This window comes from Chiloscyllium plagiosum, unplaced genomic scaffold, assembly GCF_037043375.1.
Source record: "Chiloscyllium plagiosum isolate Xiang-an unplaced genomic scaffold, Cpla_swu_hap1 HiC_scaffold_6, whole genome shotgun sequence".
Classification (NCBI taxonomy): Eukaryota; Metazoa; Chordata; class Chondrichthyes; order Orectolobiformes; family Hemiscylliidae; genus Chiloscyllium; species Chiloscyllium plagiosum.
Window position 1 is genome coordinate 60,056,997 of NW_028270144.1, and position 475,151 is coordinate 60,532,147.

At 41.9% G+C, this 475,151-nt stretch overlaps 3 protein-coding genes across 6 annotated transcripts; 1 reads left to right on the top strand and 2 right to left on the bottom strand.

Moving 5' to 3' along the window:
* Nucleotides 1-15,274: 15,274 nt before the first annotated feature.
* Nucleotides 15,275-56,813, bottom strand: LOC122550586 (beta-1,4-galactosyltransferase 3-like). Of its 2 annotated transcripts, XM_043691545.2 has the most exons (6): nucleotides 56,273-56,813; nucleotides 49,679-49,914; nucleotides 33,230-33,420; nucleotides 23,004-23,126; nucleotides 22,331-22,435; nucleotides 15,275-18,561 (listed from the first exon to the last, which is right to left on the bottom strand). In XM_043691545.2, exons 1-6 carry the CDS (start codon nucleotides 56,520-56,522, stop codon nucleotides 18,408-18,410), a joined length of 1,059 nt encoding a protein of 352 aa, XP_043547480.1. In that variant the 5' UTR covers nucleotides 56,523-56,813; the 3' UTR covers nucleotides 15,275-18,407. The 2 variants fall into 2 exon arrangements, with proteins under 2 accessions (XP_043547480.1, XP_043547481.1); XM_043691546.2 differs by lacking the exon at nucleotides 23,004-23,126 and having other exon boundaries at nucleotides 15,276-18,561; nucleotides 56,273-56,805.
* A 116,971-nt stretch (nucleotides 56,814-173,784) lies between these two features.
* Nucleotides 173,785-346,685, top strand: nox4 (NADPH oxidase 4). 3 transcript variants are annotated; one of them, XM_043691547.2, is made up of 18 exons: nucleotides 173,785-174,069; nucleotides 174,245-174,340; nucleotides 205,977-206,087; nucleotides 224,440-224,524; nucleotides 227,720-227,817; nucleotides 238,980-239,007; nucleotides 240,289-240,361; nucleotides 240,475-240,555; nucleotides 251,763-251,967; nucleotides 269,346-269,510; nucleotides 277,990-278,052; nucleotides 292,729-292,789; nucleotides 295,990-296,071; nucleotides 309,738-309,857; nucleotides 317,979-318,087; nucleotides 328,709-328,777; nucleotides 332,151-332,251; nucleotides 344,111-346,685. In XM_043691547.2, the coding sequence occupies exons 1-18, from the start codon at nucleotides 174,013-174,015 to the stop codon at nucleotides 344,229-344,231; spliced, it is 1,725 nt and encodes a 574-aa protein (XP_043547482.2). In that variant the 5' UTR covers nucleotides 173,785-174,012; the 3' UTR covers nucleotides 344,232-346,685. The 3 variants fall into 3 exon arrangements, with proteins under 3 accessions (XP_043547482.2, XP_087844159.1, XP_043547484.2); XM_087988033.1 differs by lacking the exon at nucleotides 309,738-309,857; XM_043691549.2 differs by lacking the exon at nucleotides 173,785-174,069 and having other exon boundaries at nucleotides 205,981-206,087.
* Nucleotides 346,686-358,661: 11,976 nt separating this feature from the next.
* On the bottom strand, nucleotides 358,662-452,940 carry tyr (tyrosinase). The gene is made up of 5 exons (XM_043691552.2): nucleotides 452,125-452,940; nucleotides 394,590-394,806; nucleotides 387,109-387,256; nucleotides 377,476-377,657; nucleotides 358,662-359,727 (listed from the first exon to the last, which is right to left on the bottom strand). Exons 1-5 carry the CDS (start codon nucleotides 452,938-452,940, stop codon nucleotides 359,498-359,500), a joined length of 1,593 nt encoding a protein of 530 aa, XP_043547487.1. The 3' UTR covers nucleotides 358,662-359,497.
* Between the last annotated feature and the right edge of the window lie 22,211 nt (nucleotides 452,941-475,151).

A 475,151-nucleotide genomic window follows, 5' to 3' on the forward strand; every position in this document is an offset into this window, starting at 1 on the left:
CTGAAGTGAGACTCACTGATCTGTAATTACCAGGGTTGTCTCTATTACCCTTTTTGAACAAGGGAACCACATTTGCTATCCTACAGTCCTCAGGCACTATTCCTGTAGACAATAATGATTTGAAGATCAATGCCAAAGGCTCAGCAATCTCTTCCCAAAGGCTCAGCGATCTCTTCCCTTGCTTCCCAGAGGATCCTAGGATAGATCCCATCTTGCCCAGGGGACTTGTCCTATCCGCCAACAACTTCTCATGTCTCCTCCTGGCTCTTCTGAGTTCTCTTCTTAGGTCTTTCCTGACTTCGTTGTAACCCTCAAGCGCCCTGAGTTTTCACATTTTGTCCTAACATAAGCTTTCTTCTTCTTGACCAGGGATTCCACGTCCTTAGTAAACCACAGCTCACGCGTTCTATATCTTCCTCCCTGCCTGACAGATACATACTTATCTAGGACACAGGAGCTTTTCCTTGAATAAGCTCCACATTTTTAATGTGCTCATCCCCTGCAGTTTCCTTCCCCATTCTACGCTTCCTAAATCTTTCCCCCAGCTGTAACTCTTGCTCGGTGGAGTACACCTATCCCTTTCCATCACTAAAGTAAACCTGACAGAATTGTGATCGCTGTCTCCAAAGTGATCACCTACTTCCAAATCTAACACCTGGCCAGGCTCGTTACCCAATACTAAATCTAAAGTAGCTTCGCCCCTTGTAGGCCTGTCTACATACTGTGTCAGGAAGCCCTCCTGCAGACACTGGACAAAAACCAACCCATCTATAGTACTCGTACTGTAGTGATCCCAGTCAATATTTGGATAGTTGAAGTCCCCCATGACAACTACCCTGTCTCTCTCACTCCTATCGAGAATCATCTTTACTATCCTTTCCTCTACATCTCTGGGACTATTCGGAGGCCTATAGAAAACTCCCAGCATGGTGACTTCTCCTTTCCTGTTTCTAACCTCAGCCCATACTACCTCAGTTAATGAGTCCCCAAACATCCTTTCTACAACTGTAATATTGTCCCTGATCAACAATGCCACACCTCCCCCTCTATTACCATCTTCTCTGTTCTTACTGAAAAATCTGAATCCCGGAACCTGCAACAGCCATTCCTGTCCCTGCTCTATCCATGTCTCCGTAATGGCCACAACATCGAAGTCCCAGGTACCAACCCACGCTGCCAGTTCACCCACTTTATTTCAGATGCTCCTCGCGTTGAAGCACACACACTTCAATCCAGGTTCTCGCTTGCCAGTGTCAGATACTTGAATTTGGAACTCCCTACTCTCATCCTCTTCTGTACCGTCCTACAATTTTGCTTCCCATCCCCCTGCTGTATTAGTTTAAATCCACCTTAATAGCTTTAGCGAATTTCCCACCCAGGATATTGGTACCCCTCTGGCTTAGATGAAGACCATCCTGCTTGTAGAGTCCCACCTACCCCAGAAAGAGCACCAATTATCCAAAAACCCAAAACCCACCCTCCTGCACCATCCCTGTAGCCATGTGTTCAACCCCTTTCTCTCCCTATTCTTCACCTCACTAGCATGTGGCATGGGCAGCAAACCAGAGAAAACAACTCTGTTTGTCCTAGCTCTAAGCTTCCATCCTAGCTCCCTGAATTTCTGCCTCAAGTCCCCATCTCTCTTCCAACCTATGTCGTTGGTGCCAATGTGGACCACGACTTGGGGCTGCACTCCCTCCCCCCGAAGGATCCCAAAAACACGATCAGAGACATCACGGACCCTGGCACCCGGGAAGCAACACACTAACCAGGAGTCTCTCTCGTCCCCACAGAACCTCCTATCTGTCTCCCTAACTATCGAGTCCCCAATGACTACTGCTCTGCTCCTGTCCCCCCCTTCCCTTCTGAGTAGCAGGTGCCCCAGTGCTTTCCCCTGGTAAGTCATCCCCCCCCCCCAACAGTATCCAAAATGGTATACTTATTGTTGAGGGGAATGGCCACAGGGGATCCCTGTACTGCCTGCCGGTTCCCTTTCTGTCCCCTGTCACCCATCTGTCTTTTTCTTTTATCTGGGGAGTGACTACCTCTCTGTAAGTCCTGTCAATAACCCCCTCTGCCTCCCGAATGATCCGAAGTTCATCCAACTCCAGCTCCAGTTCCCTAACGCGGTTTTCAAGGAGCTGGTGTTGGGTGCACTTCCCACAGATGTAGTCAGCAGGGACATTAGTGGTGAACCTTACTTCCCACATTCTGCAGGAGGAACATTCCACTGCCCTAAACTCCATTCCCACTATTCTAACTCCCGAAGTGACTACTAAAAAAAAGGATTAGGAAATAAACTAGTTACCTTATCTTGTCAATCTGGCTCCCACAACCTTTTTTTAGGTTAGAGGAGGAGGATGGGTGGGAGACACTACCCGAGTAGTATCTCGGGTAACGCAACCGCGCAAATATAAACTGTTCTACTTACCTTTCCCAGAAGTCTTTTGCTTGCTCCTCCCTCGCTGGCCTGAAGGCAAGATGTTCTGGACTCCCCCACCCCAGGGAAAAGACCTTGTCTATTTAACCTATCCGTGCCCCTCATGATTTTATAAACCTCTATAATGATGCTCCAGGGAAACCAGCCCCAGTCTGTTCAGCCTCTTCCTGTAGCTCAAACCCTCCAACACTGACACCATCCTTGTAAATCTTTGCTGTACCCTTTCAAGTTTCACAACATCCTTGCTATGGAGGGAGGAGACCAGAATTGTACAAAATATTCCACAAGTAGCCGAACCAATGTCCTGTAACAGCCATTACATGGCCTCCCAAATTCCACACACAATACTCTGTCCTCTACAGGAAGGCATACATTCTATTTTGTTCAAAATGCATACAATCTGTAGACAGTCAATGTGACATTACTACTTTGTAAATAAAACCAGTCTGACAGATACAAAAAGACTTGAAACATGGCCTCACACCTAAAACACATTGTCTGACCAGAGGTGTCATCTTTGTTCTGATAAATCTGAAGTTATCTTGAAGCAGTGACTTGAAAGAAAGTCTGGGATTTACGAATTAATCAATGGAAACTTGCACCTCCATTCTAACTGACTAAAGACTTAATTACCATCTAAGTTTGTTCAATACATTCATATAAGTTGTATGACCCTTTGATTTTTTACTGAAAAATTCTGCATCTGACATATTCTTTCTCACTAGCTGCCTGAGGAAGGAAATGGGACCCCGAAGGCTTATGGCTTCAAATAAATCTGTTGGAATTGGTGTCGTGTGATTTTTGACTTTGTCTTGATATGATAGGAGTAGGAGAAAGTGAGGGCTGCAAATGCTGGAGATCAGAGTCGAAAAATGTGGTACTGGAAAAGCACAGCAGGTCAGGCAACATCTGAGGAGCGGGAGAATCGACATTTTGGCATAAACCAGTCATCAGAAATGTTCCACAGGGATCAGTACTGGGGCCACTTTTGCTTGTGATATACATAAATGATCTGGAAGAGGGCATTGTTGGTCTAATCAGAAAGTTTGCAGATGACATGAAGATTGGTGGAATAGCAGAAAGCATAGGGGACTGTCAAAGAATACAGGAGAATATAGATAGACTGGAGAGTTGGGGAGAGAAGTGGCAGATGGAGTTCAATCCAGTCAAATGTGAGGTGATGCATTTTGGGAAGTCTAATTCTAGAGCAAACTATACTGCAAATGGAAAGTTCAGGTCCATTGTACCCTGAAGGTTGCTGCAGAGGTAGATAGAGTGGTCAAGAAGGTATATGGTATGCTTGCCTTCATCGGACAGGGTGCTGAGAATAAGAGTGGGCAGGTCATGCTAAAATTGTACAAGACTTTGGTTCTGCCACATTTAGAATACTGTGACAGTTCTGGTCGCCACATTACCAAAAGGATGTGGAAAGGGTGCAGAGAAGGTTGACAAGGATGTTGCCTGGTTTGGATGGTGCTAGCTATAAAGAGAGGTTGAGTAGGTTAGGATTGTTTTCACTAAAAAAAAAAGAGATTGGGGTGACTTGATTGAGGTCTACAAAATCATGAAGGGTATAGACAGAGTGGTTAGAGAAAAACATTTTCTTAGGGTGAGGGATTCAATAACGAGAGATCATGCGTTCAAAGCGAGAGGGGATACATGCAGAAAGTACTTTACACAGAGCCTGAAACGCGTTGCCAACAGAGGTAGTAGAGGCAAGCAAGGTAGATTCATTTAAGGTGTGTCTGGACAGATGCATGACTAGTTGGGGACCAGAAGGATACAGATCCTTAGGAATTTGGCAATATGTTCATGCAGTGGATTTGGATTGGCTCAGGCTTGTACAGCCAAAGGCTCTGTTCCTGGGCTGTAAATTTCCTTTGTTTTTTTGTTCTATTGCTCTATTGACTCATTATGGCAGCAGACTTACTCTTCTTCATTCCCAGACTGATGTTTGAAGACTGCCACAGACTACACTTGCTCTGGTAACTCCCAAACAATAAGTTCAAAGAAACAACAGATCCACAGATTTTTACATACACAGCATTCACATTATCAAATTCAATGAACATACTCACACTGTTGAGTCTAGACAACACAAGCCAATGATTAGAGAACTCAGATTTAGCACAGCCAAACTCAGAAAGGAAAACGTGAGGCCAAGGCTGGATTTTATCAAGAGGATGAGAATTTTAACAGCAAAGTGATGGTGGATTGTGAGCCAAATGTATATTACTAAGGGGGTCAGGGTGAACGAATGGAGTTTTCAGCATTTAGAATGAGTGTAGCAGCGTTTTGGGTGAGCTCATATTCATTAACAATGGAAATGGGAGCCTGATTAAAAGAATATGAGAAAAAGTGAATATGGCAAATAACACAAAAGTAGATTCACGTATGTTTGTGAAACCAATAGACAATTGAAAATTTAAAAATCTAGTCATTTTTGCCACAAATGCCACTTTCTTCAACCACAGGATCTGAGCGATGAAGGTTCTCCCACAGTGCTATTAAATATCACAGGTGTCTTACAGACCATAGTATGCAGGTTGGAGATAGGGAGGCTTTCAGGAAGATACTAACTTGGAAAGGACAAGTGGAGGTGAGGTTCAAGTGTCAGATGGGACATCAGCAGGAGAAAGATGCTAAAGTTGGGCTAGCTGTGGGGGGCAGGAGAGGGGAGAGATGGGTGAGGTACTGAAAGAGTGGGTAAAAGAATAATGGAATGTTGGGGAGGCTGAGCCTGACTGAACTAGATATATACCTAACACTCATGCTCCGCCAACGGCCCCATCTACTAAAATCTCAAAATCTGGACAAGGAGGAAGTCACAGGATGAAAGTCACTTTCGCATGAATTTTGCAAGTCAGCTCAGTATGTGCCTCTCAAGAGAAAGTAAGGCCAGCGCTAGTTAAATTCAACTCCTTCGGTCAGACCTATTCTCCATCCCTTTTACTGGTGATCAGGACTTGGGGCATGTTTTTCAACTTTAACTTTGCTTCTTTCCCAAAAAGGCAGAACTTAAACTGAGCATTGGTGAACAATTAATTTGTGAATTAGTGTAACTCAATAGCACTGTTGACAACACTTTCCATTATTTTGATTTTTTCGTGGAAGATTGATAAAACAGTAATTATCATGGTCTTTGCCCTACTTTGTGAGATAGGTTATCCCTGCACAATTTTTGATTGTATTATAATCAAACAAAAAAAGGGAAGAGAGGAGAGCCATTCTATCGTTCCTCACCAGACCATAACAATAGGAGAGTTCGAATATGCACTTGAAGAGTGTTGATTTGGAGGTGATGAGGAAAATGCTGCAATGCAGGATGAAATTATGCAGCTCTTTCAAACAGTCAGCTCAGATGTGATGCAATTATTTTGTCCTGTTTCACTAAGATTCTAGGACTTCCCATATATGTACACTTGGTTGCAGCTTTACCAAATCTCAGCCTATCATTTTCAGAAATGCCAGTTGTTGTTCCTGGTGGGATATTCTTTGGTTCTGATTAAATTAGGGTGGCAGTGTGAAGGAGGTTCGTAATATATTATTTGGAAATTTGGGTTATAAAGCTGTCAGAACCACGTACAGCTTTGCTTTGATTTGTATTTCTATATTGTGGGTTAAGAAAAGGATAGGTTCAGTTTAATTATTGTGCTGGATATTTGTCGACATGCCTTTAAATGAGTGAATATTTCAGTATTTTAGAAGAATAGAAAAGGAAAACATTGCGAAACAAGACGCACAGAGAAAAGGTTCTTTTTGAAAGACAGAAGCTTCCAGATGATCAGTGAGTGAATAGGTTTCTTTCGGACATAGGCAAGTCAATATAAGAAGAAACTGTAACAAACAGCACAGTTTAGCAGTCTCCAAAATAGTAAGGGCAAGGAACAAAAAAAATCTGAATGGCTTAGAAATTAGTAAAAAGGCTTTCAGAAACAAATAGCTTTGAAATATCAGAGACGCTTTTGGATGCATATGTTTTAAGGAAAGGTTAATGTGAGCTGTGTTAGCAGTTTAAGAGACTGATTAAAGATAGCATTGAGTCAAGGAAGATGTTGGTCAGAATGAAACTAGGTTAAAACTATTAACTAGATTAATCACAACACCAGGTTATAATTCAAAAGATTTATTTGAAAGTATAGGCTTTGGGGCACTGCTCCTTCATCAGGTACTTGGTGGGGCAGGTACACAGGACACAGAATTTTAAAATTAATTAATTAATGCATCGCATAACTGATGCAATGTATTAGATAAACCTAGATGGCTGTTAAATCTTTAATCACTTAGAATGGGGATGCAGGTTTTGATTGATTAGTGCATAAATCCCTGAATTTCCTTCAAGTCACAGGACGAAAACAACAAGGTTTTATCAATGGATTATAAAAAGTGACATCTCAGCTCAGACAATGCATTGAAGGTGAGAGGTTAGAGTGTATCTGTGTTCCAACATGGAGTCAGACTAGTTTTATTTCCAAAATAGGAGTTTATAAAATTCACATTGACTGACTGCCTACAGGTTGTGTTTTTTGAACAAAATAGAACGAATCTGCAAATACAAATTCACCCCATGCGGGTGTGTACATGAGGGAGAGAGGGGGAAAAGAGTGTGAGAATGAGTTTAGAAAATGACTTAGAGAAGATTTTGGATTGCAAAACCTGAGGCAATAAAGGCTGTGGACTGGATGTTAATGGCCTCTTTAAACATTTATGAGTCTTTCCTAACTCATTGATGGAGTGGGGGGGGGGGTGGGAAGAGAAGAGAGTGGAGGGGGGGGGGGGGGGGGAGGGGAAGAAGTGAGAGTGGGGGGGGGGGAAGAAGTGAGAGTGGAGGGAGGGGAAGAGAGAAGAGAGTGGGGGGGGGAAGAGGGGGGGGGAAGAGAGTGGGGGGGGGGGAAGAGAGTGGGGAGGGAAGAGAGAAGAGAGTGGGGGGGGGAGAAGAGAGTGGGGGGGGGGGAAGAGAGTGGGGGGGGGGGAAGAGAGTGGGGGGGGGAAGAGAGTGGGGGGGGGAAGAGAGTGGGGGGGGGAAGAGAGTGGGGGGGGGGAAGAGAGTGGGGGGGGGGGGAAGAGAGTGGGGGGGGGGAAGAGAGTGGGGGGGGGAAGAGAGTGGGGGGGGGAAGAGAGTGGGGGGGGGAAGAGAGTGGGGGGGGGAAGAGAGTGGGGGGGGGAAGAGAGTGGGGGGGGGGAAGAGAGTGGGGGGGGGGGAAGAGAGTGGGGGGGGGGGGAAGAGAGTGGGGGGGGGGGGAAGAGAGTGGGGGGGGGGGAAGAGAGTGGGGGGGAGGAAGAGAGTGGGGGGGGGGGAAGAGAGTGGGGGGGGGGAAGAGAGTGGGGGGGGGGGAAGAGAGTGGGGGGGGGGGAAGAGAGTGGGGGGGGGGGGAAGAGAGTGGGGGGGGGGGAAGAGAGTGGGGGGGGGGGGAAGAGAGTGGGGGGGGGGGGAAGAGAGTGGGGGGGGGGGAAGAGAGTGGGGGGGGGGGAAGAGAGTGGGGGGGGGGGGAAGAGAGTGGGGGGGGAAGAGAGTGGGGGGGGAAGAGAGTGGGGGGGGGGAAGAGAGTGGGGGGGGGGAAGAGAGTGGGGGGGGGAAAGAGAGTGGGGGGGGGAAAGAGAGTGGGGGGGGGGAAAGAGAGTGGGGGGGGGGAAAGAGAGTGGGGGGGGAAAGAGAGTGGGGGGGGGAAAGAGAGTGGGGGGGAGAAAGAGAGTGGGGGGGGGGAGAAAGAGAGTGGGGGGGGGGAGAAAGAGAGTGGGGGGGGGAAAGAGAGTGGGGGGGGAAAGAGAGTGGGGGGGGAAAGAGAGTGGGGGGGGAAAGAGAGTGGGGGGGGAAAGAGAGTGGGGGGGGAAAGAGAGTGGGGGGGGGAAAGAGAGTGGGGGGGGGAAAGAGAGTGGGGGGGGAAAGAGAGTGGGGGGGGAAAGAGAGTGGGGGGGGAAAGAGAGTGGGGGGGGGAAAGAGAGTGGGGGGGGGAAAGAGAGTGGGGGGGGGAAAGAGAGTGGGGGGGGGAAAGAGAGTGGGGGGGGGGGAAGAGAGTGGGGGGGGGGAAAGAGAGTGGGGGGGGGGAAAGAGAGTGGGGGGGGGAAAGAGAGTGGGGGGGGAAAAGAGAGTGGGGGGGGAAAAGAGAGTGGGGGGGGGGAAAGAGAGTGGGGGGGGGGAAAGAGAGTGGGGGGAGGATTAGAGGGTGGAGTATATGCAAGGCTGTTGTGGATAAAATGGTTGAAACTATTTGATATTTGTTACAAGATCAATTTTAAATAGCTCTTTATAGGGTATAAAAAAGATTTCTTTTTTGTGTAATAAGACATTGAATGTTCTTTTGCTAAGTGGCTATTAATGCAGTTGAAGAATATGTTAGTGACTGACCACGGTGAACACATTGTAGAAGTAAAACTTATGGTCTATCAAGCCAGGTTTTGCTCTGGATGTGACTTGTCCAGTATTACCAACATGAAAAAATCATAATAGTCCCATTCTGCTGCCTTAAACGCATTGTCTTTTATTTGTCCTATTCAGATTATCCAATACTCTTTTGAAAACCACTTAAATCTTCTTCCACCGTACTCAGGCACAGCATTCCAGGTCTTAATCAATGCTACATTAAATATGATTTTTTAAAAAAATCAACTTTTGTTCTTTTGCCACACTTTAAATCAGTGTCCTCTGGTTCTCGATCCTTCTGCCACTGGAAAGGTTCCTCCCATCTTCAGTCCAGAAAGCTTATAATTTTGAATATCTCAATCAAGCTTCTCTTTGGAGAACATCAATGCAATCGATATGGCTGAATCTCTATATTCCTGAAATAATTCTTATCAATCTTTTCTGCATCCCAGAAAAAAACATTTTCCAGGAAGTTACATTTCAGCCTTGCAGCATCACTTGAAATAAAGTTGCCTCACCAAAAGGTGTCATTCAATTGTAGCCTCAGCACATGACAAGAGCCAAGATAGCCAGAGTACAAGGAACTAAAGTTAGACTAGATGCTTTCTGACAACACAATGGACTTCATTAGGACCTGATAGAGCTATTAATTGAATAGAATTAAATAAGTAATCAGCAAATGGTAGTTAGAAATTCTGATGGGGACCATCCTCACCAAGTTTTTCATCTGACCTGAGCCTCCCTTCTTGACTTGTCATGACCTCCACAATGCCATCAGCACTCAACCATTCCTTCTCCACCATCTGATGTCTTCATTGCCAGTATTGCCTCACTACTATTGTTTTCCTTTCCAGTAAAAGGCTCACAACAGACTGAAATATCCTTTGCTACATATTATTGGGGGGGGGGGGGGGGGGGATGAAAGAGTGGCTACCCACAATATTAACAATGCTCAAACAAGCATGGTACCAATGAAACCCAGTAAATATTACATTATTGGGATCTATAGGTATAAACCTGAGAGATACTACATATTCACATTTTTGTCTAATTTTGCAAGTCTTATGGTCAAGAAAATATGAACATACACATTAACAGAACACTGCAGTCTTTTCCATGATTAATGGCAGACCAAATGAACAAGCAGTTTTATAAGCATCTGTGAGAAATAACATGATCATACCAGATTCTGTTCTGTACAGCAGTGGAGTGCACATGTTTTGGCAATAGCTTTGTATGCTACTAGGTTCACAGCAACTAGTTACAAAGACTGGTTGATGCCTCCACAGAACTCCCATTTCGACTGAATGCTAGGTCAAGTCAAATTGATCTGTAAACCCTTTAAAAACATGGCCCCAATCACATGGACTATTGCAGTTTTCATTTTTGTTTTCTTATCCATTTAGAAAGCGGAGTGATAGATGATAGATTTCAAGTTAGCTTGTTCCACTTTAAAGCAGTATTACTTTGATAATTTTGGGGTATGGAGTGCTGTTTCTCTTCAGTGGTATTAAGAAAGGGCACCAGAGGTTACAGCTAGCGTTGATGTCTACTCCTGAGGAATGCACTGCAAACGTGCTTAGCCTAGGAAATGATAAAAGGGAGTCAAGAAATGACATATGCCCAAGTTGTAGTCAGGTATTGTATAGTATGCATTAACAGAACATATCAAACTGTTGTATATATGTGTATAATAGCTCCTCTGTGGGATTCAAGCCATTCACATCACCAATATGCAAACTTGATCACTGCATGTTGTCATTATAATTCAAGGTACAATCTGAAACCAGAAAAATTGAAAAATGTTCTGAAGGTTTTGTTTTGATATGCAAGTAAAGAACGTAGAAACATACACAGCAGCTGAATGCACTTACTAGGTGAGTAGCAGGTTGGGGAGGTAGTAGTAAGCACAATGGCTACAGAAGAGACATAAAGAATAGTATTAGATGATCAAGTTCAACATATTTTGTCAGGTTGTAAGTTTGCTCGCTGAGCTGGAAGATTGGTTTTTAGATGTTTTGTCACCATACTAGGCATCAGCAAGCCTCCAGTGAAATGGTGTTATATCCCACTTTCTACTTGTGTCTTGCTTTCTATTTGCATTTTGAATCCCTATGTGAGTCTTTGTTTAGTTTGTCCTACAATGGATATTTTGTCCCAATTAAAGTGGTGTCCTTCCTCATCTGTATGTAAGGATACTAGTGATGGGGGGGGGTCACGTCTTTACGTGGTTAGTTGATGTTCATGTATCCTAGTGGCTAGTTTTGTACCGATTTGTCTGATGTAATGTTTGCTACAGTCCTTGCATAGTATTTTGTAAATGACATTCATTGTACTTGTTGTCTGTTTAGGTTCCTTTTAGGCTCATTAGCTGCTGTTTAAGTGCGTTATACGTTTGTGGGCTACCATAATGCCAAGGCATCGGAGTAGTCTGGAAACCATTTCAGAGGTATCTTTGATGTAATGTGGTTAGAGTTTCTGGGCACTTGGCGTCTGCTTATTTGGGTTTGTTGTTGAGAGGGTGTTTTTTAAAAAACAAAAAAGCATCGGCAGATTGTGATTATTGGGTACCTGTTCTTCCTGAATACATTGTATAGGTATTTTTCTTCAGCTGTTCATAGTTCCTGGGTCCTGCAGGGTGTTGTGGCTCGTTGAAATAGTGTCCTGATGCAACTCCATTTGTGGGTGTTGGGATGACTGTTTTTGTAGACTGGGACAACATATCCATCGTAGGTCAAGCAAAATAGGGACACGCATAGGAATTCCTAGAGACCTGGCATTCTAACTCGAACTCCAAAAATCACATGGATTTGGACCCCACCTACGATCCTGAGGGAAAGAACCAGAAATGATATCACCCACCTTAAGAAACCAAGACACATGAATAGAATAACCCCAGCGCTTCACCAGAGGCTCACTGATGATGTTACCTAGTATGGTGATGAAACATCTGAAAACAAACCTTCCAGCTCAGCAAGCAAACTTACAATTGGAACCTCAGCCTTAGCTACAAATACCTATGGGCGCTACACGCGAAAACTAGCCCAAAGATGGTAAACCAATGTCATCCGAATGAGCGCCACCCATGAACTGTACTTCCTGTGTGACTGATTCAGGAATCAGGTACTACCAAAATATCTTAACTACAAGCCACTGCTCAACACCCCACTAGCCAAAGAAATAGCAGAACAGAACTGCTGTAGAATGTCGTGAGAAATTATTATCAATGCCCACAGACTCCATAAATACAATTGGGAAATTTTCAGCCAAAAACTCTACTAACGCGACAGACCATGAATGGACAGACATAGAACAAGCCATAAGCATTAAATAGCAGCAAACAAAATGAAAAAAAAACTAATCCTACAGGAAAAAAAAAACAACTGGACAAACTCAGCACAGACAACACAGAAGCTTGGATTAAAAAAGATCAGACCAACCACCAACAGATACAGAAAAAGCTGTCCTAGTAAGAGGAATGAACTACAACTAGAGACGTAGACAAGAAGGACTTCCTAGCAGCATTAGGATCAACACAGCAAGACAGAAGAAACTCAGCAGACCATCAGATAGACAGTTGCACCACACTAAGCAGAAAGAGAGTAAAGGAACACAATACACAGGAAAAGAAATCCTGGAAAGACAAGACAAAAACATTGTAATCCTACCTGACAAAGGGTGCATGAGAATACATTGAGAAAGCAAACTCACTGCTTGCAGATACCAACACGTGGCGATAGACCCAACCTCAACTAGAAAACTGTATGACATCCACATTGAAAAGGCATCAGAAATCGAGACAATGTAACAAGACAGACTTCCAAATAAAAAAAAAGGAAACCGGACGGATCCAACGCACCCCACGTCTACAGGCTACCTAAAGTACACGGTGGCTCAGTGGTTAGCACTGCTGCCTGACAGCGCCAGGGACCCAGGTTCAATTCCAGCCTCGGGCGACTCTCTGTGTGGAGTTTGCATGTCTCCCTGTGTCTGCATGGGTTTCCTCTGGGTGCTCCAGTTTCCACCCACAGTCCAAAGAAGTGCAGGTCAGGTGAATTGGCCATGCTAAATTACCCATAGTGTTGTTAGGTGCATTAGTCAGAGGAAAATGGGTCTGGGTGGTTTACTCGGAGGGTCAGTGTGGACTGGTTGGGACGAAGGGCCCGTTTCCACACTGTAGGGAATATAATCTAAACAACCAACACCCCCCCCCCCCGCATCAGACCATAGTCTCACTACCTGGAACACCAACACACAGACTAGCCAAGGAACTCCACTGAAAACTGAAATACCTTGTAGAAGATTCATGCCACTCCATCCATGAATTCCTGAACACCAAAGACATCAAGATAGAGGAGGATGAAATAATGGCCTCCTTTGATGTAATAGCCCTGTTCACATCAATTAACATCAACCTGGCCAAAGAAACACTGACTGTACTACTAGAGGAAGCAAGGATACATACACCAGACAGAATCAACTTCTTCAGCAAAGAGAACATCCTCAAACTAGTAGACCGGTGCCTCACCACCTACTTCACATTCAATAATAAGACATGGTGGTTAGCACTTCTGCCTCACAGCGCCAGAGACCCAGGTTCAATTCCCGCCTCAGGCGACTGACTGCGTGGAGTTTGCACATTCTCCCAGTGTCTGCGTGGGTTTCCTCCGGGTGCTCCGGTTTCCTCCCACAGTCCAAAAATGTGCAGGTTAGGTGAATTGGCCACGCTAAATTGCCCGTAGTGTTAGATGCAGGGGTAAATGTAGGAGAATGGGTATGGGTGGGTGCGCTTCGGCGGGTCGGTGTGGACTTCTTGGGCCGGAGGGCCTGTTTCCACACTAAGTAATCTAATCTAAAAAAACCTACAAACAAATTAACAGAACACCCATGGGATCACCAATATCAGGATTCTTAGCAGACGCAGTAATGCAGAAACTTGTACAAATAGCCCTCCCAATCTTTGGATCCGCTACATGGATAACACCTTGTGATTACAAAATGGAACGAAATTAGAGGAAATCTACAACACTATCAATATCCTTACTGGCATAAAATTCCCAAAAGAGGAGAATGACAAAAGACTCCCATTTCTAGATTGAACAGTTAATGGAGAACTTCAAACCAGTGTCTACAGAACAATAAACACAGACCAAATACTTAACTACAGAAGCAAATCATCCCAATGTCCACAAGTGGAACAACAACATACTGCAGCACCCAGGAACCACGAACAGCTGAAGAAAAATACCTACACAGCGTATTCAAGAAGAACAGGTGCCCAATAAACACAAATCAGCTGATTTCTCAACAAACTCAAACAAGCAGACACAAAGTGCCCAGAAATTCCAGCCACATTACTTTGCATCAAAGGACATCTTTAACATGACTTCCCGACTACAATGACTCCTTGGCATCATGGTAACTCACAAACCTACCAACACACTTAAACAGCAGCTAATGAATCTAAGAGGATCCTATAAAAAAACCGAAATGAATGTCATTTACTAAATACCATGCAAGGACTATAGCAAATACTACATCAGAAAATTAGGCACAAAATTATCCAGCAGGATACATGAACACCAACTAACCAACCACGTAAAGACGTGACCCACATACAGATGAGGAAGGACACCACTTTGGGACAAAACATCCATCGTAGGACAAGCTAAACAAAAACACGCATGGAAACTCCTAGAGGCCTGGCATTCTAACTGGAACTCTACGAATAAACACATTGATTTGAATCCCATCTACTACCCTCTGAGAAAAAGAACTGGAAATGACATCACCGACCAAAGAAACCAAGACAAATAGAAAGCGGGACATAACACCAGCCCTTCACTGAAGGTTGACTGATGTTACCTAGTATGATGAAATGTCTGAAAACAAACCTTCCAGTCCAGCAAGCAAACTTACAACCTGAACCTCAGCCTTAGCAACAAATCTTCTAAAACAAAATCACATTTTTAAAAAGAAGTCCATTACAATCAACTTCCACAACATAAAGGCAGGGTAACAAAGTTCAAGATAAAAAGGTTTCCAAACAGCACAAACACATTTACTCTAAATGAACAGTCAAGCAACCTGTACTTCAAAAATGGACACACTAAATTAAAAATAAATCCTCAGGTGACCCAGACATAAATTTAAAAACTGTTGAGAGCTAATGCTTATCAACAATCATTTACACTGACCATTCTATGCATCTACAATTTTATTTAAAGTAATCCTTAATGTATTAAGTGTGCAAAATTAAAACAAATACAAGTTGTATTCACAGCCTTGCATATTTGCTCATGTGCTATGGAACGTTGTTGCCCTAATTTTATTACTCCTCTCCTTTTCAAATTCAATAATGAGTTCAATAAGTGATTTCACAAAACTTTGTGCATCCCTTTACTACATTACACCAGGAAATATCAAATTATGCACAGATAATTCTCATGACAGAAAATTGTGAAATTATTAATGGCACTTGTTTCCAAACTATTATCAAATTTAATACAACTTGCTATTATATACATACAAAAAAACATTTAGAAGGAGAACACCAAGTAATGATATTCACAAGGATAGGAATTACAAACTCAAACAACTGAACAACAGCATTCATGGTATAAGATAGTTTACAACTGGATCAGGCAATTGTTCTAATTAATAGGAGAGTTTTCATTACTTAGATCTAGTATAGTAAATAAAATAGAATTCTGTTCTTATGATAACGAAATCAGGGTCAGAATTTACAGCACCTCCCAAGTTTCTAAAATATGCATGTCACTGTATGAGACTTATTTTATTAACATTTCTTTTCAAAAGTGATTATCCTAATGTGATCTAACAGGGTAAGGCAGATAAAATTACGTACAGCACAATCTACAAAATCAAATTTTAGCATAAATTAAATCATATACAGTATAGGTTAAATATACTGGTATATGGGGGCAGCATTTCCTAACAAACTATTTTTAAACAAAGACAGGACTGCTCGAATCCAAAGAATTCAACACGCCCACAGCAAAATCTAAAATTGTTAAACCATAAAGAGCAGCATTAAGTTTAAAAAGTGTCATTCCTCTTTTTTTTTCACAACCATACAAAAAACAAAAGGGTACAGGTCAATTAGCACCCGATTAAAAAAAGCCCAGAATCTCCATTCAATTCCAAATTTGATTTTCCAGCATGTTTATTTTATTTGAAACATGGCATATGGTAAGAATGACATGCTTGGGAGGATCAAATGACTTTGGACCTACAGTTCTGACCTGCTTCAGAGATTTGTGGAAGCTAGGTTTTTGAATATATTCAAAGTTAAGATAGATGATTTTGTTTTATTTATAAGAGGTTTGAGTTGTGGTGACAGCCAGAAGACTGAATGACATCAGTCAAAAACTTAGTGAATGATGCAGCAGATTCAAAAAGCCAAAATGGTCTATTTCTGCTCCTATTTGTAGTTGTAGTATAATGTCCAACTATGTTGCTGCCCAATTGATAGAAATTGTTTGGTAATGGATTTGTTGACTAATCATTGCATCAAACACTTACCAAAGTAGGAAATGAGATGAGTGATGACATTTGAATCTGTGACTATATTGACAATCACCTCATCCCAAGCTCAAAAAACCCCACAAATTTCTGGGTATTCCCTATACTTAGTGAATAATGTATTCAGGTGAAGTATTTATAGAAAGGACAAATGACCATACTGTGGAAAGAACATTAAGACTTTCAAGGGTGCAGAGCTGAATAATACCATTGACAAAGGAGTTTATTGTCTGAAGAGACACTACAGGCACTGGAATTGTTTTGCTAAGAGCAGAGAAGGTTAGGGGAAATTTAAGATATGCAAAATTAAGGGTTTTAAATCAAATTGATGAAGAGATCAATAAACAGATAAGACAGATGTAAGACAGGGAAATGAGAATTACCTTCATTAGTTATGAAATGTTAGAGTGACTAGATTTAACACTTAAATGAAAGAAGTTGCAAGATTTTGGAGAAGATCAGTGAAGTGAAATTAATCATCCATTCCTCCAAATGGAAAGCATATGTACAATGAGTTTCTGCGTGCTATGTCTTTGCATGCTTCAAATCTCAGTGAACAGATAGGACTTTAGGTCCCTGTCGGGTGTGACGTGCTTGCAATTTCAAGTGATCAATTTTGCTGTTTGCCACTTTCACACAAAACCTGAAAGTGTTAGGAAATTTATACACAGAAATAAATAGTGGCATTAAAATACTTATTCTATGCAAAAGAATAAGTGCCTTAAGAAGCCAAAGCTGTCATGTTTCCCTCAATCAGGTATTATCTAATTAGCCTGTGCATAATAGGGTATGAACAAGGAAGTATTTGAATCTGTGATCAGCTCATTACAGAACATGAACCAAGTCATTTTGCTAGCAGAAACAGAGGTTTCACAAGGACAAAGAGCAGGGCAAAGATCAGAAGAACTACTGTCATTGAATTATCTTGGTACATCCTTTGAAAAGGTCAAGTAGACAACAACGCAGTTATGATGTGACAAGAAACAATCAAATAATTAAAACAATTCAAACAGGAAAAAAAAGGCATGAGGATGGGAAACCGAAGAATCTTGGGTAAGCAATATTGACCTCAGAGGCTACAAGTATTTACGCCCTGAAGAACCCAACTCAAATCAAAATAGTAACTCACGAATTTTCAAGTATAATCAAAATTGTATTCAGTGTATAAAGTTCTATTTAATAGCTCATGAGAAAGGAAATAGTAGAAACTACAAAATACATACTCAATAAACTTATGTAGAAGCATAAAGATATATTTAATAATAAATTGATAATTACATATGCAAACAATTGTGTCAGAGCTACCAATACTAAAAGATGGAATGAAACATCATAGAATAAGTTGCAGTGAATTAACTGACTATAAATGCCTCCACAGTACAATTGGATTATATATGTTGTTAAATGTACATGTTTTAGCATATCTGGTAAACTGAACAAATATACCTTGTATTTAGTGTGATAAAAATATTACACTAGTGAAAGTGTTTATTTCATTAGATTGCAATAAAATCTGAAATGTAGTCCTGATGCAATTCTTTTAATATATGCAATTAGGAAAATAACAGGACCACTAACAGCTTAATATTTGTGCATGGATTTATTATATTTATTAACTGCCTTAGTTCTTCATTTTGATTTACTAGATGTGACACAGTAAGTATTTATCAAGTTGACCATGCACATTGCCAATATCTACCAAGTTCTTTCTAATACAAATAACCTATTGAAAGGCCTCATTCCAAAATACCACAATCGAACATTTCAAGTTTCATGAATAGGCATAAATATATACAAAATATAAAATGACAATTGAAATCAAAAGAGGAGATTCTTCACTTACATTGTCCTACAGCACTGAAGGGCAAAAAATACTGAAAGTCATAATTTGGAAAGTTTTGTTGAACAGGAAAAGATAGCAGCAAATATCTCATATCCTTGCATTTTGATGGATTTCTTAATCTGAAGAAGTCTGTGGATTTTGTTTACACCCAATAACCACCAGCATTTGCCCTTTGAGGCATCTTGAATCATACTGACTTTTAAAGGGATGGGCATTTGTTATTTGATGTTTGACTGTACTTCTGCACTGTTTCCAAAGTCCACGGTGATGTTGGTGTACAGAGGAAGTTCTTCTTTATGAAGCAAATTGTACTCTATGGAATTCATCCCATCAAGTCGCCATGACCGGGCTACCTTTACCACCATGTCAAATCTGTGAAGTAATTACATTCTAGATTTACTAAGTGGTATACATTAATTGGAGACAAAAAAAAACCCAAAAATTCTAAAATGTGTTTAAGTTAGGTGTGGAAGTAAATACTGAGTAGAGTGACAGGATTTAACAAATAATTAAATGGAAATGCAAACTCAATCCAGATTTCTGTTAATTATATCACAATGATTTGGATGCGAGCATAAGAGGTACAGTTAGTAAGTTTGCAGATGACACCAAAATTGGAGGTGTCATGGACAGCGAAGGTGGTTACCTCAGAATCTTGACCAGATGGGCCAATGGGCTGAGAAGTGGCAGATGGAGTTTAATTCAGATAAATGCGAGGTGCTACATTTTGGGAAAGCAAATCTTAGCAGGACTTGTACACTTAATGGTAAGGTCCTAGGGAGTGTTCATAGCTCCTTGAAAGTGGAGTTACAGGTAGATAGGATAGTGAAGGCGGCATTTGGCATGCATTCTTTTATTAGTCAGTGTATTGAGTACAGGAGTTGGGAGGTCATGTTGCGGCTGTGCAGGACATTGGTTAGGCCACTGTTGGAATATTGCGTGCAATTCTGGTCTCCTTCCTATCGTAAAGATGTTTTGAAACTTGAAAGGATTCAGAAAAGATTTACAAGGATGTTTCCAGGTTTGGAGGATTTGAACTATAGGGAGAGGCTGAATAGACTGGGGCTGTTTTCCCTGGAGCATCGGAGGCCGAGGGATGACCTTAGAGGTTTACAAAATTATGAGGGGCATGGATAGGGTAAATAGGCAAAGTCTTTTCCCTGGGGTCAGGGAGTCCAGAACAAGAGGGCATAGGTTTAGGGTGCAAGGGGAAAGATATAAGAGACCCCTGCGGGGTAATCTTTTCACACAGGATGGTACGTATATGGAATGAGCTGCCAGAGGAAGTGATGGAGGCTGGTACAATTGCAACATTTAAGAGGCATTTGGATGGGTATATGAATAAGGAGGGTTTGGGGGGATATGGGCCAGGTGCTGGCAGGTGGGACTATCTGGTTGGCATGGACAGGTTGGACCGAAGGGTCTATTTCCATGCTGTACATCTCTATGACTCTAGTGGTGCTACATCATTAACCCTAAAGTTAATAATAGAACTACAAGCAGTCACTTATTAACCAGGAAGTAATGTATTTGGTTGGTGCATAATCCCTTGAAAACTAGATCCAAGCTTCTTTCCTAATGTGCTACAGACGTACAGTTTTGATTTCAAGATTTTAAAATTGACTTCAAACAGAAGTACCCACTTTGAATCCATCCAAAGAACTAACAAAGTCTCCATTTGCTTTCTGTTGCAGCGGCCCATGACTAAAATTGATAAAATGCCTGGGGCATTTTAAAAACTGATGGCCAAAAAGAATTGGCAGCTATGTACAGATGTTCATGTATAGATGTTCACAGTCAGACTTATGTTCTTCATACATAGAATTATTGGACAACAAAAAAATAAAAAAGGTCCCATGGGAGTTATGAAAGGGTCCTGGTGAGAAGAAACATTAGGAAATTTACTGGAGTTTCTCTAAACAAGCATTTCAAAACAAGCATTTTAGAGGGGCATTTTTTTTCCACCACAGAATTTTTATAGAATCCCGACAGTGTAGAAACAGGTCCTCCGGCCCATCAAGTACACACCGACCCTCCAAAACAGCCATCTCACCAAGACCCATTTCCCTATTACTCTATATTTATCCCTGACTAATCCACCATCCTACACATCACTAAACACCACGGGCAATTTAGCATGGCCAGTTCACCTAACATCTTTGGACTGTGGGAGGAAACTGGAGCACCCGGAGGAAACACACACAGACAGTGAGAATGTGCAAACTCCACACCAACAGTTACTGAGGCTGGAATCAAACCCGGGTCCCTGGTGCTTTGAGGCAGCAACACTAACCACTGAGCCACCATGCCACCCCAAAGGCCTTTTGAAAGGCCTAGTTTAGCCACAGTCATAAGTTTGTCATTCAGAAAAAAGGAAAAGTACGATCCCACAACAATCTAGATTCTTTGGGTAATTGTTATTACTTATGTTTAATGAGTGAGTATTGTGAAATGCAACCCACAAGCATCCATGCAGAGGTTTAGTTGAATATTTATGAGCAGCCAACCACACACTGTAGAAAGAGGGCCCCTCAATGGCAGGTAAGATGGAGCAACAAAAATGTTAATAGACAGCCTCAAAGAGCAAGAGGTTACAAAATACAGAGTGAAGATGTGGTTATGTCTCCTCGTTATTTCTCGAATCTAAACAAGTTTAATGATGTGGTAACGTTGTAAAGTGATTGAATTTCACCCTTGGTGGAATTTGAATAGATGATTTTTGTTCAAAGCAAATTAATAACAGAAAGTATTTAGAGCAGAAACAGTAAAGATTCATTCAAGAACTAATCGCAGGTTTAAAACTCTCATACAATGAGAATAGAGGGGGTTGTAATTGCAACTGCAAGTCAGAAGGACTGGGTGTTTGATCTCCGGCTGAAGTGAGAGAGGAGTTGGTCCCAATCAGCTATGTCACAGAATTGTAGTCACTTTATACTAGAATTGATTTTAAAGACTTCACAACAATGGGCAGAAATGAATGTCCTTCTTACTCTTCTGCAGGAAAGTTTGTAGAGAATTTGCAAGAGTCTTCAGGTGATAAGTGTTTAGGTTATTGGCAATTAACACAACAAACTGTCAGGTCCATTGTAAGATCCCCAAAGACAGATGGAGATATCTGGTAAATATCATGAGATTAGGAGAGGACTGAAGGTTCTCCATAGAGTTGTCCATCATTGATTATGTTTTTACTGGATCTGATGCATAGGTTGGGGCATATTGCTAACAATGACATCAATATTGCATGCAATTATCGAATGTGAAAGGTATAAAAATGCTGCATTCAGCTGGGAAAAGTTAGAGAGAGTGTCTTGACCTCTTCTCTAATCAGAGCTGTAATTAAGGCACAATTGTGCCTCAAGCCAAAGCCAGAGGTGCAGCAGTCTCTGGCCTCTCAGTGTGGTAAGAGAGCTCGAAATAAAGGTCACTTGCACTGCTTAACTTAGAACTAGAGACCCTTCTTTGATATTTCTCCCTACAATACTTGCCAGGAAATTTTAGAGAGATATACAAGAGTGTTAAAAGCTGGAAACTTGAGCATCAACTCTGGAGCATCAATGTGAAGGGCAAGATAACTGGGAGCATAATTTTCTTTGCTCCTCTGCTCATGACTAGAAGAAATTACCACCTCTAACCAGGTGCAAAATGCAACATAGTATAATAGCTTCTGCATAGATATGACAACATTACCAGTCTAAAATAGCTTAATCTATGCTACACTCATTATACTGTTTTTGCTTCTCTTCATCATCCCCTTTATCCTATCTTGGAATACTAGTTACTCCTACTACGCTTGTGTTTCTACTGGGAAGAAAAGGCAGGAACAGAGTACTGAGTTGGATGATCAGCCATGAATGGCAAAGCAGTTTCCAAGGGCTGAATGGCTTACTCCTTCTCTGTATTTTATGTTTTTATGCTCATACTCATTCATAGAGTACTTGACCCTTCCATCAAATGCTTAACTAAATAGTCTGTGAAAAATTAATTCTGTTTTTTTTTAACAAAAATGAAATAAGTCAGTGTTTTATACTCAATTAATATTTTAAATGCCAGTCACTGATGACAAAACTCCAGTTAACTTTCTTTAACACAAATATTATTATTATGAAGCTTAGTGTACAGATTAACATCACTCTGAAAGTACCTTTTCTCATTTTTTTCATTACCCACATCCAAGTTGTGAGATATCATTTTGTAATGTCCAAGGGAGAGGGGAGTTCGAATTATCTTCATTCCTGCTAAATAAATCCTAAATTAAAAGTTAAAAGAAATTAAAATCATATTAATACGAGTTCTTCAAAAGCTAACCAATCTTTACATAGTCTGCATAACTACTGATTATAAGAAGCCTTTAGATGAAATTATCCGTGACTTTTGCTTTTCACAAGTCTGGGAAATGAAAGCTTTACTGGCATCAAAGTTAAGTCACCGTTCCCAACAAATTTCACGTATCTCAGTTATTGATATGCATATATTGGTAAGTAAATCCTGAATCTGAAGATCAAAAGGTACATAAATGCCAAAAACAGCTCTGCGGAAAATCCATAAGCTAAACAAAATTCCAAAGAAAACAAACATGAAATATTACGACAGAAAGAACATCATATTCTAGTCCATGAAATCAAGAAAGAAGTGTTAACGTTGCTTGTGCATCAGTCTATAACTAGATCTGGGGTTTCATGAAACTATTTCATTAATCTTAAATCCAAATTCACGTTCTAATAACTGCAACAAAACTCTATTGAAATTTAGACCGCACAAAAAAATATATTGGTTTAACAACAATTATACGAATGAGCACAATGAACAAACCCTACCTAGCCGAGATGTCATCATCTTCTCCACCCCAACCCCAGTATGTGTTTGGGAAGCCATTAATCCTTAAGTACTGATCAGGAGTTAAGGCTGAAACACCACCAAAATACATTTTATACGGTAATCTAGAATTAAAAAAAAAAACTGCATCAACTTGAATAAGATTTAAACTTTAAGTTGAAAATTATGAAGGGTCACTGGACCCATAAACGTTGACCGATTTCTCTCCGTATATGCTGCCAGACCAGAGTTTCTCCGGCAACTTCTGTTTTTGTTTGAGATTTCCAGCATCCGCAGTTTTGTGTCTTTTGAATGTTTATTGTTTCTGTGATAAGGAGCAAGCTTTTCTAGTTTCCTAGTTTGATCAAACATGGAGCAATCTATTCATGAATACACTGCATATTTAAAAACTGAAAAGTGATTTAGTAATTTCATATCTAATTAATTTGCAATAGCACCATGCTAAAAGTGCTCACTGTGGTATTGTTGATGCCATTGGCAGTTTCAAGAGATGCATTATACACATGTAGCAATTGAAAATGGAAAAGGGCAGATTCAGTGAATACCAATAGAAATCAGTAACTAGGCACATGATCAGCCACAGTAGTTATTCAAATTTCCTTTGTGGGATTCTAATTTTTCACTGGATAAGTCTGTGAGAAGGTATTAGAAAAGTTTTAGCAGATCTTCCTTCATGTCTTTGGACTCCCACATTCTAAGCTTATCTGTGAAATTCATACAGAAACAGTGAGAACGGAGTTGTCTTGCATCCCAAATTTTTGCCTTCTCCAATTCCTTGCCACACAGACACTTAAAGGAAATATGAACATGTGTCCAGCTCAGTGTTTTTAGGAATGCAGTCTGTCCATTGGACATTTACTCCCATGTATTCCACTCCCCTAAAACCCTGGCCCATCCAGGGTCTATCAGAAAGTGAGGGCTGCAGATGCTGGAGATCAGAGCTGAAAATGTGTCACTGGAAAAGCGCAGCAGGTCAGGCAGCATCCAAGGAACAGGAGAATCGATGTTTCGGGCATAAGCCCTTCTTTAGGGTCTATCAGAGTCATGCAGCACGTAAACTGGCTCTTCGGTATAACCGGTCTATGCTGACCAATTTTCACAACTAAACTAGTCCCATTTGCCTGCATCTGGCCCATATCCTTCCAAAGTGGTTGGACCCAATATACCAACCACTACAGCGGACAGCTGAAACTGACAACCGGAAGTGGCACGGACAGACCACTATAAACACCGGAGGAAACATCAAAGAAGCGCTTCGCAAGAGGCTCCCAAGCACTGATGATGTCGCCTAGCCAGGGGACGAAACGTTTGCAACAAAAACTTCCAGCTCGGCGAACAGAACCACAACAACGAGCACCCGAGCTACAAATCTTCGCACAAACTTTGAAAAGGAAAACATACTCAATGCTTTTTTCACGATCCTATACTCTTACTTTCAAAAGGAACTAAGAACCTGCACTCCAAGGTCTCTTAGTTCAGCAACACTCCCCAGGACCTTACCATTAAGTGGGAGAAAGTGAGCACTGCACATGCTGGAGATCAGAGTCAAAGAGTGTGGTGTTGGAAAAGCACAGCCGGTCAGACAGTATCTGAGGAACAGGACAGTCAAAGTTTTGAGCATAAGCTCTTCATCAGGAACGAGGGGCTGGCCCAAGAGTGCAGAGTGATAAATGGGAGGGGGCTAGGAAAGGCAGAGAATGTGATAGGTAGATGAAGTTGCGAATGAAGGTGAAAGGTTGGAGGGAATGATGATGGGTGGAGCAGATAAGTTGGAAGGTAGATGGACAGGTAGAACAAGTCAAGAGGGTGGCGCCAAATTGGAAGGATGGATAAGGTCGAGCTATCCCTTCTACCCAATTCCTCCACCGCATCTGCTCCCAGGAGGACCAATTCCACCACGGAGCATATCAGATGGTCTCCTTCACAGAATGCAAATTCCCCTCCCACATGGTCAATGGTGCCCCCCAGCGCATCTCATCCACTTCCTGCAATTCTGCCCTCCAACTCCACCCCTCAACCGTAACAAGGAGGGAACACCCTTCCACCACACCAACCTCCAGATACATGGCAGTATCCTCCAACATTTCCAGCTACAAACAGACCCCATCACCAGATATATATTTCCCTCCCCAACCCTATCTGCATTCTGTAAAGACCATTCCCTCCGGGACTTCGTGGTTAGGTCCACACCCCCCACCAACTCGCCCTCCCCTCTAAGCACCTTCCCCGTTGCCCAAGATTTGCAAATCCGGCATTCATACTCCTCCTCCCACCCCACACACCTCTATCCAAGGCCTAAAAGGAGCGTCCCACATTAGACAGAAACTTACCTGCACTTCCACATATATCATCTATGGTATTTGTTGCCCCCTGATGTGGTCTCCTGTACACTGGTGAGACAGGAAACCTGCTCGCAGAATGCTTCAGAGAACAGGTCCAGGACAAAGGCACAAATCAACCCCACTGCCCCTTGGCCGAACAATAACTCCACCTCCTACTCAGTCATGGACATGCAGGTCCTGGCCTCCTCCACTGCCAAACTCTTACCACCTGACGCCTGGAGGAAGAATGCCTCATCTTCCTCCAACCACACGGTATCAATGTGGATTTCACCAGTTTCCTCATTTCTCCTCCCCCCACCTTATCCCACAACCAACCTTCCAACTCAGCACCACCCTCTTGAATAGTTCTATATGTCCATCTTCCATCCCAACTGTCCACTCCACCTTGCTCTCTGACCTATCACCTTCACCCCAACTTCATCTACCTATCACATTCACAGCTACCTTCCCCTCCGCCTGACCCCTCTTCTTTTTCTCTCTCAGCCCCTTTGTGCCACCCCCTCCATTCCTGATGAAGAACTCATGCTTGAAACATCGATTCTCCTGCACCTCGGATGCTGCCTGACTGGCTGTGCTTTTCCAGCACCACACTGATACCATCAAATGTGCAAGTCCTGCTTTGATTTGCTTTTCCAAAATGCAGCACCTCACATTTATCTAAATTTAACTCGTCTGGCACTCCTCAGCCCATTGGCCCATCTGATCAAGATCCAGTTGTACAGAGGTAACTTTCTTCACTATTCACTACACCTCCAATTTTGGTGTCACCTGCAAACTTATTAACTATACCTCTTATGCTCACATCCAACTCATTTATATAAAAAGAAAAGCGGTGGACTCAGCACCAATCCTTGTGGCACTCCGCTGGTCACAGGTCTCCAGCATGAAAAGCAACCCTTCGCCACCATCCTGTTTTCTACCTTTGAGCCAGTTCTGTATCCAAATGGCTAGTTCCACGAAACCTAACCTTGCTAACCAGTCTCCCATGAGGAAACTTGAAGGCCTGACTGAAGTCCACATAGATCATGTCTATCGCTCTGCCCTCAATCCTCTGTTACTTCTTCAAAAAACTCAATCAAGTTTGAGAGACAATTTCTCATGCACAAATCCATGCTGACTATCCCTAATCTGTGCCTGCCTTTTCAAAAACATGTACATTCTACCCCTCAGCATTCCCTCCAACAACTTGTCCACCATCGATGTCAAGTTCACCAGTCTATAGTTCCCTGTCTTTTCCTTACCACCTTTCTTAAATAGTGGCACATTAGCCAACCTCCATCACCTCACCTGTGACTATGTTACAAATATCTCAAAGGGCCCAGCAATGACTTCCCTAGCTTCCCAGAGTTCTAGGGTACACCTATTCTGGTCCTGGGGATTAATCTACTTTATGCGTCTCAAGACATCCAGCATCTCCTCCTTGAAAAGTGTCCATATTAGAAATGTCACCATCTATATCCCCACATTCTGTATCTTCCATGTTCTTCTCTACAGTAAATACTGATGCAAGATACTCGTTTAGTATCTCCCCCATCTCTTGCCGCTCCACACATAAGCTGCCTTGCTGATCTTTGAGGGATCCTATTCTCTCCTTAGTCACCCTTTTGTCCTTAATGTTTTTATAAAATCCCTTTGGATTCCCCTGAACCCTATTGGCCAAAGCTTTCTCATGTCCCCTTTTTGCCACCCTCATTTCCCTCTCACGTACACTGCTACTGCCTTTATATTCTTAGGATTCAAATCGATCTCTGCTGTCAATACCTGATATATGCTTCCTTTTTTTTTTTAAAAACCAAACCCTCAATTTCTCCAGTCATCCAGCATTTCCCTCACCTACCAGCCTTGCCTTTCACCTTAACAGGCATATACTGTATCTGGTCTCATTATTTCTGTTCTGAAGGCTTCCCTTTTTCCAGCCGTCCCTTTACCTGCAAACATCTGCCCCCAAACAGCTTTTGAAAGTTCTTGCCTGATACCATCAAGATTGGCCTTCCTCCAATGTAGAACTTCAACTTTTAGATCTGGTCTATCCTATGCCATCACTATGTTAAAACTAATAGAATTTTGGTCGCTGGCCCCAAAGTGCTCCCCCACTGACACCTCAGTCACCTGCTCTACCTTATTTCCCAAGAGCAAGTCAGTGTTTGCACTTTCTCTAGTAGATACATCGACATTTTTAAACTTTTCTTGTACACACTTCACTCCTCTCCTTCCCAAGCCCTTAACACAATGGCAGTCCCAGTCTATATTTGGAAAGTTAAAATCCCTGACTAGAACCAACCCACTATTCTTACAGATAAATGAAATCTCCTTACAAATTTGTTACTCAATTTCCTACTATTAGTGAGTTCTATAATACAATCCCAGTAAGGTGATCATCCCTTCCTTATTTTTCAGTTCCACCCAAATAACTTCCCTGGATGTATTTCCAGCAATATCTTCCCTAAGTACAGCAGTAATGCCGTTCCTTATCAAAAAGGCCCCCCATCCTACTCTCTTGGCCCACCTCCCCTTTCTGTCCTTCCTGTAGCATTTGTATCCTGGAACAGTCCTGTCCATCCCTGAGCCACGTTTCTGTAATTACTATGATATCCCAGTCCCATGTTCCTAACCATGCCCTGAGTTCATCTGCCTTCCCGGTTAGACCTCTTGCATTGAAATAAATGCAGTTTAATTTATCAGTCCAACCTTGCTCTCTGCTTTGTCTCTGCCTGCACTGACTATTTAACTCACTCCTTTTCTCAACTGTACCAGTCTTAAGTTGATCTCTTTCCTAATTATTTCCCTGGGTTCTATCCCCACCCACCTCACTAATTTAAATCCTAAGCAGCTCCAGCTAATCTCCCTGCCAGTATATTAGCCCCTTTCCAATTCAGGTGGAATCCCTCCTTCTTGGACAGGTCACTTCTACCCCAGAAGAGATTCCAATGATCCAAAAGTATGAATCCTTCTCCCTTGCACCAGCTCCTCTGCCACGCATTCACCTGCTCTATCCCATTCCTACCCTCACTAGCTCATAGCATTAGGGGTAATTCAGCTATTACTACGCTAGAGGACCTTTTTTTCCAATTCCTGCCTAACATTCTATATTCTCCCTTCAGAATTTTATTGCTTTCCCGTCCTTTGTCATTAGTTCCAGCGTGTACAAATGACCTCCTCTTGGTCCCCCTCCCCTTTGAGAACATTCTGTACCATCGGAGATTTCCTTGATCCTGGCACCAGACCATTCTGATTTTTCACTGCTGGCTGCAGAAAAATCTGTCTGTGCCACTGACTAGACCCCTATCACAATGCAATCGTTTGGAACCAGACATACCCCTCATTACAGTCTGGATACCAGAAACTTGGCTGTTCATGCTACATTCCCCTAAGAGTCCATCACCCCATACATTTTCCAAAACAGCATACTGTATGCAACGAGGATAGCCACAGAAGATTCCTGCAGTACCTGCCTACCCCTCCTACCTTTGCTGGAGTTAACCCATTTACCAGACTATATCAGCAGCTTTTGTCCTTCCGATAACTGCTATCCATTAAACTCTTGTAAATTCCTCTGTCTCTAACTGCCTCTCCAACCAATCCATGAAATCTGACAGGATTCACAACTAAAGTCACTTCCTGCAAACATAATATCCTTCTATGTTTCTGATGATGATGAAACTTGAAAGGGTTCAGAAAAGATTTACAAGGACGTTGCCAGGGTTGGAGGATTTGAGCTATAGGGAGAGGCTGAATAGGCTGGGGCTGTTTTCTCTGGAGCATCAGAGACTGAGGAGTGACCTTATAGAGGTTTATGAAATCGTGAAGGACATGGATAAGGTAAATAGATAAGGTCTTTTGCCTGGGGTGGGGAAATCAAAAACTAGAGGGCATACGGGCTTAGGGTGAGAGGGGAAAGATTTAAAAAGGGATCTAAGGGGCAACCTGTTCACACAGAGGGTGGTGCATGTATGCAATGAGCTGCCAGAAGTAGTGGTGGAGGCTGCACAATTACAACAATTAAAAATCATCAGGATGGGCACATGAAAAGGAATGGTTTAACAGAGATATGGGTCAAGTGCTGGCAAATGGGATGAGATTAGAATATCTGGTTGGCACGGACGAGTTAGGCCATAGGGTCTATTTCCATGCTGTACATCTCTATGACTAGGATATATAGTGTTCCAGATTTTCCTGGATGTGGGGAGGTCCAATAGGATGAGTTGGTGACAAATTAATCAAATGTGCAAGATGTTTCAAGGAAAGACTGCAAGAGTTTTAGATATATAAAAAAGGGCATAACAAAAAAAGTGCATTGGGTCACTGGAAAATGATGCTGGAAAAGTAGTAATGGGGAACAAAGAAATGGCTGAGGAACTGAAGAATTACTTTGCGTCAGTCTTCACAGTGAAGATGAATAATATCCCAAAAAGTTCAAGAGAGTCGGCGGGGAGAGATGAGTACTGTGGCCATCACCAAGGAGAAGATGCTAAAAAAAAAATCTAAGGTCTGAAAATGGGTAAATCACCCGGACCAGATGGGCACAATAGCTGAAGATATAGTGAAGGCTTTAGTAGTGACTTTTCAGGTATCACGAGAGATAGAGAGGGTCCCAAAGGACCAGGAGAAAAAAAAAAATCACTCATGTAAGTCCCTCCTGTTTAAAGGGAGCAAGACGACAGGAGATTATAGGCCCATTAACCTGACCTCAGTTGTTGGTAAGAGTTTGGAGTCCATTGTGAAGAATGAGAGGAAATGCATGGTAAAATAGGGCAAAATCAGCATGATTTCATTAAAGTGAGTTCATACCTGACAAATCTTAGAATTCATTGAGAAGACAATGAGCAGGTTAAAGCAGAACCAATGGATGTTATCTGGATTTCAAGAATGCCTTTGAAAAAAAGTGCCACACAGGTAGCTGCTTAGTTAAAAAAGGGCCCATGGTGTTAGAGGTAAGGTACTAACATGGAAAGAAGATTGGCTGTCTGGCAAAAGGCTGGGAGTGGGGATAAAAATGTGCTTCTTTGGATGGAAGCCAGTGATTACTGGCATTCTACAAGGGTCAGTGTTGGGATCAGGACTTTTCACTTGATACATTAATGATCTGGATGAAGGAATGGAGGGCATTCTGGCTAAGTTTGCAGATGACAAAGATAGGTGGAGGGGCAGGGAGACTGCAGTAAAATTCAGATAGCTTAGGAGAGAGGGCAAAGAAGTTGCAGATGAAATACAATGTGGGGAAGCGCGAGGTCAAACACTTTGATAGGAAGAAGAGAGGAATGGACTATTTTCTAAATGGGGACAAAATGCAGAAGGTCTGAAGTACAAACGGACTTAGGAGTTCTAGTCCAGGATTCTCTCTAGGTAAACTTGCAGGTTGAGTTTATAGTTATGAAGACAAATAGAAAAGTTGTCGCTCATTTCAAGAGGACTAGAATCTAAATGCAGTGGGTGGTGGAGGAGGTGGAGGGTTGTTTTTCAGACTGGAGGCCTGTGATCAGTGGAGTACCGCAAGGATCAGTGCTGGGTCCACTACTTTTCATCATTTATATAAATGATTCGGATGTGAGCATAAGAGTATAGTTAATAGGTTTGCAGATGACACCAAAGTTGGAGGTACAGTGGACAGTGAAGGTTACCTCAGTTACAACAGGACCTTGATCAGATAGACCAATGGGCTCAGAAGTGGCAGATGGATTTTAATTTAGATAAATGTGAGGTGCTGCATTTTGGGAAAGCAACCTTTAGCAGGACTTGTACACTTAATGGTAAGGTCCTAGGGAGTGTTGCTGAACAAAGAGACCTGGGAGTGCAGGTTCATAGTTCCTTGAAAGTGGAGTCGCAGGGAGATAGGATAGTGAAGGCGCCGTTTGGTATGCTTTCCTTTATTGGTCAGAGTATTGAGTACAGGAGTTGGGAGGTCATGTTGCGGCTGTACAGGACATTGGTTAGGCTACTGTTGGAATATTGCGTGCAATTCCGTTCTCCTTCCTATCAGAAAGATTTTGTGAAACTTGTAAAATCTTTTCTGAACCCTTTCAAGGATGTTGCCAGGGTTGGAGGATTTAAGCTACAGGGAGAGGTTAAACAGGCTGGGGCTGTTTTCTCTGGAGTGTTGGAGGCTGAGGGGTGACCTTATAGAGGTTTAGAGAATCATGAGGGGCATGGATCGGGTAAAAATATTTCCCTGGGGCGGAGGAGTCCAGAACGAGAGGGCATGGGTTTAGAACGCAAGGGGATAGATATAAAAGAGATTGAAGGAGCAACTTTTTCATGCAGAGGATGGTACGTGTATGGAATGAGCTGCCAGAGGAAGCGGTGGCGGCTAGTACAATTGCAACATTTAAGAGGCATTTGGATGGGTATATGAATAAGGAGGATTTGGAGGGATATGGGCCAAGTGCTGACAGGTGAGACTAGATTGGGTTTGGATATCTGGTTGGCATGGACGAGGCGGACCGAAGGATTGTTTCCATGCTGTACGTCTATATGACTCTATATATATGTATAATTCGAAGGCTTTAGAAGGCTCTGGTCAGACCACATTTAGAGTATTACGAGCAATTTTGGGCTCCACTTCTTAGGAAGGATGTATTGGCCCTGGAGCAGTTCCAGGGGACATTCACGAGGATAATTCCAGGAATCAAAGGCTTAACATTTGAGGAATGCTGAGGACTAAGACTATACTCAATGGAGTTTAAAAGGATTGGCGGGGGGCAAATTAAAACTCGGAGAATATTGAACAGCCTGGAAAGAGTGAGTGTGGACGTTGGGAAGATGTTTCCATTGGTGGGAGAGACGAGGACCAAAAGGCACAGCTTAAGAGTAAAAGGGAAGACCCTTTAGAATGGAGATAAAGAGAAACTTCTTTAGCCAGAGACAGTGATGAATATGTGGAATTCGTTGTTACAGAAAGCGGTGGAGGCCACATTGAGTATGGTTAAAACAAAATTTCTCGATTGCCAAAGTGATCAAAGGTTACAGGGAGAAAGTTGGAAAATGGGGTTAAAAAACCTAATCAGCCATGATGAGGTCATTGAATGGCAGAGTAGACTCAATGTTTAGATTAGAGAGTGGTGCTGGAAAAAGGCAGCAGGTCAGGCAGCATCCGAGGAGCAGGAAAACCGACATTTCGGGCAAAAAGCCCTTCATCAAGAACGTCTACTCCCAAGTCTTATGGCTTGGATTTCCAGTAACTATAGGCCAGTCAATTTAACAATGGTGGGTGCAGTTGCACAAGAAATAATCATGAAAACAAAACAGATACTTTGAGATATTAATGTGATACAATCCACATAGCTTCAGTCTAGAGCTACAAACTATAGTTTTGAGCCCCCTATCAGTTATCCATCTTCTAGACTAGTGTCATATCATTCCGACTGATGTGCAGCAGTCCAACTCAAAACACGAATGAAGGATTTCAGGCCCCAGACAAGGTGTCAGGTTTCCTGTTTAAGGTACAATATGATTCAGCACTCACTTTGAATAGGAGATTCATAAATATTGATAGGACAGATGGGAGATTTTTAGGAAGTTTTGTTCATGGGATGTAGGCATCACTGGCTAGGTCAGCATTTAATGCCTATCTCTTGTTGCCCTGCAGAAGGTGGTGGTGAGCTGTCATAGCTCATGCCATACACTAGTTACATAAATTTTCTTTCAGTAATTTGTCAGTAATTATAACATATTAATGAATGATGTCTGTAAAATCCATTCAATGAGTTCACAAATCAAATCACCTTCCCTTGCTAAATCCTTAAAGTCATTGGAACAATATTGAAAGCCGAAAGCATAATACTAACATTCAATTTAAGATAACAGTGTTCAATACAACAGAACATGCATACAAAACCACCAGAGAGGGGTAATCTTGCAATTTTCAGTACCTGTACTTGAATTTATTCATAGCACTCGATACATGCTTGGGGTATTTCTTATTGCAGATGTATAGATTGTAATCGTTCTCTGGAATAAGATCAACATCATGTAGAAACAGACAGTCCCAGTCTTCATCTTTTAATGCTTCTCTCACTCCGACATTAAGCAGCTTTGCCCGATTAAAGGTTCGATTTCCAGTCTGATGGAGAAGTAACTTTTATTATATTTAAACATATTTTATATAAAATATTGAAGTCCGTATCCATTTGATTCACAAGAATAACTCGTTATAAATTACTGGTACACAATGTGGAATACATAGAACTCAATAACTCAATAAAAAGCAAGTTAACTGAAATGCAAAATTTCATTAAAATCAAAACTCATGATATATTTCCCAGTTACGAAAAGTGAGGTTAAATTACTTTACGGTGACAATTTGATATTGTGACCACCTTTACAAAGATTGAAAGCAGCACCTCACAAATTAACTGTGTATTCAAAATAAGTTAGCTACTGGTTTTACTCTTCCCTTGTTAATTCAAAATTAAAAATGAAGCTGTCTATTTTGCTGTACCCTGTTCAAAAAATGAATTACCACAAAAAAATTATTTAATGCAACATCAATGTGAAACACGAGGCAAAACACTCATTCCCTTGCTTTTGTCAGTGCTGAAAACAACTGTGGAGTAGAAAAGTAGAGAACTTTAGGATTCTTAAAATTCAAAGTAAGTGTAACATCTCCAGTCTGGAATGCTTGGGATCAAGTCTTCTTTTGATATTGGAAAATTGATGATGGATTGATGTTACCTGCTTCACTTTAATAACACCTTCTTATCCACAAGGAAGGATCTAATTTTAAGTAATTCATCTAAGAGGTGTGACTGTCTGGTAAAACAATATCCCAGCAATTTCCTCCCTGATGGATTGTAGTATCTGCAATTGAGACAGCTCAGTAATTCAGTTGAAGATCTTTAAGCAGCCAATGTTTGCTGCAGATATGTTTTGCCATAGATTGCAGTGTCCACTAGCTCTCACACACTACAACTTCAACAAATCACTTGCGCAGCCACCTCTTTTCTATGTACTTAATTTGGAGGTTAACTATTTCTAAAGATTAATTGCCTAACTGTACTCTGCTCAATAATGTCTTCGGATTTAAATTGGTTGGCCAAAAGAGACATGAAGGAAATACCCACCAATCACAAACCTTCCTTCCTGTGACATCACAGTTTGACAGACAGGTAAAAACAGGTTGAAGCATTTCAGTCTCTGGTTTTTATCTCCGCTGCTGCTGGCCTTATCACACAGGTCCAATCTCCCAGTCTGATTCAATACTGCTGACTTGCTGCACACAGTCCTCCCAGTCACCTCCCATGTCGAAGCACTGATAGTTACAGGGTTAGTTTAACCAAGATGATAGAGTGAACAAATTCAGTGGTGGAGAAATCACAGACGGGAGATCATTTTTCTCATGCAGCAAGCTGTAAGAAAGACCCATGGGTACTCAAAATCTAAGGGATTGATAGTGGAACTAGAGTTACTGTAGGGAGCTAGTTATCTCAACTGGCTGAAGAGCAGAGAGATATCAACAGCACGAGTTCAATTTATGGCTGAAGTAGCCATAAAAGTACACTTACGAGAGCAGGTAGACCAGTAAGAGCGCTTGAGTAGAGAATATAAAAAGGAGGCGCTGTGGAATGGAGAGGATGAGCAGATTTCATATTTGAAATGCACATTAGGCTTATCATTTCTACTGCTGCAGGAAGCAGGCCTCAAAGTGCAGGCTACAGTTCAAAAACAATTAGGGGTATTTTACGGTCAGATGATGTCTGTTAGCCATTGCTGTCATGGAGCTCAAAAGCCAAACATTGCAGTTTACAAACTAATTGGGAAGCCTTGCATGGGGAAATAAAACCTTTTAAAAGTAAGATTTGGCAGAGTCTTTGTAGATTGTAACAAAAGAACTGGCACAAGCACAGTTGTCATAACATTCAAAGATGTGGTCAAGTGCTGTAAAATGAGATTAGTGTACACTCAGTATTTTTTGCTGGTTCAGACATGGGCTGAAGGGCCTATCCTGTACTGTATGATTCAATGACTACATGCATGCCAAATTGCAAAATCATATGATAAGTCAAGCCAGAACTAATTAATACTACCAATAATGGATGAGATCAAAGGTTTACCATGCTACCAGAGTCAGTTGTGAATGCTTGCAGCCAAACAGCTTAGCAAAGGATGGAACTCCTCAAAAAAAAACTCAATGTCAATACTAGGGGAAGGACAGAGCTAAAGAGGCAGATGAAAAATTTGCAAGTATCTTCAAAAAGTACTCAGGGGGCGATTCATTAATACCCAAAAGTGCAAGTTTTCACGCAACTCAATTTACTCCATGTCAAAAAAAAATTGCATAAGCTATGGGTTCCAATAACAATCCAATTGTGGTATTGAAGACTTACACACTAGAACTTGTTAAATGCCTAGCAAAAAGCTATTCACGTTTATCCAAAAAAAAAGAAAGCTACCCCAAGTATGACCTGCCTACAAAAAAGCAAAACAAATTCAATCCAGTTGCTTACTGCCCCAGTCTATTCTCAAATCAACAACAAAAAAAAAGACTAACGACATTTGATTGTGCTGTTAAGTGGCAATAATCCACGAACTGATTCTCAATTTGGATCGTCAGGGTAACAACTACAGATGTCATGCAGTTTTGATACAAACATGAAGAAAGTAAAAAAAAGGGAATTCGAAAGGTGACAAAGGCAGCAGACTGATGAGTCAAGCTTATCATAAAAGGGAAGATGGTTGTTGCTGTTGGATTCCCATCTTCTCAGCCTCATCATTTCTTTAGGATCGTGCAGTAGGCACAACCATCTTCAGTTGTTTCATCAATGGCCTTTTATCCACCACAGTGAGATTGTTTACTGATATAGTATTCAGAACCATACACATCTCCCAAGATAATGAAGCAGTCCACTCACAGGACAAAATGTTCAAGCTTTGCTGAAAAATTGCAGATAATATTCATGCCACACAAATGGCAACCAATTACCATTTCCAACAAGAGAATCCAAACATGTCTCACTGACATTCAAACAGTACCACTGTAGTATCTCCCAACATCAACTAACTTGGGACAGGTGAGTGCAGCTGAGAGTGAGGCAGGTAGCAAGATCCAGGAGGTAGAGTTGCAGGAGCCTCAGTCCTTGTTTGAGTGGTTCAAGAGTTTTGCTCCTAGGAAGGAACAGGGACTGCAGGAAGGATGAGCCAACTGACTGCAGCACTGTGGTGCAGACAGCCATTCAACTGGGGGGAGGGGAGAGAAAGAAAAAGAGAGACACACCATTGCCCTGTGGCCAGGATCGAGAGTTCCGAAGGTTGTGTTGACTACCTGGTGCTCTGGTTTGGAATAGCTCAACTGGGCTGCAGAGACATTTGCAGTGGGATGGTAAAGATCATCGTCCATGCAGGTACCAACAATAAATAAAACTATGGATTATGAACAGCTAGGAGCTAAATTACCAAGCAGAACTGAAAAGGTAATAAGGTTTGGACTACTATCTGAGCCAGGAGCTAATTGGCACAGATTAAGCAGGTAAATGCATGGCTCAAAAGATTGGTGTGGAAGAAATGGGTTTGAATTCATGGGACATTGGTGCCAGTACTGGAAACGGTACCAGTTCCGATGGAACAGTCTTCATCCGAATCGTACTGGTACCAGAGAGCTAGCAAATTGCATAACTAGTGCTGTAGACAGGGTTTAAACTAACTGTTTAAACTTAAAGGAGGTGGTAAGACTTTAGATTATTGATGTGATGGATGCTTACCGGACAATAAAAGGTGAGGGACAGAACAGGTGAATATCTGTATGCACCAAGAAATTATTAATAGAAGTAGGGAAACCTAACAGTGGAACAAATTTAAAACCTTTGTATATAAATGCATGAACACTCAAAAGGTTAATGACTTAATAGCGCAAATAGAAACAAAAAAAAGTTGTATGATTTATTGAGTTTGATTTAATCGCGATTACTGAGACATTGTTACAAGGAGACCAGGTCTGGGAATTGCATATCCAGAGGTGCACAGCATTTCGGAAAGACAGACTGAAAGGAAAAAAGGTGGTGGTGTGGGCTTGCTGGTGAAGGAAGGGATCAGTTCAGTCATGAGAAATGATATAAGCACAGGAGATCAAGATGTGGAATCAGTCTTGGTAGAAATAAGAAATACCAAAGGAAAGAAGCACTTGGTAGGAGTAATCTACAGATTCCCTGCAATGGGACACAGTTAAACCAGGAAATATTAGATGCTTGCAAGAAAGGTATGGCAATAATCATGGGTGATTTTAACTTGCACATAGATTGGAAGAATCAAATTGGCACGGGTAACCTGTAAGTAGAGCTCATTGAATGTATTGGAGATTGTATTTGGAGCAGTATGTTGTGGAACCATCCATGGGCAGGCCACTGTTCATTTGGTATTGCGTAATAATGAGAGATTAATTGACAACATCAAAGTTAAGGATCCTCGAGGGAGCAATGACAATAGTATGACAGACTTCAAAATTCAATTTGGGGGTGAGAAAGTGGAGTCCCACAGTAGTGTTCTCAAATTAAACAAAGGAAATTATAAAGGCACGAGGGCAGATTTGGCACGAGTAGATTGGGTAGGAAGGCTAAATGGTAAGACAGCAGATGAGGAGTGGCAGATGTTTAAGGAGCTACTCAATTCCTCATAATTGGTTAGGCCACTGTTGGAATATTGTGCAATTCTGGTCTCCTTCCTATCGGAAAGATGTTGCGAAACTTGAAAGGGTTCAGAAAAGATTTACAAGGATGTTGCCAGGGTTGGAGGATTTGAGCTATAGGGAGAGGCTGAACAGGCTGGGGCTGTTTTCCCTGGAGTGTCAGAAGCGGAGGGGTGACCTTATAGAGGTTTACAAAATTATGAGGGGCATGGATAGGATAAATAGACAAAGTCTTTTCCCTGGGGTTGGGGAGTCCAGAACTAGAGGGCATAGGTTTAGGGTGACAGGGGAAAGATATAAAAGAGACCCAAGAGGCAACTTTTTTACGCAGAGGGTGATACGTGTATGGAATGAGCTGCCATAGGATGTGGTGGAGGCTGGTACAATTGCAACATTTAAAAGGCATTCGGATAAGTATTTGGACGGATATGGGCCAGGTGCTGGCAGGTGAGACTAGATTGGGTTGGGATATCTGGTCGGCATGGACGGGTTGGACCGAAGGGTCTGTTTCCATGCTGTACATCTCTATGACTAACTAAAATATATCGCGGAGAGAATGATTAAGGTATACCATATTGCAAAGGGCTGTGGCAGCCTGGAAGATTGGGAAACTTTCAAATATAAACAAAGGGATATGAAAAAATTGATAAAGAGAGCCAGGGTAAATTACAAGAGAAAACCAGCACAAAATATCAAAAAAGGATAGCAAATGCTTCTGTAGGTTTCTAAAAAGGGAAGAGAGTCATGAATGTGAATGGTGGTCTCTTGGAAGATGAAACCAGAGTTAGTAATGGGGAACCACCGAGATGGCAGCGATAGTGCCTCAGTTTTCACAGTGGAGGACAATAGTGTCACTCATGTTGGAATGGGCAAGTCATAAGCAATAGATAAGGTCGAACCTAGAACAAACAACATTGATAGAAAAGATACTTAGCAAACTATTAGGATTGAGGACAGACAAGCTCCTCAGGCCTGATGGCCTCCATCCTAGGATATTTACGGAAGTGGCAGTGGAGATAGTAGCTCCACTGGTTACAATATTCCAAAATTCCCTGGACATGACAGAAGTTCCAGCAGATTGGAAAATGTCTAAGATATACACCCTTATTCAAAAAGGGAGTAAAAATGTGGGAAATGACAGACCAGTTAGTTTAACATCTGTTGTTGGGAAACTGTTAGAATCAATCAAGGAAGCAATATCAAGAAATTTGAAAAGTCAAAATACTACCAGAGTCAGCATGGTTTTATGAAGGACATATCATGCTTGACTAACTTGCTCGTGTTTTTTGAAGATGCACAAGCAAAGTGGATAATGGGGATGCTGTAAATGCAATGTATCTGGACTACTGGAAGGTGTTTGATAAGGTGCCGCACAAAATGTTAATTCACAAGGTTGGATCACCTGGGATCAGGGTAATGTATTAGCCTGGATAGATGACTGGCTGATGGACAGGAGACAGAGTCAGGATTTTTTTTTTTTAATCTGGATGGCTAGAAGGTAGCGGAGGTAAAAAAAAACATCAGAGGCTAAATAAGGAGTTCAAACACATTATTAAGTCAAAAACTAAGGTATGCCATATTGCAATCACACTAGTGGGGCGCCACAAGGTTCAGTCTTTGGACCCCAGCTATTTACAATCTAACATTAATGACTTGGATATAGGGACAGAAGGCTCTATAGCCAAATTTATTAACGACAAAAATAGGTGCGACAGTAAGTTGCAATGAGGAAATAAGAACCTTACAAATGGATACAGATAGGTTAGGAGAGTGGGCCAAAATGTAGATTGAGTCTAACGTGGATAAATGAGAATTCATGCATTTGGGTCGAAAAAAAATGGGAAGGTGATCTTGTGTTAATGAGGAGAGACTTTGGGGTGCTATGGTGCAGAAGGATCTAAGTATACTTGTTCATTAAATCACAGAACTAGCATGCAGGTACAGCAGGTAATAAACAAAGTGAATGGAATGTTAGCTTTTATAGCCAAAGGAACAGAATATAAAAAGATAAGGAAGTATTGTTGCAATTATAAAAAGGTATTGTTGAGACTGCATCTAGAGTGTTGTGCACAGTTTTAGTCCCTTTATTTGAGGGGAGATGTAGTGGCATTAGAGGCAGTTCAGAGGAGGTTCACCAGATCAATCCCAGAGAGAAGGGGTTTGTCATATTAAGAGATATTGACTAGCTTAGGCCTCTTCTCTTTAGAATTTAGAAGAATGAGGGGAGATGCATGAGGTATTCAAGACAATAAAAGGCATGGATAAAACCATTACTGACCGGATGCTTCCTCTCCTAGGGCATTTTAGGATGAGCAGTCATAGTATTAGGATAAGAGTAGCAAATTTAAAACAGAGTTGAGGAGAAACTACTTCGCCCAAAGAGTTGTGAATCCGTGGAATTCACTATCCCCCAAAGTGCGATGGATGCTGGGACAGTGAGTAAATTTGAGGAGTTAGACAGATTTTTAACCGGTAATGAGTTGAAGGGACATGAAGAGAAGGCAGGAAAATGCGGGTGAGGAGCATATCAGCCATGATTGAATGGCACAGAAGACTTGATAGGCCAAATGGCCTAATTTTCTCCTACATCTTATGAAGCCGATGAAATGGACCAGCATATACATACCTTGGTGGGCTTTTACAGTGTAGTGGCACTGTCCCTACCTCTGAACCAAGATGTCCAAGTTCACATATCTGCTAAAAAAACTTGCAATAACATCTCTGAACAGGTTGATTGAAATATCTATAAATGCTTTGCCACAAGAGTTCGCCAGTGTCTCTACTGCTGAGCCAGAAGGTTTGGGCTCAAGCCAGATCTGCTCCAGTGGGGTGTTGTAATACATCTGAACACATCAATTTAAAATTTACCTATAAATACTATGGTGACAAGAGCAGGCCACAGCTTTACAGTTCTGCAGCACATGACTCAGTTCCTGAATCCACAAAGACTGTACAGCATATACCAGGTAAAAAATTTGAACATGATGGAATATGCTCCATTTGCTTGGATGAATGCATTATCAATAAGACATAAGCAGCTCAATACCACGCAGGATAAAGCAGCCACTTGATCTGTACCAATATTCTTAAAACATTCCCTTACTCCACCAACAGTGTGTACATTACCTGTGCTGCAGCTCCTAATCAAGGTTTATTTGACATCATCTTCCAAACTTGCAATTTCTAAAGCTTCAATGAAAAGGCAGCAAATACATGAACACATCATAACCAGCAAGTTTCACTCGAAGGCATACACCATTTTAAACTGAACCTTTTTAATCATTGTACTTTTGTATTCTTGTAACTTCACTGTCAGTGGTTCACAATTCAAGAACCCTAGCTCTGACAAGTGTGCACCCATGGACTGCAGTGATTCAAAGATGATGGCTCATTATCACCTTCAATGGACAAAAGTTTGCAACTTATATAGTAACACCCACATAATGAATTATGTAAAAAGAAACAGGACTTTGTAAGTGCTTATGATTCAAGGTAGTGACAGATTCCCAATGACAGGCAATAAGCCGACTGGTCTGTTGTTCCTCCACTTCCCTTTATCATCTCTCAAATAGCAGAGTGTCATTCACAAGTTTCCTACCTACAGGGGCAGCTCCCGAATTGAGAATACTATAGAAAGTTATGATTATTTTAGATATCCTAATTATATCTAAATCCTTCAAAGCTCTATAAGGGAAAGCACTTGGCCTTGGAGATTTGTTGCTCTTTAGTGGCATTAATGTTTCCACCACTATTATGTTGCTTACATTAATTTCCTTGGATTGAGACATTCTTGTGCTTTCCACTACAGAGAATTCTGACAAGGCAATAGGGACTTTTCCCCTTTTATCAAAATCACTGTTACCTATTGTCAAAAGTAAAATGTTACATCTGACCCCACACCTATTTCTTCCAAGATAAAACAAAGTGCAGAAATTCAAGCGGTCTGGCAGCACCTGTAGAGAGAAACAGAATTAGCTTTTCATTTCAGAGAGTCTTCTTGAGGCAAGCCCATTTCCACCATAATTCTTATCACAGTATAATTCAGCAACTGTTTTCCAGAAGTAGAATGATATTTCATGCTGAACATCATTGAAGTTTGCAAGCACGAACACATTAAGCATGGTTAGTAAACTGCCACCTGCAGACAAAGGGACAGGTTATTTGATACAGTCCATCAATTGTTGGGACATATGGCTGACATACTGGCATCAAACCCAACACACTTTCAAGTTGGTTCAAAGTGACCCACACCGTAGCATCAGATACACAAACTAGTTCAGACACTCAATGTTGCTTACATTTTGTTCTAATTATTGAATCAACCAAACAACTGCATTCCGTTTCTATGCCTTCTCCCAGTGAACACCACCCTTGATCCAAATTGCCATAGCCAGTATTTTGATTGTCCTTCTGACTGCTATCAGCCCTACTGTCACCAACAGCAAGTGCAGTCCACCTCCTGCATGCGATTAGTTTGTGCTCCCTCATTTTCTATTTTGCCTAGGATCCCCTTACCCTATACCACAGATCATAGCAACAACATTCAGAGCTGCTCTCACTCCACGACATGTCAGAGGTCTGAACCAAATTGTCCAGGTATGGTTAGCCCTCCTACTTTGTGTAGGAGTCTACAATGCACATCCCAGCTAAATTAAATTACTCAGGAGAAATGAGTGCTTTACACAACCACTATATTTCTCAAATGCAACCAACTTTTCAACCATTGAAATATCCCTGTGAGATATTAAAGGGTTAACTTGCTCTGCTGACCTGAGGAAATTGGATGTGCCAAGGAGACGGTGGCATGCCTCTGTCTTATAGGTAGATTGGAAGGAATTTACATTCCCATCCCTTGCCATTCAGAGCTATTTGCATGGCCATTTCAGAGTTATTCAGTGTAAAAGAATTACATTATCATGTCCTAATCAGAAATCAATAAGAACATTGCAATTAAAATTCTGACTACTCCCTGCAGTTTAAAAAAAAAACAAATTCACAACAGATCTGGCCATTAAGGGATAATTCACATTATATTGTTTCTAGAAATGAGGTAAATCACTACATTGTGTAGTGAGTGGCAGGTGACTGCGGATCGTCTTGTGGGTATTACTGACTAATGTGAAACTCATACTGTATAAAAGGAAGAGCAGGTTCCTTTGTTCAAAGAGGTGTTTGACACTGCTCTGCAAGCCCTGTGAAGTGTTAAGGGTACCTCCAGAAAGCTTGTATTTGCTTAATAATATTTTGGTTGTCCACAGAAATTGGTGTGTGAAAATCTGAAGAAAAAAAGAACCCAACACTTATACTTGCTAAAGTACAATATGCTGTAATCAAAGAAAATACATAAATTCATATGGCCTGTACCTTCAGTACACTGCTCTATAGGTGGTGGAAACTGTATACCAATATGCTATCCAGACAAAAGGTTCAACAATTTAGCCCTATACTGTCTCAAATGTATCCTCTGTATTCCTTGACAGGGCAAAGTCACCAATTCAGACATCATGCTGCATCTTCTGACAACATATACTTGTTCATAAATCTGCACTGGCTCAGCTAAATTCATACAATCAGATGGATGACACCATGAAGTGGTTAGCACTGCTGCTTTGCAGCGCCAGGAACCCTGGTTTGATTCCAGCCTCGGGCAACTGTCGGCGTGGGTCTTCTCCCAGTGCTCATGTTTCCTACCACAATCCAAAGAAAAGTTTGGCACAAGTTAGGGAATGTGGATTGGGAGCAGCTGTTTGAAGATAATTTGATATGTGGGAGGCTTTTGACGAGGATGATTATAGTGCAGGACAAATATGTCCCTGTGAAAATGAGGGATAGAAATGGCAAGATTAGGGAACCAGGGATGTCAGATGAATTTGAGACGAAGAGGAAAAAGGAAGCATAAATAAGGTCTAGGTTACTGAAAGCAGACAAAGCTTTGGGAAGAGTATTGGTAAAGTAGAACCAATCTGAAAAAGAGGAATTGAGAGGGCTAAAAGGGGTCATGAAATATCTTTCGCAAACAAGGTTAAGGAAACTCCCAAAGCCTTTTATTCATATATAAGGAGCAAGAGGGTAACTAGAGAAAGGGTTGGCCCACTCAAGGACAAAGGATGAAAGTTGTGTGTGGAGTCAGAGAAAATGGGCGAGATCCTCAATGAGTACTTTACGTCAGTATTTGCCGAGGAGAGGGACATCATTTGTTGAGGATAGGGATAGGTCTTTGATTACTCTGCCAAGTCGGCATAAGGAGGGAGGAAGTGTTGGGTATTCTGAAAGGCAGTGAGGTAGACAAATTCCCAGGTCCGGATGGGATCTATCCCAGGTTACTGAGGGAAGTGAGAGAGGAAATAGTTGGGACCTTAACAGATATCTTTGCAGCATCCTTGAATGTGGGTAACATCCCAGAGGACTGGAAAATTGCTAATGTTCCTTGTTTAAGGAGGGTGGCAGGGATGATCCAGGTAATTATAGACTGGTAAGCCTAACATCAGTTGGAGGGAAGCTGCTGGGGGATAGGATCTATTTACATTTGGAAGAAAACAGGCTTAGTGATAGGTAACCTTGTTTGGTGCTGGGAAGATCACATCTTACCAACTTAAGAATTATTTCAGAAAGTGACAAAGTTGATTGATGAGGAAAAGGCTGTAGATGTCATATACAAAGACTTCAGAAAGTCCTTGTATAAAGGTTCCCCCATGGTAGGCTGATGGAGAACGTGAAGTTGCATGGGGTCTGGAGTGTACAAGCTAGATAGATAGAAACTGGCTGGGCAACAGGAGGCAGTAGCAGTGGAAGGGAGTTACTCAAAATGGAGACCAGTGACCAGTGGTGTTCCACAGGGATCCATGTTGGGACCACTGTTTGTCATGTACATAAATGATCTGGAGGAAGGTATAGGTGGTCTGATTCATAGAATCCCTAGTGTGGAAACAGGCCATTTGGCCCAATAAGTCCACCAACCTTCTGAAAAGTAACCCACCCAGACCCATTCCCCTACCCAGACAAACACTGGGAGAATGTGAAAACTCCATGCAGACAGCCGCCAAAGGACTCAAACCTGGACCCTAGTGCTGTGAGGCAGCATTGCTAACCACTGAGCCACTATGCCATGATTAGCAAGTTTGCAGATGACACTAAAGATTGGTGGAGTAGCAGACAGCAAAGGGGACTGTCAGAGAATGCAGCTGAATATAGATAGATTGGAGAATTGGGCAGAGAAATGGCAGATGGAGTTCAATCTGGGTAAATGTGAGGTGATCCATTTTGGAAGACCCAATTCAAGAGCCAACTACACAGTAAATGGAAAAACCCTGGGGAAAATTGGTGTACAGACAGATCTGTGTGTTCAGGTCCATTGCCACCTTCAGGGAACAACACAGGTCGATAGAGTGGTCAAGGAGGCATACAGCATAATATCCCATCTGATGAAGGAAAGTGAGTAGAAGTGCTGGCAGGTCATGTTACAGTTGTATAGGACTTTGGTTAGGCCACATTTGAAATACTGCATCAGTTCTGGTTGCCGCATCACAAGATGTGGATGCTTTGGAGAGGGTACAAAGGAGGTTCACCAGGATGTTGCTTAGTACGTAGGGCACTAGCTATGATGAGAGATGGAGTAGATTAAGATTATTTTCATCAGAAAGACAGGTTGAGGGAACCCGATTGAGGTCTACAAAATCATGAGAGGTAGAGACAGGGTGGATAGCAAGAAGCTTTCGCCCAGAGTGAGTTCAAGGTGAGAAGGGAAAAAGTATAAAGGGAGATATGTGTGGAAAGTTCTTTATACAGAGAATGGTGGGTGCCTGGAACACATTGCCAGCAGAGGTGGTAGAGGTGGGCACAATAGCGTCATGTAAGATCCACGAATGGGCAGGGAGCAAAGTGATACAGATCCTTAGAAAATAGGAGACAGTTTTAGATAGAGGATCTGGATTGGCACAGGCTTGGAGGACCTATTCCAGTACTGTAATTTTTTGTTCTTATTCATGGATAGATCTTCTGGAATAAGGAGCAAAACTTGACTTGGTCTTGGGAAATAAGGCAGGCTAAGTGACTAGAGATGTCAGTGGGGGAGGACTTTGGGACCAGTAACCATAGTTTTATTAGTTTTAGAATTGTTGTGGAAAAGGATAAGTCTGATCTAAATCTAGTGAAGGCGGCATTTGTTATGATTCACTTTATTGGACAGAGCACAGCAGAGGAGTTGACAGGTCATGTTGCAGCTGTACAGGACATTGCTTAGGCCACTTTTGGAATATAGTGTGCAATTCTGGTCTCCCTCCTGTCAGAAGGATGTTGCGAAACTTGAAAGGGTTCAGAAAAGATTTACAAGCATATTGCCAGGGTTGGAGGATTTGAGCTATAGGGAGAGGTTGAATAGGCTGAGGCTGTTTTCCCTGGAGAGTCGGAGACGGAGGAGTGACCTTATAGAGATTTATAAAATCATGAGGGGCATGGATAGGGTAAATAGACAAGATCTTTTCTCTGAGGTGGGGAAATCCAGAACGAGAGGGCATAAGTTTAGGGTGAGGGAAAAATTTAAAACGGGATCTAAGGGGCAACTTTTTCATGCAGAGGGTGGTGCATGTATGGAATGAGTTGCCAGAGGAAGTGGAGGCGGTAAAATTATGTTTAAAAAGGCATCTAGGGGGATATAGGATTAGGAAGGGTTGCGAGGGATATGGACCAAGTGCTGGCAAATTAGGGTCTAGATTAAGTTAGGATATCTGGTCGGCATGGACAAGTTGGATCGGAGGGTCTGATTCCGTGCTGTACATCTCTATGACTAACTGTTCTAAATTAGAGGAAGGCCAATTTTGACAGTATTAGGTAAGAATTTGGAGAAGTTGATTAGAGGTGGATATTCGCTGGTAAAGGGACAGCTAGAAAGTGGGCCGCCTTTAAAAAAAATGAGATGACTAAAGTCCAGAGACAGTACATTCCTGTTAGGGTGAAGGGCAAGGATGGTAGACGTAGGAATGCTAGATAACTCTAGTAATTGAGATTTTGGTCAAGAGAAAGGATAGACAGCAGGGATCAAGTGAATCTCTAGCAGAGTATAAAAAGATAGTAGGAGTACACAACAGAAAAAAAAATAATCAGGAGGACAGAAAGGGGACATGAGATAGCTTTGGCAGATAGGGTTAAAGAGAATCCAAAGGATTCTACAAATTAAGGACAAAAGGGTAACTAGGGAGAGAATGGGGCCCCTTTAAAGATCAGCAAAGCTGTTCACGTGTGAACCGCAGAAGATAAGGCAGAAACTAAATGAGTATTTTGCATCAGTGTTTCCTTTAGGAAAAGGATATGGATGCTAGAGAACTTGGGGAAATAAATAGTGATACCTTGAAAAATGTCCATATTACAGTGGTTGTGTTGGATGTCTTAAAACAAAGGTGGATAAATCCCTGGATCCTGATCAGGTGCACCATAGAACTGTGGGAAGCTAGTGAAGTGACTGCTGGGTCCTTTGCTAAGACACTGGTATTATCAATAGTCACAGGCGAAGTGCTGGAAGACTGGAGGGTGGCTAACATAGTGCCATTTAAAGAAAGATAGTAAAGAAAAGCCAAGGAACTATAGGTCAGTGAGTTTGATGTCAGCCGTGGGCAGCTTGGAGGGGATCCTGAGGGGCAGGATGTATATGTGTTTGGAAAGGCAAGAACTGATTAGGGATAATCAACATGACTTTGTGTGGGAAATATATCTCATTAACTGAAGGTTTTTGAAGCGACAAAGAAGATAGATGACGACACAGCAGTGAACATTGTCTATATGGACTTCAGTAAGGCATTTGACAAGGTTCCATGTGGTAGACTAGTTAGCAAGATCATTTAAAATACAGGGAGAACTACCCATTTGGATACAAAACTGGCTCCAAGATAGATAAAAGATAGTGGTGGAGGGTTGCTTTTTGGACTAGAGGCCTGTAACCAATGGTGTGCCACAAGGATCTATGCTGGCACGACTGCTTTTCATTTATAAAATGATTTGCATATGAATGTTTAGGAAATATGGTTAGTCAGTTTGCAGACTCCACCAAAATTGGTAGTGTGGTGGACAGCAAAGAAGGTTACCTCAGAGTACAGTGGGACCTTTTTCAGATGGGCACTTGGCGGAGTGGCAGATGAGTTTAACGTAGATAAATGTGAGCTGCTGCAGTTTGATAGGGAAGATCAGGGCAGGATTTATACACTTAATGGTAAAGTCCTGGGGAGTGTTGCCCAATAAAGTGACCTTGGGGTGCTTTGAAGAACAGAGTCGCAGGTCGATAAGGTAGTGAAGGTGGTGTTTGGTATGCTTGTTTTTATTGGTTAATTCTTTGATTACAGGATTGAAAGAGGCTGTACAGGACATTGGTCAGGTCACTTTTGGACTATTGCATTCAATTCTGGTCTCCGTCCTATCAGAAAGATGTTGTGAAACTTGAAAGGGTTCAGAAAAGATTTACGAGGATGCTACCAGAGTCAGAGGATTTGAGCTATAGGGAGAGGCCGAATCGGCTTGGATTTTTTCTCCTGGAGGCTGAGGAGCGACATTAGAGATCTATAAAATCACGAGGGTGATTAGACAAGATACTTTCCTGGAGTGGAGGAGTCCAAAACTAGAGGGTGTACAGTTAAAAGGAGAGAGGGGAAAAGATTTTAAAAAAGGGACCTTTTTCCACAGAGGATGGTGCATGTGTGGAATGACCTAGGAAGGGTTTAATGTGATATGGGCCAAATGCTGGCAAATGGGACTAATTGACTTAGGATATCTAGTCAGAATGGAGGAGTTGGGCAGAAGGGTCTGTACCTGTGCTGTGAGACTATGACCTCTGGAGTTGGGGGGACTAGAGTCTGGATCTCATTCTAGGGGTAGGGACACACCACTGCACAAGATGACCCAGTATTTCTAAGAAACCGATTCACCTGCCCTCAATTTCCATTTAGCTGGAAGTAACCAAATATACCAGCATGAATTCAAATGAAGAATGATAACCATCTAGATTCTGGCAATGGTAATCAATTTTTCTGTTATAGTGTGAATATTGGTGAATTGGTGCAAACATTTCAGGAAATTATGGCAGTGTGAATAGATCTATGACTTGCATTATTTATATTGGCCTACTTCTAATATAAAATAAACCTAGCAGTATTGGTTTGCCAGCCTGCAGGAATGTGAGCCAATTTTAGTTTCTGCTACTCAATCTACAGTTAGTTATCATAAACTACAATTACTATAGAGATGAAAAATCTTAAAGAACAGACTTAAAAACAAAATGAATGGAATAAAACAAAAGAAAAAAGATAAATTTAACCGTATGAAGAAAATCATATGCTAGCTTTCATTCAATGCACTATTATGTAGGTGCCTTAAGCTGTTCTTTTTTAAAAAACTGGAGGGTTAATCCTAGTTGATTTGAGCCATAAACCCTGTGGCACTGGATTGTTAGAAGTTAATGATCCACTTGGATTTTCTTCCAAAGCAAAAAAAACACAAGTCAGCTATCAAAACAGTTAAAAGAATTAAAATTCTATGGATGAAATTCTGATGCTTTCAGCACTTGCTCCAACAAATTAACATACCCTTGAACGAGATCGCTACTTTCAAGTACAAATGTAAGGACTGCACTCTATAAATTTCATGTAAGATTTTAAAAGCTGACTAATAAAACTAGAGACCAAATCAATTCATTCTGTTCACAAATATGCTTTGAGTTTATTACCTGGTGGATGACATATATTGCATACTGAAGCTGTTGGCGCTGCAAGAATGGATGAAGGTAATATAGAAGATGACGCAGATGTGGCTCTCTGTTGCGATGTGGAACAAGGATTGCTGTTTTATATTGAGCTTTGCAGTGTGGGGGAGAGTACCGTCCACCAGCTTGAACATATGGATTTTTTCTTGCAATTTTGCTCATAAGTGGAACTTTCTGAAAGCTGATAGTCAGTGGTCCAACTGTAAATGTTGACAGCAGATCAGTCTAAAGAACATGCTTGAAGTAATAGACATGAAACATTTTCAATTATAGATGAGCAATTATTCTCCTTTCATTCAAAATAATGGAATAAAATTTGGAGGTCCAAAGCCTCAAACCTAGCTTGTCTACATTTCTTCAGGAGATTTTAGGACAATGCTTTTACATATATACCTGTACTGCAAATTAATTTTCTGGGCAGCTATTTTCTCTCTGCAAGTGTTATGTTTCACAAAGTAAACTGGAGTAGAAAAGTACTGCAATATTATGCTAAACAAAAGCTTGCAATAAATTGCAGTCAAAGAGTAATTTTTTGTTTAAACAGGTCAGTTGCCAATAAGCACTTCTGTCCCCTGTAGTATTACAGTACCATAGTGCCAAACTAACTCAGTTATCATGATTGCAACTATGAAAAGTGATACATCAACGAGAGAATAAATATTTCTTTACAGGGATGGAAAAAATACACTTTCTAATTAAAAATCAAGGTTGGTTGCTCTACAGAAATGCAACATATTTATTTTTGTCAGTCTAACAATAACACCTTCTACAGCACAAAAAATACTTCAAGTGCCTGTGAAGTATTTTGGGACATCCTAGCAAAATTAAATACTTCATAAAGGTAAATTGGCTCATTGTTCAGCAATTAGTCATTTTTTCACTGCAACACAACATTTGAATAATTTTTAAAAATCACATCTACAAAAATTAATTTTGACAAACGTCTTGTGCAAATGAAAAAAACTATTCTAGAATGGGGAAACAACTGTAATTTTGTCTAGAACAGATTCTACAATGTAGGATTGCAGATTTTTCCCCTTCTCCTCAATAGATTTATCTCAGGACATACTTCTATCTTGAAAAGTGTTTCATAAAGAAAGCTCATACTAGACTCTTAAAACATTAAGCATATTGCTCTGATTTGTCTGAAGCAAATTTCTGCATTTAAAGAATCTGAAACAATGGAACAACTAGAGAGAACATTTTGCAGTTGAGACAGAATTTTCTTTTTATCAAATCATTGGCAGTATGCACAAGCAACTAATATAACTACTTCTGTCAAAAAAGGTGATATTTAATTCTTAAAAGCTACAAATCAGTTGGAAAAATAATATGCCACTCCCCCCACCCCCAAAATCATATTTTCATTTCCATTGATTAGGACAGAAAGGTTGGACACGTGAATCACTGGTGCTAGGTTAAAACAATGACCGCAGATGCTGGAAATCAGATTCTGGATTAGAAGGGCTTTTGCCCGAAATGCGATTTTCCTGCTTCTCGGATGCTGCCTGAACTGCTGTGCTTTTCCAGCACCACTCTAATCCAGAATCACTGGTGCTGCCAATTTGAAGTGCTGGAGTCTGAGCTTCAAATACTGACACACCAAGGAGTGGGAGAAGATTTACCTGGATGCTGTGTTTCATGGCGCAGTCACACCCCTTAGATTAACAACCTTGAATTTGCTCCATGGTCAGAGACAGGAGGGTGTGACGTCAAGCAAGGCAGGTAGAGGAACCCAGGAGGTAGTGCTGAAGGAACCTCAGCACTTGAGCTTATCTAACAGGTTTAAAGATTCTTACTCCCTGCATAGAAGTGTGTTGGGACGAGGCAGAGGGTGGGGGGTGTTGTCTGCAGGTCAAATGAGCAAATTGACCATATCAATGTGATGCAGGAAGTGGGGGGAGAAGAGAAATGTAGTTGTATTGTCAAGGGTATAGCCACTGTTCTCTCTGGTCAGGATCGAGAGTCCCAAAATAAGGTTCAGGATTTCTCACCTGGGCTTCAGAAGACCCGAGAGTGGAAGACAAAGATCCAGTTGTTGTGGTCCATGAAAGTACCAATGATATAGGGGAGAAAAAAGGAAAGAGGTTCTGTTGAGGGAATATGAGCAGATTGGTTCTAATTATAAAAGCAGAACCAGAAAGGAAATAAGTTCAGGTAGTAACCTGGAGTTACAAGGTAATTGGCACATGGTCAACATCATTAAACAGAAATGTGTGGCTCAAAGATTGGTGTGGGAGAAATGTTTTTGAACTCATGAGACACTGGCACCAGTACTGGGGAAGGAGGGAGCTGTTCTGATGGGGCAGGTTCCACCTGAATCATGCTGGGACCAAAGTCCTGGCAAATCACAATCATGGCTATTGATAGGACTTTAAAATAAATAATGATAGGGTAGGTTCATTTGCATGGAAAATTACAAGACCAAACGTAAAGAAGCAGGATTGCTGATTAGTGATGGGAGTGGAGTTTTACCAGAAAATAAAAGGGACAAAATGCAACAACATACCAAGGAATCATAAATATCTAGGAAAACTCACTAACAGAACAAACTTAAGGCCTAAGATCTTGATGCACAAAACATTCAGAATTAAGACTATGGATAGGACTGATGGTGCAATTCACAGTAAATCAAGGTCACAAGGAGTTTAAACTAGTTGGAGAAAGGGGGCACGCTTAGGATAAGTTATTAAAGTTTCCAGAACAAGTAATAGGACAGAGCATGGAAAGGTCAGAAATCTAACTCAGGCAAAGTAGATAAGGGCTATGTAAAAGGGCAGTTGCCAACATAGGATTGAGGATGTCTAACTGAAATGTGTGCAACATACAAAACAAGATAAATGAGTTTGTAACACAGATTGAAATTGATGGAAACAAGGCTTTCAACAGCAATGGCTGCAAGAAGATCACAGCTGGGACTTAAACATGTAAGGATAAGTGTCCTATTGAAATGACAGGCAGATGGGCAGAGGGGGTGGAGTTGCCTCGCTATTGAGAAGTTAAATTAGCATTGCTAGCAAGAAGCTTATATGGTCAGAAAGTGTAGAATGGGTAGGTCGAGTTAAGGAACCACAAAGGAAAAGATCCTGATGGGAGTTGTGTGTAGGCCTCCTAGCAGTAGTTAGGATGTGGGAGAGAAAATATTGCAGGAGATGGAAAAGACATGCAAGAAATACACTGTTACATTAACCACAAGGGACTTCAATATGTAGGTGTACAGGGGAGAAAAAAACCTGGTTGGTAGCAAACCACAAGAAAATAAATTTGTGGAATGTCTATAAGATGGTTCTTGTATTAGTTTGTGGTAGAGGTCATTAGGGAAACTATGCTAGATTTGCTGACGTGTACTGATGTACAGCATGGAAGTAGACCCAACGGTCCAACCAGCCTATAAAATTTACAGAATACTGAGAGATCTCCTTCATCCTTCTAAACTCCAAGTACTGACCCAGAGTCTTCAACTGCTCCTCCTGATGAGCTGTTCATCCCTGGGATCATTTTTATGAACCTCCTCTGGCCCCCTTCCAAGACTAGCAAATTCTTCCTTGGACATGGAGATCAAAATTACTTTTAATATTCCAAATGTGAGCTGACCTAGAGCCTTATACAGCCCCATCAGTACATCCCTGAACTTGTATTCGGTCCAATCTATCCATGCTGACCAGATGATAAAAAGATGGTATGCAAATTGACTGAAGTAGTAGAGAAAGTGTTGCAGATGTGCAGCGAAGGCCTCTATAAGTATGTTCACAAGAGATTTAACTGTATGAAATGCCATGCTGTACTCAATATTAATGCATACTATTTCTAATGCACACATGGCAGATTTGATCCATAACTTTGCCAATAGTCTTTTATTCATTAGAGATGAAATACTGAACCAAAAGAACTACGAATGCTGGAAATCAAACAAAAACAGATATTGCTGGAAAAGCTCAAAAGGTCTGGCAGCATCTGTGCAGAGAAAACAGTTAATATTTTGGGTCCAATGATGCTTCTTCAGAACTGATGGTAGCTTGGAAAAAGTTGTTTTCTACACAGAAGTTTTTTTTGGGGGGTTCGGGTTAATAAATAAAAAAGTACAGGATGGACAGAAATAAAACCGTGCCACCGTGTGGGCAGCACGGTGGCACAGTGGTTAGCACTGCTGCCTCACAGCGCCAGAGACCCGGGTGCAATCGCCAGAGACTCAGGCGATTGACTGTGTGGAGTTTGCACATTCTCCCCGTGTCTGCGTGGGTTTCCTCCGGGTGCTCCGGTTTCCTCCCACAGTCCAAAGATGTGGTCAGGTGAATTGGCCATGCTAAATTGCCCGTAGTGTTAGGTAAGGGGTAAATGTAGGGAATGGGTGGGTTGCGCTTCGGCGGGTCGGTGTGGACTTGTTGGGCCGAAGGGCCTGTTTCCACACTGTAAGTAATCTAATCTAAAAAACCCAAAGACAGAAGTTATAGATCTTTGAGATAGGGATAACAGAATAGATCTTAAAATACAAATGACAAGTTAAGGATGTTTTTAGGTAGAGAATTATTGTAAAGAAATGAAGATTCATTAAGTTATAACAATGAGCAAGTTCGGATTGCATGCGCATAGCTAAAAAGGATGCATCGTATCTGCAATGGTCCACATCGTATCTGCAATGGTCCATAACAGGCTGACCTGGACTAAGAGGTTTCAGCAAAACATGAAGATACATAACATAATATTTCTCACATCCTATTTTCTCAAATACCTCATCTCAGATCTACCAGGTTTGGCTATTTGAACAGCCCATTCAGACTAGGCATTTTACAACTGCAATATGCAAACAAGTTTTGAACTTGTGGTCAAAACTCAATCATATTACAAAATTATGAGTTTCAAGATTAGATAACTTGTTACTATATCCACTCAAAAAAAGAGTTTAACACGACACAAAGCTATATTTCCCTGAGCAGATATACAATGAAACAGAACCAGAAAAAAAAAAGTTAAACTGCTGCTTTCCATTCATATTTATTAGAAAGCCATAACATTTTAATGGGATATTACATGTTGATTGTACTGTTATTTAGAGATTAGTAGGGCTCTCCCAACATTGAGACACTAGAAGCATGTCATTTAAAGTACAAAGTAAGTAATTTAAATTTACATAGTGCAGCTTTCACAAGCTTAGAATATCCCAAATGATTCACAGATAATTAAGTATTTTAAAGGAGGGAGGTGGAGACATAGTGGCAATATCACTGGACTGAATCTAATACCGCAGACTAATAACCTGGGGACATGGGTTTGAATCTCCCCCCCCCCCCCCATGACAGAATTTAATAAAACCAGGACTAAAAGCTAGCAGAACTACCTGATAGAGCACCAGGTGCTCTGAACAAGATATAATGTAACCTTTTGGTCCAGCAGTTAGTAAAGCTGGTTACCTGGAGACAAACAAATTTGAATTCGGCCAGTTTAAATTATAACCCCAGAATACCAACCTCCAATCAAGTTGGAATTTAGTATATTGACAATATTAAAAACCAATGAAACAAAATCTGATGTTTTGGGGTACAAGACTGGGGAAAATTGAACAGTTGAGAGAGAACTGCCACAAGACCAACAGATTTAGACTGCTAGTCAGAACTGACTGAGAGGTACCTATTTACAGAAGGAGTTTGCACAGAGAAAAAACATCAACACCAACCTGGAGGGCAAATCTGCAAAGAGAAGATTGAACTGCTGGCTGGTTTTGAAATTTGAATTTTTCAGTAAATTTTAGTCAGGAGTTTTAATCAGAGGAGTATTATAGAAGGGAAAGTAAAAAAGTTTAGAGGAAGGAGTTGCAAATAGTTGTTAGTTAATTATTTCTTAAGTATAACAGAATAAAGTTGATAATTTTTACTTTAAATAGTTCTTGGCCTCTCAGAATTTCCAGATTATTGCCCAGGATAAATCTTTTGAGTTGCTGGTTTAAAATAAGCAGGAGGGTTTACCCCATGTCATAATAAAACTACAGGATATGTTATTAAGGAGAACATCACTAAAAACATGTAGTGATCTTGGGCATAACAGAACTTAGCTTAAATCGTGCCCTGAAATTTCTTCCACGAAACCAACAGGACGTGCTACAATACTTTAACTGAATGACTACACCTCCGATTATACTGCATTCGCAATACTGAGAAAGCAGACTAAAACTTGGTGGACCCAATCGCTTTTACTGCACGAATTCCCCTTAAAGGAAGTCCCTTCTTGGAAACATTAGCGGTCAAATCATGAACACTCGACTTTTCCGAACTATAAAATACCGAATCAAGTCATCCAGTGACCGAACTTTCCTGACCCCCGTCTCACTCGAGGTCTTGCCGTGCGCCTCGCAATCACAGGGTTGTCCCGACAGAGGGGGAAGGGCCCCCTGGCAGTGACTGGACGATAACTGTCCCAAGTTACAGCTAGTGTGAATGGCTTAAAAAGCGGATGAAAAGAGGGCTTTCAAATAGTTAGAGATGAACCAGGAAGCTTGTGCCGGGGCTGCGGCTGATCCCCTTCTCATTGTCCTGCACACAAAAAAAGCCAAAAGTTTATTCTTACCGAGGAGCGGCGACTCGTCCGGACACAAGCTTAAAGTTTGTCTGTCTGGACTCGGGGTCACCAAGCTGAGGTTGGTGTAAACATCGTGAGTTCTGGAGTAATCCCAGTGACCGCCGCGATCTTCTTCATACATGGAGCCAGTGAAGGAGCCAGAGAGGCTCCGGCGGTATAGGAACAGGAGGAAAGCCAACTGGAGGAAAGCCAGCAGAAGCAGAGTGCAGGGCCGGTTCGGGGAGCATAGGCGGCTCATCCTCCCCACCGCTAACTGTGAACACACTCACACGGAGCAGGCTTTTACTATCCAGCTTCACATCGACAACCCATCCTGATGTCCGACCGTCTCCCACCCAGAGCAATGGACAAGTAAAGTCGCACGGATGCAGCACCAAAGAACACGACGGAACCAACGGACAATCGAAAGCCCACCCAACTGTGGTTACCACAACATCAAACACTCGCCAGTGATTCACCGCAGCACAAACTAAACACCCTTCGCACCTGCGCACTACCCTAAGGGGGCGGTTACTTACCTCCAGCCCTGCACCTGCGCATTGCCCTGCGACCGTTAACTCCTCAACGCCGCACCTGCGCACTGACCCGAGATGACCGGTTACCTATGTCTCGAGCCCAACGGTGCTAGCGGGAGGGATATACAGAAGTCAGCTTTGCACGTGCGCATTGCTTTCACTGAGCTGGGCCACTTGACCGTTATCGGCTGGGCACGGGTCTCGCTCTCGAGGGGGGAGAATAAGTGCTATCTGGTGGCCTTCGAGCTGCTGAACTAAAGGTTGAGTTGTGGAAGCTATTCAATAGTTGCAGCCATTTCAGATATTTAACGTGTCAGAATTTTGCTTTTAGAGGCAGTGTCGCAAATGGGAGAAATGGCTCAGGGTAACTGGAGTTTGATGGCAAACAGCTAGAATGGCCAGAGTTACAATCCTTTTAAGTATTAAATTTCCCAATCGTGTTTATTTCAGACGCAAGAAGAGTAATTCATATAGTCACTCTAACTTTGCATTTACTTTTATTTTCACGTGCCTATCCAATTCTTTTTTGAAATCCACGATTCACTGCTTCGTGTTATGCTCTCACGCGGTGCCAGGCCCTAAACATTCATCTTTTTCTTTACATAATTGTTGTTTATTTTGTAAATCTTATTAAATCAGTGACCTCTGCTGTTTGACCCTTTTGCCATTGGAAACACTTTCTCCCTTTAACAAAACTGCCCACGTGAAATTAAAGACGAAATTAAAGATTCTACGGAATATCACAATAAATGAACCATTTTGACTTTGTTTAATTTCAGTTCTGTCTGTCGATATTTGGTTCCACTTTATGTGGAGCAAATCCATTTTCCACTAAAATTGGTCCTCTCAATATGTTTACTCTCAATTATCATTTGTCCTTTCCTGGCTAATCTAAACCATATAATTTTACAACTGCAGTTCTTTAAATATTCTCACATTGAAATTGATTCACCTTGTCTATCTTATTCCTCAGAATCAAATCCTGCATCCTTGTTGGTCAAGAAAACTTTCATGAGATTATCAGAAACTCATGATCTCAATATACCTTAGACTGTTCATAATTAAAGTCCCCCATTATCATCACTGTAGGCTTTGAACCATTGTAATTTCCCTGCAAATTTATTTTTCGTTCTTACTATTCAGTAATCCTGTAATCATACCTCTATTGTTTATAAACTTGAACCAAATAGATTTTGTCCCTGATTCAGTCGAACTAAAATTAGGAACGTTATTGACGTTATTATCAGTTTGGAAACATTATCAAGAAAATTTTCATGAGAATACCAGAAACTCTTGACCTCAATGTCCTTCAGACAGTTCATAATTAATGTCCCCCATTATCATCACTGTCGGTTTTGAACTATTGTAATTTCCCTGCAAATTTACTTTTCATTCTTATTATTTGGTAATCCCGTAATCATACCTCTATTGTTTATAAACTTGAACCAAATAGATTTTGATAGTGCTGTAAGAACTGAGTTGTTCTAAGAGCAGGATATACTATTGTACCAAATCATACCTGATTCAATCGAACTAAAATTAGGAAAGTTATTAATGTTTTTATCCTTCTTTATTTAATTTTAAGTAAATCCCAGGATCTGTTAATTAATCATTTAGCAAATTTATTTTTAATTTTTATACTAATTATGTGATCTAGCTTATGTTATAAATTATTTAGAGGTCACAGTGATGCTTATCCCTCCCTCTGTGTTAGAGGGTTTGAGTCCCACCTGCCTTGAAGGTGTGTCAAAACAAGTCTGACATGTTGATTAAAGTAAGTATAAGTTGATTAAATATTTTTCAGTAGTCTTAGGATTCTGCATTTAGTTTTTGCACTAGCCCCACAATGTGATTTATAATTCACAAAGAGAGAGTGAAAGGGAAATCACACCATGCATCCCGATTGTAGCATACTTATGCAAGGCTGCAGATGGAAGTTGGTCATTTTTATCTTTGACTCAATAGTATATCCTACTCTTAGAACAACTCAGTTCTTACAGCACTACCAAAACTGAAAAAGTTAATTCAAATCATTTTCTAATGAGGAATGGGCATTCACATGAATTTGGAATATATATTGGAAACTCAGCCTTTTTTGCGACAGTTTTCCCATAGCTTCTGTGGTACAATTCTTCTGAGATACACTTAAATATAACATCACTTCAGTGGCTGGCTCTGTCTAAAACATATTGATTGACCTTGCCTCCACTGCTTTCTGAGGCAGAGTTCCAAAATCAAATAAATCTCCAAGAGAAAAATATTCCCTCATCTCCATCCTAAAAAGTAACCCCTAATTTAAAACACTGTCTCTATTTTAGACTCACCCAAAGATGGAGCAGGCTTTCCACATCTGCCTTGTCAAGACCATTCAAGATCTCATAAACCTCAATCAAATCACTTCTTCTAAACTCCAGTCCAAAAGAAACAATTGTTGTCACGTAACCTTGTCTGTAAGCGCTAACCAAATCAGAAGACCTTGTCAGAAACGGTGTAAATGCTTCTTGGATTAAAGTGTCCAGGTAACTTTGTCCCTCGCTGATGCACCATGTTGTCTGCAGTTTCAGTCTCCAACTCAATAACTCTGAACCAAAGTTCGTGCAGCTGCAAGCACTTCCTGCAGGTGTATTTGTCCGGGATTACACTGGCATCAGAAGTTCCCACATTCTACAGTTGCAGTTATCATTTACTATATTATCTCTAATATGGGTAAATTTAACTTCTAATCATTATGTAATTAAATTATAACGATGCAGCCTACATCCACCGTATAGATTTTATCACTGCCAATAATCTTTACAATACTGACAAAAACCTTCAATCTCTAATAATATCAGATACTAATCTACCCGCTCTGTCAGAAGATCATAGGGAGAAGTAAGCTCACGTGCCACAACTGAGAAGGGGATCGTAGTGGAGCAGGTGATTAACAGGAGAAAGAGCATCCAACGGAAGTAAGAGGTTAGCGAGTTTTGAGAAGATTTGTAGCTCAGGTTGAGGTTCTGGATGTAGGTTTGCTCGCTGAGCTGGAAGGTTCATGTTCAAATGTTTCATCACCATACTAAGTAACATCTTCAGTGAGCCTCTGGAGGAAGCATTGCTGATGATTCCTGCTTTCTATTTACATGTTTGGGTTTCTTTGGGTTGGTGATGTCATTTCCTGTGATGATGTCATTTTCTGTTCTTTTTCTCAGGGGTGGTAAATTGGGTCCAAGTCAATATGTTTGTTGATCGAGGTCCAGTTGGAATGCCAGGAATTCTCATGTGTGTCTCTGTTTGGCTTGTCCTAGAATGGATGGGTTGTCCCAGTCAAAGTGGTGTCCTTCCTTATCTGCATGTAAGGATATTAGTGAGAGAGGGTCATGTCATGTTGTAGCTAGTTGATGTTCATGTATCCTGGTGGCTAGTTTTCTGCCTGTTTGTCCAATGTAGTGTTTGTTACATTTCTAGCATGATATTTTGTAAATGACATTAGTTTTGCTTGCTGTCTGTATAGGGTCTTTCAAGTTCGAAGTCAGTGCTGGGATAATTTAGAAAAAGATGTAGGTCTGATTAGTAAGATGGCAGACAACACAAAAATTGGTAGAGTTATGGATCGTGAGGAAAGTTGTCAAAGAATATAGTAGGATATACATCAGTTGGAAAATTGGTAGAGAAACCAGGTTGTACGTTTACTCGCTGAGCTGGTAGGTTTGTTCTCAGACATTTTGTCACCATGCTAGGTAACATCAGTGAGCCTTCATTGAAGCGCTGGTGTTCTGTCCTGCTTTCTATTTATGTGTCTTGGTCAGTTATGGTGGCTAATATCATTTCTGGACTTTTTCTCAGAGGTTGGTAAATGGGGTCCAAATCGATGCGTTTATCGATGTATCTTTTGGACCCCATTTACCAATCTCTGAGAAAAAGAACTGGAAATTACATCACCCACCATAACAGACCAAGACACATAAGTAGAAATGGGACAGCACACCAGAGCTTCAACTGAGGCTCGCTGATGATGTTACTTAGCATGGTGATGAAACGTCTGAGAAAAAAACCTACCAGCTCAGTGAGCAAACTGACAACCCGAACCTCAACCTGAACTACAAATCTCAAAAATTGGTAGAGAAATGGTAGATGAAATTCAATTCAGACAAGTGTGAGGTGATGCATTTTAGGAGGTCAAATACAAGAGGAAAGTATACAGTAAATGCCCTTAGGAGCACTGATACACAGAATGATCTTAGTGTACAAGTCCCATAGCTTCCTGAAAGAGGCAACGTAAGTGGATAAGATGGTACAGAAGGCATTCAGCAGCTTGTCATCATCAGTTGGGGCATCAAGTAAAGAAGTTGGCAAGCCAAGCTGCGTAAGAATTTAGTTTGGCCAAATTTGGAGTATTGTGTGCAGTGCTGGTCGCCAAAATTTAGGAAGAATGAGGAGGTTTTGGTGGGGGTGCAGAAGAGGATTTACCAGAATGTTGCTTAGATTAGAGTGTATTAGCTATAAAGTGAAATTAGACAAACCTAGATTGTTTTTGCTAAAGCATTGGAGCCAGAGGGCAACCTGGTAGAAATATATAAAATTATGAGAAGCATGGATAAGGTGCATAGTTGAAATCTTCATAGACTGAGATATCAAAAATTAGGTTTAAGGTGAGGGGGTGAGTTTAAAGGAGATATGCAAGGCAAATCTTTCACACAGAAGGTGGTAGGTGCATGGATCATGCTGCCGGGTGAGGTAGTAGAAACCAATATGACAGCAATGTTTAAGAGGCACTTAAATGGACACATAAACAGACAGGAAACTGAGGGATATGGACCATGTGCAGACAAATAGGATTCATTTAGAATAATATCATGGTCGGCGCAAACATGGCGAGCTGAAAGGCCTGTTCCTGTACTGTACTTTTCTATGTTTTGCATAAAATTGTAAATCAAATGCTGGAGGCAGAGAAAAAAGAGAAGAGAAAGCCCTTCACATTTAATGCTGCACATTTCAATTCTTGCTGTAAACCTTGCTTAAAGCACCTCTTCTCCCCTGTATGTTGAGTTTGCACTTCGAACCAAGTTTCCAAATATACTCTGTCTCCATCTCATCCCTCACGCTGACCCTGCATCCTCACTGTTTGAAACCTTGCAGGGTTTTAGAGCTGGATGTAATTAAAGAATTAGAGGTGACTGATGCCATATGAGATTTCAGTGCATCATAGATGTTGTAGAAGGAGCATGATAAATCATAGACGGTGTATAGTTTAACAGAGATGTCAGCTGCTCATAAATGTTGCTGATTTTCAGGTAATATCATCAAAGAGCAGCATGTAAATGAAAATTGGTGTGGGCCAAGGATGGATTTCTAGGGGTCTACGGAAATTATAGTGTGAAAATAGGGAGATAAGCCAATGCAGGAAATTATTTGACTGCAACTAGATTGTAAGAATGGGGCCAGTTATCAGGGGAATTCCTCTTCAGATGGACAATGGAGAAGAGGTGAAGTAAGAAAGTGGTGTTGTCAGTCATGTCAAAGAAAGATAAGAATGAACAATGCACCATGATCACATTGGGTGCTATTTGTGACTTACTTCTTAATGCATCTTCATGTGCACTTTTCTTTCCCTTTACGAAGTGCTGCAAAGTTTTACAAGCTGATCAGATTACTCAAGCACATTATGAATGCTCTTTCTGTAGCTAACCAATCCTGGCGTGGACCTCAATTTGTAACTGTGATAAGGTGTCTTTCAGTACTGTGGCAGGGAAAGTTCATATTGCCATTATAGTTATGTTGAATTTGTTTTTTAAAGAAACATCACATTCCGTGATTTTTGTGCAAAAAGGTTAGTTGGACATGAGACGTGCGATTCATTCTAAATGCAAATAAAATATATTGATACAAAAAAGATGGGTCAAAATTTTGTGGTTTCTGGCAAATATCAAAGATTTATTTTAAAAATGTTTTCATACTTTTCAAAATTAATTGGTTAAATATAATCTTATGAATTAGCTCTGCTTTGTCAAGTGTCTACAGAATCACATTGCTGAAATATAATTTATGTTGCCTTTATAATGTAAGAGTTCCAACAATGTTTACCAAAAACATTTAACCATTGTAATGTTTTTAGTGTATTACTGACCTCTAGGGTCATTGAAAGGGATCTTTAATCACTATGTATTGCCATAACTATAAAGCAAGTCGAGATGCAATGTGTGGTGAGAATGTTTTCTGTGTATTGTCAAAGTCTACCCATTCCACAATATATTGTTGACCCATGTTCAATACTTTGAATATTAGACTTGACATCATGCACCCAGTCTGCTGCAATCAATCTTTAAATACCAGGGTAACCAATTGCTTCAGTCACAAATGGTGAAAGATCAAAAATGAATACATTCACTTGGTTTGGACTGCCCATTGAAATGGTTTAGCACTGTGTAGCCACTTGCAAACAACGATTTCAAGCCACAGATGGGAACACAATTAAGGTGAGGACCTATGGAGGACTAGCTATTCCAAGAAGTGTGCAAGTCCATATGGAAGAGGTCCTGTCCCTTCCTTATGCTCTTACAAGCCAAGGTTGGACCAAGATAGGTAAGAACAGAAATTGATGATGTGCACATCTCCGTTACTATAATCAATTGATATGCTAATCAAGTTCATGAGCTTTCTATCATCTGTCATTCATCATTTATCTGTTGTCAGTCTTGAAGTGTTAGATGAAACAAACTTCAGCTATACGCAGACCGCAAAGAATGAAAGAGACACCATGATGCTGTGAAATCTATTTACAGGTCCCAAGATCACATTCCCAACTGGTCTTCATGCATCAGTGAAGAAGTATTCAACAGGTTGCCATACGCTGATACCACCTGCTTTCTTGATGAAACCTCAATGCTGTTAGAAACAATGAACATAATCAACATCTGTCTTGCAGGAACTGATGCTATGTCAGCTGAGCTCTGAAAGGCTGGAGGTTAATGTCTGGTTAAGAAGCTCATTGAACTTTCAGTCCATGTGGGAGCAAGGTATGCTCATAAGAATACAAAGATTTCTTCATTGTCCATTGGTATAAATGGAAACAAGCATGTGAAAACCATAGAAGATTCTTATTGTCTACTGGAATAAATTGAATTCCTCTAGTGAAAATCAGAGGAATCTCATTCCTCTCCTTTAACAGCAAATCCTTCAGCAAAATCTTTCTGAACCACTTGGTGCAACATGAACATGGGAAAATAAAAGCAGGAGAAGGCCATTCAGCCCTTTGAATGTGCTTCTCCATTTCTTAATCACGGCCAATCATCTGCTAAGCACTATTTTCCTGGGGTCATCTCTTAATATCATTAGTATCTAGAAATTTATTAATATCAGTCATGAGCTTGCTCTACCCTCTTTGGTAGAGAATTCCAAAGATTCACTACCCACTCTACCCTTTGAGTGAAGAAATTCCTCGTCATTTCAGTCCTGAATGGTTTGCTGTTTATCCTGAAATTATATCCCCTGCTTCTAGGCCAAGGAAATATCCTTTCCACACCAGATCCTGTCCATTCCTTTAAGAATTTTGTAAGTTTCAATCAGATTACCTTTACCTTTAATTCTTTTGAACTCAGGAATACAGACCCAGTCTCCTTAATTTCTCCTTATAGGACAGTTCTGTCATCCCAAGAATGAGTTTGGTGAACCTCCATTGCACTCTGTCAATGGAAAGTACACCCTTGTGAAGGAAGGGGACTAGAACGGTTCACAAGATGCTTGATGTACTCTCACTAAGGCTCTACAGTCATAGTAAGACATCTTTACTGTTCTACTTGAAATCCCTTTGCACATTAATCGCCTCCCTAATTGTTTGCCAATTCTGTATGTTTACCTTTTATTGACTTATGAACAAGTAACTCCAGGTTCTTTTGAACTTCAACACTTCCTACTCTTACCATTAAAGAAATACTGTGTATTTCTGTTCCTCCTACCAAAACAGTTAGCCTTACATTTATCCACAATTTATTCCATCATGCATGGACTTGCTTTACTCATTCAACCTGTACAAATTCCCTTGAAAACTCTTTCCATCATACTCACACCACACATTTCTATCTAATTGTGTATTATGTGAACTTGGAAATGTTATGTTTAGTCACTATATTCAAGTCATTGATTTATCCTGTGAATAGTTGGGATCGAAGCACTGACTTTACAGTAACCAAATAGGCACTGACTGCCAATTAAGAATTGCCCATTTATCCATACTCTGTTTTATTTCTATGAACCAATCCTAAATCAATGACAGTATATCCACATGTATCCTTTTTTTAAAAACACATGCTCCATATTTGGGATCTTTTTGAAAACCTGGAAAAATCCAAATACGGCACATTCACTGGTTTTCCCTTATCGAAATAATAAACTAAAGAATTGCAGATGCTGGAAATCAGACACCAAAAACTAAATTGCTGGAGAAGCTCAGCAGGTCCAGCTGCATCTGTGGAGTGAAGGAGTAAACGATATGTGGAAGTGGAGTCCAAAGAGAATGAGGACAAATGGATCGACAAAAGAATGGGTAAAGATCACCTTGGGACAATGAAATAGCTGCTAATGGGAATTATTAAAGACTGACAATGGGTTGTTTGTGATCACAGTCCATCTGATGACAAGCCCTGGTGAGTGAGGGTTGTGGAAGGACATGGGAAAAGGTGCTCAAACATTAAAATTGTTGAACAATATATTGAGAGCTGAAAATGTGTTGCTGGAAAAGCGCAGCAGGTCAGGCAGCATCCAAGGAGCAGGAGAATCGACGTTTCGGGCAGAAGCCCTTCTTCAGGAATGAGGAAAGTGTGTCCAGCAGGCTAAGATAAAAGGTAGGGAGGAGGAACTTGGGGGAGAGGCGTTGGAAATGCGATAGGTGGAAGGAGGTTAAGGTGAGGGTGATAGGCCGGAGTGGGGGTGGGGGCGGAGAGGTCAGGAAGAAGATTGCAGGTTAAGAAGGTGGTGCTGAGTTCGAGGGTTGGGACTGAGACAAGGTGAGGGGAGGGGAGATGAGGAAACTGGAGAAATCTGAGTTCATCCCTTGTGGTTGGAGGGTTGCTAGGCGGAAGATGAGGTGCTCTTCCTCCGGCCGTCGTGTTGTTATGGTCTGGCGATGGAGGAGTCCAAGGACCTGCATGTCCTTGGTGGAGTGGGAGGGGGGGTTGAAGTGTTGAGCCACGGGGTTGTTGGGTTGGTTGGTCCGGGTGTCTCAGAGGTGTTCTCTGAAACATTCCGCAAGTAGGCGGCCTGTCTCCCCAATATAGAGGAGGCCACATTGGGTGCAGTGGATGCAGCAAATGATATGTGTGGAGGTGCAGATGAATTTGTGATGGATATGGAAGGATCCCTTGGGGCCTTGGAGGGAAGTAAGGGGGGAGGTGTGGGCTCAAGTTTTGCATTTGTTGCAGTTGCAGGGGAAGGTGCCAGGAGTGGAGGTTGGGTTGGTGGGGGGTGTGGACCTGACGAGGGAGTCACGGAGGGAGTGGTCTTTTCGGAATGCTGATAGGGGAGGCGAGGGAAATATATCCCTGGTGGTGGGGTCCGTTTGGAGGTGACGGAAATGACGACGGATGTTACGATGTATATGGAGGTTGGTGGGGTGGTAGGTGAGGACCAGTGGGGTTCTGTCCTGGTGGCGATTGGAAGGGCGGGGCTCAAGGGCAGAGGAGCGGGAAGTGGAGGAGATGCAGTGGAGGGCATCGTCGATCACGTCGGTGGGAAATTGCGGTCTTTGAAGAAGGAGGCCATCTGGGTTGTATGGTATTGGAACTGGTCCTCCTGGGAACAGATGCGGCGGAGACGAACGAATTGGGAATATGGGATGGCATTTTTACAGTGGGCAGGGTGGGAGGAGGTGTAGTCTAGGTAGCTGTGAGAGTCGGTCGGTTTATAGTAAATGTCCATGTTGATTCGGTCGCCTGAGATAGAAATGGAGAGGTCTAGGAAGGGGAGGGAGAAGTCTGAGACGGTCCAGGTAAATTTGAGGTCGGGGTGGAAGGTGTTGGTAAAGTGGATGAACTGTTCAACCTCCTCGAGGCAGCACCGATACAGTCATCGATGTAGAGGAGGAAAAGGTGGACGTGGTGCCAGTGTAGCTGCGGAAGATGGACTGTTCCACATATCCTACGAAGAGGCAGGCATAGCTGGGGCCCATGCGGGTGCCCATGGCTACTCCTTTGGTTTGGAGGAAGTGGGAGGATTGGAAAGAGAAGTTGTTCAGGGTGAGGACCAGTTCAGTCAGTCGAAGGAGGGTGTCAGTGGAAAGGTACTGGTTGGTACGGCGGGAAAGGAAGAAGCGGAGGGCTTTGAGTTCTTCATGATGGGGGAATGGAGGTGTACAGGGACTGGATGTCCATGGTGAAGATAAGGCGTTGGGGACCAGGGAAGCGAAAATCATGGAGGAGGTGGAGGGCGTGGGTGGAGTCCCGAACGTAGGTGGGGAGTTCTTGGACTAAGGATGACAGGACCGTGTTGAGATATGCAGAGATGAGTTCGGTGGGGCAGGAGCAGGCTGAGACAATGGGTTGGCCGGGGCAGTCAGATTTGTGGATTTTGGGCAGGAGGTAGAAACGGGCAGTGCAGGGTTGTGGGACTATGAGGTTGGAGGCGGTGGATGGGAGATCCCCTGAGGTGATGAGGTTATGGATGGTCTGGGAGATGATGGTTTGGTGGTGGGGTCATGGTCAAGGGGGCAGTAGGAGGAGGTGTCCGCGAGCTGGCGTTTAGCCTCAGCAGTGTAAAGGTCGGTGCGCCAAACTACTACCGCGCCTCCCTTGTCTGCCGGTTTGATAGTGAGGTTGGGGTTGGAACGGAGGGAGTGGAGGGCTGCACGTTCCAAGGGTGAGAGGTTGGAGTTGGTGAGAGGGGTGGAGAGGTTGAGGCGGTTAATGTCGGGGCGGCAGTTGGCTATGAAAAGATCAAGGGCAGGTAAGAGGCCAGCACGGGGTGTCCAGGTGGATGGGGTGTGTTGGAGGTGGGAGAAGGGGTCATCAGAGGGTGGGCGAGAATCCTGTTTGAAGAAGTAGGCGCAGAGGCGAAGGCGGCAGAAGAATTGTTCGATGTCTCGCCGCGTGTTGAACTCGTTAATCCGAGGGCGTAGGGGAATGAAGGTGAGGCCTCTGCTGAGGACTGATCTTTCATCCTCAGAGAGGGGTAGTTCTGGAGGGATGGTGAAAACACGGCAGGGCTGGGAGCTGGGACCTGGTGTGGGACTGGGTTGGATGTGGGGGTGGGGACGGAGATCGGCGTGGGGGCGGGGTTAAGCGTGCGTGCGGAGATCGGCGTGGGGGCTAGGTTAGGCATGGTGATGGAGATTGGCGTGGGGGCGGAGTTAGGCGTGGTGACGGAGATCGGCGTGGGGGCGGAGACGCATGCGGCGTGGTGGTTGTGCAGGTTAGTGATGTCACTGGGGGGTGGAAGTGGCTGCGGCGACGGCAACCCAGGGGGCGGAAGTGTCTGTGGCGACGACAGAAACGCTGTTATTCCCGATAGCCGTGGACCCCGCAGAGGCCGCGAATCTGTCGGTGATGGTCTTCCTGGCGATCGTGGAGGCGATTGTCTGGGCGGCGATCGCGGAGGCTGCGAGGTCAGTGGGGGTGGAAGTGACGTCATGGTTTGCAGCGGCCGCGTGGTTAATGGCACCTGAGTAATTTTGGAGGCCGATGGAAGATTCTGGAACAGTTGAGGAACCCAGAGTGTGGGGGTAAGTACATGAAAGTTTTTGGTACTTACTGTCAGCACCACCTTCCTAACCTGCAATCTTCTTCCTGACCTCTCCCCTCCCACCCCCACTCCGGCCTATCACCTCCTTCCACTTATCGCATTTCCAATGCTCCTCCCTACCTTTTATCTTAGCCTGCTGGACACACTTTCCTCATTTCTGAAGAAGGGCTCATGCCCAAAACGTCGATTCTCCTGCTCCTTGGATACTGCCTGAACCTGCTGCGCTTTTCCAGCAACACATTTTCAGCTCTGATCTCCAGCATCTGCAGTCCTCACTTTCTCCTCGAACAATATATTCAGTCCAAAAGACTGCAAGGTTCCCAAGCAGAAAATGAAGTGTTGTTCTTTCATCTTGTGCTGAGCTTCGCTAGAGCACTGTAGCAAGCTCGAGTCAAGTGCTGGCCAGGGAAAACAGTGGCGCGTTGAAGTGGCAGGTAACCAGAAGTTAAGGGTCATTTCTGTCGATTGAATGTAGGTATTCTGCAAAGTGGTTGCCCAGTGTGAGCGTATCTCTAAAATAGAGGAGACCACATTGTGAGCAATGAATGCAGTGGACTAGATTGAATGAACTGCAGTAAACTGCTGACTCACCTGGAAGGTGTGTTTGGGGCCGAGGGTAGTGAAAGGGAGGAAATAAATGGGCAGGTCTTACAATTTCTCCGATTGCATGGGAAGGCACTGTGTAACATGGAGACACATGTTGGGAATGGAGGAGGAGTGGACCAAGGTATCCTGGATGGAAGGCTGACAAGGGAGGGGAGGAGAATATGTGTCTGGTAGTGTCATCCCACTGGAGGTGGTAGACGTGGTGGTTAATGATCCTTTGGATGTCGATGCTGGTGGAATGGTGAGGACAAGTGGGACCCTATTACTGCTGTGGGAGGTAAAAGAGGGGTTAAGGGCCGAAGTGCAGGAGATAGGTTGGACACAGCCCTGTCAACCACAGTACTCGGGATTCCTTGGTTGAGGAAGAAGGTCAAAATTTTGGAGGTCCGCTTGTCGAAGTTGACATTGCAGCAGAGGCGACAGAGACGGAAGAACTGGGAGAATGGAATAGTCTTTACAGGGAGTCGGGTGTGAGGATGTATAGTCAAGATAACTGGGAGTTGTTGGGTTTGAGGTGGATGTTAGTGGCCAGCCTATCACTGGAAATAGAAACAAATGTCATGGAAGGGAATGGAGGAATCAGAGATGGATCAGGAGAAAGTGAGAACACAGTGGAAATTAGAAGTGAAATAGCAAATTTTACCAAGTGTGTGTAAAAGAGGGAAGCAACACTGATGATGTCATCAATGTATTAGAGAAACAGTTGTAGGTGGATGCCACAGTAGGTCTGGAACAAGTAATATTCCACAGATCCCATAAAGAGATAGGCGTAACTGGGGCCTATGCAGGTACCCATGACCACCCCTTTGACCTGAACTAAATGAGAGGATTTAAAGGAGACGTATTTCAAAGTGAGGGTGATCGAGGCCAGGGAGAGGAGATTGGTGGTGGTTGGGGATGGTTCATACCATTTTCCCAGCAAGAACCAGAGAGGCCTGCCGCCATCGTGATGGGGAATGGATATGTAAAAGGATGATTGCAACGAGATCAGCCAGCTGGGAATTATAATATATGACTTCCTTGATTGGATCAGATTACCAGTCCCAAACAGAGAACTCTGGCTGAAAGATAGAATAGGGAGTATCAGAGATACTACCATTGTGATAGCTGACTCTGAAGATGCAATTCTAATGTCAAAGACTGTTCATGACTAAATAAAGGGTGACTTAGTATTAGGATATTGGCCTCTTTGGAGTTATTTCAGTGGCAATGAGGGTGAAGCACATTCCTGAAGACTCTCGCTTGCAACAGTTGTCTTTGAGTTAAGGTAAGCATTTCTCACATCAAGCTTTTGGTTTGGAAGCTTGAATCATTCAACTCTGTCATTGAGGACTAGGTGTAGTATATGGAAAGATTTTTTTCTGGGCAAACTACACTGTGACAGATTAAAAATCCAATGAGCAATTCTCCTGACAGTCTGTGTAACGGTAGCTTTTTTCTGTTTTTAGGAGCCTAACTTTCCCTGAGGCACCAGATACCAAAACCTTCAAGGATATAGTTAAGGAATATTATGACCCCAAGTCTCCTGTAATTCTGAGATGCTATTGTTTTCATTCATCGATTCAAGAATCAGGGGAATCAAGATCAGGATTTTTGACTAAGATAACTGACGGAAACCACTGTCTTTGGTTTAAACCTTTAGTGAGATGCTGAGAAACCATTTGGTATATGGAATTAATGATGTAGCAATGTAAAAATGGCAAATAGCTGAAGCCCAACTGCTGTTTAAACAACAGAAGTTGTTGGAAAAGTTCAGCAGGTCTGGCAGCAATTGTGAGGAGAAATCAGAGTTAACATTTCACGTCCAATGACCCTTGCTCTTTAAACAGGTACTACAACTGACTTTAGCATTGGAAAATGCAGCAGTGGAGCATATGAATTGCAGAGTATTCCAATGAAAGTGGACACCCTTGCTAGTCTGAGTAAGCTTGGGGAACACCACTTGAGTGTATGCAATTGCATAGTCTCACTCAAGACATAACCTAATCAGAGGGACTCTAGGTCAGCCCTCAGCAAAACTCCAAAACAAAGCCAAGCCTCAGCCAAATGGTTAAAATTTACTTCAGGATCCAGGCCAGCAAGCCATTGTTTTGTACCGGTATGTGAACTCAAAACAGCTAAAGAGTCCTACTAGACCGAAGTTGATTAAGATATCTCGTAGGCCAGTACCCAAGAATGGTGTTCAGGAAAGTATTCTGGAAAATCCACGTACATCTAGTTCAGAACAGTTAAATTGCTTCTCAACATCAAAATCAGAACCAATCAAAATAAATGTCTGGTTGAATGATCTCGCACTTCTAATGAAGGTCGACATTGGCACGGCCGTTTTAGTGATTATAGAATCAAAATTTGCTCTGGATTTCAGTCCTTAATTTATGTGAAATCTCGGCTCGACAGAGAATCTATACCAGGGAACCTTTACAAATTAAGGGTGCAACTTCAGTTCTGATCTCATGAAAATCAGGTACTAGCAATTTTAGTAAAAGACTTGGGGCCGAGCTTAATGGGGTGAAATTGGTTGAGAAAGGTTCACCTAGATTGGCTCAACATTTTTTGATTAGAAAATGGGCTGCCGGAGTGAAATCCTAATTAAGTACCCTGAAATCTTCGATGATGGTTTAGTGACTAATCAGAGGAGCTAAGGTCACATTGCATGTTGACCAGGAAACAATTCCATGATTCTGTAAGGCCTGCCGAGTGCCATTTGCATTATGGGCAAAAGTAAATATAGAAATCAAAAGGCTGGAAGGTGAAGGAATTACCAAACCAATCCAACTTTGTTCACTTAACAGAAATTACTATTCTATTATAAATAATCAGATTCTAGCTGCAAGTAAACAATTAAGAGCTGTTGGCATATAACTCTACTCGAGTCATAGAGATGTACAGCATGGAAACAGACCCTTCGGTCCAACCCGTCCATGCCGACCAGATATCCCAACCCAATCTAGTCTCACCTGCCAGCACCCGACCCATATCCCTCCAAACCCTTCCTATTCATATACCCATCCAAATGCCTCTTAAATGTTGCAACTGTACCAGCCTCCACCATTTCCTCTGGCAGCTTATTTCACGCACGTACCATCCTCTTCGTGAAAAAGTTACCCATTAGGTCTCTTTTATATCTTTCCCGTCTCACCATAAACCTATGCCCTCTGGACTCCCCAACCCCAGGGAAAAGACTTTGTCTATTTATCCTATCCATGCACCTCATAATTTTGTAAAACTCTATAAGGTCACCCCTCAACCTCCGACGCTCCAGGGAAAACAGCCCCAGCCTGTTCAGCCTCTCTCTGTAGCTCAGATCCTCCAACCCTGGCAACATCCTTATAAATCTTTTCTGAACCCTTTCAAGTTTCACAACATCTTTCTGATAGGAAGGAGACCAGAATTGCATGCAATATTCCAACAGTGGCCTAACCAATGTCCTGTACAGCCACAACATGGCCTCCCAACCCCTGTACTCAATACTCTGACCATTAAAAGAAAGCATACCAAACGCCTTCTTCACTGGTCTATCTACCTGCGACTCCACTTTCAAGAAGCTATGAACCTGCACTCCAAGGTCTCCTAGTTCAGCAACACTCCCTAGGACCTTACCATTAAGTGGATAAGTCCTGCTAAGATTTGCTTTCCCAAAATGCCGCACCTCGCATTTATCTGAATTAAACTTCATTTGCCACTTCTCAGCCCATTGGCCCATCTGGTCCAGATCATGTTGTAATCTGAAGTACATCTCTTCGCTGTCCACTACACCTCCGATTTTGGTATAATCTGCAAACTTACTAACTATACCTCTTATGCTCGCATCCAAATCATTTATGTAAATGACAAAAAGTAGAAGGCCCAGCACCGATCCTTGTGGCACTCCACTGGTCACAGGCCTCCAGTCTGAAAAACAACCCTCCACCACCACCTCCAGATCTAAAAGTCTTCTACCTTTGAGCCAATTCTGTATCCAAATGGCTAATTCTCCCTGTATTCCATGAGATCTAACCTTGCTAATCAATCTCCCATGGGGAACCTTGTCGAGCACCTTACTGAAGTCCATATAGATAACATCTACTACTCTGCCCTCAAGAATCTTCTTTATTACTTCTTCAAAAAAACTCAATCAATTTTGTTAGACACGATTTCCCACACACAAAGCCATGTTGACTATCCCGAATCAGTCTTTGCCTTTCCATATACATGTACATCCTGTCCCTCAGGATTCCCTCCAACAACTTGCCCACCACCCACACTACTATTGGGAAATAAGGCAGGACAGTGACTGAGGTGTCAGTGGGGGAGCACTTTGGGACCAGTGATCATAATTCTATTCGTTTTAAAATAGTGATGGAAAAGGATAGACCAGATCTAAAAGTTGAAGTTCTAAATTGGAGAAAGGCCTATTTTGATGGTATTAGGCAAGAACTCTTGAAAGCTGATTGGAGGCAGATGTTCGCATGTAAAGGGACGGCTGGAAAATGGGAAGCCTTCAGAAATGAGATAACAAGAATCCAGAGAAAGTATACTCCTGTCAGGGTGAAAGGGAAGGCTGGTACATATAGTGAATGCTGGATGACAAAAGAAATTGAGGGTTTGGTTCAGAAAAAGAAGGAAGCATATGTCAGGTATGGACAGGATAGATCAAGTGAATCCTTAGAAGAGTATAAAGAAAGTAGGAATATACTTAAGAGGGAAATCAGGAGGGCAAAACGGGGACATGAGATAGCTTTGGCAAATAGAATTAAAGAGAATCCAAAGGGTTTTTACAAATATATTAAGGACAAAAGGGTAACTAGGGAGAGATTAGGGCCCCTCAAAGATCAGCAAGGCGGCCTTTGTGTGGAGCCACAGAAAATGGGAGAGATACTAAATGAATATTTTGCATCAGTATTTACTGTGGAAAAGGATATGGAAGATATAGACTTAGGGAAATAGATGATGACATCTTGCAAAATGTCCAGATTACAGAGGAGGAAGTGCTGGATGTCTTGAAATGGTTAAAAGTGGATAAATCCCCAGGACCTGATCAGCTGTACCCGAGAACTCTGTGGGAAGCTAGAGAAGTGATTGTTGGGCCTCTTGCTGAGGTATTTCTATCATTGATAGCCACAGGTGAGGTGCCGGAAGACTGGAGGTTGGTAAACGTGGTGCCACTGTTTAAGAAGGGCAGTAAAGACAAGCCAGGGAACTATACTAACTAAAACTGTAATAAACTTAAACTCTTATAAGCTCTCCTCATAAACGCCTCTTACGCAAACACAAACACAGGAAAGAGAAAGACTAGGAAGGCAGCTCAGTGGTTCCTGTTCACAGGGATGACGCTTATGGTTCTTGTGCTGATCAGAATGCTACCTTTCAGTATTCCTTCTCTGGATGCTTTTACTGATTTGCAGGAAGCACAGGGGACTGATTCACACTTATGAAAGACTTCCAACTTACTAGTGAAAAGTCACAACTGATTAGATTCCCTACAGTATGGAACAGGCCCTTCGGCCCAACAAGTCCACACCAAACCTCCGAAGAGTAACCTACCCAGACCCATTCCCCAACCTTACATTTATCCCTGACTAATGCACCTAACACTATGGGCAATTTAGCATGTCCAGTTCACCTAACCTGCACATCTTTCGATTGTGGGAGGAAACCAGAGCACCTGTGAGAAACCCACACAGACATGGGGAGAATGTGCAAACTCCACACAGACAGTCGCCTAGGGCTGGAATCGAACCCGGGTCCCTGGCACTGTGAGGCAGCAATGCTAACCAGAGCCACCGTGCTGCCCCAGTTGCTTTTGGCAACTGCTGAAGGAAAAATAAATCATTTTACTTCAGGCTTAAAGTAGGCTTTAACTGCAGAGAACAGTTAGAACTCTTGAATTGGTAGAGGTCTGAAGATGTCTCACTAGCTGTTGTGATTGCGATGAGGTCATAGAATGAGTTCACTGACTGGGGCTGTTAACCTGGTCCAGTGAGAGAGCTCTGGTTGACAGAGATAAACAGGAGAATGCCTGCCCCTCTTCCGCGGTTACGTTAGGGCCCGGGTGTCCTTGGAGAAGGAGTACGCGGTGTCAACCAACACCCAGGAGTTGTTCAGGGAGAGGTGGGCGCCGCAGGGAGTGGAGTGCATCATTTCTCCCTCCAACTCTATTTTGATTTAGTCCCTACCCTCCCCCTCACTGTTTTGATCACACAGCACTGCCCTTTGATGTGAAGGGCAGTGTTTGTCACAGTGAAAGACACAAAGTGCACGAACCTTTATTCAAATTCCACCACCAGGAAGATAGGAAAACACCCGGGTGGCCAGTGACAAACACTGCCCTTCACATCAAAGGGCAGTGCTGTGTGATCAAAACAGTGAAGGGGAGGGTAGGGACTAAATCAAAATAGAATTGGAGGGAGAAATGATGCACTCCACTCCCTGCGGCGCCCACCTCTCCCTGAACAACTCCAGGGTGTTGGTGGACACCGCGTGCTCCTTCTCCAAGGACACCCGGGCTCTAACGTAACCGCGGAAGAGGGGCAGGCAGTCGGCCCTAACGACCCCCCTCCACGGCCCGCTGCCTCAACCTGTTGATGGCCAGTTTGGCCAGGCCCAGGAGCAGACCCACGAGGAGGTCTTCAGACCTGCCCTCCCTCCTCCATACCGGGTGTTTAGCCAGTTTGTTAACTGGCATTCCTTTTTTTTCTTTTTTTTTTTCCTTTTTTCTTTTTTTTTTCCCATGGTGTGTGTGTGCGCAGGTGTGAGACACAGTGAAAGACACAAAGTGCACCAATCTTTATTCAAATTCCACCACCAGGAAGATAGGAAAACACCCGGGTGGCCAGTGACAAACACTGCCCTTAATCTCCTGTTTATTTATTTATTTTTTCTTTTTGCAGGTGTGAGACACAGTGAAAGACACAAAGTGCACGAATCTTTATTCAATTTCCACCACCAGGAAGATAGGAAAACACCCGGGTGGCCAGTGACAAACACTGCCCTTCACATCAAGGGACAGTGCTGTGTGATCAAAACAGTGAAGGGGAGGGTAGGGACTAAATCAAAATAGAATTGGAGGGAGAAATGATGCACTCCACTCCCTGCGGCGCCCACCTCTCCCTGAACAACTCCAGGGTGTTGGTGGACACCGCGTGCTCCTTCTCCAAGGACACCCGGGCCCTAACGTAACCGCGGAAGAGGGGCAGGCAGTCGGCCCTAACGACCCCCTCCACGGCCCGCTGCCTGGACCTGTTAATGGCCAGTTTGGCCAGGCCCAGGAGCAGACCCACGAGGAGGTCTTCAGACCTGCCCTACCTCCTCCAAACCGGGTGTTTAGCCAGTTTGTTAACTGGCATTCCTTTTTTTTTTCTTTCTTTTCTTTTTTTTTATTTAGTGCTGTGTGATCAAAACAGTGAAGGGGAGGGTAGGGACTAAATCAAAATAGAATTGGAGTTCTCCGGTTTATATATATATTTTTTTAATTTTAACCCCCACACTACCACCTAAGTGCGGTAGTGCTTATTTTATCCCCAGCACCCATGGTGTGTGTGTGCAGGTGTGAGACACAGTGGAAGACACAAGGTGCACCAATCTTTATTCAATTTCCACCACCAGGAAGATAGGAAAACACCCAGGTGGCCAGTGACAAGCACTGCCCTTCACATCAAAGGGCAATGCTGTGTGATCAAAACAGTGAAGGGGAGGGTAGGGACTAAATCAAAATAGAGTTGGAGGGAGAAATGATGCACTCCACTCCCTGCGGCGCCCAGCTCTCCCTGAACAACTCCAGGGTGTTGGTGGACACCGCGTGCTCCTTCTCCAAGGACACCCGGGCTCTAACGTAACCGCGGAAGAGGGACAGGCAGTCGGCCCTAATGACCCCCTCCACGGCCCGCTGCCTGGACCTGTTGATGGCCAGTTTGGCCAGGCCCAGGAGCAGACCCACGAGGAGGTCTTCAGACCTGCCCTACCTCCTCCATACCGGGTGTTTAGCCAGTTTGTTAACTGGCATTCCTTTTTTTTTTAATTTAATCCCCACACTACCCCCTAAGTGCGGTAGTGCTTATTTTATCCCCAGCATCCATGGTGTGTGTGTGCAGGTGTGAGACACAGTGAAAGACACAAAGTGCACCAATCTTTTATTCAATTTCCACCACCAGGAAGATAGGAAAACACCCGGGTGGCCAGTGACAAACACTGCCCTTCGCATCAAAGGGCAATGCTGTGTGATCAAAACAGTGAAGGGGTGGGTAGGGACTAAATCAAAATAGAGTTGGAGGAAGAAATGATGCACTCCACTCCCTGCGGCGCCCAGCTCTCCCTGAACAACTCCAGGGTGTTGGTGGACACCGCGTGCTCCTTCTCCAAGGACACCCGGGCTCTAACGTAACCGCGGAAGAGGGACAGGCAGTCGGCCCTAATGACCCCCTCCACGGCCCGCTGCCTGGACCTGTTGATGGCCAGTTTGGCCAGGCCCAGGAGCAGACCCACGAGGAGGTCTTCAGACCTGCCCTACCTCCTCCATACCGGGTGTTTAGCCAGTTTGTTAACTGGCATTCCTTTTAGTGAGGACTGATTGTTAAACTCCTGATACACATAATGTGTTTCAGGTGTAACTCAGTTCTCATTAGGGGATTGTTCTTTCACTGGCTGGTTACTCTCTCTTCTTTCTGAGAAAAGGACAATATTAATTTTATGGTAGGGCTTAGGCCTTGGATTGTAGTTTTCTTTGTTTTTTGTATGTGTCTTCACTTTTTATTGGTGTTTGGACTGAGCCCTGTGGAAGACATACATTTTACCAGAGGAGCTGTTCCTGTGGGGAGGCCTGCCCTAGGACTGGGCCTCTGAAGATTAAACACCTGTGTGTGCGCTGGGAGGTGAGCAGTTGCTGTATCCTGGAGTTTGGGAGAAGACCTTTCCTTCAGGAGTGGACCAAACCCCTGTGAGTTAACTGCACCTGCACTATGTACTGTGTTCTTGTGAGTGGGCCTGGCTCTCCAAGGCTGGACCAAGACTCCATTGAGACTGAACACCTGTGTGCTGTTGGGTGTGCATTTGCTGCCTCCAAGAGTGGACTCTGCCCTTGGTTGCGGACTGTTTTTAACAACGGACTCGGCAGCTTGGAGCGGATTCTAATTCTGACATTGCACATTGTATACTGGAGTGGACTCCTCCTGGAAATGGATTACATATCTTGAAGACTGTATAGATTTGGACTGTGTACCAGAAAGGAGGTTTTTGTTTGGGGTAACTAACTGTATTGTGGTGTTTTCTGGGTCTATCATCCGCACTGTCTTGTGTGTCCCTGGGTCTGGCAGGCCTTGCTGTGAGCTGGGAGGCTCATGGGTTGTCCTGAAAGCTGTCACCCTGAGAGCCAGAGGGTGGGTAGGCCATCCTGCCAACCTGATGGTTGGTAGGCTGTCCTGAAAGCTGGAGGGTGGGTAGGCCACCCTGATGCCAGTCGCCCTGAGAGCCAGATGGTGGGTAGGCCATTCTGAGCACTGTTGTCCTGAGAAGGGATAATTGGGACAGGCTGTCCTAGAGGTGGTCGAAAGGTGTCAGAGCAGCCGAGAGCCAGAAGGTATGTAGGGGTGGGCTGCCCTGCACGCTGTTGTCCCAGGGAAGGGGATGGGCTGTCCTAGAGGTGGCTGGCAGGTGTGCTAGGATAGCCCACTGGCTGGATGGTGCATCGGGGTGGGTGAGAGCCCAATGGTACTTAGGGGCAGACCGAGAGCCAGAAAGCAGGTAGCCGTCCTCCGCGCTGACTGAGAACTGGAAGGGGCACGGGGTGGACAGAGCCAGAAGGTACATACGGGCGGGCTGCCTTAGAGTGTTCGGAAGGTGGGAAGGACAGGGGCTTGCTGGGTCTGTTGTATGCACTTTTTTTAAATGTAACTGGATTGTTCTTTTATGTACAAATGTCACTGTCTTTTATGTGAAACTGGGATTTGAGGTTTGTCCTCATCTCCCTGTAAACTGGTTGAACAGTAGGGTTTGGGGCCTAGCTTTGCTGCTCCTCTCCCTTGTAAAATTGCAGTTGTATACAGCTGTAAATGTTAACTGTTTTTGTAAACTGTTTTGTAATTTGTTTATAATATTTTATTAAACAGATTCAAAGTCTTCTCAGTTTAGGGGACTGACTCTGTGCTGGTTGGTGTTACAGTCAGTGTATTACTGTTGGTTTCTGCTTTCTTTTTTTTTTGGAGGGGGAAACCTGATTCCTGAATTATTTCACCAGTTTGTTAACTGACATTCCTTTTAGTGAGGACTGATTGTTAAACTCTTGATGCACATAATGTATTTCAGATATAACTCAGTTCTCATTAGGGGATTGTTGTTTCACTGGCGGGTTACAGCCTGTGTGTTACTCTCTCTTCTTTCTGAGAAAAGGACAATATTAATTTTATGGTAGGGCTTAGGCCTTGGATTGTAGTTTTCTTTGTTTTTTGTATGTGTCTTCACTTTTTATTGTGAAGCCGATGTGTTGCTCTTTTCTCTTTTTTTTGTCCTTTTTTCTCAAAGTAATGTGGATTTTATGATAGGGCTTAGCCCTTGGACTCTAGTTTTCTTTTTGTTTGTATGTGTCTTCACTGTTCTTGATGTTTGGACTGAGCCCTTGTGGAAGACCTACATTTTACCAGAGGAGCTGTTCCTGGGGGGAGGCCTAGCCCTGGGACTGGGCCTCTGAAGATTGAACACCTGCGTATGTGCTGGGAGGTGAGCACTTGCTGTATCCTGGAGTTTGGCAGCAGACCTTTCCTTCAGGAGTGGATCAAACCCCTGTGAGTTAACTGCACCTGCACTATGTTCCTGAGTGGGCCTGGTTTTCCAAGGCTGGGCCAGGATTCCATGGAGACTGAACACCTGTGCAGTGTGCATTTACTGCCTTCAGAAGTGGACTCTGCAGTTTGGAGTGGACTCCATTTTGGACAATGCACCTCAAAAACTGGAGTGGACTCCATTTCTGGGAATGGACTTTATACTTTGCAGACTCTATTTGGACTGTGTACCAGAAAGGACTCTGGTTTGTTTTTTATTTTGGTAATTAACTGTATTGTGGTGTTTGTTGGGTCTATCACTTGCACTGTCTTGAGTGTCCCTGGGTCTGGCAGGCCTTACTGTGAGCTGGGAGGCTCAGGGGTGGTCCTGAAAGCTGTCAACCCAAAAGCTGGAGGGTGGGTAGGGCATCCTGTGAATCTGAAGGCTGGTAGGCTGTCCTGAAAGCCAGAGGGTGGGTAGGCCACACTGATGCCAGTCACCCCGAGAGCCAGATGGTGGGTAGGCTGTTCTGAGCACTGTCGTCCCGAGAAGGGGTGATTGGGACGGGCTGTCCTAGAAGTGGTCACAGGGTGTGTCAGAGCAGCCGAGAGCCAGAAGGCATGTAAGGGCAGACCGAGATCTGAAAGGCTTGAGGCTGCTCTGCGCACTGATGTCCCTGGGGAAGGGACGGTCTGTCCTAGAGGTGGCTGCAAGGTGGGAGGGATGGGAGCTTGCTGGGTCTGTATTGTATGCACTGTTTTTTCTATGTAATTGGATTGTCTTATGTACAAATGTCATTCTTGCTGTCTTGTAATGTTTGAAACTGGGATTTGAGGCTTGTCCTCATTTCCTTGAAAACCGGTTGAACGGTAGGGTTTGCGTCTTGCCTTTTTGCCTTTCCTCTCCCTCATAACATTGATGTTTCTCTCTATACAGCTGTAAATGTTAATAGTTTTAAAAAAAAAACAAGGGTGCTCTGCACCCCCCACCCCCCACCCACTATTCGTGGGTTCCAGTGACTGTCGGAGGGGATGGACATAGCGCTGAGGGTGACCAGGGTTGGGGATGTGCTGGGTCGTGGGGCTCTGGGCTGGACACTGCCACAAGATATAGTGAGCAGGGGAGTGGTAGACATCTGGTACGTGGCCACTACCATTTGATGCCTTAAAACGGCAGTGCTCGGACCCGACACAGTGCACCAGGAGGAGGATGCTCAGGTGTGCGGTGGAATCCTGTCTGCGCTCACCCCTGCCCGGACTGAATTTCATATTGGCCCTAAGGTCCTGTACTACCCTCGGGAACCTGAGCCGCCTCCAGAATTTCAGTTTTATCCCTTTTTATAAGGACGTAAAACACCAGCCCCTGTACAGACTGCTGCTGCACACCTTCCACCTCTTCTCCCTCATCCACTGACTGGACATGCCTTGGCGTGCCTGTTTGCCAGTGGGGATTCCCCAGTGCTGGGCTCTCCAAGCGGGAGTCCTTCCCCCTTTTCTCTCGGGGATCTGGGGTGGAGGGTGCTGCATGCAGCTGACTCTTGCAACAGCAGATTGCAGTGGTTCATGGACTCCCAGCCCAACTGCTTGTTTTGTCATGCTGTGGAGTTCGAAGAGCATGTATATATTGCGTGTGGGCACTTGCACTCCCGTTTTGATTTCCTCAAAAACCACCTCCTCGGTTTTTGGTTGCACTTCAGTCCCACGTTCCTGATCTTCGGACACCCGGTACGGAGGGGGAAGGGCATGTCTGAAGACCACCTCGTGGGTCTGCTCCTGGGCCTGGCCAAACTGGCCAGAAATAGGTCCAGGCAGCGGGCTGTGGAGGGGGTCGTTAAGGCCGACTGTCTGCCCCTCTTATGTTAGATTCTGGATGTCTCTGGCAAAGGTGCACGTGGTGTCTACCGACACCCTTGAGCTGTACAGGGAGAGGTGGGTGCCACGGGAGTGGAGTGCATTATTTCCCTGTCCAATTCTATTTTGATTTAATCCTTGCCCTCCCCTTCACTGTATGCTCATGCAGCATTGCCCTTTGATGTGAAGGGCACTGCTTGTCACTGGCCACTTGGGTGTTTCTTTTCCAGGTGGTGGAAATGTGAATAAATATTTGTGCACCTTGTGTCTTTCATTGTGTCTCACATCTGCACACACAACATGGGTGCTGGGGAAAAAAAATAAGCACTACCACAGTTAGGTGGTAGTGTGGGGATCAATAAGAAAAAAAAATAAGGAAGTGTCAAAGGTCCTGCTCACTCAGAGCTGGCTCTCAGGGAGCTGGATCAGTGTCAAGGGACAAAAAGATAAAATAAAATAGGAGTGCTTTGCACTCCCCTACTTGCGGGTGTGAGCAGGGGAACAGAAGAGGTCGGGTACGTGGGCACTGCTATTTGACGCCTTAAAACAGTGGTGCTTGGACCTGAAATAGTGCACCAGTAGGAGGATGCTCAGGTATACGGTGGAATCCTGTCCGCACTCACCCCTGCCCGGATGGAATTTTATGCTGGCCCCAAGGTCCTGTACTTCCCCCAGGAACCTATGCACCACAACCTGAGTCGCCTCCGGAATTTTAGTTTTGTCCCCTTTTATGATATAAAACACCGGGCCCTGTACAGACTGCTGCTGCACACCATCCACCTCTTCTCCCTCATCTACCACCCAGACACGCCTTTGCATGCCCGTTAGCCACTGGGCGGTGGGGATCCCCAAAGGAGGGCTCTCTATGCAGGAGTCCTTCCCCCTTTCTCTCTGGGATCTGGGGTGGAGGGTGCTGCATGCAGTGGTCCCCTGCTACCGCAGATTGCAATGGTTCACAGACTCCCAGCCCAACTGCTTGTTCTGTGGTGCTGTGGAGTCTGTGGAGCATGTATATATTTTTTTTTTTTTTTTTTTTTTTTTTTTTTTTTTTTTTTTTTTTTTTTTTTTTTTTTTCTTTTTATTTTTTTTTTTTTTTCCTTTTTTTTTTTTTTCCTTTTTTTTTTTTTTTTTTCTTTTTTAACCCCCACACTACCACCTAAATGCGGTAGTGCTTATTTTATCCCCAGCACCCATGGTGTGTGTGTGCAGGGGTGAGACACAGTGAAAGACACAAAGTGCACGAATCTTTATTCAATTTCCACCACCAGGAAGATAGGAAAAACACCCGGGTGGCCAGTGACAAACACTGCCCTTCACAGCAAGGGACAGTGCTGTGTGATCAAAACAGTGAAGGGGAGGGTAGGGACTAAATCAAAATAGAGTTGGAGGGAGAAATGATGCACTCCACTCCCTGCGGCGCCCACCTCTCCCTGAACAACTCCAGGGTGTTGGTGGACACCGCGTGCTCCTTCTCCAAGGACACCCGGGCTCTAACATAACCGCGGAAGAGGGGCAGGCAGTCGGCCCTAACGACCCCCTCCACGGCCCGCTGCCTGGACCTGTTGATGGCCAGCTTGGCCAGGCCCAGGAGCAGACCCACGAGGAGGTCTTCAGACCTGCCCTCCTTCCTCCGTACCGGGTGCCCAAAGATCAGGAGCGTGGGACTGAAGTGCAGCCAAAAACAGAGGAGAAGGTTTTTAAGGAAATCAAAAAGGGAGTGCAAACGCCCACACCCAATATATACATGGTCCACGGACTCCACAGCGCCACAGAACAAGCAGTTGGGCTGGGAGTCCGTGAACCACCGCAATCTGCGGTTGCAGGGGACTGCTGCGTGCAGCACCCTCCACCCCAGATCCCCGAGAGAAAGGGGGAGGACTCCCGCGTAGAGAGCCCTCCACTGGGGATCCCCACCGCCCGGTGGCAAATGGGCACGCCAAGGCGTGTCCGGACGGTGGATGAGGGAGAAGAGGTGGATGGTGTGCAGCAGCAGTCGGTACAGGGCTCTCCTTTTCACCTCCCGAAACAAAACAAAGTTAAAATTTCGGAGGCGGCTCAGGTTGTGGGGCACAGGCTCCCGCGGGAAGTACGGGACCTTGGGGCCAATGTGAAATTCCGTCCGGGCTGGGGTGAGCTCGGACGGGATCCCACCGCACACCTGAGCGTCCTCCAACTGGTGTACTACGTCGGGTCCGAGCACCGCCGTTTTGAGGCGTCGGATGGCGGTGGCTGGAGCATGTATATATTGGGTGTGGGCGCTTGCACTCCTTTTTTTGATTTCCTCAAAAACCTCCTTCTCTGTTTTTGTTTGCACTTCAGTCCCAAGCTCCTGATCTTCGGACATCCACTGCAGAAGGGGGAGGGCAGGTCTGAAGACCACCTCGTGGGTCTGCTCCTGGGCCTGGCCAAACTGGCCATAATCAGGTCCAGGTGGCGGGCCATGGAGGGGTCGTTGGAGCCGACTGCCTGCCCCTCTTCGGGGGTTACGTTAGAACCCGGATGTCTCTGGAGAAGGAGCACGCGGTGTCCACCAACACCCTTGAGTTGTTCAGGAAAAGGTGGGTGCCGCAGGGAGTGGAGTGTATTATATCCCTACCCTCCCCTTCACTGTTTGATCATGCAGCATTGCCCTTTGATGTGAAGGCCATTGTTTATCAGTGGCCACTTGGGTGTTTTCTTTTCCTGGTGGTGGAAATTGAATAAAGATTTGTGCACCTTGTGTCTTTCACTGTGTCTCAAAAAAAAGGAAAAAAAACGGATAAACAGGATTGTTAGGGTTCTGTTCACTCTGAGAGCTGGCCCTGAGGAAGCTGGATCAGAGTCAAGGACTTTCCCTGAGTAAGTAATGGGATATTTGCCTCGGTGGAATTATTTCATGCTCAAACACAGATTTCAACACGGAAAAGAAAATTTGAAAACTTGTTGCAACTAAAATTTATTTGTTCAATCAGATGTAAAAATCAGTGTGGGGAGACTGATTCTGTTGCATTATGAAATAGATTCCAGATCAGAAATGCCTTAACCATTAAAGCAGTTACATGTCATTATGACGTGAGGAAAAAGAAATAAACAGGAGTGCTCCGCACCCCCGTACTCGCAGGTTCGAGTGGCTGTCGGAGGGGAGGGCCATGGCCGCGAGGGTGACCAGGGTCAGGGACGTACTGGGTGGTGGGAGTCTGGGCTAGATGCTGCCACAGGATATAGCAAGCAGGGCAGCGGTAGACGTCCGGTATGTGTCCACTGCCATTCAACGCCTTAAAACGGTGGTGCTCCGACCTGGTGTTGTACACCAGTTGGAGGATGCTCAGGTGTGCGGTAGAATTCCGTCCGCGATCACCCCTGCCCGGACGGAATTTCACATTGGCCCCAAGGTCCCGTACTTCCCCCAGGAACCTGTGCACCACAGCCTGAGTTGCCTCCGGAATTTTAGTTTTGTCCTTTTTAAGGACACAAAATGGCGGGCCCTGTACAGACTGCTGCTGCATACAGCCCACCTCTTCTCCCTCATCCACCGACCTTTGATGTGAAGGGCATTGCTTGTCACTGGCCACTCGGGTGTTTTCTTTTCTTCCTAGTGGTGGAAATTGAATAAAGATTCGTGCACCTTGTGCCTTTCACTGTGTCTCACACCTGCACACACACAACATGGGTGCTGAGGAAAATAAGCACTACCATAGTTAGGCGTTATGTGGGGGGAGAGAAAAAATATTTTAAAAAGAAGAAAAAACAATAAACAGGAGTACTTCGCACCCCCCTTTTCGCTAGTTCGAGTGGCTGTTGGAGGGGAGGGTCATAGCGGCGAGGGTGACCAGGGTTGGGGAAGTGCTGGGTGGCGGCAGCCTGGGCTAGACGCTGCCGCAGGATATAGTGAGCAGGGCAGCGGTAGACGTCCGGTATGGCCACTGCCATTTGATGCCTTAAAATGGCGGTGCTTGGACCCGACATAGTGCACCAGTTAGAGGACGCTCAGGTGTGCGGTGGAATCCGGTCTGCGCGCACCCCTGCCCGGACAGAATTTCACATTGGCTCCAAGGTCCCGTACTTCCCCCAGGAACCTATGCACCACAACCTGAGCCGACTTTGGAATTTCAGTTTTGTCCATTTTAAGGGCATAAAACATTGTGCCCTGTACAGACTGCTGCTGCACACCGCCCACCTCTTCTCCCTCATCCACTGCCCGGACAAGCCCATTTACCACCAGGCGGTGGGGATCCCCAAAGGAGGGCTCTCTATGCGGGAGTCCTCCCTCTTTCTCTCGGGGATCTGGGGTGGAGGGTGCTTCATGTGACATCCCCTGCAACCGCAGGTTGCGGTGGTTCACGGACTCCCAGCCCAACTGCTTGTTCCGTGGTGCTGTGGAGTCCGTGGACCATGTATATATTGGGTGTGGGTGCTTGCACTCCCTTTTTGATTTTCTTAAAAACCTCCTTCTCTGTTTTTGGTTGCACTTCAGTCCCACTCTCCTAATCTTTGGGCACCCGGTACGGAGGGGGAAGGGCAGGTCTGAGGGCCTCCTCATGGGCCTGCTCCTAGGCCTGGCCAAACTGGCCATAAACAGGTCCAGGCAGCGGGCCGTAGAGTGGGTCGTTAGGGCTAACTGCCTGCTCCTCTTCGGCGGTTATGTTAGAGCCCGGGTGTCTCTGGAAAAGGAGCATGCAGTGTCCACCAACACCCTTGAGTTGTTCAGGGAGAGGTGGGTGCCGCAGGGAGTGGAGTGTATTATTTCCCCGTACAATTCTATTTTGATTTAATCCCTGCCCTGCCTTTGATGTGAAAGGCACTGCTTGTCACTGGCCACTTGGGTGTTTCTTTTTTTCCTGGTGGTGGAAATTGAATAAATCTTATACACTTGTGTCTTTTCACTGTGTCTCACACCTGCACACACACAACATGGGTGCTGGAGTAATAAGCACTACAGCAGTTAGGTGGTAGTGTAGGGGTAACTAGGAAAAAAAGGAAAAATTGAAAAAAAAGAACAGGAGTGTCATTCCATTCACTGAGAGTTGGCTCTCAGGAAGCTGAATCAGAAAAAAAAAACAGGAGTGTTGGGTTCTCTACACTCTGAGAACTGGCTCTGAGAAAACCGGATCAGTGTCAAATACTATACATGTGCGAGTAAAGGGTGACTTGGTGTCGGGTTACCGGCCCCTGTGGAGTTATTTCAATGGCAACGACAGGAAAAATTCACTTGTAACAATCATCTTTATGTTGGGGTAAGCGTTTCTGCCATTAAACTGTTATTTAAGAAGCATGACTCGTTTGATCCTGCCATTGAAGACTGGGCCCAGTATGTGGAATTAATGTGGGTTTTTTTGTAGGCAAATGACATTGGGGTGGATGAAAAGCAATGAGTAATTTTCCTGACAGTTTGTGGACCCATATCTTTTTCCATTATTAGAAGCCTAGTGTTTCCTGCAGCACCAGATACTAAACATTTCAAACTTTGACAGAATTAGTTAAGGAATATTATGATCCTAAGCCTCTACTATTTTCATGGAATTCCTATTGTGTGGAAACAGTCCACACCAATCCTCCAAAGAGCATCACAATCAGGTCTATCCCCCTACTCTATCCCTGTAACCCTGCATTTCCCATGGCTAACACACTTAACCTACACAACTCTAGTCACTTATGGGTATTTCAGCATGGCCAATCCAACTAACTTGCACATCTTTAGATTGTGAGAGGAAACCAGAGCACCTGGTGGAAACCCACACAGACACTGGGAAAATTTGCAAACTCCACGCCTCCACCTGAGGGTAGAATTGAACTTGGGTCGCTGGTGCTGTGAGGTAACAGTGCTAACCACTGAGCCACAATGCCACTCTTTATTTCCTGAGACGCTATTGCTTTTACTCAGCAGCTCGAGAACCGGAGACTCCATGTTAGGATTTTGGATGAGGTTAAGACGACTGTAGAGGCATGTAATTTTGGTTTAACCCTTAATGAGATGCTAAGAGACCATTTGGTATGTGGGATTAATGATGTAACCATGCAAAAATCACCTACTAGCTGATGCCCAACAAGACTTCAAACAGGTACTAAACAGGCTGTGTCATCAGAAATGCAGGAATTGGAGCATAGGAGTTACAGGATATGGCAGTGGAAGTGGACTTCTTGCCAGGCTGACTGAGCTTGGGGGTCACAATTTGAGTAAAAGCAATTGCATAGCCTCACTCAGAATATATCCTGAACAGAGGGACTCTAGGCAAAACCCCAAAGCAAGGCCTCACTCAAACAATTATCATTTTCTGCAGGATCTGGGCCAGCAAGCTATCGTATTTGCTGTCAGTATGTGAACTCGAGACAGCACTGTGCCTGAATTGCGTAAGGGAGCTCATAGCTTGGTATGTAGGAGACTGCACACCCTAGAAAACCCACCTACAATTGGTTTGGAACAGTTATATTGCTTAGCAAAACAAAATCAGAATCAATCAAAATGAATGGCTGGCTAAATGGTCACCTGTTTCTAACGGAGGGTAATACTGTGCAGTTATATCAGTGTTTGCAAAACCACTTTGCAAAATTAGCTCTGTGCTCCATCCTTTAAATTTACATAAGGCTTGGGTTAGATTGAGCACCTTTTATCAGGGAACCTTTACAGATTAAATGTACAACTTCAGTTCCAATCTTGAATGAGAAATAGCTGGATCAGTTACCACTGATTGATGTAAAAGACTTGGACCTAAGCCTGATGGGGTGAAATTGGTTAAATCAGAGAAACATAAAGAAAAGGTGCAGGAGTAGCTATTTTGCCTGAGCCTGCTCGACCATTCATAGATCATACAGCCTTTGGTCAGATCCTTTGGTCCAACCAATCCATGCGGTACATAATATTAAACTAAACTCGTCTGACCTGCCTGCTCTTGGCCCAAATTCCTCCAAACCTTTCCTATTCATGTACTGATCCAAATGTCTTTTAAACGTTGTAAGAGTACCCACATCCACCTCTTCTATACATGAACGACTCTCTGCATTAAAAAATTGCCCCCATGTCTTTTTTACCTCTCTGTCCTCACCTTAAAAATGTGCCTCCTTGTCTTGAAATCCCCCTTCCAACTACCATTATCACTATCAATACCCATCATTATTTTATACATTTTTATAATGTCGCCTCTCAACCTCCTATGCTCCAGTGAGAAAAGTCCCAGCCTATTCAGCCTTTCTTCATAACTCAAACCAGCAACATCCTGGTAAGTCTCTTCTGAATCCTCTTCATACTAATAATATCCTTCCTATAGCTGGGCGACCAGAACTGGACACAGTATTCCAGAAGAGGCCTTACCAATGTCCGAAACAACCTCAACATGACTTCCCAACTCCTATACACAAAGGATTGAGTAATGACGGCAAGTGTGCCATGTGCCTTGTTAACCTTTTTGACAAAAACTTCAAAGAATGATATATCTATACACCTAGGTCTTTCTTCTACAACACTACCCAAAGCTCTACCGTTGTTTGTTGTACCAAAATGCAATCCAGATTAAACTCTACTGCCATTTTTCAGCCCACTGTCTACAATGTCAATTTTGGTGTCGTCTGCAAACTGACTAACCGTACTGTCGATATTCTCATCCAGGCCCCATATCATAGAATCGTAGAATCCCTACAGTGTGGAAACAGACCCTTCAGCCCAACAAGTCCACACCGACCCGATGAAGAGTAACCCACCCAGACCCATTCCCCTACCCTATTACGCTACATTTACCCTGACTAATGTACCTAACCTACACATCCGTGTTAGAGAATTCCACAAGCTCATTATTCTGAGTGAAGAAATTCTTCATCATCTCAGTTCTGAATGGCTTATGTGCAAAAGTAGAGGCAGAAATCAGGAGGCTGGAAAGCGAAGGAAACATCAAACTAGTCCAGTTTGTGGAATGGGCAGCACTAGTTGTACTATTTGTGAAGCCCGATGGGTTGGTTTGCCTTCGTGGGAATCTGAAACAAATGGTAAACTGCTTCTCTAGCTGGATAAATACCCAGTCTCTCGCATGGAAGACTGATACGCAAAGCTGGTGGGGGAACAGTAAGACAGGATTTCAGGGAGTTAGGGTGAAAGCTGAGAGCTAGAACAAACAGAGTTGTTATCTCTGGTGATAGCGAGGCGAGGAACAGGGAGAAATATCAGCTAAACACATGGCTGCAGGGATGGTGCAGAAGGGAGGTAGTTGGATAATTGGGGCTCATTCTGGGGAAGGTGGGATCTCTACAAACAGGATGGTGTTCACTTGAACCAGAGGGGTACTAATATCCTGGGTGGGAAATTTTCTGATGCTATTCGGATGGGTTTAAATTAGCTGAGCAGGGGCATGGAAACCTATGGTGTAGTTCCAGTCCATAGGAGGATGTGAGTAGGGAGGACATGGATAGGATTTCACAGTCACAGGAATGTGCTGGCAGGCACTAAGCTGGTTTGAAGAGTGTCTACTTCAACACCAGGATATCCAGAGTAAGGTAGGTGAACTTGCAGCATGGAAATGTACTTGGGACTTCGATGTTGTGGCCATTTCGGAGACATGGATAGAGCAGGGTCGGGAATGAATGTTGCAGGTTCCAGAGTTTAGATTTTTCATAAAGACCAGGGAAGGTGGTAAAAGAGGGGAAGGTGAGGCTTTGTTAGTCAAAGACATAGAACATAGAGAACATAGAACATAGAAGAATACAGCGCAGTACAGGCCCTTTGGCCCTCGATGTTGCGCCGATCCAAGCCCACCTAACCTATACTAACCCATTATCCTCCATATACCTATCCAATGCCCGCTTAAATGCCCATAAAGAGGGAGAGTCCACCACTGCTACTGGCAGGGCATTCCATGAACTTACAACTCGCTGAGTGACAGTATAACGGTGATTGAAAGATCTTTTGATGAGGATTTGTCTACTAAGGTAGTATGGGCTGAGGTTAGAAACAGGAGAGGAGAGGTCACACTGCTGGGAGTTTATTTTAGGTCTCCACAAATTTCCAAGGATATGGAGGAGAGGATTGGCAAAACGATTCTGCTTAGGAGTGAAAGGAACAGGGTGATCATTATGGGGGACTTTAACTTCCCCAACACTGACTGGAAATGCTATAACTCTTGTATGTTGGATTGATCCGTTTTTGTCCAATGTGTGCAGGAGGGTTTCCTGACACAGTATGTTGAAGGGCCAACAAGAGGGAGGCCACACTGGATCTGGTGCTTGGTAATGACCCAGGCCAGGTGTTTGATTTAGTGGTAGGTGAGCACTTTGGAGAGAGTGGCCATAATCCGTTCCATCTAATTTAGCGATGGAAAAGCATAAGTACATGCCACAGGGCAAGAATTATCGATGGGGAAAGGGCAATTATAATGCAATTAGACAAGACTTTGGAAGCATAGAATGGGGCAGCAAAATGCAGGGGATGGGGCAATCAAAATGTGGAGCTGGTTTAAGGAACAGATATTGTGTGTCCTTGATAAGCATGTCCCGATCAGGCAGGGAGGAAGTGATAAGGTAAGGGAACCATGTTTACTAAAAAAATTGTATCTCTTGTTAAGCGGAAGAGGGAGGCTTATGTGACATTGAGACAAGATGCTTCAGATGAGGTGATGAGGTTAGAGATTAGCCAGGAAGGATTTAAAGAGAGAGTTAAGAAGAACAAGGAGGGATTATGAGCAGTCTTTAGCAGGTAGAATAAAGGAGAACCCTAAAGCTTTCTCTCGGTATGTGAGGAATAAAAGGATGACTAGGGTAGGGATAGGGCCAGTCAAAGACCGAAGTGGGAAGTTGTGTGTGGACCCTTTGGAGATTGGGGAGGTGATAAATTAATATTTATCATTTATTTTCACTCAGGAAAAGGAGAATATTGTAGAGGAGAAGACTGAGATACGGGCTATTAGACTAGAAAGGATTGAGGTTAGTAAAGAGGATGTGTTATCAATTCCAGAAGGTGGGCCGGATGGAATTTATCTGAGGATTGTCTGGGAAGCTAGGGAGGAGATGGTGGAGCTTTTGGCTTTGATCTTTGAGTTGTCATTATTTATAGGTTTAGTACCAGAGGACTGGAAGATTGCAAATATTATGTCGTTATTCAAGAAGGGCAGTAGAGATGACCCAGATAATTATGGATCAGTGAACCTTACGTCTGTTGTAGGAAAAGTTTTGGAAAGGATTGTAAGAAATAGGATTTATAATCATCTAGCAAGCAACAATTTGATTGAAAATAGTCAACATGATTTCGTCATTGGCAAGGCTTGTCCCACAAACTTCATTGAGTTTTTTGAGAAGGTGAGGGGAGGGCAGTTGACATAATGTACATGGACTTCAGTAAAGCCTTTGATAAGGCTCCACACGGTAGGCTTTCGGAGAAATATGGAAGCATGGAATTGAGGGTGATTTAGAAGTTTGGATTAGAAACTGGCTTTCTGTAAGAAAGCAATGAGTGATGGTTCATGGAAAATACTCAGCCTGGAGTCTAGTTACTAGGGGTGAGCCACAAGATCTGTTTTGGGACCACTGCTGTTTGTTATTTTATAAATGACTTGGACACAGGTTTAGATGGATGGATTATTAAGTTTGTAGATGAAACTAAAGTCAGTGGACTGGTGGACAGTGTGGAAGAATGTTGTAAGTTGCAGGGGGACTTGGATAAACTGCAGAATTGGGCTGAAAGGTGGCAAATGGAGTTTAATGCAGATAAATGTGAGGTGATTCACTTTGGGAAGAATAACAGGAATGATGAATACTGGGTCAATGGCAATATTCTTGGTAGTGTGGATGTGCAGAGGGATCTTGGTGTCCATGTACATAGATCCCTGAAAATTGCCACCCAGGTTAATAGTGCTGTTAGGAAGGCATACATTGTGTTAGGTTTTATTGGTAGAGGTATTGGGTTCTGGAGCCGTGATGTCATGCTGCAACTGTACAAAATGCTAGTGCGACCTCACTTGGAATATTGTAAACAGTTCTGGTCGCCCCATTACAGGAAGGATGTGGAAGCATTGGAAAATATGCAGAGGAGATTTACCAGGATGTTGCCTGGTCTGGAGGGAAGGTCATATGAGGAAAGGCTGAGGGACTTGGGTTTGTTCTCATTGGAGAGAAGAAGGCTAAGAGGGGATTTAATAGAGACATACAAGGTGATCAGAGGATTAGATAGGCTGGACAGTGAGAGTTTTTTTCCTAAGATGATGACGTTGGCTTGTACAAGGGGGCAGAGCTGCAAATTGAGGGGTGATAGATTTAAGACAGACGTCAGAGGCAGGTTCTTTACTCAGAGAGTGGTAAGGGTATGGAATGCCTGCCTGTCAATGTGGTTAACACAGCCACATTAGGGGCATTTAAACAGTCCTTGAATAAACATTTGGATGATGATGGATAGGGGGATGGGGACGAAGGCCCTGTTTTGCGCTGTATTGTTCTATGTTCTATGACTGCCATTCACAATGCTGGACATGAGCCACATGTACCTACAGTTGCAGTTGGATGAGGTTTCCCAGATGTATTAGATTCCCTACAGTGTGGAAACAGGCCCTTCAGCCCAACCAGTCCACACCAACCCTTCAAAGAGTAACCCACCCAGACCCATTTCCCTCTGACTATGGGCAATTTAGCATGGCCAATCCACCTGACCTGCACATCTTTGGACTGTAGGAGGTAACCAGAGCACCCGGAGGAAACCCACGCAGACACAGGGAGAATGTGCAAACTCCACACAGATAGTCACCCGAGGCTGGAATCGAATCTTGGACCCTGGTGTTATGAGGCAGCACTGCGAACCACTGTATTCTACAATTAGTACTCATAAGGGTTTGTATTAATATACAAGATTGGTGGGTGGCACGGTGGCAAAGTGGTTAGCACTGCTGCCTCACAGCGCCGGAGACCCGGGTTCAATTCCCGCCTCAGGCGACTGACTGTGTGGAGTTTGCACGTTCTCCCTGTGTCTGCGTGGGTTTCCTCCGGGTGCTCCGGTTTCCTCCCACAGTCCAAAGATGTGCAGGTCAGGTGAATTGGCCGTGCTAAATTGCCCGCAGTGTTAGGTAAGGGGTAAATGTAGGGGTATGGGTGGGTTGCGCTTCGGCGGGTCGGTGTGGACTTGTTGGGCCGAAGGGCTTGTTTCCACACTGTAGTGTAATCTAATCTAATCTAAAAAAAAAGATTGCAATTTGTGGTATCACCAGCCTGTGCCTTTTTCAGCAGACTTGGAGAGCATTTACAAGGTCTACCCCAGATTGCCATTTATCTGGGAGACATACTAATAACAGTGAAGACCAATAAAGACCACTTTGAGATCTTGGACATAGTCTTTAGACATTTCTCCAAGGCGGGCATACACCTTAGAAGAAAACATGTGTGTTTCAAGCATCCCAAGTGAAGATAGTGTGCAAGTGTTAAAATGTGCCCTGGCTGCCACATCTGTACTGGGGTTCGGTCTTTCCTTGGTTTGGTGAATTATTACAGAAGGTTTATATGTAACCCGATCTCCATCCTGGTACCCTAACATCTGCTATTGATGAATAGTCAGCATTGAAAATGGTCTCAAAGTGAAGACATAGCCTTTTGGGAAGTGAAAAAAAGCTATTATCGTCTAAGTTATTGGCACACTGATCCCAAGTGATGAAAGCAAGGACTGCAGATGCTGGAGATTAGAGTCAAGAGTGTGGTGCTAGAAAAAGCACAGCAGGTTAGGCAGCATCCGAGGAGCAGGAGAATCAATGTTTTGGGCAAAAGCCCTTCATCAGATTCTTGATGAAGGGCTTTTGTTCCAAACGTCAATTCTTCTGACCACAAGTGATATTTGGTGCTCATGTGCAATGCCTGTCTGTAAGGTGTAAGGGTAGTGTTGGTTCACAGATGGCCCAATGGAGAGGAATTCCCAATAGCGTATGCTTTCTGGACTTTGCCTGGTGCAGAGCACAAGTATGCCCAGATAGAGAAGTAAGGAAGAAAAGTCATCGATGGTGTGAGAAAGTATCACCAGTAACTTTATTGATGTAAATTTGTAATAGTAACAAACCACAAACCCCTGCTAGGGAAGACAAGGCCATGCCACCCATGGCTTCAGGTCGAATTTAGCAGTGGCTGTCACTCCAAGTGTGTACAATTACAAGTTGGAACACTGGGAGGCCAACTAGCAAATGCGGCTGCCTTGAGGTAACTCCCGCTAGCAGATACACTATTAGTGATGCCATTACTGGCAGAGTCTGTTCTAGTTTTAAACTTTGTGGACACCTTCCAGTCATTGCTGACAATATCAGACTGGACATGAAAATCTCCACTCCTGGCGAAAGTAAAACAGCTGGTAGTGATGGGGAAAACAAAAGGGCTATCACAGCCTGAATTGAAACCTTTCTGAACTAAGTGGACCAGATCACTGTAATAGGTGACATTTTTATTGTAGGAAGAAAGAATGATTATCACAAGCAAAAGTTACTGCCAGATACTGGCTGAACCCCAGCAGGGTCATCCAGCAGTGTCCAAAATGAAAATGTTAGCAAGAACTTACGTCTGGTGGCCAGGATTGGATGCAGACATAGCCGTGAAGATGGGGCAGTGCTAACTAGGACAAAAATTACTGGCAGCAGCTCCCCTACATTTGTAAGAATGGCCAGGTAAACCATGGACTCAGTTACAAAAAGACTATGCCAGCCCTTGTACAGGCTGAATAAACTTAGTTGTTGTGGATACTCACTCAAAGTGGTTGGATGTGCATAGAACATGAGGTGATGATAGAAAAGTTGTGAGCATCTTTTGCAAAATGTAGGCTTCTGGAAGTGTTGGTCACAGACCAAATGTTGGGCATCATTTGCCAGCGTGGTATTCCAGTATTTCCGAAAGTTGAATGGCATTTGGCATAGAAGGACAGCTCTATAACATCCATCATCCAAAGGTGTGCTGGAAAGAGCAGTCCAAGCTTTGAAAGCAGGATTGTAAAGTCCATGCAAAACTGGCTTCCTTAATGGCAGTCTCCATGTCTTAGCATTTCAAGGATGCTGTTCGAGTGTAATTTGTATGTGCAGTTACTGCTGAAGCCTAACATTACTGAGGAGCAGTTTTGTTTCTGATATTGTCTGCACAGGCTCACTGGTGCCTTCCCTATATATCCAGGCACCAAAACTACACTTATCTCTATAGTTGCTACATGAATGGGTTAGAAACATGTGCACTTGGAAGTCCAGGTCTGGCATCAAACACCAGCTGATGTGGAGCTATTTTCTACTGTAGAATTTCCAGCCTTAGGCACCATTGTAATGTGGCAGGGATGCAGGAGACCCACAGTCACTCATCTTCCATGGAATGCTGTGCAGATGAGAAAGGGACAGTGGTATCATACTTTGTCCAGAGGTGGTAGTCAAAATGACATGTCATGATGTCCATTGTTTCTGCAATACAATACTTTCTTCTACTGGGGCCATTGAATTTCATTACATTTCTGTTTCACATCAGGTTTCTGTGGAGGTTGTGTCTCAGGTTTTGCACCAGTACTGTACACATTGAGGTCACCACTAATCCATGAAATCTCTGTTCCAAAAGCTGGAAGACACACCAATGCTATGTGATCAATGATAAAGATCTTTGAGAGCCACAGCATTGTACTGAGTAAGAACATGGCGATGTTCATCAGCTGGTACAGCATCTTCAGCATCCTATAGCTCAACAATATAAGCCAAAGCAAAACAGGCAGTACTTCTTTATGAACCTCATTTAATGGAACTGATTTACATAATATCATCTTTCACTGACTGTAAATGTTTTGATATTGTGAAGTGAGACCATCTATTGTGAAATCCTAACTGTAAGTGCAGCTTAATGATATGATATTTTTACACAGTTCGAATGGTTTCATGAAAGTTAAGGTCACAGACAGATTGAAGATTTCACAACATCTGATGTACCCTAATCCAATCATGACACAGTTTCATGTTAGTAATGGCACTATGGAAACGATAACTTATCATTCAGTCAGGGTTGGTCGATCATGAAGCTTCGCTATCTTAATTCTTTTTGTTGCAGCTAAAATGACCTTTGCTAATATTTGAAAATATTGCATGATCATCAATATATTTGCAAATGTGATAATGTATTTATAATCAAGTGTTGCTCTGCCAATATGGAGATGGAGTTTAATTTAGATAAATGTGAGGTATTGCATTTTGGGAAAGCAAATCTTAGCAGAGCTTATACACTTGATGGTAAGGTCCCAGGGAGTGTTGCTGAACAAGGAGACCTTGAAGTGCAGGTTTATAGCTGCTTGAAAGTGGAGTTGTAGGTAGATAGGATAGTGAAGAAGGCGTTTGGTATGCTTTCCTTTATTGGCCAGAGTATTGAGTACAGGAGTTGGGAGGTCATGTTGTAGCTGTACAGGACATTGGTTAGGCCACTGTTGGAATATTGCGTGCAATTCTGGTCTCCTTCCTATCAGAAAGATATTGTGAAATCTGAAAGGGTTCAGAAAAGATTTATAAGGATGTTACCAGGGTTGGAGGATTTGAGCTATAGGGAGAGGTTGACTAGGCTGGGGCTGTTTTCCCTGGAGCTTCAGAGGCTGATGAGTGACCTTACAGAGGTTTATAAAATCATGAGGGGCATGGATAGGATAAATAAACAAAGTCTTTTCCCTGGGGTGGGGGAGTCCAGAACTAGAGGGCATAGGTTTAGTGAGAGAGGGGAAAGATATAAAAGGGACCTAAAGGGCAACTTTTTCATGCAGAGGGTGATACATGTATGGAATGAGCTGCCAGAGGAAATGGTGGAGGCTGGTACAATTTCAACATTTAAGAGGCATTTGGATGGGTATATGAATAGGAAGGGTTTGGAGGGATGTGGGCCAGATGCTGGCAGGTGGGACTAGATTTGGTTGGGATATCTGATCAGCATGGACGAGTTGGACCGAAGGGTCTGTTTCCGTGATGTACATCTCTATGACCCTATGTCAGTGTAATCCCAGGTCCACAGCTATGGTGGAGGGACATTGCACAGTAACAGAGTCTTTTTGTCTTGGGGTTTTGGTGGCTGTCTCCATGGACATTGGTGGCCTGAGTGTGTCCTGCTCAGAAGCCTTGGCTTGTACTCCCACAAGTTTGGCAGGGAAGATAAAGGTGGAGTGTGTAGACAGTTTGGAATGTCCTAAGAGTTCATTTCTCGAGTGCCTGTATGTGGTCCTTCCTCTGGCACCACTCTGTCTTTTTGAGAGGAAGGGGCACTGGGATGAGCTCAAGGTCCTTCATCTCTTTGTTGCCTTGCCATTAGTAATAGTGGCTGGAGTGAAAGAATTCAGAACTGTGCATACATCTGGCACAAATTGAGTGTGCCCGAAATTCATTAAGGTGAGGGCTCAAAGGATAAAGCTGAGACCTTTGCTGAGTACAGAATGTTCAGCAACAGAAAGTGGAGCTTAGGAGGGATCGTGAATATCTGACAGGAGGTGGGTAGGGGAGGGATGGAGTCAGAGGGAAGGGGAGGAGAGGAAGATTCCAGAACCCCATGGATATCGAGTGCAAGTTTAAGGCTAGAGAGAGAGGTTCAGGTGGAGAGACAGTGGAGAGACCTCTCTCTCTGGCCTTAAACTTGCACTCGATCTATTCTTTAAGAACTGTCCACATGACATTATTCACCTCAATTTGTCTGCACCACCCCCATCCAATCCAACCTGTCTCCTTCTGAATTTAATACACTTTGTGTGCTTAGACTTAACCCTGACTTTGTTATTAAGCCTGCCAATAAGATTAATGCTGTTGTAATGTGGTGTACTGATCTCTACATAATGTCTACATTGCAGAGGCTGAGTGCCAGCTCTCAGATACCTCCTTCTGTTTTCCCCTAGACCATGACCCCACCGTGGCACACTAGGCCATTGTACCAATGACTGTCACTGACCTAATTTCATCTGGAAATCTTCCCGCACTGCCTCCAAATTGATAGTTCCCCAAGCCCAGCACAGTTCACTTCTATTTCCTTATGGACATCCACAAACAGAAATGTCCGGCCAGACCCATTGTTTCAGCCTGTTCCTGCCACACATAACCCATCGCTTCCTACCTCGACTCAATCTTTTCTTCCCGGTCCAGTCCCTGCCCACTTACATCCGTGATTCCTCTGACGCTTTACGCTAGTTTTGGAATTTCTAGTTTCCTCTTTACCATTGATTTGCAATCCATTTACATGCACATCCCCACAAGGATGATCTCAGGGCTCTTTGAATCTCTCTGGAGCAAAGGCTTGAACCATCCCCACTCACCACCACTCTCCACCACTTGGCTGACTTTGTCCTCACCCTCAACAAATTCTCTTTTAACTCCTCCCATTTTCTGCAACTTGGAGGGATAGCCATGGATAGGCAAATGGACCCCAGTTATGCCTTTCTCTTTGTGGGGCACATGGAACATTCCTTGTTCCAGTCTTATTCTGGCTTCCACCCACAATTCTTTCTCAAATATTTTTATGATATAATTGATGCTACTTCCCTCTCTAGGAGAGAGTGAGGAGTGCAGATGCTGGAATCCTAATGAAGTGCTTATGCCCGAATCAGCGATTGTCCTGCTCCTCGGATGCTGCCTGACCTGCTTTGCTTTTCCAGCATTACACTCCCTACTTCCCTCTCTAGTCCAGAATTGGCAATGTTTATCAATTTTACTTCCAATTTCCACCCTGCACTCGCTTTCACCTTGTCTGTCTCTGACTACTTCTTTCCCTTTCCATTTCTGGAGATAGACTGGCCACCAATATCCATTGTAAACCCACCAACCTCCACAGCTATCTGGACTACACATCCTTACAAACACTTCCTGTAAAGTCTCATTCTCCCAGTTTCTCCAATGAGGCCAACTTTGACAAGGGAGCCTCCAAAATGTCTTCCTCAACCAAGGATTCCTTAGCATTGTTGTTGACAGGGCCTGAACCATCTCCTGCACTTCCTCCCTCACTCCTTCTTTTCCCTTCTGCAACAGCAATAAGGTTCCCCTTGTCCTTACCTACCACCCCACCAGTATCCATATCCAGAAGATTATCAGCCGCCATTTCTGCCACCTCCAGTGAGATGCCACCAGCAGACACATATTCCCCTCCCCATATCCGCCTTTCGCAGGATACCCTGGTTCACTCTTCCTTCACACCCAACACACCCCCTCATAACACCTTCCCCTGCAACCGTCAAAGGTGCAATACCTGCCCATTTACCTCATCCCTCCTCAGTATCCAAGGGCCCAAACATACTTTCCAGGTGAAGCAGCACTGTACCTACACTTCCCATAATCCAGTCTATTGCATTCACTACTCACAATGTGGTGTCCTCTACTTTGGGGAAATGAAGCATGGGCTGGTGACCGTTTCATAAAACATCTACGTTCTGCCATCAAAGATCCTGAGCTTCCAGTTGTCTGCCACTTTATTATACCACTCTGTTCCCTGGCCAACACCTCTGTCTCAAGCTTGCTGCAGTGCTCCAGCAAAGCGCAGTGCAAGCTGGAAGAGCAACAACTCATTTTCCACTTGGAGACCCTGCAACCCTCCAGACTCAATACTGAGTTGAATAATTTTAGGGCTTGAATTCCCCATGTCCGAATGCTCTAACACACACACCAGGCCTTGTTATCACATAATCTGCTATTAAACGCTACCTATTGATTGGAGAGTAGCAAATGCTATTCCCTTGTTAAAGCAAGAGAATATGGATATTCCTCGGAATTACAGACCAGTCAGTCTTACGTCTGCTATGGTCAAAGTATTGGAGAGGGGTCTGAGAGACAGGATTTGTAATTATTTGGAAAACCATAATTTGATTAGAGATAGTCAGCATGGCTATGTGAGGGGCAGGTCGTGCCTCACAAACCTAATTGATTCTTTGAGGATGTGATAAAACATATTGATGAGGGTAGAGCAGTGGGTGTGGTGCACGTGGATTTTAACAAAGGCTCCCCATGGTAGGCTCAGTAAGGAGGCATAGGATACACAGTAAGAAAGTAAGAAGGCATGGGATACACATAAATTTTGCTGTGTGGATACAGAATTGGCTGACCCATGGAAGACAGAGTGTGGTAGTAGGTGGTAAGTATTCAACCTGAATCTGGGTGACTAATGGTGTTCCGCAGGGATCTGTTCTGGGACCTCCGCTTGTTTGTGATTTTCAGAAATGACTTGGATGAGGAAGTGGAAGGGTGGGTTAGTAAGTTTGCAGATGACACAAAGGTTGGTGGAGTTGTGGGTAGTGTTGAGAAGTGTTGAAGGTTGCAATGGGACATTGACAGAGTGCAGAACTGGGCTGATAAATGGCAGATGGAGTTCAACCTGGACAAGTGTGAAATGACTCACTTTGGAAGGTCAAATTTGAATGCAAAATACAGGGTTAAAGGCAGGATTATTGGCAGGTTGGAGAAGCAGAGGGACCTTGGGGTCCAAGTCCATAGATCCCTCGTAGTTGCCACCCAGGTTGATAGGGTTGTTAAGAATGCATGTGGTGTGTTGGCTTTCATTTGCAAAGGGTTTGAGTTTAAGAGCCGTGAGATTATGCTGCAGCTCTATAGAGCCCTGGTTAGACAACACTTGGTATATCGTGTTGAGTTCTGGTCACCTCAATGTAGCAAGGATGTGGAAAGATTAGAGAGCATGCGGAGGAGATTTATCAGGATGCTGCCCGGACTGGCGGGCATGTCTTATAAACTACGGTTGAGGGAGCTCTGGCTTTTCTCATTGAAGTGAAGAAGGATGAAAGGTGACTTGGTAGAGGTGTATAGGATGTTGAGAGGCATAGATAGAGTGGATAGCCAGAGACTTTTCCCAATGGTAGAAATGTCTATCACAAGGGGGCATAATTTTAAGGTAATGAGAGGAAGGTTTAGAGGAGATGTCAGAGGTAGGTTCTTTACACAGACAGTGGTGGATGTGTGCAATGCACTGCCAGCAGTGGTAGTAGAGTCAGATAAATTAGGGATACTTAAGTGACTCTTGGATAGGCACATGGAGGATAGTACAATGAAGGGTATACAGATTAGTCTGATCTTTGAGTAGGATAGAAGGCCGGCACAACATTGAGGGCCGAAGGGCATATACAGTGCTGTCCTGTTCTATGTTCTAATGTTAGCCATTAACAGTCTTCATTAACAAGTATTCACCTTCCTAGCCAGATCATTATCGACTCCTTTGTCTGTCTAATTCTGTCACTTTGGGCCCTGTCCCTACCTATCCTTTACTCAGCATCTCCCCAGCCTATCTTTGCATATAATGCAACATTTTCCTAGCTACCTTCAGTTCTGAGGAAGTGTCACCGGACCCAAAATATTAACTGTGATTTCTCTTCACAGATGCTGCCGGACCTGCTGAGCTTTTCCAGCAACTTCTGTTTTTGTTTCTGATTTACAGTATTCATAGTTCTTTTGGTTTTTACAACGAACCTTTCCTGGTTACAAAGACACGACCATATGAGAGGCAACTGTCCTCTCCTGCGAGGCAAGGATTTTCTCCTTGTAGGGTATAAGAAGATGAATGTCAGGCATTGTTTCCTTCTGTACCCTAATATGAGCTGTTTTAACCTGAAATAGACAAAGGAAGGAATTGAGTGAGAATGAAAGTGGCTGGCACTGCTGCTAGTGCTGTTATAGTGGGGGAAAGGTGGAGAGTTGTTCTGAATGTATGAGTAGGCAGTGCAGACAGTATGTATAGTCAGTACTCTGGGGTTTGTAGTGGATAAGAGTGAGTGAGGCAAGATACTGCATGCAATCGTGAAACTGGTAGATGGTGAGCCTTGATAGGGAAATGAATACAGTAGCAAAGTTCGAGCAAATGTGAGGTAGTAGAAAGAAGATGGTGGCATTTACACTTGCAGAGAGCAGAAGGTCACCTGCACTGCTGGGCATTCCTGCACAACATGGATATCACATTGACCTGGGTGGCAACTTCAGATCAGGCTCTCAGAGCCTGGTGCCATGTCTCCTCTGATATTGTTGAGGAAAGAGGCCTTCTTCACCCTACCCCATCTACTAGGGCCTCCAGATTCTTAACAGCAAATTGGGGTGCCAAATTGTCAGCTATTTCTGGGGCAACTCTTCCAATACTGCAAATCAGAAGGGCAGTTCCAGGCTGGTAGCAAGTGACTTGGTGTACATGAGTTTTAAATATAGCACCAGCAATGAGAATCTTGGAAGGTCCTGTCAGTGATGCATTTTTCACCATTGACAAACACAAATAGCACAACAGAGCACGATAGATGGGTCTTGCATACATAGTAGGGTGAGTGTGTAAAATTGCATAGGTAAAGTAGCAAGCAGTCATGAAAACCCTCCATGCAACTCCTGAAATTTACACTGAGCTGATTTCTGATAAAATTTAATGCAGTATATCTCAGTCACAATCACGTAATGTTTCAATGTCCAATTGGGATGAAAACTTCTCCTTAATCTTCAAAATGAAGTTGGGAAAATTTGTGTGCAGAATTAGCAAGTAACAACATTTGCAAGGATTTTGGAGAGGGGGAAAAAAGATATCTTTGCTAAGACAAAGAGGTCAATGTTTGTTTGTGAGGAAAATGTAATGATAGTAATAAGGGAATGAATGGGCACTATTAATAACACAGCTGGAAGGGAAGATCAGTGGCCAGCTATTTGGTGGGTCTATGATCTGGAGAGCAGGTGGTATATCTTTTTGACAAGGAGAAAGTGAGGTCTGCAGATGCTGGAGATCAAAGTTGAAACTTTATTGCTGGAACAGCACAGCAGGTCAGGCAGCATCCAGGGAACAGGAGATTCGACGTTTCGGGCACAGGCCCTTCTTCAGGAATGAGCAGAGAGTGTTCAGCAGGAGAAGATAAAAGGTAGGGAGGAGGGACTTGGAGGAGGGGAGTTGGAAATGTGATAGGTAGAAAGAGGTCAAGGTGAGGGTGATAGGTCGGAGTAGGGTGGAGGCGGAGAGGTCAAGAAGAAGACTGCAGGTCAGGAAGGCGGTGCCGGGCTGGAGGGATCCGGCTGAGACAAGGTGGGGGGAGGGGGGATGAAGAAACTGGTGAAGTCCAAGTTCATCCCCTGCGGTTGGAGGGTTCCCAGTCGGAAGATAAGACGCTCCTCCTCCGACCGTCGGGTTGTTGTGGTTTGGCGGTGGATGAGTCCAATGACCTGCATATCCTCCATATCCGCCACAGATTCACCTGCACCTCCACCCACATCATCTACTGCATCCGCTGCAGCCGGTGTGGCCTCCTCTATATTGGGGAGACAGGCCGCCTACTTGCGGAGCGATTCAGAGAGCACCTCTGGGCCACCCGGACGAACCAACCCAACCAACCTGTGGCACAGCATTTCAACTCCCCCTCCCACTCCACCGAGGATATGCAGGTCATTGGACTCATCCACCGCCAAACCACAACAACCCGACGGTCGGAGGAGGAGCGTCTTATCTTCCGACTGGGAACCCTCCAACCGCAGGGGATGAACTTGGACTTCACCAGTTTCTTCATCCCCCCTCCCCCCACCTTGTCTCAGCCGGATCCCTCCAGCCCGGCACCGCCTTCCTGACCTGCAGTCTTCTTCTTGACCTCTCCGCCTCCACCCTACTCCGACCTATCACCCTCACCTTGACCTCTTTCTACCTATCACATTTCCAACTCCCCTCCTCCAAGTCCCTCCTCCCTACCTTTTATCTTCTCCTGCTGAACACTCTCTGCTCATTCCTGAAGAAGGGCCTGTGCCCGAAACGTCGAATCTCCTGTTCCCTGGATGCTGCCTGACCTGCTGTGCTGTTCCAGCAATAAAGTTTCAACAACTATCTTTTTGACAAGTTGAGCTTAAAGTCGACATGTAGGCATAAGAACAAGAGAAAGATACAACTCAAGACTAGAACTGGGGGATGGCTTTGAAGAAATTTAGCCTGCTGGACTAGATGTGATAGAGTTATCTGGACAGAAAAATTTGTGACAAGAAATTCATTAATTCTTGAAATCTGCTGTTGAACGTTATGGTGGATGGGCTCAGAAGAAGAGTTTAAAAAGCTGCTCAGCAATGAAGAAAAGAAGCCAGACGACAGTGTTGTACTTCAGGATGACCAGTGGAATTGGAGAACAGGATCTGATAATTGTCAAGTCTTAGTTAAACTAATCGTGTGTCATAAATATTCTAAACTGCATACCTTTACTTGAAATAGTAGTGATGGGAACCTGTGCAAGAGGAATGTCCAGCATAGCAGAGTTTAGAGGAGGCAAAGTTATGGTACAGCACATTGGTCGCTGCAAATGATCATGGTGAAAGAAATAAAATTGAATTTTGGAATTTGCATGACTTCTGATCTAGACTCTTGATGAAGACCTTGTGCCCGAAACGTCGATTCTCCTGCTCCTCAGATGCTGCTTGACCTGTTGTGCTTTTCCAGCACCACACTTTTCAATTCAGATCTGTGAGACCTGGGAAACGGTAACACCTGGAATGACCTTTTATATTTTGGCTTTCTTACAGTAGAGTAGAGGAGCTTTTATTAGTCATTTTTAACCATATATAACTGATACAGTAAAAACGAGACAGCATTCCTCCAGTACCAAGGGTGCTACACTGACAGGCACAAACTACACAATCATACACAGCATAAAGTGTGTAAGATGTGCAAAACACACAAGTTATAGCGTAACAGAAGGGTGATGAATCATAGACATTTTTCTATCAGCAATAGGAAAGAACTTCAGATGGGAAAATGTCAGATTGTACTGTGTTAAGGAGCCTGATGGCGTGGAGGAAGAAACTGTGGACAATCTGGTCATGCAAGACCATATGCTTCGGTATCTTCTGTCAGATGGCAGGAGGGAGAAGAGTTTGAGTGAGGGGTGTGTGTGGTCTTCCACAATGCTCTTAACCTTTTGGATGCAGCACATGGAATAAATGGCTGTAATGGAGGGAAGTTACAAATCAAGTAACTCGGTTTGGTTCCATAGCCATTTAGACTCCAAGTTGTGCACAGGAAGTCAGCTTTACTCCTGTCATTAGTTTTTTGAAACTGAACACCATAAAATAAAGCCAATGTCCTAATTAAAGTAGAATAAAAGGTCATTTTTCATTACATGTGTTTTCCTTTTGAGAAGGTGATTACTTGGTAGTGTTGGTCTTTGCATTTGCCTGGTCAGTTAGAAGCACTTTACAGCTCTTTCAGCTAAACTTAATGTTCAAAGAATTTTATGTGTGTTTTTGCTGTAATTATCTGCACGTCCATTTAATGCTTCATACCTTATGACAAGTGATGTGGTGTATCTTGGCTAGGACTAGATTAAAATGTGTTGCTGGAAAAACGCAGCAGGTCAGGCAGCATCCAAGGAACAGATTCCTGAAGAAGGGCTTATGCCCGAAACGTCGATTCTTCTGTTCCTTGGATGCTGCCTGACCTGCTGCGCTTTTCCAGCAACACATTTTCAGCTCTGATCTCCAGCATCTGCAGTCCTCACTTTCTCCTAGGACTAGATTAATTAAGTTAATGTTTTTGGTGAATTATCTCTGTAACCTGTTTTGTCTAGTGAAAGCCACTAAAAGCTTTATAAGAACTCTGCACTTAGGTAATTACATAATTGCTATCTAATTGAAACACTTCCCCAACTCTGAGCAAGTTACCTGACTGTTGGCCAGTGTAGAGTCATCGGGCTGCATTAATGGAATTCCCACTTTGACTAATAGTTAAGTATAAACATCTTCCATTTAAATCTTGTATTTCTTATCCTTTTATACTTCCTGCTTCTGCTTCTGCTTCTGCTTCTAAAGATGCTGCTTCACTGTATCCTCATAACAGTGACATTCATTTTGCCACTATCTGTCACAAGTTGAAGAACTTCAACTTCAGGCAAGTGCTCCTTTTTCTCCCCAGTCAAACAAGCTGACCCTATCCATCATATCTATTGTTTGTGTGTCCCAATGCTCATAGTAGCAGCTGCTTTCTCTTTATAATAGACTTAATATCAATCTTATACTGCTTATTTTGTCTCTGATACTTAACTTTCATTAAGTATTACAGACCAGGCTTTCTCACAAGACCATTAGCTTACACTTTAGAATAGAATATTGTGACAATAAAGGATATTCTATTGCACTTGCAGAAGCAGCTGTTTCCATCAGGAGATATATTTTGGACTGAGAGTGCAGTAGTGTGCCATTACAACAATTATCCATTGACCACAATATATGAGATATCACTTTGTTCATCCAGTTATATTATCATTAAGTTACTAACAGTTGCACACTCTGGTTCAAATGTGGATAAGGCTCATTGGTGTCCCACAGTGTCCTCAAATCTTACTTTTGCAGCTAAAAACCTTATAATGTACATCAGTAAACATATTCTGTTATCTCACCTCAGATGATGAGCTAAAGGAAGTGAGTTGTAACATCAGTTTGGTCTGGCATGCTTACACAATGTCATCCTTCTAAGTACATGAACATGAAAGCAACCATAGCAAAAGGACATTGCAACTGCAAAAAGAGGAAGAAGAACACCTCTAAAATGTATTTGCCAAAAACGGATACTCCCGCAATGTCATTAACAGATGCCTAAGGGAAAGACAACGGAATGAGGACATGCCACAACCCAAAGGACTAGCCACGTTACCATACATCAAGAACATTTCTGAACTGACAGCCAGACTACTACGACCACTAGGACTCATAACAGCACACAAACCAACAGCCACTCTCAGACAACAACTCACCAGAATGAAGGACCCAATACCCAGCATGAGCAAAACCAACGTAGTGTACAAAATCCCATGCAAGGACTGCACAAAACACTACATAGGACAAACAGGAAGACAGCTAACGATCCGTATCCATTAACACCAACTAGCCACAAAACGACACGACCAGCTATTATTAGTAGCCACACAAGCTGATGACAAGCAACATGAGTTCAACTGGGACAACACTACTAGTATAGGACAAGCCAAACAGAGAACAGCCAGGGAATTCCTAGAGGCATGGCACTCATCCACAGATTCAATCAACAAACACATCGACCTAGACCTAATATACCGGCCACTGCAACGTACAGCTGGAACTGACAACCAGAAGCGGCAGCGACAAACCACTATAAATGCTGGAGGAAACAACACAGAAGCACTTCACAGGAGGCTCCCAAGCATTGAGGATGTCACGTAGACAGGGGACAAAACGTCTGCAACACAAATTCCCAGCTCGGCGAACAGAACCACAACAAAGGACATTGGTCCTGATGGCAGACATCAGCAAGATTTGTGACATACCCAAATCCTAATGAAGCAGACTTGTGGCCAATGAGCTGGCACAGGATTAGGGACTTACTGCGTATCTTCATATTTAGTACTGAGACCTAGTCATAAAATTGCTGCTTACAAGAGAGCAACTGATGCAACTTTGCAGTCACTACTCGGCAAGAGGAAGAAATGTGAACATAGCAAGAGACAGTGGTCAGATTTATTTACAAATGAGAAGGTGTATCAAGGTAGTAAGACGTAGTAAAAAGTAAGGCGGAAGTGGGTACTGCAGATGCTGGAGATTAGAGTGGTGCTGGGAAAGCACAGCAGGTCAGGCAACTTCCAAGGAGCAGGAAAATTGACATTTCGGGCAAAAGTGCCACTCTAATCTTGATAGTAAAAAATAAGTTGAATTAGCCCATAGGGAATTAAAATGCCCCCTTTCAAATTTATTTCTTAAATTGTCAATCTGTAAGGATTTTAATTGAATTAAGAACATCCTTCAAAGTTTGTGAGAAGATTTGTAGCTCAGGTGCTTGTTGTTGTGGTTCTGTTCGCCGAGCTGGGAATTTGTGTTGCAGACGTTTCGTCCCCTGTCTAGGTGACATCCTCGGTGCTCGGGAGCCTCCTGTGACGCGCTTCTGTGATGTTTCCTCCGGCATTTATAGTGGTTTGTCTCTGCCGCTTCCGGTTGTCAGTTCCAGCTGTCCATTGCAGTGGCCAGTATATTGGGTCCAGGTCGATGTGCTTATTGATTGAATCTGTGGATGAGTGCCATGCCTCTAGGAATTCCCTAGCTGTTCTCTGTTTGGCTTGTCCTATAATAGTAGTGTTGTCCCAGTCGAATGACAAGCAACACGAGTTCGACTGGGACAACACTACTATTATAGGACAAGCCAAACAGAGAACAGCCAGGAAATTCCTAGAGGCATGGCACTCATCCACAGATTCAATCAATAAGCACATCGACCTGGACCCAATATACCGACCACTGCAATGGACAGCTGGAACTGACAACCGGAAGCAACAGAGACAAACCACTATAAATGCCGGAGGAAACATCACAGAAGCGCTTCACAGGAGGCTCCCAAGCACTGAGGATGTCACCTAGACAGGGGACGAAACATCTGCAACACAAATTCCCAAGAACATCTTTGTACAATGTCAGTGGGTATGTAATGAACGTGCCCAATAACTTGTTTGTTCAAGCAATCAATGTAATACTTTTTTCTGATTATCTGATTGGAATAGTAAAAAAGTGAAAGGATTCCTTAAAGTCTGAGGCCTATTTCAATGTATAACTAGATTCTCCTTCACATTATGTTCCTATCTACTTGAATCTGAAAGAATTCTATTGTATAAAGTTTGAACATGTTTTCTTTTGCACCTTAATATATGTGAATAATCATGAACCTATCAGGTATCAGAGGAAATTTACTTTAAGATAATATTTAACCCATAAAGACACGTTGCAGGATGTCTTCTGCACACAAGTATTTCAATCAGATTATGGTTCATGAATCCTATGCAATATTCAAACTTGATCTGTGTAAAAGTATAACATTACAATAGTATGTTAATGGTCTAGAAATCTAGATGATAAAACTGATGATCTAGAGTCTTGAGTTCAAATCTCCTCATGAGAAACCGGAGGTATTTAAATTTTAAATAGTTAAACAAATCACAGAATTTAATGAACGTATGTCTGATGACATCATGAAATGACTGGTTCACTAAAGAAATCTCTGAACTTCCAGTTGACTGCGAATTTAATAAAACACTGTATTCCATTGCCAAAATTTTCTGTCTCAGGCCTGCTGCAGGACACTCTAAGCTTAATATTAGTTGGAGGAACAGCACCTCATCTTCTATTTAAGTATCTTCCAGCTTTTACGACTCAACATTGAGTTTAACAATTTCAGAGAATAAGCAACTCCTTCCTGGTCTGTTACCTATCTGTATAACATCAGACTCTGTCATGAAAGGGATTCCTTATAGTACAACCAATACATTTTCAATTACTCAGAATATCATCAATCTAGCTTCTCTACTTCCCTAGCCTACTATCAACAATCCCTTTATCTGCCTATCCTTTTTTCTCTCTCCCCCTGGGCTTTGTCTCCACCCATCTGATCAATGTTAATCAGACAAACTATTGAAATATTATTAATGAAAACTTCAAACAACTCAATCTTGTCCAAAAACTATTGATACATTGACACATGAAATCAAAGGAAGAACAATGTATTATAACCACTTGAAAATGTCAATCAAGCAAAGTATTATGGTATCATGGTCAAGAATGAGACGTGAATTGAATTAATTTATCATCCAAAAAAGTATCCAATAATGATCTTTTACTCGACTCCCTTTTGTCACAATCCTTTCCTTTTCAAATGCCAAGGTGAATGGGATTGCCAATTGCACAATTGCACATATGCCTCCCCAATCTGGAGGTAGGGTGGGTCTCAGTATTCTCCCTCCACAGTACCACCACAGATCTGCTCGGGGAACCTGCAGCGCTGAGTTGTTCCCTCCCTTGTCTGTTCCGGTCACATTTTCAATTTCGATTCACAATTTCAGCTTCCCCAAGTCTCTGAACTGACTTAGGCCTTGTCTGCTAACACATGATGTGTGATTTCCGACCATGGCCAAAACGTGGGGGGGATTTTAAAATCTTTCTTCTCCAAGGGAGGGAACATTAGGGATAGGGAAGTATAATTCCCATTATTCCATACAGTCATATCCTGATACAGGGCTATCATACATTACATGCCCTTCCTATCTTGATGCCACCCGAGCGGAAAGGGAACTATCTGGGCCACAGGCCTACTGGAGGCACATGCACAGCAATTGTTTTTGTTCAGACTTTTCACAGTGTACTTTACCCATTCAAGCCAGACATTTGTATCCCCATAGCCAGTTTCTATTTCGATGGTCTGTTTTAAGTCCTTCACCTCTATAATTTTTACCACCTTAGGATTGTTGGAAGGGATGAAAGCATATTCCTGTGGCATCTGAGTGCTCTTTTCATTTACTTCGACTGGCCACTTCCCTTTGCCTATGCGGAAACAAGAGCCTGAGAAATCCTTCCCATTTGCTTTCATCTCTCACCCAAATGTTTCATTTAATTGGACCTGATAGGTATCCCCTCCCAGAACCGCTTCGTGCCATGTGGTTTTCTTTATTGTTAAATGTATTGGGTTACACTTTTTATCGGGACACTCAGAGCTGGCCAGAAAGGGCCCCGATGTACTGTAACGATTGGATTAATCCAAGTACCACCCCCAAGGCCATCCCCGTAGGACTTCCAATGTATCTCTGAGTAGCTGTACTGCCTCTGATTTTCTACATTTCCACAATCAGCTAGGCTGCAGGCATCGGTATCTATTACTTGCGGATTAGCACTCTCGGGGACCGTTACTACCAAGTAAGAGGACCACACCAAGGTTCGATGAAATCCTAAGGCTAGGAGAGCTAAGATCATACACCTACGTATCTACCTCATTCCAAAAATAGTGCTGAAGTACCGAGAGACTTAATATACAATCTTATAGAAATTATCCCGCACTCATGTCACTGTATAATCAGTCACTTTTCAGCCTGAGTTTTAATGGTTCTTTCGTTGATTCGGCTGTCCAGACTTCTTTCTCAACCGGAGACTCCACTGGCCCCTTAACTCTGGTGTAGTGAGTCCAACCTTTCTCCGCCGTCCTTATCACCGTTTCGGTAGTCAAAAGAGCCTGGTACAGCCCTTCCCAATCCAGTTGTAATTTAGTCTCTGTCCATGACTACACAAGGACCCAATCTCCCGGCCGGATTGGATGAACGGCAAAATCGAGAGCTGGAGTCTGTGCTAGTAAACCCTGTCTCCTGAGAAAAGACAAAGAGGAGGACAGGCCCAGTATATACTTTCTTAAGAACAAGTCCTTAGTCTCGGGGATCGGCAGGCCCCCTGTCGTTCCCAAGTATGGCAGCCCAAACAATATTTCATAAGGGGATAGACCCAAATCTTTCCTTGGAGCCATTTGCACGCATAGGAGTGCTATCAGCAAACATCAGGTCCAGGGGAGTCTGGTCTCTAATACCAATTTGGACAACGGTCTTTTAAGAGTTTGGTTCATCCACTCGACCCTCCCTGAAGACGGAGGGTGCCAGGGGGTGTGAAAATCCCAGGAGATTTCCAAGCTTTGTATTATTCCCAGGAGCACCTTAGAGGTGAAGTGGCTTCCCTGGTCTGAGTCTATCCCTCCATTATCACATACCGGGGAACTATCTGCTCAAGAATGATCTTAGACACCCCATTTGCTGTGGCTGCGGCCAGGGGGTATGCTTCCACCCAAACGGATAAATGGTCGACTATAACCAACATGTATTTTAACCTTCTTACCCGGGGCAATTCAGTGTAATCCACCTGTATGCTCTGGAATTGTCTTAGCCCAGGGTTTCTCCCACTGTGGACCTGTTTCCTTTGTACCTTCATGTTTATCTTCTTATATGTTACACAGCCTTCACATATCTGTTTGGCAATCATGTATATCCCTTTACATCCATATTTCCTAAGAACCAAATCACACATTACCTGCATTCCCAATGACTCCCCTGATGTAGGACAGCCATGATTTCTCGCATCAGCATCTTAGATAACATTTCATGACCATCGGGTAGCACCCATTTCCCTTCTACCATTTTTGTAGCCCCTAGTTTCTCCAAATCCTTCTTTTCCCTAGCACTAAATATTGGTTTCCCTGCAGGTTCCTGTATTGTCAGGACCAAGATAAATATCAGGGTGATCTGTGGGTTCAGAGCTACCTCCTTAGCGGCTTCATCCGCCAACCTATTTCCCCTTGTTTCGGGATCAGCTCCCCTCTGATGACCATTAATGTGGACTATGGCTATCTCCTTTGGCAGCAAAAGGGATTCCAATACTTGCTGAACTAATGCCTCATGGTCTAGTTCTTTACCTCTGCTGTTTACCAGTCCTCTCTCCTGCCATATTTTCCCGAATGTGTATGCTACCCCGAAGGCATACTTAGAATCTGTGTAGACAGTTCCTTCCTTCCTGTCCAGGGCCTTAAGAGCGCATTCTAGCGCAAAGAGTTCGCAAGTCTGTGCCAACCAGTCAATGGGCAGCCTACTAGCCTCAACTACAGTCCCCTCCGTTCCATCCACCACCACATATCCGTTGTGTCTTTTGCCTTCAATTACTCTGGAGGACCCATCAACGAATAGTCTGGCCGCTACGTGGAGAGGAATGTCCCTAACGTCCATTCTTACTTTAGTCTGATATTTTATGATGTCAAGACAGTCGTGTTCTGGGTCCGAGGGAGCTACGTCCTCTGCCCTCCAGAGAAAAGTAGCTGGATTCAGACAAGTGTCTGTGATTAATGGAAGGTCATCCTTCTCTATTAAAATTGCTTCATATTTTAAAATCCTAGAGTCCGTACGCCACCGCCCTGCCTTCTAGTTCAGTAGGGCCTGTACTTGATGCAGGGTGCTTATTATCAATGCCCCGCTGAATGTAATTGTTTGACTTTCTTCCACCAGCAGCGCAGTTGCTGCTACTGCCTGTACACACTCTGGTCACCCTCTAGAAGCTGGATCTAATAATTTAGACAAGAATGCTACCAGCTGTTTCATCCCTCCCCATCGCTGGGTCAGGACCCCTAGGGCTGCTCCCTTAACAACTGTGGCAAACAAGTGAAAGGGCTTATCTAGGGAAGGCAACGTTTTGACGGGGGCATGGATCAAACTTTTCTTCAATCCTTCTACTAATTCTTTTTCTTCCTCTGTCCACTTTAACAACTGTCGTTCTTCTTCCAGCAATTTTAGGTATAATTTCTTTGTATTTTAGGAGTACGACTCGATCCATAATCTACATCCTTGGTGACTCCCAGTCACCAAGGCAATTCTAACTCAAACCCCAATCAAACCCAGGGGACTCTAACCCCAGTCAAACCCAGGGGACTCTAACCCCAATCAAACCTGGGGGACTCTAACCCCAATCACACCTAGGGGAACATCCCTCCCAAAGGACTTTTTGGAGGGATGTTTTTCTGGGACTTCTCTATCTGTTTTCCCAGTCATCTTATTTGACTTCACCCGAGGCTCACTGCTTCCCATGGTGTTCAACCCGTCAGTCTCTCAATTCGACAGGTATCACAAACCCCAGACACCAAGGTAATACGTAAAAGTCTCTTTTCTTACCTTGGGGTCCGTGCACGGAGTTGCTAGACTGCAGCTGTGCCTACTATTCTGTGCCTGCCTTATTTTCCTGCCGTGGTTTGGAATGACTCCCCTAGGATCCTCATCAGTCGACCAAATGGGGCACTCACCAACGAAAGACACAGGACTATTCTAAAAGGAACGGGATGCATCTTCCCAGTCATCGACAGTGACCACTCCGCCGGTTAGGACAGTATCCCAGACGAGCCCCCAATTGTGAGAAACAAACTCACTGCCAAATAATTTTAGTCTGAGTCAAATTCCGAAGCAGGTATTTATTGAAACATTCTTGCAAGAAGGTGTGTTCAACAAGTAGGCACCTTCCTGAATAATGTTAGTGCACATTTATACAGTTTCCTATGAGCCTCTCTGTACCTCTCCTTTTACCTCATACATGTTAGTTGTATTGCTCTGTGCAATTACTAATCTAATCGGTTTACCAAATCTGTCTGTGGCCTGTTGTTAGCGTGCAACCCCTCTTGATATGAGTCTCATTACTTATGCTTATGCAATACTGAGTCTTATCACTTCTGCACACTGAGTCTTTATGACTTCTGAGTATGTGACTTTTGCAGAAGCAACATTTACACACATTTTCCACAATTGGAGGTAGTTTAGATTAGATTACTTACAGTGTGGAAACAGGCCCTTCAGCGCAACATCAAAACAGGCAGGACTAAATGGGTTAGCTAGCATAAGGCCAGAGGCCATGTTCCTAGATGAGGGAACTCCCAGGATAAAGTGTTGTTGAATTCTCCTTTCCTCCTGTGAGAAGCTTAGTTATGGAATCCCTACAGAGTATAAGCAGGCCTTTCAGCCCATCAAGTCTACACCAACCCTCTGGAAGAGTATCCCACCCAGATCCCGATAGCCCTGCATTTCCCATGGCTAATCCACCAAGCCTATATATATTTGCCTATGGGAGGAAACCCATGCAGATACAGACAGAGTGTACAAACTTCACACAGATAGTCACTGAGGGTGGAATGGAACCCAGGTCCCTGGCACTGTGAGGCAGTAGTGCTGATCACTGAGTCACCATGCTACTCCTATAGAAGAATGCTTGAAAAATTTAAAATCATCAGCTCTCTGTTTTAGATTAGATTACTTACAGTGTGGAAACAGGCCCTTCGGCCCAACAAGTCCACACAGCCCCGCCGAAGCGCAATCCACCCATACCCCTACATTTACCGCTTACCTAACACTATGGGCAATTTAGCTTGGCCAATTCACCTGACCTGCACATCTTTGGACTGTGGGAGGAAACCGGAGCACCCGGAGGAAACCCACGCAGACACGGGGAGAATGTGCAAACTCCACACAGTCAGTCGCCTGAGGCGGGAATTGAACCCGGGTCTCTGGCACTGTGAGGCAGCAGTGCTAACCACTGTGCCACCGTGCCGGAGGTACTAGCTTTCGGAGTGCTGCTCCTTTATCAGGTGGTTGTGGAGGACACAATTGTAAGACACAGAATTTATTGCAAAAGTTTACAGTATGATGTAACTGAAATTATACATTGAAAAATACCTTGATTGTTTGAGTCTTTCATCTGTTCGAATACCATGATAGTTTCACTTCTTTCGACTGGTGGTTGACTGGTAGAAACAGATGTATTGACATGACCGTTGCAATTGTCATGCACATTGGGAGTTAGTATGAACAAGATAACCAAATAAGACCCTGTGTTGCGTCAGCAAAAGTAATAAGACCCAGCTATCGGGGGGGAGGGTGGGGTGGAAATGGGATGGGGTTGCATGCCACAGACAGATGTGGTAAGCCGATTAGATTAGCAGAAGTAAGAGGGGAGTACCAAGAGACTCAATTGAACTGTATAAATTGTAATGTAACCTCCAGATCCGGTGTGCCTATTTTATGGTCACCCAGCTTGCAAGACCGTTTGAATAAAGACTGCTTCAGAATTTGACTCGGACTGAAATTATTGAACAGTGAGCTTTGTTTCTCATACTTTGTACACCCCAGTCCAACACCGGCATCTCCGAATCATGTCTCCTGTATGAGTCCTTGTGGCAGACCACTGGAATAAAATAAAGAAGACCTTCACATGGGGACAATACCTCCACACCAGACAAGTCCACCACACAGGGGCTCTGCCATACTGGGACATCGCCACACTGGGAGACTGCCACGCCAGGCCAAGACCACATTGCTGCTTCTTCAGGCCTAGAAGGCCTAGCTGCAGACCTGGATCCTCAGCCTAGGCTTTGAGTCTAGGCCAGGAGAGTCAGTCCAGGATGTGTTCCTTGCTCACTGAGAGACCCTGAGCTAGGCTGTAGCCATGTCTGGCTTCTCCTGCCATTGCTGCTGCCAGCAAAAGTAAAAAGTAGACAAAAAAGAGAAAGAAAATCAATGGGAGTGGATGAGACATGGATTCAACCACAATACTCTGCTGTCATCTTGAAAGAAAAATAAGATTCTTGCGAGGCAGTTGCAAGACGCTAAATTGCCAGGGCTTAACTCTTGTTATATACCTTGTTTAAAGTACAACTCACCTCATTAATAGTCAGACTCCCACTAAAACAAGCTAAATACACAGGAAAGCTTAACAAGGTTGACTCCTGCTTTCTGGGCAATAAATGCTGACCTCACCAAGGATGTCCACTTCCAATGCATGAAAGAAGACAATGAAGAAAGGATGCACGAACCTGATGCCACTTGATCATGCTCTGGGCTGCAGCTTGATCAAAGGCAGTATTGAGTTTGTTATGGGAGGCTGCCTTTAATTTACTATGCTAATACCCCTTGACTGACAAATGCCTCTATGGTTTCATTGAGGAATACTCCTCTAAGACTTCAAGACATGGTTTTCTGTTTGTTCATGTAGTGTGTTTGCTGCATAAGCTGTTGGCACATGGTGCAGTTGTAAGATTGCTGAGCACACTGCTGTACAGCAAGATGTGTGCTCTATAGACTGAGAAGACTGTTTATCAGCAAGACAAGCTGCTTGTTTTTGTGACTGCACTAATTAGCTTGTCAATTAAGGCAAGGTAAGGTGGGACGGAATGCGGTGAACATCCAGGCACTAAATGAGTGAGCACTAAAGAATAAACAAGCATCCCTGAGGAGCAGCCTTCTGTGAGCTTGGTACTTGAGGCTGTGCACAAAGCGGTCCTGCTGCAATGTTTCAATGCTAGCTGCTGTGTTTCCACAGTGTATTGGAATTTGAATCCAACAAAAATGATTTGGAATTAAGAGTCTAATGATAACTGTGAGAAACGAAGCTCACTCACTTCAATAATTTCACTCTGAGATAAGTTCTGAATCAGTAGTGTCATTTATTTTGCTCTTGCAAGAGATGTGTGGTGTCTACTGTGTACAAAGGCAGTCACACACATACACTGAATTCAACTAGTACACAATATTTATGTAATTTGTTTCTCTTCTCTCCTCCCATTGCTCCTTCCCTGTTTACATCTCCCACTTCTCTAAGACCGGCGCACATTACTCTTGTTTATCTCTTGCCTTATCCGGCCTTGTCTGTGACAAAATGCTTATTTCTGGCCTCACAAGGCCGTTTGATCACATCCTGCTGTAGTCTATTGTTAGGTATATCCTCCTTTACTACCATCTGTTTTCCTTATTTGTTATGACCTTATGACCTCATGACTCCTTGACTGTGGTTTGTTCTTGTTTTTGCAGAAGCGGGAAATAGATGCTTATAACTACTGTTTGAACAGGCATATCTAGCTTAACCCCGTCCCCTCACAGCACCTTATCTATTTGTAACATCTACCATTGTTTGCAGGCACATTTCATTCTTGTACGCACATTTTAGCGAATTCAAAAACAATTATGTATTTCCTTCACATAGTTTTCATTCTTGTTGACTCAGCTCTTGGCTGAAACAATTATACACTGGTGTAAGTTCATTTACTTTGCATAAGTAATTATGATTGCAGAAGTAACACCAATTTACCTATATCCCACAATTTCCCCCTTTTTCTTTAATTATCATTTGATACCTTCTGCATTTTTCTTATATGTCGCTTCCAAATTGACGAGCATCTTACCCAAAATTTCATTTATTTTGGAAATCTCCCCGAGGTCACTTATTCCTTCATTGTTTAGCAGGTAGAGCCCTTTTCTCCGATTGCTCTTTAGGGGCATTTGTTTCATTAAGGCCGTCTCAATCAGTCTTTGGGTGAGTCCTCTTATACAGGATATGATGCAACAGCCAATGGCTACCAATACCCCGGCTACTACTATCAGGGAAGTAAGGATGGAGACCACCACCCCCTTCCATTTTCCAAACCACGATTCAAGCCATCCCGTGAGAGATGCGTCTAATCCTGAATTCTCAGCCAGTTCCTCTACTAAGGTAGTCAATCCCCTTAAGACCCGAGTAATTGAATCATCAGGCGCAGTGTTATTAGGAATAAATGTACAACAGCTTCGTCCTAACATCGCACACACACACCATTTTTTCACTAGAATCATATCAAGGGTCATTTGATTTTCCCATGCCATCCTACTTGTCGCATCAAGCTGTTCTGATATTCCTTTAATCACATTTCTTGTATAATTTATAAATCACTGTTGATTATAGAAAATGTAATTTATCCAATCTACATTTTTATTAATCGTTACCCACCAGAAGAGAGCTGACTCAAGGCCTGCTGCAATCTAGTTACGAGCCTTGAACTCATCAGGTACCCCCCCAGGGACTCCTACAGAATCGAGATAATTCCTGTCATCGAAAGAAGTGTCTAACAGTGATCTCTTACTCCTTTCCTTTTACCCTACTATCTTTTCCTTCTCAAATGCCAGGATAAATGGAATTGCCAATTGTACAATTGCACATATCCCTCTCCAATCCGGAGGTAGGGTGGGATTCAATAATTTTCCTCCACAGTACCACCATAGATCCGCTTGGGGAACCTTTAGTGCTGAGTAGTTCCCTCCCTTGTCCGTGTTGGTGATATTCTTAATCTCTGTACATAATTTCAGCTCCCCCAAATCTCGAGACCGATTTGTACCTCGTCTACGTACACAGAAGGTGTGATTTCTGACTGCGGCTGAAAACGTAGGGGGGTCTTTTGAATCTTTCTTCTCCAAGGGAGGGAACATCAGTGATACGGAGGTACAATTCCTATCATTCCATGCAATCTTAGTCCTGTATCAGGATATCATACATTTCATGCCCTTCCTGCCTTGCTTCCACCTGAGCGGAAAGGGAACCACCTGGGCCACTGGTCTACCGGAAGCACATGCAAAGCAATTGCTCTCATTCAGACTTTTTACTATACTTTACTCATTCAACCCAGGCATTTGCATCCCCATATCCAGTTTCTATTTCGATGGTTTGTTTCAAGTCCTTTACCTCTATAATTTTTACTACTTTAGGGTCATCGGGAGGGGTGAAAGGTTGTATCTTATTATCCAGTAATTCTGTCCATTTTCCCTTTCCTACGCTAATTCGAAAACAACAGCCTGAGAAATCCTTCTTGTTTGCTTTCATTTCTATCCCAAATATTTCAGTTAATTGTACCTGATAGGTGCCCCTCTCCCTACAATCGCTTCGTGCATGTGGTTTTCTTTATCGTTAGGTATATTGGGTTACGCTCTTTATTAGGACAATTGAGAGCTGATCGGAAGGGGGCCCGGCGTACTGTGACAAAACCATTATACCAAGTACCATCCCCAAAGGACTTAAGATGTATCTCTGAGCTGCTGTACTGTCTCCAATTATCTACATCCCCACAATTTACTAAGCTACATGCATCAGGTATATTACTTGCGGATTATCAGACTGAGGGACCGTTAATAACACATGTGAAAATGATATTTGACAAAATCCCAATACTAAAAGAGCTAGTATCATAACTCTAAGCATCCCCAGTATTCTAAAAATCGTGCTGAAGCACAAAAAGACTTAATATACAATCCTACAGAAGTAATCCCGCACTCGCGTCACCACTGTATAATCAGTTACTCAAAATCTCTTTAGCTTGAGTTTCAGCGGTTCTTGTGTTGATTCGGCTGTCCAGACTTCTTCCTCAACTGGAGATTCCACTGGCCCTTTGATGCGAGTGTAGTGAGCAGCACGGTGGCACAGTGGTTAGCACTGCTGCCTCACAGCGCCAGAGACCTGGGTTCAATTCCCGCCTCAGGCGACTGACTGTGTGGAGTTTGCACATTCTCCCGTGTCCGTGTGGGTTTCCTCCGAGTGCTCCGGTTTCCTCCCACAGTCCAAAGATGTGCAGGTCAGGTGAATTGGCCATACTAAATTGCCCGTAGTGTTAGGTAAGGGGTAAATGTAGGGGTATGGGTGGGTTGCGCTTCGGCGGGTCGGTGTGGACTTGTTGGGCCAAAGGGCCTGTTTCCACTCTGTAATGTAATCTAATCCAGCCTTTTTCTGCCATTCCTATCGCTGTTTCAGGGGTCAAAAGAGCCTGATACGGCCTTTCCCAGTCCGGTTGCAATTTAGTCTCTGTCTGTGATTTTACTAAGGCCCAATCTCCCGGTCGAATCGGATGAACAGCGAATTCAAGGGGTGGAGTCTGTGCCAATAAACCCTGTTTCCTGAGGAAAGACAAAGAGGAGGACAAGCCTAGTATATACTTCTTTAACAACAAATCTTTAGTTTTTGGGATTGCAGTGGCCAGAGATGGGAGCTTCCCAAGGACTTGGGACAATTGGTATTAAGGAATAAACCACCGCTTCCTGGGGATTCAGAGCTGCTTCTTTAGTTACCTCATCAGCCAGTAATGTAGCTTTCCATTCTTTAATTAACAATGAATTAATGCAGTCATGTTTTAAATTAACCATGAATCAATATGACAGGTCACTGAGACTGTGTGAAGGGATCCTGCCAATTAATATTGATTCAGGCTAACACAATCAATTTTTTATAAATATTAATTATTAATTATGATTTTTATATTTATACAATATATTATCTGTAATTCAGGGTGGAAACGCAACAAATGACCAAAACATTTTTAAAACTGTAATTGCACAGTTCTGTTTGTTTACTAGTCACTTGTGCTTTCTCATTCTGTTTCTGTAATTGTTTTGCTCGAGCACATTCATTTTTAAGAACCTCAACAGATTTCATAGCACCATTTGCAGTTAATTCAATTTGGTGGCAGTATTTTGTCATGAGCGCAAAACTGATTCTTCGTGCCTCTCATCACAAAACTGTCGCCATAATCCGATTAACTCTTTCTTTCCTGCTGCCTTGGGCTTAAATTTTAAGGATGACCTTGCTGCCCCTGTATTGACTAGGAAAACTACGTCCTCTTTATAAAGTCCCAGCTTTAAATTTATCAAGGGTTCCTGGTGGGTCCCCAGGGGCAGGAACTCCTGACACCCCTACTTTTCATCAAGGTTCATAAACGGTACTGCCTTTGCTTCCTTTTTCAAATCTGGACACTCTCTCTTAAAGTGACCTGTCTTTCCACAGGAATAACATCCCGCCTGTGGGGATTTCCACTTTGATCCTTGCTCCTGTCCACCAGACCCCTTAACATCTCCTCCCTGACCATTCCGGTTTCTTTCTCCTTTTACTTTTGTCCCTTTTCTTTATTATCTCATCAACCGTGGCTATCATTATTTTTGCCTTTTGTTTCTACTTCTCATGTTACGTTGCCAGATCAATTGCTGACCCGATTTAACCAACTGAACAGCCTTAGGGCCACCTAATGGCCATTCTTCATCACCCAATGTTTTATTTAGACCTTGAAAAATGTTTTAAAGATATATTGCAACATTTCTTGCTCCCTATAACTTCAAATACCAATTCATCAATTTATGCTTGTCTAACTTGAAAGCCTGTTCCTAACTTGTAAATATATATTTATATATTATAAATTCATTTATTCAGTATTCAATATTTAAAATGTAAAATGCATACATTTCCCAACTTTGAAATCCACTATAATTACCCAGTTTTAGTCCCTTAATTTAAATCCAAAATTATGTTTCTTAAGTAGTCCTGACCAATCATTGCTCAATTACAATGCTATAGGTCGTGAAATAATCTGAGCTGCCTTAAAAGGATTTGTCTATTCAAGTTAGAAAAAAAAAATTCTAACGCATGAATAATGGCCAAATCCAAGGTCACAGATATTAACCATAGGATCTTTTTTTTATATAACAATCTAATGTTGAACTGAAAATTCAACTGTCCTACATAAATCGCTTTAATGTAAGGATAAAAGAGATTAGTTAGAAACTGATAGTAAGGCAGTTATGACCTGTAAAAAGAACAGGAGCTAACATTTTATTTCATAATCAGTGTAAAATTCTTAACCTTAAAATAAATCATGTTAAATTTCCACAATAAAAATCAGATTCAAAACAGTCCTGGATCTCAAGCTCCAGGGAACAAAGCAGAAACATTCAATCAGCAACAAACAAATGTGCATTCAAACTGAACCACAAAGGGTTAAATTTTCTACCAGCTGTACAGCTCCTTTCTTTCTCTCTCTCTCACACACACCATATCTCACAGACACTTTCTGCAACAACACTTCTAGGTACACCTCGCTTCACCCCTCTATCTGGATGTCTGGCCATGATCTAGTTACAAAGTTGTACCCTCAGTAGCCCTTCAGCTATTAGCCCTTCCGACTTGAAGCATAATCTGATTCCTCCTGACTGTAAGGCTGTTTTTCATTGACATATAAATTCAAATACTTACAAACCCAGTCTTCGTCCGACCCGTACTTTGGCCAGAAGACCTTTTCTCATCAGAGAGCGGCAGGAGCTGAGCGGAAGTTAAGCAGAGCGCAAAGTCGGTCGGGAAGGGAAGTGATTGTTATTTGAGTGGGTGTGTTCTAGACCCCAGGTCCTACAAAGTAGGGCCTCCCTCCCTCCCTCCTCCTCTAACCTAAATTAAAAGTCCATGGACTTGCCCCAAAAAGAGGGTCCAAGGAAGTTTCTGTGGATTGAAGAGTGAGGCGTTAGCTCAGGAGTCTTTGACAAGGAGGTTGAGTGAAGTGATTACGCCACAGTTGAAGAGGGTGAAGACATGACTGCCAAGCTGGTTCAGTGTGCTACGTGCTTGATGTGGGAGGTCAACGACTCAGGTGTGTCTGGCTCGTATAAGTGTGGAAAGTGTGTGCACGTTCAGCTACTGACAGAGCATATTGTAGCACTGATGAAAGAACTCGAGGACCTTCGGCTCATCTGAGAGAACGAGATCTTTCTGGACAAGACCTTCAGCGAGGTTATTACACCAATTGTACCAGAAAAGAGCAGAAGAGAGCAGACGATGAGGAAGGCAAAGAGGAGACAGGTGCAAGAGACCCCGGGGGAAGTACGTGTCAGGAACAAGTTGAATCTTTTGGAAACAGTAGAGACAGATGACACTGCCAGTCCGCGAGGCGGCCAGGTCTGTCAATCAAAAGTTGGCGTGGAGACAGAGCGGAAGAGTCGAACATCGCACAGAGCCGTGGTAATAGGGGACTCCATAGTGAGAGGAACCGACCGGGTTTTTGTGGCAGCAGACGGGACTTAAGGATGGTGTATTGCCTTCCTGGTGCGAGGGTCAAAGACATCACAGACAGAGTGCAGGAAATCCTCAAGGACGAAGGTGAAGAGGTGGTGGTACGTGTCGGCACAAATGATGTCGGGAAGAAGAGGAGGAACATACTACAGTGGGACTTCGGAGAACTAGGAAGAAGGCTGAAAAGCAGGACGTCCAAGGTAGTTATCTCCGGTTTGCTTTCACTTCCTCGGGCTGGTGAGGCCAGAAACAGGGAGATAATGGACTTGAATGTGTGGCTGGGGAACTGGTGCAGGAAGCAACGATTTAAATTCTTGGATCACTGGGGTATGTTTTGTGGTAAGCATTAATTCTACAAGAGAGACGGTCTGCCCCTTTATAGGTTAGGGACCAGCATTCTGGCAGGCAGGTTTGCTGCTGCAACACGGCTACGTTTAAACTAAGTAGCGGGGGGGGGGAGGGGACAAACTGGATATTTAAGAAGGAAATTGGAGGGAAAGTTAGAACAAGGGAAGTCAAGAAAGACAACTGTATCAATGAGGCAGAAAACTCAGAAAGGGATCATGCTGTAAGGTTGAGTGAAAAAGGAGTTGATGGGAAGGATGAGGGCAGTAACAAATTAAAAATACTATATGAATGCACGAAGCATTAGACATAAGATGGATGAGCTTGAGGCTCTTTTGGAAATTGGCAGATACGATATTGGGGATAACTGAGATGTGGCTTCAAGTGGACAGGGCCTGGGAAATGAATATTCAAGGCTACACGTGCTATCGTAAGGACAGACTGACGGGCAGAGAGGGTGGGGTGGCCATGTTGGTAAGGGACATATTCAGTCCCTTGCAGAGGGGGGGACCTAGAATCAGGGGATGTAGAGTCAGTGTGGATAGAGCTGAGAAATACTAAGGGTAAAAAGACCCTCTTGGGAGTTATCTACAGGCCCCAAAACAGTAGTCTGGATGTCGGATGTAAATTAAATCAGGAGCTGAAATTGGCCTGTCGTAAAGATGTTACTATAGTTGTTATGGGGGCTTTCAACATGCAGGTAGATTGGGAGAATCAGGATGGTATTGGACCTCAAGAAAGAGACTTTGTGGAGTGCCTCAGAGATGGATTCTTAGAACAGCTGGTGCAGCAGCCGACCAGGGAGAAGGCAATTCTGGATCTGGTATTGTGCAACGAACCAGAATTGGTCAGGGACCTCGAAGTGAAGAAGCCATTGGGAGGTAGAGACCATAATACAATAAGCTTCAATCTGCAATTTGAGAGAGAGGGGGTACAATTGGAAGTGACGATATTTCTGTTGAATAAAGGGAACTATGGAGCTATGAGGGAGGAGCTGGCCAAAGTTCAATGGTGCAATACTTTAGCAGGGATGACAGTGGAGGAACAATGGCAGATATTTATGTGTATAATGCAGAAGTTGTAGGATCAGTTCATTCCAAAAAGGAAGAAAGATCCTAGGAGGAGGCAAGGGTGGCCGTGGCTGAAGAGGAAAGTTAAGAAACATATAAAGTTAAAAGAGAAAAAGTATAACATAGCAAAGATAAGTGGGAAAACTGAGGACTGGGAAGCTTTTAAAGAACAGAGGATTACGAAGAAGGAAATACGCAGAGAGAAAATGAGGTATGAAGGTAAACTGGCCAATAATGTAAAGGAGGATAGTAAAAGTTTTTTTAGGTATGTGAAAGGCAAAAAAATGGTTAAGACTAAAATTGGGCCCTTGAAGACAGAAACAGGAGAATATATTATGGGGAACAAAGAAATGGCAGAAGAATTGAATTGGTACTTCAGATCTGTGTTCACTGGGGAAGACACAAGCAATCTCCCTGAGGTAACAGTGGCTGAAGGACCTGAACTTAAGAGAATTTATATTTGCCAGGAATTGGTGTTGGAGAGACTGTTAGGTCTGAAGGTCGATAAGTCCCCGGGGCCTGATGGTCTACATCCCGGGGTACTGAAGGAGGTGGCTCGAGAAATCGTGGATGCGTTGGTGATTATTTTCCAGAGTTCAATAGATTCTGGATCAGTTCCTGCGGATTGGAGGGTGGCTAATGTTGTACCACTTTTTAAGAAAGGTGAGAGAGAGAAAACAGAAAATTATAGACCAGTTAGTCTGACCTCAGTGGTGGGAAAGATGCTGGAGTCTATTATAAAGGATGAAATTACGACACATCTGGATAGTAGTAACAGGACAGGTCAGAGTCAGCATGGATTTATGAAGGGGAAATCATGCTTGACTAATCTTCTGGAATTTTTTGAGGATGTAACTCTGAAGATGGATGAGGGAGACCCAGTAGATGTAGTGTACCTGGACTTTCAGAAAGCTTTTGATAAAGTCCCACACAGGAGGTTAGTGAGCAGAATTAGGGCACATGGTATTGGGAGCAAAGTACTAACTTGGATTGAAAGTTGGTTGGCTGATACGAAACAAAGAGTAGTGATAAACGGCTCCATTTCGGAATGGTAGGCAGTGACCAGTGGGGTACCGCAGGGATCAGTACTGGGACCGCAGCTTTTTACAATATATGTTAATGATATAGAAGATGGTATTAGTAATAACATTAGCAAATTTGCTGATGATACAAAGCAGGGTGGCAGGGTGAAATGTGATGAGGATGTTAGGAGATTACAGGGTGATCTGGACAAGTTAGGTGAGTGGTCAGATGCATGGCAGATGCAATTTAATGTGGATAAATGTATGGTTATCCACTTTGGTAGCAAGAACAGGAAGGCAGATTACTACCTAAATGGAATCAATTTAGGTAAAGGGGCAGTACAGAGAGATCTGGGTGTTCTTGTACACCAGTCAATGAAGGTAAGCATGCAGGTACAGCAGGTAGTGAAGAAGGCTAATAGCATGCTGGCCTTCATAACAAGAGGGATTGAGTATGGAAGCAAAGAGGTTTTTCTGCAGTTGTACAGGGCCCTGGTGAGACCACACCTGGAGTACTGTGTGCAGTTCTGGCCTCCAAATTTGAGGAAAGACATTCTGGCTATTGAGGGAGTGCAGCGTAGGTTCATGAGGGCAATTCCTGGAATGGCGGGATTACCTTACACTGAAAGTCTGGAGCGACTGGACTTGTATACTCTTGAGTTTAGAAGACTGAGAGGGGATCTGATTGAGACATATAAGATTATTAAAGGATTGGACACTCTGGAGGCAGGAAACATGTGTCCGCTGATGGGTGAGTGCTGAACCAGAGGACACAGCTTAAAAATACGGGGTAGACCATTTAGGACAGAGATGAGGAGAAACTTCTTCACCCAGTGAGTGGTGGCTGTGTGGAATGCTCTGTCCCAGAGGGCAGTCTCTGGATTCATTTAAGAAAGAGTTGTGGAATCAAGGGTTATGGAGATAAGGCAGGAACAGTATACTGATTTAGGATGATCAGCCATGATCATATTGAATGGTGGTGCAGGCTCGAAAGGCAGAATGGCCGACTCCTGCACCTATTGTCTATTGTCTATTGTCTAAGACGGCGGGGCGAAGAATGGATTCCTTAGTCCATACAAAGCAACAATATTTAATCATCTTTTTCCTATCTTTTTCCCTTGTACAAATATTATTTTTCCAATTCCACAACATCCTGCCCAACAGACTTTCTGGAGGCATGTTGTAAGGGACCCCGCCTCCATTTCCATTGCCTTTTTCTTCTTTTGTTTTCCCGGAGGCTTTTTCCTTACCCACGGCACAGCCCATATGGAGTTCCTTCGTTAGTCCCTTATTAACTACTAAAATTCAATCCCAGCCACCATGGCAGTACTTAAAAGTCAATTTTCTTACTTTGGTCTGTGCACAGAGTTGCCTGGCCCCTCTTTGCCGTATTTCCTGTCAACCTCCTTTCACTGCCTGATTCAGATGTCTCTCTTGTGGGATTCGTACCAGTCGCCCAAAGGAGCGGACCAAACCGGGACACGAGACCGCTCCTCAATCGGGAACGAGATGCCTCTTCCCAGTGTCCAGGGCCAGCCACTCTCCCCAGCGATGGAAGAATATCCTGGACGAATCCCCAATTGTGAGAAACGAAGCTCACTCACTTCAATAATTTCAGTCCGAGATAAGATCTGAATCAGTAGTGTCATTTTTTTTGCTCTTGCAAGAAGGGTGTGGTGTCTACTGTGTACAAAGGCAGTCACACACACACACACTGAATTCAACTAATACACAATATTTATGTAATTTGTTTCTCTCCTCTCCTCCCATTGCTCCTCCCCTGTTTACATCTCCCACTTCTCTAAGACCGGCGCATATTACTCTTGTTTAACTCTTGCCTTATCCGGCCTTGTCTGTGACAAAATGCTTATTTCTGGCCTCACAAGGCCGTTTGACCACATCCTGCTGTGGTCCATTGTTAGGTATATCCTCCTTTACTGACATCTGTTTCCCTTATTTGTTATGACTTTATGACCTCATGACTCCTTGACTGTGGTTTGTTCTTGTTTTTGCAGAAGCGGGAAATAGATGCTTATAACTACTGTTTGTACAGGCATATCTAGCTTAAACCCCTCCCCTCACAGCACCTTATCTATTTGTCTGTAACATCTATCATTGTTTGTAGGCATATTTCATTCTTGTACGCACATTTTAGCTAATACAAAAACAATTATGTATTTCCTACACATAGTTTTCATTCTTGTTGACTGAAACAATTATACACTGGTGTGAGTTCATTTACTTTGCTTAAGTAATTATGATTGCAGAAGTAACACTACTTTACCTATATCCCACAATAACCATTGCTGATTGTTGGAGACCCCATCTAGTTCAATAATGCCCTTAAGGGAAAGAAACTACCATCCTTACTTGGTTGAGTCTTCATGTAACTCCAGACCCACAGCAATGTGATTGATGCTTAACAACTCTCTGGGCAATTAGGGATGGGCAATAACAGCTGCCTAGCCAGAGATGCCCACATCCAATGAATTTTAAAAAAGCCAATGAAGGAAAGGTGCATACACCTGATGCCAACTGATCATGCTCCAGGTTGCAGCTAGGTCATAGTCAGTATGGAGGTTGTTTGGAGCTCGCTGAAGCCACCAATTACATGCTCTACCTGTTCTTGTATAGCTTGTCTTAGTGGGAGTCTGAATATTAATGAGGTGAGTTGTGCTTTAAACAAGGCATTTAATAAGTGACCCTACCAATTAGCATCTTGCGACCACTTGTGCCAGTTGCAAAAAGCACCAAAGGTGGAGTAAGATAATCTTGATAATGAAATAGTCCTTGTCTGACTTCTCTTTCCATTCTGCCATACATCTCACCATAGCCGACATCACTCAGAGCCATATAATATTCTGCTCTAGCCTTTTGCTTATTTATTTTCCCATTTGGAATAGGACGTGGTCTGCTCACCAAAACACTCTGTTAGCAATTAACAGCACTACGTCTAGTTTAAAAAACCCACAGCAGAGCCAATGGTCATTGTGACACACAAGCATATGATAAAGAAAGACAAGAGGGAAAAGAATAAAAGGAAAAGAAACCACAATTATGAATAACTGTTAAAAAGTCCAAGAAATGGTCATTAATTTTTATAAAAGAAAATCCAGTAAGTAAATGTCCAGTAAAAGTGTTTGCAGTTGGACGATCTCACAGAAACCCTTTACATTGTACTTTGAATGAAGGTGGGTGCAGTTGAAGGTGTGGTAATACGATTCCTGTAGACTGGGAATTAATTCATTTTTCAGGCAGAATCTCTTCCTGGAAGTCTGGTTTTGATGAGGGGTTAAGACCAGAGTCTTGGGACAGGCTTAAGTTAAGCCTGGATATGTTTGCTGTTCTTTGTTCCAATATTAAAAGCAAACTGAGATTTTAAAAAATCAGAAGTGTATCATTAAAAGATTTCATAGATCAGATATGGTTTAGTCGTGGGACTGTAGCCCTGGGTGGGTTAGTTTCAAACTAACAAGAGATTGTTGATATATCTGATCAAAACTATTTATTGGAGATAACACTACCACCGCATTAGACATGACATGGTTAGAGGACTCTTCCTTTGTTATCACTTCATGCTTGGAGACAGAAAGTCTGTCCTTTTAATGTCTAACTGTGCTTGCAATTAGAAATTAGAGGCATGATTTCCCCAAAGGATGTTTCTGAAAATATCTAGACTTTAACAAGATTGCACATTCAGTGGTTGGTAACAACCATTTAACCTCATTTTGAAAATTAAAAAAAGTGCACTTTTTGAAAACAGTTTAGAATCTCTTTTCATGACTTGTGGGCAGAAATGGGGATGAGAAAGAACTGAAACCTTTGTTCTCTTTCCCAGACTGTTCATATCAGTGTTTTCTTTGGAATAAAATGTGTATATATTTTTTCAACACTGAGCATATGGTCATTTTTTGGATAAATAACATCAAAGTTTTGTGAATTTAAATAATGAGGGTTATTCATCTCAAACATTGAATTCTATATTAATCACTCACACATTGAAGAAAAAAAATGGAAAATATAGACATTGTTCATTTCATTTTAGTAAAGCCTTTGACAAGGTTCCACAGAGTTGATTAATCTGTAAAGTTGGGTCACATGGGATTTAGAGTGAGCTTGTTAATTGGATACATAATTGGCTAAATGGCAGTAGATGGAGAGTAATAGTGGAGGGTTGCTTTTCGGACTGGAGGCCTGTGACTAGTGGTGATCCACAGGTACTGGTTCTGGATCTTCTTTTGTTTGTCAGTTACACGAATGACTTGGATGAGAATATAGAAGGCATGATTAGTAAGTTTGCACATGACACCAAAACTGGTGATATAGTAAACAGTGAAGACATGTTTTCTAAGCTTACAAAAGGATCTTGACCAATTGGGTCAATGGGCTGAAAAATGGCAGATGGAGTTCAATCTGGATAAATACAATGAACAAGGGTATAGCTTATACATTTAATCGTAGGACCTTGGGTAGATTTGTAAAACAGAGGGACATAGGGATGCAGGTTCGTAATTCTTTAAAGTTTGCATTGCATATAGACAGGATGTTTAAAAAGACATATGGCATTGCCTTCATTGCTCATTCTTTTGAGTATAGGAGTTGGGACATTATGTCAAGGTTGTATCGGACATTGATGAGGCTTCTGATGGAACACTGTGTCCAGTTCTGGTCACCCAATTTAAGGAAGGATATTATCAAGCTGGAGAGGGTTCAGAAGAGATTTACCAGGGATGCTGCCATGTATGGAAGGTTTGAGTTATAAAGAATGGCTGGATAGGCTGGGACTTTTGTCACTGGAATGTAGAAGGTTGAGAGGTGTGACCTGAAAGAAGTTTATAAAATAATGAGAGGTATAGATAGACATGATGGTAGTTGTCTTATCCCTCAGATGGATAATTTCAGGAATGGGGTACATTTTTAAGGTGAGAAGAGAGAGATTTTAAAAAGACATAAGAGGTAAATATTTTACACTGAGGGTAGTTTGCATGTGAATGAACTTCCTGAGAAAGTGGTGGTTGTGGGTACAATTACAAAGTTTAAAAGATATTTGGATGGATACATAAATAGGAAAGGTTTGGAGGGATATGGGCCACGAATAGGCAGACTAGCTTAGTTTGGGATGATATTCGGTATAGAGTGGTTGGCCTGAAGGGTCTGTTTCTGTGCTGTATAACTCTATAAAAGAGAAGAATGCACTTCGATTAGTTGTAAACAAAAGAATGGTTCATGTGAGGATATAGAATCATTCATTGAGCTGATGTATTTTTCTGCAGATGTTTCATCACCTTGCTCGATGACATTATCAGTGCACCTCCGATGAAGCATTGGTGATCTGTCCCCCCTCGTATTTATGTGTCCCTATTTTCTGGTATTTCAGGTTCTGTATCTAAGTGGCTTGTATACGGGGTCCAGTTCAATATGTTTATTGATTGAGTTCTGGTTGGAGTGCCAGGCTTCAAGGAATTCTCTTGCGTGTCTCTGTTTTGCCTATTCAACGATGGTGACATTGTCCCAATTGAATGCATGTCCTTCATTGTCTTGGGGGTTCAAATGAAGGAGTACTGGTCATGTCTGGTGGGGGCAAGCTGATGTTTGTGCATGCGTATAGTCAGTTTTCTTCCTGTTTGTCCTCTGTAGTGATTTTCACAATTCTTGCAGGGTATCTTGTAGATTAGACAATAGACAATAGACAATAGGTGTAGGAGTAGGCCATTCAGCCCTTCGAGCCTGCACCGCCATTCAATATAATCATGGCTGATCATTCCTAATCAGTATCCTGTTCCTGCCTTATCTCCATAACCCTTGATTCCACTATCTTTGAGAGCTCTATCCAACTCCTTCTTAAATGAATCCAGAGAGTGGGCCTCCACTGCCCTCTGGGGCAGAGCATTCCACACAGCCACCACTCTCTGGGTGAAGAAGTTTCTCCTGAGCTCTGTCCTAAATGGTCTACCCCGTATTTTTAAGCTGTGTCCTCTGGTTCGACACTCACCCATCAGTGGAAATATGTTTCCTACTGCCAGAGTGTCCAATCCTTTCATAATCTTATACGTCTCAATCAGATCCCCTCTCAATCTTCGAAACTCAAGGGTATACAAGCCCAGTCGCTTCAGTCTTTCAGTGTAAGCTAATCCTGCCATTCCAGGAATTGACCTCGTGAACCTACGCTGCACTCCCTCAATAGCCAGAATGTCTTTTCTCAAATTTGGAGGCCAGAACTGCACACAGTACTCCAGGTGTGGTCTCACCAGGGCCCTGTACAGCTGCAGAAGCACCTCTTTGCTTCTATACTCAATTCCTCTTGTTATGAAGGCCAGCATGCTTTTAGCCTTCTTCACTACCTGCTGTACCTGCATGCTTGCCTTCATTGACTGGTGGACAAGAACACCCAGATCTCTCTGTACTGCCCCTTTACCTAAATTGATTCCATTGAGATAGTAGTCTGCCTTCCTGTTCTTGCTACCAAAGTGGATAACCATACATTTATCCACATGAAACTGCATCTGCCATGCATCTGCCCACTCACCTAACTTGTCCAGGTCACCCTGTAATCTCCTAACATCCTCATCACATTTCACCCTGCCACCCAGCTTTGTATCATCAGCAAATTTGCTAATGTTATTGCTGATACCATCTTCTATATCATTAACATATATTGTAAAAAGCTGTGGTCCCAGCACGGATCCCTGCGGTACCCCACTGGTCACTGCCTGCCATTCCGAAATGGAGCCGTTTATCACTACCCTTTGTTTCCTATTAGCCAACCAATTTTCAATCCAATCTAGTACTTTGCCCCCAATACCATGCGCCCTAATTTTACTCACTAACCTCCTGTGTGGGACTTTATCAAAAGCTTTCTGAAAGTCCAGGTACACTACATCTACTGGATTTCCCTCGTCCAACTTCATAGTTACGTCCTCAAAAAATTCAAGAAGATTAGTCAAGCATGATTTCCCCTTCATAAATCCATGCTGACTATGTCCTATCCTGTTACTACTATCCAGATGTGCAGTAATTTCATCCTTTATAATAGACTCCAGCATCTTTCCCACCACTGAGGTCAGATTAACTGGTCTATAATTTCCTGCTTTCTCTCGCCCACCTTTCTTAAAAAGGGGTATAACATTAGCAACCCTCCAATCCTCAGGAACCGACCCCGAATCTATTGAACTCTGGAAAATAATCACCAACGCATCCACGATTTCCCGAGCCACCTCCTTCAGTTCCCTGGGATGCAGACCATCAGGCCCCGGAGACTTATCAACCTTCAGACCTAACAGTCTCTCCAACACCAAATCCTGGCAAATATAAATTCCCTTAAGTTCAGGTCCTTCAGCCACTGTTACCTCAGGAAGATTGCTTGTGTCTTCCCAAGTGAACACAGATCTGAAGTACCCGTTTAATTCCTCTGCCATTTCTTTGTTCCTAGTAATATATTCCCCTGTTTCTGTCTTCAAGGGCCCAATTTTTGTCCTAACCATTTTTTTGCCTTTCACATACCTAAAAAAGCTTTTACTATCCTCCTTAATATTCTTGGCCAGTTTACCTTCGTACCTCATTTTTCCTCTGCGTATTTCCTTCTTAGTAATCCTCTGTTGCTCTTTAAAAGCTTCCCAGTCCTCAGTTTTCCCACTTATCTTAGCTATGTTATACTTTTTCTCTTTTAACTTTATATGTTTCTTTGCTTTCCTTGTCAGCCATGGCCGCCCATGCCTCCTCCTGGGATCTTTCTTCCTTTTAGGAATGAACTGATCCTGCAACTTCTGCATTATACACAGAAATATCCGCCATTGTTCCTCCACTGTCATCCCTGCTAAGGTATTGCACCATTGAACTTTGGCCAGCTCCTCCCTCATAGCTCCATAGTTCCCTTTATTCAACAGAAGTACTGTCACTTCCGACTGTACCCTCTCCCTCTCAAATTGCAGATTGAAGCTTATTGTATTATGGTCACTACTTCCCAATGGCTCCTTCACTTCGAGGTCTCTGACCAATTCTGGTTCGTTACACAATACCAGATCCAGAATTGCCTTCTCCCTGGTCGGCTCCAGCACCAGCTGCTCTAAGAATCCATCCCTGAGACACTCCACAAAGTCTCTTTCTTGAGGCCCAATACCATCCTGATTCTCCCAGTCTACCTGCATGTTAAAATCCCCCATAACAACTATAGTGACATCTTTGCGACAGGCCAATTTCAGCTCCTGATTTTAACTTACATCCGACATCCAGACTACTGTTTGGGGACCTGTAGATGACTCCCAAGAGGGTCTTTTTACCCTTAGTATTTCGAAGCTCTATCCACACTGACTCTACATCTCCTGACTCTAGGTCCCCCCGCGCAAGGGACTGAATATCGTCCCTTACCAACAAGGCCACCCCACCCCCTCTGCCCGTCAGTCTGTCCATATGATAACACGTGTATCCTTGAATATTCATTTCCCAGGCCCTGTCCACTTGAAGCCACGTCTCAGTTATCCCCACAATATCGTATCTGCCAATTTCCAAAAGAGCCTCAAGCTCATCCATCTTATGTCTAATGCTTTGTGCATTCATGTATAGTATTTTTAATTTGTTACTGCTCTCACCCTTCCCATTAACCCTTATTTCACTCAACATTACAGCATGATGCCTTTCTGAGTTTTCTGCCTCATTAATACAGTTGTCTTTCTTGACTTCTCTATGTTCTAACTTACCCTTCAATTTCCTTTTTAAACATCCAGCTTGTCCCCCCCCGCTACTTAGTTTAAATGTAGCGGTGTTGCAGTAGAAAACCTGCCTGCCAGAATACTGGTCCCTAACCTATTAAGGTGCAAGCCGTCTCTCTTGTAGAATTTATGTTTACCACAAAATATACCCCAGTGATCCAAGAACTTAAATCCTTGCTTCCTGTTGGATGTGGGTTCATCCTTGTTCATCCTGTTGGATGTGGGTGTCGGGTCTTTAACTTTTGTGAAGAGCTGGTGAAAAGTGTTTACTGGTTTGTGGGCCACTATGATTCCTCAGGTCTGGGTAGTCGGGTAGTCATTTCTGATATGTCCTTGATGTATGGTATGTTCACTATCATTTCTGGTCAAGTAGTGTTTTCTTCTAATGTACCTCAAATCCACAGACTACCCAGGTTCACAAAGCAGGAGCGACCCCTTAGACCCATTACATTGCTTCCAGGGACGCCTATCTACAACTTAGTCAAGAAACTGCAGAAAAGACTGAAACACTTTGTAGAATACTCCAACCACTCCATTCACTCCTCCCAAGAGTTCCTTAACATCATCAGGAACACCATAGTGGAGAAGTACGAAAAAAGGATTTAATTTGATGTAATAGTGCTCCTTACATCTATAAACATCGACCTGGCCAAGAATACTATTGCAGCATTATTCGACGAAGCAGATAATAGAATACCCGATGACACCAGCAGTATCAACAAGATATGTTAAAATTACTGGAAATATGCCTCACAACTCACTTTACATTCGATGGACAAGTATACCGACAAATCAATGGTACAGCAATGGGGTCTCTGATATCAGAACTGATAGCAGAAGCAGTAATGTACTGCATGGAAAGGACAGCCTCCCCATTATCTGACCCAAACTCTGGATCAGGTATGTAGATGATACCTTTGTCATCATTAAATATACACAACTGGAAAAAACCCACCACCACATAAATAACTTCCTCACGAGAATAAAGTTGACTAAAGAAGTGGAGAACACCGCTGACTCCCCTTCCAGGATGTATTAGTGGAACACACACCTACCGGAGAACTCCAGACCAGTGTGTACAGGAAGAACACCCATACAGACCAGATATTGAACTGCAACAGTAATCACCCCAGCACCCACAAATGTAGCTGCATTAGGACACTATTTAATTGGGCAAGGACTATTTAAAGCAGCAACCTAGAACACCAGAAGACAGAACAGGAACATTTATTCAAGGGATTTAAATGGAAAGAGTACCACAAGAACACTATCTTCAGGTACTTACGCAACAAACCTAAAGAAGAAAACAGACACAATAGTGACCATACCATACATCAAGGGTATATCAGAAATGACTACCTGACTACTCAGACCTCTACGAATCATTAATTTAAATTATTAAAATTAATTATTAAAAGGTAAAATCTATTGCTCTAATCTGGAGAAAGGATGGGTACCGGAGGTGTCAGTACATAACCCACTTTCAATGAGCTGTACTTTGCAACCTATTTTATTGAGTATCAAGGTCTGACCCAAGGAGTCCTAAGGTAAAATCATGCACAAAATGTGGTAAGAGAGGGAAAGAAAGATAGGATAATAAGAGGGAAATAGAAGTGATGGAAAGAATTATAGTGTAGAATCTTATAGGGTTCCAAGTGATGTAGGCGGTAGTGGAATATTAGATTTAGATTAGATTCCCTACAGTGTGGAACTGTGAGAGAATCAGGTGACAAGTGTGATGATGCCCATAGAATAGAACAGAATCCCCACAGTGTGGAAGCAGGCAATTCAGCCCATCGAGTCCACCAACCCTCAAAGAGCATTCCATCCAGATCCACTCCCCTAACCTATCCCTGTAACCCTGCATGTTCCCATCGTTAATCCACTTAGCCTACACATCCCTGGACACTATCGGCAATTTAGAATGGACAATCCACCTAACCTGCACATCTTTGGACTGTGGAAGGAAACCAGAGCACCTGGAGGAAACTCATGTTGACACAGGGAGAACATGTAACTTCATACAGATGGAGGCTAGAATCGAACCTGGGTCCCTGGCATTGTGAGGCCCATTCGACATCAAGATTATCTTATTCCATATTTTATGCTTTTCACTCACAGTATGGTGAGATTTTCACTAGATGGTGGTGAGATATTAATCAATTGGGGTTAAAAATTATTGATCTCCCCTTTAAACATTACATTTTGCCTCATCAACTTCCTATTTTACCAAATTTACCAAACAATGTCAGCAAAACACGGCAAGGAAACTCGGCAGAGGACTTGGTGGAATCAGCTTACCACTTCCTCTGAACAACCTCCATGTTGAAAATTGGGGGATATTGACGTACTAATATTGTTAAACGTGCGAGGGTAGAAAAGGTTTACAGGGATGATGCCACGAATGCAGGGTTTGAGTTATAGGGAGAGGTTGACTAGGCCAGGACTTTTTGCCCATGCAGCGTCAGAGGCTGAAGGGTGACGTTATTGAGATTTTTAAAATCATGAAGGGCATGGTAGGATGAATAGCCAAGGTCTTTTTTGTAGGGTGGGAGAGTCCAAATTTGAGGGCATAGGTTTAAGGTAAGAGGGGAAAGATTTGAAAAGGACCTGAGGGATAACTTTTCCACACAGACTGTGGTGCATGTATTGAATGAGTTGCCAGAGGAAGTGGTGGAGGTGGGTACAATTACAACATTTAAAAGGCACCTAGATGAGTATATGGAAAGGAATGGTTTAGAATGATACGGGCCAAACGCTGGCAAATAGGATTAGGTAAGATTAGAATGTCTGGTTGCCATCGACAAGTTGGACTAAAGGGTATGTTTCCACCCTGTATAACTTTATGAATCTGTCTCAGGGAACACTGTATAGGCACTGCTGACAGACACCCCACATCCACAGATATTGGCATCTGATATGTATTAACTTCAATGAACATTTGTAGCACAACTACAATTCACTTACAGTCTGATTCTGCAGTTTAATGCTGCATCTTGGGCTACACTGAGAACCATCATTTGTCATGCTGCAGCAAGGACACTGTGTGCTCAAGGATATGCACTAATGGACTGGACCAGGATGTATCTCTGGGTTCTTTGGTCACTGTCCTAGCGCTCATTCACTTTGACCCTCATTGCTTTGCCCTGCCTTGTCTGGTCTTTTTGTGTTTTGCCCCATCAACTAAAGCTATCCAGCTCAGAAGCCAAGAGGTTTGTCATGATTGTCAGTAGGCCTCAGTCAAAGGGGAAAAAAGCCTTTTCTGAGGGGTCCGGGCTCAATAAGCCAAAGGCATCCTTTGTTACCATTCCAGGGCCTCCATGGGGTGGTCAGACCCAGGATTCTGTCTTCAAAAAGGATGAGCAGCCAAATGGTGGGCAGCACACCACCCATCTTGACACTTTTGGCCCTATTTCAGAAGGTTTTCCTCTTGGAATGGGAGGGAAGCACTTTCTTCGAGGATGAAAGTGGGTGGCAAAGCTGTTATTATTAGTTTAGTTTGGGAGGTTTCCTGAGTGAGTGAGTAGGCAGCACAAAGACCATGCAGGATTTCAGGAGTTTGGCTTGGTGAGGGGGAGTTGGGGAGGGATTTAGTGCGGAAGGTCTTACAGACAATAGTGAGAGTGGTTGAGTAATGAGCCTCGATAGGAGATGGATGCAGTAGCTGAGACAGAGTGAGTGTGAAGTATCAGAGAGAAGGTAGTGGCACTTTCGTTGACCATTGACTTACCTCCTACAGAGCTGGCATTCCTCCAGAGGTTGCTTTAACACAGGCTGACATAATCTGGTGTCACAGCCTCTACTTCTTCATATCGAGAATTCTTGACGTCTTGTTTGTTCAGCAAGTTTGATAAGAAGCTACATATTAATGAGGAAAGGCATGACTTAAGGTCATTAATAAGCAATAATCCCACTTAATAAGCAAATCTCTGTTTCCTAGTGTGAATCTCAGACATCCAATAGTTGCATAAAAGATGTGACAAGTTGTTCCCACTGTCAAGATAAATGGACTTTGTGAATTATTCTGCGACATTTCTCACCACAGCAATGATGTTCAGACCCTAATAAGATTTCACCAGTAGAAAACAGACATAGGAATAGGCTATTCAGCTAATTGAGATGTATCATGATTCAATATGATTATGCCTGATTTTCTATATTAACACCATACTCCTGCTGTGTCCTCATACTCCTTGGTGCCTTTATCTTTTAGGAAGCTATTTCCTTCTCAAATACTTTCGGTGATATGACTTCAATAATCTTATGTGGTAAAGAATTCTATATTTCATCACTCTGCAAGAGGCAGAAGGAAGCTTACTTATGTTTGAGGAGGCAAGGATCAGACAAAGCTCTAGAGGGTTACAGGGTAGCCAGGAAGGAACTGAAGAATAGTCTTAGGAGAGATAGAAGGGGACATGAAAAAACTTTAGTAGGATTAAGGAAAACCGTAAAGTGTTCTAAATTTATGTGAGGAACAAGAGAATAGCCAGAATGAGAGTAGGTCCAATCAGGGATAATGGAGGGACCTTGTGCCTGGAGTCGGGGGAAGTAGGGGAGGTCCTTAATGAGCACTTTGCTTCAGTATTCACTACTGAGAGGGACATTGACAGCGTGAAACAGACTGATATTCTAGAATGGGTTAATGTTGGGAAGGAGGATAGAGCAGGGTCAGGAATGGATGTTGCAGGTTCCAGGGTTAAGCAGAAGAGGGAAGCTTATGTGATGATAAAACAAGATGGTTCAGATGAGACGTGGAGAGTTACAGAGTAGCTAGGAAGGATTTAAAGAAAGAGAGGATTTAAAGAAAGAGCAAGGAGGGGACATGAGCAGTCTTTAGCAGGTAGAATAAAGGAAAATCCTAAAGTTTTCTGTCGGTAAAAGGAAGGCTAGGGTACGAATAGGGCCAGTCAAAAACAGAAGTGGGAAGTTTTGTATAGACCCTATGGAGATCAGAGAGATTCTAAATGAATATTTCTCATCAGTTTTCACTCAGGAAAAGGAGAATATTGTAGAGAAGACTGAGGTATGGGCTATTAGACTAGAAAGGATTGAGGTTATTAAGGAAGAGGTGTAATCAATCTGGAAGGTGTGAAGGTAGATAGGTCCCCTGGGGGGATTTATCTGAGGATTCTCTGGGAAACTTGGGAGGAGGTGGCAGAGCCTTTGGCCTTGATATTTGAGTCGTCATTGTATACAGGTTTAGTACCAGAGGACTGGAGGATTACAAATATTGTGCCCTTGTTCATGAAGGGCAGTAAAGATGACCCAGGTAATTATAGACCAGTGAGTCTTACGTCTGTTGTAGGAAAAGTTTTGGAAAGGATTATAAAAGATAGGATTTATAATCATCTAGCAAGCAACAATTTTATTTCAGATAGTCAACTGGTTTCGTCAAAGGCAGGTCATGTCTCACAAACCTCATTGGGTTTTTTGAGAAGGTGACCAAGCATGTGGGTGAGGGTAGGGCAGTTGACATAGTATACATGGACTTCAGTAAAGTCTTTGATAAGGTTCCACATGGTAGGCTTTTGGAGAAAATGTGGAGCCATGGGATTGAGGGCGATTTAGCAGTTTGGATTAGAAACTGGCTTTCTGTAAGAAGGCGAGTGGTGATTAATGGAAAATATTCAGTATGGAGTCTGGTTACTAGTGGTGTACCACAAGGATCCTGTTTTGGGACCACTGCTGTTTGTCATTTTTATAAATGACTTGGATGCAGGCATAGGTGGATGGGTTAGTAAGTTTGCAGATGAGACTAAAGTCGGTGGAGTGGGGGATAGTGTGGAAGAATGTTGCAGGTTGCATGGGGACTTGGATAAACTGCAGAATTGGGCTGAAAAGTGGCAAATGGAGTTCAGTGCAACTAAATGTGAGGTGATTCACTTTGGGAAGAATAACAGGAATGATGAGTACTTGGTCATTGGAAAGATTCTTGGTAGTGTGGATGTGCAGAGGGATCTTGGTGTCCATGTACATAGATCCCTGAAAATTGCCACCCAGGTTAATCGTGCTGTTAAGAAGGCATAGTGTTAGGTTTTATTGGTAGAGGTATTGGGTTCCGGAGCCGTGATGTCATGCTGCAACTGTACAAAATGCTAGTGCGACCTCACCTGGAATATTGTGAACAGTTCTGGTCACCCCATTACAGGAAGGATGTGGAAGCATATGCAGAGGAGATTTGGTCTGGAGGGAATGTCACATGAGGGACTTGGGTCTGTTCTGATTGGAGAGAAGAAGGCTAAGAGGGGATTAATAGAGGAGATGATCAAAGGATTAGACAGGCTGGACAGTGAGAGTCTTTTTTTCCTAGGATGATGACGTCAGCTTATGAGGGGTCATAGCTGCAAATTGAGGGGTGATAGATTTAAGAAAGATGTCAGAGGCAGGTTATTCACTCAGAGAATGGTAAGGGTGTGGAATGCCCTGCCTGTCAATGTGGTTTACTCAGCCTCATTGGGGGCACTTGAACCGTCCTTGGATAAGCACATGGATGATGATGGGATAGTGTAGGGGAATGGGCTTAGATTAGTTCACAGGTCAGCGCAATATATAGGGCTGAAGGGCCTGTTCTGCACTGTATTGTTCTTTGTGCTCAAAATTTTGAAAAACATAAAGATAGATAAATCCCCTCAGCTAGATGGGATATACGCTAGGTTACTATAGGAAGCAAGAGATTACTGCACCCTTGGCGATGATCTTTGCATCCTCACTGTCCACTGGAGTAGTGCCAAATGATTGGAGAGTGGCAAATGGTATTCCCTTGTTCAAGAAAGGGAATAGGGATAATCCTGGGAAGACAGACTAGTCAGTCTTACATCAGTGGTGGGGAGAGGATTCTGAGATCCAGGATTTATGATTACTTGAAAAACCATAGTTTGATTAGAGACAGTCAGCATGGCTATGTGAGGGGCTGGTCGTGCCTCTCAAACCTGATTGAATTCTTCGAGGATGGGACAAAACACATTGATGAAGGTAGAGCAGTGGATGGAATGTATATGGATTTTAGCAAGGCGTTTGATAAGGTTCCCCATGGTAAGCTCAATCAGAAAATAAGGAGGCATGGGATACAGGGAAACATGTCTTGTCTGGATACAGAATTTGCTGGCCCATAGAAGACAGAAGGTGGTAGTAGATGGAAAGTATTCAGCCTGGAGCTTGGAGACCAGTTGTGTTCTGCAGGTATCGGTTCTGGGACCTCTGCTCTTTCTGACTTTTAGAAATGTCTTGGATGAGGAAGTGGAAGGGTGGGTTAGTAAGTTTTCCGATGATGCAAAGGTTGATGGAGTTGTGGATAGTGTGGAGGGCTGTTGTAGGTTGCAACAGGACATTGACAGGTTGCAGAACTGGCAGATAAGTGGCAGATGGAGTTCAACCTAGAAAAATGTGAAGTGATTCACTTTGGAAGGTTGAATTTGAATGCAGAATACAGGGTTAAAGGCAGGATTCTTGGCAGTGTGGAGGAACAGAGGTATCTTGGGGTCCATGTACATAGATCCCTCAAAGTTGCCATCCACGTTGATAGAGTTGTTATAAATGAATATCGTGTGGTGGCTTTCATTAGCAGAGGGATTGAGTTTAAGAACCACGAGGCTATGCTGCAGCTCTACAGAGCCCTGGTGAGACCACATTTGGAATATTGTGTTGAGTTCTGGTCGCCTCATTATGGGAAAGATGTGAAAACGTTAGAGAGGATGCAGAGGAGATTTACCAGAATGCTGCCTGGACTGGAGGGCATATCTTCTGAAGAAAGGTTGAGGGAGCTAGGGCTTTTCTCATTGGAGCAAAGAAGGATAAGAGGTGACTTAATAGAGTTATACAAGATATTGAGGGGCATAGATAGCCTAAGACTTTTACCCATGGCGGAAATGTCCACCACGACTGGGCATAATTTTAAGGTAATTGTAGGAAGGTTTAGGGGAGATGTCAGAGGTAGGTTCTTTACACAGAATGGAATGCACTGCCAACAGAGTTAGATATATTAGGAACATTTAAGCAACTCTTGGATAGGCACATGGAAGATAGTACAATAAAGGGCAATTACATTAGTCTGATTATAGAGTCGGATAAAGGCCGGCACAACATTGAGGGTCGAGGGGCCTGTATTGTGATGCATTGTTCTATGTTCTATTGAAGAAATTTCTTTCTATCCTGAGTTTTCATCTTCTTATCTGAGGAAGAATGTTCTTGGCATAGAAAGAGTGCGATAAAAGGTTTACTGGACTGATTCTAGGATGGCAGGACTGATGTCCGAAAAGATCAATTAGGACTATATTCACTTGAGTTTACAATAATGAGCGGCAATATCATAGAAACTTGGAAAGTTTTAACTGGCTGAGACAGAGTAAACACAAGAAGGCTCCCCTTCACTGTTTTGATCACACAGTGTTGCCCTTTGATGTGAAGGGCACTGCTTGTCACTGGCCACTCGGGTGTTTCTTTTCTTCCTGGTGGTGGAAATCGAATAAAGATTTGTGCACCTTGTGTCTCTCACTGTGTCTCACACACACCACCATGGGTGCGGAGGAAAATAAGCACTACCACAGTTAGGCGGTAGTGTGGGGGTAAGGACAAAGAAAAAAAACCCCAAAAAAAACAGTGACTGGGAAGTCCAAACCCAAGGGTCACAGTTTAAGGATATGGGGTAGGCCAATTAGGACTGAGATGTGGAAGAAATATTGTCAGCTCAAAAGATGAGTCGGTGGAATTCCCTGCCACAGAAAGAGGTTGAGGTCAAAACATTAAATGGTTTCAAGAAGGAGTTGCATATAATTCTTAGGGCTAAAAGGTCTAAGGGTGTGGGCTGAAAGTGCGAACATGGGACTGAGTTGGATGACCAGCCATGACCATATTAAATAGTGGAGCAGGCTCAAAGGATTGAATGGCCTATGCCTGGTCCTATTTTCTATGTTTCTGAGACTATGGCCCATTATGATAGATCTGTCAGACAGAGGAAATTCATCCATGAATTAAATCTGTCAAGCCCTGTCAGAATTGTGTATTTCAATTAAATAACCTCTCATTATTTGCCAGTGAACACCGACCTAGTTGATTCAATCTCTCTTCATACTGCCATTTCTGGAACCAGTCTGGCAAACCTTTGCTTCACTCCCTCTCAGGCAAGTATATCCTTGCTTAAAAAAGATGAAACTGCACATAATACCTCATGTCTCACCAAGGCCCTGAACAACTGCATCTTTACAACTCTTTTGAATTAATATTCAAAGGAACCAGGGCCCACATTTTTGGAGTGAAATTTCAGCACTGGAGAGATTGTTCAGCAGGAATTAAATTATAAGATGCTATTAAAAACACAATCACTTTGGAATGAACAAACACCAATGTTTTCTGGCATGTTTAGTGGGCAACTGTTGGGTATATGCTGTTATCTTATTCTTTTCACATCTTTTAAGACATCTTGACACATTAGAGATGTAGCTGAGGAGTGTAGCAAAATGAGCAGTAAATTTCTGATTCCCACTTTTAACTATGCATATTTTCCAAGTTGCTCCTTAATAATGGTGAATGGACATAACGTTATTGGTGTTCCTACTTCAAAATTTGGACAAGCATATTCAGATCCTCTTAAAGAGCTATCAATTAAAATCAATCACATTGGAATTTCCTGTACATTGAATCAGTTGGCAAGCACTTCTATACTTGCATCACAAGAGTAGTAATATCTGGATTACTCCCGAGGCTGCGAGCTAGTGAGGGTAAGAATAGGAGGTTAGAACAGATGACTGTATGGCTGAGGAGCTGGTGTATGGGAGAAGGATTTGCATTTTTGGATCATTGGACTCTCTTCTGGGGTAGAAGTGACCTGTACAAGAAGGATGGATTGCACCTGCATTGGAAGGGGACTAGTATAATGGCAGGGACCTTTGCTAGAGCTGCTCAGGAGGATTTAAACTAGTGGGGTGGGACCAGGGAGCCAGTGAGGAAAGAGGTCAACCTGATAATGGTACAGTTGAGGAAAGAAGCAAGACAAGCAGTCAGGGCAGGTAGGAACAAAGCAGAGAACAAGGTAGGACTGATAAATTAAACTGCATTTATTTCAATCCAAGAGGCATAACAAGGAAGGCAGATGGACTCAGGACATGGTTAGGAACATGGGACTGGAATATCATAGCAATTACAGAAACATGGCTCAGGGATGGGACAGGACGAGCAGCTTAATATTCCAGGGTACAAATGCTACAGGAAGGAGAGAAAGGGAGGCAAGAGAGGAGGGGGTGTGGTATTTTTGATAAGGGATAGCATTACAGCTGTACTGAGGGAGGATATTCCCAGAAATACATCCAGGGAGGTTATTTGGGTTGAACTGAGAAATAAGAAACAGATGATCTCCTTATTGGGATTGTATTATAGACCCCCTAATAGTCAGTGGAAAATTGAGAAACAAATTTGTAATGAGATCTCAATTAAAGGATATGGTTATGGTTATGGTAGGGGATTTTAACTTTCCAAAAATAGACTTGGACTGCCATAGCGTTAGGGGTTTAGATGGAGAGGAATTTGTTAAGTGTGTACAAGACAATTTTCTTATTCAGTATGAGGTTGTACCTACTAGAGAAGGTGCAAAACCTGACCTACTCTTGAAAAATAAGGCAGGGCAGGTAACTGAGGTGTCAGTGGGGGAGCAATTTGGGGCTAGCAACCATAATTCTATTAATTTTAAAATAGTGATGGAAAAGAATAGATCAGATCAAAAGTTGAAGTTCTAATTTTGAGGAAGGCTAATTTTGACGGTATTAGGCAAGAACTTTCAAAAGCTGATTGGGAGCAGATGTTCCCAGGTAAAGGGACGGCTGGAAAATGGGAAGCCTTCAGAAATGCGATAACTTGAGGCCAGTGACAGTATATTCCTGTTAAGGTGAAAGGAAAGGCTGGTAGGTACAGGGAATGCTGGATGACTAAAGAAATTGAGTGTTTGGTTAAGAAAAACAAGGAAGCATATGTCAGGTAGAGACAGGATAGATCCAGTGAATCCTTAGAAGAGTATAAAGGCAGTAGGAGTACACTTAAGAGGGAAATCAGTAGGGCAAAAAGGGGACATGAGATAGCTTTGGCAAATAGAGTTAAGGAGAATCCAAACGGTTTTTGCAAATATATTAAGGACAAAAGAGTAACTAGGGAGAAAATAGGGGCCCTCAAAGATCAGCAAGGAGGCCTTTGTGTGGAGCCACAGGAGATGGGGGAGATACTAAATGAGTATTTTGCATCAGTGTTGACTGTGGTAAAGGATATGGAAGATATAGAATGTGGGGAAATAGATGGTGACATCTTGAAAAATGTCCATATTACAGAGGAGGAAATGCTGGATGTCTTGAAATGCATAAAAGTGGTTAAATCCACAGGACCTGATCAGGCGTACCCTAGAACTCTGTGGAAAGCTAAGGGAGTGATTACTGGGCCCCTCGCTGAGATATTTGTATCATCAACAGTCAGATGTGAGGTGCCGGAAGACTGGAGGTTGGCTAACATGGTACCACAATTTAAGAAAGATGGTAAGGACAAGCCAGGGAACTATAAACCAGTGAGTCTGATGTCAACGGTGGGCAAATTGTTGGAGGGAATCCTGAGGGACAGGATGTACACGTATGTGGAAAGACAAGGACTGATAAGGGATACTCAACATGGCTTTGTGTGTGGGAAATCTTGTCTCAAAAACTTGACTGAGATTTTTGAAGAATTAACAAAGAGGATTGATGAGGGCAGAGTGCTGGATGTGATGTATATGGACTTCAGTAAGGTGTTCGATAAGGTTCCCCATGTGAGACTAGTTAGCAAGTTAGATCTCACGGAATACAGAGGAACCTCGATTATTTGAATGAGAAAGGCAGGCACTATTTCGTTCGGATAATTGATTATTTGGTTAATTGATTCAATGCCTTTCCTCTGGGACTCGGAGTTTTCTGAAGTTTTCTTTTTCCTCGCTCTGCCTGCCTTGCTCCCTCTTTCTGTCCCAGGGTTTGTTTCTGAGCAGAGATACACTTGCGTGGCAGGGACCTGCAGCATTGCTGAAGCCCCCCAATCAGTTTAATGGGATTGACACAGTGAGCACTTGCTAAGTCTGCCCCCCATTCAGGAGACTAGGCAATAGCACACTGCATGTGACCCCTCACCCCACCTGTCCGCCCCCCACCCTCGCATCCCCCCCCGTCTGCCGCTTGTCCGCCCCCACCCCTGCACCCTGTCCACCCCTCGTCTGCCCCCTTCCGCCCCCATGACCTGTTGAACCCTGCCCTCCTGTTTGCCCCCACCCCACCCCGCCGTCTGCCCCCCAACCCTGTCCACTGCCACCCCTGCCCCATCCCCCCCCCCAGCCCCATCCAACACCACCCCTGTCCATGCCCCACTGCCCCCGTTGAGCCCCCCATCTGCCCCATCCCCTCTCCGGAGCAGCTGGATTGGACACCAACAAGTAAGATTCCTGGTACCTTTAGGGGGTGTGTCTCAAAATAACACACACACACACATACACACACCTTTGCCTTGTACTGGACAATGTTGGAGAGATTATCTGGACTCTCATCGATGTCCAAGTCTGTTCTCAGCAGCATTTCAGTAAGACGGATTCATTTTAATCATTGTAAACAAAAGAAGTGATCTCTTTGATGTAATGTTTCTATTAGGACCTTATGATCCTTGTCACATTACAGTATTTTTAATACTTGTGAAACTTCTCATGTAAATATTCTTTGGACTCGAGTGCTTTAACCAACATTAAATCATGAAAAATGCTGTAAAGCAGAGATTACATTTTACAAAATTAATCAACTTCAAGCTTATTCTATCATTATTTATGAGGTAATTTTATTGTCAGAATATTATAATTTTGCAATGTTCTTCAGTCCGGCTTTTGTTTTTAACATTTTGCTTGAAATTAACAAGGAAGTTCCATTTGGAATGAAAACAAATTTAAACTAATTAGATTGATGCAATAAAAATTGCTTTCCATTATTACTTCAACTTTCCTTTAGGTGGCAATAGAAAATGGCATTAGTTCTATGAAATCAATATACAGAAAACAAGATTGTGAATAACCTGTGTAAAGGTTTCTTTATTTCTGTTTGCTATTTTTGTAAATTCATTACCAAATTATGGAATGAGGATGGAATATGACTTTTAATTTTCATGCTTTCTGTGTAAGATACCATAAAGTAAATAATCAGATACAATGCTGCTGATGTTTTGACCAGGGCTGCAGTGGAGTGGACAGTAGGACTGCTCAAGGTATGGTTACACTTCTTTGATGTGTCTTAGAGTGCACTTCAGTGTCAGAGTTTGGACAAAGTCTGCTGCATCACGCTGGTGTGCTGTACTCTGCATAATTAGAGAAGGCAATGTAATAGATGCTGAAAAAGAAGGGGACAGTAACAGTAGACAGAAGAGGAGGATGTGAACATTGAGGAGGAGGAAGCTCACCTTGTACATGAAGAGTCCAGCTGCAACTTGAACAACAAGCAAGACAGAACCTGTTTGGCACCAGGTTCCAGTTCTGTTTGTTTTTGCATTGGTAAATGCAAATAAGAGCTCATCTTTGGATCTGTCTGACAGCTTGGCTATACATGATGTTTCTCTTACACATAGAAACAGAAAATAAGAGCAGGCACAGACTATTTGACCCCTCAAGCATGCTCTATCATTCAATATGATCATCGCTGACCATCCAACTCAGTACCCTGTTGCCGCTTTCTCCCCAAACCCTTTGATTCCTTTTAGCCCTTTAGAACTCTATCTAACTCCTTTTTCAGAACATTCAATGTTTTGCCCTTATCTGATTTCTGCAGCATAGAATTCCAAAACCCCATTACTTGCTGGATGAAGGCATTTCTCCTCATCTCAATGTTAAATGGCCTGCACCATATCTTTCGACTGTGACTCCTGGTTCTGGGCTCCCTGGTTATAAGAAACATCCTTCCTGCCTTTACCCAGTCTTGTTTAGTAAGAATTTTATGAGTTTCTATAACATTCCACAGCCCCCACCGCCCTCCATTATTCTAAATGCCAGTGAATATAGTCCTAATCATCCAGTCTCTGTTCATACTTCAGTCCTGCCATCCCAGGAAACAGTCTGGTAAACCTTTGTTGCACTCTCTCAAAAATTACACACTGTACAAATGCGGTCTTACCAAGGCCTAATACAAGTGCAGACAGACATCCTTGCTCTTTTATTTGTATCTTTGTATTATACTAGGAAGCAAAGAGATGGGCGACCAATTAAATGCATATTTTGGTTCTATCTTCACAAAGGATGTTGAGGATCAGAGAGTTTAGTGAGAGGGAGGAACTGAAGGAAATCAATATTAGTAGGCAAATGATGTTGGGAAATTGATGGGTTTAAAAACTGATAAATCCCTATGGCCTGATAATCTACACCTAAGAGTACTTAAGGAAAAGGCCCCAGATTAAAGAATGCATAGGTGGTCATCTTTCAGGTTCTGCAGACTCTGAAACAATTTCTATGGATTGGATGGCAGTTAATGTAACCCCATTTTTAGCTTGACATCAGTAGTAGGGAAACTTCTACATTATAAAAGAATACTTAACAGTGTAAGGATTGGAAAGAGTCCTGATAATTGATGGTAATGACCGGGTGCATTTAAAGGCAGCGCTGGGACTATTTAGCAGTGTCAATGCAGCAAAGTGGGGAAAAAGTTCAAAAAGCAACTGATTAAAATTGGACAATTGATTTTCATTTCCATCATCTGGGATTTTAATGGAATGTAAATGCTTTAAAAAAATTGTTGATTTAAATCAGTTGCAGATATCAGCTTGCCACACAAGTAAACCAACTCAATGTAAACAAAGTGGAATAATCCAAATCATCTGAACTAAAATTAACATTTTATCAAAAGACATTGAAACTAGCCCATCCTGTCAGGTGTGAAGAAACCTGCGTCTTCTATTTTGATTTACACCTGGATGATAAGTTTCACATTTTGGAGATTAAAAATTCAAGCGTCACAAAATGTTACTATGCAGGTACCACAAGTAATCTGGCATGGTAGCTCAGTGGTTAGCACTGCTGCCTTACAGCCCAGGGACGTCAGTTTTGATTCCAGCCTCAGGTGACTGTCAGTGTGGAGTTTGCACATTCTCCCCATGTCTACATGTGTTTCCTCTGGGTATTTGGGTTTCCTCCCATAAGCCAAAGCTGTGCAGATTGGGTGGATTGGCCTTGCTAAATTGCCTACAGTGTCCAGGGATACGTGGGTTAACCATGGGATATGCAAGGTACAGAGATGGGCGTGCTTTCACATTGTAGGGATTCTATACTGAATATTAATCACTATGGCCAATTGGAAATTACTCTTTATCAGAAGAGTGTTTGGACATAATGTGGATGTTTGGACAGGATGTTTGTGGATGACACCAAAATTGGTGGAATAACAGACAGTCAAGAAGGTTTTCTAAGACGACAAAAGTATCTTGATCAAATGGGTCAATGGGCTGAAAAATGGCAGATGAAGTTCAATCTGGATAAATGTGAGGTATTGCATTTTTGGTACAACAAACAAGGGTAGGGCTTATATAATTAATGATAGGGCCTTGTGTAGTGTTGTGGAACAGAGGGACCTAGGGGTGCAGGTACATAATTCTTTTAAAAAGGCATTTGGCATATTTGTCTTCATTGCTCAGACCTTGGAGTACAGGAGTTGGAAGTCATGTTCAGGTTGGACAGGACATTGGTGAAGCCTCATTGGTGAATATTGTGCTCAACTCTGGTTGCCCAGCTATAAGAAGGATAATATGATGTGGAGAGGTTTCAGAAAAGATTTACCAGGATGTTTCCAGGTATGGAAGGTTTGAGTTATATAGAATGGCTGGATAGGCTGGGACATTTTTACTGGAATGTAGGAAGTTGAGAGGAGACCAGACAGAAGTTTACAAAATAATGAGAGGTACAGATAGAGTTAATGATGGTTGTCTTCTCCTTAAGATCGGGAATTCAAGATTAGGGGCACATTTTTAAGGTGAGAGGGCAGAGATTCAAACAAAGACATAAGGGACAAATGTTTCACACAGAGGTTGGTTCGCGTGTGGAATGAACTTCCTGAGCAAGTGGTGGATGCGGATACTCTTAGAACGTTCAAAAGACATTTGAATAAGTGCATAAATAGGAAAGGTTTGGAGGGATATGAGCCAGGAGCAGGCAGGTAGGACTAGTTTAGTTTGGGGTTATGTTCGACATGGACTAGTTGGACTGAAGGGTCTGCTTTTGTGTTGTGCTATGATAGGCTTCAATTTCACTACGTCTGTTTTAGACTTCTTATTAAAAAAAATAGGATGTAGATATATTAGAAGCAATTCTGAAGTGGCTTTGTAAGTTGTCTTATGAGGATAGGTTGCACAGCTTTGGTTTATTTCCACCAGATTTTAGAAGAGTGTGAAGTGACATGTTTAAAGTGTATAAGACCCTGAATAGTCCTGAGAAGATAGATGTGGAAAGGATGGGCTGAGTCATACCAGAAGTGTTTCTCACTGCAAGGCCTAGCAAGTTTTCCCGCCTGATTAACTATATCATATTGCTATAGTTTCCTCCTTGCTCCTGCAAGCCTGCTTATTCTGTTTTTTGCAGATTGGAGCACTTGCCACTTCTGGGATATCTAGGGATCTCTGATGCCAGTTCCATATTTAAAAGGCCATTGTGCAGCTAGCAGTCTAAAGCTGGCCTGCACAGCTGGCCAGATGCTGGAATCCAAAGCAGACAAACAAAAGGTTGGAAAAACACAGCAAGCTAAGCAGCAACAGGAGGTGGAGAAGTCAATATTTCAGGTATAACTGTCCTTCAGGATTGGAAGGCACCGTATTGGAAGGTTCACTCTATTCCTCCTTGATGAGCATGTTCAGCCTGTAAGACTGTGATATGGCATGGTAAGTAAAAGCTTACCTTCACTTCGAGATTACTTTAGCATGGTTGCCACGATGCCAGCCTTTGAAGGCGAAGTGCCATGTTCAATTTGATCTGTTGCTGGCCATAGTCCCACATGCCACCCACACAATACCTGGCCAGTGTTCTGGTACCGGAACATCTTGACCTTTCAGAGAACTGATGTCAGCTCTAATTGGATAATTAAGTAATTTATCTATACCAGAAAATTAACTGATTTAAAATCATTGAAGATGTTGTTCCTTCTACATAACAATTTGGTAGAAAATCGAAGGTAAAGAAAAATTACTTTGTGATATGAACTCTTGAAATTGTTCAGACATTGACATAAAGAGTTTTATTTTGTTCATGTTCCGAAAGTTGACTGAAAAGGACAGGAAGATCTTAAATTTTGTAAGTATAACCACCATCAGTTAGAAAGCCAAATTTATAATATCACTTTTTTTTTGCATTGTTCTAAACAGCCTTGTTTGTAACTCAGTAAGCAAGCATACTATGTATTTTAATTGGCAATTGTGATATTTAAACCTGGATTTCTTTAACTAACGTTTCCGAATTTTGTACAGTGGTAAACAATCAAACTCACTTCCCCTAATGCTACCATCGCTAACCATCAAGCTCTGCAGGAAGTCTTTGAACACAGTTATCAATTATGACAGGATTGCGCTTGACTCTTTTGTGCCACCTCTCCTTACTAATCCCCACACCCCGTTCCGATCCCTGTCCTCCATCACCCCACATCCCTTTCTAATCCCCATTCCCCACAGATGGATAACCTGTTGATACTCACTATCATAGTTCATTATGAATAATTCTGACTCAATTTGTTTAAATACTCAGAAGAGGAAGGAAGGAAGAGAACATTGGCATGAGAAAGAAATTTTGAAATCTATTAGGGCATCTGTCTTAATATATCAATAAAGTAATGTTATTAACCTATTTGCTGCATTTATTAAAGAAATAACAAATACCATTTATTTTAGATAGGTTGACACTGCAACTAAGAAAACATAGAGGATTGTCAAACAAATGCATTGTGTTTTCTCAAATTTTCAACACTGATTTCTAAGCTTACGTTACTATTCGTATTTGTTTTTAAGTTTAAACTTTCCTATTCGTTTTTGAGCTTAATCTTTATATTCAGCTACTTATATTCGCTATTCTAACTATGTGATCACACTATTGCTTGCTAAACATTAAAATTAAACTTACAGATATGTAGGGAAGTGTTACACATCTTCCCGCTATGTTAAAATACAGACCATATATCTCTGTGTGATTTTGTGTAGCCTTTCTGAGCAGTACAAAAGTGAACGCAAAAGCCCCTTATACAATATGTACCTGTGTAAGAGTCGAATGTTTTAGACTATGATTTAAAATTAAATTTATGGTGTCGACTATTACATGGATACTACTTTTGAAGGGCTGAACTTCATGCCCGTCAAAATTCATACCTTATCACAAGAAGCTCAGTTGAGCTCTAAACCAATAAAGAAAAATACACAATGAATTACAGTAATTATCGGATAAAAAGAATGAAAAATAAAATGCTGGCAAACTGGAATCCCGAACCAGAGTTGGACGACCAGCGGACTGGAATCCCGGAATGGAGCGGGATGACCAACAGTCTGGCATCCCGGAACAGAACGGGACGGAGTCCGGAGTCCCAAATGGAGCAGGACGGCTGGTGGACTGGAATCCTGAAACGGAACGGGATGACTAACAGAATGCAATCTTGGAGCAGAACGGAACAGTCTCACAAAAAATGAATACTAATTATACTAGTTAAAGTGCTTGTCAATAATGAACTTAATACATCCAAAGCCTAACACTGGTGTGGATTATGTGAAGAACTGGGGTCAACTTTTGTATGAGATATATGGAAAATTCCAGATTTTTTGTGCAAAAATAGGTGGTCAACTTTTACAAGATCGACTTTTACTCGAGTAAATACGGTATATTTAATAGCATGCAAGATAGAATAATTAGTTGCAAAACTAATCATTAAATGGCACAAAAACAGAATATAAAGCCCATCAGCGATTATTGCAGAATGTATGATTCTAATTCTATGGAATTAGAATGACACAGACAGAAAGAGTTTAAACAGAAGTTGCTGAGACAAGGCTTTCTATAGTTTGGAGCGAAGCCAGCTTGTTATTTTTAACGATTGGTGGTATGAGTATTGTGGCAACAGAGGATTTCCTTACAGCTGGTAGTGACTTGCACTGTTAAACATGTGGTATTACTTGTACATGCAATTGGCATTTGGGCAAGACACTACTTTTCAGACTGTAACAATGTTCGAATTATCAATAGTTATGTACAGGTCAGACATCTGACTTTAGTTAGGCCTAAACATTCAGAGTTAAAGAGATTTACAGCACGGAAACAGAGACCCTTCGGTCCAACCCGTCCATGCCAGCCAATATCCCAATCCAATCTAGTCCCACCTGCCAACACCCTGCCCATATCCCTCCAAACCCTTCCTGTTCATATACCCATCCAAATGCCTTTTAAACTAGCCTCCACCATTTCTTCTGGCAGCTCATTCCATGCACATACCACCCTCTGCATTCCAAAGCTGCCCCTTAGGACTCTTTTATATTTTTCCCAACTTACCCTAAACCTATGCCCTCTAGTGCTGACTCCCCCACCCCAGGGAAAAGACTTTGTCTATTTATCCTATCTTTATCCTATCCATGCCCCTCATGATTTCGTAAACCTCTATAAGGTCACCCCTCAGCCTCCGAGGCTCCAGGAAAAACAGCCCTAGCTGGGTCAACCTCTCCTTATAGCTGGCAACATCCTTCTAAATCTTTTCTGAACCCTTTCAAATTTCACAACATCTTTCCAATAGGAAGGAAACCAGAATTGCACGCAATATTCCAACAGTGGCCTAACCAATGTCTTGTACTCAACTCCTGTACTCAATACTCTGACCGATAAAGGAAAGCATACCAAACGCCTTCTTCACTATCCTATCTACCTGCACCTCCATTTTCAAGGAGCTATGAACCTGCACTCCAAGGTCTCTTTGTTCAGCAACACTCTCTAGGACCTTACCATTAAGTGTATAAGTCCTGCTAAGATTTGCTTTCCCAAAATGCAGCACCTCGTATTTATCTGTATTAAACTCCACCTGTCACTTCTGAGCCCATTGACCCATCTGATCAAGATCCTGTTGTAATCTGCGGTAATCTTCTTCGCTGTCCACTACTGTCCAATTTCGCTGTCCAATTTTGGTGTCATCTGCAAACTTACTAACTATACCTCTGCTTGCATCCAAATCATTTATATAAATGACAAAAAGCAGTGGAACCTGCACCGATCTTTGTGGCACTTCGCTGGTCACAGGCCTCCAATCTGAAAAACAATCCTCCACTATCACCCTCTGTCTTCTACTTTTGAGCCAGTTCTGCATCCAAATGGCTAGTTCTCCCTGTATTCGTAAGAGCTAACCTTGCTAATCAGTCTCCCATGGGGAACCTTGTCGAACACCTTACTAAAGTCCATATAGATCACATCTACCACTCCGCCCTCATCAATCTTCTTTGTTACTTCTTCAAAAAACTCAATCAAGTTGTGAGACATGAATTCCCACACACAAAGCCATGCCGACTGTCCCTAATCAGTCTTTGCCTTTCCAAATACATGTACGTCGTGTCTCTCAGGATTCCCTCCAACAATTTGCCCACCACCGACGTCAGGCTCACTGGTCTATAATTCCCTGGCCTGTCCTTACCACCTTTCTTAAATAGTGACACCACGTTAGCCAACCTCCAGTCTTCCGGCACCTCACCTGTTTCTAGTCAGCTGATAATTTATTCTAAAATCCAACCTATCCAGAAAAATGTGATAATGAACTAAGCAGGTAAATTGAGTGTGTTTGGTAATGCTAACATGTACTGGAAAATGACATGCATGCTAGAATTACTTACACAACAACAACAATTTGTATTCAATGTATTGAACCTTCCAAGGCTTTTCACAGGATGTGGACACCTCTGGCAAAGCCAGCATTTATTGCCTAATTGCTCTGGAGACAGTGATGATGTGCTGTCTTCTTGAACTGTGGTTGTCCTTGGGATGTAGGGACATCCATAGCCTCATTAGGAAGGGAATTGAGGATTTTGATCCAATGACAGAAAAGAAATGGTAATATAGTTTTTAAAATCAGAAAGGTGTGTGGCTTGGAGAGAAATTTGTAGGTGCTGGTGATCTCATGTATCTGCTGCTCTGATCCTTCTAGGTGGTGAAGGTTATGAGTCCAGAAGATGCCATCAAATGAGCATTGATAAGTTGTTACAGTGCATCTCGTAGATAACACACACTGTTGTCACTGTGCATTGCTGATGGGGGGAGTGAATGTTGAATTATTCTCCTGAATAATGTCAAGCTTCTTGGAGGTTATTGGAGCTGCATTTATTTGGAAAGTATTCCATCAGACTCCTGACTTATGACTTATAGATAGTGGTCAGGCTTTGATTAGACAGATGATAAATTATTCGCTGTAGAATTCCGAGCCTTTCACTTGCTCTTGCAGATGCACTATTTATGTGGTTGGACAATTCAGTTTCTGATCAATGGTAACCCCACAACATTGATTATTGAGTGAAGACAATGTTGTTGAAGATCAGGGGACGATGGTCAGGTTCTCGCTGACTGGATATAGTTATTGCCTGGTACTTGTGTGGCACAAATGATACTTGCGACTTATCAGCCAAAACATATCTATTGTCCAGGTCTTGCTGCATTTGAACATGGACCGCATCAGTCTTTGAGGTATTGCAAACCGTGCTGAACCTTGTGCAATCAGTGATGAAGCAGCTGGAAGTGGCTGTGCTAGGACAGTATCCTGAGGAGGTCTGACTGAGTTGTCCTGAGATTGAGATGATTGACCTCCAAAACCATAATAATCTTCCTTTATGCTGGTTAAAAATAATGTATGTACCATGTAAGTAGATTTTAAGTCAAATAACTAAATATTAGTCAAACAGATGAATTTTAGGAGATTTTGAAAGTAGAAAATGAGGTAGAAAGATGTAGAAAGACTATTCGAGAGTGAAGGGCCTAAACAGCTGAAAGCATGCACTCATGGTGCAGGATTGAGCTATCTTCCAATGATTTAATGATTCTAACTTGATTGATTAAGTAAGTAAGGAATTAAATATACTCTGTTTAACTGGGGTTAGTTGTTGAACAAAGTCTGTCAAGAGGAAAGCCATATTGTCAAGTCAACAGTAAAGGCTTTATATTACTATTTTATGGCTTAAGCTAATGTAACCTTAGTCTAAAACGTGAGAGAATGCTTTGCCATAGCTATGTTTTAAAATGGTAATTTACTGTATGTAATGGACCTATGTGCAATAGCTTTTATGGAATTTTGAGCCTGTTTTTATTTTCGGTATCAATGGTTGTTGTGGAGTCACACATCATGCTTGACATTAAAGGATATTGATAGATTTTAAAGGACATTCAGATGTATCAATTGGGATGATAGTTCTTCTTTAGTAGGTGAAACCGCATTCTTTAAGCAGACACATGGGAGACTGGTTAGCAAGGTTAAATCTCACAGAATACAGGGAGAACAAGCCATGTGGACACAGAACTGGCTCAAAGGTAGAAGACAGAAGGTGGCAGTGGTGGAAAGTTACTTTTCAGACTGGAGACCTGTGACCAATGGAGTGCCACAAGGATCGGTGTGTGGGTCCTCTACTTTTTGTCAATTATATAAATGATTTGGATGTGATCAGTTAGTAATTTTGCAGATGACAGCAAAATTGGAGGTGTAGTGGACAGTGAAGAAGGTTACCTCAGATTACAACAGGATCTTGATCAGATGGGTCAATGGGCTAAGAAGTGGCAGGTGGAGTTTAATTCAGATAAATGTGAGGTGCTGCATTTTGGGAAAGCAAATCTTAGCAGGATTTATACACTTAATGGTAAAGTCCTAGAGAGTGTTGCTGAACAAAGAGACCTTGGAGTGCAGGTTCATAGCTCCTTGAAAATGGAGGCGCAGTTAGATAGGATAGTGAAGAAGGCATTTGGTATGCTTTCTTTTATTGGTCAGAATATTGAGTACAGGAGTTTGGACGTCATGTTGCGGCTGTGCAGGACATTGGTTAGGCCACTGTTGGAATATTGCATGCAATTCTGGTCTCCTTCATATCGGAAAGATGTCATGAAACTTGAAAGAGTTCAGAAAAGATTTACAAGGATGTTGCCAGGGCTGGAGGATTTTAGCTATAGGGAGAGGCTGAACAGGCTGGGGCTGTTTTCCCTGGAACCTCGGAGGCTGAGGGGTGACCTTATAGAGGTTTACAAAATTATGAGGAGCATGGATAGAATAAATAGACAATGTCTTTTCCCTGGGGTGGGGAGTCCAGAACTAGAGGGCATAGGTTTAGGGTGAGAGGGGAAAGCTATAAAAGTGACCTGAGGGGCAAAGTTTTCACGCAGAGGGTGGTACGTGTATGGAATGAGCTACCAGAGGAAGTGTTGGAGGCTGGAACAATTGCAACATTTAAAAGACATTTGGATGGGTATATGAATAGGAAGGGTTTGGAGGGATATGGGCCAGGTGCTGGCAGGTGGGGTAGATTGGGTTGGGATAACTGGTCAGCATGGATGGATTGGACCGAAGGGTCTATTTCCATGCTATACATCTCTATGACTCTATGACATTAATTGTTCATTGTGCCACCTTATCCTTGGTAAGGATTTATGGAATTTGTGGTGAATGAATTTGTGAAGCTGTAATAAAAGGGAGGATCTTGCAAAATTTGACATGTGAATTAATTAATCAGGAGGCAGTTAAATGTAATATCACCAATATGAGTATTACTTTTAAAGAAACCAATGAGGTATTGGGCACATATACTTCACATCAATGAACTGTTGATGTACTAAAAAACTAATTTGAGTTTATCAGCATGACTTTGATCAGAGCTGGTGGCTAACGAGAGCTAATATGGCCTGGGTTTTAGTGGTTTGATGCACAAGAATAAAGATAAACGACAGCGAAAGAAGTTCTTTTGGTCAACAGGGCAGAACAAGAGACCTGTGCTTAGTCAACTAGGGTTGCAAACTTCCACATCAACATAGATAGGCTGAAAACTTCTTTTTGAACTATGTAAATTCTGTAAAACATATGAAAACATATTTGTACCTCAAGTGTATATTAGGACTAGTAAGCTTTTATAATAGAAATGTACTGCCGAAGCTGGAGATCTAAAATAAACATAGAGAATCCTGGAGAAACTCTGCAAGTCTGGCAGCATTTGTGGAGAGGGAAGCTGACATTTCAAGTCTTTTTCTCTCTTACATTTTTGGATTGATGTCTCAAGTTTAGTCTATAATTGTAATTCACTTAGGGCCTTACAATTAATGGAAATACCAAAAGCAATGGCAGAAAAACTAAAATTGAGGATACTCCAGAGTCCAAAATTAGATGATCGAAAATATGCAGCAGGTTTGTGGGTCAAAGAGATTAAAGAAATTATTGGAGGTGTGGCCTTTGTTACAACACGAGGAGAACCCTTCGGTTCATTAAACCACACACCCAGAAAAGCTCACCTCGCCTCATAATCTGTTAAAATATGAGTGACAGAAAACTCCCAAATTCCACTATTTAAAGAAAATAATATCAATTCATTCTTTAACTCTAAAAGTGAACATTAAACAACAACTCCACACACCCCTTTCTCTTGACAGCTTATTACCTGCCTCCAACTCGATAACAATATGCTGTTCCAATAAGACACCTGTTAAAATTACATCAATTTCAAAACGGTTGTTATCTTCGGTATCTTTCTTCTTCCAGCTGAAGATCTTCCTGGGTCATCTTCTTCCTTTTTACTGCAAGTATGTTTCATATGAAAAGGTACCTTTGATAGAGTGTGTTCCCTAATTTCTTGGGTCTCTCTTGATAACAGTTGCTCTCCCTCCAATTTTCAAAATGTCTGCATTTTTATATCCCCAACATCGGATCGTCACATTGGTTTGATGTTGGCAAAACAATAAATTCAAACTCTATTGGGTTTTTGTATCCTGGGGCATAATTTAAATTTGAATTGTTGTAAAAACAGTAACCAACTCAGATATCTATTTCACAGCCAATTTTTAATTTTCTACTACACCCTGAGACTGCCGTCTAGTCATATGACACACGTGCTTTAAGCTCTCAGTTCAAAACAACATTCACCCTCTCTTATAGGTAGAGTACATGCCTTCAACTTCATAACACCATATACTCATTTGAACACGGCATTTTCGAGACTTATTTGACCATGAGCTGGTATGAGTTAGCAAGCACAGAGGTGATGGAGAAAGACAACTTGCTGTGGGTTAAGAAATGCTTAAATTGTTAAACACTTGAACAGCAGAATTTTCAATGACTTCATGTGTACAGAGGGTACAATGTGGGTCACCAGTCATGACTACATTGGATTAGGGTCATCTCATATTCAAATGTGATATATAGGTTGTGCACAGTCTAGCTTTAACTCATACATTAATTAGATAAGGAGGTGGAGTTGGTAGTTAGCGTATGGTGTTTGGAGCAAAAAGGTAGAGATAGTAGCTAGGGTACGATGTTTGGAACAAGGACTGTGGAAGGAAACTGGAAACTGGTGGAAACCCGAAACTGGTGGAAACCCATGCAGACAGGGAGGGAAACATGCAAACTGCACACGGTCACCCAAGGCAGGAATCGAACCTGGGTCCCTAGTGCTGTGAAACAACAGTGTTCACCCCAAACTGAGCCACCCCAAAATAACATCCTTGTATTTTGCATCTATTATTAAAATAAGAACTGACAAGTTTTCTTGACTGTATCTTGTGCTACTGCCAACACTTATAGAGTCAAAAATGTTGTAGCACTGAAGTGTGCTATATGGTCCATGAAATTTGTTCAATTGTTTTCCTGTTTGATTCTGCCAGTGGTATTTTCTTGCGTTCAATGATTTCGATCACTCCAATAACCACCTGAACATCCTTCTTTTAATATGATTTGATCTACAATGATCTATGTCCACTTGTATGATAACTTGGAAGTGTAATACAATTCACTGGGGACCTAAACCATGTATTTCTGTTTATTTCTGAAGGTGAACCGATCATACACTTGACATAACAGGGATAGTATGGGTGGTTATTTTGAAATACGGCAGACTTACAGAATACTAATTTAGACTGGATTTATTTAATATAATTTGCTAATTGTTTAGTCACAATGGAGAACAATTATTTGAAACATTAACTAAGTACTGGAGAAATTCAGCAGGTCAGCTGAATTCTATAAACAGTGAAAACGCTTATGTTTCAAGTCATATTTCACCTCCTATTTTGAGTCTAATTTTTCATCATTGTTTAAGAAGTCACATAATTGTTGTTGTCTTAATATGACCGTCTATAGATGCATGGAGTCACTAATTTCAGCCATTTTATTATTTGAGCCGACGATCACAAGGTTCACTTTAAGTGCAAGACATTGTATGTTTTCAATATGATACATGACAGCCAGCCCTGGAACAAATACATTAATGCCCAGTTCTCTGAAAGCATCCCTGGTATCTCCATTTTGCAGAAACCCTGTATGGCTCTCTGTTTAAATAAAGATGTAGGACGAATAAATGGGTGACTCTAGTGACAAAGATGATATTGCTTTATTGTGGCTTGTGTCTCTGCAAAGAAATGATTTTACTCACAATTAGTACAATGAGGCATTTCTCTAAACAAAAAACAATCACAAAATCATATTTGTTAAGGAGTTGACCAAGACCAAAACTTCTAGAAATTGTATCTTGGTGCAAGGAAAATGTATTAAATCCTACATAGTTAACACTGGTGTTGTGTTGACTCTCCTTAAAACAATTAAGATAACTCCAACCAGAATGTTATGAATGAATTTGCTAGGGTATCCCACAATATCAAAGCATTCAAATCAACATAAACACAAGCAATACCAAAGCAAACAGTCCCACTTTATTAGGAATGAAAATACAATAATCTTTAATACTAAACATACTATCCCTAATCGTATTTGGCCCTTAAGGTTACAATACATTCCAGAGTCTGTTGTAAATTTATTTGCTGTCGCTCTCTCTGTGGCTCCGTCTCTGGGTTTGCATAGCTGCTTTCTTCCTCTCTCTCTCTTTGAATGGTCAGCTGGTTTCTGCCTCTTGCCATGGTGGTCTCCCTGGAAGGCATCAGGCAATTCCAGAAATTCCAAGGGTTGTTCCAAGAGACAGGTCTGCAGATTAACCCTGTTTTTAAATACCCTTCAGGTGTTTTTCTGGAACTTTCTATAGTTCTGGTGAATCAGGGAGATAACTTGAGTTTTTAAACGTGTGTCACTCATTTCGATGACATGCTACTGTTAGTTTCTTTGTGTAGCAGGATGCAGTGCCTTTCTGCCTGGGCTCTCCTTTGTTTAGTTAATAAGTTGTTGGGATATGCCTGTCCAGAATAACTGTTGCCTTTTACATTATGCTAATGTTAATAGCACCTGATGCTGTGTTTGCATTGTGTCCGGTATGTGGGTTTTGTGATTTCAGAGTTTTACTTGGCCAATGTATCCATCATCTCTTGCTGTTTGGCTAATTTAGCAACCTCTGTGTTTTAGCAGCCACAAGGTTGCTACACTGAGTAAGTCAAAAATCACACAACACCAGGCTATAGTCCAACAGGTTTATTTGAAAGTACAGGTACATTATCCTTTATCTGAAATCCTTGGGGCCAGTTGTTTTTCAGAAGTTTTTGAATTTTGGAATAAATGACATTTCACAGTGAAATTAAAAGAATTACCTAATAGCAGATGCATGTGTGAATAGTACGAATGCTGAGACACAATTGACGCCTGCCAGTGCTGGGCCATACCACCATGTCACATCTGGGTGATGTGGAGTTGGGACACCTGTTCACACTAGGAGAAAGTGAGGACTGCAGATGCTGGAGATCAGAGCTTAAAAATGTGTTGCTGGAAAAGCGCAGCAGGTCAGGCAGCATCAAAGGAGAAGGAGAATCGATGTTTCGGGCATAAGCCCTTCTTCAGGAATGAGGAAGGTGTGCCAAGCAGGCTAAGATAAAAGGTAGGGAGCAGGGACTTGGGCAAGGGGCGTTGGGAATGCGATAGGTGGAAGGAGGTTAAAGTAAGGGTGATAGGCCGGAGAGGGGGTAGGGGCGGAGAGGTCGGGAAGAAGATTGCAGGTCAAGAAGGCGGTGCTGAGTCTGAGGGCTGGGACTGAGAAAAGGTGGGGGGAGGGGAAATGAGGAAGCTGGAGAAATCCGCATTCATCCCCTGTGGCTGGAGGGTTCCTAGGCGGAAGACGAGTCACTCTTCCTCCAGGCATCGTGTTGCCATGGTCTGGCAAACTTGCGCCCACACTTCCCCCCTCACTTCCCACCAAGGCCCCAAGGGATCCTTCAATATCCATCAGAAATTCACCTGCACCTCCACACACATCATTTACTGCATCCGTTGCACCCGATGTGGCCTCCTATACATTGGGGAGACAGGCCGCCTACTTGCGGAACGTTTCAGAGAACACCTCTGGGACACCTGCACCAACCAACCCAACCGCCCTGTGGCTGAACACTTTAACTCCCCCTCCCACTCCGCCAAGGATATGCAGATCCTTGGCCTCCTCCATCGCCAGACCATGGCAACACGACACCTGGAGGAAGAGCGACTCATCTTCCGCCTAGGAACCCTCCAGCCACAAGGGATGAATGCAGATTTCTCCAGCTTCCTCATTTACCCTCCCCCCACCTTGTCTCAGTCCCAACCCTCAGACTCAGCACCGCCTTCTTGACCTGCAATCTTCTTCCCGACCTCTCTGCCCCCACCCCCTCTCTGGCCTATAACCCTCACCTTAACCTCCTTCCACCTATCGTATTCCCAACGCCCCTCCCCCAAGTCCCTCCTCCATACCTTTTATCTTAGCCTGCTTGGCACACCCTCCTCATTCCTGAAGAAGGGCTCATGCTCGAAACGTCGATTCTCCTTCTCCTTTGATGCTGCCTGACCTGATGCGCTTTTCCAGCAACACATTTTTAAACACCTGTTCACACGCCAAAATGACGCTCCACACTCCACGAAAAAAATTCAGATTTTGGAGCTTTTCGGATTTCGGAATTCCAGATAAAGGATTATGTACCTGTACAAGCTTTCAAAGTGCTGCTCCTTCCTCAGGTAGCTAGTGGGGCAGGATCATAGCACACAGAATTTATAGTAAAAGAAAATCTGTGTCGAATGATCCTGTACCACTATCTACCTGATGAAGGAGCGGCACTCCAAAAGCTTGTACTTCCAAATAGAACTATAACCAGGTGTTATGTGATTTTTAACTTTGTCCACTCAAGTCCAACACCGGCACCTTCACATCACATACACTGAGAAAGACAGACATAATATGAGGACAAATTGCTTATTGTTTAAAGTTTGTGAGAAGATTTGTAGCTCGGGTGCTCGTTGTTGTGGTTCTGTTCGCCGAGTTGGGAATGTGTTGCAGACGTTTTGTCCCTTGTCTAGGTGACATCCTCAGTGCTTGGGAGCCTCCTGTGAAGCGCTTCTGTGATGTTTCCTCCGGCATTTGTAGTGGTTTGAATCTGCCACTTCTGGTTGTCAGTTCCAGCTGTCCGCTGCAGTGGTCGGTATATTGTGTCCAGGTCGATGTGCTTATTGATTGAATCTGTGGATGAGTGCCATGCCTCTAGGAATTCCCTAGCTGTTCTCTGTTTGGCTTGTCCTCTAATAATAGTGTTGTCCCAGTCGAATTCACGTTGCTTGTCATCTGCTTGTGTGGCTACTAAGGATAGCTGGTCGTGTCGTTTCGTGGCTAGTTGGTGTTCATGATTGCAGATCGTTAGCTGTCTTCCTGTTTGTCCTATGTAGTGTTTTGTACAGTCCTTGCATGGGATTTTGTACACTACATTGGTTTTGCTCATGCTGGGTATCGTGCTTATTGTTTAGTTACAATGGAAAACAATGATTTTAACAACCAAACAATTGTAGAATGTTGTGTGATTGGCAAATCAATTCCCATATTGATAAGTGCAAGATTTACCTTTGTAATAGGTAGAATAAAGATGCTACGTATGCTTTTGAAAATAATAGTTTAAACTGGTCAGAGAAACAAAGGATTCGGAAAGACAAATCACTAAATGTACTGATACAGCTTAATAATGCCATTTAAAAATGCAAACATACACAAGGGTTAATTTGTAGAGGGATAGAACTGAAAAGCAGAAATGTTACTTTAAGCTTGTAGTGAATCTTGTTAAACACTTTTTGTAAGGAGTATATTAGATATACAGATAGTCCTCAATTAATATGGTAGATACATATTTGAAAGTCACTGTGCTAAGCAGTATTGCATAATATGAAACAATGGTTTCTACTGAAAACCATGGTCCCAGAATGTCAGAACTCAAGCATAAAATTGAAAACAAAACTATAAAATAGACTAGAAAACAAATAAAAAGAATATTTACCAATGTTTCTTGCCTCGCACACAAGATTGCCTTTCTGGAAGTGGAAGGATGTGGATCTTTGTCTAACTCAAACGATCTAGAAGTTGAAGGTTGTGGATCATCAGACTATTTTTCTGCTGCTTCAGAACTGGGGACTGAGTATCCTTAGGGGTATTTTTAAAAAAAACTTCTCCAGCCTTAATTGAGGCCGGCAGCAGTCAAAAAGAGCTGAATGAGCAGGAATGTGCCTAAGGATGCTGTGTTTTGATGTGCATTTATCCCTCTGCAGTGCTGGGAGTCAAGTAAAAACTGCATTATCACAAATCAGTCACGTATCTTTGAACAGATGAGTAGTAAACTGATCTCCTTCACTTCTTGTGACCTGAACCACCTTCACCTACTGAGATCTGATCTGTATCCGTGCAATCCCCCAACAAGATCTGAACCCTCCCCACCAATCTTTTGCATTTTGATCTGGTTCCGTCATCCCAACTACAACCCACCGCCAAAGTACTGGGACTTGATCCTCTTCCTCTGCATTTGGACCAGACTATTACCCCAGAGTACAGTCCTCTGTCTCTGATAGAACTAATATTTCCTCCCATCCGGACCTGCCCCAAACACTGTACCATTTATTTGGCCCCTTGTTATCTTGCATCCTGGTACCTTCCCCCATGGTACCCTAACCCCTACACAGCTGGCACTTTGCTCAGCTGGTGCATTGCTTATCTGGCATAATACCTAGTTGGCATTGTAGAGTTACAGAGTCATAGAGATGTACAGCATGGAAACAGACTCTTTGGTTCAAGCTGTCCACGCCGACCAGATATCCCAACCCAATCTAGTCCCACCTGCCAGCACCCAGCCTATATCCCTCCAAGCCACCAGGATACATGAACACCAACTAACCACAAAAAGACATGACCCTCTCTCACTAGTATCCTCACATATGGGTTAGGAAGGACACCACTTCGACTGGGACAACACATCCATCCTAGGACAAGCCAAACAAAGACACACACGAGAATTCCTAGAAATATGGCTTCCAACCGGAACTCTATCAACAAACACACCGAATTAGACTCCATCTACCACCCCCTGAGAAAAGGAACAGGAGGTGACTTCACCACAGGAAATGACATCACCAACCCAAAGAAACCCAAATATATAAATAGAAAGCAGGAATTTTCAGCATTGCTTTGCATGAGGCCCACTGAAGATGTTACCTAGTAAGGTAACGAAACATCTGGAAATGAACCTTTCAGCTCAGTGAGCAAACCTACATCCAAAACCTCAACCTTAGCTACAAATCTTCTCAAAACTCGTTGACCTATCCTGTTGCTGCTATCCAAATGAGTCATAATTTCACCTTTTATAATTGACTCCAGCATCTTTCCCACCACTGACGTCAGGCTAACCGGTCTATAATTCCCTGTTTTCTCTCTTCTTCCTTTTAGATATTTCTAGCTGAATGAGAAAAACCTGGAGAAAATGAATAAATATTTGGAGAAGAAGAGCAGAAAGATGAGCCCCAGATGAGTGACATTACAGAAAAGAAAGCATCTCCACTGTGTAGAAAGTAGTGTACTAACTGCAGGAAGGCTGAAATTAGTTTGCATGTATGTGTTCAACTAGAAATAAGAAAAGCAAACCTACAGAAATGGCTGGTAAAGAGATATCATCTGATGATAATGTTGAATCTCTGTGCACCATATAACAGCTTTGCATTGTCAGGTATAAAGATGATAAATTGTTCTTTGAATGTTAGAATGATGACTGCACAGGAGAACATCAAATGAATATTAAGTGTCAGACATACACCGGTACTTCATGCAACATCGTGAGCTTTGCAGACCTGTGTAAAGTTGCTCAAGATAGTATGCTAAAAGGAAGCCTTCGAAGGTAAGATTGAGGCGATGTTATGGACTAATACCCCAAAAAGATAAACAATGTTGAGACCTCAAGGCATTAGGAGGAACAAAAATCTGAAATTCCAAACTGCAGCACAATGCACTCATCTCAGCTGAGCCAAATCAAAAGCTTGGACTGGACTCCCTACACATGCCAGAAAAGATGTTTAGCACTCCTCAGGCCACTGAGCTACTGACTGCTGAACAAATCCTAGAAGAGTACAAAAATGTTTTGACAGATTTTGAATGTATTCCTGCTGAACATCATCTCAAAAGAGCTGAGATTGTAAGGGTGCTACTCACCATCTGTTGAGATTTCCAGCTGCATTTGAGTCCAGCCTGAAAGGCAAAATGGAAGAACCAGTGGCCCCAGTAGCTGCAAATAGTCATGCATGCAATGTTACTTTCTGAAAAGTGGGATGCTTGAATAAATACATTTGTGCATAGTATTCTATCACAACCTCTACTATAACTTCCTTTCACTTTAGTTTGCAGCAGCATTCAACAAATTACTTGAAGTGGGTTGAATCTAGAGGCAGATTCTTGTGATGAAGGTGGAAGGGTGTATTTGATTTTGGACATGATTTATTGACTTTTTTGGGCCTGCCTAAACAAACAGATGCAGAGAACAGGAGTCTTTAAGTTTGCAGACAAGACAGTCTTTCTGTTTGAGACATCAGCCCACTGCTGCAAGATGTCCTAACCCACAATCTGGATTGGATGTGAAGCCTCCACTTGCACTGCTAATTGGGTACGTTCCCATTTATTGGTCATTTAATATCTCATTCACTCAGATTACTGTTCCACCTCCATCAATGCTGAAATTGAGCCCTATGTTAATCAAAATTGTCTCAAAATAAAACCTAAAGATTTCCTTGTTTGCATGACTCAGTTTCATTACTTCAGTTGGGACAGACTTCATTCTGGGTTCTTAAAAGAAGTAGCTCATGAAATCACAGACATTCAATTCCAAAAGTTCCTAGATTCAGGAAATGTTCCTTCAGACTGGAAAATGTCAGACATAACCTTTTAATTCAAGAAAAGAGAGGCAGAAAACAAGAAATTATAGGCAACCCAGCTTGATGGTGAAGAAAGTGTTAGAATCTATCACTAAAAATCTATCACTGTTCCCTTAGAAAAAAAAACTCAAGAAAAAAATCAAGAAGAGTGCATAGTTTCATTAAAGGGAAATCATGTATATGGGCTTTCCCCAGGTTACAAATGAACTGACCTCTCTAAAGTCGATTATTTTTTAAAAATTGGGTTACATTCAATGGTTTGTACTAACGAATGGGCAGACTACTTTGAATGAAGCTCAAAACAGTGTGCAGTTTCAGCAGTTCATTGATCCGAGGGAGAACAAAACCACGCCGTCATCGCCATTTTAAGTCGGATCCCATAAACATAGTTCTGTGCATGTGTTTTGACTTAAATTTTACGCATGTTTACCCTCGTAATCATGGCTTCAAAGTGTAATTTGGTTAGAAGATCAAAATCTGCGTAATACTCGATGATGTCTTAGACTTGCTTGAATCCCATGCTGAAGAACTGACCAATAAGGATCTCATGGAGCTGGAGCAGCAGATGATAGCATTTGAGGAAGAAGGCCAGGACCGAGAAACCCCAGAAACCAAGAAGTTTTTGACAAAGGAATTAGCTAAAGTCCTTCGTCAATGAAACAGGGATGGCAAAGTTAGAGGAGCAAGTTCCTAATAGAGAAAGATTCACCAAAGTTTGCTGGATAGTTACCAACAGCCTCAGCTGCTACAAGGCGATTTATAATGAGAAAAAGAAAAGCTCTGTTCAAGCCACCTTTGATATTTACTTTATGAAATTGACTTAGGATGTAAACCCCCACTCTCCAGCTGCAGAATCGGACCCTGACTCTCCAGCAGCAGGATCAATCCCTGACTCTCCAGCACCAGACCCAACCTCTCCAGCACCAGGCCCATCATCCAATTTATAAAGTTATCTTAATTATTAATTAAGGCTTCTTCTGGTATGCAAGGCATCAATCGCAATGACAGTAAGTTTAAACCTTTAATCATTATCTTTTCTAAGTACAGTTTAAAAAATGTTCCTTTAAGGTTTTTGATACTGATACACACACACACACACATTCTCTCTCTCTCTCTCTCAATTATAAATACTGTACTGTAGTTACATTTATTATTTTTACTATATTATTATATTTAAGATGTTTTCGGTAAAGTATATACTAATTGATGTTGATGTGAACCATATGTAACTGTTCCCACTTATATACAAATTCAACTTAGGAACAGACTTAAAAACGGAACTTATTTGTCACCCAGAGGCTTCCTGTAATTAAATTATTGGCGTTCTTTAGAGGACTAATGTGTTGGACTCTTGTGGTGCAATGGTAGTGTTCCTACCCCTGGAAATGGGAGGTCCAGGTTTAAGTACCACCTGCTCCAGAGGTGTATAATAACACTTCTGAATAGGTTGATTAGAAAAATAGGTGATATTAAAAAAAAGTACTGTGTTGGGCTCTTGAACTGCAGTGTAATACCCAACCCCTGAGCCTAGAGTCCATGGTTTACGTCCAACTTGCTCCAGAGGTTTATAATAGCATCTCTGAACAGATTGTTTAGACATATCTGTGGCTTTTATAATTGAGATGCAGAGTACAAAAGCGTAAAGTAGCAATGTGGGGCTCTTGAACTGTCCCTACCTCTGAGTCAGGAGGACTTGTGTTCAAGTCCCCCATTTCCTGTGTGGGTAATAACATCTCTGAGCAGGTTGAATTGAAAAGATATCTACTACTGAGAAGGACAAAGGCAGCAGATACACAGAACACATCACTTGAAAGTTCCCCTGCAAGCCACAGAATGACTTGAGTTGGATACATAGCAATGTTAGTTCCAGTCTGTAACACTGAGGAAGCATTTAAATTGCATGGACTGCATCAGTTCAAGGAGGCCATTCACCAGCACCCTACTCAAGAACATCTAGTAGAGGACACTAAGTGTTGGCCTTGCCAAAGATGCCCAAAGCCTGAAATGAATGTTAAAAAGAAAATGTGAGGGCTCTTGTGGTGCAGTGGTAGTGTAGTAGCAGGAGGCCCAGATTCAGGTCCCAAGATGTTAGTTTGGCGATGGGAGGTGAGGTCGTGGTTGTGGCGATGCAGATGCTACCGAATGCACCACTTCTGCCCCCTGAACCCCACGGTGTGCGTCACTTCCTTGGTGACATTACCCACAATATCACAACCATATGCACTCCAGAGACAGTCTCTGCCCCCACTCCCAACCCCAGCTCTACACCAGGTCCTAGCCCCCAGCCATTCTGTGTTTTTACCATCCTCCCAGACCTCGCCCTCACTGAGGATGAACAGTCAACCCTTAGTAAAGGCCTCAGCTTCATCCCCACTATGCTCCCAGATTAATGAATTCAATTCACATCACGACATTGAATTTTTCTTCTGACACCTTCGCCTCCATGCTTACTTTTTACATCGGGACTACCTTTGTCTGCCTCCAACATACTCCATCCACTTGGACACCCTGTACTGGCCTGTTACCTGCCCTCGATCTCTTCATCTCCACCTCAACCTGTCTACCCCACTCTCCCACTCCAACATCTTACCCTTGCAATGCACAATCCTCTGCTCCGTTCTATACCTCACCATCAAACCTGCGGATGGTGGGGGAGGGGTGCAATGGTAGTTTGGTGTACCAACTTTTACACTGTTGAAACCAGGTGCCTCCTCCTACTGCCTCCGACCACGACCTCACCAAACTATCATCTCCCAGACCATCCACAACCTTGTCATCTCAGGGGTTCTTCCATCCAACTTCATAGTCCAGGAACCCCACACCACCTGGTTCTACCCCAGTCAACCCATCGTCTCCCCCTGCTCCTGACCCACCAAACTTATCTCCATATACTTTGCCACTATCTTGTCCCCCTTGTTCCAGGATCTCCCCGCATACATTCAGGACACCACCCACACCCTCCACCTCCTCCATGACTTTCAGGTCCTAGCCCCCAATGCCTCATCTACACCATGGTCATCCAGATCCTGTACACGTCCATCTGCCATGGTGAAGGCCTCCAAGCCCTCCGTTTCTTCCTCTCCTACAAACCAAACCAATACCCTTCCATTTACACACTCATTTGATTGGCTGAACTGGTCCTCATCCTCAACAATTTCTCCTTCAAATCCTCCCACTTCCTTCAGACCTGGGCACCTGCATGAGCCTCGGCTATGCCTGCCAATTCATTGGATACATGGACCAGTCCATCTTCCACAGCTATATTAGCACCAGTCCCTACTTTTTCCACTGCTACATTGATGACTGTATTGGCGCCACCTCGTGCTTCCACGAGGAGGTTGAACAGTTCATAACGAACACCTTCCACCCGAACCTGAAGTTCACCTGCACCATCTTTGATACCTCTTTCCTGTTCCTGGATCTCTCCATCTACATTTCTGACAACCAACTCAACACGGACATCTATTCCAAACCCATTGTCTCCCACCTCCACCTCCTGTAAAAATGCTATCGCTTACTCCCAATTCCTCCACCTCTGCCACATCTGCTCCTAGGAGGACAAATTCCACTCCAGAACATCTCAGATGGCCTCCTACTTCAAGGACTTCAAATTTCCCTCCCACATGTCAGCAATGCCCTCAGTGCATCTCCTCCACTTCCCGCACCTCCACCCTCGAACCTCACCCCTCCAACCACAACACGGACAGAAACCACTCCCCCCCCCCCCACCCCACCCCGGCCGTCAGCTTCCACCCCATCAACCTCCGGATACAACACATCATCCTTTGCCATTTCCACCACCTACAGTATGACTCCACCGCCAATGATATATTTCCCTCCCCACCCCTAGCAGCATTCTGCAGAGACCATTCCTTCTGCGACTCCCCCATTAGGTCCATACCCTCCACCAATCCACCGTCCACTCTCAGCACCTTCCCTTGCCACCACAAAAGGTGTGAAACCTATGCCCACACCTCCCCCCTTACCGCCATGCAAGGCCCCAAAATATCCTTCCACATCCGGCAGAGATTTTCCTGCATCTCCAAACACATCATCCACTGTGTTTGTTGCTCTCGACGTGGTCTCTACATCAGGGAGACAGGATGCCAACTTGCTGAATGTTTCAGAGAACATCTCTGGGACACATGTGCCAAAAAACCCACTGCCCTGTGACTGAACAATTCAACTCCCCCTCCCATGTCGCCAAGGACATGCAAGTCCTGGACTCCTCCACCACCAAATCCTAGCCATCCGACGATTGGACCTCATCTTTCATCTTGGGACCCTCAGACCACATGGAATCACTATCAATTTCACCAGTTTTCTCATATCCCCTCCCCCCACCTTATCCCAGATGCAACCCTCCAACTCAGCACTGCCCTCTTGAAATGACCTACCTGTCCATCTTCCTTCCCACTTATCCGCTCCACCCTCCACCCTGACCTATCACCATCACCCTCCACCTTCGTCTACCTATCACCTTCCCAGCTACCTTCCCCCTCCCATTTATCTCTCAGCCTCCTTGGACCCTACCCTCCACATTCCTGGTGAAGAGCTTATGCTCGAAATATTGACTTCTCTGTTTCTCAGATGCTGCCTGACTGACTATGCTTTTCCAACGCCACTCGTTTTGACTGTTAAGCCAGAGGACCAGATAACGTTCTGGCAAAGTTTTGAGGGAGGATCACTTGACTTGAAACATTAACTCTGATTCCTCTCCACAGATGCTGCCTGACCTGCAGAGCGTTTCCAGCAATTTCTGTTTTGTTGTTAATGTTCTGGGGACGCGGGTTTGAAGCCTGCTATGGTAAATAGTGAAATTTGAATTCAATAAAAATCTGAAATTAAGACTCGAATGATGGATTATGTCCTATAGGAAAGGGAACTACCATCCTTACCCAAAGTGTCGACTTTCCAGCTACTCCAATGCTGTCTGACTTGCTGTGCCTTTCCAGCTCCACATTTTATTGCTCTACCGCCATTATCTGGTCTGGCCTACATATGACTCCTGCCCCACAGCAATGTGATTGACTCATAATTGCCCTCTGGTAAATAAGGGATGGGCAATAATTGCTGGCCTAATCAGTGCCACCCTGATCCGAGGAATGAATTTAAAAATCTGATGCTAGTTCACTGTCCATCACCTCTCATGATTTATTAATTAGAAATAATAGTCACATCTGTATTTCCAGGTAGTCTGTGTGGCTCCTGAAAAGCAAAACACTGCCATATAAGTATCAAAGGATTATAAGGATGACCTCAACCTTTTCTCCATTTTATCGAGACCCTGCTTGTCTGCAAATATTTCTTATCTGTTACTCTGTTCTGCTATAAATTATTTTTAATCAACCTGTTATGTGGCAGAACTCAAGGATGGGAAGATTTGAACTCAGACCCCCTGGCCGTGAGGTAAGGACACTACCACTGCATCACAAGATTATCGGTTTCATTTGACTTTCTACCTCCATGTGATGCACAGAGGTTGAAAATCACCTGCTTGTGACTTCAGGTACTGGACACTTGAGTTTGCACTGGAATAAAGTTAGCGTCCTCCATGCGCTGCTTTTCATCTGCCTTTGTGCAGCTGTTTTGTCCCTAATTCTGCTCATTCCAAACTTTGTTGTCATGATCTCTTCTAATTTTGTCAAGCCGTGATTCTGTTTTGATTCATTTGTTAAGATTGAAAGAAAACTATGTTGCTTTGTTTCTTTAATCCGGTGTCTCTCCTCCCAGCCCCCACTTCATTTCCACCACCCCCCTCCTCCTCCTCCTCCTCCTCCTCCTCCCAGCTCCTTCCCTCCCGCTCTGCCGTTATTCTATAACTTCTAAAAATGCCGTTGAGTGAATTTCGTCACGAAGGCAGAAACCGCCGCTTGTGAGCTACGGTTGGAAATGCACCCACAACAAAATCTGGAAGATCAAAGAGAAGCAAGGGGCGGAAGAGCGCCATTGCAGCTCGGCGCCTGGGAAGGTATTTAACGCTGGGGAGCCGGGAATCCAAAGCTCCGAGAGCAAGGCAAAGAATCCCCAAAGCGCTGTACCATGGCTTTGTCCTGCAGAAGCTGGCTGTCCAACGAGGGCGGAAAACATCTGTTTTTGGTAAGGTTGGTGAATACAAAAAATGCTCTTCACTTTGAGAATTACAAAACATTTAAAAACACTTTTTCCAGCCTTTCTGAAATAGGCGAGTCAGCAATCTCCAGTGTTGAAATAACACAGATTGACTTTAAAACAACTTTTTTTTCTTTCTTCTCTCTCCCTTCCTTTCTTTCAGCTTTTCTGGTTGTCGGTGAACGTGTTGCTGTTTTGGAAGACCTTTAGACTTTATTACTACGGTACACAGTATTATTATTTGCATCGGATGCTTGGGGTAAGTAGAACAAAAGATCCGTTTCTGTCCATTCATGGAGAAGTCTGCGGTAGGCTTCGGTGGGGGTAGTGAGACTGACAGATGAACATTTGCCAGTGAAGAGCAGCTTGTCTGTTGAACAAGCTGTTTCTGAACAATAGAAAATCCATATCATGATCTCTCTCACCAAACACTGAAAATATTTTAAACGGTGAAGTTGCTATTCTTCTGTAGTTGCGGCATTAATTGTAAATTCAATTAATTCTCGTTGGTACAGGAAGTGACCGAAAAAAAAGGACAGTGGCCTTAGTTTGTGAATCCTTTTATATTGGAAGCATTTGTAAATAACTAGTCAAGAAAGATTAAAAGTTAACGGCTGAAACTCTCTTGGGGTTACAACGAAAACAGGCAGGGAATGCCTTAAATGAGGACATTTGAAATAAATTTGAAAATAATTGCCAGTACAATGAACATTGTGAAAGAATATGCACAATAGTATGGTTTAAATCACCAACTTCTGACCGGTTACGTGCAGCGCGTGTATAGAGTCCCTGGGAAATAAACCAGGAAGACGTTCTGGAACGTGAAAACATTTGTACCACTGAGTAGCAATATTTTATCCAAATCGAATTTCATTCATGTTGGTGCAACCAACTGTGGTCCGAGAGAGGTGCAGGGTTTTCCAAGTGGAATGGAATCTGTTTTCTTCAAACCTGTTCAGCTTGGCTGGGCTAACTTGACAAATATTACCCATTACATAAAAATTATGTTTTATTTCTATTTAAACTTCAATTCAGAAAGACGTTCACTTTCAAAAGCATTTTGTGTATGTGTGATACGAAACAGATCATTAAGTTTTGCAGTTCATCGTTGTAATCAAGATTGAGATTTCAAAGTAGTTATACTTTGGGTGTTACTATTAATAACCTTGCATGTATATGGAGGTGCAACACTAAGCAAAAAAATCAAAAGAACTGAAGATGCTGGAAATCAGAAAACAGACATTGCTCGAAAACTTAGCTGGTCTGGCAGCATCTGTGGAGAGAAAAAAGTTTAACGTTTCGACTTCAATGACCCTTCTTCAGAACTCTAGTTGTGGATCCTTTTTCTGTCCCCATTAGTATTAAGATAAGACATTGCCTATATAGCATTAAAAAAAGTTTGTTTCTAGACCTAACATCAGTAAGATCTCTAACAGCAATCTCCTGTAATGAAGGCTTTTCTGATCTCTGGTTTCCTCTGACACATCCTCCAAGATACTAACCAACTGGCAAATAATTTCTTACTGATATGTTTGGGAAAAGGATGACTAGTTATAAAACTGGAAAAAAAAAATCCTATTGTGTTTTCCAAGCTGGTTTAATACATTTTAATGGAGAAAGTGTTTCCTGAAGAAGGGCTTATGCCCGAAATGTCGATTCTCCTGCTCCTTGGATGCTGCCTGACCTGCTGCGCTTTTCCAGTGACACATTTTCAGCAAACACATTTTAATCCATGTCAAATAAATTGGTGATGTGGAGATGCTTGTGTTGGATTTGGGTTGACAAAGTCCGAAGTCACATGACACCAGGTTACAGTCCCAACAGATTCATTTAAAATCACAAGCTTTTGAGCACTGCTGCTTTGTCAGGTGAATTGTGAAGTGCATAAATTTAAATTGTGACAAAAAATAAAATCATATTTTTGAGGAAAACTTGATTTCAAAATATCCAATGATAAAATCATATAAAATGTTAAACCAGGCATTGATTTTTCTATTAAGAATAATCTTTTATGCTGAATACTAACTCCTTTTTGGAGACTCTCCTGCTTTTGGTCTCCTTGTTTAAAAGTTAGTTGTGCTGATTTTAGTGTTAATATTTTTGATTTATTTAACACTGCTTCAGAAATAAAAGTGAACTAATCCAGACTATTTTGATTATTTATCAAAAAGGATTTGGAAGAATCCAGAACAAGGTGTCATAACATTAAAATTTAAATCAGGCAATATAGAAATGGATTAAGGAAATTCTTTCAGGTGGGGGATGGTGAGAAGTGTTATCTTTGGTTCTCCCTTAGAAGAAACTTGTCAGACTGACTTAACTGCTGGCATAGTTTGGTGCTGCTGTTTTTGGGGTTCATACTCCTGTACCTTATTATTTTCATCGTTAAAGCTGCTGTATAAGTACACGTTATTGTTACTCAGATTCCCATCATGTGACCAAATAAAAAATGTATGGGACACAGGCAAGTAAATGGGTTGAGTTACAGATTAACAATAATCTAATTAAATAAGGCAAATTTCTTTTCCAAGCATAGGAATTAGAGGAGACTACTATGTTGGTCAACCCTATTCCACTGTTGGTTTAGATCACGTTTATCTGATTCCCAACTTGTGTTCCCAAAATATATTTGAGCTAGCCTGCCTTCTGTGTCCTTTTTCAGTTTCTGCTTGATATTATTTCACATTCTGCAGAAATGCTTTTGGAAACAATAGAATGCTTTTATTTTGTTTCACTGGTATGTCAATGGTATTCTTATTGAATTTTAGTTGAAGAAAATTACCTGAAAACTTAGGCTGTTCCTAAACCATGATATTAGTGCTACGGTTGCCCACCAGTAATAAAACAGCACTTGCTCCTCTCCAATGTCCTGCATGGCTTGTGTTTTGTAACATGTCTGGGAGGAGAGATAGCATGGGATACGTGCACTGGGAGCACAGAGACTGGATTGATTGTGACACCACTTGGAGTCTAACATTCAATTAAGATAATCTGCCACTTCAGACTTCTTTTGAATCAACCTGTTCAGAGATGATGTTACACACCTCTGAAGCAGGTGCAACGTAAACCTGGGCCTCCTGGTTCAGAGGTAGGGACTCTACTACTGCTCACAAGAGCCCTTCAGTTGGTCTTATTAATGCCCTCTCTTAAGTACTTAGTTGAGCATATGTTTGGTTACTTGAGTCCCTGCCCACCTGCACTATTTAAAGCTGTTTGCTTGAAACTTTCAAGCCAGATGCTTCTGACTTTTCTAGACTTCAGATAGAAAACCTGTTAGCACAAAGCTCTATTGCTCATTAAACCTGTAGCTGTAGTCCTTCTCAAGCCGACCCAACAGTTCTGTATGCTCCATTTGGGCTCCTCTTGGTTTTACCATCTGAGTTCCATTTAGAAGACCTTGTCTGTAATCTCTTCTTCAGTTGAGGTGGCACCAATGCTATCCTTGCCCCTTGGTTAGACTGCAACCTCCTTGTTCCTGGACACTTATTGATTGTCAAGCTACTCTCTAAACTCCTCCTCATCATTGTGATGATACATCTTAGTGAAACGTCTGTTTTTGTTTAGGCCCTGTGGCTGAGGCTGCATTGGCTGATCAGGTGGTCATAAAACCCTCCAGGCTCTGATTACACTAGTTTGGTACAGAGATGAAAAAGGATTTTGAAAGGCCTTTTGTTTATATGTAAATGGATGAGACTTCAGGCCAAAGTGGCCTTGTTTTTGAAGTGACCTGTATAATGGAAGGGGGGTGGTTAGCTCTCTAACTGAGCAGTTCAGTCTAGAACTAGTTAAGAGTTCAGCTGTTTGGAAACAGGCTGCAAATCTCTCTCTCTCTCTCTCTCTCTCTCTCTCTCTCTCTCTCTCTCTCTCTCTCTCTCTCTCTCTCTCTCTCTCTCTCTCTCTCTCTCTCTCTCTCTCTCTCTCCCCTTCTAACTTCAACCTGCAAGCATTTGTTCGACTTGTACTGTTAAAGCGGGTTTGCTTATTGGGACTATAGTATATATTTGGAACAGTCTAATTAAGTCTAGTTTGGATGGACTGAATTCTGTAGGGATTCTTTAATATGTTCTTTGTTTCATTGTGTAATTTTGTGAATAAGTTTTTCTGTTTTTAAAACCAAGCTAACTTACTCTGGGTAAATTTTGCTGGACACTTACTGAAACAAATTGCAAAGTTATGGTCTGGGCTGCCTGTTTAAGAATCAACATTTCGGGCATAAGCCCTTCAGGAATCCTTCCTGAAGAAGGGCTTATGCCTGAAACGTCGATTCTCCTACTCCTTTGATGCTGCCTGACCTACTGCGCTTTTCCAGCAACACATTTTTAAGCTCTGATCTCCAGCATCTGCAGTCCTCACTTTCTCCTGCCAGTTTAAGAATGTTTTTGTTTGTTTGTATGGCCTAGTCCATAACACCTCCTACTCATGGTGTGTACCAGACTGTAAACTATCTCCTGCCTGATTGGGCCAAAGGGCCTATTTCCACACTGTAGGGGAATCTAATCACATGCCTGACACTGGTGCAGCTAGCTCAGAGCTGGCTCTGAGTAAACGGAACCCTTAGTGCTCCTATTTGTACTTGTTGGCCAGGGCTCCCTGATTTAAGGCTGTTAATCTGGTCCAATCAGAGAACTCATGCTCTGAGGTCCACCTGGCTGACCTTGTTCCAATCACTGCACCCTCCACCAGCAATATTTAGTAATAGCAGTGAATGCACCTTGTAGATGGTACTGCATCAGTTCACCTCCGTAGCACCTTGCAAGTCCATGACAACTACCACCTAGAAGAACAAGGGCAGAAAATATTTGGTTACATCCCCTATAAATTACCCTCCAATCCACCCATCATCCTGACTTTGAAGGAATGGTGATGTGTTTCCATGTCACTGTTTCTCCAAAATCCAGGAACTCCCTCTCCACCTCCTCAGCGTGGTCCCTCGGCCCAATGTCTCAGCTGCCCGCAGCAGTCTTCGGCCTGGAGTGGGAAGACTTTTGGTGACCCATGGCAATGTCTCCACCAGGTGTCTGAAATGGCCAGTGGTGAGAGTGGAGTCCAACGCATACTGACCAGAGGCTGTAAGTGGATCCTGCCCAGGCATGTTCCAGAGGGAGTATGAGGAGATTGAAGGTAGAGCTTCAGTGACAGCAGCAGTAGGGATTGCGTCATGACGTAACTCAGGAAGAGCTAGCGATGAGGAGTCTCCCCTGGTATCTGCGGTGGTGTTGAGAACAGGCAGCTGAGGTCTCCTGGAGAGCGAGCTGTGCAGAGGAGGGCTCCATCACGGCTAAGGACTCAAAGACTGCTGAAGCTTTAACTTTATTCCTTTATTTTTCTAGTTTAGGTGAAGATTAATGTTAATGATTACCTTTTTATTATTTTTCTACTTATTCTATGAAGATCTGTAATGCTTAACTTTGTTTCACTCTTTTTACTTCTTTATACCTAACTTTCACGTACCTAGGTACCTTTTGTACCTAAGATAGCGCTGTGTGTGACATTAGACACATTTCACTATACTGCTGTACTTGAGTACACATGACAATAAAATCTTATCCAATAAATCAACTGTGCTGTTAATGTGCATACACCAAATGGATTTCAGCAATTAAAGAAGGCAACTTACCGCTATCTTCTCAAGGGCAACTGTGATTGACAGTAAATGTTGGTCCAGCCAGCAATACCCATCTCATTTACAGCCTAAGGTGTTCACAACTGAACTTTTCAAACTGAATTTTGTGGCCATTTTCTAATATTTATATTCCAGGAATGCTATGACTTGGAAGAACACAGGAAGTCAGCTGCTACATAGTACTGATCATCTTGGAGCAGGTGCTTCCATTTAGCCCACTTTCACATCCGCCTTATTATGTCAGCACTGCCTCTGAGCATTTTCATTTAGTGCCAATCTGCTGTCTCTTTCTAGTAACCCTAGTTTGTGAAGACTGGTTGTGGTATCATTACTGATATTGAAATATCTGTAAAAATTAATATTAAATTATATTTAACAGCAATTAGGATTACTGTTAAACTTCAAAAGTAATGATTGGAACCAAATAGAAACACCTCCATATTTGAAGGAGTTCTGTGCATCCAATTTCATTTGTAGATTCCCATTTAAAAGAGAAAGGGGAAAAGTTAGTTGATACATTTCTTTGACATTGTTTTTCAACTAATTTCAATTAAAGCAGGCAGCTCTGTTAAAATGCCTATTCGAGATTGCTCAGGGAGTCCTGATGGACTCTACCTGTAGCTTCTCTTGGTTTTTTTTTTAGATTACTTACAGTGTGGAAACAGGCCCTTCGGCCCAACAAGTCCACACCGCCCCGCCGAAGCGCAACCCACCCATACCCCTACATTTACCCCTTACCTAACACTACGGGCAATTTAGCATGGCCAATTCACCTGACCTGCACCTCTTTGGACTGTGGGAGGAAACCGGAGCACCCGGAGGAAACCCACGCAGACACGGGGAGAACGTGCAAACTCCACACAGTCAGTCGCCTGAGGCGGGAATTGAACCCGGGTCTCTGGCGCTGTGAGGCAGCAGTGCTAACCACTGTGCTGCCCACGGTTCATCCTGGAGATTATACTGTGTGGTAGCCTGGAATATAAAACTGTTACAGGCAGTTTAGTTTAAATTATTCCCTTATTTATCAATGGCATCAATATTAGACTATAACAAAGATCCTACAAGCCAGGCTTGAGCTAAGGTTCTAAAACCATTAGCAGAGTAGCAGCGCCAGCTCTTTCCTCTAAGAGCTCTCTCAGGCTACTCTCCTTTATTGTTGCAAACAAGCTATCTTTATACAGAAATTGGTATTAAAATTACAAAAACACCACATGTCCTTAGTCAGATGAGCAGTAATAAAATGGCAGAAGTTTGCAGAGGAAGACAGGTCTGAGTATGCTTGACTAATTAAGCTACATGCACATCAAAGTGGGAAACTTTGATTCAGCTAGGCCCCAAATGTTTTGGTTAAACTTTCCTTTAAACAGTACATCATAACGAGGGACATGTCTAAACTATGTGATAAAGTTCATGGGGTCACCTGGCTCTGCTCACATGCCCAGTATCATTGTCCTTATAAAATGGCTTTTTCTTTCAAAATCAAATTGGATTCCCAGAATGCAAATTGAATTCATAACCCTCCCGGATCTCAAGCTCCAGGGAACAACACACAAACATTCAATCCACGACAAGCCAGTGGTCACTCAAATCAGACCATAAATAGTTAAACTTACCATCACCTTTTATTTTTCTCTCTCTCTTTCCCTCACCTTTCAGTCAGTGAATGTAATTTACAGAAGAAAGTTTCTTTATTCTCTCTCGCTCACACAACTTCCTTACTATGCCACTTTCAGCCTTTGAGTTTTCCTACCCTGTAAGGGCAATCAGACATTCCCATTCCAGGACAGCCAAGATGAGGGAACTCAGCTTCATAAATTCAAATCTACTCAGTGTGGTATGCATGAAAATGTATCAGGATTGTTCTATTATGTGCATATTCCATTCAGCTTATTAAATTACAAGTTCTTTTTTTTATTGAGTATGAGTTTTGTTCAGTCTTTGATATAATCCAGCGATTTAGTTAATCTACAGCCTATTGTGAAATATACGCCTCCAGTGTGAGAAGGAAGTACTGCCACACATTCCACAAGTGAACAAATGTTATCACTTTATTTACACTGCTCCATTGACACTAAGAACAGATGTCCCTGATTCCTTTGAACAAGCACTTTTCCCGCATTCTCTGCAGCAAATGTGTCACATTTACGGCTACACGCTTTCTGAGCTCTCCCATTTGTTCAATCTGAGCAATGTGCAGGAACAGTTATAAACAAAGCAAATTAGGAAACAATTCACATCTAGCATCAATGCAAATTATTTTACAGTGATTGTTGCATTCTTCCTTCAAAATAAAGGTGATGAAGATAAGTATTACATTAATATTTATTCTATTTTAAACCATGTGTGATAACAAGGAGTTGTTCACTTCATTATCAACAGGTTTGTCCTATGGTTTCCAGGTTTGTCGTGTACTCCACATATCAAAAGGTCCATGTGAGTGACAGGTGGAACAAGTCAGAAGACTCTGGAAGATGGCTAAAATGACATTCGTTTAGGGTAGTTTAGTGCTTTGGTAGATCGGGGATGTATTTGGGCAAAGTGACTGGGTGTTTTGCATTGAATGTGAAAATTTCTAACTAAAGTTTGTTTTCTGTTCCAAACACTGGCAAGTGTGCTTTTCCAAATTACAACTGCAATCTTATTTAGAGATTGTTTCAATGTAGTGGACTTTTTTTTTTGTTTTCAGAATGTTCTCTAATGTCTGGCCTGAGTAATCTTTTATAAAACATTTGTGAAACTTATTCTCTGCTTTTCCTAAAATAATTTTGCGAAGTATAGATTACCAGAGCTGAGGAAAATGCTTAGACAGTGACTAATTGATTCTGCGAAATCTAGGCCAAATGCACCTGCTCAGATTGCACAGCCCATGTTCAGCTTGTAGTGCCACAATTTGGGAGTAATTGAATGCTTCAAGCAAAAATTTCAAAGGTACTGAATGAACTGAAACAGAATTCAATTGATAGCTTTAGTCCTTATTGTGACTTCCTAAAAAGGGTTCCCAGATTTACAAATGTCCAACTTACAAATGTGATCCTAAACAAGGGTGTAATTTTAAGCATCTGATGTATTAACATGTCCTGAATTTATGAAAAACAACTTCATATTATCTTGAATTGTGTTCTGTCTTGCGTACAGATCGACTTGTGAACAGACTCAGCAACTGAACTGGTTTGCAGCCTGGGGACTGCCTGTACCACTGATTCCAGTGATGTTTGGCTCTGGGAGAGGGTGGGTGGTAATGGTGCAGAATGCAACCTCTGTCAGAACATTGAGTAGATTGCAACCTAGGATTTCCATGCTAATGTGTGCATGCCTGACCACCTAAAGTTGCACTTACTTTCAGAGGGCAATGGTGATGAGCACTGATATTTTGTTGTCAACCTCTTGCCTGTGCAGCATCTGGGCCAATGTTTCTCATGTGGTAAGATAACGATATAACTGAGTGGCTACCAACTGGACAAGGATAGCCAGAAGTAATGATTGATAATGAAATTAAGGGTATAGTGAGAAATTGACTTGCAGCCCAACACAGAAACTACGACATGAAATTAAGACACAAATGAATCATAAAGCTAGTTATCTTGATGTGGGAATAGGCAAATAAGGGAGAAAAATTTGTGTGGAACAATTAATGTAAGAGGAAAAGTTTCAAATTTTTGGGAATTAGCTGAAAGGACTAGAATAGTTAGTACAGGGGATGTGAAGTTTGAGGAAAGCTAGCACCAGTGTTTCTCCTGGGAGAATAAGTGTTCTTGATCAATCTATTAAAGTAATTGCAGAACATGGAATAGAGAATAAGATAATGGAGCAAAAGGGTAAATAGTTAAGAATGATCAGAAAATTATTCACCCCAGTTTATAAAGAGTAGATGTAAATGAATAAGATTCACAATCAGATTGATTTGAATTGCATGCATGTAAAGACTCCAAGGATATTATGCAAAACTGGTGAATCTAAGGAGGCGTTGAGAATGATATTGTCTTAACAGAAATATGACTTAAGTAATTGCTGATCTGAACACCACACGTACTTGGTCCCATTGTCAGAGGAATAGTGTAGGAAAAAGGAAGTATGACTACATTAATCAATGACTTCCATTTCAACAGTAGAACTTTGGAATAATGTAGAAGATAAAACAGCTGAATTTAGCTAGCATTTGGGAAGAAGAAGAAAATAATCTTCTTGATTTGAAATTTATTTTGGACCACTACAGTCAAAATAAATAAAAATAAAGAAACACAAATTAAAAGTGCATAAATAATAGGGCCATCATAATGGCTGACTTTAATTTTTCAAAGTTAGCCTAAGATTAAAAATAAAGTGAGTGTTAAAAAAGGCAATGGCTGTCTACAATTTGTCTGGCATGTTGCTGTGGTTAAATTGATTTTGTCATGTAAGGGAGGGCACACTAATTTAATTTCAGAGAATGAAGTGGAGCAAGGAGGTAATATAAGGGCTGGAGAATTTATTTGAAATAGTGCTTGTCAAAAGTCAAATATGAAAGAAAAAAGTTGTTTGTTTAAATTAATTAATATGACTGTATTAAACCGCTTCATAATTTCCAAAACTTCCTTTTAAAGTGTTTTTCCCCAAGAAAAAAGATTGCGCTTACTCAGCTTTTGATAGTTACTTCTCTTACGTCTGTGATCTAAATGTTGCATGCAATCATACTGGGCCTGTACCCCTCACATTTCAGCTAAATGGACTGTGTTGCCACGGGGAGTTGATTAATGGAATCCTATCATTTGAAAAACCTGATTTTGCTTTTAATAACTTCCAGGAGATTGAACTTGAATCCAGCAATCTTCTGGCCAGTCTGGTGGGATGGTAGCCTTCCATGAGTGTGAGCATAAGAACTCTTAAAACGAATATTGCATCAGGACCCTTTTCTGATTCCACTCTTCCTGGGTGTATATGTACAAATCATTGAAGCTGGCAGAACTGGTTGAGAGAGCAGTTAATAAAGCATCCAGGATCTTAGGCTTTATGGGGTATAGAGTATAAGAGTAAGGAAATAATGTTAAACTTGTATAAAACATCATTTGGCCTCAACTGGAATATTATATTCAGCTCTGAGCACCTCCATTCAGAAAGGATGTGATAGCATTAGAAAAATTGCAGAAAAGATTTGCGTGAATAGATTTAAAGGTGAGGAAGTGCAGTTTAATAGATAGTTAGGATTGTTCTCCTTAGAACAGAGGAAATTTCATATCAGTATTCAATATGAGGGGTCTGGACCGAGTAGATAAACATGTTCTCACTGGTTGAAAAATCAAGAACAAAAACGGAAATCAAACAAAACAAAACCCTTGAGTGTAAAGGAAGCAGAAAAGAACTTAAATAAATTAGGAGGGCAAGAGGGGCCATGAAAAGTAGGATTAAAAGTATCCCAAGGCATTTTATATATAAGGAGGAAGTGGATACCTAGGGAAAGCGCAAGTCCACTGACAGACAGATGAGTGAATTTGTGTGGAGTTAGAGGAAGTGGATGAGGTCCTTTAGAGAGGTTTATAAAATAATGAGGGGAATGGATAGGATAAATAGACAAGCACTTTTCCCTAGGGTGGGGAAGTCCAGAACTAGGGGGCATCGGTTTAGGGTGAGAGGGGAAAGATTTAAAATGGAGCTAAAGGGCAATCTTTTCATGCAGAGGGTGGCATGTGTATGGAATGAGCTGCCAGAGGAAGTGGTGGAGGCTAGTATAATTACAGCATTTAAAAGGCATCTGGGTATGAATAGGAAGGGTTCAGAGGGATATGGACCAAGTACTGGCAAATGGGACTGGATTAGGTTAAGATAACTGGTTGGCCTGGATGAGTTGGACTGAAGGCTCTGTTTCCATGTTGTACATCTCTATGACTCTGAGTCTATGATTGAAGGTAAGGTAGTGGATGTCATCTGCATGGACTTTGCTAAAGCATTTGACAAGATTCCGTAGATTAAGTCACATGGCATCCATCGCAAATTGGCAAGTTAATTGCAAAATTGTATTGGCCGTAGACTATGGTGGTGTGTTTCTCTGACTGGAGGTCTGTGACCAATGATGTTCTAAAAAGAAAATGTGCAGATGACACAAAAATTGTTGGAGTTGTCGTTAGTGAGGAAGGGTATTGAAGCATGCAGCAGGATGTAGACTACTGGAAAGCTAGGTGGTGAAATGGTAGATGAAGTTTAATCCAGACAAGTTTGAGGTGATGCATTTTGGGAGTTCAAAGGGAAGAGGAATGTATACAGAAATTGCCAGACCATCAAGAGCATTAATGCACCTAAAGATTCCTCTGTATAACTCCATAGCTTCCTGAAAGTGGCAACACAAGGGAATAAGGTGCTAAAGAAGGCATATGGAATACTTGATTTCATCAGTCAGGGAACTGAGCACAAAAGTTGGCAAGTCATGCTGTGATGGTAGAAGACTTCAGTCAGGCCACATTTGGGGTACAATGCGTAGTCCTGATCACCACAGTATAGGAAGGATGTGGAGGCTTTGGCGAGGATGCAGAAAGGGTTTAGCAGGATGTTGCCTGGATTGCAGTGTATTAGTTGTAAAGACACGTTCGACAAATTTGGAGTCTTTGCTATAGTGTTGGAGGTTGAAGGGCGAACTGATAAAAGTATGTAAACTTGAAGGGTGTGGATAGGATGGATAGTTGCAGTATTTTACCCATTGTGGAAATGTCAAATATTAGGGGGCATAGGTTTAAGGTGAGAGGGAGAAGTTTACTGGATATGTGTGAGAAAAGCTTTTTACCTAGGGTAGTTGGTGCCTGGAATGTGCTGCCAGAGGATGTGATAGAAGCAGATACAAAGATTGAGAAGCATTTGGACAGACACATAAACAGACAGAAAATAGGGGGATACGGACCGTGTTCAGGCACATGGGATTAGTTTAGAATAGTATCATGGTTGGCACAGCCATGGAGAGCCAAAGTGCCTGTTGCTGTGCTGTGGTTTTTTTTGTTCTATTAGCATAACAGTCTGGCAGTATCGGTGGAGAGAAACGGATGTTTTCAATTTTGATTCCAATATCACATTTCAGAACTTCATTGTCTGTTTCAGAGCTTCAGCATCTGCAGAATTTTCCGTTTTATTTTGAATGGTACTACCTTTGTCTCAGTTGAGTAGCCATGGAAAATCAACAGCAATCCAGTTTCAACCTCTACAGATGTTATCCTTTCTCAATCGGAGTTGAATTTGGAAACTTTACCCCAGATCTGATGTTTAGATTAGATTAGATTACAGTGTGGAAACAGGCCCTTCGGCCCAACAAGTCCACACCGAACCCGCCAAAGCGTAACCCACCCATACCCCTACATTTACCCCTTACCTAACACTATGGGCAATTTAGTATGGCCAATTCACCTGACCTGCACATCTTTGGACTGTGGGAGGAAACCGGAGCACCTGGAGGAAACCCACGCAGACACGGGGAGAACGTGCAAACTCCACATAGTCAGTCGCCTGAGGCGTTAATTGAACCCAGGTCTCTGGCGCTGTGAGGCAGCAGTGCTAACCACTGTGCCACCGTGCCGCCCTAATGTGTACTCCAATGTCTCCATAAATAGAATTCAGAATGAGATAGCCAGTATAGGCTAATCATTTTTAATGATATATGAGCCATTCAATTGTTAGGAAATCCTTCTTGGGTTGATTTAGCAGATTATTTGTACTTGAAATACTCTGAAAAGAAATGATATTGATACATTTCTGATAGCTTCTGCTGCTGTTTTTTCTTTGCTTCAAGATTAATTTGCATTAAAGAAGATTTAGTACTTTGAAAGATTTTATTTTTATATAGCTCTAGCAAGTAACAGTCGATCAACAGACAAATTCTTCACTTGTTGTAATGCAGTTTTTTCCATGGGTATAGGTAACCTAGATGACCAGCTTGAGAGATGGCTTTTGGGGTATTTTCTTGGCACATTACATCTACAGTCAACCAGAGAGAGCAGGCTGCACTAACCCTGCTATTACGCAAGACAGTAGGATTAATTAATGACTTGCATTCATAATATGGTTGAATTTTACATTCAGTTTGAGGGAGATAAGTATCGCTTCAAGACTAGTAATTTAAATTTCAATAAGCTGGGCCATTGAGGGAATAAAATCAGAGCTAGCAAAGTGAACTGGCTAATTAGGATGAAGGATAGGGCAAAAAGATGTGGGGGCAGGCATTTAAACAGATCTCAGAGTACATAGGAGAGATGCATTCCAAAGAGCAAAGCATATGGTTGCACAAAAAAAGGGTGGCTGGTCAGCAGATTGGAAGAGTATGTAAAAGGAAACAAAGAGACCTAAAGACAATTTGGTGGTAAAGATTGGAGTAATAGAGAAAGCCAGCTAAGATTTAAAAATAAGGATTTTGAATGCATCTTTAACAAATCAAGAGTTGAATCTGAATGTTAGCTGTGTAGAAATTGAGTCTGAGAAAAGCATAATGGGTAATAAGGAAATGCCAAATGAATTAACCAGGTATATTGTGTTCGACTTATAAGACATAGTTTGGTGTGCCACTGGGATCGGTGCTGGGTCTTCAACTTCTTGTAATTTGCATAAGTGACTTGGCTATAGAGACCAAAGGTATAGTTGCTAAATTTGTTGACGGCACAAAAATAGCAAGGAAAGTAAATTGTGAAGAAGGAATAAAAACTCTATAAAGAGATATTAATAGGTTCTGCAAGTGGGGAAAGATCTGGTTAAAATGGATTACAATGTAGAAAAATATGAAATTGTCCATTTTGGTAGGGGAAATAACTCAAAGAAACATTACCTAAATGCTAAGAGATTGCAGAATACTGAGATGTTAACAGATCTCGATGACCTTGTGGATGAATTGCAGAAGGTTAGTATGCAGGTACAGCAATTAATTAGGAAAGCTAATAGAATGTTATTGTTTACTGTGAGAAGAATTTAATACAAAAGTTATGCTTCAGTTATACATCCAAAATGCTGTATACAATGTTATTCAAGGAAAGATATAAGAGCATTGGAAGCAGTTCAGAGAAGGTTTGTTAGAATAATATCAGGGATTAATAACAGAAACATGGCTCAGGGATGGGCAGGACTGGCAGCTTAATGTTCCAGGATACAAATGCTACAGGAAGGATAGAAAGGGAGGCAAGAGAGGAGGGGGAGTGGCATTTTTGATAAGGGATAACATTTCAGCTGTGCTGAGGGAGGACATTCCCAGAAATACATCCAGGGAAGTTATTTGGGTATTTGGGTTGAACTGAGAAATAAGAAAGGGATGATCACCTTATTGGGATTGTATTCTAGAGCCCCTAATAGTCAGAGGGAAATTGAAAAACAAATTTGAGAGGAGATCTCTGCTATCTGTAAGAATAATAGGGTAGTTATGGTAGGGGATTTTAACTTTCCAAACATCAACTGGGATTGCCATAGTGTTAAAGGTTTAGATGGAGACGAATTTGTTAAGTGCGTACAAGACAATTTTCTGATTCAGTATGTGGATGTACCTACTAGAGAAGGTGCAAAACTTGACCTACTCTTAGGAAATGAGGCAGGTGACTGAGGTGTCAGTGGGGGAGCACTTTGGGGCCATAATTCTATTCATTTTAAAATCATGATGGAAAAGGATAGACCAGATCTAAAAGTTGAAGTTCTAAATTGGAGAAAGGTCAATTTTAATGATATTAGGCAAGAACTTTCGAAAGCTGATTGGAGGCAGATGTTCGCAGGTAAAGGGACGGCTGGAAAATGGGAAGCCTTCAGAACTGAGCTAACAAGAATCCAGAATAAGTATATTCCTGTCAGGGTGAAAGGGAAGGCTGGTAGGTATAGGGAATCCTGGATGACTAAAGAAATTGAGGGTTTGGTTAAGAAAAAGAAGGAAGCATATGTCAGGTATAGACAGGATAGATAAAGTGAATCCTTAGAAGAGTATAAAGGAAGTAGGAGTATACTTGAGAGGGAAGTCAGGAGGGCAAAACGGGGACATGAGATAGCGTTGGGAAATAGAATTGAGGAGAATCCAAAAGGTTTTTACAAATATATTAAGGACAAAAGGGTAACTAGGGAGAGAATAGGGCCCCTCAAAGATCAGAAAGGCGGCCTTTGTGTGGAGCCACAGAAAATGGGGGAGATACTAAATGAATATTTTGCATCAGTGTTGACAGTGGAAAAGGTTATGGAAGATATAGACCATAGGGAAATAGATGGTGACATCTTGCAAAATGTCCAGGTTCCAGAGGAGGAAGTGCTGGATGTCTTGAAATGGTTGAAGGTGATAAATCCCCAGGACCTGATCACGTGTACCCGAGAACTCTGTGGGAAGCTAGAGAATTGATTGCTGGGCCTCTTGCTGAGATATTTGTATCATTGATAGTCACAGGTGAGGTGCTGGAAGACTGGAGGTTGGCAAACATGGTGCCACTGTTTAAGGAGGGCTGTAAAGACAAGCCAGGGAACAATAGACCGGTGAGCCTGACCTCCGTGATGGGCAAGTTGTTGGAGGGAATCCTGAGGTACAGGAAGTACATGTATTTGGAAAGGACTGATTAGGGATAGTCAACATGGCTTTGTGCGTGGGAAATCATGTCTCACAAACTTGGTTGAGTTTTTTGAAGAAGTAACAAAGAAGATTGATGAGGGCAGAGCAGTAGATGTGATCTATATGGACTTCAGTAAGGCGTTCGACAAGGTTCCCCATGGGAGACTGATTAGCAAGCTTCGATCTCATGGAATACAGGGAGAACTAGCCATTTGGATACAGAACTGGCTCAAAGGTAGAAGACAGAGGGTGGTGGTAGAGGTTGTTGTTCAGACTGGAGGCCTGTGACCAGTGGAGTGCCACAAGGTTCAGTGCTGGGTCCTCTACTTTTTGCCATTTACATAAATGATTTGGATGCGAGCATAAGAGGTACAGTTAGTAAGTTTGCAGATGACACCAAAATTGGGGGTGTAGTGGACAACGAAGAGGGTTATCTCAGATTACAACAGGATCTGGACCAGATGGGCCAATGGGCTGAGAAGTGGCAGATGGAGTTTAATTCAGATAAATGCGAGGTGCTGCATTTTGGGAAAGCAAATCTTAGCAGGACTTATACACTTAATGGTAATGTCCTAGGGAATGTTGCTGAACAAAGAGACCTTGAAGTGCTGGTTCATAGCTTCTTGAAAGTGGAGTCGCAGGTAGATAGGATAGTGATGAAGGCGTTTGGTATGCTTTCCTTTATTGGTCATAGTATTGAGTACAGGGGTTGGGAGTTCATTTTGCGGCTGTACAGACCATTGGTTAGTCCACTGTTGGAATATTGCATGCAATTCTGGTCTCCTTCCTATTGGAAAGATATTGTGAAACTTGAAAGGGTTCAGAAAAGATTTACAAGGATGTTGCCAGGGTTGGAGGATTTGAGCTATAGGAAGAGGCTGAACAGGCTGGGGCTGTTTTCCCTGGAGCGTTGGAGGCTGAGGGGTGACCTTATAGAGGTTTACAAAATTATGAGGGGTATGGATAGGATAAATAGACAAAGTCTTTTCCCTGGGGTCGGGGAGTCCAGATCTAGAGGGCATAGGTTTAGGGTGAGAGAGGTGAGACCTAAGAGGCAACTTTTTCACGCAGAGTGTGGAAGTGAGCTGCCAGAGGATGTGGTGGAGGCTGGGTACAATTGCAACATTTAAGAAGCATTTGGATGGGTATATGAATAGGAAGGGTTTGGAGGGATATGGGCTGGGTGCTGGCATGTGGGACTAGATTGGGTTGGGATATCTGGTCGGCGTGGACAGGTTGGACCGAAGGGTCTGTTTCCATGCTGTACATCTCTATGACTCTATGGTTGGTTGTCTTATGAGGGAAGGTTATGCTTGTACCCACTGGTATTTAGAGTAGGAGTCAATGTGATTAACATATGAACTTGAGTCTTGATAGGGTGAATTTAATAAGGATTTTTCCTCTTGTGGGGTAATCTAGAATTAGAGGTCACTGTTTAAAGACAAGGGGCCATCCATTTTAAAAAAAAAAGTTTTCTTTCTCTCATTGGGTTGTGAATTTTTGGAACTCTTCCTCATAATGAAAGCAAAGCCTTTGCAAGATGGAGGTAGATTCATGATAAGGGATATACAGGGATGTGGAGTAATCTGCACAGTCATAATCATATTGAATTGCTGAGCAGGCTTGAGGTACCATTTTGCCTTTGCTTACCTCTTTTCCTGATTTGAATGTTTACAATAAATGAGGCCATGAATGTCATAAAAAAAGGCCTCTGTTCCTCATTCCATGGATATTTGCAGCAAATTTGACATCAGCTGTGGAGCTGATTTTCCTTATTTAACAGGGTCCTTATTGTATTCCCCTTTTCCATGTGTCTTCGAGACTGTTGGTAAGCAGAATTTCCAGTGGGAAATCTTGAATAAGGATTTCCTGAACGTCTTGCAGGATTTAATTACAGTGGGTGGCTCAGTGATTAGCAATGCTGCCTTATCAGCTTCAGGGACCCAGGTTCATTTCCACCCTTAGGTAACTGTGTGGAGTTTGCATGTTCTCCCTGTGTCTGAGTGGGTTTCTGCTGGGTGCTCTGGTTTCCTCCACAGTCCAAAGATGTACCAATTAGGTGGATTGGCCATGGGCTAAATTACCCATAGTGTTCAGGGATGTCCAGGATAAGTGGATTAGCCATGGCAAATGCAGGGCTTACAGGGACAGATTCGGGGGCTGGGGGTTGTGGGATGGGATGGGTCTGGGTGGGATTTATATTTGGAGGGTTGGTGTGGACTCGAAGGGCTGAAATAACCCACTTTCACACTGTAAGGACTCTAAATGGATGCCAGGCATTTTGTAGTGTGCAGAATCTATCCCTTGCAAGAAGCTGTGGGGAAGGTGGCAGAGGAGAAAATGGCTTGGGATGTACCTGATATCAGCCCACCTTTTACAGTCACTAAGTTATGGGTGGGAAAGCACAGGGCTTCACCTTTTCCCTTGCCATCAATTGCGGCCTGAGTGTGGTCAATTTAAGCACTGACCGGCAAGATTGGCAGCCGTCTTGACTGATAAAACTCAGCAACTTGCCTGCCGGGCTGAGGGTGAGTTCACCCTTTTAAGATTTTGGAGCTTTATTCACGTATATCATACCGTAAATAAAGCATTTACAGAGTTAGAGTTTACAGAGCCTTAGTCTAAGTTGGGGATAAATTGTAGATGCAAGGGACTCAACAGTTGCAGCCTCTAAGATTGCAGTTGAGATACCAATGCCTAAGAGAATTGGGCAAGTATGGAATCCATGAAGGGTCAACTGGCAGTCAAGAGACAGCTTCAGCAGTCCAAAGCATGATCATAGCAAACTTCTCTAAAAGCAGCGTTTCAGAGATGGTGAAGACTGTAGATACTGGAGAGTCAGAGCTGAAAAGTGTGGCACTGGAAATGCACAGCAGGTCAGGCAGCATCCGAGGAGCAGGAAAGTCGACGTGGAGTCCTACGTTCTCGATGAAAGTCATATGCCTGAAATGTCAATTTTTCTATTCCTCAGATGCTGCCTGACCTTTCAGAGATGATGGGATGGTTGGGATCTGATCTTGAGGAAATGGGGATTGGTGAATGTAGGTTTGGGGTAATGTAGGAGATTGCACTGACTAGGGATCGAAGATTATGGTGTGTAGCGAGGCAAATATGCTGGGCTTGGAGCACATGCTGTGCTCAGCATAGCCTATAAACAGTGCAGTCAATGTAGTTACATGATGGATCCAGTTTTTCTAACTTCTGTGTTCACCAGGATCCTCAAACCTTGGGAAATGTAGCAAACATTTTTAAAATTCTTGTTTGAGACAGTTAATCTGGAGATTGTAACATCCTTAAAAGGTTTCAATGATAATTCCGGATGCTGAGAGTGGATTGTTTGCCCATCATCCAAGTTGTCTCTGTTAAAATTGGAAGTGCTGTTGGGATTGAAATTGAAACATTTTACCTTTCACTTAAATCCACCCTAACCTTTCATAGTTAAATTACTCTATGGTAGTTTGCCTTTTGTCTTTTTTATCAATTGTTTTGTTTCTTGAATAGCCTCATGCATCACAATTGCAGAAAAAATGGACAGTTTTAACCAATGCCCCTGTGATGTTTGATTTACCTTTCCCTAAGCTGATGCACTATTCATTTAATCATTGCATTTAATGTGAGTTGATGTTAGTATTCTGCAACAATGAAAAGAATCCAGGTCTTTGGGTACTCTTGGTTTCTGTAAGAGATGTTAGGTGAACTAGTAGCTAAACTGCCTTCAAGTAAAAACAAAGTACTGTAGATGCTAAAGATTTGAAATAAAAGCAGGTTGTGCTGGGGAAACTCAGATACAGTTATTATTTTGAATCTGATCTGACTCCTTTCAGAAATGTCCAATCGCCTTATTTAATTTAAAATGATTAGCCCTTGAGTCTCAATCCTAAGCATCTACTCAGTGTATCGATTTAAAAAAAAAGAAGCTGCTATTTCCTACACTCTACATCAAGGCCAGGATTACAACATGACATTTTAGTTGCACTAAAGGCATGCGTAGTAAATGCTTTTCCAGCACAAAAAGTAGTTGGCTGGTCCATCAGAACATGTGAAACATCTGGACTACAGTATTCCTCTGGACGGACATCTCTCTGATTATTTCTACTGCATTGTATAAAAAGATTGGGAGCTGCACAAAGAATTCTTTGTCAGCACCAGCAGTTGTACCTCTGGCTACATACATGTGGTTTCCTAATTAAAGACTATTGCCTATTGAGAATGTCTAATACACAAAAGTTGGTATTTTTTTAATCAAAGAAGTTTTGTTTATTAAATTCTACAGCAACCTCATGAGAAAGTTTGGTTAAAGTAATTCTTGAAAATACTTGGTGCATTATTCATAAAATAGGAAGTTGGTTATGATTTAAGGAAAAGACTAAACTGCATTGCATTTTCATAGCTTTTGACCTTTTTTCACTTTTGGACAGCTTTAAGCTTTTACAAGTTTTGAAATAAAGGGATAATATTTAAGCACTAATGGATCAAGTAGAGAGACAAGTCAGTTGCAAACGAATGTTATTTTCACTGTCACATAGGATTCACTCCTTTCATTGAAAGTTCTTTGCCTTGAATTATAATTGAGTTTCTTTATTGCCTGTGTTAGCTCCAGGGAACTTATTCTGGACTCTGTATGTAATGCTGACAGGAAATATGACTTCTGTATATTTATGCCAAAATGTCATACTCTATCTATTCCATCTCTCCATCTAGCTGATGAATCTCCTGTTCTCTTGCTCAATGTAAGAAAGGTAATAATTTATCACAATTAGCATTATATTCTATTATAGGCCTCTGTGTCTTTCCTCTTTTATTTGCTTTTCTGTAAATATCAGGTCTTTATACTCTCTCCTTCTATCTCTCTCTTTTTCCACCTATTCCTCCTCTCTGCAGATTTTTTATTTCTCTTTCTCTTGTTGCTCTTGCTCTTGCACGAACACACATTTTTCTCCAGTCTTGTTTTTTCTTGATGTCTCATGTGAACCAGTTTGAAAAACGCAGTGCCTTTGAGCTGTGAGTCACCTGAGTGTACAATTGAGAAACAGCCCTCAGTAGAAAACCATGGTCAGGCTCACTGCTAAGTGTGATCAGATATGATTTTTCTTCAAAGAAAAACCTTTTAGTTTTCAGGACTTTCTGGATTGTTCTCATTCATATTCTGTCATTCAGTTTGAATTTCTGGTGAAAATTGGAAACCTTCGCTAGTACAATTTTCAAAGATCCGAGTGATAGATTGGGAGGTCTTGTGCAGAATAATCTCAGTTTGATTAAGATTTAATCATAACAATCTGCTCAAATGCATCCTGAAGATTTGCAACAGAAGTACAGTTCCCTAGATGGAACAAAAATATGCTGAACATACCACAGCCGCAACATTTAAGTACATTCCAATTGTTATAAATGTGTAGGAATGATGTGGAGCAATCCAGAGCAAGAAACATCAGTTGGCTTAGAACTGACTTCACTAGGGCTAGAACAAAACTGAGCAAGATTGACTGGAATAGGAGATTAATGGAAATATCAATAACTGAACAATGGGCAATCTTCAAGGAGTAGATATCCACTCAGTCAATGTATATTCCCTCGAATGGAAAAGGTAGGTTAAACAAACCCAGAATACTCTGGATGGCAAAGGAGATAGAAATTAACATTAGAAAGATGAGGTGTGCTTATGACAGGGGTAAGGCAGAAAATAATATTGAGAATCAAAGGTTTAGGGGTGAGGTGAAGATGCAAGTAAGTACAGCAAAGAGAAACTGTGTAAAAAGACGAGCAGCTAACGAAGGGAAATCCCAAAGTCTTCTATCGGCAAATAAACAATAAGAGGAGAAGTTAAAGGAGGAGTCAGGCTGAATAGAGACAAGACAGAGGCAGGGAGCATGGCTATGTATTAAATGAATATTTTACATCTGTTTTTTGAAAAAGAGGAGAATGCTGCCAAGATCATGGTGACCAAGGAAGAAACTCAATCACTGGAAGAGATCAAAATTAACAAGGAAGTGTTGGATAGATTGTTGGCACTAGTTAACAAGCCATCAGGACTGGATGAGATGATGCATCTAAGGACTTTGAAGGAAATGATGTTAGAAGTTGCAGAGGTACATAATATTCCAGTGTTCCCTGGGCCCAGTGGAAATGCCAGAAGACTGGAGAATTACCAGCATTATAGCCTTGTTCAAAAAGATCATTGTAAGAATAATTCTGCCAATTATAGACCAGTCAGCTTAATATCCATAGTGGGTAAGTTTTCGGAAACAATTATTCAGATAGATTTTGTAATCACGTGGAAAGAGGTGGGTTGATTAGGAATAGTCTGCATGGATTTCTGAAAGGAAATCATTGAACTAAATTAACTGTTTTGAAGAGATATCAGAAAGGGTTGATGATGGTAATGCTTATGATGTGGTATGCATATACTTTCAGAGGAAATTTGATTATAGGGCTTCACAACAGATTTATAAGAACAGTTATAGGTCATGGTATAAAAGGGGTAGTGGCAACAAGGATACAAAATTGGCTGAGTGATAGCAAACAGAATTGATGATCAATAAGCATTTTTTTGGGTTAGAGAAGGCTAGTGGAGACCATTTCCAAGTTTGCAGATGACAGTAAACTAGACATAATTGTAACCTATGAGGAAGATTACTTGTAATGACAAAAGGACATTGAGAATTTGTGTAGTGGGTTGATGGGGAGAGATGAGGCTCAATGTAGAGAAGTATGAGTTGGCGCACATTGTTGGTTAGAAGGACACCGAAAGACACCATAAGATGGGGTGTTGGAGCAGAGGGAACTGGCTGCACATATGTACAGATTGTTGAAGGTGGAAGCTCAGGTGCAGAGAGCAGTAAATAAAGCAGACAGTGTTCTTTGCTTTATTGTGAGGTGCACAGATTACTAGAACAAGGAAGTGATGTTCAACTTGTACAAGAGACTTGTTAGATCTTAGCTGGAGTATTATGCATAGTTTGGTACCACATTATGGGAAAGATTTGAATACATTGGACAGAGTGCAGAAGCAACTTTAATAGAATGATTCTGGATATGAGAAAGTAGGGCGCGTTCTCCCTTTAGAGAAGTCTGAGAGGAGATCAGATTTGAGGCTTTCGAAATCATGAGTGAGCTATATGAGCAGATAGGGTGAAGTTTTTTTTTTCTCCATGTAAAAGTAACAAAAATATGTGGGCATTGATTTAGTGATGGACAAACGAAGCAAGGGAGTTGAGTTGTTAGGGTGTGTAATGCATGCCCGGCAGTGTGGTGGAGGCAGCTTCAGTTGAGGCATTCAAGGAGACATGGGTTTTTTTTGGATATGGATCTGGGAAGAGGCATGTGACTGGCACTTTAAAATAGAGCCAATGCAGGTAAGATGGGCTGAATGTCCTCTTTCTGCTGTGACGAGCCTGATCCTTTGACAAGGTTAGAATGTCCTTGGTTTTTATCAGAGAGGTTGTAAATGGCCCAGACTCCCAAAAGTCTGAGAGTTTAGATAGATTTTAGGGACTATTTATTTACTGCTAACAGATATTGCCTCAGGCAGAAGACTTTCATATTTTGAAATAACTTGCTTATTGAAGCGAGTGGCCAGTCCTAGCTGCTGAGTGTTTTTTGATTCAGTTCAGCAGCAATAGGTGTGAAGAAAGGCTGCTGGAGTAAGTTCAGCCTGGTACACTCCCTCCTACTGTCCTTCTGACTTTGTAACCTGTGGAAGGATTTTGTCATTTTTATTCTTTGTGTTAGAGGCGGGGGGGGCGGGGGGGAAAGTCAGAAATGGACCAGGTGAGGGAAATAGAAGAGTGAAAACTTGTGAAGTATTCAAGTTCAGAACAAGAGTAGGAAAGAAATCTCCCATTAATATTACACATTTTTCACAAACTAAAACAGCATAACCTGGACATATGGTTACTCATAGGACATATTTTTACTAGAAGGAAGTGAATGGAGTTGAAGAAGAAGTTGTTCAGTGTCCAGACAAGCTCAGCCAGGCCGAGAAAATGTATAGTTGAGAACTTGTTGGAAAGTGGAGAGCTCGCAAATTGTTTGTAGGAGTTGGATGTGTAAAAGGATTAGTCATCTCCTGGTAAAAGGCAGATGATTAGGGCCAAGAGAACTGAAAAATGAGAAAGTGATAGAGGGCATCAGAAGGGTCACTGGATGTTTGGTGGAATTATGATCAAAGAGTGCACCAGATAATGACATAAGTGGGTGAACAAGGAAATGGAGGTGACCAATGTCATGCTTGCAGATTCTCAATGAAAAGATTTAGAGAATGCAAGAGTTCAGAGAGAGGAGTTTAAGTCGGGTGATAATGCTAGAGATGTGTAAAAGGATCTGCTGGACAGAAAGATGAAGTTGAGATGGAGATGAATGTGATAGAATAAGTGTTCATACTGAGTTCAGAATTCACTGAGATGTAAGGGGCTTAAGATGCGGCCTTTGCTGGCGAAAAATTGTTCCAAGTAAGAAAAGGGATTGTTGGTGGGTAATGGTGATACATGCAAAGGGTAATATTCAAAGGAGGGAAGGGGAAGAAGAATATTGTAAAGCAGTGGGTGAGGATGCTGGTACCCAAGCAATATTAAACTTAGGTCTCCCTTTTGAAGGGAAAATAAATATTAAAGTAGCAGAAGATCTGAAGGATGCAATGAAGCAATGGAATAGGACAGTTTTGTGATTGAGTGAGTCGATGGCTGATTTACGAGTGTAAGTGCAGCATGCCTAGTGTTGATAGAGGATTTTGGGATGTAGCAAGTTTAGCAGTTCAAGACATTCCATACTGAATATCTCAGATATCTGTAATCCTGTGTAGGGCTGAAACTCAAAGAATTAATTTAAAACTAATTTGACGTGGAGTAAGTCAAGCTGTACAGAGTTGCTAAGGAAGGAGATGTCACCGTAAAAGCATGTTTTGATAAATACCCGATTAAACAAGAAGGGAAATAGAAAGCAGTGAAGCTGAACAAAGCAGAAGAGATAAATGGAAATCTCATTGGCAAGAGGAGTGGAGCAGAACAAGGCTGGCATTTCTGAAAAGAAGTCATAGCAAATTAGTTACTATTTTGTTGAATTTGCTATTTTTATTTCACAGTATAAATTTGTATAGAGAAGGTGGTTAATAATTCCAATTAGTTTGTCACATTACAAATTTGAAATATGTGGCATTGCATACCTGTTGCATTACAAAGTAATGAAGTGGAAAATTTTGACTTTTTATCTACATAAGAGATGAGATTGAAAGGCTAATGTGAATTGGGAAATGGCTTTCAATATATTGGAGTGAAAATAAATGCGTTTATTTCAAACAATGTAGAAGTGTCAATATTCTAAAGTATTGCAAAATCAATAAGACTTCAGCATAACTGGATATTGTAGCTGTCAGAAAATGGATAATACCTAAAATTGTAAACTTTTAATAACGTTTGAGTTAATCAGTGATCTGCTTTACAATGCTCAAGCAGGTTTTATCTGAACAAATCACAGTCTGAGGCCAGTATTTCTAGAAACTGAAGTATCAGATAATCAATTTACTTGATAAATCATCCCTTTCAGTTTGTGCTTTTTAATGTTACTCATTTTATAGAGCCAGATAAGCTGCAAACCATTGCATTAAGACTCGTTGGTGCCTGGCCCAGCCTGAATTTTTGTCCCCACCTATCCTGACATCATTCTCTCCAGCTGCAAATGAGACACCGTTGTGAAATATTTAGATGAGTCCTGGAAGTTAAAGTAGCTTGGGTCTCTCAAGTTTGGCCATGGAGAATTTCTGTATAGTCCAAGTTGCACCCCGGTCCACATAGTGTTTATAACTGCCTGGGCCTTTCCAATCATGGATGGAGCCAAGACAGTCAAGTTATTTAGTCTTAAAAAGGTGGTGGAATGCAGATTCCTTGAATTTCTTAAAGGTAGAGATCAATAGATTCTTGTGAAGAAAGTGGATGAAAGGTTATCAGTGAAAGGAGGGGTATGGATTTAAGGTTACAATCAAATCAACCATGATCTATCTTTAATGTTTGCTTAAGGATTTGTAGCTTGGTTGCTGTAGTTGTGGGTATGTTCGCCAAGCTGGGAAGTTGATCTGCAGTTGTTTCATCCCCTTTCAAGGTGACATCCTCAGTGTTTTTGGAGCGTCCTGTGAAGTGCTGGTGTACTGTCTTCTGGAATTTATTTGCTTCATTCCTACTGCTGCTGGTTGCCGGTTCCAGTTGTTCATTGCAGTGGTTGGTATACTGGGTCGAGGTCAATGTGTTTGTTGATGGAGTCCATGGATGAGTGGCATGCCTCTAGAAATTCTCTGCTGTCATCTTTTTAGCTTGTCCTATTATCATTGTGTTTTCTTAGTCGAATGTGTGGTCCTTGTCATCTGTATGTATGGCTACCAGGAACAGCTGGTCGTGACGTTTAGTGGCTAGTTGGTGTTCATGGATGTGGATTGCTAGTTGTCGGCCTGTTTGTCCTATATAGTATTTTGTGCAGTCTTTACGTGGAATCTTGTAAACTATGTTTGTCTTGCATATGATGATTATTGGGTCTTCAGTTCTGGTGAGTTGTTGTCTGAGCATGGCAGTTGATTTACGGGTTGTCATAAATCTGAGAGGTTTATCTTAATGGTGCATCTATTATGGTCTGCGAGCCATGATTGGCTTAGCTAGACTTGACAGGAGTAGTTGAGGGACCAGGGATGCCTTAACATCTGTAATTTTACTCTAGTAGACATGTTTGACTCTTGGGCTTCTTATCACTTGTGCCTACCATTGCACAATTTGTACATTGCTGTGTCACATACTTATAACAGAAGTAAATGTGTAACTCCAAATTAGGAGAATCTAGTGAACCTGTACTTGACAAAACTCCCTCAAATTAATAAATCATACATGTATTAAGGTTTCTGCACAGTTCTGCACATACTGCAGTACGTACTTATCATGGCTTATTTGCTGTGCCTATAGTCTATACTGTACAAATATCATGGAATGGCCTTGAATCGTGTGGATGTTATGGGAGTGGGTGGGAGCATGACTGGGCTTTGAGGTAGAGGAAGAAATATGTAGGGTATGGCTAAGACCGGTTGACCTTTCCTTTCAAATGGTTCCCAAATCTACATTGAGTACACCCCTGAGAGCTATGAACTACAAATGATCTAGAAGCTGACTTGATCCATGATTGGAGGGTCAAAAGATGCCTAACCTTGCAAATGAGCCTGCACACTAATAATTTCCCAGTGAAAATTGGAAGCTCTGGGAATTGGGGGTGAAAATCCTGGAATTGGTACCTCCCTGGTATTTTTTGAATGCCTCTGGAGTTTTTCTGACTCTGCAAAAGATCTGGGCCTACGTGTCTTGCAGTTTGAATATCTTCTAGTGATAGCTGAATAACCTTATTCTTGTGCATCTTCAGTTTCTCTAGAATTCAGTGATCCAAGGCAGCTCACCACCAACATCTTGAGGGCAAATAGGGATGAGCAATAAATGCAGTCTGAGCCAACAAATCCACATCCCATGAGTAAATTAAAAATGAGAGATATTGTGCAGTCATTTGATAAGACAAGAGCTAGAAACAGATCACTTAACTATTTTAGTTCTCAGAGTAAATCAACAGAACAACAGTTGCAAGCAAATTTTCTCAGCCGCATAGATATGGCTTTGCTTTTATAATACAAGCATATGAACTTACTACTTTTGGATTGGTGAGCTGTCTTGCTTGAGTTACACAGCTCTAACTACACACTTACAGTCATAGTGATGTACAGCATGGAAACAGAACCTTCGGTCTAACTCATCCATGCCGACCATGTATCCTAAATTAATCTAGTCCCATTTGGCAGCACCTGACCCGTATCCCTCCAAACCCTTCCAATTCATATACCCATCCATATGCCTTTTTAAATGTTGTAATTGTCCCAGCCTCCACCACTTCCTCTGGCAGCTCATTCCACACACACACCACCCTTTGTGTGAAAATCTTGCCCCTTTAGGTCACTTTTTAAATCCTTCCCCTCTCACCCTAAACATATGCCCTTGAATTCTGGACTTGCCCCCACCCCAGGGAAAAGACCTTGTCTCTTTACTGTAGCGATGCCCCTCATGATTTTATAAACCTCTATAAGGTCCCCTCAGCCTTCGACAGTCCAGGGAAAACAACCACAGCTTATTCAGCCTCCTATTTACCTTTTTAACCCAAAGTTTCTTCTCTCAGCCTTCTCCACAGATCTGACTGCCTTTGCAACCTCTGCACCTGGCTATCTTTCCAGTATTGTGCATGTAAAACTGATTAGTTGCCATTGCTTTTTTTCTTGTGTTTTATCTCCTGATGACTATGACCCCGCCCTCCGATAGGCTTGAGGAATTAATTGATTGCAGAGACAAGCTAATCAATGATATCATTTGCTCTATTTGGAGAAAAATAGCATCCTATTTTTATGGTACTTTTTGTGAATGCGTTTTTAAGAAGAATAATACTTTTTCGCATTTGAAAGAATTTAAAAACCAATTCAGTAGTATGTGAACATGTCTTTTAAACCCTGCAACATTCAAAGACCTATTCACTCATTCCATACTGCAACTGAGGTGCCCAGTACTTTGTATTGTGTCACCAAATTTATTTCCTTTTCCAGGAGCAAAGTCAGTAAAATTTATGAATAATAGAAACTGACTGTGTTTTGTCTTGAATACTTCAAATGGATCTCCAGTGCGTCCAGTATTTCCAAGTATTACTGATTTTTTTTTTTCTCTCTCTGTCATAGTTGGGAGGAATTGGTGATGAACAGTTCCACACTGAGGATCTGCTGTTCCCCCAAAACTGCAAACACTTCAATGGAAATCATGCTCTTTTATATCCCAGGGCTTGTATGGTGCAGTCATACTATCCCTACTACCTTTGGGCTGGGTAAACCTGGATTCAAATCCCAACTATTTTGGAGGTGTGTAATAACATCTCTGAAAAGGTTGATTAGAAATTATCTATGTTACACCCCATGGTCACAATACGCACCACAGTAGGGTGATAAATTGCTCCTGTAGCCAGGAATGGGATTCAATTTGAGGTGTCAAGTGAATTTTGTTAGATATATTTGTGATTTTGTTTCTGTGGAATGCCAAAGGGACTATGAGTATCATCATAGAATCATGAACGTTGACCTCATGTATTCAGCTCATTTTCACAAAAATCACAAAAAGTGTTGCTGATATATTTGCTTTATTGATGTAATATTCCATCCCGAATGGCATTGTGAGTTTACTTACAGAATATGGGCTGCAGCTCAAGGGTAACTAAAGACAGGCAATAAATGTTGGCCAGCCAGTGACACACACATCCCACAAGTGAATTTAAAAAATGAAGTGCATGTCTAACATACTCAAACTCATGTTTGAAATGCAATAGTCAAATGAGCTGCATTTCCTCAGCTGTCTAACCTATATATACTTGCACTAGTCAAAATAACGCTGGGATTTCTACAATTCCATCCACTGTAAAATTGGCCTTTATCAGAAACTTCGTAACTGTCCCTGAGCCATTTGTTCATGCTGCACACTTGAACTCATAGAAGCATTGACGGATAATGGCTACCATGATCAGATCACTACTTGCTGTATATTGCACAAACTCATGGAAAACCCTAAAGCACGTCCTAATAAGTGCCCAATCTACCTTTGATTACCCCTGGAATGATAAGGTATCTGCACGGTAAGTGATATTGGCTGTTTTTATGATGATACCGCATAGTAGCAACATGAGTGATGTTTATCACTAACAGATAATGCTGTCAAGCCAAAATGATGTTCTGCTTATCGTACAAATGGGCCATGTGGAATATGTACTTCAGTTCTGGTATGATGTCAGGTATGCAGGTTGTACATCCCAAAGACTGACGTATTGTATCAAACAACATGAATTTTGGCTGTTCCCAACAAGCAAGATATCCTATGCAACCAGTCTGTGCTTGTGAAACTTTCAATACCATTAGATGTGATTCTTGAACTGGACAGCATTTGTTGGGGGATAATCCAGAATGTGTGTGTGAGGAATTATGCTGATAACGAACTTAGTATAATCCTGAATGACAATCCTGTAGTTCACTTGTGTGGACTGGAAGCTACCTACATTCATGCACAGGGCCTTGTTCTTTCAAGGAGAAAGTGAGGTCTGCAGATGCTGGAGATCAAAGTTGAAACTTTATTGCTGGAACAGCACAGCAGGTCAGGCAGCATCCAGGGAACAGGAGATTCGACGTTTCGGGCACAGGCCCTTCTTCAGGAATGAGCAGAGAGTGTTCAGCAGGAGAAGATAAAAGGTAGGGAGGAGGGACTTGGAGGAGGGGCGTTGGAAATGTGATAGGTGGAAAGAGGTCAAGGTGAGGGTGATAGGTCGGAGTAGGATGGAGGCGGAGAGGTCAAGAAGAAGACTGCAGGTCAGGAAGGCGGTGCCGGGCTGGAGGGATCCGGCTGAGACAAGGTGGGGGGAGGGGGGATGAAGAAACTGGTGAAGTCCAAGTTCATCCCCTGCGGTTGGAGGGTTCCCAGTCGGAAGATAAGACGCTCCTCCTCCGACCGTCGGGTTGTTGTGGTTTGGCGGTGGATGAGTCCAATGACCTGCATATCCTCGGTGGAGTGGGAGGGGGAGTTGAAATGCTGTGCTACAGGTTGGTTGGGTTGGTTCGTCCGGGTGGCCCAGAGGTGCTCTCTGAATCGGAGCGATTCAGAGAGCACCTCTGGGCCACCCGGACGAACCAACCCAACCAACCTGTAGCACAGCATTTCAACTCCCCCTCCCACTCCACCGAGGATATGCAGGTCATTGGACTCATCCACCGCCAAACCACAACAACCCGACGGTCGGAGGAGGAGCATCTTATCTTCCGACTGGGAACCCTCCAACCGCAGGGGATGAACTTGGACTTCACCAGTTTCTTCATCCCCCCTCCCCCCACCTTGTCTCAGCCGGATCCCTCCAGCCCGGCACCGCCTTCCTGACCTGCAGTCTTCTTCTTGACCTCTCCGCCTCCATCCTACTCCGACCTATCACCCTCACCTTGACCTCTTTCCACCTATCACATTTCCAACGCCCCTCCTCCAAGTCCCTCCTCCCTACCTTTTATCTTCTCCTGCTGAACACTCTCTGCTCATTCCTGAAGAAGGGCCTGTGCCCGAAACGTCGAATCTCCTGTTCCCTGGATGCTGCCTGACCTGCTGTGCTGTTCCAGCAATAAAGTTTCAACCTTGTTCTTTCAAGACAGACAGAACATGTACGTGCAATGTGTCTGTTTCAACTCAAAATAGGTGACAGCAATTCATTGGTTAGGGCATTCTCTGATAAATCAGACAAAAATTATCTGAATTAACACTTCAGCATGAATGGATGCATTTTCCACAGCAGCACCGCTACCAATCAGTCTAGTTGTACTCTTCCTGTCATGCAATATAACTATTGGTTTACCCTTGAACTGGTATTCTTGCACATGTCTCTTTGAATGAAAGTAAAAGACAGTGTGCCAACAAAATATTCAGCATTACTCATTTTCTGTAGTTCAAATGACAACTGACATTTATAGTGAAAAATACCCATTTTTAGTGCCAGGCCTGGCTAAATTAATATTGATGTAGGATGTTCAATGCTTTTTAAAATCGAATGATATTATCCATTTAGGTTATTTCATTGGTACCAATCAGGAAAATGGCTGAGGGAGTTAAAATAGATGTAAAGTGAACTTTAAAGATATTTTCTTCTGATGTATTTTGTCTATTTTTATGGTAGTTTTTTCTGATTATTGTCTTATTTGTTCAGCTAGGATTATGCATTAGTAGAGCTTCTGCTTCAGTCCTGAATATGAACTGCAGTCTTGTCCTGTTACCCATGTGTCGCACTTTATTGGCATTTCTCCGAGGATCAAAGAAGGTGAGTGAATGGAATTTTTTTTAATAGATATTTTTATTAGAAATTTAACATTTTTACAAGTTTACAAAAATAAACAATACTCTCAAATATAAACATTGATATATAATTAAATCAAATATACAATAGCCAAAATTTAACAAAAAAAGAAAAAAAAAACAAAAAAGAAAAAAATACTCAACTATCTACTAATCTAACCTATAACTAACCAGAGTGTATATTTAAGTCTCTTACATGCTCGGAATGTGTTAACATCAGATGTAATAAAACCCGTATTCATGTGGGATTCCTCTCCTAAGGGGCCCCGGACCAGCCAGGTTTGTAATCTCAATTAAATAAAAGCCCTTGTTAGGATAGCCAAGATATCTGTATTTATGTAATTCAAGAAGGGCTGCCATATTTTATAAAATAATTCGGTCTTTCGGTGCACCATATTTGTAAGGAAGTCAAGGGGAATACATTCCATAATTAATCTGTGCCAATTTGAAAGTCCAGAGGGGCCCTCAGCCACCCAGTTTACCAAAATATTTTTCCTTGCACAGAAAGAAGGAATAGAAAATAGTCTCTTCCCGTACATGTCCAGGGAGGGAAAGTTCAAAAAGCCCAAAAGGAGAGATACAGGGTCCACTTTAATTTCCGTTCCTAGAATTTCTGTCAGGGTACTTGCTACTTTAGTCCAATATCTACGGATCTTATGACAGGTCCATAGGCAATGTACAAGAGTGTCCACCTCTATTTTACATTTAGGACACATTGGAGCTGCTCCTGCCTTAAATTTTGCCAATCGAACCGGTGCTATATGGGCCCTATGAAGTATCTTCAGCTGGATAGCCTGGGTTCTGTTACAGATAGTAATTCTTCTAGCATTTTCCCAAATATCATTACACGTTTCTATAGAGATTTCTAGTCCCAAATCCTGATCCCATGTTTTAAGCAGATTATCCATATCTCCCGATACTTCATGTAGTAAATGATAAATAGTACTGACGGAAGATACCCCCACTGGTCGTAAGACACTACATTCTCTATCTGATTTATAAAGACTATCTAATAACGTAGTCTTCTTCTGTATATAATCTCGAATTTGGAAGTATCGAAAGAGGTCTCCATTAGGTAATCCGAATTTCTGACGCAGCTGTTCAAAAGACATCAGGACCCCATCCTTAAATAGGTCCCCTAGACATGAGATACCCCTGGATCTCCAGAGTTTAAAAGTGGCATCTGTAAACCCCGGTTGGAATCCCCATGCTCCCACTATCGGTGCATAGGGGGATGTTTTATGTGAATTGCCCTCATTTTGCCGCATTATATTCCAAGCCTTAATTGTGTTTAATATTATAGGGTTTTTACAGTGATCTGTAATGATTTTCCTCTTGTCTGAAAATAAAAGGTTAATAAGTGGGTATTTTACTTGAGAGGCCTCGATGTCCAACCAGATTGATTGTGGATCAGACAAGACCCAATCAGCTATGTTACTTAATAGGGAACTTAACTGATATTTCCTAAAGTCTGGGAAGTCCAATGTCTGTGGAAACTGTAGCTTCTTCAGCTTAATGAGGGGCTGTCTATGATTCCAGATAAAGGAACCCAACCAGCCATATAATTTACGTAGAGCCGTCCTCGGCAGCTTCACCGGAAGCATTCTCATAGGATATAGGAGATGGGGCAGGACATTCATTTTGATTAGTGCTATTCTACTCAACCAGGAAATTGGAAGGTCTCCCCATCGCTGGAGGTCCTGCCTTATCCTTTCCAGTAAATGCACAAAATTAGCCTTATACAACTGACCAAATACTGGAGTGATAAAAATGCCTAAATATAAGAAGCCCTCCAGGGACCAACGAAAGGGAAAAAGGGATCCGTCCACTAAGTGGGGTGTCATAGCAAGGCCACCCATTGGCATAGCCTCCGATTTTGAAAAATTAATTTTATAGCCTGAGAATGCACTAAATGTCTTCATAACTTGGATTAGGCGAGGTATGGACATCAGAGGATTACTGAAGAATAGAAGAACATCATCTGCATACAGGGTAATTTTATGTTTACCTGTACCAATCCTCGGGGCCGTTATATTAGGATCAGCTCGTATAGCTTCTGCTAGTGGTTCAATTATTAGCGTCAATAACAATGGCGAGAGGGGACATCCCTGACGGCAGCTCCTACCCACACTAAAGCTATCCGAACTTAATCCATTGGTAACCACAACTACTTTGGGATCACTATACAATGTTGAAACCCATTTGGTAAACACCTGTCCAACGCCAAACCTTTCCAATGTGTAAAACAAATATGACCATTCAACTCTATCAAATGCCTTTTCTGCATCTAATGAAACTACTACTCCTGGTATTTTTCCCTGATGGCAGGCTTGAATCGTATTCAAAACCCTTCTAATATTATTGGATGATCTACGGCCCTTAATAAACCCCGTCTGATCCTCCTTTATAATATGTGGCAGTATCCTTTCTAGTCTTAGTGCTAACGTTTTAGAAAGGATTTTAAAATCTACATTTAGCAAGGATATTGGTCTGTATGATGTACAATCTTCTGGATCCTTTCCTTTTTTAAGGATAAGAGAGATATTTGCCTCTTTCAGCGAAGGCAGGAGACAGCCCTGACTATATGCATAGTTATACATGTCCATAAGTGGACCAGACAGTATTTCTGAAAATTCTTTATAGAATTCAGCTTGAAAACCATCTGGGCCAGGTGCCTTACCTCTCTGAAGTTGCCTGATTGCATCAAGTATTTCTTGGACTGTTAGAGGAGCATTCAGGACCGATACCTGTTCCGGAGTTAGGCCTGGAAAGGTCAAATTTTTAAAAAATGACTGCATCCTCCTCGTCCTATCTTCACAATCCTGCGATTTTATATAACTCAGAATAAAATTCTCTAAAGATCGCATTAATCTTTTTATGATCATGAGTCAGAATACCCGTACTTTCCTTGATAGATGTAATAATCTGAGGGGCCTTTTTTTTTCTTTGCAAGAAATGCTAAGTATCTACCTGGTTTGTCGCCATATTCATATAACCTTTGTTTTGCAAATAATATTTCCCTCTTAGCCGTTTGGGTAAGCGTAGTGTTTAGAGCTGTCCTAAGAGCCGTAATCCTTTGCAATTTAATAATAGAAGGTCTATCAGTGTATGCTGTTTCAGCCGCTTTTAAGCGAGCTTCAAGCAGACGCTGTTGTTCTCCCTTCAATTTCTTCTGGGTCGCTGAATAGGAGATGATCAAACCTCGCATGTAAGCTTTGATGGTCTCCCACATCATTGATGGGTTGCTTGCTGTACCTGAATTTTAAAAAGTTTTAAATTCTTGAGAGAAGTACTTTTACAAATTTACTATCTTTCATTAGGAAGGGGTCCATACGCCAATGCCGAGGGGGTGTCCCATTGTTCCTCGCCTTAGTTTCCATATATACAGCAGCGTGGTTGGAAATAGCTATACTATCTATTTTACAGGATGATATCGAATTTTAAAAAATCGAGGGGGCAAACAGCATATCAATTCTAGTATGACATTTATGTGGATTGGAGTAGAAAGAAAAATCTCTGCCCTGTGGATGAAGACATCTCCATACATCTACTAATCCTAATTCTTTGTTCATATCCATCAATTGTCTAGATCTGGGAGATACTCCTGCAGTACTCTTGGGAATCCTATCTATTTCCGGATCCATAATACAATTAAAGTCTCCCCCTATAATTATATGACGGGCGTCAAAAGCCATCAATTTTGAAAAGGCTTCCGTTATAAATTTAAAGGGGTCTGCCGGGGGGCAGTACAAATTTAAAATCCCATATTCCTCTCCATTTATGAGGGCTTTAATCAAAATATATTGTCCAGATTCGTCTTTTATCTGCTTTAGGATTTTGAAAGGGAAATTCTTCCCAACAAGAATAACAATTCCCCTGCTTTTTGAGCTAAAAGAAGAAAAAAAGGCCTGATCAAATCCACCCTGTCGTAATTTCAAGTGTTCTTTATCCGACAGGTGTGTCTCCTGTAGGAGATCTATATCAACTCTTTCCTTCTTAAGATTTGATAATATTTTCTTTCTTTTGACTGGCGAATTACTCCCCTTGACATTCCAGGTGCACCACTTAACCGACTGATCAACCATAATCATCTGGGCAAATCCGAGACCCCTCAGGAGGGGACACCCTATCCAGAACATCCCGAGCATAGAGCATATAAAATTTTCAAAAATAAAGCCTCTCTAATACACTCGCACCAATACAATAAAAATCTATTTCTAAATTAAAAAAATATAAAACGTATCTAAGTGGAGATTTTCCCCCTTGTTCCCAAGGGGTGTCACTTCCTCTCCAAAAGTCCATCATATCCTCTCCCAACCAATGCCCACCCTTGACCCAGACACTCCTCCATAAAATGAGGAGAATTCAGATATAATACAAAGCTAGAGTTAACAGTGAGCACCCTACCCCCACTCATACCAACACCTGGATATATTTGGTAATGTTAATACCATATATAAACATTTAACTATAAAATTACAACCTCAACAAATAATAATTAAATATACTAATACAAAATAACAAGGGAGAAACAACCCCGCTCCTAAAGACAGAGGTAAAATTGAATAAGGTTACCACCTCCCCTCACCAACATTAACCAAACCCCCCAGCTTATACACACACACATATACATACATCCCACATATATACATAAAATAATAAAAGAAAACAACCCCAAGGGGGGGGAGAAAATCAAATCCGTCTCCCCATCCCCCATGATAATATTAATCAGTAAAGTAAGAAAAAAAGGGGGATATAAACCAAAGCGGGGGGAAAGGCAAATCAACATCCATTATGTCTTACAGTTTATCTAAGAGAGTCCAAGAATTCCTTAGCCTTTTCTGGCGATCCGAAGTTATACACAGATCCTTCATGGTTAAAACGTAGCGTCGCTGGGTAGCGTAAGGAGTACTGAATATTTAAGTCCCTTAAACGCTTCTTCGCCATGTCGAATGCCTTCCTCTTTCGGACCAGAGCTGGGGAAAAGTCCTGGAATAACATGATCTTGGATCCTTTATAGATCATAGCTTGGGGGTCTTTTCCAAGATTTCTAGAAGCTTCTAGGAGTATCTGCCTCTCCTTGTAGCTCTGCAGCCGGAACAGGACCAGGCGTGGGCGCTGGTTCGAGCCGGGCCCGTGTATTGCGACCCGGTAGGCCCATTCTACCCTTACCTGGCCTGATCCAGCCTCCAGATTTAAAAGTTGTGGCAGCCACTGCTCCAAGAATGCTGTAAGCTGGCCTTCCTCTTCCCGTTCGGGAAGGCCCAGCAAACGAATATTTTTTCGACGACCTTGATTATCGAGGTCGTCAATGTAATTCTCTAAGGTCCGGACCTGATCCACAGCTGATTGCGCTGTAGTTTTGGAGGTCGCGGCCTTTAGCTCCGCCCCTCCGCCTCGGCGCTCGATCTCCTTAATGTCTCGGTCGTGCTTCTGCAGCGCGGCCAAGGTTGAGTCCCATCGACTTCGGGACTCCTCGATAAAAGCGTCGATCTTCGTATCCAGCTTGGAGATCATCTCCACAAGGCTTGTCACTGTAGGTAAGTCCCTCGGGGTGGCTGTGGACGCCTCAGCTGCAGCTGGAGAGGGTGGGGGAGGGGTTCCTGCTTGCTGAGAGCTGCGGGCTCCCTTCCCTTTGGTCATTTTTACTAAATATTAGACTTTTTAAATGTAATACTAAGCAACTAATTAAATTGAACAGCTATTATGAATGATTTGGTGAGTGTGATGGGGGTGGGTGACCCACTTTACCCAAGTCTTGGGAAGAGCACTATAGACTCAGACTTGCTGGGTCGCCGCCATCTTGGATCCCCCCCGAATGGAATCTTTAATCGGTGAAACTTGCCAACTGTAGAAAGCAACCTTATTTGCAGAGATTTCAAAAAGATCCAACTTGAAAACAAACCTTACTCTAAAATGTTTTGCAATCTGGTGACTTTCCTTACTCTTAATGACCCAAACCTGGGTGCTTTTTTGTTTGCTAAAGAAAATATTTTTCCACACTTATTCAATATGTGGCCAGAGTGGAATCATTTGGGATGTCTGGTTGATACAGATGCATTTCACTGAAAGGTCTGTTTCTATGCTGTATGATTCTATGCTCTATAAGCCTTTCCCTGGGGTGACATCTGTGGCAAGCAAACATGTTAATTAGGAAGGAGGGTGACATTAACACCCAGTCCAACCATCTTCCTGCTTTCACTTCCACTTTAAGGCTGCTCCTTTTGACAAGGTTATGCATTCCTTGGATTTTTTTTTGAAGGGAGGTCATAAATGATACAGATTCCGAAATGCCTGGGGGTTGAAGGGGTTTAGGGAAAATATAATAGTAGCTAACAGATACTGTCTCAAGCAGAAGGCTTTCAAGTTTTTTTAAAAAGTACTTGTATAATGAAATGGAAGTGACCAGTTTTCCCATCTCTGCTTTTCTCTTGTCTATTTGTTTTTAATCAGTAGTGAGGAAAAAAGGCTGCTGGACCCATAGAAGTAAGTGCAGGCTGATTCTCACACTCTCACTCGCTGACTTCTATCCTGTAATAATTTGTGCTTGATTTTACTTTTTGTGTCAACAGGTATTTATGGGGATTGTTGCAAGTATTTGGAACAGCATCATTATGTTGGGATGATCTGTTTGGTTTTCAGAGAGGTTAAGTTATTTGGTACTCTGTTTTCTGTTGTTGTGTATTTCATTCAGTAGTCTTGTAAATAAATTCTGTTTTGTTTAAAACTAAGTGATTTGACAAGCTGATTCTCTCCTGGAATATCCACTTTACATCTGCTAAAACAACTAGCAGTTAGGTCTGGGCTACCATCTTAAAATATTCTGAGGGATCTGGCCTGGTCCATAATACCAAAAATTAACTTGGGGAAGGTTAAGTTGGGATTAACTAGTGGCAATTTGGGGGATCCACCAGATGTGGAACAATGATACAAAACCCTGGTATATTTTCTTGCAGATTACTGATGGAGGATGATCTTTTGTTCACACTCTGCGCCTGATCGTAAAATGCAGCATTGGGGTTGGGGGTTCTGTAAAGACCCATGTCCCTGTCCTTTTTGCTGGCCTCACTTCAGCCTATGATCTCTTTACCACCATCATTCAGCTGTGCATGGGTTCTTCCTTGATCCTTTGTCCTAGTACGTGTCATGCTGACAACAGCCAGGAGAATAGAGTTAATCGATGTGCTCACAAAAGAGGACTGAAACAATTTTGCAGAAATGTGAAGGAATCTAGGGTCTTTGAGGGGGGAAATTGAAGAAATCTGTACTTCTAAAAATGATGCTATTGAAATCAATGGAGTTAAAGGCAGACAAATCATCAGGGCCTAATAATTTATATCCCAGACTACTAAAGGAAATGGCTTTGGAAGAATTTGTGGTCATCTTCCAAAATTCTATAGTATCTGGATAGTTCTTATAGAAAGAAAAGTTTCTAAGCTCTCACAAGCAGTTTAAGTGTTTAACAAGCACTTATCCTGGAAGAAATAGGACAGGAGTAGGCTGTTTGGACCCTCCAGCCTGCCACGTCATTCAGTAGGATCATGGCTGATCTGACATTCCTCACATCTGTTTTCCTGACCTTTCCCCATAATGATTTCCCTATTATTAAATTTTTCCAGTTCTTAAATAACAAGGAGTTCCAAAGACACTCAACCATTTGAGAAGAAATTCCTCCTAATCTCAGTCTTCAATTGGCACTCCAAATGCCCTCTTGTCCTAGAAACTATGCTCTCTCCCATGAGGGAAGCACCCCCTCAGCATTTACCCTGTCAAGCTTCTTAAGAATCCTATGTGTTTCAGTGAAATCACTTTGCACTGTTCTCAGCGTCAGTGAGTAGAGTCCCAACCTGTTTAGCCTTTGCTCATAAGACTGTACCAGGGATCATCCGAGTGAACCTTCTCTAAACTGCCTCTGATGAAATGATATCTTTCCATAAGTGGACCAAAACTGCTCTCAATGCTAGATATGGTCTCACCAGCATGTGTGCAATTGCAGTAAAACTTGTCTACTTTTATGCTCCATCTCTCTTGAAACAGTATTCCATTCTACTTCCTGATTAGCTGCTACACCTGTGCGCTAACTTTGTTTCATGTGCAAATAACCGAAGCCCCTTTGTGTTGCTCCTGTGCAGTTGTTCTCTGTTTAAAATCAAATCCTGTTCAAATGAGCATCTTCACATTTTCCCATATTATAATCCACTTGATAACTTACTTAACCTATCAATATCTCTCAGTAAACTGTTTGTATCCCTCTCCACCTGCTTTTCGATCTGTTTTTGTCTTCTGCAAATTTAGCTACAGGACATTCACTTTCATCCTCCAAGTCATTAATATAGGTTGTTAACTGTTGAGGTCTCAATACTGATTTCTGTGGAACCCTGCTGGTCATGGGCAACCAACCTGAAAAAGAACAGAAAAGGGATAGTATATTGGCATGATTTCTGCTCATGAGCCAATTCTCTTTCTATGCCAATATACTATCCCAACACCATGGGCCCTTATGAGTTAATCTTTTTTATGTGTTACCTTGCCAAGTGCCTCCTACAAGTCCAAATACAGTGCGTCTACTAGTTCTCTCTTCACTTTGGTCAGACGTCTTTGAAGAAACTAACTTAGTTAGACATAATTTCCCTTTCGTGAAGCCATTCTCACTCTACTTGATTAGATGATGACTTCCAAATTATCTATTACTTTATCAAATGATTCATGGTGGCTCAGTGGCTAGTGCTGCTACCTCCACAACAGCAGGGACCTAACTTCGATTCCAGCCTTGGACTGTTTGGAGTTTGCACATTTTCCTGTGCGTGTTTCCTCCAGGAACTCTGATTTCCTCTCAGAGTCCAAAGATGTGCAGGCTAGATGGATTGGCCATGTTGAATAGTCCATAGTGCCCAGGGATGTTCAAGCTAGGTGGATTAGCCGTGGGAAGTGCTGGGTAATAGGGTATGGTTGAAGGGATGGGCCTGGGTGGGATTCTCTTTGGTGGGTTGGTGTGGACTCTATGGGCTAAATGGTCTGGTTCCATGCTGGTGTGTTTCCTTGATTCTTTCTATGAATGCTTTCTCATCAATAAATATTAGGCTAATTGGCCTACTATTATCTGGTTATTATCTCCTTCCGTTTTTCAGTACGGTGTCACATAAGCAGTTTTTCAATTCTCTGGCGTTTCCCTGGAACCAAAGGATGTTTGGAACATTACAACCAACGCATTCACTATCTGTTTTAGTAATCTATGATTCAAGCCATTTGAGCCAGGGGGCTTATCTGCTTTTAGCCTCCTGAGTTTGTCTAATTTTGTAGTGATGGTGATGTACTTAGTCTTTAGTATTCTTTAGTATTCTTTAGTATTAATGGGACATTCAAAGTATCTTCCATCCTAAAGACCTGATATAAAATATCTGTTTAACTCCTCTGATATTTCCTTGTTCCCCAGATTCATTTTATATGGGGCTTATGTTCACTTTGACAGCTCTTTTCCGTTTTATGAATTGAAAGAAACTCTTATTGTATGTGTTTACATTCCTTGATAGTTTTCCCTCTTTTTTTTCTCCCTTCTATCTTTTTAGTTGGTTGAGTGCTGAATTTATCTCAGTCTTCAGAGCTATCACTGACTTTTGCCTTTTTAAAATTTTATATATATATATATATATATATATAAATACTCTTCTTGACTTTCTTGGTTAGCCATGTTCTGTTTATCCCTTTTTTTAGAATCTTGCATCTGTACTGAGATATATTTTTGCAAAGAGTCATGAATTAACTCCTCCAATGTCTGCAACTGCTTGCTTACTGTCATTCTGGCTAATCTGTTCTCCCAGTTCACTTTAGATAAATATATCCTCATTTCATTGTAATACCTTTTATTTAAATTAAACAGTTATTCCTGACTCAAGTTTCTTTCTCTAAAATTAAATATTAAATTCATTATATTATGATAGAGAAAAACATGGTCAGCTTCAGGATCTGTTCCTGTGCTGTACTTTTCTTCGTTCTGTGATCACTACTATGGTGATCTTTTACTCTCTGGTTATTTATTAAACTTGTCTCATTACCTACTACGAGGTCCAAGATAACCTGCTCCCTGAGTGACTCCAAGACACATTACTCTGGGAAACCAGCCCTAGTGGACTCTGAATTTGTTGTCGTAGCTACTGTTTCCAATTTGATTAACCTAATCAACATGAAGGTTTAACGTATCCATAATTGTTGCTCTATTCTTTTTATTCTGGATGTGATCTCCTCTTGACTGTGCGCTGTTTACTGTACTCCCTTAATTGACAGCTCACCACTGCCAAGCAAGAAATGCCATGCTGCTTGTCAGTAGGAAAAAAAACAATGATATGCTCCTCACAAGCCTATGTCACTGTGTAAGAAACTACTGATTTTTATTTGACCTGATAATGTTTATTTTCTGGTGAGTCCAAGACCAAAATAATTTGCAGTTGGCTGGTAAATAGATGTGGATTTGGGAATAGAAACTGCAGGTTTCCGTGTAAACTTTCTTTTGACAGAGTCTGGCAACAAAATAACTTTCAATTTCTCTTTTTGATAAGATCACACTCCACTGGGAGACATAAAAGCTTTGTCTTACAACAATCAAAACATATACTAGTTTAGAACAGTATTCAGTTCTAGTACATTTTGTGGTGCCTATAGACTGAAACAAAACAGTGGTCACTACATGATCTCATTCTAGCTTCACTTTGACCCACTCAAGGGTTTGGAAATGAGGGATGAGGGGGAAAAGCCAGTGGACACCCATCATCTATTTTATGAATTCTTGACTGTGTTTGGTATCTTTTCACCTTAGCACAGGACATCTTTTGACCATGTTTGTCTCTTCACAGGTGACTAAGTTGAGATGTGAGAAATTCAGGCAGAATGTTGGTGTTCTGTTTTTCAGGTGGTCTAATAGAGCTGTTATCTTTGACATTGCATGTATATGTGAAGAGGCTGCTAAATTCAAATTACAGATTAACCAAGCCTCAAAGTGATCCAGTTGGCTAATTTGATTTTCAAAATGTTTCCGTCTCCTTTTTGTTCCATGTCACTCATGATATGTAGCCAGGATGGCAGTATAGCAACGTCTGAGGTCAGCAAGAGGAAGATGGAACTATTCCTCATTCAGGCATTAAAACATTTAATAATTATTATTATTATAAGTGAAGATTAATAAATATTAAACATTTTCTCCAATCAAGGAGGAATAGTTGGTTCAAAAAAGAATTAAATCTATCCATGTTGTCTTAGCAACTTTTTATTTTCTATTATATTTAAACTTGAAGCCACAGGCAGTTGGAATTCTTATTCCTGCCCTTGAGTATTTTTCTGCCACTTTCTTGGAGGTGACTAGTAGGTTCAAAGCCTAAGCAGTGTTTATGTTTGATTACAGCACACTCTGTTGCAAGATATTGTGCATACATAATCACATGCTAACTGGTAAAGACTAGATTATAGAACCAATATTTCATATTGAGCCTTAAGAAATTATCGTCATTGGATAAAAAGTTTGTATCATGATCTAAAAATAATTTATTTACAATTTAGAACCTGATGAACCTGTCTGATCAAATTTGTGACAAGTCATGAATATATCTTACATCAGTCCTTCGACCCCTTAAACCCTGTGCTTCAAGTAGCTTTAATAACCTTTAGCTTGACTAAGTGTTTATTTGCATTTTGCTAAAATAAAACTGAAAACGTATTATAATTTTAGAATTGTTTTTAATTCACTTATTGGATGTGATAGTCACTGGCTGGCCAGCTTGTCTCTCGATGCCCTTCAGAAGATGGTGGTGAGCTACCTTTTTGAACTGCTGCAGTCCACATACTGTAGGTTGACCCTCAATACCCTTAGAGGGGGGAATTCCAGGATTTTGACATTGTCCAGATCTTGTTGATATGGACTATTTCAGTATTTGAGGAGTCACGAGTGATGCTGAACATGGTGCAGTCATTGGTGAACATCCCCACATCTGACCTTCTGATGGAGGGAGTGTCTTTGATGAAGCAGCTGAAATGGTGTGCTTAGGACACTACCCTGAGGAACTCCTACGGAGCTGAGATAACTGGCCTCCAATGATTATGACCATGTTCGAATTTGCACCCTACTACCCATTGATTCCTTTTTTTCATAGAGCTCCTTAATGCCACATTCTATCGAATGACAACCCTTGATCTCAAGGCCACAGTGTCACTTCATCTGTGGAACTCCGTGCTTGTGGCCATATTTGAACCAAGGCTTCAATCAGGTCAGGAGCTTGAGTGGTCCTGGTGGAACCCAAACTGGGCATCAGTGAGTAAGTTATTGCTGAGCACTTGCTGCTTGGTAGTACCTTACACTACTTTATTGATTAATTGATAGTTGACTGGTGGGGTGGTAATTGGCTGGGTTGGATTTATCCTGCTTTTTGAGTACAGGACATACCCAGGCAATTTCCACATTGTTGGGTAGATGCCAGTTTTGACACTGCACTTGAAGAGTCAAGAGTGTGTTGCTGAGAAAGCACAGCAGGTCAGGCAGCATCTGAGGAGCAGGAGAATCAACCCCACTGCACTTGAAGAGCGTGGCTAGGGGAGTAGCAAGTTCTGGAGAGCAAGTCTTCAATCATATCACTAAAATGTTGTCAGGGCTCATTGCCTTTGCAGTATCCAGTGCCTCTAACTGTTTCTTAATATCATGTGGCATGAATTGAATTAGTTGAAGATTGGAGTAGGCCAAGATGGATCATCCCACTTGGCACTTTTGGCTGAAGAATGCTATGAATGCTTCAACCTTATCTTTTGCACTGATTTGGTGCGCTCTTCCATCATTGAAGATGGGGATATTTGTGAAGTCTCCAGTGTGTTGTTTAAATATCCACCATGATTCCCAACTGGATGTGACAGGACTGCAGATCTCAGATCTGATGCGTTGATTATGTGATCGCTTAGCTCTGTCTTTGACTTGCTGTTTGAAATGCAAGTAGTCCCATTTGGTAGCTTTACCAAGTTGACACCTCATTTCTTTTTTGTTTTAAGTTCATGGCATGCCCTCTACGCTTTTCATTGAACCAGGGTTGATCCTCTGGCTTGATGATTGAGTGGGGGATATTCCAGGCCATGAAGGTGCAGATTATACTGAAGTATGATTCTGCTACTACTGATGGCCAACAGTGTCTGATGGATGCCCTTTCTTGAGTTGCTAGATTGCTGTTTCAAGTCTGTCCCATTCAATATGGCAACAGTGCTGCACAACATGATGGAAGTAGGACTTTGTCTCCACAAGGACTGTGTGATTGTCATTCTTACTGAACTGATCACGAATAGATGCATCTGCAGCTGTCAGATTAGTAAGAATATGGTCAAGTATGTCTGTTTTTCCCTCTTCCTACATGCCAAGCATGACTCCAGCTAGTTAAGATTTTGCCCCCCGCTACCCCTTGATTCTAGTTTTCCCTCATCACCTGCCATGAATCCAGTGCAGAAGCTGTCTTTTAGAACCTGACCAGCTCAATCAATGGTATTGCTGCTGAGCCACTCTTCATGGTGCACATCTGGGGTACATTTTGTGTCCATACCACACTCAGTGCTTCCTGCAAGTGTTGCTCAACATGGAGGAGTAATGATGATAATCAGCAGGAGGTTTCCTTGCCTATGTTCAACCTGGAGCCATGAGACTTCATTAGGTGCAGAGTCAATTTTAAGGATTTCTAGGGCAATTCCTTCCAGTGGGACAGATCACACCCAAGGATGGTGTTAATGGTGGCATCTGGGATGTTGCCTGTAAGGTATGACTGTCATGCTGTTGCTTGTCTAGTCTGAGACAGTGCTCCTAATTTTGACACTTGGTCCCTGATGTTGTTAGGATCATAGAATCCTACACTGTGGAAAGAGGCCCGTTGAGTCTGCACTGACCCTGCAAAGATCGTCGATTTGATTTCATTATAGTCACATGTACCTAAGTACAGTGAAAAGCTTTGTTTTGTGAGCCGTATAGGCAGATCATAGGGTTCTTAGAGAGGCATACAAGTTTATGACTGCACAGGAGGTGCACGAAAGCAAGGTCAACATTAGATTTGAAATTAGAGAGGTTTGTTCAGTAGTCTAATGACAGCAGGAAAGAAGCTTCTCCTGAGCCTGGTGGTGTGCGTGTTCAAGCTTCTCCTTGACAGAAGAGGTTGGAAGAGAATATTACCATTGTGGAAGGAGTCTTTGATGATGACAGCTTTCCACAGCAACGAGAAATGGAGATGGAGTCCATGGTTGGGAGATTGGCTTCCTTGATGGTCTGGGCTGCGCACCCAATTCCACCCAAACCCAGCCTCAGCCAGCCACCCTATCCCTGTAAACCCACATTTACCATGTTGACCTACCTAGTCTACACCTCCCTGCTCATTACAGGCAATTTGCCATTGCCAATCCACTGAACCTGCACATCTCAGGAAGGAGAACTTTGCAGGGTTGACAGGGCGGATTCCACCATTTATCTTTTCCAGCACTTCGTTCAATGCCAGGTGGTCTGTCTGGTTTAATTTCTTTGTTGGCACTTTGTACCCATTGATACAATTAGATGGTTTGCCTGGTTATTTCAGAGTAACATGTAGGCCAGACCAGGTAAGAAGGCAAATTTCCTTCCCTGAAGTACATTGAGCCAGTTACAATTGACAATGGCTTCATGGTCACCAATAGATTTTTAATTCCAGATTTTTAAAAAGATTGAGTTCAAATTCCTTGGCACCATCTACCATGGCGGGATTCAAATTTTTACTGATAGCAGTAATTAGCCCGTGCCAGGCGCTATTCAAAATGAACCTATAAAATTGTGAGCAGTGAGGGGAGAGGAAGCTGTTATCTCCATTACCAGGTAGGCAAGAGGTGAGGGGCAGCATCCAAAGGTCCAATCTAAGGAGCTAAAATCTTTGTGTCTTTTCTGAGGTGCTGAGAGGTAAATGATTTGAGGTTGTTACATCCCAGTGGGGTAAACAGAGATGTAAGCCAGAAGGTTAAGCCTGGAACCTGGGTTAACTTTCTTGCAAGGGCACATGATGGGAGATTTCATCAGCCATCAATCCAGTCCTACTGGATTCTGTTGCAGAGGAGGAGCAGCCCAAATGCAGGAGTGACCAGGTATCAGAGGCATTGATGCAGCAGCAACAGGATTAGCCTCTGGCTGGGAAAATCACAGAATAGTACAGAGTTGACTGGCACATCCCTGACCCAGAGCTTTCCAGAAATGCTTTGACTACCTTGAATTTGCAGCTCCCATGCCAAGAAACACTGCAGGTGTCGAGAGCAGATGTCATTCACCTGTGTCTGCTGTTGCAACCCACAGAATGATGAAAACGCAGTGTCTGTTGGGTGGAAAGTCACCTTTTTAATGTTGACCTTTTGATACATTGAGCTCCCTCTAGGGATCCACCAACAACATGTGCAGGGTCTCCTAAGGAGATCATCAATGCATTGTTCAAGAGTGTTGTGCTGACCCTGACTGTCAGGCAGAAAGGTCCATCGGCTTCTTGACCATTCTGGGACATTCATGTGACTATCGCAGCCTTTTGACGAGGTACTACATGGTAGGTTATTGAGTAAAGTTAAATCTCTCACAATCCAGGGAGAGCTAGCCAATTGACAGTAGAAGACAGAGGATGATGGTAGGGGGTTGTTTTTCATACTGGAGACCTGTGACCAGTGGTGTGCCACAGGTCTCTGTGCTAAATCCACTGTTATTCATCATTTATATAAATGATTGGATGAGAATTTTAGGAGGTACGGTTTGTAAGATTGTGGATGATCCAAGATTGGTGGTATAGTGGAGAAGATTATCTCGGAATGCAATGAGAACTTGATCAACTGGGCCACTGGGCTGAAGAATGAAGCTTAATTTAGATAAATGCAAGGTGTTGATCTGTGGTAAGACAAGCCAGGACAGGACTTATGCACTGTAGGGCCCTCGGTTGTGTTATAGAATAAAGAGATCTAGGGGTACAGGTTCATAGCTCCTTGAAAATGGAGTCGCAGGTAGACAGGGCAGTGAAGAATGCTTTTGGCATGCTAGTTTTCATTGATCAGAGCATTCGGTATAGGAGATGGGACATCTTGTTGCAGCCGTACAAGATGTTGGTGAGGCCACATTTGGAGTACTGTGTGCAGTTCTGGTTGCCCTATGATAGAAAGAGTGTTATTGAACTGGAAAGAGTGCTGAAAAAAATTATTAGACTGCTTTCTAGACTGGAAAGTTTGAGTTATAAAGTGAGGTTGAACAGGTTGGGACTTTTTCCTGTGAAACCTAGGAAACTGGTGACCTTTATAGAAGTATATGAAATCGTAAGAGCCATAGATAGGTTTTCCCCATGATAGAAGAGTATGAAACTAGAGGGCATAGATTTAAAGTGAGGGGAGAAATAGAGAGGGTCTGGGGGGGAGGTGGGGGGGGAAATTCTTTCTCACTGTCAGAAGTAGTGGTGGAAGTCAGTACAATTTTGTCATTTAAGAAACATTTAGACACTTACATGCATGGGATGGGTATGGAGAGAAATGGGCCAAATGTGGGCAAATGGCACTAGTTTAATTGTGAAAACTGGTTGGCATGGGTGAGTTGGGCCGAAGGGCTTGTTTCTGTGATGTAGGCCTTTATGGCTCCTTCAAACTGACCAGAGTCTTCATAAGTAAGAAGAAATTGTTGTAATTTTACAAAGATCATTGAACGAACACTGAAGGTGTGTTCTTATTTTTCTACTTTTGACACTTGTGGACCTCAGGCATCAAGATGCGACAGCTGCTCTGGCCATGTCCTTTCCCTCGCGCACCACCCCCCCCCCCCCGCCCAACTGCCTTCAGGGATGGAACCTAAGGGACCATTGGTAACCCACTAAAGATATGGTGTAAACCATGGCCCTGTACAATGCAACTTCTTTTGTTCTACTCATGAGGCACTTAGGCTTCCTGAGCCTGGTGAAGGCTTGCTAAGTCGAACTGCTGACCAATCAGAGGCCAGCAGCTGTTTTGAACAGCTGTGCCACCAGACACATGGTGACTGATGCGGAGTACAAATCCTAGGATTGTACTTGGATCATAGTCCTGAGGTGAATTGGCAAAAGCAGGCTTATGGGATAGAATTCTGGGGTGTAGGAAATAGGGATAAGTAGTAAATGCACAGGTGTGTCTCTCTGAAGTCCTCCCTCCGAAGGCTGGGCCCCCTCAATTAGGCAGTGACTGACTTGGAATGAGGGCCTACTATTTGAAACTCACAAGCAATTCTGTATGTTGTACCCCTTGACCTTGGGGTACTATTTATCACGATTAAATAGCACTCTTCAGGAAACATTAATTCGCTCTTGATGGCCTCAATTGATGGTGGGGCATATGGCCTATATACCACAGGTTTCATCAAGATGGAGGTGGGAACATGGTTTTCCTAAACACCTGCCTGATAAAATGCCCTCTGACACCCAACTTGCCATGGTAGATCGCACAAGATTCTGCCCATGACAGCTGACTAGGAATCCTTTCTGGGACTCTGGAATATCAGTGCCTCCCATGGGTTTGCACAAGCTATGATCATACCCTACTACAGGCTGAACTTTTCTATCCATTCTGATCCAATTGAACTCTGCTGTATGCCCCAGAGAAGGTTTCTGTATCATTGCCATTTCCTGTGGTATCCACAACCTTTCAGATTAGATGAGTATGGGGCTTAGCCTTGCATCCATAAGATTTTGAGGATACGTATCTTCATCTGATGAGAATTGTGCAGAGGAGGGATCGGAGCATGCAGGATTGGTTGATGAGCCTCATGCACCACAGACTAAATCATTGGGAGACATGCAAAGAAGGCTTGTATTCACACCAATATTTTTCCACCCATGACTGCCACACTGTCAAGTGCAGTAACTCAATTCACTTCACCTCACCTCATTCTCTCTTGTTACCAAAAAGCAGAGGAAAGTGTCAAAGATTCAGGAGAAAGAGCACCAATAGTGCTACATCTAATAGTGCCACCATCTTTTTGATGGCCTTAATTTCATTTATGTTGTGTATCACTCTAACTCCCATCTGTCTAAAGCAAGAATCCTTCAAGTGCCTCCTTCTCTGAATAAGTGTATACTCCCATTGAATGCTGCATAGAATCGGTTTGCAGTGAGATGGGGTGGGCATGTGTGATCTCCTGTAAGCTGGATAGCCCCATTTTCAATTATCTCTGCAAGAGGTGTCCAATATACATCCAAATTTTCAGCCTGGGTTGCAGTTATCAGTCAGTATTGAATTAGTGTATGTTTGTCATTTTAATCATTCCTAAATACGGTAATTGTAAAGACTTGTAAAATTCATTTTCACAGGTGATGAGCAGGAAAGCGCGAAGATTATTGGATAAGAGTAAAACGTTTCACGTAACGTGTGGTTTTACGATATGTTTATTTTCAGGTAAGAAATTCCTGGTTTCTCAAAGTATTAGAGAATTACTGTAGTATGTTGTAGTGGAGCAGGCACCTCCCTTTCTAATGTCAGACCCATCAAGTCCATGTGTTGAAGATTATGTTTTGGCATGGTTGGAGAATTGTCTCATGAGCAGAAAACAGCAAGTGGGGATCAGGAGTTCTTTTTCAGATTGGTGACCTGTGACCAGTGGGGTTCTTCAGGGAGCAGCATTGGGACCGCAACTGTTTACAATATATATTTATAACTTGGAGGAAGAAAGTGAATATACTGTAGCTAAATTTGCAGATGACACGAAAATAGGTGGAAAGGCTGGTTGAGAGGAATACGTACAGTTTATAGAGAGAAATTGATAGATTAAGTAACTGGACGAAGAGCTAGGAAGTAGAGTTTAATGTGTGAAAAGTTGTTCAATTTGGAAGGGAGAGTATTATTTAAATAGAAAACTGCAAAGAGATGCATCACATAGGGACTGAAGTGTTCTTGTGTATGAAACATAGAAAGCTAGCACATGGGTGCATCAGGTAATCAGGAATAATGGGATGTTGGCCCTTATTTCAAGAAAGTTGTAGTACAGGAGTAAGGTTGTCTTACTGCAACTGCACAAAGTTCTGGTGAGACCACGTTTGGAGTAATATGAGCAGTTTGGTCCTCTTGTTTAAGGAAATATGTCATTTCATTGTAGGCAGTTCAGAGAAGTTTCACAAGGATGATCCATGGTGCAGTCTCCTGAGCAAAGACTAAAGAGGTTGGGACTCTTGAAGAAGGAGATGTGATCTCATTAAAACATCTAGGATTCCTATGAGACTTGACAGGATAAATGCTGAGAGGGTGTTTCCCCACATAGGAGAGTCTAGAACTAGAATTAGGAGGCACAAATTTAAGACTGAGATGGGGAGGCATTTTTTTTTTTCTTTGGACCTCCTTGCCATAGTGAGCTGTGAGCACAGAGTCTTTGTGTATATTTAAGGCTGAGACAGGTAGATTCTTGATCAGTAGAAGAATCAAGGGTTAAGGGGAAAGGTCAGGAAAGTGTCTGATTAGCCATGATCCTATTGAGCAGCAGAACAGGCTTGAGGGGCAGAATGACTTACTCCAGTTCCTGTTTTATGGTCTGATGATCTTATGGTCTGATGGAATGAAGTAAACCTCCCAGGAAAACTGCAGGCATTTGAGCTTTTGAATATAATTGTGGGTAGCATATTGGCATGGATAGAAGATTGGCTGGCTAATAGAAAACCGTACATGCAAACAAGTCTTTTTCAGATTGATGATATGTTATGAGTGTTCTGCCCCAGAGGTCAGTGTTGGGACCTTCACTATTTACAATTTAAATGATTCAGGCGATAGAGGGTATTGTTGTTGAACTTTCTGATAACACAAAGACAGGTAGGAAATAAGTTATGAAGAGGACTTAAGGAGCTTAAGTGAATGGGGTAAAATCTGGCAAATGGTAATAATGTGGGGAATTGTGACAATATTCATTTTCATAGGAAGACCCAAAAAAAAGCATATTATCGATATGGTGAGAGAGTGTAGAGATCTCAGGTGCAGAAGGATCTGCGGTCATCATGCATGAGTTGGAAAAGATTAGTACACTAGCACAATGAGTAACAAGGAAAGCTGACAGAATATTATCTTTCATTATGAGCAAAATTGAATAAAAGTAGTAGGGAGGTTGTGCTTCAGTTGTACAGGGCACTGCTGAGACCACTTCTGGAGTATGGTGAATAATATTGGTCACCTTATTTAAAGCAAGATGTACACATGATTAGGTTAGATTACTTACTTACAGTGTGGAAACAGGCCCTTCGGCCCAACAAGTCCACACCGACCCTCGAAGAGCAACCCACCCAGACCCATTCCCCTACATTTACCCTTTCACCTAATACTACGGGCAATTTAGCATGGCCAATTCACCTAACCTACACATCTTTGGACTGTGGGAGGAAACCCGAGCACCCAGAGGAAACCAATGCAGACACAGGGAGAATGTGCAAACTCCACACAGACAGTTGCCCGAGGCAGGAATTGAACCCAGGTTTCTGGCGCTGTGAGACAGCAGTGCTAACCACTGAGCCACCCCAAGTTAGAGGTAGTTCAGAGTATGTTTACCAGACTAATTTCCAAAATGGGGAAATTATCTGGTGCAGAAAGGTTTGACAGGCTAGACCTAAGTCTGCTAGATTTTAGAAGAGTAAAAGGTAACTTGATAGAAAGGTAGGTCTCTGGGATCTTGACAGGATAGATGTGCAGAGGATGTTCTTATTGGAAAATTTAGAACTCAGACTATATTTAAAAATCATTAGGTTGCCCATTTATAACAGCTGGGAAGAAGATTTTATCTCCAAGCCATAATCTTTTGAACTCTTTTCCTGAAAAGGTAGTTGGAACAGATTTTTTGAATATTTTTAAGGCAGAAGTTGGTAGACCCTTTATAAGCAAAGGGTTGAAAGGTTATCTGAATAGGCAGGATTGCAGATTTGAGGTTACAGTCACATTAGCCATGATCTTACTGAATGATAGAGCAGACTCGAGGGGCTGAATAGCCTACTCTTGCTCCTAATAATCATATGATCATAATGTGGTATGGGTCTGTTTGCCATTTTTCCCCACACTGAGAGTCCCGTGCTTGCCGCTAGGTTATACCACAACTGCAGAAGGAATTCCTCCAGAGGGCATTAATCACCAAATTAAAAGCCTCGATTGGTGGCAAGGCAGAGAGATTTGCCAATTGGCGGTCCCCTACAGATTTATTTGGGTGGAGACAGGAAGGTAGTGCAATCCCCATCCACCCTTCCTCTCCCAAAATAAATAGTCTCCTAACTTCAAGCATATATGTGGGAGGGAATTACATTCAAAGAATCCAAAGAACTTTGCCCTGAGAAGTTTCTAGCTAAAACCAACTTTTGCAATGAGACATATCCTATATTTCTATAAATTGCTTTCAAGCTTCTTCCACTGAATCATTGATTAGCACAACACTTTGGAGTTGGCAGATTTTTGTTCTTTGTGTGAAAATGTAATAACTCATTCTTGAACTGTTGACATTTTAAGTAAATTCAGTGTTCAATAGTTTATAGACTGACATCAAGTGAAGTTTTTCACTGAAGAAACAGTTTTGCCTTTTGTTTATTAGTAATTAGTGGGTTGTAATGTCTTTCATTCACTCTTTGATTTCAGTAGTCCATGTTGCAGCTCACATGGTCAACGCCCTGAACTTTTCTTTGTGCTACAGTGAAGACTTTCCAGCTCTCAATGTTGCTCACTATCGGGATGAGGTCAGTGCCATGCTGTGCTTTATTATACTTTGTCACTCAGAAAGATTATTTTAAAGCCAGCTGTTAATCTTGTTGTGGTGATGAGGTAAATACAATGATTTTAATTCCTTGTTCTACTGTGGGAGGACATTGTTATCCCTGATCAGTTTAGTGTTCATGTTGTGGAATGTAATTTGGATGATGCAATTGGGAATGAAGATAATTTCTTTTAATGAAATGCACACTTCTGTTTTACAAGAGAATTGTTGGTCTGAATTTCTGATTGAGTTAGTATTTGTTGAATGAGATGTAAGATGCTTGGTCGGCCATAATTTCTTGTGCAAACCTCCGCTCATTCCCATATGAATTATGTATCTGGGCTTTGACATTTTCATCTTGAAATGACACTGCACGAGAGACCTACTGCTTACCAATGCTGAGATCTTCCATATTCCATAAGGTATTGATGATATATTTATTGCCCAGCTGTGTAGTACTTCAGACTTCAACAGCTTTGGACCTGATCCTCATACTGGTGTTCGATCATTATTGCTGAGCAAATAACCCAGTAAGAACTTGCCACCCTGCTTTACTAGCAGGGACCAGAGGATGCTGGTGAATGGTGTGGTGGAAAGGAGGGCAGTATTTTTGTTTATGACCAGCAAAGGAAGCCATACCACGAGAACTAACTTGCATCAAGATATCAGCCCAGATCAGTGTTGTGTTACAGTTAAAAAGAAATGCACAGATGTGCAGGAGGTTGGTCAGTGATCTTTTGTACTTAGCAAGAGTAAGCGCTGCCTCTTCTCTCTATGTGACTTCTCACTTGGGAGTACCACTTACTCTGTCTCAGACACTGCACATACATCTCACAAAGCTCATGGGTTTCAGCTATTATCTCTATGATGTGCATCTTGTCCACTCAGTGGCTTTAGTCCACCTCATCTTCCCAAACGAATAACTCTTCCCACTGTCTGCGTTTCCTACGCACGAACTAAGGATACCTTGTCAGCTTACCTGCTTGTGTATCACTACTGATTGCTGTTCCATCCATTTCCATCATAACTCGTTGTATCCTTTGTCTCATTGCAGGAACATTCAGCACGTGGGCCTACAGGGCCAAGTACACCAGGGGGTTGATCAGCGTAGGGGGTTCACACTCAATATGTGCAGAAAATTGTTGAGCTGCTTGGAAAAGAGCATGAACACTTGGGATGGGGTGATCTCCCAACAGTTCAGTAAACTTCATTATGCAGTACACATTCTCCCACTGCCATCAATGCTAACTTGTTCTTTATCTGCATTGGCCTTTAACCCTCTTGTACAAATAATTTCATCTCCTCTCTCAGAAGCACTAATGGTATGCAGCAAAACTTGATCAAAATAGTGCCAGTACAGGAGACCCTTGCCTCAACCTGAAGAGCAAGCCACTCAGTCCTCAAAAAAAGTACCTGTTAGGCTTCACCTGCACCCTCGACCAACTCAGAGACTTTTACTTCAGTGCATTCACTACTTGGATTAAACTTGGGAGCACAATCTGTTGACACATCACTGACATATATATGCTGTTGGCTGAGGAAGAAATGCCCCAGGCCTTTAGTGCTTAGAAGACTGCCAGATACTAAGCTCGTGGCCATTCACGATTTTATGAAAATGCAGGTTTGTCAAGCAGTTAACATATTGAATGGAAGAGTCTACCAAAATTCAGTACAGTGCTGACTGCCCCATATGTGCATCTGGCTGTCTCCATGGAAAAGTTAGTGACTGCAATGTATTACAACAACAGTGAACCTCTCTTAATTAAACCAAACACCCAGAAAAACTCACCTTGTCTCGTAATCTGTTAAAGTATGAGTGCCAAAGAACTACAAAAATCTCTCTATGTAGAGAAAAAATTTAATAATTTATTCTTTAAGAAACACAAGGACATTAAACAACAATTATCTACATGGGAATCCTCCTTTGTCTGATCGATTTATCTACCTCCACTCTACAACAATATACTGATCCGATTTAAAAACCTCTTGATTTAAGTTTAACAAAAAAAAACAAGTTTCAAAACCAGCCAGTTGTCGCTGTGCCCTTGGTACCTTTGTCTGTACCTTCCTGAGTCTTTTCTTCAGTCTTCTGTTTCACAACGTTCATGTGAAAAGGTACCTTTTCAGAGAGAGGCTGTGTAGACTGTATCTTCGTTGGTGCTCTTTGCCACTCTGGCTAATTGTTTAAAATGCCCGATTTTTATACTCCAAAACATCAGACCGTCTCATTGGTTTGATGTCATCAAAGCATTAAAATTCAAATTCAATTGAATTTTGGTATGTTGGGGCATAATTTAAACTGATTGGCAGAATTCAAATTTATATACCATGGCAATTCCGTTCTAGCCATTTGTTTCACAGCCAAATTTTACATTTTTAAAGTGTTCAGCACACTCTGTGCTTGCAGTCAGTCCTTACCAGCTTTCATTCTCTTAAAGGTACAGTACATACCTACACCTTCATAACAAAGTTGAAATTGAGAAATGTTTTCTCAATGATGAGATTCTGTATTTCTTTTTCATTCTCACCATATTTTCCCAGCTCTCTGTCAGTTTTCCCATGCCATTTCAGGAAAGAAAATATTTGCCCATTGGACAAAGAAACATAGGCTATATTTCTTCTTTTATTGTTACAGGGAGGCAGAATAAGTCTATCATAACATTGCTTAATTTTCCTGGGTCATAGTAGCTTGCTACCTTACATGGAATAGAGCAAAGTGTACCTGTGGAAGGCTGACAAGGGAGGGGAGGGGAATATGGGTCTGGTGGTGGCATCTTACTGGAGATGGCAGAAATAGCAGTAAATGTGGATGTGGGTGCTGATGGAAAGGTATGTGAGGAGGGGTCTCTCTCACTGTTGTAGGAGAGAAGAGAAGGTGTGAGGGCCAAAGTGTGGGAGATAAGTCAGGCATGGCTGAGGGCCCTGTCAAACATGGTGGTGGGGAATCCTTTTGTTGAGTAAGAAGATAGAAGTTCTGGAAGACCATTGGTCAAGGTCGGCTTCCATCAGAACAAACACAATGGATATGGAGGAAATGAGAGAATGGAATTGAATCTTCACAGAGAGCTGGAAGTGAAGGTATATAGTCAAGGTAGCTGAGATTTGATGGGTTTGTTGTGGATATTGGTGGCCAGCCAGTCCCCAGAAATGGAAACAGATGTCAAGGAAGGGAGGAGTCATAGAGTCATACAGCATGGAAACTGAGCCACCAGACCAACCAGTTCATAGCAATCAGAATCGCAAACCAAGCTAGTCCCACCGATCTGCACTTGGCTCATATTTCTCCAAACATTTCTTATTCATAAACTAATTAGGTCTATTATCCATGTTAACTGTACCTGCCTCCAACACTATATCTGAACCACACTTTTTAAAAGAAAAAAGCCCCCATGCCTTTTTTAAATCTTTTCCTCCTCACCTTAAAAATGTGTCTCCTAGTCTTAACATTCCCCACCCTTGGGAAAAGACACCTGCCATTCACCTTCTCAGAGATTTATAAATTCATAAAGCATTAAAGTTCTCCACTCAACCTGCTATGCTCCAGTGAAAAAAAAGGTCCCAGCCTATCCAGCCTCCAACCCTTCAATCCCAGCAACATCCTGGCAAGTCTGTTCTGAACCCTATCCAGCTTAATGGTATCCTTAATAAAATCCAGAAGTGGACACAGTACTCTGCTGGACCAGATGAAGGAGAGAACAGAGTGGAAATTGGTAGCAAAATAGATAAACCTTTCTAATTATGGATGAGAGGGGGAAACGGCACTGATGATGTCATTGATTACTTATTCCAGTCCTACTCTGACCCCCACCCACAACTTTTTCTCTGGTAATGTCAGTGTTGAGTTGGTCACTGTTAATGGAGATGGAGAGGTCCAGGAAGGCAAGGGAGGTGTCTGAGATGGTCCAGATGAATGTAAGGTCAGGGTGGAATGTATTGGTGAAGTTGATTAACTGTTCAAACTCCTTGTGGGAGCACAAGGTGGTGCCGATGCAGTTGTCAGTGTAGTGGTGGAAAAGGTGGGGTGTGGTGCCAGTATAACTGTAGAAGATAGACTGTTCCACGTAGCCAACAAAGAGACTGGCTTGGCTGGGGACCATGTGGGTGTCCATATCTACCCCTTTCGCCTGGAGGAAGTGGGAAGATTCAAAGGCGAAATTATTGAGAGTGAGGACCAGTTCAGCCAAACAAATTAGTGTCAGTGGAAGGGTACTGGTGGGGACATTGGGAGAGGAAGAAACTGAGGGCTTAGAAACCCTGGTCATGGCGGATGGAGGTGTACAGGGACTGGATGTTCATGGTCCATCTCCATCAATGGTGACTGACTCAACACTAACATTTTCCACAAACCCACCGACTCCCACTGCTCCCTGGATTACACCACTCCCACTCTGCCACCTCCAGCTGACCTCCTTTAAAGACCACAATTTCCCCTCCCATGTGGTCGATGATGCCCTTCAGCACATCTCATCCACGTCCTGCACCTTCAATCTTGAGCTCTGCCCTCCAACTACAAAAAGAACAGAACCTCTCTGGTCTAATCTCCGTATACTTCGCATCATCCTCCGCCATTTCCACCACCTACAAACTGACCCCACCACCAGAGATAGCTTACCCTCCCCACCGTTACCTCTGCGATGACCTTGTCAGGTCCACCCTCCCCTCTCTGCACCTTCTCTTGCCACTGCACGAATTGCAAAACCTCCCTCACCTCCGTCCAAGGCCTCAAAGGAGCCTTCATATCCATCAAAGTTTCACCTGCACTTCCACACATGTCATTTACTGTATCCATTGCTCCTGATGCGGTCTCCTCTACACTGGGGAGATAGGATGTCTACTTGCAGAGTGTTTCAGAAAACATCTCAGGGACACCGGGATCAATCAACCCCTCCGCCCTTTGGCCAAACACTTCAACTCCCCCTCCCCCTCTGCCGGGGACGTGAAGGTCCTGGGCCTCCTCAATCGCCACCCCCTTACCACCCGATGCCTGGAGGAAGAATGCCTCATCTTCTGCTTCAGGACACCCCATGGCATCAATGTGGATTTCACTGGTTTCCTTATTTTCCCTTCCCCACTTTATCCCAATTCCAACCTTTCAGCTCAGCACCGCCCTCATGACCTGCCCTACCTGTCCATTTCCTTCCCACCTATCTGCTTCACTCTCCCCTTCGGCCTATCGCTATTATCCCCACCTCCATCCACCTACCATACTCCCAGCTGTCTCCCCCCAGCCCCACCTCACTCCCATTTATCTCTCCACTCGCGAGGCTCCCAGCCTCATTCCGGATGAAGGGCTTTTGCCCTAAACATCGATTTTCCTGCTCCTCAGATGCTGCCTGACCTGCTTTTCCAGCACCGCACTCTCAAATCTAATCTCCAATATCTGCAGTTCTCACTTTCACCAAAGGTGGTGGGGGTGAATGTGGACAGTTTAGATTAGGAGGGGGGAGGCTCTATTTTCCCGAGTCTTGTTCCAGTTCTCAGTTGTTACCTTTCCAGTTTAATATTGGATCATGGACAATAATCTAATTTTTCTTCATGTGCATCAGTAAAGAAAAGGCTTTCATGAGAATCCATTGTTAGAAGAATTTAGAAGAAATCCTTTTAAAAAGGATTTTTGTGAAAACCTTTTCTTTTAATGATATGCAAGAGGATGGATTACATTATTTCAGCACTGGTTAAGTTCAAGTCTAAGCTTTTGGTCTTCCACTTAACAGGACTGAAATATAAGAACACCAACTTAGAAATTAAGAATTTAGACCATTATAATAATATTGTACCAATTGTCACTTCCTGTCCAAGTTGATTTTCTTGTTTTTCCATTGGGTCAAGAGAGATCTTCAATTTTATCACTTTTCAGTAATGTTTTAAGTTCTCTACTACCAAACAATGTTTTTGAGAAATATTGACGTTCCTATTTTGCTGCAAACTGTTTTATATGCTGAATGTTCAGATTCTGATACCTCCCATAGTAGTGATAAATGCTCCCTTTGGTTTGTGCAGAATTAATTTTGTTTATCTATGCTTTTCATAGACTCCCCTATGAATGGGGCTGCAACAGTAATCTGTTTAAATTAGGTTAGATTACTTAGTGTGGAAACAGGCCATTTGGCCCAACAAGTCCACATCGACCCTCCGAAGAGCAACCCACCCAGACCTATCCCCCTACATTTATCCCTTCACTTAACACTATTGGCAATTTAACATGGCCAATTCACCTAACCTGCACATTTTTGGACTGTGGGAAGAAACCGGAGCACCCGGAGGGGAGAATGTGCAAACTCCACACAGACAGTTGCCTGAGGCGGGAATTGAACCCGGGTCTCTGGCACTGAGGCAGCAGTGCTAACCACTGAGCAACCATGCTGCCCACAAATTACTCTGGTATTTTGTAACTAAGGTTACTGCTCTGTGATTGAAGAACTGAAATTGTGCTTTCATGACAATAAATTTCAAAATTTTAAAATGTTTTGGGGTGCGTGTGAGAGAGAGAGACAGCTGTTATGGTAACTGGGAAAAGTCAACTGCAGTTTCTATTGCATGAGAATCCAAACCATATGCTGGTATTTTGGGAATTAAGTCCACAGTGCTGTCCAATTCTTTTTATATATTGTAGATGTCTCTATATACTTCTATTTGGTTAGTATTTAATGAAGAGGCATGTCTTGGGTCCTGTTCTAAGTATGGGAAAATGTGAGCTGTGGTATTTGTGGCCATGTCCATGTACAAAAGTCATGAGAAATAAAATTCAGGCTTGAAGGTTTTAATGGCCTAAGTATGCCCTGTCAGCATTCCAGTTTTGCTGATTCACTGTCAGGATCCCCACAGGTGGGCTTCACTTGCCCAAAGAAAAAACCCTTTTCTTAGCACAACAAGGGATCATTTTCTGCTTGTCTTTTTTTCCTTCTTGTCTCATGTTTCCAACATAAGTTAATCCTTTTTTTACACCCCCTTAAACTTCTGCCTCTTACCTCTTCTCCATGTACTAAATAATGCTAGAGATCACACACAATACCAGCCCTGTAACTTTGTCCACCCCAGACCAACTTCGGCTGCTCCACATCATGGCTGAATAATGCTGGCATATCTTTTTTTAATCACAAAACTTCCTCCATAGGGAGGCATGAGATGGGGTTGAGGGCACACTATTTAATTTATCTAATTCTGGTGTACTTTTGAATAATTTCTTTTGAATAAGAATAAAACTCAAAATATTTTCTTTTTGAAACCCAATATTTCAACTGGTTATGCCTCAAAGTACTTTGTCAAAAGAATGATCTGTTTTTCTTTTTACCTTTGTATCGTTTGAGAAATTTACAACATTACAGCGCAGTACAGGCCCTTTGACCCTTGATGTTGCGCTGACCTGTGGAACCAATCTGAAGCTTATTTAGCCTTCACTATTCCATTTTGATCCATATGTTTATTCAATAATCATTCAAATGTCCTTAAAGTTGGCGAGTCTACTACTATTGCAAGCAGGGCATTCCATGCCCCTACTACTCTGAGTAAAGAAACTATCTCCGACATCTGTCCTATATCAATCACCCCTCAGTTTAAAGCTATGTCCCCTTCCGCTAGCCATCACCATCCGAGGAAAAAGGCGCTCACTATCCACCCTATCTAACCCTCTGATTATCTTGTATGTCTTAATTAAGTCCCCTCTCAACCTCCTTCTCTCTAATGTAAACAGCCTCAAGTCCCTCAGTCTTGCCTCATAAGACTTGCCTCCGTATCAAGCAACATGCTAGTAAATCTCCTTTGAACCCTTTCCAAAGCTTCCACATCCTTCCTATACTGTGGTGACCAGAACTGTACGTGATACTCGAAGTGCGGCTGCACCAGAGTTTTGTACAGCTGCAACATTACCTTGTGGCTCTGGAACGCAATCCCTCTACCAGTAAAAGCTAACACACTGTGTCCCCTCTTAACAATCTTATCAACCTGGATAGCAACTTTCGGGATCTATGCACATGGACAGAGAGATCTCTCTGCTCATCTACACTTCCATGCTCTATACCATTAGCCCAGTACTCTTTATTCCTGTTGCTCCTTCCAAAGAGAATTGCCTCACTTTTCTGTATTAAACTCCACTTGCCACCTCTCAGCTCAGCTCTGCAATTTATCTATGTCCCTCTAACCTGCAACATTCTTCAGCACTGTTCACAACTCCACTGACCTTAGTGTCATCTGCAAATTTATTAACCCATCCTTCTACACCCTCATCCAGGTCATTTATTACAACGACAAACCGCAGTGAACCCAAAACAGATCCTTGCAGTAAGCCACTAGAAACTGAGCTCCAGGATGAACATTTCCCATCAACCACCACCCTCTATCTTCTTTCAGCTAGCCAATTTCTGATCCAAACCACGAAATCACCCTCAATCCCATGCCTCCGTATTTTGTGCAATAGCATACTGTGGGAAACCTTATCAAATGCCTTACTGAAATCCATATACACTACATCAACTGCTTTACCCTTATCCACCTGTTTGGTCACCTTCTCAAAGAACTCAATAAGGTTTGTGAGGCACGACCTACCCTTCACAAAACTGTGTTGACTATCCCTAATCAACTTATTCCTTTCTAGATGATTATAAATCTTATCTCTTATAACCACTTTCCAACACTTTACCCACAACCGAAGTAAGGCTCACCGGTCCATAATTACCAGAGTTGTCTCTACTCCCCTTCTTGAACAAGGGAACAGCATTTGCCATCCTTCAATCTTCTGACACTATTCCTGTAGACAATGATGACATAAAGATCAAAGCCAAAGGCTTAGAAATCTCCTCCTTGGCTTCCCAAAGAATCCTAGGATAAATCCCATCTAGCCCAGGGCACTTGCCTATTTTCACACTTTCCAGAATTGCTAACACCACCTCCTTATGAAGCTCAATCCCATCTTATCTCGTAACCTATATCTCAGTATTCAAACATGCTTTCTGCCATCGTAATACTGTCCTTGAACAACAATACCACACCTCCCCCTCTTTTACCAGCTTCTCTGTTCTTACTGAAACATTGAAATCCCGGAACCTGCAACAACTATTCCTGTTCCTGCTCCATCCATGTCTCCAAAATGGCCACAACATTGAAATCCCAGGTACCAACCCATGCTGCAAGTTCACCCACCTAATTCTGGATGCTCCTGGCATTGATGTAGATATACTACAAACTACCTTCCAAATTGCAGGTGCACTCTTGTGACCTTGAAACCATATTTCTATCCTCACTACTCTCAACCTCCTGGACACTGGAACTACAATTTAGGTTTCTATTTCCCTGCTGAATTAGTTTAAACCCTCCCAAAGAGTAAATTTGCCCCCCCCCCAGAATGCTAGTACCCCTCTGGTTCAGGTATAGACCATCCTGTTTAGAGAGATCCCACCTACCCCAGAATGAGCTTCAATTATCTAGGTATCTGAAACCCTCCCTCCTGCACCATTCCTGTAGCTGCATGTTCAACTTCGCTCTCTCCTTATTCCTTGTCTCACTAGCATGTGGCATTGGTAACAAACCAGATGTAACAACTCTGTTTGTTCCATCTGAAAGCTTCCACTCTAGCTCCCTGAATTTCTGTCTTAAATCCCCATCCCTTTCTCTACATATGTCATTAGTGCCTATGTGGACCACCACTTGGGGCTGCTCCCCCTCCCCCTCAAGGATCTCGAAAATACGATCTGAGACATCACAAATCCTGGCACCTGGGAGACAACACACCAACCATGAGTCTCTCTTGTTCCCACAGAATCTCCTATCTGTTCCCCTAACTATGGAGTCCCCAGTGACTAATATTTTGCTCCTCTCTCCCCTTTTCTTTTGAGCAACAGGGACAGACTCTGTGCCAGAGACCTGTATCCCATGGCTTACCCTCAAACAGTATCCAAAATGGTATACTTGTCGTTGAGGGGAATGGGCACAATATATCGGCCACTGTCTGTAGGTTCCCTTTCCGTCCCCTGACTGTAACCCATCGGCCTTTTCTTTTGTACCTGAGGTGTGACTACCTCCCTGTAACTCCTCTCAATTACCCCTCAGCCTCCCAAATGATCCGAAATTCATCCCGCTTCATCTCCAGTTCCCTAATCCGGTTTTTGAGGAGCTGGAGTTGGGTGCACTTCCCGCAGATGAAGTCAGTGGGGACACTAGCGGTGAATATTACCTCTCCCATTCTGCAGGAGGAGCATTTGACTATTCCCGCCATTCTCACTATTCTAAATTCCCAAAGTGACTACTGAAAAATAAAGAATAAAAAATAACTAGTTACCTTACCAATCCTGTACACAAGACCTTTTTTATTTTGGTTAGATGGGTGGGAGACACTACTTAGGTAGTGTTTTAGGTAACACAACTGCCCCAAAATATTACTTCACTCAGTCAGCAGTCCCGTGTCCACTCGTGCTCCGTGTGCACTCTACGTATTCACGAGGTACGTTTTTAAAGCAGAAACTTACCTCCTGCCAGCCGCCGCTTCTCTCTGTCTCTGTGTGTGTCTCTCTTCGCTGCTCCTGGGAGATCTGACTCTCGAGGTATTTCCCATTCAAATTTCCCTCTCTGGGTAAATTTGAATGCTAATATTTTTGGTGTTATGATCTACTTACAGTGCTATAAAAATGCAAAACCAATGAGTTGTGACATTCATCTGTTCACAAAATCCATTCAGGTAGAAAGTACATCAAAAGATTATCCAATACTGAGGAAATAAAGTTCAATAGTCAATCTCAGCAAGGATGCTGAGGTAGATAGATTTAAGGGATAATAGCTGGAGAAAAATCTAGCTTAATTTTTCATTTCATTTGCACGTTCAGTTGACTATTTTGAAGCATAGGAAATAAATCCAGTTGATTTGTTTTTTTCACAAAACTCTGCATTTCTTAGATAATTAAATAATCTCATATGTATAATGAAACTATGAAGCACATCATTGTTGCCAAAAATGATTTGGGCAACTGTTAATATTGGTGGATCTTTGGAGTTAACTAGTAATGGAGTTAGTGCATTTTTTGGTCAAATTTTTTAATGTTTGCTTGAATCTCCTTATCAGAAGACAGTGTTATGAAGAAGAGAACAATGTTAAATGAGGCAGTTTAACACTCAAGACTAGTGACTTTAAGGATATGACCATATTTCTTCTTTCTCCAGGATCCCAGGAGGTTTCTCTTCACGACACGTGAGTTTCATTTGCTTTTCCAATTGCAATAAATGACTATTCATTATTCGAATGGGGTACAGTCAGTGCTGAGATCTAATTTTGTTTGAAATTACTGAGCAGAATCTTGTTGAGGTTTCAAAGATCTCAGTTGTTGGCTCTCTCCAGCAGCCCAGCCAATCACCAAGTGACAAAGTCTATCACCTGATGGAGTGGCATTAAACCTGTTCGACTATAACCTGGTGTTGTGTGATTTTTAACTTAAGGGAGTGGCAAAGCTATTGGTGAGCCTTCCCCTGAAATCAAGACCACTACTGAAACGTGCCAGATAATCCGAGGCCAACAGCTTTTCTGCTCACACAAGGGGAGCCATGGTTTCTGTAGGAAATGAAACATCCACTGAGGTCCCAGATTCATGGAGTGGTCCAGGTGAAAAGTTGGTAATGTGAGTGAGGGGACTTTCAGGGTGTGAGTGGGGGCACTGGGCAATAAGAGCTCTCAGTAATACCAACATCTATCCATTTCCTAATGTCCAGTTCTTCAATCAGGCACTAAGTACCTTTTTGATCGAGGGACCTCACCTTCCCCACTTGAGGTAAAAAGCTGGATACCCTATTTTGATAGTCATGCCACATGGGCACAGGTTTGTCTCATTGGATTAATACTGGCGGTGATAGAATGACCCCTTAAATGGTGGCTAACTATTCGTGGCTGAGTCATGAAAGGTATACTGTAGGCCTTTGTCTAATTTAATTCTGGAGGAGATGGGAAGATGGAAGCAAATAGATTATGTCACATCCCACCTAATTAAAAGCCTTTCCCACTTCCAATATTGCCAGCAGTAAGAGCAGAAGTTTCTGCATTGAAAAAAATGAAAACTGCTCCTATTTACCTGGCTGTTGGCACTGAATGATTTATGGAATTATCCTTTGTGAAGTTTGTAATGGTTTGTCTTGAGATTAAGCTGGTTGGGAGTAAATCATGCCAGATACTATTGTTACAAAGTGTATGAAAGGTTTCATTTACATGAGAAGTTATGCTTTGTCAATAATTAAAAGAAGGTTTTAAAAAAAATCCTGGTCTTGAGATCACCTTTTTGAATCTTAGCAGTTTTAACTATTTCGCTTTTTTGATTGTGAGGGAGGTTTGATGAGCTTTATGGTCCTCTTATCAATGTTCCTATAAATGGGCTCCCATTGATTTGCCACATATTGTTATCTCTGTTTTGTGAAGCTGTTTAGTTTTATGATTTCAGCAACTGCTAATCTGAAGTAATTCTATTGTTAATAATTTGCTATTTAGTTCCAGGAGTAACTGGATTTTTCATGGTACTGGTGCTGTTCTTAATGTGTACATCTTCATCATATTCATTAAGGTAAGACAACATTAGCTTGATTAACAATTGAGAATGTATGAAGTAACTATTAAAAGTTATCTTTTTTTATATTTGTATTGTTAATGTGGGCTGTTGTGTTTTTTGCTTTGCAGGTTTTCCAATTTTGATGTCTTTTGGTATACACATAACCTCTTCATAGTATTCTACATTTTACTTCTGCTTCATGTGACTGGGTAAGTATGTTGAAGTAACACTTTTCAAACGTTTTATTTTATTTAATGAACCGATGCTATGTTGATCTGAAGTCCATGAGAATTGTGGTTAGTCAAAACCGTTGGTAATTGTAGTGCTTGTAATGAGGTCAACCAGGTGGACCTCAAATATTCACCAAAGATTGGACCAACGTAATAGTCCCAATCAGGGAGCCTTGGATAACAGATAAAAACAGGGCTGTCAGCTATGCTGTCACTGAGGGCTGCCTGTCAGAGAGGGGTCCGCGTGCGTCGGGGGAGGACGAGGGGAAAGACGACCCCCACCACCGCCGCCCGGGACCACATCACGGGGCTGCCTGGGACCTGCCTTGGGGACCCTCCCCAACAGATCCGCCCCAACCGCCGTGACCAAGGGCCTGCCTAGGACTTGCCTGAGGCCTGCCCCCGCCATCGCTGCCTGGGACTCTATTTAGTGCCGCCTGGGACCGCCTTGGGCCCCACCCCACAACCTCCACCACTGCTGCAACAAGAGGCCTACCTGGAACTTGCATTAAGACCCTCCCAAGACCTCCACTGCTGCGACCTGGGGCCTGCCCCCACCACTGCGACCAGGGGCTTACCTGGAACTCACTCTAGTGCTGCCTGGGACTTGCCGGAGGCCTGCCTCCACTGCTGCTGTTGCCTGAGGCCTGTTTCCACCACCACTGCCTGGGACTCATCTTGGGCCCCTCCCAAGGACCTCCACCACTGCTGTGACCTGAGGCCTGCCTCCACCTGCTGCCACTGCCACTGCCTGAGGCCTTACCTGGACTTATCAACATAGCTGGTTCCTGGGGCCTTCTACCATTCAACATCACAGTATGGCGAGTCCCAAAATTGCAGGGCCCAGCCGCACCTACGCTGGGGTAGCCGCTGCCTTAGGGGCGCCTACTCCAACCCCAGCTGCAACCGCAACCCCCGTCAGACACCTGACTAAGTGCCTGAGGGTCAAGGCCTATCCCCACCCCAACATGACCATCGAAGCCTGCAGCAAGGCCATGGCTAGTGTGGTCAGCCCACTGGCCATCGTCGCTGCGGCCCGGATGTACGGGAAGGCCGTCTTTTTCCTGAAGACCGAGCAGGCGGTCCACCTGGCCGTGGAGAGTGGGCTCACTGTGGGCGGGACACATCTGCCTGTCAATCCTTTGGAAGTTACGGTCCAGAGGGTCGTGATCTCCAACATCCCGCCCTTCATTGCCAGTGAGCTTCTTCTTCCCCACCTCAACACCTTGGGGGAGATCCGGTCAGGTGTCCAACCGCTCATGTTCGGTCTTAAGGACCCTACCCTCCAGCACGTATACTCCTTCCGATACCAGGTGTTTATTTGCCTGGCCCGGGAGGAGGTCACAGAGGGCTTTTTTACCCTCCTCCACGAGGGCGCGGCCTACCGCGTCTTCTGGATGGCGGATGGCGTGCGGTGCCACCTATGCCGCGAGGTGGGGCACATTAGAAAAAACTACCCCACCCAGAAGGCTGCCCAGCCCACACCAACGGCTGAGGGTGGTGCCGCCTCCCCCTCCCCCCGAAGTCAACACCACAAGCCCCGGCATTGGGGGCTAAGCTAGAGGCTTCCAATGCCTCAGCCTCTGGCAGGGAGGGGGGTGAGCGTCCGGCCGGAAGGCGCTCAGGAAGATGCAACGCGCCAGGCCCGCCCACGGGGAGACCACCCTATCATCCTCCCCTACAACTAGCCCACGACCTGCCCTGCGCCGGCACGACAATGCCCCCGCGGCCGTGCCAGCGTTGCCCCGGTGCGGGAACCCTGACCCCCAAACCCATACCTGACCCTGGCCCTGCTGCACCCACTGACCCCACACCCAACCCCCGCCCCATTAAAGAAACCCCTGGGGCTTCAACGCCTGCTCCTGGCGCCTACAACACCTGGCCCGGGGGCCCCTGAGTCCGAGCCCCGCCACATCCTGGCACTAACCTGCGGGGAACCACCGCTACCTGACCTCCTGCAGCAACTGTGTCTCTGGGCCCTGGAGAGGGAACTGGGCCCCTGCCCCTGCCCCTGCCCCTGCCCCGCCCACTATCACCTGATAAACCAGGGACGGGGCAGGAGGTGACACGGCTGGCCCAACCCACCCTGGCCACGCCCCCACCTTCCCCCAGCCAATAGTATTCCAGGAAAGGCTGGGGGGGGGGGACCTCGGGCCCCATGACCACCAAGGCGGGCGGGGAGGGGAAGGCCCATAAATTTCCCCCCTGCCCCTCTGGGGAAGAGGTACTAGCCCTTGGAGGGGAGAAATATCCCAGCAGCGCACCTGTGGCGCTACCCTTCTCTAGGGGATGAGCCTATGGTGTCTCTTGCCTGTCCCACACCGTCGCCTGACCTGCCCAAACCCCCGGGGGCTGCAGCAGGACCTTCTGCTGCCATAACTCCACTGGCCCCTGGGGAAATCTTTAAAGGCCGCATGGGCCGTGGTGCGGGTGACAACGGCGAACTCTCCGCTGGGTCGTCGAGCGGTGGAGGGGAGGAAGGTGTTATCCTCACTCCTCCATCCCAGACTGTTTTTCTGGGGGCCTTTTCCCTGGGGGAGGGCCTTTTCCCTGAGGAGCCGGGCGTCCCGGTGTCGGGAGAGGAGTGGGGCCCCGAGCCTCTGCTGCCCGACGACCCGAACTCAGGGCATTCTGGGAATAGGTGTGCCGAGGAAGGTACCACCGGTGACCCTGGGGGTTGGGTCGCCGGGGGTTTGAGGCCAGTTGGCGGTTCCGGACCAGCCCCCATCCTCTCGGTGGGGGAGGGGTCGGTGACCGAGGGCGACCTCCCGGAGGAGGGTTCAGGATCGGTGGCGGACACCGGGGACGACGCGGACTCTGTCTGCAGCGACATTTTCGAGTCCCAGGTGCCCCCCCACCAATCTCCCCCTCATCCCCCTCGAGGAACTCCGGGAATTTGTCGAGGAAACTCTGAGTCGCCGGGATAGAGCCCAACTGGCGCTCGACCGCTGGAGCTCATTCGATACAGTTTACTGGTTGGCCCACGCTGCTCGCCAGGCGCCGGGGCTCGACGTTAACGAGCGAAAGCGAGTCAGGAACTTCCTGGGGGCACTCCTGGTGAGGGCGAGGGACATCTGTGCCCCTCCCTCGTCCTCCCTGTAAATGTGTATATTAGGTTTTTAACTGTACTGGTGGTGGTTGCACAATGCTTCCGACTATAGCCAGCCTCAACATCAACGGCAGCAGGGAGTCACAGCGCAGATTCCAGACCCTCTCGGTCCTCCGGGACGAGAGGTATGCGGTGTGCTTCCTGCAAGAAACCCACACTACCCTGGGAGACAAAGCCACCTGGCTCGGGGGGGGGGGGGGGGGTCTACATGAGTCACCTCACCCGTAGATCTGGCGGGGTGGCTAACTTGTTGGCCCCGCATTTTCAGCCAGAGATCTTGGGGGTCAGGGAGCCCGTGCCAGGCCGTTTGCTTCACCTGACGGTTTGGCTGGGGGGTGGCGTGGTGCTTCACTTGGTGAACGTCTACGCTCCCCTGGCCGGGCCGAGGCAAGCGAGCTACTTTTGAGAAGTGTCCGCTCATCTCGCCTCCATCAACGAGAACCAGTGCATCGCCCTCGGGGGAGATTTTAACTGCGTCGAGGACAGGGACCACGGCAGTGCCCGCACTGGTTGGGCGTCGGGGAGGAGGTTGGGAACTTGGCCAAGTCCTTCGACCTGGTGGACGTCTGGTGGAATCTCCATCCCAACTCCATCGCCTTCACCTTCGTGAGGCCTGGGGTCGGAGCGTCCAGAATCGACTGCCTGTACGTTTCGCGGGCGCACGCCTCCTGTTTTCCGAGGTCCTCCACGTGGTAGGTGTCGTGCTCGGACCATCACCTGGTGTGGGTAGAACTCCTTCTGTTCGGCGCCAGGCTCGGCTCCGCGTACTGGCACTTTAACAACCTGCTGCTGCAGGACGACCGGTTCCGGGACTCGTTTCGTCGATTCTGGGCCGGCTGGAGAAGGAAGTGGGGAAGCTTCCCCTCCCTGAGCCTTGCCCATGTCCGCGTCTTCTGTCAGGAGTACGCGAGGGGGTTGACGAAGAGGCGGAAATCCAGGATCGGGGAGTTGGAGAGGGAGATGCTCGACCTGGAGTCACGCCTCAGTCAGCCCGACGCGGACCCGGCCCTGCGCGGGGCGTACGCAGAGAAGAAGGCCGCGCTCTGGGACCTGCAGCTCGTCGGGGCTCGGGGCGCGTACGTGAGGTCGCGGATCCAGCTCCTCCAGGACCTGGACTGTGGCTCCCCCTTCTTCTACTCGCTGGAAAAAAGGCGTGGCACCCATCAGCATCTCCTTGTGCTGCTGGCCGACGATGGGTCCCTCGTCTCGGATCCGGAGGGCATCAGGGCCCACGTCCGAAACTATTACACGGCTCTGTTCTCTCCGGATCCGTCCAGCGAGGATACTCGCAGAGTTCTGTGGGAGGACCTGCCGCAGCTCGGCCCGAAAAACGCCAGAAGGCTTGACGCTCCCGTCACTTTAGAGGAGCTGACCGGCGCGCTCGAGGGGCAAAACCCCAGGGCTGGATGGGCTGACTGTGGAGTTCTTCAGGGCGTTCTGGGACGTCCTGGGGAGCGACCACGCGCAGGTCCTGGGGGAGTGTCTAAATGCCAGAGAGCTGCCCCTTTCTTGGTGCAGGGCGGTCATCGTCCTGCTGCCAAAGAAAGGGGACCTTCGTTCCTTGAACTGGCGCCCGGTCTCCCTCCTCAGCATGGACTACAAAATCTTCGCCAGGGTGTTGTCTTCTCGCCTGGCTTCCGTGCTGACCCACATGATTCACCCGGACCAGTCTTACACGGTCCCGGGCCGGAGGATACACGACAATGTCCACCTGGTCCGGGACCTGATCCATTTCTGTCGACGGGCTGGTCTGCCGAGCGCCTTCCTGTCTCTCGACCAGGAGAAGACATTCGACAGGATCGATCACGAGTACCTGCTCGGGACTCTGCGGGCATTCGGGTTCGGGACGCAGTTCATCGCCCGGATCCGACTTTTGTACGCCACCGCAGAGCATCTGGTTAAAATTAACAGATCCCTGACAGCACCCCTTCGCTTCAGGAGAGGAGTGCGTCAAGGCTGCCCCCTGTCCGGCCAGCTGTATTCCCTGTGCGTGGAGCCTTTCCTGCGCCTCTTGCGGAGGAGGTTGTCGGGGCTGGTTCTGCACGGCGCCGGCAGGGGGGTGGTCCTCTCGGCCTATGCCGATGACGTGCTCCTCACTTTCACCGACCCGGCTGACCTGGGGAGGATGGGCGAGTGCCAGGCTGTGTCCTTGGCAGCGTCTTCTGCCAGGATCAACTGGGCCAAATGTTCTGGACTACTGGTCGGTCCGTGGTGGGTGGACTCTCTGCCAGAGGAGTTACGGGGGTTCAGCTGGAGTACCACCCATCTCCTCTACCTGGGGGTCTACCTCAGCCCGGCCGAGGAATCCTGGCTGGCCAACTGGCAGGAGCTGGAGGCCAAAGTCTCGGCTCGCCTAGGCCGCTGGACAGGACTGCTCCGAGTGCTATCTTACAGGAGTCGAGTGCTGGTCATAAACCAGCTGGTGGCCGCCATGCTGTGGTACCGGCTGGTCAGATTGGTCCATCTTTCTGGTTTTGTCGCTGACATCCAGAGGACGTTGGTCGACTTCTTCTGGGACAAAAAAATGCACTGGGTCACTGTGCAGGTTCTGAGTCTCCCTATTGAGGAGGGCGGTCAGTCGCTGGTGTGCGTCCACACCCAGGTCACGACGTTCCGCCTTCAGACCTTGCGGCGATACCTTTACGTTGAGCCTACTTCTCGTGGTGCGCCCTGGTGACATATTTTTTCCGCCAGGTGTGTAACCTCAACTACGACACGCAGCTCCTGTTCGTCGACCGTGACGGTTTGGAGGTCGCCCTCAAGACGCTGCCTGTCTTTTACCAGGACCTGATCGCTGTCTGGAACATGGTCGAATCGCGTCGCGTCGCGCCTACCCTCCGGCAGGAGTAGCGGCTATCGGCAGGGAGCCGTTGCTCAGGAATCCGCACCTCTGTACTCGCGGGTTTGAGTGGCTGTCGGAGGGGAGGGCCGTGGCGGCGAGGGTGACCAGTGTCGGGGACGTGCTGGGGGCCTGGGCTGGACGCTGCCGCAGGGCATAGAGAGCAGGGCAGCGGTAGACGTCCGGTACGTGGCCACCGCCATCCTTAAAACGGCGGTGCTCGGACCCGACGTAGTGCACCAGTTGGAGGACGCTCAGGTGTGCGGTGGGATCCCGTCCGCGCTCACCCCAGCCCGGACGGAATTTCACATTGGCCCCAAGGTCCCGAACTTCCCGTGGGAGCCTGTGCCCCACAACCTGAGCCGCCTCCGGAATTTTAATTTGTTCCCTTTCAGGGGGTAAAAAGGCAGACCCTGTATAGACTGCTGCTGCACACCGTCCACCTCTTCTCCCTCATCCACCGCCCGGACACGCCTTGGCGTGCCCACTTGCCACCGGGTGGTGGGGATCCCCAGTGGAGGGCTCTCTACGCGGGAGTCCTCCCCCTTTCTCTCGGGGATCTGGGGTGGAGGGTGCTGCACGCAGCAGTCCCCTGCAACCGCAGATTGCGGTGGTTCATGGACTCCCAGCCCAACTGCTTGTTCTGTGGCGCTGTGGAGTCCGTGGACCACGTGTATATTGGGTGTGGGCGTTTGCACTCCCTTTTTGATTTTCTTAAAAACCTCCTCCTCTGCTTTTGGTTGCACTTCAGTCCCACGCTCCTGAGGAGGGAGGGCAGGTCTGAAGACCTCCTCGTGGGTCTGCTCCTGGGCCTAGCCAAACTGGCCATCAACAGGTCCAGGCAGCGGGCCGTGGGGGGGGTCGTTAGGGCCGACTGCCTGCCCCTCTTCCGCGGTTACGTTAGAGCCCGGGTGTCCTTGGAGAAGGAGCACGCGGTGTCCACCATCACCCTGGAGTTGTTCAGGGAGAGGTGGGCGCCGCAGGGAGTGAAGTGCATTATTTCCCCCTCCAACTCTATTTTGATTTAGTCCCTGCCCTTCCCTTCACTGTTTGATCACACAACATTGCCCTTTGATATGAAGGGCAGTGTTTGTCACTGGCCACCCGGGTGTTTTCCTATCTTCCTGGTGGTGGAAATTGAATAAAGATTTGTGCACTTTGTGTCTCTCACTGTGTTTGACACCTACACACACACACACCATGGGTGCTGGGGGAAAAATAAGCACTACCGCAGTTAGGCGGTAGTGTGGGGGTTAAATTTTTAAAAAAGAGATAAAAAAAACAACCATTGAATCAAATCTAATCTCTGCAGTGCTTCCACATCCAGTCGTAATTGGTGATCATCTTCTGTTAGTTATTTAGTAGTTTAAGACTCCACAAATTTCTCAGTCCTTATCACTGGGGAAAACCCAGCAAGCCATTGCAAAAGACAAGGCTGAAGTCTTTGCATCTATCTTCTGCCACAAGTGACCAGTGGATGATCCATCTTGTACTCCTCCTATGGTCCCCAGCATCATAGATGCCAATTTTCAATGAATTTCATTAATTCCACATGATAGCAAGAAACCGATGAATGCACTAGAATTTGTGCAGGACATTGGTTCTGATAACATTCTGGTGACGGAACTTGGCATATTGAGTGCCATTATGCTGCTGTACAGGCTGGCCTCTGTCTGACAATATGGAAAATTGCCCAGATGTATCCTGTGCACAAACTGAAGACAAATCCAACCTATCCAATTAATGTCTGATCACTCTCTATTCTCAAATCATCAGCAAAGTCTCGGAATTGATTATTGGCAGTGCTTTCAGGCAGTACTTGTAAAGGAATAACTTGCTCATTGATGGTCAGTTTGTGTTTCATCCGGGCATTTTGGTCCTGACCATATTATATCCTTGGTCCAAACACAGACCGAAGTGCTGAACTCCAGAGTTAGAGTGAGAATGACTCTGTAAAATCATGGCAGTATTTGATAACTTATAGCATCAAGGAACTCGAGCAAAGCTGGGGTCAGCATATCGGAGAAATGTCTCCACAGGTTGGAGCTGTACCTAGCTCAAAGGAACAAAAACAGAAGTTCAAAAGCTCAGCAGATCTGGCAGCATCTGTGCAGAGAAATCAAAGTTAACATTTCAGGTCTGGTGGCTCTTCCTCAGAACTAGCTCAAAGGTGGCTGTGGTTGTTTGGAGTCAACCTTCCTTCCATCATGAGATTGGAAATCGGGATGTTCACTGTTGGCTGTGCAATATTCAGTATCATTCTCAACATCTTTAGATCCCTGAAGCAGTTCATGTCCATAATACAGAACCAATTTTAGTGTTCTGGTGTAGAAGGAGGCCATTCCATCCATTGTCTTTATCAGATTTGCAAATCCACATCTTAACTTAGTGCCATTCTCCTGCCTTTTCTTCGTATCATTTATATTCAGGAAGACCTAGATAATGTCGAGGTTTGAACTGATAAATGGCAAGTAACACGTGCAAATTACAAGTGCCAGGCAATGATTCTCTTTTGTTGGAGCTAATCTAACCATCACTGCTGAACATTCAATGGCATTATCATCCACTGAATCCCCCACTATCAACATTCTAGGGGTTGCAATTGACCAGAAACTGACCTCGTTCAGCATGTTACTGTTGTGGCTAACAGAGCATTTCAGAAGCTATGAATACTGTGGCAAGTAACTCACTTCCTCATTACTCAATGCCTGACCATATCTGCAAGGCACGAGTCACTCCCACTTTCCTAGACGAGTGCAGCTGCACCAACAGTCAGGCTTGATACCATCCAAGACAAAGCAGCCTGTTGATTGGCACCACATTCATCATCTTTAAAATTCAATCACTCTCTCCACCACTGATGCACAGTGGCAACAGTGTGTATCGTCTACTAGATGCACTGCACAGCAGTGCAATGTGACTCACTCAGACTTTGTCAGCAATTTCCAAAACTGTAACCTCTACCACTTGAGGAGAAGGACAGCAGATGCATTATAGCACCACCAGTTGCAAGTTCCTCTCCAAACCACACACCATCACGATGTGCAACTATGCAACTATCCCTTTATTATCATTGGGTGAAAATCCTGGAGCTCCTTCCTTGCTGTCCCCACACCCTGAAGTACAGCAGCTGTTCAAGAAGGCAGTTCACCACCATCTTTTCTCGGGAAGTTATTGATGAGCAATAGTTACTGGCCTTTACTGGTGATACCTGCATTTCATGAACAGATTTGAAAAACAGTGCAGCAGTGAAATGAGGAAGAGGTGGAAGCAGAGGCAGGCAGTAATGATAATGAAGCACTTGCTCTCAGACCCTTCATTGACTGAAATACCAACAATGTCCTTTGACACAGCATTTGCCACCGGTGGGCCAATGGACAGGACTGATCTTCTAACTATAATTTGCTCACTGGAAGTGAGATACCACATCAGTTTTACTGCAGGATTCATATGAAAACTTTAAGGATATGGTTTACAAGATAAGGCTGACAGATATGCAAACATATTTGAGACATATGCAGGTCTCCATCAGTCTGTTGTCATTGTTAGTGAGCATGGAAAAATGCCGCACCAATATAGAAAAGCTGGGACTTTTTTCACTGGAGTATAGGAGGTTGAGGGGAGACCTGATAGAAATGAATAGAATGATGAGAACCATAGACAAAGTTAGTTATCTTTTCCCTAAGGTGGGGGATTGCAAGATTAGGGGACACATTTTTAAGATGAAGAGAGTGTTTTAAAAAGACCTCAGGGGCAAATATTTTACACAGAGGGTGGTTTGCATGTGGAATGAACTTCCTGAGAAAATGGTGAATGTGTGTCCAATTACAACATTTCAATGCCATTTAAATACATGAATAGGAAGGGTTTGGAGGGATATGGACCAGGATCATGCAGATGGGACTAGTCTAGTTTGGCATTATATTTGTCATGGACTGGTTGAACTGAAGGGTCTGTTTCCATGCTGAATGACTCTGATTCTATGAAGAACAGTCACTGGACCTGAAATGTTAACTCTGCTTTCTCATCACAGATGCAGCCAGATTTTGAGTTTTTCAGCAATTACTGTTTTTTGTTTGATTTCCAGCATCTGCAGTTCTTTTGTTTTGTTCTGTGCTGTTCAACACTGGCCAAAAACCGTAAAATGGAAAAAGGCAACAAACTGGAGAAAGTAAACTTATTATGAATTTGCATGCATAGATAATAGTCAATGTATCAGAGGATAAAGGTTGTAAAAATATTAAATACTTAACATCTCTGGAGTAATCTTGAAGAAAAGTAAAAGACAGAAAATATTCTTTCATTTCTTTGTTGGGAAAATAAAACTCTTAATAGGATTTTAAAAGAATAGTCATCTGAAAGAAATTATTCCCTCAGTACTCAGTGATATGGATTTATGTTGAATCATTACAGTGGGAGCCAAGAAAGCCTTATGGGGGAACAACCTTTACCCTTCCTAAGTAAACATAAATGGGTTATTTTTGTTTTCTTTAACTTTTTAATCTCCAGTTTCCTGGAGCAATTACAGCCACCACTTTGACTCCTCTATAGAAACACTATGGAGTTTGTTTGGAAGAATCTGTAATAGTTTTTTTTAACGTGATAGTAAATGTCTTACTGGGAAGTTATATTCCTATACTTCCTTAATGGAGAATGTCTGGACAGTGCTTCATGAGAAACATTGATATATTTGATTAAAGCAGGCATGTCTGTCTGTTGGCTATATATGTAACATTTCCTTTTTGAGGGTGAAGTATAGATCCTGCCTGGTACACCTGGCACTTCTACGTCAAAGTGGAGCAATTGCAAAGATTAAAAACTACCAATGTCTTTCGTGGATAATATCAGTGGTAGAAGAGCTTTAATTTAGTATAATTATCACTTGCATATGACATCTGCTGAAGTGACAGTGATTGATAATAAGGAGAGAGGCACAATAGCTTTAAACTTCATAATGCAAGCATTTTTCTCATATTAAAAATGACTCTTTTTTATTATCAACAATGGCATAGATTTGTGCTCTTTTTGGAAAGCAGTTCAGAAGTGGTTTGAGTTTCTCTTTTGGAATTTAGTTGTATTGGTATAGAATCTGGAATCCTGAGTTACAAAATGTGGCTTTTTAAAAATAAGTGAGGGTTAAAGTGAGAAGGCACTAGTAGGAATTTAGAAGATTCTGAAAGAAATAGATAAAATGCAAGGTACTCTTTGAACAAACTGTACTGATCACTTGTCTTCCAGAGGCATGTTGAAATATCAGGCGAATTTGGATCAACACCTGCCTGGCTGCATTAACCCGAATAAAACATCAATCGATCATTTCCCCATGTCAAAATGTCCTGCAGAGCCATTTCTAGAAGTCTATACTGAGTCAGAATCTGGGATGGAGAACAACTCCAAGAAGATCTGCAATGAAGCCCCAAAATTTCAGTCTAATTTACAAGAGGTATGTAAAATTTGGTTGGTGAGCTTGACACATTTGATTTTGACTTAATGTTTGATTTTTCTTTTAATTTTTCTTTGTGTTCTAGTTTGTTGCATTAAACACTACGTTCTGGATTGTAGCTTGGTTGCATGGTCAAGTATCTGTACAGTTTAGAGGGTACATTGACAGTAGCATAAAATAATTTAATTTTGGATTGCAATATTTCATAGAATGCTTGGACCATAAATATTTAAAACATTTTGAAGAATAAAACATGAGATGTATGTGAAATAAATAAAATCGGAATTTGCTGAAGAAACTCAGCAGATCTGGCAACATATGTGAAGAGAAAACTGAATTAATACTTTGCGTCGAATGACCTTTCTTTAGAACTGTTCTCAGTGCAGTCTCCACCAACGAAAAAAACTGACTGGAGAACAAAAGGTTCAGATATGTCAAAAAAGATTCCTTGGCAAAGAAATGCTCAACATCAGACTCAGAGCTATGACTAATGCCTGCTTTGACAGAAAGATCCCTGAACTTTTTGAGATAAAGAATAAACTAAATAGCTGCAACTCCTGAAGTCAGTCGAGGATAACAGAATCTGGCATGGGGTTTAGCAAGTAGTCATGTGTTAGCTTCCATTGTTGATTCTGGTAAAAATCTTCATGATGCTCTTAGTTTCTTTTGACATAATGGCATAATAGTGAATTTGAACACTGGCTATTGGAGAGACTTCTGGATGATAGATGCATCGAAGGAATGTTCTTTATTGATGTTGAGGTGGATTTTGTTTTGTATACAGAGTGGAACTGTGGTGACTATTACTGTAAAATGTGACCTAAGTTCTATAATTCTTATTTGAGAATATAAACGTTAGCTGGTATTGCGCTGAAGATATTGTCTGCACATTCTGGAATAAGGGTATAAATTGTGACTTGAGATGATGGGTATTATTCCTGAAAGCTAGTCTTAACCCTCAAGACTATGGTTATCCATTTGTATTTTTTTAAAGAAATCAGTCATATTTATGCTTCATGAAGACATGTTTCCTGGGTAGTACAGATCATGCCCATATTGAAGGAATGAAAAGTTTTACAACTTAAGGACATTGAATTAAATACAAGTGTTCATTCTTGACATAATACTTATTGTTACAGCATAAACGTTTAGCATCACTCATTAGCTGCTCTGCTTCAGCCCTATGAAAGTGGATGGTGCAGGATGCTTTCACAGAAATTTTTTAAGAAATTGCAGTAGCTTTGAGGGTATTTTGGGGATTTGAAACTTTTTCCTACTGCCTTGAATCAGGGTTTTGAGGTCAGTGTTGGCCTCAAGTTAAACTGTTCTTATTTCCAACTACAACATCGTCATGTACCTGTCGAGGTGGAAAATTATCCAGGAACTTCATAGGCACAAAAAGCAGAATGAGTCAATTTGGCCAATTACCACCATATCAGGAAAGTACTATAAGCTATTGTGGACCATGCTGTAAGTGGTATCTTTAACAATTTTTACATGGGATGTGGGCATTGCTGGCAAGGCTAGTATTTGTTGTCCATCTCTAATCCTCTTGAACTGACTGGCTTACTCAACAGTTCTAGAGGGCAGTTAAGAGTCAACCACAATGCCATTGGTGTAGAGTATTGTGCAGGCCAGACAAGGACTCCAGATTTCCTTCCCTGAAGGACGTTAGTGAACAAGATTGGATTTTATAATCATTGATGGTCGTTGGTAGTACCACCATCATTGAGACTTGCCTTTTATTCCAGATTTATTAATGAATTGAATTTAAGTTCCATCAGCTAGTGTGGTAGGACATGAACCCTTTATCTCCAGGATATTAGTCTGAGCACCGGGTTAAGAGTCTAGTGACATTACCGCTTAACCATCATCTCCACCTTCCCTATTTACTCACTCACGCTCAGTTCAGTTCAACCAAGACCAGCTTGGCTGTAAAGAGCATTTCGGCCTTAATCCAAACAAGGAGAGAAAAGCTGAATTCTAGAGTTCTGTTGAGAATGGCTGTACTTGATATTTAAAGCTACATGTGTTGGATTCGTCTTAAGGGGAAAGGGTGGGGTGATGGTCATATTTTGGATTAGTGGTGCTAGAAGAGCACAGCAGTTCAGGCAGCATCCGAGGAGCAGTAAAATCGACGTTTCGGGCAAAAGCCCTTAATCAGGAATAAAGGCAGAGAGCCTGAAGCGTGGAGAGATAAGCTAGAGGAAGGTGGGGGTGGGGAGAAAGTAGCATAGAGTACAATAGGTGAGTGGGGATGAAGGTGATAGGTCGGGGAGGAGAGGGTGGAGTAGATAGGTGGAAAAGGAGATAGGCAGGTAGGACAAGTCATGGGGACAGTGCTGAGCTGGAAGTTTGGAACTAGGGTGAGGTGGGGGAAGGGGAAATGAGGAAACTGTTGAAGTCCACATTGATGCCTTGGGGTTGAAGTGTTCCGAGGCAGAAGATGAGGCGTTCTTCCTCCAGGCGTCTGGTGGTGAGGGAGCGACGGTGAAGGAGGCCCAGGACCTCTATGTCCTCGGCAGAGTTGGAGGGGGAGTTGAAATGTTGGGCCACAGGGTGGTATGGTTGATTGGTGTGGGTGTACCGGAGATGTTCCCGAAAGCGCTCTGCTAGGAGGCGCCCAGTCTCCCCAATGTAGAGGAGACTGCATCGGGAGCAACGGATACAATAAATGATATTAGTGGATGTGCAGGTAAAACTTTGATGGATGTGGAAGGCTCCTTTAGGGCCTTGGATGGAGGTGAGGGAGGTGGTGTGGGCACAGGTTTTGCAGCTCCTGCGGTGGCAGGGGAAGGTGCCAGGATGGGAGGGTGGGTTGTAGGGGGGGCGTGGACCTGACCAGGTTGTCACGTAATGACGACTGACTTGACACTGACATTTTTTACAAACCCACCGACTCCCACAGCTACCTGGATTACGCCTCTTCCCACCCTACCTCTTGCAAAAATGTCATCCCGTATTCCCAATTCCTCCGCCTCTGCTGTATCTGCTCCCAGGAGGACAAGTTCCACCACAGAACACACCAGATGGCCTCCTCCTTTAGAGACCGCAATTTCCCTTCCCACGTGGTTAAAGATGCCTTCCAACGCATCTCGTCCACATCCCGGATCTCCACCCTCAGACCCCACCCCTCCAACCGTAACAAGGACAGAACGCCCCTGGTGCTCACCTTCCACCCTACCAACCTTCGCATAAACCAAATCATCCGCCGACATTTCCGCCACCTCCAAACAGACCCCACCACCAGGGATATATTTCCATCCTCCACCCCTTTCCACCTTCCGCAAAGACCGTTCCCTCCGTGACTACCTGGTCAGGTCCACGCCCCCCTTCAACCCACCCTCCCATCCTGGCACCTTCCCCTGCCACCGCAGGAACTGCAAAACCTGCGCCCACACCTCCTCCCTCGCCTCCATCCAAGGCCCGAAAGGAGCCTTCCACATTCATGAAAGTTTTACTTGCAATCCACTAATATCATTTATTGTATCCGTTGCTCCCGATGCGGTTTCCTCGACATTGGAGAGACTGGGCGCCTCCTAGCAGAGCACTTTAGGGAACATCTCCGAGACACCCGCACCAATCAACCACACCGCCCTGTGGCCCAACATTTCAACTCCCCCTCCCACTCTGTCGAGGTCATGGAGGTCCTGGGCCTCCTTCACCGCCGCTCCCTCACCACCAGACGCCTGGAGGAAGAATGCCTCATCTTCTGCCTCGGAACACGTCAACCCCAAGGCATCAATGTGGACTTCAACAGTTTCCTCATTTCCCCTTCCCCCACCTCACCCTAGTTCCAAACTTCCAGCTCAGCACTGTCCCCATGACTTGTCCTACCTGCCTATCTTCTTTTCCACCCATCCACTCCACCCTCCCCCCGCCCCCGACCTATCACCTTCATCCCCTCCCCCACTCACCTATTGTACTCTATGCTACTTTCTTCCCACCTCCAGCTTATCTCTCCACGCTTCAGGCTCTCTGCCTTTATTCCTGATGAAGGGCTTTTGCCCGAAACATCGATTTTAATGCTCCTCGGATGCTGCCCGAACTGCTGTGCTCTTCCAGCACCACTAATCCAAAATCTGGTTTCCAGCATCTGCAGTCATTGTTTTTACCTTGATGGTCATATTTGTTAATACCAATGTAGTCAGTAGTTGAACTGATCCAACAAATGGTGAACATAATATCCCATTTACTGACGAGACAGTTTTGAAATTCAGGCTGGCATCATCCAACTAAAATCTTTGACATCCTAGAAGTGAGCTCACTGGGAACAAAATAATAAAAACCGAAAGAACTGTGGATGCTGTACATCCGAAACATAAACAGAAGTTGCTGGAAAAGCTCAGCAGGTTTGGCAGCATCTGTGGAGAAAAACTAGAGTTAACTTTTCGGGTCCAGTCCTGAGGGAGGGTCACTGGACCTGAAATATTAACTCTGATTTTTCTTCACAGATGCTGCCAGACCTGGTGAGCTTTTCCAACAACTTCTGTTTTTGTTTGGGAATTAGATTATTTAGTTCTTCACCATCTCTACTGCTGTTTGACACAAATATGTTTTAACTTAACATCCTTGTCACCAAATTTATGTATTGAGAGGAACTTGTAACGAGAGACTGACACCAAGATGACCAGATCACCTATTGAATGATCTCATCATACAAACGTACAAATGAGGAACAGGAGTAGGCCACTCATCCTTCTGAACTTGCTGTGCCATTCGATAACTTCAACTTCATATCCCTTCATTCCTCTGATAATCTTTCATCCAATTGCTAGTGAAGAATCTATCTACAATAGATCAAAAATTCTGCATTCATTTTCTTTATTAATTCATGGGATGTGGCCATACCTGGTTACGCCCATTATTTGCCCATTCCTAACAGCCCAGAGACCATTTGAGAGTCAACTAAATTGCTATGGCTCTGGGTTCACATGTAGGCTAGACCAGATATGTGCAGTAACAAATGCTCACCCATTGTCTTTGGAATTCCCTTCCTCAAAAGGCACTCAACCCTCTGAGAACGGAAAAAAAAAAGTTGTTCCTCATAATCATGAAGTATGACTCCTAGTTAAGATTATCTCAAAGGAGGAAACATCCTTTCCACATTGTCCTGATCAAGACTGCATGGATCTTGTATGTTTCAATTAAGTCATCTCTGACTCTTGTAAATGCCAGGGATACATGCCTTACCTGTCTCACCTTTTCTCATAAGGCAATCTGCACTTTCTTGGTATTAGTCCAATAAACCTTCTGTGTACTGCCTCCAACACATTACCATCATTCTATAAGTATGGTGACCAATACGGTACACAGTACTCTAGATGCAGTCTCATCAATGCCTTCTGTAACTGAAGCATATCTTTCATGCTCTTGTTGTGGTTCTGTTCGCCGAGCTGGAAATTTTTGTTGCAAACGTTTCGTCCCCTGTCTAGGTGACATCCTCAGTGCTTGGGAGCCTCCTGTGAAGCGCTTCTGTGGGGTTTCCTCCGGCATTTATAGTGGCCTGTCCCTGCCGCTTCCGGTTGTCAGTTTCAGCTGTCCGCTGTGATGGCCGGTATATTGGGTCCAGGTCGATGTGTTTGTTGATGGAGTTTGTCAAAGGACTAGCCACACTACCATACATCAGGAGCATTTCAGAACTGACTGCCAGACTACTGCGACCACTAGGACTTATAACAGCACACAAACCAACAGCCACCCTCAGACAACAACTCACCAGAACGAAGGACCCGATACCCAGCATGAGCAAAACTAATGTAGCGTACAAAATCCCATGCAAGGACTGCACAAAACACTATATAGGACAAACAGGAAGACAACTAACGATCCGCATCCATGAACATCAACTAGCCACGAAACGCCACGACCAGCTATCCTTAGTAGCCACACACGCAGACAACAAGCAACATGAATTTGACTGGGACAACACTACCATTATAGGGCAAGCCAAACAAAGAACAGCCAGGGAATTCCAAGAAGCATGGCACTCATCCACAAACTCCATCAACAAACACATCGACCTGGACCCAATATACCGGTCACCACAGCGGACAGCTGAAACTGACAACTGGAAGCGACAGGGACAGGCCACTATAAATGCTGGAGGAAACCCCACAGAAGCGCTTCACAGGAGGCTCCCAAGCACTGAGGATGTCACCTAGACAGGGGACGAAACGTTTGCAACAAAAATTTCCAGCTCGGCAAACAGAACCACAACAACGAGAACCCGAGCTACAAATCTTCACCCAAACTTTCATTCTCTTGCTTTCAATCTCACTTGCAATAAACCATAACATTGTGTTGGCTTTCCTGATAACTTGCTGTACCTGCAGACTAACCATCTGCAATTCCTATACTAGAAGACCCAGATGTCTCTGCATCTCAGAGTTCTGAAGTCTCTTGACATTTAGATAATTAACGTTTTTTAAAATACTTCCTGCTAAATTGGACAATTCCACACTTTGCCACATAATGTTCCATTTGCCAGTTATTTCCCACCCACTACTTAAATTTTCTATATAGGGTCCTTTTGTCCTCTTGCAACTCACTTCCTACCTACCTTTGTGACATCAGCAATTTAGCTACTGTATTTTTGGTCTTTTCATCCCAATCATTTGTATGAATTGTAGTTTTGAAGCCCAAACACCAACTCTTGTGGTAAACCATTCATGACATTGTTCTAGCCTGAAAAAGACCCTTTTTTCCCCACCTTCTGATTCCTGTTAACCAAGTAATCTTCTATCTGTGCCAATATGTTACCCGTGAACCATAAACTTTTACTTTCCACCATCGCCATTGATGCAAACCGTATGAAATTCCTTCTGGAAATTAAGTACAATACATCCACTGGTTCCCCTTTATCCACAGCATAAGTTAGAACATAGAACATTATAGTGCAGTAGACGCCCTTCGGCCCTCCATGTTGCCAACCTGTGTAATCAATCTGAAGTCCATCTGCTAGCCATCACCATCCGAGGAAAACGCTCTCACTGCCCACCCTATCTAACTCTCTGATTATCTTGTATGTCTCAATTAAGCGAACCTTTTTCTCTCCAGCGAAAACAGCCTTGATTTCCTCAGCATTTCCTCGTAAGACCTTCTCTCCATACCGGGCAACATCCTAGTAAATCTCCTCTGAACCCTTTCCAAAACTTCCACATCCTTCCTATAATGTAGTGACCAGACTGTATGCAATACTCCACGTATGGCCGCACCAGAGCTTTGTACAACTGCAACATGATCTCATGGTTCCTCTACTAATAAAAGCTAACACAATGTATACCTTCTTAACAACCTTATCAACCTGGGTGGCAACTCTCAGGGATCCATGTACATTGTCCCAGAGTTCTCACTGCTCATCAACACTATCAAGAATCTTACCGTTAGCCCAGTACTCTGCATTCCTGTTACTCCTTCCAAAGTGAATCAGCTCACACTTTTCTTATTAAACTCCATTTTCCACCTCTCAGCCCAGCTCTACAGCTTATCTATGTCCCTCTAACCTACAACATCCTTCTGCACTATCCACAACTCCACTGACCTTAGTGTCATCCGCAAATTTACTAACCTTCCTTCTATGCCCTCATTCAGGTCATTTATAAAAATAATCTTTGCAATACACAATACACAAATACCAAGACAGATCTTTGCAGTACACCACTAATAACTGAACTCCAGAATGAACAATTCCCATCAACCACCATCCTCTGTCTTTCAGCTAGCCAATTTCTGATTCAACCCGCTAAATCACCCTCAATCCCAAACCTCTATATTTTGTGCAATAGCCTACCATGGGAACATTATCAAATGCCTTACTGAAATCCATATACACCACATCAACCATCTTTCCCTCATCCACCTGTTTGGTCACCTTCTCAAAGAACTCAATAAGCTTTGTGAGACACGACCTACCCTTCACAAAATCATGTTGACTAGTCAACTTATTCCTTTCTAGATGATTATAAATCCTATCTCTTTATAACCCTTTCCATCACTTTAGTTACAACCAAAGTAAGGTTCACTGGTCTATAATACCAAGGTTGTCTATTTTCCTTCTTAAACAAGGGAACAACATTTTCTATCCTCCAGTCTTCTGGCACTATTCCTGTAGACAATGACGACATAAAGATCAAAGCCAAAGGCTCAGAAATCTCCGCACTGGCTTCCCAGACAATCCTAGGATAAATCCCATCCGGTCCAGGGATTTATCTAATATTTTCCAGAACTGCTAACACCTCCTCCTTGCGAACCTCAATCCTAGCCAGTCTACTAGCCTGTATCTCGGTATTCTCCTTGACAACATTGTCTTTTTCTAGATATTCATTTAGCACTTCCCCTATCTCCTCTGACTCCAAGCACAACTCCCTACCACTATTTTAGATTGACCCTAATCTTACTCTAGTCAGTATTTTATTCCTGATATAGAAAACCTTAAGGTTTTCCTTGATCCTATCTGCCAACAACTTCTCATGTCCCCTCCTTATTCTTCTTAACTTTTTGTTTTCTTTAGCTCTTTCCTGGCTGACTTGTAACTCTCAAGTGCCCTAACTAAGCCTCCACATCTCATCCTAACATAAGCTGCCGCCTTCCTCTTGACAAGAGATTCAACTTCCTTAGTAAGCCATAGCTCCTGCTCTTAACAACTTGCTCCCTGCCTGACAGGTACATACTTATCAAGGGCACACAGTAGCTGTTCCTTGAATAAGTTCCACATTTCAATTGTGCCCATCCCCTGTGGTTTCCTTCCCCATCCTATGCATCCTAAATCTTGCCTAATCACATCATAATTGCCTTTCCCCCCAGCTATAACTCTTGCCCTGCGGTATATACCTATCCCTTTGCATCACTAAAGTAAACATAACCAAATTATAGTCACTATCACCAAAGAGCTGACCTATCTCCAAATCTAACACCTGTCTGGGGTCATTCCCCAGTACCAAATCCAATGTGGCCTCTCCCCTTGTTAGCCTATCCACATACTGTGTCAGGAAACCCTCCTGCACACATTGGACAAAAACTGACCCATCTAAAGTCCTTGAACTATAGTATTTCCAATCAATATTTGGAAAGTTAAAGACCCCATAACAACTACCCTGTTACTCTCGCTCCTATCCAGAATCATCTTTGCAATCCTTTCCTCTACATCTCTGGAACAATTCGGAGGCCTATAGAAAACTCCCAACAGAGTGGCCACTCCTTTCCTGTTTCTAACCTCAGCCCATACTACCTCAGTAGATGAATCTTCAAACATCCTTTCTGCCGTCACTCTTTACTAATAATGCCACACCCCCACCCCACCCCATATTCTCTGTTCTTAATGAAACATGTAAATCCCTGAACCTAAAACAACCATTCCTATCCCTGGTCTATCCATGTCTCCGAAATGACCACAACATCGAAATCCTAGGTACAACCATCTCGTATATCAATCTTGAATCCAGTGTGCCAGTCATCCTCCAGAACTCTGCACAATGCAGTGTGGTGTTTTCCGCAGTCACAGTCCCCTCCTCTCATCGACACTTATTGTTTATCTTCTACTCTAGTCAAATAATTTTCATGAAGGCTAAAGGTCACTTGACAAGTGGCAGGAAACAATGGAGAGCACAGGATTATAGGACTTTGAAATAAATCTTACCATTCATGGACATTGAGCACAAATTGACTATTTATCACAGTGTTTAAATACCCAACTGACTGCCAATTCTTTCTGTTTATTTTGTTATATATTTATAAGGAGGAGGTGTCAGTTAACTCAGGTGGCAGGATGATTGGTTTGTGACAGCAACAGCATAGATTCATCTTCCCACACCCACTTCGGGCACAATGAAGAATTCTCCTTCTCAACCTCACTCCTAGCCTGCGGCATGGTGACCTTTGGGTTAAACCACCACCAGTTGTGTCTTTCCAATGAGAGAGTAGCTCGATGGTTTGCTAGGAAAATTACATGTGAATTCAACAGAGCTCGAGTCAAGTTGCTCATTTCCTTCATTTGACTGCTCGGATGATCGTGGCTGATATCCTGTCGGAAATTTCCAGGTCCTTTGACATGGACCAGGAGGCAGGAAAATGGAAGGCATTGGAGGAACCAACCATCAAGGGACTGCTAAATATCTTCCTGTCATAAGGTCTTTTGCCAGGGTGGGCAGGATGCTAGTTGGCCTCCTGTGTGAGGCCCAAGTGAACCATTTAGCTGACCAATTTGAGAGATTTTCCTAGTTCTGTTGTTAGCTGCCTGCTTTTAAGAGTCTGGAGTTACATGGGGAGGATATCCAGTAAATGTTGGTGGCCTCCAATATGCTCTGGAAAAGCCCTCCTTCGTAAGCCCAAGGAGGGTATCTTCTGTCCATAGTGGCTGCCTCTGCAGCAATAATTTTGCTTGTGCCTCCATTCCCCAATAGAACTTTGGGCCCCAATCCCATCTCCTTTTCTTTGGGAACATGTTAGTCTTTGAGATGCATTCTCCTTGTAACTCATCCTCAGCAATGACCTTTGCTAGCAGCAGTGCTGCTGAAGTTGATGAGCCTCTGGTTCTCTGGCCAACAGGCCTTGGAGATGAGTGTCCATCTCAGCAAGGGCTGTGATTCCCCTCTTGCCCTCCTTAATTGATAGCCACTGGCAAATGAAATTCTGGGACCCACTGCTGAGTAAAATGGGGAGTGCTTTGAGCAGAGTGAGCACTGCCAAACTGTCTTTTCTCCAACTTCCATCTCATGGCCCACTTGCCGAAGAGCCACATATTTTGCTGTATTTCTGTGAGGTACTATTTGATCAAGGCTTTCCTCTGTTTTACTAAAGCTAGCAGGCAGAAGGTGTAAGCCATTGATGAGGGCCAGCATGCATTCATTTCTGATGCCTCATTAAGTGGTCGCTCTTGGAGGTGGACATCAGCAGAAAGGCCAGGGACAACATAATATGCCTGGTAGTTTAGACGTGTCCAATCTCTCTCCAGTTGTATAGTGTATCTGGTAACACTGACAGAATCTTGCACATCTTTTGTTGCTGGTCAGAAATAACCTGTTTCATGGTGATGTCCAAGGCTCTGCAAATGAGTCATTGAGTCATAGAATCATTAGAGTTATAAAGATGCACAGCACACAGAAACAACCTTTTTGGTCCAACATTTCCATGCCAACCAGATATCCTAAATTAATCTAGTCCCATTTGCCAGCATTTAGACCATGTCCCTTTAAATCTTTTTCCTATACCCATCCAGATGCCTTTTAAATGTTGTAACTGTACCAGCCTCCACATCTGCTGAAGCTGGTCCAATAGGAGTCCAGTGGTCCAACTGGAGGAAGAATGCTTCATTTTCAACTTTTGGCCCTTTCAACCACACAGCATCAACATCAGCTTCACAAGTTTGCAAATCTCCCCCTCCCCCCACCTCATCCCAGATCCAACCCTCTAACTTGGCACTGCACTCTTCACCTGTTCTATTTGTTTGTCTTCCTTCCCACCTATTCACTCCACCCTCTCCACTGACTTATCGCAATTAACCCCCAACTGCATCCACCTATTGCCTTCCCAGCTACGTTCCCAGTCCACCCCCCCAATTTATCTCTCAGCACTGTTCCCCCTCCAAATTCCTGAGGAAGGCTTCTGTCCAAATCATCGACTCTCCTGCTGCTCGGATGCTGCCTGACCTGCTGTATTTTTCCAGCGCCGCACTTTTCGACTCCAACTCTCCAGCATCTGCAGTTCTCAGTTTCTCCCAATGGGAGTTTCCCTTGCTGCTACCTCCAAGACCTGCACATGCTGTTCAGCTGTGATCTGAAGCTTGTTGTTCGATAATTTTAACTACTAGTGAGGGAGTTGGGGCTGCTGGGGTTGGGGTCGGGGTGAGTGGTGTGTATGCTTCGGAGTTGCATCCATGATATTTTCAGATTGATCATCAAGCTGCAATATAGCCATGGCAGGTAGGAAGAGTGGAATACTCTCCTGGTCAGTCTGAACTGTGTGGTCAGTAGAACACCAGTTCCCCACTTTAAAAGAACCATATACTGGTTCTTGCTGCAGACTACACTCCTTGGCAAGCATCTTCCTTACTTTTGAGAGACTTCCAAAAGGTGAAAGTCAAAGATGATCTGTCAAATTGAGTGGATTCTCAGTGATTACTGTGCAGATCATCATATTTCATTGTCTGCTGCCATCAAGTCTCAAGTGAGTGTTATGCACCATTTGGCTGTGTAATATCCAGTTCTGTCACCAGATACCTCTAAAGTCTCCATCCTCCATAATTATTGGGCATGTCTGTTGATACTCTGCTTATTACAGTGTGTATCTATCTATAGTGTTCAATTTAACAATGACTGGATGGCCAGCCTGCTTCTCTGTTTCTACATTGTGTTCCTTGCTATTTTTTTTATTGCAAGGACAGAAAGAAGAGACTGAGAAATAAAATGTGTTGAGTGGATGAAAGAACAATATTTGTGAAGAACACTGGGATGCAAGAGATGCGTGTGTCATGGCAGTCAGAGGAAGATGGTAGGCTGATCAGCTGGGATGTGAATAGGTACCTCCAGTGTGAAGAAGTGTCATATCCCTCCTCAAATGAACAGGAGAATGTAAGTTGGAGAAAGCCAGGCAAGCTAGAAGGGATTTGTACTTAGTCGTGATAGATCATTCACTTATCTCTGCCCTGATGTGGTTACTGAACTTCGTATAGCATTGTATCCAGAAATGAAGAACTATACACTTGCTGCTTACCTCTGCCATTTTCAGCCATTCCAATACAAGATCGTTCCTCCTCTTGCACTGATAAGACACTTTCACCTTGTAAGCATCATGTCCAGAGACTCCGAGATGGATCTTTGGGACAGCCAGTCTTCATTGAATCTCCATTGCTTGAGTATAATATTTTGAGTCCCTCTTGGAATCCTTTTTAAGTAGTCATTATACAGGGCTGCATTGTGGTTCGGGCAATAACATGAGATGATAATGCTGTGGATAAACCTAAAAAACTGGAACTCTGTATTCAAGGTTCTTAACTTACATTCTGCTTGTCCTACTGCAAGTGGCTTGAAGCATTAAAATTGAGCTCTTGTGTCAGAACATCTTCTGTCTGAATTCAAGCAAGGTTCACTTAGCCTTCTAAAGAGGGTGATGACATCATGGCATAATGTGGGGGGAAGCAACTACAGAAAACAGAGATTGAATAGTCCTTTCCACATTTCTATATATTATTGCAACTTATAAAACTTAGGTATAAGGCATACAAAAAATGTTTCCATATCTAATGAAACCAATTCATTAGATATTTTCCTGTCTCCTTTCAGGATTTTGTAATCATCTCTCTGCATGCCTTTTGGAAAAATAATTATTTGGCATGCTGGGCTTTTAAAAGCAATGTGTGTTCTCAAGGGTACTCAGACAAGAGATGATTAATAGACAAAATGGCAGTTGCTTTATCCACTAACTAACTAAAGAATACACATTAGAATGTCTAGGTAATTTGAAAAACCTATCTCAGCCGGTTGGATTTCTTCTTATCTGTGGGTGGGTCATAAAGACACAGGCATACTGAGACACCAAAAAAAAGTAGTCTGGAAATAGGACCTCACAAGCAAGCAGAAAGCAAAAGACAGTGAAAGCTGAGAAGTAAGTAGGTTCCATCCTGGACAGTCTGAAAGAATTGAAAGGCATTATTTTATTCAAGGGTGATTACCCACCTCTGTCAGTTAGCTTTGTTCATGTTAAATTTATGTTATTGCATGAATGAAGATGCATTATGATGGATTAAATCCAACAAAGTCTTATCATGGTCATTCTGTTGCTCCAGCAATCAACATACTTGCTTAACTGCAGTGTAAACTTGTGCAGTAATTTGTATCAGTAATTTGACCCAGTGTTCATTCCATACACCTTCAGAAAGGAAAGAAATGCACGTGACCAAACTGGAGCTCCGGTTTAAATCACAAGCGGGTTTTATTGTTATATTATCCACCTACAATTTACATAATGCATTATAAGTCAACATCTAAATTCATAACATATGGTACTAAGTATATGGGATACGTGGGTGCCGGTGAGGAGTCAGAAATGTAACTGTCAGCAGAACAGAAACAGTAATGTCACCAGGTCAGAGTCAGAAATGGGTGGAAATAGACTCTGCTATGCATCATATGGAACTGTGGCTGGTGTAAGGTGGTTCTAGGAACAAAATACAAGAATGGGATACTCAGGCTGCTTTCTATGCAGTGCATGGGTATCTAATGGATTGGATTGGTAGGTGGCAGAAGTGGAAATGACAGAAATGATATTTCACCTAACATTGTGTGAATGGACATCTAGAATAAACTATACTGCAAACAATGCACTAATTAAGCTAGATTTTCTCTGACAATTATTCAGCTGGCTTTGTTGATTAAATTGGGTTAAGTTGTGAAGAGGACAAAAGTGGTTAAAAGTTGAATGGGCTAAAACATAACAAATGGACTATAATGTGAGAAAATGAGAAATTGTCTATTTTGCAGGAAGAATAAAAAGAAGCATGTTATCGAAATGGTAAAAGAATGCAGAACTCTGAGATGCAGGAGGATCTTCCTCGTCTTGTGCATGAATTTGAAATGATTAGTATGTAGTTACAGCAAGTATTTAGGAAAGCTAACAGAATGTTACAACTTATCAAGGGGAGAATTGAATACAAAAGCCAGGAGGTTATATTTCAGTTAAACAGGGCACTGGTGAGACTGCATCTGTTCACTGTATTGGTCACCTTAATTAAAGAAGGATGATTTTTGAGGCAATTCAGAAGAAGCTTACCAGACTAATACCTTGAACAGGTGGCTTGCCTTATGAGGAAAGGAACAGAAACTAGGCTAGGCTTATATTCACTACTTTAGAAAAGTAAGAGGTGACTTGATTGAAATAAGGGAGATCCTGGGGGCTTTTGGCAGGGCAGATGTGGAGAGAGTGTTTCCTCTTGTGCAAGAATCCAGGTTTTACTATTTTATGATTGGGGTTTTCCACTTAATACAGAGATTAGTTGAAATCATTTCTCAGATGTTTGTGAAAGGGTGGTGGATGAAGAATCCTTGAATATTGCGAAGGCAGCGGTAGATACATTCTTGTTAAATAAGAGGTTGAAAGGTTAACTGGAGGAGGCAGATTGTTGAGGTTTTTAGTCAAATCGCCATTATCCTATTGAATGGCAGACCATACTCAATGGCATACTGAATGGCATACTCCTGTTCCTGATTGGTCTGTTTATATCTATGTATATTCATATGATTACCATGTTGCATTGTTTGGACTAGTTAAACATTCAGTCTGAGAGCTATCAATTTCTTTCAACTATTTAGTGGATTCAACTTCATTTGTAAAAATGTTTCACTTTTTTTTCTTTTTATTGTGCACTATGTTTCACTAGTTCAAAATTCAATATACGTTTAGCTGTAAACAGTCTTACAACCTTTTAAATTCAATTACAATAGATTCAGCAAGCTTTAAAATTGAATGTGTAACCTAATCAAAAATAGGTAAGAGTTTGAGCAGAATTTGATAAGAGTTTCAAGGAAACCTGATGTCTGCTATAAAGCTGGTGGCAATCTTGTTGACCCAATCTCTGGAAGCCCAAGGGTATTCGGTCTCTAGATGTCAATGGAATCTTTTTGCCATCAGAGTTCCCAACCCAACAGAGGACGTTTAATTGCTGTAGCTTCCTAAGAGCTGCTGGACAGAGGCCAGGAATTCTCGATCACCACTGGAACAAACAGCAATGATTGCTGCTGCTGCTAATAATTCACTCAGGCCTTTACCAGGATGGGGTCCTTGGAGCGAGGCTACTGACAACATCATGGGGATTGTGGTTGCTCTCAGCAAGTACTCTCCTTCCCACTGCAGAGCCCCTCAGTGCCTTGAATTAGGGTTAAATACTAAAAACAAATTAACACACAGACCTGCTGGGTTTTCCTGTTGGTCACCCCACGTGGCATATTCCCCACCTTGCCACTTCCAGTGATGAGTGAATGAGGTTCTTAGGGCTTTAATTGATGTCCTACCAAAGACTCAATCATATGGAGGGTGGGTGTTGTATAAAAGTTAGTAGCTGACAAGATTAACTGAAATCAAGGGATAGACTCTACCCATCAGGATTTAAACAACTGTTCCTAGGAAGAGTGAGCTAGTGTTTTTCAAGGTATGTAAGGTTCTTGTGCTTTGTCTTTGTAGCTAGCTGTCATGTGCACTTATGTATGAAGTTGAGCCTGATGTCTCAAACGTAATGTAACCAGCTATGTATAAGTACTATTTTACTATCTTAATACCATATAGGTACTATGTAATAAACCTTTACTTGTTTGTTAAGACCAAGCCTATCTTATGCCAAAGATGCCACTTTCTTTTTCTTATTAATTCATGAGATGTGGACATCCTTGGCTAGGCCAGCATTTATTGTCCATCCTAATTGCCCAATGGACAGTTAAAGGTCAACCACATTGCTGTCAGTCTGGAGCCAGATGTAGGCTAGACTAGGTAAGGACAGCAGATTTCCTTCCCTAAAGGCATTAAGTGAATCAGATGGGTTTTTCCAACAATTGACATTGGTTTCATGGTCATCATTAGAAATTCAGTTCCAGATTTCTTCTCCAAATTCCATTATGTGCCTTGCCTGACTGTGAATCCACGTCCCCAGAATATTGCTTTGGTCATTGGTTGATGGTTATTAATAGATTCACAACAATAATATCACTTGGCCATCACCTCCCTTATGCTTGGTATCAGCGACTTAGACTAATACCAATAGAAGGCTTGGTGGCAGTGATTCTACCTAGGGAATCTTGAATGATCATGTAGGATATAACCACAAAATTACATTATCAGAAAAATGGATTTAGCCATATACACCAGCAAAATATCCCCACCTTGCACCCTCCTGCTCAATAACATAGCCCTAACTCCTACCTCCAGATATATCTGCTGAGGTGGTAGCACTCACCTTTGCCATTTGTGTCAAGCCAAGCTACAGGTTTTAACAGCAAGCTAATGAAATTGTTTTTCAGGATCTGAGGTTAATTATTTTTGCGGCTATGATAGTAGTCAAAGAAATAATTTGTCTACTTGCTCTGCAAGCAAGAAAATAATCTATATAATTGAAGATTAAGCATTTTCTTTTTACTTTAGTCTTCTATCTTGCTCAGATTTCTGCTGAGGGTCAGAACTATGCATTTGTTGCAAAACAGATGTCTATTTTACAGGCCATGCACTACAACATTAAAACTTTTAGGAGGAACTAACCTTCCTTGTGACTTAATTATTCTATAAATGTGCTTCATGAGGAACAATGTAAATAATGATCAGTATGACCAATTTATCATTTAAAAATAGATTCTATTTAGTATTGTAATTTTCTAACTGGATGTTTTTTCTTTCCTTTTAAGACATGGTTTTGGGTCACTGGGCCTCTCTGTCTTTATTGTGCAGAAAGGCTGTATAGATGTATTCGGAGCAACAAACCAGTCACCATTGTGTCTGTGAATTCTCATCCCTGTGATGTAATAGAATTACGAATGGTGAAAGAAAACTTCAGAGCAAGACCTGGTCAGGTAGGTTGAAATAAGAAGTTACCTTTCATTGTTATATACTTGTTGTTAGATTGTCAAGGTAAAAGCAATAAGTTTGCTCTTGTATGCTTACTGAAATAGTAATCATGATTCGGAGATGCCGGTGTTGGACTGGGGTGTACAAAGTTAAAAATCACACAACACCAGGTTATAGTCCAACAGGTTTAATTGGAAGCACACTAGCTTTCGGAGCGACGCTCCTTCATCAGGTGATTGTGGAGGGCTCGATCGTAACACAGAATTTATAGCAAAAATTTGCAGTGTGATGTAACTGAAATTATACATTGAAGAATTGATTGTCTGTTAAGCCTTTCATCTGTTAGAATACAGTGATAGTTTCACTTCTTTCATGTGTAAATCACAAAACCCTTTTTTTTAAAGTTGCATTCTCGGGTTAGCTGTTAACAATGGTGATAGCTAGACAATGTGTTGAAGGTGTTAGCCCCATGTGTTCTCTGTCTATGACCTGATGTTTAGATTGATTCTAATTTAAAAAGTGAGATAACAGAGTTTTACATAAATTCATGCAGTTTTTGAGCTCAGAGTTCTACATGAATGTATGTGGTTTTTGAGCAAAGTGCAATGTAACTCTGAAAGTGTGTTTCCAATAGCAGTCAATCTGTCTTAAAAGAATATGTCAAATTGCAGAGGTATGAGAGTGTAAGCTCCTTTTGCTGCTTGATTCTCTTTTCTTTATGTCTAATCAGTTTATCATGTTATATTTTTAATAAAAGATATCTGACTTTGTCAGGAACACTAAGTAATATAATGCTAAGAAAGATTTGAGCTTCTCCATATCCCCAAAACATTCACGGCACAGCTCTTCCTGTGGATTGAATTAAAGTTGCTTGGAAAAGCATGGTTTACTATGGCATTGGTACTGGTAAACTAAAGATCATAACTGATGGATCAAACTTGATATATTGGGGGAGATCCAAGATGGTGGTGACCCAGTAGGTCTCAGTCTGTAGAGCTCTGCCCAAGTCTGGCAAAGTGGGGTACTCACCCTCACCTGCTAAATTACTTAAAATAGTTTTTGCCCAGCACCCTTGACCATTCTGCATCAAACTTCAACTGTATGATGCTTTTTATAATGACCAAGGGCAAAGGCTTTTGCAGTTGGCAGCAGACAGAGATCCCTCCCCTGCAGCAACAGAGATGTCCGCGGTCACCCCGGGAGACTTACCTGCAGAGGCAAGCCTGATCTCGAAGTTGATAAAACTCCAAGAGAAGATTGATGCGTCCATCAAAGAGACGCGGTCCAGGTGGGAGTCTATCTCTGTCATGCCGCAGAAGCATGACCGAGCGATCGAGAAACTCTGGCAGCGTTTCGGAGAGACGGAGCAACAGGCCACAGACTCTGAGACTGCTGCTGAGTCATTTATGGGTCACGTCCGGGCTCTGGAGCGTCGAGTCTGGACCCTGGAGGAACCTATCGATGACCTCGAAAATCAAGGTCATCGGAAAAATATTCCGTAGCTGGGCCTTCCTGAATTGGAGGAGGAAGGCCAGCTTGTTGATTTCCTGGAGCAATGGCTCCCACAGCTGATGAAATTGGAGTCGAAGCTGGGTCGAGTGCGGCTTGAGTGGGCTCACCAGGTTGCTGTGAACAGGCCCGGTCCCAGTTCGACTTCAACACTATAGGGAAAAACAAATGTTACTAGAGGCCTCCAGAGTCTTGGGAAAGGATCCCCATGCCATTATGTACAAGGGCTCCAAGATAATGTTGTTTCAGGACTTTTCTCCGGTTGTTGTCTGCAAGAGGAAGGCATTTGATGAGGCAAAGAAGCGTCTGAGGGACTTAAATATTCAGTATTCCATGCGATATCCGGCAACGCTGTGCTTCAGTCATGGAGGATCTGTATATAACTTTGGGTCACCGGAAAATGTAAAATAATTCCTGGATGCTCTCAAATAGACTGCAGAACTTGAACTGTATGGATAATGACTTTATTTTGCCCCCCTTTTGTCTTTCCCTCCTCCTTTCTCCCTCTTTCTCTTCACTGTCTCTCCTTGGGGGGTGGGGGGCGGGTAGAGCAGGGAGCTGATTCCTTATTCTTTCTTTGGTCTCTTACCTGTAGCTCACGCGGTTTATTTGATTATTGGGGGATGTTTGAGTTTTTTTTCTTATTTGGTTGCTTAATACTTGCTGGGATTGTAATTTTGTAATCTTATATATTTTTATCTTGTGTTGTTTTGCTAAGATTGTGTGTGTGTGTGTGTGTGGTGAGAGAAGGGATGTGAGCACTTTTCAGTCCTGTTTTATAAGATATTGAAATTTATTTACTCTATTTTGTAATGCCTGGGCTGAGGGCATGACTCTAGCTGGGAGATGTTATGGTGGGGTTATTGGAAGGTAGTAGTGCCCCCTGTGAGCAAGGGGGAAGGTCTACTTTTAAACATGCCTTATGTTATTTGTATTTAGGAGTAGTTTTTAGCTGTTTTAAAGAGTGTTTTCATACGTGAATTGTTTTGGTTTCTATTCAATGTCTTTGGGGTGAGATTCTTCCTTCTGTGGGGGTCTCAGGTTTGCTTGGATGATCATGACTAGCCATTCGTTTAGGTGGTGCACCTGGACTGGCGAGGGGAGCCACTCACCAATCAAAAGGAAAAAGATATTATCAAGTCTCAAAAAAAGAAAGGGTTGATTTAGATCTTCTACAGGAGACACATCAATTCGAAATTGCAACAGGGTGGGTTTGGCCAGGTGTCCTTTTCACCTTTCAGCTCAAAAAGTTGGGGAGTAGCCATTCTTATTTGGAAGAATCTTCCCTTCCAAATGCTAAGCCAGATAAAAGATGAGTCTGAACGGGATATATTAATTAAAGCCCTAATATATGGAGAGGAATACGGGATTTTGAATCTTCATTGTCCCCCGGCACACCCTTTTAAATTTGCAATGGAAGCATTCTCCAAGTTGATGGCTCTCTGGGTCTGCCATACAATTATAAGGAGAGATTTTAATTGTATCATTGACGCAGAGACGGACAGGATACCTAGGAGCTCTGAGGGCATATCTTTGAGATTTTGGCAGTTGGTAGATCTGAATAAGGAGTTGGCACTGGTAGATGTGTTGAGGTGTCTTCATCCTGAGGGTAGAGACTTTATTTTCTATTCTAATCCACACAAGTGCCATACCAGAATCAATATGTTTTTTGTCCCCCGACCCTTTTAAACTCGATATTGTCTTGTAAAATAGGTAATTAACTATTTCTGACCATGCCGCAGTATATACGGAGGTTAAGACTAGACATTGGCATATGGACCCTTTTCTATTGAAGGATAGCAAGTTCATAAAATATTTTTCGCAGGAATTTAAAACCTTCTGAGATATCAACTTGGGCACGGCCAGTAACCCGTCAATGATGTGGGAGACTGCTAAGGCATATGCGCGAGGCCTGGTCATCTCATGTTCTGTGACCCGGAAAAGACAAAAGGGAGAGCGTCTGCTCGAGGCTTGCCTGAAGGCAGCTGAGACAGCATATGGTGATAGGCCCTCTATTACTAAATTACTAAGAGGGAGATATTATTTGCGAAGCAGAGATTATTTGAACACGGTGACCAGCCTGGCAGGTATCTAGCATACCTTGCCAGAAACAAAAGGGCTCCCCAAGCTATTACATCTATTAGAGAGAGTGCTGGTACCCTGACTTGTGATCGTAAAAAGATAAATGCAGCCTTTAGAAAGTTCTATTTCGAATTGTATAAGTCACAGGATTGTGAGGATAGAATGAGCAGCACGGTGGCACAGTGGTTAGCACTGCTGCCTCACAGCGCCTGAGACCTGGGTTCAATTCCCGCCTCAGGCGACTGACTGTGTGGAGTTTGCACGTTCTCCCCGTGTCTGCGTGGGTTTCCTCCAGGTGCTCCGGTTTCCTCCCACAGTCCAAAGATGTGCAGGTCAGGTGAATTGGCCATGCTAAATTGCCCGTAGTGTTAGGTAAGGGGTAAATGTAGGGGTATGGGTGGGTTGCGCTTCGGCGGGTCAGTGTGGACTTGTTGGGCCGAAGGGCCTGTTTCCACACTGTAATGTAATCTAATCTAATGAGGAAGATGGAGTCTTTTTGTAAATATCTGGCCCTCCCGGGCGTAACCTCCGAGCAGGTGTTGTTCTTGAATGCCCCCCTGGCAACCCAGGAAATACAGGAGGCGGTAAGGCAGCTTCAGAGTGGCAAAGCGCCCGGGCCAGACGGATTCTAGGCTGAGTTCTATAAAGAATTTATTGGGGAACTGGCCGGGCCACTTATAAATATGTATAATTGTTCACATAGACAGGGCTGCCTCCTGCCTTCTCTGAGAGAAGCAATATTTCTCTCATTCTCGAGAAGGGAAAGGCCCCAGATGACTGCTCTTCATACAGACCCATATCCTTGTTAAATGTGGATTTTAAAATTCTCTCAAAAATGTTAGCATTAAGACTGGAGAGAGTTTTACCATTCATTAAAAAGGACCAGACGGGGTATATAAAGGATAGCAGATCAACTAATAACATTATGGTACAAGCCTGCCAGCAGGGAGCGATACCAGGATTAGTTGTCTCCCTCGATGCAGAGAAGGTATTCGATCGGGTAGAATGGCCATATCTCTTCTATACACTGGAACAGTTTGGTGTTGGAGAGGTCTTTACTAAATGGGTTACAGTATTATATAATGATCCTAAAGCAGCGGTGATTACCAAAGGTTTAAGTTCGGATAGCTTTAGCATTGTTAGAGGCTGTCGTCAGGGATGTCCACTCTCACCATTATTATTTACGCTAGTGATTGAGCCACCAGCGGAAACTATACAAACTGACCCTAATATAACGGCTCTGATGGTTGGATCGGGCAAGCATAAAATTACCCTCTGTGTGGATGATGTCCTCCTTTTCTTAAATGATCCTTTGACATCTGTGCTCTGCTTAATTCAAGTGGCTAACTTATTTGGTATGTTCTCGGGTTACAAAATCAATTTTATGAAAACAAGGCCTCCCAGCAGCAAGGCCTCTGTCAGTATACCCAATTTTCCGGATGGATCCTGTTTCCCCTTTTGGTGGTCACTAGGAAGTTTTCTGTACTTAGGTATTTTTATTACTCCAGCATTTGGTCAGCTATATAAAGCCAATTGTACTCACTTATTAGAGAAAATAAGACAGGACCTTCAACGCTGGGAAGATCTCCCAATATCCTGGCTAGATAGAATAGCTTTCGTTAAGATATATATTCTTCCTCGCCTTTTATACCCTATGAGAATGCTCCCCTTGATGCTGCTGAGACAGGCACTGTGTAAGCTTTATGGTTGGCTCGGCTCCTTTATTTGGAGTCATAGACAGCCCCTTATTAAATTAGAAAAGCTGCAGCTCCCACAAGTAAGGGGTGGGCTGGACTTTCCAGATTTCTCCTTATTATCTTATGTCGCTGATTGGGTCTCTTGTGACCCACAATCAGTCTGGTTAGATATTGAAGCCTATTTATGGACAAGATGAGAGTTATTACGGATTATTGTAAAAACCCTATTGTATTAAATACAAGCAAAGCCTGGAGGATAATGCGACAGGATGAGGGTAACCTGCAAAAAAAACCTCTCCTTATTCCCCTATAGTGGGAATGTTGGGATTCCAGCCAGGGCTGACTGATGCTTTACTGAAAATCTGGGAGTCCAGAGGTATCTCCTATATGGGAGATCTGTTTGATGGGGAGGTCATGATGTCCTTCGAACAGCTGCGTCAGAAGTTTGAGCTGCCTGGCAAGGACCTTTTTCGGTATTTTCAAATACGAGACTTTATACAAAAGAAGACCACATTGATAATTAGTCCTTATAAATCAGATAGGGAAAGGAGAGTGCTTCAGCCAATGGGTCTGCCCTCGGTAAGTACTCTACCACTTACTATGTAATAAGGTATCAAAGGACAAGGGACAGTTACATAAAACCCGGAGTCAAGAATTGGGGATGAAAATCTCCGTTAGAAATGCGGAAGGATGTCTGGGAAGATGCCAGGAAGATCTCTATCTGTAACAAAACTCAGGCTACTCAATTGAAGATACTTCACAGGGCTCACATAGCATCTGAGTGACTCGCAAACTTCAAGGCAGGAGCACCTCCAATGTGTCCTAAATGCAAAATTGAAGTTGGTATTCTCACACATTGTCTGTGGACATGCCAGAAGATCCGTAGGTACTCGAACAGAGTAGCGAATGCCTTGACAAAGATTTTGAGTACGGAGATTGGGTTGGACCCAGTGTCTTTACTTTGGGCTCCCCAAATTTCCCCTCTTTGGATGTATACGGGAGGAAATTATTCACTACTCCTTCCTTTTGCGCGAGGAAAAATATTTTAGTGAATTGGGTATCTGAAAGTCCCCCAGGACTTTCAAATTGGCATAGGATAGTCATGGAATATATCCCCCTTGACTTCCTTACGAATATGGTGCACCAAAAAAACGGAATTAGCTTATAGAATATGGCAGCCCTTTTTGAACTACATTGACACAGATATTTAGACCATATTGTCCAGGGCCTTTGCTTAGCCGTGGTAATGGTTCTGGCTGGTTTGGGGGGGCTCTGGGAGGAGGAATCCCGTATAAATCCGGGTTTTGTTATGATTTGATATAAATCTATTTTGAATGTAGTTATTTATTTACTTATTTGTTTCTTTCCTAACAATAAACAAAAGGAGAAATGTATGATATTCTACTTTGTGTTTTGGTTGTTTGTAGAATAGATTAGTTACTTTTTAAAAAAATATATATTGATGTTGTTATTATATTGTAAAATGGAATACACTAGTTTGTACTTTTTTTTGTAATTTAGTAAAAAATCTCAAAAATCTTCTTTTTTCAATAAAAATATCTGTTTAAAAAAAAGCATGATATATTGAAGTTTGCTATAAAGACAGATGGAAAAAGTATGCTATGCTATAGACCAAATGTAGGAGAAATTTGCTAATATTGTTCTACTTCTGGTGGCATTATGCAGACATGTTAAAGTCCTGGGTGCAGGCAAAAACAGCAAGCCTCTACCTGCACAGTTTTGCTCAATCTTATGACGCTGCTTGACATGTTGAATTGAATTGAATTAAGTCGAAAAGGTGCACCTGGAAGACATGCCATGTGAAAAAAAGACATGCCTCTTCCAAGGGCCAGCAAACATAAAATTATAACCCCATTAAGTCTGTGGACAAATCATGGCAGATGGGTCTAATGTAGAGAAATATGATGTTACTCGCTAACTTTGGAAGGATATGAAAACAGAATGCACTTTAAGTGGTGAGAAACGACTAAATGTTGGTACTCAGGAAGATTTGGGGGCCCATGTATGAGAATCACTGAAGTTTCACACACAGGTTCAGAAAGCAATTAGAAAGGTAAATGACATTGTGCCAAAAACAATGTACCTTCTAGTGATAGTTGGATGTGTAAGAAGAGCTTTAAAAATATGAACTAGTAATTCACCAATAACTGTTTCAAAACAAAAGCTCCTTTCTGTCACAAGACAATTGAAGTATCAATCATCTCAACCTTCAAAGTTTCAGCAGCTGAAATTGCAAGTACTTGATATTTATCTATATGAAGTTAATTGAATGGTTAATGAAACAGCAGTTCACATGTTTCAACAGACTGACAGATATTTGGACTCTTAGCCAAGGATCGATAAGGAGGCAGGTGGAAGCTCATGTCCTAACTAGCCCATATCCTTGAAAGTCACTCCCAAAATCAGAAAGCCCAGAATTAGAGTTTGCAATCCAAGAATCCAGGACCCCCTACAATGTGTACAAGGCTCCTGAGTCATCCTGATGCTGTGTGAAAATCTAAGTCGTACAGACTACAAATGCATGAACATCATAAAAGAGAGAAATATGGAGTTTGGAAGCTAAAGACCAAAATGGAGAAAAACAATGAAAGTAATGGAGTGAAGTAATGTTTGGACGAAACTGGGAGATCTGTGCTGTACTATTGTATGTTGTGTGTGTACACGCAGAGAAAAAAGTTACAAGACAAAAGAAACATCTTGAATGTCACAGAAGGTCATTTAGCTAAGATTAGGATTGAAGTAATTTGACTCTTTGATGCTTGATTTAATAATAAAAAAATGATTTTTACTGCATTGCAAAAATAAAAGTATTACAACTTTGGTTTCCAAATCTAGAACTATCAATGCAAAAAGGGATAGAAGTGTACAGCAATGGTGGCAAATATAACATAACATGAATTGATTGAGTTAGCTGCAAAGTATTCCATGAAAACTTATGTTGAGCTTAAAATGTTTAAACACAATGCTTGATTTTTGTTTGGTAAGATGACCAAAGGTTATGGGATTTAGATGGAAGGATGGATCATGTTTCATATCAGCAATGATTTTTGTGAAGAGCTTTGAGGGACTGAATGGCCTAATCCTGTCCTTTACATTCCTATTAAATTTTGAATAATAATCTTTAGATTCACTAACTGTTTTTCCTCTCCCCTCTTCCCCTCCACGTTTCCTTTAGTACATTGTTCTGCACTGTCCAAGTGTATCAACATTTGAGAGTCATCCCTTTACCCTCACAACAGTAAGTACAATTATTTATGTTGTTTTTAAAAGTATGTAATCAAAGAATATTTATATATTTAAACAGTTAAAGTTTCAAATCACTGACAGGCTCTTAAAATCTTGTTTTTTAGAAATTAGGAACTAGAATATCTTAGATACGAATGTATGTTTGTGGTCAAAACGTGGCAGCAGTATTGAGTGTTCCGAATCAGATCAGTGTATGTCTCTATCAATTGACTTTAGTTCACAGAGTGCTGTGTGACTCTGCTAAAGTTATACTAGAAAATTGCTGATTTGAAATATGTTTGGAGCTTGTAACCTGAAAGCTTTCTAGCAACTGGGTTAAATAGTGCCGAGAACCATCCAGCTCAATTTCAAATTGTTCATTTTCATTTCCTAAATTTAAAGTACTGGTGGTTAGGCAGGTTTATAAATATTATATTATCTAAAAGGCCTTTGCCATCTACAAAATGTCCACTGAAGAACTCCTGTTGTAACTTTGGTAGAAACCTTGGAAAAAAGGTATGAATGGGAATTTCTGGAACGTTGGCAGTGTTTCTAGTGCAGCAAATGATTGGGAGAACCCCCTTGGAAATCTTATCTTGTGTTCCTTAATATCAAGATCTGCACTGGAATATGTAAAAGTATGTTTATATGTTACTGAAGTGCAGTGTCATTAACGTGCCTGATGCTGAATTGATCTTTTTTTTAAGAAACACGTTTGCCAGTCACAGAATACATGGGGTTAAAGTTGACTGCTGCCTATTGCCATAAACTGGATTTTAAAAAACAAATGAGCTGAGGTCCAGAAGTAAAATATTGTAGATAGTTGAAATCAGAAATAGAACACCATATTAAAATACAGAGCAGGTCAGGCAGCATCTCTAGAGAGAATTTAACATTTTGGATTTCTGCCTTTTTCCAGTGCTGATGAAAGGACACAGACTGGAAACGTTAATGCTGGTGGCTGATGTATGGATTTGCTCACAACCTTTTGTTTTAAGAAAGGTGTGGTTTGAGAATGTTATGCTATCAAAGGGTTAATACTGCCATCATTCCAGGATGATTGATTACACAGATATTTTAAAGTGTTTTGAACTCCTCAGTAGGTCAAACCATTTTATTCAATTGCAGACAACTTGAGGCTGATAAGTGGCAACTGTATTTACCTAGTTGCTTTGAAAACTCTGAATGCCTGCCAAGTTAAATGTAATAGAAAGTATAACTTTCATATTCTTTTGTCTTGGGATATCTTCAAATGTATTTGAAGAAGCGTCCTTGGGCAACAATTCAAGAAGTAGCAATCATTCTGAAATCAATAAGTCAAGAGTTTATTTTCTTGTAGATAAGCTAATAATAAGGATTTGGTCATTCATCTGGGTCAATATTATTGGGAGGGGTTTTATTTAAGGTGCATCTTAGTTTGAATTTTGAGGAGGATAATGCAGTTTGTTTCCAGTGTTAACATTCTGCAGTTCATCAATCTATTTTAATGAGTAACGATTTTGTCTGTTCATTTTTAACCTGGATTTGCAAGTGCTTAATTTTATTCAGCTGAATATAAACACATCATATCCAAATAGGTGTCAAGTTTTAGCACCCTGGCATGAGGATTTTTTTTGTTCCATTCTTAGATCTTGCATTTACTTTGATGTTGACAAGGCCTTAAGTGTGTCTAACTCCAATGTTGTAATAACCCTTACCACTAAATGGTCACTTTTGAACAGATGTTCTTTTATTATGATTTTCTGTACATTAAATTCCTGAATAACAGCTCAAAATGAGCATTGCTTCTCATGACTTCTTTGAAATACTGGTTCAACAACTACATCTTGTATTGATATAGAACCTATAACATAGCAAAATATGTGACATTATAAAATAAGACTTAAGTCAGTTGACCAAAGGCTTGGTCAGAGGTAAGTTTTTAAGAAGCACCCTAACAGGAATATACTGCCTCTGGATTTTCGTTATCTCATTTCTGAAGGCTTCCCATTTTCCAGCCATCCCTTTATCTGCCAACATCTACCACCAATTAGCTTTTGAAAGTTGTTGCCTATAGCTGTCAAAATCGGCTGTCCTCCAGTTTAGATCTGGTCTATCCCTTTCCGTCACTATTTTAAATCTAATAGAATTATGGTCACTGTCCCAAAGTGCTCCCCTACTGACACACCTGTCACCTGCTCTTATTTCCAAAGAGTTTTGCACCTTCTCTAGTAGTTACATCCACATACTGACTCAAAGTTTTCTTGTACACTCACCAAATTCCTCTCCATCTAAACCCTTAATACTATGGCAGTCCCAATCTGTTTATAAAGTTAACATTCTCTACCATAACCACCCTTCCAGATCACTGAGCCACCCTTCCAGATCACTGAGATCTCCTTACAAATTTCTTTCTCAACTTCCCGATGACTATTAGGAAGTCTGTAATACAGTCCCAATAAGTTGATCATCCCTTCCTTATTTTTTTAGTTCCACCCAAATAACTTCCCTGGATGTATTTCCAGGAATATCCTCCCTCAGCACAGTTATTACATTATCTTTTAATAAAAACGCCACTTTCCCCTTCTCTGTTGCCTCCCTTTCTGTTCTTCCTGTAGCATTTCTGTCCTGGAATATTAAGCTGTCAGTCCTGTCCATCCCTGAGCCACATTTCTGCAATTGCTATGATATCCCAGTCCCATGTTCCTAACCATGCCCTGAGTTCATCTGCCTTCCCTGTTAGGCCTCTTGCATTGAAATAAATGCAGTTTAATTTATTAGTCCTAACTTGTCCCTGCCTGCTCTGACTGTTCAACTTGCTTCTTTTTTCAACTATACCAATGTCAGATTGACCTCTTTCCTCACTATCTCCCTGGGTCCCACCCCGCTTCCTTACTATTTTAATCCTCCCGAGCAGCTCTAGCAAATCTCCCTGCTAGTATATTAGACCCCTTCCAATTCAGGTGCAATCCTTCCTTCTTATACAGGTCACTTCTACCCCAAAAGAGATTCCAATGATCCAAAAATGCAAATACTTCTCTCAAGTACCAGCTACTCAGCCATGCATTCATCTGGGTAAAAACAATGACTGCAGATGCTGGAAACCAGATTCTGGATCAGTGGTGCTGGAAGAGCACAGCAATTCAGGCAGCATCCGAGGACAGGCAAAATCGACGTTCATCTGCTTTATCCTCCTATTTCTCCTCTCACTAGCTCATAGCACCAGAAGTAATCCAGATATTCCGAACCTAGAGAACATTATTTTTAAGTTCCTGCCTAACTTTCTATATTCTCCCTCCAGATTCTCATCCTTTTCCCTTCCTATGTTGTTGGTTCCAATGTGTACAATGACTTACTGCTGGGTCTTCTCCCCTTTGAGAATATTCTGCACTCTCTCTGAGACTACCTTGATCCTGACACCAGGGAGGCATCACACGATTCTGATTCTTCTCAGCTGGCCCCAAAAACATCTATCTGTGCGCCTGTCTAGGAAGTCCCAGAACACAATTGATTGTTGGAACCTGACGTACCCCTCATTGCATTACAGTCAGTCTCGACCAGAAATTTGGCTGTTCATGCTACGTTCCCCTGGGAGTCCATCATCCCTTACATTTTCTAAAACAGCATACTTGTTTGAAATGGGGATAGCCACAGAAGACTCCTGCACTACCTGCCTACATCTCCTATCTTTCTGACAGTTAACCCATCTACCTGACTGCATCTGCAGCTTTTCTCCCTTCCTATAACTGTCATCCATCACATCCCCTTGCTCTTGTGCATTCCTCAGTGCCTCTAACTGTCATTCCAACCGATGCATTTGATCTGATAGGATTCGCAACCAATGATATTTATTGCAGATATAATCTTCAGTAACTCTTAAGCTCTCTCAAAACTCCCACATCTGACAAGAAGAGCATATCACTCTACTAAAGGCCACTTTGCTCCTTTCAATCTACAGACCCAGAAAATTGCAATGTCTTATTCTTCTACAAAACACTGCTCCAGGCTAACTTAATACTTATAGCTTATATTTTAAAAATTTTAATCAAAAGATAGATCCCAATAAAAACATATAATCAAGAAAGAACCCACTCTACTCATGACTGTGGATTTACAGCAAGGCGAAACTTAAAATCATTCACTTATCTGTATCTGTGCTGTGACCTTTCCCAAACAGGTTCCTCCAAGACCAGTTGTGAATTTCGCTGTTTGTGAATTTTTCCTGGACACACGCTGATGTCCAGCAATACATGAATTCAATCAGCAATTTCAACAGTGACTGCGCAGATTCACTGCTGTGTCAGTTAGCAGTGTAGGTTTCTTTCTCTTTCTACCTCACAGACTATGTGCTCGCTGCCTTTGTCTGTCTTTCTACTTTTGAATGGGCCATTGTTTTGACTTTTTCTCCCCCTCCCCAAGTTCCAAACAATGCAACAGCATATAAAACAGTAATTGCTGCTCCTGGGATTGGAGGAAAACACGTCCAACATTTAAAATACCTCAAAAAAGGAGCAGCTATTACAGCTCCAAATTTTTCCCGTCCTCCATCTTGGATTATCCAGAATCCCAGTCTCATTAAAAATATTGAAGAAACTTGGGCATCATGTAATAGCCCTCATTAATCATTCCTCTCTGAACATTTGTAGTCTTATAAAACATTGGGATTGCTCTTTGTTTACATCTTTTGAAATGTTGAAAATTACAAGACAATTTGACCATTGTAATCATGTTGAGATGCTTGGGATCAGAAAATGATGTGCAATAGAAGCTTCCCTAAAAATGGCCCTGAGATTCTGGTTGCCTGCTACTTCAACACACCACCCTGTTCACTGGCCAACATCTCTATTTTGGGCTCGCTGCGATGCGTTATCTCAGTGCTAGCTGGAAGAACGATGTACGCTTGGGGATTCTGCAGCCTTCTGAATTCCATATCGAGTTCAACATCTTTAGGGCCTGAGTACCTTCTCCCATGTCCTTACTCTAACTCCTGCACACCAGGCCTTGTCATCACATGGGCTGCTATCACAAACAACCCATTATCTGTCACTAATTGTCCTCCTTTGTAACTATGTACTCGCCCAGCTGTTTTTTACCATTCTTTTGTGTATCCATCTCTCTGTCTCTGTCTCTCTTTGTCTGTGTGTCTCTCTCTTATCCAACTTGGCCTACCATTTACCATCTCCCTTCCCATCCTGCAACCTTTACCTAGCTACAATCAGTACTGAAGAGGCTCCCAGGACCTATAACATGAAGTTAGCTTTTTCTTCACAAATATTGTCAGACCTGCTGAGTTTTTCCAACAATTTGTTTTTTTTTTGCTAAAAAACCTCCAAGCAAGTCCAGATTGAAAAGAATAATCAATTGTTCCTCAATGTTTCACTTCTACTAAAGAGTAGAAATTCTTAAGTAGCATAAATATCTTCTACAAAGGAAACAATCAATTATGAATGAAAATAAGTAAATTAATGGGTAGTTCAAATACACATCACAATTGAGTGTCACTCTATATAATTGTTAACATATTGCAATTGAATTATTAGTTCGTAAAAACTAAGGATTAAGTTCTTGTGTTCTTAGTTCTTAATTGCTTTCTATAAATTTGACCTGTTTGCCTTTAAGAGTTTTGTTTTTGTTAATTACTACTCCAACCCCATCACATTCAAACTTCATGCAGGAGGTACAAAAAAATGAACGGTTTTATTTCAAATGATGTAATGGATCAAACCAGGATTTTAGCCCCTGGATCAGGTATACAAATTGGAGAATTCTGGTGCACTGCAAGAAGGATGGGGCAACCCTCCATTTTTCTCCAAATCGAAGCTGAAACAGGCAGAAGAGGCCAGAAAAGAGCTCCCCTGGGCATTCTGGAAAGTGGTTTGTTCTTTCAACTTTCAATTTGAGAAGGAAACCAAGTTTTAAGCTGTTCATATACTAGAATCTGAAACTTTGGGCCTTTATATCTTTAGATTCAGGTGGCACAGTTTCTGAAAATGCAGCTATTTCCTGAGGAGAATCAAACCATTCTCGAAAAGATAAAGAAGTGAAGTTCTCTGCTTATTGCAGAGAATTTGCCAAGGGGATGCAATGACAGCAACTGTAGTTGCAATTAGATTAAGTTCCTGCCACAGTAGAAAGTCAGACCACTGCTGGGAAATGAGAAAAAAGACTTTAATACTAGTTCAATCTGGTGAAAGCAAGTGAGGATTCAAAAATTTCTGCAGTTAATGAATTTATCACAATATCTCCAGTGTCTAAATTAGAGTTAGAAAAAGATCCCAGAATTTCAAAGCAAATTCAGGACAATTCAAGCTTCTGGTAGAGTGGATGATGCCCCAGATACATAAGCAGAAGCTGAGTGTATGCAGTGCATCTGTACAATCATGCCCAGAGAATATCCAAAAGGGAGCTTGACAAGTTTAGACAGAACCTTTAATCCTCAGAAACAACCCATCAAGAAGTAATACAACCCTTATGTAGCTAACAAAAGGATATCCAGAGGAAAAAGGATATTTCAGTCCAAGGCAGATCATGTTAATATTCAATGTGCAAAAATTGTTGATTTGTGTTGATGGCAGCAGGACCCTGCAAGAGAAACCCATCATAAAGATAGAGAAATTCGTGAGATATTTCAGCTAATGCCTACAAGACCAAATTATTGAGCTACTGGAGACACAGATGCTTTGGTGAACTTTAAAGTTGAACATCGAATTTAGCTTGAACAGAACAGAATTCAAAAAGAACTGGCAGTCTAAACACCTCAGTGTGTGTATTGAACAAAATGTCCAGCTGTTAATTAGAAATATTAAACCTGCAGAGGATTTAAGAAAATTTTGCACTCCAACACAGTGTTATTATCCAGTAACACAACAGAGATACATTAATGGAGGGAAAAGCCTCTATGTTGCAGACGTGGTCAGAGATTCCAACATCATACTGAGTGACTTGAATACTGTCCACTTACAATTCAGTGAGCAATGACCTAGTTTTTAAAAACAACTTGAGAGAGAAAGAAAACAAATATCTTCAGTCCTTCTTCTTGACAGAGATCATCTGCATAATGAGGTAGAGCTCAAAGTTTGGGAGAAGATTTGTAGCTCGGGTGCTCGTTGTTGTGGTTCTGTTCGCCGAGCTGGGAATTTGTCCCAGGTAGAGCTCTCGGGTAGATTTGCAGAACAGTGAGCTACACAAGAATTCCCTATTTGACTCTGTTTCAACTGTTTTTTTTATCCATAATAGTGCACTTCCCTTTTCTCATGGAATTCCCGAGGTATTCTTGCTTGCATTTCAGTAGCGTCAAGCTCCAGAAAGAATCAAAATGATACCACTATGACTTGGAGGTGCTGGTGTTGGACTGGGGTGGACAAAGTTAAAATCACACAATACTAGGTTATAGTCCAACAGGTTTATTTGGAAGCACTAGCTTTCAGAGCACCACTGGTGTCGAAAGCTAGTGCTTCGAAATAAACTTGTTGGACTATAATCTGGTGTTGTGATTTTTAACTAATACCACCACAGCCAGGAAGAGAAATTCCTACACAAGAAGCAGTGGAGAAATTTGAATTTTCTTGCACCCTTGGGAATGATGGCTGATCTGATCTCGAAAGTAAAATGTTGAAGGCTCAAAGTAGTGTATGCATTGGTCTGTGAGCAGGCACATTGTGGTGAGACTGGAGCTTTGACAATGCTGACTTGTGTGCACTGGAGCTTGTGAAGCATGGATTGACATTGTCCTGAAGCAGCAATTATCTCGTGGCTGGGACAGCTGCCATGTACTTAATGCAATTTACATTTCGGGATTTTAAGTCAGTGTTTCAGCACTGTAATGACTCCTATTAATATCATGCCATGCTGCCTATATTTTTTGATGTAGTGTACAGGAGGCAAGCTATTTTAGAATTCTTCCTGTATCCTGTCATGGTTCTTGCCTTCATGTAGTCAATGTAAACCCAAGACCTGTTGAACTTTGCTATCTTGCTTAAATTCACAAAGCATTGTGGAGATGAGCTCATAATGATCCCACCATGAAGTAAATTAGTACATTAATTGAAATGAGACTGGTCAAGGCTCAATTGGTATCCTGCCCTGAGCAAAAGGACAGAGGATGGAAACGAGGTGGGATTTCACACTATATCATTCGCCGTCACTTGATTTAACACCCTGCCTTGGTTCCGATTTGAATAGGATGGGAAATTTCCAAGCCTTGTCACTTAAGTACAACAACAGGGAACTGTATTTTGCAATGACTGCAAATAAATTTGGAGATTCTGAAACCCAGTGCTTTGGGGTGAGGTGGTATGTTGTAAATGTTGAGAGATTATTGAAGCTTTAAAATATGTGTTATGCTTTTGAACTTGATTTGTTTTCAATCTGTATCTCTATCTGACAGATTAGTTCAGTAAGTGCTGCTGTTTTGGACCATAAATAACACTTATAATACAAATCATTTATATTAATAAAAAGTAAACTTGCTTGTCTAGACAAGTGATGTAATATTTTTTTCATTCCTGCTTTGTATAACTCTTCCCTAATTCTGCAAACATTCAGTTGTCTACATTATAAGTGTAAACTATGCTGTTGTCTGGCACCTGTGCTTGTGGAATCTTGCCTCTCATACAAACAGATGATGGTGCAGCCTCAGCATATTAGAAAGCTGCTTTCACTTCATTTACTTCTGTGATGTAACCTTAACATACTTTGTGTCAGCTGTGTAGTGTGTAAATATTTATTTTCAGATATTGATGTCACTGTGGATTTTACAGTTGGTGTTCTGAACATAGCAGTTATTCGTATCAGAATGCAACAGCTGGAAGCTTAGGAATTTGCTGTCAAACTTGAGTGCATCAACCAATCTACTAGAGCTTACAGAAAAGTAGTATTATTTAGTTTGCATTTGTGCAATGAATCATATATTGTAGATATGTGGATTAATTATGAATTATCATGTTCTTTTCATGATGATACACAATATTGGATCATATTTTATTTGAGGTGCGGTTGTAATGACATTTGTTTGTGAGACTTTAGATTTTCAAATTTCTAAATACCAAATTATTGGGAATGGTAGATTGAAAAATCTTATTGTTTTTAGTATTTGTTTGAATATATACTTAAAGTTCCCTTAGAGTAGAATTAGGCTGGATAGCTGCTCTTTGACTGACATAGACACACAGTGGACCAAATGGCTTTGTAAATTTTTCGTTGCTTTCTGTGTAAACTCAAAGTATGGTTGTCAAGAAAACCAGGCACCTGGAACGTGAATGAATAGGTTAAGAATGGTACATTATCTTGATTAAGGCTTGTGGGATTGTGAAATGAAAGATGTAAAGACTGAGAAAGAAATGTAAGTTTTGAGTACATGGAATCATTACTACATTGGATACAAAAATAGAATTGTTGATAAACTGTGGAGCTGGAAAAAGCACAGCAGGTCAAGCAGCATCTGAGGAGCAGGGGAATCAATGTTTCATGTTGGAACCTTTCATCAGGAAGGAGACAGCAAAAAGAAGAAGAAATTCTTTAAAAGTGCTTCACTATTTTAAAAATCTTTTAATTAAGCTAAAATATTGCAACTCCATATTTGAAATCATTAATTTTCTGTGGCTGACTAGCAATTTATGTAATTATCTAGTGAATGCAAACCCCTGGTGCCAAACAATCACCACCTCATTAAGATAAATTAGTCTACTACATAGTCTAAAGAAGGGACACTCCTTAGTGTGCAGCATTGCGTCTTCCCAAGTTAAGTTAACTGAACTTTACGAATTAAAACTTGGAACCCCTTAAAAACCGTTACACACACACATAGGCAAACAGATAAACTGGGAAGTAAAAATACATGGGCAGAGGGAAAACTAGGATATGTGTTGCAAAGCCATTCACCTGATCCGTTCGGGCCATTAACTTTCTCCTTTGATTGCTGCACGTACCTCTGGTACATGAGCAGTACACTGACCCAAGCAACTTATGAGCAGGCAAACTAGGGTTTGTATCACACCACGTAGATGATGGAATTTCAATCGAATTTTTTTTAAAAGTCTGAAATATTGTATCTAATGATGAAATGAAATTATTGCCACTGTGGTGTCCTTTGCGAAAGGAAATCAGCTAACCTTACCTGGTCAGGCCTACATGTGACTCCAGACCCACAGCAATGTGACTGACTCTTAATTGCACTCTTGGGCAACTAAGGATGAGTATTAAAACTCCCCCCTCCTCCCCCCAATTCATTCACAGGACATTGCTGGCTAGGTATGTGAAGGGAAAATTGTGTATCATGTTGGGAAACTGCAAATAGGAGTGATACCATTGAATATTCTCACTATAGAGGCAAGCGAACAGAAATTGCATCTGTCCAGTGGAGGGAACAAGTTTAGGAGGGGAGGCAGTGCAGCATACACCAGACAGGAGGAGAGCTCTCTGAGTTTAGTCTGACGTAAGGACATACTGACTATACCATTTTGGAGGGGTTCTACTATATTTGCTGTCAAGGATCTTGAGAATGTTGCGGGTATCACAATATGGTATAGTGGAGGGATCGACAACCAGAGGAGCAGAAGCCACATCCATAGTTAAAACACCTGAGGAGGAAGACAATAAGGAAAATGTGCAGGAACAGCAAATCCCTGGCCATGGTATTGGAAGTGACGAAGAGGAAAAGTGCAGCAAGAGGAAACCATTTTAGGGATATGCAGAAGTCTGTGGCAGATTTGTTACAGAGGGGTTGTAAGACTTCCACAGAAGAACCTTTAATACAGAAGCCTCTGTTCTGGGCAATTCCCATCCTCAACTAGAGAGAAAGCCAATGGCACATTGAAAGTTGGTCCCATCAATATTATTGAAACCATAACCATTCAAACCTTTAGCCTCAACATACTGGACAAACACACAGAGATGTTTTCCCAACCTTGGACCCTGGAAATTTGTTAGCTGTTATTAAGCTAGAGAAAATGCCATGTCAAACCATAACAGTAAGTTGTATGTCTTTTCAGATCCACAACTTTCAGATATGACTGTATACACTGACAGTAATGCAGAAACTATACAGTGTATAGGTATCAGATGATACCCCAAATATTAGCAAGTTTTGAGAAGATTTGTAGCTCAGGTTGAGGTTTTGGATATAGATTTGCTCACTGAGCTGAAAGGTTAATTACCTTACTAAGTAACATCTTCAGTGAACTTTATGCAAAGCAATGCTGAAACTTCCTGCTTTCTATTTATATGTTTGGGTTTCTTTAGGTTGGTGATGTCATTTCCTTTGGAGATGTTATTTCCTGTGGTGAAGTCACTTCCTGTTCTTTTTCTCAGGGAGTGGTAGATGGGGTCTAACTCGATGTGTTTGTTGATAGAGTTCTTGTTGGAATGCCGTGCTTCTAGGAATTCTCGTGCATGTCTTTGTTTGGCTTGTCCTAGGATGGATGTATTGTCCCAGTTGAAGTGATGTCCTTCCTCATCCATATGTGAGGATACTAGTGAGAGAGGGTCATGTCTTTTTGTGGCTAGTTGGTGTTCATGTATCCTGATGGCTAATTTTCTGCCTGTTTTTTCAATGTAGTGTTTGTTACAGTCCTTGCACGGTATTTTGTAAATGATGTTAGTTTTGGTCATTGTCTGTATTGGATCTATACTCAGACCCCTTAGCATCACAGTAGCCCACAAACCCACCAACACACTAAAACAGCAGCGTATGAACTTGAAAGACCCCATGCATTATGGCATAGACAGAGTGTTATTAAGGCCAATAAGCTTGTTATTAAGATTACTGGACTCTTTTCATTTAAATAAGACAAGTGAGCTGCAACATGGATCTTGCTCGTCAATGGGTGGAAACGTGATAGACTGAGTAGTGGCCTTATTGTATTACACACACGTACGCACGCACGCTCGCCATCTGTAACGCCTGAGGGCATATAAAATAGAGCCCGCAAAGCAGAGTTTGAACTCTCAGGTGACAGCATGCCAGTATTATGTGTAATTGAAGTTTATTTTCTAGACTGTAAAGTACAATATTGTAGTGCTGTTTTTTAATAACCAAGTGTTCAAGTTATTTATCAACTGCAGAATCCACCAGAGTTTTAAACTTATCCAAAACTCCATCTGTGTAATAACTTTAGTGAAAAGGAATTGATATGTGTGTCAAAGCATTTCAATTAACAGCACAGTTGAGGAAATACATGGTTTTTCAGATTTCCTTACCACACTACCCCCTTGGGAGTGTCTGGTCTTTGTCCCAGAATTTTGTTTTCTGTGAATTAATTTCATTATTTTAAATGTTTGCAGATGGCTTCGACATTTAAGTGTTTTGTACACTACCTTCTCTGCTAAGAATAACAATTATTTCATTCATCAGAAAATTAATGTAGAATTTTAACAGACTTTTGATGAAAAAGTAAGCATTTAAATTAAATTCCATTTTACCAAACCATTAGTCTTTTTCCATCAAAATAACACTGCACTCTTTTAAATCAGCAACACTGATCTAATCATGTGTACTTTTGCAATGAAAGTATATTTTTTTGCAAGCCAAATCTTTGTTTTCCTTTTAATGTACATTTGAAAGTAAAATGCCATTTTCCCGAGATTTTGAATATATTTTGGTCTGACTGTGATATGCTACATATTGTGTAAAGTGATCTTTTGTCCTTCAATTAGCAAAGTAAATAATGATGTAGTACTGCATAAGATACGTATTAAGAAACTCTCTTTCCTCATTTTGCAGCTGAATTGGAAATTATTACATGAAACTTCAGAATTGGTTTTCTGAATGCGTTCAACTAGATGACCTAGCAGTCTCTGTAAAATCAATTAATATTGTCATGACTCACTGGGATAGTGGCCAGGAAATTAAGCCCTACTTTTCCTGGAGTTGTCACAAATATGAAAATCTAATTAAACTATTCATGTCCCCAATTTTATTTAGTTGTCTTATTCAGATTAAATGAATATGCACACCAGGTTTTCCATGAGCACGATAACTTCCTTATAAAGAAAGTTTTTAATCAATGGCAAGAAGGATACAAGAATTGTTAACTTATACTCCATAACTTAAACTCTACAGGTCTCTGAACAGAATTACTCTGAAAACACATACATGCGCATGCTTGTTTTTAAAACTGCAACAATGTCTTTCACAGCTTCCTTGGTTTAAAGCACAATACCTTCTTTTTTTTTAGTTGCTATTCCAAAAACTGCAAGTGGTGTTTCCAGTATCCTCTGCCTGGCTCTTTCCTAAGCTAACTATATTTGACAAATGATCACTGGGTGAAGTATTGATTTTGATTTATTGCATAAGTGTAGGAAATATAAGCAAAATGAGAAAATCTGAGTTAATCACAAAGATTTTTAATTTTTGTTTTTGTTCAGAGATGTTATTACACACCTCTGAAGCAGGTGGGATTTGAACCCAGACCTCCTGGTTCAGATTGGGGATATTACCACTATGCTGCAAGAGCCCTCTAATCACTATAAATGGAATAGGGAAATCTTATTCTAACTGTACAAAGTACTGGTGAGACCACATCTGAAGAACATCTGAAATATTTTATTGCAGACATTTCAAAGAAGGTTCATGAGGATGACTCCCAAAAGGAAAGATTCCTTATGAGCATGCAGTGAACAAACTGGGATTCAACTTATTAGAATTCAGAAGAACAAGAGGTGACCTCATTGAACCATATTGGATTCTTAAGAGCTTGACAGGGTACATGCTGAGAGGATGTCTCTGTTGAGAGTTTTTGGAACTCCTTGTCATAGAGAGCTGTGAGGGCAGAGTCTTTGTGTGTATTTAAGGCTGAGGTAGATAGATTGATTCTTGATCAATAGTGGAATCAAGGGTTACGGGGTAAGGACAGGAAAGTGGATGTAAGGAATTTTGGATCAGCCATGATCCTATTGAATGGTGGAGTAGGCTTGAGAGACTGTACGGCTTACTCCTGTTCCTGATTCTTATAGTCATTAGTTTTCTGGATGTTCTGTAATCAGTCTGTTCAGCGATGTTATCACATACCTCTGGAGCAGGGGGGTCTTGAAACTAGGCCTCCTGCTCCAGAGATGGATTCATTACCATTGCATGACAAGAGGCTCTCCAGATCACTATAATTGGATTGATTTTTAAGACTATTTATTGAAACTAGCTTTGCAAAAGTTTATTGACAGCAGTTTTTCAATCTGTTTGAATGTATTAATTAATTGAATTGAAATTCCTCTATAGTGAAATTTGAACACATGACTCCTAAGTCATGAATCATTAATCCAGTGACATCACCCGTAAACCATCATTTCCCTTCCGTAAAATGATAATTCTTCCTTCCCACTAGAATTTTTTCTTTTCCTCCTATCCTGTTGATAAAGAATCACTTGGTTCTGGCAGCTTACCAAATGTATGTTCCTATGCAAGGCTAAAAATCAAAAATCATCAATGTGGTATCATGACAGCAGCTGACTGTATCACCAGTCACTGTCCTCATATACGGTTTCCTGCATAGATAGAGAGTGGGAATCCTCACTGATCTTTCTTGTTCCTCGCCCAGGAACATTTAAAGTCTGAAGATCCTGCTGATAAAACTGAATTTATGTTCAGTTAGAAGACTAGCATTGGGAAAGTTCAAGTGTCATTTACTGATTATCATGCATTATTTCATAATTAATAGAAAGTGAAGCATAGACTGGATTTTTCATTGTATAATAATTTCTACATTGGTTAATTTCCTAGAGCCCTACAGAAAATAGAGGAACGTTTGGTATTCATATCCGTGTTCTAGGAGATTGGACAGGTAAGTCCAAAATTTTATAACTGAATCCAAGTATGGAGATACAGTGTGTCTCCTTATTATGATAAATCCTATCCAGAAGCTTTCTTGTCCAAGTCTACCCTTGTATCCTGAGCAATTAATGTAATACTAAACATTGATGTCTTGCCCCATTTTCTTTTATTCTTTTGTGAAATTTGTGTGCTGCTAGCAAGGCCAGCATTTGTTGCGTATCCATAATTGTTTTTCAAACTGGATGGTTTGTGAAGCCATTTCAGAGGGCCGTTAAGAACCAAACGTATTATTGTAGCTCTAGGATCATATGTAGGGCCAGGCAAGGATGGCACATGTCCTTTATAATGGACATTATGGAATGAGGTTTTTGGTTTTTTTTAATGACAATCTGTGATAGTTTCATGGCACCATTACTGAGTAGCTTCATGTTCCAGATTTATTAATTGAACTCCAATTCCACCAACTGACATGGTTGGATTTGAATCCATGTTCCCATATATTAGATCCCTCGGAATTACTAGTTCAATGACATTGCCAATTCATTACAAGTGAATTATCAACAGCGGGAGATTTGTTGATAGTGAAGCCATCATTGTTAGATGCTATCTTGTTGGACATTACTTGGCATTTGCACAGCACGAATGTCACTTGCCAGTCTAAAGGTTGATTAGGTCTAGTATACAGATTTCGAACTGTTTCCTTGTCTGAGGAGCTGTGAATGGAAATGATTGTTATACGATCATAAGCAGACATGCCCACTTCTGATCTTGTGCTGGAGGGAAAATCCTTGAAGCAGCTGAAGGTCATGGCTCAGGACACTACCCACAGGATACCCTGCAGCATGGGCCTGGGGCTAAGATCATTGACCTTCAACAGCCATAATCATCATCATTTGTACTCAGAATGACACGAGCTGATGGAGAGCTTGTTTTTGTGATGGATGTCTGTGTCCAGTGGTGTACAGCAGGATTTTTGGTCCTGTCCCTTGCTATTTGTAATGTACATTAATGACTCAGAGGCAATGATAGAAGGTTTTATCAGTGTGTTTGCAGATAAAACAAAAGCTGGGATGTGATGAATAGCAAGGAGGAAAGCTTCAGAATTTAGATTTTTGAGTTATACTGTAGACTTACCTGCCACGGATAAAAGTCTGTGATGACAGCAAGACAGCAGGAAGATTGAAGAGCTCTGAAGTGTGGTCACAGAGCTCAGAGGATAGAGCACCTGAGAGTAGTGAAAGGGACATGTCAAATATCACCAATATGTGTGGCACCAATATTTCTTTTTAATATTGTTGACATGATTTTCATTTATCATTGTTCTTTCCAATCTTGCTCTAGCATCATTCAACTATATTTGTTGCTTTATTGCTTCAGAAGAATTTTTTGTGGGAATCAAATCTAGATTTTCCGTGATTACCAATTATTTTCAGCTTTTGAACAAGCTTTAAATGTGGAATATAATTGAAGGTTTTCTAGAAATTTTAAGTGTTGAATTTTCCCATTAAGCACAGTCATTGGGAGTTGTGTTCAGTCTGATCACAAATCCAATCCTCCCTGCTACAAAACACGAAGCAGCTGCTATTTTGATTGAGTCGACAATTTCCCAAAAGATGGATCGTATCCAATGAGCTGGCACGTGCATGAGTTAGTCAAAAAGTGAGCCACGCTGTGATTTGTTTCTGCAGCCATTGCATATTAATATTTTAGGTCAAGAGTTAATGAAATTTAAATTTTCTGTAATTCAGGGGGCAGTGGAAGGCTTGAATTCTGGGGCAAGGTAGGCTGATGATGGGTTCCTTAAAATCAGTCATTAATTTTGTGATTGTCCAACATCGTTCTGCTGTGCTCAACCTCTTCAATGCCACTTCAACTGCACCTTAAGAAAGATAATGCTAACCCCATTCTGCGTTTATTGAGCCGCTCTGATTCCTGACAACTGCTAACGTCCAGCAACTTCACTTTTTAAAAAAAAATTAAAACTAGTTAGCTGGGAATTTCCTCTTAATGAGTCCCTAATTGATAAGCATAGGTCTATTCTGCAGCACTGACACTTTCCCACCCTCAGGAGAATGGCAAAGGGTAGAAACAGAGGTGGAGATTGCTCTAGTGCATGTTGGTATTGTCTACTTCTGAGTCAGGAGGCCCATGCTCAAGTTCCACCCACTCCACAGGTTTGAAATAACATCTCTGAACAGGTTGATTGGAAAATATCTTGAAACAGATGCAACATGCCAGGCCACATGCAGTTTGTGGCTTGGTGAAAACAATCATTCACGTTTACTTTGTTTTCATTTGCAACGCTTACTTAGTTTTTTTTTCAAAAGGGTTGCTTTTGAATTTTTGGTGACACTTGACACCCATGCCCCTGATCAATATGTATTCCACGCAAAGGCGGGATGGCAGATCATAAGACCTCCTCATGGGCCTGCTCCGAGCTGATCAAAGTAGCCATCGACAGGTCTGATTAATGGGTGATGGCAGGGATCATAACATCTGACTGCCTGCCCTTCTTTGGTAGTTATGGACTTGCTTGAGTGTCCACAGAGAGGCAGCATGAAGAACCCATTGAAACAGTAGAGGCCTTTAGGGATTGTTGGGTTTGGGGTACATCAGCATGCCTGATAATGGTATTTTAATTTAATTGATAAGTTTCCATTGACTCTTGACTTTCTCTTATGTCCCATTATAATCCAAATCCCTTGTTGTTCATTTAAAAAGATTATAACCTGAAGTGGGGTTTCAGTCATCAACCTTGTGCACGATTTATTTTCTACCATTCCACCTCAGGATATGAAAATCTAGCACAAATTTATACAACTTTCTCTATCAATTTTGTAGAAGAAAAATGTTGGTTAGTCTTTATGGAGTACAATATTCTTTGATGACCAGATTATATTGGAAGTTTTCTTTGCTAGTTTATCACACCTCAGGAATTTCAGCTCTTACTATCTTCACTCCAGCCATCGTGTTACCTATTTCACACTATTTGTGATATAAAGAATACTTACGTATATTAAAGGTAAATACAACTTTTTTTTACATATTTTCCCAAGAACCAGCTAAATATTGACAGTATTTTTTACTTAAATTCATTCAGAGAAATGGGCATATCATGCTACCCTTTGCAGAGACCTTTATATTGATATCTTTATTATGCATTGAATTTTAATACACTGGTTCATGATTAATCTTTGTAATCTCTTGCAGAAAGGTTTAGGGAACTGCTGCTACTTGATCCAAATTTGGATACAGAGATCCTGCCTATACTGCAGCAGAGAACTTACCCAAAGTAAGTTGAGTGAATCATGTAGTTCTTTACAATAATGAACATTACTTAAGTTGTAGTCCTTGTTAATATGATAGTTATGCCACCTTAATATTAGTTGATATCCTACAGTCCATGAATTAGTATCAAACACTAAGTAGTCATGCAAGCAAAGTTAGAGGGCATTGTATGTTTTGACTAAGGCAGAGAGATGGGATAAGGAAAGAAGGAGAGAAGACTGTGAGAGAGAGAGAGAATTTTGTGAGCTCATTTTGATGCCCAGGTGGTCAGCCAGTGAGGGAAGCGTTGAAAAAACGAATGGAATTCAAATTATATTGATAGGTAAATAACTGAGTAGTATAAATTCATGGAAATTGTACAAATGTCATCAAGGGCTACTTTTTAAAAAGTTATTTGCAAAATGGCAAGTATATCTTCAGTACTAAGTCCAATCCTAGAGCTGACCATACGTAAAAGAACTGGTATAATTGATCATCTGTTTTTGAATTGAAACACCAGTTAATTATGTATAACTGTGTAAATTTTCCAAACATATTCAAATCATTTGTGGTAAATATCTGACCCTGCATGCATTTGATAAACCAGAACTTTAAGATATACTATTCATGCAAGCCTTCACAAAATGTCCATCTGGAGAAGCCTTGCAGCTTTAATTGCTGGTTCTTAAGACTGTCAGCCTAATTATCAGCAATGCACAATGAGTCATGTCAGAATGCTGTTTTCATTTCCTATATTGCATTCCTCTTCTGTCTTTCTACATGTCGTAACTTGACTTGAGTTGACAGCTACACTGTCTCATACATGACATGTGATCAAGAATACAATGGAAAGTATTCACAGTTCAATTCTATATGGACTAAGGAAAATATGTGGTGTTTTTCCTCCATTTCTGTTCTGTTAGCTCTGAAGCAAAGCTTCCTGAGCAATTAGCACTTCAGCCTGTGTTCATTGATAATTAAATAAGTCTGAGTGAATTTCAACAAAATAATGTTTAACTGAAAAAAGAGCAACTATCATGGAAATGTGTGTTATTAGTCAAGTTCTTTGAAGAACAAGCACAGTTTTTTGATTAGATAAATGAATTTTAAAGGAATCACTGCAATGCTGCTGGAGTGAATAGGAAGTGAAGGATTACATTAACTGTTTAAAACAGCTGAGTGTTAGCACTTGGCCAATGCATGCTGGTGGGGCCAGTCAAAATTATTTCAATCACTTTTCAAATCATTTGAACTCTATATACAAGAACTGATCTATTTGGTAGAAAAGTGTCTTGCAACTGAGTGTCATATTGATTCCTGGTGCGTGTATGATTATTCAAGGTTTTTTGTGGCTTCCAACCATAAATTCTTGGTGACTGCCCTTTAATTAACTTCCTGTGAGGATTTTAGTTTTGCACTGACAGACATACTAAAAGTGTATGAGAAACAGCTAAGAAATAGCTTTATTTGCTTTAAATGTAAAATTAAGAAAGACAGATCCAAAGTTAGTTTATTCCTAAACCTCTCAAAGTAGCAGATTGATGAAACACCAAATTTTGTTTACACTATGTTAAAAACCATCTCCAGTAATTAAGCTGATAATCCCCTCTACATTCACAACCACATATTTTAGTGCTGCAGAGATGTCTGGAATATGCTGACAGGAACTCCAATGTATTCATTACTAAATACCCACATGATCTCATGAGGCTGGCAATACTTTGATGTGATACATTTCAAAACCTATGCCCTGATAAAATTCAAAGTTATCAGTGACCATTCCCACCTTCTGTGACTGTAAGACATGGGTTGTTCAGCCCATTGAATCTGCTTTTCAATTCAATGAAATAATGTCTGATCTGATAATCTTCAACTCCACTTTCCTCCTTATTCCCATTACCCTTGATTCCCTTCATGATTTTAAATTTGTCTGTCTCCGCCTTCTATGTATTTAACTGTCCAGCCTCCACAGCCCTCTGTGATAAAGAATTTCACAGATTCATTATCCTGTCAGAGGGAAAAAAACTCCTCCTCATTTATCTGTTGGGCAACTCCTTATTCTGAGATTATGCCCTTTGTTCTGAGACTGTCCTGCAAGGGGTGTCCCTGCCCACCTTCTCTAGGTGAAAACTAGATTAAGAGATGTTGGAACAGAAGTAGGATATTTAGCCAATCAAGCTTGCTCCATCATTCAATGGAATTGTTGCTGATCTAGCAATCCTCAACTCCACTTTCCTGCTTTCTCCCATAACCCTTGATACTCTTACTGAGTAGAAATCAGTCTTAAATGGACTTAACGATTTACCCTCTACAGCCCTCTATTCTGAAGAATTCCATTGATTCAGTACCATCCGAGAAGAAATTCCTCTTCACCTCTGTCTTAAATAGGCAACTTTGTACTCTGAGATTATGTTCTCCGGTCCGAGATTGCCACAAGGGGAAATAACTTCACCACATTTACCCTGTTAAGCTCCCGAAGAATTGCATACATTTCACTAAGACATCCTCTCGTTCTTCTAAACTCCAATAACTGCAGGTCTAACTTAAACTCTTCTTGTCAAGAGAAAGTCCCTTATTACCAGATTCAACATAGTGAAGTGTCTGTGGACTGTTGCCAATATCAGTATATCTTTCCTTAGATAAGGGAACTGACTTGTTCTCCATGTTCTAGGTGTTGTATGACTAGTGCCGAATATATTTTTAGTAAGCTTTCCCTATGTATATACTCCTTTTTATTTGAAATTAAGGCCACCAATCCATTTACTTTCCCTATTACTTGATGAACTTGTGATTTACGCACAAAGACTCCCAAATTCCGCTGTAATGCAGTTTGCAGTTTCTCTCTATTTAAATATTCAGCTCTTCTATTTTCCCATCAAACTATATAATCTCTCATTCTCCAATATTATATTCCATCTGCTAGGTTTTTTGCCCACTCACATAACATGTCTAGATACTTGTGAGGATTACACAAAAAAGTCTGCACAACTTTCCACTTATTTGTGTGTCATCCACAAATTTACCTATAGTACATTCTCATCCAAATCTATATAGAAGAGAATTGTAGCCCCTGCAATTTGGCAGGCCACTCGTTAGAGGTAACCATCCTGAAAATGCCCCCTTTATCCCAAATGTCTATCTTCTATTAGTCAGCCAATCCTCTATCCTTTCTAAGATATTGCCAGGACATCATGGGCTCTTGTCTTATGAAGTAACCTTGTGCAGTATTGTATCAAACACGTTTTGGAAATTTGAATATATTGTATCTTCTGGTTCCCTTTTATTTATCCTGCTTGGTACCTCCTCAAAAAATTCTAATAAATATGTCTGGCATAATTTCACCTTCACAAAGGCATGCTCACTCTGCTTGATTTTTTTGTACTTTTAAATGTTCTATGATAATGAATGTAAAGCTAACTGGCCTTAACATGGGTGTTACTTTGACAACTTTCTAATTCTCCTGGATTTTTCTAGAATCTAAGAATCTAAGAATTGGATGATTTATACCAGTGCACCCGCTACTTTAATCTAAGAATTGGATGATTTATACCAGTGCACCCGCTACTTTAATTATTAAAATTGTATTATTGATTTCTAAATAAGTGGAAAACAAATAATAAAGTTATGATTGCTCCATTTCAGTGCTTGGGCTGCAGAAAAGTTTATTAGTTGGGAGCTAGCTGAGTGTAATATGGAGACTGCCTCACCTACTATTTATAGCCTTCTTAAACAGGTCCTTGTCCTTGTAAGAAGTTAATTGTCAAGGGCCAGGATACTTTCCCCATCACAGATGCTTAAAGGAATCATTTTTGGCAACCTGCCTGGTGTATGTTGTTTGTCACAAGCAATGCCATAAAAATAGATCCATTACCAAGGCAGAAATTCTTAATATTGGCAAAATTTTGGCAGTTTAAATCCTTGCTGTGATGTGTACATGTTACACGTTATAAATTTGTTTAAACGGTGTGAACTCGCAGGTATTTCTCCCTTTCTTCAGGAGAATAGGTAAATTTGTAGGACTGAATTGACTGTTTCTTGATTCAATGGTATACCAGAACATATTGTTGTAGACTGGCTTCATGCTGAATCTTTGACATCTAATTATATTGTCTGTATATTTCCGATAACTTCTACAAAATTTGTTATTAAATCAAATAGGCTAGAATTGTCAAGGCCTGAACTGTACTTGTATTGATTAATAGAATGTGGGTATTGCTGGCTAGGCTAGCACTTATTACCCATCCCTGATAATCCTTGAAGGTGATGAGCTACCTTCTTGAGATTTTTCTTCTGTGTTGTAAATACACTGACAGTGCTTTTAGGAAGGAAGATACAGGATTTTGACCCAGCAACACTGAAGGAATAGTGATTTTTCTCAAGACAGGATGGTGAGTGGTTTGGTGGGGAACTTGCAGGTGGTGGTATTCCCAGTTCATTTGTGGCCAATGTCCTTTTTGCTGGTAGAGGTCATGGGTTTGAAAAGTGCTGTTAAAGGAACCCTGGTGAGTTCCTGCAGTGTAACTTGCAGCTGAGACACACTGCTGCTACTGTGCATTAGTGGTGCAGGAACTAAATTTTCCAGGTGGTGGTCAAGGTCGCCTCTTTTGAGGTAGATAGTGTAGAATCTTTCAAGTGTTGTTGAAGCTGTACTCATCCAGGCTAGTAGAAAGTATTCACCAGACTCCTGATTTGTGTTTTATCAATAATGGAAAATCTTTGGGGACTCAGGAAGTGGGTTACTCATTACAGAATTCCTAACTTTTGATCCATGTTGACACAGAATTAAATGAATGTTATGGCTGTATTTCTGCCCTATTGTAATTCTCAGGAATTTTGATAGTGGGAGATTCAGTGATGCTAACACCAATGAATATCAATGGAAGATAGTTAGATTCTTTCTTGTTGGAAACAATCAGTGCCTGGCGCTACTTTTGTGTAAATGTTACTTGCCACTTTTCACCCCAAGCCTGAATGTTGTCCTAGTCTTGCTGTTTATGGACACAGATGGCCTCCATATCTGAGGAGTTGCAAATGGTGCTGAACATTGTACTATAATCAGCAAATATCCCACTTGTTTATAATGGAATAAAAGTGATTGAAGCCCAAGACATTATCTTAAAGAATTGCTGCAGTGGTGTTCCAGGATTGAGGTGATTGACCTCCAACAATTACAACCATCTTCATCTGTGCTAGGCATGAAGTTTTTCCCCAATAGGAGAAAAGAAAACAAAATACTCATCAGTCAAACACCAAATACATCCTTGTGATGTCACATCTCGGTTTTCTTTCTGAAAGCAGCACTGACTGGCTCCTCACAGCAGTCACCCCGTGAGTTAAAACCCACAAGAAACCTACATAATCCTCTAAGAAGGGCTTTTACGCATGCCCTCATGTCCCTTTTTGTAGCTACCAAACTCCCATCTGCTCTGTTGCATTTGATGGATACCCAGTTTTAGTTGCTAGCATTCAAAATCTGAGCAGGTTGGTAATGCCACACAATACAATGTATGATATCCTCAATGTGGAGATGAGGCTCTTGTCTTCCTAAGGATTGTGTGGCAGTTATTCTTATTGATACTGTCAAGACACATCTGTGATGGTTAGATTGGTAAGGACAATGCCAGTTGATTTTTTTTTTTTCCCTTTTCAATTGTCTCCCTCACCACCTACTGCAGCTCCCATATAGCAGCTATGTCATTTCAGACTCTGCCACTTCAATTGAGAGTGGTACCAAGCCATTCTTGACAATGGCTATGATAATTGAAATTCCCCATCCAGAGCAATTCTGTTCCCTGTTTCTCTCCGTGTTTATTCTAATTGGTTTCAAAATAGAGGAGTACTTGATAGCTGAGAGGGCTAATGGTAGGTGTTGATCAGCAAGAAGGTTCCTTGCCTATGTTTGACTTGAAGCCATGAGATTTAATGAGGTCTGGAGTCAATGTTAAACCTCAACATCAGTATACATGACATGTGTAAGAAGTTGAAGCTACAAGATTAGCTCAAAATCGGGGTCACAGAACTTATTCATTCAACATTGTCACCATTTCTGTTTTGATTTATTGTTGTCACATGTACCTACGTACAGTGAAATGTTTTGTTTTGTGTGCTGTACAGGCAGATCATAACATACAATGATATGCACTTCATAGGGTGATTGAACCGAGTGAGGCATAATTGAGGTTTAAAAGTGCAGAATGATTGTAAGAGATGTAAGAATGAGGTCTGTTGAAGACAGAGCAAAGAATCGCCCTGTGTCAGTGCCATCGTGAATCCACTTGCTTCAGAAGCAACCTGCTGCTGGAAAAGCACAGCAAGTCACGCAGCACCCGAAGAGCGGAGAGTTGATGTTTTGAGCAAAACCACTTGGGCAGGTAGTTATCCTTAGTAGTTATTATTGAATAAATCTTTGAAGAGATGAGAAGGGACTGGGAGGTGAGGGAAAATTGCTCAATGGGAATTAGTCATACCCCTGTTGATTCCATGTGAAAACTGAATACCTGAATTTAAAATCACATCTGGTGATAACCTTTAGGCCATAGCAAATGTTGAAAAACCCCTTGAGAGATAATTTTCCAGAAAGGATTCTTAAGCATGTTAAACATCTCATTGTTATTTGCATAATATCAGTTTTAGATGGCCACCTGAGATGTCTCAATATCTTCTGTAAAAATTGAAAAAATTTGTGAAAATTGAGGATCAAATAAAAGTTCAGGGGCTGAAATTAATGCTTCAGTGTTCAGTTTTCAGATGTTATGAGACATCTAAAACGAGCTGCAGGAAGTGAGATAGGTGCACTCACTTCTGACAGAAGTGCATGAAAGGTATAATTATAGAGTCTCCTGTGTTCATGAACCTGATGATTGCCAGCAGCTTTAAAAATAAGCATATCATGATGGATTTGATTCTCCATCACTTCAATTTTGGAGTTTTTTTGCTGCAGCATGTGCCCTTTATTAACCCTGTACATCAGCACGAATGTTCCGTAGGATGAAGGACTCCCTCATCAGTGCTATTTAAAAGGATCATTAACTTGCAGGTTAATAGCAGGTTTATTTCATATGATTGGGTGCTTTTCCATACTAGTTTAAAGTTTCACAGGCCAGTTGTTTTTCACCTTGGTGGTTTAACAGGTCATCTTCACTTGAAACACAGCTGAGTGAATACGTGGAGGCTATTGCAAGACAGGACAAGCTGATAGAAAGAACAGGATGAAGAGGAAAGATGGGCTGTTTGCAAATCTCCTTCCCATAATGGCAAGCACTGTGTCCTCCATAAAACTTAAAACATGAAGTTTTGTTTCTTATATTCCTGTTGATTCTTGCTCTCTCCTTTGTGCACCAATCTCTTGCAAGAAAGATGGCATCAGTGAGTATCTTGCAATATGTTTGGGTAGCATGACTGTTTTAATTCAATAGCTGCCAGTGTGTCTCAGCTATGAAAAGTAGATGTTTGACTTATAGCCTAGGTAGACCATATGATTCATTAATTAAAAGTCCATTGATAGTGATTGTTAGTATGTAAATGATGGGGTGCAGAACTTACCAATGACTGAGGTTAGGATTGAATATAGGATTTGAAGATGCCCTGTTAGATTTGACAGCTCATGTGAATAATTGAATCATTAAACTGCCTCAGGCTTTGGCTCCATGTCTATAGAGCAATGTGTCCGATATTGACCTCTGCTGCAGTTTCTTGCCACAGTCCCTGGAATATATGCTGTAGAGGGTTTTCTCCAATACTGCAACAGATGTAGGAAAACTTTCCTTCTTTCCACCTCTTCCACAAAGACTCCAGTGAGGCATCAAGCAATCACTGTGCATGATCTCTTCCCTGATCATCCATTATTCATTTCATTAAAAATAAAATCATTCATGGAATGTGGGCTTCACTACCTAGCTGGTATCTATTACCCGTTTCTAGTTGCAGTAGTATGGAGCTGCCTTCGTGAACTGCTGCAGTTCAAATGGACTAAGGACACTCAAAGTACTGTTAGGAAGGAGTTACAAGATTTTGATTGAGAGTTAATGAAGGAATGGCAATATAGTTCCAAATCAGGATTGTGTGTGGCTGGGAGGGAACTTAGAGATGGTGTTGGCCCCATACATCTCTCCCATGTCCATCTGGTAGTAGGGGTTAGGGTTTGGAATGTGAAGTGAAGAAGCCTTGATAAGCTGCTGTAGTGTATAATATACAGTAGTTAGTGCACATAACTGTCATTGTATGTCAGTGATGAAGGGAGTGAATGTTGAAGGTGCTGGGTGTCACACCGATCAGTGGGTTGTTTTTCTGTGGGTGGTTAAGCTTTTTGAGTGTTGATAGAGCTGCACTATTGAGGCAAGTGAGAAGTATTCCATCACACTCCTGGCTTGTGTTGTGCCTTGTGCATTGTAAAATAACTCTTCAGAGGCCAGCATTCCATTACCAATCACCTTTTGATTTATAAGTGCAAAGCCTTTGACAATAACACTGCCTCTCTCTGAATTAGATATTCAGGGGTTCAATATGCATAGCGTTCATTCTTTTATATCAGCCAGATCTCCCTGATTGCAGCTCTGTTAATCTGGTCTAATCAGGGAACACATATTCTGTGATGTCCAGCTGGCTTACCGCATTAAAATCATTACGTATTGTGGACAAGAATTTGAGAAACAGGTGGTGAGTTTGAAGAAGTCTGATTTCCTAGCCTCTGATCTGCCTTTGGAGCCACTATATTTATATGGATGGTCTAGTTTTATAGTCAATGGGAACTCTCAGGATTTTGATAGTGGGAGATTTGGTGATGGTGATTCCATTGCCAATCAAAAGGTAATGGTCAGATTATTTTTTTTTTGTTGGAGGTGGTCACTACTTACCACTCTTGTGCTGTAAATGTTAGAACCTAGAACTGTACTGCTCAGGAACAGGCCTTTTGGCCCACAATGTTGTGCCAATTATGAGCCCAATTGAAACTAATCCATTCTGCCTGCCCTTGCTCCATATCCCTCCATTCCTTGCATAAGTGTTACCTGCCATTTAGCTCATATGATCCTGGTGTTTTGCTACATTTGAATACAGTTTGCTTAAGTATTTTAGGATCCACATGTTGCATAGTCATTAGTGAATCATCACCCTGTCTGTGACTTTGATTGGGGGAACCTCATTGATGATGCAACTTATGATGACGAAGCCAGGATGCTACCCTAAGAAACCAAGAAACCCAGCAAATTTGAACGGGAAGAAGAAACTAGGAAGCCGTTCGAGCCTGCGCTGCCGTTCATTATAATCATGGCTGATAATCCAACAGAGTAGAACCCTCCTCCTGCTTTCTCCACAATTCCTTTGATCTCTTCAACCCCAAGAACTATATCTAAATCTTTCTTGAAAGCGTACAATGTTTTGACATCAACTGCTTTCTGTGGCAGAGAATTCCAATGGGTCACTACTCCCTAGGTGAAGAAATGTTTTCTTATCTCAGTCCAAAGTGGTCTATCCTGTACCCTTACACTGTGACTCCTAATGTGGACTCCCTGATCAGTAAAAGCTTTCTTCCTGCATCTACCCTGTCTAATCCTGTTAGAATTTTGTCGATTTCTATGAGACTCCCCTTTCACCATTCTTCTAAACACCAGTGAAATAGTCCTAGCCGTTCTAGTCTCTTTTCATAATTTCTGCAGTTATGTCCTAGGGCTGAGATGATTGATCTCTGACAGTCACAACCAGCTTCCTTTTGTGTTAGGTATGAGTCTAATCAGTACAGTGTTTTACCCTGATTCCCATCGACTCCAGTTTTTCTGGGACTACTTGATGCCATACTCAATCAAATACTACCTTAATACCGCTCTCACCTCACCCTGGAGTCCAGTTCCATTGTCCATGTTTGCACCAAGGCTGTAATGAGGTCAGGAGGCACTTGTTGAAACTCAAACAATATTGCTGCTCAGGTTATTTCTTTGTAAATGCCACTGGATAGCACTTTCAACGATCACTTCCAGCATTTCTTTTGTTGATCGAAATAGAAGAGTGGGGATGGTAATCAACTGATTGGATTTGCACTGCTTTTTGTACACAGGACATATTTAGACAGTTGTCCATATTGCTGTATCAATGTCAATTTTGTAGCTGAACTAGAACAGCTTTTCTAGGGGTGAGGTTAATTCTGGAGTACATATCTTCAGTAGTATTGTTGAAATGTTGTCAGGGTCCTTATCCTTTGCAGTATCCAGTGTCTTCAGCATTTTATCGACATCATGTGGAGTGATCACACATTTTGAAGATGTCACTACAATTGTTATGGGGGATTTTAACATGCAGAGGGGGTGGGGTGGCCTTGTTGGTAAAGGACAATATTCAGTCCCTTGCGCGGGGGGACCTAGAGTCAGGGGATGTAGAGTCAGTATTTTGAAGCTCTATCTACACTAAGGGTAAAAAGATCCTCTTGGGAGTCATCTACAGGCCCCCAAACAGTAGTCTGGATGTCGGATGTAAGTTAAATCAGGAGCTGAAATTGGCCTGTGGCAAAGATGTCACTACAGTTGTTATGGGGGATTTTAACATGCAGGTAGACTGGGAGAATCAGGATGGTATTGGGCCTCAAGAAAGAGACTTTGTGGAGTGCCTCAGAGACGGATTCTTAGAGCAGCTGGTGCTGGAGCCGACCAGGGAGAAGGCAATTCTGGATCTGGTATTGTGTAACGAACCAGAATTGGTCAGTGACCGCGAAGTGAAGGAGCCATTGGGAAGTAGTGACCATAATACTAAAAGCTTCAATCTGCAATTTGAGAGGGAGAGGGTACAGTCGGAAGTGACTGTACTTCTGTTGAATTAGGGGAACTATGGAGCTATGAGGGAGGAGCTGGCCAAAGTTCAATGGTGCAATACCTTAGCAGAGATGACCATGGAGGAACAATGGTGGATATTTCTGTGTAATAATGCAGAAGTTACAGGATCAGTTCATTCCTAAAAGGAAGAAAGATCCCAGGAGGAGGCATGGGCGGCCGTGGCTGATGAGGGAAGTAAAGAAACATATAAAGTTAAAAGAGAAAAAGTATAACATAGCTAAGATAAGTGGGAAAACTGAGGACTGGGAAGCTTTTAAAGAGCAACAGAGGATTACTAAGAAGGAAATACGCAGAGGAAAAATGAGGTACGAAGGTAAACTGGCCAAGAATATTAAGGAGGATAGTAAAAGCTTTTTTAGGTATGTGCAAGGCAAAAAAATGGTTAGGACAAAAATTGGGCCCTTGAAGACAGAAACAGGGGAATATATTACTAGGAACAAAGAAATGGCAGAGGAATTAAATGGGTACTTCAGATCTGTGTTCACTGGGGAAGACACAAGCAATCTCCCTGAGGTAACAGTGGCTGAAGGACCTGCACTTCAGGGAATTTATATTTGCCAGGATTTGGTGTTGGAGAGACTGTTAGGTCTGAAGGTTGATAAGTCTCCGGGGCCTGATGGTCTGCATCCCAGGGTACTGAAGGAGGTGGCTCGGGAAATCGTGGATGCGTTGGTGATTATTTTCCAGAGTTCAATAGATTCGGGGTCGGTTCCTGAGGATTGGAGGGTGGCTAATGTTATACCACTTTTTAAGAAAGGTGGGCGAGAGAAAGCAGGAAATTATAGACCAGTTAGTCTGACCTCAGTGGTGGGAAAGATGCTGGAGTCTATTATAAAGGATGAAATTACTGCACATCTGGATAGTAGTAACAAGATAGGACAGTGTCAGCATGGATTTATGAAGGGGAAATCATGCTTGACTAATCTTCTTGAATTTTTTGAGGATGTAACTATGAAGTTGGACGAGGGAAATCCAGTAGATGTAGTGTAACTGGACTTTCAGAAAGCTTTTGATAAAGTCCCACACAGGAGGTTAGTGAGTAAAATTAGGGCGCATGGTATTGGGGGCGAAGTACTAGATTGGATTGAAAATTGGTTGGCTAATAGGAAACAAAGGGTAGTGATAAACGGCTCCATTTCAGAATGGCAGGGAGTGACCAGTGGGGTACCGCAGGGATCCGTGCTGGGACCGCAGCTTTTTACAATATATGTTAATGATATAGAAGATGTTATCAGCAGTAACATTAGCAAATTTGCTGATGATACAAAGCTGGGTGGCAGGGTGAAATGTGATGAGGATGTTCGGAGATTACAGGGTGACCTGGACAAGTTAGGTGAGTGGGCAGATGCATGGCAGATGCAGTTTAATGTGGATAAATGTATGGTTATCCACTTTGGTAGCAAGAACAGGAAGGTAGACTACTACCTCAATGGAATCAGTTTATGTAAAGGGGCAGTACAGAGAGATCTGGGTGTTCTTGTACACCAGTCAATGAAGGCAAGCATGCAGGTACAGCAGGTACTGAAGAAGGCTAATAGCATGCTGTTAAAAATCACACAACACCAGGTTATAGTCCAACAGGTTTAATTGGAAGCACACTAGCTTTCGGAGCGACACTCCTTCATCAGGTGATTGTGTGCTTCCAATCACCTGATGAAGGAGCGTCGCTCCGAAAGCTAGTGTGCTTCCAATTAAACCTGTTGGACTATAACCTGGTGTTGTGTGATTTTTAACTTTGTACACTCCAGTCCAACACCGGCATCTCCGAATCATAATAGCATGCTGACCTTCATAACAAGAGGAATTGAGTATAGAAGCAAAGAGGTGCTTCTGCAGCTGTACAGGGCCCTGGTGAGACCACACCTGGAGTACTGTGTGCAGTTCTGGTCTCCAAATTTGAGAAAAGACATTCTGGCTATTGAGGGAGTGCAGCGTAGGTTCACGAGGTCAATTCCTGGAATGGCAGGATTACCTTACACTGAAAGACTGAAGCGACTGGGCTTGTATACCCTTGAGTTTCGAAGATTGAGAGGGGATCTGATTGAGACGTATAAGATTATGAAAGGATTGGACACTCTGGCAGTAGGAAACATATTTCCACTGATGGGTGAGTGCCGAACCAGAGGACACAGCTTAAAAATACGGGGTAGACCATTTAGGACAGAGCTCAGGAGAAACCTCTTCACCCAGAGAGTGGTGGCTGTGTGGAATGCTCTGCCCCAGAGGGCAGTGGAGGCTCAATCTCTGGATTCATTTAAGAAAGTGTTGGATAGAGCTCTCAAAGATAGTGGAATCAAGGGTTATGGAGATAAGGCAGGAACAGGATACTGATTAGGAATGATCAGCCATGATTATATTGAATGGTGGTGCAGGCTCGAAGGGCAGAATGGCCTACTCCTGCACCTATTGTCTATTGACTTTTAAGATGGTGGGATCCTCATCAGGAAGCCAAGACAGCCCATTCACTGGCACTTCTGACTGAAGATGGATGCAAATATTCAATTTTGATTTTTACACCAATGTGCTGGGCTTCCATATTGAGAGTGTGGATATAGTTCTTGATCCCCCACCTCCTGTTAGTGGTTGAATTGCCCAGCACCATTCAAAATGTGGCAGGACTCGCAGAGCTTAAATCTGAGCCATATTACACCACCTTTTCAAGAGCAACATTGGATGTGCAATAAACGCTGACCCATCCAGTGAACTTCTACAAGGTGTTTGAAATGATTTTTAACAAATTAACGGAGTGTGTTCATCAAATTATTGAGTGCAGGTATTCTAGTTTAAATTATTAGAAATAAAGCACATTTCAGCACCTTGGCAACTCTATCTATTTATTTATGGAGAAAAATTAATTTTGTTTTCTTTTAACAGGTTATATATAGATGGTCCATTTGGGAGTGCATCAGAGGAAGTCTTCAACTATGAGGTTAGCCTTTGTGTGGCCGGTGGTATTGGAGTGACCCCTTTTGCTTCAGTACTAAACACACTATTGTACGTGCATTTTCTTTTTGACAGTTTGTTCATGGTTAATATGTGTTTGTTCTTGCTGCCAAGGGAGTAAATTGGAATAATAGTGCACTATCACCCAAATTTATTTGAGAGAAAACGTACCTATTCAGCTCAATTCAATTTTGCAGGGGCAAAATATTCTCTAATTTATTTGAAGGATATATGGTATAATGATTTTCCTCCTTTATTCTCAATTATGAAAGTGTGCAAATACTTATACAAAACCTGGCGATGCATCAGTTTACAGACGAGCTCTTACAATTGATTTTAAAAATGTCCTTCCATTAGATTTAGGATGTCTGATGTAAAAATAGTTAAACCAGTTAATAGTATTCGCAATTCCATTGTGCAATAATTAACATTAAAGCAATTGCCTTATCCGTGGCTGGAGCAGGAAGTAGAAATATGCTCGTGAGTATTTTTCTAAGCTTTAAGCTGAGGTCTGATGCTGGAATGAGGGTAAAATCAATTTATTCCAATCATTTTTAGTGCCTGATTCAGCACTGTTTCATAATGAATCTAAGTGAAAATATTCCCTTCTAGAAAAACTGCTTTAATGGGTTTCAACCCCAAAAACCTATTTTTAGAACCCCTTTCAAACTAAACTCATCAAAGCAAGTCTTCCTTTTCAAAATAGATTCCTCTTTTGCAAGTTTTCATCGACTGGAAGGATGGTAACCAATGGTATAGATTTAAGATAATCCCCAAAAAGACCCAGGAGGCACGTGAATATAGATTTTTTTTTTGTTGAAATGAATTTCTGTCACAGAATGTACTTGAAACAGCAGTGGAATCATATTGAATAGTGCCTTTTGAAAGAGAGCTGGAAAGAGCAGCAGTCGGGGTTTGGTTGGTTGACGTTGGAACATTAATTGATTTTTAAAATGCGATGTATTAAATTTAAAATTTACTTGCTTGAGTGTGCTGTTGGATCACTAACCAAGCAACAGTTAAGTAGGTGCTGGTTTGAAGTGCTACTCTTTCATCACTGTTCTCCCATTAAGGAAATAACAAAAGCAGCATCATGATTATTTTGCACACCATCTAACATCAGGCTGAAGAGGTGTAAAAGTGGGCATCTATAAATGGGTCTTTAGTTCACCCCTTGTACCATGTGACCATTAGACCACAAGGGAAGAAAAATGTGTAAACTGATTATAAAGCACTGCAAACATCCATCAATAAATTAAAATATACAAGTTGCTTTCACATGAATGAACTGTTTAACATTCTATTGATGACATTTACATTTAGGATTAAAAATATGTCAATGAAGTAATCTGGGAGACTTTTGGTGAGAGTTAATACCCTAGAATGTTTGTTCCCTGCTAAACTGCAGATCAAAAAGGTGTAGATATGGGATTTCAGTGTCTTCCTTACTCTAAATAGCTCTCATTTATAGCTCCAAGTAGCTGGTTATGCACACCAGAAGACATAACTCCGGATCTGGCTCAACAGTGAAGTAATACTGAGTGAAGGGGCAGTCATCTTTGGCTAGTGTGAGGACATGGCTCCTAATATGCATTCAATCTGAGAATGATAGAAGTTGCAAAATATTCCAAAAATGTTTACTGGTCTTTACTGAGTGTTTCTCTTTCATTTGCTCTGGATGTGGCCAGAATTTGATTTTTCAAGTGTGACTTGCCAAAACCATTTTGGAGGACAGTTAAAAATCAGCCACATTAGTGTGAATCAGTAAGCCAGACATGACAGAAATAGCAGATTTACTTTCCTAAAGGATATTCGTGAACTATGTGGAATTTTATGACAATGGCTGAGCAGTTATCATTTGGCTAGCTTTTCCTTCCAGATACTTATTGAATTCAGATTTCACCATCTGCAAGGTGGGATTCACACCCAGTTCCCAGAACATCATTATTAGTTGTAATAATAATAATATATTAAAAGCATAAAATGCTGGAGAAACTGAGCAGGTCTGTGGTAAGAGAAACCGATAGCACTTTGATTTTCAAATGACTCTTTAGGACTTCTGTTGACATGATCACGACACCACTACCTCCCCATAGCCAATGGCACAGTAATGTCACTTTCTAAGGCAAATTGACTAGTCACCCGTGGATCCCTCACAATTTAATTCTCATTTTCAGTCATGGAAAATGGTAGTAGAAGAGTAGGATTTTGTTGTCAGTAGTAACAGGGAAGAAAGAAATCCCTTGCTGAGCAAAGTAAACAACAAATTTATTAAAAGGTTGCTGCCCTGAAACCCATAGGGGAGGTCAGCCTCTGAGCCTGTTGTGTTCAATTTAAGAGGTAGCTTCTTGAGAATAAGAACATGGGATATAAGGACTTTATAGCAGGAGGAAAGCTTGATAATTGCTAAAGATAATGAAGACACTCTACTTACTAACTTAGATTTGCAGAGATCTTTATTTTAATCAACTTGTTCAAACACATTATGACATGTACGGGGTAGGTGGAGTATGAACCAGGATTTCCTAGCCCAGAAGAATGGGCAATACCACTGTGTCACAAGAGGCCTCATTGCATAGTAAGGTTTAAAATCTGGTCTGATCTTAAACGTTATTAAAAGATGAGATGAAGTCAAAGCTTTTCATCTTGCATTCATCAGGACTAGGATGTGAGAAACCAGACTTGGAAAATGAACAGAGTTGAAACTTTATTGCTGGAACAGCACAGCAGGTCAGGCAGCATCCAGGGAACAGGAGATTCAACGTTTCGGGCACAGGCCCTTCTTCAGGAAGTTGAAACTTTATTGCTGGAACAGCACAGCAGGTCAGGCAGCATCCAGGGAACAGGAGATTCGACGTTTCGGGCACAGGCCCTTCTTCAGGAAAAAGGGCCTGAAGAAGGGCCTGTGCCCGAAACGTCGAATCTCCTGTTCCCTGGATGCTGCCTGACCTGCTGTGCTGTTCCAGCAATAAAGTTTCAACTTTGATCTCCAGCATCTGCAGACTCACTTTCTCCTCCTTCTTCAGGAAGGGCCTGTGCCCGAAACGTTGAATCTCCTGTTCCCTGGATGCTGCCTGACCTGCTGTGCTGTTCCAGCAATAAAGTTTCAACTTTGATCTCCAGCATCTGCAGACCTCACTTTCTCCTTGGAAAATGAACATTAATGAGAAGAGTGTGCTGGTTAATTGGAACATCATTGGCATGCAGTTGCACCAGGAACAGTCAAGTATCAGTCTTAGTTCTCAGACCAGGCTGGGAAATAGACAATAGGTGCAGGAATAGGCCATTCTGCCCTTCGAGCCTGCACCACCATTCATTATGATCATGGCTGATCATCCTCAATCAGTATCCTGTTCATGCCTTATCTCCATTACCCTTGATTCCACTATCCTTGAGAGCTCTATCCAACTCTTTCTTAAACAAATCCAGAGACTGGGCCTCCACTGCCTTCTGGGGCAGAGCATTCCACACACCCACCACTCTCTGGGTGAAGAAGTTTCTCCTCATCTCTGTCCTAAATGGCCTACCCCTTATTTTTAAGCTGTGTCCTCTGGTTCGGGACTCAACCATCAGCGGAAACATGTTTCTTGCCTCCAGAGTGTCCAATCCTTTAATAATCTTATACGTCTCAATCAAATCCCCTCTCAGCCTTCTAAACTCAAGGGTATACAAGCCCAGTCGCTCCAATCTTTCAATTATGGTTTGTTTAGGGTGTTGCAGCAGAGATTGGAACTATTTGTTTTCAATGAAAAAGGTAAATGTATATATGAATTCATAGATTTCCTACAGTGTGAAAAGTGGGCATTCAGCCCATCAAGTCTGCTCTGACCCTCTGAAAAACGTCCCACACTATTCCTGCGACCCAGCATTTACTATGGTGCATGCACCGAGCCTGCCCTTTCCTGGAAACTATGTGACACTTGCGCAAAGCGAATCCACCAAACCTGCATATCTTTGGACTCCGTGAGGAAACTGGATCTCCTGGTGGAAACCCATACAGACAGGAGGGGAACATGCAGACTCCAATCAGAAAGTCACCCAAGACTAGAATTTAACCTAGGATCGCTGGCAAGGTCAGGCAGCAGTGTTAACAACTGTGTGCACCCCATTCCTTTTGCCAACATAAAACAATGTCTTGTGTATTGACATACATTTGCATGTACTAGAAAGTATATCACATTGCTCTTTGACCACATTATGAAAATACCTGCCTTGCCCATTGAAGCTTGAGGCAGGACTTGCACCTGAGGTTTCTGGCTCAGAGGCGAGGATGCTACCCATCACACCACAATTCTATATTTTAACACTGTGGACTTCACCGTGGCTGTAACTGATTATTGCTGACTATTGGAAAATGGGACAGAAATTAGATTAGATTACTTACAGTGTGGAAACAGGCCCTTCGGCCCAACAAGGCCACACCGACCTGCCGAAGCGCAACCCACCCAGACCCATTCCCCTTCACCTAACACTACGGGCAATTTAACTTGGCCAATTCACCTAACCTGCACATTTTTGGACGGTGGGAGGAAACCGGAGCACCCGGAGGAAACCCACGCAGACGCTGGGAGAACGTGCAAACTCCACATAGAGAGTCGTCTGAGGTGGGAATTGAACCCGGGTCTCAGGCGCTGTGAGGCACCAGTGCTAACCACTGTGCCACCGTGCCACCCAAAATGTAACTCTACTCTTGAGCATTGTTGCATAAAATATAAAATTTTAAAAATGAAGTAGTCGTGATAAACTTAAATAAAACCTTAATACTTCAAGGACCTATTTTGTAGCAGCCAGTTTTTCATGTTTGTTTTGTGTTGTGTTGTGTTGCTTCCATGACAACAGTGGTGCATGCATCTGGTGTTTGTTCTGCTGGATGATATTTTAAAGAAATTATTGCTGTTCATGAGCAAGTAGCACCAACCAGAAGTGCACAGAGAAGGAAGACTGTGACTTCGGTTTGTGTTAGTCAATTACTGATTGACACCGAAGCTGTGATTTTGAGCTCAAAGCTTCAGTTAATGACATCTAATAAAAATAACAGCAGGAGGGACACAAATATTTGATGGGATCAAAAATTATTTTCAAGTTGGTTGTTGGTTTTTGTTTTCCTATTTGCTGTTACTGAGATTGTAACTCTGATTTCCAGAGTTTGTTAAAGTTGCAGAGGTCTTTGGAGAGTGGCACTTGATCCCAGGTATATGGGTGAGTTTGCATTCCCTGGTGTACAGTATCACAAGTGGAGAGTGTGTTGCTGGAAAAGCCCAGCAGGTCAGGCGGCATCCGAGGAGCAGAAGAATCAACGTTTCGGGCATAAGCCCTTCATCATGAGTTTCTTCACAGGCAGGGAGCACACACATGTCATGTTGTTAATTTTAGTTTGTATCATGTATGAAACATGGAGCGCAGCATTGATTGACTGCACATCTGACCAAGTAGTACAGGCTCAAGGGCTAAATTATCTACTCTTATTGCTATGATTCATCTATACTTGATGGCCAGGCAAATGCTGAACTTGTTTATCATTTAGCCCTTGAGCCTGTACTCCTTGGTCAGATGTGCAGTCAATCAATGTTGTGCTTCATGCTTCCTACATGGTCCAAATTAAATTAACAACATGACATTTGTGCGCTTGCTGCCTGTGAAGAAACGCATGAAGATTACTCATCCATCCAAAAGGTGCATCCAATTTCAGGAGTTGTCAATTTAGCAGTCAAGAATACTTTATGTAGTACTGCTATCAATGGTACTAATAGAATATTGAGATTTTAGAGAGAGAGAGAGAAAGTGAAGATTTACTAGGTTCCTACCTCAAGTAGAATTATAAAGGGATTATAGTTTCTTTTTAACTAGGAAAATTACATAATAATAGAAGCATTTAAAATTATGACAAGTTGTGTAAGAGTTGTCACCAGTGGGTGAGAGATCTCATTTCCTATCCCATAAGTAAAAAATGTATGAATAAAGGTCCAAAGAAACTATTTAACATGTGAGGCCATGAAGTTCACTCTGAATTATTTGAGGCAAGTAAGTAAGAAAGAAATTAAGTGACATAATACTGAAGTAACTTTGTGTAAATGTGATTGGAACTGTTTGCTTGATTGAAACTTAAACATTGATGAGAATCCGAGAGTCAAAAAGCCCATTTCCAGGTTTTATCTACTTTTTTGCAAATTAGTGTCTATTAGCTCAAAATCTGTTGGTTTAAAGATAATAAATAAATAATTGCTCAGCCAATAATGATTCTCTTTACAAACGAGCATATTTAGAAAGCTCATGCTATTATACATGGAGCTAAAATAATAATTTTGGACATTTTGGTTTTAGTTCTCATCCAGTCAAACTGCTTTGGATTCTGAATTTCCCCAGTGAAATGGTTCTAATCATGTGATTATTCTTATTGGTGAGACATTTAAAAAATGCAAATAATTTAGTGGGGTTGAATATTAGTTAATTAACGATTTGTTACTGTTTGTTAAAGTAGCAGTGCATGGTCACAATAATTTCAACCCTCAGTTAAAGAGGTCCAGCACAATACAACAATCTATTGTATTCAAAGCACTATCTTTCAAGCAAAAAGCTTTAAAGCAGAATCTATACAGGATATATGTTATGAAATAATAAATACAATGAAATTATTTTAAAACAGTAATCTTTTCTCATTATTTTAATAATTGGGTGAGCTTTGTTGTGATCATTTATGACGTCACTTGGACCTCTCTGAAATGGTTAATAGTTTAGTATCAACTTTGCAACTACTACTGCTGCTGAAATTAGCAGATGAACAGTTTAACGTTGGCATTGACCTGTTTCTTTTGACTGCGTTAGAACCTTCTGGTAAATATTATGCCAAGGGATGGTGTATCAACTGCATTCAAGTTCACCCAAAAATAATGGTAATTATTAGGCCTGTATCTGAAAATGTTTCTGTCAAAAAAAGTCCAACTTCCAAGTATAAACTTTGTAAAAGTTTTTTCGATTACCTATATTTTGCATAGTCAAGTTATATGAATTATAGTCACAAATTATTTTACTAGAGCTTATTTGCAAACTCTCTTTAAAAATTGTAGCTGAATGTTGCAAGTTACTCTATTAGAATGTCATGTCTGTGTTAGAAGATTAAAAACCCTAATTAATAATGAACTTACATCAATGAAATGGAAGAGACACAGGGAGAAAAAGTTGAAATCAGTCAATCTGCAGTAATTATGGACACTGCTAAATCTGTTTCACAAAATGTCTCTGACAGAAACTGGGTATATATTGTCTGCATGTCCTTTAAACACAAAGTGATAGATGCATGGGAAGTATAAAGCAAATAGGGCATAACGGTAGTTTGAACTTGTTTAGGTAGCTTGAGTTCAAAAAGGAATTGCTAAAGTCCAAGTAATGAATTCACATGGAACACTGAAACTACTGATTAAAGATTGAACAAAAGTAAAGCATGGAAAAGTATTTTGAAAAACAATTGTGATATTGTAATCTCTAACAGATATCACATACACTGAACCTGTAATAATTGAATATGTATAATTGATTGATTCTAAACGTAACATGTTAAGAAAATTAAATTATGTTCCATGAAATTGAACTTTGATTGTTGAACTAATAAACTAGTTGCTACTTTATTTCTTGTAGCCAGCTCTTTTATCATGTTTGGAATAATCACTTTTTGCCTTCAGTTTCCGTAATGATCAACTCTTGGCGTCTCCATGCATTTACATGTGTTTCAGTCAATGTTCAGGTTTATTCACACATTAGCAGATCATACTTAATGGTCTGATGTTCAGATTTGGAATTCATCCATCAAAGACTTAACGGCACTAACAACGTAAACTTATGAGCCCATAAATAATATATAGTTTTAAGGTATTTGGCAAATAAGCCAAAAAATAACTTTATAAAGGAAAATTATAGATTGCTTTGGACAAAGTGCAGGGGACTGAGGATAATTGCATAGTTTTATCGAAGAGCTAGTGATAGAGTGAACGATCTCGTTCTGTGCCTTTAATATTTTGCAAAAGGTGCTATTTTACAAATAGCGTTGATTTGCTCAGATTTTCAGTATTAGATTACCAGAATGTGATATTTTGCAGTTTAAGAAATCCTGATTTACAGTATAGTTGAAAGTGAAAACCTAATGCAGTTTTTAGAAATGTTGTTCCTTTATTCTTCCAGAAATGATTGGAAACAGTATAAGCTCAGACGACTTTACTTCATTTGGATTTGCAAGGAAATTCAATCTTTTTTCTGGTTTGCAGATCTGCTTTGCATTTTCCATGACAAGGTAAGACCAGATTGGGAACTTGAGCAACAATGTTCTAGTTTGTGTTATGTAGAGTAAAAGCTTCCATTATTCTGTTAACCTTGTCCAAGAAATGTGAGCTGGAATTGTTTTCAGAAATTTCATGTCATGCTGAATTAAAGACTTTACAACCAGTATTGCTCCAACTTCAGTAAATGGTATTTTAACAGATTTTTACCCTCGGAGTTTAAATGTTAAAGCAGTGTCAAATTGTAAATGTGAAAGTTTTCCTCCAGAATTGCAAAGTGTGCTAAAAGTTACCGTTGTTTTTATTGGATGTAAACCTAAGAAAATGGTTAACACACAAATGGAATAAAAACTAAGGGCTGGACCTGAGGTTAGTTGGCCAAGTCTGAGTTGCGTCAAAATTTTGGAAGGCTTTTCACCACTAGGCTTTAGGATTCCTTGGTCTATCTTACAAATCTTGCTAAATTAATTATCTACCCCTATAGTGACACTCATGTCTGATTTCTGCCCCAAAGTATCTCAGCATTCATGAAACAACTCATTACTCAGGGAATATCTGCCAAAACATTCCTTGTGCCATGCCATCATTGAAAGGCTGCTGTTATCCAGACTAGCATTGACAATCTGGCATTGCTCACCAACATCATGGCACAGCTGCCAAAAAGTCATGCTGTCTGCAACAAATTACCATAATGGCTGACAGATCCTTACACATACAACCTCTTCTCTCATCCTAGCCGAATAACTACACCACTCACTTTACTTCTCCTCGGCCGCATTCCTCTGCACACCATCTAAGTCAGTGCTACCCTGTTCCAGTATCCCGTGGATACCTGCATCTGAGCACTTTCCAGTAGGGAAATATCATATATAGAAAGCTGTCCAACAATTCCAAGCACACACATGAGCTTTTATTTACAGAAATATCAGTCCAGTTTAACTTTGGCCAATTGTAACACCAGTGTATTGGTACTAGGAGGTTCAATGATGGCAATGTCATTGAATATCAAGTGACTGTGATTTAGGTTCTTTGTTGCTGGAGATAGTCATTGCTTGGCACCTGTGTGGCATGAATGTTACTTGCCTGTCCAAGCATAAATATTGTCAAGGTTTTACTATGTTTGGCTGTGGAGTGCTGCAGTACCTGAGAAGTCACAAATGGGACAGACCATTGTGCAAACATTTCTAGTTCCGACCTTATGATGGACTAGCAGAAGTTGTTGGGGCCGAGGATACCCTACCGTGATGTTCTGGGTTTGAGATGACGACCCCAAATGAGTGCAACTATTATGCTTTGCCAGGTGTGACTCCAAACAGTGAGATTTTCTTTTCCTTGATTTCCATTGACCCTTGACCTGCCAGTGCTCATCACACTCTATCAAATATGGCCTTTGTCAAGGGCAGTCACTCTCTCCTCACTTCTAGAATTCCGCTCTTTTCTCCATGTTTGAACCAAGATGTAATGAGGTCAGGCATTGAGTGGCAAGACCCACACTGAGCTTCAGTGAATAGGTTTTTGCTGAACAAGTGCTGCTTGCTGTCACTGTTGATGACCTCTTTCATCATTTAATTAATGATTGAGAGTAGACAAATATAGGGTCATTGATTAGTTTTGATTTGTCTTGTTTGTGTACAGCACAAACCTGGACAATTTTCTATATTGCTGTATAGATGCCAGTGTTGTAGCTGTACTTGAACAGCTTGGCGAGGGGCATGGCTAGTTTAGATTAGATTCCCTACAGTGTGGAAACAGGCCTTTTGGCCCAATCAGTCCACACCAACCCTCCGAAGAGTAACCCACCCAGACCCATTTCCCCTCTGACTAATGCACCTAACACTATGGGCAATTTAGCATGGCCAATTCACCTCATTTGCACATCTTTGGACTGTGGGAGGAAACCGGAGCACCCGGAGGAAACCCACACAGACACTGGGAGATTGCGCAAACTCCACACAGACAGTCGCCCGAGGCTGGAATCGAACCTGAGACCCTGGTGCTGTGAGGCTAACCACTGAGCCACCGTGCTGCCCAAAAAAGCGGCTCAGGCTCCTTCGAGCCGGAATTGAACTGGCGACCTAAGGGTCTACAGTCCTTCACTCTAATTGCTGAGCTATCGAAGGAGAGCCCTTCTGGAGAACAAATCTTCAATTCAATTGCCAGAAAATTGTAAGCACCCATAGCCTCTGTAATACATAGGAGCAGAAGTAAGCCATTCAGCCAATTGAGTTTGCTCTGCAATCCAGTGAGATCATAACTGATCTGATAATCCTCAGTTCCACTTTCGCATTTTTCCCTGTAACCCTTGATTTCCTTACTGATTAAAAGCCTGCCTTAAATATATTTGTCAACCCAGCTTTGACAACCCTGTGATAGAGAATTCCATAGATTCACTACCCTCTGAGAGAAGAAATTCCTCATCATCTTTGTTAAATTGTGAGCTCATGCACTCTGCTCCTCGTCTCCCCCATAAGGGGAAACAGCCTGGATGTAGGTTTGCTCGCTGAGCAGGGAGGTCCATTTCCAGATGTTTTGTCACACTACTAGGTAACATCTTCAGTTGGCCCAAGTGAAGCAGTGTACATGATTCCTGCTTTCTATTTATATGTTTGGGTTTCTTTGGGTTGGTGATGTTATTTCCTATGGCGATATCATTTCCTATTCTTTTTCTGAGGGGGGGGAGTAGATGGGGTCTAACTCTGTGTTGGTTGATTAGAGTTATTGTTGGAATGCCATGCTTCTAGGAATTCTCATGCATGTCTCTGTTTGGCTTGTCCTAAGATGGATGTGTTGTCCAATCGAAGTCATGCCCTTCCTTAGCTGAATGTGTTAGGATATGAGTGAGAGAGGGTCATGTTGTTTTGTGGCTAGTTGGTGTCCTTTGGTGCTAGCCTCTCCCATGAAGCACAACTTCTTCTCAGCATTTATCATGTCAAGTCCTTTAAGCATCCTCTCTGTTTTAATGATATTATCGCTCATTCTTCGAAGTATATAGTATCCCAAACTGTTTAGCCTTTGCTCATAAGACCATCCCTCCATGCCAGGGATTATAGAACATAGAACATTACAGGCCTTTCGGCTCTCCATGTCGCACCACCCTATGAAATCAATCAGAAGCACATCTAACCTACACTATTCCATTTTCATCCATATGTCTATCCAATGACCATTTAAATACCCTTAAAGTTGCTGAGTCTACTGCTGTTGCAGGCAGTGCGTTCCATGCCCCTACCACTCTGAGTAAAGAAACTACCTCTGACATCTGTCCTATATCTATCACCCCTCAATTTAAAGCTATGCCCCCTTGTGCTAGCCATCACCTTCCAAGAAAAAAGGCACTCACTGTCCACCCTATATAATCCTCTGATTATTTCATATGTCTCAATTCAGTCACCTTTTTTTTTCAGACAGCCATCTATCCATTTTCAAAATTCTCAATTCCCAAAATTTCAAAACAAAAGTGCATGGTCCCATTCAGTTGAGACACTTGAGTTCAGTAGATGATAACTGGAGTAGAAACAGCATGCAGGGGTTAGGGGAAGCAGAAGAATGGCACTACGTCACGATACTCCGTCGAAGAGCCAAGAACAGACAAAACGAGTCAAAAGGTTGTCTTCTGCACCTTCACAATCTGCTTCTTCTCCTTGACCCCTCCTCACGCTCCCTGGCACCTTCCTCATTCCCCCCAAATGTATTCTTCCAAACTCCTTGTGAACCTTCTCTGAAATACCTCCAAAGAAATTATATCTTAAATATGGGATCAAAACTGCAGGAAGCACTCCAGATATGGTCTCACTAGCACCTTGTATAGTTACAGTAAGATTTCTTATACTCTAACCTCCTTGAAGAAAGAATCAACATCCCATTATCTTCTGAACCTGTGTGCTAGCTTTCTATGTTTCATACACAACCCTTTCATTCCCTACAGTATAGAAACAGGCCCTTCAGCCCAACAAGTCCACACGAACTCTCCAAAGAGTAACCAACTCAGACCCATTCCCCTACCCTATGTTTACCCTAATGCACTGTGGGCAATTTAGCATGGCTAATTCACCTGACCTGCAAATGTTTGGATTGTGGGAGGAAACTGAAGTACCCAGATGAAGCCCACGCAGACACTGGGAGAATGTGCAAACTCCGCACAGCTAGTCGCCCAAAGTGAGAATTGAACCCGGGTCCCTGGTGCTGAGAGGCAGCAGTGCTACCCATGTTGCATCTGTCTGCAGTTTTTGTCTATTTCAATAATATTCTGTTTTTTTGTTCTCTGTTCTAAAATAAACAACTTCACACTTTCAGAAAAGATTTATAAGGACGTTGCCTGGTTTAGAGGATTTGAGCTGTAGGGAGAGACTGAATAGGCTGGGGCTGTTTTCCTTGGATCTTTGGAGGCTGAGGAGTGACTTTACAGAGGTTTATAAAATCATGGGGGCTTGGATAGGGTAAATAGACAAGGTCTTTTCTCTGGGGTGGGGGAGACTAGACCTAGAGGGCATATATTTAGGGTGAGAAAAGACAAATTTAAAAGGGATTTAGGGGCAACTTGTTCACACAGAGGTGTGTGTGTATATGGAATGAGCTGCCAGAGGAGGTGGTGGAGGCTGGGATAATTAAAACATTTAAAAGGCATCTGGAATGGCATATGACTAGGAAGGGTTGAGAGGGAAATGGGCCGAGTGGTGGCAAATGGGACTAGATTAATTTAGGATATCTGGTCAGCACGGAGGAGTTGGACCGAAGGGTCTGTTTCCATGCTGTATATCTCCAAAACTCTATTATACTCCATTTGCGGACTTACTTGATCAATCAATTTCACTGCAACCTGCCTTATCCTAATACTGTCTTCTATCAGTTAGTCAATCTTCTGATCATGCTGATATACTGCCTCAAACATGGGATCTTATAAAGTAGCCTAACACGTAGTATCTGACAAAAGCACTTCTGAAAATCCAAATATATTACATCCACTTTTTTTTAATCTAGTCTTGTTGTTACCTCCTCAAAGAATTCTACTAAATTTGTCTGGCATGAAGTCTCCTTCATGAAGCCATGCTGACTCTGCTTGATCATGTATTTCCAAACTCTCTGCTATTGCATCCTTTTATTATAGAGTCTAACATTTTTCCAAGGTACGAAATGAACAGGATTATATTTACCTTTTCTCGTCTCTATCCCCTTTTAAAAGTGTTGCGTTGGCAGCTTTCTCCAGAATTTAAAAAATCTTGGAAAATTACTATCAGTGCATCCACTATCTTTGTAGCTACTTCCTTAAATAGCATGAAAGCATTCCATCACATCCAGAAGACTAATTGGTCTTTCGCCCATAGCACATTTCTTCTAGCGATAGTTTTTTTTTCTCATCCTTTATGCCCTTTAATTAATGAGTAATTTTGGAATGGTGTTGGTGTCTTCTAATCTGAAGACCAATGCATAGTATTTGTTCAACTTCTCTGCATTTCCCTGTTATTATTTCAACAGACTTGTTCGCTAAGCAGCCTATGTTCGCGTCATTGCCTCTCTCTAATATATTTAATAAAGCTCTTGTTGCCCACCTTGAGGTCAGATGAAAGTGGCTTGCAAAACTATTGGTACCAGTGCACGTGGGGGAAAGGTGATGATGCATCTCTAATAAGCAAGTAGACAGTGCAGATACCATGCAAGGTTAGTAAGTGGGGATTTGAGATGGGTGAGACTGAGTGAAGGAAGATGCTGCACATCTATAGTGAGGGTGGCAGCCCATGAGGATTGGTGGGAGCTGTGTGCAGTAACAGATTGAGTGCATGTGAAGCAGCAAAGTAATGGAGAATGAGGTGCTACTTACCCTGGTGTGGAGCAGAGAAAGTCTTTGACTTTGGTACACTACAAAGTGTTCCTCTAGACAATGGAAACCTCACTGATCTGCGTGGAAACTTCAGACGAGGCTGGCAGGGTCTGGTGTCATGGCCTCGTTTGCTGGTCCTGGAGAAGCAGGATAGCTCTCCTAAGCATCACCTTGTCCATGTTCAGATTCCTGTCCACAAAGTGTGGTATATTGTCAACTTCCTTTATCAATTACATCTGGGACACGTTACTCGAAACAGGGTAATTCTGGACTGCCAGGCTTTGCCTAGCACAACTCCTGTGTAAATATGTCATGAATGCCAGGAATCCCAGATTGTCCCAACAATCGCAAGTATCTCTGTCAACAGTGAGTGGGAGAATAGGACCAGGAAGTTGGCACATACGTAGTTAAGTGAGCTTGGGACAATAACAGGTGAAAACCTATTAGACCTGTAGAAGAGAGTGTCTCTGCAAAATGTGCCAAAACTAACACTATTGATATCCTGTATGCTTCAGTCCTAAATGTTTATACCTTACCTGAGGTTTAGTTGATTTTTTTTTAAACTTGAGATATGAAGATGAGGCATAAAGGGCCTGAATGTGATATGCAAAGTTCAAAAGTTGAGAGAAGTCAATATAAATCAGCTGATAATGATGAATTTATCTCCACTTAGCTTTGTAAGTGAGGAAAAGGAATAGAACATTAGGATTTACAGTGATTCTTTTTAGGAATGAATCCAAACAAGCATAAGGCTTTAAAATGGATTAAACACAGAATGCTGGAGAAACTCAGCAGATTCTGACAGCAACTGTGAAGAGAGATAGAGTTAACATTTTGAGTCCAGTGTGAGTCTTTTTCAGAACCCTTCAGAAGTATTGTATTTTGCTTTCATTACTTAGAAATAGATTCTAATTTTAGGATACAGGGAGGAAGCAACAAAGTTGTAGGATGTGATATTTACAACTTACAGAAGTAACGAGAAACAAGTTGAGGCATGATAAAGCCAAAAGAAGTTATTGCAAGATGAAGGTGAAATTTAATGAATTTGACACTGTCAATTCAATTCCTTAGAATTATATTCAGTCAGTCTCAAAGGATGTTGGACCCATTCTTCCTGCAATAAATCTTTCATGGTAGACATTTCCTTGCACAAATATTAAGTTTGCAGTTTAATGTTCTTATTGTGATTGTGTTTCCCTGTAGTGCTATAAGGGGATTTCTATTTTGTTATAATTTGGAGAGTTTCTTGCCCTTTTCTCTGTACTGTATTACTTACTTTTTTGAGTTAAAAATCACACAACACCAGGTTATCATCCAACAGGTTTAATTGGAAGCACACTAGCTTTCGGAGCGACGCTCCTTCATCAGGTGATTGTGGAGGGCTCGATCGTAACACAGAATTTATAGCAAAAATTTGCAGTGTGACGTAACTGAAATTATACATTGAAACATTGATTGTCTGTTAAGCCTTTCATCTGTTAGAATACAGTGATAGTTTCACTTCTTTCATGTGTAAATCACAAAACCTTTTTTTAAAGTTGCATACTCGGGTTAGCTGTTAACAATGGTGATAGCTAGACAATATGTTGAAGGAGTTAGCCGCCTGTGTTCTCTGTCTATGACCTGATGTTTAGATTGATTCTAATCTAAAAAGTGAGATAACAGAGTTTTACATAAATTCATGCAGTTTTTGAGCTCAGAGTTCTACATGAATGTATGCAGTTTTTGAGCAAAGTGCAATGTAACTCTGCAAGTACAAATTCACCACACAAACTGTGTGTGTGCATGTGGGTCTTTGTCTGTATGTGTGTGTGTGTGTGTGTGTGTGTCTGTGGTGGGGGTTGAGAGTGTGAGAATGTGTGTGTGTGTGTGTGTGTGTGAGAGAATGTGTGTGTGTGTGTGTGTGTGTGGGTGTGTAGTGCAATGGTGATCACCTGTAATGTGACATGAACCCAAGGTCCCGGTTGAGGCCCTCCCTATGGGTAGCAAACTTAGCTCTCAGCCTCTGCTTGGCCACTTTCCTCTGCTGCCTGTCCCGAAGTCCACCTTGGAGGATGGTCACCCGAAAGTCCGAGGCTGAATGTTCTGAACCCCTGAAGTGTTCCCCAACTGGGAGGGAACCCTCCTGTCTGTTGATTGTTGTGCGGTGCCCATTCATCCGTTGTCGTAGCCTTTGCTCGATTTCCCCAATATACCATGCCTCCGGGCATCCTTGCCTTCAACGTATAAGATAGACAACGTTGGGTGAGTCACATGAGTACCTGCCATGTACAAGGTGGGAGGTGTTCCCACGCGTAATAGTGGTATCTATGTCCACAATCTGACACATCTTGCAGCGTCCACCATGACAGGGTTGTATGGAGTTGTCCTGAGAGCCGGGCAGTTTGCTACGAACAAACTGCCCAGCTCTCAGGACAACTCCATACAGCTCTCCCACCCACAGCTTCCAACCTCATAGTCCGGGAACCCCGCACTGCCCGGTTCTACCTCCTTCCCAAGATCCACAAGCCTGACCACCCTGGCCGACCCATTGTCTCAGCATGCTCCTGCCCCACTGAACTCATCTCTACCTACCTCAACACTGTCCTATCCCCCCTAGTCCAGGAACTCCCCACATACGTTCAAGACACCACCCACGCCCTCCACCTCCTCCAAGACTTCCGTTTCCCCGGCCCCCAACGCCTCATCTTCACCATGGATATCCAATCCCTCTACACCTCCATCCGCCATGACCAGGGCCTCCAAGCCCTCCGTTTTTTCCTCTCCAGACGTTCCCAACAGTACCCCTCCACCGACACACTCATTCGTTTGCCCGAACTGGTCCTCACCCTTAACAATTTCTCCTTTGAATCCTCCCACTTCCTCCAGACCAAAGGGGTAGCCATGGGCACACGTATGTCCCCAGCTATGCCTGTCTCTTTGTTGGCTACGTAGAGCAGTTGATCTTCCGTAATTACACCGGCACCACTCCCCACCTCTTCCTCCGCTACATTGATGACTGCATTGGCGCCACCTCGTGCTCCCGCAAGGAGGTTGAGCAATTCATCAACTTCACCAACACATTCCACCCTGACCTTAAATTTACCTGAACCATCTCTGACACCTCCCTCCCCTTCCTGGACCTCTCCATCTCCATCAGTGATGACTGACTTGACACTGACATTTTCTATAAACCCACCGACTCCCACAGCTACCTGGATTACACCTCTTCCCACCCTACCTCTTGCAAAAATGCCATCCCGTATTCCCAATTCCTCCGCCTCCGCCGTATCTGCTCCAAGGAGGAGCAGCTCCACCATAGAACACACCAGATGGCCTCCTTCTTTAGAGACCGCAATTTCCCTTCCCACGTGGTTAAAGATGCCCTCCAACGCATCTCGTCCACATCCCGCACCTCCGCCCTCAGACCCAACCCCTCCAACCGCAACAAGGACAGAACACCCCTGGTGCTCACCTTCCACCCTACCAACCTTCGCATAAACCAAATCATCCGCCGACATTTCCGCCACCTCCAAACAGACCCCACCACCAGGGATATATTTCCCTCCGCACCCCTCTCCGCCTTCCGCAAAGACCGTTCCCTCCGTGACTACCTGGTCAGGTCCACGCCCCCTACGACCCACCCTCCCATCCTGGCACTTTCCCCTGCCACCGCAGGAACTGTAAAACCTGTGCCCACACCTCCTCCCTCACCTCCATCCAAGGCCCTAAAGGAGCCTTCCACATCCATCAAAGTTTTACCTGCACATCCACTAATATCATCTATTGTATCCGTTGCTCCCGATGCGGTCTCCTCTACATTGGGGAGACTGGGCACCTCCTAGCAGAGCGCTTTAGGGTACATCTCCGAGACACCCGCACCAATCAACCAAATCGCCCCGTGGCTCAACATTTCAACTCCCCCTCCCACTCTGCCGAGGATATGGAGGTGCTGGGCCGCCTCCACCGCCGCTCCCTCACCACCAGACGCCTGGAGGAAGAACGCCCCATCTTCCGCCTCGGAACACTTCAACCCCAGGGCATCAATGTGGATTTCAACAGTTTCCTCATTTCCCCTTCCCCCACCTCATCCTAGTTTCTAACCTCCAGCAACTCGATCCCCTGACTTGTCCGACCTGCCCAGCTCCTTTTCCACCTATCCACTCCACCCTCTCCTCCCTGACCTATCACCTTCATCTCCTTCCCTACTGACCTATTGTACTCTATGCTACTCTCTCCCCACCCCCACCCTCCTCTAGCTTATCTCTCCACGCTTCAGGCTCTCTGCCTTTATTCCTGATGAAGGGCTTTTGCCCGAAACGTCGATTTTGCCTGTCCTCGGATGCTGCCTGAATTGCTGTGCTCTTCCAGCACCACTGATCCAGAACCTTCAACACATTGTCTAGCTATCACCATTGTTCATAGCTAACCCGAGAATGCAACTTTAAAAAAAGGTTTTGTGATTTACACATGAAAGAAATGAAACTATCACTGTATTCTAACAGATGAAAGGCTTAACAGACAATCAATGTTTCAATGTATAATTTCAGTTACGTCACACTGCAAATTTTTGCTATAAATTCTATGTTACGATCAAGCCCTCCACTATCACCTGATGAAGGAGCATCGCTCTGAAAGCTAGTGTGCTTCCAATTAAACCTGTTGGACTATAACCTGGTGTTGTGTGATTTTTAACTTTGTACACCCCAGTCCAACACCGGCATCTCCGAATCATGATTACTTTTTTGAAGTTGGTTAACTGTCCTGTTTGCTGGGTAAGATGCTGGGCTTTTCAGTTCTGCTATCTTAATCGATTTTGACTGGTCAATTTTCCATTTCAGCTTTGGCAGGAGAACCGACCAGATTACTTGAACATTCAGTTGTATCTCAGTCAAGCAAATGGAATACAGGTAAAGTTGCTTGCATTTCAAATGAATTCCCTCATTTAGACTTAGTTCGTTCCAATCACACTCAATCACAACTTCTTACTCACTGAAATAGTTGGAATCCTCCTCCTTTGTTTTAAATCAGCTAGAATCACATGCCTTAGATATCTATATCACAACCACTATCTTTAACTAGAATTGATTTTTTTAAAAATCATTATTAGAAAGGATAAATAACAATAAGTCTTCCTATAAAAACTGAAATTGCTGGAGAAACTCAGCAGGTCTGACAACTGTGGATAAAAATCTGTGATTAATGTTGCAAATCCAGTGATCCATCTTCAGAACCTGCTGAGTATCTATCAATTTCTGATTTTGTTTCAGATTTCCAGCATCCACAGTTCTTTGTTTTACACTAAGTCCTAATATCTTGCTTGAAAAGAAAAGGAAGTTATAAACCTTTTTGACATCAAAATACATGACTTTTGACTAGTTTTCAAGTTAAGAGTGAAGAGAATTATTTAACATAATTCAACATAATTAAAATGTATAGGCTAAAGACTCTAGCTTATCACAAAAGAATGCATGCTATTTGGTGAATGCCCACAGCAACTTAAATTCTGGAATTTGATTTAGATGTTCTCTTCAGAGGGGAAACAAAGTAAATATCAGTGCAGCTGTATGGAACCACAGGTATTCTGAAATTAAAATTCCAAATGTTACTAATATTTTTGACACAAAGAGCCAGCCATTGTTGGACTGATAGTGTTCCCCCTTCTGAGTCAGAATGTTTTGTGTTCAAGTCTCATCCTAGAGACTTGAGCACAAAAATCAATACCAATGCTATCTTCCAGGAGACTGTCATGATTTTTGAGCTGAACCTGAATGGTTTAGATGCTCACCCAATCTGAGAACAAATGTTTGAGCGATCCTTAATTTTTATGCCTCCAGTTAATTCACTGGAAACATGTAGCAGCTTCCACTCACCAGCACATTACTGGGCGGCACGGTGGCACAGTGGTTAGCACTGCTGCCTCACAGCACCAGAGACCCGGGTTCAATTCCCGCCTCAGGCGACTGACTGTGTGGAGTTTGCACGTTCTCCCCGTGTCTGCGTGGGTTTCCTCCAGGTGCTCCGGTTTCCTCCCACAATCCAAAGATGTGCAGGTCAGGTGAATTGGCCATGCTAAATTGCCCATAGTGTTAGGTAAGGGGTAAATGTAAGGGTCTGGGTGGGTTACGCTTCGGCAGGTCGGTGTGGACTTGTTGGGCCACTGTAATGTAATCTAATCTAATCTACTGCATCAAAGTGTGACTGGTGCCTTATTCAGCAAGTGTGAAAATTTATCAGAGGTAGCTGGGCATATGAATTTGAGTTTACATTCAGATCAAAGGGCTTAATAACTTCTACCTGTACCAATATCCAGCATCAATTCCTGTGACAAACCACTTGTTACTGCTTACCAAGCTGAAAAAATATCATTTTTGCTGAGAGGATGAGAATGCTTACTGTTATTGAAGGCACATTCAGCTGTTTGTGTTTAAGAGAACATTAGTTAGAGCAAAACTTAATGAAGCTTGTATGACATCAGCTTGACACTTTGACGTCACAATGTACCTACTCTGTTCTTTGGGCACGTGTTGCACATACCTTTGCTACCACAATCACAGAAGTCGCACTCCATGTCGTCTGCTCTAGAAATGAGCACAAGCAGCATGAATGAAATTTTTTGACCAAAAATGGCATGCCTATCAACCAGACGATAAGTAACATAAAGCTAAAGTTTGTGCCCCTAATATTTGAGTCCTGTTTTCCTTCCCCACCTTGTTTCCTCATTGGTATTGACACCAACTAGGCTATATTTTCCATGAATTCTAAAACTTCAAGCCAAAATTAATTGTTTACTTAGGCAGCTTGTACCTCCATGTCAGAGAGTTTATACTGGCAGTTAGCAGAGATGATCAGAAAAAAAAAATCTTCCCCATGTTTTCCTAACTCCAAGACTTTCCTTGAACATGTTTCAACTGTGACTAAGGTATTCCTGACTTGGATGAGCCAGTTTTCAAGTTGGACATTACATGGATCTTTGTTTATAATTAATTTAAAACATTAAGTTGTCACATAAGAACCACTAAAGAATAGACTATTTGACTCCTCAAGCTTGCGGTTCTATTTATTAAGATCATGACTGATCAATGTAGCCTTAACTCCATTTTGCTTCTTGACTCCATTATCAGTTAAAAATCTATTTGAATCAACCTTGAATATGTTCAATGATCCATCGTTAGTGCTTACTGAGGGACAGAATTCAAAAGAAAACATAACACCACATTTCTTCTGAGTGTTATTTTAAGTTATCCCTATCTTAAATACTGAAAATGTCCAATTTAAAAAAAAGTCAACTGAGAGGGATGTGATTGGTCTTTAGATTAGGATAATGTGCTTTTGCCTCTGGATTGGGCATAAATTCAGACTTGGCTAATAAAAGTACCTCTCTCTGGTGACTAACCCAATCCCAAGGAGATGTGGGCCTATCCCACCAAGTATTCCAGAGTCTGGCAGTAGATAAATGGTTTCACTTAAGAAATCATAATGATAATCAACATAGGAAACAAACAATTAAATTCACACACAAGTACCTTCCTCAGAATAAAGGTACATCTATGATTGTTAGTAATCTGAAATAAATAAAGAAAATGATAGCATCAGAAAGAGAAAGTCAAGTTAACTTGGGAGCGATGGCCTTTTTTTGACACTCACGGTATGAGCTGCATCTCATTGCTTCTCTGTCGGTGTCCTGAGAAGGTGCTGACCTTTAGGATCAGACTCTTGAACAGAATTGATTTTTAGTCTAACCAGAAACATTTACTGGTCTTTTCTCTTTCGAGATACTGACTCATCTAATGTACATTTCCATCATATACTGTTTTGAGTTTTTCTTTCAATATATAGGAATGCAGGAGCAGAAGTAGACAATTTATCTCCTAAAGTCCTTCAATTAAATTATACTAATCCATAACTCAACTTGTCAACATCTTCCATATTAAGGTCCCTTAAAATCAAGTATGTTTCAACAAAATACATTACTCTGACTCTAATGAATAAAGTTCTAATTTGTTTAGCTGTTCTCAATAAGCCAATCACTTCATCACAGGAACAATCTCTTTTATACTGTCTCCTTTGAACTTTTGAAGCTGGATACCTTTTCTTACATTTGGGAACAAAAGGATATGCTACTCTGGATGCAGGCTCACCAATACCTGCTACCATAGTAATAAAACTTGCCTATTTTTAAGCTCCAATCGCACAGCAATGAAAACCAAAAGTAATTAATTACTTGCTGCACCTACATACATACTTATTTCTGTTTACATTATTTTCGGTTTTCTCTTGTAGCATTTAAGTGGGGAAAAATATCAAGCTCTGAATTCAAGGCTTATTATTGGAAAACCCCGTTTGAAACTTCTATTTGGAGAAATAGCCAAGTGCAATAGACAGTGAGTAAATGTTTAGTTTCTAATGTTGCAAGAAATTGAAAACAGAAAAATGAGCTTTGTGTCATTGTGTTATCATGAACACTGTCACAGACTTTGTGGCGCTACTTATAGTCAGATGCTGACTTCAATCTTGAGCAAAGTGAAGTACAAAGTATCTGGAATGCTAAGATAACTGCATTTAATCTTTGACATGGGAAACTTCTTTTGTGCTTCCTGTAAGTCATTCATGAATTGGATTTTACAGTGACAAAATATGAACACTCAGTTTTGACTTTGATTAATGCTACTGATAAAGATTCAGGCTTGATATTTGCTCTCACATCAGGTGGCCTGAGTAGGGAGAAGCCCCTGCTACATGAACCTTTGCATAAAAGTATCTTTGAGTTTCATTTCGGCAGGAAATGATGAGATATAATGGGAATTATAGTAGATGACCCAGAAGTAGTGACAGACTCAGCGTGAGTTTGGCAACTCAGGTGGCTCTGAGAAGTAGACCTACAGAAAGGCCCAGTTGAGAAGTAGGAAATCAATGGTCAAATGTGGGTGCTCTGGAGATTATCTAACTACGTGATATAATGTGGTGAGTGTAAACAGTGTGAATGTTGTTACAAAGTGAATTGGTGATTTCCTTTTGGTGAATTGGATGCACTTGCTAACGCCCTGCACCTGATCAGAGCCAACTAATTGTGCAAACATTTGCCTCTGTCTGGGGTACCAAATGAAATGTGAAGTTAATCTACTGCCCAAATAAGCAAGCATGACATCAGTTATAGCTTGATATTCCAGGTAGGTCTCTCATTTAGCCTTGTAAAGAGCCAATGTTTAGAGGCTTGGCAACCTTTATATCTACTGGCATGACAATGGAGTCTGTAGCGTATGGATCAAGCTTAGTCCGTGACCATTTAACAGTTTAGTCTTTTAATTATTTCTTGGTTATATTGAGTTATAATCCTCAAGATCAGTGCAGCTTCCCAAAGGACAATATCTGATTGTCCTAATTTACCTACAACTCTCTCTTCATGTGTGTGGTATTACTTCTGTCTTCTGGCTGGGGACCCTCCATCTGGCTTCCGATTGGTCATGTCCATTTTGTCTCCTCTTCAGCACATCGAAAATCACCCGTATCTTGTACAATACTCTTCCTGCCATTAGGGTACTTGAGTTAGTAGAACAACATTGTGTAACCAAGTCTATTAGCTCCATACTCCCTTGGGTTAAAGCCAGAGACTTGCCAATGAATATTTTTGCCATTTCTGCAGCACGTATAGTAACTTCTGAACAATTTCCAAAGTTGTCTCTACAATTCCCCCAAAGGATCATGGTTAGGTAATTCTGCAAAGGTTTAGACCTGCTTCTACCAGATCTAGTTTCAACATATTGTGTTTCCAACTCCCAGTTGTCAAAAATCAGACATTAAGAAGCTATTGTTTCTTATGGGCAGCTGCCTGTACAATATTTGCATGTGCATAGCCTGACCTGCCTGATTGTCCCCACATTCGTCATGTCTTTACTGCTCCTCTGAAGATCTTCCCACCTGAACCAACTCCACCCTCAACCCCATCTGGAGTTTTACCCCATGGCTAAACCACCTACTCTGTACATCTCTGGACACTGTGGGGCAATTTAACACGGCCAATCTACCTAACCTGCTCATCTTTGGGCTGTGGGAGAAAATTGGAAGACTAAGAAGAAATGCACATAGACATGGGGAGAATGTGCAAACTCCACAATGACAGTCACCCAAGGCTTGAATCGAATCCAGGTCCTTGGTGCTGTGAAGCAGCAGTGCTAATCACTGTCACACTGTGCCATTAACCTCTAACCAGGCCACTGTAAAGTTTAGTCATAACATCCTTGCTTTATATTTCACCTTTTTTGGATATGTAGTTTAGCATTCTATTGGATACGTTTATTGCTGTTGGCTTGTGGCTGGACCTCTATTGTTGTTTTTGCCACACCTTCTGTGCTACTTTGAATTGCGTCTTTAGCTACTTCAATAGTAGTCGGGAAATATGTATGCAAGAAATTTTTCCTTGCCACATACAAAGCATCATCTTTGTTAAATTTATTCTGTTACTGTTTGTCCCAAATGTTTTCTTTTACTTTATTCTATAGTTTCTAGGCTGCACCTTCAATTCTTTACATCTAATGCACATTGACTAGCAAAATTCAACTTATTACAAGCAAGAAATTGTAGTGGTCGCAGTAGGAATCCTGAACAACTCCACTCTGTATTTGACCATGACCTGCCATTACTCTACCACACATGCACCCATTTATTTTCTATCCATCAACTAGTCTCTTATGCGATAGACATGTTTTGTCCTAAAGCATTAACCTTAAAGTTCCACATGAAACATCATTAATGATCGAATGCTTTTTACATTTTGAGATACTGATCATCCTAAGGTTGACCAGTTGATTTGGATTATTTCTTCGACAAAGTAATCAAAGAAGTTGACCAAATGGGACTTTTGTTTTCAAACATTTTTGACTGCTTTTCATGCTTTGTCTGATAATGTGTTGAAAGTCCTCAGGTTTGAAAACAGACTCTTCGATCCAACTCGTCCATGCTGACCAGATATCCCAATCCAAAGCTAGTCCCACCTGCCGGCACCTGACCCATATCCCTCCAAACCCTTCCTATTCATATATCCATTCAGATGCCTTTTACATGCTGCAATTGTACCAGCCTCCACCACTTCCTCTGGCAGCTCATTCCATACAAGCACCACCCTCTGTGAAAAGGTTGCCCCTTAGGTCTCTTTTTTATATATTTCCCTTCTCACCCTAAACCTATGCCCTCTAGTTCTGGACTCCCCCACCCCAGGTAAAAGCCTTTGTCTATTTATCCTATCCATGCCCCTCATGATTTTATAAACCTCTATAAGGTCACCCCTCAGCCTCCGAGACTCCAGGGAAAACAGAGCCTATTCAACCTCTCCCTATAGCTGAAATCCTGGCAACATCCTTGTAAATCTTTTCTGAACCCTTTCAGGTTTCACAACATCCTTCTGATAGGAAGGAGACCAGCATTGCACGCAGTATTCCAAAGTGGCCTGGCCAATGTCCTGTACAGCTGCAACATGACCTCCCAACTCCTATACTCAATACTCTTTGACCAATAAAGGAAAGCATACCAAACGCCTTCTTCACTATCCTATCTACCTGCGACTCTACTTTGAAGGATCTATGAACCTGCACTCCAAGGTCTCTTTGTTCAGCAACACTCATGCTTTCCCTTCTCATTTGCTTTCCCAAAATGCAGCACCTCACATTTATCGAAATTAAACTCCATCTGCCACTCTTCAGCCCATTAACCGATGTGATTAAGGTCCTGCTATAATCTGAGGTAACCTTCTTCGCTTTCCACGACACCTCCAATTTTGGTGTCATCTGCAAACTTACTAACTATACCTCCTGTGATCACATCCAAATCATTTATATAAATGACAAAAAGTAGTGGACCCAGCAGTGATCCTTGTGGCACTCCACTGTTGACAGGCCTCCAGTCTGAAAAACAACCCTCCACCACCACCCTCTGTCTTCTACCTTTGAGCCAGTTCTGTATCCAAATGGCTAGTTCTCCCTGTATTCCATGAGATCTAACCTTGCTAACTGGTGTCCCATGGAAACCTTGTTGAACGCCTTACTGAAGTCCACCTAGATCATGTCCACTGCTCTGCCCTCATCAATCCTCTTTGTTACTTCTTCAAAAAATTCAACCAAGTTTGTGAGTCATGATTTCCCAAGCACAAAGTCATGTTGACTATCCCTAATCAGTCCTTGCCTTTCCAAATACATGTACGTCCTGTTACTCAGGATTCCCTCCAACAACTTGTCCGCTATCAACATTAGGCTCACCAGCCTGTAGTTCCTTGGCTTGTTTTTACCTCTTTTCTTACAGTGCCACCCTGTTAGCCAACCTGCAGTCTTCCGGCACCTCACCTGTGACTATCAATGATACAAATATCTCCGCATGGGGCCCTGCAATCACTTCTGTAACTTCTAAGAGTTCTAGGATACACTTCATCAGGTCCTGGGGATTTATCCACTTTTAAGCATTTCAAGACATCTGGCACTTCCTACTCTGTAGTATGGACATTTTTCAACATATCACCATCTATTTCCCCACATTCTATATCTTCTATGTCCTTTTCCCCAATAAACACTGATGCAGAGTACTCGTTTCGCATCTGTCCCATCTCTTGCGGCTCCACACAAAGGCCACCTTGCTGATCTTTGAGGAACCCTATTCTCTCCCTGGTTAACCTTTTGTCCTTAATGTATTTATAAAAACCCTTTGGATTATCCTTCACACTATTTACCAAAGCTATCTCATGTCCCCTTTTTGCCCTCCTGATTTCCCTCTTAAGTATACTTCTACATCCTTTATACTCTTCTAAGGATTCACTCCTATACCCGACATATGCTTCTTTCTTTTTCTTAACCAAACCCTCAATTTTTTTCATCATCCAGCATTCCCTATACCTACCAATCTTTCCTTTCACCCTGACAGGAATATATTGTCTCCGGACTCTCGTTATCTCATTTCTGAAGGCTTCCCATTTTCCAGCGTCCCTCTACCTGCGAACATCTGCCACCAGTCAGCTTTTGAAAGTTCTTGCCTAATACTGTCAAAATTGGCCTTTCTCCAATTTAGAACTTCAACCGTTAGATCTGGTCTATCCTTTTCCATCACTATCTTAAAGCTAATAGAATTATGGTCGCTGGCCCCAAAGTGTTCCCCCACTGACACCACAGTCACCTGCCCTGCCTTATTTCCCAAGAGTAAGTCAAGTTTTGCACCTTCTTTAGTAGGTACATCCACATACTGAATCAGAATTTTCTTGTGCACAATTAACAAATTCCTCTCCATCTAAAATCTTAACACTATGGCAGTCCCAGCCTTTGTTTGGAAAGTTAAAATTCCCTACCATAACCACCCTACCATTCTTACAGATAACTGAGATCTCCTTACAAATTTGTTTCTCAATTTCCCACTGACTATTAGGGCATCTATAAAACAATCCCAATAAGGTGAATTTCCCTTTCTTATTTCTCAGTTCAATCCAAATAACTTCACTGAATGTATTTCCGGGAATATCCTCCCTCTGTACAGCTGTAATGCTTTACCTTATCAAAAACGCCACTCCCCCCTCCTCTCTCGCCTCCCTTTCTATCCTTCCTGTAGCATTTGTATTCTGGAACATTAAGCTGCTAGTCCTGCCCATCCCTAAGCCATGTTTCTGTAATTGCTATGATATCCCAGTCCCATGTTCCTCACCATGCCCTGAGTTCATCTGCCTTCCCTGTTAGGCCTCTTGCATTGAAATAAATACAGTTTAATTTATCAGTCCTACCTTGCTCTCTGCTTTGTCCCTGTCCGCCCTGACTAGTTGACTCGCATGTTTTCTCAACTGTACCAGTGTCAGTGAGGAAAGATATCAATCTATCTCCCTGCCCCCCACCCCCAGACTAGTTTAAATCTTCCCAAGCAGCTGTAGCAAATTTCCCTGCCAGTATATTAGTCCCCCTCCAATTCAGGTGCAATTGGTCCTTCTTGTACAGGTCACTTCTACCCCAAAAGAGATTTCAATGATCCAAAAATGTGAATCTTTCTCCGATACACAGCTCCTTAGCCATGCATTCATCTGCTCTATCCTCCTATTTCTGCCCTCACTAGTTCGCAGCACTGGAAGTAATTCAGATATTACTATCTCGAGGACCCCCTTTTTAAATTTCTGCCTAACTCTCTGTATTCTCCTTTCCAAATCTCATCCTTTTCCCTTCCTGTGTCATTGGCTGCAATGTGTACAATGACCTCCTGCTGGGCCCTCTCCGCCGTGAGAACATTCTGCAACCTCTGAGACATCCTTGATACTGGCACCAGGGAGGCCACACACCATTCTGATTTTTTGCTGCCAGCCACAGAAACATCTGTCTGTGCCTCCAACCCAAGACAATTAATCTCTTGGAACCCAGCGTACCCCTCATTGCATTAGAGCCAGTCTCAATACCAGAAACTTGGTTGTTCGTGCTACATTTCCCTGAGAATCCATCGTCCCCTACATTTTCTAAAACAGCATACTTGTTTGAAATGGGGATAGCCACAGAAGACTCCTGTGCTACCTGCCTACTTCTCTTACCTTTCCTAGAGTTAACCCATCCATGTGACTGTATCTGCAACTTTTCCCCTTCTTATAACTGCCATCCATCACACCCCCTTGCTGTTGTAAATTCCTCATTGCCTCTAACTGTCTCTCCAACCGATCCATTCGATCTGATAGGATTTGCAGTTGTTGTAAACCTCGGCTTGTTCTTGTTTCTTATTTGTTAACACCTCTTTAAAAATGGACAACATAATGGCCTATTTCCAATATTCTAACAACTTCTGCAGCATCCTCGTGATTATCTTTGGCTTTAAAAAGATCTATCTTTGGGATTTTATTTGTGTAGAATGTTCTGTTCATATAAAGTGTCATGTAATTTATATTAAAGTTTTGAATTATGTCATTGCACTTTTTTTCTTTCTGGAGTACCTAATTGGCCTTGTAAAAGATCACCTTAGTTTTTTTTCCTAAACTGTTTCTGAATTCTGTTGACAGCTTTCAAATTCCAGAATCGGTTTTTAAGTTGTGTTCAGGATTCTTTTTCTTCATGCTCTGAAATAACTGCACAGGTGCGGGTATCCTGTCACCAAGTCACTGTGTATTTACATGTGTACAGTACATGGGCTCAGAGCTGGCTGGTCAGAACCTGTCTCTGGAGTGAGGAAACTTTCTGTCAGCCAGGGCTCCCCGATTGGTTCAGGTTAACAATCCCAATCAAAGATCTCAAAGTCAATGAGATCCATCTGACCCTTGTTTCAAATACTATTCTCCCCCCCACCAACCCACCTTCCCCAAGGGATATAGGCCCATCCTTTTTTAGTAGCTTCCCCTGGGATATTTTAGCCCAAGTACAGTTTCTCACGTACTGGACTGTAACCTGTCTCTCATGTCCGGAGCTTCTGTGGAGAGTTTCCTCCTCTTCAAGCAGTAACAATCTTGAGGTGGCATCCATCGCAGACTCTGAGGTTTCTTCAATGCTAGACAGAGGGGTAGAACCTGTGGTCTTTCTGGCTATTCTGAGAGGCTGGGTATTTTTTGCCCCTGTCCCTTTTGCAGGATAACAACCTTTCTGGTGATCCACATGTTTGTTCAAGGCCGCCTCACTTACCCATACTTTGTATGTCACAGGACCTGACCTCATGTCGACCTCACCTCATACCTATGCAGGCCCATTTCTCTGCTTTCGAGAACAAACTTCATCGGCTGAAGTGAACTGTCTCTCTCATTTAGAAGAAGCATGAGGCCACCATTGGCATTCCTGTTTTATCCCCTGCCTCTGCCATAACCCAGGTCCAGGAATATCAAGTTTAACCTGGTGAGGAGTCTTCTCCACATCAGCAACTCTGCTGGAGCTATCCCTGTAGTTGTATAAGGGGCGGTCCTATAATCAAACAGGAACCGGGACAGTTGGTATTATGTGAAAGCCTCGTTAAAGGTCACCCTAGTTCTTTTTCCTCAACTGTTTCTGAATTCTGTGTCAAGCTGTTTCTTTAAGTCTGCCAGTAATGTTTGGAATGCTCTTTCCACCAGATCATTAGATGATGGTTGGTGTGGAGCTGTCTGAACATGCTGCATACCATTTGACTTTGGGAAAGGTTCAAAATCCCTGCTGCCAAACAACATCCCATTGTCTGTGACCAATACTTCCAGAAGTCTTTGTATTGCGCATGCTTGCAGCTTTTCAGTTATCATTCCTGAGTTTGCTGAATGAATGCTATGAACATCCAACCACTTTGAATGGGCACCCACAATCATGGAAGTACTGGCATATTCAACATGTATGTGATAGTGTGGCCAAACGGTCTAAGGCTCTGGATTTAAGCTCGCATCTCTATCGAGTCATGAGTTCAAATCCCACCACTACTAGAATCACGGGTGATATACCCTCGGCAGATGCTTGCAAAAGACTTCAGCACCTTCAAGTTTGTGATATTTAGGGAGTTTGCCCATTCTTCCCTTTTCTGTGTGGGTTTCTTCCGGGTTCCTCCCAAAGTCAAAAGATGTGCTGGTTAGGTGGATTGGCCATGCTAAATTGCCCATAGTGTTTAGAGATGTGTAAGCTAGGTGCATTGGTTAGGGGAAATGTGGAGTAATAGGGTCAGAGAATGGGTCTGGGTGGGATACTTATTGGAGGATTGGTCTGGACTTGTTGGCCCAAATGGCCTGTTTCCAAACTGTAGGGATTTGACGTAACCGCATCCAGTGTTTACCCAGCCATTCCCATGAATGTGGGGGTGCAGCTGGTGGTAATGTTTGTTCTTGCTGGCACTCTGGGCACTGGCCCACCAATGCAGCTTTGTTGGTATTCAGTCCTGGCCACCAGACGTACGTTCTTGCCAGCATTTTAATCTTGGAAATCCCTGGATGACTCTGGTGGGGTTCAACCAGTAGCTGGTAGTGACCTTTCTGGTCAATCACTCATGTTCCCCATAATAATGTGCTATCCTCAACAGTGATTTGGTCTTGCTTGGGTCCAGAAAGGTTTCCATTCTGGTTGTGAAGGCCCTTTTATTTCCCCCATCACCACTAGCTGTTTTAGTTTTGCCAGGACTGGATTTTTTTGTGACTACAATCTGATATTTTCAGTGGTAACTGGAAGGGCATCCAGAAAGTTTAAAACCAGAAAGGATTCTACAAGGTAGGCACCACCAGTGATGTATCTGCCAGTGGAAAGTGGCTCAAGGCATCTACATTTGCTACTTGGACTCCTGGATGGTATTCCAACTTATAATTGTATGCATTTTCTAAGGACAAAGCCAGTTGTAGAGCCTGTTTGAAGTCCAGTTAGACTTCAGCTGGTGGGCACTTTTGCATGATTATAAAAGTAATCCAACATTTTAAAAGGTCTCTCAGCATCTCATTTAGGGTTAACCCAAAATCACATGCTTCTGCTAATCCTCTTAATTTCGTCAAAAGTCCTGATAATGTGGCTTGGGGTCGTCATATGCCTTAACTAAATCTGTCAACTCTTGAAAGGTTTTAATAACTGGTGCCTCAGGAAAATGTAGGGTCCTAATAACTGAAAATGCTGCAGGTCTGCAAGTAGTTGGAAGATTTAATGGTTGCTTTTCATCTACCCCTAAGTAATTTGCCTGAAAAAAAATGCATTCTTCTCTCATACTGCGCCCAGTCTTCGATGGCAGGATCAAATGTGCCAAGCATTCCAAATAAAAGCATGATGCCATAAATGCTTCCCACATTTCAAAGACACCTGTCGTGAGCAAAGTTTCTTCTGGAGCAAACTATTTTCACTTGTCGCCTCTGAAACAACTGCACAGAAGCTGTATATCATCACTGAGTCACCCTTTATTTACATGTGCACTGTATGGGGATTTTTTATGAAGTTAAGATGACCAGCAGAAGCATGTGATCTTGTGTTAACCATGAGTGAGATGCTGAGAGACTGTTTTGTATGTGGGATTAATTGTGTAACCGGCTGACCAGTCAGCTCAAAGCCAGTTTCTGAAATGAGTAGACTCTCTGAATCTCCTTTTTTTTTTTAATTTTTCTTTTACTACTTTTTCATTTTTGGAAACAGTGAAGAACAATAAGTGTGTAAATCTTTATTTATATTCCATCACCAGAAAAGAAGGAAACACCCAAGTGGCCAGTGACTAGCAGTGCCCTTCTCATCAAAGGGCAATGATGCGTGATCAAAAAGACACTTGTGTTTTTTTTTAAGAGCAGAGTCCTTTACTCCTCGACACTGATCTAGCTCCCTCAGAGCCAACTCTGTGAACAGAGACACTCCTGTTCATTTTTTTCTTTTTTTTTCCTTTACCCCCACACTACCGCCTAACTGGGGTAGTGCTTATTTTTCCCCAGCACCCATGTTGTGTGCGTGCAAGTGTGAGACACAGTGAAATCTCCTGTTTGTTTTTTTTTCCACACACACTGGTCCAGCTCCCTCAGATCCAGCTCTGAGTGAATAGAACCCATGATGCACTCCTGTTTTTTTCTATTTTTACCCCCACACTACCACCTAACTGCGGTAATACTTATTTATTTGCCAGCACCAATGTTGTGTGCATGCAAGTGTGAGACACAGTGAAAACTCCTGTTTAATTTTTTTCTTTTCTTTCTATTATTTTATCCCCGTCTAACAGCAGTAGTGCTTATTCTCCCCTGTTGTGTGTGCAGGTGTGAGACAAGTGAAAGACACAAGCTGAAATCTCCTGTTTCTCATTTTTTTTTAAAAATTCAGTTTCCACCACCAGGAAGAAAGGAAACGCTCAAGTGACCAGTGACAAGCAGTGCCCTACACAAAAGGCAATGTTGTGTGATCAAACAGTGAAGGGGAGGGTAGGGACTAAATCAAAATAGAGTTGGAGGGGGAAATAATGCACTCCACTCCCTGCGGTGCCCACCTCTCCCTGAACAACTCCAGGGTGTTGGTGGACACAGCATGCTCCTCCTCCAAGGACACCCGGGCTCTAACGTAATCTCCTGTTTATTTATTTTTTTTTCCTTTTTTTATCCCCTGTTTTTATATATATATATTTTTGTTCTTTCTTTTTTAACCCCCACACTACCACCTAAGTGCAGTAGTGCTTTTTTTTTTCCCCCAGCACCCATGGTGTGTGTGTGCAGGTGTGAGACACAGTGAAAGACACAAAGTGCACAAATCTTTATTCAATTTCCACCACCAGGAAGATAGGAAAACACCCGGGTGGCCAGTGACAAACACTGCCCTTCACATCAAAGGGCAGTGCTGTGTGATCAAAACAGTGAAGGGGAGGGTAGGGACTAAATCAAAATAGAATTGGAGGGAGAAATAATGCACTCCACTCCCTGCGGCACCCACCTCTCCCTGAACAACTCCAGGCTGTTGGTGGACACAGCATGCTCCTCCTCCAAGGACACCCGGGCTCTAACGTAATCTCCTGTTTATTTTTTTTTTCTTAGTGCTGTGTGATCAAAACAGTGAAGGGGAGGGTAGGGACTAAATCAAAATAGAATTGGAGGGAGAAATGATGCACTCCACTCCCTGCGGCGCCCACCTCTCCCTGAACAACTCCAGGGTGTTGGTCGACACCGCGTGCTCCTTCTCCAAGGACACCCGGGCTCTAAAGTAATCTCCTGTTTATTTTTGTCAGCTAGGGCTCCTTGATTGGCTCAATTTAAAAGCCCCAATCAAGAAACTCTCAGTCAATGAGATCCACCTGACTCTCTTTCCAATCACTGCATGCCCAAATTTTGATTCTCTGAGAGACAGATGCCTCAAAAACCATTAAGTATTACCACTGATAAAGTTAGATGCAATTATTTTCAGAGGAGTTGTTCATAATTTATAGTAAAGACTTGGGCCTGAAATTTAGTCTAGGAAGTATGTGTTTTAGCACAAGTCTTCGAAATGTTTCTTTCTAATATTTTAACAGCGGCATTAACCTGTTTTAAAGAAAATAAACTTTCACAGATGAATGCACAAGGAAGTGTTTATTTTTGATGATTTTAATATTTGGGGGTACATTTTATCATTTGTGCAGAAAACTGGCAGTTGCAAAACTCCTCAATGAACAGTGGAAAAGGGGATAAATGTATGTTTTGAAATGATGTTTCAAAGATTTGCTTCCATCATAACTGGCAGATGATTGCTTGGCTTGAGCTAATAAGATACAGTAAAATGTTACAAAAATATATCTTCTACTAATTTGCAACTATTAATATTATTATCCAGTTAAAGTATCATATTATTCTGAGAAATCATTCTAAATGTCACCTACTATTTTTTCTTCCTTTGTGACAGAAAATGTGTTGGCGTTTTTTGCTGTGGGCCTAACAAGCTCTCCAAGGAACTGCACAAACTCAGCAACAAAATCTGTTCACATGGAACACAATTTGAGTACAATAAAGAATCTTTCTCCTGAAGATCAATAAGGAACAAAAAAAAATCTGACATGAAAGCTTGAAGTGCAATTATTTGCTGATATGATAATCAGCAGGATGCGCCTTATACAATCTCTAATCACCAAAGAGTGAACATATTGAATCAATGCTAATTCAATAGTCGGTGTGGCAGAGGTACCAGTTTATGTATTGGGTTTGTCAAAGTCAGTTCATCAACTGGTATTTTTCTAATATCAGTGGTTGTATACCAGGTATTTTATTTCTATTAGAACAATTTTATGTAAGGTTTGAAGTGTTGTTGCCATTTTCATAAATCTATTTCTTATAAAAGAACTTACATGTATCTGCAGAACTCAATTTTGACATATGGTGATGGGAAAATTGGCTGTTCTACTCTGAAATATCGAAACAGTCCAGGCTTCTGTGTACCAATTACTTCCCCATACTACCTTAATTAGTGTAGTTTTCTGTAACTGGCTGAGAAGCAAAGTGCCTTTTCATCATTTATATTTCCAAGAACTGGATATTAAAACATATTTATTATATTAATAGGGTGGCTGGGAAGAAAAGAGTTTTTCAGAAAAAAAATAAGACATAACCATGATAATACACTTGTAAATGTGATGCTGATGAACTGTCACTGGATTATAAACATTAATGCTGCTTTCTCCCCACAGATATTGCCTTGGTTTTATTTCACATCTCCAGCATCTGACATTGTTTTAGTATAATGCAAATTTGATTTGTTACAATCAGACCAGGTAGCTTCCAATATTACTGACCCCTATCAATACCAATGATGCCTTTTGCAGAATAATCAGAAGTCTGTTGATTAGAGTTCTTTCCAGGAGAATAGATGTTAAGTAGATTATTTTGTAAAACGAATGTAATTTAAAAGACTGAGCCAGTGGTAAATTTTGAATAATTTTTGCCCTATTAATTTACTGCATCAGACCCAAACAAGTTCAACAACAGAAATTTTTGGATGCATTCTGAATATGCAGAAGCATTGATCATATTGTAGTGCACTGCTTTAATGCACTAATACCCTGTGCCAGACAGTATTAAATTTATAGGTTGTTTCAGAAGCTTTATATCCAAGCTGTCTGTCATTCATAAAGAAGCAAAAATCTTGTAATGTAAAGAGAAAGGTAGGCTGACCTACTCCTTTACAAATCCTGTTAGCTGGTTGACTGACAGTTTTGGCAGAGACCTTGAAATGCGTTTTCTAAATAGTCTTTTGGTAAAGGTCTGACATTAGGATACCTAAGGGAAAAAAAATGAAGCAGCAAATTCAAATACAAATTCATAGGGGACCGTCCTTAACATTTGTGCTCAGCTAAAGTGTCTATGTGGCTTATAACATGCACAATGATTTGATTGGTGGGACAAACACTTCACAACCTGTATTTTATCTACTGACTAACTTAGTTCCTTCCAATAACATTTATTCTGGGCACAGTTCTGGAAAGTTGTTTTGTACAACTACAGAGATTACCACTCCTTCACCTTCTGAGAATCCGATAAAATAGAATAAATGCAATTCCTCTCTTATGGAAACCATGTTGTGTGACAATTTTTACATATCAACAAGACACCAGTCAGTTCATAGGCTGAAGCTCAGTGGGGAGTTTTGTTGTAGATTGTTTACAGTCTCTCACAACTGTCCAGCACAAAACAAAGAGCTCAACACCAAAAAGTTAACATTTGACTTTCTAACCAGATGTTGCTACATTAGACATCAATCAAATAAAATGCTTTGTAGCTAGAATTACTTAATCATCCTAACAATAATTACTGTTGTCCATTTTTATATTGCTGGTCATTTTTGAATTATTCAGAAGACAATGGGAAAGAGTTTGTGGGAGCCAAATTATAGTAATGTCCACGTTTGATTTTAAATTAGGAAGTTTAGTTAGTCTTTACAATAATCCAATGCTACATCCTCAATTAACACTGGTTTGGACAAGTGACAAAAATATATTGGTGTTTCCTATGACTCACTCTGTTTCCTATGAACCTTACTCTGTGCGCAATTCTTTGTATATCACAACATAAAGTCACAATGGTGGAGTGAAGACCAGATATTTTCTGGACTTTCCTATCAAGATTTGTATCCGACTTAGTAATATTGATAGTAAATGTATTTTTCCACATTAGACCTTGTATTCATTCCACTTCAACACCAATTTTGTGTAATGTTTATGTTTTTGTTCACCTGGTATTATATCAGATCTGCATGTTACACTGTGAGTAAATGTGTAGACATTAAGTATTGTAATGAACCACAGTCCTTTAATCTTTGAAAGATAATTGGGCAGAACTAACATTTGTTAGCAACCATCATTGAAAGATATGCTAGGTGTTGTTGTACATGCATTGTTTTGTACTCTATACTTGAGTAATAGTTATTAAAGTGTTATTACATGAAGTGTATAATAATCATAGTACATATTAAAATCGTTATAATCTCAGGGCAGGAGGCAACATGGCCAATATGTAGCTGTGGATGTTATTCTTCAGTGGAAGTCATAAAAATTAAACATGGACTTAAGATTTTTTTTCTCAGGAATATTAGAATGATTGAATAAAGTGCAGATCTGCCCAAAAGGGAAATATTAAGAAGTAAATTGAGAGCAACTGAATGACAATAAACAAATACATGGCAAAGTCCCTGAAAGACATAGTTGACAATAGACACTTTGGCGTCCATCTTGTGGGACCTTCCATGTTTCCTTAATCTCTAATTCTTCCAAACTTCAAAAGCTTCAGGCTTAATGTATCCAGTCTTTCCTCATAGCACCTTCATTCCAGGAAGTAGTCAAGTGAACCTTCTCTGAGCAGTCAATTATGTTCTTTAAATGAGGAAACCTAAACTTTGCACAGTGCTCTAGATGTGGTCTTACCAATGCCTTGTAGAACTCTGTCAAAACATATATTCACTTCCCCTTGCAATAAATGCCAATATTCCATTTGCCTTCCTAATCCCATGCTGCATCTACTTGCTAACCTATTACAATTTATGCAACAGGAAATTCAGAGCATTCTCCCTATCTTCAGGTACAATCTCTGTCTATTTAAATAATACATTGCTTTTCTATTCTTCTTGGTAAAGTGGGCAAGTTCACATCTTCCCACATTATACTCCATCTGCCAGATTTTTGCCTATTTATTTAATCTACCAATATCCCTTTTATAGACTCCTTTTGACTGATATAAACTTCGATTCTGAATCACGTTGTAAATGTCTTTTGGTTAGCACTCATACTCGAGAACTATTTTGAAAGACATTATTAACTTCTTTATGTTCCAAAACCAAAAACAGCTTGAATATATTTAGGGATAGGAATAAAATCATGTTGAAACTTCTCTGGCACAACTTTCATACATTGTGGATTATAGCTTTCTTATTTACAATATTATTTTATCTATTGACTGAAGATAACTCAAACCCACTATCCGTTCAAAAATAGTACAGAAACATTTGTTCCATATATAATAAAGTGCAAAAACTTTATTTCTTTTATTGAATATAATTTTCACATACTTCTAATTGTCAAGTGAAAAAAATTACATTTAGTTTAAATTTGATTTGAAAGATTGCATTACATAGCAAATTGAAATATCAAGGTTTATTGAAACATTACCATCTACTGGAATTTTAGCACCATTACAGAAAGCTAAGTTTTTTGGTGCGATATGTAATGCACCTGGGCTCATTACACAATTCTCATGCAAATGCATGGCAAGAAAGTCAGAAACCATGGTGAGGACCTTCCAGCCTTCATTGTGCAAGGTTAAGGTTAACCTTAGGGCTATCATCACTGATTATAATCATATTCTCACTGATTATTGGGCAATACTGCACTATGGAGGGGCAGTTCCTGGATTGCACTGTTAGGTAACCCCAACCCTATCATAGTTGCATGGCACTTCACTTAGTGTTTTTGGGGATCTGCCCTTCCACAGTGAGATAATTGCCTGCCCAACTATCAGTGAGGACATGACACAGAAAGCAAAGCATGCACTCACTTTGCTGATTGGGACATGGAGATGTTGGTGGATATGGTAATGGAGTGAAGAGTAGTCAGATTTCCTGCTGACTGCCAAAGGTGGTCACCCTGCAGCTAAATACTGGCTTAGGTTAATTCTATGTCCCAGGTTAAAAGGAGCACACTTTAGAAAGTGCAGGAAAAATGTTAATGATCTTTTGTGCTCCAAAAGTCTAGTGCTACCATCTTGTTTTTGCTACCTCTCTTACAAGACCTCCATTTACTCTAACTCTGCATTTATCTCACTGTGGAAGGGCAGATCCCCAAAAACACTAAGTGAAGTGCCATGCAACTAAAATTCTTGAGCTACAGCTCCTCAGTATTGCATGCATTATGTTCGTGCAAAATCTCTTAAACCATCTCATTCTTCCAAACTGCTAAGTCTTCCTGTCCTTTGCACTTCCTACTTCCTAGTGGGGACACCTCCCTACCTCTTCTGCTCCTGCATCACTATTAAACACTCTTGTGTCAATTTACAGCATTCCTTTTGTCTCATCATGGAAAAATTGGCCCAACAGCCAGACTGATGTTTCCCCGTCACCTGACTGTCTTACCTTTTAATCCTGGGACTGGTTGCACTTGGATCTGCAGGATTGACTGTCTCCTAATCCCTGGACTGAAAGGACACAGATCCCAGAAATCTAGGTGGACTAAGCATCTAAATAACCATGTCCAATCTCCTAGACTGGAATCAGATGAGCCCCCATAATGATTGTAGTCCCCCTTGACCCCACAAGGGTTGCTGCTGTTTGACTTTCACATACGACCATTTGCTTGAAGTGCATGTGGTTTTATTGCGACAAAACCTGCTGGCACATGCTGCTGCTGTGATGTTGACATAGCCCAGTATTGTACAGTGACATGTCCAACCCTTTTAGATTTAGCGCTTACTACCATAACAAGTTGTCTATGTTTCCCTCTGTGATTAAAAAATCAAAGCAAAATACAGAAACTTGCAGACTCCAAGTAAGTGCAAACTGAGTGAGCAATATAAAAGCCAGCTAAGAGCCTTAAAATTCACACTGTGGAAGTTGATTTGATGTATTTGTCTCTGCATGCAAAGTGATCTGGAAGAAGCATGCAAGTCGTCGGTGTCACTGAGTTTCAGAGTAGGATATTTACATGTATGTGTTGGTCTGAGAACAAGCATGATGATGTGGTGAGGCTGTTAGTTTGCTGCTGCTAACTTCTGTGGATCAAGGATTGAGGATAATGATGACCCTGGAGCATGGAGGGACATTGTGATGAAGACACGATTAAATGATGGTTGAGTCAAGCAACCAGTAAGTTGCAGCTGCCAAGTACCCACTCTGACTTATCTGTTAAGAATTTGTTCTATCTAGTTTCTCAGGAAGGACAGGAGATTAGAAGCATTATATAAACATAGGGAGTTGAGGTCGGGTGAAGGCCCTGAAAAACAAACAGTTCTGGCTTTCATGTTGGAAATTGGTGCCATTTAGTTTCTGGATAAGAAGTGGGGAATGGGGAACTGCATTGAAATGGAACAAGTTGGGTTATTAATGAGATGCAAATGTAGGAAATGAGGTATTTGCTATTCAATAGCAAGATTGAGGAAAATATAACTTGAGAAAAATTGGAAAACATCATCAAAATTGATGTTTTCGTTCTCACTATATTTTCCCAAATTTTCAATGTTTACGCCATATTAGGGAGGGAACATTTTTGTCCAGCAAGTCATATAGTCTCATCCAGACAATATTTTGTCAGCATGATGTATGGGTAGGGTTAGCAACTTCAAACTGCAAAGCTTCATTACAGGAATAGGCATCTCCTAATTCTCCTTCATTTTCATAAAGTCAGGCCAGCTCCCCCATGACGCATAATTCACAGCACTTCAGACAAGTCATTAATCATAAATTGAACTTGAGAATCTCTTGGAAAAATAAGTTCAAAAGGTTTTATCCATACCCCACCCCTGCTCAACCCTGCCACTGTGCATGCCCCTTGTACACTCTGTTAATTCAGTGCCAACTTATCATTTTCAGTTCTCATCATGGCACCTTATACTTCCCATAAAACCCATGGTCCTCCATTTCTGTTTGCGTAGCATGCACTATGTACTTTATAAATGAGCTATCTGATAAAAATGGCAAATACAGCAGAAATAACTTTCATTTCGATATATTCTTTGAAAAGTGTTGTTCCTACAACTTTATACAAGTTTCAATCAAACAGACCTATTAATTATCATTAACAGAGGCCTCAAATTCTTCTTGTCTCTAGATCTTGTCCAAATTAGTATTGAGACATTGATGAAAGAATTTGCAGAAAAAAAACCTTAACCTAGCCATTTAAAAATGTCAGTTAAGCAAAGTTATTGTCTCACTGGTCAAAACAGAGTTCCTGCAGAGAGCAGATAGATGAAGAGATGGAAGCCTAGATATTTTTGTTTGTTTACTAACTTTTTAAAGAAATTTTTCAATTTTGTGTTTATTTTTCAAACAGATCCACACTTACTGTTATAATGTTCATTGGTTTTATAAGTTGTGAATGGGCTTGGAAGGAGCATGAGTTGTTATTGAATAGTCAGGCAGAAGGTGAAGGGCAATGGAGAGTGACTGGGGCACATGAATTAGCATGGAGTGTTGAAAGAGACGTTAGTGTGTGGAGAGGCTGTGACAGTGTGTGAGGTAAGCATTAGTGTGCCTGACTGCTTTTATTCCAATTGGAAAGTTTTCTTCCAAGCCAGTTCAGCTTGGTTCCTGCCCACTCCAGGGACTGCTTGAGATCTGTTTCTCAGGCTAGCACACCTGATGCTAGCCACACTCTCCCCATATCTCTATCCCAATGTGAAAACTGCATTTGGTTGGCTTTAAATCAAGGTGCAAGCAATTGACCCAAGTAGTGAAAATCCAGCTCATAACTTTTATTTTCAATGTATAAACAACATTATTTGCATTTATATTGTGGGTTTCAAGAACTCAGGATAAACAAAGCACTTTACTGCCAATAATATACTTTTTAATTTTGGGCACAAGTGGTAACGGTTGTAAGAAATGAATTCACAAGCCAGATGCAGGCATTGCACTTTTTTTTAAATGAGCAGTTGTTTCCTTTAAGTAAGTTGTTTGAAAATGCAGTAAAGAACAATGTATTAAACCAGATTAAAGTGTAAACTGATAATAAAACCATACAAATTAGTGATATTACCATCGGAAATGTAACCTTCTTGTGATTCATAGAACCAATCCAGCAGCAATTTGAATTGAAGGGAATGCAAAGTGCAGTCCAGATACATCTTTTTGTTTAGAGAATAATAATTCTACAATGCTTCCTCTCCAATAATACATTATTTCTATAGGTAAATGTTTAGTTTTTTTACTGTTTTAAAATTCCATCCAAAATCCTCTCTACCATTCTCTCCTTTTAATATGTTACTTCAAAATCTGACCAAATATTGCTTCATGTAGCTTGATGTTAGATTTTAACCATGTTCCTTTGAATTACTTTGGAATGTTTTACTATGTTAAAGGTGTTGTGTTAAAGATGGTGATGTAGTATTTCTGAAATAGTCCTATCTTTGTGTTATTTTTCAAAGTCAGCCCAGAATAATTTAATTAAGGTAGCAGATATTGTTGGATAAGTCCGATTCCAGACTGAAATTTGGCTTGATAGATTTTTTTTTTGGTTTAACAAGGTGGTCTTTCACTGAAATAGTGATTCACAATGTTGTCTATTAGTTTTAACAATAAAATATAAGTTTATTACGCAAAGGAAATGATGTAGAATAAACCAAACCATTAACATAAATAACTCAAGTTTAAAGATTTTGAAGTACATGCTAAAATGCAATCTCATTCATCTGAAAGGTAGCTCAGAGCCATAGAATCTACCTCATTTAGATTCATAGTAACTTAACTATTAGTTTTAGAGATGACCTTGAAAAGAAATTGGAAAAATAGGTGATGCTGCACTATTCATTGGCAATTTTAAATTTCCTCAAAATGAGAGAATCTTCCTTTTGAACTGATGGTGTTGCACAATAGTAAGTTTAGGATTTTGACACAATTATATCAAAGAAGTGTGGTTATATGTTTAGGTTAGGTTCACGAATCAATATACTTATGCAAAGAAAACAGCATCACAATGCTGAACTCTTCTGGTTTATTAGAAGGCTGCTTTTTTTGTGAACAAGCTTCTGTAATATCTGAGTAACATTATATATACTATACAGTGAAAAAAGCACAGATGTTTCTGATAATTCAAGATTTTTGTAGTTACAATGGAATATTTTTTGAAATATGCAGAACATTTCATAATTTTATGTACAAATAGTAAGCTTGCCTATTCAAAGTTAAAATTGGATGCTTGTTCATTGTTATCATTACCATGAAAGATAGCATTTTCCAATACATATATAGCCCTTGCAGCCTATTTCACTTTTCCACTGATTTATGAAAGATGAGTTTCTATTACAAATTACATTGGGATGTTCTCCTCATTTTGATTCTCTATGGCAATCTTTAATTGGCACTAAATATTAATTAGAATCTAATGCTATGTACCTTACTTTGCGTATACCAAGAACTGAGAACTTGTATTTCGTGCATTTAACATAATGAAAAGTTACAAGATGCTTCACAGGAGCATTATCAATCAAAACATGATTCAAACCACACAAGGAGATATTAGATCAGATAACCAAAAGCTTGATTAAAGAGGTACATTTCTTAAATGTCTTAAACCATGAAGGTGAAGTAGAGAGATGTGAGGTGGGTATTCCATAACTTGGGGCCTATGCATGAAAGCATGAACACCAATGGTGGAATGATTACAATTGGAAATTCACAAGAGGCCAAAATGAAAGAGGCACTATATCTTGGAGAGTTGTGCAGATGGGGAGGGCTAAACCATGGAAGGATTTGCAAACAAGGATGGGAATTTCAAAGTCAGCATGTTGCTTGAATGGGAGATCAGCAAGTAAAGGAGTGAAAAGCTCTGAGTTCAAAGACTGCACATTTCTGGATGGCCTCATGTTTACAGAGGGCAAACAGTGGGATATCAATCAGAAGTAAACTGAAATATTCCAGAATTTTGTTCAGTACAGTATATAAGCAAAGACAAAAATGAATGAACTTCTACAAGAAACATTTTCCAGTATGCTTGTATATTATTTCCTAAATGCTGTTGTGGTTTGACAATTTGTTATTAAGTTTTGTACCAAACAACAGTTCTCTTCAACAACATTCTGGCATTTTTTTATTCATAATTTTACTAGCTTAATGGAAAGTTGGGGTAATTAGATTGGTACAATGCCTCTCTGTATGCAGCACATGAACAAGGAACAAAAGTAAGCCACTTCATTCATTAAGATTATGGCTGATCTGATTTGAATCTCAACACTGCATGTATACTCCCAATAATTTTCATCCCTTTCAATTATCTACCTACTTTTGCCTTAGAAATATATAATGTTCTGCATTCGCTACCTTTCAAGCAAAGGAATTCCAAAAACATTCAGACCACTGGGAGAAAGTTTCTTTCCTCCGCTCTGTCTTAAATGTCTTTAAACTTTAAAACAATGATCCACTAGTTTGAGATCTTCTCACAAGAGGAAGCATCCTTTCCACATTCACCCCATAAAGTTCCTTCAAGATTTTATATGTTTCAATCAAGTTATCTCTCCATTTTTTAAACTCCAGACGATACAAGCCTAACCTGTCTAGCTGTTCCTCATTGGCAATCCACTGTTTCCAGAGCATATTCCTTCCACAGGTGTGGTGACTAGTTCTACACACAGTACTTCAGATGTGGTCACCTGTGCATAACTGAAGCATAACCTCCCTATTCTTGCATTCAATTTTCCTTGCAATAAGACACAACATTTGATTGGTTTTACCAATTACTTGTGGAACCTGCATATGAACATTTTGCAAATCATGCACTAAGGCACCCAGAAATCTGCATTTTGGAGCTCTGCAACCTCTCAACATTTAGCTAATATGCTTTTTTGTTCTTTTTGGCAAAGTAGACAATTTAATATTTTCCCACATTATACCTCATTTTCAAGATCTTTTCCCACTCACTTTATTTATATTCCTTTATAGGCTCCTTTTGTCCTCTTCAGAACTGACTTTCCTACCTACCTTTCTGCCATTAGCAAACTAAACACCAAACTTTTGGTCCCTTCATCCAAATCATTTATATGAAATCTGTCAAAACCTAGGGACTTGTAAACTTGTAGTTCCAACAATTTACTCACTAATACTTCCTTGATAATTGTAATTTTCTGGAGTTCCTCTCTTCCTTTCAATTCCTGATTTGTACTATTTCCGGGATATTAAATGTGCTCTGTCTAGAAACAGGTAATGCAAAATATGCTTTCATTTCTCTGCTGTCTTCTTATCCTTCATTACTCATTCTCCAGGCCCATTTTCTAAAGGACTAACATTTAATTTGTTAACTCTTTCGTTTTAAAATATTTGAAGAAATTTTCCTACCTGTTTTTATATTTTTAGCTACCTTGCTCTCATGCTTTAATTTTCTGTTGTTAATGTTTCAGTAATTCTATGCTGTTTTTAAAATATTCTGTTGAATCTTCTGACCTGCCACCTATCTTTGTACAATTGTATTTCTTACCTTTCAGTTTCACACTCTCTTTGACTACTTTAGTTGACCACAGTTAGTAGGTCCAGTCCTAGGATTTTTTTTATTTGTTGGAATGTATTTATTCTGCACTTTCTGGAACATTCCGTTAAAAGTTTACCACTGCATCACTGTTGACCTATGCCTTGTTCTAACTAGTCAATTCATTAGCTTTGCTTTCATGACTTTATAGTGGCCCTTCTTTAAGTTCAAAAATAATAGTCTTGGATCCATACTTCTCTCCCGTATTATTTATGTAAAATTCATTCATGTTATGGTCATTGCTATTTGGGAGTGCTTTCACTATGAGGTCAGTAATTATCACATATCATTGGCCAAACCAGGTCTAGTATAGCCTCATCTCAGATTGATGTCATATTATGCTGATCAAAGAAGGTGTCAAGAAAACATTCATTTAATCCCCTATCTAGATTACTTCTTCCCACCTCATTTTTATGGTGTTTTTGGAGGGTGAAATCCCCATGATAATCACTATGTTTTCATTAAGCTCCCATTATTTCTTCCTTGATACCCTGTGCTACTATATGGTTTCTGTTAGGGGGCCTGTACATAACTCCCACAAATAACATCTTGCCTTTATCATTCCTTATTTCAATTCAGACTGCTTCTGTTTTCTGGTTTCCTGAATTTAGGTATTCCCTCTCTATTGTATTAATTGTAAACAATTAATCATTGTTAACAGAGCCACTCCTCCACTCTCTCCTAGCTACCTGTCCTTTCTGAATGTCATAAACACTTCAATATTCAGTTGTCAATTTCGGTCTACCTGCAGCCACTTCTCAATAATGGACACTAGATCGTACATATTTTGCACAATTTGTACTGCTAATTTATCTATTTTGTTTCAAATACTACGTAAGCACAAATGCATGTTTTAAATTGACTTATTATTTTTAATCTCTTTTTTTCTTCCTGCATATTGCAATCATACTCTTAATAATTACTATCTTACTCTACTGATCCTTTTAAAAAATGAAATAATACAATGATTATCAATCATAAAACAAATAATCCATCTGTTGTGACAATTAGCAAGACAATCATTACCAATTAAAAACATGAAAAACTGAATTAATTTACTTTAGTATTACATGAGCTTTGTTAATGTGTTTGAGATGTGCTCCATCTTTAAGCTATATGCTGAAACTATTATTTCTGCATTCATTAAAATATGTTAATGTTTAGCACCTCTAAGTTGTGCAATTTAAACATTGGATTTTTACTGGTAACAATTATATAAATTTTTGTTCTGAAGGTAACATTTTTCTGTCCAATAATTTACTGGAGATTTCCCTGCCAAAATAAAAGTGAAGCTAATACTGCTCACGATTATTTCAGTATAAAGAGGAAAACAACAATGTCAGGCAATCAGTTCAAATATTCAAAACCTATTGAAGTTGTACCGCTCTATTGGTAGCTTGTCAAATAAAAACTCCATCACTTTCTCTGTTACTGTTTAACCCAATAATAATGCAATAAGTATTGTTTGTCAATCTGTCTGATACGAAAAACATAACAATTACAAAGAGTCTAATTTATTTAGATTTTAATTGTTGAAATTATAAGATATATCTCATTTAACATTACCTTTCTGCATCTTTCTCTGTTCTACTTCAGCACATTTTTTCCTTTTACTTGTCTTTCTCTGCCTGAACATGAATTCATCCTTACTTACTTTCTAGTCCTCCAGTCTGATTTGTTAAGACTTATCACTTGCCCTGCTGAGTTGGTCCCAGATATCAGTTTCCTGGCTGACCCATTATTAGACTGCACTTTCAACAATTTTGTTGTGCAAAATGAATTAAATGTTCAAGTGCAAGTCTATCTATGCTGATAGTATTAGCTGCCCGGTTACACTCAAAGCTGATACATTAATAATGCGTTTACACTTTTATGTGCTCGAAGCAGAACAGCAATTTTACAGAAAATAAAAGAATTTTAGTATAGTTAAAAGATAATGTCATACTTTGAATTGAGAATACAAAATCATTAAGAACTTAAGTCACCATGAACATTTAAGGTGTTGCTAATTGTAGTGTTGGCATGGATTATTCTACCAGGAGTTGTTCATTCCAGTGTCCAATTTATTCTATTCATTAAGGGTACTAGATAGATCAGCAATATTTGATCTCATTATGCTTGTAGTTTCTATAGAATCATAGAATCCCTGCAGCATGGATTCAGTCCATTAGGCCCATCAAATCCACACTGACCCTCTGAAGAGCATCCCACCCAAACCCTATACTTCCCATGGCTTATCCACATAGCTTGAACAACTCTGAGCAATTTAACATGGCCAGTCTACCTAATCTGCACATCTTTGCCTTTTGGGAGGAAACTGGAACATCCAGAGGAACCCTATGCAGTCACAGGGAGAATGTGCAAACTCAAGAAACAGTCATCCGAGGGTGGAATTGAACCCAAGTCCCCGGCATTGTGAGGTAGCAATGCTATTTGTTGATCCATCGGGCCACTGTAAATTTTGCAATGCTATGATGAGTTTTGGAGAAAAATTGCATGTATGTCTTGAATTGTGGGAATACAGAACTGAGGGCTGTATTTTGCAGGCCACTGTGAGCAGTAAAACAATTTGGCAGATCTGCAAGATAGGACACAGTACCATCAGCCATGCACCTACAGCCTGCTCATTCAAGCCACAATTAAATGGGTGACAGGTCATGTCAGGAGAGTTGCCTGAGGACCAGTTAGGAAATACAGTGTATAGGCGTATCATCAACAGCCACTGGTGAGGTGTTGGAAAACCGGAGGTTGGCTAATGTGGTGTAATTATTTAAGAAAAACTGTAAGGAAATGCCAGGGAACTATAGTTTGTTTAGCCTTACATCAGTGGTGGGTAGGTTGTTGGAGCCATCCTGAGGGACAGGATTTACATGCATTTGAAAAGGCAAGAACTGATTAGGGATAATCAACATGGTTTTGTACATGGGAAATCATGTCTTGCAAACTTTAGATAGAGTATCTTGAAGAGGTGACAAAGACGACTGATGAAGGCGGAGTGGTAGACATTGTCTCTATAGACTTTAGCAATGCATTTGACGAGATCCTGCTGGTAGACTGGTTAGTAAGGTTAGATCAGATGGCATCCACACAGAGCTAGCCAACTGGAAACAAAATTGGTTTGAAGTTAGGAGACAGAGGGTAGTGGTAGTTGTTCAGACTGAAGGCCAGTGGTGTGCCACAAGGATCAGCACTGGATCCACTGCCTTTTGACATTTATATAAATGATTTGGATATGAATATAGGAGGTATGGTTAGTTAGTTTTCAGATGAAACCAAAGTACGTGGTGTAGTGAAAAGTTAAGAAAATTATCTGAGTGCAACAGGACCTTGATCAGATGGGCCAATGGGCTGAGGAGTGGCAGGTAGAGTTTAATTTAGATAACATTTATGCTGGGGTGGGGGAAGCCTGAGAGTTAAGCCCAGCTCCCACATAGTTGATAGTGTTAGCTTGAGCATTACATGAGTGCCCACGAAATCTGCAGGGTAGGCAGATCATGATGTCAATGTGTAACACTGATTCAGTATATGACTTGCCATTTCTGATCCTGATGTTCTAGTTAATATCTTATCATTCATGAGCAAATGAACATGGGTTTAGCAGTGTTAGGAACCCCTCCTTACTCTCATTTGATCTTTCACTCTCCCTAGCCAGAATGTACCTTGTCTTTAAGTAGTGGAAGAATGAATTTGACAGACCCCCCCCCCCCCAAAAGAAAATCTGGATGAGACATACAACCACTCAGCAGGACATTAATATTCAGTTGTGTGCCATAATCATTATAGTTAACATTCTGCATAAAGTTTACATTTTGCCTTCATCATTTTGAACTTGGAGTAATCTCGAATCTTGACCCCCACACTTGATTTTGGAGAGCTATCCGATTCTTCAAAGCTTTTCAGTCAGGAACTATATATTTCAATATTATTTTAGTGAAGTTTTTAATATTCATTTAATACTCTGTCAGAACAACAGAAAAAGAGTAATATTCCCATTTATTTCCCATTTGGGAATACTCCATTGTACACTTTATTTATCTAATTTCCCCTGGAATCCTCTCTGCAATAAGATATTCACCTATCAGTGAATCCAATTTATATATTTGCTTCAGGAAGTCGGTGGGTTCTAATTAGTTGATTTCAATTTTTAATTTGCTGTGAGATGATGGGAATTCTCATGCACGTAAATGATATGGACATTTGATAAGTACTTAATTGCACAAATGCAGAGCATCTTTTGAGTGAGAGAAAAATCCAATCTATCCTATTGCTATGTCAAAATCCTAAATATTCAAAGGTAAGTCCAACTGATGGCTAATGTCTTTAGATTGTCTGCTATCAGAAAATCTGGCCCAATGGAGTCACACAAGAGACAAACATAATGGGAAAGATTATGCAGCAATGTTATGAGGAGGTACTGGGTTGTTTCAGTTTTCTGAGCAGACAAAGCTGTTGTTCTGTATTTAAGACAGGGTTTGTGGGTTGAGGGTCAGTGCATTATGTTGTTTTTTTCTGTTGCATTAGATTATAATTGTCATTTTATAATTAACATTTTTATATTCATCAGTAGTCAATGTTGAACTGACAGTTCACATAGCTGTTTGGTAGGTACTCTGGTACTCATCATCACTGAGCAAAGGCTGCCTCTCCTCAAAGATGGAGCCTTGTTTCTTCTTCTTCTTCTGACATGCCTGTGTAACAGCACACTTAAATAGGGTTGTCACTAAGCAGCCAACCACTGCAGCACTCAGCAGCCAAGGCCAAATCCGCTGGGCTTCATGAAGATAGGGACTCAGAATTTCCTGAATCGAAGGTGGTACTGAAAAATACAAGGGAGATTAAAGAATATGTTTTTAAAAAATCAGTTGAAGACAAACTTTCACAGAACATTGAGAAATAGTATAGCATAGAACAAGGCCATTTGGTCAACTATGCCTGCATCTGCTATTTGAATGAGCAATACAGCTAGTCCCATCTCCCACCTTGTTTCTGCAACTCTGCATCTTCTTTCTTTATCAATAATCAATTTCGCATCAAACCTTCCTCTACTATGTTTTCAGAAAGTGCATTCTAAACTTTAACTATTTGCTGCATGGGTAATTATTTCTCCTCATAGGGAATTGTTTCTTTTGCTAATTACTTTAAATCTCTGTCCTCTTGTTCCCAATTGTTCCATGTACTTCAATAACTTCCTCTCAGCCTTCTCATATCCAAGGAAGACAGTCCCAACTTCTTTAAAACATCTAGATTTCTCATCCCTGGAGCCATTCTAGTTAATCTCTCCTGCACTTTTCTCTAATGCTGTCATATCTCTCCAAAATATGATATTCAGAACTGGACCCAATATTCATGTTTTACCAAACCAATGTTTTGTCCAAGTTTAACGTGCACTCTGTCACAGTTCATAAAGCTTAGAACCATTCTCTCAACCTGTCCTGCCACTTTCAATGACTTATTGATATATTCTAAAGTGCCTCTGCTCCTGCATCCCTGGACACTTTATTTTGTTCTCTTGCTAAATGATGTTCTACCAAAATGTATCACTTTAGTGTTCTGCATTGAATTTTATCTACCACTTGCCTGTCCATTCCACCAACCTGTCTATGTCCTACTGAACTTTTATACTATCCTCTTCACAGTTCAATTATTTCTTCAATGTTTCCCTGTCTGTAGAATTTGTACTGAATTACTGTGCAATTAGCATAACATTTAATGTCAAAATGTATTAATTAGCTCATTATCTTTGCCCTTAAGACCTGTTACCTAACCCTAGATTATGGTACATACTTGCATAATTTTCAAAAGCACCTTGTTTTCTCAAATAGTTCACCTCCTGTAGCACTGGGAATACATTTGAATGAACTAGCTGAACATGGAGCTTTGTGAATTTAGTGATGCAACATAATCTACTTCACAAAACATTGAAGCAATAGCATATTAATAAAGCATTTACTACTGATGCTATTAATCGCAAATGAAATATATTGGACTGAATCACACTTTTTATATGGCTAAGATCAATTTTCATTGCATTTTTGGAGATGTTCCCACCACAAGGCCTAGCAAGTTTTCTCACCATAGCTTTACCAAATGTACCATATTAATTAACTGTCCAACTCATAACATGTCCAATTTCCACACCGTGTGTTATTCTTGGAACCACATGCCACATTGTGGATATCCAAAATTCACTGGTATCTGTTGTGCCTGCAACATGTTTAAAATCCTCTCGTGCCAATAGTCTCGAGCTGCCCTGCACTGTTTCTGATATTTGCCCAAAAATGCAGTCAATAGAAAATTGCCACATGGCTTTGTGATCCTGGAGTCCTGCTGGTTTGGGTGGCACCAACATGGGAGCTCATCTTCCAGGACCAAAAGTGGAGACCACTACACCAGATCATACCAACCTGTTGAGGTTGCCACCTTGGGTAAAGCACCCTCAGGTGTGGAGAGGAATGCCGAGCACTGAAGGAAGAAATTCAATGTTCTTTCTGCTCCACCAGGTAAGTCCTACCACCTTCTTCAATACCTTTACCTCAGTCTATTTCTGCTGCACCTGCCATCAAGGCCCATGATCTGCCACTCTCATTAACACCTGTAAGATTTTTCTCATGGACTCTCACCCACCTCAATCCTAGGTAGCACCAATCCTGTATACCCTCTGTGCTACATATTCACTTCCATGGGAAACTTCCCCACCTGCAGCAACGAAAGCACTGCCATCTATTTTCATCTCCTGTAATACTTAGAATGAGAGACAGCTATGAGGAGAACCACCCATAATAGAATAAAAAGTGTCCATATAACCTGACTCCGACCATACTGAGCAGAGCCAAAGCTGGTATCAGAGGTTGCTCTTGATTTACTGTGTAGGGACTCTACTGAGATTTGTGAACAATTGTGACAAGTTTCTTAGGTTTGTGTCTATGCTAGATGGCAAGGCAAGACATAAGCGATATGAGGTTTTATCTCTTTGGCTGAAGGAGCAAATTGCTAAAATGCATGGGAAGGCATGGATATTGAGAGCATTCAGGAATGCTCAGAATTAGTGAGCACAATGAGAGCAAGTGGATAAGTCAGAGGTGCAACCTGTTCCATGAGTTGTGTGCATGTCCCTGAGTGTAGTTCTTGCTGTATCATTACAATGATAGTTGCCAGTGAATCCATAATGTGACATTGTGTTAGAGTGTCTTGCAGGTAGATCAGATTTCTTCATGGAGGGTTGTTAAAGGTTGTCATGTCACACGCCAAAGTCCATGGACAGGAAGTGTGAATAACCAATGCTCATGGAGAGTGCCCTGAAGTATTGGTGCCTGGTTTCCAACATGGAGGTAATTCAAACATCATTCGACCAAATGATTACCTGAGTCTATGAAGTACTCGCACCAGTTTCCATGGTTGAGTTTTCTTGACACGAGATTGTTTGGCAAATTTGGTAAAATGGGACTCTGAATAGTAATGAGGTGCATTGGGGTGTTAGTGACATGTTTAACAAGCAATAATCCTTGTCAGTAGGTAACTTGCAGTGTCTAGTGAGCATCTCACTATTCTGTTTGTGAAGTCCATAAAAAAAGATGATCTCAATGTTGAACGAGACCCAGGAGGAGCAGTTCCACCATAGAACACACCAGATGGCCTCCTTCTTTAGAGACCGCAATTTCCCTTCCCACGTGGTTAAAGATGCCCTCCAACGCATCTCATCCACATCCCGCACCTCCGCCCTCAGACCCAACCCCTCCAACCGCAACAAGGACAGAACGCCCCTGGTGCTCACCTTCCACCCTACCAACCTTCGCATAAACCAAATCATCTGCCGACATTTCCGCCACCTCCAAACAGACCCCACCACCCCTCTCCGCCTTCCGCAAAGACCATTCCCTCCGTGACTACCTGGTCAGGTCCACGCCCCCCTACGACCCACCCTTCCATCCTGGCACTTTCCCCTGCCACCGCAGGAACTGTAAAACCTGTGCCCACACCTCCTCCCTCACCTCCATCCAAGGCCCTAAAGGAGCCTTCCACATCCATCAAAGTTTTACCTGCACATCCACTAATATCATCTATTGTATCCGTTGCTCCCGATGCGGTCTCCTCTACATTGGGGAGACTGGGCGCCTCCTAGCAGAGCGCTTTAGGGAACATCTCCGAGACACCCGCACCAATCAACCAAATCGCCCCGTGGCTCAACATTTCAACTCCCCCTCCCACTCTGCCGAGGATATGGAGGTGCTGGGCCTCCTCCACCGCCACTCCCTCACCACCAGATGCCTGGAGGAAGAACGCCTCATCTTCTGCCTCGGAACACTTCAACCCCAGGGCATCAATGTGGATTTCAACAGCTTCCTCATTTCCCCTTCCCCCACCTCATCCTAGTTTCTAACCTCCAGCAACTCGATCCCCTGACTTGTCCGGACTTGTCCGACCTGCCCAGCTCCTTTTCCACCTATCCACTCCACCCTCTCCTCCCTGACCTATCACCTTCATCTCCTTCCCCACTGACCTATTGTACTCTATGCTACTCTCTCCCCACCCCCACCCTCCTCTAGCTTATCTCTCCAGGCTTCAGGCTCTCTGCCTTTATTCCTGATGAAGGGCTTTTGCCCGAAACATCGATTTTGCCTGTCCTCGGATGCTGCCTGAATTGCTGTGCTCTTCCAGCACCACTGATCCAGAACCTCTATAAGATTCTGCCCACTATTATATTGCATTGTGGAAGTACCATACAGTAGTAGTATAAGAAAGCAGCTCACCTTCACAAGGGAAATTAGGCGTGAGTAATACATGCTAACCCAGCCACTGATATATGAATGAATAAGAACAATACTTCAGTTTTGCACAAAAATTAGACTGAGAAGAGTATTGAAGTAATTGTTTGAAAGGCTTAATGCATTGGCAGACTTTAAAAACAAGTGAGTTGTACCAGATTTTTTGTCAATTCAGTGTATTTATCCGTCATTCAGCATGATCCCCAGTGGTCATTATCACCTTGCTTTTTGTGGGAATTTACTATGCACAAATTAGCAGCTGTGTTTCCAACATTACATGTGAGATGATAGTTCAGAATTAGTTCACTTGCCAAGAAATGTTTTGAGACATCTAGTGGTCATGAAATACACTGTCTATTAGCAAATGTTTCATTTTCGATTCAAAGAGTTGAAACTTACTTTAGCTCATTTTGAGGTTCATCATTAGTAGCATGTACAGAACACAATGGAGACCTGAAACATTTACTAAATTGGTCAAAAGACCTTTCTTGAATGCCAATATGACAGGCAGCAATTAATGTACTTTGAGCCTGTCTGAGTACCACACCAAAGGAAGGATATATTGGTTTCAGAAGAGGTGCAATATTGAACACCTAAACCCTAAGGGTTATATTCTGAGATGAGGTTACAAAGAGTAGAATTGCGTTCCCTGGAATTTTTAATGGGGGTGTTTAATTATATTTCGCAAGATATTATGGGGAACTGATAAGATAGAGTCATAGGGTCACAGAGATATTCATCACAGAAACAGACTCTTTGGCCCAACTCATCCATGCCAACCGGATATCCTAAATAAATCTTGTTCATGTGCCAGCATTTGGCCCATATCCCTCTAAACCCCTCTTATTCATATACCCATCCAGATGCGTTTTAAATCTTGTAATTGTACCAGCCTCCACCATTTGTTTTCTAGGAGCTCATTCAAAGAAGAATCCACTTTACTCACTATTGTAGATTTACAAAAAGAAACAGTAAAGTTACATTTTGAAACTAGCCACTTAACAGCTCTGCTGTTGTGAGCTCCCTCACACAGGTTTCTCCAAAGAAGCTGTGACTTTTGCTGTTCATTTATTTTTCCAAGAACAAGCTTGCATGTCCAGAGATACCTGAAACCAAACAGCAAAGGTAGCAACTGTGCAGGTTATTGCTGGGTCAGTTAGCCCTGTAGGTTTCTTTCTCAGTTTGAATCACTTCCACATGGTTACTGCCTTTGGCTCCCTTCCCTCTTTTTAAAGTGCCATTGTTTTGATTTTTTTTTTACCCAAAGTTCCAAAATAATGCAACAGCTTATAATACAGTAATTACTGTTCCTAGAATTTGAGGAAATCTGCTCTGACACTGAAAATACCTCAAAGCGGGAGCAGCTCTTACAGCCACAATTTGTTTTCCCTGTCCTTCATCTTGGATTACCCAGAATGAACAGAAATAAAATATTTCTGCTAAGACGAGAGGACACTGTCTAAAAGAGTAGAACCTTTGAACAGTGGAGTAGGACTCTTTTACACAGAAACATAGTAACTGTTTCGATCTCACTTCCAGAAGCAGCAATTTATGTTAGGTCAGTTGTTAATTTTAAATCTGAGATTGATATACCTTTGGGTACCAAAAATTTTAATGGATATGGTATGAAGGCAGATGGGTGGAATTGATTACAGTTAATCATGTTATGATTAAATGGTAGAACAAGCTCAAGGGATTATAGGGTCTTCAACTGCTTTTCTGAGTTTCTAAATAAAACTCTGCTACCTCTCTGTAGAGACAGTTGCATGTCTTTTATTTCTGAACTGTGTTCTTTCTAAAGTTCTCCCCAATGAAAGGAGCAAGTGAAGTACATACTATATATCTATGCATATGAATAACATTATCCTGTTGGATAAAAGTGATGATGACAACTACAGTTGTTGCAATGAGTGCCCAGGCCAATAAAATGAGTCGAAAGATATTTTATAAAGACCACTTACTATAAAAGTTTCAATCTGATGCGCAGTAACGTTTTCCAAGCAGTTTTTATCTGCACATCAGTTTGATTTAGTAGTAGCACAGATTCTAAATTAAGAAATACCATTGTGAGGTTTCACAACAGGATCTGCACCACTGAATATGGCATATTTATAGAGAAGTTGATTTAGGTTTTGTGTTTTAAAACTTTTAGGGAATAAAGGGCCAAAATTGCAGATGATCATTGTGGGAGGAATGTCTTCCACTGCACGGCCCAGATCACACCTTCAGAGAAGAGGGGTAGGGGTTTTAGTATGTACAATCTGTACATTATGCAATTTGAGATCTCTTAAAATTGTTTACTAGAGGCAAATTTGTTGCCATCATTCTTTTTCATGTCAAGATAACATGGCTGGCTTGATCAGGTTTGTTAGACCAATGCTAGAGAATGAAACCAGTCAAGGGGTTAAAATTTCAGTGGGTGAGCATTTTGAGGATAGTGACTATGACTGGTCAGTGTGGCTTGCTGGTCACTATGGCTTACTGGTCACTATGTAGCTCAATTTCATTATAAAATTCAATAGCATAGTAAGGCTGTTGACCGTCATTGTGGACAGGTAAAAACAATGACTGCAGATGCTGGAAACCAGATTCTGGATTAGTGGTGCTGGGAGAGCACAGCAGTTCAGGCAGCATCCAAGGAGCAGCGAAATCGACGTTTCGGGCAAAAGTCCTTCATCAGGAATAAAGGCAGAGAGCCTGAAGCGTGGAGAGATAAGCGAGAGGAGGGTGGGGATGGGGAGAAAGTAGCATAGAGTACAATAGGTGAGTGGGGGAGGGGATGAAGCTGATAGGTCAGGGAGGAGAGGTTGGAGTGGATAGGTGGAAAAGGAAATAGGCAGATAGGACAAGTCCGGACAAGTCATGGGGACAGTGCTGAGCTGGAAGTTTGGAACTAGGGTGAGGTGGGGGAAGGGGAAATGAGGAAACTGTTGAAGTCCACATTGATGCCCTGGGGTTAAAGTGTTCCGAGGCAGAAGATGAGGCGTTCTTCCTCCAGGCATCTGGTAGTGACGGAGCGGCGGTGAAGGAGGCCCAGGACCTCCATGTCCTCGGCAGAGTGGGAGGGGAGTTGAAATGTTGGGCCACAGGGCGGTGTGGTTGATTGGTGCGGGTGTCCTGGAGATGTTCCCTAAAGTGCTCTGCTAGGAGGCGCCCATTCTCCCCAATGTAGAGGAGACTGCATCGGGAGCAACGGATACAATAAATGATATTAGTGGATGTGCAGGTAAAACTTTGATGGATGTGGAAGGCTCCTTTAGGGCCTTGGATAGAGGTGAGGGAGGAGGTGTGGGCACAGGTTTTACAGTTCCTGCGGTGGCAGGTGAAGGTGCCAGGATGGGAGGGTGGCTTGTAGGGCGGGCATGGACCTGACCAGGTAGTCACGGAGGGAAAGGTCTTTGCGGAAGGCGGAAAGGGATGGGGAGGGAAATATATCCCTGGTGGTGGGGTCTGTTTGGAGGTGGCGGAAATGTCGGCAGATGATTTGGTTTATGCAAAGGTTGGTAGGATGGAAGGTGAGCACCAGGGGCATTCTGTCCTTGTTATGGTTGGAGGGGTGGGGTCTGAGGGCGGAGGTACGGGATGTGGATGAGATGCGTTGGAGGGCATCTTTAACCACGTGGGAAGGGAAATTGTGGTCTCTAAAGAAGGAGGCCATCTGGTGTGTTCTGTGTTGGAACTGGTCCTCCTGGGAGCAGATGCTGCGGAGGTGGAGGAATTAGGAATATGGAATGGCATTTTTGCAAGAGGTAGGGTGGGAAGAGGTGTAATCCAGGTTGCTGTGGGAATCGGTGGGTTTGTAAAAAGTGTCAGTGTCAAGTCGGTCGTCGTTAATGGAGATGGAGAGGTCCAAGAAGGGGAGGGAGGTGTCAGAGATGGTTCAGGTAAATTTAAGGTCAGGGTGGAATGTGTTGGTAAAGTTGATGAATTGCTCAACCTCCTCGTGGGAGCCCGGGGTGGCACCAATGCAGTCATCAATGTAGCAGAGGAAGAGGTGGGGAGTGGTGCCGGTGTAATTACGGAAGATCAACTATTCTACGTAGCCAACAAAGAGACAGACATAGCTGGGGCCCATACGTGTGCCCATGGCTACCCCTTTGGTCTGGCGGAAGTGGGAGGATTCAAAGGAGAAATTGTTAAGGGTGAGGACCAGTTCGGCCAAACGAATGAGAGTGTCGGTGGAAGGGTACTGTTGGGGACATCTGGAGAGGAAAAAATGGAGGGCTTGGAGGCCCTGGTCATGGCGGATGGAGGTGTAGAGGGATTGGATAATCATGGTGAAGATGAGGCTTTGGGGGCTGGGGAAACGGAAGTCTTGGAGGAGGTGGAGGGCGTGGGTGGTGTCTCGAACATATGTGGGGAGTTCCTGGACTCGGGGGGATAGGACAGTGTTGAGGTAGGTAGAGATGAGTTCAGTGGGACAGGAGCATGCTGAGACAATGGGTCCGCCAGGGTGGTCAGGCTTGTGGATCTTGGGAAGGAGGTAAAACCGGGCAGTGCGGGGTTCCCGGACTATGATGTTTGAAGCTGTGGGTGGGAGAGCCTGTCATTCTCTCTCTTGTGTGCATAAACTGACATAAGGAAGAGTCAGAATCTCTGTCTCCTAGCTAATCTTTAATCACCCATTTTTTGATACTCGTAGCTTTTGGTCGTTCTTGATAAACACTTTCAGGCTAAAGATGTAGTCTGAAAATCATATGTAAGCTTATGGAACCAAGGGAGTCATCTTCTCTGTGATTACATGTCTGACAACGTCCATGATGCAGAATACAGAGTTTCTGATACCTATCTGGTTGTTCTAGAAAGACAACTGCTTCTAAGCCTGTCACTGAAGTATCAGCAGTTATGATGACTGGAAAAGACCGATTGTAGAAAGCTAAGACATTTCTGTTAATTGTATTAATTTTCAAAAGCATACTCTTATTGAGACTTTCAATAGTTCCCTTGCATTTTGGCTCAAGGATTCTGTTGTAGTTGCCAAATGGGGCAAAGCATTTTGCTATTTGGTTTACAATCCTAAAAATTTTTGTAAGTCATAAACTGATTTCAGAATAGGAAACTCATTAACAATCTTTGGCCTGCTATTATTCCATCACTAATGATGAAGCATCCTAAGAAGTGAAAATTCATATTTTCTTACACTTAAGCCTGTAGGTGCTTTAAAACTGGGTATACCCTCTGATCATGTGTCTGGACTATTTTACCATATATTAATATGGCACCCATTTGGTATATTACAAACTGTAGATCTTGAAGAACATTTAATACAGAATAGTGGAGACTCTGTGCCTAAGGAAATCCCAAATGGCAATCTCAAATCGTTGAAGCAAAACTTATCAAATGGAGTTATAAATACAGTAAGCATGCTCACCCAACGGCACTAGCCGAACCCACTGTTTCCATTGAGTATTGTGAAAGTTATACTTTTAGATAACTTCGCCAAACACTCATCAACTGTAGACAAGTGGTAGATTACTTGCAGCACCTGTCTTGTTGAGCTATGTGAGGTCAACATAAATTCAGAAAAACCCATTAGGTTTGAGTGTAGTAACTAAATACAACTTGGTTGGTTTTGTTATTAGGGAAATAATGTCTATTCTGGTCATTTCTTCAGGTTGTTTCTCAACTTGTTTTATAAAATAATGTGATATCTGCTTGAGGTGAAAAGATACTGGCATCATGTGGCATAATAGAAATCCTCGTGAGAGTGAGCTGGACAATTGATCATGAGAAGATAGATTTGCTGCCATCATCTTCCTTTTAGGTTGGGATTTATAGGTCCACTCTGGCAAGTGTGTTAGATAAAAAAAAATCACTAGGTCATCTAATAAGAAGAGGATCCTGAGTGATTTACTGCATGTTGCAATCAGGTACAAATTACATTAGTATGATAGACATTATTACTAAGCCAGTAAGGAGATTGAGATGGTGAGTTTATGTTCTTCAAGATCCAGAGTTGTCCTTCCACTCAAGTTCATATGACATCACCATGTTGAGTGGAGCTTAATTCAATTCTTAACATTAACCCTTTCAGAAGAAAACACCTTATACAACAGAACCTTCTTGGAGTAGGTAGAGATGGAATGATTGAGCATCTTTCTTTCGTGAGTTTTAGTATTCAGCGTTTACTTGCCCAATCCAATTTAAGATTTAACTCTTTAGTTAAGGGCGCTCTTTAATTTTTGCTATTTAATCTCTCTGCCCTTTCAATGAAAATTTTGGGCAAACATTCCTGCTCAAGAGAGTGAAACTTTTAATTGTGAAGTATGTATAGGTCTCTTCTAGCTGACGTCTCGTGTTAGAGAGTTGCTTGTTGTACACCTGCAATCGTAAATGGTATACGTCCTGAACCATGTAGTTGCATTATGATGGCTGTTGACAGTGATTCCTCAACCATGGAACACTACCAAATAATATTGTGATGTTTATTCCAGAGACGTAATTACTGCAATGCATATTGACATAGATATCTTCTTCTCTAGATTAGAGTGGTGCTGGAAAAGCACAGCAGGTCAAGCAGCATCCGAGGAGCAGAAAAATTAATGTTTCGGGCAAAAGCCCTTCATCAGGAACGAAGGGCTTTTGCCCAAAATGTCAATTTTCCTGCTCCTTGGATGCCGCCTGCCTGCTGTGCTTTTCCAGCACCATTCTAATCTAGACTCTGGTTTCTAGCATCTGCGGTCCTCACATTTGCCTATAGATATCTTCTTGCTAAAAGTCTAAGTCTGGATCATGTTTTTTCCTATGGAATGATTTTGGGGTTTTCTATTGTAACCTGCTGTACCTCAAATTCCTTTGAGACACTAGATATATGATTTCTAGCTGCTCTGTATCTTACTTTGGTACACATTCTGAAAATGACATTGTATTCTATAAGACATTATTTTTAATATTTGGGCACCACTTTCCCCTCCAACAACTTACCCATCATTGACGTAAGGCTCACCAGTCTATAGTCCCCTGGCTTTTCCTTACAGCTGTTCTTGAACAATGGCACCATATTAGCCAACCTCCAGTCTTCCAACACTTCAGCCATGACTATTGATAGTATAAATATCTCAGCAAAAGACCAGCAATCTTGTCTTTAGCTTCCCAAAATGTTCTGCGAAATACCTGATCATGTCCTGAGGATGTATCTACCTTTTATGTTTTCAGACTTCCAGCACCACCTCTTCTGTAATATGGATACTTTTCAAGATATCATTATTTATTTCCCCAAATTGTCCAGCTTCCATGTCCTTCTTTACGGTAAATACTGATGCAAAATCCTCATTTAAGTATCTCAATCAACCCCTGCGATTCCGCACATAGACAGCCTTGTTGATCTTTAAGGGATCCTCTTTTTTCCTAGTTACTCTTTTGTCCTTAATGTGTTTATAGAATCTCTTTACATTCTCCTTAACTCTATTTTCCAAAACTATCTCCTATTCCCTTTTTGGCCCTCTTGATATCCCTCAAGTATATTCCTACCATCCTTATACTGTTCTGGTTTCTGTAAGTAAAATTGAGGATTCCATCCATTTAAATATCAGGGAGATCCTGGGCCTTTTTCATGACTTTCCTGGATGAACCCAGTAATCCTGGCTTTAATAAATGATTCTGTTTATTTAATAACAAATGACTGAATTATTGTTGCAGCCTGCGACTTTGATTACAACCAAGACTTGTTTATTACATTTTCACTAAGTGATTCCTCTGTTCACAGCATTAAAACATAATGGCTTTACCAGATGACTTCTGTTGTCTGCAATTTGAATGGAGGCTTCCTGTCTTTACTGCAGCTTTAGATAGTGGACTTTATCTTTTCTACAGCCTTAATCATTTCCTAATTTGCTTCTGTGGCTAGACCTGGTTTGCTGAGGCTCACAAAATGCTTCAAAGGAAGTTGCAGATGAGATAATGGATCCATTGGTTATAATATTCCAAAATTCCATGGGAAAGATGACAGTGGATTGGAAAAATGCTCATATAACATCCTTAATGAAAAAGAGAGGGAAGCAGGAAGTAGGAAACTACAAACCAGTTAGTTAAACATGTCATTGGAAATTGTTAGAAAGGAAGTTATAACTGGACATTTGGAAAGCCAATATACAATAAGTAAAAGTCAGGAATATTTATATAGGCTAAATCATGTTTGACTAATTTGCTGGAGTTCTTTGGAGATTTAACAAGCAATAAGAATAATAGTAATCTTTTAGATGTAGTATATTTTGATTTTCAGAAGGCATTTGATAAAGTCCCGCACAAAGGGTTATTACACAAGATAACATCACATGAGGTTAGGCGTAATTTATTAGCTTGGATAGATAATTGTTTTCTGTTAGTTAACCAGAGAGTCAGTCTTTTTCTGGTTGGCAAGATGTAACTAGTGGTGTGCCCAGGGTTAGGTCTTCAGGCTCCAACAATTTACAATCTCTATTAATGACCTGGACTTGGCAATAGGAAGTACTATAGCCAAATTTGCAGATGACATGAAAATAGGTGGGAAAGTAAGTTACAATGAACAAATAAGAAATTTATAAATGGATATGGATAGATTAGGTGAATGGGCCAAAATTTAACAAATGGAGTTTAATGTGAATAAGTATGAGGTTATCCATTTTGGTCAGAGGAATAGAAAGGTAACTTATTATCTAAGCAGAGGGAAACTTCAGGGTGCTTCGGTGCAGAGAGATCTGGGTACCCTCATGCATGAATTGTAGACAATTAGTATGCAGATGCATAAGGAAGGCAAATTTAATTTTTGCATTTATTGCTAAAGGAAGAGAGTATAAAAGTGTTGCTGCAACTGTACAAGGCATTAATGAGACTCCACCTGGAGTACCGGGTACATTTTTGGACCCCTTGTGACGAGGGCTGTAATTGTATTGAAGATAATTCAGATAAAGTTTACTAAATGGATTCCAGAGATGGACTTGTTTTATGAAGAGAGAGTTTAGGCTTATACTCTCTGGAATTTAGAAGCAGGAGAGGAGATCTAATTGAGGTATATAAGATGCTAAAGGGGATTGACAAAGTAGACATTGGGAGAATATTCACTCATGTGGGGCAATCTAGAACACAAGGTCATAGTTTAAGGATGGGGAGATGAAACATTACATCTCTCAAAGTGTCATGAATCTGTGAATTCACTACCCCAGAGTGAGGTGGATGCTGAGACATTGTCGATCTCCTTTTTGAGTTTACTCAGGTTTTAAAAATGGTAATAAGATATTGAGTTATGGAGACCAGGCAGGAATGTGGGGTTCAGGCTGAGATGAGATCATACATGATCGTATCAAATGGCAGAGCAGGCTCAAGAGGCTGAATTGTTTACTTCTCTTCGCTCTTATGTGGTTATGTTCACAGCATTTTTGTGTCTGCAACCTTGTTTTAAATTGCTTTTGTGGCTTTTAGAGTGATATAGCATGGAAACAGCTTTCAGTCCAACTGGTCCATGCTGAACTCGTCCCACTTACCTGCTTTTGACCCATATCCCTCCAAACCTTTTCTATTCATGTACTTATCCAAATGTCTTTTAAATGTTGTAACTATACCTGCATCCACCACTTGCTCTGGCAGTTCACTCCACACACAAACCACTCTGTGTAAAAAAAAAATGTTGCCCCCAAGTCATTTTTAAAACTTTATCCTCTTGCCTTTGTGGGCGGCACGGTGGCACAGTGGTTAGCACTGCTGCCTCGCAGCGCCAGAGACCCGGGTTCACTTCCCGACTCAGGCGACTGACTGTGTGGAGTTTGCACGTTCTCCCCGTGTCTGCGTGGGTTTCCTCCGGGGGCTCCAGTTTCCTCCCACATTCCAAAGATGTGCAAGTCAGGTGAATTGGCCATGCTAAATTGCCCGTAGTGTTAGGTAAAGGGGTAAATGTAGGGGTATGGGTGGGTTACGCTTCGGCGGGTCGGTGTGGACTTGTTGGGCCGAAGGGCCTGTTTCCACACTGTAAGTAATCTAATCTAATCTAATCCTTAAACGTATGCGTCCTCGCTTTGAAATCCCCTACCCTAGGGAAAAGACCTTTGCTATTCACCTTATCTATGCCCCTCATGATTTTATAACCTTCTATAGGGTTACCCCTTAGCTTCCTATTCTTAGGTACAGACCATATAATGGTGGAGCCAGGACATTGGAGATGCTCAAGGGCCAGAACATGAGGAGCACAAAGAATGATGCAGTGACTGAAAACATTTATTCAGGTCCCCAAAATCAGCTAGAGAACTAACCATAATCAACAAGTGAACAGTAAATTGGCCAGTCAATCAGGAATTAAATGGTGAGGTCGTCCAGAAGGTGGTATATTGAATACACAGGAGGAATGAAAATAGTTATTACCAATAACATATTAAAAAAGCAGGTGATCAAAGTTACATTCATCTTAACATAAATACTTGCGAAACAACGAGATGACTGGACATAAAAATTTCAAGGAGTTGGGCAGGTTGGAACAGAGCCAAATCAAAACATTTCTCAGATTGTACAGCCATTGCTTGACTATGATTATCACATTTTCAACATCCGATTTCTTCCCAAACCCTTGCCTGGTAACAATTAAAAATGGAAGGCATATGCAGTCAATTCCACGTATGCTGTGGAAGTGATTATGCATAGTGCCAATAAATACCGCAAAGACAGCTGCGACCAAGTAATCTACAAATACCCAGTTTCCCAAAGACATTGGCTTTTAGTGTAGCTTTAAACCAGTTAAGCATGAATAGCAAGTGTTAATCAGCAACTTCCAGTAATTCGCTCTGCTGTTGTTGATTGCATTTAGTGTAGCCAAGCCTTGCAGTGCTCACTCAGTCTGAACTATAAGTACTTTTCTTACTTTTCACTTGCCCCAACTGTAAATCTGTGAAACAACAAAAACAGAAGTTGCCGGAAAAGCTGAGCAGGTCTGGCAGCATCTATGAAGAGAAATCAAAGTTAACATTTTGGACCCGGTGACCCTTCCTCAGGACTGATCTGCACTGATTTCCCTTTTCAGTCACATTCCTGAATGTTCAGCTCTTCCAGCTGCTGACAGTTTGTACACAAACAGCTTTTTGAGAGCGGTGTCTGATGAAATCTTCCGATCTCAGCCTCTGTCTGCATATTGGAGCTAGCTAAAAGAATTGTGAAACCCTTAGTGCCAGTTGTAAGAACAACCTATATCGTTGCTTATTATGTGTTGAATGAGCTCTCTGTACTATTGGTCACTATCAGGTAAATCTGCTGTCACCATCCTAATTTCTGGAGGGATCTACAAGGCTTGTTTCGTCTAGTGTGGTAGAGGAGAACTATTTAGTTGCCTAATGAGAAGAGGCTAATGTCTTCAGCAAGATGCAGTTTATTGCATGAAAGCAATCAGGTACATGTTACGTTGATATGATAGACATTGTCACAGAGACTAGAAGGAAGAGCCAGATGGTAGATCAAAGGTTGTGCGAAGATTTGTAGCTCGGGTGCTCGTTGTTGTGGTTTAGTTCGCAGAGCTTGCAATTTGTGTTGCAGACGTTTCGTCCCCCGTCTAGGTGACATCCTCAGTGCTTGGGAGCCTCCGTGAAGCGCTTCTGTGATGTTTCCTCCGGCATTTATAGTGATTTGTATCTGCCGCTTCCAGTTGTCAGTTCCAGCTGTCCGCTGCAGTGGCTGGTATATTGGGTCCAGGTTGATGTGCTTATTGATTGAATCTGTGGATGAGTGCCATGCCTCTAGGAATTCCTTGGCTGTTCTCTGTTTGGCTTGTCCTATAATAGTAGTGTTGTCCCAATCGAACTCATGTTGCTTGTCATCTGAGTGTGTGGCTACTAAGGACAGCTGGTCATGTCGTTTCGTGGCTAGTTGGTGTTCATGGATGCAGATCGTTAGCTGTCTTCCTGTTTGTCCTATGTAGTTTTTTGTGCAGTCCTTGCATGGGAGTTTGTACTCTACACTGGTTTTGCTCATGCTGGGTATCGGGTCCTTCATCCTGGTGAGTTGTTGTCTGAGAGTAGCTGTTGGTTTGTGTGCTGTTATGAGTCCTAGTGGTCGCAGTAGTCTGGCTGTCAGTTCAGAAATGTTTTTGATGTATGGTAGTGTGGCTAGTCCTTTGGGTTGTGGCATGTCCTCATTCCGTTGTCTTTCCCTTAGGCATATGTTGATGAAATTGCGGGGGTACCCATTTTTGGCGAATACATTGTATAGGTGTTCTTCTTCCTCTTTTTGCAGTTCTGGTGTACTGCAGTGTGTTGTGGCCCTTTTGAACAATGCCTTGATGAAACTTCTTTTGTGTGTGTTGGGGTGGTTGCTTTCGTAGTTTAGGACTTGGTCTGTGTGTGTGGCTTTCCTGTGTACCGTTGTGGTGAATTCTCCGTTTGGTGTTCTCTGTACCATCACTCTAGGAATGGGAGTTGGTTGTCCTTTTCTTCCTCTCTAGTGAATCGGATTCCTGTGAGTGTGGCGTTGATGATCCGGTGTGTGTTCTCTATTTCTGTGTTTTTAATGATTACAAAGGTGTCATCCACATATCTGATCCAGAGTTTGGGTTGAATTTGCGGTAAGACTGTTTGTTCTAACCTTTGCATTACTGCTTCTGCTATGAGTCCAGAGATGGGTGAGCCCACGGGTGTGCGGTTGATTTGTTCATACATTTGGTTGTTGAATGTGAAGTGTGTTGTGAGGCACAGGTCCAGTAGTTTGAGTATGCAGTCTTTGTTGATAGGTTCCCCGTCTTGTTGTCTGTTCTGTATGTCCAGCAAAATCCCATGCAAGGAGATGCTAAGCTGTTGGCCCCACAAACCATATAACATCATCAGAGTGGATGATATGAGGGGAAGGGACAGAAATCATAGGCCCCATGTGTTGCTCCTGGCCTGGGTTCCTGGCCCCTTACCTGAAAAAAGTATTCCCCCATTCCAAATACAACAAAAACCCTGATTAGTAGGCCCAGTTAAACCCCACCTTCCCAGGCCTAGGAATTTTCTTAAGGCACTCCTTCAGTCCCTTAAACTTTGTACAAATGGGGTGCCTCAAAATTAGCATAGAGTGGTCGTCTTCATTGATCACCACATACTTCCAAGTGGTTACTGTATGGGGGAGTTCTTGGACTAAATGGAATGTTACAGCCAACCTCTGATCATTGGTGTCAATTAACTAAGCAAACACCCCTCTTCAACCCTTTTGTGAGTAGCAATGTTGGGACCCAAATCCTGCCCTTTTAATTTCAGGTTGGACATTAAACTGAGGCTCCATCTGTTTCCCCAGATAGTCATCAAACATCCTATTTTAATAAATGTACAAGAAATTCTCTGGATGCTTTGGCTTACATTTATTCATCAAAGCAGTTAAATTAAAAAAATTAGTTGAAACTTTATTGCTGGAACAGCACAGCAGGTCAGGCAGCATCCAGGGAACAGGAGATTCGACGTTTCGGGCACAGGCCCTTCTTCAGGAAAGAAGAAGGGCCTGTGCCCGAAACGTCGAATCTCCTGTTCCCTGGATGCTGCCTGACCTGCTGTGCTGTTCCAGCAATAAAGTTTCAACTTTGATCTCCAGCATCTGCAGACCTCACTTTCTCCTCCAATTAAAAAAATTAGTCTGTCATCCATTTCATTGCTGTTTGTGGGATTTTGACATATGCAATAGTGGCAACTGTGTTTGCTTAAAACACAGACTATATTTCAATAAATAATTAATTGGGTATAACATTTGTGTATAAAGATGCAATAACTTTCTTTTCATGATAGTACTAAATTATACAATTAAATCTATAGTTTAAACATACATATTTTAACTTTTAGAAAATAATTTGTATAATGCTGAAAACTAGTTAATGAAATGCATCCTACCTGATTCAATCAGATAATCATAATCATATCCAAGTTCTCTTGTTGAAATAAAGAAATCAACATGTCTGTATATTGGAATGAAGGGAACCATGTAATAGTCACTGCTGTGGCCTATCGGTGTATTTGTGGCTGGAAAGGCGGTCCAAAGGGGCACGTGTCTCCGTAACCATTGTTCATATATGCTGCAATTGGAAAAATAAAACATAAGCAATACTAGGAGTTATTTATAATAATAAAGGCTTATTTGGATCAGAATCAGATTCAATTTTCAATACCCTTTAAACATCATCCTTGTCTGATTTGTTGTATTGTTGCCTTCAAGAAGAAAATGGTGGATTCAAGCTGCTGTAGATTGTCATCTTGGCTAACACTTCAGTGTTGCACTATTGGATGTGTCATCATTTGGATGAAATGTTAAATGATAGCCTGTCTGGCTTCTTGGGGAATATAATGAGAAGATGCTATGGCAATATTTTTAAAACAGGAATGTTTTCAAGTGTCGTAACAACCAGCAATTATATAGATTATCTGCTTATTTATCGCATTAGAGTTTGTGGATTTAACTGTGTGCCATTTGGCTGCAACTTTCCTCTATGTAATAACAGTGACTCAAAATAAAATGTGTTTCATTCCTGTGAATTAAACTGTAACATTTGAGGATATTAAAAAACAATATAAATATAAGCTATTTATTATGCTTTATAAGGTATAATTGACTGATTCTGAAACGAAGTATATAATGAAACCTTGTCTTTAAAAAGTGTTCATGGATGTCGAAGTCACTGGCTAGGCCACCATGTTTTGTTGTTGACTCTTATCTGCCCATCCCTACTTTCCAGAGGGCAGATAAGATTCAACAACCTTGCTGTGGGTCTGGAGTCGCATGTAAGCTAGAACAGTGAAATGAGTTTTATGAAAATTTGGTGGTTGCTATTAGACTAGCTCTTAATGCAGCTTTAAGATTTGTAATGCAATTTAATATTTTGTGAAGATTGATATAGTTCAAACTCTGTTTAGTCAAAAAAAATTAACTTTGCACCTGAGTATCAAAAATATCATACCATTAACTCTTTTTGTTAAAATTATATTTGAAAAACTCTCATACAAATACAATCCTCAATCCAGGTTGAAGTTTATGTCACACTATAGAGCGCCTGAAATTTTAGGGTTTTACGTTTGCCTATGCTATTAAGGGAAGACAGTGGTGTAACGGTGATGTCACTGGAATAATAATCCTGAACACCTCGTTCATGTTCTGGAGGCGTGAGTTTGGATCCCACTTTGGCAGGTGGGAATAGAAAGCTACTCAATAGTGACTATATAAAACCCATCTGATTCACCTTTTGTCCTTTTGGGATGAAATCTTCCATCTTTACCTGGTTTGGTCTACACATGACTCTAAACACATGTGGTTTTATCTTAACTGGGTAATTAGGGAAGGGCAAAAAATGCTGGCCCACCCAGCGATACCCACACTCTGTGAGCAACTAAAATAATTGTTCTACAGCAAATCTGACATTTTTTTAGATCATAATTTAATGATGATTAAATTATCATTGAATATGAATAGGTATAAATCTAAAATGTGTTTCTCCTGTTATAAAGCTCACAGTAGGAAATAAAGAAAGATATTAAAAATGTTACTCAAGGTAATCGTTAAAGCTGTGATATGTTTATAATTTAGCAGGATAGCTAATAGAAAATTTAAGACCAAGAATACTAGCTCATTGCAGATACAGCTGATTCCATTCATCAATTTCTTTAATTTGCCTGTTATAGTTATTTTGATCAACCTGATTAGACATGAAATGACATCTCTGGATCAGGTGGGACTTGAACCATGATGATCCCTGGCATAGAGTGATTGTCTTCTGAGAAAAGGGTCAATATGTTGGGACTCCATTCAGTGGAGTTTAGAAGAATGAGAGGTGATTTCATTGAAACACATAGGATTCTTCAGGAGCTTGACTGCGTTTGATGGAAGAATGTTTCTCTTGGGATAAAGGGCTACCAATTTAAGCCTAGGATGTGGAGGAAATTCTGCTCTTAAACGTTGGAGAGTCTTCCCACAGAGAGCTATGAGGGCAGAGTCCTTGTGTACACTTAAGGCTGAGATGGATAGATTCTTGACCATTAGGGGAAACAAGGGTTATGGGGAAAACACAGGAAAGTACACATGAAGAATGCTGATTAGCCATGATCCGAGCGAATAGCGGAGTTGGCTGGAGGGGTTGAACAGCCAACCCCTATACCTATTTCTTATGATCTCCTGGTCCAGACTAACACTGTGCCACAAGATCTTAACAATATGTAGTTTGGAATTTATTACACACCGATTCGTTGAAATCTGATTCATTTGTTCATCTTCCACTTACAAATGATTTCATGTCCAAATAAAAATGTCAATGCCATCTTTTTTTTAAAAAAAGGACACTATTACACTCCATTTTGTTCAGACCATTTATCTAATCCAAAACATGCATGCTAAACTTTGAAAAACAGGTCCACTATTTAAAACTAGCACAAATGAAACAAAGTTGACAAATTAAAAAAAAGAAAATTATTTCTCACTGAATAGCACTGATGCAATATGACTAAGTTGCATTACTGTGCTGTATTCCACTGTTTTCCAAATAAACAATTTTAAGCATTTATTATTTGTTTCCTTAATGTAGCTGATTTTACCTTAGCCAAATTAGTGTTAAAGGGGCAGTAAAAGCCTCAAAATGAGGTTATGCTGTGGCTGATGCTATTTTCTTAAAGGGTCATTCCCTTAAGTGACTATAGCAACTAATTTAGATGGTGGGAATTGATTATGCAAATTGGTTCCCGAAGGACTCTATTTTAAGACCTGTAGATGGAGTGTTCACCATGCCTTGGCACTGAGCAGCTTGATGAGTAGTCCTTCATGAGTGATTCTTTGCTCATGAATGTTCCAAAAAGAGTTGAGAAAAGTTTTCAGATAGTTTTGAAGATGATCTACTTCCCCAACATCCAAAACTACAGTAGGTCTCTGCCAGACCAGGCTCTAAGTCCTTGACAGTTACCTCTAGCGTCCTTTCCAGGAACTTGCTTTGAGTCAAGCCCTGAGTCATTAATATTGAATTGTGTTGGATAAGGGAAGATGCAGTGGTAAACTGTCAGGCATTGAAAGGAGATGCTGGCAGCTATGGGAAGGAGATGCTGTCAGGAACAAGTGTGTTGCCATTGGGTCTTCCTGGTCAGCCACCTGGAAATGAAGTTCTACATCAAAGTTTATTTTTAAAGGTAGCTAACCGATATCTACAGAACAAATAATTGTGAACTAATGTTTTGGTGTCTGATTCTCTGTTTGGAAGTGACAAGAAAGAGTTAGTTCAGTTATTCAGCAGCTCTTGTGGATTTTAACAAATGCTAAATTGATTTGAATTTGGTGATGCAAAAGTTCAAAGAGCCAAAATTGTCCATTGTTAATTCCCAGTCGAAAAGTGTGGCATTGGAAAAGCACATCAGGACAGGCTGCATCAGATGAGCAGGAGAGTCGATGTTTTGGGAGTAAGCCCATCAGGAATGTTGTGTGGGGTGTGGACGTGGAGGGTAGGGTGTGGACGTGGGGGGGGGGGGGGGGGGGGGAAGGTAGCTGGGAAGGCAATTGATGGTTGCAGGTGGGGGTAATTGTGATAGCTCGATGGGGAGGGTGGAGTAAAGAAGGAAGATGGACAGGTAGGACAGCGCAAGAGTGCGATACCAAGTGATGGGTTGGATTTGGAATGAGGTAGGGGGCGGGGAGACTTGGAAACTATTGAAGTCGATGTTGATGCTGTGTGGTTGAAAGCTCCCATTGTGGAAGATGAGGCATTCTTCGTTGGGTGGCTTGGATTTGGCAATGGAAAAGACCCAGAACTTGCATGCCCTTGGTGGAGTGGGAATGAGAGTTGAAGTGGTCGGCTACAGTGCAGTAGGGTTGTCTGGTGCATGTGTCCCAGAGGTATTCCCTGAAATGCTCCGTGGGTCGGCATTCTGTCTCCCTAATGTAGGGGAGACCACATCAAAAGCTATGGATACAGTGGATGAGGTGAGGAAAATCTCTGCCAGATGTGAAAAGTCCTTTGGGACCTTGGACGGAGGTGAGGGAGGGGAGATGTGGGTGCAGGTTTTACAATTCTTTTGGCATCAAGGGAAGGTGCTGAGTGTGGACAATGGGTTGGTGGGGGGCGTGGACCGAAGAAGGGAGTCATGGGGGAAAATGGTCTCTGCCACCTCCACCACTAAATCCAAGCCATTCGATGACTGGAGGAAGGATGCCTCATCTTCCGCCTTGGGACCCTTTAACTCCATCGCATCAACATTGACTTCATCAGTTTCCAAATCTACCCTCCTCCCACCTCATCCCAGATCCAACCCTCCAACTCGGCACGATCTTCTTGACCTATCCTACCTGTCCATCTTGCTTCCCATCTATCTGTTCCACAATTACCCCCCACCTGCATCCACATATCACTTTCCCAGTTACCTTGCCCTCAACTCAACCCCCATATTTATCTCAGACCCATTTCCCTTCCCAATATTCCTGATGAAGATCTTATGCCCGAAATATCGATTCTCCTGCTCCTTGGATGCTGCCTGACCTGCTATGCTTTTTGCAGCACCACACTTTTCAGTGCTGACTCTCCAGCATCTGCGGTCCTCACATTCTCCCAATGTTAACTCCCAGGTATGTATCATGAATAATGCTCCCAGATGGTTTATTAATACGGAATAAAGATAAGCAGTTGTCTGGCTCTTGCTAAATATTCTTGTCACGTTATCTGTCTCAGTCTCCCCATTGTCTGTGATGAAACAAACATTTGGTGTTCTATTAACAAAGAAACTGTAATCCATAACCATTAAAATAATGTGTGGGTTGTAAAAACAATGACTGCAGATGCTGGAAACCAGATTCTGGATCAGTGGTGCTGGAAGAGCACAGCAATTCAGGCAGCATCCGAAAAGCTTCGATATCGACGTTTCGGGCAAAAGCCCTTCATCAGGAATAAAGGCAGTGAGCCTGAAGCGTGGAGAGATAGGCTAGAGGAGGGTGGGGGTGGGGATAGAGTAGCATAGAGTACAATAGGTCAGTGGGGAAGGAGATGAAGGTGATAGGTCAGGGAGGAGAGGGTGGAGTGGATAGGTGGAAAAGGAGCTGGGTAGGTCGGACAAGTCCGGACAAGTCAAGGGGATCATTTGCTGGAGGTTAGAAACTAGGATGAGGTGGGGGAAGGGGAAATGAGGAAGCTGTTGAAAGCCACATTGATGCCCTGGGGTTGAAGTGTTCCGAGGCGGAAGATGAGGCGTTCTTCTTCCATGCGTCTGGTGGTGAGGGAGCGGCGGTGAAGGAGGCCCAGCACCTCCATATCCTCTGCAGAGTGGGAGGGGGAGTTCAAATGTTGAGCCATGGGGCGGTTTGGTTGATTGGTGCGGGTGTCTCGGAGATGTTCCCTAAAGCCCTCTGTACGACCCACCCTCCCATCCTGGCACTTTCCCCTGCCACCGCAGGAACTGTAAAACGTGTGCCCACACCACCTCCCTCACCTCCACCCAAGGCCCTAAAGGAGCCTTCCACATCCAACAAAGTTTTACCTGCACATCCACTCATATCATTTATTGTATCCGTTGCTCCCGATGCGGTCTCCTCTACATTGGGGAGACTGGACACCTCCTAGCAGAACGCTTTAGGGAACATCTCCGAGACACCCGCACCAATCAACCAAACCGCCCCGTGGCTCAACATTTCAACTCCCCCTCCCACTCTGCCAAGTATATGGAGATGCTGGGCCTCCTTCACCACCGCTCCCTCACCACCAGACGCATGGAAGAAGAACGCCTCATCTTCCGCCTCGGAACACTTCAACCCCAGGGCATCAATGTGGATTTCAACAGCTTCCTCATTTCCCCTTCCCCCACCTCATCCTAGTTTCTAACCTCCAGCAACATGATCCCCTTGACTTGTCCGACCTGCCCAGCTCCTTTTCCACCTATCCACTTCACCCTCTCCTCCCTGACCTATCACCTTCATCTCCTCCCCCACTCACCTATTGTACTCTATGCTACTCTATCCCCACCCCCACCCTCCTCTCGCTTATCTCTCCACGCTTCAGGCTCTCTGCCTTTATTCCTGATGAAGGGCTTTTGCCCGAAACGTCGATTTCGAAGCTTTTTGGATGCTGCCTGAATTGCTGTGCTCTTCCAGCACCACTGATCCAGAATGTGTGGGTTGGGCAAGACTGGAATCAAATAACCTGGGAGACCTTATAAACACATTCACAAATCTTTTACTTTTTTTTTGACTTTTTGTTTACTCCCTTAAAATCTTTTAAATCTCTAACTTTGTCAAGTTCAATTTATTGAGTCTGTTTCTCTTTCCACAGTTACTACATTACTTGCTGAGTGTTTTCAGCATTTTGTTTTTATTTATTGTTCCCTACCTTGTTAGGAAATTGGTTATTGGTTTTGTTTTCTAGCAATGGTAATTGAAAAAAGAAGTCAGATTTCACAAGGTCATGTACAATATGCCAAATGAAAGTTCAAAAAAGACTGTTATAATACTAAGTCTAAAAACAAAAGAACCATGTAAAATATGAAGACCTAGGTGTCAGTATTACTAATTGCATTAACATTTATTAGCATGTGATGCAATGAAATAATGCACCTAAAAGATCTGTTATAAGCTGACAAATGAAGCAAAGGGTAGCTGCTAAGATATTGCTGGTCTATATCCATGATCTGTTTTGGGGGACATCTCAGCAGCAAGTATGAATTTTAATAGTGCACTATGAAACTGTGTGGAATATCTTTTGGCATCAGGTGCTCTCCAGCGTGCTTAACTTGATACTCAAACATTGCACCGACTGACGTGGTCCTTGATTTCATTGCTCATGTTCAGCTAGAGAAGGCACATCTCCTGCCTTCCTCATACTCTACTCAATTCCTTGATCCTTGCACGGATGCACTATAACATCTCTCCTCTAACTCCTCAGGGATAATTACACTATTTTCACTTTACAATCTGCCATCTTTGGCTGTCTGTTCATCTCTGTATGCCCAATATGCGTTTGTAATCACTGGTGTTTTATTGATGTTTCTCGGGCATCCTTTTAATAACACGACAGTTTCACATTATTTGGGTAACTTACATCATGTCAGTCAAGCTTCTTGACTGTCAGGTTCAATGTCTATGCTGGTTTAATGATTTTCAGAATATGTCAAATTGTTGAGTCATATTGGATCTGGAAGATTTTACCCTATACATAGCATCCTGTACTCATATCATAGAAAATACCACTCTTGACAGCATGCCAGATATTTTCCTTGATTGCATGCCATGTCCTGATATCTCTAACTGAAGTCAAATTCTTTGCATACCATTTGGGAGCAGATATTAGCAGCTTGCTGGAAATACTTTGAAGTGATTAGCAGTTAGACTCAATTGTCACTTGATCTTTTCCAAGTAGATATTAATCAAAATACTATTTAGAAATGATAATGACCACCCATTACTGTTCAATCTGAGTGTAACATTGTTCTGTTTGTTTTAATGTCCTGAAGCAAATGCAATCAATTGTCCTTGATAAATTAGGGTGATTCCAAGTACTGTCCTACTGGCATTCCATAGCAGGGTGAATACATCATAGTGCTTCAGCAGTCAAACTGCCTTCACTAGTCACTCTGCTTCTTGTTCTGTGCCCCAGTAACATTGTACATTCCTTGGCAATTAATTATCACGATGGTTCACACTCTGGCAAGCTAGGCAAGAATTTTGCAACCGAACTGACAGATCCAACAAATCTTCAGTTGTTATCCCTTCCTTTATTGGTCAGAGTATAGAAGTTGGGAGGTCACGTTGAAGCTGTACAGATATTGGTTAGGCCACTGTTGGAATATTGCATGCAATTCTGGTCTCCATCCAATCGGAAGGATGTTGTGAAACTTGAAAAGGTTCAGAAAAGACTTGAGAATGTTGCCAGGGTTGGAGGATTTGAACTATATAGGCTAGGACTGTTTTCCCTGGAGCGTCGGAGGCTGAGGGGTGACCTTATAGAGGTTTATAAGATCATGAGGGGCATGGATAGAATAAATAGACAAACTGTTTTTGTTGGTGTTGGGAGTCCTGAACTAGAAGACATAGGTTTAGGGTGAGGGGGGAAAGATGTAAGAGAGACTTAAGGGGCAACATTTTCATGCAGAGGGTGGTGCACATATGGAATGAGCTGCCAGAGGAAGTGGTGGAGGCTAGTACAATTGCAACATTTAAAAGGCATCTGGATGGGTATATGAATAGGAAGAGTTTGGAGGGATATGGGCTGGTTGCTGAGAGGTGGGACTAGATAGGGTTGGGATATCTGGTGGGCATGGATGAGTTAGACTGAAGGGTCTGTTACCATGCTATACATCTCTAAGACTCTGACTCTCCAGTAGCTATCTGTTCCCTACTGTTGCACATCTTTCTAGACAAACACTTATGTGCAAAGTGAGTTGACTTCTTGCAGTGAGAGCATGATATCTTCTCCTTTGCATAATGTACTCTGCAGTATTTTCATCCTGACCTTTGTCTGTGACCTTTATATAATTCAGCCTGGAATTTTGATCAACTTAATGTAAGGTCTGGTCAATTCTATTATGATTATTTATCTGGTGATTTATAATGTCAGCACTTCTACATATATTGATAGAGAAGAAGCTTACTCTTAGGAAACTACCAAGAGTTTTGCTCTGTGTAGGATCTCTTCTGCTTATTTAAAAAATGCCTTTAATTAGATTTTTTTTTAGTTTTACAGGATTCTGCAAGCTGTGCCAATGCAGTCACATGTTGATGAATGGACTCTTTTTCACCCTGGGCCCTAATATTGAACACACATTAATCATGAGTTGGGTTCACTCGGGAATCAAAGCATGCCTTCAGTACTTCAAAAAATCCTGTTGTCCGTTTCTTTTGTTTTTTTTTCAGACAGATTTAGAATGGAATGGACTTCGTAGTCCCTCCCCAACAGTGGAAAAAGTGTAGTTGTTCATAGCTGTTCTAGTTTGTTAGTTTAAATCTGTCAAAGTTTTGTGCTTTCAGCTGCAGCCTGATATTTTGTTCCTTTTCTGTTGCTTTCAGCAATTCTGAACATCAGTGCTCCCCCTTTGTTGCCTATACTCCTATATAGCTCTTCAATGCTCAATTTTAGCTACATAGCACTGTGATACAAGCTCACCGGCCAACAGTTTTGCTTGTACTGTGTCTTTATTGAACTGGCAGTAAGAAGGATGCCTGCAGTAATTCACATGACTAAGACGCACACTGGTATGGTATTGCATAACCACATCAAACACCCACTTTGAAATGCACTAGCTGTCCTTAATTAGCATCTGATACATTTTATATTTGGTCTCTGCCTTTCCCACCTCCAAAACTTTTCCAATCAATGAATAGCATGACTCAAAGGAGCACATAGCCCAAATATTATATACTGTCTGGGACACCACTAACATGAGCATACAGCATCTCTTCTGAAAACACAAACAAATTTCTAGGCCACTGGCTAAGCAAACAGCATAGTATATATGAGGAATTTCTGTAGTGAACAACCAGGAAATATGGGACCCTGGAGTAGATTTATTTTCAATTACACTCACCTATCAACAAAAGCATGGTGAAGTAAAAAGACTGGGTCATTTGCTGATCCACCAACTTTGGACATTGTACCATTCATATAAATGTGTAAGGCATTATGCAAACCACTCTGTGATGTGTTGGATATAGCATCATTTGGATTGGCAAAACCTGTTTGAGAAAAAATATTTATTTGAACTGATTTTTTAGTACAGTTATTAATTAAACTAATATACATACAAAGAACAAAAATATAATTTGTTGTCTTTGAAACTAGCGTAACAAAGGAATGGTAAAATTACAGTGGTTACACCTCAATGGTAGTGCAAAAAGTGTAATCATTGTATAATTGTTTTTTTATAAAACTTTTTAAAACTGTTTAATTCTTGTTCTTAGCTAGTGCAACATGTTTGCATTGCTTATTACTCCAGACCTAACTGCAGCAGAGCCCCCTGAATTCTCCAGTTTAAATGGAAACTTTTGGAGAATTCCAGATAAAAATAATTCCTCAGTGGAATCTTCAATTTCCCTGGCAATTCCTTTGGAGTTTGCCACATTGGGATTCTTCTCAATCGCCATGTGCAAATACCATCTACTCTGTAGAAACGATTATCTGGCCAATGGAAAATTCAGGCCAAGGCCTCTATCAGTTTCTAAGACTTGTACAGTGATTGTATTCAATGTTCTGATGATAATGGAGCCTTGAAACATTATGCATGACAACTAATTTTCTCGATGATGCAATAAGTATGTAGTTGGCTGCATTAGTTGGATGTTAAAAATCACAACACTAGGTTATAATCTGAAAGGTTTATTTAATGTGGTGAGAGACAGGAAGAATATCTGTTAGATTATCAGTGAAATTCTCTGCATACATTTAAGAAATTCCGAACAGTAGCAACAACTCAATATAAAAGTCTGGATTACACTACTGTCAATAGTCACCACAACCTTCAAAGAAAGTGTGATTTAGTGAAGGATTAGTGTATAATATTGTACTCTCACAGGGTATAAAAATTCCCATTTTTTTTATTCACCACCTTTGCCAAGTCCTACAAGAAATAAGTGCCAATGTAGCATTTTCTTTTCATGCATTACCAACAAATTTCACCTTTGTTTATACAGATATGAGGAACAGGAATTCTTACTTGGTTAGGAAGCTTGCTTTTTGCACTTGAGATTTTACTTCGGGTCAAACTTTATCACCTTGCTTTGATAAACCTTTTGAACTTGTAAACTTTTCCACTTCAGAAGGAGCAATTTCTCATCTGTGCCACTCCGAAGAATTAATCATCTTGTCATAACCAAAACCTTCATATTAACAGTGAGCTGCAGCCCTCCACAGGCAGCTACCAAGTATCTGTTTGTACTAAGTCAATTGTGCTATTGGGGAATCTATAAGTGAATTACTTGTTTTGGGGGGATGGGGTTGGGGGATGGGGTTGGGGGTTGGGGGGGTGGAGGGGGGTGGGGTGGGGAAGGACTGCCATCACAATGTATAGCCATGTTAATTTTTTAGACCATTGGCTAGGGTGTACCTAATTGGAGAAGCCAGCTCACTGTTGACCTTGCCAATCTTGTAATACTAAGACTGGAACTATTTTGCTCTTTCCTTTTGTTTTGTATGTATTGTGTTCATAAATGTAATGGTATCAGCATTATAAAACTGTTTGCAGGATCAAACTAAAGCCTTGCAGTGATGATAGCAGTCACTTGAAATGTGAAGGATTTTCATGTTATCTCAATTGTGTTAGAAAGCAAGCTAAAGATATTGTGAAATGGGTGGAGCAGAAAACTCAATGACTATACTACATTACTACATTAAATATAATGTCATAGCAGACAGTCGCCTTCAGAAACAGTTGAAAGTTTGTTTGTATGACCCTATGAAGGGGTATGGCAACACTGAATTGGATAAATCCAATTAAAGCATATCAGCTGCAAAATTCAATTGTGCAGCACTCCCATTAATTAGATTAGATTCCCTACAGTATGGAAACAGGCCCTTCGGCCCAACCAGTCCACACCGACCCTCCGAAGAGTAACCCACCCAGACCCATTTCCCTCTGACGAATGCCCCCAACACTATGAGCAATTTAGCATGGCCAATTCACCTGACCTGCATATGTTTGGACTGTGGGACGAAACCGGAGCACCTGGAGGAAACTCACGCAGACATGGGGTGAATGTGAAAACTCCACACAGACAATCACCTGAGCCTGGAATTGAACCTGGGATCCTGGTGCTGTGAGGCAGCAGTGCTAACCACTGAGCCACCATTCCACCTATGTTAGGAAGCTTCTTCCTTGCTTTTTGCACTTGAGATTTTACTTCAGGTCTGAAGGATGCAGTTATGTAGGGGCTATTTTAGGTTCAAAATGGTGAGCTAAATTGTGGTAAGCAACATCAGAAGTATTTTGGTAAGGCAAATCAGAGCAGGACTTATACACTTAATAATAAGGCTCTGGGGAGTGTTGCCAAACAAAAAGACCTTGGAGTGTAGGTTCATAGGACCTTGAAATCGGAGTCACAGGTAGACAAAACAGTACAAAAAGCATGTGGTATGCTTGCTTTTATTGGTCAGTGCATTGAGTATAGGAACTGGGAAGTCATGTTAAGTCTGTACAGAATATTGGTTAGGCCACTTTTGGAATGCTGTGCGCAATTCTGGTCTCCTTGTTATAGGAAAGAAGTGAAACATGAAAGGGTTCAGAAAAGACTTACAAGGATGTTGCCAGAGTTGGAGGTTTTATGCCATAGGGAGAGGCTGAATAGGCTGGGGCTATTTTCCCTGAGGGATCAGAAGCTGAGTGGTGACTTATAAAAGTTTATAAAATCATGAGGGGCACGAATAGGATAAATAGTCAAGGTCTTTTCCAAAGGGTAAGAGAATCCAAAACTAGGGGGCATTGGTTTAAGGTGAGAAAGGAAAGATTTAAAAGGGACCCATGGGGCAATATTTTCATGCAGAGGGTGGTGTGCATGGAAAGAGTTCCCAGAGGAAGTGGCAGAGGCTGGTACAATTACAACAATGTAAAAGACATATGATGCGTATTTGAATCAAAAGGGTTTAGAGGAATACTGCCAGATGAGACTAGATTAATTTAGGAAATCTGGTCAACATGGACGAGTTGGACTGAAGAGTCTGTTTCCATGCTGTACATCTCTATGACGAACTAAATCCGCAAATTGTGATGTCAGTTTTGAAAAGTGCGGCCTAAAAAAAGCACAGCAGGAGTTTTTGAGGAGCAGGAGAATCTACATTTCAGGCATAAGCCCTTAATCAGGAAATGTTTTGGGGGTGGGGTGGGGGAAGGGGTTTAAGAGATAAATAGGAGGGTGGGTATGGGGATAGGGGATGGTAGCTGATAGGTAAATAGAGGTCTGGGTGATGGTGACAGGTCAGAGAGGAGGACAGAGCAAATAGGTAGGAAGGAAAATGGACAGTGAGGACAGTTCAAGAGGATGGTGCAGAGTTGGATGGTTGGATTTGGGATGAGGTATGGGGACGAGAGATTAGGAAACTGGTGAAATAGACACTGATACTGTGTGGTTGGAGGGTTCCAAGGCGGAAGATGAGGCGTTCTTCCTCCAGGCATCGGGTGGCTTGGATTTGGCAGTGGAGGCTGTCCAAGACATCCAAGTCCTTGGCAGAATGGGAGGAGAAAGTCAGCCGTGGAATGGTTTAGTGCGTGTCCCAGAGATATTCCCTGTGTCCAACTCTGGCGACCAACTCAACACAGACATCTACTTCAAACCCACTGACTCCCACAGCTACCTGAACTACATCTCCACCCAACCCCCTCCTGTAAAAATGTTATCCTTTACTCCCAATTCCTGCTCCCAGGAGGACCAATTCCACTCTAGGACATCCCAGATGACCTCCTGTTTCAAGCTCCACAATTTCCCCTCAGACATGGTCAACAAAACTCTCCAGCATATCTCCTCCACTTCCCACACCTCGGCCCTTGTATCCTACCCCTCCAACCACAAAAAGGATAGAACCCTCCCCCCGGCCCTCACCTTGCACCCCATGCAACAAATTATGCTCTCCATTTCTGCCACCTACAGTCAGACCCCACCACCAGAGATGTATTTCTCTCCTCATTTCTATCAGTATTCTCTCTGCGACTCCCTGGTTCGGTCCACACACCCCTATCAACCCACCCCCCCTATCAACCCACCCATTCCTTGCACCTTGCCTTGCCACTGCAAGAGATGTAAAACCTGTACCCATACTTCCCCTCTCACCTCCATTCAATGCCCCAAAGGATCCTTCCACGTCAGGCAGAGATTTTCCTGCACATCCAACACCTCATCTACTGTACCTGTCGCTCTCGATGTGGTCTCCTCCACATTGCGGAAACAAGACACCAACTTGCGGAACATTTCAGGGACTACCTCTGAGACACACGCACCAAACAATCCCACCGCCCTGTGGCCAACCACTTCAATTTGCCCTCCCACTCCACCAAGGACATGCAAGTCCTGGGCCGCCTCCACCCCCAAATCCAAGCCACCAGACGCCTGGAGGAAGACTGCCTCATTTTCCGTCTTGGGATCCTCCAATTGCAAGGCATCAGCTTCAACTTCACCAATTTACTCATCCCCTGTTCCCCACCTCATCCCTGATACAACTGTCCAACATGGCACTGTCCTCTTGAACTGTCCTACCTGTCCATTTTCCTTCCCACCTCTCCACTCCATCTTCCCCTTCAACCTATCACCATCACTCCCCAACTCCATCTACCTATCGCCTTCCCAGTTACCTTCGCCCAGCCCCACCCTCCTATTTATCTCTCAAACTCCTTCACTCCCTCATTCCTGATGAAGGGTTTAAGCCTGAAATGTCAGTTCTCCTTCCCATCAGATGCTGCCTGACCTGCTGTGCTTTTCCAGTGCACATGTTTCGACTTTGATCTCCAGTCCTCACCTTGTGATGTCAGTCAGTGATTTGATTTTACTGGTGTCATTTTTGAAATCAACATTTCAGCTAATCCCATCACTTAATCAATCAAATATAGCTGAACATGCATTCACCCCTACTACAAGATTCAAAGCCAAATGCTTTTTACAAGGAATTATCAACTATCAGATTAGTTGCAGGTTAACATTGACCTTCTGTTGCTGAGTTTGTAGAAGCTTTTTGAAAGTGTACTCTGCTAGTTGAAGCTTAAGGGGTTCACAGTGAGCATTGTGGCATTTGGTGTAGGCTTTAGTTCTGATCTCAAAGGTTCTATTTTGAGCATTTTATTCTTCAAAATGCAGGTGCAATTGTTTGTATCTGATCTAAAGTATATAAAATCAGAGGCAACACAGAGGAGAAACGGTTCAAAGGGCAATGATGTCGAAGCAAAAGAAACTCATTGGGTGGCCATATCCAGCCAGAATCTTCCCATCCCTCAAACTCAGTGAGAAACAGTGTACATGACACCTTCATTTCACTACAGAAGTGCTTGTTAAAATCTGCCATCTGTTACAAGCAGACTTGCAGCACTTTAAGCAGGGAAAGGGTAGTATTACCAATGACTGTGAAAGTGGCATGAATGCTTTTGTGCTGAACTCATTTTAAAGTGGTGCAGATTAAAGCTGTAGCATCTCATAACATGCTGTCCATTGTCGTATGCTGTAGGTTGTGGACAATATATACAGTGTTGAATACTTTCCATTTTCTCTTGTTAGAGGAAAGCAGGTAGAGCAAGAATGTAGCTTTGCCAGGAAAGCAGGATTTCCTATGGCTCAAGGTGGCATTGATCACACACATACCATTGAAAACATTGCATGTGAATTTGGAAACACTTTGTAACCAGATGCAACATCACTCCAAGTATGCAACTGCTATGCAAACATGCTCAATGCATAATATCTTATCAGCAGTCACAATGCCTTTATTCTGTAGCAGTTCACTGTATTAGTCAGAGTTTGAAGCATATTGTCAAACCAAGAGTAACTTACTGGGTAGTATGGGCCATCCACTGACTACTTGTCTCATGACTTCAATGTTCAGAGCTGTGCTATCACATGAAATGTCATTGAGTAGATCCTTGGGATGTTTAAGCAATCATTCTGATACCTAGACCACGAAGACCTTGCTGTCATAGCCTCTGACTTCTATGTGGTGCTTGATCTAGATCTGTAAGTACAGGTCCACTGAACCACAGTAGCTCCACTGGTGGAAGATCTGAGTAAATAATGTGACCCTCCAAGGTCTCCTCCTTATCAGGGTTAGATGAGTACCCCCTGTAGTTGGAACCTTTCCATTCCTGTGATTAACCTACTTGCCCAACCAGATAAGATCCAATACAAGTGCTTGCAATTCGCATCAATGCTTGTACATTGGAGGATGCATGAATACCATCCTTAAGTTCACTTGAGTTTCCCTTGTTCTTGCTGATAAGGGAGGTGAGATAAGTGGAGATGGTGGTGCAAGGATAACATCAAACTCATACCACCAGCGTATTCATATAAATCCCAACATGGCAAGTATGGAATCTAAACTTAATTAGTAGACCTGAAATTATAAATCTATTCTCAGTGGATGGTGATGGTAACGGTACCAATAAACTATAGGTGATTGGAGTAAAAGCTCACCCAGCTCACTAATATCATTTTATGTAAGGAAATCTGTCATACTACTCTCGTCTAGTTTACATGCAAGTCCAGACCCACAGCAAGGTTGTCAACTCTAGACTGCCATTTGAAATGGCCTTAGCAATAATTCAGTTTAAGGTCAATTAGGGATGTGTAACAAATGCTGCGTTTGTCAGTAATATCTAACTTTGGAGAATATTTTGGCAGTCATTTCTGAGATGTCTTTGATTTGGGTGTGGAAAAATAGACCAGCTTAGCAGCTCTAAGGGGCCAGACCTGTTATAGAGTCATAGAGATGTACAGCACAGAAACAGACATTTTGGTCCAACCTGTCCATGCCGACCAGATACCCAACCCAATCTAGTCCCACCTGCTAGCACCTGGCCCATATCCCTCCAAACCCTTCCTATTCATATACCCATCCAAATGCCTTTTAAAATACCTGTTATTTTGGGTGTTTCAATACTTTTAGTAGCAATGTTCATCTTACAAAGGTAACTGGTATATGATTGCTATCATGCAATAAACTACACCTTGCTTAAGACAAGACTGCCTTCATGTTAGAATGCTTAGTGGTTTTCCTTTCCCACTTTATACCAAGTAGGCCTTGTCATAAAAGGATGATGGTGATAATGATCAATCCCACCACTATGCACCATTTAGAAAGGCAATTTCTTGAAGGAATAATACCAGTTGATTTAACCTAAAGCCAACATCCATGTCTTTATCAAGCTCTTCAGGAGTTTTCCTCCACACTGCTTCTTATAATATTGTCCAGGTACTTATATTTCAAAAGAACATCTCTATCTATATTATAAACAAATAAGGCATGCTGAAGTAATTTTAATGAAATATATTTTGACATCCACAAATGGCAAAGAACTTTGAAAACAAAATTTTTCAACAGTACTACCTTCTAGAGTATTCCGGAAGCTAAAATTAGCAAGTTTATCAAAAGGTGGCATTTCATAATTTGTCAAAGTTAGACAAAATTCCACTTCTGCTGAGATTGGAAGCTTTGGTGTTCTCTCTTTATCCTGGTTCCCTGGATTACGTTGAATGGGTCCCTCAGGAACACCATTACACAAAACTCCACGACTGTTGTATTCCTCTGACCTGGTGCATATTACCTGTGGCAAAAAAAACATACATAAAATGAATTTTTCTCACTGATAGGTTTGAATGGCATTTACTATAGTGCAGTAGATTTGAAATACTTTTTACTATGGGCCGGCACAGTGGCTCAGTGGTTAGCATTGCTGCCTCACAGCACCAGGAACACTGGTTCGAATCCCACCTTGGGTGACTGTCTATGTGGAGTTTATACATTCTCCGTGTCTGTGTGGGTTTGCTCTAGTTTCCTCCCACAGTTCAAAGATGTGCAGGTCACGTGAACTGGCCATGCTAAATTGCCCATAGTGTTAGGTGTGTTAGTCAGGTGTAGGGGAATTGGTACTGGTGGGATACACTTTGGAGGGTCGGTGTGGACTTGTTGTGCTGAAGGGCCTATTCCATACTGCAGGGAATCTATGTTTTCTGTCAGAGACCTGTCCCTCTTAGTAGTGCAGAGTTTTCTGGAGCTATATCTCTGAAAGATGCTGGGGTAATGCAATTTACTAGTGTGATGATACTTTGGCTTTAAGAGGTGTATTTTGTATGTTTTTTTTTAAATTTGAAATAAGATTGAATCAGGCAATCTGCTCCAAAGCCTTTAAAGTAAACAGCTCGTGGGGCCTTTTTAAAAAAAATTTAGAATAATAGAAGCGGGCTGAATGGGTGGAGTCAAACTTCCACATATTTCTTCAATAGTAGTTGCTGGGCTCTTGAACCTGCATGTGGAAACTCTTACTCTTCTCTCTGTTAAAGCTAACAGCTGGAGATACATGTGAGATAACCCATTTTACTGAATTTGCCTTTGTGTTTATGAGATGTTACTATCTTGGCACAGTAAATTAATAGTAGTTAATATATCTATGGTTTTGTTAAGCATTTCAATAGAGTTAAATTAAGCCAATTATTTTAGTTTTCTGTCTGTATTTTAATTATGGTGTATAAATAATGGGTTTTGTTTCAAGTATACTTGTTTGACCAATTAATTGCATCTGGAACACAACACCTTACATTTACCTTTAAAATAAGAAAACATTAGGGTCTAGACTACCTTCGTAAAATATTTGAGGGGGTTTGGTCTGGTCCATAACATAATTTTGTCAAGGTAGTGAACTACATACTCTATAAAGCCGCGTACCTGCAATCAAAGGAATTCATTTTTGTTTAATAATACTTAACTGGGAAATTGTTGATTGTGTAATGGCTTGCTGTTTGTTAGAATTTTTTCTTAAAAATGTTCCCATTGAAGGTATTAGCCTCATGATTGATGACAGTGAACACTCTTAGACACCATTAATAGGATACAGTTTTGTATAGATAAGCAACTAACAACATGGATTTCAATTTTTTTTTAGGTAATTTTCCAAGGACAGCACAGATAAATGAAACTTGATGGTACTCAAACTTCTAATAAAAGTATTCATGGATACTCATAGTTTGTGGTTATGATATTGGTTTTAGCATGGAGAAGACCACAGCAAGAGGAGGAATTAGAGGGCACAAGGAAGGGAGCCCTCAAAACCCCAAAGTTAGTTTATGAATAATTTTTCAATGTCATATTATTCAGATCTTGATTGTTACATTATCAGAGATAACACAAGCATTGTTGCATTGGGCAAAAAGGTTTGCTTGGCACAAAACAAATCATGGTAAGTAAAGGAAACTGCTTAAAAGAGATATCTTCAAGATTTCAGTGGTAGTTACTTGGAAACCTAACTGGTGGTAAAGTAGACAATAGCATCCAATGTCAGAGTTCAGCTATTTAGTATAATCAATTTCTCTAAATACAAAGGACAGAGATAATTTCAAATTTCTTTCAATCCAGAAGAAATTTCTAACAGTAAAGTTGCAAATACAAGTCAGTCTGAATGTTACAGTATTTTGCTGAGACAGTGAATGCTCCATTTCTCTATTTCCTCCTTTATATATCAAAAAGAATTGACAACCTGCAGTTCTGAATCTTCTTTAAAAAAAAAGCTCCTCACAGCATAATTACAAAGCTTTCATGGAAGGAAATAAGGGTAAGAAACATTTAAAAATTGTTTTCTACACTAACAAGCTCTACCTGTGTCAAAATCTTTATCGGTTTAGTCATTTTGTCTGTCTAATTTGGTGTGAAAATGGAGAGAGGCCTGCATGACATCATTATTACTTACTCGGCACAAAAGTCATTTAGTGACTGAAACCTACAAAATGCAAGCCTGCAGTTTTTGAATGATGAGACTGTACTTTTAAACTGAATATTATTAAAGGGATTAAAGCCAAGGAAGAAACAATAACATGCAAAAATTAAGGGAAATAAATACAGTAAAGGCAGAAATAGTAAGGAGAGTGAAACAAAACCAAATGGAAGTACTGCAATTATCTATTTTAAAAATATAGAAAATCTTCACTAAGAAGGCAAAGACTTAAGTCTGGGATTAGCAGCCAATTATAGCATTACTGATATCTAACTTTTTAAACAATGCAGATATCTATATCTTACAGATCAATGATGCTGAAAAGTGGATTTGAAAATTGTGCTAGCCATTAGCAAGAAGAGTTTCACAGAATTAATACATTGATCTTCCCATTAATGATCCGAAAGAATCAGAAATATTTTGGAAAATACTGGAATTAACATTCAGGATTAATAGACTCCAATGAAAATAATCTATTGGTCAGTTTGATGGATACTGCAGCAATGTTATAAACGTGACTTCTCTGAAGAGGAACGATCAGAAGTTTATTGAATTTGCAGTTTCTTCACATCAATTTAAACCTTCAGGAAGGATCTTCTAGAAAAGTGGAAATGTTATATAATTGATAGATTACTTGAGGATGTTTAAGCATTTGAAACTATAATAGTACTTCAACAACAACAATTATATGCTTTAGGTGAAGCCAACACCATTGCTGCAGTCAACAGTTCAGTAAAATTTGTAACAGATGTAGCTTGTCACACTTGTCCAACTTTTCTTGGTATCTGAAAATCATAGACATTTTGCATGCATGCTCAGGAAATCTGTTTTTAAAAACCAAGCTGACCTCAGAACAAAACACACATGACCAACAGGTGATAAAGCACCACAATGCTGGTAGGGAGGAAGTGTGAAGGTGTTTGCCTTTGTGTATCATATTGGTGAGATTCAGTGAGCAAAAGACATAATTTCACAACATGAAAAAAAGTACCATATTTTTCATCCCACTCAATATATTGACCAGATAAATTATGGGAAACATTAATGACCATCAGTATTATATGTCTTGAAAACCTGAAAAATAAATCCAATATAGGACCTAGTGCTAATGTAGTACTGCTGCGCACTTTTTTTTAAATATTAGATTACCTACTGTGTGGAAACAGGCCCTTTGGCCCAATAAGTCCACACTGACCCTCTGAAGAGTAACCCAATCCAGATCCATTCCCCTACATTTACCCCATGTCTAATCCACCCAACACTATGTGCAATTGAGCATGGCCAGTTCACCTAATCTGCACACCTTTGAATTGTGGGAGGAAACCAGAGCATCTGGAGGAAACCTACGCAGACATGGGGAGAATGAGCAAACTCCACACAGACAGTCACCCGAGGTTGGAATTAAACCCAGATCTCTGGCGCTGTGAGGCAGCAGTGCTAACCACTGAGCCACTGTACCACATTCTAAAAGACATATACCTCAGCAAGTAGGTCTTCATGATACAGTCTACAAGAGACTCTTTCAGCATACAATGAATCAGCATTTATGTGCATTGATTTTCATAACAGTATGATTCTGCCAATGTCTACAAAAGAGTTGCAGACAATAGTTATCCAGGCCTGACAGTATTAAAGACATACCTGAAAGTATTTGTTCATTTTAGTGAGTCAGAGTCAGTCTTAGTATATCATGAAAAATTCTACTGCAATGCTATTACTCAAGCTCATCGTGGATTCCGGAAATCTTCTATATGGTAGATATCAATAGTCCGACACTGGTAGCACCATCAGTTTGCACATATCTAAGATAGTCACAATTCGTAAGATTAAAATCACACCCAACCTGTTCCATCAATCAAATTAGTTAACCATTGAAACATCTTCAACTTCAATCTGTTATACCAGGAATATTCAAGAAGTCACGAATGCATGTGATGCATTCCAAACATAAACCCTAATGATAGAAGCCTGAAACTCCACCTGATGTTCCACCCACTCCTTGACTGAAACTCAATGGATCTTTATCCCCCACAGTAATTGGTGAAGAGTTAACCCTTGTGATGGACTACTTCTCTGAATTTTATGTTATTTGATAACTTAGCAATACAACAAATATGGTGGCCATGGACACACTGACTACATTTTTTGGTTTATTATCCATACTGGTTTGGATAGCATGTGACAATAGACAACAGTTTGGATAATTATTTCAAGATATATGGGGAATAATCCACATAATTTTGTCATCTCACTATGAATACTCAACCAGTCTAGCAGAACACACTATGGATGTGGAGGTGCTGGTGTCAGACTGGGGTGGACAAAGTCAGAAGTCACACAACACCAGGTTATAGTTCAACAGGCTTATTTGAAATCAGTGTGCTGCTTCTTCATTAGGTGAAGTGGAGGGAAGTGCACAGGCACAGAATTTATAGGTGGAGAGATAATGGCAAGATAATTCCAGATAATTAAGCTTGTCAACAAATAAGGTCATTTAGTGAGAGTTGTGCATCGATTGACCAAATAATAAGTCTTTGAAGGTGACTACAAGTGTCAAATGGTGTAGTAAAGTGTCAACAGCAGAATAGCAAGTGAAGGGATGATCAATTAATGCAGAAAGACAATTACAAAATGTCAAAAATAAGATGATGCCAAAAACAAACCAAATGGCTGGAATAACATGATAGGGTATTTCAGAGTTGTGTGACAAGGGTCTAACCAAAGTAACAATTAATCAAAAACTGTACAACCTAAGATACAGAGATAATAACAGGTCATCAAGGTGATGGTGTCAAAACAAAATAGTAAGAAAGATTTGTCTCTACCACCATCTTAGTTCTGATTTTTTTCTAATTATCTCTCTGCCTTAATTAATCAGATCACAGGTCGTTCCTTCTTCACTTGCTATTCAGCAGTTGACACTTTACTCATACTGTTTGACACTTTTGATCACCTGCAAAGACTTGTTATTCAGCCTGTCGACATTCTATTTACACTATCTGTTCTTATCTGTTGACATTCTTAATTACCTGGAATTATTTTACCATTATCTCTCCGCCTCTAAATTCTGTGCCTGTACACTTCCCTCCACTTCACCTGATAAAACAGCAGCACTCCAAAAGCTTGTGATTTCAACTAAACCTGTTGGATTATAACCTGGGGTGTGACCTCTGACATTAACGTACTATTGAATCAATGATCATGGAGTGTCATACAATAAAAGATTTTCACATGGTATTGCACAAAATTTCAGCAACAGAATGGAAAATAGATTATTGAATACAGCACGATTTCTCAGAACATAAGTGAGAACCATTCAGAAAAACACAAGACATTCTTCAAAGATGGAAAAAAGATATATACAAATGAGCTGAGAGTGAGAACTACTGAAACTTAGCATCAGGTAGAATGTGAGTTGGAAATACAAATACCTGAATACAAAATAGAAGCAGATGTTGCTCTACCATTCAATAAGGTCACAGTTGATCTATTTGGTTTTTCAAAGTTCACATTCCTATCTACCACCCCCCCAATTTTGATTTCTTTCAGCTTTACAATATCTGATGACCCCACTTCTAGCAACTTATGATCCAGAGTGTCAAAGTTGCACAGTCCAAAGACACATCCTTGTAATTTCTGTCCTAAAAGGACAGCCTTAATTTTAAAAGAGCATCAAATAGCTCTGAACTAACCCACAAGATGAAACATCCTTTCCAAGTGGAACATTTCAAAACTATTCAGGATTTTATGCACTTCAATCAAGTCATCCTTCAGTCTTCTAAATTATAGTTGAAACACGCCTATCCTCACAAGACAACTTGCTCATTCCACATATCAAATAAATGTATGACACCAAAACTGGAGGTGTAGTGAACAGTGAAGAAGGTTACCTCAGATTACAACAGGATCTTGATCAGATGGGCCAATGGGCTGGGGAGTGGCAGATGGAGTTTAATTTAGATAAAAGTGAGGTGTTGCTTTTTGGGAAAGCAAATCTTAGCAGGACTTGTACAATTAATGTCAAGTTTACAGTTGTGCTGGAAAAGCACAGCAGGTCAGGCAGTAGAGGAGCAGGGAAATTGACATTTTGGGCAAATACCCTTCATCAGGATAAAGGGCTTTTGCTCAAAATGTTCACTTTCCTGCTCCTTGGATGGTGCCTGACCTGCTGTGCTTTTCCAGCATGACTCTAACCTTGACTTTAATCTTCAGCATCTGTAGTGCCCACTTTCTCCTTATGCACTTAATGGTAAGGTCCTAGGGAGCGTTGCTGAACAAAGACACCTTGGAGTTCAGGCTCATAGCTCCTTGAAACTAGAGTCGCAGGTAGATAGGATAGTGAAGAAGGCGTGTGGTATGCTTTCCTTTATTGGTTAGAGTACAGGAGTTGGGAGGTCATGTTGCGGCTGTACAGGACATTGGTTAGGCCACTTCTGGAATATTGTGTGCAATTCTAGTCTTCTTCCTACCCGGAAAGATGTTGTGAAACTTGAAAGGGTTCAAAAAAGATTTACAAGGATGTTGCCAGGGTTGGAGGATTTGAGCTTTGGGAAAGGTTGAATAGGCTGGGGCTGTTTTCCCTGGAGCATTGGAGACTGAGGGGTGACCTTATAGAGGTTTACAAAATCCTGAGGGGCATGGATAGGATGAATAGACAAAGTCTTTTCCCTGGGGTCGGGGTGTCCAGAACTAGAGGGCATACATTTAGGGTGAGAGAGGAAAGATATTAAAAAAAAAAGAGACCTACGTGACAACATTTTCATGCAGAGGGTGGTGAGTGTATGGAATGAGCTGCCAGAGGAAGTGGTGGAGGCTGGTACAATTGCAAGTTTAAAATGCATCTGGATGGGTATATGAATAGGAAGGATTTGGAGAGATATGGGCCGGATGCTGGCAGGTGGGACTAGATTGGGTTGGGATATCTGGTCAGTATGGATGGGTTGGACCAAAGGGTCTGTTTCCATGCTGTACACCTCTATGATTCTATGACTCTAACCTTCTGTTTTCCTTAAGTATGGAGAACAAAATTGCACACAGTATTTGAGATGTGGTCTCTTCAATGCCCTGTATAACTGAAACATAACCTCCTTACTATTATATTGAATTCCATTCATAACAGCATCCCATTAGCCTTTTTGATTATGTGTTGTACCTATAGACTACTTTCTTGTTAATCATGCACTAAATCCTTCTGCAGTCATTCTCCACTTAAGGAACACTTTGCGTTTTTAATTCTTCCCACCACAATTAGTACCTTTACATTTTCCCATGCTATACTCTATCTACCGGATATTGTCCTCTCACAAACAATTAATATCCGTTTGCAATCTATTTGTTTTCTTCACAATATATTTTCATACATATCTTGGTACTATTTTCAAATTTAGCTATTATCCCTAGATTCCTCTCATCCAAGTCTTTGGTATAATTTATAAAAAGTTGAGGCCCCACCATAGACTATGCTGGATTCCACGTGTCACATCATATCAGTCAGACAAAGCTCCATTGATGTATAACTTCTGTTTTAAGCCAGCCAATTGTCTATCCATGCTAATGTTACACACTATAGTAGGAGCTTTTTATTTTCCATACCTACCTTCAATGTGGTGCTTTATCAAATGAGTCTGGAAGTCTAAATATAGTACATCTATAGGCTCTCTTATCCACAACACGTTCCTCCTTCAGAAAATTCTAATAAATTTGTACAAAATGATTTTCCTTGAACAAAACTTTCAAAATGCACAGCTGTATCACTTTAATGGTTGATTCTAACATTTTTCCTATAACAGACATTAAGCTAACAGGGCTATTGTTCCTTCTTTCTGCCTCCCTTCTTGAATACAAAATTATATGGATACCAGCAAGGACAACCATGCCAGTTCACATGAAGTCATCACTGATCATGGTGTTACATTATGAAGGAACAGAAGCAGCTCAGACCAATGTTCAACATATCAATCCTGCAATGAGAGAATGTGGAGGAAAGATTCATTGGTGATGTTAAGTGACAGCAACCAGCAGCAAAAACAAACAAGCATGATAGAGAGCAACATATACCTGCCTTCAAAGATACACAATTATTGGATCAAGGTGTGTTGTCAAAACTCCAAAGTGTTACATTGATATCTGAGTTGTTAAACTTTGATAGTGTTTTAGTCAAATAGTTTATATATCAATGTATCCTTTCACTCATTGATGTCATCACTGAATGTGCCCTGACAATATCAAAATCTCATCATGCTATTTTAACTCAGGTAATGTGAAGCATAACACATTGATAAAGAGCTGTATTCTTTTATCACTGAATAGCGTAATGCTTTCCCAGTCACTGAAGTGTTGGCAAATATAATATTTGCATATACAAGGGAGTTGTAATGAATGCTTGAATGAATTATTAAATACTATGTCACCCATTTCTACATTTTTACTTTAGGGTAAATTTAAAGATATCCTGCTGGAGACAATGCCCACATCAAAACATAAAAGCTTGGAATACCTAATAGTCCCATCATATATATACACAAAAAAGGTGAATGTTTTAAATGGAAACTACTTAAGAAAATTGTTCTGAGAAAAGACTATACACAGAAAATATGAATCTTCCTGTCCTTTCTTAGGCTTTGCTATGCACCTCTGAGATTGTCTTTAATGTAATTCCTTGCTATCAATTTTAACTCCCAGTGTTATGGGACTCAAAAGTTATGACAATTTGAAAAAGGTTTCAATCCATAATGGGCAGCACGGTGACTCAGTGGTTAGCATTGCTGCCTCGCAGCACCAGGGACCTGGGTTCGATTCCAGCCACAGGTGACTGTCTGTATGGAGTTTTCACGTTCTCCCTGTGTCTGTATGGGTTCATCCGGGTGCTTCGGTTTCCTCCCACAATCCAAAATATGCAGATCAGGTGAATTAGCCATGTTAAATTGCTCGTAGTTTTAGGTGCAGTAGTCAGAGGTAAATATAGAGTCGGGGAACAGGACTGGGTGGGTTACTCTTTGGAGGGTCGTGTGGACTTGTTGGGCCGAAGGGCCTGTTTCCACACTGTAGGGAATCTAATCTAATCTATGGTCTAAAGGGCTAATTGTGCATTTATGCTAAGGATAGCTACTGAGCATATATTTAAAGAGTTCAGTCATAGTTCCATAAAATGGAGCGGCATAGTGGCTCAATGGTTAGCACTGCTGCCTCACAGCACCAGGGACCCAGGTTCGATTCCAGCCTTGGGCGACTGTGTGGAGTTTGCACATTCTCCCAGTGTCTGTGTGGATTTCCTCCGGGTGCTCTGGTTTCCTCCCACAATCCAAAGATGTGCAGGTCAGGTGAATTGGCCATGCTGAATTGCCCAGAGTGTCAGTGGTGAATATAGGGTAGGGGAATTGGTCTGGGTGGGTTACTCTTTGGAGGGTCGGTGTGGACTTGTTGGGCCAAAGGGCCTGTTTCCATACTGTAGGGAATCTGATCTAATCAAAATTAAATGAAGCTGGAGCAGAGTCTGTAGAATTCCAGAAGATGTTTTCCCTTACCATCCCTATATATAGTAAATGTTTAATAAAGCCTTTCAATATTGACCTATCAGACTGCAGATTTCATATTACTGCATGGTGACAAGACACACAATGAGATGCAGCCAGCAATGGAGCACCTGAAGTGATTCTAAGGGATAGTATGCTGTTAAGAATGAAGGACAAGGCCAGCCCAGAAGTCCAAACTAGAGTGGGAGGAGTACATATGCTCAGTGGCAACAGGGATTCCACCTAGGTGCTGAGTATGGAGTGGGAGTGGTCACATTTATGTTGAAAAAAATGCAAGAGAAAGTGCGCAGCAGGGAAGATGGCAAGATTCTAGCAAAGTAATCAGCCATGGTGAGTAAAATAGTTTTATATGAGAGACTTACAGGTATGGGGAAACAACGAAAACTCAAAATTTACCACAGGCAAGTATGTAGGGATATCATACTATTAAGGAAAATCACTCATGGGAACTGAGCCTAGCCAGCTCTATAGAGGGCCATTCATGTCGTAGCTACAGCATAGAGGGTCATGCATGTCAACAGAGACAGCATCCATGTCATAGCTACTGCACAGAAAATTAAACATAAATCACCACATTCTTCACTTGGTCCAACAGTAGAAGCTGGAACAGGGTTGAGTTCTTCCTGGGTGATGTGGCTGAACCACTGCAAGATGTTTCCTCCCTTAATTTCATGGATTCATAGGACAAATTCTGTTTTGCAAGTATCATGGTTAATGGTAAGAAAGCTAATTTTAAAATGGATATTAGGCAAATGAATCTATACTTTCACATAGTTCCCATGGTTGAAGCTGAAAATTATCAGACTGAACTTTTTTTTTATAGATATTTTTATTAGAAATTTAACATTTTTACAAGTTTACAAAAATAAACAAAACTCTCAGATATAAACATTGATATACAATTAGCTCAAATATACAATAGCCAAAATTTAACAAAAAAAAACAAAACAAAAAAAAAGAAAAAAAAAGAAAAAGAAACAAACAAAACTCAACTATCTACTAATCTAACCTACAACTAACCAGAGTGTATATTTAAATCTCTTACATGCTCGGGATGTGTTAGCATCAGATATAATAAAACCCATATTCATGCGGGATTCCTCCCCCGAGGGGCCCCGGACCAGCCAGGTTTGTTATCTCAATTAAATAAAAGCCCTTGTTAGGATAGCCGAAATATCTGTATTTATGTAATTCAAAAAGGGCTGCCATATTTTATAAAATAATTCGGTCTTTCGGTGCACCATATTTGTAAGGAGGTCAAGGGGAATACATTCCATAATTAGTCTGTGCCAATTTGAAAGTCCAGGGGGGCCCTCAGCCGCCCAGTTCACCAAAATATCTTTCCTTGCACAGAAAGAAAGAATAGAAAATTGTCTCTTCCCGTACATGTCCAGGGAGGGAAAATTCGAAAAGCCCAAGAGGAGAGATACAGGGTCCACTTTAATTTCCGTTCCTAAAATTTCTGCCAGGGTACTTGCTACTTTAGTCCAATATCTATGGATCTTATGACAGGTCCATAAGCAATGAACAAGAGTGCCCACCTCTATTTTACATTTAGGACACATTGGAGATGCTCCTGCCTTAAATTTTGCCGATCGAACCGGTGCTATATGGGCCCTATGAAGTATCTTCAGCTGGATAGCCTGGGTTCTGTTACAAATAGTAATTCTTCTAGCATTTTCCCAAATATAATTCCATGTTTCTGTTGAGATTTCTAGTCCCAGATCCTGATCCCATGTTTTAAGCAGATTATCCATATCTCCCGATACTTCATCATGTAGTAAATGATAAATAGTACTGACGGAAGATACCCCCACTGGTCGTAGGACACTACATTCTCTATCGGATTTATAAAGACTATCTAATAATGTAGTCTTCTTCTGTATATAATCTCGAATTTGGAAGTATCGAAAGAGGTCTCCATTGGGTAATCCGAATTTCTGACGCAGCTGTTCAAAAGACATCAGGACCCCATCTTTAAATAGATCCCCTAGACATGAGATACCCCTGGATCTCCAGAGTTTAAAAGTGGCATCTGTTAACCCCGGTTGGAATCCCCATGCTCCCATTTTGCCGCATTATATTCCAAGCCTTGATTGTATTTAGTATTATAGGGCTTTTACAGTGATCTGTAATGATTTTCCTCTTGTCTGAAAATAAAAGGTTAATAAGTGGGCATTTTACTTGAGAAGCTTCAATGTCCAGCCAGATTGATTGTGGAGCAAACAGGACCCAATCAGCTATGTAACTTAATAGGGAACTTAACTGATATTTCCTAAAGTCTGGGAAGTCCAATCCACCCCTTGCCTGTGGAAGCTGTAGCTTCTTCAGCCTAATGAGGGGCCACCTATGATTCCAGATAAAGGAACCCAGCCAGCCATATAATTTACATAAAGCTATCCTCGGCAGCATCACCGGAAGCATTCTCATAGGATATAGGAGACGGGGCAGGACATTCATTTTGATTAGTGCTATTCTACCCAACCAGGAAATTGGTAGGTCTCCCCATCGCTGGAGGTCCTGCCTTATCCTTTCCAATAAATACACAAAATTAGCCTTATACAACTGACCAAATACTGGAGTAATAAAAATGCCTAAATATAAGAAGCCCTCCAGGGACCAGCGAAAGGGAAAAAAGGATCCGTCCGCTAAGCGGGGTATCATAGCAAGGCCACCCATTGGCATAGCCTCCGATTTTGAAAAATGAATTTTATAGCCTGAGAATGCACTAAATGTATTAATAACTTGGATTAAGCGAGGTATGGACATCAAAGGGTTACTGAGGAATAGAAGAACATCATCTGCACAAAGGGTAATTTTATGTTTACCTGTACCAATCCTTGGGGCCACTATATTAGGATCAGCCCGTATAGCTTCTGCTAGTGGTTCAATTATTAGCGTGAATAACAATGGCGAGAGGGGACATCCCTGACGGCAGCCCCTACTCACACTGAAGCTATCCGAACCTAATCCATTGGTAACCACAACTGCTTTGGGATCACTATACAATGTTGAGACCCATTTGGTAAACACCTGTCCAACGCCAAACCTCTCCAATGTGTAAAACAAATATGACCATTCGACCCTATCAAATGCCTTTTCCGCGTCTAATGAAACCACTACTCCTGGTATCTTTCCCTGATGACAAGCTTGAATCATATTCAGAGCCCTTCTAACATTATTGGATGATCTACGGCCCTTAATAAACCCCATCTGATCCTCCTTTATAATATGTGGCAGTATCCTTTCTAGTCTCAGTGCTAACGTTTTAGAGAGGATTTTAAAATCTACATTTAGCAAGGATATTGGTCTGTATGATGTACAATCTTCTGGGTCCTTGCCTTTTTAAAGGATAAGAGAGATATTTGCCTCTTTCAGCGAGGGCGGGAGACAGCCCTGACTATATGCATAGTTATACATGTCCATAAGTGGACCAGCCAGTATTTCTGTAAATTCTTTATAGAATTCAGCTTGAAAACCATCTGGGCCAGGTGCCTTACCATTTTGAAGTTGCCTAATTGCATCAAGTATTTCTTGGAGTGTAAGAGGGGCACTTAGGACCGATACTTGTTCCGGAGTTAGGCCTGGAAAAGTCAAATTTTTTTAAAATGACTGCATCCTCTTCGTCCTATCTTCACAATCCTGTGATTTATATAACTCAGAATAAAATTCTCTAAAGATCGCATTAATCTTTTTGTGATCATGAGTCAAAATACCCGTACTTTCCTTGATAGACGTAATAATCTGAGGGGCCTTTTTTTCTTTGTAAGAAATGCTAAGTATCTACCCGGTTTGTCGCCATATTCATATAACATTTGCTTTGCAAATAATATTTCCCTCTTAGCCGTTTGAGTAAGCGTAGTGTTTAGAGCTGTCCTAAGAGCTGTAATCCTTTGCACTTTAATAATAGAAGGTCTATCAGTGTATGCTGTTTCAGCCGCTTTTAAGCTTTTGGTAATGTTAATACCATATATAAACATATAACTATAAAATTACCACCTCAATGAATAATAATTAAATATAATAATACAAAATAACAAAGGGAAAACAACCCCGCTCCTAGAGACAGAGGTAAAATTAAATAAGGTAACCACCTCCCCCCACCAACATTAACCAAACCCCCCAGCTTTTATATATATATGCACACACATATACATACATCCCTCACATATACATAAAATAATAACAGAAAACAACCCCAAGGGGGGGGGGAGAAAATCAAATCCCTCTCCCCACCCCCCATGATAATATTAAGCAGTAAGGTAAGAGAAAAAAAAGGGGGGGGATATAAACCAAAGCGGGGGGGAAAGGCAGACCAACATCCATTATATCTTACAGTTTATCTAAGAGAGTCCAAGAATTCCTTAGCCTTTTCTGGTGATCCAAAGTTATATACGGATCCTTCATGGTTAAAGCGTAACGTCGCTGGGTATCGAAAGGAGTACTGAATATTTAAGTCCCTTAAACGCTTCTTCGCCTCATCGAATGCCTTCCTCTTTCGAACCAGAGCCGGGGAAAAGTCCTGAAATAGCATGATCTTGGATCCTTTGTAGATCATAGCTTGGGGGTCTTTTCCGAGATTTCTAGAGGCTTCTAGGAGTATCTGCCTCTCCTTGTAGCTCTGCAGCCGGAACAGGACCGGGCGTGGGCGCTGACCTGATGCAGCTTGCAGATTTAAAAGTTGTGGCAGCCACTGCTCCAGGAATGCTGTAAGCTGGCCTTCCTCTTCCCGTTCGGGAAGGCCCAGCAAACGAATATTTTTTCGACGACCTCAATTATCGAGGTCGTCAATATGATTTTCCAAGGTCCGGACCTGATCCATGGCCGATTGAGCGGTATTTTCGGAGGTCGCGGCCTTTAACTCCGCCCCTCCGACTCGGCGTTCAATTTCTTGAATTTCTCGGTCGTGCTTCTGCAGCGTGGCCGAGAGCGAGTCCCAACGATTTCTAGATTCTGCAATAAAGGCATCGATCTTCGAGTCAAGCTTGGAGATCATCTCCACAAGGCTTGTTACTGTAGGTAAGTCCCCCGGGGCGGCTGTGGATGCCTCTGCTGCAGCTGGAGAGGGTGGGGGAGGGGTTCCTGCTTGCTGAGAGCTGCGGGCTCCCTTCCCTTTAGTAATTTTAACTTAGGATTAAATTGTTTAAATGTAATATTACACAACTAATTAAATTACACAACTATTATAAATGATTTGATGAGCGTGGTAGGGGGTGGGTGACCCACTGTACCCAAGTCTTGGGAGGAGCACTATAGACTCAGTCTTGCTGGGTCGCCGCCATCTTGGATCCCCGCCAGACTGAACTTTTTAAGTTACCGAAGTATTCAAATCAGAATGAAAGAGCAGGTATATTCTACAATTTACTAAATAAAAGCAATCACAGAAGCCCTGTAAGTCAACCAGAACCATTATACTTCTCCATTGAGCAGAGCTTCATGTGTAGCTTCACACCTTCTTCAGTTGGCAGAGACCAGAGACAATGAAGTCAATTCAATGCACCAGGAGTCACTCTACACTACAACTCTAGGACAATAATAATTTAATGCAGACCCTTAATTTCTCTCAGAAGGGAAGAAACAAATGGTGGAGAAAAAGGCAAAGGCAGAAGTGGCTAGTCACAAAAGTGAACTATTGAAGTTGATTTGCAATTTCAGGACACAAGGATCGTGAGGGATTCCATAACTCTTGTTCATTTAGTGAAGATAGATTCTTTCAACCTTTCTGAAATCTCTCCTGTTTTTGAGGAAAATCATTCTTGTATTGATAATGAAAAGGTAAATTTGTCTGCTTATTCCTTTGAACCCACTAACAAGATGTTACAACAGGAACAATCATAATTAGAAAAATAAATTTCTCCCTGTGATGAAGATCAGAGCATTAGAGGAAAACAGAAAGTGAGTCACACTGTAAAGGATGAGTTGTTATCACCCATTAGAGAGTAAATGGCATTGCAAAGTTTCAAGCAGGAGCTAGTGAGGACTGCACATGCTGGAGAAGTCAGAATTGACAAGGTGTGGCACTGGAAAGAGCACAGCAGGTCATGCAGAATCTGAGGAGTTGACGTTTTGGGCTTGACTCTTCATCAGGACGGGGGGGAAAGGGTGCTGAGAAATAAATAGAGGAAGGAGATGTAGCTAGGAGAAAGGTAGTTGGGATGGCAAAGGTAGGAGGTTGCAAGCAGCTTAATTAAGGGTAAAAGACCTGCTAATGTTGCAGGCTAGGTACAATGAACAGAGACAAATCATAGATGTCCCAACACTTAAAGGGCACTGAGGAAGAACTTATAGTAGATGAATCATGTACAAACACAAATAAGGCTTCAACACATTCTACAGCCAGCAACAAGGAGATAGTATCAAGAAATGTCAGATTACAGAATTAAAAAGGTACCCTCAAATGATCCATAAAAGAGATGTCAGAGCTCCAACTCTGAATCATTCAGAGAAAAGCTTCAGTTTGGATAAATGATCCCCAAGATTAGTAGTAAGCCAGAGGATTGGGATGTTTTAAAAAAAGTGACAAATAACAACTCAAAGAATAACAAAAAAAGATGACAAACTTGAAGGATAAATTTGCAAGTAATAACAAGATGACAACAACAGTTTCTTTAAATACGTAAGGAAGAGTGAGACCAAAGTGAACATAGGTCCCATACAGAAGGTAAATAATAATGAGGAAACTAGGAAATGGCAGGAATTCAATGAATACTTTACACCAGCCTCCAAAAGGTGGTAATAATAACATTTCACAAATACTAAATAACCAAAAGGAGGAAATAAGTACAATAACTATACTTAAAATATAAACTACTAGGAAAACTAAGAGCTACAGATTGGTACCCTGATGTGATATATCCTAGAATATTATAAACAGCTACAGATATCATGGATGCGCTGGTAGTAATCTCCCAGGACTCTTTAGGTTCTCAGAGAATTGAAATATTGCCAATGTAATATCATTATGCCAAAAGTGAAGGAGACACAAAATAGGCCAGTTAGTTAGATGTCTGTTTTGGGGTAATATTACTGCCTATTATAAAAGGATAATAGAGTAGAGCATTTCAGAATGCATAATATGATCAAGCAGACTGAGCATGGCTGTACAAAGGGGAAATTGTCCCTGACAAATTAATTTGAATAATTCAAGCAGCAACAGCCAGTTAGATAAAGAGAAAGCAGTCAATGTAATATATTTGGATTTCTTTAAAGTGCGATTAGGTACCACTTGGGTTATTTAATACGATAAGAACTGAATGTTGGAGATAGCATATTCCATGCAAAGGGTGGTGTATGTATAGAACAAGCTGCCAGAGGAAGTCGTGGAGGTGGATACAATTACAACATTTAAAAGGAACCTGGAAGGGTACATGAATAAGAAAAGTTTAAAGGGGTAAGGGCCAAATGCTGGCAAATGGGTCTAGATTGGTTTAGGATATCTGGTTAGCATAGATGAGTTGGATCAAAGGGTCTGTTTCCATGGTGTACAACTCTATGAGTCTATTTGTATGGTTAGAGAATTGCATAATTGATAGAAGACAGAATTGAGATAAGAGGGACATTTTCATGATGGCAAATTGTAGCCAGTGGAATCTTACAGGGATCAGTGCTGGGCCATGATTTTTACAATATATATCAATTACTTGGTTGAGGAAATTGATCTGCTTTAGACAAGTTTTCAGATGACAAAAATAGATGAAAAGGTGAACACAGGTAAGGATGACACAATGGGTCTGCCAAGGCATATAGACAAGTTAAGTGAATGGGCAAAGACTTGGCAAATAGGATATAAATGTGGGAAATTAGGTTATGCACTTTAGCAGAAAATAGAGGAGCTGAATGTTATTTAGATCAAGAAATACTGCAGATGGCTAGAGCACAGAGGGATTTTGGAGTTTCCATGCATAAAATCTCAAAACAAAAACTAACATGCAAGGTAAGTTGACCATTATTTCAAGGGTAACAGAATATAGAAATGAGGAGGTCTTACTAAACTATACAAAGCACTAGTCAGATCACGCTTGGAAAACAGTGAATAGTTTAGGGCATCTTATGTAAGATATACTGGCATCAGAGGTTGTTCAGAGAAGGTTGACTAGTCTGATACTGGGTATGGTGGGACTGGCTTATGGAGAGAGGTTGAGTAGGTTGGGTCTATACTGATTGGAATTTAGAAGAATGGTCAGCAATCTTATTGAAACCTAAATAATTCTCGTTTCCTCGACTGGGAAGATGCTGACAGTTTCTTCTCCCCCTTGTGGAATTCTCGGGCCAGACAACATAAATCTCAAAGTTAGGAGTTGTCTACTTATGACAGTGGTGAGAAGGAATTTCTCAGAGGGTAGGGAATCTGTGGGATTATTTACCACAGAGGGCTGTCAAGATTGGGTCTTAAGTAAAGTCAAGACTGTGATAGACAGATATCTAATTATTAAAGAAATTAAGGTGATGGCAAAAAGTCAAGGAAGTAGAGTTGAGAATTATCCAATCAATCAATCAATCAGTCATGATCTCATTGAATGGCAAACTCAATGGGCTGAATGACCTTTTCTGGTCCTATGCCTTATGGCCACCTGTATTCACAGGAACCAACTCTGTGTGTTTCATCTTTACATTAGATTAGATTAGATTAGATTAGATTACAGTGTGGAAACAGGCCCTTCGGCCCAACAAGTCCACACCGACCCGCCGAAGCGAAATCCACCCATACCCCTACATTTACCCCTTACCTAACACTACGGGCAATTTAGCATGGCCAATTCACCTGACCCTGCACATCTTTGGACTGTGGAAGGAAACCGGAGCACCCGGAGGAAACCCACGCAGACACGGGGAGAACGTGCATTACTTCATATGGATCAACAACAAGAACCTGATACAGTTAGAAAAACTTCAAACTTTATGAACAAGCAATAGTTCAAGAACTGTAAGTAGCTAATGAAAAAGATATCCATTTATGCCTAAATTGGATCAAGACAATATTCAACATTCAGAAATTAATAATCTGGGGGATCCAAGATGGCGGCGACCCAGCAAGTCTGAGTCTATAGTGCTCCTCCCAAGACTTGGGCAAAGTGGGCCACCCACCCCCACCACACTCACCAAATCAATTAAAATAGCTGTTTAATTTAATTAGTTGCTTAGTATTAAATTTAAACAATCTAAACTTTAGTAAAAGTGACTAAATGGAAGGGAGCCCGCAGCTCTCAGCAAACAGGAACCCCTCCCCCACCCTCTCCAGCTGCAGCAGAGGCGTCCACAGCCACCCCGGGGGACTTACCTACAGTGGCAAGCCTCGTGGAAATCATCTCCAAACTGGATGCGAAGATCGATGCTTTCATTGAAGAATCCCGAAGTCGATGGGACTCACTCTCGGCCGTGCTGCAAAAGCACAACCGAGACATTAAAGAAATCGAGCTCCGAGTCGGAGGGGCGGAGCTAAAGGCTACGACCTCCGAAACTACAGCACAATCGGCCGTGGATCAGGTCCGGACTCTCGAACAGCGAGTCCGGACCTTAGAGAATCATATTGATGACCTCAATAATCGAGGTCGCTGAAAAAATATTCGTTTGCTGGGCCTTCCCGAACGGGAAGAGGAAGGCCAGCTTACAGCGTTTCTCGAGCAGTGGCTGCCACAGCTTTTAAATCTGGAGGCTGGATCAGGCCAGGTAAGGGTGGAATGGGCCTACCGGGTCGCAATACGCGGGCCCGGCTCGAACCAGCGTCCCCGCCCGGTTCTTTCCCGGCTGCAGAGCTATAGGGAGGCGCAGATACTCCTAGAAGCTTCTAGAAATCTTGGAAAAGATTCCCAAGCCATGATCTATAAAGGATCCAAGATCATGTTATTCCAGGACTTTTCCCCAGCTTTGGTCCGAAAGAGGAAGGCATTCGATGAGGCGAAGAAGTGTTTAAGGGACTTAAATATTCAGTACTCCTTACGCTACCCAGCGACGCTACGCTTTAACGATGAAGGATCCGTGTATAACTTCGGATCGCCAGAAAAGGCTAAGTAATTTTTGGACTCTCTTAGATAAATTGTGAGAAACAATGGATGTTGGTTTGCCTTTCCCCCACTCCGGTTGAAATCCCCCCCTTTTTCTTTTTTCTTACCTTACTGTTTAATATTATTATCTTGGGGGGTGGGGAGAGGGATTTATTTATTTGTTCTCTATTTAACGATTTTCTCCCCCCCTTGGGATTGTTTTTCTTTATTATTCTATGTATGTATGTGTGTCTGTATGTATGTATGTGTGTCTGTATGTATGTATGTGTGTCTGTATATATATATGTGTGTGTATATATCTGTGTGTATATATCTGTATATATATATATATATATATATGCCAGGGGGTTTAATTAATGTTGGTGGTGGGGGGGGAGGGGGGGGGGGGGGGGGGGGGGGAGTGTTTACCTTATTCTATTTTACCTCTGTCTCTAGGAGCGGGTTTTAGCTCAAAAAATAAGGGAGTTGTTATTCTTGTTCAGAAGAATTTCCCTTTCAAAATCCTAAATCAGACAAAAGACGAATCTGGACGATATATTCTGATTAAAGCCCTTATAAATGGAGAGGAATATGGGATTTTAAATTTGTACTGCCCCCCGGCAACACCCCTTTAAATTTATAATGGAAGCCTTCTCAAAATTGATGGCTCTTGGTGCCCGGCATACAATTATAGGGGGGAAGACTTTAATTGTATTATGGATCCGGAAATAGATACGATTCCCAAGAGTACTGCAGGAGTATCTCCCAGATCTAGACAATTGGTGGATCTGAACAAAGAATTAGGATTAGTAGATGTATGGAGATGTCTTCATCCACAGGGCAGAGATTTTTATTTTTACTCCAATCCACATAAATGCCATACCAGAATTGATATGTTTTTTGCCCATCGATTTTTTAAAATTTCATATCATCCTGTAAAATAGGTAGTATAGCAATTTCCGACCACGCTGCTGTATATATGGAAACCAAGGCGAGGAACAATGGGACATCCCTTCGGCATTGGTGTATGGACCCCTTCCTAACGAAAGACAGTAAATTTGTAAAGTACTTCTCTCAGGAATTTAAAACTTTTTTAGAAATTAATTTAGGTATGGCTAGCAACCCATCAATGATGTGGGAGACCATCAAAGCTTAAGCGCGAGGTTTGATCATCTCCTATTCAGCGACCCAGAAAAGATTAATGGGAGAACAACAGCGTCTGCTCGAAGCTCGCTTAAAAGCGGCTGAAACAGCATACGCTGATAGACCTTCTATTATTAAATTGCAAAGGATTACGACCCTTAGGACAGCTCTAAACACTATGCTTACCCAAACGGCTAAGAGGGAAATATTATTTGCAAAACAAAGGTTATATGAATTTGGCGACAAACCGGGTAGATACTTAGCATTTCTTGCAAAGAAAGAAAAGCCCCTCAAACTATCACGTCTATCAAGGAAAGTATGGGTATTTTGACTCATGGTCATAAAAAGATTCATGCAATCTTTAGAAAATTTTATTCCGATTTATATAAATTGCAGGATTGTGAATATAGGACTAGGAGGATGCAATCACTTTTTAAAAATTTGACCTTTCCAGGCCTAACTCCGGAACATGTATCGGTCTTAAATGCTCCCCTAACAGTCCAAGAAATACTTGACGCAATCAGGCAACTTCAGAGCGGTAAAGCACCGGACTCAGATGGTTTTCAAGCTGAATTCTATAAAGAATTTACAGAAATACTGGCTGGTCCACTTATGGACATGTATAACTATGCATATAGTCAGGGCTGTCTCCCGCCTTCGTTGAAAGAGGCAAATATCTCTCTTATCCTTGAAAAAAGGAAAGGATCCAGAAGATTGTACATCATACAGACCAATATCCTTGCTAAATGTAGATTTTAAAATCCTTTCTAAAACATTAGCATCGAGACTAGAAAGGGTACTGCCACATATCATAAAGGAGGATCAGACGGGGTTTATTAAGGGCCGTAGATCATCCAATAATATTAGAAGGGTTTTGAATATGATTCAAGCCTGCCATCAGGGAAAGATACCAGGAGTAGTAGTTTCATTAGACGCGGAAAAGGCATTTGATAGAGTTGAATGGTCATATTTGTTTTACACATTGGAGAGGTTTGGTGTTGGACAGGTGTTTACCAAATGGGTCTCAACATTGTATAGTGATCCCAAAGCAGTTGTGGTTACCAATGGATTAGGCTCGGATAGCTTCAGTGTGGGTAGGGGCTACCGTCAGGGATGTCCCCTCTCGCCATTGTTATTTACGCTAATAATTGAACCACCAACAGAAGCTATACGGGCTGATCCTAATATAACGGCCCCGAGGATTGGTACAGGTAAATATAAAATTACCCTTTATGCAGATGATGTTCTTCTATTCCTCAGTAATCCTCTGCTATCCGTTCCTCGCTTAATCCAAGTTATTAATACATTTAGTGCATTCTCAGGCTATAAAATTAATTTCTCAAAATTGGAGGCTATGCCAATGGGTGGCCTTGCTACGATACCCCACTTAGTGGACGGATCCCATTTTCCCTTTTGTTGGTCCCTAGAGGGTTTCTTATATTTAGGTATTTTTATTACCCCAGTATTTGGTCAGTTATACAGGGCTAACTTTGTGCATTTACTGGAAAGGATAAGGCGATGGGGAGACCTTCCAATTTCTTGGCTGGGTAGAATAGCACTAATTAAAATGAATGTCCTGCCCCGTCTCCAATATCCTATGAGAATGCTTCCGGTGATGATGCCGAGGCTGGCACGACATAAATTATATGGCTGGTTGGGTTCCTTTATCTGGAATCATAGACGGCCCCTCATTAAGCTGAAGAAGCTACAGCTTCCACAGGCAAGGGGACGATTGGACTTCCCAGATTTTAGGAAATATCAGTTAAGTTCTTTATTAAGTTACATAGCTGATTGGGTCCTGTTTGATCCACAGTCAATCTGGCTGGACATCGAAGCTTCTCAAGTAAAATGCCCACTTATTAACCTTTTATTTTCAGACAAGAGGAAAATCATTACGGATCACTGTAAAAACCCTATAATACTAAATACAATCAAGGCTTGGAATATAATGCAGCAAAATGAGGGCAACTCACATAAAACATCCCCCTACGCGCCAATAGTGGGAGTATGGGGATTCCAACTGGGGTTTACAGATGCCACTTTTAAACTCTGGAAATCCAGGGGTATCTCATGTCTAGGGGACCTATTTGAAGATGGGGTCCTGATGTCTTTTGAACAGCTGCGTCAGAAATTCGGATGACCTAATGGAGACCTCTATTGATACTTCCAAATTCAAGATTATATACAGAAGACTACGTTATTAGATAGTCTTTATAAATCAGATAGAGAATGTAGAGTACTACGACCAATGGGGGTATCCTCCATCAGTACTATTTATCATTTACTACATGATGAAGTATCGGGAGATATGGACAATCTGCTTAAAACATGGGATCAGGAATTGGGACTAGAAATCTCTATAGAAACGTGGAATGACATTTGGGAAAATGCCAGAAGAATCACCATCTGTAACAGAACTCAGGCTATCCAGCTGAAGATACTTCATAGGGCCCATATAGCACCAGATCAATTGGCAAAATTTAAGGCAGGGGCATCCCCAATGTGTCCCAAATGTAAAATAGAGGTGGGCACTCTTGTACATTGTCTATGGACCTGTCATAAGATCTGTAGATACTGGGCTAAAGTAGCAAGTGCCCTGACAGAAATTTTAGGAACGGAAATTAAAGTGGACCCCGTATCTCTCCTTTTGGGCTTTTCGAATTTATCCTCCCTGGACATGCATGGGAATACACTATTTTCTATTCTCTCTTTCTGTGCAAGGAAAAATATTTTGGTAAACTGGGTGGCTGAGGGCCCCCCTGGACTTTTAAATTGGCACAGATTAATTATGGAATGTATTCCCTTGACTTCCTTACAAATATGGTGCACCGAAAGACCAAATTATTTTATAAAATACGGCAGCCCTTCTTGAATTATATGAATACAGATATTTCGGCTATCCTAACAAGGGCTTTTATTTAATTGAGATTACAAACCTGGCTGGTCCGGGGCCCCTTGGGAGAGGAATCCCGCACGAATACGGGTTTTGTTACATTTGATGTTAACACATTCCGAGTATGTATCTCACTACCCAATTTCTATGTTATCCGCTTTGTTTCTCTCTCTTTCTCTTATTTGAATAATGTAAGAGACTTAAATATACACTCTGGTTATTTGTAGGTTAGATTAGTAGTTTGTTGAATTTTGTTTTTTTTCCCTCGGTATTTTTCTTTTATTAAATTTTGGTTATTATATATTTAAGATTTAATTGTATATCAATGTTTGTACTTGAGAGTTTTGTTTATTTTTGTAAACTTGTAAAAATGTTAAATTTCTAATAAAAATATCTATAAAAAAAAGAAATTAATAATCTGAATAAATGTTAGCAAAAGTCTGTAATTGAGTCTCATCAGCACACCATAAATGTTGTCCTGATTCTTTCAATAAATAGGCAGAGATTCTAGATGGGAGGAGTACCTTAATAATTATAAAGGTAAGAATCAAAGAGAAATTGAACATGTAAATGTTAAGCTAGAATCGAAAAAAATCTAATTACTGAAACAAGTCTGTTGAACTACAACTTTATTAGCAATTGTGCAAAATTATCAAGCCACAGAAACAAAGAGGAAAATTATAGATGAGTTCCACAAGTCCTGTGCAAGCCAGCCATTACTTTTGTACAGTTCATAAAGTCATAGAGATGTACAACACAGAAACAGACCCTTTGGTCCAACATGTCCATGCTGACCAGATGTCCCAACCTCCTCTAGTCCCACCTGCTGGCACCCGGCCCAAATCCCTCCAAATCCTTCCTATTCATATACCCATCCTTTTAAATGTTGCAATTGTACAAGCCTCCATCACTTCCTCTGGTAGCTCATTCCATACATGTATCACCCATTGCGTGAAAAAGTTGCCTCTTTGATCTCTTTTACATCTTTCCCCTCTCACCCTAAACCCTTGTCAGAAGAAAGGTACTCAAATGGGAAACTCTCTAACGGAAGTATCAAGACTTTGAAGATCATTGTGAATTGTCAGCTGAGGGAAAAACAATCAGCTACAATCAATGACTGATGATATTCCAAGAGATAGAACAGAAACCTTCATCCAAGTTTTCAGAAGACAAGCATGCATAATCGTGCCCTCTTTATTTTCAGAATGGTTATGATCTTTCAGAGAAGGGAACACCAAGGAAAAGAAAGACTAACCATCAAACAAAACATTCTGCATGGCCTGTTATGGTCCATTTTTCCTTGTGGCCTGCAGCTTTCAGTGCTATGCAGGAACTTCCTATCAATCCTCACTCAGGAGATTGTTTTGTTGATGATGACAGTGCACTCCTATTTACTAAAGGAATTCAAGAGATGGTATCTATACAGAAGCAACCTTGAGTTAAAGCATGTGGGGAAGTGATATTACCAATTTCAGGAAGAGAAATTCCTACCGACCAAGACTAGGGAAATCCTCATTCCCTCATATCCAGAATGGTCTTTAGACTGCAGAGTTTCTTTCATTTACTGGTTTTATCCCTATTTCAGGGTGACACAAACAAATGAGAAAGGGAGAATTTTATTTCACTATCTTCTCCTAGGAGTCATGATTTGGAGGTGCCAGTGTTGGACTATGGACTACAAAGTTAAAAATCACAACACCAGGTTACATTTTTTTTCTTTTCAAACAGTTACCATGGACAATCCTGCTTCAATATCCCAACACTTCATAGTTAGTTAGGGAAGAACAATAGCTTTCATTGGCATCTTTATGAATAAGTCAAGGTCAATGGAGGGAAAACTGAATCAACATGGAAAGGCTGTCACTAGTCATTACAATATAAACAAGATAGCTGCATTATTTCATATTTAATGTTTTCTTAAGGTCAAATTATTTGATGACGAAAATCAAATGAGACAGTTTATTGAAACTAAAAGTGATCAGAATTGAATCTTTGTGCTGGATATTCAGGCTTCTTTAGAATAGCTTTGTGCTAATTAATCAGTCATACTTTCATCCACTTCATGATACAATTGGAATTTTTGAAAACTTAAGACTGATATTATTTAGAATATATTATTTCAAAAATGCAAATTAAAACCAAATAGGCATGATTTAACTAATTTTAGAGAATACAGGTCGATACTGTATTTTGTATGGGTAAGGTTGGAAAGAAAGAATTCTATTGCCGCATATTCTGTAGCCAGATGGCAAGATGAGGCTGGGGCTGTATTTAAGATTTTGCAAAAGGCAAGAACATACCACCATTCTGAATGTTTTTGACAAAGTTGGATGAAATACTTTAGTTATTGCTGGCACTAGATTTTAGTTCACTACTGGCTCAGAGCTGTGGCTGTGCCTGTGCCTACCATCTCTATAGTGCTCTTTCCTGTTATGTATCACCTTGTCCTGCAAATTAGAGAGATAAATATTAGGCCACATATCACAAAGTGTTTGGAACATGTGTCAATCATAACAAATTAACTGAAGTATGCGGAAGCCGAGAGACATTAGGAAGCATTGGCAAGTGTTTGAAGGTAAGGTGGCTCATATAAAGGTCAGACAGAAGTTGTGATTGTTGGGTGAGTAATAGTGATGTGGTACACTTAGTTGTGCAAGAGTCCAATTGTATAGTTTGATATAATTTGAAAGTATATTCATTAATCTGACCATTACACTCTTTTGTATTACTATAGCCAGAGCCTTGAAGTTTACCTTTTTGGTCATCTGCTGAAAATGTTGTTGTTGGAAAAGCACAGCAGGTCAGGCAGCATCCAAGGAGCAGGAGAATCGACGTTTCGGGCATGAGCCCTTCTTCAGGAATGAGGAAAGTGTGCCCAGCAGGCTAAGATAAAAGATAGGGAGGAGGGACTTGGGGGAGGGGCGTTGGAAATGCGATAGGTGGAAAGAGGTTAAGGTGAGGGTGATAGGCTGGAGTGGGGGTGGGGGCGGAGAGGTCAGAAGACGACTGCAAGTTAGGAAGGTGGTGCTGAGTTCAAGGGTTGGGACTGAGACAAGGTGGGGGAGGGGAAATGAGGAAACTGGAGAAATCTGAGTTCATCCCTTGTGGTTGGAGGGTTCCTAGGCGGAAGATGAGGCGCTCTTCCTCCAGCCGTCATGTTGCTATGGTCTGGCGATGGAGGCGGCCAAGGACCTGATGTCCTTGGTGGAGTGGGAGGGGGAGTTGAAGTGTTGAGCCACGGGGTGGTTGGGTTAGTTGGTCCGGGTGTCCCAGAGGTGTTCTCTGAAATGTTCCGCAAGTAGGCGGCCTGTCTCCCCAATATAGAGGAGGCCACATCGGGTGCAGCGGATGCAGTAAATGATGTGTGTGGAGGTGCAGGTGAATTTGTGGCGGATATGGAAGGAACCCTGGTCATCTACTCGGATTCCCTTCGGAAGCTGTGTTGAGGACCTCCAGGGCTCCTGTGGAAGTAGGATCTCTAACCTTCTTTTAACCTCCTGAACTAAAGCCTCCAGCACGAAATCAGAGAACTTGAGGCCTCTATATTTCTGTTGTTTGTTGGTTGTGCTATAACTTCTTCCAGACGCTTTCATTAATTCTTCCAACACCTGTTGTATTCTAAATATGCCTATCCTACAAGAGGAGCAGATTACTTCTAAGAATTTCAGGGTAGTTGCAAGACAACAGTGATGCACCCAAGCCTTCTGCTGAACATGCTGTAGACAGCAATAATTGAGAAGAGCTGACACTATGAAACTTCTGTGTTATCTGCTATCGCTAAACTGTCCCTTGATGTTCCCTTTGGCCATCATGGTCCTTATAGACTGCTAGCCTTTGGGATTCAACTGGAATTTTTTGATACCAACAGGGTGGCATTTGTAGTTTCCTAATCATATTAAAAGCAAAAAGTCATTGTTGTGAAAAGCAGTATACATTTTGTGCATTTTTCAGTTGTAAAACGGATGCAATAAAGACAAAGTAATGACAAAGACCACCTTGGTTGCCATCTAATTTGCATGTTCCTTTAAGTATGTTGAGGAGCATGGAATGCTGAAGTATTCTCTTTAAGAAATTGATTTTTGGCAAGTGATGCAGGAATTAGGTGTTTTCTTTTCAGGATTCTTGAGCTGAAAGATTACTATAAAATACTAAATGCCAGGATTTCAGAAGTGTGCATAACTTCAAGGGAGCTATCTGACACTCTAATACAAGAGATCTCCATTTGACACTGTTTATTCAGTTGGTTAGTTTATAGTTAAGCCAGCAGGCTATGCTGCTAGTCAATTACATGTAATATAATAAAAATCTAATAAGCATGTAATACAGGCAGTATTTTTAAATGTGTGATGCTCTATTATGCGGATAGTTAATTTAAAAAGTTCCAGATATTTGATTTTCTACAAACTGAATCTGTGGTAGAAATTTTGTGAGGTAACAAATAAAAATCCACGATCACACCAACAAACGGTACTGTAGCCTTAGCACGACTCGCCAATATGTCTTTTAAAAAAAACCTGCAGTTTTGTTTTGAACTCAGTCAGACAACTGAATAATATTAAATGAGACTCACTCAAGTTAAGGTTGGTTTCAGGGCTGCATTGTCGCCAAATATGAGCGCGAAAAGGGGGCACAAGGTAGCCTTGGCTGAGAAGATTAGGGTGAATCCAAACAGATTCTTTAAGTATATTAAAGCAAAAGGAATAACTAGAGAGAGAATATGACCCCTCAAGGACCAAAATAGACATGTATGTATGGAACCGCAAGAGATGGGAAAGATCCTCAAATGAATATTTCTCCTCTGTATTTACTGTGGAGAAAAAACTTGATGATTTGGGTACTTGGGAAGTTAGTGGTCATATCTTGGGGACAGTTCATATCACAGATCTATTAGAATGTATGAAGATAGATAAATCTCCTGGTCCTGACCAGACATATCCAAGAACACTGCTAGAGGCTAGAGAAGAAATTGCAGGGGCCTTGGCTGATATTTTTGCATCATTGTGAGCACGGGTGAGGTCCCAGAAGATTGGAGAGTAGCGAATGTTGTGCCCTTATTTAAGAGGGGCTGCAAAGAAAATCCTGAGAACTATAGAGCAGTAAGCCTAACAGCTATGGTAGGTAAGTTCTTGGAGAATATTCTGAGGAATAAGATGTACATGCATTTGGAAAGACAGGTTTTGATTAGAAGTAGTCAGCATGGCTTTGTATGTGGGAGATCATGTCTCACATATTTGTTAGTTTTCTTTGATAAAGTGACCAGGGCAGTGGACGTAGTCTATATGGATTTCAGAAAGGCCTTTGATAATGGTAGGCTGCTCTGGAAGGTTAAATCAAATGAAATCCAGAGGGACCTGGCAGATTGGATACACAATTGGTTTGATGGTTGGAAGCAGAGGGTAATAGTGGAAGGATGTTTGTCAGACTGGAGGCCTGTGATTAGTGGTGTGCCATGCAGTCGGTGCTAGGCCTATTGTTGTTTGTTATCTATATCAGTGATTTGGATGAGAATGTACAAAGCATGATTAGTAAGTTTGCAATTGACACTAAAATAGATGGTATCATGGACAGTGAGAAAGTTTATCAAATTTCATCAGCCGGGGTAGTGGGACAAGAAATGGCAAATGAAGTTTAATATAGATAAGTGTGAGGTGTTGCATTTGGAAAGTCAAATCAAGGTAGGAATTTCATGGTGAACGGTAGGGCCTTAAGGAGCGTAGTATAACAGAGGGACCTTGGAGTTCAAAAGCACAGTTCTCTGAAAGTGGAGTCCCAGGTAAACAGGGCAGTGAAGGAGGCTTTTGGCACACTGACCTTCATCAATCAGGGCATTTCAATATTGAAGTTGGGAAGTTATGTTATAGTTGTAAAGGACGTTGGTGGGGTTGCACTTGAGTATTGTGTTCAGTTTTGGTCACTTTGCTATAGGAAGGATGTTACTGAACGAGAAAGAGTGCAGAAGACATTTACAAGGAAGTTGCCAGGGTTCAACGGTTCAAGTTGTAGGGAAAGGTTAAACAAACTAGGATTTTTTTCTTATGCAGAGCATAGGAGACTGAGTGGGGATCTTATAGATGTGTACAAGATTATGAGGGGCATGGATAAAGTGAATGCACTCAGTTTTTTTTCCCCAGAATTGCTGAACTGAGGACCATAGGGGATCAGTTTAAGGTTAGAGGGGAAAGATTAAAGGGAATCTGACGGGCAACTTTTTTTTAATATAGAGGATGATACACATATGGAATGAGCTGCCAGCAGAATTGGTTGAGGTGGGTACAATAACAACATGTAAAAGGCATTTGGACAAATGCATGAATAGGAAAGGTTTAGAAGGATATGGGCCAAATGCAGGGAAATGGGATGGACACTTCGGTTGGCATGGACAATTTTGGGCTGAAAGACCTGTCTCTATGCTGTAGGATTCTGACTCTAAATCCAAAATAAGATGCTAATTCCATTGACTTCTATGTTGATTCCAGAATATCCTGACTTAGGTCAAGAAGAGAATAAATACTGAAAGCAATATTAAGCAAATTGACTCCTTTACAACAAGGAGTGATTCCAACATGTTTTAACCATTTTCAACCAATTGCACTGATTAGCTCCTCCCTGGTTTTGACTTTGGCCTTCAATTCAAACAGATGTCCAGGTGTTTCAATTCTCACCTAAGCACTAATTCTATTCAGATGTTCCTGTACTAAGCTCAGATAATGCATTCTGGACATATCTGCAGATCGCTGCCCTAGTAGAACTGAGGAAGTTCTGCTCTCTGACATTTCAAATACTGTAGGTCATTGAGGGTTAGTGCTGCTGGTGTTGATCTTCTCTTGAAAGGAACACATGTAAAGAATTTTGACACAAGTTCTGGACAAGTTTTGTCCATTCATTCTCAATTTCCCTTCAATATGTTAAACTGCATGAGGGCAACAGAAATATATAGCATTAACTGCGTTTTGAAATTCTCATGAAGTGGTGAGAAAAAGAACCTGGAATGTTAGCATTTGAACAGAAAGATGAAGCAGCACTTGAGAGGGACTATCAAATGTATATCAGTGTACCTCCCAATTTGACTACTCAGTTTACATAGACAGGACCTATTCTATCTCTCTGATAGGAATGAATTAGTAGAATTCCAGTGGAGACTTGCAAATCATTTGTGGCCAAATTAGTACCTTTACTGCAATAGTATGTCACTACAGATATGATTTCTAATTATTATTGCACAAATAGATGTAACAGAATCAAATCTTCTCACTATGAGAAAAAAACTATTTAAAGCAATCCAAGTATAAAAACTGCCATCTTGACTTGTTTCTAGTCAGAGAATACGACTATCTAACTGGGAAGGTGGTTGTATAGTGGTAATGTCATTCGATTAATAATCAGTGCACCAGGAAAAGGCGTTGGGTCAAAGGGTTTGAATCCTGCCATGCCGATAAAAAGAAGTTTCTGGAATAAAAGCTCGCCACATACCCACTGTCAATTGTGGTTTAAAAACCCCATCTGATTCACTAACATCCTGTCAATCTAGCCTACATGCGATTCCAGACCCACTAGAAATTTGGTTGATTCTCATCTTCCCTCTGGGAAATTAGGGATGCGGAATAAATGCCATCAACACCCATATCCCATTGATGTGGTAAAACAAAACTGGGAACTGTTTACTCCTGAGTTGAAGATGCAGCAGATGATTCAATTTTTATTTGGGAACTCTGTGGTGATGATAGCAAGGTCAGCCAGATGAACCCCATAGAAAAGGAGTTCCCTGATTGAGACTGTTAATCTGATCCAATCAAAGAGCCCTGGTTGACATTTTAAAAGGGAGAAGTCGGGGATCTGGGGTGGAGGGTGCTGCACGCAGCAGTCCCCTGCAACCGCAGATTACGGTGGTTCAGGGACTCCCAGCCCAACTGCTTGTTCTGTGGCGCTGTGGAGTCCGTGGACCATGTGTATATGGGGTGTGGGCGTTTGCACTACCTTTTTGATTTTCTTAAAAACCTTCTCCTCTGTTTTTGGCTGCACTTCAGTCCCACGCTCCTGATCTTTGGGCACCCGGTACGGAGGAAGGAGGGCAGGTCTGAAGACCTCCTCGTGGGTCTGCTCCTGGGCCTGGCCAAACTGGCCATCAACAGGTCCAGGCAGCGGGCTGTGGAGGGGGTCGTTAGGGCCGACTGCCTGCCCCTCTTCCGCGGTTACGTTAGAGCCCGGGTGTCCTTGGAGAAGGAGCACGCGGTGTCCACCAACACCCTGGAGTTGTTCAGGGAGAGGTGGGCGCCGCAGGGAGTGGAGTGCATCATTTCTCCCTCCAATTCTATTTTGATTTAGTCCCTACCCTCCCCTTCACTGTTTTGATCACACAGCACTGCCCTTTGATGTGAGGGGCAGTGCTTGTCACTGGCCACCCGGGTGTTTTCCTATCTTCCTGGTGGTGGAAATTGAATAAAGATTGGTGCACTTTGTGTCTTTCACTGTGTCTCACACCTGCACACACACACCATGGGTGCTGGGGATAAAATAAGCACTACCGCACTTAGGCGGTAGTGTGGGAAAAAAAAGGGGGAGTGTTTAAAAAAAAATATAACCAGGAGAATGCGGTGTCTACCAACACCCTGGAGTTGTTCAGGGAGACGTGGGCGCCGCAGGGAGTGGAGTGCATCATTTCTCCCTCCAACTCTATTTTGATTTAGTCCCTACCCTCCCCTTCACTGTTTTGATCACACAGCACTGCCCTTTGATGTGAAGGGCACTGCTTGTCACTGGCCACCCGGGTGTTTTCCTATCTTCCTGGTCGTGGAAATTGAAAAAAAAAGAGAAAAAAAAGGGGGAGTGTCAGAATTACTGACATTCTGGCACCTGATTCTGAATGAGACAGTACTAAAGTCAAGGATCCTTTAGGTGTAAATAAAGCGAGACTTGGTGACAAAAAAAATCAGCCTCTGTGGAGTTATTTCAAACTGAACACTTTTTTTTGCTGAGATTTACAAGACACAATTCAGCATCTATTGTCAGAAAACCCCTAGCTTCCTAACTATCCATGACAAAGTCCTTGTTTAGGATTCAAATTTCATAGCAACATGATAACCTCTCCTTCCTTAAGTTATTATTGGTGTAGCAGCTTAGGACTTCCCCTAGATTCTGCAATGTCCAGTAATTACTGGCCTGACTGTCCAGGACTCCAATCTGCAGCACCTGATGAGTCAAGAAGTCTGCCATTGGCACGATCCAGGGAACTTTCTTGCTATACAGGGTTGGGGCGCATTGTCCTTAGAGATATTAAAAGAAAAATGGAATATTCTAGCCGTAAATCTTATAGGGAGGATGGGATTGTGAAACACAGCTTCAAATATAATGCTTCTTGAGTTTGTTGTTAAACTCATTAAGTAGCTTTAGGGTGCAGTTTTGAGTTTTTGGTGCAGTTTGAGTTTTTGATTGCCAGGCATAGGGAGCATACAATGTCTGGATGTCAGGGTTAAGCTGTTGTGAACACAATGAGAAAGAAAGTCAGTAGATGCATCCCATTGATAAGGAGGCAGCCAGAGGAGCACAAATAGCACCGGCAAGGAAAAACTGCCACTACCACAGTCAATGAGTATGCTCTCCTGGAGTCAGCTACCTCCAAACGGCAGCATGTGCTTTTAGTACGAAGCGAAGTCTAGCTAGATAGTAGGTCTTGGACATTTGTGCTGTGATCCACAATGATCTCTATCAATGCCTCAAGAGATGAAATGAAAAATCGTGTTGTTACCGAAAGATGCTACCAGTACCAGCAATGGTCTGATCAGCACTTTGTCACATGTTCTCAGTGCATGATAGCCGCTTGTCTTATCAAAAGGCCTCATTCTCCATATCCCACTGTGGGAAAAGATCTGCCACCCTGCCTACCCATACACTATCCAATCTGTTGGAACTGCTACAGAATCTATAGATTTTTAAATGACGACATTCAATGCATCCATTTTTTTCTAGGGCCACTTTTTTTGGTACAGTGGGATATAGATGATTAGGCCTAGGAGATCTGTCATTAATTTCTCCAATATCATTTTTTTTCTTCAATTCCTCCCTCTCACTTGACCCTCTGTTCACGAACATTTCTGGGAATTTGTTTGTGTCCCCTTTAGTGGAAATGGAACCAGAGTATGTCTTCAATGCTTGTGTGATTTCTTTGCTTCTCATTATTTAGTCCTGCTGAGTGAACTGGCAAGATGTGAAGGTCAAAGTTAACCATTTGCCTAGGGCATTGGACAGGACTGCTCGGAATGCTGTCCTATAGAGGACGACTGCTGGTCATTAATGAACAATAATGGTGGCTGCCACATTGCGAGACTGATTTGTCCCCTTGATCTCTCACCCAGAGTTTGTTCAAAGATGTAGTGGATGCTCACAAATTTCTCGAACAAGATGCTGAACTGCATTTTAAGGTTTTGAGTCTACCACTTAAGGAGAGTGGTCATGTGGTGAGCCTTCACATCCAAGCAGCTTTCTACATTTAGATGCTGTCTTTATGTCAAGCCATCTCCAAGATGATGAGGTTTCTCTTCCATCAGTTGCGTGGCCTCATATAACACGCAGTTCCTGTTTATTGATTGATCTGGTCTTTGTAATTCTTTACAGAAGTTGACAGTCTTTAATCAGAATCTCATCCAATTTGAGACATGGTTACCTCGTGTCCAAGTTCTTTCCAGTCAGGAGCAGACGACTCGTTAGAAATCCACAACTCTGGTCACCTCAGCTATGGTGGCAATGAAGGAGAGGGCACAGACTGCTGGACTGAAAAGTCTCCACTGGATGGTTGGCTGGAGGAGTGGGATGAATGACACTAATAGTCACTAATCTGGCATGTTCTTAATGTCCAGTTCATGGCCAAAGCCATCTGTTGCCTTAAAGCAGTGGTACTTAGCTTTGAGAGAACGTTAGTGATGAGGTAGCTCAAATACATGTTGGGCTTTTATCAGAATGGACAATCAATGCATCCATTTTTTGATTGACCTTGAACCCTGTAAGCTTCCTCACAAAATGGGAAGGTCTTTGGCTCATAATGTCCTCTGGTTAGTTTGGAGGAGTTTGCTAAATGGGTTGCTGCTGCACAGCTTAATTTCCTCACTGTCACATGCCATCTGTACATATTCAGGTTAGACATCTTGCTGTCCAGTGGTTGAAGAGACCCTAGTGGAAGGGTATCTATGTGGAAATGCCTCCAAATTCCATCAGGGATCAAGGGTAGAATGGATTGCACAAAGCTGTCCACATTGTAAATGAGATGCTTTGAGAAGCTTGTTGATAGTTCCTCTTTTGTATTTTTACATGGAATATTGTTGAATTTTTAGTGGCAGTTCTGTCCCATACACTGATTGTTGGGTACTTGGTGCATGGGGAAGCGGGCAGATTAAATTAGAGAACCTCCTTAAGAATCAGCTTCTGGTCAAGCTATCCATAAACAGTTCTAGGCAATTGGCTGTAGTTGTTATTCCAATTACCTTCCTGTTTACTAATAGTAGGAGAAAGTGAGGAATGCAGATGCTGGAGATCAGAGCTGAAAAATGTGTTGCTGGAAAAGAACAGCAGGTTAGGCAGCCCCCAAGGAGCAAGAGAATCGACGTTTCGGGCATAAGCCCTTCTTCAGGAATGAGGAAGGTGTGCCAAGCAGGCTAAGATAAAAGGTAGAGAGGAGGGACTTGGGGGAGGGGTGTTGGGAATGCGATAGGTGGAAGGAGGTTAAGGTGAAGTGATAGGCTGGAGAGGGGGTGGAGGTAATAGTTATTACTGTGCCAGGAGAGGGAGCATGTTGTGAACTCAAACCTTCCACAAGTGGGGCAAGGATCACATCCCAAAAACTTGTTTTAATTTGATCCAAGTCTCCGTTATTATATTGATTTTCATATCCTGTTTCTGATCAACTATCTGCCCTAATTTAGTTTTATTTGTTTGTTTTAAAATCATAGACAAAGGAGGACTGGTGGCAGCAAACTACCCAAACCTGAGTATCATATCCTTTCACTAGTTTATACAGCTAATGACTCATACTTACTGGTGATAGCAAATTCTCATTTTTGGGAGAGAATGACTTTAAAAAAACCTGTTGCCTTCCTTTTCTGTCATTTGTGATGAGATTAAAAGAAAAAGAGTCTCCACACAAATTTGGTGCCATCCATACACTCTCTACAGAGCCTCCTTTGCTAAGGTGCCTTTCCTTTTACTTTGTGAGACTGGGTTTTTTAGGTTATTTGTTTATTTATTCAGTCTTGGGATATTGGTGTTGCTAGCTGGCCAGCATTTATGCCAACACAATCTCCTATTTGGCTTAACTCACCGTCATTACTGTGGGACACTGAGGCATCACCACCCCAGACAATATTCAACCATGACAGGGGAACACCATGTTTTTTTAAAAAAGTTCCAGATCATTTCCAGAAGACGTGCAGAATGAAGACCGTTTTAGGAAAGTTGAAATATACTAGTGGGAACATATAAATCTACACAGTTGATTACCCACCATCGTTAGAAAATAATCCATGCATCTGATGATATACATATGATATCTCAGACTTTACTGGAAGAATTTTTTTTTAAAAAGATAGCGATTAAATCAACCTGATATAGGAACAACTATCCAATCAGACTTGATACCTCAGCTGGAGAAACTAAGTTTATACCTCATCCCTCCAAACCCTTCCTATTCATATATCCATCCAGATGCCTTTTAAATGTTGCAATTGTACCAGCCTCCACCACATCCTCTGGCAGCTCATTCCATACACGTACCACCCTCTGCGTGAAAACGTTGCCCCTTAGGTCTCTCTTATATCTTTCCCCTCTCAGCCTAAACCTCTGCCCTCTAGTTCTGGACTCCACGACCCCAGGGAAAAGACTTTGCCTATTTACCCTACATCTCTGACTCTATGACTAATTATATGGCCCGTGTGGACTAAATATTTTGATTAAAGTTATGCCACAAGTATGACTGCAATTCAAAAAGGATATGAAAGTTCAGTGTTACATGTGACAATGATCATTCCTCTTTTTTGAGCTAACAAGCATTTCTTAACCTCAACATCCTACAATAGCAGAAAGAGTTCAATTAGAGTCAAGAGAACAAACCATTATAAAAGATTGGACCTCTTGGACTTATGGTGGATTCCATACAGAAGATGTTTAGTGAGATTACTTATGTGGCGTAAGAGATTCTATCCTGTCAACAAAGTACAGACTTTGCATGACTGATGGAAATGTTCATTTCTCTGATTTCTAAAACAGAACAGTCAATCCAAAAGACAAAGGTGGAGCTGAGTAAGCAGCAATCATTCAATACCACTGATTAAGGATGATCAGCTCTGATCATATTGAATGGTGGTGCAGACTCGAAGGGCAGAATAGCCTACTCCTCCACCTATTGTCTATTGTCTAATAGTATGACTGAGGATTTGAAAAGAAGCTTACTTCACCAGTCAACCAACTACAAAGAGTGACTGAAGATGCCTAATCTGATAAACAAATGGAGGGAGATTATCGTGAATCTGTACTTGTGGTTTCAGTCAAAAGCAAAAAATTGCCTGGTATAAGCATCAAGGATACTTCAAAAACAGAGTGTCCATTCCGAAGACAAATATTGACAGTTTTCAAAATTCAGGTTTCTGAAAGATGGAAAATTGCTTTTTTGAAGCAAAAGTCATCTTCAATGATGGACAATCATATGGTTAAAAATCCACAACTGATGCTATGGGGAAATTACCCAAATTGGTCAGAAAGAGAGAGTTTCTCTGTGAAGTGTAATCAGGAAATTAAATTGCTTCCAGATGACAATGGTTAAATGACAAGTTCTACATAGAATATCATCCTTGATGAAGGATATCCAAAGATACTCAAGTGGAGAAACAATCCACAGATCAGAGTAAAGGCTAACTGTCCTCAAGCAGGAGGCCTACCATTCTAGAAAGTGCACTCTCTTGGAAAATTGTGAAACATTCAGATCACTTGCATTTGTGTAATCAAGGACCTGGGAAGAGAAGTGAAACTGGTAATTGGAATATTATTGTATAAATGAATACGCAATGACTGAAAATTGGGAATAAAAGCTTGGGAGATGTGTTATACAAGGTAATGGTTCTGCAAATGTTAATGTTCACATTACTTTGAGCTCCACCCAATCCAGTGAGTGGAGACAGTTCATTTCTGCACGAGTACTCAAAGGGAGCAGATGTATTCAGTTCAACTCCTGAGGGTCCTCAGTAATTATGCATGGGGGTTAATGCAAATTATTCATACTGCCATCATGTCTTGCACAACAAGGTAGCCAACTGCAAGTTCATCTTCTGTTGGGATTCACCAGGAGTCTTTCCTTTACAACTGGTAATTAGATGCTCTATACTTGGCAGAAGAAGGTGGAATGGTCAGTGATCCACCTAAGCCAGAATGCTGCATGACAACTGTGGCATCTGAAAGTACATACTTAAGCAAATGTATGAGCTTATTAACAAATAGTTTTAAAGTGTGCAAGTACTTCCCATTATCCTTCTTGAAAACTATGATAAAGCTTACAAGCACCTCCAAGGCCCGAGATGGTAAAGAGTGACATTATAGCATGAGAAAGGATTTAGCTGCAGAAGATTATGAAATATCAGCAGTTGGGATCTAACATATGAGGAGCAAGAATGAAAATCACTGAGGGTAACTTTTCAGCCCTTTAATAGTATTGACGAAAGTTGGACAAGGAATTAAGTAATAAGTGTTTGGAACTTGCAACGAAAGCAATGTGTGTAGGAAGTTTAATTTTTTGTATAGGTTCAGAGAACCAAATTGCCAAGGGTTCTGTAGATGAAGAATTTATGGAATGTTTCCTTGACAGTTTCTTGGGCCAATACATTGTGAAGCTGAGTAGGGTTAAATTGATCTTGGATCTAATATTGTCTTAATTTACTTTTATCTCAAATGAAAGTAAAAAGCTCCTCTGGAAAAACAATCATAATATCATTAAGATTGAAAGCAACTTAATCCAAAGGAAAACACTAATCTTAAAGCCAATTACATGGATGTGAGAGGACATCCAAGATTAATGGGGCAAATAGACTAACTATTTTGGCTATAAATAAAATGAAAACACATTCAATTGCAACATAAAAAAATTACCAAGACAGACCCAACTGTGGTTCACTCAAATGTAGGCATAATGATGACTAAAAGATGCTTGCTCTACTGCAGAAACAAGTCTAAGGATTGCATGTATTATATATACCTTAGAGTCAGAGTCATACAGCAAGGAAACAGACCCTTCAGTCCAACCAGTTCATGCCCAATTTAATAGAAAGGGAAGCAATAGAATGAGGGTAAACTAGCCAAAAATATATTTTAAAAATTGTAAGAGCTTTTCTAAATAAAAGTGAGTCACTAAATTAAACTTCCTTCTCTTTGTATCAGACACAGAAGAAATCATGGGGAATGAGGATATTGCAGAGGTATTGAACAAACACTTAGCATCTGTTGTTTCATTCCAGACATAAACTTAGTCCTTGGATGCAATCAAGTAAGGAAAATAAGGCAAGTACAGAAATTCATAAAGAGCGAAATTACTGGAAAAACCCAAGAATAAAAATAACCCACAAATCTCCAGGATTTGCTGGCCTACCCCTATTGATTTTAAGGAGATAGCTGTAGAGATAATGGACGCACTAGGTGTGTTTTACAAAAAGTAGTTAGATTCATAACTGATTCATCTAATTGGAAGTTGGCATGTGTTACACCATATATCAAAAAGGAAGGAGCAAAAGCATAACTACAGGCCAATTAATCTAACATCAACATTAGGAAATGCTGCAGTTCATTATTTAGTTAAAATCACAACACCAGACTATAGTCCAACAGGTTTATTTGGAAGTACTAGCTTTCGGAGCACTGCTCCTTCATCAGTTAACTGTGCAGAAGGATCAGAAGACACAGAGCAAGTGTATGAGAGAAGTTCTGTGGAAGTGTCTGAGTATGTAAGAGTGTGCATGTATGTGTATGTGTGTCGTGTAGTGGGGTCACCTATAGTGTGACATGAACCCAAGGTCCTGGTTGAGGCCTTCCCATGGGTACTGTTAAATTGGCATATTATGCGCAGAAATACATAGGGTTCAGTGCTAGGCCTCAGTTATTTGCAATTTATATTAATGATTAAGATGGATGGACTGAGAGTAATGTATCTAAGTTTGCTTACATGATACAAAGCTAAGTGTAAAAACAAGTTCTGATGAGCACACAATGAGGCTAAAAAGAAAGACTTAAAGTGGGTTGGCAACGATATATGGGATTATAATGTAAGGAGAAGCGAAGCTATTCACTTTGATCATAAGAATAGAAGATCAGACTACTCCTGAACTCAAGTGTTGATGTTCAAAGAGATGCAACTGTAGGTCAGACAAGGTACACAAAGTTAGCATGCAGGTACAGCAAGCAATTAGGAAGACAAATGGAATTTTGATCTTTATTGTACGACAGAAGGAGTATTGAAATAAAAGAGTTTCATTACAATTATGCAGGGTTTTGGTGTGAGCTCACCTGGAATACTGTGCTCAGTTTCTTGCTGGCTCAGGAACAATGACAGAATAGCATTGTTGTTCCCATTCAGAACAGAGACACTTGGAAGGGGACTTTTAGATGGTGATGCTCCCAACAACACTCATTCCATGAACTCAAAAAGAAAAGATGAGGTGGGCAAATTTGGTCTACATCTTTTGGAATTCAGAAAAGTGAGCTTTGAACTTATTGAAACTTAAATTCTGAAGAGACTTTATAGGGTAGATGTTGAAACATACAGGGGGCATTGTTGCCATTGGTCAAAGAAACCAAAATAAAAGGGGCACAGAGTCAAGATAGATGACCAGAGAATTGAGATAATGAGACATTTCTTCACCAAAGGTTGTGAATTTTTGGAATTCTCTGCCCCACGGGTTGTGGAATCTCCATCATTTAATACAGTTAAGGCTGGCAGACAGATCTTCGTAGGTAACTGATGATATGGAGAATGGACGGGAAAATACAGTTGAAGCATCAATTATCATATTGAATGGGGAAAGCAGCCTAAATTGGCCATGTGGTCTACTTCAGCTTGTAGTCCTTACATTGTAAGCCTAGCATGCAGGGAGAATGCATAGTGTTACCTTTGGATCACTTTGTCTTTCAAACTTTTACAATTAAAAAGTCAATGTTATTCACAATTTGTCCAATGCTGGTCTGCAAACAAAGTAGCATTCCACAGTAACTGTTGGCAGTGGGGTTTCTTCCTGGATCAAACTATGAACAGGCATGAGGATCAGGTGTAATCCATTTGGTACCTTAAACCCACTCTGCCATCCAATAAAATCATGGCTAATCTGTTTGGAATCTCAATTTCTCATTCCTGTTTAACCCAGTTAACCTTTCACCCATTTTTGAAACCAAGAATTGATTCAACTGTCTTAAATATTCAAAAGCTACTTGGTTCATATTTTGAAAAAGTGTTCCAAAGTCTCGTGACTTTGGAAAATAACATGTCATCTAATTTAAATGGGTGACTACTAGTTTTCAAATTGTAACTCCTAATTCTAGATTCTCTCAAGAGGAAATATCATTTTTATCACGTCCTGGTCAAGTTTGTTAGGATTTTGTACGCTTCAATCAAGTTGCCTTTTACTCTTCTATACTCTAGTGGGTCCAACCTTTTCTTTTAGACAACTCACCCAATCCAGCTAAGGGATCAAATATGCCTTCTCTAAACTGCTTCCAATGCATCTGTAGGGGAACCTCGATTATCCGAATACTAATTACCCGAAAATTGTATTATCCGAAGGACATCTTGAGGTCGTGACAGAAACATCACATACATCAAAGACATGTGTTCAACAATGATCGCGTCTTTTGTTTAGAGTGATTAAAAGTGCTGCCGAGAAAGTCCTGGACTGATGGGAGCACAGGCACCGTCTCTAAATGACTGACCTCCCCCGCCCCCCCCTTCCCACACTTTCCCTGGAGTTCTACACAGGCTTGTACCCTAAACCTCTCTCCCCCCCACCCCCCCACATCCCCAGATAATCTCTCTAACATTGTCCTGTACAGGGCAAAGGTGGAACCTGTCAAAACGTTACAGTAAAATGTTGTGCGCGCGCTGTTTGGAGATTCACACCCCAAAAGGCATTAGCAGCAGTCTTGTTGTTGGTGTCCAGTCTGGCTGCCCCGGAGAGGGGGCGGGGCAGGGAGCGGGAGAGGGTGGAGTTGGATGGGGTAGCAGATGGGAGTTTGGACGGGTGGCAGTGTTGGGGGTGGGCAGGCAGGGGGCAGTGTAAGACAGGGTTTAGAGGTGGGTGGGGGGGGTGTGGCCAGGGAGCAGTGTTGGACAGGATTGGGGTCGGGACGGGGACAGGGGCTCACGCACGCTGTACTGCTTTATCTCCTGAAGGGGGAGCAGACTTAATAGAAAACTCCAAGCCCTAGAGGAAAGGCACTGAATCGATTAACCGAATAATCAATTATCGGAACGAAATAGTGCCCACCCATCTCGTTCGGATAATCAAGGTTCCCCTGTACATCTATCCTCAAAATAGAGGATGTAATACACAAAGTACCCAAGACCTAAAAGCTTACCCCATGTATAGGCGGAGCGCACACTGAGCAGGAGCAGGCACGGGACTACTAGGTAAGCGAGGCTTTATAATTGTGTGGTTACTTTACCCACAACACTACTCGGGTAGTGTCACCCACCTGTCATCCTCTCGCCAAAAAATGAAGGTTCTGTGGGCCAATTGGTAAGGCAACTTTTTTTTTACGTTTTTCAGTAGTGTCATTGGGAATTTAGAATAGTGGGAATGGAGTTTAGGGCAGTTGAATGTTCCTCCTGCAGAATGTGGAGGAAGTGTCCCTGCTGACTGCATCTGTGGGAAGTATACCCAACTCCAGCTTCTCAAAAACTGTGTTAGGGAACTGCAGCTGGAGCTGGATGAACTTCGGATCATTTGGGAGGCAGAAGGGGGTCATTGAGAGGAGTTACAGGGAGGTAGTCACACCTCAGGTAAAAGAAGAAGGTAGATGAGTTACCGTCAGAGGATGGAAAAGGAATTGGCAGACAGTGCAGAGATCTCCTGAGCTTGTTCCCCTCAACAAGTATACTGCCTTGGATACTGTTGGGGGGACAACTTACCAGGGTAAACCATGGGGTACAGGTATCTGGCACAGAGTCTGTCCCGGTTACTCAGAAGCAAAGAGGGAAGAGGAACAGAACATAATTCATTGGTCCAGACAATCACCTGATGAAGGAGCGTCGCTCCGAAAGCTAGTGTGCTTCCAATTAAATCTGTTGGACTATAACCTGGTGTTGTGTGATTTTTAACTTCATAATTCATTGGGGACTCCATATTTAGGGGGACAGATAGGAGGTTCTGTGGGATTGAGAGAGACTCGTGGTTGGTGTGTTGCCTCCCAGGTGCCAGGGTTCGTGATGTCTTTGATCGTGTTTTCGGGATCCTTGAGGGGTAGGGGGAGCATCCCCAAGTCATGGTCCACATAGGCACCAATAACATAGGAAGGAAGAGAGATGGGGATAGAAGGCAGAAATTCAGGGAGCTAGAGTGGAAATTTAGAGCTAGAACAAACAGAGTTGTTATCTCTGGTTTGTTGCCTGTGTCACATGCTAGAGACGTGAGAAATACTGAGTGAGAGGAGTTGAACACGTGGCTACAGGGATGATGCAGGGAGGGTGGGTTTTGGATTCCTGGAAGATTGGGGCTTTTTCTAGGATAGGTAGGACCATTACAAACAGGACGGTCTTCACCTGAACCAGAGGGCTACCAATATCCTGGTGGGGTAGAATTTGCTAATGCTCTTTGGGTGGGTTTAAACAGATTCAACAAGGGAATGGGAACCAAAATTGTAGTTCAAGCATACAGGACGTTGAGAGCAGTGAAGTCAGAACTAAGCAAGAACGGCAAGCAAGAAGTTGGTTGAAGTGTGTCTACTTCAATGCCAGGAGCATCCGGGTGAACTTGCAGCTTGGGTTGGTACCTGGGGTTTCAATATTGTGTATCATTTCAGACACGAGTAAAGCAGGAATAGGAATGGTTATTGCAGGTTCTGGGAGTTAGATGTTTCGGTAAGAACAGGGAAAATGGTAAAAGAAAAAAAAGGGGGTGCTGTGGCACTGTTAGTCAAGGACAGTATTAATGTTGCAGAGAGGACGTCTGAGGGCTCGTTTACCGAGGTAGTGTGGGCTGAGATTACAAAGAGGAAAGGAGGGGTTACCCTGTTGGGAGTTTCCTACAGGCCTCCAAATAGCTTCAACATGTAGAGGATAGGATAGCAAAGATTATCTTTGATAGGAGCGAGAGTGACAGGGTAGTTCGTTATGGGGTCTTTAACTTTTCAAATATTGACTGGGAATACTATAGTTCAAGTACTTTAGATGGGTCAGTTTTTGTCCAATGTGTTCAGGAGTGTTTCCTGACACTATGTAGTTAGGCCAACAACCGGCGAGGCCACATTGGATTTGGTACTGGGTAATGAACCCGGCCAGGTGTTATATTTGGAGGTAGGTCAGCACTTTGGTGATAGTGACCACAATTTGGTTATGTTTAATTTATTAATGGAAAGGGATTGGTATATACTGCAGGGCAAGAGCTATAACTGGGGAAAAGGCAATTACGATGTGATTAGGCAAGGTTTAGGATGCATAGGATAGGGAAGGAAACTACAGGGAATGGGCACAATTGAAATGTGGAGCTTATTCAAGGAACACTACTGTGAGTCCTTGATAAGTATGTATCTGTCAGACAGGGAGAAAGTTGTCAAGTGTGGGAGTCATGGTTTAAGAAGGAATCTTTCTCTTGTCAAGGGGAAGAAGGCTTATATTAGGCTCAGTTAGGGTGCTTGAGAGTTACAAGTTAGCCAGGTAAGTCCTAAAGAGAGTGCTAAGAAGAGCCGGGAGGACATGAGAAGTCATTGGTGGATAAGATCAAGGAAAACTCTAAGGTTTTCTCTAGATATATCAGGAATAAAAGAATGACTAGAGTAAGATTGGGGCCAATCAAGCATAGCAGTGGGAAGTTGTGCATGGAGTCAGGAGATAGGGGGAAGTGATAAATGAATACTTTTCATCAATATTTACACTGGAAAAAGACAATGTGGTTGAGGAGAATAAGGAGATACAGGCTACTAGACTAGATGGGATTGAGGTGCATAAGGTGGTGTTAACAATTCTGAAAAGTATAAAAATAGATATGTCTCCTTGGCTGAATCGTATTTATCCTAGGATCTCTGGGATGCTAGAGAGATTGCGAAGCCTTTGACTTTGATCTTTATGTCATCATTATCTACAGAAATAGTGCCAGAAGACTGGAGGATAGCAAATGGTGTTCCCTTGTTCAAGAAGGGGAATAGAGACAACCCTGGCAATTATAGACATGTGAGCCTTACTTCAGTTTTGGGTAAAGTGTTGGAAAGGGTTATAAGAGATAGGATTTACAACCATTGAGAAAGGAATAAGTTGATTAGGGATAGTCAACACAGTTTTGGGAAGGGTAGGTCATGCCTCACGAACCTTATTGAGTTCTTTGAGAAGGTGACAAACAGGTAGATGAAGGTAAAGCTGTTGATGTAGTGTAGATGGATTTCAGTAAGACATTTGATAAGGTTCCCCACAGTAAGCTATTGCATAAAATAGAGAGGCATGGGATTGAGGGTGATTTAGCGGTTTGGATCAAAAATTGGCTAGCTGAAGACGACAGAGTGATGGTTGATGGGAAATGTTCATCCTGGCATTCAGTTACTAGTGGGGTACTGCAAGGATCTGTTGGGTCCACTGTTATTTGTCATTTTTATAAATGACTTGGATGAGGGCATAGAAGGATGGGTTAGTAAATTTGCAGATGACACTGAGGTCAGTAGAGTTGTGGATAACAATGAAGGATGTTGTAGGTTACACAGAAACACACGTAAGCTGCAGAGCTGGGCTGAGTGGTGGCAAATGAAGTTTAATGTGGAAAAGTGTGAGGTGATTCACTTTAGATGTGGTAACAGGAATGCAGAGTAATGGACTAATGGTAGAATTCTTGGTAGTGTAGATGAGCAGAAAGATCTCGGTGGTAAAAACAATGACTGCAGATGCTGGAAACCAGATTCTGGATTAGTGGTACATAGATCCTTGAAAGTTGCCACCCAGATTGATAGGGTTGTTAAGAAAGTACACAGTGCATTAGCTTTTATTGATAGAGGAATTGAGTTTGAGTTTCAGAACCATAAGATCATGCTACAGCTGTACAAAACTCCGGTGCGCCCACATTTGGAGTATTGCATAATGGTCACTCCATTATAGGAAGGATGTGGAAGCTTTGGAAAGGGTTCAGAGGAGATTGATTAGGATTAGATTAAATTAGATTAGATTACTTTACAGTGTGGAAACAGGCCTTTCGTCCCAACAAGTCCACACCGACCCGCCGAAGCGCAAACCACCCATACCCCTACATTTACCCCTTACCTAACACTACGGATAATTTTAGCATGGCCAATTCACCTGACCTGCACATCTTTGGACTGTGGGAGGAAACCGGAGCACCCGGAGGAAACCCACGCAGACACGGGGAGAATATGCAAACTCCACACAGTCAGTCGCCTGAGGCGGGAATTGAACCCGGGTCTCTGGCACTGTGAAGCAGCAGTGCTAACCACTGTGCCACCGTGCCGCCCACGATGTTGCCTGGTATGGAGGGAAGATCTTATGAGGAAAGGCTGAGGGACTTGAGGCTGTTTTTGTTAGAGAGAAGGAGGTTGAGAAGACTTGAGACATAAAAGATAATCAGAGGGTTAGATAGGTTGGACAAGGAGAGCCTTTTTCCTTGGATGGTGATGGCTAGCATGAGGGGACATTGTTTTCAATTGAGGGGATAGATATAGGACAGATGTCAGAGGTAGTTTTTTTTATTCAGAGTAATAGGGGTATGGAATGCATCATCTGCAACAGCAGAAGACTCACCAACTTTAAAAGGCATTTAAATGGTCATTGAATAGTCATATAGACGAGAGTGGAATAGTGTAGGATAGATGGGCTTCAGATTGGTTCCACAAGTTGATGCAATATTGAGGGCCAAAGGGCCTGTACTGCGCTGTAATATTGTTTGTTCTATCTGATCTCATGAATGTCCTAACTAAACATTGTGTTCAAGTTTCCTGGCAGTAAATAATACCATTCTACTAGTTTTCGACATTGTCTGTTTTACTTGCAGAGTAGTCATTTGCGATTCATGCACGAGGACAATGTAAGTTATGGCTGTCTGCAGTTTCATTTTTCTATAAATAAATGGTGTAGATTAAAACATTAAATGTAGAAGTAGGAAAATAAATATTAAAAACTTAGTAAATTCTAAAATCAAGAGTTCTCCAAAAATGCTCCAGTTGGTGGTGATCAAGTCTTCCAGTTGGAATTCAACTCAAACTTTGAGATGAGTTTCAGAAAGTAATTGATGATAAAGGTTGTCGGTCCTGGGGAAGTTCTCTCTGATTGTCCACGTTCAAAACAAAATGTTTTGTTGGAAATTGAGGTCCCCTTTAAAACCGAGTTATTTTAGAATTCCTTTTTTTAAAAGGCCCGCATAGCATATTTTATGTTACAGTAATAACTAATCTTCTACAAACAAAAACACATCTCTTGCATATAAAAACCAAAGCAAAAATAAGATTCAGCAAGGTCATGATGTTCCAATGAACAGATATCAAAGATTTAGCAGGTCCATATTATATTATCAATGCATTGTTTAGGAAAATGTGATGTTTTGTTCTTAGAAGGAATGACAACTAACCTTCAACCCTGATTTCATCAGTAACTGACCGGCAATCATTGACCAAAGGGATTCAGACAATTGATTAATATAGCATGAGCTATAGCTCCTCAGAATATGGTAGAGTCAACAAGTGCTCAGGGACAGAGGGCAGTCTTTATCATACTATCCTTGTCGGTGGTTGTCCTCATTAGGAAGCAGTTTTTTGCAGATGGAAGTTGATGATGATAATTTATTGTCACAAATCTAGGGAGATTGTGCAAAGTTAGACCAGAAGAGGAGAAAGAAAACCTAATGAAGAGTTCCCTTCCACACTTGCTAGAGTATAGCATGCTGTCTTCACAATTTTAACAATTGTCACAGTCCTTGCTAATGGTCTGTTGTCTTCAGGTCTCTGAACCATCCCCACTTGCATGGCTCTGTATCTGCTTTGTCTAAATTGCTGCTTTTTACATTCAAGCAAAATATCTGAAAATTGCTCAAAAGTTGTTGACTACCTAGATCAACAGCTCTGGGAGATGACATTTTACATCTGTCCCTTAAAGTGTTGTAGACTCAATGACTTAGGTCAACCAGATCTCAAAGTCTGGCTGTATGCATCTTGTTTTGTTCAGTTATTCAAGGCGCTGATTACTCTCTGGGACATAATCACATGAGAACAGAAGTTTATCACAAAAGAAAAGCAATTTTAAAATATATAAACACACATATATCAACTCATACAACAAACAAATTTTCTAACTATTTCCTGACATTAATCTATTGCTAAGACTCAAGTACAGAAAAATTGCAACTCCTATCTGAACTGTATAGGGTTCTACTCAGTTCAATTCTGATGGTATACAGCAAGTAAACTATGAGAAAAATTTGGTCAAACCTTTTCAAATCTGCCAAAGTTGAACTTTTTCACAAATTTGAGAACCAAGATTTTCTCAATTCTAATAAACGACACATTTCTAACTAAACTCTCCTGGTTTGAAATACTTACAGACTAAATCCTTCTGCTGAGGTAAAAGGGTCCTTGAACTGTCTTGAATCTTTCTTTTCACAGAGAAACTATTTTTGTGTTTAAAAAGAAAGCAAACTCAACACTGGTCATCTGAACTGAATTAAATTTTGTTTAATCCTGGACTCAATATAAGGCTAATAGCCTTACATGTTTACTCAAATTGTCATATACCCAAGAATATAAATGTATTTCCATTAACACTATAAAGATCCAGAACAATTTGCTATCTCTCAATGTTCGATTTTATCAGAAGTACCACAGCACTCTGACTTGGTTTTTCTAAAAATAAACTTTCACAGACATAACCAATATTCATCAGCCTCTAATTTTGAAATCCAAATTTCAAAAACGATAACCAAAATTTATAAATTATACACCTTCCATCTCGCAGTTAAAACTGGGGATGATCAGATTGCCCAAACGGAAAACTGGAAATGCTTTAAGATTTGAAGAGATTACAGGGAGTGTGAGATGAGGCCAGGGAGAAAACTGAAAACAATGATAAGCATCCAAAAATTGAGGCGTAGCTGAATCAGGAGCAACATTAGGCAGTGAGCACAGAACGAGGGATCTAAACAACTTTTCAGTTAGAATAGATGCGGTATGATTTTGGGTAACCTAAATTATTGCCAGGGTGGCTGATGAAAGGCTGAGAAGAAATACTTGACAATAGGGAGGTCTAGAAGTAGCAAATAAACGGATGATGTGAGATTTAGATTCTACAAAGTAGAAGAAAATGGCTATAGGTTTTAGTTTTGTGAAAGTAATTGCTGTTTAAATTTAAAATGTCAGAAACTAATTTCAAATTGTGAGTTCAGATTAGCATTTCCAATATTTTGCAAGTAAATGACTAGATAAGCCACCTGATGAGATAATTGTTAACAAACATTTCAACTCAAGCTACAGGAAGAGATGCCAATGGCCGGAAATAGCTTCACTCTAGAAGAATAATCAATATTATCAGAAGGATGATTTAATTTTAACAGATTCTAGATCATAATAGCTTGAAATAAGACTTAACTTGTTTTAGCAGTCAAAGTACATAGAGTTGGAAAAAGCTCTGCACTAATCTTAAGGTTCTGAGAAAAGGTCAGTGAGTTAGTGTCTCCTGTTTGGGAAAGAGGAAAATCATGTCTGGTCAACATACAGACAGAAAACTTTTACATTATCTTTAGTTAAGAAAGAAAATTTAAAACTGAAGATGGGAGAGATATGTTAATAAGTTAAGTAACTGGAAAGGACGTAGCCTGGAAAAGACAGTTTGATTTTTTCTTTTGACTATTTATGATAGAGAGGACAATTTTGAAAGATCCTAACACACTTTTATTTACTTTAGCAAAATAACAAGTTTATTATGCAAAAAAAAGTAAATCAGCAATCTTGAGAGTATATTCAGTAACTGAATGCAAATGCAGAAGTCACACAACGCCAGGTTATAGTCCAACAGGTTTTTTGAAATCACAAGTTCTCAGAATGCTACTTCTTCATCAGGTGAAGTCAACTTTTTAAATTGCTGAATGAATGTTCACTATTTCTAGTACATCAAGTTCAGGTTTCCCTCCTTTTAGTTCTAAAAAATTAAAGCACTTCATTTGATGAAGCAGTACTCAAAGCTTATGATTTTAAATAAAACCTTTTGGACTGTAACCTGGTGTCATGTGACTTCTAGCTTTGTCCACCCCAATCCAACACTGGCTCCTCCTTATCATGAACACAAGTGGTAAACAAATTGCAAGGTGAAAAACAAAATATGGTCTATCAAGCCAGAACTGACTTTGGATTTGACATATCACTATTACCATTGGTTCAGATCATAAAACGAAACTATTGGTGGAAATAATAATCCACAGAATTTAAGAAATATTTGAGACTCTTTCAACAAAGAATTGGTCTAGGTACCAAACAGAAAGGAAAAAATAATCAGTGTTGTGATGTATAATACACAGATTGAAAATAAAAATGGCTTTGATAGTTGGAGAGTTTTTTTTAAGGATTATTTGATTCTTTGATGAAAACTAGGAGTTAGCCAATACATTGAATTTTTTTTTTACAAAGTATGGTTTTTTTAAAGGTGAAATGCTAAAACTCAATATTTTGAATTAAAAAGGAGGGAAACCTGAATTTGTTGTTAACACTAGAATTAATGCACATTAATTTAGAAATTAATAAAAAGTTGACTTGGGGGTGAAAGAAAAATTAGAAGACATGCTTTGGAGGAAAAAGGGAAGTGAGAAATTAGCAAGAAACTGAGAGAAATAGAAAATAAGAAAGACAAAGAACCGGAAATAAGAAAATTTGAAAAACAGACAAGTGAACAGCTTGAAGTGTGGCCTTGCTGTAAGTCTGCAGTAATGAGTAGAGTGGGTTCTTTGTTGATTATGTTTTATTGAGATATGTCTCGATTAAACTTAAAAATATAAACCACAAATATTGTTAGCTTGGAGCAGTGTTTTAGAGAGGAATAAGGCATGCTATTTTCTGGGTCTGCAGACTGGAAGAAGCAAAAATAGCCCTTAGTGGAGTCAGATGTTCTTGTCGGAGGAGAGAGTTTAGGGAGAATTTACGTTACTGAGGATTACATCTGCAATAAGTGCCGTTGGTTGCGAATCCTATCAGATCAAATGGATCATTGGAGCAACACGTGGAGGCAACGAGGAATTTAAAAAAGCAAGGGGATGTGATGGGTGGCAGTTATAGGAAGGGAGAAAGTTGCAGATACAGTCACATGGATGGGTTAACTCTAGGGAAGGTAAGAGAGATAGGTAGGTTTTGCAGGAGTCTTCTGTGTCTATCCCCATTTCAAATAAGTATGCTGTTTTGGAAAATGTCAGGGGTGATGGATTCTCAGGGGAATGTAGCATGGACAGCCATGTTTCTGACATTGAGACTGGTTCTAATGCAATGAGAGGTACATCAGATTTCAAGAGATCGATTGGGTAAGGGGATTCTCTAGTCCAAGGCACAGACAGACGTTTCTGTGGCCAGCAGCGCAAAATCAGAATGGTGTGTTGCCTCCCTGGTGCCAGGATCAAGGATGTTTCAGAGAGGGTACAGAATGTTCTCAAGCAGGAGAGGGGCCAGCAGGAGGTTATTGTACACATTGGAACCAATGACATAAGAAGGGAAAAGGTTGAGATTCTGAAGGAAGAATACAGAGAGTTGGGCAGGAAATTTAAAAAGGAGGTCTTCAAGAGTAGCAAAATCTGGATTACTCCCAGTGCTGCGAGCTAGTGAGGGTAGGAATAGGAGGATAGAGCAGATGAATGCATGGCTGAGGAGATGGTGTATGGGAGAAGGATTCACATTTTGGAATCATTGGAACCTCTTTTGGGGTAGGAGTGACCTGTACAAGAAGGAAAGCACCTGAACTGAAAGGGGACTAAATATACTGGCAGGGAGATTTGCTGAAGCTGCTTAGGAAGATTTAAACTAGTAAGGTTTTGTTGTTGGGGGTGAGGGGGAGAAACCCAGGAAGAGAGTTAGGTAAGAGATTAATCGAAGGCTGGTACAGTTGAAAAAAGCAGCAAGTCAAAACAGTCAGAGCAGGCACGGACAAAGCAGAGAGCAAGGTGAATAATTAAACTGCATTTATTTCAATGAAAGAAGCCCAACAAGGAAGGCAGATGATCTCAGGGCATGCTTACGAACATGGGACTGGGATATCATAGCAATTACAGAAACATGGCTCAGGGATGGACAAGTCTGGCAGCTTAATGTTCCAGGATACAAATGCTAAACAGGAAGGACAGAAAGGGATGCAGGAAAGGAGGAAGAGTGGCATTTTTGATAAGGGATAGCATTACAGCCGTACTGACAGAGCATATATTCCCAGAAATATATCCAGGCAAGTTATTTGGGTGGAACAAAGAAATAAGAAAGGGATGATCACCTTATTGGGATTGTATTATAGACCCCCTAATAGTCAAATTTGTAAGGAGATCTCCATTATCTGTAAGAATAATAGGGTGGTTATGGTAGGGGATTTTAACTTTCCAAACAAAGACCAGGACTGCCATAATGTTAAGGGTTTAGACGGAGAGGAGTTTGTTAAGTGTGCACAAGAATATTTTCTGATTCAGTATGTGGATGTACCTACTAGAGAAGGTGCAAAACTTGACCTACTCTTGGGAAATAAGGCAGGGCAGGTGACTGGGAGAGCACTTTGGGGCCAGTGACCATAATTCTATTAGTTTTAAAATAGTGATGGAAAAGGATAGACCAAATCTAACAGTTGCAATTCTAAATTGGAGAAAGGCTAAATTTTGATGGTATTAGGCAAGAACTTTCAAAAACTGATTGGGGACAGATTTTTGCAGGTAAAGGGGCAGCTGGAAATTGGGAAGCCTTCAAAAGTGAGATAACAAGAGTCCAGAGAAAGTATATTCCTGTCAGGGTGAAAGGAAAGGCTGGTAGGTGAAGGGAATGATGGACGACTAAAGACATTGAGGGTTTGGTTAAGAAAAAGAAGGAAGTATATGTCAGGTATAGACAGAATAGATGGAGTGAATCCTTAGAAGAGTATAAAGACAGCAGCAGTACACTTAAGAGGGAAATCAGGAGGGCAAAAATGGGACATGATATAGCTTTGGCAAATAGAGTTAAGGAGATTCCAAAGGGATTTTACAAATACATTAAGGACTAAAGTGTAACTAGAGAGATAATAGGGTCCCTTAAAGATCAGCAAGGCAGCCTTTGTTTTGATCCAAAGATGATGGGGGAAGATACTAAACGAGTATTTTGCATCAGTATTTACTGTGGAAAACAACCTGGCAGATATAGAATGTAGGGAAATAGATGGTGATGTCTTGGAGAATGCCCATATTACAGAGGAAGTAGTGCTAGATGTCTTGAAATGCATAAAAGTGGATAAATCCCCAGAACCTGATCTGGTATACCTAGAACTCTGTGGGAGGCTAGGGAAGTGATTGCTCGACCACTTGCTGAGATATTTGTATCATCAATAGTCACAGGTGAGGTGCCAGAAGACTGGAGGTTGGCTAACCTGGTGCCACTCTTTAAAGAAAGGTGGTAAGGACAAGCCAGGGAACCATAGACAGTGAGCCTGACGTTGGTGGTGGGGAAGTTGTTGGAGGGAATCCTGAGGGACAGGATATACATGTATTTGGAAAGGCAAGGACTGATAAGGGATAGTCAACATGGCTTTGTGCATGGGAAATCACGTCTCACAAACTTGATTGAGTTTTTTGAAGAAGGAACAAAGAAGATTGATGAGGGCAGAGCAGTAGACGTGATTTTTGTGGACTTCAGTAAGGCGTTCGACAAAGTTCCCCATGGGAGATAGGTTAGCAAGGTTAAATCTCATGGAATACAGGGAGAACTAGCCATTTTGAAATGTAGACTTTGAACTTTCACATAGAAAAGATGCAGATGCTTGTGTAAAGAACCATGAATCTACCTATAGTAATATATTGTGTAATGTAGTAAAATCATAGCCATGTGTAGTATTCTATAGCTAAGTAATATAATAAAGAGTGATCACCTATCAAACATTTAAATTGAGTTTTAAACATACAGCCATTATGGAATTTAACTATATTCCTGAAAAGTTCAGTCTAAAGTGGATTGATGAGAGCCCTCTTAATAGCTGCGTTGACTGGACAAGATGTTGAATAAGATGTACTGTGAAGATCCACGGATAATTGATGAGGGTTAGGTAATTACCCCAAGTTGGCCTAATCACACAGGTATGTGATTAATTTGATTTGGTGCGTATGTATCAATTAATAATACAATTGATTTGTAATCACCAAAGTGGATTAGAATCAAATGTTTTTGTTTGTTCAGTGGTGAAGTCGTTCGTCTACCCAGAGGCTTTCTCCCCATTGGTGTAAAGCAATGAATGCTTTGACATTGGAAGTGGACCTGAGTGTCAAGTGATTCATCACCTCATTGTGCCTCAAGGATGAGGGATAGCATAGCATAAAGGGATCAAAATGATAGGAATCAAATAAAAAGGTTTTGTTCTTCCTAATAATTCGGAGGGTGTTTATGCTCCACCAGTTCTATAAGAAGCATGAAAAATCATAAGTAGTATTAGGGTTAAGAGAAGTGATAGTGAGGCAGAGTTGATGTCATCTTCTTATGTGAACTGAATGTAGTCTGATCCAGTATGGTGACTGATACACTGTTGTGGAGGTCTGGCACAAAGTACTACCCATCAATCTCTCATTATTCATTTGATACTCCTTGTAATTGCTTTGTACTATACAGAGGAAACCAGATTATTGGAAGGAGATTGAGGTCCCAATAGAAACATTACATCAAAGACACGTTTCCAGCACTGATCGCGTCTTTTGTTTATAGTGATTAAACAGGCACCTTCTCTAAATTACTAACCTACTGCCTTCTTTCTCTCCCCACACTTTCCCTGGAGTTCTACAGAGGGGTGTACACTGACACCCCCCTCCCCCTTCCCAGGAATAATCTCTCCAATATTGTCCTGTACTGGGCAAACATGGAACCTGTTAAAAAAATTGCAGTAAAAAGTTGTGTGTGTGTGCGCGCGCACGCTATTTGGAGACTTACCCCATAAAGGCAGCGGCAGCAGTAGCAGTCTTGTTGTTGGTGTGCAGTCCAGCTGTCCCGGAGGGGGGCCAGGGGTGAACAGGCGGCGGTGAGGGTGCTGTGTTGGGGGCGGGGGATCGTACACTTTGTGCGGGGGGGGGGGGGTTGGAACAGGTCAGGAGGCAGGGGGACTAGAGGGGGGGCAGGGTCTCATGCACTGTGTGCTGTTGTGGTCTCCTGAATAGGGAGCAGACTTTAAAATCTGAGTGCCAGAGGAAAAGCATTTAATCGATTAACCGAATAATCGGTTATCCGATCGAAATAGTGCCTGTCCATCACATTCAGATAATCGAGTTTCCACTGTAATTGGTTTCCATATTTTTCAGTTAGTGGAATCAAAGTATTCACAGAGCAAACCAATTGTTCTACAGTTTACCAAATTGTAAAGTTGCAAGCCTATTAATTTCAAAATAAATCATGCTGTGGTTTCCCAAAATATGAAGCAGAATGATCATTAATAATTAGACTATACTCAAACAGGCGACTATAGTCAGAGTACCATGCTGGCTAAATGAAAGACTTGCATTTGCATGCTGGCAAAACCAAGGAACTCATTATTGACTTTCCGCAGGATGTTACTCATGCCTCCCTAAACATTAACAGCACAGAGGTGGAACAAGTGGAGAGTGTCAAGCTCCTGGGAGTGGTCATCCACAACAAGCTTTCTAGGACTCTTCATGTGGATGCACTGGTTACAAAGGCCCAACAATGTCTCTTCTTCCTCAGGCAAGTGAGGAAATTTGGCATGACGGTGAATACCCTTGCCAACTTTTACTGGTGCAACATAGAGAGCATTTTATCTAGATGTATCATTACCTGGTATGGCAACTGTGCCATTCAAGATTGGAGACAGAGAGTGGTGAACTCGGCCCAGACAATCACAAAGGCCAACCTCCGATCTATGGAATCCATCTACCAGGCCTGCTGTCAAGGAAAGGCCGCCAGCATTCTCAAAGATCCATCCCACCCTGGCAATGTTTTTCTACAATCTCTACCATTGGGGAGAAGATACAGAAGCCTGAACACATGCACTAGGCGGTTTCTAAACAACAGTAGGCTAGAAACTGTTAGGATACTGAATAGACTCAAATTCTTTATATTCTCTTGTACTTGTGTTTTTGTTTTTTGCTGCTCTTTACCTATTATTTACTTATCTATGCTACTTAACTCTGTGATCTGCCTGTATTGCTGCAAGACAAAGCTTTTCACCGTACCTCAGTACACGTGACAATAAATTCAATTCAATTCTATATTGTGCCTTTCATGACTTCAGAGCGTACAGCAGCATTTTACATCCAATTAAATAATTTTGAAGTGCACTCATTTATAAATGTGGGAGAATATCAGCATTCAAATAATTTAACAAACTTGGAAAGTAAAAAAAATTATACAGGTATACAATCCTTTATCCAAAATCCTTGGGGTCAGTTGATTTTGGATTTTGGAATCTTTTGCATTTCAAAACAAAACGACATTTTCACAGTGAAATTAAAAAAAACTTAGCAAGTAGCAGACCCATGTGTGACTAGTACAAGTGCTGAGACACAATTTATGCAGTGCTAAGCCACGCTGCCATGTCACATCTGAGTGGCATGGGTCAAGTGGGTGTGGAGTTGGGTCACTTGTTCACACCTTGTTATGCAGAAAAACACTTCATGAAAGAAATGTTGGATTTCAGAGCTTTTGAAATTTCAAATAAAGGAGTGCGTACCTGTACTACATCTGAAAAGCCTGAAAAAGATATGGGAGAAAGGTTTAAGAGTTCCACATTTTTGGAAGGGAGCTAATTTGTTTTCAGTAGTAATATAAATTAGATAAAGTTAAGATTTTATGGAATGCAGTACAACTTTAAAATAATACTATATTCAAGTGTCTTCAATATATATCAGAGCGAGATTTATCCTTAGATAAGTATTATTCCTCCTATGAAATCTGAATCTTATGGTTTTGAGCTCCACTCAAAATACCCCTTGTAAGTTAAGATCAAAGTTCTGGTTCCCAAATACTGGTTGCTATCTGCCAGGCCATGTGGCTTATGTAGCGGCTAGTCTATTTCCCTGGTAAAGAACTGAGTTGGACTAATAATTTGTCCACATTAAAAATACCTGCTAATAGAAAAAAAATCTAACATTAGACATGGAAGATAAATAGGATACACACTAATTTTGTCACAATATTTCAAATGTCTGACACAAATCTTCAAAAGCACTTGATTTACTGGGGAAATACAAAAATTAGATTTCTTGTACAATACCTGCCATGCTGCAAAGACAGATGCAGGACTCAGAAGATTGGGATTTGTGGAATGACGGCCTCCCATATATTCATCAGTACAAATATCACAGCTTTCTGAATCTCTCCAGTCCCAATATGGAATAGTAAAATTGTCATCGTGTACCATCTTTCGGAGTTCACTTTCCCACAGCAACATAAAAGCTCTGTGCCAGGTCAGGAAACCAGGACCTTCATGAGCAAAGTCAATATCTATCCAAACATTTGACTTGCCTAATAAAGCATCTTTAGATGTATAATAGTGCATCCAAACAAACAGATCATAAACAGTTATATCTTTGAACATAGGATTTGAACCATTGTTCATCTGGGCATATGTTCCAGTGGCGATTTGATAGTCTTGGCTGATGGTGTATTTGGCTAAATTGATGTAAGCAAGAAACTTGTTCTTCTCAGTTGTTGTGAGGCTAAAGATATCTTTCCTGATCAACAATCGTTGTTCCGTGCAATTAGGACCAGTAAAGCCAAACTTGCAGTCTGCACAACTGAAACCCATAAAGTTTTTGTTGCACTGACAAGTCCTGTTGTAAAAGACAGATGGCCAGTTTTCACGATCATCCACCCCAGAGAATGGGAACTGAGGTCCATTTACAGCCTCAGTTATTAAAATGTCTTGACATGATCCTCTACCAGAGAGCTTGCCACAGGAAGATCCATCCCCGTTCCAAACTGGACAACACTCTTTCTTGAGAAGTGCATCTGCAGATGTACATGGTCGAGGAAACTGTTGAAATGAGAGTTTGAAAAAATTCAGAAGGCAAATTAAAAGGAGAGACATCTTTTTGGGTGAGCTCCTTTTACCTTGGCTCACTGCAGAGTGAGGAGTCAAACACATCACTTTGATTTTCTCCTCAAATTCAGAATCACATGCTTCAGATTAATGAAAAGAGCTTTTCATTCCTGACTAGCACAAATCATTACCAAATCCCCAGCCCTTAGCCAGCTGAAGTTAAAAAAAAATCCACTCATGAACATAAAACCATAGATTGATTAAATTTATTTTTATCTAAGATATAATTAAAAGGATTCTCATATCAAACCATGTAAGTACATAAGTGCTTATTTACACTTTACCAAAATAACTCAATTAAATTAAAATTTAGCATGTCTAATGGGTAATATTTACTTACTGAAATGAGATTAAGGGTGCATGTCCTGACACATTTAGAATTAAGTTTGAAAAAAAAAATCAATATCTACTCAAAGTTAAATTGGAGAATTTAACTGTTTTTAGTACAGATTTTAAAGATCAGATATATAATCTATACCATATGCTACGATACAAATTGATAGTTACGTTTAGTTATATGTTTTATTGGTTATTTGCAGAATTTTAAAAAGTTGTTAGATTATTACTGGTACTGTAATGGTGAATGTCGTTTTCATTAATTCAAAGCGTTAAGGAATTACCACAATTATGGAAGTAAGAAGTCAGCCGACTGTCTCGACATGTAGAGCAGAAACTCTGACGCACACGGGACACTACGACAGAGCAAGTTGTGGATCACAAGCCCCGTTTCATGATCGTACAGAAAGCACGAGTTTCTCTCTCATGTTCAGGCATTCGACCACTGTGGATACTTGAAATTTAATGAACCATCATACAAGACTGCTTTCGGTGCAAATTGTTAGAGGTTTAATAAGACTTTATAAACTTCCGATGTCGCAAAGCATCTGGCGGATCTTTTTTACAGTTTATCTATAATAGATGGGATAAACATAAAATTTTTAAAATGCATAGGTCGAATTCACAAAAAAAGCATCAAATTTATGAGCTGCTTAAAGAGAGGCCGCCTATCAAACGGAATCCCATCTCATTACAATCAACCCGACTTTTGACTGAAAATGCTAATCAAGCGAATGTATTAATATCCCAATCTGAAAATTGATTGGTACCAGAGATAAAGAACTCATTCGAGCAATGGGGATCAATCAACCACTTTGAGTCGGTAAAAACTAGCAATAAAGACTTAACGTGACACTCGATGAGTTTTGGACAAGTTGCTGTTAATGAAGATTTAGAGGTCAGCAAGATGAATATTTGTGTAATAAGCCCTGGAGGTCACAAAAATGCACATTAGGTAGACAGAAATAGACAATGCTATTGAGATGCAAATAAGAATCTTTGGTGACTGACAAATTGAATGAATGGAATGCCAACAAACTCAATTGAGTCACCAAAGAGTGGAAGTACTTGTGATAGGAACTGAAAATAATTACTTCAACATTCGCAGGTTTTATTACAGGAAAGCATAATTTATCCAAAGTTTGTTGCCCAAAATTTGACAATTTGGGGGCGGGCAACGTGTAAAGAGAAAAGCAAAAAGATTGTGTAGCATTCGGGCTGGGTATCACGCGCGTCGACAAAAAAAGAGATCCAACAATAGTATTGCCAAAGAAAATTCGTAATTTTGACTTTTTTCTGTCTAGTCTGTTTGAACAAGCCACTGAATGGATTGCAATCGCGGCGTTTCACTTTCTGAAGTTAACTGCAACCAAACACTGTCAGCAGTAATATGATTACAATTCCTCCGAGGCACAAAAGCTAAAAGCCTTCCATTCAATAGGGTAAAACTAAATTAGCAATGTAAGTATTAAAAGGAGTTATTTAGAAGCGCATGTAACAACAATGGCCTTGATTTCACCATTCCTGCCTGGAGAAGAACGTTTTATGTATGCAAGTTTTTATAAGATTGTTTTGGAACCATTTTTTAATTGAAGGGAAAAAGAAGATATTCAATTTTAAATTCCATCTAACGAAGACTGAGTAAGTTATTAAATCTTCACACCTAGAGTAAAGATGAGAGCAACTAACCGTTGAAAGCTATTTTGGGTGGAATTTCCTTTCTGAAGCAATGTGGGCAATATTGAAAATGAGAAAATTATAATCTTGACATTTAGGGGGTGAGGAATCCCAATTTGCTCGAAGTTTTAACTGGTGATTCCACAATCTCACTATACCAGCAACCATGTTTCCATGTATTTGCAAATGAGCTGAATGCACCTCCTGTCAATGTCATTTCCAAGTCACTTTTGTGACAAAATAGATGGTGTATATGCAGGGCACACACATTAGGCTGCAGCTTTCCAATTGCTATGCTTTCTCCACAATGTTTCGACATGTACCATGGAGACAATCCTCCTCCCTCAAGTGAGCATCAACAGAACAACATATTTGACTTGTCATCTTGCCTGCTTTTGGTCCAACTCTGATGTTACAAGTCCTGGAGGAATTTGGAACTTATAAAACCTGTAGCTTGTATGCATCTGTCAGTTGGTTTTGCATGCAATAGACAATAGGTGCAGGAGTAGGCCATTCAGCCCTTCGAGCCTGCACCGCCATTCAATATAATCATGGCTGATCATTCCTAATCAGTATCCTGTTCCTGCCTTATCTCCATAACCCTTGATTCCACTATCTTTGAGAGCTCTATCCAACTCCTTCTTAAATGAATCCAGAGAGTGGGCCTCCACTGCCCTCTGGGGCAGAGCATTCCACACAGCCACCACTCTCTGGGTGAAGAAGTTTCTCCTGAGCTCTGTCCTAAATGGTCTACCCCGTATTTTTAAGCTGTGTCCTCTGGTTCGACACTCACCCATCAGTGGAAATATGTTTCCTACTACCAGAGTGCCCAATCCTTTCATAATCTTATACGTCTCAATCAGATCCCCTCTCAATCTTCGAAACTCAAGGGTATACAAGCCCAGTCGCTTCAGTCTTTCAGTGTAAGGTAATCCTGCCATTCCAGGAATTGACCTCATGAACCTACGCTGCACTCCCTCAATAGCCACAATGTCTTTTCTCAAATTTGGAGACCAGAACTGCACACAGTACTCCAGGTGTGGTCTCACCAGGGCCCTGTACAGCTGCAGAAGCACCTCTTTGCTTCTATACTCAATTCCTCTTGTTATGAAGGCCAGCATGCTATTAGCCTTCTTCACTACCTGCTATACCTGCATGCTTGCCTTCATTGACTGGTGTACAAGAACGCCCAGATCTCTCTGTACTGCCCCTTTACATAAATTGATTCCATTGAGGTAGTAGTCTGCCTTCCTGTTCTTGCTACCAAAGTGGATAACCATACATTTATCCACATTAAACTGCATCTTCCATGCACCTGCCCACTCACCTAATTTGTCCAGGTCACCCTGTAATCTCCTAACATCCTCATCACTTTTCACCCTGCCACCCAGCTTTGTATCATCAGCAAATTTGCTAATGTTATTGCTGATACCATCTTCTATATCATTAACATATATTGTAAAAAGCTGTGGTCCCAGCACGGATCCCTGTGGTACCCCACTGGTCACTGCCTGCCATTCCGAAATGGAGCCGTTTGTCACTACCCTTTGTTTCCTATTAGCCATCAATTTTCAATCCAATCTAGTAGTTTGCCCCCAATACCATGCACCCTAATTTTACTCACTAACCTCCTGTGTGGGACTTTATCAAAAGCTTTCTGAAAGTCCAGGTACACTACATCTACTAGATTTCCCTCGTCCAACTTCATAGTTACATCCTCAAAAAATTCAAGAAGATTAGTCAAGCATGATTTCCCCTTCATAAATCCATGCTGACTCTGTCCTATCCTGTTACTACTATCCAGATGTGCAGTAATTTCATCCTTTATAATAGACTCCAGCATCTTTCCCACCACTGAGGTCAGACTAACTGGTCTATAATTACCTGCTTTCTCTCGCCCACCTTTCTTAAAAAGTGGTATAACATTAGCCACCCTCCAATCCTCAGGAACCGACCCCGAATCTATTGAAAATAATCACCAACGCATCCACGATTTCCCGAGCCACCTCCTTCAGTACCCTGGGATGCAGACCATCAAGCCCCGGAGACTTATCAACCTTTAGACCTAACAGCCTCTCCAACACCAAATCCTGGCAAATATAAATTCCCTTAAGTTCAGGTCCTTCAGCCACTGTTACCTCAGGGAGATTGCTTGTGTCTTCCCAAGTGAACACAGATCTGAAGTACCCATTTGATTCCTCTGCCATTTCTTTGTTCCTAGTAATATATTCCCCTGTTTCTGTCTTCAAGGGCCCAATTTTTGTCCTAACCATTTTTTTGCCTTGCACATACCTAAAAAAGCTTTTACTATCCTCCTTAATATTCTTGGCCAGTTTACCTTCGTACCTCATTTTTCCTCTGCGTATTTCCTTCTTAGTAATCCTCTGTTGCTCTTTAAAAGCTTCCCAGTCCTCAGTTTTCCCACTTATCTTAGCTGTGTTATACTTTTTCTCTTTTAACTTTATATGTTTCTTTACTTCCCTCGTCAGCCACGGCCGCCCATGCCTCCTCCTGGGATCTTTCTTCCTTTTAGGAATGAACTGATCCTGCAACTTCTGCATTATACACAGAAATATCCGCCATTGTTCCTCCACGGTCATCCCTGCTAAGGTATTGCACCATTGAACTTTGGCCAGCTCCTCCCTCATAGCTCCACAATTCCCTTTATTCAACAGAAGTACTGTCACTTCTGACTGTACCCTCTCCCTCTCAAATTGCAGATTGAAGCTTATTGTATTATGGTCACTACTTCCCAATGGCTCCTTCACTTCGAGGTCTCTGACCAATTCTGGTTCGTTACACAATACCAGATCCAGAATTGCCTTCTCCCTGGTCGGCTCCAGCACCAGCTGCTCTAAGAATCCATCTCTGAGGCACTCCACAAAGTCTCTTTCTTGTGGCCCAATACCATCCTGATTCTCCCAGTCTACCTGCATGTTAAAATCCCCCATAACAACTGTAGTGACATCTTTGCGACAGGCCAATTTCAGCTCCTGATTTAACTTACATCCGACATCCAGACTACTGTTTGGGGGCCTGTAGATGACTCCCAAGAAGGTCTTTTTACCCCTGGTATTTCGAAGCTCTATCCACACTGACTCTACATCTCCTGATTCTAGGTCCCCCCGCGCAAGGGACTGAATATCGTCCCTTACCAACAAGGCCACCCCACCCCCTCTGCCCGTCAGTCTGTCCTTACGATAACACGTGTATCCTTGAATATTCATTTCCCAGGCCCTGTCCACTTGAAGCCACGTCTCAGTTATCCCCACAATATCGTATCTGCCAATTTCCAAAAGAGCCTCAAGATCACCCATCTTATGTCTAATGCTTCGTGCATTCATGTATAGTATTTTTAATTTGTTACTGCTCTCACCCTTCCCATCAACCCTTATTTCACTCAACCTTACAGCATGATGCCTTTCCGAGTTTTCTGCCTCATTAATACAGTTGTCTTTCTTGACTTCTCTTGTTCTAACTTTCCCTTCAATTTCCTTTTTAAACATCCAGCTTGTCCCCTCCCCCCCGCTACTTAGTTTAAATGTAGCGGTGTTGCAGTAGAAAACCTGCCTGCCACAATACTGGTCCCTAACCTATTAAGGTGCAAGCCGTCTCTCTTGTAGAATTTATGTTTACCACAAAATATACCCCAGTGATCCAAGAACTTAAACCCTTGCTTCCTGCACCAGTTCCCCAACCACACGTTCAAGTCCATTATCTCCCTGTTTCTGGCCACACTAGCCCGAGGAACTGGAAGCAAACCGGAGATAACCACCTTGGACGTCCTGCTTTTCAGCCTTCTTCCAAGTTCTCCGAAGTCTCACTGTAGTATGTTCCTCCTCTTCTTCCCGACATCATTTGTGCCGACATGTACCACCACCTCTGGCACTTCACCCTCATCCTTGAGGATTTCCTGCACTCTGTCCACGATGTCTTTCACTCTAGCACCAGGAAAGCAACACACCATCCTTAAATCCCGTCTGCTGCCACAAAAACCCCGGTCAGTTCCTCTCACGATGGAGTCCCCTATTACCACGGCTCTGTGCGATGTCCGACTCTTCTGCTCTGCCTCTGCGGCAACTTTTGATTGACAAACTTGGCCGCCTTGCGAACTGGCAGTGTCATCAGTCTCTGCTTCCAAAAGCTTCAACTTGTTCCTGACAGGTACTTCTCCCGGGGTCTCTTGCACCTGTCTCCTCTCTGCCTTCCTCATCATTTGCTCTCTTCTGCTCTCTTCTGGCATGATTGGTGTAATAACATCGCTGAAGGTCTTGTCCAGAAAGATCTTGTTTTCTCGGATGAGCCTAAGGTCTTCGAGTTCTTTCGTCAGCGCTGCAATATGCTCGGTCAATTGCTGAATGTGCTCACACTTTCCACACATATACGAGCCAGACACACCAGAGTCATTGACCTCCCACATCAAGCACGTAGCGCACTGAACCAGCTTGGCAGTCATGTCTTCACGCTCTTCAACTGTGGTGTAATCACTTCACTCAACCTCCTTGTCAATGAGTCCTGAGCTGAAGCCTCACTCTTCGATCTAAACTTCATTAGACCCTCTTTGTGGCACATCTGTGGACTCTTAATTAAGGTTAGAGGAGGAGGGAGGGAGGGAGACCCTACTTTGTAGGACCTGGGGTTTAGAACACACCCACTCTAATAGTAATCACTTACCTTCCCGACCGGCTTTGCGCTCCGTCTGAACTTCCGCCCAGCTGGGACACCTGGATCTCATGCATATAAACAGGGGAGACTGGACCCCTCCTAGCAGAGTGCTTTAGGGAACATCTCCGGGCCCGATGCAGTCTCCTCTACGTTGGGGAGACTGGATGCCTCCTAGCAGAGCGCTTTAGGGAACATCTCTGGGACACCTGCACCAATCAATCACACCACCCTGTGGCCCAACATTTCAACTCCCCCTCCCACTCTGCCGAGGACATGGAGGTCCTGGGCCTCTTTCACCACCGCACCCTCACCACCAGATGCCTGGAGGAAGAACACCTCATCTTCCACCTCGGAATACTTCAACCCCAGGGCATCAATGTGCACTTCAACAGTTTCCTCATTTCCCCTTCCCCCACCTCACCCTAGTTCCAAACTTCAGCTCAGCACTGTCCCCATGACTTGTTCTACCTGCCTATCTTCTTTTCCACCTATCCATTCCACCCTCCTCCCTGACCTATCACCTTCATCCCCTCCCCCACTCACTTATTGTACTCCATGCTACTTTCTCCCCACCCCCACCTTCCTCTAGCTTACCTCTCCATGCTTCAGGCTCTCTGCCTTTATTCCTAATGAAGGGCTTTTGCCCAAAACGTTGATTTTGCTGCTCCTTGGATGCTGCCTGAACTGCTGTGCTCTTCCAGCACCACTAATCCAAAATCTGGTTTCCAGCATCTGCAGTCATTGTTTTTACCTAGGATGCATCATATGGCTGTTTCATTTTTAAAAACTTATTCTATGTTTACTTGGAGGTTGCCAACCTCTAACGTGCAATCATTTTAGTGCAAAGAGTCTTCAATTAGTAACTTCAGGCTAGTAGCTTCTGTCATTTCTGTTGCCATTTGGTGCAGAGGGAGAGAAAGGCACCTTGTTGGAGTTGGAAGTACCGAAGGCAAGAGGATGGCTGTATTGCTGTATAACACTAACTTGTTAATGTTATACCTGCAGCATATGCCAGTACCATTTGTGAACATACATTATATGGTTCAAGCAAAGAGTCACAGCTGAAAGTCAAAGGAAACTGTAACCTTATCAAGAGGCACTACCAACATTAGTCAAGGAGAAACTATTATGCTATCTACTAATTTGGGAGAATGTGCAGAAAGAAGGGCATGAAGATTCACAAAACCATGGAATGGGAGAGTAAAATTAGGATATTAGTTACACATGGGGCTGTATGGAAATAGAGAAACTGAAAGGTAATCAGGAACAGCAACACAAGAGTGAAAAGGGTAATTATAGTGTTTAGGTGGAGCAAGCAAGTCACTCATGAGAATAAAAGGTTTGAACCTTTCCATCATAAATTGAAAGTTAACTGTGCAAGTGCATTACAAAATGACTTTTACTGCATGCAGAATGACTGGAGTAAATTGCATGTGTTTTCTTCAAGGATGATGTAATATTGTTTTAACCTGAAAGTCTGCAAGGGTAATTTGTATTAAGAATCTATCTAGTGATTAAATAGATACGACCCATCTGACATCAAATTGCAGGTCATTCATTTTCCAAGACTCTAGATTACAAATTACAGCCAAAAGTTATCAAACAATTACATTGTTGACATGAATTGCTTCTGAATCATGTCAGCTGAGCAATGCAATCAAACACTAATTTAGAATCATCATCCTCTGCCTATTAGTTCTGAAATACAGTCCATAGCTGTGACAAAGGCTTCTACTCCATTGTTACTTAAAGTAGTTATGACCATTGATACTAGATTTCAGATCTGAGGTCGATATCCTGGGATACCATGGTGCTTACATATTTTAAGACACACCGGTTCCTTTATCATTTCAGGGTCCTAGAGCCATGTGGGGTTGACTGCTGGGAAATGAGTGTTACTCTCACCAAACATGGCTGATATCCCCTTTATGAAACACTCATACAGAATGAACATATAACACTGTCCACACTTCAAGGGTCAGAGTGGAATAGACTATTGACCTCATCAAGCTGAGGTTTGATGCCTGGACTGCTCGAGTGGAGTCTTCAGTAAAGCTCAACTGGAGCAGACAAATTGGGTGGGGGGTTGAGAAACTATCTGAGAATGGAGATGAGAACCAGAGTATTGACTGGCAGGGAAACCAAGATAGCAAGTCAAAGCAATACATCAAGCTCAAGAAGCCAGGTAGAACCTAATTAAAAGCCACTTTCACAATGACTGAACAAAAACAGTATGCTGGAGAAACTCAGCAGGTCTGGAAGCATCTGTGGAGAGAGAAACAGAATTAATGATTCTGCAGAATTGAAGAGTAGTATGGGACTTGAAATTTTAACTCTTTCTCTTTCAACAGATGTTGCCAGATTTGCTGAGTCCCTCCAGAATTGTCAGTAGTTATTTCAGATTTCTAGCATCCATAGTATTTTGCCTTTAACTAAGCTAAATGAACTGGACTTGGACTTCCTTTAGTAGTTTAATTCTCTTTTATTCACTTATGGGACATGGGTGTTTCTGGCTGGGTCAGAATTTATTGCCTACCTCTAATCTCAAAAGGCAATTATGAGACAACCATATTGCTGTAGGTTTGGAGTCACATGAATGCCAGACCACGTAATGAAGGCAGATTTCCTTTCCTAATGGATATTAGCAAACCAATTAGGTGTTTTTAATAACAATCAACAGTGGTTACATGGTCATCATTAAGCTAGCTTTTTATTCCAGATTTATATTCCATTCAAATTTCATCATCTACTATGGTGGTATACAAAATCACGTCCCCAGGACATTAGCCTGAATTTCTGGATCGCTAGTCCAGTGACATTACCAGTACTCCACTGCCTTTCAGTGTATAAATGGTAAGTAGCCCTGCTTGTCCCAAAGGACACATGGACTTTGTTATTCTTGCAGTTCTTAACCTTATCTATTGCTGAACAAATGTTTCATTATCCATATAACGTGTTGCTTGATACTTTTCAGGTGATCCCAATTTAAAGTATCTACATCTAAGGGACTATTCCCAGGGAGTGGAGTGCATCATTTCTCCCACCAACTCTATTTTGATTTAGTCCCTACCCTCCCCCTCACTGTTTTGATCACACAGCACTGCCCTTTGATGTGAAGGGCAGTGTTTGTCACTGGCCACCCCGGTGTTTTCCTATCTTCCTGGTGGTGGAATTTGAATAAAGATTTGTGCACTTTGTGTCTTTCACTGTGTCTCACACCTGCACACACACAAAAAAAAGGGGCTATTCCCCATTGAGGGGATGAAAATCAGTGTGACACTGTATGAACATCACATGGTACTAAGTTGAGCTAGCTCTTGAAGTTTCATTTAGCATATAGGTGCAGTGTAGTCTCTCCTGAGCAGCAATTTAAGAACAATCTTGAGGTATCTCCTTTTGACCCTGCCATCATCTGTTAGCCTTTGATGTTTTAGAGGTTGCTTAGAAAGGTGATCTAGAAACTCAAGGTAACAACCTGGGGATATGGTTTTGCATGTCACTACAGTAGATGGTGAAATTTGAATGGAATATTGCCTGAAAGCTTGAGCACCCTGTAGAAAATTGTTAAATGCATGGGAGGAAGTGCCTTATGTAGCTTGTCTCAGCAGGCAAATGCATAGTGAAGGAGAGAGAAGATGTGAACTGTCCATTAACATCCTCCAGTCCTGAATGACAGTGTATTCCATTGAAAAACTACTAAAATGAACTGCTTCCACATCCTCACTTATAGGTATGGAAGATGTGTGTAGGCCAGGCCTTAACACAGTCCCTCCATATTGTGATTGCCCAATTTAAAATGAAATACTTTCTAGTCATTAATATCCACAAACCTGACTGCCCCGGCCAACCCATTGTCTCAGCCTGCTCCTGCCCCACCGAACTCATCTCTGCATACCTTGACACGGTCCTGTCCCCCTTAGTCCAAGAACTCCGCACCTACGTTCGGGACACCACCCATGCCCTCCACCTCCTCCATGATTTTCGCTTCCCCGGTCCCCAACGCCTTATCTTCACCATGGACATCCAGTCCCTGTACACCTCCATCCCCCATCACGAAGGACTTAAAGCCCTCCGCTTCTTCCTTTCCCGCCGTACCAACCAGTACCCTTCTACTGACACCCTCCTTCGACTGACTGAACTGGTCCTCACCCTGAACAACTTCTCTTTCCAATCCTCCCACTTCCTCCAAACCAAAGGAGTAGCCATGGGCACCCGCATGGGCCCTAGCTATGCCTGCCTCTTTGTAGGATATGTGGAACAGTCCATCTTCCGCAGCTACACTGGTACCACCCCCCACCTTTTCCTCCGCTACATCGATGACTGTATCGGCGCTGCCTCGTGCTCCCACGAGGAGGTTGAACAGTTCATCCACTTTACCAACACCTTCCACCCCGACCTCAAATTCACCTGGACCGTCTCAGACTCCTCCCTCCCCTTCCTAGACCTTTCCATTTCTATCTCGGGTGACCAAATCGACACGGACATTTACTATAAACCGACCGACCCCCACAGCTACCTAGACTACACCTCCTCCCACCCTGCCCCCTGTAAAAACGCCATCCCATATTCCCAATTCCTTCGTCTCCGCCGCATCTGCTCCCAGGAGGACCAGTTCCAAAACCATACAACCCAGATGGCCTCCTTCTTCAAGGACCGCAATTTCCCGCCAGATGTAGTCGACGATGCCCTCCACCGTATCTCTTCCACTTCCCACTCCTCTGCCCTTGAGCCCCGCACCTCCAACCGCCACCAGGACAGAACCCCACTGGTCCTCACCTACCACCCCACCAACCTCCATGTACAACATATCATCCGCCGTCATTTCCGCCACCTCCAAACGGACCCCACCACCAGTGATATATTTCCCTCCCCTCCCCTATCAGTGTTCCAAAAAGACCACTCCCTCCGTGACTCCCTCGTCAGGTCCACACCCCCCACCAACCCAACCTCCACTCCCGGCACCTTCCCCTGCAACCGCAAGAAATGCAAAACTTGCGCCCACACCTCCCCCCTCTTACTTCCCTCCAAGGCCCCAAGGGACACTTCCATATCCGCCACAAATTCACCTGCGCCTCCACACACATCATCTATTGCATCCGCTGCACCCGATGTGGCCTCCTCTATATTGGGGAGACAGGCCACCTACTTGCCGAACGTTTCAGAGAACACCTCTGGGACACCCGGACCAACCAACCCAACCACCCCGTAGCCCAACACTTTAACTCCCCCTCCCGCTCCACCAAGGACATGCAGGTCCTTGGACTTCTCCATCGCCAGACCATGGCAACACGACATTTGGAGGAAGAGCGCCTCATCTTCTGCCTGGGAATCTGCCAACCACAAGGGATGAACTCAGATTTCTCCAGTTTCCTCATTTCCCCTCCCCCCACCTTGTCTCAGTCAAATCCCTCGAACTCAGCACCGCCTTCCTAACCTGCAATCATCTTCCTGACCTCTCCGCCCCCACCCCACTCCGGCCTATCACCCTCACCTTGATCTCCCTCCACCTATCGCATTTCCAAAGCCCCTCCCCCAAGTCCCTCCTCCCTACCTTTTATCTTAGCCTGTTGGACACACTTTCCTCATTCCTGAAGAAGGGCTTATGCCCAAAACGTCGATTCTCCTGTTCCTTGGATGCTGCCTGACCTGCTGTGCTTTTCCAGCAACACATTTTCAGCTCTGATCTCCAGCATCTGCAGCCCTCACTTTCTCCTCTAGTCATTAATATCATGGTTCAAAGATCCCTAAAGTTAGGGTCCACTTGCAGTCAATGAGTCAGTTGCTTATGATAGATGACTAATGTTTAGCTATTAAGTTCTTTCATTCTTGTAATGTTTGAAGAAGCTGATCATGTCACACCTGTGACTTCTCCAGGTCTGATCGTGACAAAGACACCAGAGCAGACAATTTGAGTGAGTATACATATTTTCCAAAGTACAATTTTATTTACAGTGGTATGTTAGCTGTGTGACTCGTGCACCCTCGGTGAATTTTGTTTTCTTCCTCAACTTCCCTATATGTTTCAGTGCAGTACCAACTTTTGCCATTAGATGGAGAAAACAGCCCCTTGTTGGCTCTGGTGTTTGGGAACTATTAGGCAGTTATTAGATTCCCTACAGTGTGGAAACAGGCCCTTTGGCCCAACAAGTCCACACCAACCCTCCAAAGAGTGACCCACCCAAACCCTTTTCCCCTCTGACTAATGCACCTAACACTATGGGCAATTTAGCATAGCCAATTCGCCTAACCTGCACATCTTTGGATTGTGGGAGGAAACCAGAGCACCCAAAGGAAACCCTTTGGGGTTGCTTGGCCGAGAGTGTTTAGAGTTGCTGAGTGTGGTGTGTATAGGTTCCCCCTCCTCTACTGGCACTTCTGCAGACTTTGGTGTCGCAGAAGTGGTGGAGGGGCCAGGCATTCCAGACTGTCTTGAGAATAAGATTTTGGGGATCATGTGTGAGGCTTCTCCACCCTCCACCACCATGCCTCTCTGAGAAGAGACGACATCTGTGTTGAGTTTGAAGTCTTGCCATTAATGCTGAGCAATGGAGTTCATGTGCATATCCAAAAGATAGTTTGTTGGATGAGTTTCTTTTTGGCAGTACTTGGAGACAGCCAGACACTTGTTGGAGTCAATATAGCATGGATTAGTAATGATGGACTTTTCTGACCTTCAATCCAGTTGGACTGTGTTTGTCTGTGCATTTTGGCAAAGTCATTTAATAGCCAACTTCATGGGAATCATCTACAGGTTGGGGTTGAGCAGGTGCTCGGTTTCTGGCAGACCTCTGAGTGTCAAAGACCTGAAGTGTTTCTTCCTTGACTAGCTGTAGAGACATGTCAATGATTTGCTCATCAGATTATGCTCTTGTCTATGTTAGTTTCCATTGGGGTGTAAGTGCCTGAGCTGGTGGAGGTGCATATGAAAGTCACAGGTTAATCCTCTAGGGGTTCAATTGGAATTATGTAACAATCTGTGGAATTCATTAGCCCAGAATACAATGGATGCTGGGACATTGAGTAAGTTTGAGGAGGAGATAAACCGATTTTTAGTTAGTAATAGAACATAGAACATTACAGCGCAGTACAGGCCCTTTGGCCCTCTATGTTGCGCCGCCCTGTCATACTAATCTGAAGCCCATCCCACCTACACTATTCCATGTACATTCATATGCCTGTCCAATGACTTAAATGCACTTTAAACTTGGTGAACCTACTACCGTTGCAGGCAAAGCATTCCATACCCTTACTACTCTGGGTAAAGAATATGTTGAAGGATTATGGAGAGTGGGCTGGAACATGGAGGTGAAGTTATGAGTTCAGCCGTGATTATATCAAATGGATGAGCATGTTCAAGGGGTTGAATTGCCTGACATTGCTCCTCGTTCTTTTATCATATGTTCTAATGTGAAAGCTGTTGATCAAAATTTAGAACCTCACTTTGCACGATTCCAACTTAGTAATTGTAGAACCAATTTCTGTTTGACTGTTTTGTACAATTTCATATTCTATTGGAAAGATGGGTAACTCAACCATTTATTTCTTGCATAATTGAGGAATGAATATGTTTTGATCACACCACTAAAAGCAAAGCATTTATGGAGGATATAGAAAGCAATAAATGTATGGGGGATGCTATCTCCCACCTTATATTTTGCATGCAAAGTTCAATATATATTTTGGTGTTACACACTTTGAAACTTATCTTCCAAAGGCAATTTACTGTACATGTCTGAAGCATCAGTTTCTTTGGAATGGCTGAGTTTTAAAACTTGTTATATCTTCAATGTGTTCCATATTCTACTTTGTAAATTGGAACATCCACACACCTTAGGATCAGAAATAGGATACTGGGCACAGAGTTGTGTGTTGCTGGAAAAGCACAGCAGGACAGAAAGCATCTGAGAAGCAGGAAAATTGACATTTCGGGCCAGAGCCCACCCTGCCATTTAATAAGATCATGGCTGATCTGATTACTTCCAATTCCCATCTATCCCGATAGCCTTTCTCCCCCTTGCAAATCAAATCAGGAATCCATCTACTGCCTTAAATATATTTCACTGCCTTTTGAAGAAGAGACTTCTAAAGACTTTCTGAAAATATTTCCAACCTCATGCTAACTTAAATGGACTGAAAACATTATTTGTGTTTTTGTCTACAGATGCTGTCAAAACTGTTGAGTTACTCCAGCACTTTGTGATTTTGATTTGGATTAATACTTCCTTTATGGTGTCATTAGAAATGTCCACTTTGCTATCAACTAACTGTTATTAATGATGCACAGAGGTTTCAAGTCATTGATTTGACTTTCCCATTTTGTTTCACTCCATTGTAAGATCAGGCATATGGTTATGAGAAGTTTCCTTAACCGTGTATTGTGCATATTGCACTAGGTCAAGGAATGCTGTTGCCTGCAAGTGACATTTGTCAGCAGCATTAACAAATAAATTTAAAGAATGTGTGCTTCAAGGAAGAAATAAGACTCATTAATTAACATCCAGACTTTTTTGTTATAATCATCTTTCTTTGCCCTGCAAATTCTTTCATTCTATCTTGTATCCTTATCCATGTAAGCTTTCAATAGGCAATTAAATTTCTCCTAACTGGTGAAGGATCGTGTCCATCATGCCAATACTAGTTGTCGTCATTATTGGCACAATCCTTCTATGTACAAGCCTATAGTTACCATTGGAATCAACTAGGAGAAAGTGAGGTCTGAAGATGCTGGAGATCAGAGTAGAGTGTGTTGCTGGAAAAGCATAGCAGGTCAGGCAGCATCCGAGGAGCAGGAAAATTGATGTTTCGGGCCAGAGCACTTCTTCAAGAATTCCTCTCGACTATAGTTACCATAGTCTGAGACCTGGGCCAGATTTTCCAAGGAGTAGCAATCACACATTGCCACTCCTGTCCTTTATGAAAGAGATCCACATAACTGACAAGGTTCCAATCAGAGCTCCTTCCAAAATGTAGAGCTGTATTTTTATTCTGACAGGACCTTCATAATGCAGAACAGTAGGGAGCAAGCAATGTATGCCTCCTGTTTGACACCCATCATTTAAATGCCTAACATCACAGCCACTTTGGTTCCTTTCGAAAGAAAATATACACAAAATAACGGAGGTAAGGGTAGAGTGTCAGTGCTAGAATTCCAGGTAAGTTGGGTGCCAGTTTGTGTGTGCCAGGTAGTAAACTGTTGGGTAAGTAGAAGTAGGGTACCAGGTGGTCAGGGTGCCAAGTAGGTGAGGTGTAGGGTGGCGAGTGAAGAGTGCTAAGGATAGCTCCGCGTGGTTGGGTGATATTGGTTCCAGCGATTGGGGTGGGGTTAGATTTGTTAGTGGGGGAAGGAAAGTTTGGGTCTGGTGCAGGGTGCATAAGGTGGTGTCTGGTCCCATGGCTGGAGGATAGAGAGGCAGTATCAGGTCAAGGTCTGGGGCAAGTATAATAAGAGTTTACTCATTTTAATAGTGGTTCAACAGTTAGCTGATTAATACTCTCTTTTTCTCCTAAATGACTATTTACATAACTGCAGCCATCTGAATTTTCAAACGTATAATGGATGCTTTGAGGATTCCAGGTATAGGGGAATTGTCCTGCAGAATCTTCAATTTCTCAGGCAAATTCCTCATGTTTTGGTGGGGGTTCTGCAGGGTCTCAATTCACAAGTCAAGTCTACTTCGCAGAAGTGACTATCTGGCTATCGAAACATCTGGCATTTTCACAAAGTGAATGTTCATGGCTATTTGCTCAACATGAGCCAAATCTGGGGTAAAATCTCGAATGATTAATGTACTTGGTAGTATAAACAGATGTTACAGTTCTTTCTTTGTTGGATAACAACTGGATTATTCTGTATGTCTTTCTCAAGGTCAAGTACATGTAACTCATTGCCTTTCTCACAAAGATAGTTATCTATAACTAGGCCAAACAAAGCTAGAAATTCTACAGATTTCAGAAGTTCCTCTTCCCAGAAATGATTTGGAGATGCTGATGTTGGACTGGGGTGTACAAAGTTAAAAATCGCACACCACCAAGTTATGCTCCAACAGGTTTATTTGGAAGCACTAGCTTTCAGAGCACTGCTCCTTCATCAGGTGGTTGTGGAGTATAACATTGTAATGCACAGAATTTAGAGCAAAAGTTTATAGTGTGATGTAACTGAAATTGTATATTGAAATTGACTTGGATTGTTTATCAAGTCTCTCTTGTTTTAGAATGGCCATGTTGGTTTCAGTTCTTTCATATGTAAATTCCATAACTTTCTTCAAGTTCACTTGAGAATGTAACTTTAACAATAGGTGCTATGTTGGCCCAAATAATGCTTTGAAGGTGTGAGGTGCCCTGTGTGAGACTCTGTGCTCCAATGTTCAGACTGATTCTAATCATAAAAAAGGGATTTACAGAATCTTACATGGATTTAAGCAGTTTTTGAGCAAAATAAAATGTAATTCTGCTGGTACAAATTCACCTCACAAGCTTTGTGTATGTGTATGTGTATGTGCGCGCACGCACTCAGGGCGGGGTAGGAGTATGCATTTGCGTGAGGGTGCATGTGGGAGTGTGTGAGGGAGGGTCTGTGTGAGTATATGGGTCTGTAGAAGTGTTTGTGTGTGTGTGAGTTTTTGCACAGATGCTCTCTCATACACAAGCTCTTTCTCATACGCTCACACATGCACTCCCACACTCTCTCAAGCACTCAAGATTTATACCCGTTTACACTCGCTCATACACACTCTCTCACAGACACTCGTACCCATCCACATGCTTGTGCGCATGCACACACACCACAAATGTGTGTATATTTGTATTTGCAGAAGTACATTTTATTTTGCTCAAAAACTGCTTAAATCCATGTATGATTCTGTAAATATCATCTTTAGATCAGAATCAGTCTCACACCTTCATTGCATTACCTGGGCTGACATGGCACCGATTTGTTTAAAGTTCACTTGAGAATGTAACTTTCAGAAAGTTCTGGAATTTACATATGAAAGATCTGAAACCAACTTGCCCATTCTAAAAGATGAGAGACCTAATAAAAAAAAATCCAGGTCTTTTTCAATATATAGTTTCAGTTACATCACACTGTAAACTTTTTTGCTTTAAATTGGTCCTACAATCTAATACTCCACATCCACCTGATGAAGGAGCAGCGCTTGGAAAGCTAGTGCTTCCAAATAAATCTGTTAGACTAGAACAAACTTCAGGAAGGAAGCCGATGGTATGGCAAAAATGTACCACACGAGGGAAAATGGTTAAGATGATCTGAGCAAGGATTGCGTTAGATAGCTAAATGGAGAAACTTTGAGAAAGAGCTACTCCTGTTCACTGGTTGCCTGCTTAAGAAGTTCCGTCAGTGGGAATGTCCACATGGAGAGTGAGGAGGAAACTGCAGTACAGCATGTCTCTGGATATGTGGTTGAATTGCTCATGCTCTGATGCAGTTGGTCATAATAAATAAGAGCTTCTCATAAAGTCCTGCGCCATCAATTTTTCTTTAAGCCCTAGTGTGGTATGCCAAGGCTGCTGCCTTGCACATTTTTGTAATCCTAGATAACGTGTCTACTAGGCAAACTAGGCAGTTATTTTTTTTTTCACCATCCCCTGACTTGCTCACTGATTTGTTTGCAACCCAGAAGACTCCCCTATTGATTGCTGGAAATCATTCCTATGTGCTGGCTGTGACCTCTTGCCATGATAATTTGAAAGAGGCTTGGCTGTTAAAATTGTTTAAAGCCTGGTCTAATTAGATAGATTACTTAGTGTGGAAACAGGCCCTTCGGCCCAATAAGTCTACACCGACCCTCCAAAAAGCAACCCACCCAGACCCATTCCCCTATATTTACCCCTTCACCTAACACTACGGACAATTTAGCATGCCCAATTCACCTAACCTGCACTTTTGTTTTTGGAATGTGGGAGGAAACCGGAGCACCCGGAGGAAACCCACGCAGACACGGGGAGAATGTGCAAACTCCACACAGTTGCCTGAGGCGGGAATTGAACCAGAGTCTGTGGCGCTGTGAGGCAGCAGTGCTATCCACTGTGCTGCCCACATGCCACTATGCTGCCCACTGGTCATGTTGGGTTTTCAAAGAACGATAAAGCACAGGAACAGGCCCTTCAGCCCTCCAAGCCTGCACAGGCATATTTTGCACTTCCAACTAAAACTGTCTTCACTTCGAGGATTCATCTCCCTCTATTCCCTTCCTGTTCATGTATTTGTCATGTTGCTTTTGTCTGCTTCCACCACCTCTGGCAGCCCGTCCCAGGTAGTGACCACCCTTCATACGAAAAACATGCCTTGCACATTTCTTTTAATCCACACCCCTGCTGCACCTTTAACTTGTTCCCTCCACATTGAGTGGGAGCAGAATCCCTCCATTTCTACTATATTCATGCCATTCACAATCTTATAAACATCTATCAGGTTGCCCCTCAACTTCCTGCATTCCAGTGAAAACAAATTCTGTCCATGCAACCTTTCTTCACAGTTATACTCCTTCATACTAGGTAATATCCTGGTAAACCTTTTCTGTGCCCTCTCCAAAACATCCACATCCTTCTCTTAATACGGTGATCAGAATTGTACACAATATTTGAAGTGTGGCCGAACTAAAGTTCTATAGAGCTGCACTAGCAAGTCACCAGCAGGCACTTTCTCACCGTCTTTGCATTTCAGTTCTTTTTGAGCATAAAAGATATGGTTAGTAAGTTTGCAGATGACACCAAAATTGTAAATGTAGTGGACAGCGAAGAAGATTACCTCAGATTACAACAGGATCTTGATCAGTTGAGCCAATGGGCTGACAGGTGGCAGATGGAGTTTAATTTAGGTAAATGTGAGGTGCTGCATTTTGGGAAAGCAAATCTTAGCAAGACTTATACACTTAATGGTAAGGTCCTAGGGAGTGTTGCTGAACAAAGTGACCTTGGAGTACAGGTTCATAGCTCCTTGAAAGTAGAGTCGCAGGTAGATGGGGGATATTGAAGGCGTTTGGTATGCCTTCCCTTATTGGTCAGAGTATTGATTTCAGGAGTTGGGAGGCCATGTTGCGGCTGTACAGGACATTGGTTAGGCAACTGTTGGAATATTGCATGCAGTTCTGGTCTCCTTCCTATCGGAAGGATGTTGTGAAACTTGAAAGGGTTCAGAAAAGATTTACAAGGATGTTGCCAGGGTTGGAGGAGGGAGAGGTTGAATAGGCTGGGGCTGTTTTCCCTGGAGCGGCTGAGGGGTGACCTAATAAAGATCTATAAAATCATGAGTGTCATGGATAGGATAAATAGACAAAGTCTTTTCCCTGGGGTGGGGGAGTCCAGAACTAGAGGGCATAGGTTTAATGTGAGGGGAAAGATTATAAAAGAGACCTAAGAGGCAACTTTTTCACTCGAGGATGGTACGTGGATGGAATGAGTTGCCAGAGGATGTGGTGGAGGCTGGTACAATTGCAACATTTAAAAGGCATCTAGATGGGTATGAATAGGAAGGGTTTGGAGGGATATGTGCTGGCAGGTGGGACTAGATTGAGTTGGAATATCTCGTTGGCATGGACGCGTTGGACTGAAGGGTCTGTTTCTGTGCTGTACATCTGTGACTCTATCACAAACAACAGTTCCTCAAACCTTAAATTTAACTTTTAAGTATATTCATCTCCATCTTGCTGTCTCATTTCAGCAATCTGAGCTCTCCTAGATTAGATTAGATTAGATTACTTAGTGTGGAAACAGGCCCTTCGGCCCAACAAGTCCACACCGCACCGCCGAAGCGCAACCCACCCATACCCCTACGTTTACCCCTTACCTAACACTACGGGCAATTTAGCATGGCCAATTCACCTGACCTGCACATCTTTGGAATGTGGGAGGAAACCGGAGCACCCGGAGGAAACCCACACAGACACGGGGAGAACGTGCAAACTCCACACAGTCAGTTGCCTAAGGCGGGAATTGAACCCGGGTCTCTAGCGCTGTGAGGCAGCAGTGCTAACCACTGTGCCACCATGCTGCCCACATTTCCCCCACAACATTCATGGATAAAATATCATCATTATCTTCTGACCTTAGAATTCCCCCTCACTGGTGCTATTAGAGAACTAGGATGTCCCTCCTCTTTTTCCTGGCATGAGAATTTCCAGGATGTGAATCTAGTCCCACCTGCCAGCACATATCCCTCCAAACCCTTCCTATTCATACCCATCTAGATGCCTTTTAAATGTTGCAATTGTACCAGCCTCCACCACATCCTCTGGCAACTCATTCCATCCACGTACCATCCTCGAGTGAAAACGTTGCCTGCATTTTTAATATTAATTAAATATCACTCTTGCTCCTCATACTTTCACAACTAGTGATTCAAGAAATGTTGGTGATTAGCAAGCTTTTCCAAACTCCTTCACATCCTTGAAATTCTCATGCCAGGAAAAAGAGGGACATCCTAGTTCTCTAATAGCACCAGTGAGGGGGAATTCTAAGGTCAGAAGATAATGATGATATTTTATCCATGAATGTTGCGGGGGAAATGTGGCTGAATTTCTATTAAAAATCAAAAAATATCTCTAGTCACAACCATGAGTGGATGTCTTTTGATATTTTTAAATGGTTCATTAACGTTGGAGCGAGAAAGAGAATTTTTTTAAATAAAAATTTATTCCATGTGGCATTAGCATATACTCTGAATAGCTGGAAGAGTTTTGAGTAGAAATTCAAAGATTCTTTAGAAAACCTACTAGTCAAGAACTGTTGTTCTGGTCTCCATGATTCAGAACACTTAGTGTCAAAACAGAAATTGTTAGAACCTCTCGGGAGGCCTGACAGCATTTGTGGTGATAGCTGACTGACTTTTTATTTTCACGAGTGGAGTTTAGGTCCAATACCACTAGTTAACTTACCTGTTCCTTCACACCCTGCGAGCTGAACTGCTCACAGTTGTTATTTTTTGCTCTAGTGTCACATTTTCAGATTTAGAATTTTACTCGTGCATATTTAAAAACTTGATTTACTGAGTGCTGTCTTGAGGATTGACTACTCATTGTCATGTATTTGAAAAATATGGAAGTCACAGATTATATCAAATGGACATAATAATAGCTTGGATCTAACATAGTCATTGCAATTGATGTGTGACTCGCCCAATGAAAAAGAGGACTCCAGATTTCAATTTTCATTCAGCTCATTCTTGGCACAAATTCATTTTTATAAATTCATTCTATCAATTCACCTGCACAAGAAAATAAAAACTCAAAGTAATTGGTTTTTACCTACTAGGAACTCCTTGTCAAATATTGCCATAGCTAAATTACATCAGGATGTTCAAAATGTTGGCATTTTAAAATTAGTTTCATTACATACAGACCTTTATCATTGCTTAAGCAGACGACCAGTTTTCTGATGAGGATATTATTAATGTGCAACATCTAATTCTAAACAGTAATTACAAGAGTTCCAAAGACTTCAGAGGAAGGTTTAATAATTAAAAATCCAATGAAATTATTAATATACATGACAGCATTATAAAGAAACAT

What these genes read in the sequence shown, in the direction of transcription:
- tyr (XM_043691552.2), bottom strand. Translation starts at nt 452,940, where the DNA reads ATGTCTCTCCTTTTAATTTGCCTTCTGAATTTTTTCAAACTCTCATTT. An exon ending in CACCATGCTTTTGTTGATAG is followed by an intron (nt 377,658 to 387,108) that starts GTGAGTGTAATT and finishes TTCCAATTGCAG; the next exon opens with CATATATGAACAATGGTTAC. An exon ending in TGATTATCTGATTGAATCAG is followed by an intron (nt 359,728 to 377,475) that starts GTAGGATGCATT and finishes TGTATTTTTCAG; the next exon opens with TACCACCTTCGATTCAGGAA.
- LOC122550586 (XM_043691545.2), bottom strand. Translation starts at nt 56,522, where the DNA reads ATGAGCCGCCTATGCTCCCCGAACCGGCCCTGCACTCTGCTTCTGCTG. An exon ending in ATGAATAAATTCAAGTACAG is followed by an intron (nt 23,127 to 33,229) that starts GTACTGAAAATT and finishes TTTTAATTCTAG; the next exon opens with ATTACCGTATAAAATGTATT. An exon ending in AATGAAAAAAATGAGAAAAG is followed by an intron (nt 18,562 to 22,330) that starts GTACTTTCAGAG and finishes ATTACTTCACAG; the next exon opens with ATTTGACATGGTGGTAAAGG.
- nox4 (XM_043691547.2), top strand. Translation starts at nt 174,013, where the DNA reads ATGGCTTTGTCCTGCAGAAGCTGGCTGTCCAACGAGGGCGGAAAACAT. An exon ending in TTCAGTCTAATTTACAAGAG is followed by an intron (nt 251,968 to 269,345) that starts GTATGTAAAATT and finishes TTTCCTTTTAAG; the next exon opens with ACATGGTTTTGGGTCACTGG. An exon ending in TTTGCATTTTCCATGACAAG is followed by an intron (nt 318,088 to 328,708) that starts GTAAGACCAGAT and finishes TTTCCATTTCAG; the next exon opens with CTTTGGCAGGAGAACCGACC.